Source organism: Calonectris borealis, chromosome 7 (assembly GCF_964195595.1).
Source record: "Calonectris borealis chromosome 7, bCalBor7.hap1.2, whole genome shotgun sequence".
Taxonomy (NCBI): Eukaryota; Metazoa; Chordata; class Aves; order Procellariiformes; family Procellariidae; genus Calonectris; species Calonectris borealis.
Window position 1 is genome coordinate 41,332,056 of NC_134318.1, and position 466,252 is coordinate 41,798,307.

General features: G+C 40.5%; 4 protein-coding genes across 5 annotated transcripts; 3 read left to right on the plus strand and 1 right to left on the minus strand.

Annotated features, from left to right (window-relative positions):
* The first annotated feature begins 18,727 nt into the window (after positions 1-18,727).
* DOCK1 (dedicator of cytokinesis 1) lies at positions 18,728-340,484 on the plus strand. Of its 2 annotated transcripts, none has more exons than XM_075155288.1 (52): positions 18,728-18,944; positions 46,304-46,387; positions 52,227-52,267; positions 54,279-54,334; positions 55,865-55,961; positions 59,431-59,579; positions 62,756-62,891; positions 64,052-64,209; positions 64,761-64,842; positions 65,281-65,416; positions 65,765-65,837; positions 68,455-68,534; positions 71,031-71,156; positions 72,568-72,692; positions 72,961-73,059; positions 74,222-74,294; positions 76,035-76,138; positions 76,608-76,791; positions 83,763-83,860; positions 86,902-86,991; positions 87,487-87,587; positions 89,343-89,477; positions 93,460-93,568; positions 106,950-107,020; positions 108,569-108,675; positions 120,682-120,809; positions 123,277-123,372; positions 205,702-205,803; positions 212,536-212,630; positions 254,048-254,126; positions 254,785-254,885; positions 258,143-258,201; positions 264,445-264,593; positions 274,311-274,396; positions 274,583-274,739; positions 277,748-277,788; positions 279,064-279,154; positions 283,150-283,269; positions 292,607-292,696; positions 295,275-295,379; positions 299,000-299,141; positions 299,342-299,420; positions 299,705-299,789; positions 301,386-301,472; positions 305,041-305,217; positions 306,530-306,613; positions 311,532-311,669; positions 315,327-315,472; positions 319,625-319,823; positions 325,819-325,972; positions 329,839-329,984; positions 339,148-340,484. In XM_075155288.1, the coding sequence occupies exons 1-52, from the start codon at positions 18,899-18,901 to the stop codon at positions 339,241-339,243; spliced, it is 5,592 nt and encodes a 1,863-aa protein (XP_075011389.1). In that variant the 5' UTR covers positions 18,728-18,898; the 3' UTR covers positions 339,244-340,484. The 2 variants fall into 2 exon arrangements, with proteins under 2 accessions (XP_075011389.1, XP_075011390.1); XM_075155289.1 differs by having other exon boundaries at positions 18,809-18,944; positions 68,392-68,534.
* On the minus strand, positions 132,186-164,484 carry INSYN2A (inhibitory synaptic factor 2A). The gene is made up of 3 exons (XM_075155287.1): positions 162,059-164,484; positions 142,556-142,627; positions 132,186-132,369 (listed from the first exon to the last, which is right to left on the minus strand). The coding sequence occupies exons 1-3, from the start codon at positions 163,252-163,254 to the stop codon at positions 132,186-132,188; spliced, it is 1,452 nt and encodes a 483-aa protein (XP_075011388.1). The 5' UTR covers positions 163,255-164,484.
* Positions 340,485-367,214: 26,730 nt separating the features above from the next.
* Positions 367,215-377,241, plus strand: NPS (neuropeptide S). The gene is made up of 5 exons (XM_075155399.1): positions 367,215-367,225; positions 369,157-369,267; positions 369,858-369,878; positions 374,492-374,573; positions 376,941-377,241. Exons 1-5 carry the CDS (start codon positions 367,215-367,217, stop codon positions 377,148-377,150), a joined length of 435 nt encoding a protein of 144 aa, XP_075011500.1. The 3' UTR covers positions 377,151-377,241.
* Positions 377,242-425,941: 48,700 nt separating this feature from the next.
* Positions 425,942-426,764, plus strand: FOXI2 (forkhead box I2). The gene is made up of 2 exons (XM_075155400.1): positions 425,942-426,428; positions 426,553-426,764. Exons 1-2 carry the CDS (start codon positions 425,942-425,944, stop codon positions 426,762-426,764), a joined length of 699 nt encoding a protein of 232 aa, XP_075011501.1.
* Positions 426,765-466,252: the final 39,488 nt, after the last annotated feature.

Sequence of the window (466,252 nt, forward strand, 5' to 3'; positions counted from 1 at the left end):
CACTGGAGGGACAAAAATATTATTTATCAGCTCTGTCATTGACTAGATAATACTGGTTGCATATAATATTTTTAAATCTGGATTTTCCTATAACATATTAAGCCAATGTTTTTCAATATCCTCCTCATTTATGTAGTTAAGAGGAGCTACACAGAGGAGACATGACAAGGATTTATTTATTTGTATATCATCCACATTTTTCTGATGAATTCTATGAAAATCTCAAATAAATTATTCTGGAGATTGTTAGTCAATGTTTTTGCTGTTCTAATTAGACCTATGAAATATGTAAAATATCGTGTTTTATAATGAAAAAATATTTTCCACATTAGCAAATGGTCTTATTTTACATATAGAAAGACTGTAAGTCTGAAAGGTTGTTAAGCTTCCATTTAAAAAAAAATACTATTACGGTACTTACAGGTCTTTTCCAACCTTAATGATTCTATGATTCTACGATTCTACACTCTCTGCCGTATAAAGTAGAAGCATATATTGCACGTGACTGCAATAAAATTACATGCTGAATTAAATACGTACTGCTGCAATAGTTTAATCCTCTATTTACTTTTTAATTTTAATGTGGTCCCTAGTAGATTAATCAAAATACAGATAAGCTTTCAAATAGAAAAGCCCATGAAGAGTGAAATACAGTGGCGAACCTGGGAGAGGAGGTATGTCTGGACTGTGTGATTTCCTTCAGTAAACAACTACCAGCTCACGTATTTTCCCCTCATAATTCCCCAAATTGTCCTGCATTTGGAGCCTCCTGTCTCAAGGGGACAGAGAGATCCTCCTCGCTCCTTCACGGCACATGTGGCAGAAGGCATTGCTATCTTACTTTCAGTGAAATCTCACCGGAGAACCAATTTAAATAATTTCAGTAAAGAAAACCTCTGGGAATGTGTCCACGACAGTACAGTTTTTCAGCTGATGATAAAAGTTTTTCATTTTAAAACTGCAACAGCTATGCAACATTTTGTACAGGCTTTGAAATAAGGGATGCTGGCGCTTGCCAGTAACCGTGTGCCGGACCTTGTAATTCTTTCACAGCCATAGCAAAGAAATGTTCAAGAAACTCAACTTTCATTCCCAAAAGGTTCCCTTTGTATGTGGGTAGTAGCAATCTTTCACTTCAAAATTAAACCTTCTGATATCTTTGAAGTTACAGCTAATTTTCTACAGATTCTTTACTAGGCATTTTTGGATGTACTTGCTAGTGGTGAGAGTCCTCACGGGATAAAGAGACATTATAGGAAATATTAAAAAAAAAAAAAGTATAATACTTTTAAGATTAAATAAGTTGAACAACAAAAGAATAAGTCTGTTATCTTTGGAAAGAATCAAGATGCTTTCTCAAACATCTAATCCCCTGTACTTCCTTGAAAACGATACCAAGGCCAAAACAAAATATTCTGATTATTACAGAAAAAGCAAAAAAATCCCGTATTTTGCTAGTAGGCACCTTGTGGCTCTTTGAATTTAACAAAGACCTGAAACAATTTAAATGCATTAGAGTTATGCATATTCATAAAGATATGCTGAACAGATAACACAGCAAATGATTTAATTGAAAAATCAGCCAGTGTGAATATTTTTTCCTGTGAATCATGGAAATGCGACAAGATCTGTTCATTAATATAATCTCATTTATTTGACATTATTCTTGTCACTTAATATAATCTTCATACAAAGAGCAAAAAATGGAAATTAGCAAAAAAGTAAAGAGAAAAAATAAACAGAGAAAAATAGAAAAGGAAAGAATGCCCCCGGAAAATGTAAAAGAATATAGGTTACCTTAACCACTAATACGAAAAAAGAAATATAATGAATAAAAAAAAAGCAAACAGAATGTAGAGATAAAGAAAAGAGAAAACGGGGAGGGAAAAAACCCAGAACATTCAGAAAGTGCTTAGCACTTGCAAGAGTAAGGTAAGAGCTTCGCAGCATGCCAATCTATGCTGGAGGTCAGATCCTTCACCAGCTTTTGGCCTGGAAATTTTTTACTTTTACATCATACTTTTATATCATTTTCTTTTAGACAGAAAGCGAAGGAAGATCCTCAGTGAGTATGAACCAGCACAGTCCCCTGAACTATCTGAAGCGAGAAAGAGATGCAGAAGACCTGGCCCTAGCGACGAGCAATATAGCAAAACAGATTAACTGTAATGCACCGCCTTCTTCTGATCTGTTACGGAATTCATACGACTGCGCTGTATGCTTTGTTTTGTTGATTAAAAATGATGGTTATGGAAATTTTGGTAGTGAAAGCGCCCAGCCGGTATCAGCTGGGACTAAAGAGAACTACCTTCTGCTCAGGAGTTTGTTCTATGTGGCACTATTTTTTGTACTTCATTTCCAGACTTGTTCAGTGGATAAAATGGGTGGCCACTGTATAGCCTTTCATTAGGAAAGCAGCTTTTCCGAAAATCGAATGGAAATATGATGATGTAGAAATACAAATGCTAACAAGAAAGGAATTTATGAGCAATACCAAGCCTGCACTGAAATATCTTCACCACGTAATGTCCGGTTCTGTCTTTGGATCACTTGGTGGTAGAGAAGGATAACATTTCAGATTAAGACAAGCAGCATTAACCTGCTGATACTGCTGTCAGCATCAGCGATACAGCGTCTGCTTGGAGAACCGCGTCGGCGAGCAGCGTGTGGGCAGGGCGATGGAGGGGAGCAGGGTCTTCTCCCAGGAGAAGCTAAAGAAACCAAACTCACTGTGAGCCTTCAGGAAGGGAATGTAATGTAGTAGCCATTTCAGACAACTGTCCGGGTGGATTGATCCTACCCTCGTGCCCACAGATCTGCAAGCAGCAACATGTGTGCCCGAGTGGTCCAGCACCGGGCTCCCACATCACCTCTTCTGAAGCAGCGCAGGCCACCTGCTCTTGATGCCACACCGACGCTGCTGCCAGGCATATCCATGGTTCAACAACACAGCAACAACCTGTGAACTTTATTGGATGCATTTGAAATGGGATCCAAAACAGAATATTGGTCCTATGTAACAGAGGGACCAACCCTGCTACCTGCTCTGTCTTAAAAAGAAACGTGATTTATAGCAAAAGTACTGTTATTCTGCGCCTTTAAATAAGCGGATATTGACCCTTTCCCACTTTTGTTACCCTAGCAAAAACAGGCCAATTTATTCTTGATTAGCTTTACAGATTTCTTTCCAAGAAAGCCCACTCCTCTGTACATGATGCTCCTGCTCGATTCATGTCTCTGTTGAACTGGGTCCCATGCAGCTCTGCTCCGCCGGTGCTGCGGAGCCCCAGCGTACGCGTTCACCTCTTCTGGCCTCTTTATAGCATTAAATGCCTTGCCAGGTGAGTGACACATGAAAAAGACATTTGCATGCCTATTAAGTACTTTTTCTCATCAGGTACATATTTCTTAAGTTCTCTATGCTTTTAGCTAGCTATAGGATGCTTTACAGGTCAAATTAAAGATCTTCCTTTTGTTTATTAAGTCTTATATGTGAAATTCCCCTTGAAATTGAAAAGAAAAAAGAATTTATCAAAACTGTAGGAAGAAAAATGATTTTTTGGACCTATATTCAGAACAGAAAAACATGATTCAGACATACATGTAGGTATCAAACCTGTGCACTGCCTATGCTGGTGTACACAAATTCTGTTCAAAATGGCTTTTGGTCAACATTCCCTCACTGATCTTCCTTCCCGGCCATCATTTCAGAGACCATCTCTGCTAATTAAATTAAAAAGGAATTGTCAAGAATACTGCACAAGAATGAAAAACTCCAGCACTCTCCTATATGTTGTTTATGATCCTCATAAAACATTTGTGTGTTAGGTGTAATTTAAACTGTGAGGTCCTGATAAAGTACCATCCGTACTTATGACGCTGTATAAATAACAAAAAGGAAATAATGCAATCTATCAAATGCTAAAGGCTGAAAACTCATTTAGTCCTAAATTATTTCAGTTATTATGACCACAGATATTTAAATGCGAGATAAATTCTTATAAAGTCAGTTGTTAATAGACACTATTAACTAAAATTTATATTAGTAATTGTAGATATTATTAACTGTGTGAACTGATAAAAAAGAAAAGCCTAATTGGAAAATGGAGATTAACTTCATTAGAGAGAACATAACGATATAACATATCTTGTTTGACTTCTCTGAATAGCTAGACCTCACGGCCAAGTTGTCTGGAATGAATGTGTTCTTCACAGGTCAGAATTTGAGCTTGCATCCACGTTGTACTGCTGCATAACGCCCACATAGCTTACAGCAGGATAAATGGAAAGAACCCCCCTGGAATTCAGTGGAGAGACACATACAGAAATCCCATTTTTAGTGCCGTTGGAACCAGAGAGGGAGTGATATGGATGGATGGATGAATGGATGGATGGATGGACGGATGGACAGATAGATGGATGGATGATATGCTTTCAAATTGTATGGGAAAGTAAGTCCAAAAATAACCAAAGCTGAATTAAAAAAAAAATTAAAGAAAAATGAAATAAAATCCCTGCACTACAGTCTGGCAAACAGAATCCACTGAAAGTACTAAACATACGTGAATTTTAAGATTTATTTTACAAATACTTGTTAGTAGAGTATATACAGTTTTTCATGAATGTTTATTATGATACAACGTTCTTTTAAAACGCATTTAAGCCATGTGCAACGAACAAACTATGAGAGCTTCATGACTGCTCCCTGCAAAGTCCCATTTATCACTAAGACTGAAGACAAATAATTTGGAGAGAGATATCAGAATGAACAGGCAGAGGAAAAATAAAGAATTATTTCTTTATTTTGTTATTTTCCCAAGTAGAAGGAAATAATCAGGAAATGCTTACAGTATTTGTTCTGTCAATGACAAAATTCTCATAAAAGCAAACAGTAACACACTGGATAAACTATGGAGCTTTTTATTTCACAGTACTTTCAGCCCATTTAAATAGAATCTTGTAAATGTATGTTCTATTTTTACCAGATTAAAAACTGATTTCAATAAGGACTGCTGGAAAACTGCTTTCATAGTCCCAACGTTAAGCCCTTTTACTTTCTTTATTTTATGACTATGACTCTACTATTCACATTTTATATTCTCCCTATGAGACCACCATACATGAAGTAGGATTAAAGACTGAACTTTAGGAAGTCTATCTGCTCTGTTTAAATAGAGACTTCTCCAGGCTGTACGTTAACGTAACATAACATCTCAGTGCAGTATTTAATCACCCAAAGGAAAGAGAGACCGCTTTCATAGAGATGTAAAATCTTATTTTTAGCAAATTAGGAAAGTGTCCACTTTTCAGGGTCATTACTCACAACTGTGACAATACATTGCTCAGCGCTGGTGCCTACTTGATCTAGAAATAAAAATGACGAATACTAAATCATTAGAGGTCCTCATGCTATTTGATTATCAAATACTGAGGCAGTTAACTTTTTAAAAGTACTATGAATGGCAATATTCATCTGTGTTAGCCAGCTCAGGCCTCATCTCTGCAGTTTACCAGCCCAGGTGGCCTCAATTGTGGGCAGGTGGAGCTGGTTTACACTCACAGGAATCAGGAAAAACTCCCCAAACCTAATGCTTTTCCATCAACCTGTGATTCATAGAGTGAAATATATTAATTGAATTGATTGAAATATTCTGGCCAAATGCTCTCCTTTTATATATAAGACATTCTCATCTGAAAGGCTTCTTTTTAGCAGTTTAACGCTGGTGGAAAGAATCATAGAATACCAGGCTGGAAGGGACCTCAAGGATCATCTGGCCCAACCTTTCTTGGCAAAAGCACAGGAAAGATTTTCCTACAGGAGAAAAATATCTTTTATTTCATGAAAAAATTGCCCCTGGTTTCTAAAGTTTGACCAGTTTGATCATATGTGTTGATGAACGTAATTTGCACAGTAGAGGTGGAGTCAAGTCTACTTTAAGACCTCAAATGTAGATTCCTGCACTACAGAAGGGGTGAATGACAGATCTGGAGTTTGCAGGTAGGACAAAAAAATGTAGGGAAAAAACCAAAATAGCATGTACCACTACCTATAACCTTATTAGTAAGTAAACCAGGGCCGAGGTGGCTAACAAAACTGTCAAATTTTAAAAACTGCATGCACCTCCGTCAGCTGGTGGAGCAGCTCCCTGTTGGGTGCAGTTGTTTAGGCCAACTATGCAATAGAAAAAGACTTATACTACCTATGTGACCTATTTTGCACATATTTTAAAATGAGATGAATTATCCTCCTTTCACTGATTGCTGAGGAAGACTAGACGAAAACATTACCATTTGAACTATTTTAGGTAGATGAGATATATCCTAGCCAAACTGTTCTGACAGAAATGGTGAGAACGGTCCTAGCCCTTCCTCTCAAACCAGAGCTGCTGCCATACATGCCATAAGGGATAAATTCCCCTTAAGGACCACATTTAGCACTTGTAGCAGAATACAGGGTCTAGAATCCACACCCCATCCCATACTGGTTGCCATATTTTTTTAATCCATTATAACTGATGGAGCACTTAGATAAATATTCACAGCTTTCTATACTCCTCAATAGACCACTGCGATGCTGCCTGAGCAATAAGATACAGCTCTTGCTTCATTTTCATCTATTTATATATTCCAGAGAGCTGACCTGTTTTTTTATATCCCATCTTGCTCATCAAAACTGCGCTGTATTTGCAGAGCCAAATTCACCACCTCTGCACCTGTGTAATCATTTACACTAGAGCAAAACCGTAGAAAGGGAAAACTGGAACCCCAACCCCAAATTGCAATACTTCGTACTCCCTTTGCAGGGCTGTAACTAAACACGGAAGGTGAAATTGTGAAATAGGCCTATTATTATTTTCACTTCAGCCTGTTGCTTCCTTGAAATGTAATCCAAGCTTATATTTTACTCAGGTTTGCTCTTCACTGTGAAGGCAATCATTAAGCTGACACATAGCGACTTACACTTTTTTCTCCTCTAGCCTTACAGCTCTTATAGCAAGGAAATTTTCTTCTCTGTCGTGATTCCTAGCATCCAGTCAGCAGGGATATGCTTGGTCAGAAAACTCTGTGGTCTGTAAGTTAGTGCTGCCCTGTCATGAGCAAATATGATGGTTTAATTAGTATTTGCATGGGCAAGCCATGGGGAAACAGCTTCAAAAGGTGACAACCTTGCACAGGAGTGATGTTGGGCATTGAAGTCTGTCTGCAACACTGTAAATCAGAGGAATAATTCTGCTGAATCGGTAAGGCTAAAAGGATGTAAAATAGGTATATCTGTGATCAGAGCCAAGTTCTAGGTCTCTGCTGCCCACCAACGCCTTCAGCTAGAGAAGGCAGCAATGATTGCAGGAATTAAGGAAAGAGTGTTTGTGTAACTTCTTGGTTCTTTATTTCTGCCAGGTAAACAACCCAGTGAGTAAGTTAAATTGTTTCTGCAACATATCACCAGAAACCTCCTTCCCCACGGTGTAGTGAAATCCTAATAAAGTCCTGTGTGGGACCAGGATTTCACTCTCTTGTTTATCATTACTCCTTAGTACATTCTTCAGCCAATTACTTGTACTCGTAATTGCATTTCTACGTAATCCATTTTGATTTATTTGTCAAACACAATTTTGAGACATGCCGTGTCAAATGCTTTAGTAAATTCTAGATGCTTTAATGTATTTCCTTCCCTTCTTCCACTAATTTAGAGTTTAATTTAAAAAGTAATAATTTTTACTTGGCATGATTTGTTCTTTACATACCCACGTAAGCGATACTATTTTAAAAATTAAGTACAACTGTGAACCTTACAAAACCTCAAATGTGTTCTCTGAAGAAGCATGACATTTCAGTCAACAGTATTTGTCTTGAGAGTAAAAATACTTTATATCCTAAAAGACCCCCAACGTTATTTCTATTTTTGCGCTTTGCTAGTGCACTTCTATCACACACTCATTTTTGAAGCCAAAAAGCAAAATGACATATCATTAATACAGAGTTTTTACATACTTTTAGATTTTTACTAGGTATGGCCCAAATATACACGGATCTATATAGAGTGAGATCAGACTTTTTTTTATCATAAGTGAATGCCTGTTTTATTAAGTTAAATATGACATGCTGGTTGCATAAATCTCTCCCCACCAGAAAATCTTTTAACTTTATACATATAGAATCATCCCATAGAATTTTCAATTACTGGTAAGTACAGTTTAAGTGTTAGTACCTGAAGAGTTGTCTGGCCTATAGTCTATATACGCTGTCTAGTTAAGGAGAAGGATGGGCACCATTAGGAGATGATTTATCGCATCCTGATACACCTGAGATAAATGGGATGAGTGCTTTCTGCAGTTATCTTCTTTCCCCACTGGCCACGAGGTTTCCTAGATGACTAGCTTCAACCAGGCTCCAACACTTACAAGTAGAGAAGTTCTATACAAAATTCTTATCTAGGAAGAATAAAAACTATGATACCAATAATCTGAATTGTTCTTTGAAATCTGCCAAACCTGAAGACAACATTCAGTACCATGACGCCTTTTGTTTATCTGAAAGTATCTGCTGAAAATGGAATAATCATAAAGGTGAATTGGACTCACCTTGTTACATCTGTGTAACATACTCATTTTTCCAGGACCAAACTTTAACACCTTTTTTTAATTTTGTCCTCAAATTTAAACATTAGCAAACAATTTGTCACTGAAGAAATTCTTTATGCATAGCATCTCCAACTTCTGTCAAAATAACTTACAGTAAATACTAATAGCAAACTTAAAAATCCGAAGAATGAAAAAATACATGTTATTCGTTAGAACTCCTGTATCTTCACAATGCAGAAGAACAGAATTAATATCATGTAGTAATGGAAGGTCTAGTAAATCCTTTCATACATACCAGTTCATATTTACTTATAATTATAATTCACAGGAGCGCATTCCTGCAATCAAGAGACAGGGATGCACAGCATGAAAAAACATTTAGCACAGAGCAGACTGCATGAATAATTGCCTGTCAGAGTGGCTTATTAAAGGGAAACTACAATTTTACAAGACAATTCTTGTATCTACTTGTCTAATCTAAAGACAGATAGCTATATAAATACAAAGAGTTCAAGAAAAAATATTTCTTACTCTGAAGTTGAATTAAAAGTTCAGTTTTTAAAGCATTAAAAGAACAATCAAAATGTGACACTTTTGATACACGAATAAGCAGAGACCTTTCCAAATTGGAAAGTTAATCCTTTGCATTTTAAGGTAGCGGTGGTGTTCGCAGGCAGTGAGATGAAGGGACTGGCAGTGTGGCTATGGAAACCATACTGCCTTATGGAAGCAAAGGTATCTGGTGATGTAGTCTGTGACATGTCCTTGAAAACGTAACAGCAGATGTACCCGGTGGATGAGCGCAATCCAAGAAGCCTTCTGGAGCAGGCTGCTGCTTTCCAGGCGGAATCACCAGCAGGCACTTACTGGGATGACTGGAGCCTTGCAAAACAACATTCTCCCTCGAAATGCTTTACCAGGTTTGGCAACCTTCAACAAGCACCTCGTGTGCCAGTTCACCCCCCTCGTTTCGCGCAGACCTCCCTAGCACCAACGCGTGTGCGTAGCCTTTGCGGCGGGTGGGGTAGGTGCTCCTCGCCGCTCGAGGAGGGGCCGACTCTGGACACCCGGCGCTGCTGCGGAGGCAGGAAGCTCAGGTTCCTGGAAGGACTAATGCTGCTTTATTCATCTAATTAACGGGTTTCACTTCCTCCTCTCTGACTGATGCAGAGGTTCTTAGAGAGCAGGGAGATTGTAGTTAAAGAGAATTAAATTAAAAAAAAAAAATGGTGGGGGGAAGAGTGTAAGGAAAATTCACTTAAAAAACCCAACCCAAACCAAAACAAGGTGTCACAAATGAACCTGTGGCCTTTGGTGATAATTCAGCTTCATACATCTATTTCAGCTTTTTTTAAAGTGTCTTAGCATTCTTCTTTTTATGCCTTTGAGGTGATTCAGAGGTACACACCCTGAAAGTGGAAGAAAAGAACACTTCATTATTAAAGTGCATTCAAAAATAAATGAAAACATAACATTATAGGCCTTAGGAACAGCACCTGCAGCATTGTTCAAACCAGTAACATTTTGTCAGGCTTGGTTTAATGCTTGTGATTGAGAGATCTAAAGTCTGAAATCTGTTCGCTCAAGAGCAGGTCTAGAGCTAAAGCTCACCAAAATCAACGCGAGTCCTTCCATTGATTTCAGAGAGCTTGGACCAACGCCAGGGTCGAGAGAACAAAGGCAGCAGCTTTAAAAATGCTGCACAAAAATTCCTTACCCTTTCTTCCAACAACCACTGCTGAGACTTTAAGCTATGTCGTGATCTCTGCCTGGATGCTGAGACTGTCATAGCAGTGGTGGATTTGATAATGGTCATAATCTGGATTTTCCACTGAGTCATTTTATATATAGTACCTCGTCATAAAAATCATCAGATGGAAACATCTCACAGTCATTGAAAGAAAGCTCTGCTCCTTTCCAAGTAATACACTTGATAATGTTTCACTTGAAAAAACTAATAACTTTTTTTTACAACAAACCTAGCGAACTTACAGCTAATGGTTCTCTCTGAGAACATTCAGACTCCAGGAATATATATGGCTTGGTTTAGAAAAAATTATTATCAGTTCTAAATATTATAAAACTGACATAGTTTCCAGAAAAGGCTGTAAACAAATTATTGGGACTTTCTGTTCCAGGAAATACATTAAAAACAATCAAAGTAAAAAAATTAAGTTGGCCAGCGAGAAAACTGTCTAGACAAAGCTTCCATTATATGATTTAACAATCCTCTGCAAATGCTGCTTAAAGATAAAATTGGATTCTTGTCCAGAATATTAATACTTTTATTGCAGTTTATGGCAATATATGTCTTTTATAGACACATGTACATATTCATTTACAGATAGTCAGATGAACATTCAAAATGGTCTAGATAACAGTTTATCAGTATTTCTCTATCAGGTAAGTAAATAATCATTTTTCAGGCGGCGGAGGAGGATTTCTCATTTTCAGACAAGGACTTCCGTAGTTCCATTTCAACCACTGTCTGTGCACGTTTGTGAGTAGTTACTATGGGTGACATAAACAACTTACCATTACAGACTGAGGAACAGCGCTCACAATTTTCTATTTCCAAACAACTTCACATAAATAGTTTGCAAGTTGAAGTTTTGGCATAGCTGGAGCAAGCTCAGGAATACAGAAACCAGCTTTATTGTATTTGACTCATTTCAGTGTAGTAGCCTCATGAAAATAAAAAAGCGACATTTTTCCAACATGACAGGAGACATTTTTGAGATGTTTTTCTAAGTCAGCCAGAAGGAAGGCACTGAGAATTAGATCAGCTCTTTTTTTTTTCTAGGCGTAGCAATGCACCGTTTAATGTTTGGTAGCCAACTGCAGCATAATTGCAAAATAGGTCCATGCTCAACGTGGAAAACTGAACCCGCCTCCCACTTGAGACCCATGCAAAACGTAGGCAGTATCTGTCCTCACTTTTCCAGGATCCTGGATCTTACATGATTGGAAGAAGAATGCAGCTAGTTTCAGAAAGGAATATTTAAGCCTAAGTAAATTTCAAAATTGCCCTAGTAAACCTGGTCACAAACTATTTGCTATTTATCAGCTAAAATCTACTGTTAATACCCAGAAAGGAGACTATATCAGGATAACTAAAAATTTGTGTGCTAATATAGACAAGAAAAAATCAAAGTTAAAATAGTGTGAGCTAGTAACCATGTGGGGTTTATTTGGATAGAGGAGTTTAAAAAAAGCTTCATTTTTAAACTTTCTGACTGTGCCAAAATAACAAAAAAAAACCCAACTTGGAAAGAAAGGCTAACATTTATAGAAGATCAAAAGCAAGTGGTAGAGTTCTTGGCTTGCTATATGTTCCCAGGTGAATAAATAATACTTCATTTTGGAGAGGCTGTTTTGAGCTACTTTAATCAATTGTGAGGTACAAGGTTCAATGGGAACGTTTGGTTTTTTTTCCAAATGGAACTGGACCTGTCATGCCAACACGGCTGGAAAGTCTGGAGTTACCATCCCATCATCTACTGTGAGAGTGGTTGAACTGTGGACTCTATCCAAGTCAGGGGAAGCAGCAAAAGCTGTTATTCTATGGTACATCTGAGAAAGTATTTTAAAAGGCTCTTTAGAAAACCAATCCTGCCACCTTTACAGTACGGTAGGAAAGCCTGCCAGTCCGTTTGGGGAGAAATGCATTTAGAAACCTGGTTTTGGAGGCATGCCAGCAGATAGGCAGAGGGAGAGATAATGGGTACCACTTGCCCCTGGACCATGACTATCAGTGCTGCACAATTCCCTGCGTGCTCGGCAGTAGCTGCTGTTGCAGGGTTTGCCGACTGCTTTAGATCAAGCCGTTGTCAAAAGCGATGTCAGCTTCTTATACTACATACAGTCTCCTGGGCATTCTCCATCCCTTTCTAACTTGTTCTTGTAAGGGCTCAAATGGCTATGCAATTTAGGTAAAAAGTTGATAGGATGCTTTTATTTCTTCTTTAAAAATTAACACATTTTTTACATGTGCAGGCCATTTCTGTGGATCCTGCCTGGTTCTTTGTTCCACAAAATCATTTTCATCGTTGCTTCAAATACTTCGTATTTCAGTAACTAGTTTCTCAAACCTTATAACAGGTGCTAGTACATCATGTTCTCTCATTGTCATTTCTCATTGTCATCTCATATCGTTCATCAAAAGATGAGAGGGAACATTGTCTGCACACTGAGGAAATCATAAAATCTAACCCTGCCCTGGCTAATGTGTCACTTTTGGCCTTAGGAAAATCACATAATCAAGAGGTGACAGAAGCGGTCTGATATTCTGAGTTTCTCAATTTTTGAATGCCTGTCACATTTTAAAAAGCTGGCCTTAGCTCAGCTGCCTCTCAGTTGTAAATGGAGATAGGGACACCTTTCTGTCTCGCAAGAGAGAGTTAATATTTGTTCAGTGCTTTCAAAATGTTAAGTGCTACGTAAGTGCTAAGCGTTATTAACAGGAATAATGTATGTTTTCATCTCGAGCTTGTACTCTTCTACCTGATCATTATCTTACAATAAATAAGTTTCACCAGAATGTAGCCCCAGAAAATATCTTTCTCGCTCTTCTTGGAAAATGGTGCTAATTTTTGTTATGAGACTTGAACATAATGTGTCAGATTTAAAATCGTAGATCTGTTGGAGTTTATAAAGTAAAAAAACTGGTCTCTGGGAATGATTCTTCCCTAACTCGTTACATACAGCATTTGGTTTTGCCAGTTATCATTGAGTTTGCGAAAGAGTATGTAAATGCAGTTCATAATCTCATTTCGAGTAGGAATAACAACTATATGAAAAATGTAACAGTAAACACCAAACAGAAAAAAACCCCACGTAAAAACTTACATTGTTGGTTATTCAAAGCTATTGCAGAGGATCAGGTTGCCACTAAACAATAGTAAACTACGTTAGCTTATATTTTGGAGTCATTGGTACTACCCTTTCCCTTAACTGCTTTGGGCTTGACTGTAAAATTTGTAATGATACTCCTGAGCACTTACTCATGGGTGTGAGTCCGTTGCTATTAAGTAAGGGTTAAAGTCCATCTCGCATAAGGAACTGATGAAAAATTAAATTTTGTGTGCTTTGCAGTTTACAACGTAACACTCACGTGAATGAGTGTATGTTGCTTCAGTTGGAAATAAAAAAGTAAACCTAGATTTGGTGAAATTCTGGGCTGCAGTGAAGTTGGACAAACCTGAAATTGCTAACATTATTTCCTAGGTACTTCAGCTACCTCAGTCCTGCAGGAATAAACATCCTCCCTCAGACGGGTGACAGTAGGGTAAATACATTGCTTTACTGCTGCATCACCCTGCACAGAAAGTTCCCATTAGCAAGGCAACCTTTCCTTTCAAAGTTAACTAGTTATTTGCCAATGTCCAAGATACACACTGTCAATCAAATAAACACGCTACTTAAGGTGATGCCTATGATGCTTTTGACAAAACAAGATGTACTATTCATCTAAATGGTATTTGTGCAGAGCACACAGGGATAGAGACTGACCCATCATAAAATCTCATTGCACTTTTTCTCAGAAGAATGTAAAATCTTACACTCCGGCATGACCAGAAAACAGATTTTCCCCTTTTGTAGAAATGAAGCCACTTACATTTACTGTAGCACTGTAAAACTCACGTAAATTTTTTTTTATTCTAGAGCACAAGATGAAATACCAGGGTATAAACTAAGCTGTATCTATGATAATCATATCCTTCCTAAAACACATCACTTTGGAAACCCTTGTGTATTTATAAAGAGTAACTAGGAGATGTTCACACATTTGCATTTAAACATCAAACCCACTGAAGATGTCTTGTTCATTATATCACTTTCAGTATAATACAGCAAGAACAGTCTCAAGTATTTCTGAAGGAACATAACTTATGAAACAATCACTTCCATTACATACAACCAAGCCCCATTTTTTAGGCTAAAACATGAACAGTTTAATAAAAAATATTACTTAATAAATTAGTATCTTTATCTCCTTTCTGAACTGAATATCTTTACCTCCTTTTTGAACTTAAAAATAATTAATCGGCCTTTATAATCCTAATAGTCCCATAATCTGTAAATATAAAAATTCAAGTGCAAGAAGGAAGTAAATGCTGATTAAGAGTCAGCAGAATGGAAGGGGAGGCGCTCTCTTTAACCCATCTGAAAGATACTAAACCAGCGCAATGAATGCAATATGTCACAGTAGCTGTATAAATTCAAATGTTGCCTTTGAATACTTCTGCTGGCTACTGAAGTCCTGCATCCAGCATGCTGGTTGCTACAAACGCCATCCTACTAGACGAAAAGCTTAAGACACACCCATATATAATCAAAATGCTTCTATAAAAGTAAAAGGGAGATTAAAGATTCCTGAGCATACTTCAAAAACACATGGGCAAAGCCTGGAAGAGCACAAAACTTCCCTCTAGCTATTGTCAAACTTCAGCCCAGGTTTATAAATGCCACACCTTGGCTGACTGAAGCCAATAGGAACGTCAAAGGAAATCCGGTTTTGGCTTCTTAATTCTCCCTGAAAGTTGTCCACATTCATCTGCAAGAGATCCCCAAGATAATCAATATATATATCAGGTACATGGAAGACCAAGGCTGACGTCATTTTTGTAACACAAACTCATAAACTTAATTTTATTTCCATTCTAATTAAGAGTAATACATTGTAAAAAAAATAGTATTTTTTAAGTGTCTTTCCATCAGGTATAAAAATCTCTTACTTTGTGTATACCCAAACATGGAACATAGACAGCCATTCATCATAGAAATGACCTAGAGCATAGAGGTCATTCACCTCAGACGAAAATTGTATAGTGAAAATAGATGATGAGTATCTGGAATGGAAGCAATACATTTCCAACAGAATATCTTTAAAAGAAATAGAAAAGCTAAACAGTTATTATATGATTTTATAAGTCCTCCACATCACCTCCTGGGAGGAATATTTCCAAGAGGAATTTGCATTGTGTATGTGGAATAACTACTTATATGTTTTGACTGAAAATGTTTTATTTACCTACAAGGCCTGACAATGAAAAAAATTATTACAAAAATGGTGATATTTAACTGAGATAGAAGAAACATTCCTCTCATGTAGTCATATGCAATAAGTATAAAATACAACTTGATTGCACCTGTACATTTAGAGAGTATCTCTTATTTATTGCAAATATACTTCATGCAGGGTAACAGTTCTGTTTCCATTCATCCTCTTCAAAAGATATTCCTAAACTTTCTGACAAGAATTTCAAATATCATTCATGGCCAAATACTGCATTTGGATTTCTTGGAGTTAATGTTATGAAAAGGAATGTTTCTTTGCTCCAAGAGAATTGCCTCCAATTCAATGTGATGCATTAAAAAATACAGTGAGAATACAAAAAGTTGACATAATGATGCGATAAAACTTTCAGATTTTATGGAAAGAAGCATTTTTCAGTATCCTCTTCATAAATGAAAAACATATATGCACAGTGTGAAGAAACATATATGCCTAAGTATATAAAATATGTCAGCTTGAACATTTTACAGTTTAATGAAAAATATTTTTCAGGAGGATACTTTATATTATGTTTGCCGGAGAAAAATAAAAATCTTTTATTTTCTCAATATTACAGTCCTATCCCATTACCATTTTTTCCCTAGCTGCAAAAAACCAGCACTGGGATATTTATGCATTGTGTATTAGGAGGAGTACTTTTTACTGGCTATCAAAATTTTAATGGCATTAGTTCTATTTGTAATTCAATAAAATGAAAATGAGGAAAGTAATAAAATTAATATAGACCCTCATTGGTATCAGTGGGGTTTATGTTGGTCAGGGGATTAGTCGTGCTGTTTCTGTTATAGATCACGATCAGACACAGGACAAACCTTTTTCCACTGATGTCAAAATAAATTTTGCTATTGTAATACAGAACATGGATTTAATATGTAGAAGCTGTAAGTAATTCTTTAGCTTTCATTTTATTGAATCTGGTACTTCCTGCCTTAGGAATGTACTTAATCTTAGGTATACATAATTCCCATTTAGTGCAGATATACGTGTAAACTGAGACTAAGGAGTGTCAATCTGTATGAGAATTTAATTTAACCCTTAGTTAACACCTGAAGAAAGGTTGTCAGCTGTACATTTGTCATGAAGGGAAACATACTCCTTTAGCCTCCCTCAAAATAGAACCAAATACCACCATATGAGGTTCAGATTTGAACCTCGAGGCCCAGAAAGGATAGAATCTAGCAATAGCTTACTTCATTAGCTAATTACAGCTATCTGCAGGTTTAAATTAACATCAGAGTGCTGCTTTGTATCCCCTATTCACACCCCATATCTGCAAAGCTACCATGGTGTTCACGGAAGTGATTCCTGGTTATCAGTAATCTAAATGAAAAGTCAGTCAGGTTCCCTGATTTACAGATTATTACAGCAATAGTCTTAAAAATCTCTAAACCATCTAATGCCTGAGCAGCTTCGGCAGTTTTGCAGCAGTAGTAGCATATTTAGTAGCACCACAAAAATAATGCATCAGATGCATACAATCGCAAAATACTCATCATCAGAAATAAATAAAATTGCTGCACTGCTTTTCCATTTCACTTCTCCTTTCCCTTGTGTGGAAAACCAAAGATGACTATAGCAACAGGGCAAGTACGACCATTATTTCAGTTAATTCACTTTGATTTATCTTATAAAAATAAACCTGTTAAATGAAAGAGCTCACTTGTGAGTTGTCTTTGGTAAGACTCTAATAATTTACCCATTAATGCAGGATAAAGATGACGAGCCATGAAGCTGACTTTGAAAACCTTTTGATCTTCTCACTCCCAGGCAAAATGCATAAAGGTGCACTAGTTCGCTCTATCACGATGGCCTTTGAATCCTGCAGGACAGGAGCAATGAAATTCAGATTAGTTCGAATGTGTAGGTGGTCACCTGGGAAACAAATCTCAAGGATGGGAAAAGGGAAGCTACACGGAAAGAGGAGTAGACTCCTTCAGATGTTTGAGATGAATACTTGATCTCAAAACCTGACAATAATGAATGCTGTTGCAGAAACCAGCCCCCTGCATTCCAAATGATACAAGAAAATAAGAGGAGAGAGAAGAGATTCAACCTTGACCTCAAAAAAGGACCTATTTTCATTCTTAAATTTGCAGTATGGGGCTTCTCCTTTGGTGGAGGACTAATCTTAACAAATGACAGCCAGTCGGACATTTCACCACTCTTTATTTCTCTTGTTATCCTTCTGCTTTCTGCTGACTTTTACACAGTTTATTTTCTTTTTGCTAAACGCTATTTTTTAAATTTTCTTTTAAAATCATGGTCCTGGGTCCCTCCAAGAGTAGGGATCAGGAAGCTCATTTCCCTTCCTCGTTCTTTTATAATCACATATTCCACAATATTCCACACTCTAATTAGCCAGGAGATTTTAACTTTGGACTAGGTTTTTGATTTAGGTTTAGAAATCAGAAGGTTTCTAATCTTTATGGCCAAGGAAGGATTTACTTGGAATGGTGCACTCATCAGCATGGTAATAGCCCAATGCAGAGGGCCTGCTACTCTCAAACACCAGCAGAAACCTTGTTTTAGTGCCGCATCTCTGGGAAGGAAGCAGACAGAAATCCTCGAGGGCCAGGTGGCTGGGAAGGTCAGAGCAGGAGCTAAAATACAACCAGGAAACTGGCGATTTCTGGGGAGCCAGTGTGTCCTGAAGAAGATTGGGATCCTTCTGCTGGAGCTGCCTGGCAATGTGGCACTGAGGAAAGTCATGCTGGTTTTACATAGAGCTGGCTTTGCCTAGGTAAAGAAACTTTACGGCAGAGTGAGCCCAGGTGTGCCTGGAATATAATTATACAATTAGGGAGATTACCAGGGAGGCACCGCCCCACCCCGCTTTCCTTTGTGTAGAAACCAGACGGGACCCGGCCGGGTTTTCCTGCCGGTGCGGGCGGCGGGACGAGGCGGCCGTTTGGGCCCCTTCCCTCGCGGGGCGCCCGCCGTCCCCCTCAGCACCCCGGGGACCGGCTGGGCCGCTGAGGCGGGCTGCCGAGGCGGGCTGCCCGCGCTCCTCCCGCCGCCGGCCCCCCGCCGCCGAGCGGGGCTCGGCGCCCCGCAATCCCCCGCCTCCCCCGCGGCGGGGCGGCCGGCCGGCCGGGGCGCCAGGCCGCTGGCTCCGCCCGCACCACATGACTCCGCCGTCGGTAGAAACTTTTCCCGTCCCGCGGTTGGAAAATGGCGGCGTAGGAGCGGGGCTCTCGCATCCCCGCCCGGTCCGGCCGCCCCCGCGGCCCCCAGCGCCATGACCCGCTGGGTTCCCACCAAAAGGGAGGAAAAATACGGCGTAGGTGAGGACCCTCCCGGCCCCGCTCCCGCCTGTTGCGCTGCGAGTGCCCGCGCCGTCCGCGGGGAACCCCCAGCCGCGGGCCTCCCCCGCCTCGGCTCCCCCGGAGCCGGTCTCTGGCGGCGGACCCGCTCCGCGCGGCCGCGGGCTGCGGCGGGCCGGGGCCGCGCTTCCCCGGGCAGCAGCGCCCGCCTCAGGAAACCTCCTCGGCCGCCCGCGGGGCCGGGACGGAGCCCCCGGGCCGGCCGGGCTCGCTCCGCCGGCTGCAGCCCCCGCCCGCGCCGCTCCCGCGGGGCTTCGGCCGCCGCCGCCGGCGGGGACTTGCTGAGGGAAAGTTTAGGACTTGTCTGGGAACGCCGGGCAACCTGCGCTTGAGTCATCCTCGCTAAAAAAGTTGCCTTTTCTTTTTCCCCTGTGTATTTTTTTTTCTTCCCGAGCACTACTTTGTCTGAATAGAAGAGGGCTTTGAGTTATTTTTACATTGGTTTCTTTTTTTCCCCCTCCCCGACGGCAGCTAAACAGGATACGCTTCCAGTGCTGGATCCTTGGTGGGAGCTGTGCAGGTCGCTGGGACGCGCTGCCCTGCGCCAGCTGGGAAGCCCACCCGGTGCCCTGGTGATGCCCGGTGCTCCCTCATCTCGTATCCCTCCTTAGGAGAGGGAAGTTTTAAGGCTAGAAAGGGAAAAGGCTCTTCGTTTTGCAGGGAGTGTGATTTTCATACAGATGAGGGGTTTCCCGTGCGCGCTGCTGTCCGGGGATCCATTTCGTACTCTGCTTCTTCCGTCCCTCTCAAACAGAGGGGGATTGTTCTCTGCCGGTAGTTAAAACGTCTCCGCTGTAATGAAACAGAACCGAACTCCGGTGGTTTTGGGCAGTGTTGTGCTGAGAGGGCCCATCTTGATACTGAGGATGTTTCATTTTGATCAAAAGCGTTTTTTAGGGGTTATGGAGAAGAAAACTTTATTGGCATGAGTGAGAGCGTTTGTTTTGGGGAAGGAAACAATAAATCTGACTATTCAATTTGGAAATACAAAATTCAATGTCCACCACAGTTCTTGGACTCTATTGGTTGTGAAGAGCAACTTACTTTTCATGTATACCCACAGCTAAGCCTTGTGTAAACAATGTGAGCGGGAAGGAGGGAGTTTCTGGGTCCAAGTAGAGCCCAAATGAATTTTAGGAATTAATTTTAAATTCTTTGTGTACGTCCCTGGAAAACAAGAGCATGGCTTCTAAATTACTAGCAAATCCTAGCTGGCCAGTTACACCGTGTGAGAGCTGAGAGTAGTATCCGCGCCGAGGATGGAGGACAAGTATAAGAAAGCAGAAGTGCTACAGATGGCAGTAGCTCATTCAGTTTTCCAAATACCTGCTTCGTGGTGTGGGATGGGTAGGGTATTTGTGAAAGACTGGAATGACTAAATCGTCACGTAGTATATGCTGGTGTTATAAACCAGTGACTCTCAAAAGCAAGTTCCTCTTTTGTAGGAACTTGTATTTAATACTGTGGCGGAGGAGATTGCCCTGCCCTGGGCTTCTAGGAATCGATGTCTTGGAAGTGCTTTTGAAAGGGTGAGAGAATAAGTAGTATGGAATAAACTGAGTCTTTTAAAATACACTTTAAGTATATTTGGATATCCAGCGTGGGAAATTGTATGTGTAGTAAGAGAACTAGACTTAAATGTAATTTAAGAAAAAAAAATTGTTTCACAGTTTCAAAAAGCACAAGATTACATGCTCCATTGGTGCTCAATTGGTATTTTTTGTTTGTGTCCACTGCTCTGGAGAGAAGTTTGTCATGGTTTTATAATAGGTTTGTTTTTCTATGGTAGTTTCTTTTCTTTTTCCTGCAAGTTAGCTGAGAGGGGTGATCCTCAGCAAAATTAGGGTATTTCTCTGCTGAACTGCAGGGGTGTGAGAGTTGAAAGTAGACAAAGTGTTGCAAGGAGATAAAATCTGATTTAGAGCTAATTGAATGTTGCGATTCACTGGCCCGTGCTATGCTGTTAGACGCTGTTTTGGGAGGGATAGCTTCTTTTCAGCATTGCTGGGTTTCCTCCTGAGAAAGATGAATATTCCGTTTGGTTGCACATATTTTACACATCTTTGTGTTGTTAAAAAAGGGCGCTTCTGTACACTGCCAGACTTCTGGTGTTTTATTTTTTGCTGTTTGTGAAGCTTTCAGGTTGTGGAGAATTGATGTAGCAATTGCATAGTCCCAAACAGAAATGGAGAAGGCACTGTTAAGGTGAACATGCTAATAAACGAGTATTTTTCTTTCTAGCTATTTACTATGGCCAGTCCTGGAGACTAACAGTGGAACAGAAACATCTGCCTCTTCCCAAATAATTGACCTGTTAATTGATTGGTGTTAATTGGATTGTTAATTGAACTGCCATCTTAGTAATACATGTATGTAATACACTTAGTGTCTACGCTTTACTAAAGTGGAAATAACAGGCGGGTATCTATTGTTGTGGGTTATATTACTTACATTGCAGTTGTGTGAGCTCAGAAATGCGTGTATGTATACGTGTGTGTGTGTGTACGTATATAAGATGTCTATATATAAAATATGCATGTGTATATATACTTTTTTCCTCCTCTTTACTAGTGTGTTCCTGTGCACAACTAAGTTTTCTTAACATCTCAAGTCCCAAAGATTTGCTGGCTGTGAAGCAGTAGGAATAAATTATTGTGATATATCTATACTGAAGGATATACCTATACATACTTATACTGTAGGATACAGGTGTGTTAAGAAACGCTCTTCCTGCTCAACCCACTTCACCTTGCATGGTAGGGTTTGCAGATGATGCTGGATGTCCAGCACATGTGCAAACTAAACTTACTGCCTTAAAATGAGGAGCGCTGCCGCGTAGTGCATAGGCATTATCTCAGCAGCCAGTTGTGAGTGTGACTCAGCTCCGCTTCCTGAGAGAATTCAGGGCTCGGCGTGCGGGGAGGTTGGATGAGGAATGGGTGTGGATATAATGGGTAATACAATTACTAGATTAACATACGGGGAACCATCTGAAACAGGAAGACAATCAGCTTAATTGAAGTAGCTTTTCTCCGCTCCTGATGCTGTGTATCCTTCTCCTTCGTCTCAGCGCCTAGCTCTGTATTTCATCTCTCGCCCCGAGCCGGTGGGGAGGCGTGCAGTGGTGGTGAGACGGCCATGTGGGTGTTCGTCTTCCTCAGTAGGAACATTAGGGGCTTTCAGAGAGCCCCAGGAGCTGCTTATGTCTGCTGCATACCCTCGATGTCCCGAGTGGCTGCGGAGTGTGGCTGCTCAGTCTCGCATTTCCTGCTTTTAGTGTGATGCGAAAATTGTAGTTTTGGTGTTCTTCTTTACGCCAGTGGAGAGGAGATGTAATGAGCTGTTTTGGGAAGTCTGAGAGCCTGAATAGTGCTTCTGAAATAGCTCTAGTAGCTTCCAAATCCTCTTGACTTCTACTGTTGTTTGACCCCTTTCCTTTGGACTTAAAGCTGCAGTAAGAGGTAGAACTGGAGCTACTACGGTTACCACAAATACCTGATTTAAAATGTCTTTGTCTTCAAAAGTATGTGCAGATATGGGGTAATTAGACCATCACTGTGATAGTTTAATCAGTTTTGTTGTTTTTTTTTTTTTTTAATAAATGGAGAAATAGGAAAATAGTGCTGTGTGTGTCCATGCATGGTCAGATGTAGAAGGAGATCTTCCCGGCTACAGGGCTTGTGCTCTCCAAGATCCTGTTAGTTTTCAGGATGCTGACTCTACTTTCCTCTGGTACTCCTACTGAGTCACTGGAAGACATGGATAGTCATGCCCGTGTTGTGATCAGCCAGCCATGTGGGCTCTGCCTTGCAGCCAAGGTGCTTCTGGCTTTGGACAGCTTCATAAAGTCAAAGCCTTGATGAAGAAAGGGCTGGGTATCTGTACAGGGAGCTGCATTGAGTGTTACTACTTCAGGACAGCACGTGATGCCTGGGTAGGTGCTTCCTAATGCCATGGATTAGGTCAAAGATAACACATATGTCAAGGACACTAGCATTTTAAAAATAGTCTGTACTTCTATGACTGTATACGTGCAATTGTTGCACTTTTATGGCATATCTAGGTGTGCTCAAGCTTTCCCCTAAGTAGTCAGGGTGCTGCAAGTACTTGAGATAGTATCTGTTGTTCTTGGTCCTTAGCCAGTATCATGCAGGCTGCTCAGATACACTCTATACTGTGTAGGGTGTGTGTTTACATGTGCATTAATTAGAAAAAAAACAACCAACCAAATAACATCAAGCAAACAAAAAAAACCAGCCCACAAACAAAACCAATTTTACTGTGAGCCACACCAGTTGGGAGTTCCTGTATTTTGCTTGTTACTGGTGAGTTTTTGTTGCGTGTCACGACAGAGCAAATGATAACTAGCCTGATTTTAGATGCTTTGAAACAGGATGGACTTTGACCACCTTGCAAGGTTAGGGTATTTTAGTGCCTTTCTGAGATTGGGATAGCTTTTCAAATGGTGTAGATAGAAGTATCTTCAAACCAGGTATGCAGAAGTATATATATATTTTTTATTACTAGAGGAGGGCTATAATGAATTGGTGGACTAAGTGGTGATTCAAAGGCCATTATATATAAGTTTTGCAGCTGAGTTGTGCTCTTGTAGTGGCTCTTCGAAAGGGGGGATAGGAATTTCGTAGGAGCAGTGCCGTTGAAAGCACAGGAACTGCTATGGCCAAGCACTGCTGCTTTGCTTCTGCTGCTCGAGGGAGGACTGCGGTGGTTTGGGACAGATATAAGTTTTTTGTGGAATGCCGGATTTACAGTCCGCAGCTGCAGTGAGTGGTGGTGGCATGTGGAGACCCTCTCTTGTTTACTAAGGGAGTTTGATGATCTTGCGTTTGCATATTTGTGCCTTAAAGTAGGGAGGAAAAGGTTTTTAGGAAATTGAAAAGGATGCATCTCAGCGATGCATCTTAGTGATGCTGTGTTGTGAGTGAGGCTTGGAGCCGTCTGACAGGACAGGACGATTACCTTTGTACTGTTACTGACAGCAGGACTGAGCTCTCCCACGTCCCAAATGGATGGAGTAAAAATGCCCAAGCAATATTTGCTGATGTATTTATCAGTGTATTACCGTTTTGAGAAAGCAGATACAGATTCACTCTCCTAGAGACAACATACCCTACTGTATGCCCAGATGACAGTTTTATTTTGTGATATCTTACAATACCTTTTAATTCCCTGCTTGCTGAGGGGATGCATTTCTGTGCTTACATGAAGCAGAGGTAAGGGACTGGTAGATGAAGCGTATTTCTTCCTAAATGAATGACCTTAATTTGACTGTAGGCATGTGCTTGATTATGGTTAGTCTACTAGCAGTCACTATTGCTCTCTGTCAATAAACACGTGTTGCAAGCAACAGATTGGAGAGGGATAAAGATACCGGATAAGTGAAAGCAAGAGTGTACTCCTGTTTGCTTTCGTCCAGGTCAGTGACAACTCTACAAACCAGGATTGTTCCGAGAAATGATTCCTGTAGGGATTTACCAGCAATACTTTTTGTTTTTTTTTTCTTTCTCATAGAGTACATACTGACTTCCTATAAACAGCTGGCTGCCTATGGGTGTCATACAGAGCATTTATTTAACTCTGCAGAGTAAGTTTTCAGTCAGTTTAGGGATTTTTCAGCTGTTAATTAACACTCTTGTTCTTAGAAGATAAAAGGGGAGGGGCAATTTTCACAAGGATTTACACTTTATATCGTACACAAATATGGAAGTGACAGTAGGACAAGGTCCTGATTCAAGGTTTTTGGTTTGGTATTAATTCAGGGGGAAAACCATTTCTGAATTTCCACCTGAATTTCAAGTACTACCTTGGTGGGTTTTGTAGTTTTCCTCTTTGTCTCTCATTGCCATAAATGCTTGATTTAGGTGCACTGATACGATGTTAATTTTAGACTGTTTGCCATACTTGGCATAGCTTTCTTTGTATTATAAATGCATTTTCCTTTCTGTATAGGCAAAGCTTTCAGGAAAGGGGAAAGTAAACTGGATGCAACTTTCAACCAGCGTCTCCAGGAAGCCTTTCTGTCAGCTTGCAACTATAGGCGTTGCAATTATTTTTCTTTGAAATATTTGTGTTTCTGGAGTTTCTCTGGCATTGGCTATAGAGCACATGCAGGGTACGCTTTGTCTAATCCTTTAGTAGTCCTTCAGGACTGAAATCCAATACATCCTGTTAAATACCTGTAGATGTGTCCAATGTTAGATAAATAGCTGAAAGCTGACTTACATTAATGAATCAAAGCTCAAATGAGGAACTAGTGCTAATCCAGTTTTAAAGTATTTACTCTATTAAAGATGTCAGTCTTACCTCTCCTCTTCTACGTGCTGCAAGTCTGAAACTTTCACAAAACATTCAGTGGTGGCTAATGACCGTCTCTATGAAATATGTGGGCTGCTCTTCTTTATGGGTTGCCTTTGACAGAGAGATGGACCACTGAAAAGTTAGCGTTTTTGGTTTTTTGTTGGGGTTTTTTGTGTTTGGTTTTTTTTTTTTGGTAAACTTAAAAACATTTTTAATTCTATTTTCTGGCCTGTGGTAGATCCCAAGGCTATTCTGACAATAGCCATTTTCTGAATAATGCTTTAATGAATTTCTTAATGAGTTACTGGAATACTTTCCTCCTTTAGCTTGGAGGGGAAACTGAAATCATGCCCTATCTAAACCAAAAGAAGGTTCAAAAAGAGATAATTCTTGTAATTCTAAAACTTTATCTACATTTTCAGGCTGCAGTTGTGAAAACACTTATATATTTATAGTATTATTTATCTTCCTATGTTTATGTAATTTTATGCATTAAATCTGATTTTTGATGTAAAGACTTACAACACAAGAAGCAGCAATTGCTGAATTTCAGTTTCATCAGCAAAATATGAAATATCTCTGGAAATATTTTTCTGCTCCATATAGCTTTGTAACTAAACTGAAATAATTACATTGAGAACTATTATGTGTAATCATTGCAAACGCACGTAGCATGGGGAATAAACAAGAGGAGTTAGACGTGTGCACGCCTGCAGGGCTACGATCTTATTGGTGTCATGGATATGTGATGGGATGGCTCCTATGGCTGGAGTGTTGGAAGAGAAGGATACAGGCTCTTTAGGAAGGACAGGCAGGAGAGACGGGGAGGGGGAGTTGCCCTCTATGTCAGTGACCAGCTGGAGTGCATGGAGCTCCGCCTGGGGATGGATGAGGAGCTGACCAAGAGCAGATGATGATTAAAGGGAGGGCAAGGACAGGTGACATTACGGTGGGGGTCTGCTACAGGCCACCCGACCAGGAAGACTGAGCGGATGAGGCCCTCTATAGACAGGTAGGAGCAGCCTCACGTTCACAAGTCCTGGCCCTCATGGGGGACTTCAACCACCCTGATATCTGTTGGAGGGACAACACGGCAGGGTGTAAGCAATCCGAGAAGTTCCAGGAATACGTCGATGATAACTTCCTTCTCCAAGTGGTAGAGGAGCCAACGAGGAGAGGTGCTATGCTGGACCTTGTTCTCACCAACAAGGAAGGGCTGGTGGGGAATGTGAAGCTCAAGGGCACCTTTGGCTGCAGTGACCATGAAATGGTGGAGTTCAAGATCCTTAGGGCAGCGAGGAGGGTGCACAGCAAGCTCCACTACTCTGGACTTCAGGAGAGCAGACTTTGGCCTCTTCAGGGACCTGCTTGGTAGAGTGCCATGGGACAAAGCCCTGGAGGGAAGAGGGGCCCAAGAAAGCTGGTTAATATTCAAGGATCACCTCCTCCAAGCTCAGGAGCAATGCATCCCAACAAAGAGGAAATCGGGCACAAACGCCAGGAGGCTTGCATGGATGAACAAGGAGCTCCTGGACATGCTCCAACACAGAAAGGAAGCCTACAGAGGGTGGAAGCAAGGACAGGTAGCCTGGGAGGAATATGGAGAAATTGTCTGAGCAGCTGGGCTCAGGTTAGGAAAGCTAAAGCCCTGATAGAATTAAATCTGGCCAGGGACGTCAAGGGCAACAAGAAAAGCTTCTAGAGGTACGTTGGGGATAAAAGGAAGACTAGGCAAAATGTGGGTCCTCTCTGGAACAAAACGGGAGCCCTGCTTACCTAGGACATGGAGAAGGCTGAGGTACTCAGTGACTTTTTTGCCTCGGTCTTCAGCGGCAAGTGCTAAAGCCTAACCGCCCAAGCCGCAGAAGGCAAAGGTGGGGACTGGGAGAATGAAGAGCCGCCCACAGTAGGAGATGATCAGGTTCGAGACCATCTAAGGAACCTGAAGGTGCACAAGTCCATTGGACCCATGAGATCCATCTGCGGGTCCTGAAGGAACTGGATGAAGTTGCTAAGCCACTATCCATCATATTTGAGAAGTCGTGGCAGTCCGGTGAAGTTCCCGGTGACTGGAAAAGGGGAAACATAACCCCCATTTTTAAAAAGCGAGAAAAGGAAGACCCGGGGAACTACAGGCCAGTCAGTCTCACCTCTGTGCCTGGGAGGATCACGGAACAGATCCTCCTATGCTAAGGCACATAGAGGACAGGGAGGTGATTCAAGAGAGCCAGCATGGCTTCACCAAGGGCAAGTCCTGCCTGACCAACCTAGTGGCCTTCTATGATGGAGTGACTACATCAGTGGACATGGGAAGGCCTACAGAAGTCATCTGTCTGGACCTCTGTAAGGCATTTAACATGGTCCCCCACAACATCCTTCTCTCTAAACTGGAGAGGTATGGATTTGATGGGTGGGCTGTCCCATGGGTGAGGAATTGATTGGATGGTTGCATCCAAAGGGTAGTGGTCAACAGCAAAATGTCCAGATGGAGATCAGTAACGAGTGATGTCCCTCAGGGGTCCATATTGGGACCAGTACTGTTTAATGTCTTCATCAATGACATAGACAATGGAATTGAGCGCACCCTAAGCAAGTTTGCAGATGACACCACGTTGAGTGGTGCGGTCGACACACCTGAGGGACGGGATGCCATCCAGAGGGACCTGGACAAGCTCGAGAAGTGGGCCCGTGTGAACCTCATGAGGTTCAACAAGGACAAGTGCAAGGTCCTGCACCTGGGTGGGGGCAACCCCCGGTATCAGTACAGGCCTGGGGGATGAAGGGATTGAGAGCAGCCCTGCCGAGAAGGACTTGGGGGTGCTGGTGGGTGAAAAGCTGGACATGAGCCGACAATGTGTGCTCGCAGCCCAGAAGGCCAGCTATATCCTGGGCTGCATCAAAAGCGGCGTGGCCAGCAGGTCGAGGGAGGTGGTTCTGCCCCTCTACTCCACTCTGGTGGGACCACCCTGGAGCACTGCATCCAGCTCTGGAGCCCGCAGCACAGGAAAGACATGGACCTGTTGGAGCGGGTCCAGAGGAGGCCACAAAAATGATCAGGAGGATGGAACACCTCTCCTATGAGGAAAGGCTGAGAGAGTTGGGGTTGTTCAGCCTGGAGAAGAGAAGGCTCTGGGGAGACCTTATTGCAGCCTTTCAGTACTTAAAGGGGGCTTAGAAGAAAGATGGGGACAGACTTTTTAGCAGGGCCTGTTGCGACAGGACAAGGGGAATGGTTTTAAACTAAAAGAGGGTAGATTCAGACTAGATACAAGGAAGAAATTTTTTATGATGAGGGTGGTGAAATGCTGGCGCGGGTTGCCCAGAGAGGTGGTAGATGCCCCATCCCTGGGAACATTCAAGGTCAGGTTGGACGGGGCTCTGAGCAACCTGATCTAGTTGAAGATGTCCCTGCCCACGGCAGGGGGGTTGGACTAGGTGACCTTTAAAGGTCCCTTCTAATCCAAACTATTCTATAATTCTATGTATCCGTATAGATAACAAAACAAACAGATGCATGAATAACTGAAGTAACTATTGGCCATGATACTTGAATTTTGGTTTTTTTTTGTAATTTTTTTTTGTAATATTTCTTAGCACTGCTGCTGTATTTAGAGTACTGTTTGTATTATTTTAGCACAAACCTTTTTGTAACGTGTTTTCAGAGGTTTGTGGTGATTGATTTTACCAAAGGATGTTGGAGTAGCAAAATGTCTGCTACCCAGTAGAAAATATCAGCAAGTAAGTGATACAGGATTTGCTGTGTAATTTATGAACACGGATGGAAGTAAACGTGTACATAATCTACCGATTATATGCTTGTAGGCACTTGGATTCTTAAGGCACTCTGTTCTGTACAGCTGTACTGTCGTAGCAGCTGTGTCACTTCAGTGTTTTTACTACCCAAATTAATCAATATTGAGGTTGAAAACCTGCTTGAGCAGCTCCCGAGCTGAGCTAGGTGCAGGGGTTTTGGGAGCGTGCTGTAGTAAAGCAGGAATCCCTGAGGAGTCTCATGTGTGGAGGGCATCGTTGGTGGCACCGTGGAGAATTCTCTTCCTTGTGGAGGAACCTCGCGGCTTGACATGGTGAGTTCCTAAGTGATTGCTGGCCGAGCCTCCTGGAGGCACAGCTCCTGAGCAGCTTTGAAAATGTATGTCTGATAGCGCAGGAGGGCACTTGGGATTTGTGAGAGCAGATGAACTGTGACGTGCCTGAGAGCCTCTTCAAGCATCCAAATGTCTTCTGGAAGCCCAGCCTTAGGTGTTTGTGTTTGCTCTGCCTGCCTTCTCCTCCTCTGAACAAAGCACGGAAGTACTGACATCACTCAATGTGAAGTTGAATGTAGTAAAATAACATGTGTTTAGGGAACATAGCTGAATAGCCTGTGGGTCCCAGGAGGAGGTAACCGATGCCAAACAAGGAGTTGATGACGTCGGACCGTACCCAAACCGAACGTGCAAGGACCTTCAACTGTGCTGTGTTAGCAGAGGAGGGCTTTCCTAATTGCCATACATAGAATAATGAAAAATAAAAGAATTTGGAAGAAGCAAGGTGGCAAACCCTGGTGCTGGTGGTGCCTGTGGTCCCTGCATGAGGCTAAAGGGGATCGCTGGAAGGGGGCAGTGATTACAGGGTCATGGAAAGCTCTGCTGTTACCTGTGTCTCCAGCAGCATGCCTGCCTGCCAGCTGATGCTTTAGCCTTTAATATCCTCCTAATCATGGCAGCTGGTCTGCAGGAGAAAACATTGGCAGTAGGGAATGGTTCAGTGAATGTTGTTGGGTGCTTTTATTGAGGAGTTGCTTCTGCTTCAGCGTGGTGTGTGTATAGTAGTATCTGCAGCGAAGGCTGCGTATCAGAAATGAGGTGAAATGAAAGTAACTGGTCATGTAAAAAGTATTCCTGTAGTGGATCTGAAACAGGAAATACATCAACGCTGAGCCAGATGGAAGTAGCTGATGATATTTGAATTTCCAAGTTTTGACACAGATGGTGAACAACTTAAAGGGACACTTGCTTTAAAAAAAAATCTGCTCTGCATATGACTCCGGTGAACAAATCATGACCCTGAAATGGCTGCAGATTATCAAGGCAGTGGCTTGGAATGTCCTATAAATACTGTCCTCTAAAGGAGGGGTTGCACTGCAGTTTTAATGACTAAGTAGAGGTTAAGTGTGTGACTTGAGTCAGGAAAGTTATAGATAAGGGTCTGTGGGAACCTTTAAACTTTCTGTTGACTAAATACGAGGTTATTCTCTCAAAATATGAGCATATGAATAAAAACTGACGTCATGCTGGCAAGAAGTAGAGTTTTTACTTTTAATTATTATTGTTTATTAAGTAATGGAAAGAGCTAAAAGAGGGCTCTTGTTTGACTTGCGTGAATCTCCTATTGGTCAGTGGATCTGAAGAAGGGACCAGCTGCAGGTGTGACCAAGCCTGTGCCTACTCCTTCCTTAATGCTATGGAGACTGTCATTGTATCATGGGCTGTGAGTCTCTCCGCCCTCGCTTCTGCCTTGCAATACAGCCTGGGTTTGAAAAGCTTGTCCTCTTGGTTTATTTATTTTTTCCTACTGCTTTGGGGTCGCACAGTTACCATTTCTGCTGTTTTGCATCGGACAATCTATGGCTTATTCATATCTCATATACGGAAAATAATACTTATATTCAAGCCTATAGTATGCTCTGTCTAATGTGAGGTAATGGTGATGTTGCCTGGTGTCTGGCCTCTGGACTTGGCTGTTGGATGGCCTGGTGGCTTCGGGCTCTGCGTATAGCAATGTATCGCTTTGTATCTTTTGAGCAAAATGTGATTATGTTACAAAGCTGTCTACAGTTATACATGAAAGCTTTCTCGCTTCCTGGTTATTTTCCTGTGTATGTTTTTTATTCTGTCATATGCTTCTTAATTTTTAATGATTTTGGAACTTTTTTCTTCAATTCTCATATTTTGTCCTTACATACAGCTGCCCACCAGTTTTCTGCAGGCATTGCCCATCGTCTTGTCATCCCTGCGGGAATTCCTTCCTTCCTACTCACCTGGCTAACCCTGTTTCACCCTTCACTTTGGGAAATAGTGCGTATCTTTGGAGACTTATAACTGGGACAAATGGAAAATATGTGAGCACTGCTGTCTTCCCTCTCTTCAGTAACCAACTGTAAACTCTCTTCACTCATTTGCAGTATGTGGAGGCTGAATCATTTCACCAGCAGAGGACACGTGCACTAGGTGCGGACCCTCATCCACCTCCCGCTGTTGTACTGTCTGACTCTTGCCTGTTACTTTTTCTTATCATGACTAGTAGGTGTTGGTTGTGTCTCCATCAACCCATAGTCTTCCCGATGCTTCTTTGACCAAGAATCTTGAGAGACTTTTTTTTTTTTTGCTCCCATCTGAGGTTGGTGTGTCCTGTGGTGGTGTGGTTTTGGTGGTGGTGGCTTTTTTTTTTTCCTTGCTTCTGTGGATTGATCTCTGAAGTTTCCAGTGTAAAGGGTAAGGGGTGTAACTAAAACAGTGGTTTTACTGATAGTGTTTTTAGTAAGTTGGTTTAAAAATAAGTGGTTTGTGGCTTTTTTTTTTTACTTTAGTTTTGGAGGTTTTTGGGCTTCCATTTCAAAACAGAGTTACTCTGTAGAAGATGCGTCTTTGGTATGGCAGTATCTAACTGTGCCTCCTTCCTTGACAGACTGTCAGCAATGCCTCTAGCTGCTGACAATCTGTCTTCCACTTCTACGTGACCTCGGTCAGGTCTGTTCTATACTTTTTTTTTGTCGCTTCTGATGCTGCTCACTAACGGTTGGGCATAAAGAAGACAACCTTTTTCTCATGGACTTCCCAGGTGATGGGCAGCAGTATGCCGAAGAGCAACTCAGAATTCCTGTAAGACTGGGACTTGCTCACGGACCCAGCAGCTGGCATTGACTCCTTTTTAAAATGGATTTAGTGACCTATGACAAAGCACTGGAAAGGATTGAAATGGTGGATAAAGATCCCTTTCCCAGAGTTCTCAGTGATTGAGCTCTTCTGATGAGAAAACAGTTGTTCTTGCTCACAAGCTAAGTGGCTGGAGATGAGGACAGATATTTTTGTGGCGCAGAGGTATGTCTTGGGCAGTAGTTTCCATAGTGTGTGAGTCAAACAGAACAAAACAGCAACCCCAAACTTTTGATGGAGAGCCAAATATTCTTTTGGTATTTATTATATTACACTTTGTTTATTTTTATTTGTTGGCTTTGTTCTTGAATGTGTCACCGTAACTAAGAGTCTAAAAGGATTAAAAAAAGCGTTAGACATTTATCTGGATAATAGGGACATCTGCAGTTACATTAGATTGGATCGCTTTAACACTAAGCATTACTGTCCTAAACAGCTCTGGGACTGATAAGGTGCTGATGGACGAGGGAATTTTTTTAGTGTTGGCTAATACAGAATTGCCTGCCGTAAGGTCTCGGTGTGACTCTAAAACGCTGATTATGGGAACTGGACTTTGGGCTCTGTTTAGTCCGATCTGGTCTCTCTCCTGGTGAATCACGCTACTGGGATGTCGATGCAGGTAGGACACGTACAAGTCTTAATGTGATTATAACAAAGCCTTCGTCAAACCAGTGCCGCCTTGTAATCGTGCCTGCAACATTGGTAGGGAGTTACTCATTTAGTCAGTGTATGCTGCCCGCGTGATGGGAAGAGTGTCCCATTAGCAAGGTTTTATTTGGGGAGAAAAAAACTTCTTTGAGAAGCAAGTGAGTCTTCGAGTGCCTAAAGTAGCTCACTTCAAGCTCTGTGGGGTGGAAATTCGTATTCCTAAAAAATAAAGCAGTGGACTGGATATAGCCAGATAAGCACATTTTAATAAAGACTTGAAAGAATTTCTCAGTTATGGTACTGTTTACATTTTTAGAAGTTTTGTGTGGGTTCAGCTTGTGTTTGATTCTCTAGTTGAATGTATTCGTGAAATGATTTATTAACAGATTTTTATCAATAGCTTTTGCTGCAAAAGAGGCCTCTGTTTATTTACTGAACCGTGATTTAACTGGTGCAGATTTGTGCCTTAAATGCAGAAAGTACAGTTTGGGCTTAATGCAACAGTTGCTGGTTTCTGCAATTAGAGCACACGAAAGTGAACGTGTTCTTGGCTGAACACTGGAAGCAGTTTTAATACTATTAGGGCTTGAATATCTAAAATATTGGGATAACTGCGTGAGCTCTTACAGTCCAGGTGTGACACCATCTGTAACACAGCGTGCTGATCTGGGAGCTGTTCTTACATCAATATGTAAACTCTAAGATTAGGAGTTCATGTATTATGTTTAATAATGTCTCAATGCTTCCATAACATTTACATAAGGAGTGTGGAAAATATAAAATACTTTTGCAGAGAGGAAATAGAATAATTGCATACCAGTGTTGATAAGATAGGGTAGGATAGTGATAGCTTTGAGAAATGACTGAGTAAACTTAGTGAAAAGTAAAATATTGGTGAACTTCAGTGAAGCCTTGTGTTCTACCATCGTGTTTCCCTACTTACTGCATCTGCACATTGCAGGTGTTTCTGTTGTTACCTTTGCATGCAGCAACACAGTCTTGCTCTTCGGACACTAATGGACCAAAAAACATTTTTGAAGTTTAAACTGTTTTTCTCCAGAACACTGAAGGCTCCTAATTAAGAGGACTAAGTTGGATTCCTACAGGAAAATGGCACAAATACTCTCCTCCTCGCCACCCTTTTCAGCACCCCTCTGTCTTCAGCACGCAGGCTGTGGACACAAGTCCCACTGCAGAATGGCCTGGGTGTCTCATAGGAGGTTTTCACCAAACTTAGCCAGCGCAAATGTGTGTTGATTTATATGTTAAAAATGAGCTGTTTTGCTAGACATGGGGACTTGAGTGTACAATATCATTATTATATCGGCTAGCTATCACTAGTTTGGTTTTTTTTTAATAGTTTTGTTTTGAGGTAGAGGTCCTGCAAGTGGTGAATGAGTTGAATAGTTGAGAAAGAACCACTGGTTATTAGACTAATAGAGTATTTTTACAGTGGGGAAAACAAATGTTTTAAGGTGAAAGTGGTTGTGGAGGACATATATGCTGTCCAGTTTAGCCCAAGCTTGTGCTACCATTTGGAGCTTGCCGCATATAAACATTTGAACAGATTTAGTATCTTCTGTGTTGCTTTGGAAATCATTACAGGGAAATGGTTCTCCTTAAGCTGTTGTTTCCAATGGGGCAGTGCTAGAAACGGCACTGATCTGCTTCTCGAGCCAGGAGCTGGCTCTTGCCTCCTCTGTTGGCTGGTGCTACCTTGGGCTACCAGCGCGCATGTGCTATGTGCTAATGCTTCACCTCTTCTCAGTGAGTAGTTGGAACGATGCTGGGAAGATAACATGCGAAAAAGGAAAGAATAGTTAAAATGTTTTTTTTCTTATAGCAACAGGTTAGCAAGTCACTGCTGGGTTAGTGGCACCTTAAAGGCCCTACTAGCATTAATATGCGTGACAGTCAGTGGCGTTTTTAAAATATACTCTCTTCAGGTGGTTATGCTTAGGAAGTAAGGTGTTATGGCCTTGAGCTATTCTGAATTACGAGGGTGATTTTGAGGCTTGGGGGAGTAAGGGTGGCAGTTATAAGGGTCGCCTTTGATGCATTTCAGTAGGCTGAGGGGTGCCCTAGCAATGGGAGACCAAATTGGTCAGTAGGACAGGACTCAACAGCTGCTGGCAGAAAGTTCTGATCTGGGAATTTCCCACATTTGTTTGTGGTAGATGAACTTTAATTAGACTAGAAAAGGCTTTAGAACAATCAAATTAACTCGTGATAAAGTGTTGTGACTACAAATTTAGGTTTCTGTTGTGCAAAAAGGCATGGAGTTCAGCGTCCGTAAGCAGGTGTTCCTCTACTCTGGTTTTCAACATTTCCCAGATGTTTTTGTATTTGATTTATGGAGAGAGTAAAATGTGATGCTGGGTCTTTAAAGAATAGTAATACCATATCAGTTACATTTCCTTCTCCTTATTTCTTCCAGAACGAACATAAAAATCGGTATGGGTTCAGAGCATTCCTCTTAGGTGGGTAACATGGAATTTGTACGGATACGAGCTCCCTCTAACAGTGCTGTAAGGAAACCCCATTGCTAGTGGAAGGGGTGGATGATGAGAGACCGACTCTCTGCAGCCTGGAGCGACCCGGACAGTGACTCTTTGTTAAGGCTAGCTGCTGCGCCAACTCTGTTGCTTTTCTGAAAGCGGCACGAGGCATGTGATTTCTTACTGGTTTGGAGAAAAACAATTTTTCCCTGTTTTTGCAAAATGCCGCTCTTATCTTTTAATGCATTCAGGGCTGTTTGACTCAGTTCCATGGTTAGGTTTTTACATTAATTCCAGTATAAGGTACAACTTCAGGAAAAATATCACGTATTTCCTATTTCTGCAATAGCCTAGCTGTTGTGGAAAAGAGAAAGTGTTGGTGGATCAAACTGCAGCTCTTAGCAGGTAATTCTTCTCTCTGACTATTATTTCTAAGAAAGCAGAACAAGTTCCTTGGGGATTATTTGACTCTGGATCCATGCTCTTTTCTCTGTAGTTCTTGCTGTGGAGACAGCTTGAAAGACTGAGAGACGAATAAGGTGATGGCAAGTAAAAATAAATTGAGTAAGGTTTGATGTGTAAAAAGCCTAAACCTCCTTCTCCTCTCTTCCTCACTCCATAAGCTTTCCTGAGAAAGCAACGGAGGAATTTTGATTTTGTTTTCCCTTGTAGAAATGCTGAGGAGGAAGAACAGTAGGAAATGAAAACTTCTTCCCATCACCCAGTTTTTCCCTTGCTTTAGGCTTTTTGCTCTGCATCGTCAGCTCTATATTGCAGTGAATAGTGTCTTGCAGGGGCCGTTTTTTTGCTAACTATTTCCGCAGTAGTGTGATAGCAGTTTTATTGTGTTGAACTTGATTTTTGTAGTCATTGAAATGACTATTAAAATATAGCTGTGACATTAAGCTCACTGCTATAGAAATGCTTAGTGAAAGATACCCTCTTTGCAAAATTATGTTCGGTGCAATAGAGACCTGCTGCAATGGCAAGGGAAACGCTTGAAGAAACAGGGGACTAATGCGTTGAGCATCTTCAGATGGAGCCGAGATGAGTGTGGTGTGGATTGTTTTTGTTAAAATTCTCATGCAGATTTAACTGGGCTTCATTCTTGCTGGCTTTTGCATAGCAGCAGCAGCAAGCTGAAAAAGGTATGTTCAAAAAGGTTCTGCTTCATCCTATGAAGGATGAAGGTCCTGAGGAGCTGGCTGTGTGCATCACCCATGACCAGTCTTCTACCCAACCTGTATAAGAGGTGCTGTTCCCAATTGCTTGGGAAGCTATACGCCCTACTTGAGCACCAAATTGGCAACATGTGATTGACCATTGGTGCCTGTGCAGACTTCGTCCGTAATTTGGGCTATTTTAGCCTGGAGCACTGGATTGGGAAGGACTTCAGGGTTTGCCTGTGTTGTGCACGTGACTCTAATATAGTCCCTTTCATAAGCTGGTTTTAAGATTGAGCTTGTTGCGTTTGGGGGTGTTTGGACCTGCTTCTGTGTTTGGCAGGACAGTTTTGAACTGCACTGCTCTATTTGGGACCTCCTTCTAAGGCTGTAGTCGGTGTCGGTTGAAGTTGATGCTGTTGCCCTCCTGTGCTTGGCCACGTTGTTCTGCCATTGCTGGTTTTCCCCGATTGCTCTGAGTTACTGATGGAGCTATCATAGAAAAAGCGCTGGGGTTTTGAGCAAATTGAACTCCTTGCAACTGTTGGCTGAGGGATGAGGTGGGCGGCAGTGCTGCTGCAAGGGAAGGGGAAGGGATGTGCATCCGGGGGCACATCAGCCAGGAACGCGTGTGGAGCTGCGGCGCTGCTAGCTTTGGTCACATATCATCTCTTGGGGAACCTCCATCTAATGATACGTCCTGACATTGAGTCATGACCAGTTCATACATATTTGATCCTCTGCCAGCATTGACCGTAAGCTGAACTAGTTCCTCCCGCCTCCAGCATTTAACTCTTTGCCTGCCTTCCTTCTCATGCCCAGCAGATACCTTGATGCATTTTATGCATAGTAATATTGAAGGTTTTGCAAATTTTGCAAAGACTTCAGGTAGAGGCTGTTTTGAATTCAGTTAATTAAAAGCACAGAAGTCCTTTCTTCAGATACACGATGGTAAGCACAGCACGTGCTGAAACGCTGTCTTTGCCACCTTTGAGGATGTTGCCTGTAGGCCCACCATAGTAAGAGCCAAGTTATCACTTCTCAGTGTCCCCCAGTGAAATGTAGGACATGCAAGGGAACATCAAAACTCACTCACTTTGTGATTCTGTGTTACCAGAAGACAGATGCCAAGACATCTGCCTCTAGATAATGTTTTCTGTTTGTCTAAATCAACATTTTGCTTTTTCTACAAAAGCCATTGTTAAGAGCTTGGGGTGGTATGATTACTTCTTGCATACAATGTGTTTCAGTTAATGGACTTTGTAATATTAAAAATCTATTTGAACGTTCTTGATTGTGCTTCTTGTTAGCTATGCATTATGGCACATTATTAGTGCTATTATAGTCAATACTGGTATCTTTTTTTTTCTTTTAACACTAGTTTCAGCTTTATACCCTCAGTATTTAGTGGTGATGTACTCCGAATACAGATTAAGTAGCAAGAAGGAGGAGGGAGAAAGCTGTTAAAAGAGTGAGTTGGCATCTTACTTCATTAGCTCTCTAAAAATAAAGTATCTGGCTTAAAAGGGGGGAACAGGAAAAGCAAGAACCTGAACTTGATTCTTGGAAATCTTGGATAGGTCCAGAACTCTTTAATATTTTTTTTTGTTATTAGTGCAGAAAGAACAAGTGTATATCTTGTTCTCTCCTACTTGAGCTCTGCCTGTAGGATGTGGCAACAGGGTAGTTGCACTTCTGGAAGGCAGCATGACTTAAGTTTGAGGATTGCTCTGGATTTATGCTTATTAATTCATGTTGGGTAGTGATAAGACACCAGATGTGTTGCAAAACATATTGCTCCCCTGCATTGCCATCTGTTGTAAAACCTGATGTGTCTAGTTACGTTTATAGAGGCTTGGGTTGCCCTTCGCTCTTTCTAACCTGTGCTCAACTGACATTCGGTGCTGCACCTGTGCTTAGGTTCTCCTCTAAATGCAGAATTTATTCCTGTGTACGTTTACTAGCTGCCTTTTGAACATTTTGTATCCTCACTTGGAAGAGGGAAGGCAGGCTGTCATTGCAGGGATTTCAGTTTGAGGGGTGCCGGAGTCCAGGCTCAGGATTCTCTAACCCTCGGCAGATGTGTAGTTCATGAAGGAGAGGCAGTGCTCTTGGGCTTGTGGGATAGAGTTTCCAGATGAACCATTCCTTCCCCCGCCCCCGGAATTTGCTGCTCAGGTGGAAGAGGGGGAAAGGGAATGGTCTCACCTTTGTAAGGGAAGATGAGAATAAATCCTTACCATCTACTTAAACTTGCTCGGTTTAGTCTAGTCCTGCTGGAGAGATACCTGCGCTGGAAGTTACTTTCATGGGTTTAATCAGTAGGATGTAGTGCCTTACTGGGGAGGAGAACCATGAGCTGTATTTTCTTCATTAGCTTGGTGGTACATGAGTCTAAGAGTTTCTTCAGGCTTCTCCTCTCTTTAGGAAATTAATCATGTTTGGATGACAAAATAACTGGAATATTGAGAAAGAACCATGAACCAAGCTTGGTGAGACCAGGAATGACAAAACACAAGGTGACTTCAGTAGGGCAGGAAGACCTACCCTTGGTTAATACACACATGAAATAATTGTCTTTAACAAATCTTAGGTGCAACTCCTGACTCGTACACTTCTTTTTTTTTTCTTCTTCTTTCTCCATTAGCCTCTGCTGTAAAAATTGGAAACTTGTCCAGGTAAGTAACAGAGGACTAAGGAGTCTAATACTGAAAGCAACCACTTTCCTTTAGAAAAAATAGGAGGAAAACCTTCAGGTTTCTTTTATTTTTAATGCTAGAGAATTTGCAAGTGACTTCGCTCTCACCTCTGTGGTTTCAGTCTGCTTTTATGGAAAAAGCACAATTATGATTTTGGGATTTTTTTTTAAAAGACTGTAAAATAAGGCTGATAATGTGTTAAATGTAGTTTGCTTTCTTTCAAGAGTGTGGAACGATTAATACAGCCTTTAATGTGAAGTAATTCCAGGGAATATTACACTGTAACATTTTTATGGTATCTTAAGATATTTCAGCTTTCACACAGTCAGAGAAAAGCTTTTCTGTATATATTGATGTTACCTCTGTTTGTTTTTTCCTTTTTAACCCCTCTGTCACCTCTCTAACTCTTCTAGCGTTGCACTCCTCTTTTTTCTAATGCACGCAGATTAATGAGTGCAGTTCTGTAGAGGTGTTTGTTTTGTATTCTTTAGCAGTAAATGGGTTTTTAGTGCAATTACTGTAATGCCCTATTCATTGTTCCTTTCTTTATCAACTCGTAGAGTTGGAAGAAATTGCTCTTTCTATGCCCACGCTAATCCTTTGCTTTTGGCACTTCAGTACTTTTGTGTAGATGTGCTTTGTGGCTGCGGGGGGAGGAGGAGGGGAGCAGGGAGAGCCTTTAACCCGGAGAGTCGCTCGGCTGAAAGCACAGCTGATGAGGAAAAATATATTTGGTGGTGCTGAAACCTTCTGTCCTGCAGCATGGGAATGAGAGGTGACTTCGGGATGGTTTTGTCACTTTGACTTTGTTCTTTGTGTTTTCTCTTTTGCCATCCTCGTTCTGCTCATGACATCTCGGAGCTGAAACCCAAAGTTCACTGACACATTTGCTGGATGCTCTTCAGCCTTCACGTCAGCTAACCTCGACTAACAGACATACTAAATCCATATGCCGCTGGCTTTGTTCACTGCAGATCTGAAGAGCCACAACTGTTCTTTATGCATCAGCAGCATGTTCCCTATAAAATTAGTAGGTGCCTTCCCTATCATGAAGACTTTTGGTTTACCTCAGTTTTTATAAGCAGGTTAGATATAAGACTGCACCTGAAATGTTCTGTTCGGAAGCCAATGCGAGTGTACCTATAAGGTGGTTGACAAGGAAATACGGTCTGTAAGTGTGATTTTTGCAAATGTAATAGGCCCTCACAGCTCTAGATTAAATCAGTCATAGTTAATGATGCTTAGAACTGGAAAATAAAGCTCTTCAGTTCTTTGTCCACACCTTTGAGAAAATGTTGTGGTCATTTTCTTCAGCAGGCTAACTTTGTAATTAGAAAACGTTGGTCAGATGCAGGTGTCTGAGAGGTGCATAGCTCATGCCAGAGGCATCAGGGAGCAGCTGCCCCCTTTATCTTCTGAAGGGTCTTCTGCAGGGAGAGCAGTCCCCTTCTCCTGGAAGGAAGTCACCTTTACAGGTGACTCCCTTGCTTATTTAAAGCCGATTGCCGTATACTGGGCTCTAAGAACCTGATAATTCATCTATAGTGCAGACTATGGCCTCAGCTGAGGGAAGTGGCGCGGGGCTGCAAGTGTCTGAACTAACTCCTGTATTCCTTCTGTGGACAGGCAGAGCGTTTGTAGCTCAGAAAACAGCATTTTTCCTGAGCTCCAGTGACTTTGGTATCTCTTCAGTATGGTCTCTTAAGTTGGCCCTATCAGGCCAATGAGATGTATCCCTTAAGGAGAAAATACATTGTAAATAGCATTCTTCTAAACGATAAAGGATGAGAGTATTCGGTTGCAATAGAGGAGCTTAGCTGTGCCTCTTCGGTTGTATTAGAGAGGAGAAAAAAAAATAATCTGTGCATGGATGAAGAGCATCGGGATGTTGTATTAGTGTTAACCATGAGGTTAACTTGCACTGGCTAGGTCTTCGTCATAAATCTTTTGATGCTTAAGTAACCATGCTCCTTATCTTGCTTGTGAATTGTATAGCAAAGGTTTTTCTAACTTAAGAGGCTGCGTAACTTCTTTGCCAAAACAGCGAGCCTTGATTCGCAATTCAAGCACAATGGGGAGGCCTGACATTAGCTGGTGTAAGTATTCCTAATGCTCCATTTAGCTTAGAGCCCTCTAAGCTAAAAATCTGTCACACTGACAACTGGATTTTCCAAATAAAGCAAAACTTATTTCAGTTAAAAAAAAAAAAAAAATGTGGAAGTTATACTTCAGGCTTTTAAATATTGTAAATGGTGTCTCAGAATACAGTTGATCAGACAAAATATAAGCATACCAGTTTCATGCTTTATTCTTCCAAATTTTGTCTTTTCCTTTAAAGCCTCGTTATTTGCTCCAGTCAAACATTTTTATCTGTCATAACATCTTTCTGATGTCACTCTACATAAAAAATTAGCCTGAGAGGGAGTTATCTGCTAGTTTATATAGGAGTATGCAATGTAGTTCAAGCCTTGTTTTGTAATCACAGGGGTGGAATGCACTTTATAGTTATTTTAGTTGTTTGCTTCATGATCTGTTAATGCGGCTGCAAGCCAAAAATGTGATTTTTTTTTTGTTGTTGTTTTTTGTTTGTAGGCCTATTTTTCACACATACATATATTTAAAGATAAATCTTTCCTCCATGGGCATTGCTCCTCACTCAGTTCAGGTCAGTGGGAGCTGTCGTGCACAGTAATTACCACTTATGGCTATTTGTCATCTTCTGTCAAAAGAATTGGTCATTACAGTGAGGCTCCTGTTTCGTGACTCTCCTTGTTATGATAGACACCAGTTAGCACTCTTGGATATAAATTTTAATGTCTTTTATTCATAGCTGCCTTTGATCCTTAGTGTTATTTCGTTTAAATGTTTGAGAAATGCTTAGCTGAAGGGTGAATTGAGTACAGGACTGTTTTTAATCTGTCATAATGCAAAATTTTTCCTGACTGGGATGTCTGGTACGAGGCAGCGAGATTGCTTGTCGGGGTCCTGAAGGTGGAAGACTTGAGTTGGATTCATTTTTGGATGTGTTGAGCACCCACAGGTCTTCCCAATTCTAGTGACAGCTGTGTTCAAGAGATCTAAGTGAAGACCCGAAGGATGGAGTTAGGCATTGAACTCCAACGACACAAGTTTGGAGGAGTTAGTATTGACTGCCTAACTTTGTCTTCCCTGGTACGCGCAAAAACTTAACTGAAAACATTTCTGATGAGTGTTCTGATGAGTGTCCCGCGTGCCGTGTGTTCACCATCGTTAACATCCCTCTGCTCAGAGCAGTTAAAAATGTTAATTTTTGTTAATGTGTTTTTCACAGAACCCTCTTCTGCAGAATAGCACTTATGGCTTTGAAATATTCTGCACCAGATACCTAGGAGGGAGGGTTTATCTCTCTTGAATAATGAAAAAGTTAACAAAAACATTAGAACAGGGATAGCTAGCTTGGCTTGTTTTGATGTCAATAAAACTATATTACTTTCTAAAGCTTTCATTTAAATACTGTTGATATTAGTCTCTGCGATGTGCTTGACCTTTATTCTTTTTACCCTGAAGTGTCCTATCCTCTATTTATAATCTTACATGCTATACTATGTTTTCCAAATTGCTTTTTCTTTTTTTTTTTCCATTTTTGCACTCTGATATATTTATTTGCTTCTTAACTCTAAAGCCTGTTGTCTGTCAAGCAAGAGGGTACTGCAGAGAAAAGGACCAAGGCAGCCCATCATGTATTGATTGTTGTTAGCATTGTAAACTGGAATTCAATAAATTCTGGGGAGGATAAATAGTAACTCCTGGAGGTTGAAAATGAAGTCGCAGCCACGGTTGGAGGCAGCACCGGGCACCGTGCCCTGTCCTCGTGGTGGGATTAGACCTTCTCATGTGCCCGCTTGGATGTTTCCTGCTTGCGCACTTGGGGCTAAACTGATTATCAGATTTGAGATGAAGAAAGTATTTTTTGCCAGTTACCAACTCCTGTAGACGTAATTTATGTTGTTGATCTTCTGTGTAATACAGGCTCTAGCCTGATTCTTAGGACTGCTCGGGAATAGGAGAAAATTGGGCAGGTAAGTGAGGGTGCTTCCTGGGTCCGACGTCTGATTGCTGATTGCCTTTGTAACTGTGGCTTTTGGCCTTTTGCTGTAGGTTTTAAGTTTGAGGGTTTTTTTGGAAGTGCTTTGTGAACCTGTAATGAACGCAGCACGTGTCGTTAATGTCCTGTGAACTCTTGGTCTGAACATCTGTGAAGATTTTCTGCGAGAAGGGGAGGGCTGGTCTCTCCTACATGTAACTTATCCCGTTCTTTCTGTTCCAATAATAATACCAGAGTCCTACTGGAGCACCTCTGACTGATGCTGCACACCAACCGCGTCCCTGGAAGCTAACATAGATGGAAAAGCAAGTGGTTATCTGAGGGATGGTAGAAAGTTTTGAGGTAGCTATCATATTCCAAAAATGCTTTCACTCCCCGAAGAGTTATGACAAATAGTAAGAAATTTTGATTCTCGGGTATTTTTAAAAACTACCCTTTGGCACTGTGTTCTGGAGGCTGTCACTGTAAAGAGGAAGTCTGTGCTCAGAGAAGCACAGCACTTTATGTGCTGGAAACGTGAAGATGAGAAGTACGTAGCTTCTCATGGTGAAGGAGGAAGACTACTTTTGCCATTTCCTTAGTTGTTAAGAATAGTGTTTAAAACACCTTTAAACTTGGTCATCTCATTGGAGGGAGTAACTGCAGTTACAGAGCTGTGCAGAAACTTTCACAGGTCCACCTCGAGTATAGTTCATTAACTTCAGTCTTGTGAAATACTGGAGTCGCTGCCTTCGGTCACGCGGAGCTACTTGGTATTGGAAGATTTTGTTTCTTGCAGAGCGTTTGCTCCATGAGGAACGTAAAAATCTAGCTCTAGGAGTCATAAGTCTTTTGTTTTTCAGATTATTAATACTTTTTTCCAACCAAACCTAGTTTGCAGCGTGTTTGTCAGATAAATTTCCTGTGTTCTTCTAGGAATGGCTAATCTTAGTACTCAGAGTTTCCAGATTTTCTTTTGGGAAGGGTAGGGAGGAGTGGTCTTTGAATTACTCTTCGTTGTTGTAGTTTATTATCTTCTGAAGATGGCAGTTCTCAGAAATTCTGCTTTCTTATCAGCCAGTTCTTTGAAAAACAACCCATCCCCATGGTTTCTATTTATTGGTTATGATGCCATTTCATTGGTGAGTGGGGTAATGTATCTTTCCCATTTGAATTATCTCTGGTAGTATATACCTGGCTACCGTTTTTTCAGAGCAAACCAATTTTTGTTCTCTCCAAAGTGACTCCCTGGCCAGAAGTGAAGCCTAGCTGAGCGTGGGCAGCCTGCGGGTCGGTGGCCGTGAGGCCGGCGCTGCTTCCAGTGGTTGCTTTCAGCATTATTTTTTGCAGTTGTCCTGGTGTCGGCTGGGGTAGAGTTAAATTTCTTCCTAGTGCTGTGTTTTAGATTTGTATGAGAAGAACGTTGATAACACTGATGTTTTCAGTTGTTGCTAAGTAGTCTATAGTCAAGGACTTTTTGGCTTCCCATGCTCTGCCAGATGCACAAGAAGGTGGGAGAGGGCACAGCCAGGACAGCTAACCCGACTGGCCAACGGGGTATTCCATACTGTATGACGTCATGCTCAGTATATAAATAGGAGGCGTGGTCCAGGGAGTAGTGATTGCTGTTTTGGCATTGGTCGGTGGGTGGTGAGCAATTGCATTGTGCATCACTCCTTTTGTATCATCATTATTATTATTATTACTACTATTACTATTTTCCCTTCCTTTTCTGTTCTATTGAACTGTCTTTATCTCAATCCACGAATTTTACTTTATTTTCCTTGATTCTTTCCCCCATCGCACTGCGGGGCGGAGGGGGGGCAGTGAGCGAGCGGCTGTGTGATGTTTGGCTGCCTGCCGGGTTAAAGCACAACAGCCGTTGACTTCATCGTCGGCTGAAGGTGTTCATCCAGTGCTCCTTCAAGGAAGATTAATGTGGGTGGGCATGGGTGAAGGCTGACCACTGGTCTGGGCGACAGCGAGGAACAGACTCCAAGGGTTGAGCTGGAACTCATGACCTACAATGTAGTCAGTTTTGGAATATACACAGCTGCGAGGTTTGCTATTTAGGTGCAGCTAAACAAATCTGAGAGTTTCTCTCAGTCCAGAATCCTTTCTGCCCTGCTTTAGGTCTCCAGTAGTGACACCAGCTGTGCGTAACTTGAGGGTCCTTCACATCTCTCGCATTGTGCCTCTTGCTGCTTATAGTCCTAGATGGTAGGACTCCAGATTTTTTCTGAATTCAGCACTGGAAAAGGAATTGGTTTTCACTTTGTTGCCATTCTTCACCCTGCTTGTCACTGTAGCCACTCTGAAATATTTGTGAAAACAAATGTATTTGGTAAATTTGCAGGTTGTGGTGGTGCAGGTTGTGGATGCTGTCAGGGTTTGCTAATGAGTAAAGTATGATAACTTGTTAATAATACTATAAAATGGGGGCTAGGACTAGTCTCTCCCATGAATACAGTGGGTTGATGCAGTTACCTCTGGCACTCAGGAATTCTGAAATCATGTTGTTTTTAAATATGGTATGCATGCAGTAAACTAATCCAGTGACTGAGAAATCATTCTTTAATATTAGTGGTGCTAATTTGAGTTTTCTAAAGACACTTTCTAGGTTTTCTGTGCATTGAGCTGACAGTGGAAGACAGTGCAGTTCATTACAGAACTGCATAAAATTGACACAAAGTGCTGGAAGACAGGCAAGTACAACAAAAAAATTTGAGTGTGTTGTTAGGAAGAAGCAAAGCATTATAAATGGAGTGAGGGACTACCTTTAGAAAGTGGACTTGTGGCTTTTTGAGATTTGTTACAAGGGGAAATATTAATGGATTAAAGGACTTGACCAAATTTTTGCAAATTTTTGTTACAAAATCCTTTCCAAAAGGTTGAGAATGGCAACGATGAGTAATAAAAACAATTATGTAGAGAAACAAAAATCCTGGAAGTTATGTTGTCTTGCATGTGCTAACAGCAGTGTTTCCTCTGTCCAGCTCTCTACAACTACGATGCAAGGGGACCAGATGAACTTTCCTTACAAATAGGTGACACTGTGCACATATTGGAAACATATGAAGGTAAGCTGGCAAAAGTTGCATTTAAAAACATTGTTTTTGCAATTGCATTACTTTTCTGTTTGTGACTTTATCTTCTTGTGTTGTCAGGTGATGAATTACTTTCTTGCTAAAGGACAAAACATATTCTTTCTAATGAACACAGAATTAACTAATGCTAGATATAAATAGAGACTTATGTGGTCGATACCTGCTGAATAACCATTTTCTTTTCTATGGAAGATGGATGTTTGCATAGCTTTATTTATATGGATCAATTGTAGCATCTGCCCTACGTTAGATAAATGATAGATGCTTTTTGGATACCCTCGGGTAATGCAAAAGAGCCTGCTGCTAAAAGAAGTTTAATCTGAATTTGAAAGTCACCTGGGTCCTAAATTATTTATGTCTCTCGTATAAGATGAGTACATGTGTTACAGTGCCGTGGACTGATTTCAGGCTTTTCAGATGCTTTGCTTGTTTTGATATGAAGCTGTAGAAACATTACATGTACCAAAATCTTTCCTCCTTGATCCATGTAAAAGGGAATTTGAATGCTGAGTTTGATTATCAACAGAATGTGAAGATTGTCATAACACTTTTCAGCTCTTGCTTGATCCAGTACTGAGCCAAGCAAAATACAGCTCTTTCGTTATATCCTTGACTTGAAGTTTTATGGTCTGCTGCAGTTTGGAAAGGTATAAGTAGCATATAACTAAACTGTGTTTTTTCAAAATATTGTAACACTTTTTGTCTTGTGGAAATGTGATTTTTACTTTAATATATTGATTTAATTTGTTTGTTTCTCTAGACATTGATCTTTTGTACATCGGTGTGATAAATTTCTTTTAGATATTGGCTTAATAGGATTTTTAAATTGTTATATTTACTAAAACAAACAATGCTATTTCAACAAAAGTAAGAAGCTCTGCTCATCACTGTGCAAATGAATTTTCTCATTGTTCCTAGGCTGGCATTTTCTTACAGAGTTCAGCTTGCTGCTGCAATGCCAAGTTTGACTCTAAGCAAAGTAATCTTTCTGCTATCTGACATTATATGCTTTAATAAAAATCTAATAATGCAAAAATTTTAAATGCAAATTGAATGATTTAAATATTGTGCAGCTTTGTACTTCTATATATAAATAGATTTATCTAATGAATGTGGGAGAAACTCTGAATCCTGAATAGGGTATGTGAAACCATATCAAATGATGACTGCTGCCAACTAAGTGGGACAGTGGAGATGATTCACTTTTCCCCTAGACTTGAATAATAAAGACCTTCATACTCTCATGGTTGTTAGGCTTCAAGCACATGGGATGAGTTAATGTTAAAAGAAATGCAAATAAGTTAGTGTTCTTCCAAACGTTTTATACAATGATTACTCATTACATACCTGCTGTGATGGGAAATTAGGTGCCATAATTCTTATCTCTTTTGTTCACAGAGCTGCCATTATTAGGTAATTATTTGAGCTTTTTGATCTTCAAGCTCTTCTATACAAAATTTGTGTATATTGTGCCCCAGGAGGTTTCGTACCATCTGCGCTAACGTCCAGGTGTGCGTCTGGGAACTTCCCTGCCATCGGTCCTGCCTGTGTCAGGGTTGAGTTAGGCTGCGGTGGGATGGGCCAATCTGAAGAAAAGCCCCCTAATGATATGAGCATGGGACAGAAAAGTTGTTTGAAGAGTCAGTAATACCTTTTTGCTGAGGATCTGTGATTCTGCTTCTCAAAGGTCTACCCCTTTTCCCTGTATTTAAGACTGGGAAAAAATTGGCTTGATATCTGATATTGATATCATTGATAATGATATTGATAGAATTGATACCTGCTGTATTATGCATTCTGCTCTTGGCATCCTACTGTAGAATTGTTACTGTTTTGAAATAGTTTTCTGCAATAATTCTTAAGTTAGGAGTAGTTTTGAAGACTTCTATATGTCCATGCGCTTTGAAGTGGTAGATGGGGATTGTTTGGGTTTTTTTTCCTCTCTGAATCTGCTTTGTTGTCAAGAAAAGCTTATGGTAAATCTTTGCTCAGTTGGTCTTCTCTCTGCAGACAAAAGAGGCTGAGAAGTTGGGAGGACTGGGTCTCATATGCGTAGTCGAAAAGACCCTCTTTTAAGGACAGTCAGGTTTCTATAGGATATCATGTTGCTACCATGTACTGGAAAGCATTGCTAAGATGGACTTTACTTGTGTGTTTAAATTTTTTTTTTTTACCTGTATGTAGAACTTATTTTACAATTTGATTTTATTACTGAAACATTTTAATCTTTTAAATTTTAATCAAAGAAAACTTCTTTCCCCCCTGAAATGCAGGAAGAAGTTTATACAAATAATTCAATATGCAGATCCTGTAAAGTTGGAGGCTTTTTGCAAACAGCCTATATTTTTATAGGAGTTATCAGATTGGAAATGAGTGTGCACATTTCACTGTGAAATCTCAATGTTTGAAAGCTACTTTCTGGAATAATTGATCTTGAAAGTCAAATTAATGGTTTTTCTTTCAGGTAGAATTGCAGACAATTTTATTTTTCAGTTAGAATACTTCCTCTCACTCCTTTTAATGTGAGCCTTACAGGAAAAGCCAAACAGCAAAGCCATCGGCCTTCATAAATGTTCTTCATCTTGCAAGGATTGTATTTCATAGCAGATATGCCAAAACAAATATTTGCCATGTTGTGAATTAGTACTTGCCTCATCTTTATCTTCTTAATTCTGTTTCTTTACATTATTTGGTGGAATGGGCAAACAGAACATATGATCAATAAATGTGGCTTATTAAGGTGAATAGCTATTAAATATAATAGTAAGTAAGCCTCAAAACCAAGCTCGTGTGTTTGAACAGTAGTTCATTTCTAGTGCTGCTGTGGGAGGGGAGTTTGGGTTCCCAAATAAGTATTTTCAAATAAGTTACTCCTGATACTGTGGGAATAATTAGTTGTTGGTTGCAGCTTTTTTCTTTTTTTAAATGCAGCAAATATCTTATCTGGGTAATTGTGTAGCAAATAGGTGCATCATTCAAGAGAAGCAACAGTGATTTTTTCCCTTTGAGTGGCTTTTTCAGCTTTGACAGACACACAAATATTTCATTGGTGTCTTTTCTTAGTTGGACATTTACGTGGATGCATATTTTTGGCCGTTATATCCCATAGTATTTGTTAAGGGAGAGGCTAGAAACCCTGTAACACATAGTAAGCCACTTAAAAGCCCTTAAAAGGTCATTTTAGAAAAATATTTATGGCATCAGCCTATTTTCCTCTCGCTGGCATTTGGTCTGAAACCGAATTGGCCATGAATAGAGCGAGAAGGATCTGGAGCTCTGTGCTGTGTGCTCCAGGGAAGCGTTTGACATCAGGTATTTGCCCTCTCTGCCCTCAGGCTTTGGGTTTTTCATTCTTTTTTTTTTTTTTTCATGATCTCCAAAACTGCTGAGGCTACAAAATCAAGTTAGGTGGGGTGGCAACATAGGTTGATAGGTGCATTAGAATACCTTCTTAATGTGATTAACAAGCACACGTGCTCATGCAACCCTCTACCCCTTGCTTTTTTTTAGTGTGGAGGACTATATCTCGCTCACCTAAAACAGCGGCTATACTATACTTGTTTTTCCCTTCTCCAATGTCTGACAACAAACCTTATTTATTATGCGTTGAAAAAAATCACAATTTTGTGATCGTAATTACTTTAATTCATGTTTGTGAGGGACTTGGTCACTTTTGTAGTGCCTGCGTGTGGAGAAGAACTACCCTCATGTTACAGGTGGAGAACTAAGAAACTGAATAGTCTTTGTTTTGGGTACGACTCTCTATGTTTTAGAGACGACTTCATGTATTTAAATTACATTGCCTTTATACGTGCGTGTTCATGGCAAGACTCAGTGCCTCCAGTTGAATTAGCTCTCTTTGAGTTCCCCATTGCATAGCTACAGGCTTGATACCCAGCAAGAAGAACATTTAGGTGGTGGCTGCCAGTGAAGAGCCTGGTTGGACTTGCTTGGCCACATTAGGACCTCTGGGATGAGTGGGAGTGTAACCAGTTCTCCAAGGCAGATTTTGGCTGCTTTCTTGCCTGCAATCTCTTGTAGCTTTTACTGCTGGCTGCAAAGCTCCAGAAAACAGAGGTTCAGCGGTGAGGAGCTGTCTTTGCTACGTCACTTTTTAATCCGCAGGTGCAATGTGGTGTCCTGAGACAGACAGCACAGAAGATGGGATGGGAGAAGCGAGACGGCAGAGATAGTGTGGTTGTATGTTCTTTAGTTTGTACAGTGCATTTCATCAGAGTTTGGTGCTTATCAGTTTAGACTCCAGAACTTCAAAACTAGGGGAATTTAGTTCTTGAATAGGATTGAAATCTCTGCATGTCTGTGCACAGATTTCAGCCAGTGGAGTAAGCATTTTCTAGCGGAAATGCTTTGCCCTCTTTGCACCTGAACCAGAAACTATGCATGGTCGTTTCAGCAACAGTTTTTGCTGATATTTGCTGAAAGCAATGGAAACGTGAGCTGTGAGGCCATTGCAGCCTCTGCGGGGGTTGTAGGCAGCAGATTAAAGAAGATAGCACTAACTATCCCCAAGGATAGGCTTCTGAAGCAGAGTGAAGATGATGAATCATTTTACCCTTTGCTACTGGCGAGAGGAGGAAAAATCCTGTGTGCTTGAGACTTTAATTTGTATTTCTAGTCCCAGAGTCTAGATAACTAATTTATCAGCATGTGTCGTCTTCCTTGAACTTTCTTCCTGCTCTAGTTGTTAACAGGAGTGGGAGTGTAGGTTTTTTTCCCATGCCTCCTTTGTGATCCCCCCATCCTCACCCATGTTGACCTCTGGAGAGGGCTGCATCGCTGTACAAAAACCCCGTTTGCAGGGCTAGAGGGGGTGGTATTGCACCCAAACTCAGTCTTCCAAAAGCTGCTGCCAGAGCAGGGCAGCTCTGGTCACCCGGGGGGTTCCCTGGGGTGCTGAGCAGGAAGGAGCGAGCGAGCCATGGCACAGACAAACAGAAATACTAAATAGCCCCAGTGCAAGCGTACAAGCGACTGGGGCAGTACGCACGGAAGATCTCATCTGCTTTTTCTGGCACGATATCTTCCATGAGGCAAAACAACTGTAGTTTGTAGGGTTTTGTTTTTGCTTTGGTTATCCAGTCGCACTGTAGTGGAATGGCTGGAGAAACACTAAAAGCTGTAATGGTGATTGCTTGCAGATGTGTAACGAACTGGGGGCATGGTAAACAAGACATTACCTCCCAGTTTTCCAGGCGTGGCCGCCTGCCTGGGAGTATGGTACAGGCTGAATAATCGTGCGGCATCGGGGCTGCTGTGGGGTGGGTGTTTGCTACCTTGTGCGGAATTAGGGCTGTGGGGCTCCTTGCTCTTATATTTTGATGTGTGAATCATAAATACCAAAGTATTCTTGTTTTCTGAGATGACAAATGGCTGATCTACGTTTGGAAACTTGCATTTGTGGAACTTAAATAGGTTTTAAAATCAATCTAGTCAACCAGTACATCTCTGCGAAGTTAATGCTCTTAAGTTGGTTTTGTTTATGTTGGTAAATTACTAATTGAAATGAAATGAATGACAGTTAAGCGCATCATGTAAAACGCCATCTCTGTCATGTAGGCTTCTCCATCAGTCTGTTCATCATCACTCTGATTTTTATAGCTTCCAAGAAGACTTGTTTTAGCCAGGATGTTAATCCTGTAGGGAATTTAAATTCAGGTGGGGTGTGCGTGTGCATGTTGGCAGGGGTGAAGCATGATCGGAAACCATGTTAAGGTGCTGTTGAGCTGAGAAGAAACAGCTGCTAGGTGACCTTAATGAACTTTTTAATGCTTTTTCCCTTTTTCCCTCCTAGGTTGGTACAGAGGTTATACACTACGAAAAAAATCTAAGAAGGTAAGTGTTGCCAGAGCAGAGTGCTCATTTTTCTCTTGGACAGAGATGTATTATGGCATTGGGTGTGGTGTTATAATGGAGATCTCGTGCACAATTACGTTACGGCATGGCAGCAATTCACCATGTGTCCACTGCTCTCTAATAACCGCTGGTGTGTAGTCTCAATCTGTAGTGAATGTGAATTTTTCAAGTTAACTGAAACTTATTTTAGCAAGGCCTAAAAGCTGAGTTGCAATTTAATTTTTGCAATTGTATGTGCAGGGTATATGTATGTGCAGTCACTATAGGTGGATTGATGTGCATCAGCTTGTTTTCTGCAGTAACTGGTGTACCAGAGTCTTTGCCTCAGTAAAAAGTTCAGAACTTTATGTTCTAGTTGATCTGTTTAGGGGCTGACGCTTTGCTTCACTGTCTGTTAAATAACGTATTACTCGTAAAACGCAATTGCATCTTGGAAAGTGATACGGAGATCTATGTTGTGATTTTCAGTCGTTCTCTGCGAGAGGGGGAGTAATTTTCTGCAGTGTAATTTTTCCTAGTTGTTAGGCTTTCAGTGTGCATAAGGGCTGCTGTTTATAGCAGCCTTTCTGAAATAAAAAAAAGGAAAAGCACAAATACAGCTTATAATACTGTGCTTTTTTTTTTTAGCTTTTTACTTTATAGTAGTAATTAACCAGAATTAAATGACTTCTGGTTTTACTTCTTTTTTCACTTAAAGTAAAACACTTAAAATGTAGTGTTTGCCTACAGAAGTGCATTTTGAGTTGCATCTGCATGTCTAAAAGTACAGAGCTGGGTGGTGTGGTTCGTCCCACCCATTTCCTAACCAGGCCTGTTCTATGGTTTTTCTATTCTATTTTGACATTTTCTTTTTTTGGAAATACACTAAATTTCTTATGAACCATATTTCACGAACATGCCTTGTACTAGCCTAAGAAGCAATTATGCATTCTTCTTGGCTTAAATTAATTCCATGTGTTGCTGCATTTGTCTGACTGCCGCTAAATTTAGTGCTTTTTTCTTTTACCGGGACAAAAAGACCCCCCTCGCCCCAGTTTCTGTAGCTTTCTAAGAATTTTTTTTTTGTGTTCCCAGATGATAAGAAAACTGAACTACTACCTCAAAGGGTGAGGTGGAGGAACTTATTTTCTCAGCTTGACTTGAATTATTTTTTAATATGAGCTTACGCTATTTTGAAACTATTATTGTATTTCTGGAATCTTGAGATTAATTTAGAACATTTTTTTCAGAAAAGCAGTACTGGCCTTTTGCAGTACTGTCTGTTGAAGAGGTTTTTGGCTTGTAGAGCTAACGATAGGTTGGTGGTAGAAGACGCTACGTTATATATAGTCTATGTACTGTTGGTTGCAATGCAGGATGCGTGCATTCTGCGCATACACGTGCCCGTTTATGTCACAGCGAGGCAGCCCGGTATACTGCCCGTTCTCACGCAGTGTTTATTTTAACGGGAAGCCTGGAAACACTGGAGAAGACACTTAAGAACAGAAGCAACATCTTAGAGCAGGGTAAGAAAGCTTGGTTAGACGTGAGGAGAAGCAAGCAGTGGACCTGGATCACAGGCAAAATGTCATTTTGGAGTAGATCTATGTAAAATCATCTATCTCTCACACTTTGAAAAAGAAATCTGTCTTAACTTGCGTCAGTATATAATCATTCAGGGACATGGAGAATCGTGGCAAAATGTACCTTGAACTGGGGGAGGAAACACCCCTTTGCAGGGCTACTTACGACAGGGTATCTGTGCTCTTTTCTTCAATATTGTGAAAATAGGCTTAAAAACACTGAGTCTGTGTTTGCTAAGGTTACAATAACACCTTCTTGAAAGGATATGCAATAAAAAATTTAAACGTACATTAAAAAACCAAAACACCACAAAACTACTGTGATGCTTAAGAGGATGTGTCCTGGCATATTTTTAGGTAATAGATAACAATATGTTATGTGCAATTGGTTATTTAAAACATTTTTTTCCTCTCCCTCCCTCTCAAAGGGCATATTTCCTGCCTCCTATATACATCTTAAGGAAGCAATAGTTGAAGGCAAAGGGTAAGTTTGATTTGAAAATAATGAAAATCCATTTTCTTATTTGTATCATTATAATTTCGGTGTATTATCATGTAACTTACACTTGTTTCCAGTTAATTAAGGAGCTGATGACGAAAATGTGTGTGTTGCTTTTTTAAAATATTTTATATTGGTAGCTCACCTCAAGTTCGAAGGTGCTGTCATTAGCAGTGCTTCTGGCTAGTACTGTCCTTAGCTGCGTGGTCATATAGTTGAGCTAAAGCATAACCTTCTCTGTATTAATGTAAATGTTTCAGAAGAATTAATAATTTACCATTTTTCTCTATAGCACTTATTACTTCCTTGACTAATAATTACCTAGATTAACTTCCTCCACTCCCTGCCCCCTGCTTTAGTTCTAATTTCAGTTTTCCCAACTTCTTTTATCTTCCAGCCTTTGAGTCTTATGCTTTTGCCTGGTGTATTAAGAGGCCTTTGATATTAATACCTTTCTTTTATGCAGATGACATTTAAGTAATTTCTTAATTCCCTCTTCAGTAAATGTTGTAGACTGGACTCCTCGCTGAAAGCCATTATCCAGGCATCGTTCTCTGCTTTACCAAGAAGTTCTGTCGAGTTGTTCATTTTGTGATTCCCCTGCTCCCTTGCCTGATGTGTGCAACGGTAGATAGTTTGGGCTGGTTTTTGTTATTTAATAGCTGTTAAAATTCAGATCTTCATATATCAAATCAGCATTGCTGGACACGTGTCTAAAAGTTCCTAACATTGATAAAAAAGTTTAGTTAAAAAGAACAGGGAAAAAACCCAACCAAATCCCAGGAAAAAAGTGTGAAGTGAAATTAATAAATAATTAGCCAGGTATGAAATGGAGTGAAACAAGATTAAAATATTTTATTCCTTTGTGCCCGATTTATTTTTATTCACTGTTAAATATGTAAATGATAAAACTACTAATCATGAGATTGCTGCATAATGACATCTTTCTTGCTGATTACTGCCTTTAAGTACCCTACTTCTGAAATGTTAAAAAAATCTAGCTGTTGTTTCTTACTTTCATGGCACACAATTTTAAAACAAGTCATACAGAAACTTAATGGTAATGGCTTGCATGCTTAGTTTTTCTTTGCAAGACCAATATTTTGAGAAACAATTACACATTAGTATCATGGCATTGTAGGTTGTGCATATCTGGCTTTCATCTTGGTTGCTTCTTCTAAAATTAGTGTTTCAATAATAAATGGTATGATGAGGTATGTATTGATATCGTTATCTTGTGAGTATAGAAATAAGGAGAAGAAAAAAAGAAGCATGAGCTTAGTAGAATAGTCTCAGCCCACCGAAGTACCCTTTATGTTGTGGGACGTACTCGTGTACGCTGCTTCTTCTGTATGTGATGGTACATTCTTTGTTAACTTATACATTTGCAGTATGTGATGTTATTTTCAATCCTGTCATTATTGAATTGGTTTTGGAAAGAAACAGTTCCTTCCGAGAAATGATTCTGCCCTCCTACCCAAAACTACTACCTAATACAAACTTTTTTCTCTTAAGACAACATGAAACAGTTATACCCAATGAGCTCCCCTTGATTCAGGAGGTTACCACTACGCTGCGGGAATGGTCTATAATATGGCGGCAGTTATATGTTGTAAGTATCAACTTAGGAAAATGTTTACAATACTATACAGTTTGTGAAAGGAGTGATGCTATAAAGGTATACTGAGAAGTATGAAGGAACTATTAATAAAATTCCACTTCTGTTACTGTTTCTAAAGGCTGCTTTTAAAGCTGAAAAGCTATTTAGTATCTCCTGTGTTAAGGCACAAATCTGAGTAGTGTTCCTTTTGAGTGTTTTCTCAAATACTGTGTATTTCTTGTGCAGAATCAGGTTTTTACAGAGTGTTACCTTGATATAGCAGCAAATTGTTGAGCTATTATGACTCCCTTTTCATGGGACACTATTATACAGAATACATTGGATTTTTAAGATATATATTAGATTTTTCCAAATCTGTAGACAATTGTGTTAAAGAAATGAAGAAAATGGTTTTGAGGGCAGTTCTTAAGGCTGTTGATCTGTGTAACAAAAAAATTGAATATTTGATGTTGAATTTGTGGGTGTAAACTTAAACCTTTGAAAAATCATTAGTGTAGCCTTTTACCTCTCAGTATTCTTGTACTTGAAGTTGATTGTTCCCATTTTATCTTGATCTTAAGTTACATGCCTGATTATTTTCATATGTTTAAGTTCCAAGCACATAAGAATATATTCTTAGAAATTTATAGTAATAAGCATTTGCATTGATAATCTCTCAGGTGAGATAATTGAAAAATACAATAGTTGTGAAACTACACGTATTAAAGTATTCCTAAGTAAGGTCTAAATAGTGTTCAAATGTACACTTAAAAATGCAGTTCGAATGTAAAGCAACAGTGTGCTGTAGGATGTGAGGTACGCTAGCTCAGACCTCTCATGCTTTCGTCATGTGAGGTCACTGTAACAAGATAATGGGAACATGAAAGTCCTATATTTAAAGTAGGGTTTAATGCACAGTCTCTGTTTCTTATAAATTTGTTTGAAATATTTATCATAAAAGTGCAAGTTGTGTAATGAAGACACTAACTGGAATTGAAGATGTTTGTGTTGACTGATGTGGTTTTTAATCACACCCGTGAAAATAAAGATTAAAAATACAGTATGCTGGAAGTGATGTGGTGTTGTAGTAGATGAGATGAAGGATAATATGTTAATTGAAGAGAAACAGATTACATATTAAAGAGAGAGCTTTAACATGGTGTGATACTAGAGAGGTCATGTGTTGAGGAGCAAGGAAGAAGTAGACAGGCAGAAGCAAACTAGGAGGAGCAGAATCTGCAGAAGGCACTGAGAACAGCTTTGCCCTTGGTTCCACTGATACGTGCTGCTGAGGACAGTGAGGGTTACATTTTGACCCTGATGTCTGGTTTGGGGAATTATCCCGAGTATGAAATCTGATACTCTTTAATGTCGGAGAAATACCACTTGCAGAACCACACAAGACTTGGTTGTGGTGCACATATTACAAGAAAGGAGGAATAGCAAGAGACATCGTTAGAAGTTTTCTTACCAAGACTTGTGTGTGCTTGTTGTAGCAGTAACTTTTAGGAAATTATAAAATTCTCCTAATGTGGGAATCGCTTGTTCTAACCGTTAATGCTTAACATCTCATTTGTCGTGCATTTACTGCCATGAAGACACGTGAGCAGCTAAACAATACTGCAGTCCTTTGCTAATAACTTTGAATTCAAGAGCAGGCAAGGTGTGACGCTACCAGTGGCTTCAATTTGGTGGCAGAAGGGGTTGCAGTGCCTGTTACAGCTTTAGTAGATTACTTAATGAGTTTTTTTATAGTTTGTATCTCAAGGATATCTGCTAGATTAATTGCATGTGGTCAACTGCCAAAAAGAGCATTGATGCACTGGGATTGCCTTTTCAAGGGAAATACGGTTTACTGGAGGTAGCCGGTTTCAAACTGGTCAGTCTGCAGACTAGAGAGATATTCCATGTTGTCCACATCTTGCATATCAAAAGTCATTAAATGACTACATTTATGCCTTTATTCAGTTTGTAATTTGTGTTTGAATATTGAATAGGTATTCAGTTTTGATTTGCAGATAGCAGAGGATGTGGCATGTTCATGATTGCCTGCAGCATCGAAAATCATGAACCTCTTTCCCATTTGGATTTGTCTGTATTTAGCTTCCAGCCATATGTGCCTGTTGTGTCTTTCTCTGCTACATTAAAGAGCTTTTAATAACGGGTATTTTCTCTCTGTGAAGGTTCTCACACTATAATCAAGTCAGCGTTTTGATAATCTGAACAGACTGAAGTCTTTAAGTTTCACAGTTAGGTATTTTTTTCCCTGAGTCTTTGAGTCATTATATTCTTTTCCTGCACCTTCTGCAGTTTTTCATTGTCTTTTATTTATAGTGGAGAATTTTATTTTAATTATTTAATAATTCCAGTTGTTTTCAGTCAAATAAGGCCTGGGTGTAGTCTGAATGAAAGATAGCTACATGTAGCCTGAGTAACTCATTGATGTAGGGTGTTTAGAAAGATGTATTCTTTTTAAGAGTGTATTGAACTGAGTGTATTGGCTTAGATTTTGAGGGTTATGAAGACAGTAAGAGAGACTGCTTCTGGGTAAGATCAAAGCATTCAGGGCCTCTGTGTTGTCTTTGTCTCAACGTTATCTTTCAGAATAAAAATAGAAAGGCTGTTGTTCTGCAACTTCAGTTTTGCATGGTATTGTTTTGTTTGTGCTAAAATTGTTATGTATATGCAGTGTCCATGGTTTAAACCAACATGTCAAATTCTGTTTTGTGGTTAAAGATTTGATCTTTTGTTTCTGAATGTACGTGTGTATGGGCATGCATATAGAAAATGCTCTGGAAAAGAGGTTTCTTCCATTGTAAGTCTGGAACTTCATCTTCCTGTGTCCTAGCTTAGCTGAATGCTGCCAGGGGAAGTTTGTGTATGCTGCTGGCACTATTTAATATCCATAGTTCCAGCCTTTATAAACAACTAAGGTACTTAATTTCCTACAAGGTTTAGTGCTTTCCTGGTTTTCCACTTTCCTTCAGATGTTACCTGTGGACTTGTAGGATACTGATGCGCTTGGCTTTGCACACTGAGGAATTTTAAAGTGTTATTCTGAAGATTTAACTGGGGGGGGGAAGGGTTCTCTAATGTGTTGCAGATGGAGTATCGCAGAACTGTTAAAATGCACCATTTTTAGTCTTGTTCTACTCAGTATAGAGGGTCATTGAATAAAGTTACTCTGTGAACCAAGAAAAGACTATCTTTCCCTTGAATGCCTGTTCTGAACACAGTATGACCCGGGTTTTAAGGTAATGTAAACACAAGCATTCACACTTATTTAGATACCTAAAGCAGAGTGTAAGACTCTTTGTATTGAGTGTTCTGTGCTATAGAAAGTTAGGCTCCTATTTTGGAGCTAATTGTAGACTCTTACCCTTTTGCGTTGGTATTTTATAGTTGCAATTTATCACATGTATTTAAGAGATGCTCAGTAGATTTCAAAACTAACTTATACCCATCGTTTTCCTCCAAATAGCAAGATAACAGAGAAATGTTTCGCAGCGTACGGCACATGATTTACGATCTTATAGAGTGGAGATCTCAAATACTGTCTGGGACCCTACCCCAAGATGAGCTCAAAGAACTGAAAAAGAAAGTGACTGCGAAAATTGATTATGGCAACAGGTTTGTGAACAATATTTTCCAAGTGCTTATGCTTCAAAACAAATCAGCATGTGTAATACACATCAGCTGTCAACAACTTCTTGCAAGATTCTTTTATTCCTGTATTTATGAAGATGTAATAGTTGTATATTAACAGTCCTGTTATAGAAAGACAAAGAATGAAGTTGATATAGCATCTTTAAAGTATAGTACAAATTATAGTATGTAAAGTGGAATTCGTAACTCGTTTGCTTGATGATATTATCAATTTGATACTGGTATGAAGTTGTAATTTTTAAGGTCAGTTGAAAAGTGCAAGTAGTCCTCCATTCAAAATATAACTCTACTGCTTCTGCAGCGTAAACAGTTGTTGCCTTCTCAGCACCACCAGCTGCGTGTGCCCCGAAGTCACTTAGCTGTAATGTGATGCTGAAGGATTTGGCTCAGAAGCATCATTTAGCTCATTGTTCCTCTACTTATGTAGTATCCAGCTTGTACCAGAAGATTAACAGACAGATTTAATAAAAAAAAAAGTATCGATTTAACAAAAGAGAATGGAAATTGTGAAGGAAATATTTATCAAAAAAAAAAAGACAGCAGTATAGGTTGCATATGTTGGATATGTTCGTAATTCAGACATACTAACTCTCCAAACAGTGGTCTGGATTTAAGCGAAAATTTTTTAAATGCAAGTTTTAGTTTACAAGTTGTCTATACAGTTATGACTTTCCATTTTGATTGAAAATGAGAAATCATGTCTTGCACTCAATCAGGAAATAATTTGAAGCAGTGCTTTGAATACTGAGAGACAGCGTTGTAGTACTGCGCACCTGGGGACTGAAAAAGTTTTCAGCAAGCCAGTCTTTAAATCCCTTGTGATGTAAATATCTCATCAGATTTCAGCTATTTGTGTTTTATTCCTTAAGAACTGCCAAATTTGCAGTATTTCTGTTCATGCACTTTATCAGCAAAAGCTGTGATTTAAAAAAAAAAAAAAAAATTAGAAAAATCATCAGTAACTGCACTCAGTAATTATCATTTATAGTCCAAGATACGGACTGTTGTACCTCAGTAGACAATTAACCAGATGTTGTTGATATTATTTGTTTGGCTACTGTATTTTACCATCTGGCTAAGGAGTTGGTTAAAGTTACTCTGAATAACGTCCAGATGCTCAGCTTTCAAATACAATGGAACATCTTGTGCTGTGCTTTATATTCATAATGTTCTGATGGACTAATTAAGTGATCAGAACATTCTCTGTGGAGTGCAGGAGGGAAGTGAATTTGAACTTCTGAGTAAATACTCACAACTGAAAGATACCATATGTTTCTTATGTAGTCATACATTCACTTTTGTCTAAAATAAGCACGGATGATGATTTCAATATCCAGACAGAATGAATTCATTATGCATATTATAAATGTTTTCTGATCTAATCATATCCTAACCTTTCCTGTTTTGTGAAATACTGATTTGTAAATAAGATTTTTCCTATAAATAAAGACAAAATTTCACTGTATGTTGTCAAAATAACTGAGGAAGTAAAAATGGTCTTATGAATTTGTAAGTTTAATGTTTTTTTTGAAATTGGGTCAGGTAATTTTGTTGTGAAAACATGCTTTTTGTTCAGTTGCAAAAATCTGTAACGGGGACACTTAGGAAAAAATTTCAATTTTTTTCCAAGCATCATTTGCAAGTTAAAGGATAAAACGAGATTAAATCGAAGGAGTGTTTGCTTCTATTTATTTGACAGTCGATGCAAACATTCTTGTACTGTTAGTGTGTAATAGGCTGGGTGATTAGTCTTTCTCTGAATTTTGAGTTACCTTTTCCTCTGGTCCAAGCAGGTGTCTCCTATGGAAGGACTCTGCTTTTGTTCATCCAGGGCTGACGGTTACGATAGAAGGGGCCAGTGGGTGAATCTCCTGTGGCTGCTGTCCAGGAAACAACAGGAAGGAGGAGCAAGACAGTTTTGGCTACTTTTCTGTTTGGTTGCAATGATGAAACCATTTTCTCACTAGAAAATTCATCTAGGAGCTTGGTAGTCCAGGGATCTTCAGAGTTTCGTGATGACTAGGTCCAGTTACAGAGTAGAGCTTAGGAGATGTTTCTTAATAAGCTGCTACCTACACTCTGCAACTTGTTTGGGTGATGTTCATCCACCTTTGAATCCATGCAGTGCAGTTAATTGGAGGGGTTTCTGTATTGACCCTGGTCAAGGCTTTGTTTCAAACCTCCAGATTTCCCTCTTGAAAGGGAGGCGCAAGGAGCGATCCTCTAAGTACATGAAAGACATCTTCATCTTCCACAGCGCCTGTTCCTCTTTTCACGTGATTCGGGTCATGTCCAAAGGGGACTTACTCTCAGATAAACCACGAACCTCTGTGTGGCTTATCAGACACTGCAAGTTTGATTTAAGGTCATTGATCAAACATATTTCAAAACCAAAGTTACAGCAGCCCCATCATGAGAGGTGGCTACACAGTTAGAAGAAGATAGGGACCGTATGTATTGAAGCGGAGGTGAGGAGGTCAGTCTTAGGGAGGATAGGTAGAGAAATGCAGATCAACCTAGACCTGATTTTTTTTTTATCCGTGGTTCTGCTGCCAGCACTGTACTAATGTGGCAAAATGTGAAAGGTCTTTCCTAAGACTGGATTTGATTATGGCAGAAACCTTCCTCTCTGCAGAAGGTAATCACGGACTTTAACACCCTGCTGACAGAAATCTGGCTTCTGCTTTAAATAAAGGGAAACAACTTGTGCCCTCTTGTATCTCATAGGTTTTTGGTAAAACAGGAATATGCCTGCTTTGGAGGAGAATATGGAAGGGGACGAAATGAACTGACCAATTTGCATGTGATGTGACTGTACTGGTTGGTTGTTCAAACTGAATATGAATCAGAGGAGGAGACAAAGTCTCTTGCAAATTTAATTGTTTAAGAAATTACTTCCCGAGCTGTTCTGCTATTTCATTTACATCAGTTCTTTCTGTGCTGGGGGAAAAAGTGATTTCCAGCCAGGGATGGTTATCTCCAGGGTTGGTGACATGTTAAATTGTTTTATCACGTATCAAATAATTTTTTTTCCATCATATGTCATGTGTGCATGACTTTAATGCTAACCACTTGGCAGGTGTTTTTTAAGCATTTATTTGAGCACTGTTAATTCACAAGCATAATTTTTGTTTGTTTAGAATTCTTGATTTAGATCTGGTTGTTAGAGATGAAGATGGCAATATTTTGGACCCAGAGCAGACCAGCACGATCAGCCTTTTCAGAGCACATGAAATAGCTTCCAAGCAAGTTGAAGAGAGGCTACAGGAGGAAAAAGTAAGATACACTATGCACTGTAGCTTTTCCTTTTGAAACATACGACTGTAAACTAACTAGGTGACTTATTTTTAGCATTGCTAACGAAGGATTTGTTGTGCTCCTGAAGAGTTATCAGACTTAAACATTTACGTCTTAGCCTGTTTAATTGTCTTTTCAATCCTTTAAAGGGCTTAGCAGAATTCATGGTTAAGACCTGTATCAATAAGTCGACTACATTTGTAGGTTAATATCAGAGACACAGGTTTGTATGTTAGGTTGTCATGAGAGTTTATTTTTGAGGATCAAGTAGAATAATGTCCTTATTATGTTTGTATGATTTCTGTACGCCAATCCTGAAAATTTGTTTGTTGAAATACAGGAGGCAGATTTAAAGACATTCTCAGACTTGGATAGTCAACTTCTTTGCAATTCAAATCCTTATTTTTAAAAGGAAGAACATTTCTGTTGTAAGGAGTCCTGCCCGTGTCAGCAGCAGTTAGTGGAGCATGGTATTCCCGAGGAGTTGCTCATGAGTGCGTTAGTGCAACTTAAATGAGTTACTGCGTCCTGTTGAGTTGTAGTGGGCCATGCACACCCTTGCAGCCCTTGCCAAACTAGGTGTAAAAATACACTAGTTTAAACGGGATTTAAACTATTAAATTTTTGCATCCAAAGTTGTTTCTTTGTCCCTGCCTCAGCCAGTTTCCTTTTTGTCCCATGTGCATTCCTCCTTTCTGCCTAGGTAAAGTAGTTTGTGGAAAGTTTATGGGAGCTGAAGTGTGAAGGGTGGGTAACCTGTAGAAGTGCCACTGTCTTCTCTTCTGTCTTTCTTGGCACTCTATACCTGTCAGAAAAACATCAGACAAAGCAAAGAACAAACACACTTTTTTTTTTTTTTTTGGTCAGGTATATTTGAGGCTCTGTATCTTCCTCCATTTGTGTAGCTTTCTTTTTAATAAGTAAAGACATCTCTTCCCCCCCGCCCCCCGCCATAGTGTGATGCTTCAAGACAGACCCAGAAAATGCAATCTGTTGTAAATCCTAGTATAAACGAAGATCACAGGAGTAGACACTCAACAGAAAACCCCTGTTCTTCTGTCTGAAAGGTTTTAGGAAAGCTTTATAGCGGTTGGATATTCATTAGGGTAAGTTAAATTTCTTCTGTTCTTGAATTACAGTCTCAGAAACAGAATATCGATATCAACAGACAAGCCAAGTTTGCTGCCACTCCTTCATTTGCTTTATTTGTAAACTTAAAAAATGTAGTCTGTAAAATAGGAGAAGATGCTGAAGTCCTGATGTCTCTGTATGATCCACTGGAATCAAAATTTATCAGGTTAGTGTACTCCTGAGTGTACTCCCTAATCTGTGCTTACTCAGTTATAGAAGCAGGATGAGAGGGCTTATGAAAGTCAAATTTCTGTGAAAGGCGTAGGAAAGGGTCATCTGGGAAGGAACTTCGTCGTCGTGTTCAGCACAGCATCGGGCAAGTCTCTTCACCTTGGGTAGGTTTTGGGGTTGCAGTGTGCCTATCACTCTGTGCTTGTGGGTTCCCCATGTGCAGAGCTTAAATGAGCCGTGAATACACCTGCAGGGCTGTGCGGCCTTGCTTACAGCAGCCTCGGCACTAATCTGAGAGTTTGATTTCTACACGCCCTGCTTCCTTAAAGAAGTTCTTACACTTTCTTGCCAGTTGTTCAAGTTGCTTTCTTTTTATAAATGATACACGCAAAGGGAGATGCCAGCTGTCCACTAAGTAAATATTAATTTGTTTAGGATAAGTAGATTGGGTTTAAAATAGTCTTCTGTAAATTCTGAAGTTGATTTTATATGCTTATGTAAAGAAAGCCATTTAAACAAAAAGTCCTCAAAATATTGTTCTTTCAGTGAAAACTACTTGGTGCGATGGTCAAGCTGTGGACTCCCCAAAGATATAGACAGATTGCATAACCTTCGAGCAGTATTCACCGTAAGTTTGTGGGCTTGGCTCAGCTGGCAAATTTTAAAGCACTTGTTTCATAGCTTGTGAATAATTGAGGAATGTAATGATCTGTATATAAACAGTGTGGAGTTACCTCTGCAGGTAATGATCCTGATGAAGGCTCACATGAGACATTTCTCATAAGTGGCTACTAAATATTCTCAATACCTGGCTAAAACCGAAGTTGCTCTTTGAAGTTTTAACTTACTAGAAATGATTTGGTCTCTTAAACAATTAATTTACACAGAAGTCAAGATAGGACATTTAAGTACTGTTACAAAAACTGCTTTACTCTGAGAACAGTTTGCTCTGGTGCTAGAGGCTAGTACGGTGAAGGCAAATTCTAAGCAACAAACCTTCTGCCTACTAAAATGGAACTTAAAATTCAATTATTATAAAGTAATCTGAAGAAACTACTATTTCTAGGACCTGGGCAGCAAAGACCTGAAAAGAGAGAAAATCAGTTTCGTCTGTCAGATTGTGCGAGTGGGCAGAATGGAGCTGAGGGACAACAACACGAGAAAACTAACCTCTGGGCTGCGGCGACCTTTTGGAGTAGCAGGTAACTCTGCACTGTACCTGTCTATATCGCATTATATTCTTGCATAGAAAGTTGGGTATGTGAAACTCCTTTGGGGTTGTATAAACTCAAAATTGTTCCCAGGTCCAGGTTAATCAGACTGATTGCTGTGTTGTAGAGTTTAGTGTAGCTTTCAGGACTCGCATTTAGCTAGAGATGCCAAAGGTTATTTGCAACATGATGTTATTCTATAGAAAAATTCTGAATTGCACAGTTGTTAACTCCATCCCTCTTCTGAGTCACCATTGCTTCCATCCCCCAGGGTATTCCCTCAGCACCCCTCTTCCCATGTTGATCACTTAATTCAGTACACGTTGTTTTTGTTTTCAGTAATGGATGTTACTGACATAATTAACGGAAAAGTTGACGATGAGGACAAACAGCACTTCATACCATTTCAACCGTAAGTAGGGAATAGTTTAAAGAATAAGCAGAAGTGAAAGAATTAAGATCTTAACTTTCATTAAAAAAAAAAACCACAAAACAAACAAAAAACCAAAAAAACCAAAACATTTTCAACTTTTGAGTGGAAGAAGTGTTCTGTAGGTATTCTGAAGTTAATTTATTTCAGTGTGATATTTTATCTTGAGAAGTACATACTAATATTTCTTCTTGATAATTACCCATTAGTTATAATAGCCATAGCCCCAGAAACTTTTATTTTTTAAGTCTTGAGTTTAAAGCATGCATTCCCAGTTTTGCAGTCTTGTTTTCTTTTTGTTTAAAGATGTCAGGGTGATAATGCATAAGAGACGTAATGCCTAAAATAAGTACATTGCTGGTTTAGCTCTCCCTGAGATTGATAAAGACCAGCAGTGTTACCAACATCCACTGCAGGTGACTTCTGTGAAATTAATAAACAATAGGATTTATCTTTTTCTTGGTAGCAGATATAATTTCATAGTAGGGTCCACAATAATTGGTGTACAAACAAAAGTTGAGAATTTGAAGGATGGCTTGATGTACCTCCTGCAATGTCTTCTCATAATTCAACTTTATCACGTGAGACTTTTACCAGAAACCATAGGTATTTTGGTTGGATGGTAAGGGAGAGGATGTTTCCGCTGCACATACCTGTTACAGCTGGTTCACAGAATTAAGGAGACCAGTCTGCTACAGGGACGTGGTCGTACTTTTAGTCATCTAAAACTGCAAAACTTTCCACGCTGACTCCACGCTGACCTGGAGTTTGACAGATAGTATTTTACACTAATTAAATTAGCTAATAGCAAATATGGAGTTGGTGTCCTTTAAAGAACGGACAGGGTCGAATTTAACGTAATATCAAGATCAGTTTTGACTTCAAGCCACAAAATGATATTAAGAAATGTGGGTTTAATAGCCTGAATTTTTGTGGATTTGTAGATATGCGCAGAGAAAATGCTTTTAGAAGTAAAAGCTTATTAGAAGTAAAAGCTTATTAACAAAAGAGAATGTGTAGCAAGTACTCTGTTCCATCCATAGTTCATAGGGGTGTTTTTTAATTCCATGAGGTGGGGAAAAGTAGAAGGGATAAGTCAAATAAATGTACATAAAATATGAGTGCTTAGGTTTCCCATTGTGTGAAATGTTAGACTGCCAGCTGTCCAAAAAGGCAAAACATAGTTATGTTAACTAAATTTCTTGATTCATATACTAACGGATATTCAGAGGGTTTTTAATAATATTAAAAAAAAAAATCAACCTTGAAATAATGTCATCCCAAATTAACTTTATTTTGGAAAATAGACTTAATTCAGGAAGCCCTTGTAGGGCTATTGAGAGGATAGCAAGGTCTGCAGGTGCTATAGGGAGCTGAGAAGATGTATGCCTCATGTCTGAAATGGTTTCGTTTGTATGCAGCAGTGTCGCTGGAGTGGTGTAGAGGGTGTTAATGAGAAAATTGAAGTATAATTCCATTTTTCAAGAAAAACGAATTTTTAGGGAAGAGTGTGTTCATGATATGTTTATTGTGTGGTAAACAATAGCAAGCTTATTTTTTAGTGAGTGTGGAAGTATGCAATGAAAATAGATTCACAGATTTGTGTATCAAAGTGGATGGTAATGGAACATCTAGTTTTCTGCTCCATTAACACTGATTTATTTTTTCTGTATATATAAATCAGCTTTTTGAAAAGATGTACAATGTGATTTTTTTTTTCTGCACTAAATTAAAACATTCTTCTGAAAAAGTATATTCCAAAGAGTATGAATAATATGAAAACACACAATGAATACTGGTGTCATTATTTCCAACATAGACTTAGGCTGTATATATAAGCCACACTTTTCTTCTCATTCCATGCTTTGCTTCTGTTGTACCACATGCAATTCTGTTTTCATATCTTTGTTTGTTTGTATTCATTCACTAGCCACCAACACAATGGCTGTCAAAAGCACCTGGCAAGGTTACTTAAATGACACTTAATGCTACTGTTTATTTATAGTTTCCATCTTTTCATTTATTCATCAAGTTTAACAGAACGTTTGGATTATCTGCTTTTCTTCTCCTATGCCATTTCTGTGAGATTTACGGTAGCTTTTCCTTCAGACGGTATGCACTGCTGCTTAACCTACAGAACAGCAGAAGTGACCCTGGAGGTCTTGCAGGGCCGGTCTGCTCTATATATTAAAGACAAAACTGCCTGTATAGGTTTTCACGGCTTAACAGGGGATTCTCAGGTGGGAGACACCCTTCTTATCCTCACAGAGTGTTACCGGGGCCTGTGCATGCATGTCCCTGAAGGGAGAAGTAACAACGCAAGTGTGCTGTACTTCTCTGCGGTAGATCAGCATTCTCCTGATTAATGATCTTCCTCTGTCTTTCTTGTTACCTTTCCTGTCCTTTGTCTTGCGTGGACTAATAAATACTCTTTGTCACAACTATGATATGATCTTTTGTGTTCCCTTGTTACTGTGACTTCTGGTTTTCTGTGACCCTTTGTTTCCTGGTGTTGGTCGTCATGTGCATCCTCCAGGCTAGCGTTGGATGACGCCATTCGACACAAGCAGCTGAACATATCATCCCGTTTTTCACCCAGGGTGGCAGGGGAGAATGATTTCCTTCAGACTGTTATAAACAAAGTGATTGCTGCTAAAGAAGTTAACCACAAGGGTCAGGGTATGTACTGTTCTTTATATACACCGGTGTACCTAAAATTGATCATTGCTTGATTTGCAACATATGATTATTTTAATTTTGGAATCAAGGGTGCATAATATTACCTCACTTGTTCACTGCTATTTGGTAACAGAAAATGTGTTTGCGTGGTTTGTTCCCCCTCTTCCCCATCCTTCAGGGCTTTTCTGCTATTCCCCCCTGCCCCACATCTTCCCCCCGCCCCTCGCATTAACTGTACAGGTTGCATGTCCTTTCTCTGCATTGCCATCGCTGGGACGTCTTTATATTTCTGTAGTGGAAACGATGACTCAGGGTGTTGGCTCTTGTGCCCTTGAGCTGTGGACTTTGGCCTCCTCTTGTTGAAGGAGGGGATATTCTCTTCCTTCCCTTCCTTCGCCTTATTTTTCCGCTTTGCAGCTGCGCTCGCAGCGTTTGGCTCCCTCTCAAGAAGACCAGGGCATTGCTCCCGCCTGAGCTCGGAGGTGGTAAGGACGGAGCCAGAGCTGATACCTTGTCCCGCAGGCTGCTCCTGTCACTGTTCATAACTCAGCTCTGCTGATGTGAAACTGAGTTTGCTTCCAAAGTCTGGGGTTTTGGGGTGGGGTTTTTGTGTGTGGTTTTTTTTTCCTTATTTTTTAAATACAACACTTCATGATCGTAATGTGTCTACCAGTTAAAAAGTGAATTGTGTGATGGCTCAGTTATTACTGTACTAGCTTCAATATTATTTTTGTGGGGAGTGTCTGGGTTAGTATACTATCAGGCAGGCTAATGCGGTGTTTCCACCTGACGCTATGTAAGTGTATATCTGTATCACTTGGGTATCTGAACAAAAGACCCAAGGAAAATTACATTTTTTTTTTTGCTGTTTTTTTAAATTAATCAAGAGTAAATAAAATCTAAATAAACTTTTGAAATTATCTATTAGCTAAAGAGGAAAACTTAGATCTGCTTTTCCTCCCGGTTTTCACCTGCAGCCAATGTGTATCGGAAAGGAGGAAACATTTCAGGTGCTTTGGTTTGTTTCAGATTCTTTCCCTAAGAAAGGCGCCCAAGCAAACAGAAAAGGATTAGGAGTTGTGGCTTAGCCAGTCACTGTAGGTACAGTTACTGTTTAATGAAGTAGCAGCTGTTAGAACCGTCTCTGGCAACAAGTCAGCATATAGCCTTTTATAAGAGATTTTAATAGAAAAGAAAGCTAGCTGCCAAATATATACAAAATGAATGCATAGTTAATTGTGTGTGTAACAGGATAACCCACAATTTGTTTTATAGATGAATATTTTTTGGGTATTTTTCATAGATTTTAATTTTAGGATTTTCTCTGCAAATTGCTGTTGTAATTATTTCGTGCTTAAACTTCATTGCCAGTCACTTTACCAGGTGTGTAAGACTTCTTTTCCGCTCTCCCCCCCTTTTTGGTATCTTTCTTTTCCCTATAACAAGTGCGCCTGATGCTAGTTGGCAAGCAGCGGCTTCTTAGTGGCGCCTTCTGCTACTGAAGAGAAAAATGTCAACGGTATAAAGCTGATGCTGTAGATTTCTTTGTGCTCAGTGCAGTAAAAACAGCTTATGGGGGTGGTGGTGATGAATCAATTCAGGGTACATATCTGCTGTTGGTGCTGTCTTTATTGGCATCTCGATATTGGTTGGTTGTAATACTTGAGTTTTTCATTCAAATCAATGTTGCCACTTTCTTCTTGTGGAAGATAAACATTTCATTAGAAACAACTTGTGAGAGTTCAAAGGAGAGAGAAAAGCTTGAGGCAGTTCCGCTACTGGCTTAATAACTGTATTTCCACGAGACCCTTTGTGGAAGACTTAAGTGATGAGAGGAGTCTAGTTCTCGAAGTTCTGCGAGGAGGAGGGATTCTTCTGAAGTCACTCCTGCTTTGTCAAGGGCACAGTAGACTTGCTTCCATTTTCACAGCCCAGACTTCGGTGGGTCCAGCTGATAACCAAGGGTTTCCTTTTTCCACCTTTCCACCAACAGGTGCTGCTAACCTGTTTTTCTTCTGAATGGAGACCTATTCTATTGAAATTTTTAGACTGTGAATAAAATTTTTGGCTTTAGTAAGTCTGTGTATGGGAAACTGTATGCATCTGCTTTTGAACGTCTGCCTAACTCCTCCCTACCAAGACGCCTTCTAGATGGTATTGCTGCAAAGTGCACGATACAAAGGCCCGAATCCTTATTTTGCACAGATTTCTGGTTTCTCAGGTTTTTTGTTAGCCGGTCAGCTTCCAGGTGAGGATTTTATACAATTTTCCAGAAAGTCTGATACAATCAGACATACTTATGTGTGCTGTACTCATGTTTCCGCTTGAAGCAGTGGGGTTTTTTTGTATGTTTTGAAATACTTTGTAAAGTGTATTTTTTGTAAATGAAGAGCAGTTACCTTAATGTATATTCTTACTTTTTAGAATGCGTCAAAAGGAATCTTTAGGAACTAGAAAAAAACCACCAGTTTAATAATTGTGGTTTTTACACAACAGGTTTGTGGGTGACTTTGAAACTTCTTCCAGGAGATATTCATCAGATTAGGAAGGAGTTTCCACACTTAGTGGATAGGTCAACAGCTGTCGCTCGGAAAATGGGGTTTCCCGAGATTATTATGCCTGGTAAGCCATTGTGTGAATTAATGCTACTTTGTTATATTTTAACCTTCTTTAAATATCTGTATGTATGGAAGCTTTGGGGGGAAAAAAAAAAAAAAGATGAATTTGAGGTATGGTATAATTAGAAATAATGGATCGTCGAAGGATTTTGTCTCATTTAAAATAAACGTAAAATACTTTGGTAATACCTGCCACATGTGCTGTATAAATAGACCTGACAACCCCCCCAAAATGACATGATATCATGGCGACAGTGGAAATTCTCCTCTTTCTCCAGTGAAGAAAAATGTAAATGCTTCATATTCTCTCCCTAGCAAGGGCATATGTAAAACTTGTATCCTGTGATGAATCCAAACCAGAGGAACAGGCTTGATTTAGAGATATGCAAGTCTCTTAGGGTTTGTACTAGATTTGGATAATGTATTTGAAAGAAAGCCATATTGTCGTCTTTTAATAAATACATTCAGTGGATGTTCAATTCTGGTGTTTACAAAAAAAACCTCAAAAATGTGGTGCTTCACAAAATAAAAATTGCCATAAGCAACAGACTACAGAAGAAACTCTGCACTGTTCTTTTCAGATTGATGGGCTCTAGAGGATCCATTAGATATTTTCAAAAGCATCCCAGTTTCAGCTCTCCCTGTGGTTGCTGGCTGCGCATTTGTCAGTTGTTTTATTATATATCTCGTATGGTGTAAGTGCCTCAGCACCTCTGGTTGTTACGATCGTACGTTGGCACGTAAACCATATGCCTCATGAAATTATTGGAAAACCCCTGTTTCCACAATTCATTTTCAAAATTTCAGCTGAATTGGAGTGTAGTTGAAGACCATTTTAAGACATAAAGCTAAATAGAACCCTCCCTTGCAACCCCCAGGCCAGCAAAAACATCAAACCACTTCCCGATGTAACAAGTTAAACAGATCTCTGTAGGCTGTTTAAATGTTTTTAAATTGCAAAATATCTGTGTAGGGGATAAATCAATGACTGTGTTGAAATTCATCCTTTCAAATTAATAATGAAAGATGTTGTGGAAAAAAAAAAAAAAAAAAGGGGGGGGGTAGGAACTGAAGTGTTTTTTGAGTGATATGGTACATACTCTTAATGTTGATGTGGTATTCTTTCAGTCCAGAAATAATGTGTGATTTTGTTTTTGTTAGATTCAGCTTGCTCCACTATGAGTTGATAGTTCAGACTTTAGAAGTCTTAGCACAATTTTAGATAAACAGCTGTTTTCAGTACTGCTAGTTTTGAATATTCAAGATGCCGTGGCTTTTAAATGTTTTGCCATGTGTATGTATGATTGCTGTTACTAAAATGTGTTGGTTGTTATTTCTATGCATCATTGGTTTCGCAAATCAATAGGTATACTGTGAAAATTGCTAAGAACTTTGTGCTTTGCTTTTTCTTTTAGGTGATGTTCGTAATGACATCTATGTAACATTGGTTCAGGGAGATTTTGACAAAGGCAGTAAAACAACAGCGAAGAATGTAGAAGTTACAGTATCTGTTTATGATGAAGATGGCAAAAGATTAGAGGTATTTAAATATTTAACATCTTTTTTTGATACATGCCTGCTTAAGCCTTTTCAACATCTTTCTCTATATTTGTCAACTTAAGTCCCTATTTTTATTTACAATAAAATTTTCTCCTTTGTCGTAACTAAACATATCTAACTAAACATGGCATGAGCCATTCTGTCTTATTTTGACCTACTTCACTAATTTTTTTTTTGTTGTTTATTTGAATGAAAAAGTGGAGTTTAAGATAGACATAAACTTTTTCTCTTTTGTTTGTGTTTTCAAGAGTGTTATTTTTCCTGGTGCTGGTGATGAAGCCATCTCAGAGTACAAGTCAGTAATATATTATCAAGTAAAGCAGCCTCGCTGGTTTGAGACTGTAAAGGTAACTTCCTGTGTGTGGATTAATAGGCAATTAATATAGGTTTCAGTGGAAAGCCTTGAGAAACAAAACTAGGGAAAGTCAATGCTTGTGATTGTGTTTAGCAGGATAAAAGTAATAGCTCAACTAAGGAAGGCTTTCAGAGACTGCTGGAAAATAGATTTGACTTTATTGCATAATGCATCTTATTTCATCCTTTTGGTCAAGACGACTGTTACAGGGGCACTCCAACATCTGTTTAGGAATGATTTACTCTATTTCACGAAGGTGACCTAAAGAAGCAGGATATTAAGGTTAAAACATAATTGCTATAGTGTTGAATTCATCAGTGTTTTGGGATCTGGCTGATTGTGCATTAAGCTTGCTGAATTTGCTTGGGCAATAACGTTTTAGCCAAGTTTTAGTATTACAGAGGAGGCTGATGTTAGGTTTATAAAATATATTCTGTCTAGCTGTAGTCAGTGGGAGCAGTATACGTGTACTGAGAAGGGACTTACAGCTACTCCCCACGCTGTTGTTTTAAGTCCAAAGATGCTCTTGTTGCATCTGTAGACAGAAAGTGGCTGCTAGGGAACGGCAGAAACCTAAACGTGGTGTTGGGGAGCGGTGTACAGCACAGAGCCTGAATGTGGGCGTGATTAAGAAAATACGACAGCTCTAGCAAAAATACTGGGGGAGGAGAACATTGGTTACATCTCTGCACATCGCTTATGTGTGGATCAGAGATACACTAATAGTATACGTAGTACAAGTGTTGCATAGATAACGGATATGTTAAGAATTTTTGCTTTGCTGCTGTTGATAATCAAGTTCACCTCTACCAGTCAAACTAAAGCGGGGCTCATTCCTGAGCTGGGAGGAGTGGTAGGGGAGGCTTTGAGGTTACAGCCCAACATCTGAAGTTGCGGATCTTGTCGGGTAACTTAAAAGGCTTGCTTCATTCCTTCTCTCTTTCTTGGTGCAAGAATTGGCGATTTTCTTGGGGGATCTATGACCTTTCAAGGTCTTCTATGGCAAAATGAAGCTGGTACTTATGATTAATCTTTTTGAAAGAGCCAAGCATGTTGTTGAAAGATGCCTAGATGAGATTTGGTAGTGTCTGATGATGTTTGAAGATACTGTACTGACTGATTTCTTTCTCCGTCTTCTTTCCCAATATGTGAAGGTTGCAATCCCCATTGAAGATGTGAACCGCAGTCATCTGAGGTTCACGTTCCGTCATAGGTCATCACAGGACTGTGAGTAATTCAGCCTTTTGATTATGGTTCTTGTCAGTGTCTGGTGCCAAAATCTGCTGAAACAGGCATAACATTCCTCATCTGTAATTGACTACCGTAATTGCGTTTAATGCGGGGATAAGTTTTTTGCCTGCTTATTTTACGTTAGCATCTCAGCTTCTTTTTGCCTTTCCCTTACTGTCGACATAAAGTTTTTCCTTTCCTGCCCAGTTATTTCTCCAAGTCAAATAAAAGGGCTAGTGAATAAAGCTTTCAGTTAGCGACTGAAAGAGTTGTGGTATTATAGATCTTAGAGGTAGGTGGGTAGGGAGTTGTAAAGATATTTAACAACCCCACGTGTGAAATGGGAACATGAAAGAGTTTACAGTGGGTTTAGCATCAGTAATTGAAGACTTAGCTATTAAGAAACTTGGTTTCTGCTTCTGGTTCTCGGACTGACTTATGGTTGTTTTGAAGTAATTTTGGTCTGAAAGATGTTTGAGAGCTTGTGGTTTTCCTCAGCTTTCCTGTAACTTTGCTGGCAGCTGAGATGCTTTGAGCTCTTGAGGATCAGATGGAGACCGCTAGACATCTTCCATTTGTCAACAGTTGTTTTGTAGTAAAGTTTGGGGATTTGCCTTGGTTGTGATAATGTTCGTTCCATATAGTGATTACAGGGGCTGTCTTGCTTGATAGGAAAGCCTTTCAAAAGCTGCACTTTTTTGCTGTAGAATAAATGCATAGACAAAAGCATTAATCGGGTAGTGTCCACTGGATGCATTTTAAGATATTTAATACTCTGCATGTATACTTATCTGTGTAATGTGTAGTACATTACTCCATAGCGGTTATTTAATTGAAGCTGTATATTTTGCAAATTGATCATTAATAAAAGATATACTTAGTTTAGAAAATGATACTTGCTAATGAAAACAATGTGCAGAAAATTAGTGTCATTAGTGTCAAAATTATGATTGTGCACTACAAATTACTAGAGTGAGAAATATTTTTATGATGACTCAAAAATGTAAGTTGTCCATGGTTTAAATATTAATTAGAGGCTGTGCCTTAGGGCTCCAGAGCTTTTTCACAGGCTGCTTGGGCTATCTCAAGTTGATTGCATTTTCCTTCTGGTTTTACTTCTTAACTTACTTTGTGATTTCTACTTGCCCCATTGCTTTATTTTTACTTAACTTTTGATAATAGATTTTGAACAATGAGAGCAAACTGAATGTATTTTCTGGTTCATACTAGTTGTAGAGTGGGTCAGCTTTCAGAAACTTAGGCACTTCATCTGTAGTCATGGATCCAATTTCTGTTTCGGTTCTAAAATTCCCCCTATAAATGATAGAGCCCTGATGAGATCCTCAGTGCTGGTCTTTAAATCATTATTCTAGGTACCAAGCACTGCCATTCTTCTAACTCCGAAAAACCTGAACATTATAAATGCATCAAATTTCTGTTTTGTGTTTAAAAAGTTGCCTTAATTCAGCTTTCTAAATGAACACACAGACTATAGAAATATTAAGCATCCAGTTACTGTTGCCGTGGTCAGATTCTTAAGCATTTATTTCTCATATTGTTGGTTCTCTCTTGAGTTTAGAAGACACTCCCAATTTCTTGTATCTTTCCTCCAACTGAGAATCTTTACTACGGTCATTCATTTAGAGGTTATCCATGTTTTTGAGATTAGGTGGACTGTCTGTACTAGTATCAAATACTTAATTATGCTTTTTTGTTTGCTTGTATGTTTTTTAACAGCCAAAGATAAATCTGAGAAAATATTTGCCCTAGCATTTGTGAAGCTCATGAGATATGATGGAACAACTTTGAGAGATGGAGAACATGACCTTATAGTTTACAAGGTAGAATTTTGAGATACTTTAGTCTTTCCATAGTAGCTAGCTCAGTGTGAGTACTACTGACTTTTAGTGAATTACTGTTACAGAATTGCACAGAAAAATGTTATAGACTATTCTGTTAGATCAAGCAACTAAATAGTAAGTATTGTGCAATTTGCATATTTGGCAGATTGATAAACCTGGAGTATGTTTTACTGGGCATGTTTTAATTTTTAAGGTGCTTGTTATCAAGTTTTATGTGTGTTTTCGTGACTGGGAGAAGTTACTTCTCTAGCTCTTTAAATATCACATCTTGGCTCTAATCTGTAGACAGGTTAGTGCTAAATTACTGTTGTTAAAGACCCTTTGGATAGCTCCATTTCTGGAGCAAACCTAAGAAAATCCAGTGTAAATAATAAAATTTTATTATTACCAAGGCTTTTTACTAGATATTTTAAAATTGTTTCATGTTGTATTTAAAACACTACTGTAGGCAGAAGCAAAGAAGCTGGAGGATGCCTCGACGTATTTAAGTCTGCCATCCACTAAAATAGAATTGGAGGAAAAGGGACACTCTGCAACAGGGAAGAGTATGCAGAACCTCGGAAGCTGCACCATCAGCAAAGACTCTTTCCAGATTTCTACTCTAGTTTGTTCAACAAAACTTACCCAGAATGGTAAGTTCATAGAACCGCTGGAGCTTCTGCTCCTCGCTGTTGGAGTGGGGTTGTACGTGCTGACTTTCCTGCCTTCTCCGTCCCGCTTCCTCTGTGGATGGAAGGTGGGTTGTTCGCCGTGCAGTCTTGGATTAAATTGTCTGGATGCAGCAAAAGCATCTACTGAGTGTGTGTACTATCCCGCCTTTTCACTGCCCATGGACTTTGTTTTGCTTTAGAGCAGTATAGGTCTCCAAGAAAACAGAAGAATCCAAATTAAATGGAAATGGGAATATTGTTTGCCATACAGTTGAGACTTTTATGCTGAAGTATACTGAAAACAGGCTCTGTGGCATTTTACTTCTCTGTGGGTATGAATAATAGCACTAAGGAAGAGGATGAGTTTGCTTTCAGGAGTAGGTAATATCATGGCTCTGCTCCCAAATAAGCTGTTTTATATTATTTCCAAGGTGCAATATCCATATCTTATGCTTGAAGAAAGCCCTGATGTTTTCTTGTGTTGGGCAGAAGGGATGTGAGCATGAGAATGTGTTGCATTGAGGTCACTCTTATGTTCATACGTCCTCACATGAACACAGAGTACCAGGAATGGAGTTGGCATATTTTATTCCTTTTAAAACTTGCCTTATATATATTTTTCATGTGTATTTGTCAGCTGGCTGACTGCATCCAAAGGCTGTGGAAAGTAGAGCTGATGGCAGCCACGAAGGCAAATATTTCACATTTCCAGACTGTGCCCTCTCTGTAATTTTTGTGCTTCGTTGCCATGGAGCGGTCCCTTGTTCTCTTTGCTGCACCAGGAGTAGACTCGGGAGTGTGGGTGGGTCATTGAGATGTGAGTGAGTCATTCCAGGGAAAGGGATCATTCCTTCGTGACTCATGAGAAGGGAGGGCTTAGTTCAGACAGATCTGTCAGGAGTCGAGGTTGTGGATGAGGAGGGCTTGGGACAGGGGGTGAGTGGGAATAATGATTGGATTGTCACGTTGATGAGTTCCCCTCTGTCCAGGGGGAAAGTTACTGCTCTGGTACGACTTCATAGTCAACTCATCATTTTATTGCAGTGTGTTTCAGTGGCGTCTCTGTTAGAGCACGTCCTAGGTGTTTCGCATTCAGAGCACATCAGATTCACTGCAGTCTGGCAGCCTTATAGCCTAAGAGGGTGTTTAGCAAAAAATTTAGAAATGATTTTGGAATTCCATAGCAAAGATGGGATCATAGCTCAACAGTAACACAGTGTTTTTGATGTTTTGTAGAATGCAGAAACCAGCATGTGGAATTGAGCTGCTTTTTGTTTGGGATATGATTAGTGTTTTTTTTTCCCTCAGTCTTTCCTAGAGCTTGTTAGTAGTTACAAGTATTTCATAGTGATCAATATATTGATGTTGCTTTTGCAAAACTATTATTAAAATTAAGACTGAGCATTGTTTTCTGCTTAATTTACATACAATTTGCTTTGAACTTTTGATCTTTATTTAATGTTACTGTTAATTATATGGTCTGTAAAACTTTTTTCGCAAAGTTGCCAAAGCCTTTTCTCTTTCTTCAAAGTATTTTGACATTATTAAACAAGATCACCATGTTGGCTGGGAGTGTTGATCTGCTGGAGGGTGGGAAGGCTCTGCAGAGGGACCTGGACAGGCTGGATCGATGGGCCGAGGCCAATGTACGAGGTTCAACAAGGCCAAGTGCCGGGTCCTGCACTTGAGCCACAACAACCCCAGGCAACGCTACAGGCTTGGGGAAGAGTGGCTGGAAAGCTGCCCGGAGGAAAAGGACCTGGGGGTGCTGGTCGACAGCCGGCTGAACATGAGCCGGCAGTGTGCCCAGGTGGCCAAGAAGGCCAACGGCATCCTGGCCTGTATCAGAACTGGTGTGGCCAGCAGGAGCAGGGAGGTGACCGTGCCCCTGTACTGGGCACTGGTGAGGCCGCACCTCGAATCCTGTGTTCAGTTTTGGGCCCCTCACTACAAGAAGGACATGGAGGTGCTGGAGCGTGTCCAGAGGAGGGCAACGAAGCTGGTGAAGGGCCTGCAGCACAAGTCTGATGGGGAGCGGCTGAGGGAACTGGGGGTGTTCAGCCTGGAGAAGAGGAGGCTGAGGGGAGACCTCATCGCGCTCTACAACTACCTGAAAGGAGGTTGTAGTGAGGTGGGCGTTGGTCTCTTCTGCCAAGTAACAGCGATAGGACGAGAGGAAATGGCCTCAAGTTGTGCCAAGGGAGGTTTAGACTGGACATGAGGAGAAATTTCTTTACTGAAAGAGTGGTCAGGCCTTGGAACAGGCTGCCCAGGGAAGTGGTGGAGTCACCATCCCTGGAAGTATTTAAGAGACGTGTAGATGAGGCCCTTAGGGACATGGTGTAGTGGGCATGGTGGTGTTGGGTTGATGGTTGGACTCGATGATCTTAGAGGTCTTTTCCAACCTTAATGATTCTATGATTCTATGTATCCTTAAGCAATTTAGAGACACCCCCCTCCAAAAAAAAAAAAATCATTAAATTCCTCCCTCAATTATCTTTTTTCCTCTAAGAATTGACAGCGCTGTTCAGATTATGGTTTCTGAAGCTGATTTTAACTTCTGTAAAATTGTTGGTTAATATTCTTCCTTTAACTTTCTTAAAAAATAAGTAACTAAAAATCCATAATTACCCTTATTTACAAAATGTTGAGCCAAAATATAATTTCCTCCTTTTGGTCATCTATGATAGTTCTTTCTTCCCTCTCCATTTGGAATTGGCTTTCAGACTTATTTTTAATAATTCTGAAAGTATGTTAATAAATCTTACAGCTCCTTCTGCATTGTATTTGGTGTTGTAGACTATCTTTTTGTATACAAGCTCTTTGAACACTCACTTGACTTCAGTCCTCTATGAACTGTAAGTTATTAATGTTGCTTTTCTGTTAGTAATTGATGTCCTCAGCATCTGAAAAGTCTCCAAAATAGCAGACTTGGCCACTGGTAAGACTTCGGCTATTTTCTTTGAGAGAAAGTGATAGTATGAAGTATCTACTTAGTTAACATTTGAGCAGTTGTTAGTGATTTGTGGCAGAATATATTAAAGCAACACATTTCCTGTCCTCTTCTTAGATTTTGCATTTCATTTTGAGGAAGAGTAGCAATGTAAGCCAAAGAGGAGGACCGTTTGAAAACAAGTAAAAAACCCCCAACCTCCTCAGGAATCAATGAGACGATCAGGTCTTGGAGGCATCAGAGGTTGCTGTTCATCATCACTTTGCCTCCTAGCCAGATTCTCCTCCTTTGCCACCTGAGGCAGAAGAGAACGTTCTTCCTCCCATATCCACAGCACTATGGCAGTGCATGCCTCTATTTTTATTCTGCTCGCAAGACTTTCTGTAACAAATATGTCCTTTCCGGGCTGAAGAAACACTTCGACATAAACATCAAGTGCATTTTTGTGTAATGAAATAGAGCTTCTATATTAAAGCTCCGGAATTTAAGAATTGATGTGAAACTGTATCGAACTACAGAGGTGTGTGTGTTGAAGTCGTGACTGACAGTGCCGCTGTCGCCTGATGTATTAACAGGCAGCGTGGCACTGGGCCCCCCCTTCTCTAGGGGGTGGTTGACTCTGTGATACCTCACACTTGCTTTGCAGCTCTTTACGTGTTGTGGGGCATTGAATGCATCAGCAGACACCCCAGGTTTGTGGGGTTTGGTGTTATTTTTTTATTGGTTTTCTTTGGTCTTGTTTGGTTTTTCTTAAGGTCAGAAGTGAGAAATTTGATCCCTCATGTTACGAGGTATCTCCTTGCAGTTGACAGCATCTCAGTAGATGTTTCTGGGGTGGGAAATGTTGGGCCTTCTGTTCTTAGGGTAAATGGTTAGCAAGGTCTGGTTTGAATCTGTTCCTGATGTCATGTCCAAGTCAGGGTTGTGTGTTGATTTTGTTTTCCTTTTTCTGAGTAGCCTGTTGAGCTATGGCAAAGTGAGGTCTTGTTTTCTCCTGCATAGGCAAGGCAGATTTGGTATTTGAATCTTCTTTTTCTGTCAACTAGAAGCTGGAGATACCAGGAAATACAGAAGGAGAGGGAAAATGGCATCAAAAGCAACATCCCCCTCTATCTGGAGAGTGCCTGTGGATAGTAAATCTTACCAGTGCCTCTTACAGGACTATCAAGATGGATGTCCTTTCATCATCAGGGTGATGGGAATAGAACTTGAAATTGCATTAATGGGCTTGCTGGAAAATTTTTGTGGTTACCAGTAGCCAGAGAGTTGTCTAGTGTTCCATCTATGTATTTGCTGTTGTGAAGCATCCAGGGTGTCTGGATTATTGTAAGGCTTATTGAAAGTATTTCTGTGTTTTCTGCCTAAAGGACTCAAATCTCTAGATAACAGTGACTGTTACTGATCTGGAGTCAAGACTTCAAGGAACCAAGGAGACTAGGCTTTCAGAAAACAGTTGAGAGGAATTTTACTTAGTCATTCAGCACAACTGATAATTAAAAACAAAACAAAACCAAAACAAAAAAAAAACACAACAAAAAAGCAATACACATGATATGACAAATTCAGGAGCTAGTGGCATAAAAATGAAGATGTGAATACAGAATTAAAATAAAACGAGTCATAAAAAGTGTAAAATCAAATGCTTAAAGTCAAGAGGGAAGATTATTTCAAAGAGCACACAGAAATTTAATTAGAGTGGAAATATTATTTAACTTCAATTCAGTGAAGAGTTTGGGTATCTCTATAGGGAAACCTTTGCCTAGGAACAGGTCAAGGAAAGTATATAGCCAGGAAGTTGGACCATTTGCTTCCAATTGCTAAATAAGATGTAAAAGAAAATCTTCATATGTAGTCAATATAATCATAAGTTACATTCACCCAAATAAAGATGCTGTTGGCTACTTGGCAGGCTAGATGTTTGTTCTAATTCTTTGTAATTGAAAATCCTGTTCTGTCGTCTTCCTCTGATATTTTCCAGTCACATAAATTTCACTTGACCTAGGCTGACTACAGTAATTACTATTTACTATAGTCTAAAATACTGTTTTACATTCTTATCCTGTTCTACTTCCTGTATTATTTTATACTTAGACCTATTAGAAGAGTAGGATTAACTGACCGACTGGTGCTTTGCTGGGGTTAATGCTTGCAGTAACAGGGTGAATGCACATTTTTACTGTACATAGTAACTTATTTTTCTCTTTCTGGTTGTTGGACTGCATTGACATTTTCTGTTTGCATATGTATATTCATTTAGCATTTGCTGTGTCATCACGCTGCAAGTACATGTGTTTTTTTTTTTTCTTGGGGCAATACACGATGGCATTCAAAGATAATCTGTGGGCTGGCTCTTGTTCAGATCATTTCTTTTGTCAAGCTGGTGCCTTTTTAGAAGTCAGACTGAAACCAAATTCAGTGGTGGAAAGCTGATATGAACATACTTATGAAACACTTTGGATAACTCATGGAGGCATCTTTACTTTTCTTCCAAAAGCAATTTTTCTGTTAATGTTGAGTTTCTAAGACTTTGGTTTCAGACTATAGGCTTCTTGTAGGATAGATATATTAAAAAATAAAAAATTTAAGAAGTTGAGGGCTTGGATTGTTCAAAGCTTTGATGTAGTGAAATGCTCTTTACTTCTGCTCCCAAAGAGGCTTGGTTTGAGTGCTGCTCAGAGGGGAATCTATCCCGAGGAGAACTGCAGTCCATTCCACTAGAAGTAATTTTATTTATTGCTTAGAATGAAAGATTTTTGGGAAAGTATACCAGCTGCTCTGGGTCTTTGCATGTTATTCCCAGAATATATTCTGCAGATGCATGCCTTGGTAAACATTTTGTTAGTTGCTTTGAAAGTTCACTAAAAGAAGTGATGGGATATTGGTTGGGAGAAGCCGTCTCTCCTTACTGTTTAAGAGTTACGTTGGGCAGAATTCACGTAATATTAACCATATTGGGGGGGGGAGGTAATATGCAGTAGTAATCCAGTGGCTAAACTGAAGGTAGGCAGTCTTTAGAATCTCCTATTTCTCTCTTTTTGGGGGCTTCTACTGAGGATGACTTATGGATAGTTTGTTTTGTGCTGAAAACGGGGCTTAAAAATGGAGTAGGGAGGAATTTTTTCCTGGTGCTAGTTTGGCTAAGGCAGGATGAGCTTTGGGTTTTGGGTTTGTGGGCAATTCATGTTGCACCTCAACAAATGCTAGCGTGGGTTTCACTTACTGATGCTCCAGTGTGGTTGTTAATATTTACTAGCGTGCTTATTTACAGGGGGACCCCAATTGTGAGTAGTTTTCCTTAAAGGAAACTGAAAAATGGTGTTGTGGCTCTTTATGACTAATGAAAGAGAGATCTTACCTTCTGTATTCCTTTATTTATCAGTGAATGCTGAAGTGACACAATCTTAATGGTGGGATGTAGAATTTGGGGACAAGACCATTTGCAGTTTATTTGTTTTGTGATCTTATCTGTACCCTAGCTCTCTATCACTCGAAGCAACCAAGAAATTTTGGGCATTATTAGTTATAAAGCAGACAGCTTTCCACTGAATTAGCTTAGTTTGCAACTGTTTGCCTTGCATTGTGCCTTATTTTCTTTTCAGTTTATTCAGTGAGAGAAGAGAAGCTAGAAACATTAATGCTGGAAGAGTCACGGCCCTGTAGATATGACTGTGTTGGTGGCTGACTAATTCCATTTTGGCATCTCTTTCTAAACACACAACTGTTGTGTACAACAAATTAAAACTGAGGATCAGACTTTCTTGGCCTAGATTTTAATGCTGACATTTTAAAAGCAGTCTGCTTTTTTGAAAGTCTTTCAGAGTTCTTTCATTACAGAAGTATTGTACTAGGTTTCTGCAGTGTCAGAGGCATACTGGAAATACGTTGGTGTCCAGTGAGAATGGCTGACCTATGGAAGTAACCCTGTTTGTCCTGAACATAGTTATGGGGTGTGAGTGAAAGTAAATCGCCTGCATGATATAATTGTTTTTCTTATTCCTAGTTGATCTCTTGGGACTTCTGAAATGGCGATCTAACACAAACCTGTTGCAGCAGAATTTGAAGCAGTTGATGAAAGTTGATGGTGGTGAAGTGGTTAAGGTAACAAATTAACTTCTTTAAAAATAAATTTGGTATCATAATTTTGCTGCATCCCATATTTTGAGGTAGTCATATCTTTTTGTTCCCCCCCTGCACGCACTTGCACATTATAACGAGGTATCTCTCATTGTTCAGGATGGTAGTGCCCTTCTCCCTCCCCTCAAAGAACATTTCAGATGTTGAGTACTGATAAAACACATGTAAAATGCAAATTTCTTAAAATGTAGGATTTTTTTTTTAGCAGTTCAGTGAATTTTTATATACAGGTACATGAAGGCAAAGGGCTTTTTTCCTTGCAAGATTAAAATGTCTTGGAATTCTTACATGGTGATATTAAATGTATTTTTAATATACAATCCTACTGTGTGCTGCTGATTTTTTTTTAATTATTTCTCCTGAAAATATTTAACTGAGCCAAGTTATTTACATTTGCCAAGTCCACTGAGTGATAGTAGAGACCTATATAAAGACAGATTTAGCTGTGGAAAAGAGTAGGCTGGGACTTTATTGAATGTGTTGTAATAAATCAAATCTTAAAAAGTGACAAAAGATGTAATGTACTGGGGACAGATGACCCTTAAGGGCCTGTAGTGTTGTTTTCTTATTTCAATGGGTTTTAATTTGGTTACTAGAAGCATAATGAATGCCTCATCCTGAAGTAACTTAAAACATTTGAGGCTGCTGGTATTATCCTTAGGGAGTAGGGTGAAAATAGTATCTCTCAGGATTTGTTTTTCGGGAAGGTTCTACCTACTGCAGTTTTGTTGTGGATCATTGGATAGCTAAAAACTCGACACTGATAATCGCTTCTGCCCAGCATTGTCATAGTTCTGTCATTTGTAATTTTCCCTCTTTTCCAAATGACATCAGAGTACGTACAGCAGATTACTGCCTGATCGATATTGGTGATTTGAGAAGCACGAGAATGCAGCACAAACGAGGTTTAAGTAAAAGCAATATTGGAGCGAGTTCCCCAGCTGGCACACGCTCACCCCTCCCTGCACTGTTGCAGGACTTATGTAAAATCATACTCAGTTCTCCCTATTGCATAGGGATCTGAGCGGAACTTGTTTTATGCATAGGACAGAAGAGTGAAGGTTTAATGTTGCTCTCTTCACCACTTTTATTCTTTTTTTAAAAGACCATTGTTTATCCATCTGTTACAGCAATGTTCAGAAAATCTTTGTGTAGACTGCTCTGTTGCGTGTACACAGTATCTAGTTTGTAAGTGTTCTTTTGTATTCTTTCAGCTTTTTTTGTCCTTTGTGTTTTTAAATATGACACATGGTACAGGCTATGTATATTACAAAAAGTACGCATTTGATAAAAGATACTCAAATTTTCTGTTAAACTATTTCTATTTTTTTAAAACTCCAGTAAAATACCTCTGCCTACTGGTGTTCATTTCTCGCCAAGTAGAGATCAGCCAAGATACTAATTCTGTGATTGACTGTTTCAACAGTGTGTGGAAACTGTAAATGTTATCTTCCGTAACAGAGGCTCTGACTCCATCTATGCAGAGAGTCTATAGGATATGAGAATATAAATTAATAGCCTAGAAGTACTAGCTCCCTACCTGAGAAATGTTTTCCTGCCACTTTATACAACAAAAGCATCTATTCTGTATTCTTCTTGCTGTTGCATGAAGTCCTTGTGAACAGATGTAAAACTTGAACTCCACTAATGAAAGTCAAGTATGAACTGGATTCCCCCCAGAACTGAAGTCTAAAATCAGCTGCAAGCGTTTTGGCTTTTCTGTTTTTTCATCTTCAGATATTAGTAGCACAAACTGTGGCTCCATGTTGACTTGTTTTGAGGAAGTTTGGCATTCAGCAGCATTTAGGGAGCTGCTAAATGGAGGTTAAATCCTAAGATTTAACTCTGGATTTAGTAGATAGTCCAAGTGAATCATGTTTGATCTAGGAGACTCATTGCACAGATAAAGATTTTTGAGGGAGGAAGGTGGGAGTCAGACTGTTTCTCCATCGCTTCCACAATGTATATAATATCTCTTTGTAATTCCAATCTCAGGAATCAATTGCCTTCTGTTTGTTCAGACGTTCTTCCCCAACTATACCTTGTCTCATCTACAAGACAAAAACCATTTTTACTTCATTTGAGACAGACTTGCTGGAGCAATCCATGTTGAACTCCTTCTCTCTCAACCAAAACAAATACAAACTGAGGCCATGATCCATCCTCATTCTGCCTTGGAGGAGCCCATGTCGTTTTTGTCTCATCTGGTGGAAGAAAATGCTCAGACACAGAATCCCATGCCGATAAAACTGAATGCATTGATGAGTATCTCTGGTCTATGCATGTACTACTTGTCACTGGGAAGAAATACTGTAATTATACATGCATAAAACAGCTTTATCCCTCTGCTTAACTTGGGTTCCCTGACACTAATCTGCTTTTACTTCCGTGTTGCACAGATCAGGGTGTCCAGCCAACTGGCTAGTGAAGACTTTTCCTCTGTTACAGTGACAGTCGTGTAGGTTTTGGGCTGGGGCAGAAGGTTGTGTGCTCTGTTTCCCATGCCTGCATGTATGCTCTCATTTGAAATTGTGGATCTGAGTTTATGCAGTTGTGAAAAGCAGTGTGCTGTGCACTTTTCATTGCTCAGCTCAAAACCACTGAGGATGACTTGATTTATTTGGCATGAGACCGAGTTGCTTGTCTGGTTTGTGCTCTGAAACATCAGTTTTCAGAAACTGCATGATCCTGTTGACTGTCTGTTGAAACACATTTTTGTTCATTCACTATAATAGATTAAACTTACTGTTCAGGTGTACCAAGTGTGATTTCTGACCTTTTTTTTCTATTTGAGTGATACGGATCTATAGATACAGATAATGAACTTAACTAAAAAATAATTTGCTGAAAAACATAATGTTAAATTTTCCTTTTTTCAGCTAACTTTTAAGATGTCATTACTTTGTAAAATATATAAATGAAAGCAAGTATGTGTGTAGAAACCTGTGTGACATCTGAATTTCATTTTTCCTGTAAAATGTGATGAATTGTGTATTTATTTGTAGTTTCTTCAAGATACATTGGATGCACTTTTTAACATAATGATGGAGAACTCGGAGAGTGAGACATTTGACACGTTAGTGTTTGATGCTTTGGTAAGTTTGGTATTGTGGATGTAATAAAATCTAGGTACTGCAATGATGAATAAATAAAACAAATGTGGTGTAAATGCTAGAATGCAGATTACTAATGAAACGGATCTTATTAGCTGTTAGTTATTATTTAATTTAAAATGCATGGAAGGTTTTTGTTGTATTTGAAGTTTCAATTGGATTTGATCAAAAGGAGGTTGGATTACATCATGTCATCCTCCCTGAAAAGATGGAAGCAACCCAGTCCAGTCATTTTAGTGGATTAACAGCAGAATTTAGGACAGAAACAGAAAGCTGCTGCTTGGAACAGAAAACTTTGTTATGAACAGGAAGTTTTTCACAGGAAGGGAGAATATTATTACATTTGGAGGATAATCAAAAGCCAGAATGTGTGTGTTTTTAATGTTATTAACGTGTCTTACCAGAAGGTAAAGGTGGGTGAATGTACAATATTAAAGATTTTTTGAGGATAGTGCAATAATTATGCTGTTTTTTCAGGTATTTATCATTGGACTGATTGCTGACAGAAAATTTCAACATTTTAATCCTGTCTTGGAAACCTACATTAAGAAGCATTTCAGTGCTACGTTAGCCTACACGTAAGTTTTTAAAATTACTTTTTCTAATGTAGCTTGCACAGTTTTTCCAGATAACATTATTCAGTTACTTGTTCATGTAGTTTAGTTAGGAATTTGCCCATAGAGCTTGGGAGGGTGGGAGATTCTTGAAGAAGGCTGGAGATAGTATGTCTTTTGTAAGTCTTTTTCTCTTGAAATAACAGTAATAAAACTCTTGGTCATTTGCAAGGAGGAAGTCTTGATTTTGTTATATTGAAGGAGGGGATGATTTGACTATTTCAAGAATTGTTTTGTAGGGAAAGTATTCATAAGCAATTCTCAGTCATACTTGAGAAAGAAATCATGTCTATTTAAGATGCTTCAAATAGATGTTGTTTGGTGCATTAAACTGATGTTCTACCCTGCATTATCCGCGTTACTGTCACTTTGGTGAGGAAGCAGCGAAGAACAAAAAAACCAAAGGTCCATTATATTTTCTGTCTTAAGTATTTCTTGACAGTTAGGTTCTTTGCTGCTGCTTCAGACTATTAGTGTTAGAGGAAAAATACATAATGGATATCTTTGCAGTGTTGGGAGGAAAACAAATCCAAACCGGGGAACCTGCTGTGTACTTTGCTGTTATACAGTCTCTATTATGTGACCAGAAAATGTTTGAGAAGTATTGATTTTAAAATAGTGAAGAAGAGTCACAACTTTGATATTACAATCACTTCACTGAGTCAACCACTGTTGCAGCCTTCATGTGAAGTGAATAAAGGATGAAGCATCCTCCAGCATCTGGTTTTATTAGCAAGAGCTGAAGGTGGCCCTTTCGCTGGTAGGCATGGAGAGCATCCTTCCCTTCCTTAAATGCAGGGAGGTAGAAGCAGGCTTAAGCTTGAGGATGCTGGAAGATGTGAATTCTGGCTTGACTTGTGCCCATGGGCATGAGATCCCTGCCCCCTCCCCACCTTTTATTACACAAGTTTGTTTAAGTAAAGAAAGGTTGCATTGACAATATCTAAGTGGTTGCTTGAAATTCTTAGGCAGTTTACTCCTATTCAAATAAGTGCCCATATATCAAGATACCTGTCTACTCAATGTTATTTTCTGTTAGTGGTATATAATGTTGTACTTACTTACTTTTAGTGTGAATGTTGAAACATACAGTGTAGCTGGGATGATTTAAAATGGAATTGCTTGTAGTTGCATTAAAATCCTGATTTATATTCATTGGAAGGGAGGTAGTTGAAATGGTATTATTTTTAAAATTGTGTCACTTTCAAGTTTGAGAGAGTTTAAAATGTGGAATAAGAGAATTTCCAACTGGTGTTATATACATTTTTGAGAAACAAATTTCACAAATTCTAGCCCAAAATCCATGGGGAAACTATGTAAAGGGGAGGGAGGCCTTGTTTAATGAAGAAACTCCCATTCTATGTGTTTTAATTTTAACAATGTGTTTGTAATTATTTTTATTAGTAGTAGTAGTTGCATCTTTATAATAGCCTAAATCTGAATATCCCTAAATATCCAGCAGAAAATAAGTCTTACCGAGATTTGCTGTATTGCTTGTATGTTGAATGCTTTTGCGGTCTGTGTTTTTTCTTTTTTTCTCAAGAATAGGTTGCAGCTGCTTACCAGCAAAGCCAAGAACATAATGAGTTTATTAGTTGCATAATTAATTTTGTAACTTGCTGGGCACTACTTAGGCACATAATTTTTCTTTAAACCTTTCAAAATTGAAATTCTCTGTGTGCATACTTGTAACTTGTATGTGTTTTTGTATTTAAACAGAAAACTGACTAAAGTTTTAAAAACGTACGTGGATAATGCTGAGAAGTGTGGTATCACTGATCAACTCTTTAAAGCTATGAAAGCTTTGGAGTACATCTTCAAGTTCATAGTGCGGTCCAGGATATTGTTCAATCAGTAAGTATGGCGAATGCTGAAACCTCCTGTAATTCCCATTGACAATATTGTTCAACAAATGTCACAGTTATAACACCACAAGTTAAACTTCCTTAATATTGCACTGTTTTAGAAATATCTTAAGTTAGAATTTATTTCAGGAGGCAGCTGTTCCCTAAGAGTGAGCCAGGCTTCCTTAATCTTGAACCCAGCTGCGTGGAAGGTAGTGAACAGAAGAAACCTGTGTCTAACTGGGATGTGTATTTTACGTAGCAGTGCACTGCTAAAATCATGATGTGTTGCAGCTCTCTATAGTTTAGGTCTCTGAACAAATAAAGCTTGCCGCTATTTGGGAAACTTGTGTTAATCACTGTCTGATGCTGGAACTGAAACGTTGAAGCTACGAGTAGCCGTACTGCCCTGTCCCTCATCCACGCCTGGGCTGTGCTAGTGGCTTTCCTCAGATGGCTGCGAAAGTCTGGGAAGGCTAAAGCATTGAAAATTTTGCAGCAAAGCAAAGGGACAGCTTTTCTGGATGGGAAACGTGACGTTTGTCCTTGTGTGGTGCTCGCAGGGCTCAGGGAGAGGCCATGGTTTGCAGAGGGCTTTATTCGTAGGCCAGACATGGAGAGGGAAGAGAGTCACAATGGACAGCGAGGGGGAAAAGGAGTATGAGATGCACCTTTTTTGACACACTGCCTCGTAAAAGGAAACCACAAATATTGTTGGAGTTAAACCCTCGACAGCTCGGAGCTCGCCAGGCCCCCCACCTCCCAGAGCAGAAAGAAACTGTTGGTGGTCGGCTGCAGTTTGTAGGGCCCTGCAGTCTCAATAGGTTTCAGTGAGTGAGACGGGAAAGTGGAAAGAAGGGCTACAGAAGCCTTCTCCTCAAGAGTGATAGTATTTTTGATAGGAGAATCGTTTGGGTTTCTGTAAAAGCTCTTTCTATCCCTGCCGGCATGGGATTCTGCTCCCCGCTCAGCTTCCTCACTGGCGCTGTCTGCAGTGGGCGTCCATCCATAAAGTCAAGCATAAGTAATTATTCTACGTTAATTTGGAAGTCAGTACTGTGTTTTATACACAAAATATTAAAGAAATTATAAACCAAGTTGATGATGTATTTGTCTTCATTTAGATTCAGTCCTTTTACTACTTGTTAGCGATGGTAACAACCTTATTACAAGGTATTTATGTAGAGCTGTGAAGTTACCAACTTCACCAACCTTTCTCCAAATTAAAGATTGTAATTTATTTCTGTAGGAGTCTTGCTGAGAGATTCAGAAAATACTGCGTGTTACTTATACTGTTGCAGGTCCTACAAATCACTTAAAACCAGAAAAAAATAATTCCCTCTTGCTGCAGATTAGATTTATAGACAATATGACCCTCTAGTATTGGCTGTTGGCTTTCCTTGTGCTAAGCACTAATTCACAGTTCTTTAGCGTTGGGAAGACACAGCTCTCAATGACAAGGGATTAATCAGCAAAGCTACCAAATGCTGAATGACACCATGATTTGTTCTGCTGTAAGACTTGAATCCTGCCTGAGGTGTGTGATTTGAAGTGATTATAATGCAGAAGTGTAGCAGTGTTCTGAAATATGGTTAGTGTTTTACTGAGAAATCTCAACGAGCAAACAGAATCTTTTATTAAAAAAAATTATATATATTTAACTTTAGTAATATGGTAGTGGAGTGAATATATGGAGCATTTTAGTAATGTGATTGCAGGCAAGCTTCAGTTCTGGATAAATACGTAGAAGCGTAGTTCATCTAGTTAAAGCCTGGTGGCAAGTCTATTTGTTCAGTATATCAAGGTTTATAAAGGCAAAATATTATAAGTGAACTTTCGAAATATCTTCATTTGGTCTACTCAGTAACGATCCTAGTGGTTATGTTGCATTTACAACAGACTTAAAATTTTTAAGGCAGTGCTAGAAGGGTCAGCTTGGTGTAATCCTGGTTTTCTCATAGCTGCATAGCTGTTTTTGTGCATTATCAGGTGTATTAAACATATTTTAATAACTGACAGTAGAAATACATTTCTAACTAACTTGTTTATTTTTATTACAATTCCCTTTTTGAAATGCAAAGCTTTTTGTCTGAAGCAGTTTGATTTATTGGACTGTCAAGTTTAGTTACTCCTTATATTGGTATTAGTTTCACCTCTCTAATCTGTTCAGGGGGACACTGAAATCCATTATTGAAATTGGGAGTTAACAAGTAATTTGTCCTGCATAACCCCCAGTTTTAGCCTAAAAGGGGAATAGAAGTTTGCACAGCAAAATAACACATTTAATATTTTTTCTGTAGCACTCATTTCCCCTGTGTACTGGTTAAATAGCTTTTTTTTAATATCTCTGACTCCCAAAGGTTTATGAGCACAGCATTAAAAATGATACACATTAGTTTCAGTGTAAAGCAGCAAGAACATTCTGAACTCCACGTTTATCTTAAAAAGACAAGTGCCTTTCCTTCTGTAATAGCTGGTCCATCATGATATCTTCAAACGTGAAGAAATCATACTATGACTGTACATATAAAATTCCTGGGTGTGGTGCTCTTTCTGAGCTGCAAACCATATTCCAGACCTTCTTACTAGGTTTAACCCCGGAAGAAGATGGAGGAAAATAGAGGGGAATTGAACTCTTGCTGGGAGCTGCTCTAATGGGTCTTGGTGCAAAATGTTTGAGTGAGCTCAGGGACAGAACTAGTGGAACCAAGGAGGGCTTTGGAAGCCTAGTTGCTGTTGGATGAGGCTCTTGGAGGCAGTCAGAGCCGACCGGGTAAGCATGGGGTTTTAGTCAGGGGAAGAAGTCCCATCTGGTGTTTGTAAACACCCCTGTTTAGATTTGACCTGGATGCCAAGTTCTCCTGGGCTTCTTTTAAGCACTAATCCTTTTTTTCTTTTGCGTCATGTTAAGTCTGTATAGCTAAGGTTCAAGAAGTGTATTTGCAACAGCCCTTATGTAGGTGAGTCGTACATATTGCCAAAGGGGGGAAAAAAAAAGGATTTATGTGGAGCTAGTGGTCTTCTCCCCATCTCTTTCCATTTCGTAGTGAGAATTATCTCATCCTACATCTGAACCAGAGATCATGCTGCATGTAAAATATTCAAGGGAGTTTCAGGAACATTCATTCTTGTGCTGTATTGAACCAGTGGACCAAGTTCTTCAGCTTGGCTGTATATTTTTTTGCCTCTGGTGTTGCTCAGGCGTCTCAGGGCAGTTTTTATCCCTCTGAAAGCATCAGGCAGAGAGAGAGAGAGGGGTTGCTGTGGGCAGATCAGCTCTGAAAAATCCCGCCTGAAGGCACAGGGACCTGCCTTGCGAACTTTAGCTGTGGATTAGTTGTTCTGCTGCAGCAGCTGTACTGAATGTATGGGAAACTGAGCCTTAACTAGTTTAGTGTCAGTGAGCCAGGAATTAGAGGCGAAATGCATTTTAACTTCAGCACTCCCTTCCCTTGGGGAAAAAAAAGGTTGTTTTTTTTTTTTTTTTAGCAAATAGTGGGCTGATAGGCATTTTCTTTCTTTCACAGAGCTTAAGGTCACTCACCTTAGGCCACTGGTAGATTTTAATGATTGCTGGCAAGTTGTCTGGATGCTTTCTGGCTTCCACATCAGAGAGCTGCTTGGCATTGGTCCTCCCAGACATCTGCTAGCTTTTGTGCAGGGTGGAGAGACTGTCCTACTGCTGTGTGGGCATGTGGAATTGGGTCACCGCTGAGGGATTCACTGTGACTTGATGGCGTAAACAACAATACTGGATGTGGTATTTTACATAGGAAGCTTTAAAATAAAAATCTGTTGTTCCTGCTGACCCAGCCAGGGCAGTCTGTCTTCAGGTTTTTGTGAAAGAAAACTCTTGGTTCGGTGAAGAAACTTGTAGAAGTTCTTGAACATGAAAGTAATGCAACAAGTTATCATCTGTCATTTGAACAGATTTTTTTTAATGTATTTCCATTTTAGTTAGATCGTGCTTATGAAACCTAATTATTTTTCAGACTTTATGAAAACAAAGGAGAAGCAGACTTCAGGGATTCTCTGCTGCAGCTCTTTAAGTCCATCAATGAGATGATGAGCAGCATCTCCGATCAAACTGTCATAGTGAAGGTATGTACTTTACAGGTCTTCACCTTGGCTTTACTTTTGTATCCTAAACCACAGTTAGGCAGTCAATGAAGTGTTTGTCCCCAAAAACGTATTTTACCTCAAACGTGGTTAATAGGTAGCGCTTCTAATGAGGAGTTTGTGACTATATAAAGAATGTGCTTCGAACAAGCAAGTTTACTTAAATTGCTGCAAATTCCTCGCTTTTTATTTTTAAAAGAGAACTTAGGGGTTAAGTGATGTTTAGCTTATTTAACTTGTATAACCTTAACTTTAAGGTATTTTTAAGGCGTTATCTTTAAGATGCTGATGACAACGTAGATCCTCGTATTCTTATGCACTTATTTATATCCTAGGCAGTTCAGGAACTTCAATATACTATCTTAAGCCCTCGTACATGTTTTTAATAGAAAATCAGTAGTGAGTCAGACTGCAAACTCCACCCCACACCCCTCTTCTTTTGTCCCTTTAAAATGGTAGCTACTTTTGGTGGCATTGGCTGGCTCATGGAATTGGAAGTGTGGTCTCTGACCTCAAATGAACATGGGTATTGATACTACAGAGCAGAAACCTTGAATTGTAGGACTGGTAGATTTTTGTATCCAGAGGAGCGTGAGGTCATTGTGCCAATACCGGTCTCATGTTCTGTTAGTGAATCTCTTTTGCCATGAAAAAGTAGAGAGACTGTCATAAACGCACGTTTGATAAGCTACACCTTGAAGTTCTCCTTGTGGTTCCAAATAGAATTTATAAAAGGACATAACTCTTGACCTAGCCATGCTGAATCAGTTGAAAGATGATGATCAGAAAGAGGCTAAGAATTGGGGTTGAATTTGGGACAGTTTGACAGTATGATGACTCCTGCTCAGAGGTGCAGTGGTTGTGCATTAGAGGAATTTTTTATAGCAGCTGGGAGGCAAAGACAGACAGTGGGAAAGTCCTGTGCCAGTGCAAGAGGTTCCTCTTGAAGGGAGCTGGGAAGAGTACAGCAGGAAAACACCTAAGTCAAAGACACCGGTCCTTTGTAGCTGAGCATGCAGGTCTTAGGCTAGTAATACCATGCTGAGCACACAGCAAAAATAGATAGTGGGGATAAAGCTGCTGAGTTCGAATATTTTAGGCAGAGAGACTGAGACTATATCATCTGATAACAAAACAGGGATATTACATGTTTCAAGAAGGCTGTATTTTCATTCCATTGACAAAGCGTCTATCCTGAATGGAAATTGGTAAGTTTGAGTCAGTGTCTCAGTGTGCGCTATCTGGTGTTTTACAAATAGGATGTTTTCATATTACGAGGATTGAATGTAAGATTTATTTTCCTGAGACTCGTTTGTGAGGCCTATTTCAGGAAGGCAGACGAACGTGAGCTTTTTTCTTTTTCAACAGTTTATTCCTTGGGGAAAAAAAAATTAAAATACCCCCGAAAATAGATTTGATTGTCTTCACCTGAGATGCAGGAAAAGGAGACAAACTTCCTAGCAAAGGCTAGAAAGATCCCACTACAGCAGGGTCTGTCCTAATCCGTGTGTTGTTTCACATTCGGATCTCTGCAAACTTGGGTAGAGCACATGTACTGTCTGCATTTGGCTACGTGAAGTATGCTGGTAGAGGAAGCATTGACAGATGACCCAGTGTGGGGTTGTCTGAGAAGTGGGCTTGTGGATGCCTTTCAGAAGCCTTGACAGCATTTCATTCATTATTCATTGCTTTCATCTCCTTTTGCCCTCTAATTACTTTGCTCTTAGAATACATAATTGTTAGTATTGGCATTTTGCAGCTCATGAGATTGCTTTTATTATGTTCAAATATCCACTGAAGCACTAGAGTTTTTTCAGTAACTAGAAATGTGTGGTTCTATACCAACGAATAGAATTATTGAATAGGTGGATAAATGTGGGTTGGTTTTTTTTTGAGAGAGAGCGAGGATGGCTTCTGTGAATCTTGCCTGACAAAGCTGTTGGAGTCCTGGGAGGGTGTCAATAACCACGTAAAGTGGACATGACATTACAGGCTTCATTCAGCATCTTTATCAGTGATCTGGAGTTGGTAGTTAAGTACCATGCTAGTGATGAAGGGACATCAGAAGGACCTCACAAAACCGAGTGGGCTAAAAGGTGAGCTTCAAGGTAGACAAATGTAAAGCAGTGCATCTCAGGAAGAGTAAATTAATCCCTGTATGATGGTCTACTTGAAGGTGGCAGTTGCAGTTTGGGGAATATGCCTTGGAATCATAAATGACAACTCTCTGGGGTCATCGGTTCCATGTGCAGCGGCAGGCGAAGAAGCAACAGGGTGTTGGGTGTCAGTCAGAGGGATAATGAGCATGTGGCAGGGCTGTCATTTTGTTGTTAGATACCCTTGGTGCATCTGCATCTTGGGTGCCAGGTACTATTCTGGTCTCTGTACCTCAGGAAATAGTTACAGGGATATGGAGAACCAGGATTGGGAATGGTGCACCTTCCTGGCGGGTGAGCGGTCCGTGAAACTCTTCTGCACCAAATCCCACAGTACAAGAAGTAGGGTGCATTCACTGACATCAGGAGGAGGTTATTCTATGTTCTGGTTTCATCTGGGACAGAGTTAAATTTCTTCCTAGTGCTGTGTTTTGGATTTAGTATGAGAAGAATGTTGATAACACACTGAGGTTTTTAGTTGTTCCTAAGTACCCTGCTAGTCAAGGATATTCAGCTTCCATGCTCTGCCAAGTGCAGAAGAGGATGGGAGGGAGCATAGCTGGGACAGCTGGCCCAGCTGGCCAATGGGGTATTCCATACCATGTGACGTCATGCTCAGTATAGGAATGGTAGGCGTGTCCAGGAAGTAGCGATTGCTTCTTGGTTATCGGTCAGCGGGTGGTGAGCAATTGCATTGTGCATCACTCATTTTGTATATTTCATTATTATTATTATTATTTTCCCTTCCTCTTCTGTTCTATTAAACTGTCTTTATTTCAACCAATGAGTTTTCTCACTCTTACCCTTCCAATTCTGCCCCTGTCCCACCTGGGGGGTGGGGGAGTGAGTAAGCGAGCGGCTGTGTGGTGTTTGGCTGCCTGCCAGGTTAAACCACAACAGTCTAAAACAAGTAAAAGAAAAACTTTTCATTTCTGAAGCTTGCTGTCACAGGGGTTATGGAGGCAGACAGTGTCAGCAGGCCCAGAAAGAGGTTAAGGGGGATTTACAGACCACAGATCCATAGGTGTTCTGGAAGGGTGGGTGGATGCTGGGGAGCCAGGAGGGGAATGGACCACAGAAACTGTGAATGGCATCTCCTGTGGCCACTGTTGGAGACGAGTGCTGGGCTGTACAAACCATTAGTGTGACGCAGTGGGCATTTCTTGTGCTGTTGGATACTCTCTTGAAGTTTTATAGAAAACTAATGAGGATAAGCAGGTAAGTTGCTAGATCCCTGTGTTGTGCAGCTAAGATCAGCAGATCTAGCTGTAGCAGTTTCAGGCTTTTTTTACTGTTTTTAATATATATTGGGGGAGCTAAATAAGCATATACAAAATAAGTCTGTTTGGAGAGATAAGAAGTTGAAAAGACTTAGATAGAAAATTAAGGTGCTTCACATTAAAAGAGACAGATGCTTAATTCACACATTTGAATATTTCTGTTTCTTCTTGCAAAAATTGTAATCTGTCTTGATAGTTTATCAACATGGAGCAGAACTGCCACTGGAAAGTTTTTCTGAAATGTTCGCAACTTTTCTCTTTGGGCTGGTTACACTGATTCTTCCCCTCCCGCCCCCAGTCTGTCTGTTTAGAGAGTAGCCTTCAAGCTGACACTGTGTGGGGGAGAATGAATGGCTGCAGTTTTATGTTCTTACCAGGAACTACTCTTTATCTATTCAAATATTTATGTCCTTGTGGAAGCTGATGAGCTGTTTCTGACTGTAGCTCAGGTCTTCAGTTACTTAATATTTTGCATTTAAATTGCCCCTTTTTTTTATTTAAATTTTTTAAGGCTTTGGGTACATTTAAAAAAAAAGTTTCCTCAAAACAAGACTGTATGAATTGTACAGGATTTAAGGTTGTAGAGCACAAAAAGAGACTTTGAATTTGTAACTCTCTTAGGATTATGGCTATTCAAAATTTCTTAGGGTAGAGGAGAATTTGTATATGTGGCTGCTTTGCAAACCTGACTTCAGTTTCAGCCTTCAAGGAAACAAAATTGAGAGTATTTCTGTGGGGGGCAAGTTAAAAGTGGCATTTAGCACTTTTGTTGGCTGCAAGTAGGTATAACCGTACACAGCATTGATTAAATTTTTCTCAAGACTTAAAAGGAAAAAAACCAACAAACAAAAGAGCAAAAGCCCTGTCTGTCTGCAAAATCCTCTACTGCACCGAAACCATGCTTTGTATTACTGAGGATGCTTTGACTCCCAGTCTGATGGCTGGGAAGGGCATTGACCTGCTCTTTTGCACAGGGTCCTCCCAGAAGCCTTGAGTTGGCCTGGAGTTAGGAAGAGGCGTATCTGTGTCAGCTGTCCATCCTTCACTGCTTCCATGTGGGGTTGCTCAGAGGAGGGGGCTCTGAAGGTAACCCCAGTGCTGGCTGCGGGCTGCTGCCCGCCGTGTCAGTGCAGTTAGTGGTCACTTTGTGGCCGAAGTCACCTGGTCCTTAAGGAGTATATTTGTAGTGGCTGGCTTAGTGTGTGCATGGAAAAAACTGTATTTTTTTTTTTTCTGAGTGTAAAGGTCTGTTTCCTTTTGTGAGCTTTTGGTATTGCAAAATAATAACAATTTAAAAACATTATTAAAAGGTTATTTTAAATTTGAGTTGTAGTGCTTCAGCTATGTATTTTTACAATAAATAGGTAAAAATCCATATATTCTTGGAATGCGATTTGAGCAGAGCTTTACTAGCATTTATACCTCTTAGTGGACTCAAATATGTTGCAGTCAAAACATTAAGGTGCAAGAATGAATAAAAACCACTTTCATTCTCGGCTATAAAGGCAGCAATACTCAATCCTATAGGTTTGCATTTGAGAAGGTGGTATGGCATAAATCAGTGTTTAGAGTAATGCAGAATTTGTTTTTTATAGTAAGTTAGCTAAATATTTTTGTTACGGGGGTTTTTTGTGTGTGTCAGTGTTGACAGCAGTGGAGGCAGGCATTCAGAGGCTGCCTTCTACACTTGATTTTTTCTTTTTTAAGGTGTGCAGTTGTCCAAACTGGAGAGGAAAATTCAAACAGTGATTTGAGCTGACAGATGTTTTGGTCGTCCTCTTACTAAGGGAAGTTTTTCTTTCATGATGAATAGTAGTGGGCTGCAGTAATAGTTTGAGAAGTAGAGAGATTAAACTTTGTTTTTCAAGTATCAGTTTGATTTTAAGAATTACTTGATTAAATAAGGTGTGCCGCATTTGGTACGTGCACATATTTTTAATGGTTACAAGTGTAGTGAGCTTTCCTGGTTTTATTCCCATTTTCTGCTAATTGGTGCAAGATAATTATTTTCTTAACCTTTTACTGTTTAAGTGTGAGCTCAGCTGAAGCCTAGCATGACGTTTCAAGTTTAGATAAAAATGCAAATGTTCCCTAGTAATTTATTCTTGCATCTCTTTGAAACAAGGGCAGTTGAGCCAGCTGCATTGAATTTATGAGGACTGTCTGATTTGGGCTGTGTTTGTATGAGGGAGCTGAACTCTTCTCAGCAGGGTTCTTGCAGTTTGCTCTGATGTTTGCTGTTTTGTGTGACTTTGTATTGCTGTTCAGCATGACTGAAAAAAGATAGGCTGGTAGCTGAGTTAGTTCTCTGTGCTTTAAATGGTCTTGATAAAGTAGGCGTGTATATAAAACTACCCTGAAATGTGACCACAGAGAGCCAGGATGGAAGATAACATTTCACTAATGTGAATTCTCTTGTGTGTGTGGTTTTTTTTAATAATCCTTGTCACTTTTAACACATGATACATATAACTCAGTATCCATACCGTATTTTTTCCTACTCTAATATTAAGCATTCATTACTAAAGCCACAGAAAAGTATTTAAATGAAGACAGGGAAGTACAAGGTACCTAGGAAGAAAACAAGAGAGACTGCGTTAGTCTGCAGGGCTTTTCCAACAGGTTGAATACTTTATAACCATCATTTAAAATTAGTTGAGTAATAAAATGCAACCATGGACTGAGGTTTCTGTGTCTCTTAGAACCTATGTGGGAAAGTCTGTTGTTACACGGGCAACAAATATAATAATCTCTAGAAAAGCCCAACGCCACTTTACTTGTGATAACGCTTTGTGCCGTTTTACACTGAATTTTGTGCCAGAGGCGCTGGTTCCGTCATTTGGAACGATGACTGCTGCAGACTGGGGCAATTCAAAAATATTGTTTAGGGATTCCTGGAAATTGTTTTGTCCAGCTGCTGACTTGGCTTAATTTGGCTGGGTTGATGAGTTTAATAGAATGGCATCCAGGATAATGCTTGTATAGAAGGTAAGTGCTTTGTGTTGAATGACACAAAAGACCAAAATTAACATTAAAATCATGTACAAATTGAGTCAGGTAACACAAATGTATTGCTTCATCAAACAAAAGAGTTCATAAGAATGTACTATATTTGGCAAAGAGATTTTATGCTTAATTTTGAGACTAGGTGTGCTGTTTGAAATGAATGACTTTAGAAAATGACATTTTTAAATTAGGTATTTTTGCTTTTATGTAGTACAACGAGATGAACTTAAATCCTAGACAAAACCTCTAGTATACTCTTCAGAATACATTTTGTTTAATTCTTTGCAAAGGTCATTATTCAATCTAATGACAACCTTAAGTTAGTATTGTAGTTTTCTTAAATGGCTACTGTAAAAAACTTTTGTTACTGTTTTTTGACATTCCTTGTCAGTATAAACCCAAGAATGGGATAAAAGTTAGAATTTTCTGTTGTTGCAAGACTGCTTTGCTGTTCTCTGTACTGCTTTGTTTTTATTTACCGGTGACTAGTGTTGTTATCACAGTAGTAATTTCTGTTTTGTATTAATGAAAAGATTGCCAATACTCTCAACTGTGTAATAAACAAAAGTAAATTAGTAAAACTCCTATTGTTTTTATCTATTATCCAAAATTATATCAGAAATAACTTTAAGCTACTTAGAAGGCTACCCTATCTTAGTTTAGTGTACTTTCATATGACAAAGGAGTGTTTGTCCAGACAATTTGTCTTCTATCGACTGGTAGAAAGATGCTATGGTTCAATATATTGCCGTATTTTTGGTCTCCTTTTAGTGTAGCTTTGTGTTAATACATCAGGGTGTTAGTTCAGTGGTGGTAAAAGAAAATTTTTGTGTTCAGAGTATAATTTTTCTTATTCCACAAGCTTTCAGATGTACTAACGGCTACCAGATGTGGCAAAGTAATGGAGATGCTTACAAATGGTGCTTGTGTACACATGGACTGCAGCATGACTTTATGGCTTTGAGACAGAAGAAATTTAGGATACGTCTCCAAATGGCATACGAAATATGCTGTAATTGTGCTAATCTTGTAATGCTGCTTAAATGTGTGTCGGAGCATGTGCACTTCTGTGTAGATGTGTTCTTCATGGCTTGCTATTATGTTGGATTGGCAATGTTTAAAACAATAATCTAAGCGGCTTTTCAGAAGGTGGACTAGGTGACTGGGCGTTGGTGACCGAATGCTTAAAGTAATGCTGCTTTTCACAAGTGGAGCCAGCTCCAGCAAACTCAAGGGTTTGCAGAAACAGACTCCGCTGAGAAGTATTAGTCTGTCTTTTGTCTTTTCCCAGCGTAAAACTAGGGGGGCCTTGAAGTGAGGTGGGGTTGGAGGACAGGCTGACACAGTGCCCGAGAGGAAACTCTTAAGAGTGAAGAGGGATTCAGATTGCCTGGGCCCTGGTGGGAGTCCCAAAACTTAAAGTTGAGGTGCTTACAGTTGCCTAATGACAGGAAGAAAAGGCGTGTATCTGTCTCTTTCTGGGAGGACTGGTGATACGTGCCTATCTTCACGAAGAAATGAAAAACTCAGGAACTTTTCTGTAAGGCAGCTCCTCCAGGTAATTTTAGGGGTTGGAGTTTTTGGGCTTCTTTTTGTTGTTCCAAAAAACAATGAAGCTTACTTTTATTTTACACAGTTTATATATCATAGAATAGTTTGGATTGGAAGGGATCTTTAAAGGTCATCTAGTCCAACCCCTCTGCCGTGGGCAGGGACATCTGTAAGTGTTGAAGTGCTCTAACAGGTTTTTTAGGGTTTGAGGGTTTTTTCCCCCAAAAAAATTGCAGAAAAGTTTCCTTTCAGAATAGTGTTTTCTAAATTGCTGGCTTAAGATAAATTTTTGGTCATAGAAACTCCTTGAACCTTTAGATCTGAGGAACGTTCTAGTTTTCCTCTTGATAGGTCCCATTCCTTACCCATTCTTGTCTCATTAAATCTGTCTGGAAATGATCCATCAGGCAAAAAAGAGCTGTGGCAGCGTGGGCACTGCAATGGACCCTTCACTGATGTTCAGAGAGACCACTGTTAGACATAATGCCTCCGTTGCACTTGGTCTTATTTATTTTTTACTTCTTACCACCTCAGTTGGGGGCAAAAAAACATCAAATCTTTTGATACAGGCACGATCACTGAATTTGTTTCTTCAACATGAAAAAACGCTACATTATTTAGCTGCTAGCTCTGAAGAAGTTTAGGAAAATACAGTTAGCTGTTAAGTCATTATAAGCACATCAGTGAATTTATCTTAAAGGTTGCAAAGGATGACTGTTCTAGATAGAAGGGCGCTTGTGATGATTTAAGGAATAAGTTGCAATTATTCTGTGGAATGATAAAACCTAGGAATTTTGTCCTGTGTATTGGCTGTGCAGAGGACTGTGACCATCAATTATTGCTTAATTTATTGTAAGGCAAAACTTTGACTTTTCTGGACATTATTTTCAATTAGTGAGTTTTATTTCTTGGCATACTTAATTGCCTTTTTTATAGTTTAGAAGGGTATCCTTAATGCACTACACTCATCGACTTAGCAGTTCAATAGGTTGTATTGGCAGCTGGTTCATGTAGTAAGTGTCAGTTAATGGTTCTTTTCATATGTATGTACTTTGGCTGTGATATAATACCTTTTATACCTAGATATTATATTCATAAGGGGGAAATTAGCACATATTTGTGTAAGTGCACAGCTGTGTATATGGTTGTGTGTGGTGGGGAGAGGGAGAAGTAAGGGATGAGACATAATATTGAAAGGTACTTTAGGTTAGCTTGCCGGCTGACATGAGCTTGTTGATGTCATGCCAATCCTTGACTTGTGTATGAATCATATCCCAGGGAAAAAAAACCAATTCCAATAATACTCTGACAGTCAATATAACAGTGAGCGTACAAGGAAGTTTAACTCGGCAACAGGGAAAATATATCCATTATTCATATGATGCACTGTCTTGTTTCTGCTTTCTCTCCTTTTTATTCTTCCCATTTGCTAGTTTATTGTGTGCTTTGTAGTACTTAAAATGAATGATTTTGTAACTTGATAAGGGTAGTAATAATTTGTCACTTGTTTTCCACGAAGAGAGAAGCCGCTTTGAGCAGTAAAATTTTTATTGCAGCCCAGCTTGAAACTATGTGTAATTATTGCCTAAGTATGTGAGACTGATATTTCTAGCTTTGTATGTGTATCTAATGTGATTGCATGGCAATTATTGCAAAAACCTGTTTGATTAAAAATCAGAGAATTAAGGTTTTTCATTATTGTGTTTTCTCTAATGCTGTTTTTGAATTTTCAAGTGTCTTGGGCATCACCGTGTAACTATGAAATTAAGATTTTGATTTAGTTTGCCATGTACGTCTTGCAGAGATGAGGGATTTGAACCTTTGTCCAGTGCTGATCAAGAGTGGAAAGTAATCTAATTTAATTTATTTCAATGGGGAAAAAAAAACCAAAACAGCTTATTTGTTTTTTCCTGATGTTATATGAAAAGATGAGAACAGGTTTTTCATCTGCTGAATTTAATATTCCTCACTTACGTATTCAGTATCCTGGGAGTAACCAGCATTGCAATTGTGCTACTGCTAACAAAAGGTCTACTTTCAGCTGCAGCTTCTAACAAGTAAAATCTACAGTGAGAGCTGCTCTTTTGCAAGAGTTGATCTCAAGAGAAAGTTATTTTAGTAGACCTTTGGATTCCACAGATACAGGTTTAATCATGGGGCTGCAGAGCCTACTTGTCTGAGCATACTGTCTGTCATATAATTGAGTCAGTTGAGATTTGGAAATTGGGAAATATATTTCCACAATTTTCTTTAAATTTAAAGATATTAAACTTCAATTGGTTTGTCCATAACCTAAGTTGCTGATAACTGTTGTAACTACAGGCTTTAAGTTGATGTTGTAAATAGTTTTACCTGATAGTACTTCATTTAAGCCATTAAAGTGTTAATTTTAATGGTTGTGCCAGCACAGTGTGAAATTTTAATTCAAGATTTAAAATGCAAGCTCTTTTTTTAGTATGTGTTACTAAACATTTATTGCTACATGCATTTGAATGATAAGCAAATAAAAACACAGTGATGGCTGCGGTTTATAACTGGTCATTAGAGTCCTCATCCATCAAAACACATAAGCGTGTACATAATGGGACTATTTGCATAATTACAGTTGTGAGCTTGATTTCTGAGCATGTAAGTAGTCCTTTAAGCATACGTGGAAACGTTTGATGATCAAGTTTGACAGTTTAAATGGACTATGAATAAAAACTGGAACACTCTTGAAATTAGCATCTAACCTATTGACATGTTTGGTTTTTGTGCTTTTAAAAGTGGTCAGCAAGCATTGGCAAACTTCCCATGCTGGTTACTTCAAGTTATTTGACAGGTTTCTTTCTCTCCTGAAGAGTTCTTTCTGTAGAAGCAAAGACTCTTAGTGGCTTTTGAATTCAAACCTCCCCCCCCCCCTTCCCCGCTGTTTCTGTGAATGCTTCAGCAGGTGAAAAAATCACAAGCTTTTATTTTTAATGAATAGCAAACACCAAATAGTATGAATGCTGTGGAAATATACCTTCTTTTATTTGAGCAAATATTGGTGGGAAATGTTGAGTATTAATTCTAGTTGATAGACTGAATTTGAGAACAGAATTGAACATGTGCTATAACAGTCTCACCTTATACATTTTGTTTGCTTTGTTGGCAATATTTCTGTAATAATGAATATTCAGTGAAAAAGAAATTTGTGTATTCACCTTGCAGAAGAATATAGGAGCTGATTGGAAGATGAGTGTAGTGTGCGCAAGTTTTAATAATGTAATATTTTATCTAGAAATTTGTTCAGCTGCTATAGCCTAGTGTTTTCCTCCAGGATGGGTGACGTTGCCAGGGCCATATTCAGTGCTCACTTGCAGCCACTTGTGTACATGCTGGGATAGCAAAGCTTATAAAATTCCTAAAGAATCCAATAGTGCTTTATAATCTAGAGGAAAGAATTGCCTGAATTTGTGGTTTTGGGTGTGGTTTTGGACATGGATATATGCTTTCTTAAACCATCTAACCAAAATCTGCATTTTTATTGAGAAATATGTAAATTAATAACTGCTTCATACATTATTCAAGAAAAGATGTATTTTGTATTGCTGATAACCTCTGCTAATCTTATCTAAAGATATGCAAATGATTTAATTAAAATAATCATACTGTATAATATACCTGAACTTTGCTCTAAAATAGTATGTATTAATCATTAATGGTACTTGTATTTTAGGCTGGAAAGACAAAGTATTTGATTGATAGTGGATTCTAAACTTTTTTCCCCCTTTTTTGCTTAACAACTTGGACCGAGATGTACTTTGTGACTGTAATCAAACAATTGACCTCATGCATTCAAGAACGGTGGAATTTGATTTAAAATTACTAGGGTTGTGGCAGAAGAGTGTAGTTGTTTGAAAATAGACAAGTGGTTTTGTATGTACCTACGAGGCAATTCTCCCTGAGTCTGTTTCCCTGTGGCTCTTCCTACTATTAACCTTTACTGCTAAATAGGAGTTTTCTGTCTCTTGAATTCCTCTGATCGTGGAGTTGTAGAGTATAATTACTTGTCACATCATGGGCTTCAGACTAGATAAGAATTGATTAAAAAGGATAAGTATAAGGGCTCATTTTCCTTCTAATTCAAAAGGACAGTGAGCACATGGTGCTTTTGTTGACGGAAGCTGCAAATTCTAAGCATTAAACCCACAAACAGAAATCGTTGCCCCTTTTGAGGCAAAAATACATCTGTAATCAAACTGTTTGATATTATCAATCAAATGCAAAGGTAAGGAAAATAAGTCTGACTGTTGTGGTTTATATTTGAATTACTGTGTTTTTTTCCTAGTCTGGTGCTCCGTGGACACAAGAACTTGAGGAACCTGTGTAAAAATAGTGCATGTGTATGAGCTAATAAGGTTAAGATTAAAACCAAAGACTTTTGCCTTAGGGTTTCTTAGGTAGAACTTTTTCTCATCTATTATTTGAAATAAGGCATTTAAATCCATTTGCAAATGAAGAAAAAAACCCCAACTTTATCTCATTGAAATTACTGTTTGTGTAGTATCTGTGGTGTTACTAGAAGTCCATTTACTATTGTCTAAACCAACGTGTATTCTGGCATGATTGCATTAAATTGCTGGGCAGTAATTTTTAATTGCTGGATTTTTGCTCTTGATGCCTGTAAGAGAATGTTTGCTCTAGAAATAAATAACTAACTACTAATTATTACTAAGAAATAGAAAGACAAAATTAGTTGAAATTACTACGAATAGTTAAAATATTAAACATCTGTTTGTATCTTCTGAATCCTTTCATTATGTACTGTGAAATGGAGTGACAACTGCAAGTTCAAGGGGAATTAGAAAGAACTGCAGTTTCATTAGTAGCTACCAAGAATTTACTGCAGGGAAAAATGACAATTGTGCTTTTTTTTTCCCATTTTTAAGTAATGGAGGGAAAATTAAACCCAAAGATCTACAACATGGCTAATGAGGAGAAGGTGCTTCTCCAGCTCTACAGAAGATAGGGAAAAAGTGATTAGAGGAACATAACTTAATGCCTTGTGTACCAATACACCAAAAGGTTTCTTTAACATGTTGGAAGGAGCTTGTAAGTCTCTAATTTTGGTGTAAGTTGTCAGTTTTCCCAGCTTACTAATCTTTCATGCCTCTTTCTTCTTTTAAATCTGTTAAATCTAAAAGTTTCATTTTCATTGAGTTTCAGTTTAGGTAACTTACCCCAAAGGAATATGCTAAGAGCGAGCCATGGGGTTCAGCTGAAGCAACAGAGAATAGCTAAGCCAAAGCAACTGACTCTTGCATGATTCTCTTCTTGCAGTCTTTGCATCACCTTTAGAGACATATGAATTTGTCTTGTTTATTTGTTGTTTTTGGTTTTTTTTAGGGGGCAGCGCTTAAATACTTGCCAGCTATTGTCAATGATGTGAAATTAGTATTCGATCCAAAAGAACTTAGGTGAGTAGAGTTAATTAAATGTGTAGTGTGAACTTTATCTAGATCTTTATTTTACACAGATATATAATACACACATATAAAAATATATATACAGAGGCAATGAAATATGATCATCTAAGATGTTTTATCACTTTGGTTTTATTACCTTTTTTTTCCCCTTGCAAATGTTTTTGGGGCTACACAAATAGCCTGTTATTCAAGTAACATGTATGGCATCAAGGTTTGACAAATGTCTTGGCAAACTTTGCAGTCTTGTTGAGTACAACCATGTAATGAGATAGCAAAAATTATCAATCAGGCAACTGGCATCAAAACTCTTCAGCTGTCTACTTGATGCTTCACTCTTTCAAGTATAAATTTAATGTAAATAATAACTCTGGTTTTGTTCAGTGAACCGTATTGCTGGATCGCTATTTCAGTAGCTCATAAACACAGGAATGTTGTTAGTAAATAGAAGGGGTAATAGGAAGATGTTTTAGAACAAAAAAACAATAGAGAAACCAAATCAAAACTAGTATTTCAGGAGAACTTTTAAAGAGAAAAAAATCAATTTCTCTTTCACAGTGCTATTACAAGGTGTTGTAAGTTGAAAAAAACCTTTTTTATCTAATTTGATTGCACAGACCCTTCTATATATTGTCTGTGTTCATTTCTATGTTCTGGTTTGTCAAAATGAGGAAAAGAAAGATAAAGTAGAAATAAAATAGATAAGTATAATCTTAGTCTAACATTCCAATGGCCTGCGGAAACTGGCATTTAACTTCTGCTTGCCTGTACTGTAAACTTTTTTACATGTGCACTTATGCTTCCTATGGGCCTAGGGAGTACCTCTTTGTAGAGCTTCTGGGCTAAAGCGTAATTTTGATATGTGATAGCAAAAGTACTGGGAAAATATACCAGATGAAAAATACCAGTATTTGGCCTGTTTTACCCCAAACACTACAGTTTTTCTGTTACTTAGAGTATTTACATTGAGATTGAGTAACACTTAGATGTGAAGGCTTAATAGAAAAAACAAAAAACCCCAAGATTTTAGGAAGCGATGCAAAATTACTGAAAGGTCTTTTAAAAATCTGTATTTAATGTGGGAGCTCAGCTGATGAGTGTGGTGGTACCTTATCCTAAAACGTGTGTGTTTCTGGTTGGTTTTTTTGTTTGTTTGTTTATTTGTTTTGTTGGTGAAAGCTTGTAACATGAATTACCACTTTTTTAATTTTTGGCTTATATTCTCATGTATTCTTCCATTAATGGTATGTGATGATTGAAGTAAAGAGGCAATAGCACAGGCAACTGAAATTTGAAATCTAAAACCTTAAATGAAACATGGGAAAAGAGTGTAAAACTGAGATAAAAGGGAGAGGGCAAAAGAAAAGACAAAACACTAAACAGACATATTAAAGATAATTCACATTAACTCTTTTATGTCTGGAAAAAAATGAGTTTGCTTGTCCAAAAGTATGTAGTTGTTTATCTTGTTCTGTGCTATTGGATTTTTTTACCTATTTTGGAGAGAGATTAATATATTTTTACTTGTCCCTTTGTATGTAGCAAACTCTTTACTGAATTCATCCTAAACGTTCCCGTGAGCCGGCTCACAATCCAGAAGCTATACTGCTTGATAGAAATAGTTCACAGTGACCTCTTCACGCAGCACGGTAAGCAGGACCTTTGCAACCATTAAATGGTTGCATTATTCATTGTCTCCAGATCTCTGCTAGTGCAAGGTTTGTCCTTGGTGCCGAACACAGTGGAGGTTGTAACCAATTAAGGTTGTTCCATTAGAAGAACAAGAAGATTTAAAATAAGTGAGGAAATGCTAATTGACACTTACTGCGGGTTATGGATCATCATGAAGTGAAAGCAAAAACTTGTAATTTTTAATTTAAAAGGGCACTAAGCATCCAGTCTTATTGGCATGTGTTATAACTTTAACTATGATATATTTTATCAAAAACTATTAGTTCAGCTTTTGTGCTCAGTGAAGTTCTATGGAGAAAATGGAAGTTTTTGATGTACTTTCTTTCCAAAGCGTCCTTCTCTCCCTTTAAGCAGTCCCCTAGCCGAAGTAAAACAACATATAAGCCTTTTAGAGTGTGCCGTTCATTCATGCTTTCTTATTTTCTCTTTTTACATTAGTGGGCCAGTGAAAGGTAAGTTCAAGCACTTGTCTTACAGATTTCTTCATTTGAGGTGAAACATTTTATTCTTTTTCTAGATGACTGCAAGTTAAACTAACCTAAGCTAAGTGTTTATGCGCTGTCAGAAGAAGTTAATGAGGGAGCAAATAGGCAATGGTTCAATGATAAAGGAAATCTGAAAGGATTCTTCTGTCAGATCAAAAATGCTGGGACCATGTGATGCAAAGTGCTAATAAAACAAACTTTTCTGGTTCCAGTTTAAAAAATGTTCTTGGTGGATTGGCTTTGTACTGGCAGGTCTTACAGCAGATCAGGTAATGTCTAACCACAGCTATGTAACTTTCGCTGGATCTAGTAACTTTTATTTTCTTCCGGTTAGCAAACAAGTATAAAGCCAACACAATCTATGCTGCAATCTGTTGTGCTATTTAATTCACAAAACTGTGTGCGTTTGCGCCTGGTGCAGTTCAGCGGCACTGCTAGAAGGTGGGGTATTGCATGGATCTGGTACTGACATCTGTGGAATTAAGTACGGTTGCTCTTTCTACTTCTTTCTGCTTGGAAGTTTTATTTCTGATTTTGCACAAGTAGCAATGAAGAATGATGTTCAAAGAACAAGCTTTACATTTTGATGGCACTTTTTACTTAGACTGAATTTGCAGTAAGGTTATTCTCCAAGTTTGATTTATAACAAGTACCTGTAAAATTATTTGGTCTATATGATACATGTTACATGCAAGTTTAAACCTTAAACTTTGGGTTAAAAAAAAGAAGTCTAATGAGAATTAGGACTGAAAGATAGAGAACCTGGAGAGTCTGAACCTTTCAGGAAAGAGATGGAGCTTTTCCATAAGGAAGCCTTAAGCAGAGTTACAGTCTCACCTGAGCAACAAGGCATAACACAAGTTGTAAATTTACTTCCTGCAGTTACGGATGGTGATGAAGTAAGAATAAATCTCTGAAAAACAGAGTCTACCAGCCATGTCACCACGTACTGCACCAGCAAGTCCAAATGCAGTTCAGCTTGATTTTCGCTTTTGAGATCTTCTTTTGAAATTATTCAGCCATTATGAGCCACATCAAATGTTTTTATTCTGAATTGCAGGGTTTGCAAGAATAAAAAGGAGGAATGCAGATGGAGTTGCTGGTGTTGGGGCTTGGGTAAAATGGTTCTAATATCTCTGAAACCGTTTTAATGTTTGCTGTTTCAGATACATACATCAATGTTACTCCTTTCCTTCATTCATTCTCAGCTTGCTGTCTGTGTAGTAATTTTTCCTTCTAGCTGCTTTCAGATTGCAAGGTCTTTGCGGCAGAAGTCAGTAAGGTATTATTATACTTGACTGTCTTGGATGGGAGGAAATGAGATAACTCAGATAAAACAAGAAATTATGACTATAAAAAGTACTCCTAAGGAAGGCTATAGGGGCACATCGTGTATTTACTATATTAATCGTTGACTTCCCTCATTCAACCAATTTCATTTTCAAAGGTGGAAGGAGAAATTGTGTGTGGCTGGTTTGTTTTTTAAACCTAACTCTCAAACTCAGCCGTTTGGGTTGCAGCGAATGGTATATTCCAACATTATTCTGTGTAGAGCTCCTGAGAAATTTAAATGAATCGGTCTTAATAGCAGGGTCATTAATCTGAACTCAGTCCAGTTTTGTTGACAGAACAGTACTACTTAATGGCTTTTGGATCTTATCAGGAGGCTCCTAACCAGGGGTTTTCATGTCACTGGCTGTTAAGAATGTCTTAAATCTAACGTGCTTCAGTGGAGTTGCATTGGAGATTCAAGGCACGTATGCTGCTAGCGCTGCCCAGCTTGGCGTGTGTGGCACGGTCTGACTGCACGGGACACTCGCTTCACCCCGCTGCAGCTCAGCTGTACCGGAGCGGTGCTGTGCGCGAGGGGATGGAGCCGGGCACTGAGGAGGACTCGCGGAGTTCGGTGCGGCAGTGATGTGGCTGTGCCGCTTCCCACGGGCTCTATTAGCGTACACGCCTCTGCGCCGCCATCCTTCAGTATGGTTACATGTCACCTCATATATGTATGCATTTTTTTTGTGCGTCGATAAACAAAGCATTATCTTGAAAGCTTCTCTTGCCACTAATTCTCTATAAAGCTTGTGTCTGGAGAACCAGTTGTACTGGGTACCTTTCATAAACACTAAAATTCACTTGAAAATATATTAAATCCCTAGCCACAGCCTTTAAATTCCGCCCCCCGCCTTGCTCTGTGGGTTTGAGTTCTTATTGCTAAAACATAGTTCGAGTGCCTCTTCTCCTCCTCATTGATTCAATAATTTTTAACTGATAGGCAATACTTTCATATAAGCATCCAACTAATCCTTTATCATATTGCAAAAATGAGATTTTCTTTTCTAAAAGCAATGTGCAGTACAGGATTGTGGAATTGATGGAAAGCTGTAAAATGTACCGAAAATCAAACAGCATTTCATCAGTGTATTTCTGTTGGAGAAAAATGCTCTAATTCTGTGCTTTGAGAGGTCAAGGAAGATTTATTTGTGTCTCCAGAGGAATTAAAATTCAAAATACATGAATTTGTGAAGCTTGAAGGATTTTGGGGTGAGAGGGGTGGGTGCGTGAAATAGTTTGCTAAAGCATTGTGCTTGAAGAATGATGTTGAGTGATGGATGGTTCAGTGGTCGTTATGAAATCTGAAGAGTTTGGGACCTTGGATGAGAATGTACTATGGTGGTGTGGTTTGCACGTCTTTAAAAAAGGATGTAAAATACAGTTTTAAAATTTGTTCACTTCTTTTCTGGTTATTTCATGTGCCATTTATATGTTTCTGAAATTCAAGGTAACTTTTCTTCTTTGGAGAACTTGTACTTATTTTTAGTAAGGTTTCTTCAGCCTGAGCGGGAAAACCCTGTACATTCCTTAGGTTTTGGTGCTTTTGTCCTAACAGTGGCTCATCATTAAGCCCTAGTACCAAAGGGAAAAAAAGATCAGTATGTAGCTAGTCAGTCAAAGCAATGTTACGCAGAGTGTGTGTGTGTATTTGTATATATGTATTTGATAGGAGAATAGAAGCTAGGTGACTTCAAGGAGCATATTTTTCCAAGCTTGTGGTTATTTAGAGGCCAACAAGTAGAAGTCATCTCTCTGTATAGACTAAATCTGTATCAGATCTTCACGCTTCTAGTTTCTGTCCTTGAAACAACAAATATTCAAATTTGACTAAGAAGAAAAGAATTTGTTGATTCCCTCTTAACAGAGACAGCTGTTTCTGCCCATTTTCAGAGGTTATATTCATCGAGTTCAAGGCCTGTTTTCACATCTTAGATGATCTGCTTTTTATCCCCTCCATGTTTGTATCAATAATTTATTATGGCTTTGGCAAAATAGATGTGAATTTTCTTCCGGAAAAGCATAAGGTTGCATCTTGTTTTTCTCGAGTGTGGAAAATAACCCCTAAGGTGGTGATGCTCAATTGCTCTTTTTCTGTTCACACAGGAGACCTGTGTTATACATTGGTTTAGTCTTTGTTCCCTTTCTCACGTGAGGAAACGCTTCCTGGAAGGCCATTGAAAAGATCATTTGGTCATGGCTGCTGCAGAAGTTCTCCGCAGTGCTTAGCACAACTGTTTCTAAGGGCTGAATTACAGGGGTGATCTAAGAGTGTGCCCTTCAGGAGTTTTTTCAAGAGCTAAACTGCCATGTTTTCCCATACTCTCTGTGGATGATTTATCTCCTTTTTGTGTGTATGTATAGCCCAGGTAGTGATATCAGCAGGATAAAGGATAGTTGTGAACAGGGAGATTGGCAGTCTGTGCTTTGGAGGAGTTCATTTGATGCTGTCCCACTCCCTGATTTTTGTGGAGAAGAAAATTACTGGGCTAGAAGTCCTTTGCATAGGGGCTGGATGCTTCTGTAGGGTCTTTGAATACCCCAGTGTTCATCTGGGCTAACTGGGATGCAGCTTTTTGCATGCAGTAAAGCATTTTAAATTGTCAGTGATTAACATCCTGATTCAGCAAGTTATTTGATTTTGAGACTTAAATAGAGCCTTAAATGTACTAGTTCAGACAAATAGGTATACATCTTCCTCAGTGAGGACATAAGTATATCAATACATTCTTACATATGCCATACATACATAATATTTTATGTAGCTATCTTTATTCATATTTATGTAATGTTTATGTAATCATTATATAAAAATAACTATATATGACCACATAGAAGTAAATGCATGTATAAGTAACATTTATTACCACAATAATTTACATAGATCTGTTACAGTGCACACAAAATCTTTTTTGTCTGTGTAAAGCAGCAAACTTTTGATTGAGACCAACACTGCATCTCTTCCTCCCTTCATGTCCCCCTCTCCTCCAAAAAACCCCTACCTCAAACCCCGAAACAGAGGAAGCATTTCTTTAGATTAGCACCTGAAACAATTCTGTGTGGTAAAAGTCTTCTGTAAGAGTATGTCCAAATGTAAGTATGAATTTAAAAATTAGTGTGAAACAGTTTTATAACAACCTAATGCATGTTTTCAGTTCTAAATGTGTAAGGACTTATGATTGGTAGTTAAATGAAGTGTGTTATCTATGCAAATGTCAAAATTTTGGTTTTATGTAAATAGTGATTTATCGGATTTGTTTTGTCCCATAGAGTTGTTTGTATTCTCTCTTGCTTTGTTTTACAAATGACTTCCAGCTAATTACCAAGTGAGCTGCGTAGCTGCTGTATTCTTAGACAGTTAAGAAATCTAGTGATTTCTCCATTAGGAAATTGCTAAATATTAGTAGACAGCATATAGCATTTATAAAAGTTCTTATTGTTTAATTATGACTAAAATTACAATCTTTGTCTCCATGCTGTGTAGCGGAAGTGAGGTTACTAAGCATAGGTTTTATTTTTTTGGCCACATTAACTAAATGAACCATAAAATAAAGAAATGCATTTGTCGGTGTCCCTCCAAATGAAATGTTTTTAAATTGACAAAAATTTATTGCGTGTATTTAGCTTCAGCATAGTTCCTATGTCAGTGTTTCATTTGAAGTCTTTGCTTGGATGCTCATAAGTTGATAATGCCTCCTGAGCATCCTTTTATCAAGATTAATATTTTATTCTCGCTGCACATTCCTGTGACATTAATCATTGCGGGTTGGACTTGTGCAGTAGAAAACAGATGTCGAATTATTGTTGTCTGTAATCATTGTGCATCATACTCATGAGCTATCTCCAGAGCTGGCTTTTGAGCAGGAGACTAATGTTATAGACTATAGATTTATCAAGGTTGCCCATTAATCAGGGCTGGGAGGTGTTTGTGACAGGCAGGCTGATGAAGGTTAACCTTTCCTCTTCTGCACTTCTAAGTAATCAAGATACAATTGATCAACCCAGTGTTTTTCAAAATAGTTTATAGCAAAGGATGCACTTAAAATCTTATCTGCTCACAGAGCATATAATAGTACGAGATTTGTTTAAAAATACAGAGGTATTTGTGTGTGTGTGTGTTGGTGGGTTCCATCTTTGGATTTTGTTGCCTTCTAGCTCTTGTATTTTAATAGAGGTATCTGGAAAACCTTAAAACGATGGAATTGTTTCAGTAGCTCTTTCTGCTTCAGTCCAAAGTGAAGCTGGGATCTGTTGTGTGCTTAGAAACCAATGGGACAAAGGTGTCAGTCTACTGGGAGCGACTTTGCAGCGACAGAGCTGCGGTGCTGGGGCAGCACCCGAGCCCGCTCCAGCGGCACGGGGCACCCTTGCATCAGCGAGGGCCAGCTGCGTGCTGCGCCGCCTTAACAGGACCTAGGCAGCAGGGCTAGGGAAGTGTTTCCGATACCCTGCAAGAAGGCCTTTAAAAACTGCAAGAGAAAGGAAAAGTATGTAAAAATCATCCAGTATGTAAATAGGATTTTATGACCTGTCAGATGCTGAGTATCATGAAGTACCCTTTTGATTTTAGACAGAGCTTTCGTCTTTCCCATAGGCAATATTTATTCCTTTTTGCCTGCTGCAAAGTAAGCTCTATATCAGTGTTTCTTCCTTAGCATGAAAGTTCCATTGGTAATTTGAGAGCCAAGTAATCTTCAGAAAGATTTCACAGTGTTGGTGCTTGCACAGTTCTCTAGGGTGTGGGTGTGTGGTTTTTTTCTTGGTGCTGGTTTATAGGCTTGCTTGTTTGTTAGTTTATTTTTAAGTCTGGGAAGGATCTGGATCTTTTTATCAAGTATCCAGCACACCTTGACGCTTTGTTTTATCCTCCCATGTTCTAAAACCTACAACAGCTACAAACCAAACAGCAGATGTTCACAAGTTGTTGAGGAAGGCAGAGAGCCTGTAAGGTGGTAGCTGAGGAGCGTTGTCAAGTCTACCCAAGGGAACTTAGTCTTTTGTATAGGTTGTGTAATTCTAAATGAAGTAGTATGACAAATCAATTAGTTTTTCCTTTCTCAGAAATTCAACTTGAATACCTTCCCTATTGATTAGAGCATACTCTAGACAATCTAACTCAAAGGTGACATAGCTGCAATTTTCGCCTTCTGCATGCTTGCAGATATTAAATTGATCTTTGACCGTTCTCTACTAGCAGGGCTTAACGGGGACATGAAACATTTTCAAACCTCTAATTAGAGGCCTTTGGAAGTTATTAAAGATTGATTCACCTCGCAGGCTTTACAAAGGCATGTTCATATGTCTTTGCTGGAGTGCTTAGCAACTGGGTGTCAGGGTTCTTTCTCTCCCCTGCATTTGGTGAAAGGACTGTGCTACACCACTGTTTTGTGGGTTTTTTCTTAATCTGCTCTTTTCTTTCCAAGTTACTCAAAACCTAAGGTGACGACGTACACTGAGGTTTCACAAATGTGGAGGCAGAAGGCTGTAATCATAAAGCATCTCTGGGGCAAATGGACTGAGCTGAACTAGGCCATTCATTGGGTTGAAATTTATATGGAGAATTAGCAGTTAATTTTGACGTGCAGCCATCTGGTGATTCCTGTCATGTAAGAACAGTCTGAGTACTTGAGCAAGGAAGGGAACGTTTTTTTGGGATAGGAGTGAGAGGTCAAGGGCTGGAGCAGTTCAGAGGCAGAAGTTTAAAGTGAATGTAAAATGGTGATTCTACAAAATACATGGCAAGTCAATACCAGGAAAACCTTCTTTATCTAATGGCTGGATTTTCACTCATAATTTCTTTTTTCTCTTCAGGGGGGTGCTATATTGGTTGGTTTTGGTTTTTTTTTTGGGGGGGGGGGGTGTTGTTTGTTTCTTGGGTTTTTTTTTTGTTGGGGTTTTTTGTTTTTTAGCTAAGGTTATACATTTGAAATATGTGACAGCAAACTATTACTTTAAATGCACATATATTGTTGTCTACCATATTAGGGCAGTTTGGAGACTTCATTTTTGTATAAATAGCTTCAGATCACTTAATGAGCATCCTGGTAAATAAACTCTTTCAGCGGGGTCAATTCCGTTTAGCCCTTTTTTTCACAGAGATCACCACTTCCTTTCACTTTTAATATCTGTATAGATCTGATGAAGATGTTTGTTATTAGATTTGGATCTTTTGTAATCCAATCCTCTGCTACCTAACGGAAATGAATATGAGGGGATGTGATGAAGTCATGGCTAGGTGTATTTCCCCATGTAAATACATTGCAGGGTCTAATGTCTGTTTCTTGAGGCAAAAATTTCAACAAACGCACCATGATTTTTCTCCTTTTTGAGCTATAAAGCTGGAGGTTAAATGACCAAGAAGCAATTAAATAGATAACCTCTGCATTGAAGAAACTAGCCCTTCAGAGTACTTTCTTTGAATGAGAGCCCATTTGTGTGTTCCTGGTGAACATGTACTTATGTGAGTCACTTGAGACTCACTTGAGGAGTATTTCTCTTGAACTGCTAGAAGTTGGGTGTGCTTGTACACTGTTATTTCTCATTCTCCATGTGTGAGCTTACAAGGCAGAATGAGGATGCTGCTGTTTCAGTTCCTCTCTAGCATCTTGTGAGATGGAGAGCTCTCTATTCTGCATTATAGCATGGTTTTCTTGATTATTTTTTATGTCAGTGACTTTTATTTTTCCCCATTGTGCAGTTTGCGAAAGCAGTATTCCAGCCTTTGTGCTGTGTATCTTGCCATAGGGACGAGTTCGTGGAGGTGCTCCTCTTTCTTGCTCTGTAGGAGGCCAAAGGCTGTGGTCACCGATGACCTGAGAGTCCTGAAGCGGAGAATAGTTCAAGTCATTGCAGTTGGACCTTACGGCACTGGCTGGAGGCTTCTGGCAGACTTTGGACAGAGACTGTTTCCCTGTGAAGTCCGTCTTTATCTCATCCATCCTGTTTCCTCTTCTTTTTTAGTAGCAAAAGCAAGTCCTCTTGAGCCCATACCTTATCGCTGAGACTCATCAAGGGAGAGTAATTTTCACCTTGGCACTGAGTTTTTAATGCCTATATCAATTTTTCCACTGCAAGCCAAAACACACCACCGTAAGCATGTATTGATCTCTTCATCCTTGGCAGCCCTTTGCCTCCTAGCTGTCAGTTTTTTCTGGTACCTGCAGTGCATATTTTAGCACTGGTGATACTGCCTTGTCCATCCCGTGCTTGTAACCAGTAGACTGTCAGCTGAGCCTCAATTTTCACTATGGAGGGATTTTGAAGTTGGCACCTGTGTGGCACCCATGCAATGCAATTGAGTACTCTCTTACTCTTCTATAGCACTGACACCTTGGCACCCGGGGTGCGGCATCTCCTAAATACTGACGAGAATCATCAGGAATGGTTGAGGGTGGAAGTGCACATTCTGTCTCTGGACGTCTCTTCAGCAAAAGATGAAGCTAGTAAAGGTACTTAATTCTGGTGAATCAAAGCCAGGGTCACCATCTTTTGGCGATGCAGATCTTCATCAGCCTTTGAGCTACTGGTATTTGGTGTAGCTTCTCAGCACCGATTTGCTCATTCTGTAACTCCTGCCTATCCTCACTGCCTCTGGATGCCAGTTACGTCCACTGCAAAAGGAGAGAGACCAAATGTGTATCAATATGGCCTCAAGTTGCGCCAAGAGAGGTTTAGGCTGGACATTAGGAGAAATTTCTTTCCTGAAAGCGTGGTCAGGCCTTGGAACAGGCTGCCCAGGGCAGTGGTGGAGTCACCATCCCTGGAGGTATTTAAGAGATGCGTAGATGAGGCGCTTAGGAACATGGTGTAGTGGGCGTGGTGGTGTTGGTTTGACAGTTGGACTCGATGATCTTAGAGGTCTTTTCCAACCTTAATGATTCTATGATTCTAATAAAGGGAATGTTTGGTTGCAGAAGGAGCTTCCGCTGTTGAGTAGCACTCTACTGCTACCAAGAGGAGGCTTCCTAGAGTTGAAAGCGTTACTTTGAGCTATTGATCTCTTGGCTTCTCAGGAAAGTGTTAGGTGTAATGCTTAATAAGTGCTTTCACATTGCAATATGGGGTCATCCCCTCTTAACTGAGATTAATCTTTCGTTTTCATTTTTTAGTCTTGTGCCTCATGCTGTGGTCTGTATGTTACTCGCACTCTTGATGTCGGGATGGTGATGTTTACTGGTCCAGAACTATTGAAAATCCTCTTAAATAAAGACTTAATTGAGTGCTCATGAGCATTTCTGAATGTTCCAGGGACTTCAGCTTTTGTGTGAAAATAATCTCTAAGCAATGATATAGTCATTAAGGACTGCCATGAAGCCTCCTCTTGTGAGTCATCCATATGCCATCAAGTCCAAGCAATTTGGGTAATATCACTAAAAAAAAATGTCAGTGTGTTATATCTTTTGTGTGGCTGTCAAGAGCTTCATCTGTATTTTCCCAGATACTGTATAATTAGAGATCTCACGGGCCAACAGCCAATGTAGCATTTGACAAAGTAAATTCTTCGGTCACGTTTTCAGAGATTGTCGGCCAGGTGGATTTTATTGTACAAGGGCGACTCTTTGGAGTGACCCATGTTGTGATAGTGTATGTCCATGTGTCAGGAAAATAAAAATTTCTTAACGGTAACTATTGTTTTTCAAGATACTTTGTTCACGTGCATATACACACATAACTGTGCTGCTTTCTGTCTGTCTTACACATATGACTTCTCTGAGAAAAAGCTGCTTGCCAGCTTGGTAGTCCAGCCGCTTTAGTATAGAGACGTAGTACACCTTCGGGCAAAGCAGACCTCGCATCTTCTTCCATGTGTACATGAGATAGTTGGGCAGACTGGTAGGGAAAGGGTCTTGGGAACTGGTGTCTAGTAGGGTAAAATAGTTGGAAAAGTCTCATGGTTTTCTTCTGTTCCTGTTCTACAATGTTACTTAGAGGAGGTGGAAAAATACCAAAATGTTCTTAATTCTTCCTCGTCCCTTTCTGCTCTCCTTTCCCTCACCCCCAAAATATGTTTTAGTACTATGCTGATGGTATATACATTGTGTAACTTAATTGTCATTATTCCTTCTTGAGTAAATCTGATGAACAAGAATAACCAGTTCCCCTCCTTTGGGCATGGATTTATTTGGGGGCTGGGAATGGGGGCGGCTAAAGGGTTTTAACTTCACTCTTTCCTGCTTTTGCGGATAAAGTGTGCATGTTTCTAGTCTCATGCTGTGGTTGGTTGCAGCTGATGCCACCATACAGAAGGCAGGTATCTCTGGCTGTGCCAACTCTCCTAAAGGAAAAAGAGCATGGTCCAGAGTTAGGAGTGAACCCTAGGTCCCTGCACTCCCTCTCTGCAAGACAATTTGCAGGTTATACCTTAATTAAATTCATTAGATCAGTGCCCCAGTGTTACCTGCTGGTAGGTTTAGGAGTATCAATCTTTGCCTTATTTCCCTTACATTCTTGACTTGAGCCAAAATGTTGAGCTCCATTATTTAGCTCCACATCCATTTTCTTCATCTTCCCTATCTCTCTCTGCAGGACCTGTACTTGCCTTGTACAGGCAACTACATCTGAATATCAGCATAAAGTATTTCAGCAGCATTTTTTGAGCTATAAAAGACCATGTCACGCAGCTGCATGTTAATGTGAATAACATCATACATCTCAGTAAATCATGTTTGCATGGTTAGGCTGTACTGCGTTGATAACCGGTACAGGTAAGGTAAAAGAAGTTTAATACACCTTGCCAATGTTCAACCAGTTAAGCAAGCGTGAAGCTAAGCTTGTATGTAATGCTTTGAGTCATGCTGTGTGATGGCGCTGAATAGGTCCAGTTAATCAATGTTTTTAAGCACAGGCAGTTAACATCAGTGAGACCACTCAAGGATTTTGCTGAACTGGGGCTCGTGGCGGCGCAGGTGGGAGGGTAGTGCTTGTCCAAGCATTACTAACCTAATGACTCTTTTTCACTTGCTTATAACTTTTTCAGGTTTTTATGGTTTTGGTTGAAAAGCAGGTGACTGGAAATCTGGAAGTTATCTTCTTTTTCCTAATTTTTTTTTTTTTTAATCTTATGTAAGCACTGAAGCAGATTGGCTATTTAGGCAGTGCTGTGAAGTTATTTAAAGCTGTGTATGTAACCTTATGTTTTGTGTGCAGACTGCAGGGAAATCTTGCTGCCAACAATGACAGATCAGCTGAAGTATCACTTGGAAAGACAAGAAGATTTGGAGGCTTGTTGCCAGTTGCTGAGTAACATCCTGGAAGTGCTTTACAAGAAAGATGTGGTTAGTATCGTACATTTCTGTGATGATTAGCACTTAAAAGAAATGGATCTTAGTAGAATGAATTAAGCAGGTAACTCCTGATGGCTTAGATTTTTTCTTTGCTTCCCCCCCCCCGCCCCAACCAGTCTCTTTTAAGTTGTCTTTGTAGGTGATCTTCACCAGTGATGAAGATGTGTTGTGTGACATCTCGGGATGTTTCTTACTGCTTCTGAGGCACATCCAATTCAGCACTATTACCCAATAACACTTTTCCAGACATTAGTTAGATAGTGAGTAAGTAGATATTCTTAGGAGTTCAATCTTTCTCTTACATGATGTCTGGCCTCTGCCAGATGGAAAATGTTTGTTTTGGTTTGTCTTGGTTTTTTTTCCGCATGAGCATTTTGGGAAATGCACATTTGAGTTGTGTTGATACTGGCCTGCTAGGCCAGTGTGAAGGGGTGTGCGCGCGGGTGCGTGTGTGTAGATACGCACAGGCACACACGCGTGCGTGCACGCACACACTGTTGTTGACAAGCAAACTTGTTTAGCTTTTTGAAGTGCCATTTAAAGTTGGCTAATAGAATTCTCCACCTCAGTAAGAGAGAACCTGAATTGGAAAGTGATGGTTTCTGCATGTATATTATAACTAGGGTAATTGTCTTACCCATTCAGAATGTAAACGTATGAGGCAGTTGCACATGAGAACCTGTGCAGTGCCCTGAGCTGTTATGCAGATGTGTAACTTGCATAATAGTCCCTTTTTGTCTTCTCTTGACTTCACGCAAATATGCAAATATTGGTGCTTTGCCGGAGAGCTGCAATGATTTGATGCTCTCTTGAAGTTTGGGCTGATGAGGCTGCTGCCTTGAACCTTCATTCCTATGCAGAATCATACACTAATTTATTTGGAAAGGACCTCAGGGGTCAGCTACTCACATCATATCTAGCATCTTATTTGATGATGTTTTCTGGGCTCGTTCTGATTTTGTTTCTTTTTTAAAGTAGTTTTCTGTGACTGCTTCAGAGAGTGGGTTATTTTAAAAGAGGAATTTGTGTTTGACAGCTTGGCTGCTTCTTGTCACTCTTGGTTGGCTGCATTTCTCTCCGTGGTAGCAACTCACTTGCAGCTCCACCATTTCCTGGGCTGAGCTGGAGCAGGGCGGCAAGAGTGGCAGGAGCGGAGCCGAGAGCTGCCCTGCGCCCCTGATGGTTAGCGGCCGGCGGCGAGGGGGCTGCAGAAAATAGATACCCATTTGCTAACAGAGCAGGAGGATGGAGAAGAGGACAGGGAAAGGCGGGAAACACTGCGAGCGAGGAGCGATGTAAAGTAAAATTGAAAATGGGCAGGAGCAGCAGAAGTGCCGGGAGGAGGAAAGTCTTGGAGAGAACTCACAGGAGAGAAAGTAGGGAGAGCTGGAGGGTGGAGAGGAGCAGGGTACTGAGATAGACGCATTCTTCCCTGCGGATGTTCTTGGTACCAGAATTGTAAGGTTTATCCCAAAGACAGATCTGTCAGCAGCAGGAAGAAGAGTCTATACTGGAGCAGTAGCCGTGTATATATGTACCTATGATGGCTCATTCTTCAAATATGCAAATGCATTTTTCATATATGCAAGTCTGCCTTTGATAATTAAGCATAATCCAATGATAAGATGTGGGTTATTATATGGATCCAAGGGCAAGAAAGAAGATGGTTCATAGGAATGTGTGTTTGATGGTCAAGAAGCAACACAAAGAATGCTGCTTCATTTAGACAATTATCTGGGAAAATCCTTACAAATGTTGGCTGTAGAATTGTTTCCCCTTTCCATCTCACAGACCTCTTTTGAAGTCTTCTCCGTCAGGCTACTGGAAACTATGAAGAAGCCTGTTTATAAAGTAAAAGATGGGAGCAAAGCTCATCTGTTTCTTTCTCCTTCTCATGTGTTTTTGGCTTTGGTTCCTGCAGGCATCATTCTGCATGAGGTTTCTGAACTTGTTCGTAAAAGCCAGTTGCTCTAATTCTTTCAAAAATAGTGGCACATTACTTCTAATACAGAAATATTAATTTGAAACAATTCACTGAAATTAAAGTTCCTTAACCAAAGTTTTGCTTTGCTTTTCTATTTCTTTTAATTGAGCTGTTGCAGAATAGCCCCCCAGATTTGGTAATGCCCGTGGGCTTTTGATGTTGGAAAAATGAGTTAGGAAAATAAAATTATTAGGTAACTAAACATCATAGGCTTTGCTATATTTCCAGGGACTTGCTTTTCATTTAAATAATTGTAACAGAACATGTTAATTTATCAGTAGCATGTACTAATAAAATAGACTTTGCATGGTGTTTGTTAAAATGGGAGACTAGTTTTCTGCTTCTGATCAACACCAGTGAGGGATGTTTTATTTAACTTTCACAAGACAGGCGAATTTAAAGGTAAACATAAATAGTTCAATTGTATTGGTGTCTGTTGTATCTAGTTACCACTAATTTATTCTTTTTCCTTAGGGGCCAACACAACGGCATGTCCAGATAATCATGGAAAAGCTATTGAGGACAGTAAACAGAACAGTCATTTCCATGGGACGTGATTCGGAGCTCATTGTAAGTGTCTCTTGATGTAAACTTAAATACCTCTGTCACATCTTTTTGAACCTGACTGTAATAGGATTTAAATCCCAGGTGACCCAAAGCAATCAAAACCTTCTGTAACTGTCTTTGTGTTCAGTAAGCTGTAAAACATTGGCTTGTAATTTTTCTGTGGTTTATACAGGGAGGGAAAAAATACTTAAAAAATACCGGTGACCCGGTGATTAGCCAGATTTTAGATGTCTGTGTTAACCAAAATGATGTATTATTTGTAATTGGTCAGCTGAAAAGTGTGAAAATGAGAGACTTGCATGTGTATTACCACATTAGCAATCGTTTGACTCTACAAGCATTTGCTTGCCTTTTTTGACTGCAACTGAGATAACCAAGATAACGGCAATATTCGAATGATTGAAGAAGAGGGCCCCAAATTATTACATTTTGAAAACCTAGAGGAAGGACTGATGCAGTAGCTGCAAGTTATCATGTTCCACTTCGGTGGCATAGCGCTGTGATTTAAAGCCTAGCATTTGAATTTTTCAACTGTATCATTCATATTAGTCTAAATAATGAAAAAAATAGTGAGGCCTATTGATATCTAAAGTGGGGATAGATCTTAGTGTGTTTTTGGGAGTCTTACAGCGTGTTTGCCTTTACCTTATATTCTTCCTTAGGCGTCTGCATCTGGCAACTGATACATAGGAAACTGGTCAAAGTGGACCAGATTTCTCATCTGTCTGAGTAGCTGTCCTTCTGTTCTACATTAACTTGGTTCAGTTTGGTTTGATACGCTGATTTCTTTCTTAAAAAAGGGTTTGTTTGTTAGTCAGATATATCTGAGTCCGTTAGCACTTCCTTTTTTTGATCTCCCCTTTCTTTTCTGCTTTTATTTCTCTGTGTAATTGCACACAGTGATATTTGACTTTTTATGACAAGGTGCTCTGTCCTCAGCACATCTTATTTATCTACTCCTGTTCCGTTTACTTGGCTTATGGTGGTGCTTGTGTCTGCAAACATACTGCAACTTTAGTTTTGTCTTTAGTGCATCATTCACTAACTTTTTTTTGTCTTCCACTTTTATCACTTTGATTTGCAATAATAGTTTTTGTCATAAGAAAGTGGTAATGGATCACCAGGTCCATCCTTGTTGGAGCAAGAAATGGTTATGAGTACAGATCATTCTTACAGAATACTGGGATGCTGGGATGCAGTACCAGTGAAAGGAAGACAAAAGCTTTATATGTTGTTGTTAATTTCTGTGGTAACACATAAAGTATTAATAATATGCAGAATAGATATCTTAATATCTTTCTGTACAAGGGTACACAACTTTACTTCTTCCCCAGTTGTGCAGGTGGTGTAATCTTGTAAGACATATATACAGGAAACTTCTTCAGTTACGGTTAGGATGTGAATTAATTATTGTTTTGATGAACATGATTTAGATGATATTTTAAAATGTTAATTATTCCTTTTGCATTTATCAAATTAAATTGCAAAACTTCTCCTGTATATATTTTAACTAAGTACAGTTGTATTAAAAATATCCATAGTCATCACAAATACAGGTTGAACTCACTCTATCCGCACACTCTGTAATTATGTAATGAGTATTAATAGGACCGGGTGTTTTCAAGGAGTACTTATCCTATCTTAAAATTAAGTCTGTTGCTGAAAGGGTCCTCCTGCGATCAACCAGTAACAATTCATTTTTGTGGCATCAGCAAAGCAGGAAAAGTAAAATGCAAGTGATAATTAGCAAGCATAATCTGACCTCTCTTGGATCAGAATCAGGTTGAAATTATGTATTAACTTTTCTTTTGTCAATACTAGTACAGTTTTACCTGGAACTTATATTAGAGAATTAACCATACAAGATGAGTAGAAGGAGGGAATTTTCAAAAGAAAGGATCTTACAGAGGCATAGTTCAAGTAATGATAACTTTTTTCAAAAGAAGTAAAATACAGGACATAGCAATTTGTTTCTTATATAAGGATAGCTATATTGGTGTACTAAAGCTGGCATGATTTTACCTTGAAGAAATTCTTAGCTGTGTCATCTTCATCCAAAATCTAATGTTGCATAATCCACTTTAAATATAAAAAAAGACCTTGGATCAAAAATACAGAGAAATTGGCGTTTACTCCTGTAGACATGAACTATATATACATTAAGATTTATCAGTTGTTAGCTTCATTCTGGAAGCATTCCTCTGAGGATCCTGCTTTGAATAGCTCAAACGAATGGAAGACACAGCCCTCCTCGTCCGAGACAAGACTTTTTTCTGTTAGGTAGCAATATAGAAACAGAGACTCATAATCCCCTTGCAGTGTCAATCAAGTTTGTTTAATTTCACATTCTTTACAAACTTCTGTTCTAATCACTGTGGAACTACTGTGGCATTTGGGATGCATGAACTTTGGGATCTGTAGGGGTAAACATCAAAGACAATTGCTTTGTAGAAATTGTTTCAGGTGATATTTTAATAATATTCTTTGTACACCCTTCTGAGTTTTGCCTGACTTGCACTCATGCTGGTTTTGACTGTGTGATAGGTCAGTGAGAGCTGGTGTTTCTGAGAGGCCGGAGTTTTATGTGATCAGCAGAGGATTGTAAAGAATTTAAGTGGTCAAGTGAAAATGCAGTTATCTTGGAACAGAGGTGGCGAAAGTGGAATGCTTAAATATAATGTGATTTTGCATTAGTGAAGAAAAATCTTCAATAGAAGATGAGGTTGCTAGATGTGCTAGTGTAATGGGAACATAAGACGCTGAATTTACTGTTTCAGGAGGATACGCAATTAGAGGCTATTAAAGGTTTCGCAAATAAGTCCAATGACTTTCTCTACATTGTAGCCTATGGATAGGGTTCTGTATGTCTGATACTGAAGGATTGTTACTGGGTCAGTTCCCTTTGGAAAAACGTGGACGGAAGATGGATGAGTTGTAGTACCTACCTTACCAAAACCCCGACCTTCAGTGTAAGCCAGGGGACCAGCCTGCAGTGATGGTACCAGCACAGTAATCTCTTTAAATGTATTTGCCTCACTGTGTTACAAACATTCCACCTTAATCCAGGAATAAGAAAGGATTTTGGTAACTCTACCTGATGCCTACCGTATCTCAGTCTGAATATGGGAAGTATTGGGTACAACTTTTTAAAGGTTTTTGGTCTTTGGTGTTCCTGTTGAACAGACTGGAAAGATTCTCCAATAGTCTCTTTTGACTTTGCACATCTTTTTTTTGAAGTTTTGCTTCTTTAAATGTGTGAGTTTCTAGATAAAAATCATAAGCTATTTTATCATATACCTTCAAAAGAGAATTATCTTGAAATGAGATAGACCAGTTGTAAGAAGAAAAACTTAGTCAATAAATAAAACGGAGTATAAGCGATAGATTAAAATCTGATTTGACCATAATTTTGGTAGAAGTTGTAGCAAGAAGAATTTAAGTTAACATTTGTGATACTGCATGCTCTCTTCTAGGCTTCAGAACTTGTGAAAAAAAAACCAAACCCTCAGTTTCACTGGTGTCTGTATTAACTAAGATTAAGCACAGTCTGGCCACTTATACAGGTCGTTTCAGTGAAAGCAGTGAATTTATATACTTGAAAATTAGCATTAGTTTCCAGCCTGCTGTATCAAATGAGTTTTTAACATGCATGAAAAAAATCGTGTCACCATTTTAATACTCATTATTTTTGGCTGCTTTTTCCTCTGGAAGTCTCACTGGTATTTTTACTTGATCCGTTTGCTAACTGAGTAGAGGGTTCTGTGCGTTATTGTAGTGAAGGTAAGAACGAGATGCAGTTTGTGGGTGCTGAGTTGTCTGATGCAAGATCGGGGTTCGTTGCTGCTCACAGAAGTTGGCTGCTTTGGGCTACTTTTGCACATGCCTAGGACTAGTCCTGCTTATGGCGCAGTAAAAAGTCACCTATAACAATATCACAAAATCTTTCCTACTGAAGAACATGTTGCCTGGGAAAAAAAAAAGTAAATTGAGCGTGCTTCCTTGAGTCTCTTTTTTGAAGGATAATTTTAAACCATCTCTTCCCTTGCCTAGTAACTTCTGAAGAATGTTGCGTTCCATGTGAGTCAGCATATTGGCCTCCTTCAGTAAATCAGAATTGGCTGGCCGCGATGGTAGGTCCAAAATGAATCGTGACTACTCCCTACTTCCTTGTGGTCAGCAGCTTGGTATGTTTTTCATATACAAAGCCAAGAAAAACAAGCTAGTTGCTGACCTCTTTAATTTCAGAAAGGACATCCAGATGGGGTTTTTGGATCCCTATTTGTACAATTTTTGGAAGATACTTCAGTTGGCAGATTTGTGCAACTGTAAGATCATTGTCTATGAAATAGACAATCTTGGTTCCTTTATGTGGTGGAACAAATCAAATTCCATTTTGATACAGGAAAAAATCTAGCTCATAGATGTAAGAGCGAAGAGCGTAGGAAGTGACTCTACTCCCAAGAGACTCTGTCCTTAAGAGCAGTGGCTCTGAAAAACACGTAGTGGCATATGGTGAATAAAGTCTGTGTGAACACCTGCTGTGATCGGGGGGGAAAAAATGCTGTTTTCAATTCCCCTGGGATGTGTGACTAGGAAGCAGTGGACAGGAGAGGACTTTGACTTCACTGATGAGTGGAGTGTTTCCCATGTCACATTTTTTCCCGCTTTACACTTTTAAAAAAAGGATGTGGTGAAACCGAAACAGAAATGCCGCAGAAATCATCAGAAAGTAGAGAAAGTAAGTGATTTGTGGTGCAAGATGTGAAAGCCATCTGAGGTTAATAGAAAGAAGAGTTAGAGGTGCCCCTCGGTGAGACTGAAGGAGAATCTCTGTGGGGTGAGGAAAGAGGAGGAGCTGGTGACAGCACCGGAGAGTGAGAAATGTGAAGTAGAGCAGAGAATACGGCACTGTGGGAAGTGGACATTCAATCAAAGACAGTGGTGGATTCTCCATCTCCTGGTATCTTCAAGGCAGGATGTCCTTCTGGAAGGCAGTAAAATATGAGTCTAAGTTTAAGTAAAATATGAGTTATTGAGGGTCACGGGAGAGAGTCCTGGGGCTAATGTTATTTAGGAGTTGAAGCTAGCTGTAAATTGTCTTTCTGTGCCTTAAAATCTGTGAAGTTTAGGGTAAATGGGTTCCAAAATGTTGGGGAGAAAGCTTAATTTTCTTTACTGTATTTCTGCAATGTAAAAAATTATACTTTGTTTTATTGAATTGCATGTTTTCTTATCTTTAAAAAACATTTGAAATTATGTATTGCAAACTAATTTCACAAAAACTGAAGTGGTATTTGAATGATGGTCATGATTTTGTTCTATCACTAACACTGAGCTTTTTTATGTTGTAAAATGTAGTATCGCCGGTGCAGCGAATGGGTACGGAGTATGCCCTGCCAATGCTTATCGGAACAAACTGCATTCACCTAAACAAATCGACAGCAAATTTCTAGCACTCCAGTTGTTTTAATAAGCCACAGTTATATTTTATGGATGCTGAAATAATACTAAAAATGGTTTCATGCAGTCCATTTCATTCTTCTAGAACAGACTTGGGTCAGTATAGCAGTTATATTTTAGTGGCAATCCAGTTAACAAATTCCAGTAGTAAAATATAATGCGTGCTATTATACAGATGCTAAAGAAATGGTATAATCTAACAGCGTACTTGATTTTAAAGTGTTCGTGAAAAATGAACCTATTTGATTTTCAAAAAGTGAGTAACCTCTAAACCAGTGAAATTAAAGGCATAGATGGTGGTTTTGCATCTTGAGCAAGAAAAAGCAAACACTTTGTACCGATGGTAGGATTTTTCAGTTTTAATCATTATTTTTTTCAGTTTATCCTGATTTTTAAACTATTTTTACAGTTACTTTTTTTCTATAAGAAAACAAGTGATATTCACATGAATAGTGTTTCCTAGTAGTCCTAAAACAAAGAAGGTGTAGGTGTTGCTTAATGGAAATTATACGGATTCAGAAAATAGCAAGTAATATAAAATCGCTGCAGTATTTATTGACTAAAAAGTATTTTTAAGCATGATAGAGAGGGAGAAGTGCATATAGCAAATTAGTGTATGAAAGTGCATGGTATTGTCAGTGAATTCAGCAAAACTATGTTATGTGCCACATTGAAAGTAAAGATGCATTTTCTTTGTTATAACTTCATACCTGCATTTTATAAGATCTTCTACATTAGGGTGAAAATAGCTTTGTCAGTCACATTTAACTAAAAGCTCTAAAGAATTAGGTTTTTCTCTCAGTGTCTATCTAACCTGAGCCTGAGTGATTCTAAATGTAATACAATATGATACATTTTACACACTTGCAAAAACATTTTATTACAAATTACATTGTATGGTACGGTATAACACAATATGTAATTTTAAGCAAGACTATATGTATGTTAGCTTTTCCAGTTTTAAAAAAATGTAAAAAATTAAAAATTTGCAACTTCTTAAGAAAATAGCCTGGACATGTACAGAACACGCCGTGAGAACTTCCACTTTTAGCTCTTACATGTTTCACCAGTTAATTTTCCTCTGCCATTTTAAATGATTACAGAATACTGGTCTCTGTATAAGTCAGTAACCGCACATAAAAAGAGTTCAGTTTTGTGTCAGAGTCCCTGCACACTAGAACGTTTAGAATAGGTTTATGGGAAAAGCTACTGATTCAGTGACACTAACGATTTGTAATTGATTGCCATTGAGAAATGCTTGATTTAATTTCTTTAAAAAAGACTCAAACACTAGGCATGTTAGCATGGATGAGCTCATTAATTATTAACACTATTTTAAAATAATGCTGAATACGGTTGTATTTTTCTTGTTATGTCTGTATTTGATATTTCTTTCTGTTTAGGAAAAAAATATTTTCTTGTTTGGAAATACTTGAGTTTCTAAAACACGTAGGGTGGACTGTCTTGTAAACAGTTTTATATTTTCAATTAAAAACGGTATAAAATACATGAAACATATTTTTTCTACATGAAACAATTGCACTTCCTTCCTGGTTACACAGGATCACCTTTTCTAATCCTTCAGCTTTCACAGAAGTATTTCAGGATATTCTTTGCTTATGTGCAAGAACTCGTAGCCCTCTTGAAGTTTCACTGCAAAGGTGACTTTTTTCATTAAAGCATGCTGAAATTCATTTTGAGGTGGACACAGACATCTTCTGCATTTCTGTTCCCATTTTAACTTCCTTTTCTTGCTCTTTGCTTTGGGGAGGGGAAAAAAAAGTTATTTTCCTCAAGTTTTCTTGCAGTAATGCATTTGATGCAGAGGAATAATAGTATAAATGAAAACACTTCCAATTTTTTAGTATGTGCAAACTCTTCTGCTAATGATCACATTTCTTCCACCTAAAGGCTGAAGAATTTGTATCTTACGGATGCTGCAGGTTATGCAATTTCAAACCAATTCTTAGTAAACCAATTTGTCACATGACACTGTATGACTCAAATTATCTTAAATCCTTAAAGAAAAAAAGAAGACAAGAAGATTCCCACTCCCTGGCCTCTTCTAGCATGAGAAATTTTTCCACAAACGGTCATTCTGGATGCAACTTTAATGACAATAGCAAATATGTAAAGGAAAAAGTTGCAGTTTATAATTCAGAGCAAAATTTTAAGTGTCATTTAAAAAAAAAAGGGAAAAAATTGATTAACATATCTTCCCTAAGTGTGTTGGTTAGCAAGTACAATTAATAGATTGAGATATAAATTATAATATGGTGTGAAACCCATCTGAGAAGCTTAGTAAATAGATAGCATTTAAAATTACTGCTCCTTCCAAACAGGTTTCAAAGTGTGATGCATGCTATAAATTTTCTGGTGCCTTCTGCAATAGTGTAAAGGTTTTCCAAAGACTGCGTTACAAAAAGATACTAAATTATGGCAAATGCCAACAATCCGTAGAGCTTTTGACTGTTCTGTTTGTGGGGTTGGTTTTTTTTTTCCTGTGCCAGAATGTGTCATTTAGACGTTCTGGGTACCAAAAGACTAGAAGTGAGATCTAGGACAGATGATTGTCCCCTAACCTTGACCGTGTCAGCTTGGTGTGGTTAAAGGCTTGTCCTGACTTCGGGAGGTTTCTAGCTGCTCACCGCTGGAGATGAGCAGCAAACTTGTTCGTCTGGAGATGAGGACATAGCTAAATTAGAAATGACGGTGCGTTGTCGAAATGTGATAGCTTGGTTGAAGTCTACATCGCATGAAGGCAAATATACATATAGTCACATCTTAGAGATTATTCATGGTCTTGGACCATGTGAAAAATTGTGCTTTGTCCAGGATATATGTGCTGAAAACTGCACTCCCCGATCAACATGGATTTGTAAAACTGAAGACCATTGCAAACATAAAGCTTGCTTGCTTTTTTTTTCCCCCTTGTTGTTGTTTAAAGACAATAAACCAAACCCCCAAAAGGCTTTAAAACAATAGTGATATTTAGCTGTGTACAGGATGACAGCCTACAATTTAACAGGTTAGAATGTGACGCTTTCAGATCTAAGGGGGGGAAATAGTTTTACTTTCCATCTTTGTACAAATTTTGATTCAGGTTTTACATCCCACATTGGTGAACTGCAAATAAAAGTTGGCAAGGTATTATCTCACGCCTTGCTTCTGGACATTACTTTATAGGTACAAAGGCCTTTTTGGTACATATGGTGAGAACTGAATGCTGCCAGCATGGTCAGAACTACATTGGCCGGTAACACTGATCAGTCTACCAAGATCCTGTTATAGATGATTGATAGAACTCCAAATATTTTTCAAAGAAGGCCTTGAACTCCACATGTGATGGACTTGCGTTAAAGGAACCAGAGTTTCCATCTTCCATGCTTTTTTGATTCAGTTTTGGATTTTTGCTTGGGAGTGGAGGAGTAGCTCTCCTGAGAATAAGGCAAAGGTGCAACCTGAGTTTCCTCAATAGGATGAAGTTTTCTCAAAACTGGCTGTAGTTTATCTTCTTGCTGCTTAAAATCCAATTCCACACTAAAAATGGCAAGAAAAAAGCAATTAGTTACTAATTATGATAACAAAGATTTCAATTAGCCAACATCTGACACCAATGTACAAGTGCTTAATTTATGAAATTCAAATACAAAATAAATGTTTAAATCAGATCTCCACATTTCTTGCACTAGAAGTGAAAGGGATGGGGGGAAGAGGAAGGTCAAAAAAGGACATACTGCAAAAGAGAAATAGGAATGAGATTGTGCAAACTTCTTCCTGTTTAGGAGGGCCTTGAGGATTTTGGTAGAAGTGCTGTGAACTGATTGAAAACTAGAAATACTACTTTTTCCCTCATCTCTGTGGAGAAATGCTCTTTCAGAGGGCTCCCAGGCTCAGTTCTCCCTCCTGTCCGCATGCTCTGGGAGCTTAGGGGGGCAGCCAGGCATGTGCATCCTTGTGCTTTTGAGAAAAGCTGATGAGCTGGCCACAAGCGACAAGGCTGTCATGGCAATTTCTTTACCTTAGGTGTCTCTTGCAAGTTTTACCATGAGTTAGATTAATTTCACCAAACTGCTGTCATATGTATATACTCTTATACACATGTGGAAAAAATAAATAAATTAAAAACCAATTCTCTTTTTCAGTGCAACCCTTTAGCATATGCTGGCAACATAAACTTAGTCCTATAATGAGGATAACAACATAAAATCTACTTGGCCCCTGCTGTAAATGACTGCTGAGACAAAAACATCTAATGGTGTGGATCCCTTTATTTAGCTGACCAGATCTCTAGGTAAAATAGGTAAAATGAAAGAACGTGTTTCAGTAGTGGCTCGTGTATACTTGCTTGTTCCATTGCTACTAAAATTTAATAGAAATAAGGGAAATACCCATTTAAACTGTAAGCTTGCATACAAAAAGTATACTGAAGCTCTAAAGTACACCTTCTGAATTCGAAACACTGTGTTGGCTACAAAATCCTGCCAGCAATTAAGAAACATAATAAAGATGGAAATTATAACCCTTATTTCAACAGTGTGCTACAGATCATTTCAAGTTCACCTTATAAAACAAAGGGACCACATTATAAACTTCAGCAAAAGGTTAGTTCTGTCTGATACTCGAAACCGAATCTAGGCCACTTAGAAATACCCTGAAACTTGATGGTTTCAGCTGCATTTGGTACAGCAGCTTGTGGACAAGTTCTGCACCGAGTCTTTTCATCCTGTCTTGTGCGTTACACTGCAATGTGGCACCTGGATATCAGAGGATTGAGAAGACAGGGTGAAATTAAGGGAATTTAGACACTGGGGTTAATTTATTTCTTCCCTACCTTTTGCTTGATATTTTAAACCCAACAGTTAATGATTGAGGTGAAGATTGTGTGTGAATGCATCTGTTGGGGCACTTGAGAGGTTGCCCTTTCACCTCTACTGCTGAGGTTTCTTGGGCTCTCCACTGACTACCTTTGCTACTTCAGCATTGCATGAATACAAAGTTATTGTTCCTGGACATCAGTTCACTTTTAATAAGTATTAAATATGTTTTCTGAGTTATTTCTGCCATTGCTTGTTTGGCGTAAATGACTAGAGAAGTTAGGTCTACTTTTTCAGGCCTCATGCCCCTAGTGTAGTTCATCTAAAAAGAGATTTTAAAACTTTTGTTACTACTATTCCTGTCTAGCTTAAGGAGAGCGGCACCCCACCTTGAATGCATGCAAGTATGCAGTACAAAACACCAGAAATCATTTCAGAGGAAATTCTCCAAGTAAGCTGGAATAACAGAAGTCACGGGAAATTCTGGTGGACTTCAGTGCCACAGCCTTTGCGAATTGAGTGCCTAATACCATCTAACACTGTCTGCTGATTTAGGTGGATTTTATTTTCCTCTTAGGGTGGAGGAGAGGGAATCAAAGATGCTAAGAGAAGTTTGGGATATTTTTGTGCTTTGGTTTTTCGAAGAGCTGAAGAGTCTGTCTATAAGGACTTCCAGTGAAGCCCTGGAAAGGTGTAAGGTCTTTTTTTGCATCTGGCTGTGCCTGGTTTGGTGTTTGGTTGGTTGTGCATCTGGCTGTGCCTAGTTTAACCATTAAATACATTCTGAGCAAAAGTGTCAGCATTTCAGTGATTTGGAGCGATTTGGATAAACTTTCTAATAGTGGAGGAGAGAAATACATTAGGAAAGAGTTTGAATATTCAAAATATTTTCCCCACCTCCATGTTGTTAAGCAGTAAAAAGACATTCCAGATTGAAGAAGATAATTTTTAAAATTTCAGCTATATGCTAGAACTATACCTATGAATACTGAATTTGCAGAAGACAGCTGTGTTGGGTATCCTGTTACTGCAGAAGCACACTGCAAGCCTACTGATTAATCTAATATCCATCCTTGTTAATGAAAGAACAACACCGTCTTCAACTTGGTAACATGTTCTTGATGTAGTTTAGCTAGTAAAAAGCAGTTGATTAGATAACTGTGGCATTAATTTTGTGGTAAGATTGCGATATTGGTTGATTGTGAATTCCCCACCATATAAATGCCTTCAGTAATACAGTGAGAGAATCTCAGCATGAAATAGATTCTTCTCCAAGAGCTCTCTAAATCTCATTTAAAGTGGCATGCAAATCTGTGCAGAATTTGGCATATATTATCGTTGGTTTGTTTCTCAGTATAAATTTTGAGGGGGAAAAAAAAAGACATTTCAGCTCTGGCATTGGCAGAGCTCATTTTTACTTCTTTCAAAATGTTATTCTTGAAGGGGAGCTCTCTTAAGAGCTACTTGAAATTGAGGTAAAAGATAAATTATTTTTAAAAAAACCTTGCTGAACAGAATTTTTCATAATCAATTTCTATTAAAGATAGATCTCAAGAGAAAAAACATCTTCATTCTAGTCCATATGACAAAAACCATGTTACTGTCATTTTCTACTGCATAAAACCATTTGCAGCACAGTTCAGGCTGTCTTTCATCTATTTACATCAAAATGAAATATTTTGCTTCAGAAGAGTATAAAGAGGATGGATGAAAACATTCATATTATTTCAGCATTTAGAACTGTAAATTTTGCATAATAGTTGATTGTTGTTTATCAAGATCAATTTATCTAGCTTTGTAGCTTTTTAATGTAACCATTCCTTTCAGGCAAACTATTTGTTTGCTTGCAAACTTAGGTTTTAGTGTGTACCTGTTTGCTGCAGTAATAAGACAAAATCCTTATTCCGTAATTTTTCACCTATCTTTCTAAATTAGCTATAGCTGACTTTATTTTTGGTCTTTAACTTTATATTGAACATATGAAATACTATTAAATTCAGCGAGTGTTACATATTTGTATGACTTCTTTATATTTTTGTTACAGAGCTGCAGATCTTTCCAATTCTTGCATTCGTGAACTTGATTTTGTCACCTGTCACAGCTCTGACAATTTGGTTTTGCTTAGTGCTATTTTTGTATCCTAAGTATCTATAGGTTTCCTCTCCAAATGACCTTTTCTTGAAATATTCTCTATGCCTTGTGGCTCTTTTCACTTTCAAACTTTGTCTGGTTTGGTCTCTTCTTTAAGCCTCCCCATGATAACTCCATAAACTTAATTAGTGAGGACTGTATGTTCTTCTAGCATTATGCATGATGGAGATTATAATTAATCGCTTCAGAAGCATTTTTCCTTAGATGAAATAATAGTATTTTTCAATAGACTGACGATTGTGAATAAGCCCTACAAAAACAAGACATGAATCTAAATGTTATATAATGCTAGCACCACAAACATTTGCCTGACACATCTGATTAGGACATACTAAAGGTTCACTTACCTACAATATTGCCAAATTTGGAACACTGGGTTGGAGTTTCTCCAAGTTCAATGCCTGACTTAAATTTTTCCTGTGCGTGAAACTCCAGTGCAAATAGATAGGCTGTTTCTGTGAACAACTATAAGCAGTAAAATTTTGTCTGTAATAGGTATTCTGGTAGAGGGTAACACGAGGGCAGCTGAATGCTGCCTTGAAAACTATTTTTATACACAACTGTTGATTTTTGGAATTGAAGTCAGCAGGAACCTCCATGAGGTTTTTCTGTTTGGTTTGCTTTGGGCTTAGGGTCCCCCAGCCTTTGCTTTTTGGGTTTGTGAAATGGAGTTACTGTGTTGGGAAAACAATGAGGGCTTGCATACCGTAGTAACGAGTACCCCAGTACAAACTTGGAACAAAACTATTTTCTGTGCAGAATTTGAATTGTATTCAGGAAACAAACAGAAACAAAATATATTGAACAGCTGCTCATCAGTGAAGGACTATGTGCTAGGTGCCTGAAGCCCTTAGGAGAGAGGAGTAAAGAACTGCCTAAGTTTCTAATTGAGCACTCACGGTGCACTGATCAACGCAGGGTTTGTTTGGCGTCCAGCCATTCTTGGAGGTCCTGAGAACATTTCAGAGGTGCTTTGGGGTTTGTGTGGCACACAATATGCCTGTGTGTGCACGTGCTATATAATGTGTGTGGGTGAAATCTAGTGCTTTCAAGAGGTGTTGTAACTATGTACATAGGGCCCATTGTATGACAAAGGGGGTGATGTAGAACCAAGGTGGACAACTTGGACATCTCAAGGCATGCATACAAGGTGGCTGACTTGCTCAGGCTGCTTCTTTCTGGCTAATCCCATCTTCTAAATCCTAGCACTGTGGATTAGAGATCGGTGTGGTGGATTTTCTGGTTTTGGCTTCATTTTTTGCAATGATTTTGAGAATATATGTTAATGAGTTTATTTTCTGCATGCTGGCAGTAGAGTGAACTTTTTCTAATTTTGTTGCTGTATAAGGGATTGAAAACAATTTGAGGAGTCATAACCATTTGGTTTTAAACATATGGACTGGGGGAGGGTATCTAGCAACAAGCTTAGAAATATGGATGGGGTGTCTTCTTTTCTAACACAGTCACACGTTATTAACATGAATCATTTTAAGACATTAGACGCTAATGATTGGATATGTTGGTTACTTGTAAGATTGCCGAATCAGAATAATTCAGGTTCAGGACTGGGTTGCTGAGGGCTTTATCCACTTGTCCCTTGAAACCTCCAAGGACGGAGCCTGCACAGGCTCTGGGCAGCCTGTCCCCCTGCTTTCTGCCTCAAGGGAAAACTCTCCTCCTTCTACGCAACCTGAGCCTTTGTCATTTCAGTCGACACCCCTTCTGTTTACCTTTTTATTACTTAGTTTGTAATGTTAAGGCCCAAATCCTGCAAGCATTTGTAGAGCGGCTTAACTTTTTGCATTTAAGTAGGCTAGGCGAAGCAGGAATTAAAAGAGTATCATAGTGTCTCCTTCTGGGTCACAATAATTGGATGACATGGCATTAGTGCGTGCCACATCTTGGAAGAACGGGATCCAGATAAGCACTAATCACTCGAAAATTAGCTTAATACACTTTTAAGCAATCTCTGTTAAATTTCCTATTTCAACCTGAAAATCACAAATGCCAAGGATCCAAAGCACTGTCAGCGTTAGCAAGCCACTAAGAGCCATTTTTTCCTACTAAACATCTTACAGTTTAGAGATAAGATGACAAAGAATGTAAGTTAATTAATGTGGGTAGGAAATAAAAAAGATGATGAAAATCGCTATTCTCATCATTTAGTTACCTGATTTTGCTATACTGATGATATCTTAGGAATTTATGTCTACTTGTCTTATTTTCACTTTGTATTGCCATATTTATTAATTTTAATAATTATCACTATATCTACCCTTTACAAGTGAACTACTTCCATGTGGGCTCTGTGCTAGCTAGTTAATTTGTATCACCATGATTTTAATCTGTTTCATTTGCCACTGTTGTATTGAGAGATAAATTTCATAGATTCTATTAATATATTTTCTGTTGAATAGTTGGAGTGCACCTTAGAAGAACTTCAATATCAAAGACAAAATTAAATACTGAAAAGCATACATACAGCACATATTAATTCAGAATTTCAAAGAAGTAAAAAGTAGCCAAATTCATAGTTGACAGAGCTTTGAGTAATTTTTCTTCCTCTAACAACTACAATAGTGTAGGCTTGATTTAAGTTTGTTTGTTCCCCCTATGCAGGAATTGGCTAGTGATTTGATCCAGTAAAAAGTTGACTTCCAGAAGCTAAAGCAGCCTTCTAAAAGCTATTGAGTACTTCTGACCTTTGTGACTCAAGGGAAGTCTAGCTGAATTCTTCAAGATGCTTCTTCACAGAAATAATTCACGATAAAGGCCTTAGAATAATGCACAAAATATTAAACAGAAGACTAATTTTCTATAGATTTCTGTTCAAGGATTAAAATTCACATGGGATGGTAATTTAAACAGGAGCGGAAAGGGCAGGTCCACTAAAAGATAATCGCAGAATAAAACAGGCTGTGAAGATTTAGTCCACGTGGGTTTTGGGTGTTATAGAATTGGTACAGATTCTGCATATCAATGCAATTTCTTTGTAATAGCAAGATTTTGCTAGACTTCAATATTTAAGTTGACTTTATCCAGACAATATACCCTAATAAAACTTATTTTCTATCCTTAAAATTTTCAATGGTGAATCTACATGAATTTGTAAAAGATGTAAAAGTTTGTCTTTTGTTTGTAAATTTGTCTTTTAGTTTGTAGAAGATGCTTTTGAAACTGTTTGTGACCTCGGTTTATGAGATACCGACGCTAATGGAATAGATTAATATTTGACACAGATTAACATTTGATAAAATGGTTGTTTATTTTTACTACTTAATCACATTTTTTTACTACTATTTTAAATACTGCCTGAAATTACTATAAAGACACGACGCTGAATACTTTTTACTGACTGTTTTAGACTACTGCTATGGAGTTGGGACTTTACATTCAGGCTTTAAAACCTATAGTGATGGTGTTGCCCAATAAAAGTTTCCCTGCTGTGTTTGAGCCTAGAGCTCCGTAAGACGCAGCACAACTGATCCTGTCCTTACCAGAAGCCTGGCCACCGAAGGCTGGCGAAACCTTTGGGGTGATGACTCAAGCCTTTCCCCCTCTTCCGAGTAGCAGCTAAATGGATATTTAATTGGGAGTGGAAGCGGTGAATTGGTGTGTGCTGCAGTAGGGGGATGCAGTTAGCATGGCCCATCTCGTGCGATGGAAGAAGGTGTCTGACCCCTGTGTCTGAAACTTCTGTCAAGTTCTTGAGCATATTTCTCATAGCAGAAATAAGTAGAATTTTGAGGGAAATGGGGAATCAAATTTAGATGTATTTCTTTTCCTATTGATTTCTAGAGCAGTTTAAGTTTTTGGTACCTTCTCTTTTTAATAGTATTTAATGTTTGATCAGTTTCCTATTTATTAAAAAAAAAAAGAGAAAGTAACCTGGTTTTCCTTTTTTCTTTAATACTAAGAAGTATATATTCTTAACAATATAAAGACAAAATAATAAAAATAGATTTGGAACCTTAGCAAAAAATGCAAGTTCCATATGCAAAATAATTGTATTCTCAAAAATCTATTCTTAGAATGTTTACTAACAGTATCAGCATTTTTGATACTACACTGTCTCTAGCTTTTGTGCTACATCATATTAGTATTCTAAAAAGTTATCTTGAGAGGAAAAATTTAATTATATTGATTGTTTCTGCATTCTAGCATCTCATCTGTGCTATACTTGACACTACAGGATGCAGTCGGGTAGTCAGTAGGGCAACTTAAATTGTTTCTCTAAGATGCTGTTTCACTGCAGTTTAAAAATAAAGGTTTGAAAGAGCTCTGAATATATTTTTTAATGTTACTGTGTTCAAAATTGAATCATATTTAAAAAAAAACCCAAACACATCAATTATGGAAAAGTTAAGGTTTTCTCTTGAAATTATTGATTTGTCCCATAAGGGCGTTGGTTATATTTTTCTTAGCTCTCCCCTATCTACTGCTTGGGTGAAAGAGCTCAGGACTGAGGAGGGTCCAAAATAGGAGCATGTTGCAAAAGCAGTCTGTGGAACACGCCGGAGGTCAGCCAGGATGATCTGACATTTGACATTTACTGACAGCTTGCAGGGTCCAGTGCTCTCAGAGGTTTTCAGTGCATCTTGAGTGGTTTAATCTGAGTTTTAATTTCTGTTCCTAAAAGGTGTTTTGTCTTAAAGGAAATCATGTAACTCTATGCGGCACTTGTCATGCAAACCCTTTGCAAAGGTGCGGCGCGTATCACTGGATCTAGGTTTAAGAGTAACTTTAGCATCCTTACTAATGAAATGCTGCACTTCCTTCAGAGGTTTCAGTGCTGTATTTGACTTGCGGAAGACCAGAAGCTCCTACAAGGCAATCTGTCTTAGTGGTAGTTTTATCAATGGATTTCTCTTTTATCCCTTCTGGCTACTTACTTTGTCTTAGTAATTCAGTCTTCTCATAGTTCCCTGTTTTGCACTGTCTTCTGGTTTTCGACTTCTTGCCTGCAGCATATATTCTCCTAATCTGTCAAAAAGCCGAGCTGATTTTTGCTAAAACTTCCCCTGGAAACATTGCTTTAGGCGAATGCCCAGCATCGATAGCTTCAGTCCAAATGGCTGTTCTGGTGGGAAATACTGACAAGCTAGACCTGCTACACTGCTAGTCTGTTGGTAGGGAAGCACTTCAAATCTGTGTCTCTGGACTCGTTTCATTTGCTGTGAGTGTAAGAGGTAGAAACTGGAAGGTTCCTTAACTTTAAATCTGCTGACTAGGAATCAAGATTTAAAAAAATTTCCACTGAGATTTTTTTTTTTTTAGCTAACAAAACAAAAATAGTTTCCCTGATAGGAATGCGCTATGTTGTACCTTCCCAGATTGCCCTGAGCAAGAAATAGCATGGGGGTGAGCTCAGAAAAAGGGAGGCAGGGAGGCTTTATATGCTTCTAAACATTGTTCTAAAGGAAGGATAAATTAATTAGTTCCTTCCCCTGCATGAAACGGCATTGTTCCCTCTTCTAGTTAGCTAGTAAGCAGAAAAGATGGAGTTGAAGTTTTTCATCCTTTTTTCCTTCACTTCTAGGCAGCTAGGAGAGAATGTATAAATAGCTCCAGGTCTTCTGCCTAAATCAGAGACCAAGTGGAGAATTAGGGGGCAAAGGGGGAAATCCTTTTCAGACCCTGCCAACATTTGTACCTTCATTTTAGTTTGCATCTTTACTGTAATCAACAGTAATCTTTATACATTTTCATCTGTACTATATTGCCTGATTTTCTGAAATTCTCTGATAGTGAGATGCATTTGTTCTCATCTTACCTGCAATGCATGAAAATATTCAGTTGTTTTTTTAAGACTAATGGAAGAGGACAATTAAGTTGTTGGTATGAAACACATCATCAGACTCTTCATATCATGCCCACTGCCTATCTGTTATTCCTTCACTATAATATAGTACCTCCCAAAATGGGGGTCTCAGCTGATAAACTTTAGGAAGGGAACCTCGGCTTTTAGGAGGGGAACTTCTGCTTTAGAGAAATAAGAAGCGGTATCCTTTCACCATTTGCACCTGATCTGTTTCTACTGAGTAAACTCCAAGTATTTCCTTCTGAAGGAGAGATTGTAGCAAGTATAGACAATCTTTAACACAACCTTTAAGCAGTTTGTAATTTTTTATCTGTTGGACTGTAATGAGCAAACCTTCACAGCAGGTCTGCTAAAGGAGCTGTTGAACACGTACAGCAAGTCCTCGCTTGTGTGTTGCGTGTAGACTGCAGATGTCTGGTTTAAACAAGTTAGTGGTGCTGTTCGTGTTGGGCAGGACCTATTTGTCTTAAAACTTTTTCACTAATGTGAAAGTACATAAAAGCCTGGGTAGCAGTATTTACTGATAAAACTGTCTAGATTGAATCTGGTTCTCTTTGCTATAAAGCCTCTCTGTCAAAATCACTTTCAGAGTCCAGTTGTTACTGCTATAGAAATTTGAAGTATGTTGACTTGTTGGACCGAAAATGCTAAATATCTCTAGCTATGTGAAAATGAAGCTCACACCTTGTAACAATTCACATCCAAAAGCTAGAGCACTAGTACTGACCATAGTAATCTATTTTTTTGTACTGAAAATTTTAGGCTTGGAAACAGCTGTCTGTTGGATTTAATTAGTTTAGTGATATTAAATTTATTTTCTGCTTTTAAGCTGTTTTCGTGTTATTGAAAAATCAGGGCTAACAATTGATCTCTCATTAGTGAATAAATCATTACTTTCACCCAGGAAAAAGCGGGAATATTAGTATTTTTAACCTACCTATAGATAATACATGCACTGTTCCTGCATGTGTCGCAATTAGCCGTGTCTTGACCAGTCCGATATGAAAGCCTACAAAGACAAGAACACGAGGTCATTATAATTTGTTTTAACATGTTTCTGCCTTCTATGATACTTTTCATAGAAATCAGAACTTTAGGATTTGTTTTTAACTTTAATATTGAATGATTGCAAGGAGAAAATAAAAGATTTATTTCTGTTATACTTTCGTAAATTAAAAGGGAAAACAACAAGGAAACCAAGGTATGTGAACCTCCTTTTGCATAAAGCTTCTCTGTACCAAATTGATGAACCATCACTGTAAACAGACATGTTTACAGTTTCCACAGACGTGACAGTGCTGGTTTGCTGGGATTTTTTCTGCTTTCTGGAATACATGAGGCTTTTCCTAGTTATTGGTGGATGTATAGAATGTAATACTGGAAAATGGCATCTATTTAGAAATTTTGTCCCTCAGCAATGAGGTCTGAAGATCTGTTGTAGGGATGTTCACGTCTTAAAAAGAAGAAAATGCCATTTAGATAACATTTCCTGTACTCACCTAGCCGACACCTATCCTTTGTCACACTTTGGTTTGAAGTCTGTTACAGCAGTGTCTCTTGATTTACCTATGTATTGTCTCTGACTTGGTCAATTTGAATTAAAAAGGGTTTTTTAAGGTATGCAAGTACTTTTTTGTACATAGAAATTTCATTAAAATAAATATATTCAATTAAAAAGAAAGTTTAAAATAAAAATTCCTAAGTTAATATTTATGTAGTAGTACTTACTTCCTTTTTTGGTAAAATCACAAACTTAGACTCTTTTAAAGTTATTTTCAGTTTGTGTAAAATACAGATCAGTATCTGCAAAGTTTCTTCATAGTTGTTTTTACAAGAAATGGGTAAATACCTCATCTGTGGAAGTTTAAAGATGCAGAAAATATATCTGCCCAGGATTACTTAAGGGAATGCTTCTGAAGTCAGGTTCTACCCTGAAGCCTGGGACCTTCCTTACCCAAACAGTTCAACTAATTGACCTCAAATAATTTGGTGTTAGCTTTGCTTAACAGGGGCATCATCTCTGCACCTTCCCTGCCCTCAGCTGTCCTTGCTGTGGGGACAGAACACCTTTTCCTCTGCTTCCCTGACAACGTAACAATAATGAAAGATCCAACATCTGCAAAAATGTGGCCTTAATATAATATATATTAAAAATACATAGAATATAATGTAACAAACCTATATAATATAAAGTATTAATGGGAAATGATAGACACTGTTTAATGTGCCTGTCCCTAAGATGGAAAATCAGCATTTCCTAAATGCTGCAGGCTATTTATTTATCTTAGTGAATATACTGTTTTCTTTGAAGATTATCATCTAGTCCTGTGTCACTTTTCTTTACTGTTTTAAAGGTTTGGATATTGGTTTAAAAGTTTATTACATTACTTATATATTTTATATAAACTTACACCTTTGAGAAAGAAATTTACTGGTGTGAACTTGAAGGCAGAGAGTGAACCTGAAGTTTGTTAGACTAAGCTTGTCTTCACAGGTGACATCTCTACTTCCACTCTTTGATTATCAATTGTTTGGGGTGGTGCCATGGCAAAGCGCTCTGGGCCTCTGAATACAGCTCCTTGGCACAGTGGTAGCACAGATAGGTCATAATAGGGTGAATCTACTTCTTTCATAATAAAGACTTTTTCTTCTTCTGAAAGCAAAATGCAAGGTAGAATTCTTGCTGTTCTAGTTGTTTGTTATTTGAAGAGGCTTGGAACACTATGGATTTGAAACTTCATGTCAAGTAGTACGTCAGTGGCCTCAGAAATACTTTTTATTCAGAGTTACATACTCAAATTACCTAGATTGCTAAATTTTAACACAACAGCAAAGCCAGATGTGCAAAAGAACTTCTACAAAGCAGAATGTCTATATTATGTACTATTCCTTATGGGGAACAAAACAGTACTGGTTTATATTTGATTATACTTACTTTTTATACTCTCTAAGAGGGGTGAAGTAGTTACCTGTTTTTCAATTCCCCTTTTAAAATCTTTTGGAAGTTGACATTCAAATGGTCACCACACTGTTAAACTTGGACTTATAAATTGCTCTTTCCAAGCTATTGATCAAATACTAAAAACTCTTACTAAAGATAAAACATTTAAAGTTTACAGATCATGATGAAAGCCTTTATTTACTGGGGACATAAACGGTAGTTAATAATCGCCTTCAGAGGAATACAGCGCAGTTGCCTGAGTGCCTCTTTATAGGTAAAGACATAAACACACTGCGCTGGGTGCCAGGTTGGTTTTTTTTCTCATTAGTTTCCAGTTGGGACATTTCCATTCATCTTTGTACGCCTGCAAACTACCATTCAAATGCACAGTTAATTATCTGGCTTGTAGACTAACAACCTCCTGCTCTCTGCCAGTCTCTCCTGTTTCTGCACAGCACTGCAGGGTTTATGCTGTTCACGTTTGGCCTGCCTCTCTGCTCTGCTGTTTAAGAAATAATTTAATAATAAGTGGGTTTTTTTTTTTAGTGAATTTTTTAAAGTCCAGTGTTTACGAAAGCAAATTGTAGTATCCACGTTATTTATCCTGCTAATACCTGTCCCCGTTATCCTGGATTCCTGTGAGATGAGCCATGTGACAAGGAGTGACAGTGACATCTTATTTATGAAGTTCCTTAGGAAAACGGTTGGTTGTGTTTTAGGGACATGCCTGGTGCTCTGAGGGATTCGCTCTAAAAGAGCGAGGTTTCTGGTGGCAGGTGTAAAAGCAAGGTGGCCAGGTTGTCTGTTTACAGTGAATCTTGACAAGTCTATTTTTATTTTTGCCCCCTAACTGGGGTGTTTGAGAACCATGGCTTTCACTGTGGGACTGGGAAAAGATAAGAATTTTTTGTTTGAAAGAGAAGGGAGGATGAAGAGTATTCCTCTGTGTGCTGAAAACCACGAGTGGAGAAGAAGAGGGATAAATCAGAGCCCCCCCGGACAAATCTGCAATGGTGGCATATCCCAGTGCTACCCCATTCAATCTGGCACAGAATTTAGGAACACTTCAGCAAGAAGTCATATGGGATTAAACACCCAAATAAACATATTGCAGTATTAAAAATCATACAGATACGTCTCTGAATCCTCACCTGCCCTGTGCTCACACCCGTAAAACAGAAGTATGGGTATGGTCACTATCTTAGTTACTATGATGGTTTACCAACCAGTTTCCACTAGCACCATGACTATTTTAACAAAACAGTAATATTTTAGTTTTGATAAACTCACCAAATGCTGGTAGGCTGGTTACTTATTTAGCAAAAGCCATACTATATTTGGTCTTAATGTGGATGTGCCAGTTCAGTCTTACTTCCACAACAGAAAAGGGAAAATAATAATGATAACGATAAAATATACAAAATGAGTGATGCACAATGCAATTGCTCGCCACCCGCGCTGACCGATAACCAAGTAGCGATCGGCCCTTCCTGGATCATGCCTACCCTTCATATACCGAGCATGACGTCACATGGTATGGAATACCCCACTGGCCAGCTGGGCTGGCTGTCCTGATTATGTCCCCTCCCATCTTGTGTACCTAGCTCAGTCAGTAGGCACGGGAGCTGTCCTTGGACTAGGAGGGCACTCAGCAACAGCTAAAACCTCAGTGTGTTATCAACATTCTCCTCATATTAAATCCAAAACACAGCACTAGGAAGAAATTTAACCCTATCCCAGCCAAAACCAGGACAGTATGATAACTTTAAATGCCCAATAATTCCAGGCTTTCAAATACTTTAAAAACATATTTCCTAGTTGATGGTATAAGGCAGACTTGTTAAGCTGATGAAACTGGTCCTTTGATGTAAGTATTTAAAAATTACATGATATTTGGATGATCACATGAAATGTGAAATGCTGATTTCTTAGCTTCCATGTTCAGCACTGCTTGGTTTTAGCATCATTGTCATTCACAAACAGTACTGTTTATGGTGATACTTTTTTTTCCAGTCGGATGTAATTTATGATGAACTTTTCTTAAAGCATCATTTTCTGTATTGAGTATGTTCAGCTTTTCAGAGATGATTTTCCTTTCAAACTACGGATTTAGTAATGTTGCCTTCTCTGAACCATCCTATTAGTTAGACTTCTTTGTAAGCCCCGAGAACACTACATGGCGTCACAGCGTTTGGTTTCCGTAGGGCAGTTTGATAGCCCTTCAGCCAGGGCTGTGTTGTGTGAGTGTTAGTACAGTATAAATTTAATTATATCTATATAAATTAAACTCTTCATGAAAGAATTCTGCTGTTGATACTGTAGGGCTTTGGACTTTCACTTTCTTGTTTCCACATAATTATCTACATAAACACTTGCGTGGAATTAATCTCCTTCATGCCAGCAAAGATTTTACTATTGGCATAGCGTTTCCATGTAAATCTTAGGCAATGAGGTTGATCTGCAGTGCAGACTTATTGAAAAATTGAGCTTCCTATCAGTGTTAACTGCTAGAAACAGTTTGTGAGCACAGTCTGGATACTGGATTCAGAGGAGCAGAGTTCTGGGTGATTATGTTTTCCTTGTGAGATAGAGTATTTTAGATAAGCTACTTTTTTCCCTCTCCTTAAAAAAAAATTTAAGGGTATTCCAGTGTAGAAAAGCTCAGGCCAGAAACCAGTAACTTTCTTCTTCGTTGGTAAACTACTCGGTGTTTTTCTCTAAGAGTAAATACTGTAAAATGTGAAGTTTTTCACAAAACAAAGATTCCTACAGAAAATTTGTTTTCTTTTTAGAGAAATGAAAGTTGGTTTTGGTCTGCTTTAGATCCAAAGTGGAGTATTTCACTTTGTTCTGAGTGAGATACCTGGGAGCCAGGAGTTCCCCCCAAAGCTACAACTCCCATGGGCAATGTACTTCATGTAAAAATAATCTCAGCATTAAGCCTTGCAGCTCATTTTACCAATCTTAACATCTTGATTTTTGGGAATGCCTCATCGGTTTAAGTATAAGAAGTATTACATTTTATAACTTGCTTCAGTCTCTCCCTTCTTCCATCCGCTCTTTGAGAAGGTTAAACTCGATCACCGTGCGGTGGTGCTGACCCGTCTGGTGTGTAAGCTGGGGCACCTCTGCTCTGCTGGGCTGCTGCTTCGAGGTGTGGATGTGCCTAGTCACTCTTGGGAAGAAGAAAGTCCATCAGCCGTAAAGTGAAACTGAGATCTAGTTACATTTTTGGTACTAAGGTGTGATCAAAAATTGTGGATGTTGAACTAGAGGTTGTTGATTTTGCCTTTCTGCTGTCATCTGTCTCCTGGCCTCATCCTGGCTCTACTTGTGTGGTGCAGTCCCTTGGGTGCTCCTGTGGGCTCTTCGACACAGAGTTTTGCATGTTTGTGCTGCGGCGGGGACTGCGCACTTCAGGTCTCCTGAAAGATGCAACCTTTGGAACCTGCTGGTATTAAGATGTGAGGTGCAGTCAGAGGGCAGCACTTGGTATCTTTGCCTTCTAACAGAAGTTCGTTCTTGACATCTACTTCTGACTTCCATGAATAAGACCCCACCAAATCTAGTCCCTTCCCGTACCAATCAGCAACTCCCCATTCTTTCCTCAGTGATCATGTAAGAAAGATGTTCTAGTTTATATTCTGAAAAATACTTATCTTGTGGATGCTGAAGGAAATCTTTTGGTCTAGTTAGTTTGCTTTCTGGGTAATTGGCTAGAACCTGTACTACGTTATGATTTTTTTTTCCCAAAACAATAAAGAAAATAGACTTGAGTAAGTGTGGGTTTAGTTTGTTTTTTTTTTTTTTTTTTTTTTTTTAAATCCTATCAATATAGCAAAGTAAACACGGCACTGTTCATTCCTGGTTTGATGGGGTGCATGCTGATCTGCGAGACAGGAACTGAATGCATATACTGGAATGTTTAATCAGCTTCCCTGGTATTCATATCATTACTGTGGTTCATACTACTTTAGCACGTAATGTGTTTTGATACACACTAACAAGAAGTCATTACTCCAACAGCTTCATTCTTTGGTACCTTACACCTTGTATTTTCTGTTTTCATATGGATGTACACAGATGGGCATGGTTAGTCTCCTGTATTGTGTGGTGCTGCGTAGTCAGGTTCTGGAGAAAGGATGGATATAGGTTAGTTGTGTTGCTATGCCTGCATCTAATTGGCTGTGTCACCTCGGGAAGGGTGTCTCATCTCCATACTCAGTTTTCCACATATGCTTGCTATCTACATTGCATATTATTTTCAGGAGGCTTTCATTTTATTGCATTTCTTTTAGCGTTCTTGGCACAACCTGAGCTTAACCTCAATTAACACTTCCAAGTATTAAAATATTGTAATGAAGAGCAACAATTTTGCTGACATAGACTGGCAGTAACTAATAATAGGCTGCAATTTTCAGAGCAGCCTAAGGGAATTACACCTTCTAAATCCCTGTGAAATGCAGAATTCGTGCACCTGCTTGAGGCTTTTTTTGAAAATACCAACTGGAATATCAAAATCTTCTTTGCATTTGAGTAGTTTTTTGCTTGTATAAATTAGAGACCCCACGGAGCTGAGAGAGGGAAGCTTAGGTCTGTATATGCGGATTTTTTTTCTATTGTTCAGTAGGTAGCTAGTGAAGGGGCACTAATTCAAGGATCCTGGACATCTATTAAAAACAAAGAAAAAAATCTTACAAGCGATTTGGAAGGATAGATGTATTACATCTGGATATCTTCCCTTATCTGCTGGGATGTAGGGAATACTTCATATTAACTGAGTTACTTAAGCACGATTTTACAGAAGAGTGTGTTTATGGTCTGATGGGTATGCTCTTTAGATGATATTGATGTTCATCACACTTCTGATGTACTACCACCAATGAGGATAAACAGACTTGAAGAATTTTTTTTTTGTTGATGTTTTTATTAAAATATAGTGAAACAAATTATCTTAAGAAGGCAGTGGGCCTTTGAAGTGGTTTTGAAGTGACAGTTCTGGCCACACTGAATAGCTGAGAAAGTGTAGGCCACGATTCTCCTCAAGTCTTTGTATAAATGGGTATTGTATTTCCATGCATGGCCTAGTCCTTCTGGGACTATTTATAGCATAGCTAGTTAAACATGCTAACGTTATGTCTTTACAGAATAATGGTATAAAAATAAATAGTCTGGTGGAGAACTTCCCAAAACCTTTGTTTCCTACTGTAAAATATGACAGAGCTAATATTGCTAAAATAACTGCTTCAAGAGAAACTGATCCATACTTACTATTAACATAATTCGTCTTTTGGCAGAATAAGATGACTTCACTATGTCATGTGTGGTTTAGTTGTCCTTATGACTTGAATAAGTCATGTTTTAGCTGTGTAAACTGCAGGAAAATAACTTTTATGTGTTTTGCAGGTTAAAATAAATCCTGCTTAGCCATATAGGTTTAGTCTAACCTAGGAAAGATTTGCCATTCTAGCTCGATGGAAAGTCTCATGTAAACACATTTCTATCAGCAAAATCATGTTTCTGTTGGATTAATATCTGCCTCTGGTTCCCTTAAGAATTTACATTCTGCCATCAAACCAGGAGGTATAAAACACCTCGGGTCAGCCTTCAGCTCGTATAAAGGTGTTCTGAAAAATCACTCACCCAGTAGTCCAGTAGGAAAATTGTTTTAGCCTTACTGCTGCTGTGTTTTCATTACATTCATTACCAATTAGCAGTTTTCATTTATAGATGATAGCAGTACAGCCCGATAAAAATCAAGAAGTGTTGCGCTTTGAGCAATTGTCTTAAGACTTTTGTTTGTTTGAGGTCTACAGCTGGATGCAAACATTGAGTTGTTTCATGCTTTCCAAGGTACGTTGGGTTTTGATGTTTATTTTGGTTTTGTTGTTGGTTTTTTTTTTTTCCTTTTGTTTTCCTCCTTGGCTTTCACCTAAAGATTTTTCTTTTTTCCCCTGGTGTTTGTTGGCATTTCTTATTTGGTTCCCCAGTACAAGCCTGGGAGGATCCTTGGTGTGTCTCCCAGTAAACATGGGCCGCTTACTTCTGTTTGAAAGGATCATTTCCCCTTTATGTGACAATGTAAGAGTTAGCTCCACCAGCAGCGTGGAAGTCCTTGGACTATTCAGAGCAGCTAGAGAGAGGCGTTTCAGTATGCCCTGGATAGGTTAGATTGTCTTGTGTTAGCTTAATTATATTTGCAGTAGCTTGGTTGCGTTACAGAGTAGAAGCCAGCTCTTTGTTACGGTGCTGTAGCTTTTTGCAGAGACCCAAGAAGGGCTGTGGAGCTGTCTCATACCTCTAACATCCACCCGGCTGGAAGCTGTTGCCCGACTTGCTTAGCAAAGTCACATGGACTCTTCAGGATTTGCCTTCATGGTGGTTCTTTCCCATACTGGTCTGAAACTATCAACACAGCTTTTCTGGGAACCATCAGCAGACTTAGCAGCTGCAGCAAAGCTCAGTGCCTGTGCACTGGAGCACACGTGCAGAAATCCGATGGTACAGAGCTCAAGCACAAGCCAGTTTGCTTCTGGGGTATGCTGGGAGCTGGGGAGTGCTCACCGAGAGCCGCACAGGTCTAAGCAATACCAGCTACGTGCCCCTGATCTGAATCACAGTGCCAGAGGCATTGGGTACCTGGACGCAACATTATCCTCTCCTCCTTAGCTTAGATCCCTGACAGTCAGCATCAGTGGCATGGTTTTCTTTAAGTAGTTACTATGTGAGGATTAACTAAAGCTTCCATGAGTACAGTTTTCCTCTCTCTGAGGAAAACGACAGCCCCTGCGTGGCAGGCAGCATGGGAGTGGCACGGTCAGCGGGGCCGAGGATCAGTCCGCCCTGCTCAGTGAGTGTGGCCAGGCAGCCTCTGGCTGCCATCAAAATAGTGGGGAAGACCCTAGTTGTCGTGCTGGGTACAAGTATGTTTTAACACGCACAAAACAAAAAAAACAAAAGAAACGCTGCACCGATTCGCTAACTCATTTTTAAAGGTTATTTTAACTGATGGCAGAGGATGAAAGCAGAAATCCTCTGATGCTCTGAAATAATATCAGAATCTTATTTCCACTCTTTTTTCCTATCTGTTTTGTTATTACAGGGCTAATATTACTCATTTGGTTTCTGAAAATACTTTGAAATGTACAGAAGCTCAACGGTGAGATTTTTCAGACTGTTTCCAAGACAGTAGTTTGTTGTCCTTTACTGAATCCTGACAGTTGGAAGCAGATGACTAATTTTCTTTTTGAGGTATTTGCACTGTGGGCGTATGGCATGACTCCCAAGACAGCAATTCAAGTGCTTTCACCCCGTAAATACATTTTATATTACACTCAGGTTAGTCAGGGAGTGACGGGTTTTTAAAAAAAATACATATTTTAATAGGGCTGTCTAGTGATTTAAAAACACCCACTGAGAATGGAGAGAATTAAAATGTATTTCAAGTGAAATCACAAAATCTTACAGGAATTAGGTGCATATGAGGTCTAGCGTCTCTCTCGAATATTTGTGCCTCTGTTGTCTCATCAGAAAAATCAGGAGGATAATTAAAATGTCAACTCTTTGTATTAATAATAACTCGGGGAATTTGTTTGCTCTAGCTGAGTAGCAACTATATCACTGGTGTATAGTTCTTAGGCCAAACACTTCCAGCGGGTTATCAGGGAGCGCACTCCAGCAGTTACGCTAAGATGAGGTCTTAGCGTAAAGATGAGGTCTCTTTACCCCTTGCACTCTGAATCTCTCTGCTGTGACTTGCCCCTGACCTCAGAGCGTTGTTACTCGGATGCCCTGAGACTTTTGAACCCACAGCTCATCATCAGGTCTGCTGCACCCGTCCTTTTACTGCAGCTTTGGAGCGTGTTACGTTATTCTTCCGAGTTCCCATTACTCCTCCACTCCCAAATCCACCTAATTTTAAAATAAATTTCTTCTGCATGTATTTTTTCGGACTAGCTGGGACAATGCGCTCAGTGGTGTAGTCACCAGGCGAAAATCCCTGCCTCACACCTCCCTCTTGCTCCTACCCTGAGCTGAATTGTTTCTCAACTGCAGAGTGATTATTCAACTCCCTGCACTGGCTAATAGCCCTTCGTCAGCCACAGCACAGAGATTCGTAACTGCACAGTTTTAATGCAAATGAAATCCTCTCAACGGATCAGACGGAAGGGTATTTCATAGGTATGAACTAGTAGTGTGTTTACAGGTGAATAACACCTTGGATTTTCCTTGACTTGGACTTTTAAATTAAGAAGGCTGCTAACAGGCATTGTTTCTATAAAGGGGGGAAGATAGGAGAAATAAGAAGTCTGTGGTATTTTTTCATAATTTCAAAGTGATTGAGATTTCAGTGCAAGCTCAAATACTCTGTGTGCATTACATATATAAGCTTATACCAGCTTACAATAATAACATCAGCCATACTATATGCAAACTAAAGAGTTTGTTTAAAATTCTAAATATTGTGCAGTAGCATAAAATTGAGAATATGGTGTATGATTGCTGGCCATTGATCTTACTGATTGTGTGGTGCTTTCAAGAAGGATGGGGAATTGTATGGAGAAAAAAACAGATGGAAGGACCCTGGAAGTGCTGAACTCTTTTTCTGTTGCAGCTTGAATAACTCTTTGCAGGTCTCAGTACTTTCTATTTTTTGATTTCCTTAAATAATGGTAGTTTGAGATTTCACTGCAGTACAGGAGAATCTGTAGAGCAGCAGTTCAGCATTTGCTTGAGCTTTGTACACAGATGCTCAGAAAGTCTCATCCCTGGGAATTTTTTCTGAGCTTGTGTGGATGACAATGAAGTAAACTAATCTCTTCGCATTTACCAAAGAAATGACCTAAGTCATGCCAGGTTGAACCATTCCAGAGTGTAAATTGCCTTGTTAATGTCAAAATACCTCTGCTCATCTCTACAATCCAGGCTCTCATGCTGATGAATTATTAGACCACACTCAGCTTCTGTCACGTCTTCTCAGGATATTGGAACCAAGAGGAAAAAAAACCTGTGGTATACCCAATAGAGTGCTGTCTATCCTCTTCTGGTTTGTTCACGCAGCAAGTGACGTGGTGAAAAACATCCTCCGTCCTCATCTTATTAGTAAAAGAGGGCTAAGCACAGCTGGACATGTTTGGAGAGATTTCCAATCTCCCTTTGAATGGCAGTTTTCCCTCTTGGTTGACCTGTGACACAGCCGATCCCTATGCTGCTGCTCCATGAAATGCAAAACCAAACCATCTCAATAAAAAAAGCTCAGAATTGTCCCAATTTCGCTTAAGTATTCTATTAAACTGCTGCTTTTCTAAGCGTTTGCTTATGTTATGTTATACATGAAAAAATGGTTCAATGACAGGGAAAAGTAACCTAGCGCAGACTGCAGACAGCGAATACGTGCCCGTGCCCCTGTGTTGGACTGCTCTGCATATTTTAACTTGGTTATCTATTTACTCATCTATCTTCAAAATTCCTCTGTATTTGCAAAGCTCAAAATGAAGCCATTAAGAGCTACGAAACAGTGTAGACCACCTTAGTTTTTTCAAGGTCTGAGCTGAGGACAGTTCCTGGATCTGTAATTAAACAAAGAAGCCAGCGGTGACACAGAGGTGGCATGCAGGGAGGATGGACAGACACGCGCCTAGGAGCTCCTCGCTTAAAAGGTGTTTCCCTCGAGTTTCTGAAATGGTCCAGAGATACTTGAATCCAGCTCAAACTCTTCATCATCTCGAATGCTTGTTTACCCTCAGTTCCCTGAATGTGTTGCACAGGAGCTTTCTTAAGACCGAATTGCATATTTGTGTCTTAATTCTGGAACTGGGGTAGCAGGGAGTCTCAACAGTTTAAAAACAAAACGCCCCTCTTCAGACAAGTCTTTGTCCAGTCAAAATCCATTTTTCCCCAGTCAGGATAAGAGATAAGTATATCTTTGTTTAAGCACAAGGGCTCAGAAGTAGGTGTCAATTAGAAAACTGGGGATTAATGTCTTGGTGAACGAAGAGCAGTGAGAAATTTGACACTATAAAGCTCATTTTGTCTCATTTTTACATGACTGGATAGGTGCCTGGCTCATTGCTCTGTCTCTTTGGATTCTAATACTACCGACAGTCAAAATGCAGTTATTAAAGGATTACTCTAATTGTGTAAAGTGAAAACTGGTAATTCAGTACCTAAATAACATCCTCTTTAAAAGACTGATTTAGCAGAAAAACTCTCCTTGCAGGTATGTAATTTGGACAGCTCAGTGACAGTTGGAAAAGGTTCCCTTATGATCTGCGGTAATTCATATGGATATATTTAGCAAGAACGTAGTCTGCTTACACTTTTTTTTAATCATTCATTATAAGACTCCAACTGTATTTCCAGATTTGAATTGTAGAAGTTTGCTTTTACTGGCCTTTGTGTCACTGCAGCCAATCTGATGGAAAGTCTTGAACTTTAATTTCACTTCAAAGCCTGAAGTGCTGCTGAACCCTGCTGAAATGGGGAGGTGTGGTGGTGAATGATATTTCATCTTGTTTTTAAAGTCTATTGAATAGCAACTAGTTATAAATCAAATTATTTTTCTGAATACGTCAAATACTTTTTCTTCGAATTGTGCCTGTATAGTATATGCAAATAAATAGCTGGAATATATTAGCAAAGTGAGTTATATTTTCTGAGACGCAGAACGTTCCTAGTGTAGCTTTTTGAGAAAACAGAGTAAGCATTAAGATCAAGTAACTTCGGTAAAAAGATGATGTTTCTTTTTTTGTTGTTTTATTTTTATTCCACATACTGGATGTTGCTAACAGTTCACTTTTCATTTTTGTTGATCAGCATTTGTTTGCTCAAGCCTTCCTACCACCATATTCCTAACAAAGGCTGTTTAATAGCTGTAAGCTAGCTATAACAGTGCTCTTTATCTTAAATGTTATAGTATCTAGGTACTCTGAATACCTATGACATATGTTCCAGGGATGTCTGTGAACTCTGAAAGTTTGCCCTTTTTATCCACTCTGACAATTTGATATGAAGCTTTGATTATGAGCAACAGAATAAATTTGTCCAACTCTAATGAAAAATCCTATCTAAAATATAAATCTCATCAAGTTTTGAAGGTCTATGAAATACTGTGCTACGAAATACTCATGTTACCTGCCCTTGTAAATCTAACTCCAGATTGTTTTTTAGTGATCTAATTCAGAAAAAGTGTAATATGAGGTTAAACCTTAGGTGATGATGGATCTTTTACCTTGAATGACACTGGATCTTTTAATGATCGATCTTATATAATCAGCTTTCATTTGGGGTTACTGAGAATTTTAAATAAGAGGGCTCAAGGGTGCTCATGTGGACTGACAGTAGGTATTGAAATAGTCTCCATTAGATGATACGTGGGTTTGGCATATAATGAAATGGTTCCAGTGACGAGGTGTGTTGAGCTGTGAGAGGTGTCAGTGTGTAGCGTATTGCTCTGCCACGTCTGCTTGATTTGTGCTTGGGGGAAATACAGAAGGGAGAAGGCTGGACTACTGTTTCATAGCTTGGAAAACCAGGTTACTTATGGGTGAGGGCAGGTAAATGGACTTTTATGGTATCTTAATACTTATCCTGCTTTCAGGGAAGGGTAAGCGAGCATCTGAGAGATGGCTGAGGGATGAACTGTACTTGGGAAATGAGCACAGGGCAAGGGGGGCAGCACTTGTCACAGGTCCACATGCAAAGAATTCATCTTAAAACTGCTTTAGTGACCTAACGGAAAAGCATAAATTATCAGATAATGTACTTTGCTTCAATATAGCTCAAAGTTTATAGTGTGACACATACACCTTTTGGGCAATGATGAAGCCTGACGGTTCAGCTATTAATAATTAGAATTAACTGTATACTTAAAAAAGAGAGGGAGTAGTTATATGAATGCCTGTAAGAAAAGGAAGACAAGGGTGTTCTGTTGCTGTTGGAACTAGAAGATAAAAACTGCTACTACAGTAGTCAAATACTTCACTCTAAAACTGATCTTTGTGGAAGCAGCAGAGAAAATGGTATGTATGGATTAGAATTTTAAAAAACCACCCAACCATCCACTGGCCCAAGGATCGCAAGATCCACAAAGCACTGATTTGTGCAAAAATTATTTATTTTCCTTGACTAAGGAACATGCATCCAAAGAGATTTCCTGTCTCTGCCTTAGAAAGGTGAACTGTTACTATCTCCAAGGAGTTTTGCTATATCTGTGTTTGGGAACGATCTGTAAGTGATGCACACTCTGAAATACAACGGCTGTAGTGAGGGTAAAGAGATGAGAATTAGGAGGTGGTTTCAGGTAGAGTAATAGTCAGAATGAATGCGACGGCTCCAAACGACAGGCAAAATGGATGTATGTAACGATCACAGAGTTGAAAATAAAGCTAGTCATCATAGTCCTTTTCCAAAGGACTGCTGCTACAGTGTCTTAAAATCTGGTGGCACTCAATACATGATACAATTTGTGCATCACAGATGGAATTTGTTGTATTCTTTCTGGTTTTCATATATTTATTTGTAGTGCAGCTGTTGTCTGCTGTTAAGCTTATCTATCTATTGCTTCCCTCCATTTCCAGGTTTTCTCTTAGAAACGATTTTCTTAAACTTTTCCTTTGCCATGTCTGTAATTGAAAAAGCAAAACAAAACCAAAGGGGGGGGGGGAATCCCAAACGAAACCATCTCATATTATTTCTGCAGCTAGCACGTTACTTCCAAAGGCTGTGCTTTCAGAGGCTGTATTCTTGTAAACTCTTTAAGCTTTCTTTTCTCCTTATGTGAAATAAGGAACTCCCCAGTTTTTAGGAGTATTGGCTTGTGTGTGTAGATGGATTGAGTTAGACAGCAGAGGTTGTTACTACCTTTATTTGTTCTGTCTCCTTCGTCTGAGCTGAATAGCTGGACTGGACTTGAAGTAGCTTCTGAAAAGGAGAAAAGCAAACAATCTGGGCAATAATTGCTTTGGCTATCTGACTTTCATTTGCCATCGTTCCTGAGTCAGGATGGTAAGTTTATGCTCAACTCTCGTGACCTTGAGGATGATTGCTTGCAGTATTTTTAAGACAGAAGTATTTGAGTGAGGATGCTGTCTCTGCACCGGGTGGAGCTCTCCTCTCCTCTTTGATACAAACGTCCATCCAGACACACACAGTATTGGTTTATTTTCTGCTTAAAAATGATAATAAATGACATAAATATCCCTTATTCATTGGAAAATATGAAATGACATTTAAATTCCGTCCATGAGACCATATTCTTTCAAAGCCTCTTCGAAGGAGCCTGGGACTTCTTGTTTCATGAATGTTTGTTGAGAGCTCTTCAAATTCCTGAACCACTGTTGACTAATAAATGAATATAAATTATCTCTGAAACAGGTTCATTTAACTCTTGTCTAATGTGTAGCATTTGGCCTGTCAGAGTCAAAATACTGTGACTTATTTTTGTATGGCAAATTGAGTACTTTGTTCATTAAAATTGCTGATTTGTTGTATAATAAGAAGGGCTTAGATTACTGTTACTTTTCACGGTAATGATTTAAAGGGCAGGTCATCGGTGTTCTCCCGCAGCAAAATATTTTTGATTATCTGTTCATCTCCTGTTACATATTTCATAGGTGTTAGTTAGCCAGGTTTTGCAATTAGTGACTTGCATTTTGCTTTCAATCCTGTCGGCCTTAGTGAGGCTCCATACAGAGCAGAATTTGGCTTGCTTAATTGAATGGACTGTATCTAAATACAGACACATATGTCTATAGTTGATATAGATTGCTAATAGTTTACTAGAAGATAAAGCAAACATCACTCGGAGCATAAAACTTGTTTTGTGTTGTAAAGCTGCACCTTGCATCATGTAATATTCAACATTTTTTCAACTTTGAGCTGGGAGTCTTAATTGAAACTCTAGCTCTGTTACTTTTATTCATGCATGACTTAACACAACATTGTTGAATGCTTTTTGCTGTGATGTAATTTTTTTTTTCTTGTAGAAGCTTCCACATAGCAAGGTATAATTACCATTTTGCCAAAGATTTAGTAAATAATGATGCAAATAAGAAATACGCAGTTTTAATAATTCCCTTTGGTATTGAGGGGGTCACAGGCTAGCAATAATGTTTTCTAGCCCCATCCCCAAATCTACTATGTGTTATTTAAATAGATTTAATGCATTAAAATTATGCAGTGCCTGATGGTAAGAGCTGTGTTTCCTGATGGCCCAAATTTTGCATTCTGTGAACAATAAATGGGGCCTGATCCCAGGTCAGAGGAAGAGACAGGTCACGCTGCACCCTCGAAGTCTCGGATTTGGCAGAGCAACGTGAGCCTTTGGCTCCGTCGGGTGTTAGAGCTGCTCCGTGTTTCTCTTCTTCCTCCGGTGGTTTTCCCCTTTCTTTTCAGCAGAGTTGAGTGCTATATGTTGTTGCTAATTGCAGATAATGTAGTACTGACATTTTGAAAAGTATACATAGATGATATTCACCCAAAGGACGATACTACTACCTTCAGAGATGCTGATACAATTTTGCCAGCATAGACTTATTTAGTGATGAATTGCAGTAATAGCGGTTCAAGACCTACAGCATATTAGTGAAAATGAATCCACTGAGCACTAGTCCCATGGCATTACAGCAGCGCTTAAAGAACACTGATTTTCTTGAAGGGAGAAAAATCTGATTAAGAGATTTAGCTATGGGTTTGTTTGCGTTTTCCTTTTTTCTTTTTTTTTTACCAGCAGTGTGTTATTTGTATTTGTTTCCTGATGAATGTTATTGTAAGGAATTTAATACACATAAGAAAACCAGGAGAGTACCATAAACACAGAACATTGTTTTCTGTTTTAGCAGATGGAAGATTTGTATATGCTACAATAGGCAGAGACGTAGCAGTAGTACTGCTTCTAATTTCTTGTTATAAACTGACCTAACACCTGGTTATAAAAGGAAAAAAGATCAACATGCTAAAATTGAGAAGATATGTTATAGTTAGTGTACACAGTGGTGGGTCTCTGTCGCAAAAATGTTGTAGAACTGAATGCAATAATTGGAAAGAATTATTCTAATAAAAGGATGGGGCAACCTATTGTTGAAATAGTCGTCTAATTTGAAGGAAATAGGGATAAAGACAGGCTTCATGTTAATAATGCGTTGGTGCTTTGCATGAGGTCAGTGTTCTTTCAGCTCTGGAGTGTGATCAGTGGAGAACAGAAATGTCCCAAGCATAATGCTGGACTCCTTTGTGCAATCTGCTTTAAAGTCACCCAGGTGCTAGAAAATTAGAGGGATCTGGAATTGCTAAAACAGGAGAAAATATGCAAGTATGCATCTCCCTTCTTTTCTCCTTCCCCATCTCTTCATCCTTCATGTTGAGCTGGGAGGGGGCATGTTTGGGACATGCCTAGAGCATATAGAAGAGTAGCTGAAAGCAACTCCAAGTAGAAACCCTTTTCTGCTCTCGGTTAAGTTTTAAGGCAGCACTTTTGTCTGTCATCGTGTTTAAAACAACCCCCCTATCTGAAATCTCACTTTGATTTGTAGATACTTTGCTTCCAATTTTTATAATTAACCTCGACCACTGGTGTAACTGCCACCAGTTTTACAGTTAATGTCAAAGAATCATTAAAATATTTTAATTGTCTCTTCCACATACCACAACATGTTTGAAAAGATTTCAAAATGTGTGATGTATCTTTAGGTGGTGATTTCACCATTGCTGGAGAACCTATGGGGGGAAAGTAAAGGAGTGCTAATAAATACGCTCTTTTTGGTCAAATATAATGTGGTCTTGCCAGGCTCTAATACACAAGTCTGTGTATAAGAGGCAGAGGAGATATTCTGAAGAACTGGGGTTTATGGATAGTTCCACTATTTTAGGGCTAATATAGGCTACAGCTTTGTCAGGTTGACAGCTACAGAAGGATTATTTGAAGATACGAGCAATCATTGATAGTTTGGGCAAGACCTGTTTTGTGCTGAGGGAAGGGGTACGCTCCTAACGTTGGCTACATTAAATGGGTCTGCCTATGTGAGGGCAATAAAAAAAAAATAAGTATTTGCTGCACCTGTTGCTCTACTATCTTTGGGAAAAGATAAAAACCTGATATATAAGTGTATGGGGGAAGCAGATGACTTTGTGGGTAGATGTGTGTGTTCATACACACAGAGTTCTCGATGATCAGATGATGAGTTATGATGAGGAAATATTTTTCTGTATTTTGTAATTTGACAAGCAGCATGCCACTTCTTTCCAGATCTCCTGCAGTTTCTGTAAGTTAAGAAAGTCAGAGGAATACTTCTTCTGAATAATAATTTAAAAAAATAGAAATCAGTAAGCCTGAGTTGCTTTCAGTTAGATCAAGAAGCTTCCCAGTCTGAAGATCCAGGATTTGACAAGGATTTAAAAATACTATAACCAGCTGTGAAATAAGCTAAAAATGCTAAGGCTATGTTGACAGCATTGTCCAACAGCTAAGATGATTTTTTTAATGAAAAATATTTTGAATTTTTAGGATTAACAAGATGATTTCTATATTCCTAGAGAAAGAGCTGAATTACAAATCTTAAGATGTACCTTTTTGACTCAAATGAAAACATGTGCTGCTTCAAGTAGCATGAGCTACTGCTTTCTAATTTTAAAATCCAGATTTCTTCTGACAAATTGTGATTTAATTAGAGAAGTATTTAAAAACACACAAACAGTGCACATACATTTTGAGGTGCATTCATTGAATAAAGATTAGTGAACTCAATAAGTAAGTCTGCAAAATGCTTGTTAAGGTAATGTAAGAGACGGGTTGAACTGTCTAGGTAAAGGCTAAAGGTTCTACCGTGTTACAGTAACTGTTATTTGTAATGCCTTATAGGTTGATTTAAGTAACGTAAGTTAGGGATAAACAAAATTTTGTCTCTTTATGCTTGAGTTTGTCATGTGTAGAGTAGTGTGAATGCTGTAAAGAAGACTTTGATATCCAAAGTTTTAATTTAATTTCCTTCTGAAAGAAATACCATTAAAAATTCAGAAGGTGAAAGAAAAACAGACAAGATTCATATGCCATTAATGGAATTATATTAAGAGTTGTAATAATATCCCTTAATCTTAAAAAGGTAATTCTCTTACAGAATTAAGGTTTTTCTGCTGCTTTTCATGCCTTGTGAGGTATTATGGTTAATACAAGTTGCTGATGTGAAAGCATCCTCGCTAATCCTGTTTGGAGAGCGGCTTGTTCTGTGCTTGTTAGAAAAGGTACAGGACGAGATATTATAGGTCCTTCATTAAATAACTACTTAATTACATCCTAGGACAAGCAGATCCCAAATCTGCGAATACTGCTGGCTGGTTTCCCCAGGACTCGCCTCTAAAGCAGCAAAACTTAGTCCGCGTGTGAAGCACAATGCATAATGTCTTGGCGTGCTGCAGAGGAACTGCGCGGTGCTGGATGTAAATTTACATTAGCAAATTCAAAGGCATTTAAAACAGCTTATACTCATTTAAAAAGCTTCTACTCACCCTTCTCTGTGAGCTTCTCCTTTCTCTAGCTCCTGTATAACACCCAACAACACTTTTATGGTTTCCTGACTAGAGCTGATCAAATTTTCCATCATCTGAAGCTGCGCTTTTAAGTCCACAACTTCCGTGTGAGGCACGATTTGTTGGCATTCCTCGCTCACCGCCACGGCCGTCTGGCAAGGCTGGTTCTCCTCCATAGGCGAAACGTTGATCTGAAGGGTCTGTTCGTTACATTCGGTGGCTTGGCACTGCGCCCGCGACGAGCAGGCTCGAGCATCTCCCGCCTGGGGCTGAACACCGTTCAGGTGCACGGTCCCCTTTTTGTCCTCCTCGGCTGCCGGGCACGGTGACCAGTCGGGCTCGGCCGTGAGATCTGGCAGGTCGGGCTGCGAGGCGTTTGAACCGGCCACCGGCAAATAAACGGTGGCCACCTCAGTCTTGAAGACCCTCCCGTGGAGGGGCTGGGCGGCCTCCTCGCTCCCCGGCCGCCCCGCCGCCTGTTTCCCTCGGCCGGGTGGCCGGGCGGCGGCGGGCTCCTCCGAAACGGGGTCGGCCGAGTTTGGGAGAGGAGGAGGAGGCGGCTCTTTGGGAGAGCTGTGCAAATCGCTGCTTTTCCAGGCCTCGGCCCCGTTGTCGTGAGATCCCGCGCTGGTGCGCTCGCTGATGTGGGAAATGAACTCCGCCGTCTGCAGGCTGCCGGCCTTCTTGCCCCACTGAACGGCCTCCCCTGAGCTTCTGCCGTCTTTGTCCTTAGCGTCTATTAGAAACCCGTTGTTTTGACTCTTAAAGGTGTCGACAGTCGAGGCGCTTTTGAGAATATTCCCTTTTTTCCGGTCCAGAGGAAAGGTCTGGTAACACTTTTTAAGATCGGGTGACGTCTGAACTCCTGTGCTCCTGGTGACGTTGGGTATTGACCTCCGGGCAGGCACCGTCATGTACTTGCGATAAGCCGTTTTGTAGGAAACGGGCTTGGCTTCCCTCTTGTCGGGATCCTGTGTAGTGGACAGCTCTTTGTCCCTCTGCTCGTTCTGGGCCTCGCAGATATCTTTAAATCTCACCTGGAGGGCTTTGTTTCGTTTCTTAATCTGCCGGTTGGGATCCAGTGCGTATTTCATCTCCAAAGCGAGCGAAGCTGCTGGCTCGACTTCGCTTTCCGAGGTGGTGAGTAAGCATTTGCTGGGCTCCTTACTCACCATGGTGCCTGCATGCAAAAACAGTTCAAAAAGCCTCGTGTTACAACAGAAATGCTACTTTCCCCCCCAAGTTTGCAATATTTGAGCTTATTTCCTGTGCTTTGACTGAAACGGCTGCCACTTCCAACCTTTTTGCTCGATTCTCTTAATTAAGTCCTAGTCCTTCATATTAGGCTTTGTCCTTTTGCTAGAAAATGGTACCTTTTATCTCAATTTATTAATACCTGCTCCTCAGAGAGGGTAAAGGTATGCCATTCCTGGGTTATAGGCGAAGTAGTAGGACTGGGAGCAGGCTGGTACTTCTGCCGGGTCACAAAAACCGCTGCTAGCTGGGCTAAATCTTTTTTTTGTGGCACCCAGAAGGTTTTCCAGACCCCTTTTCAGAGGACAGGCACCACGGCTGTCATGCTGGGTGTGCTGGCTCGGCACTCGGACTTCACTGCAGGGCAGTATGGGCTCTCAGGAGGCAAGTCATCTGAATTTACTTGATAGTTAATAAAAAGTAGAGGGAAAATGAACAACAAGTGTCTTTGTACAAATAAAGAAAAGTCTAGAGCGCTGACCACCCTTAATGCTCCTTTAAGGCAAATGTTTAGTAGCAAGAAATGTCAAATTGGCATTATTTTTTAGAGTATGCTTGCTTACGAAACATGTTTCTTCTGTGTAATGTACCCTGCATCTTTGCAAGAAATTAATTGGTAGAGGTGTCATTATTTGGATTTTTTTAAAAACGTACCTCATAGCTAAACCTAAAACCTGGATATAGATTAATTATTATTAGCAACTGGTTGGTACTGCTGTATGCATAAAATTTATGAACTATTGAAGTTTGTGGAAGAAGTCAGCAGTGCATCAATTAAGGTTTTGCTTCAAATGCAAAACAACCCATCCTTTACTAGAAGCAGTAATATGCCTTTATAATAGAGCTTCTTATCCCAAAGGATCCTAAAGCACTAAAAAAAAAAAAAAACCCACAAAAAACCTGTGATGATTCACAAAAATGACTTAATCTGCTATTGAAATATAAGCACCTCCTCAAGGATGAAAAGATGCCAACTGCTTAACACAGCACATAGCAAAAAATCCCAACAGCTCTATTACTGTACAGATCGTATGGGATCTGTAGTAACTGGATAGTTAAGACCTCATTTTTACACCTCATTTGAAGTTGTCAGTTTTACCCTCCTATTGCACAACTCTCTCCCTAATGCTGAGATTTACTGAATTACCAAATTCCCACGTAATCCAAGTATTTTGCATGTATCTCCTATTTAAAGACCAATGTACCCTCAGAGGGACTCAGAGTACAATGCAAAATGAGTAAAGGGACTTTCAGGTGTAGTATTTGAAATGCATTTTTAATTAAAATTCTTTTGTCTATTAAGTAAAAGATGTGAAACTCTTTAAAGAGTTAAGTGCCACAATAGGGTTTGTTTTATAAAGTCAACTCAGTGGCACAAGTGAGTGAATCCTTATGACTAGTCTATATTTAATTTAAGAAAACATAATGGAGAAATCATTTTCAATGGAAAATTGAATGTTTATGGGTTTTTAAAAGCATTAAATAGTAACATTTCCCAAAAGTTATTAAGACGCACAAATGTGCATGGCAGACAATCTGTATACTGCAAGGTTGGATTTCTGGGTTATCACATTGCTTTCAAAAAATCTCATACAAATGTGTCATTACTTTTTTTTCCCCCCATGTTTTATTTCCCCGGTCCCAGTAATTTGCAAACAAGTAACTGAAATATTCTGGAGTCTGCATATAGTTTGCTTTTTTCTATGTAACTTGTCAGGTTCAGGTAGCAGTGAGTGAGCAGCAGTCATTTTAGAAGGGGAAGCTTCTATCTGAATCTGTGTGATGTAGTAGCAAGTCTGTAGAAGAAAGCAAGAAGGGGGAAGATTCAGGTCAAAAATGTTCAAATAATGGACTAGATTGCTAAATACTAGTTTTCAAACTATGTATGTATATACAGACCCAGTATCTGATACCAGGGTGACCAAGACCCTCTTTTGGGGGAGAGAAGATTATAAAATGTAAATGCTGAAGGGAAGCCTTTAATACATGATGTACAAATATAGAGAAATTTTTGTGGGGGGAAAAAAATAAATTAACTACATATGAATGTCAGGAATTTTTTGTTCCAGTTGAAACCCTAAATAAGGAGTCAGCTGTGCTTTGTGGGGAATATTAGTATCCTGTACTGGCTGTTTTGGGCTGTCTTAATGTTTGCCGAGTGAAGTTATGCCTTTATTTGAGAGACATTCTGCATACAGAGCCCCACTGGTTCACAGCTTCCAAAGATAGTGATGGTAGGAAATCCATCCATCCATCCATCCATCCATCTATCTTGGGGTGGAATTTTGGAATGCTTTAGTGAATAATGAAGTGCTTTATAAGATACAAACCTGATCCATTAGCCTGCAATTGGACAGACATTAGCTTTAGAAACAGCTAAAATATGCTTTAAAAACTACCGTCAAAACCAAAAACTCTGCACTTTCATTAATGTAGAACTACTGGAAGCAAACCTTCCATAACGGTCTGGTAAATTAATGAGTTTACCAAAAAACTAAATACAGTAACACAACAGCCATTATATTCATCGGTTTTCAAATCTGATAATGTGAGTTCATGCACTACAAAGAAATTGTAGCACATATGAAATGTTGCATTTACAAAGATGTGAAATATTCAGTAATTATGTCTGAAAAGAGGGCACACATTTTTATCCATGGAAGAGGCTTACAAAAATTGGTTGTTAGATCCAAAAGTCACGTATTACAAACATCTCTTAGGATACCTCAGAGTTGTCAAAGTGGGTTTTCTGGCACTTGGTTACTTGACAGTAGGATCCACTAACATACAATTTATTCTGAAGTATTGGCTTGATATTTTATCAGTGTACTGCTGACCTGTCTCAAATTTAAGATTGTTTGAGATACCACTTTAATTCCATGATCTTTGGGGCTGCCGCATCACTGGGTCTCTTTGGAATGACTTAATAGATGGAATTAATGGAGTCCATAACCCAGACAAAACCAGGAGTCTGGTGATATTCGACAGAATAGAAATAGATAAATGGGGTATTGTATTCTGTGATGCAGTTAATTTTAAGCGTGTCTTTAATAGCCAATAAATTGATTCTTCAAAAATTGCTTGTCTCCCTTTCCCAATTGCACAAGCGGATTTATTTAGCTAATCTAGAGTTTGCTATTCCCACTAGTAACTTGGACTAATAATTTTATAGATATCTGTGATTAAGAATGACAATAACCAAAAGAACTAGATTTTTTCAAGCCTTCTTTGGATCTCAGTGTCTCCAAGGAGAACTATATGTGCACATTTGATAGAAGGACGGTTGAGCAAACTGTTGATTGCGAGTTAAATATTTAACGTGGAAGAGTTTATATGATACTTTTTTGTTTTGTTTCCTTTTTGTTTTGGACAAGGCGTTAACTCCAATTTTGGCTTACTTAGGCACTAGCATTTACAACGTCGTCTCCTTGGGAGGCTTTCCTTAATCATTCAACCTGTACTTCGGATCAGACCATGCTAGAGGTCTGCCCTCTTTCTGCTGAAGTTAGTGCCAACATTCACACTGATTTCCTGGGGAACGGGAGCATGGCATGGGCACAGCCTGGACCCAGACTGGGAGACTGAAAAAGGAAATCTTGTCATAATAGGTTTCCTTTCCCTGCACTATTTATCTGTAATTCTGCTGCCCATTACTCAGATCGGTAGTGTTTTCTGGAACACAAGGAAAGGCTGGCATACATAAAATGCGTGGCTGTGAAATGCAATAGGAGCTGCAGGATTTCTGGATACTTCAGGAAACTACTGAGACTGAGTTTCTCAGTTTCATGAGTACTGCAGAGTTTATGGCTTACTCTGTCAGGGGGCTAATAAAGGCTTTGAATTTTAGTTGCACATGCCAATTAAATACAGATAATAGATTTAAACTTTTTGTAGTTACTCTAAACAAACCCTGATTGCATGAGATGATTTGCTAAGCTAAATATTTAAGTAATCACAGAGCTTATTTTTCAGTTTTTAGCCTTGATTTGTTTATAAACTTCTGGTTGATTACTCTTAAGCAGTGTTCCCTTATGTTTGAATATGGAAATAAACTATTAAATAATAACAATAATAATAAAGTGATGCACAGAGAAGCCTTAAGTTAGTACAAAATCTTCAGGGTAAGTTATGGAAACCACCACCTTTGTTATTTCAGGTTCTCCATAGCATGTTTTATTCAATTAAATAAATCCTTCCCTTTCAGTTCTCCATTTATTGATGCTGTCCGGATTTCTTCCCCTCAGTTCAGCAATGCAACGGGCATTTCTAGGAAGGAGACCTATTTTATGTGATTCATGTCTCAATTATGAGGAGCGGTGGGTTCCCTGTTCAAGTCTGTGTCAGCAGGTAAAGTTTAGGTACATAAGTAAATCTTTGCAGGACCTCCACTCTTAATCCAAAACTCTGCAAAGTCACAGCACTATAAGGTGAATTATAGGGTTGAATTTCTGGACTGATTTGTTAATGAAGGAAAAGGAGATTTGTAGCTTACCTGATAATTTAAATTTTATTTCTGTCAGTTTTATGATACAGAAGTATACTCAAAGACTAAATGTGTTAATAAGCAGAGTGGAGTTAAATTTTCCAATTTCCAAATGCTGATGAAAGACATAGATTTCAGTCTCTGTATTTTCAGACCAAATGAAGGCTTTAGAGATGCAGCTGTAAACTTCTGTGCACGTATTAAGAGCACACAGGTTTTTTGTGCAGGTATGCAATAGCTTAAAGGAAAAACAACGCGAGGGATTGCAAATAATTGGGCTTTACCATGTAAGGGAAGGCTCATTAGTGATCTGCAACATCTTTACGCTTCTGAATATATCAAGGCTATACTTTCTCAGGAGAAATCCCCGCTGCCTCGTATGCCATTTTTCTATGTCTAAATATTATCATAAAATTTAATAATGCGTATTTGTTTTCCAAAAACTATTTGATGTCTATAAGACATCTTGTAAGTGTATACATAGAATATAATACACTTCTATTGTTAAAAATAGACATTTGAAAGAAACTTGGATTTACTTCATATAAACGAATACAGTGTAGAAGCCTGTTCTATGTTAATTCTAAATACACCACTGTGTAAACTGGTTGTAGCAACCTGAAGATATTTTACATGTAATTTAAATGTTTTTCTTAATTTTGAGTTACATAGACTGCTTCTAATATCATGTTATTTCTTTGACTTTCAGACATTTTGACTTCATTAATTTAGGAGTATTTTCAGTCTTTTAAAAGGAATCCAATTTTTGGATTAACTGACTGTGTGGTTATGATACAAACTTAAAAATCATATACTAGTATCCTAAATATTAGTAAGCAATGTCCAGTAAACAAAATTGTACTGATAAAAATGTTGGAAAGTATAAATGATCTTAACCAGTTATTAACTATTAGCTATTTGCAGAAACTTCTCCCGTGTATAACAAATTTATAGAGTTTTAATGCACAAGAATGAGGATAAAATGAGACTTCTGGATAAATTCAAGGGTGCAGGTATGCCCAATTTTTGTGGTGTAAAAAGTACTGATGACTATTATTAGGAACCCCCCCCAATGTATCTATTGATCTACAGAACTGACAGACCAGTCTGTCTTCCTTTTATCAGAATTGTTCATGTAGAATAATAGAGTTAGCAGTGCTGGTAAATGTCAAACTAGTATTTTTTTTTTTAAATCTGTTTTGAAACCCTTAGGCACCGAACTTGAATTTTCTCTCTCTTGAACTTCCTTATTTATTGCTCGATATTGAATTCATTCTTATTGCTGCATTTATGTATCCTGTATTTTATCAAGTAGAGGGTGAATTGCCCTAGCCTTATAATCTTCCTGTTTTGAGAAGTTTGCTCCACTTCAATGAATTACAGAGCATTACTACCATTTGCCTAAATCGGTGCTTTTCAGCCTGTGGTCTGGAGACGCTTGGAGATTTCTCACCTATGTTATTGCTGTACATAAAAAAGAAAGCTCCTGTATGCTCCCTAGCAAAATTACGGTTTGTGAAGGGGGGGGTTATATTTTCACTGAAAAAATTACGAAGTTCTACAGACGGATACAAAGTCTACTAACTTAGACTGATCCTTTATTTTTTAGTTACATTCTCCTGCAAAAACCAGCTTTGGGATGCATTATTTAGAAATAAATAATACTTAGAAATGCATTATTTAGAAATAATGCATTGCACTGTAAACTACGTACGTTTGGTAGAGTTGTGATGGTTCTTAGTATAATTTCAAAAAATGGATCTATCGATCATTTAGTTTCAGCGATGACATATGATAGATTTGTAATTGCCTTGAAAGTCTTCCTTTGGAATGAACATGATCATACGGCATTTGATTTATCTTTTTTTTTCCCTCCCACCCATTGGTAGGCTCTGTAAGAACTATCTATAAAAATAATATCCTAGCTAATGGCTGAGATAGACATTAAATGCCTTTAAATGCTCTTGTGAGCTTTAGCTTTAGAACTAAGTGGCAACAAATAAAATGTATGATTTAATAACCCTGTAGAATTTTAGATAAAACAGGAATCTATTGTAGGATAAACTATTTAAAATTTTCCGTACAAAACAAAACAATTTCCCTGATGCACAAGCTGGTACATGCTATTTTCTATAATTTTGACATGTCTACTATGCATTCTGAACACAAGTTTTAATAATACTTAGGTTTTGTGGCTTCCTATATTGTTACATGCATAAAATTAAAAGGAATCCATTCAATGTGATAAAATTCTGTACAATAAAGGTTACTTTTCCCGTAATAGTTCGTGCAAGTAATAGTAACGCTAACAGGAGATTTGCACTTGCATTAAAACAATATGGACCCTTGTGGTCTGAGTTAATAACTATTAACTTCATGTTGGAACAAATGCAATGTCAAAAGATATTTTCTGTCAATTCACAGTGCTGCTGTAATGTCAAACATTTGCTAGGATTTAGTGTACTGGAAAAAATAACATTACTATTAAAAGAATTATGCTTATTTTTCTTACTGTGCTATGCAGCTATTGCTACTATGAAAATCTGAGTAAAGGTTTATTAGCATTATTTTGCCATGTAAATCTGTGCAACTCTGTCAGCAATACAGCTGGTACTCGCAGTATAAGGATGCTGCTGAGGATGTGTTGCTAGGAGAATCACAAATAGTTCTGCTTATACTGTACTGTCTTCCAGGAGTCCAAAAGCCAGCGTACTTTCACTGGAAGGGTTTTTCATTTTTATGGGACTTTCTGTTAAATAATTTAAATAGCAAGCTGTTAAGGAACTGTCTTTAAGCTCATTTTTATCTGCGTTATTGTTGAATAGTAACTTTTAATTGTTCTTAGTAAACATCAATAGTTTTTGTGGGTGTTCAAGGAAAAAAAACCACCACCAAATGACAGGAAAAAAAGCAGTTCTATTCTTTAGCTTCGGCCAACAGGTTTGCAGTGATCTGGGTCCTAGGGACTAAGAACAAGCATCTACATCAACTGCAGCTTATTTTCTTTTTCATTGTAGCTTTCCAAATGTTGGGTAGAGTAAAGAGGAAAAATGAGATAAGCGGGTTCCAACTCCATGCTTCGGTCTTGCATCTTCAGCTTTGCTGTGCAGGTAATGGAAAGGCACCGCAGTGCTAAGTGTGGGTGCAGTGCAAGGGATGCAGATCGGTCCGTTCGCCTGGGAATGCAGATAATCTCATTGTATGGAAAATGTGTTTTGTAGTCTGTGCTAGAGCGTACTACAAATGGGAGATGGCAGTCGTGAAAGACTTTCCTGAGGTCAGTGGTTGTAAGTGGTTCTGTTGCATCAGAACATTGTCAGCTCTTTCTACTTGGATTAGGGTTACACGCAGACAAGCCTTGGCAGGGTGTGAAGTGGCGCTAAACAAGGCCGGTGGGTAATTTAGGTCTAAAACCTGACATCATTAGCAGGATATTAACTGGTGAATAATATCAGTCTAGGAGATTTGTATTTGCGCTCCAGTGCTGTCAGCAGTGATCAGGAAATAAGGACTGTGTAATTTTCCACCTTCTTGAGGAGCACATTTGTGAACAGTTTCTGGTTTCAAGCAGGTTCTGGTTCTGGCTCTGCTGTAATTGTAAATTATCAGTGTACAGTTAGACCTGAGCGTGCTGATGTTGGCGAAAGACGAGAGAAGTACACAAATCAGTTTGACTTCTGCTATAGCAAAGGCTCGCACACAAATGAGCATTAGTTACCCAAAGAGAGTGTTATTAGTAGGGCGAAAAGCTATGCTTTAATTGCTATACTGCAAGTGAATAGTAGTCCCGAATGTTGCAAAACTTCTTTCATAAAAGCTAGTTCTAAGATGCTTTTGAAATAAGTAATGTGAAGGAAGAGCCAAACTCTGACATGAGGGGAAGTTGTCTTAAATCTGAACATCGGTGCGAATGCTCCAAATCTCAACTCCCCAAATCTCAACTCCCCAAGTCTCAAGTTCTCATCAAACCTGAGGACTCTGGGAGACGGGTCGGAGTTGATGGGTAGCACTGGTGCAGACGGCTCATTCCAGGTCACCAGGGAAAATGTTTTTGGTTCAATGTGGGAAGAGCTATGTGGAGAATGAAGAGGGAAGCAATGAGGGTGTGCAAAGATGATGTGGAGATGTTGAATAAATTGCTTCCAGGTTTCGTGGACCTGGGACAATGTGGAGTAAGATCTCAAACATTCTGATGATGGTGTTTTAGGATGGGTTATTTGTGATATGGATGATTAGGAAGTGTATTAAAGTAATAATTAGAGATCGTCTTAAGAATATTCATATGCCCCTTTTGTCCGTTTGAGTTATATGCTCTGCTTGTCTGAAGCTGCAGGATCGTGGCTGCATTCTGATTATTAATCAGAATTGCCTGATAATGCTCTAGGCACCAGAACTGTCTACTAGACAGATAATTTGCATTACATTTATTGTGGCTTTGTGTGTTTTTACGCTATCACAAAGCGTGAATGCAAGAATATAACACATTATTCTCACCAACTTGCTCAGCTAGGACTACCTAAAATACACAGATTGATCTTGAATTCAGCAACTTAGGCTCAGTCTACAGAATGGATCAGTGTTATCGGTGTTACCAGGCAGTTCAAGCATAATTGCTGCTGAATTACTCTCTTCAGCATGTGGATGTTTTATCTGTCCCTTTGTCAGCTCCTTAGAGATATTGCTGTGTTTTATTTGCCAGTGGCCTTGATACACAAAAAATGTATTAAACTGATCCACAAGTTAAATTTCTTTACTTGTGAATATCTCCTCATTTGTTTCTGATTGTATTTGCAGAAGAGAATAATGAATATACTAACAAAATGGGCATGAACAACCAATTACTAATGATTTGAAGGAGAGATTGGGCTTGCTGTAGATTTTTTTTCTTACTCATATATAAATACACAAACATTAGTGATTTCACTGAATTGTCTCTTCTTCCTTCTTCTCCCAAGGAGAGCAGGAAGTAACTAACCAGATAAACTACTTTTCATGTTACTAACTTTAAAATACAGTCCCAAATTTACACACCTGCTTAAGCGGTTTTGTATTGAGCATCATAGAGCCTCTGCTGCAGTTTTTAAAAGTCATTTACACCATGGTTGGGCTGTATAACTTGCATCAGCTTTGACCTCACCAGCTTGTTCCCAGCAACAGCATCACAACTCTGGCATGAGCGTTGGCTGCTGTGATCTTCTGGGAAGCAGAAAGCAGGCTTGCTGTGGTTAAGCTGCGGTATTACCGATACCCAAACTACCCCATTTCAAGATAGTTTTGGATGTATTAGCCACGCTGTGGTCACAGTGGCGGGCTGTCATACTTGTGTTTTGCTTTGTGCGTCTCACTGAAATTTAACGAGACTTCTTAGTCCTGTGGCTTAGGTCACTGTGGAAGTGGGATGGAAGTATTTAAGTTGTATAGGTCTCGTAATTCTGGTCAAAGTGGGGTCTAAATGCAAAATGACAATTTTTTAACTAATTGGAAATTGTGCTGGACATTTTTAGCACTACAGCAAAGGTTTTACAGCTTTAAGTGCTGTGGCTATGACTTGTTTCAGAGGACTGTCTCTTGAATTACTGACTAGGTGTCTGCATCTTTCCTGGAAGTTAAAAGAAAATGAAGAGGTGAGGAAGGGCAGGTATAAAACAAGCAGGGAAGGGAGGAAACAAGAGCACAAACCAAGTAAATCCTTCTTTGTAAGCTTTTGACACTTCCCTCTTACTTAGACTATATGGAATGATGTTCCTTTGGTTTTGTTTTTAAAATAGTTTAATTTTGTAACTATGTGGGCTTTATTTACAAGCATGCTGTAGCAATCATGGATAGGCAAAGATAACGCAAACCACTTGCTTCTCTTCCCCATGGATGTCATAAACATGAGTTAAGGTTGGGATTTTGCCAGTATTATTTCAGTACAAATAATAAGGAATTTCTGCACCAGGTAAAATGGAAGTAAAAGTAAACACAGATATAGGCAAAAGTCTTCGGATGGTGTAGACTGCTAAAAAGAAGTTAATGGTCTCTCTCTGGAGATGGGCAAAAGACTTCAGCTTTGCATCTGAAGGAGCAGAATGTCCAAGTAGAAATCAATACAGGAGAAAGCATTCTTCAGCTGATGCTGAAAAAGGACCATACAGCTGACGCAGACAGCACGTATGGAAAAAAAGTTTGCAGAGGGCTTCCACAACGCCCATTTGCTGCTGAGAAGTCAGTGTGCCCCGCCATGTGCTGTTTCTGCAGATCTTGTTAAATCAGGTGCAAAAGCCACGTGCTTACGTGTTCTTTGGTCCACTGTATAACTGCATTTTTAGCCTGTTTAGTGAAACTCTGGTGTTAGATGAGGATTTTAGAAATCAAAGTGGTAGCGTTCCTGCAAGAAAAGCCAGTGCAGTGAAGGGTTTATCTAAGACTGTTGTAGTCCTCTAGTGAAATGTTCCTTTTCTTGTGTTGCTGGCCGATTACTCTGTTCTGCTCTCCTGAACATTAAGTACTGGACTATGGATGAATACTTTAGTATTCAAATATTACTATTTTACTGGTTGAAGTTTCTTGCATTGAAAATTAATACTAAGGTCTCATTTCAAATATTAGAAATTTCCATGTAATTTGGCTGCACTTAGCCATACAGTTGAATTCATAACATGTACATGAGCACATTGCAGTCAAGCATATTACTGGTTACAAATGACTATTCCAGTCTGTCTTTTTTAGTTGCTGCAGATGTATTTGGCCATAACTGAGATGTTTAACACACTTTTTTGATATGGGCCGAGTCTGAGGGGGCCAGATGATCGGCGATGCACATGGATTGGGGAATCTGACATGTGGTACAGCTCCTGCGCTTTCCCCTAAGGACAAAAATCTCCTCTTGTAATGATAGATTAAGAAGTGCAGATCTGTACCCAAGTATTGTAGGACTTCAGTCCCAGGGCTTTTAAATCCATCTCTGTTTAATTCAGACTGGGAAAATGGCCCGTTTTCTTCTACACTCCTCTGTACTGAAATCGGTGGATTTGGCTGGAAAAACTCTTACTGGAGTAAAATCAGGCCTGGTGTCTTTATGCCACTAAAGGGAAAAAAAAAACAGGCAAAGAGGAAGACACCAGAAGTTGCTGTTTGATCACTGAATTGTTATTTTTACAACCAATTATCTTTGCCTGTGAGACTTGTGCTCATAGGTATAACTGGAAAGCAGGTGAGTTTTAAGGCACAGATCACCATGACACTGTGCTGTGCAAATGTATAAAGAAGTTGAACTATTTTCGAGAGTATTAAGGGATCAGCAGAGAGGCTGTTTTCTGCCTGAATGTAGTAAAATTGTAGAAAATAGACTTCAAAGTGGGGATGTGCCACTAAAATAAGAGAATGCTCTGATCACATTCTGTGTGGTCAGAAACAATTCAAAATTGAATGTTAATACCTAGTGAGTCGTACCTCTGTCTGTTCGTAGGTTATACAGTATTTTCTAAGCAGAATAAAAGCAAGCACTGATTTTCAAAAGGCTAAATATGGAACTCCTACTGAATTCACCACTCTGAGGTATTTTTTTTTTCCCTTAAAACATGCTTATGATCTCACTTCCTTAAAGCCTATTTAATTTGCAAACCGATTAGTAAAAATATAAGGGAGTATTGTGCTATAAAATAGATTTGTTGCTTACATGTTCTTTAATACCTTGCACAAATCTTCAGCAGTTCTTTAAATAGTGGCTGTCATAAAGCAGAATATAAGACCTTTTTAATAGCTAGTTTAAACAAGCATGTGAATTTTTTATGTTCTCAAATATTCTAGATTTACTGTAATTTCCTCAAGTATGCATGAATTATGTGACTACACATCCTCAGTTCTCCCTGTCCAAGAAGACTGTGGTTGGATAAGGAACTGCCTTGAGATATCACAGCTCAATACCTTTGTGCAGGTATCCTCACATTTTAGCACAGATTTTTGGCAAGCTAATAGGTTTCCCTGTCTTTCACTACCACATCGGTCACTGCAAAGGACTGGTATTGCTAAGTTTGCTTTTAAATTCTCCAGAACAGGATAAACAAAACATCAGTGTTAATATCTCATTGTCACTTGTACAATCTGTTGTTGAGTTTGGATTTCCAAATAACGCAACGGTGTGTGTGGTGACCAATAGTGTTCGGTCCCCGGTAGTGCATGTCAGGAAGACGACGCACGCTCTGTGGTTCGGCACTTGTGCAGGTTCTTGGGCTTCTTAGCTGTATTTTCCTTCTATATGTTAATCTCCATTGAACTTAGCTACTCTTTTTTTTTTTTTTTTGCCTCCCAGTTAATTATATATGCTGTGCATCTCATGCAAAAATGCTTCTGTCAGTGAAATAGTTAACTGGGAAAAAAATGCAGCAATGATCTTATGAGCTACTTGTTTGTGAACTTAATTAGTAGAAGGGTGCATTGAATGTTAAGTGCTGTCCCTCTTGATAAGTAACTAATACTTCTTACGTGGTGCTATTGCCAGCTGTTTTTTTATGTGTCAATCTGGGGGAAAGGCATTGATTTCATTCAAGATCAGAATTATTTTGAGCATCTTGTTAAAAATATACATCGTTAATAATAATGGAGTCCTAAAGAACACATATTTTTCATCAAGGGCATCATGACATCCTTATCAAAAAAAAAAAAAAGGCTTATTTAGTATCAGCCTTCCCCAGTGAGCTCATTCTATGAAGGCAGTATGCTTTAAATACAACAGCACCTTAAACTCTGGGGCAGTAATTTTATTTTACAACTGTTCAGTATGAGTATTTGGATTAGCAAATGGATACATTATGTATTTCTATTGAAATCAATGACTGTATGCCATCACCGTATAGAAGAATATAAACCTCCAGATGATAAATTAGTAATATCTGAGTACTGAGATATTTTCATCTGAGCTGCTCTTATGCATTTATAATGCTAGAAGAAAATCCAGCTTTTAACTTAGAACTGTTATTTGTACTTGAAGAGAACAGTGTCATTGTAGTAAAGAAAGGCAGGCATGAGCAGACTGGTAGAACACCAATAGGCTTCACACCAAAAGTAAGGAAATACGTTACTCTCCATGCTTGTCATATTTTTACTATAGATATGCTTGCTTGAAATTTTACATTAAATTATTCTGAGTACATGGCTAGGACAGTTACATGTCATGTGATTTTTTTTTATTTATTTTTTTTTTTAGCTAGTGGTTTTTCTATCTAGCAGCTAGATTTTAACCTTGATACATGCAGCATTCCTGACAGCAGTGTAAATACGAACAGTAATCACAATGAAACACTTAAGCAGATGGGAATAAATTCCCAGTTTATATTAGACATGACCTGTTACTGTTTTGTCTTTTGTTGCCGCTTTCCAGCATTCAGCAGAAAAAAAATGATTCTCAGAGGTTGGAAAAACAGGTCTTTCCAAACTTCCCGATCGTAGAGCCTAATGAGTTAAATTTTCCTCCGTGATGTCTGTGCGGGATTTCAGCTGCTTAGACATACAAGGTCAAACGAAACTGCTCCATTACCTATTCTGACTCGTGGCAGAGAGGGGGGCTCAGTTCCTTTGGGACAGACCCCTCGGGAGATGGTGACATAAGCAGAGAACATATTCTCTGCTTTCAGCATGACAAGATGTCCCTATTTTGCTAGGGCTTGCCGCCCCCCCGCCTCCCCCAAACAGATCCAAGCTAACTGCAGTCCTGCAGCCCCCTCACTGCTGTAACTCTGTCTAAACATGGCATTAAGTAGAGACGTTGAGGTCACAGGAGAGGATTTTTACTAGCAAGAGGAAGGCAAGATGGAAATGCAAAGTGGGGAGCCTTGGATGTCTTGCAAGATGCAAGGTCCAGGACTGTGACTTTGGTGCTGGATCCATGCTACCTTTTGTCCCGTTTGCCTTCTGCATTTTCACGGCATCTCCAATTTAAATGTGTTTGATGATGGTGACAGGGGATGCGGGGGGGTGGAATGGTGTATTAAATCGGGAGAACTACTGCTTCTCAAGAATAACAGTTCACAGAATAGCAGCAGCTTCACCCCTGATGAGGAATTTTGGTTTTGTTTGGTTTTTAATGAAGTCCTATACTGCAAGTTACCAGAACGAACATGGCCAATGTTCTTCCATTGCCATGTTGTATGCACACTTCATTAGGACTGCGTTTGGACTTCCCAGCACTGAAGTTAATAAGCAGTGGTAGTTCCTCGTAATCAATCATGTGAAAAAACTAAAGCACTTTGTGCACCCTCCAAAAATCCTCCAGCTACACCTACCACCTAGCATTAGAAGAAAGGGTGGTATTTTTCTAGAAGAAAGTAGCGGTTTGCACGGGCACCGTGATGTTCTCTCCTTATCTGTCGTGAAAGTTATTGAACGCAATAGCCGTTCCCAGGCAGGCAGATACCCATTGCATAACGCTGGCGCTCAGCGCGATGCTTTATGCTCATCCCTACGAAGTTTTCATCGGGAAAACCAGGGAACCGGGTATTTTTAGGAGTCCTGGCCGAAGGAGGGCGGCGAGGCAGACGGCCGCGATCGCGCGGGGAGCGCCGAGGGCAGCGTTACGGCTCCGCTGGCACGGCGGGCTTACCTTACGCTTCCTTAAGCAGAAGTGGCGGTCTGTGCGCTCCCCTCGCGGTGCATCTCCCTCCCTCCGCCGGGGCGAGCTGGCCGTCAGGGGGTCCGCGCCGGTCGCGCATCTGCTGCCCGCCCGCCGAGCCGCGCTGCCCGCCACGCCGCCGGTCTCCCGCGGCCGGGCGCTCAGCTGCGGCCGCCCGAGCGCTCGCTAGAGGCAGCCGCCGCCGCCGCCGCACGCTCCCCCGCTGCCCTCATCGGCTGCGGCGCCCGGCTCGGGGGGCGGGGGCTGGGGGGGTCCTCTCGGCCGGGTCCCCGCCGCGGGGCGGCGGGCGGCGGCGGGGGGGAACTTGTTGAGCGGGACCGGCGGGCGTCCCCCAGCCGGGCTGGGGCGGCGGGGCGGGGGGGAGGAGGAGCCGGGGGCCGGGCCGGCGGCGGGGAGCCGCCTCGGCGGAGGGCGGCGGTTCGCTCGGGCGGCGGGAGGCGACCCCCGCGCGGCTGCGGGGCGCGGGTGGGGGAGCGTGCGGGGACCGGCCGCGGGAGGTGCGGGCAGGGGCTGAAACGGCGGGTTCGGCGCTCGGTGCGCTGGATGCCTGCAAGAAGAGGGGGAGAACGGGGGATTTGCAACGTTACTGCCTGACGCAAAAATCTGCAATTATGTTCCCTCTACCTGTGAATTCGGTAATAATAGATTTATTTGAAAGCATTATATGCATTGCTGATCATTGCTGAGCACCCTAGTTTTCTAGTCGTGCTACTTAAACCAGAAACACTGGAGCAGACGCAGAGTGGGTGATGCTGATACATTTGGGATTTCACCGAAGTGCTTGTTTAAAGCTACATAGCTGCATTTTATTTGGAGGAAAAGTGTTTAAGATACTGAATGAATAGAGGCTCCCATTTGCTTTTAAACCTCGAATAAAATGGGTGCAAGTTAAAAGTGAAGCAGTTTGTCAAAGCAGCGAGGATTGACAAACACGATAATGTTCTTAGAACTTAAATCCCATCTTTCCTCCTTGTCTCTCATACCACTTTATCATTTTATAGAGGGCTTTTCAGAGATGTTTTTCATTAAAAAAAGATAGACATTAAATGGGTCATGTGTATTTAATCAGACCCATCTGACAGACAGAAGATGTCATGAAAGGCACGAGAATTCATCCGAGCTGAGAAGCGGTGGATCAGTCCCCTTTCCTTTTGAGGATTTCAGTAGTATTGCAGTTTAATAAATGTTTTTCACCACAGCATGAAACTCTCTTAGCCCAGTTGCCACCAGGTGCAGGCTGTGTAGTTTGTCTGTAGTGGCACTATCTTCACTATCGGTAGCGTTGATGAGGATTATTGATCTTTGGGTTTACTGAAGGGACCCCTGATTTGAAGTGGCAGATCAGACCGGCTGGACGAGCCCTAGCATGAAATGCCTCACTGCTGCCTGGGCTGAATGTGCACCACGCCACGCCGCAGCAGGGAGAGACACCCAAGCTAAGCGCGGAACAAGTTAGTACCTCTACATAGCACGATGCAGCAGAAATACTGGCTCAAGTCCTGGACATCTTTTTAGAGTTAATTAGCTGGAGCAGACCATTGCACCAATGAACGCATGCTGCTGCGGCGGCGGCTGGAGTACCTTACTTGTGCCAGCTTTGCTATCTTTGCACAGGGCCCTGCTGATAGAACCCGACAGTGGGTAAAGAAATCCTTGCGGACCTGGCTGTCACATAGACATCAGCGTGGAAGTGTGGAGATGAATTCATAGAAATCCTCGCCTGTTAAATTGCAGTTTAGCTGTGCAGGACTGGATCAGAGGAGTGTTCAACAAATCAGACAGTCGGCAGAGGGCAGCTAAGTTGCTCTTCCCGTCTGTTACCTGTCCAGGTACTCTGCTTGCCCTCCCTCTCTACCTTACCTTTGCAAGTTTACTGCTGATCCCTAAAAGAGGGTGCCCAAGGGCGTGCTTTCTGCATCGCCTGCTGCTGTGCCATCGGGGCGTACGCTCCGCTCTGGCATAGGGGCTGCGTGTTCCCCGCAGCCGTGCCGCAAGGACTGAGCTGATGGCACAGTTTCGATCGCGGTTTATGATCTCTCTGGGTTTCTTACAAGAGAATTTTTTTCCAAAGAAATAGATGGGAAGAACTTAAGTATCAACTTGCTTGTTGATACAACAACCACCACCATGCTTTTTTTTCTTTTGCTCCTGTTCTTTTCAGCAGCTTTGACTTGCTGTATTCCTGGACCTTTGGTTTTCTCTATACCAAAATAAATTTGTTCTTGGCTGCAGCCTGTATACAGATGTGGGTAAAATTACATGGTATGGTGACCACATTGTAAATACGTGTGCTACTTCAACAGAAGCAAATAGATCAGTGGTAGTAGATGCTGTTACTTTTTTACAAGCTGAAGATGTGAGCTGAGCTGTGCAGACTACATTCCAGGACGTGCAGACCATGGTTGCTAGAAGAAAATAACTATTGCTAGATAACCTTAGTGACTTGAAAGGAAAAGCCCTCTGACAGAAGAAGTAGTTAAAACAACATTCTTATCTTCTCCATAATTATATTTAGAGGCTGTTGTACCAGGGCTGATTATTCTTGCACGGCATTATACATATGTCCCATTTATAAAGCTAGGCGACTGTACAGCATTTTCCTGTAGATTTTTAGAGAATTAGAAAGGACTTTCCAGTTGTGGACCAGATTCCTGCTTGTCCTGCACAAGCTATTCCTGCTGACGCTATCGGTGTACATAGGGATATTTTAAATCATGGTTTGTGAAAAATAACGTGTTTCCTGATTATCATGCTTCATGTTACTATAAAAGCGTATAGAAGTAAATATATTGGGAAAATGGAAATGCTTCATCATCTCATTTGCCAATTTTTCAGCCTTTAAAAAATGCCGAGCGCAACTGTTGCATAACGAAACGTAGTGTCAAAGTGGTGTTTGAAAAGGGAGAGAGAGGTCTGACTTCAACCTGGAAAGATGCAAAGAGAAAAGAGACGAGAGACAATTTGTTGTTGTTTTTTTAGATCACAAATTCATTTCTCTCTAATTAGAGTGTCCTACCTTCCCAGATTGCCTTTTTCTTCGGGTGTTTGTCAAGGAGGAGTGAGCGCAGCTCAGGGGGTTCGTTCCCATACCACATGCAGGTCTGCGGATGGAAGTCCTGCCTTGGACTTCGAGAGTGAGTGATAAAATCGTTGGGTTGTATTTGAGAGTAGGGAAATATACTTTTTAGTGGCATCTCTGTGGAGATAAGAGAACTAGTACAGTAAGGGGTCCTTCTTCCACACTGCTAATTTCATACTAAATTTGGGCATCTAAGCGTATTTATAAATATTAATCTACTTGCACAGCCTGGTATTACAGACTTCAGGTTTTGCTTTTTTTTTTTTTTTAATATTCAGCTTCTGGGAAAGCGTGAGGAAACAGGGCATAGCTTCATGACTGAGATGCTGGTGCTGTGCTGGCGTGGGAATGTCAGCCCGTGCCCCCCTGGCTGACAGCACTGGGGCATGTCCTCCTCGTGCTCATTACAGCTCATTACAGGGGTTTTGGCTAGAGGACTGCTAATGGTGAAGGCTATGCCCGGGGGAGATGCGTGTGTTGAACAGGTGTTTTGTATGATTATGCTCCGCTAGAACGTGCGGGTCCTACAGTGTAATGCTAAAATGTAATTTTCTGGAGCAGTCTATGAAGTTCTGGTCAGTCCTTGAGGAAACGAGCTCAAATCCAGCTCAGGAAAAAGCATGTGGCAGCCAGAGCTCGAGTTATCTGCCAGGTATTGCAGCTAGCGCCAGCATGGGGAAGACGATAACCAACACCGAAGCCAGCATGAAAGCTGGTATTTAAACTTACCCTAGTTATCAGTAGGGAAAAGCCAAGGAAAGCGCTGGTGCCACCGGGTGAGTGATGGGCTGGTGATAGCACCTTCCTTGAACAAACCCCAGCCGCAGGGTTAGGGTCGCTGCACCGAGCTGCTGACATGGGCTCGCTCCCAGGAGGCTGTTACCACTCGGCACCTTTCCTGCAGGGCCTGCTACTGGATTAACTAACTTTTATTAGGAGGGGTAATTTAAGTGCTGGCACTAAATACATGAGCTAGGTTACTAGGGATACATGTAATTGTTTAGGACTAGCCTAATTTGTCGCAGAACCTTACCGCCCCCTTTTTAGTTGAAAGAAGAGTGAAGTTTACTTGTTTTGAAACACAGAGGCATGGATGATGTTGTGCCTTTTCTCTCTGTAGTCATTTGGGACCAATGCTATCATTATATCTTTGCTAAAAGCAAATATTTGCTGAATCTTCATTCACATTAAATAGGTCATTATTTTCATGCCTTTATATGATGGCTGCCTGGCTCTCTACGCTAAATCTGTTATTTATTTATTTACTTGAACCTGCCATTGGAAGAAAAATGGAGGAACGTTAAATATTCTCGTCTCCTCCAGCTGAGGTGAATGCAAACTTGGCTTGAATTTCAAACAGGTCCTTGTGCAATCAAATCCTTAGAGGTGCTCCTTGCTTTGAGGAAGGATATAATCTGTTTGGCTGTGATGACAAAGAAATAAGGTCTTTCAGAGTCATGTTAGGCAGAAATTTGAGAGATTTAATTTAGTGTCTTGCTCCATGATAAGTTTTTTCCACAAGCTTGGACAATTCATTTGAGACTATGCTTATGTCTGTTCTTTATCTGTAAAGTGCGAGTAATTGCACATCTGTTAACTTGGAGGAACATTTTGAAGATAAAGTGGATTTAAGATTATGTGTATAATACCCATAATACCTGCGTGCAGCTAAAATATTAAATAGCTGATTAAGTGAACTGCTATTTATGGGTTTTCTGCTCTACGGAGGAAAATGCTGAGTAACCTCATTAGCTTTGATAGTTATTTCTGTACTTTGCTGGTATAAGTATGAGCAGGATTTAGACCTCTCTCTTAACTTCCCTTTGTACAGATTATGGGAAGAAAAATATGACAGGAGATCTTACCAGCTAAAGCTGAGATTTCGAGTTCCAGTTGAATGCTGTCTCATTAGGAATCCAAATTGCTGTGGATGTTAGTTTATCATTCATACCAAGAAAGAAGTCCTAATTTTATTGGGATAATAGGCTTTTTTCATATTTTCACCATGTTTATAGTTCAGAAAAGTTCATTTGCAGTATACAAATGTTTTTGGGAAGGGAACTAAACTGATGATTGGAAAATGCTTGTTCCTTATTCTAAGGATGAGGATTATGAACTAGTCTCCTGGGGTGTGTACGAGCTGTGGAATCACTTGCCTAATAAAGACGTTCTCAATAGATGCGGAATTCTGCGCTAGTTAAATTATCATGCAGCCTGTACAGTTAGGAAATAAATGAGGGTCTGGGAGACCATGATGTATGATACCCTAAATGGCTGCATTTTGTTCATATTTGAAAGGCAGTTTAGCTTGTCGTCATTACTGATGATTTGTGCTTTTATAGCCCTTCTTTTTGCATTTCAGAAATCCTTTGTGCCCATCTGAATAATAAATCACCACATTTGATTGGTTCAGTAAGAGCAAATGTGAAATTACATTCTTATTAAGATATCTTGAGAAACTGTAAGTGTGGGTAAAATTTTTTAAAGGAATATTGTGCCAACTTTTTTAATATTTTGTTTTGTCTTGTTTATTTTATTACCTTTTGAAATCCCAGGGATATATTTCCAACTGCTTTATAGTAAAGAGAGAAATACTGCTCTGTTCAAAAATAAAAAATAAAAAATCTGATCATACTTTTGATTGCCTTCAAACAAACTGTTTCAGATTTAAGCACCTAATGGAATCTGGGATGAGCATGAATTCCATCTTAGAATTCAAGTTACGGACAAAAGAAAGGCAAATGTAACAAATAATGGGGATACTTTAATCTGCTTCATATTTGCTCTTTGGTGGAATAAATTATTTATACAACATTGATTTCATTAGAAGGAAGATTTGGTGCAACTTTTCTGTCAAACTGGAGAACCGTTAAATGTTATAAGGTAATGTAAACTCCCAAACCCTCAGAAAGGTTTTCTCAATTGAAATATTGAAGTATTTAAAATTTGAATATAGTATAAAAATACAGGCTTTTATGTGCTTTTACCCATTGCCTTAAAGTTAGAAGACAGCGGTCCGGTGCTAATGCATAATACTTAACAGAAAAAAACAAGCCAAAATAAAATGTATGAAACAAGTGAAAAACAAAAATCATACAAAATTATGTAAGAGAGAGAAAAGTGAACTGTGCAAATAGTCAGAAGTAAATTGAACGTGCCATTACTATCAATGCTCTGAGTCTAAAACAAAATTAAGTATTTCGGCCATAACGTTCAGAAATTAACTCTTTAGTGTAGTTTCCAAAATCCATATGCAGGCACCAAAATAAAATTGCCCTCAATAGTTTTGATACATGGCAGAAGAACAATGCCAGTGAATGAAAATGGATATAAAGAGGTAGGTTACAACATCATGGGCACCCCAAACCTTTAGCCATATGCTCGCAATTAAGAGCTTCTGCTCCCTTGCTTAATGAGGGGCATGTTGAAAAGGTCTAGTGGTATGAATGTGATGGCCACCACAAATTTGAAAAAGTGCTATAAAAATTTAAAAAAGATAATTTCACAGCCCGTTTGCTGCTCCGGAAATGCAAAACTTCTGTATCGTCTTGCTCAATATGGCCTTTCTCACACAATTTCTTACTGCGGAGTGGATAATTAAAACAACAGGGTCTTATTCGGGATTTATTTAAACATATTTTTGTATTCACTGTATATTTCTTAAAGACAGTGGTTTAAATGTTCATGTCATCATGTGGTTGCAAACTAACATAGTAACACACTTCCATAGTCCAACATTTCTTAAAAAATCAAAGTAAAACAGTAACTGTTTTTTTTAATCCAAAAATGCTTGGAAACTGTTGGAAACCTCACTTTGGTAGTACAGTATCCGATAGTAGTGCATCACATTAGAAGACTTGAAAGAACTTAGGCTGAGCAAAATATTCATATTTTGTTAGTAGTGATGTCAAATATTTGTATAGAAAAATAATATGTTAAGCTTTGAGTAGTGGCAGTGCTCCAGCTAATTATTTTTTTTTTTAAAATAAAATAACCTAGGTACTTAACCATTTGCAAATAAGGGTATGCTAAATTTATGATTGACTGTGCAAAGACTTAATTCTTTTATGTATTAAAGTGTATGTGACTAAGTTTTACCTTAAGAAAGGAATATAAGAAGTTATTTTTAAAAGTCTGAAAATCTAAAAGCACAAAATATTTAAATAAGTTATGTTATGCCGCAGTCTGATGATAAATATGGGAAGCCTGATAATGACATTAAGCAAGTTCACGATTGACAGCAGAGGCTAAGTTAAGTCCTTGTTAATCCTAGGTCTGTGGCTCTTCAAAATACAGTACAATAAAAATGGCTCCTCCTTTATAAAACATGATCTCCGGGATACTATAATAAAAACCATTAAAAGTAGCACCACATTTTGATTTTCTTCAATTTTTAAACAAGTTCAGTACTTCGAATATTAATACTTAGCAGCAGTTGAGGAGCATAATTAGCACATGCTTTAAATCAGAGGAGTGTCAGTCAATGCTGTGGTAAAGCCCAGTAACTCAAATCGCTGGGGTGGGTGAAGGCAGGAGAAGCCCGGCAGCGGCGGTGAACGGGAGGTGGGTGCAGCCCTGGCCCTCAGGCAGGGTTTGGAGGCAGAGGTGGCTCATGGGCTCAACAGACTTCTGCGTTGCATTTAGTACCGCTGCCTGCTCTGAGAGGGGCTGCTCTGCTGGCCAAGGCTGCGCTGGAGGATGGAGACTGGCAGTAGATGTGCAGGTTCGTGGTCACGGCAGGTGGGCTTTGGGAGGAGATGGTGATGTGATTGAGTAACTTTTCCTGGAAGTTCTGCATGCTTATAACTCTGAAATCTCTGAAAACCCAGAAATAAGTTGGTTTTTTTTTATAATACTGTGGTGCTTCCTCGATTTGCTTCTAGGAATTCAAAGCAGTGTCTCCACATCCTTCCCTTCTCTGCGCCCTTGCCTCCCCTTCTGCCCAAGCCTTCCCCTTGATGGGGAATTTTGTTGGACGGGGAGCTGGAATGATTGCTTCTTGTCTCCAAACGTCACTCATTCATCAGACCATCTTGTTTAGAATTTGTGCAGTCCCTTGCTGAACCTGCTTCTGCTGCTGGCCTCCGCGACTTCTGTAGCCACAACTTACATCACTCGCTGCATTTAAAAAATGCCTAAATTAAAAGTACTGTCTCATATTTGCTTGAAATTCATCTCCTATTAGCTTCAGCAGCTGTCTCCTGGTTCTAATAATGCAAAATTTGTGAATAACAGCTGTGCATTTATTTCATCCACCATCTCTGTGAATTTGTAAACCTCAGTCTCATAAATCCCCCCTCAGCCTTCTTGGAAGAATCTGGGACTTTGTGGCCCCTTCTCAGGAGATAGCTTCTCCATCCCCTTGTCATAGAACCACAGAATGGTTCGGGTTGGAAGGGACATTTTGAGGATCATCTAGTCCAACGTCCCTGCTGTGGGCAGGGACATCTTTCACTAGATCAGGTTGCTCAAAGCCCCATCAAACCTGACTTTGAACACCTCCTATAATGGGGCATCTATCCCAGTGTCTCACCACCTTCATCGTAAAGGATTTCTTCCTTCTGTCTAATCTAAACCTACCCTCTTTCGGTTGAAAACCGTTACCCCTTGTCCTGTCACTACAGGCCCTGGTAAAAGTCTCTCCATCTTTCTTCTAAGCCCCCTTTAAGTACTGAAAGGCTGCAAGAAGGTCGCCCCGGAGCCTTCTCTTCTCTGTACCTTCTGCAATCTATTATATCCCCCTCGAGCTATGGAGGCCGTATTTATCTGTTGAATTCAGAATCATCTCTGTTAGATTCATTTCATTGAAGGATAGTAGTAAACATCACTGGAACTTCATTTGTGAGCTAAGTTTTTACTCAAGATAATGAATTGGGATGATGAGCTGATGAGGTTTGTTTTGATGTATAATTGTTTTATTTCACATCAATTACCAGATGACAGATAAGCTCTGTAGCAATTGATTATCTAAATAAGGGGCTTAATATCCTGTAGGAAAGCTTCTGGGGACTGCAGGTGGTCTTGAATGGACAGATAGTGGCCTGTAAGCTGACACATCATGTCACAGACATTTTTGTTGGCCGACACAAGGGACACCGGTTCTTAAGTGGAGGGGAAAAAAGGACGAGCTAGTCCCACGTGCTTGGAGAGTTTCATGGCAGAAGGGGGGACTGCCTTGCCTTTAACTGGGCGTGCGGGCTGCGGAGCCTTCGTGCAAGAGCTGCAGCATCCTCCCCATCCCCTGGAGCGTTTGGGTTTCTCTTGGGGCTTCTTTTGTATTTTCACAGATCTCTACATTTTTTGCAGGTGCTTCTGTCCTTTCCTCTAACCAAACAATTACTGAAGGATCGTGCCCCTTGCTCTTCTCACTATATTCCATAGGAGCTCATTTAGTAGAGAATTTATGATGTGATGTTTTTCATAATGATTTAATTAAACAAAGCTAAATTTGAAAATCTCTTTTTTTGGGGGGGGGTTGGGTTTTTTGGCTGTGGTTTTTTTAGGAAAACTTTTTAATTTTAGGTGTTGCTAGCAAAAATTACAAGGTGAAGATTCCTGGCTAGAAAAACCCCAGTAACTGGAAAACGCAGAATATTTGTACATGTTATTTTTTCCATTTAATAAGGAACAACAAAACAAAAAGTTTCAACAGTTCACGGGAATGCAATGAATATTTTTCTTTTATTTATGTGTATTTATCACTTGGCTTGAATTGTATACATATTAATTCCTGCCTAGCAGTTAATGACTTCGGGTAATGAGGAGCGGCTGAGGGGACTGGGGTGTTCAGCCTGGAGAAGAGGAGGCTGAGGGGAGACCTCATCGCTCTACAACTACCTGACAGGAGGTTGTAGCGAGGTGGGGGTCGGTCTCTTCTCCCAAGTAACAGCGATAGGACGAGAGGAAATGGCCTCAAGTTGTGCCAGGGGAGGTTTAGGTTGGACATGAGGAGAAATTTCTTTACTGAAAGAGTGGTCAGGCCTTGGAACAGGCTGCCCAGGGAAGTGGTGGAGTCCCCATCCCTGGAGGTATTTAAAAGACGTGTAGATGTGGTGCTTAGGGACATGGTGTAGTGGGCATGGTGGTGTTGGGTTGACGGTTGGACTCGATGATCTTAGAGGTCTTTTCCAACCTTAATGATTCTAAGATTCTAATGTTTGTACTCTCTTTATGCAGAAATTGTCCATATACCTCACAGTTACTTATAGGAATAGACTTAACCAGGTCTACTTCCTTAGCCCTGAAAGACATTTTGTCTTACTCTAAGTAGTTTTTCTAAGGTATTTTCCAAGCTTTTTTTTTTTTTTTTTCGTTCTTATATTTGCTTCCTCAACAGATAATGGGTAATTTTCAGCCTTACCAATAGAAGTTACTTAATGTTTTCAAGACTTACTTTTGCCAAATGTCAAGAGTGGGTTGAGTGTTGTAGGCTCTGCCATAACTCAGGGTTGGTTTATTTTTCTGCTGTGGTTTAAAATGTTATGCCCCAAAAGGAAGTAGTTCTGGTGGTGTTAAATGCATGGACATTATGTCAGGAAAAATACTTTCAAAATAATGATGCTATTGCATTCATGTAGGAATAAAACATTTTGAGACCTTAAGACAGGCCCTGGGATTAATTGGGATATTTGAGATCTCTCAGGTATTTTCTCTTCTGCTATTTTTCATATTTTTAGTATATGTAAGTAGTATTGTATCATATAGAAATATGTAATTAGTATTGTATCATATAGAAATATAGTGCCATATTTGTATTCTGTGATATTTTAATGATACGGTAGTTCCATTATTTTTAAATATTGGAAAAGACAGTGGGTGGTAAACGTGCTCATATCTGTATCATGAAGAAATTGGTTATGTTGATATACCAAAGTGAATAGTGTTTTTAGTGGAACATAAAAACCAATAACTTTTCTCAGAGAGATAACAAAATTACCCTAGCTTCCTATAATGATTCATGGTTAATTTGGATAAACCATGGGATTCAAATACGGGAGTGAAAATCTCGCAGTACTTCCCCCGTGCAGCCATCCTCCCACTCCCACAGCTTTAGTGTTCGTCTTTTAGTGTTTTTAGGGTTGTTCCTTGCAAAGAAATAAGTTAATCTGTTTTAACAATATTATTGATATCCAAACGCTAACATGGTTCAAGCTTTCCAGAATAATCCAGGGTTTAGTAGGACTGAAGCGGGCACGTTTGTGGTCTGAGAACGGAGGGTTTTCAATAGATAAGCCTTTTTTACATGTACACACTTGAGTGGGATAACTTTGCTGATCCTGTTTGCAATTTACTTTTTGAGAATTATTTTTAAAAAATCTGAAGAAAAAATAAGCTTGTACTTTTTTGAACTAGTGAAGGCCATGCAATGTTTTGCACAGATTGGAGCATGCAAAGGCAGGAAAACTATGATTTGTGTCTAACTCTTTCTCTGCATCCCTTGAGATTTCTATGGCAATATGAAGTGACTTTTTAGCATTCAGTGTAAAGAAAAATGTTCCAAACGAAAGCTTATTTTTGTCTTTGAATGGACTTGGGGACCAGACAGCTCTATACATGTGCATGAGTTGAATGCATCTTCAGGCTTTTAATATATTTTCATCTTGGTAGTGAAACTCTTCTACTGAGAATCTCTTACTTTTTACTTTCAACGGTGCCTTCCCTGGTCTCCATTTTGTTAGCTTTCTTAAGGAGGTAGTCCTCAAACTTTCCTCTTCAGCATTTACAAGTTCAGTGCTTTTATCCACAGATTTTTTTGTTTTTTCCCTGCTGTTTGAACATCTGAGCTGTCTCAGCCTTGGTCCAAGTGCATCAGTTCTGACTTCCAGCTTTTCTTTCACGGACTTAATGGCAAAAATATCGGCAGTATTTATAGGAGGTACGCAGAGCTGTTAATCCAGAGCTGGATCCGCTGGGATCAGGGAGTGTACAGAGCAGCAAAGAAGGGAAGAGAGGCAGACCCACAGTTTTCAGTAACGTCTCATGAGTATATATGAGAAGAAAAATGGAACTGGACTGAAACACAAGTCTAAAGGTAGAAAGCTGCAGCCCATCTTTGGCCTAGATACCGTCTCCTTTGTCCCGAGCAGAAGTGAGCTCAGATGGCGCAGGTCGCTCTGACGCTGCTGGTTTTATCGAGCTGTGACAACTTGCGGCCTGCGGTATAAAAAACTACAATTTTTTTTCTGCCCTCAGCTTTGTTGCTGTATTATAGCCATATGAAGAAGTGTTATGCACAGAAGTATGTGGATTGTCATGAAAATTTTAATTAAATGACTGAATAGTAACTAAAGATGTCAGGGGAGGCAGTGTTGCTAAATTAAGTTCATTCCATAGAGCTTTTGCTTTAGCCTGTGCACTGGTTTTAGTTTTGCTTATTCTTTCTTCGTATTTCTTATATGTTTTGGATATATATCAAAGCTGTTGCTTTGCCTCAGTTGTACTGGTTTGAATGTACTTCACCTTGGCAGAGAAGTCCTAGGCCTCCAGGACCGGGATGGGAAATCCCGGGTGAGGCCGGGCAAGGAGCTGAGCATCAGAAAACGTAGAAGAGGTTCTGCTCAGTCCCGTTGTTACCGCTCAGCTGGCAGTTCGGGAGGAAAAAAGGAAAAAGGAGTGTGCATCACGGGATATTCATCTACGCTTGCCCAGAGTGGCGTAGGACGGCTGCAGGCTGTCAGAGCTCGGCTCTGTGGAGCAAACCAGCCCTTCCCCACCGCCTCCGGGGGAGCGTGGCATCCCCTCCCCGGGCGGGCAGCCCCTGCGCCTGTTCCTCGGCTGCCGCTGCAGCGAGAGGAGCTGGTTTTTCACTTTGGAACATTTAAGTCACTGATTTTAATCTTGTTTTGGATTTAATTTTAATTGCTTTTTCAAAGAGAGATTAATTCTCATTTAGGTGTGGATATGTAATTTAAAAAAGATCTCTCGACTTCAGTTGCTTTTGTTAACACGCGCATAGGCTGTACATATGTGAAAGCAATTACATAGTTGAATATACATCTAATCCTATTCTTAAAGTGTAAGTGTTATTGTGTTAGAAAATGATAAACGACTCCTTACTTGTGAGGGGATTTACTTTTTTCCCTTATGATTCTGCCAAGACAATGTTGTAAGGAAAATGAAATTCAATTATAAATCAAAATCTATTTCAGTGGTGGAAAACCAGCACTTAAAAATGCTCTGTTATTACTTGAATATATTGAGTGTGTTGGATATCATAAGGAAAATTATCAAAACATGTTTTGCACTTTAGTCATAGTCAGTTATTCAGTACAGAAGGTATTCCCCCAAAATGCTTTAGGTGATTTTGGTAGGACAGCCTGCAAGCACAGATAAACCTGAGTTAGCTTCATCTTGATGCAGTAGAGCTTTATGAGCAAATATTCCCTCTTGGCCCTGTGCTTACTGCTGCCATGCCAGGCTAACTAGCGCTGGGGGAGCACTACACAGACTCTGGGGTGCTGCTTTTGGGTCTCCGGATACCTGGCTGTCACCAGATGGTCACTGGATGCAGATGAGCCGTGTCCTTCAGGAGCTGGGAAATCGAGTCCCATGTTTTGGCTTTTCCATGGAATGGAAAAGGGAAATGAGATGTCCTGGTTTTAAAATTTTTGGTTTGTTTGTCAATCTCCCAGTATATGTTATTCATCTGAAATAAATGGAAAAAATTGAATTCAAAAATAAAAGTCTGTGTGCGTGGAGAAGAAACTCCTGTGGTCATAACCTGGTCTAATTACTTCACAAAGATGTATGCGCAGGTGCTCGCCAGTTGCTTGCTTCAGTTCTGTGGTTCAGCTTTCTTAAAATAGGCTTTTCAAATTTTAATTATTCCAACCGATTAGTTCTTTAAGTCGTCATGCTTTTCATATGTTCTAAATACTTTTTTAAAGAAATGTATTTCAATTTAATGCTTTCTGAATTCATCCTTTTTATTCAGATGAGTTAGCGCTGCTCCCATTTACTGTTTATTCTTAGCCTGAGAATTGTCAGGAAGGGTTGAAAGCAGAAATCGCCTCCCATTGCCCTCTGTGCCCATAGCGGAGTAGCTGCTGTTGTCTTCCTGACGTCTGCTGCCTTATTTTTCCGTGCTGCCGCCTGCTCCTGAAACAAACCGTGGCTCCTTTGGCCTTAACAGCGAGGCAGAGGTGACCCTGCACATACCCGAAAACTGGGCAGGTCTGGTAGAGGATTGCGTAGCTCGGGCTTTGTGGTCCCACACACGCTCTGTTGTGCTCCTACCTGGAGTTTTATGTTTCCTTTTGTGCTGTTGAATGTTGTGATTGGCCCCAAATCAGAAAAAAAGCCGAGTTTGTCCTTAACCTAGCTGATGGTCTCCTTTTGTCCTGCTGATGTTGGGTTTCTGCTGAGTTTGGGTATGCTGATTTCTGCAGTAGGAAAAGGATAAAGACCTATTTATCAGTACCATCCTGTTGGAGCGTATTATGTTGAACTTTTTGGTCATCGTTCTAAATAGGAACAACAAAGTTTTAATTAATTTAGTTTTCCACAATAGGAATGTTCAGCTCTTTCAGCTCTTTTTGCTTAGATTGCATATTATAGATTAATTTTGTATTCTTTTCATGAAGTATCTTTGAGCTTTGAAGCTCTTCTTGATACTGTACATTGTTTAGCAATAGGTTGTCTGAAAGAATCCCCCAAAGTATTCTGAATTACTCTGAGTTTAATAAGAAATAAAATTCAAATTTAATGATGTTAAGGGGAAGAATTGTGTCATTCTTGGAGACGCAACCCACATATTACCGTTTTCAGGTTCTGCAGATGAGTCCTTCCCTGTTTCCTTTAATTAAACGCAAAGTGCTAAATAGGTCTGTGTTCCTTGATAGTGTATCCTTATGAAACATAGTTATGGCTACTTCTCTAAGTATCTGTAGATAGCCTCCCATACTGTCTGTAGGAAAATATTTAAATCTGAACTTCTTGCTTTTCATTATCTAAAAGGGAACACTCTTGAGTTTTAACTCTCCTCCTGGCAAACCTTGCACACGTTTTACAAAATATAACAAGCTGAAGAGATTATAGATGAAGTGAGATTGCCAGCGCGAGAGACAACCTACATATGTGTAAGACAAACAGAAAACTTCCCGGTAGACAATTCCCGTAGGATAATGGTAGTGATGTTCCCGTCTGTCCTGGTGGGAGAGGTGGAAGCTGGAAGCCTGGTCCCTGCAATGGTTGTAACTCGGTGGGCGGCAGAGCTCTGCTCGCAGCTCTGCGACAGTCTCGCATGGGACCCTGAGCAAATTGCATCTGCTCGCTGTGCTTCTGGTTTTGTGGCTCTGTAATAGAAGTAATGGGTTTCCTCATTCCTCCAGTGAATCGTATTCTAACTTTTGAATGAAAGTTGCAACATGTGCATTAGCAGGAGCTGTGCTTCTCCAGACCCCGTCCTTGCGTCTGTCCTGGAGGAGTGCGGGTGTGATTTGGGAGCCAAATTCCAGGGGAAGAGGCAGGTAAGGTGAGGATATCCTTCTAGGCAGAGAAGAGCAATTTCACTTCTGTGAAATCCCCTGTTTGCTACTACTAGGTATTAATCTTTTCAGCCCCTCTTATCTGTCAATATTGGTACAGAAAGTCTAACTTAAAATGTGACCTGTCTGGGAATTTTAGTTCTCTTATTTACCATAATGGCACATGGATTTGTATAAATACTACTAATTTTGCTCCTATACTATGAAATACCACAGAAAGTTGAACTTAAGTTAGAAAAGTCATAATAAAGGACCAGACTGTTATCAGCAGTGCTCTTTCGGTATTTAATCAGTTTTCCTACTCTTTGGGGAGGAGGGAATGAGAACATTGTCTAATGGGGTTTTCATTTTGATAACATGCAAATGTGAAAGGAGCCCTGTCTTTATTTTTAACATTGATGAGAGCCTTGCAGTAATTCCTGTCTGCAAGGACTATGTAACCTTCTACAGCACTGAAAGCTAAGAAGCACAGCACAACATCAGAGACTGCCTTCCCCATAAACCTCCTCCCCAGATCCACGCTGTGTTCTGTCCCGAAGACTTTGTAACAGCACAGCCCCCGTGGTGTGGTGTTACGGTTTATGTGATTACAAACCAAAGGCAGAAATTAGTTAAAAAATGCAAAAGCTTCCCCAAAGAGACCTCTTCTTGGAAGTTGCTTTTTAATCCAAGGATATCGAAACTGCGTGTTTCTATCAATTAAATTTTGATTGCAGATATTTCTGATCTTTCTTTCAAGCTCGCTGAGCCCCTCAGTAAACCAGTTGTTAAATATTTTATGTCACAACAGTCAAATGAGAAGCACCAAAAGTAGAATAATTTGTCTTAAAAATGGGTGTTGCTTTTAGAAGTGTATTCATCTGGCAGGGTCATCTGTCTTGTATGAAGAGGAGGTTCATTTAAAAGATAATACATCTTCCCTTAGCATTCCCATGATTTGTCATAGTGATACCTTACTGCAGCGTGATTTGCCTGCTACAGAGACGATATCCATAATACCTGTAGGCTATCACAATCACTGAAGTTACTTCAGCGCAGTCATTCTTAACATAGGATTCCAGTTGTCTTATTTGCATTGTATTTGCAAAACTTAAATTCTTTAGCTGGTCTGGATCAACGTGATCATAGTTTATTTATATGGCTTTCAACATAGGTCATGTTGAAATTGTGCTTCTGATTGTATTAACTAACATTGTGGTTTACAAACGTGTTCAGCCATGAGTAAAGTTTTGTGGTGTAGGATCTGTAAAAGATATTTTGTTTGCGCCTCCTTACAGTATCCTTGCAAAGGCCGCAGTCTGCCGTGCTGAAAGCGGCCGACCGCCTAGCTTTTGTGAGCATCTCCTTTCCCGCGGGGACGTTGTACGTCTTGCTGTGGGCAGTGCCGAGCCCCTTTCGTTGCCTCTGTAGCTGGTGCCGATGCAGCAGCGTGGGGGACACGTTCAAAACAAACCTCTCTGGTTGTTGAGGATGCTGCAAGGCGAGGACACGGTCCCACGCTGGTTGTGCACGTGTCTGCGTCGCGGCCGTATTATCCTCTAGATTTGTTTTTATTTTAGCTCTTTGGTGACTTCTCTTTGCTCCAGAGAAAGTTCAGCTTTATTTCCTTGTCATTTATCTAACACTGAGTGCTAGAACAGATATGTCTTTCATTTAGAGAGTGCTTCAGAGGATGATAATAATAATTATAGTTAAATTAGCTTCCTAACAATAATGTGAAGAAAGTAAGACATAATTTTGTGTTGGGAAATCTAAAATAAACAAGATGAAAGGCTTTCCCTGGGGTGAGGAAGGCAGTTAGTTTGAAGTTCGTATTAGTGTCAGGAACTTTGTTATTCCCATGTGAAGTCTGTACCAAGATGATAGCGCTGTGTGTGCGAGTGCGCACCCGTTTCTGTGGGCTGTTGGTTCACGTCGCTGTCGCTCCTCTTCGGTGCTGGGTACAGGGAGAGGTGGGGGCCTTAGTGAGGTGCCTTTGTAGGAGTAATTCCCCAAACGCTGAAACAGTTGATGAGGATTTTGGAAAAGTACAGACCAAGTGAATGTGCGTGTTTATGAATACATCTATTCACTTAGCTTAACTCCAGGCCTCAAATAAGCAGCATATAATGGCATTGGTACTTAATCGGACAGCAGAGATTTCCAGTATGTGTGTGAACTTTGGAGACAGGCTATCTCCAGTCAGCTTTCATTAGATGGAAGAAATGTCCAGTTTGCAAGAGAGATTGAAAGGGGCAAACAAAATCTTTAAATGACAGGGTGGGTTGAATGGTCAAGGAAGAGGGTCAGAGCAATGTTTTTCCACCAAAACAGAGCAAGAGCGGAGGCTGAAGCTAAGAGGATCCCACGGGAAGGAGAGGGCTCGGAGAGTCCTGTGGGAAGGGGCACCCGGAGGTGCTCACCACCGCTCCCCAAAAGCGCCGGTGCGTGCAGTAAGGAGGTAGAGCGGTGCGTGCTGTAGTGGGATTAAAAACTCTGTGGCCGTGCAGCGGGGTAGAAGGCTGCTGATCGCTGTTGACGGGAACCTCAGCTGCGTTACCGCTTAAATAACCCAGGTGTGACTTTCTACAGCTAGAGCTGTAACAGCAGAGCGGACAAAACATCATCAAATGCATTTGAGGACAGTGGGTATATCTCAAACCAAGTGGTACCCGTCCAAATTTCTGTATCTTTTTAGACGGTGTAAAAATGTCAGTGCACATCTCTCTGCTCTGCTGTGAGTTTGCATCTTCGAAGCCTTACTCAAAGGTTGCTCCTCTGCGTGGGGCTCTGTGGAAACCATTCCTCAGATAGGGACTGATGCAGGGGCACACCGGCTCCTGTTTGTTCTGCGTCTCTGTCCTTGTCCTTCCCGATGTGTCCGGATATCACACGAGTGGTATGAAAGGCTTTGAGTGCCAACCAGTGATAATTACAATAAAAGTAAGTAATTCAAAATCCCAGAATGGTTCTATTCCCATATTCAGTGCTGTATGTATGCAAAATTCTTTAAAAACATATTTTGTATGACTTTTCCTTGTTTTTTTATTTTGTTTGGTTTTTTACTGTTTGAATACTGACCATACCCATAAAGGCTGTTGTTTTCTGTATTTTACTACTTTCATTTATAATTTTATTATTAGCATTAATAGAAGTGTAAACCAAGATACCTGAAACAGATTTATTGAGGGCAGTTCTCTGGATTTTCAGTGAAATAATTTTTAGTATAGCAGGGGGAGAAAAAAGGTGGGGAAAAGCAATTGCATTTAGAAAACCAAAAATAAATGGACTGACCTTCAGAAATCTTAAGCACTGTGATTTCAATTGAAGGGCATACTGTTATTACTGAGAATGTATAGAGCTTTTTAAAGTGAAGCATTTTTGGTTAAAATGGACTTCTTTGAAAAAGAGCCTTAGAAAAATGCTAAATGGTGTTGTTAAAATGTCTCATTAATTTTTTGCTTGCCTTTATCGAAAGTTAGTGCAAAGCACTTTCAAACTAGGGAACGCTTTGTGTGTATTCTCATTGTGCATATCATCAAGTTTCTAACAAATAAGCCTGTTACAAAATGAATTTCAGTTGAGCTACCGTGACCAGATCGTGGGTTCTGGTTTTGATCTGTGCAAAGATCCTTTTTGCTGTTCCTGCCAGAGGGGTTTCCCTGTAATCAGAGGGTCGTCGTTGTTTTTTCCCCACTGTTTGGGAATATAGGATTTTCCTTCAAATGAAACAATAATCAGGATTTTGTTTATTCAGAATTAATTTAGAAGCAGTAGATCAGAGCCCGTAGCAGTGTTACAGCACGGAAAGGTGTCGAAGGACAGCTGGTTGAGTATTTTTACCTTGCTGGGGCTCACCGAGATTGGGAAGGAGTGGGAGCCTGCGGGTCCGTCCGGGCAGTGTAGCGGAGAGCTGCCTCCAAAGTGGGGGAAGGGGGCTGTAGGTTTGGTCGTCTTCTAGCAGTTGATAGTTGAAAGAAGTTTGGAAACCTTTGGACAAGGACTTGTTGCTAAGAACCAGCCTTTCCAAACAAAATACCTTCCCAAATAAAAGCGTAATGATGTGTCGTGGTTTAACCTGGCAGGCAGCCAAATACCACACAGCCGCTCACTCACTCCCCCCACCCCCAGCGGGACGGGGAGAGAATCGGAAGGGTAAGAGTGAGAAAAACTCGTGGGTTGAGATAAAGACAGTTTAATAGAACAGGGAAAAAAAAAGGGAAAATAATAATGAAAATGATAATGATAAAATATACAAAATGAGTGATGCACAATGCAATTGCTCACCACCCGCGCTGACCGATAACCAAGTAGCGATCGGTACTTCCTGGATCATGCCTACCCTTCATATACTGAGCATGACGTCACATGGTATGGAATACCCCATTAGCCAGCTGGGCTGGCTGTCTTGATTATGTTCCCTCCCATCTTGTGTACCTAGCTCAGTCAGTAGGCACGGGAGCTGTCCTTGGACTAGGAGGGCACTTAGCAACAACTGAAAACATCAGTGTGTTATCAACATTCTTCTCATACTAAATCCAAAACACAGCACTAGGAAGAAATTTAACCCTATCCCAGCCGAAACCAGGACATGATGGTACTTCAGTATGGCTTTTTTTCTCTGTAGTTCTCAAACTACTTTTTTCAGCAAAACATGAAGTAGGAAACTGAAAAACATAGCTTTGTGGCATTTATTTTGCATCCACAAAGTTGTTTTGTTAATAGCAGGAGCTTTTGTCGACTTAAAACGTATTTTGGGAAATTTTTGCTTACTGGTTTGCCAGATAGGAGTCATGCTAAGCAGTTCCTGCAGGGACTCAGTGTGGAACTGACCTCTCTCAAATTTTCTCTTTTATGTAAAATGCCTAATTTGGGTTGTTTGTAAGAGCTTATGGATGCAGCAGTTTGCACCAGAGGGGTTAGGTACTGCAGACAGGTGTGGGACTGCTCTGCTGTGGGAAGGGGTGAGCAGATGGGGCAGCGACGGAGGGCTTGGCAGATCCTGGTCTCCTCACGGTACAGGAGAGGTCCCCGAGACAGGGAAAATTGGGAGCTTGTGACTTCTGGCAGCAGAAGGATGGCTCTGCTCTGCCTTCAGGGAGGCTAACAGCAGCTCCCCAGATTGTCGAGACGCCAGAGCCAGGCTCTTCAATGCAGTTGATCTCCACCCGTGGAGGTTTCAAGACCCGAGGGGGTAAAGCTCTGAGCAGCCTGGTCCAACCCTGGAGCTGCCCTGCTTTCAGCAGGCTGGAGGAGAAGCTTCCTAAGGTTCCTGAGATAGCCTACACCATTATCCCAGTGACAAGCTTAGCACATCTAAATGCTGTTCTTCCATACCCCGCCTATGACAACGGAAGATTTCCTGAGACCTTGTGCTCTTTTCAGGAAAATCAGCTAAATTTACATTATTTTCTCTTTTGGAACCAGAGTGCTTAGCTGGTCGGCATGTAGTAATCAGCATTGAAGTCCTGTAACGGATTTCCTTTTAAAACAAGTTTTCTATTGATTGATAGAGATTGAACTGTCAGAGATCAAATCTGGATCTATAAAATACATTTTGAGGTAAAACAAGTTATGCAAGACTGAATAAACTAATATTCACCTATAAACTTCCACATCAGTCTTGTGAATTCTGAATGGACCTACATCGAATCGGGTTGACCTAAATGGGGTTTCTGCTAGGCAGAAACTAGACAAGCACTGAGCTGCTTAAATCAGACTGGGTAAAGGAGATGGCACGTCCTGTCCAAGAGCCCTCAGAGCAAAGTTTGTCAGCTGAAAATACCTTAGTGGATCTTGCTTCATTTTCAAAAAGATGTCTTCGTAATAATGTTTGTGGCAGCAGGAAAAAAACCCCAAAATTTATCACTCACATTATTACAAATGTTAACTTCTGTTTCTCAAAGGAAAAAGACCCACATGTTGTATTCCTTCCATTTACTCGTGTTCAAGAAGGCAGGATTTGACCTAAGGAAATGGAAAGTAGCATATATTCAGTAAGAAGAAAAGTGATAAATATTACCATTTTGCACTTGTTTACATTCTGCTGCTGTATCCGTGAAATAACTTTCTCTCTAAAGGAGCTGCTGAATTTACTGTCATATTGTCTACTACAGGAAAAGAAATGTTTGTTTTAATACTATGAGAAATATGTGTATGAATTTATATACACATATATATGTGTGTGTATCTTTAAGGGCTTTGTTTTGGTTTTGATTCCTGTCCTTACTCATGTGACAGCATGGGTAGATGCTCCTGGCAGAAGCTTAAGGAATCCATGTCAAACTCACTTTACGTGCTGTACGGACTGCTAGAATGCAACGATAGCTGCGACTCCCATCCGCCGCGCGCTGGCCAGCAGAGAGTCCTTGAGCGCAGTGCTCTCTCCAGCACCGAGAAAAGCCTGTGAGCAGAAATGGGGAGCTGAATTACGTTCATACAGAGCGATCCCCATTCCTGGTTTTGGCATATTTGCTGTTGGGTCTTGACCTTCATCACGTGCTTTCACTGATGCTGGCAGTGATGTGACCAGAAGGCTGCACTCATGCGTTTTAACCGGTAGCTGATAGTGAGCTGTGTGCTATTAGGTCATTATATGCCATACAATATAAAGTATTCTTCAGAACAAGAAGTGCCTGGAGATCCTCTGCCGTATCAGTGTTGGGTTATCATAGAATGGTTTGGGTTGGAAGGGACCTTTAAAGGTCACCTAGTCCAACCCCCCTGCCGTGGGCAGGGACATCTTCAACCAGATCAGGTTGCTCAGAGCCCCATCCAACCTGACCTTGAATGTTCCCAGGGATGGGGCATCTACCACCTCTCTGGGCAACCTGTGCCAGTGTCTCACCACCCTCATCGTAAAAAATTTCTTCATTGTATCTAGTCTAAATCTACCCTCTTTTAGTTTAAAACCATTCCCCTTGTCCTGTCGCAACAGACCCTGCTAAAAAGTCTGTCCCCATCTTTCTTCTAAGCCCCCTTTAAGTACTGAAAGGCTGCAATAAGGTCTCCCCAGAGCCTTCTCTTCTCCAGGCTGAACAACCCCAACTCTCTCAGCCTTTCCTCATAGGAGAGGTGTTCCGTCCCCTTGATCATTTTCGTGGCCTCCTCTGATCTGCTCCAGGGTTGTTGTAATAGCTTTTATAATATTTTCCTTAAGTGACCATTGCATTTTACATTTAGTAATGAGGTAACTCACCTTGCAGTGCAAGCTCACGTGGCAGCCCCCAGTCTTACAGCAGTTACCAAAAGGTTGAAATGGGGGGCATTTTAAAGATGGATTTTTAGCTTGTGAGTCCAGAAGTGGTGACAATTTCATTTGTGGCTTCTAGAAATGATAACAACTAGTTTTTATTTCTTGATTTGTTGCTAATATATAGAGAGTACATGTTGTAACCAAAGAGAAAACTTACTTCCTTTTTACACCCTTGCAAACTGTCTGGTAATTGTGAGGGACTTAAACCCGTTTCAACAAAGTAAATTATATGAAAATGTTCTGAAAGCCAAAGTGTAGTGAGAAGTTCATTCTAATGTTTTGGGGTTTTATTTTTTTTTAATTATTTATCCATTTATTTATTTAGCTGTGTAGTCTTCCATGGCCATGTAAGGAAAATTTTATTTAAAAATAAATGCAACTGACGCTTTTTCATCTGATCCTGATCATGGTAATAGAGAGACATTATAATGAAACATCCCTTCACTTAGTGTCGTTCTGATCTCTCTTAGATTTTCTCACTATACATAAAGAGCTTAATATTTCCAACTTAGAGATTTCCCTGCAAGAAAATGGACACGACTATTTAAAATGGGTTGGTTTACCCTGGAGGGAGAAAAGCATCGGCATGTGTTGTCTCTCCTGCAGGGAATTCCCTTCTCATTCTGAAATTTTTCAGTGTTAGTACTACTTGTGGGGATTATTTGATATTAAAATTTCCCTACCTGTATCTGTTAAAGGGCCATTTGAACATTTATTATTTTATTGTAAAGATAATTTAAGAAAATAAGTACTTTCTGAGCACTCATGTGCCTCTTCAACTTTTCCTTCAGAACTGTATTTTACAGGAGTTAGAAATAAGTTTAAATTTTGGAATTGCATGGTCATTTTTTTTTAATACAAAATGTATTTTCTGAATAGTAATGCATTGTTTCGAAAGAAGAATCGGCTTCTTTGGTGGTTTGGTTTGGTTTGGTTTTTTTTAATGGAGCTGAGTGACCAGCATAGGAGCTGGCTCTGGCTTCCCGTACGACAGGCTTGCGGATGCCTCGGATCCCATGATTTTGCTTTGGGAATACTAAATTCCCACTTGCCTCAGTGTACCTGGTTTGAAAAGAAAGAATGAATCTAGCACCTCTGCTTTTGGGCAGGAGAGAAATTAATTGTATAAAACTGCTTACAAAGTGCGTTACATGCGCTTCTCTAGTATGATGTGCAGTAATTATCTTAGTCACTGTGTGACTACTTCATTTCTGAGCTTTGCGAGAAGGAAGGGTGTGAAAGGCTTTCAGTATAAACCTTGACACTATTTCAGTGAATAAACAGCTAATAATTGCACAGGGCAATGGCAAGCTCCCTATGTTGCCCTTGCAGTACTTGCTGTATAAACGTAGGTTTGCAATTACTCCTACAGTTAAAATTGAAATTGATTTTTTAGAGAATTAGGTATTTTTTTTTCTGTGTATTGCTTGGAGTGGTATGCTGCGGAAGATGACAATGGTCTCCAAATCCAACTAAAGATTAAAAATCAACTTAAGATTAAAATTCAATAATGTTGTTAGCTATTGCTAAATAGTTAATAGACCATATTAAAAATGCCTACAGTACAAATATTGCCCATAAATAATTACAAATTTTTATTAGCATTGTAATTAAGAGCATGCTGGCTGCAAGTGATACCTCACTAAGTGCAAAGAAAATTATGAAAAGTAAGCAGATGAATGGTAGTGTACTTTTTTCTAATATTAAATAGATTTTCCTAACCAGCAGGGGCTTAAACATTATTTAGCAGGTGGGAATCTGAAGATAAATGTTGTAGCAGAGATGTCTGCGTGTGTAATGCAACGGAGGCTTAAAGGCACAATATTATCTCAAAAAGGAAAGGTTTTTTGTTACCAGGATAGTACTAAGCTGAGCATGAATCATTGTTTTATGCAGGGAAACAGGAAAAAATGTTGATTAACTTGTCAAGGACCCTGGGCCATTCCGCTCAGCACCACTTTTGAGGCTCAGCGTAAGCTGACATGACAACATTTAGCAAGTTTCTGTATTTTTCTTTAACTAAAACTGAAACGCACTACAGAATGCCATCATATTGATGTTTCATTTGTATTTGCTAAGCTTCTTTATTTTTCTGTATTTATTTTTTTCTCCAGCAACCGTTCCAGGTTTTTAACAACCTTTCGTATTTTCACACTTCCACATGGAAGCAGAGTGTTTAACCACCAACATTAAACTTGCATGTGTCCTTTCTGATTCTCACCATGCTAATTAAGAAGATATTCTTCTGTAATTCTCTCTCTCTTCAGTGACTCATAAGTTTTCCCTGGCTTATGGGGACAGTCATAGCAGCTCCCCCCGCGTTACTGCGCTGCTCCCGGGGAGGGTTGGGCTGCCTTGGCAGGAGCCGGGGATGTTGGAGGGGGAAGAGGGCTCCTGCACAAGCAGCCATCCCGGAGAGGGGTCACCAGTAGATGCAGAGGAGGTGGCAATCAAATTCATCCACATCTCCAGCTGCTCCTGTATCTAAAAATGAATATTAAAATGCGTTTGAAAGTTTAAGAGTTGCTCCACATTGATTTTTTTCGCATACTTTCCTCAGGTATGAAATTCATCTTTTGATTATTGCAGCTGTGTATATTGATGTTAATGACTGACCAAATGGGTGGATAAACACAGAAATATGACCAAAGCTATTAGCCAGTTACAGAAACTACTTTGTTAGAAAGAAACAGAGGCTGTATGTTGACTGCTGCACTGCCTGGAAAGGGCTGGATTTGCAAATGTGGGGTTGAGGTGTTTATGTGAAGGAGAATAAAGATAGATTTATGTGTTTGCAAAGCAAAGGACTTTACAGATTATTTAAATGAGCAAGTATCTGTAAAAAGATACCATGAGCAAAACAAAGTTCGTCTTCAGCTCTCCTGAGCCTTTATGAACCATCTACAGAACCTTACATGAAGCGATGGACTGAATTACATCTGCAGCCTAGTCTTAAGCAGCCAATTTAAAAAATTTATAATTCTGACTAGCAATGAAACATCACTTTGATTGACGACATCATTGGGGGAATGGACTGAATATGGGCTATTGAATATTTTCTTGTAGGCATAAGCCCTTTTACAGTGTCTGCTACATAGAGTGCTTGTTATACGGTGTTGTGATAATTAATGTTTTGAGATTTTTGAGATGATCCTGACTTACTTACATTTCATAGTAATAAACATTATCTTTGTACAGCCACAGCTTCTACTCTTGTCATAGTTTGTTACAAAATTCTTCTGATGTCATGGAACAGCAGCTCAGGTGGCCTTTCCCTGTCATAATCATGCTGTTTGTATATGCTTAAGAACTCTCGTCGGGTACCTTTGCATCGTGTAGAAAAAATAATGCTCTCGCATGGACAAAATCAGTTATGTAGGAGTTCAGATCTAAACTCCGTTACATAGGAGAAAAGCAAATTCAAGGAGTGCTTATCTGGTGGAGGTTGGGGGTTTAGACTGTAAATAAGAGTGCTCATAACACACGCAGATAACCTAGTGTCATTTTGCATTTGATCTCAATTACTTGGACTGATGTAGAAATAAATACTTTAAATTGAAAGTAATGCAGATCTTAAAGGTAACAATAAAAACTCGGTGCTGCACTTGGAGAGAAGAGAGAATTCCTGAGTGTTCTGTCAGGCTGTGCATGGCATAGAATAACCTTGAAAACGGCCCAGAAAGGGGAATTTACAATTTTATCAAACCATATATAGAATCATTTATTTTCTGAGTAATTCTGCTGATTTTTTCCCAACATTTTTTTCTTCATTAAAGACCAGAACAGTTGTGGGTGCTATTACTGTAATCAGTCTACAGGTTTTTAGTCAGAGGATGGACAAGCAGAGAAGTCATTTATGGGATCAGAACATGTAGTAGCCATAGAAGTGGGTTTGAGTTGTTACTACAATACTTTCACATGCCAGAAGGAAAAATTAAACTTTTTTTTGGCAGTTTTTACTTTTTCCATAGTTTGAGAGAGATATGTTTGGTACTGCTATTCTGTTTTTATGGAAGTTACTGGGTTTTGTTTTGTTTTGTGTTTTTAAGCATCACAGTATCTGAAAATACCACTCAGTGAAATTAAAACTTGGGGTTCAACTTGATGCTCAATATAATGATTTTTAAGAGATTTCTTCCTTGAGCAGAGTATCGACTTCCCAAATGCAAATCCTGATATTGTGTGATATTTTTAGGAGTGGTGTTTATTACCTTCCAAAGCCTTTAATGCCTGAGCAATTTTTATATGAAGAATATGTTGCAAAATCTTCAGTGAAAGACCATGAAATTGGAAATAGAAACTTTTCAAGATGTTTTTTGTGTTCTTGACAGAATTTTGCATATCCATTAATGAATTTAAATGATAGAATTATATCCACTGAATTTTGTGGTGTTCTCTAGCAATATTACATTTTGATAGCAAGTATTATGTTGCCCTATCTTAAATAATTGATTTGCTTGTACTTTTGTTTTTGATAGGGGAGTTTTGTTGCATGCATGACTGCCATTTTAAGGCAAATGGAGGACTATCACTACGCTCATTTAATCAAGACTTTTGGAAAGATGAGGTCAGATGTTGTGGTAAGTTTAACATGTTTTATCTGTTCATAAGATAGTTTAGCTTGTGTTTGGTTTTTTCCTGTTACCGTTTGTTAAATATGCTAGTGAAATGTAAACAAAGTGTGTTTGACATTACAGATTTAATATAAAAATATTAAATAAATAAAAGCACTACGACTTACACATTTTCTGAATTTGCAAAGGACAAAATTAACCTTCCTGCCGCACACAGGAATACAGCTCATCTCTGGAACTGTTCAGTATTTTAAAACGCAAGCACTGAGACAGTGGATTTAAGGCAATTAAAAGAAAGCATTAGGAAATAGTAGTGCTGAGCCATTACTAAAAATCTGTTCTGTTTAAGGAGAGAAGAAAAAAAAAGCTTTCTTGAGGAAAGGAACTTTCAGCATTAAATCTTCCAGATGTCCCAATTTCATTTGTTTGAATAGCTTGTACTTACAGATCTGCTCACTTTAAATTTTATACAAAACATTTTAACCTTAAAGATGCCCTTCATTGTTAAATAAGCAATAATAATTGAAATTTATCTTCTCAGAGTCATTTGGTAGCCTAAGTAAGCCAACAACACAACTTAATTAGAGCGTAATAGAAGAGAGTTTATAGCTAAGGAGATAACTTTCTAATGACCTGAAACTATCATTGCCATATGCAGCAAGTGCATGCTGCAAAGTAGCTACCAAACTTGTTGGCTGAGATCCATCAATTAGCAGATGACCTGAAGCCTGATCAGCTGTATTACATTACCCACCCATTACCGGGGATTCTGTTAGGTGTTTTAGGCAGCTTTCGCCTGTATTTTAATCTTCAGGTTACCTTTATTTAGGTTCCCTTTTTCCTTCCAAACCCAAGGTAACACAACCCAGGGTCTTTCTTTTGTGTAATTTCTTTATGTTGGGACTTTCCCATTTTCCTTTATGTCTTTAATTTTTTTTCTTCTTACTTCTGCTTATATTCTGCAAGATTGGAGCTCTTTGCCCCGTGCCAGTTTTCAGATAAGGTGCTAGAGCCTCTGGTGCTCAATCTATTTGTACCTGATCTGGCATTACTAAAGTGCAAAACTGATGACTCAAAAGAGTGAAGACAAAGTCCAACTGCAAAGAACTGCAGATGGGCATCACAGTATTGAAAGGGTCGCTTCCCAGTTACTCTGCTTCGGGATCTCAGAGCGCTTCCATGGGTGGTTCTCTTCAGTTGGTTTTCCACTAATAACAAAACATTCCCAAGCTAAATGCAGCTAGGGGAGTGAAAATAATATATTTAACACAGAGAAAAGACATGAGTGTTAAGGTTAATCAAGCCAAATATTTCTGTAGTTTTAAAGTGGTTCAAGCCATTTGGCTCTGGAAAAGGCAAATTGATTACAGGGTTTTACATGGAAAAAGGTAAAAGCAGTTTGCTCTTAAAACATGTAATGAAAAAATGCAGAGAGAAAAATATTGGTTAGGAAATCTGATTATTTTAATGGCAATAAAAGTGTTTATATTAAAGTCTCACTTTTTTGGTCTAAATTGTCTGAAAAGTGGTTCTGTAGGTCAGATCTTTCTTGGTGAAAACAAGGGAGTAATTATGTATTTGAAATTTGGCAAGTGGTCTATTTATAATTGCTTGTTTTAAGAGTTTGATTTATGTGCTATGCAGGGCACTGGGATATATGAAGAATCACTTCTTTCTTTTGTCTTGACTCTGTATATTCATCTCTTTCTGCATGTTCTTGAGTTGTATAGCTGGAATTGCTCTGGACTGTTAAAATCATATTTTCCGTCAGCATATGTACTGTTTGACTACTTGTTTTCTACTGTTATGCCACTTGTCTGTGGTTTGTATTAGCAGATACGCTAAGCTAAACTTGGTCAGTTGCTGTAATGCTTTTTATATCTTTAATTAAAATGCACCTTTTTAATGTTTTAATATTGTTGTTGATTAAATGATATTGTATGTTAATGGGAAATAAAATACATGGTAACCTGGTAAAACATTAAATGGGTAATATGTTAATGGTAGATAATGCTACCTTAAACTGACTTTAAAATATGAGTGATAAAAATGCAGGCATGGAGTGTGGAGGTATAATGGCAATATATATATTGTTAATCCTGTGATAAAAGGAAACTACAATGCATAAACTAATTTTTCTTTTTCTTTTAAACACAAATAAAACGGAGTCATCATTTAGGACAAAAGGATGAAGATACCACCCCAGTTTCTCTGTTTAAGAGGAAAACTTACATAACCTTTTCAGTGAGAACCAAGTGGGAAGTTACCGTTCCCATAAGTATTTCTTCATAGATGAGATTTCGTTGTTAATTTGAAACCCACATCTTGTTCAGTATTTTATGTTTCACCATCAGAAATGATGCCCTATGAAGCTCTCTCAGGAGCGTTGCCTCCTTTACCGTTTTTGGTGCTGTGGTTCAAGCTTGCCCATGTTCCTTCTTAGGGCTTTTGCTTTCTGACTTCGGTGGTGGGATGCTACTGAACTGTACTGTATGTGTATATTCCTTGGTACTGTATGGTTTGGGTAGAAGAAAAGCCCTTCTCTACTTCTTTGTTTAATTTTTCATGCTTTTTCCATTTCTTTTTAATCTGACAGTTTTTTGAGCCCATGCCCTTTGACTCACCCGTTAGAGCTTAGATCCAGATGTGTGTTCATTCAAACCCAATGTCCCAACACACAGAGGCGATACCTGCATCTCCTATCACAGGGTTTTCAGTTTAATCACAAAGGCATAAAGAAGTAGTGATTTAAATCTGAAACTAGATTAATTCAAACAGAAATGAATAGGTTTTTCTTGAAAAAAATTTACAAGAAAAAGGGAGAACTTAAGTGAAGCTGTGGTTGCCTCTTCACCATTGGAGACCCTTAAATCTTTCTTTAGCATGTGCTTTTGCTCAACCAGAAGTTATAAGCCTGGTGGTGGAACTGCTAGAGGAAACTTTATGGCCTGTGTTATGTAAGTGTCAGTTTTAGATTATTATAATGGTCTTACTTGGCCTCAAAAATCTTAGAAAAAATGAGGTGGATTGCAATAAAACCAGTCTTGTATCTCTCTGCAGAATATATTGTTTAGGTTCATTAAGGTGTTTCTGTTCAAAGACGAATTTATTACTGTCAAGCCTACTATCATCCTGAGATCATCCGAGATCAGTGAGTTTCTTCCTGGGACTAACTGATCTCTCTCCCCTTTTTACTTGGTAAAATTTATATTCAGTTGAGACATATGTGGTATTAGTTGACAAAAAATTATATGTTAATATTTTGCCATGTGGAGTATCTCAGAAGTATTCCTCCCTAAAGGCATTCAAGACAACGTCCTGGGGTCAGTGAAGTATGTAGAAAGACAAACTCAAACTCCACAGGGTGTTTTAGATTACAATTTTCTGCACTTCCATCTTCTCCCCCTTTAATATTTTGCACTCCTAGACTTTGGCTTTTAATGTGAGTATGTGCATTGTACATCCTTTCATGACAAGCTTCGACTAACCGTTGATGTGAGCGGGTGATTATCTGGCTTAAGCAGACTCTTCTTTGCGGGATGTGACGTGAGAGTGAAGGGGGATGCCCCGTGGTGGTGGGACCCCGCAGAGGCAGCCCACCCAGAGCCATCCACAGTGGCGGAGAGCGGACTTTCCAGAGACAGCCTCAGTGGTGGAGCTCAGCTGAGGTTAAGCTGTTGTCCTGAAAAGCTGAGCGTATTTGATGTCTGACTGCTATACCTCAGGACTCAGCAAAGCTGAAATTTTCATCACCTTGGCCTAAAGCTTTTTCATATTGAGTTCCTACATGTTTTAGCTACTTATTTATATTAAGCTTGAGAATTTATTGAAGAACCTCTCTGAAATCCAGGTTGTGAAAAATATAAATAGTGATACAGGTGTATCGGGGTGTGATGCTCAGCAGTCTGGGGGAGATGGAATTGTCTAAGCCTCCTCAGTCACCATCTACCCAGTTACAGGGCTGACCTTACTCTGCTTTCTTTCTGTAATTGGATGGGAATTGTGAAGGGGTCCCATGTGTTGTGAATTTTGCTTCCTTGGGATATTAAATAGGATTTGTATTTGTAGTTAGAGAGAGATCAGGAGTTGCAGCTCTTGCTTCTTTAGTACAGGCTTTTATCGTTTTTTAATGTTCAGAACAATTTGTTCTGCTTCTAGGTATACTGAAAATAAGCAGGCTCTACAGCAGCACAGCATGAACTGAGAGCTCCCCTTCCACTCCCACCCTCCCCCAAAAAAGCTGGATTTTGCTTGTAATATGAGGTTAATTCATATCTAATCATAGAATCATTTAGGTTCGAAAAGACCTTTAAGATCATTGAGTCCAACTGTAAACCATTTGCTTTTCTGTACGAAAGTTAAAATGGAAAAGAGAGCAATATTACGAATACATAAAATACAGGTAAGCATCCGAAGCTTTTTATTTGATCAATGATTAGATTAGTTGTTACAGAGCATTATTTAAAGTACCTGCATGAAAATAGGGCTGAATGTAAATATCAATAGATTAAAACGTAGAGCTGAATCAGCAAAGTAGGTGAAATCATATGCGGCACAACCTCATACAACCAAGTAACGAATGTGAGTCACCAACAAAGCGTATGAAAATTCATCCACCGTCACATGCAGCTTGATCAGCAAAGTGTGCAGAGGCTCAATAGCTGAAACCGGTGACAAATAAAGTGTAAGGTAGAGTTTGCTACAGGAAATCAGGGAAGTATACATCTTGTATTCATAAAATATTAAGGGGAAAAAAAAAAGCCCAGTGAGCTCGAATCTGCCCTCTTGGATAGGTGATGACCCTTGGATAGGTGATGACCCTTCCCATGGTGCCACTTCCACTAACATTTCAGTTATTGAGCTGTGAAGCAGCGTCAGTAAGAAAATCACCCGATACCTGCAGCTGTAAAAAAGCACACCCTCAAATGAAGTGCTGTGCAGTGCTTGGGCAGCAAAATATGCAACGTGATTATTAGAAATTATGTAACTCTTTCACCAAAATACATGAAAAATGAGCAGTAAAGTATGCAATTTGATTTCTTAAATGAAGACACATTTTACTGAGCTAGTGGAGTGTGTGTCTGGGATGAATTTCGCCTTACGCAACAGTAACATCTCATTAACCACGAGCAGTTCCAAATTTTATCTCAATCCTGTTAATGTCAAAACATCTTTACTGATGCTGTGTTGTTGGGAGTGATTTTGTTAAAATAACAGAGGAGTTATTTTACGAGTATTATACATTTTTTTGGTTAAAATTGTCTTTTGTGGCTGCTGATGCTCTGTTGGCCCTCTTTGGCCTGGGGGTCTTCTTGGGTACCAGGAGCTGGGATGCAAAGCATCCCAAAGGAGCCCTTGTGCTGTGCACACGGCAGAGCTGAGTAGCCTGAAAATGCACGTTGTTTCGTGATCTCGATGTTGTGTCCTCAGGATCCCTGCAGCTCCCTGCTTCCCACCGACTGTGAATTTCTGAGCCAGGAAAAACATCTTAACAGAACAACGAATCAAAAGAGAAAATGCGGCGAAGAGACTGGCTCTCACACATGAAGAAATACTTAAGAGAGTAGTAACTTCATATTTGTTTCTCACTGAGAAGGTTACATTAAAAACAGCCTTAGTTAAAAGTCCCGCGAATGTAACATTTTGGGGTTTTTTTTGGTACGCATTTGACATTTTAAAGATAAACGAGATAAATAGCATTACTGAGAAGCTGTAGCAAAGGAAAAATATGCTAACCTTGGAATAAAGGTTCATTTTTGTCTCTGCGTGAAGTGGATCAAGGACTTTTTGCATTAAGTTCTTTTTTCCTTCTTTATCTTTCTCTGAGCATTTGATATTGCTCAAATTGTTAGATAGCAATTATAGATTCCCAAATTGTAGAAGGTGATTTACGTTGTAAAGTACACGAGGTTTCTGTTCCAAAGAGATGTTTGTTTATATCTGTGTAGAAATAAATTGGTTTATGGTACTAAATTAACTTTGTTCTGGGTCAGGATTTCACTGGCAGAAGCAATTACTGCTACTCCCTTCAGGGAGAGAGTCTCTCCTAGTTTCAGGATGGCCAAACCATTGCTGTCGTCTACCCCAGGTCGGGGATAATGTGCACCCCCCACACCTATCTGAATCCGGTTTTGAGCTAGAGCATATGTTTTTTAATAAATAGATAATCTTGATTTCAGGCAAGAAAAAATTTCAGGAGGGGATTCACAAGGGGAGGGAAGACTCATCAACTGACTCTAGGGAGTTTTTTTAGTGTAATCGTAAGATTAAAATTAATATCTTTGGTTTTTTCTCTTCCCATGTACCAGTATGCTTTTAACAACTTTCCAACATAACGCTAGGCGTGTGTTGCAGCGTATATGCCGCAATACACGCTGCACATGAGCGGACTGTGAGACTTTGTCTGTGGTATAGGAAAGGAATTATTTTTTTCAGCAGAAACTGCCTTTGGATAACTGGCAAACCAGTGCTTGTTCCTGAGTAATACCATTGGTTGTTTACGATGTAGGATTACTGTTATCATTTCTGAAAAGTTTAAATAGAATTATTGTAGGATTTATGTACATCATATATAAATATGCCGTAGTAGAATTATGTGTGTTGTATATGAATAATGGCTTGTTTATGAAGCGGAACAGTAAGACACCTTTTGAATCTGGTCGTTCATAACTGACACTATCACTTGAATTTTTTTGATCCAGAAGAGTGATCGTTTCCAAATATTTTCTCTTCTTTTAGGATTTTCTGATGGAAACATTCATCATGTTCAAGAATCTCATTGGGAAGAATGTCTATCCCTTCGACTGGGTTATAATGAACATGATGCAGAATAAGTAAGTACAGAGGAAAAAGCACTGTGGCTTTCTGAGATGGCTGTTTCATGTTTGATCTGAAACAACAGTGTTGCTTGGAAACAGTAAAACACAATGCGGCAGCTAGGGTGGGTTTTTTTTTCCTTCTCTGATGCAAATAATTATTTAAAAATTGGCTTTGGAGATTGCAGAGCGGTATTTTCATGGCCTGTTTTTTGGGGCTCATGGAGTCCAACTACAAATTAAGGGTGGCATCATTCAGAGAACCAAAATTTTGGAACAAACTGGAGATACAGTAGGGATCTATGCATACCTTACAATAATTAAATGTATTCCTTTGGAGATGAATTATATGTTTTGCATGTTGCCTCAAAAACTAGTGGTTTTTGATATGGAGTACATAAGCTGATATGGAGTTGTGTGTTCTGAGATATTTTCGGTAGTATTAACAAGAAAGAATTGAAAGGGCATTTTAAACCCAGTTTCCATCAGCCCGGTAATGAAGTGAAGGCTGCCAATGTTTCTAATTCCCTTTTTTTTTTCCCCTCAATAATTGCAGCATTGTCATTATTTAGCATGCCTTTGTGCAGTATTTTACGTTTGTGACATTTATTAAGTGTGTCAAATGCTTTTATGTGTACTGTGATGAAAGTATAAGGAAAAAACATTATATTTACTAGTTGCCTGGAGAAATCTCTTCTGTGCTTACTGGTAGCTACCATGGCTATAAAGTTGTCAGTGTTTACTTATATAAAATCCTGAACCACAGCTCCTACTCTCGTTATAAAAATGCACCGTAACTTTAATCTTGGCTTCTGAAGTCTCCTTAACCACCTAATAAAATCCATTCTTAATAAATATGAGTTAGGAGATTCAGCCATCGTTTGAGTTATACCCATTGGTTATGGATGCACACTTCTGCGTGGCTGCACCTGCTGTTTTAAATGAAGAGCCCTTTGAGATTAGCTGATGAGGAAGATCTAAGGCCCCTTGGGTTTCTTTTTTTTTTAATTTTGAAAGTGGTTTTGCTTCAAGAACTCCAACTGTCTTGAGAGTCGTGTTGCAGGTGCTTTGGAAACCCTCACAGCGTATGTTACCTGGCATCCTTTCGAGCAGAAGACCTCTGTGCTTTGCTGAATTTTTTAAGAGTTTGAAATATGGTTGGGAAGGTCTGTGTTTGGACACTATTAATGCCAGTTAACCAGTCCCACGGCGATTAGTGGTGTGAAAAATACTGCGATGACTCTTCCCCCAGATGTAAAGAAGATGGGTATTCCTTATATTACCTTTACGATATTGCCAAATGACCACTCAGTGTTCATTTGGGTGGAGATTTGACCTCAATTTTTTTTTTAACTGTGGAATTATGGCCATAGAAATGTAAGAGCAAAAGTGTAGAAAAAGCCTTTCCCTCCCCACTATTTTTTCCTTAAAGCAGAAAGGTGTTCTTACCAGGCAGTTCCTCACTCAAAATTTGGAGTAATACCAAGTGTGACGCAGAGATCCGCAGTTAGGGTAGGGGCTTTGATTTTCTGATCCTTAAAAATAGTCTTGTCTTTTTCCCATGCTGAACATTAAGTCCTGAAGAAGCAGAAGCGGGATGTGTTGTTAAGATCTTTGGTTCGTACTGAATAACCTCAGTACCCATAGAATATTTGAGTAATATTTAAAGTTAAAAACAAAAACGTTTTTCAAGTCTTTCTGGTGTTGATGAATATCTGCAGAAGTGCTAAAGGGGGTTGTTCATCTCTAATTTACAAGTTCATTTTCATCACACCAGCTCGTTTGTAAATGCTTCTGAATTGATTTGAGTGCTTTTCATTTTTCCTGTTGAAGCTAATGTGATTTCCAAAAACAGAAACCTGCATTGTAAAATACCTTTTTGTCCATCTCGTCCATTTATTTTCACCCCTATAAATTTTTATTGAAGACGACTAGGGAACAAATTCTGTCTTTTAAAGCTACCACGTCCTCTCAATAGAAATGACTTGGAGCATGCCATTTTGTGTCATTCTTGCAAAGCACTTTGAGTATTTCTGTGCCATAAGCCAAATTAAGTGAGCTAATTTTTAACTATATCCAGAATGCTTGTGTGTTCATTTGTTTCCCTGCATGAAATATATCTGGTAGTGTGAAACAAAGGAAAAAAAAGTACCTAGCTGGAAGTTAGACCTCTAAGCTCCCGCTGTGTGCAGCGGAGAGACCTCCCAAAGCACTGGTGGTACCGCTGTTGTACGGGAGGTGGGACCAGTCCCTTGGGAGGTATCTCTGCCCCTTCATGGCAGAGACAGCCCAGGCAGCTCCGCTCCATGCAGTGCTTTGCTTCCAGATAGTTAACAATGGATTAAAATATTCTGGCTGAAATAGAATTGTAGCTGCGGGGGAAGAGGGGAAATGGAGAAATGCGTGTGAAAGACTGTGTTACAGGGAATATTTGCAAATACACGTTTAGTTAAAATTTAGTACTACTCTTCTTTCAACCGTACTTTACTAGTAGGATTCCTGTATACATAAATATATGCACGCTCATTAATAGTCACAGAAATTACTCTCGTATGGTATACTTTGCACCATGTTTTTGGTACAGTGCATCAAAACTTCAGGGTACTCTCTCTTTCCTATCCCGGCAGTATGCTGTCCCAGGCACAGGATTACTTCCCATGCTCAGCGTGCCTTTGTTTCAATAACACAGATAGTCACGCTGTGTTACCACCGATCGTGCTGAAATGAACACAAAAATCTTCATATCTAATGAGATAATTGTTACTTTTTTGTTCTTAGATGTGCCACTTAATATTCTGTTTACTGGCTGCTCTAATTTAATTAAAACCAGAGTCTATTGTTTTAGCAAAGCAATTTGTTAATTACGAGTCCAAGGTTTTGAATGTCACTGGTTTCATGGGATCCGTTGGTTTGCCACCAGTATGTTGAAGGCGGCATTGGTTTGCTGACTGCTGATCAGACGGGGCGACGTGGTCGCAGTGTAGGCTCATCAGGTGCTGTGCAACGTAAGTTGTCAGAGGGGGTAAAGAAAATACAAACTGATGCTATGGCTTTTTATTTCACTGTCAAATTTCGGTCCAAATCAGCTGCTGTTTTACTGTAAACAACAATATCCAAGCAGCAGAAGTGGAAAAAACCATTGATTGATAGGATGACAGAGATGAATAATAGACCATAGCGTGTTACGATTGAAACAGCTACTTCTAGGAGAAGATCAAGAGACTGTGTTTAAACCAAAAAGCTGAATTCCTAAAAGGCCGATACCTACCAGCACAGTACTTTTAGGGATGGTTGATTGAAAAGAATATCCAAATAGTATTTAATAATTAAGTCTTCATCCATATATTGTCTTGAAATGGCCTTTGCTTTTGGGTGAATCTAAAGAAGAGAGAAGACAGAGGGGCAGAAAGAGAGGAAATGGTCTTCAGATACGTAAAATCTTGCAGCAGAGCAGATGGGAATAGCCTTTGCATAGCCACGTTGAATTGCATGAGAAGTATCGGTCATAAACTGTAGCAAGAAACGTTCAAGTTTGAGGCTGGGGGAAATAGTCTAGCAGTGAGCGCTGCGGTGGATAGCTCGGGGCGTTGTGAAGCCTCCAGCAGCAGAGGTATTTAAAAACAGTTTGACAAGCATCTGTTAAGATGCCGGTTATAATTTAGGGAAAAGGGGAATAGACTAAATGATCTCTAGAGAGTCGTCTGAGCCCTGTCACTCTGTATCGGATGGTGGATGCTGGGCTGGGACTTGGAGGTTTGCTTCGCAGTGGCAGGTAGCAGCATGTCCATAGGGTCTGCAGCATCAGTTCCATAAAGCTGGCCCTGAGCTCTGCCAGAGACCCGCTGCCGTGCGCGGCCGCCCAGGGGTTCCGTGCAGGGAACCCCCTGCCTTTTGCTGTTCCACCAGCTGCCTGCGCCCTGTTTCAGTGGGTATCGGTCGCTCAGTCCTATTTCTCCGTGTTGGACTACGTTAGGATTATGTCTAGTTTAAATTTATGTAGCTTTTCATCTGTTGGGTTTTCTTTTTCAACGGGAATTTTTAAGCCTGGTAAAGTGGTTACTGAATGTATTCATGATCACGGGTGCCTAAAAATAGGGATGAGCTAAGACAACTTTAAAAGAAAATGCTATTTGTAGTTTTAAATGTTGCTGTTGGAAATTGCTAATAATTCCGTTTAAGATACTTGGGCACCTTTAAATTACATCTGCCGTAAGGTTTGTACGTGTACGTATTTTCAGGAAGAGTTATTCCTATTAAGGTAAAGGCATAATATCCCTGGATTAGAAGGAGGTGTTTTTATCAGCTGTGTTGACAGCTCCTGCGACAGCCGCTTTGTAGCAATCCACCAGATGCTTGATAATGAAATTTAGGCCTGATCTTCAGCCACCGTGGTATTTCTGTCACACAGGTCTCTGTGATAAACTTCGATAGCTGTATTTAATAGGTGCAAGGACTCAGGAGATTTTTCTGTGTTTCAGATAGGGATGAGGAGAGCTTCGGAGGCAGAGTATTCACTCCAGGCATCTCCTGCAGGAAAACGCACTCAAGGAGTTTTAACTGTAAAAGTAGTTTTAAAAAAAGCAGGGGTTTTGTATTGTTTACGTTTTTCCTTTCTAAATCACATTTAGAAATTATTCAGAAATGTTTTAGAAATTGTTTTTAACTTTTGTCATAAGCTGACAAGCTAAACTTAGGTTGCTCTTAAATACATAACTCAGAACATGAAAACAGTTCCTCTCTACGTTTTTGTAAATGAAAATAATTTAGTCTTTGGTCTTACTTTTGGCATTTGAGACAACCAGTTCCTTCGGTAGACCTTATGATATATTAATTTGTAGCTACTACTTTCATCTGCAGCTATTCCAGTGGAAGCTGAGTTGCCTATGAAAAATGAATTTGATGTTTTCTGTTCTATTTTTTGTGTCTAATGTCCACATTTACATAAAATACCTGGTTATTTTGCCTTTTGAAGTCAGAGAAAAAGGGATGTGCTGCTTCTCAGTGAGAATGAGGTTTCTTGTGCCTGTGTATTTTTTTCCAGAGGAGATACCTCTTGCCTGGCGGAGGGAATCTGGCGGGTGCTACCTGCTCCCCACTAGTGCTGCATTGGCTTTGCAGGTGGGTGGAGGTGTGTTTCCTCCTGAAAACCCAGTCCAGAATTTTAATGAATTTTCCTGTGTGAAAAAACAACAAAAAAACAATCTCACAAAGAGGAGGAAGAAGGATCCGGGAGATCCATCTGGTAAACATGTACCTTTTTACTGCTGCTGGAGTGGCTTGTACATGTTTATTTTTGGAGCTTCCAGGGAAATGTAGGCTGTTCTGCCTCATGGTTGTCATAGCAGTACCTGTCAGATCTATACTGCGCTTTCAGAATTAACTTCAGCTACGTATGTGACTATCCGTCAATAGTGTACAAACACTGAAGTGGTTACGAACTGAAGCAAGTTTTGTGTAACTGTGAACCTTAAAATGTATTACAGGCTTCAGTTGACTGAGAGTTATTCTTACAGGTAACCCAAAGCCAAAATTAAATTATTTTTTAGATTATTCAAATTTTGCTTAATTGCAATATTCTGCTAGGCTTTATACAGGCATATAGAGACAAAAACACTGATGTTTTCAATAAATGCCTGAAAATAGGCTCTTTGCACTTAAAATTGACCAGTCAAATCGCATCTGTCAAATTAGGTGCAAGTGCAAAAGCTCTTATTTAAAATCCGTCCCAAGCTACTGATGGATGGAGGTTTAGTTTTCATAACAAGGGAAAAAAGTTCAGAAGGATGACAAAGATTCTGGATAGAAAACTACGAAAATGCAGGAGCACAACGCAGTTTTACAGACTATCAAGTAATATCAGACATACGGGGTGGAGGGAAGACGCGCAAAAAGACTTTGAAATCATTGCTTCATTTTCCAAACCCCTGCATATGTACAATGTTCAAGCCTGCATTAATACCATGTTCAAAGAGACTATTAGTAGACGTGACTTGAAAGCTTGCACTTATAACTGGGGCACTGATCATTAAAGTATTCAGTCAATATGTGCTGTTATGAAATATGGTAACTGGTTTACGTTTCCAAATAGGATATTGTGATGAAGAAAGTGTTTGAAATGCGATTATATTTTTAGGAGGAGAAGGGATACGTTGTTTCAAGAAGAGTCTGAACAGCAGGAAAAGCTTTGATTAGAAGGAATCGATGCTACTTTTCCTGACTATTAATACATTTCCCGTAGGACTCTGTGCTTACTTATTTAGAAAGTTTAAGAGTCCAGACATGCAGTTTGAACAACAAAATAATTCTATTTGGGGATGGAATGAAATAAGACTTCAAATGGGAGCAATTTTGTTTTTCTTTGGTGCCAAACATTTCTCTGTATAGAAAAACCTCCCACTGTTTACCATGTATGGATTGAGGATAAAAATTTTCAAAGCGTGTAACTTTCTTAGGAGCCAGTTTTCGAAATTAACTCAGATGCCTAAAAGTTTGGTCTTCATCTTTAAATAAAATAGATGAATGCACATTGATAAATTATATAAAGACACAGTTTCTGTACACGGAGGGAGTTTTTTTGCTGTGCGTAAAACCTGGTTGCATAATGTACTGACCTTTTCAGTAAAGACCTTGCAGGATTTTTGGTTTAGTATTGTACCTGTCAAGTTAACTGGACCTGGGAGTGAAATGAATGTACTTGGCTATGTTTAAAATAATAGAGGGGTTTTTTTCTTACGCAAAAGGCTGAGATTCCTTGAAGGAATATGCTTCAGCTCTTTTCCCTTGATGGTTTCCATAGCGGGTGGAAAGGAAGCATTCCAGGTTATTTTATCCCAGCCATGATGAGTTAGAAATGTTGTGCCTGGCATAGGTTGTACATTGATAACGGTACTGTTGTGAGAATTGTTGAACAGTTGCGGTTTTGGCAGCCCACTGGATTTAACGGATCTGGTTTTCTCCTGTATTTCTGTGATCTGTGATCACTTATGCTAGAGAAGTTGAGTAGCAGCCTTTGCGCTGGTGAAGCTGCCAACGTTGGGGATGTATGGGTGAGATGTTGCAGCCCCGTCCCCGCCTCCCCAAAACATCTGCTGCTTCTCTGAGTACTCCTCTGTCTATTTGTATCATGATTAATCTCTTCTGGGGTCTAGAGGTGGAATAATGATTTCTGGTACTAAAATAGTTACCATTTTAATCATTATTATGTAGTATAAATTATGGGTTTCATATGTTTGAAGACGTGTGTGTGTGTTTTGGTGAAGGCATCCTGCAGCGAGGAAGGTGGGCTTGGGCTGGGTGACTGTGTCGAGCATCCGCTGTGACTCTGCTTGCTCTATCTTTTATTGTTATGCTTCCCTTGACAAACCTATTTTTCTGTCCCTAAAGCGTGGCTGGGATTTGCTCTCCTCCTGGGAATGTAGATCTCTGTACCATGCCATCCCTATAAAATCAGGTGAGGGCTGTTGCGGGTGTATTTCATCCTAAAGCACAACAGAGATGGTGTGTTTAATTTTGCTGGGGAAAGAATGATCCTTATTCAGTTCTTCAAAAATATCACTGTGGAGCATTAGACTAATATGCACACGTTCGTTGCTCAGTAGTAGTTAACGTCTTCTCAAAATATTTCTGATACATTCCGTGACACTTCAACCTTTTATTTGCCACAAGAAAATTACAGTGACTTTAAAGAAAAGAATTGCGTGTAAGGGAACATCTCTTCCTGAACTAGAAGGAAACACGTAGGGATAAAATGATCCCAACTGCTCGGTGTTCTTGAGTTCAAGTTTTATATATGAAGGGAAGAAAAAACTGAACTAAGGTGTTTTAGAGATTTTTTCTTCTTTTCTTCTGTTACAAGGCCTTGCTATTTTTGGCTCCTTGCAAAGTTGTAAGTAGCAAAGCAGTCCTGAGGTTTAGACCTGGCAATATTCCTGTTCATTAACTGGTTGTCCTCCTTTGAGTGGTGGCACATTTAATCCCTTCAAGACATTTTGAATGCTACCTGTGTCTTATGAAGCTTGAGAACTGTAGAGAGATGTGTGAATTTAGAATAATAACTTCGTCCAGCGGACTTCCCATGTTACTGCTGTGTTTTTTACCTACGGGGTATTTAATGGGGCTTCACTGGTAGGGGTAGCTACTACACCAAGAGTTTGCCCTGCTGGTCATCTTCCTTGATATATTTTACCAACTCTTAAATATTTGTTCTGCAAACAGGTAATGAGCAATTGAGAGGCACCTCACAGTCTGTCGTTTTCAGAAGCGGCTCAGAAATGTGATACTTTAAAAGAAAAATAGGGCATACCACCTCCATGCACCCGAGCAAAAGTAGCAGCTTGGCTTGATGGTTACAATAAGCAAAAGCAAGATAACATTGCAAATAGCTTTTTCTTCCTCAGTTTCTGGAATCATCGTCCACAGTATGCTGTGGATGTCTGGTTTCTTTTGGGTTTAACAAGATACTAATAAAGCCAACTCATTATTTTGGATACTTGCACTTTTTTTCCCCAACTTGCATATATACAGTGTTAAGAACTCCTGGGTTTAATATATTATTTTGAAAGAAAGCTGCGAGAGGTTATTAGATTATGTATCATGATAATTCTCTGGTAAGACTCTAGTAGAGATCTGAAGAAGCATTGCCAAATTAATTTCAAATGGAAAAGAATGATTTGGATATTATTTTCCCCCCTAGAGTCTAAACCTGGGTTGACATTAAAATACTTTGTGATGATTGTACTCATGAGCATTTTATACCAACCAATATATTAATCAGTTTGATTTTTATGATATTTTTTGGTTATCAAATGGTGCAGTTCAAGAAGAATTCGATATATTCTGCACTGAATAGTGGATAATAATATGTTGTTACGTATTTTTGTTTGTCTGGTTTGTGCTTTAATTGTTTCAGCAGTAGCAGAAACCTTTAGCAGGTTATATTTAACCAGACAAATCCTTTAGTGGAAGAGTTTCTTTAATTTAAAATTTTCTGATTCTAAGTTTTCTAATATAACTGAAAACCCCCTAACTGTAATTTTAAATTTTAAATTGTGTTTTATAATTCTAATGTTCTTTTTCTCTTTTGCTGTCTGAACTCACTCAGCTGTTCAAAGCTATTCAAAGTCTAGCTGTAAATAAGGTTGAGGGAGGTCAGATCACGAACATTTGAATTCACATTATTGTACCAGTGTGGATGTTCGGGTTGAAGCTGCATATGAATATTTACTTTCTGATTTCATGAAGCCTTTGGGACCATGCGCCTTACAGCTTTATTCCGCTTTGCCTGGCTCCTCGCATTCAATTTTGGTGCCAGATGAGTCTCTCTCCCTGCAGCACCAAATTCTGTGGGTCCGCCTGCTTTCTAGGTTCCCACAGGAAAAATTAAGTATCAGTCGTAAATGTGACAAAAACCAAGAGTGGGAAAATGATAACGGTGTCCTTTTGGTGGTGGGAGTCCAAAGACCATATAAGAGCATCCCGGTTCTCCCTCCTGCCGAGGGGCTGAGGCAGGGCGGTCCGGGGCTGGCAGAGGATCACGCTCTGACAGGAGCAGGGTTGAAGCTAGACGGCATCTAGTCCTCTCCTCCCGATTCATGACGCTGGCCGTCAGCCGAAAAGAGTGGAGCCCTTCCCCATACCCGCTGTCCTTGCGCTCCCTTCGAGCGGCAGAAGGACCACACGCCCCGACGCCGAGTCCCTCCCGAGACCTGCCTGTGCTGCGCCGTCGAGTGAGACTGATGGTCCCGTGTTTAAATGCAGCTTCGAATTATCTTACTTCTGGCAGGACGGGAAAAGGTAGTACCTTATCAGGCAGCAGAGGCATATACACAAGGACACCTACACCCACCTGCGTGTGCTGTTCCAGTTATTAATTGAAATTCTGGGGCCCTGACAGGCAGCCTGTACTCTGGGGCAACTGCCTGGGTCGGTCCGTTCTGCATATTTAAACAACGGCATGAAGTGCTGTCTGCATCACATACCCAGATATGAAATGGTGTCCTTTTTTTTGGCACAGAATGGATGGCATGAGCAGGAATGTGTCAATACTTGTTTCTTATAAAAGCAGCAGCATGAAGTAGGTAATTAAATGAAGCTGAAGGTGTTAAATCCAAAAGCGTGTTAGCAGGACTCCATTTTTACTAACAGTAAAAGCTAGTGTCATGTGATGTCTATTTTTAACATGGAAGGTGTAGCAATTTTCACTTTAAATCATTATTTTTCCATGTCTGCTTCATTTAAGTTAATACTGTTGCACATTTAAAAATATCTAGTGAGTGAAGTATGCGCTGCTTTTTCACACTTGAGTTTTATTAATCTTTTCCTCTTCCAGTACTTTAAAAACCCCAATATTTCAGTCTTTAGAAGTAACAAAAAATGTTTATTTGTATATTACAAACGGAAGTTCAGGCTGAGATGCTTCTCTTGGCTGTTACCCTGTAATGAAAATTTCTGTAGTTAGCTTTGAAACTGGATTGTAAATTCTATGGCTTTGACCATCAATCAGTGACTTTGTTATTTTCACACTTAGAGTTGGGAGTGAAAATGGCCTTTTGGCTGATCCATTGTATTTTAGAAAGCGTTTTATTTACTTTTCCAGTAAAATCAATTGCTCTGCACTGGAATTCTCCTATTTTCTTTAAATAATATTTTCTTTAAATAGTAATTTAAAAAAGTATCAGAACTACAGAAATTCATGCCCCTTTCCTTCTTCCAAACAAAGAAGGAAAATCCCAAGCCTGTTGATTTTCAGGTAAGTGGGCGGTTTTGCTTTCCCGAGGGATTCCCGTAGGAAACGGGAGTAGCTGACCCGCCACGCACAGGAGCGTGCAGACGCCGGAGCGGAGATGAGGTGCAATTGCCACCGCACGGAGGAAAGCCGCCCGCAGCAGTATCAGAAAACCCTTTGTTCTTGCTTCCTGCTGGGATAGGAATTTCCTCTGGGAGAAAGTTATAATATTGCAAAGGAAAGCAGAGTTGAGTACGTGGTCCTCTCCTTATCTATCAACAAACATCGCAGGAAATACTGCGGTGTGTTGATTCCTGTTGACTGACTTTCCATAGTCAAATCAGTATCCGTAACGTTCCCAGGTTATTCTTTCTGGCTGCCTTCTGTCAGTCACCTTTTTGTGATACAGTCATAAAAAACATTGGGAAATAGAAAAAGCTCCGTTACCAATCTCAAGAGCTATCGCTCAAGAAATGCCAGAAGAATTTTTCTTGATGGTGGTGTGAGAAGCCAGGAGGGATGAGAGACACAAAAAATCTGCAGGCTTTTGGAGGCGTTTATCCTTCACATACTGAGCCAATGAGGCTAGCTGTGTAGGTCCAGGTGTAAGACTTAGAGAATTATTAGAGGTTGTAAGACTTAGAGAATTGTTAGAGGTTGTTCATTATTTTTCCCCTTTTTTTTTTGCCTGGGGTGTGACTTTCAGGACCGACGCAACATACAGAGCTGTATCCTTTTACTCTCTGCCCTTTCAAAAATCTCGTATGATTTATTTTGCTGGGATTTGGTGAAAAATGACAACTGGATAACAGGTAGAGAAATCTTACATGGCCTTCTGGGCTGAGTTGTTTTTTCTTTTGGAAATACCAGTTCCCATTTAAGTGTGACGAGCTGAAAAATCTTTCCCTGAAGTGGAAGGAATAATGTTTTGAGCCACTTTCCTTTGGCCCAGACAAGCCCATGGACAAGGAAGGGCGAAACTGTGCTGTCAGGAAGCTTCTCGGATTGCTGTGCTGGGATGGAAGTCTTTCACTGTGTTTAGCCAAACTATACCGTATTGTTTATTGCTTGCAGGCTGTTGTGTTTCAGAAGACAGCTTGTCAGAACGGACCAGCCCTTGTGGCTCCAAGTCTTATGCCAAAATCTTAATTTCCCATTTTCTTGTCTTGTAGAGCCAAAAGAGTTGCTTTGTAGGTGAAAGGTGTCCAGAAGTGCCTGTTGGTATCCAGCCTGGGTCCACGCTGTGCTGCTGCTGGCACTGGGATAGCTCCAGCCTCCAACATATTTAACACCATTTCAGTTTTATTTCCTTCTCCTGCCAATATTAGCCCATTTTAAGGAGAACGGAGTTGTACAAGAACAAAAATCATATCAGAATATTGATGATGATTTTACTGCATCATTTCAAATGCTGGTTCTTCTACTGCAAGATTTTTCTGCCGTGCATTTGTGGATACTAAATGAACATGGTAGGAGGAGTAGCTTGATTAAACAGAGGTATTGTGTGTATTATAAAATAGTACTTTGATGTTTATGTATGATTTTTTTTAATAATTCACAAGAATAGTGACCAGCACAGTTATGAATTTAATATAATTTTGGTAAAATATGCCTAAAGCCCTGTTTGCTTTTAACTTGCCAACATGTTCCTTTTCTGGGTTTTTGTCTTTTTAAATGACTGACAATTATGTAGAGTTTTGGCTCCTGAGAGCAGTAGCTTCGATGCGCAAAAAGCCAGTGAGGCCTTTTCTAGGGTTATTAAATTTTAGGATCAGAAGTATTTCATGAACAGATTCTAGAAAACAGGTCAAGTATGAGAAAGCACAGTCAGTGTAGTAATAACTAGAGTTTAAAAAAAAAAAAGAAAATTATTCATGCTCTGACATAACAGATTGTACAATCGTGTGTGATTATAGGACAGTAAGAGTTTAAAGTATATTTAGAGAGAAAAGAGGTACCAGACCATTGGCTATCACCAGTATGAAGGTTTATATCACTGAATATGAGGACTGAAAAGTCATCTTCTTTGTCTCCTAATGGCATAGCAGGCATAGATTTAGCTAAGCCATTCTTGACAGATGTTTCTCTTTTTTCATCATAAGGATTTGTGTACAGTTAAGCAGGCACTGTTGCAGCTAGTGAAACAGATGTATTGACAGATCTTGGGATGAAAAGATTGAAATGAAAAGGTAAATTCATTACTTTTCAACTTCTACCAAAATGAGAGCATCCTTACCATACAGGTAATCATTTGTGTTAAAAAATATTAATACTGGGCCACATACTGTCAAATACTTCTGTGCAACTCCTGTTCTTTGAATGGGTGAGCTTTAAACTTCCAAGATGTTTTTCATCTGGAGTCTTAAAAACAATAATATGAAAGATATTAAAAGCAAATATTTTCCTTCTTTAAATTCATTGTATATATACATTCATCAAATGCCTGTTGAGCTGCTGTTCAGTGTATTCAAGGATACGCTTGCGTTTGCTCTGCCTGTGACAGTAGCTTTGATCTCCCAGATTTTCAGATTTTTGTTCTGCCACATATGGGAAAAGCTTCTCCCTCTGCCTGTTGCAAGCCAGCACCTAACACCTCCCTATCCCCCTCCAAAGCCTGCCGGGCGCTCTGGCTGCTGGAAGGACCGAGCTCTGGAAATGCCTCTGCCATTCCTCCTCTGACCTTTCCCACCCCCACTTGACTGTTTATCTTGCCTAAGCCCTCGCCTTCGGACTCGGGAAGAGCGTTACAGCCTTGCCTTTGTGGGAGTTGTTTGCCAATTGCCAGCAACTTCAGTAAAATACAAAAAAAATAAATAAATAAATGGTTGCTTCAGAAGGTGTGAAAACTGTAATTTTTAAGGTCAGTGTGATTATCAAGAAAATGAAAAGGATACCTGCAAGTCGCTTCAGAGAGAGAGCTGAAACCGGAGCTTCTGATCCCTGAACCCGCGATCTCCGGCTGCGTTGTGACAACTTGCTGAGGTTCATGTTAGAGCTACCGCCACTGGGTGAGAAACACCACCTCTCTGTAACACCAAGCACTCATTTGGTACAATATCATCTGCCTGATTAAATTTGTTAATTTTTCTGACAGCTTAATTTGTTTTGGCAGGCTTTATGCTGGCTCAGGTGTCATCTGTCTTTCTGCAGCTGGTGTAGAGCCAGCGTTAAAGCCTTGGGCTGGTGCAAGGGCTGTATCTCACGTGCTATGGCCGATTCCCAGCGTGGGGATCGCTCCCCTGAGCTGGACCAAGTGGTACTGATGAGTTGTGAGGTGCAGGTGATGGACAGTGTGGCTTCGGGTAGATGCTGGCAGGGAGAGCCTTGCTCCCTCTGTCTCAGCCTTGATCTTGTCTCTCTAAACCACGCGAGCAGTTTGTAAAGGTGATTCATTTCCCAGCGGCTGCTGTCCGTGGGGAAGGCTGTTGGCCATTACACGGTCATACATATGCATGTATGCCGTTCCTCATGGAGGGGCAGGGGGCCATGATACCAGCTCTACCCTTTAATAGCACACATTATGTGGTCTTCTGGAGGGAGGGGATGATCAGTATTGCTTTAAAGAGCTTCATCTGGCACGTTATTCAAACTGTTGACAGTAATTATACTGCAGTCTAGGTGCTCACGAGTGCTGTGGTTAGGCAGTGTAAGGAACATAAGTGTTAATAGGAGGAGGCAGAGTGGGATATATACTTTCCCCTTGGAGTTACTGCCGTATGTGCGGGTTACACACCATGGCATCAAACGTGGGGCACTACCACCGAGTTCCCCTGTGCTGTCAGAGCATCGGCCCTGATGCTTGCCCACGGTCGCTGCTGGTTTTCCTGGGCTCTTGTCAGATCCACACTGACGTCGCAAAATAAATTTTTGACTGGCAGCTGCTCTGTTCTCTGCTAGGAAACTTGGAATCAAGGTGCAGCAGCAGTTAGGTGGGAACACCCAGGGCAAGGAGAAGTCGTCTTCTCCTACATGAATGCTGAGATGCGTTGTAGCATGTGGCGAGTCAACTTATCCTCAAAAACACTGGGAATGTACTCCACCAAGTGGTCCTCTGTATAGCGATGAGTGCCCATCGGACTCCTCCTTCGCAAGGATGTGTTGTGTGGGGGTTGGATGGGTGAAGTGCACAGGCCACGAAACGAGGAAGGCTGTAACAGTTGTAGCCACCCTCCCTGATTTTTCTTTCTCTTTTCTGTTTTTCTCATGTTACATGTGAAAATAAATTTTGGTTCCTGTTGCAGTCAAACTGCAATAGCTTTGTGGGAGGAACAGATGATCCAATATTAACAGAAAAGTTAAAAATTTCCCTTTATGACATTACTTACTTCTTAATGCTGAAATTTTCCTTCTGAGAATTCAGGTATTCAGTAATCACTGGTTTTGTTCCTCTCTGTGTTTGGCTCTGATAAAATGTATTGCTTTCTGTGGTTTACCTTTTGCAGGCCCAGTCATGTCTGCAGTATGCAAGGCGTAACAAAAATACTTATAAAGTTGGAAAAATGAGTAAGATGTAGAAGAAGATAGTTGATAGTTTTCTGACAGTTCACTTATAAAGATATCCAAACAGAAACATTTCCAAAATGAATTTTAGTTCATGTTTTTCTCAGTGAGATTTTAAAAGGAGGTGCAATACTACGATGTATTTGTGAGGATTCACTTTCCCTCCCACATTCTTGCCTCATGTTCTTCTTGCTGGACTGTTTTGCATCTTTTCAGCCAGAAACCATGTTTAATTTTCAAAAATCAATGTAAAATTGCCAGCTGTCAAAACCAAACATGTTTTATGTAAGTTCTTCTTGAACACTGAATACTTTTTCATTTGTCAAACTATTTTTTACAACATGCTTCTTCCACAACCACTTCAGTCATATTTTGTCAAGGAAGAGTTTTCTTAAGGAAAATATTTCCCTCTTTGAGATACATCTCATAGTTATTACCTGACTAATACATTCATTTTGGGATATATCTTCCTCTTTTGGTACAGCATCAAGCACTTTTTAGGCTTACCACGTTCGCATTCAGCACTTGCCACTGTGTTGTATCCCAGAAAATACTACTTCTTAGACATAGAGTTCTCCTGGTCTACATAAACCTGTAATTTTCAGTGCTTCTGACAGCACCTAAGGTTTTGGGTTTTTTTTTGTTTTGTTTTGATCTTTAAAGAATTATTCCTCATCTTTTCCACTTTGTCCAAATGTTTCTAGCGCAGGAGTGCCAAGAAGCAAATGTACTTTTTCAGGTGAATACTGATTAAAGGCTGTAGAGAGGGATCATTGCATTTTCGCTCCTTGCCAAATTCAGTGCTGGAGTACCTTAGTGTAGCAATGAAATTATACAAATGTGTGCTGAGTTTGGCTTTGCTTCAGATTGCTTCCATACACTTCCACGTATGCAGACGTAGAAAAAGCTCATTTGTCACCCTAACTGTGTTTTGATACAGGCAGACTGCTGAGGAAGGGAGCAGGGGCTTGGTTCTCCTTGAAGAGCATGTTCTCGGCTCTAATGTAATTTCTCTTGAAGCTGAGGACTCGCTTTCTGCATCCATTTCTTTATTCCTCCTGTCTTAATATACTCTTTTCTGGTCTAGTCTAATGGCCTCCAAAAGAAAAAAATCCACCACTCTAATAAACTCTTGTTTCTTGATTGAAGAAGCTGAAAATCCCACTCTCTCATTTGAAGTGAAAGAAAACACAGTTTATGATGAATGTGAATCTACAAACAAGTATTAAATGTAAAACCCGAGGGACTTGGGACCCCAGCTAGTCAAGGGTGATGCAGGTTTCTTTAAATTCTCTGTAGTTCTAAAAGGCCCTTGCACTCTCTGCTGTGCATACTGGGTGACATGTAGCATCACCCAGTGCTTGTCAAATACTACTAAAAGCAGACAGTTGTCTTAATTAAATTAGACTGACGTTTTTACAGCTTTGTATATTTTAGTTTCTGCCAAGACAACTGACAACAAGAAATGAGGAATTTATGAAGAAATCATGAAAAATTTATGCTGGCGTATGTGATTTATTCATCCAGCATATAAAATGTATTTTAAATTTCAACATCAGAGCTGCTAATAAGAAATTGGAAAATAGACTAAAACTGTTGATCATTTTGTATGAATATGCAGACTGCACTCTAAAGATTTCCATCCTTTACCATGCTTTGTATTTGACTCACAATGAAGTCAACATAGGTTTGAGACATTCAGCACTTCCAACTTACAAAAGTTTGTTTCGTTGTTAGTCAGGATTTCAAACTAATTATTCATGTTAGAAAAAACACATGGAATAAAAGTCCTTAGGAGGAAACTAGAATATTGCCAATGACAAACTTACACCAAATCCTTCCATATTACGTCTTTTAAAAAAAAAACCTAAACCCCAACCCAACACTCAAGTGCATCTCTGAAAAAAAGCAGAATTGTTTTAGATAGGGTTTTTTTAAGCTTTGCTGAGCAGTTTCTGGATATTATCTTCACAAAGCAGAACTCGGTGTGTGGACATATGAGTCCACAGGGAAAATAATATCATTTCGCTCAGCCTCATTTCAGTTAGACTGTTGCATTAATTTCCTTTATAACTTGTGACATCTGTAGTAAGAATTGCTAATTTGTTTGTTCTGAAAGTTAGAGGGAAAAAAATTACCCCGCTGAAGCCAGTGAGCAAAAACGCTGTTGCATTCAGCATTTTTTTCTGTGGTTCCCCTGACAGCACCGACTCCTCCATTTTGTGCTTAACCTTTAAATTTGTAAACTTTCCCTGTGCAGTACCTGCAGTTTTCTATCAGCATGCTGTTCTCTCTCCTGTAGAATATCTAATCCCTTTTACTTACACGTTTCTGTTTAAGCTGTTCTCTTGTTCTGACATGCAAATCCTACCTGCACAAGCGTGATAGATGAAATACAGCAGTTGCCTTGATTTAACGTGGGGAGCGTGATAGTTGTGTTCTAGCTGATACGTAGAAAGGTTTCGTATTAAGACACGCTGGAGCGGTTCTGGGCAGAGACGTAGGTGTGGGGCCAGCAGTACGGCTGCAAGACTGCGTGATCATGAGAATTGATCTGTAGATCTATAAAAACTGTCCCTCCGGTCTGTCAACAGACTGGTGAGAGGTGTCTCACAGAAAGCATGTGGCATACGATAGCGACACACCGCAGTTCACCTGGGATAGCCGGCTTGTGAGGGGACAAGATTTAGTGGTACACCCTGTTTTTCCAAGTTTTTCTGCTAATTCAGTTGAAAATCTGAAAGGGCTGAATTGTGTTTTGTGGATAGATATGTTAGATATCCAATAATATCTTAGATATCTAACAATAAATAAATGCTGTTAGAACTCGGCGGGTGCCAACGGCAGGTTCTCGGGCAGTAGAAGAGATTCACTGGGTCAAGGAAGAGCTAAAGGTCCTCTTCTCTCCGTCTGAAGCGTGGGAGAGGTTCATGTGGCTGTAAAGATGGCAGTCGTTCATCGGGTGGCACGGTCAGAAAGGATGAATGCCATGTACTGAAAGCGTTACCACCAAATCGTTTCCAGCTGTGTTATTAAATGAAATTGCAGTGATATTGAACCAGCTTTGTTTAGGTTCTTTTGCCTGCTCCCCAGTGCTATTTACTAATAATTGAGTTCTCTCCATGCAGTGAATAACCCTGTTTGGGATGGCGAGTACTGTAAGACAGCTTACAGAGCCAGTGCTAGATTTGGGAATGCTGCAGAACCTGCTAGGAGCTTTAGGCTGAGAAGGAGCAATCCCGAAAAGCCTTTTCTAAAATAAAAAAGGGAGATTTACGTGTTTTGGCTTCCTTATGCTTAGAGGGAAGATCACCATGTAAAGGTTTTCTCTTGTGTTACTCTCTAGTGTTGTATTACTAAATTAGATACATTCATTTGAAAGTTCAGTGTGAAAGATCTTTGGGCTGAAGATGCACGCACAGCAGAAGGGGTTTTCTAGTGCTGGACACCATCATGTTGGTCTTGTAAGAGCTAAGCACAAGGATTTCATCTTTCCTTTGCAAACTCTTTTCTTCATGAAGTTTGTCCATTGGCCCACTGTAATACCCATTTAAATGTATTATTGATTTGATTCTTACATAGATCTAAATTTCCCTACACAAATTCTCCTTCACATTTCACTGGGAAAAAAAAGAAAAATTTGCCTTTTTTTTTTTTGTTGGGGTTTTTTTTTGTTGTTGTGTTTTTTTCCCCTCTTGATACTTCCCGTCATCCATCAGCCTCGTGGAGCAGCAGCTCAGCTGCCTGAAGCCCTGGGCATGCCCACAGCACGCGTGCGCATCAGTTCCGGGAGATGTGCAGAAGTGCCCTGCGGTCAGGGCGCATCGCGCTCGCTGTGCATTTGCCGAGGCCATCTGTGCGGGGCGGAACAAATACCTCCTGGATCTGCCGGGCTTGCGGGACGTGTTCTGTGCAGCATATGCTCGGTGTGCGAGGCAGAGATGCAGCAGCTCTAGCCCGATGTCTAGCTGAACTTACAAATGACTAACTAATCTGAGTGGAGTACTGTTTGGGTTTAATGTTACTTCTTTGTTAGGAAAAAAAAGGTAATGGATTGTGGTTTGATTTATTTGTTTGTTTGTTTACTCTTAGAGCGCTACGTTTTGGCTGTTGACTGCATGAGCAAGCTGCTCATGATACAGTGATCCTAAACTTTTCTCATCACTTTAACTTTTGTAACAGTTTCTTTTTCCCTTTTTTTTTAGTTGTAAAATACAAAGAAAAATAAATATCAAGAGTTGAAACTTTGTCAGCCCTTTTTTCCCCTTCATGCTAAACTTTTGTTAGCTTAATCTGTATTTGTTGGTGGTTAGATGTACTTAAATTTCAAACATAAATTTATAAGGTACTCTTATCCCACCATGTAAGTCTCCTGATCTGCAAATAATAGGATAATTAAAAATTCGTGTTTATGAAAATGACTTTTTTTTTGCTAGTTTATTTTGCAATTCAATTAACAGAAGTGGGTCTTGGGATCCAGGTGTACTATAATGTCCTTCAGCTCTCCTTGACTGCAGTAATCAATTGCTTTGACCATTGTCAACTTACAAAACAGTTCCCTTAAACGTTGCCTTCTTTCCCTGAATCATAAATGGCCTGGCTCCGGAGTGCTGTCTGCTGGGGGGAAATGCAGAGGCTGCTGGTCTGCCTCTGAGCGGAGCATTGTTAAACTGTGCGGGGAGTCACAAAAAGTGCAACTCATTCTCATCGATCCAAGGGAGAAATACTTGGCGTTTGTATTTTGGTTATTTATATCTTTTTCAAGACAGTTCATATATTAAAAAGAAAAGAAATTAAAGCCCAGGTTTTGAAAAGAGCATGGGCAATTTGTACGCAATGTGTGACTCCACGTATCATTGGAGGGGAAAAAAACGTATTTTTTCCTTGCTCTCTGATAGACATCCCAGCAAAACATGTCCGAGGGGATGGGAGGCTCTGCTGGCCGACTTGCTGCAGTAGGTCTTGGATGCTGGTTCTTTGGCACTGACCCTCGTGTGCCCCTGAATGGGATTGATCAGAAAATAAATCTGTGTTGAGTTCAGTGAGATAAAAATACTGAAAATACTGTGCTTAATCAAATTGGTTGACCTATATTAATTCTAACTTCATTTTTTTTAAAGCTGTAAACATATTTGCGCTAAATGTTTATCTTATTTTAAACTGATTTAGCAAATACATGATGTGAGTGAATAATTTCAGGTTTTAGCTATTTTCTTCTCTTTTGTCAGTAACTCAGTGTAAATACTTGTTTTGTAACTAAATTTCGGTGGCTTATATTGATGTGAAAGTAAGAGATTTAAAAAGTAACACTAAGTTCCAGTGAAAAAGCTTAAAAAAACCCCCAAGCAACCAACTAGCAAAACCTGCTCAGGTCTGCAAAGATTTATGTGTGTATGTAACTGAGCCCGTTTTCAGGGGCCTTGCTTGAGGATGGGCAAGGAAGCCAAGAGGAATGCAGGAGAACTACTAAAGGAAGCGTCTTCTGCCATGCAAATTCAGTGGGCTAAGAAGGACATAACATTTGTGAAGGTTTTGAATTTTAGCCCATATTTTGGAGTCCCTCAGTCCATTTTGGAGCCTGAATTATAGCAAATACAAGAAAATGACAGATTTAATGTCAAGATTCAGGTATTTCAAGACAGCAAGATAGAGAATTTATAATCCAGGCATAAGGGGGATGCCAGCAGTAAAGTCGTGGCTACGTCAAGAAAGCAGCCTACGGTTTAAATGCAGCGCAGTTCATTTCTGAAAGCGCTGAAGGCTCTAATAGACGCTTCAAAATGACGTGCATAAATTGTGCAGACAGGTGATGGCCTTTGGGCCCGGGTGCTGGTGTGAGGGGACGCCCCATGGCATGCATGGGAGGAGGGGTGCTGGTGTAGAGCCTGCTTTGAGGACTCGCCCAGGAGAATTAGAGATGGTTTCTTAACAGGTTTATAATCACTTCCCGTCCTTGAGCATGCAGGAGAGCAGCAGGGAATGTGGTAATGTACCAAAGCATCCCTTTCAAGGTATTATACCATCGCGCTGGGTTTTGCTGCATTGTATAGTCTCAGCAAGTGATGTATAAACACCAGTACAGTATTTGCTGATATCAGTAAGGATACAATTTTGATGATTTTAACTTACCTTAAAATTTTCCTTTCCTTTAGTCTTTGAACTGATTCCCAAGCCATGGCAGAGGGCTGTGAGTTAGCTAGGATGTAAAATCAAACCCGTTGTTTATCCAAATCTTGTGCCAGTCAAGGTTATTTGTCAGGAATACAGCCTGTTGTTTTCCATTTTCTATAAATACTAGTCTAAAATGTGCCAATGACCTTTCTTCAATAGCATTTTATTATGGTATCTAGTTTATCATAGTAAAGCATTTATTATTTTTTGTGTGATGTTAGGATTTACATATGCTTTCAATCTTCCATTCACAATCTACTTATTTAACTGAATATTTGATTTAAAGGTACTTTTGGCTGGAATACAATTTAAAGGTACTTTTGGCTTGAAGACTATTAACTCAAAATATGTTTTGAGATAATTACAACATAAATATCATTGGCAAACGGCCCAATTTAATCTTATGTGCAAGTATATACATATACTGTTGTTCTTACATTTTAATCTGAGAAATCATATTTTGGATTTGTTACCCAAACAATTGGGCATTGTGGGTAAATTAAACTTCACCAATTTGTTCAGCCCATCTTTGCTAAAGGGGTGACATTGTCAAATATGCTTTGTTTGCCATAAACTAAGATTTATACTGACTGTTTTATATAGCAACAATAATATTAATTTGAATTATTTTTGTAAGAATCTCAGAGCATCTGGGGAAGATCATCTGTGTTATGTTGACCTTACAGATGTTCAAGCTGATTCATAGAGGAATTAAGTAATTTGCCTGTGCTCATGCAGTGAACAACCAGCAGTGAAGAACAGACCTCAAATCATATATTATTTTCTGCTCCATTTCAATAACTAGTACATCTTCCATATGAATATTAACCCATAACTCTAGTTGAGATAGCACAGTTCACATCTTGGGTGCATAAGTGGAAAAATTATTCAAATTTTTATACAAAAATAAGGAGGGTCAATGTAGTATTTAGTTTTTAAGGTCAACGTAGCTGTAGACAAACATTCACCCCAAACAACCCGTAGAGGTATGTACTTTTGTGAAGTTTTACCTAGATGGTCCTTCTTGATTCCCATCTTTCTGCTGGAGGTTATCACTTCCAGAATATTGTTGAAAAACCACACCTTGTGTAACCATTCCCCTGGATTCAGGCAAAAAGAGCTGGGATGGGTTCGTACGGCTTAAATAAACTGGATTAGGTTAGCCCATTTGATTTTGACTGATGTAGATGAGAGTGCTCTCGCGAACCACTTTGCTGTACGAGCTGCACGGGCGGTAAGCTCCAGCAGCAGGGATGGTGAGAAGGTTAAGGATGGGAGGCTCCTCTGTTTGCATAGCTGAATCTGTAAGAAGACACCTTCTTTACAGCCTTGTTCAGCTTTAAACTTAGAACATAAAGCCTTTGGAGTATGGGTTATAGACCCAAGGATAATAAAAGTCAGCCTCATCAAAACTTTCTGTAAAACTGTTATTACTCATAATTGAGATAGATCTACTTTGACATACGAGAGCTGGATAATGATTGCGATGTTAGCACATATGTTTATTTCACCTTTCTCGTAGAAAAAGATGGATCAGGCAACATGTATTGCATTACCAAATTATCCTGAGAATTGGAGTGTGTTGCACGTAAAGCTTCAGTTCTAATAATATTGTGCCAAATTAGCAGGAATGAATAGATGCTGAGTAAATAATCCTGTTTTGCTGTTAGTTTATAATGGATTTGTTAATAGGAAACAACTTTTCTATCTGTTTACATCATGATAATTTGATAACCCATTTGTATTATTTAAACCGCATATTTTGTAAATGCTGAAGCAAAGTAATTTGTAACAGAAGCAGTATGTAGGAACTGCTCTCCTAAAGTGTTTTTTAAATTGCTTTGCTTGCAGCTATAGAGTTTGCCATAAAGAATGATTCCTCATTCTGAAATTTCAAAGCCGCAGGAGTGGTCATATAGCTGAGAAAGGGACAACCTGATGATTTAAGTCTATTTAATGCCCTGCTTGTTGTGGAACAGAGTGCTGTAGACCTTACTGGTCTAGCAGAACATATCACTGCAGTTTCTTAATGCCCTAGACCAGGAATCTGATTTATCACCTATTAGGTCTTACTAGATCCCATTCAGAGGGAAGAATGAACTGCGGTAGCTGGATGGCGGAAAATTAATTTGAAATAAATGTTATATAGTCAGGCTTCTTCAGTTCTTTTATCCAAGTCAATCTCTGTGGCTGGAAAGTTGGTTTTTGCAGGTTTGGTATGGTTTCTTGCAGAGAGGCATACTGTGCATGCACGCAGGAATACAAGAATGATGTAAAACTGTCTATTCAGGACAGGTGGAGCTCTGGTGTGATTACTTCACACATTTATAATCTGGATTTTTTTAAAAAAGATTTACTGTGCCATAACATGCCCTCCTTGCATGCCTCCTTTGGTGCATGCAGTGGTACAGAGGAGGAGCTGGCAGGTAGAAGGGCAGCTCTCAAGCTGCCGCGTTGTTTGGGGTATCACATCGTCTGGGGAGGGGGCTTGAGTGTAGGGTTTTATTTCTTCTGATAGCCCTTCTTCCCCAGGAGAAGCCGTGGGGAGCCACTGTAGACATTTAGCTACAGTTTCACATTTTTTCTGCGTTTAAATCTGTGGTTTTAAACCTGGAATTGACTGTATTCATTAGGAAAAGTATGGGTGGTTGCCCACTACACACCAGCTAAACACAAAACCAGAAGAGGCACTTCATAGTTTTTACAAATTATATCCTGCTGAATTTACTTCAGTTAGTAAGAATGGTGGTCTTGATCTCCATTTCCTTACTGTTTTTAGAACTATGCTTAGAAACATGGGTTAATACAGCACAGTTTGGTAGCAGCAGACCAGATTGTCTGGAGCGAGCAGCTTTAGCTGCAGAGGCTGGGAGAGGGAATGCAGGGGAGAGATGACCTTATCTTTTTCTCACCCCACTTTTCTTTCAGCTTTGCCTTTTATTGCTGTTATTTTTAGTTTAGATAAGGATTCCTTCAAATGCAATGCAAGAACTGTCCCTCAAGTCAAAAAACATAATTGCAAACCACCAGTGATGCTCAGGGCTCATGTTTGCCTTCAGAAAGGACACCCCGAATGCCACTGAGAAGACGTTATTCTTTGTTGTCCCATCCGAGGGCCAGGTATAGACTAATAAATAGTCACCTGGCTTGGAAATCTGCCAAACCAAACAGGCTGTCGGACCTTCCCTGGGAGTCCCACAGAAATAAAGGGGCTGTGGGCAGAGCCCTCGCTGCCCAGCCAGCGCCCACAAATGTCTCAGCCCAGATTTTTGACCATATTCCCCTTCCATGAGGAGTTTCACACATGTATGTCCCTGCCCTTGTACTGCCGAGTCCAATAATCATGTCTCGGTACATGGGCAGTGATGTGCCTATTGACGTGCTCTTCACATAAAAGGAGGAAATACTGAATTCAGCTGGTGAGGAGGTAGGGAAGCACAGGTTTGCTTCTCACCCTGATCGATCATACTCTTCTGGGTGGTGAGACTTCTTAAAGAATGAGAAAATGAGGTTTCTGTTACTGTCAGAGGCAGCAGCGGAGATTACCTTTGCAGTTCCAGAGAATAAATGACGTTTTATTTATTCTCTAACACCAAACGAAAGATAAAATACTAATACCTTGTCTTTTGTTTGTATATCATCGTACCAGCATTTTCCTATTCCAAGATTAACACCAATTGTGGTTGATTTTGTGATTTGCAGTTTCACCTAAGGGCAGATTGCCTTTCTTGAGTAGGAAAGTCAAAAATTGGACTTGCATGACATGCAGGGCGGGTCTTTTAAGATGGAAAGTCGTTTGCTTCTCAGTAGCATCTTCTGATATTTCAAAGAAATTCAGCACCCCGTTAGTTCCAGATCAGCCAGTCGTATTCCCTTGCTTGCTGGGGCCTCCCCCCTTACTGATCTTTGCTACGCGTTTCCCTCGCTCCGCGCAGCGCTGAAGCCCCGTGTCGGCGCGGGTGCTGTGGGACTCGCAATGTCTTGAGGTTATCGTGGGGATTGTTGGCTTATACAGCTGTCTTGCAAAGCAAAGGTCTCCATTCTGTTCAATCTTTGCTAATTCATATAAAAAAAGAGGTGTGTTTTCTCCAAATAACCATTATTTCTTCACATATGAACTTTTTTCTGATTTTGCTCAACGTCGTTATTTATTGTCTGTCTGTGCTCGTTAATCTGGCCTTACATGATGAGTTACCCTTCCTTGCATCTTCAGGGCAGGATGTCCAGTGAAATTACTGATGAGATTTTATTCCTTATTCTGGAGTCACCCGTCCCTATTGATTTGCACTGCCCTCCATCCTCATCACACCGAATACAGTAACGTGGGCAGGTATAGCAAGTCAGAAATTATATATAGTTGGCCCAGTGCTGCTCCCATTGCAGTTCACATTAATTTAGGCAAAGCAACATGCTAAAATGTTCTTGTGATTTCCAGAACTGGTTTTGTCTGGACCTGTGCCTGTAAATGTGTTTTTAAGTATTTTTGAAAGCAACAAAGTGACACCCCAACTTACTGTGCTGTACAAAGCGACTTCAAAAAAAAAAAAAAAATCTGTATTTACCATAATTGAAAACTTCTTAGCAGAAGTTAATTTATACAGCTATGATCATCCAGTAATTACGATTTGTCACAGACTAATATTTACTTTTTTGACTAATTTAAAACCCATTCATTATACTATATACAAATTAAGAACAAAGTGTTGTGTTGGTCTCTGAATGCATAATTGCAATTAAGATAGTCTCTTGCAGAAATAATACGTGTAGGGTTAATTTGGACCACGAGTTGTTTTTTCGTCTGTCTTTGTGTTTCTGTACAATTAAATTATCCTACTGTGGCACAGAGGAAGTAACACTTATTTGTATCTGGGCTGTAGCATGGTATTTTTAATGGAAGTATTTTTGATGACACTGCGTAACGAGGGCTTGTAGCACGGCTTGTTGACTAACAGCGGATTAGTTATGTTTGCTCATTCCGTGAGAGGTGAGAGGCTCTGAACAGTGTTTCTGGCCCCGGTTGTGAGCGAGCAACTTTACGAAAGCAAATTAGGTAATTTCTGATGAAAATGTCAACGCTTGAAGAATTAGAATCACAGGAGGCCCCTGCAGAAGTCTGTATTTCTCTCTTTTTAGTGGCATTTGGTTCTTAAACATTTAATGATGCCTTGGGAATAAAAATGTTATAATTTTGTCATGAATTACAAATTTGAGTGAATGTAACGTAAATGAATATATTTCCCATTATAGGAACAGCATTTGAGTGGTATCATCATCTAATGCTCTCTTATGTATTGAACTAAATCACAGTTTGCGAGGCTCATGTGCACCTTTACGTTCTATGTACGGGGTATAGGAAATGTCTAATTTTTAAGTATGCATAAAGTGAGAATTCTGCAATTGCAATATAGCAGATTAAATACTAAGGTAGATATTGATAAAAAAAAAGATAATAAAAACCCTTTCGCTATTTCCCCCAGTAAAATTTAAATTACCCAACCTAAATAGCAAGCGGGGGGAGACTATTCTTTCCAATAAAGCTAGAGAAAAAGGAAAAGACTCTTAAAATATGGGGAAAAAATCTTTATCTCAGTTGGCATTTTTAGAAAAAAAAAATTGAATTTATTTTTGCTATAATTTATAGAACACTTGTTAGGTGTCTTCTTTTAAAATACAGTTTTCTACTGAAAACCTGGAAGAACGGAGGAAAGCTAAAATAGCACACACATTCAATTTTAACATCCCCTAATTCTTCAACAGTGATTCCCAAATCTCTTTGGCCTATCGGTATGATCAAAACTGAACCCTTTTTGCAGGCTTTTGTGCTGGTGCTGTAATACTAAAACTTTTGATGGGAACCACCATAAATTATATCATAGTTTTGTATGCCACTTGAAGCCACGTTCAGTATTTTTTGGATATCAGTTTTTTCAGCGATTGCACTTTGGGTATTATTGACGTTAAAGCTGAAATCACGTAAAATTTGAACAAACTGTGCATGCCATTCTGTTTCTCATTTGTCTGCTATTATATGGAAAAAATCCAGAAAACTCTGCTTTTTACTTTATGTAAACCTTTGACAAATCCTCTGGTTGTTCACTGTTGGCCTATACAGCTTCTTGCTTTTGCCAGGCTTTCCATAATGTCTGCTGCAGATGGACTTCAAAATGCTGGCAAGTCCTCTCTGTGCGAGCATCCATGTCCTTTCTAAAGGCAGCATTTTCCCTGCCCTTCATGAATCCCTGCAGTGCCAGCATCCCTCTCTCCATCAAAAGGCTCCTGTTGTTAGTCCCTGCGTCCTGCTCAGACCCCTCCTAGCTTACTGGTGCTGGCGCTTGGGCCATGTTGTAGCAGCAGCTTCATTACTGGGAGCCAGGAACATCCAGCTGCTTCCAACAAGCCTTCATCCTCGCAGGACCTGTGTCTTGACAGTCCCGGCCCATCCTACACCCGGTAGCTATAATTGCTGCAAGTTTTGAATGTTCAAAGGCTGGATCGATGGGCCGAGGCCAATGTATGAGGTTCAACAAGGCCAAGTGCCGGGTCCTGCACTTCGGCCACAACAACCCCAGGCAACGCTACAGGCCTGGGGCAGAGTGGCTGGAAAGCTGCCCGGAGGAAAAGGACCTGGGGGTGCTGGTCGACAGCCGGCTGAACATGAGCCGGCAGTGTGCCCAGGTGGCCAAGAAGGCCAACGGCATCCTGGCCTGTGTCAGAACTGGTGTGGCCAGCAGGAGCAGGGAGGTGATCGTGCCCCTGTACTGGGCACTGGTGAGGCCGCACCTCGAATCCTGTGTTCAGGTTTGGGCCCCTCACCACAAGAAGGACATGGAGGTGCTGGAGCGTGTCCAGAGGAGGGCAACAAAGCTGGGGAAGGGCCTGGAGCACAAGTCTGATGGGGAGCGGCTGAGGGAACTGGGGTGTTCATCCTGGAGAAGAGGAGGCTGAGGGGAGACCTCATCGCGCTCTACAACTGCCTGACAGGAGGTTGTAGCGAGGTGGGGGTTGGTCTCTTCTCCCAAGTAACAGCGATAGGACGAGAGGAAATGGCCTCGAGTTGTGCCAAGGGAGGTTTAGATTGGACATTAGGAGAAATTTCTTTACTGAAAGAGTGGTCAGACCTTGGAACAGGCTGCCCAGGCAAGTGGTGGAGTCCCCATCCCTGGAGGTATTTAAAAGACGTGTAGATGAGGCGCTTAGGGACATGGTGTAGTGGGCATGGTGTGTTGGGTTGATGGTTGGACTCGATGATCTTAGAGGTCTTTTCCAACCTTAACGATTCTATGATTCTATGATTCTATGATTCAAAGACCATGTCACAGGCCCCGGTCAGTGCTGTACAACCTCACGCGTATGTTGTTGCTTAAACCTCAATGCAATGGAGGGATGAAGCAAGCTGTGTGTTGGCTTGGTGTGAACCCATAACACAGACGTCCTGGCATGGTGAGGCTTAAAAGACTTGTGTTCCTCTAGAACTTTTTCGTTGACAGGTCACTAAAGAAAGATGTTATTCAAGTTTGCATTTTTCAGCGCTATAAATAACGTCTTCTTGCTCCTTGCTATTTGGGCCTTTACATCAGGCAAAACCCCACTCGGTCGTATATATTAAGACTTAGAATCATAGAATCATAGAATCATACAGGTTGGAAAAGACCTCTAAGATCATCGTGGATGATCTTAGTCATCCAGACTTGGATGTGCTGTCTCCATACCTTCCAACTATGTTCAGCTTCTGTTCAACTTTTTCCTTCCAGTGATTGCATTGATGGTTTCCTTTAAAACTTCCATTATCAGACTCTACCTTCCAAATTCATTGTTTTATTAAAAACAGAATTTTATATGAAAATTTTGGAAAATATGATAAAAGTAACATAATGCAAGGAAAAAAAAAGTGCTTGAAGCTCTGAGTAGTTGAGGATGTTTCTGAATTAGAAACTTGTATTCCTACAGGAATGAGTAAACTTAAAAGCCATAAAGTCCTTGAAGGCTTTTATGGTTTACCATGAATAAAAAGACCCTATGGCACTCACACGCGTGCCGAGCCGCAGGGAAGGTGCGTAGCTCCTGACCTCCCAGCGCAGATGGCGGCTGCAGGCAGCAGCGGCTGCGTCGGGGTTGGGAGCCGCAGGGTGCTGGTCATCGGCCGGGAAAGCTCAGCGGGGGCTCAGTCAGCAGGAAACTCGGCTCTTTCCAGTCTGGTAACATTTCAGTGGCAAAGTAATACACTCTTTCATACATAATATTATGCTGTATAAGATTAGGACAGCTTTAGATGTTACTATATACACAACTATTGGTTAAAACAAAAATCAACGTGACCATTTTATTTGGTTGCTTTTTTCTGGGTGGGAAAATCTCCTAGTGTTGGGGCTAGTCTGGATTTTTCCCCACTTAGTTTCTATTGCCTATATGAGCCCATAAAATAATTACAGCCTACTCATAGAGAAGCTGCTGGCTTTCAGTGCCATTGGCATTATAAATTATCTGTCTAGAGATAGCCAAAATGTGTAATTCAGGCCGGAGGAGAACGTAAAAGGAGCATAAATGGTGCATAAATGTTATGCGGGCCTTTTGCCCAACTATACTTTGCCCCAGTCCAGGAAAATCAGTCCAGTGGCATTGATTTCTGTGAAGTGACTGGCTGGCTGGCTTCTCCTTGCGAGGCTCAGAAATACATTCACAGCACAGCCCTGCGTCTGAATTAACTGCGCTGGCGCTGCCGTGCGGTGCATCGCACCATCTGCACTGTGGGATTTATGATGCTCCAATTTGCTGGTGTCCAGCAATGCTGCTGGAGTCAGGAACTTTCCAAATTAGGGTAATTTTCGAACTCAAAGTGCTGCTTTTTGGACAAAGTAAATAGACCTGCCTTAGTATTGGGGACACAATTGCTGTGTCCACATTAAAGCAAACTTTGATATGGCTCTGCCTGAGCAAAGGTGAGCATTCAACACATGGCAGGACCTTTAGGTTATTACGCTGTCTTACAAACTCAGCTGTCAGAAATAAAATTTTGGTCTTATGGTGCCCTAAGAAAAGGGTTTCCAAGCTACTATTTGTATTTCAAAAGCCAAACAGTTTCCTGTAATTTTAAAAATACTTTATCCATGTAGCATATTTTAGCAGCTTAAAGAGCTTCCTCAGGATTAACAGAGAGAGTGGAATTAAAGTATTGCATAAAAGAAATTGCGGAGAACCGGCTTTCATTCTGGAGGATCCAGTTGCAAGGCTTCTGAAGCCAGAATTTGTTGTATAACTCTACAGAGATGCTCAGCCTTCCCTAGAGAACGGGTGTGCTTTCGTGATGCTTCCAAGCTTTAATCTTCTTCACCTGTGGGGAGGCTGGGGCAGCGTGTGGGTGGTATCGCTGCGTGCCGACGTCCTCCGGAGGTGGAGCGGGTCCTGCTTTTTGCGTGTTACCTGTGTTTGACAGTTAGGGAACAGAACTTAACGTATTCTGGTCTAAATGTCTGGCAAAATTGGTTAAGCTTCTTAACAAAATGAAAGACACGTTTGGCTGTCCCCATAAACAATGGTGCCTTCGGATCAGTGGCACATACATCCGCGATTATATTTCACAACTCATTTAATACGAAAATTCTTTTAGCAAAAGCTTTGTCCCATTGACACACTTGGCCATTTTTTTGCGACCCCAATTGCATTTGCCTCTGAGGCTTTGACTTTACCAGGCAGAAACTAATTACCAGCTGTAAAATTCCAGGGAGGACTGGCACGTCAGAGCGAGCGCCGGATCCTCCCTAGCCTTGAACGCATCCAACGACTGCACACTGCAGCCACCTTGCACGAGAGGACGTTGTTTCGATGCGGGAGATACCTGCTCAAAGGCAGCAAATTGATCTGTTTGCGGTGTCAGAAATGTCCCTCTGCTGCCCTGCAGTTCTGCTGGCGTGCGCTAGGCTTGTTAAAAGAGCAAACCAAAATGGGTTTGATTGTTCAGTTCCATTGCGGTTTCTTATGAGACAGTTCATTTTTATCTGCAGCATTATTTAGCCCTTCTCAGTTGGAGAAAACACATGCCTAGTAAGGATGAAATGAATGCTGAAGGCAGTCGGAGGTAATCGGTGTTTCTGGGCTTCCCCAAAATAAGGGACGTACTAGAACAGAAAAAAAAAACATTATAAATGTTATACTGTTATTATCTGCCCTGCAAGCCTGATTTTTGTGCTGTATCATCTGAGACTGTTTCCGTGTGCAATCCCTTGTATGCAGGGTACATTAACTCTTTCCGCGGGAGCCAGAAAACCTGCTAATACCCGCGGAAGGGACGGGCTCCTGATGGGCATTGTGCTGGGAGGATTTCTGTTACTGGCAGGTATTGAAGCGTTGTATTGAAGTATTTATTCCAGTCCTGTCTCCTTGCTACAAACAGTATCGGACAGGAGCCTGAAAGAGAAATTAAAAGAATAGCAAACCAGTGATCTTGCCCAAAGGTTAATAGCTGGGTTAGGCGGGCAATAGTCTGTACAGGAGACGAGCGCTGTTCTCGTCTCGCTTCACTCTCTCCCTCACATACCCCACTGCCTTCTTAAAACGTTTGGTGTCACTTTAATATCTGAGAGCCACACTTTGGGTCAAATGGAGGCTTACCTAAAGCTCCAGTAAAGTGGTTTTTTTTTTTACTTTACCAGCATTAGTGATCCCTTCACAAAGCTATCAGCCGCATAAGCATCCGTGGAACAGCAAAGCAGAGCAGCTGCTGCGGTTTATCGTTCTCATCTATTACAAGAAATCACATTTTAATCTCTTCCCAGGGAGTCACTTCTTGCGTGTGTTTGTTGGGGAGGTGGATCCCAATTTTGTGAAAGTTCAGTTCTTCTGGGCAGTGTCTCCGTGTTTGTGATTCTTGGTAGTTAGACAGGGAAAATAATAGTAAGGCATAGGACTAAAACCCAAATTCTTTTCAGCTCCCATGGAAATTTTCTGCCATCAGGCATCGCGATGAACTTTACATTTTGTGTGATGGACAAAGAGAAGAGACCTCTCCAGCAAATTGACTTGCTAAACACACCTGGTTTATGACCTCAGCAGCACTGAAGAGGTGTTAAACTAACCTTTGGACACCTTCTTTGTCTGTAGATTACTTTCTTTTTCCTCATTAGTATTCTGTGATGGATTTTGATAAAGTAATTAAATATCCACAGGAAGAACTGAGATTATTTTTCAAGCAACATTATGACATTTGTTTAACCAGCTGCAATTGTCTTAACAATTGATTGCAAGATTGATGAAAATCCCAAAGAATTTGAACTGTAGGCAATCGATCCTATTGATTTATCCATAATTACCTAAAGTAGCCTTAATCTGTATTCACATCTAGATATCCTTGGAAATGGATTAAGTTACAGAGGACAGTGCTTTCAGCAGCAAACAAGGGAGGTTCCCAGGCTGCAAACTGTGGGACACTGTCAAGTATTTGAAAACTTTTTGACAAATTCAGTCAGAACTTTCACATTTTGCAGGAAAATTTACCTGCAATGTCCTTTCCCACGCTTCCATGAGTTACATCTCTTTTTTTAATTATTTCTCTGTCCAGACTGAATGCTTCTTTAAAAAGCAGAGCAATAGGAGAAGACATCTTCTGTTTTATTGATTTTTACCACTGCAAAAACTAGCTGAATTCCCATCTCAGGTCAAGTCAAAATAAGAACCAAGATGACATCTTTCAAGAGACTCCATTCTTGCATTGTTAATGGCCTGTAGGCATCTTGTGTGGAGCGGGTATCGGGAAAGCCATCTTCTTTCTCAGTTTGGAAAGGCTCGATTCAGTATCTGTTTGCACCCGCGGCAGCTGTTGCTCCGTGGAAGCAGCAGCTGCCAGGAGAGCTGGGTGTTGAAGCCTGGGGAGGGATCCACCAGCCCTGGCCAGCAAGGTCTGATCATCTGAGGGCCCACAAAGCTGTCCTCAATGGTTGCACACTTGCTTGGAAGAGACGTTTTTTAGAAATAAACTCACCGAGGGAAGGTGGTGATATCTGTACCGTAGCAAAGACTTTTTGCATTTTATTGAGCAGCACATTATAATGAAAACTGCTTGTTTAATAGCTAACCTGATTGCAGAGATTTCTTCCAGCAGCACTACAACAAATTAAATTTGTTTTAAATTATAAGATCTATTGCAAGTTTTTGCCAACTACCATAATAAGAAACAGTCTCTCTGAATTCAGTAAGTCTTCTTCCTTTAGAATATTAACTTTCGGGTTAGAGGAGCACTAATGCTGTCCACTTGCAATAGATGTTACTTTCCCAGTATTGTAGCCTTAGTTAAAAACTCCTAAATAAAATTGTCTTCTAGCATTTCCATTAGAAAACACTATTTCCAAGCTTTTATTACTCCGTCATAAAATCTCTAGGTGGTGAAATTTAGTGCCTAAGGTTATATCCGTGGCTGGAGTTACATCTTAGATAAAATTTCAGGAGACAAAGTTTACTGGTGCTTTTGAAAAAGAATACAGAAGTCTAAAGCTTCTTCTTTCCTCCACTCTGAAAGTCATCACGAAACCACAGCCTAGACTTCACAGTAGTGGTCAAGAAAGGAGGAGAGTGAGGGCAGTCAGACCCTGCCACAGGTTGTCCAGGGGAGTCCACGTCCGTGGAGGTACTCAAAACTCAACTGGACACAGCCCTGAGCTGCTCCAGTTTGTCCAGAGACCTCCAGAGGCACCTTCCAACCTCAACATCTCTGTGCTCCTCTGACTCTACGCCAAGCCCATTAAACGGACAGCTACGCTTCAGGTTGAGCATTGCGTTGGTGCTGTCCTCGTGCTAAGGGTGCTTGTCTTGCTGGGAAGTCCCATCGATTTTAGCAGGTGTCTGAGGTGGACTGTGTATCAGCATGGATCCATCCAGCTACTGGGTGGGCAGAGAACGTCTGCAAGGACATTCGAATGGACTGCAAATCCAAATCTTCTTTAATACTGTTTATTTCTGTAAACATTTCTCATTTGATTGTCCGGTGGTGTAACACTGTTGCCTGTCTATTCCAACAGGATTGTCCCGTCAGTTTTACGTTAAGGTGCAAGCTATGTACTGCAGAGGTGGTTTGTAAAGTAATACATTGTGCCTGATATACGGTGCCTATTATTGGTAGTCAGACCGCAAGTTTGTCCTTCAGAATTTTGTAACTTGTAGTTATTTTTCATTCATCTGTCCCCATTGTTTTAGAGGACTCACAGCACAGAATATAAATTAGGAAAGAGGTGTCAGTGATTGTAGATAATATGCTAAAACCGTTTCTGAAATATTTATTAGAAAATAGGTTAATAAAGTGACATGTTGCACCTGTGCCAGTGTGGAGCAGACATTTTGAGAAGATTATGCTAATGTAAGTATTTAGTAGCAAGTCTTCCTTGGGATTACTCTGTGCTAATATCATAGTCAGCCCAGGAATTGTAATTTAAAAGAAAGCAAATGATCAAGTTTTTTGTTTCTTTTTTTTTAAGTTTTGGCTGCTCTTTAGCCTGATGAGTTAGAGAATATTATAAGGAATCTTTTAAACTTTTTCTTTTTTAAAAAAAAAAGAGAGAGAGACATAGACTGGACAGAGAAGTATCATATACAGAAGTGTAAAATGAAAAGGATTTTGGAAACCTTCATTTGGGCTGGGCAGTTGTCAGGTCTGGAGGTGAGAAGACAGTGAACAGTAATAACATCACCAGAAAAGAAAAGAGAGGGAGAATTTGGGAAGGGAGAAAATTGGGGGGAGATGCAAGGAGGGCAGATACCTTCATGCTCACTCATTTTAATGATTTTGACTTTCATTTGACTTGTACAAAAGAGGCGTACGAGGTCACTATCTAGTCTCTATGTTGCAGGGTTAAAATAATTGGAGAATCACCATACTGTATGCAATGCCAATAGAGAAGTGGTTATAGGAGTATATTAAAATACAAGTTTTAATTCATATGTAAGTAAAAAGTTGTTTAAAACTTAACTGTGCTCTGCAGCACTGAGAAGTTGAAAAAGAATTTGAAGGTATTTGAAGTGATTGCTGTTTAAAAGGCGGCTTTGCTATTCATGCTTTAGTGAGCATTTGTTCAGGTTTGGGTTTTGCATTGGGATTTCAAGGTCTAGGTCTGTTGTTTCTTACGCAGTCTGACAAGATAAGAGTAGTCTGTCTCATATATGCACAGTAAATTTGTCTCCCAGAGAAGCAAAAGCTCAGGCATGGAAAGCATGATGATGTGAAGGAAGGCTGATCAGCTGCAATAAAGCATTCATTATCCTTCCATCTAAATTAACTGAAATGACATCATAATAGTGCCTTTTATAACCTCACTCCAAATTCCCTCTCCTTTATTGAATTATCAGCTAAACCTAAATTATTTTAAGCTGTATCTGTATATTCCTGTTTAGATAATTCTTCTGTTATTAGGGAAGCCATTCGTTCGTTCTTTCATTCGTCTTTTTTGATGTTCGCTTAAGGAAAAATACTGGGTAGTACACTTGTAGCTTGTATTGTTCATATTTTCTTGTCATAAGTATTTTGCTTAAGTGCTTATAGTGTAAATCCGAATCCCTGGGTACTAGAGCTAACTAAATAATGTACGAAATGGAATATACTCTAAGAATGTTTCTACATTTGCAATCTCTCTCTCTAGATTATTTCTCTAGAAAAATCTTTTTGCAGAGGCAGTTTGATTTGTGTGTGTGCGTCACCCGGGGAGAGAGGTGTGCTGCAGCATCATGTGGCATCCAGCTTTCCTTGGCTCCTTTAGCTTTTGCAGATACTTTCCAATGATGTGAGAGGCTGAATGAAAGAAAATGGGGCATAGAATATTTTTAAACATGAGCAAACAAGCAAATCAGGGCACTTGACTAGTTATAAGAGAGAATGGAGGAAGAAAAACTGATTGTACCTGAGAAAGAGAGAGAAAAATCAGTTGTTTGGCACTGTTACACTTATAAATTGAATCCCTTTGTCCCTTCTTCATTTATTATTGCCAGTTGAAGTCTAGATTTGATATATATGAACAGCCTCCTGAATTCAGTGAGGTTGGTTGTAGGAAAAAAGAGCCTCTCTGCAAAGGTAAAATTACAGAATCGAACCATTAATTTTTGCAGTCTTTGGTGGAGCAATCTCTAAGCATGCATCCTCAAACCAATTAACCACCTATGGGCCTGTTGGAAGTGATTAGTAATCAGTAACAGTAAAAATACCCAGAACTCAGTGGTTGCAATTGAAGTTAGTTCATGGCTTGAATCAGCAGCATATTAATTGATTTATTGACTCTGGGCTGAGAGCCATAAATGGGGAGAAATTACTGAAGAAATCAGTGCTAATCTGTCCTTTTCCCAAGGCAGGACAAGGTGAATGATACCCAACCAGATCACAGATGTTTCCTTAACCTATTTTTTTTGTTGTTTTGGTGGGTTTTTTGAGAATTTCTGCTCTCAATGGCCTGTCCTTAGCATCACAGATTATTTCCTAATGTCTAACCTGTGTCATGGGTTTCTGCATCTCTTGTCCTCTTGCTTCTCTCACCTGAGCTCTCTGCTGTATTTTTGTGTCATTCTTGAAGTGTGGTGACTTCAACTGAACAATATTCCAGCCGAGCTCTTGCCAGGGCCAACTAGATAAGAACAAATCTTTCATGTCTCGCAGTGGCCCTTATCCTAATACAACCCAGACCAAGCATTTCCCAACATGATGGCACTTCGATGCTCAGCTGCTTTACTGCCCACCATCTGACTAACACACTTTTGTAGTCTTCCACTGCGTGTTTGTGCAATTCATAATTCCTTCTGGCTTGTGGAGAACTTGGTGAAGGTGTCTTACAGGAAATACATAAACAGGGATAAAATATCAAGAAATCCTGATGATGGTATAAGACCTCACTGTGATGGAAGCTGTCTAAACACAGAGTAAGAGGACAGTCCCTACCTCAAAGGACCTAACTACAACAGAAGAGACAACAGAAAGCTATTGATGCATTTGGGAGCCGTCCCCAGCACCACTTGTCCCCAGGGGCTCAGCACACGTAAACCTCATCCGTTTAGGATGTTAATTTTGTTATTTGGTAGATACTTATGCCCTTTAGCAATGGTCATTCTTCCTTCCACGTATCCTGAAGTGACTTCCTTCTGTAATCATATTCCTTCTATTCCAATCACATCATAAGAAATGTTAATTTCCTTTTTAATTGGGTAGATAAAGTCTTCTGCCTAACAAATCTTTTCCAATATGTTAGCATTAGGTTTTGTTGCTGAGTGTGACGTTCTCGGTATTGCAGCAGAGTACATTGTGATCGCTTCCAGCCTCTGAACTTCTCTCTTTTTCAAGGTTTAACTTTTGTGGCTCTTCCTGACGTGGATAATGTATTCTTCTGTTAATTGAAACTGAACTTCAAGAAAAGCACCTCTTTTTATGCCCATGCAACTAGAAACTAATCTTCATTACTAATTGCAGCCAGATAAGGTACGCCACTGCGGATTGATGTTCTCCATCTGAGCCCAGGAGATAGTTTTGATTACTTGTCTGTCGGCCCGGTAATGTCCAAGTACTCCTTGCATCCTCACGTGTGTTAGCAGCAGCCAGCTTATTCTTCACTACAGAACTGATGCATTTGGTTTAATTCTGCCTATTCTGCCAATTTTTTCAGTTTCTCTAACTTTGACAGTGAAGTAATTGAAAGTTGTCAGTACCTGCTTTGGAGGAGGACGAGGATTAAACGAACACCTGGAATGATTCATAACGTTTTTCTGCTTCCTCTTTTGAATTTTATTTGGGCATAAACCTGAACCGTTCTTACATTCGTGAAGCAAACTTCACAGGTGATAACACACCATTTCGTAGGTTATAGCCAAGAATTCATCAAGCAAAATTTTTTTCTATCCAAATGATCTCTTCAGGGTACTAATCTTTCTGTCTGATTAACCATACGACTGAGTGTTGTACCAAAATGGTGAAGCGATGCCACCTAACCATCTTACTTTTGCCATGTAGCCCTATGTCCATTGTTATTTCTTCTGATTCTTTTTCACTGAATTGCAGCTCGTTCACAGGGTGGTGTTCGAATATTCCAGGTAGAAATACTTACCTTTTTTCTCAGCTGACACCTCTCCTCGCTCTTGTGTGGGTATGAAAGGGATCACGAGGTGGTCAGGAGTACACAGAGTGGTAGTCGGTGATCTCAGCCTGATAGGAAACCACATTTATCTAATTCCAGCCTTCCCTTGTTGGGCCCCGCAACAATAAAGCTTCACACCAAGGTGGAGTACTGTGATGAAATCTCTCTACTCTTGTTGTCCCAGTATGCTATACAACTTGCTACTTCTTATTGCCAATATTTTAATATATATTCTTAAAATTAACTTCATCGGATAAAAATCATCACAGTTTTTCTGCTTTCTCTTGGCACTGGAGGTACTAGATGATACTAGAAAGCGCTGTGAGCTTAGCCATGACAGGGTCATTGTAGCGACTTCAGTTGTGCCAGGAGCTTGTAGTACTTAAATTGGTTGCTAATCAATCCACTTCATGACTATCCTTTTCCTCAGTTAAACCTGGATTATTCAGGATGGATCTTACTGTTATTGTGCTCTGCCAGTCATGTTTCACTTTGCAGTACCATCATCTGCAATAGTCAGATTTTGACTGCCCCCCATGCTGTAGCAAAGGGACTGTCAATATTTCCAGCAATCCTTTCAGTACTGGTAGAAACAGGCACAAAATCCTCATTGACTTAATTTGATTTGCAACTGAAGATATACTGTTATAATAAAAATATTGTTCTGTTGACTTTCACTGGGACGAGAACTGGGCTTTCTTCACTGACATACGTTAGGAAGTGTTTTATCCAGTAACGGAAGGATTGAGTGTATCGTCAAATAAAATGAAAATTAAGATGGGGTTTGAATAATTCAAAAATCAACACTTAAATCTCTGCATCGCTTCTTTTGATGTTCTTCTGTAGAAAGTTGGGAGGAATACCTGCCTTCCTAAAGCAGCCTGATTACAGGGGTAGCACATGGCTGTGAGAGGATGGTGTTGTTTAATTACAGCTACGGTTTAACAGATGTGCTGTGGTTTGGTCCTTTTGCAGTTGCAACGTACAGTAGATTCTGCATTATTTGTTCTTTACTGGTATTCACTAGAATTAATATGGGGGGAAATGAGAGTTACAATTTAAAGAAAAATGGTATATAAAGTAATGAGATTGTTCCAAAGCTTAATTAGATGGAGCAGATTGAATACATTACAGTGATGTCTTGAGGCAACATAATTAAATTGCAGGCATAATCCTCCCTGTATTGGAACTGATTTTATCTTCGTAAGGCAAGGAGCGTTAGATGGCCTTTCCTACTATGTTAAATTACTAATTCGTCTAGGAAGACTTACGGATCTCATAGTATTATCAGACTTTAAAACCACAAAACAAAACAGGGTATAAGTCTACATATCAAACTGTTGATAGTCTGATTACACGGGTAACTTCAGTTTCAATCTTAGTATATGCTACAGCTCAGTAATTGAATCATAGATCTAAAATACATATATCTGCAGTGTATTATTGTGTATGCTGAATTCATCTCATTTATAAAATCTCTTAATGAAGTTGTTTCCATATATATACACTGACAAAGATACTGGTGAATAATGCGCAGAAGTGCTGTTCCTGAAGTGCATCTCTGCGTATGCTGGATGCAAGGGCGTAGCTGCCTATGACACCTTAGCTATAAAGTAATATTGGAAAATGTATGTGTGTGTATACTTAGATATATGTATGTATTTACTTTTTTCCTATATTCTTTTATATATCCTTAAATCTTTTAAATTTTGTTTTGTATTTTCTTTCATAAGTTTAATTTTTATTTTCATGTTTGGGTACTTTCCTTCTCCATTGCACTACCATGGGGGTGATCTGACTTTATAGTACAGACACATCCCAATGGTGACAAAATTTTTGCCTTACTTTGTTAATTTGCTGTACATAAATAATCTCTCTTAGCATCCTGATGCCTGTGTGTTATCTGGAGGCTTCATTTCTCTGGGGTTACCAAACATGTAGCTGAATATTAATTTTTTTCAGGAGAGATGACTAGGTATCTTAAATTCAGTAAAAGGTCGTTCGAACTGCCTCTACTGGTTTGTTTTAAATAATTCTGATGTTTGTTTGTCAGCCTGTAGAATGATTAACGTTGTTATTTACATTCGATAGTGAACTCTTTTTAAAGATTGCTATTGGGGGTGGGGAAGTAGTACGTGTCATGAGTGGTCTTTATCGTTGCCGGTACTTTCAGGAGACATAAATCTCTACCACAGTCTGCTCAAAAGACAAGCTCATTTGTCTGGGCATTAGCTGGCAGTTTCATAGCATAAAGTTTTCAGGAGCAATATAATGTTTGTTTTGAAAATGGAGATGAGGGTACCAAAGAATAATATGTTTACTTTTCAGCACCATGAATATGTAGTGACCTACTTATACTATACCATTTGGTTTTATTTTTAAAGCTTGTCAAGCCAACTCCTATTGCAACTTAAGAAGCATCCTTTTTAGAAAAGCAATAAACTACACTAAATTAGCATTTTAGAAGTAGAACAGTGAACAATGTTTTGAAGATTGTCCTTCAACAGCATTTTTATGTGTTATTGTGCTGTTAGTAAAATAACGTTTGCCTCATGTTTAAAAACATGTTTTGCTTGACATGTAAGTTAAAATACAGCCAACTGCAGGTCTGGCTGGATACAACACTAAGATACTGTAACTCTAAAAATATATATACTTTTTTTCTAATAAACTGAATTTTTAATGATCTCTTGATTATCATGAGATATTTTAAAGACAAGTGATTTTATCCAAAACATGCCTTGTGTTTCTGCATATGCTAATTTACTTGATTAATTTTGAGAACATCTGCATATAATTCTGTATACTTAACAGTGGTGAGATCACACTGCTTTTCAAGTAACAGCTACGAATTTCACTTTCCACACAGACTCAGATTTTTGTCTAATTGGGATGCCAAATGTACAAAGGTACCACAGAAGAGTGTGTAATTATATAATTTTCTCTTGATCTTTCAGAGTCTTCCTGCGAGCAATTAATCAGTATGCAGATATGCTAAACAAAAAATTTCTTGATCAAGCCAACTTTGAGTTACAGGTAAGAAAAAAACACCAGTGTCTTGGGGACTAATGTTAATGTTGTAATAAATTTCTGCTCTAAACGCGTAATTTTGGTGTATGTATGTGTCGTCATGAACCCCAGGAGACCAGTTAGCCCAGTTAAGTCATTTCAGGCTCAGCAGGTATGTACCATCCATTCGTGTCTTGTGAGTCTTGTCCTAGAACAGCACCAAGTCTTACCCAGAGCATCACAGAAACTCCTCCTTCCCTGCAGGAACAGCAAAAAGGGGTGTCCTCCCCCTTCCTGCAGCAGATGCTTTAGCAGAATTATTGCCTCAAACGTGGAGCCCGAGACGCGGCGTCTGGGTGCCCTACTGATGAGAAACGCGCCAGTTTAGGTCACTTGTTCAGGATTTTTTTTTTCCTCATATTTATGTGTTCACATTTAATTTTACTTGAATCATCAAAACACAATCGATTAGGATTTGTAAATAGAGATGTTTCATGGAAACGTAAACACAACGAGGAGGTGTACTAAGAATATATCAAGAAACACTGTCTCCATGGTGTCTGTTATTTTCTCCTTTAAATATTTATGTGCATAATTTAGATACTTCTAAGTTGTTTTGTAGGTGTGCAGAAAAACATTTCAGAGAATTAATGGTATCTATTCTTGTCATTTTGGGGGCTTTCAGCTTTGGAACAACTACTTCCACCTGGCTGTTGCTTTTCTCACACAAGAGTCTTTACAACTGGAGAATTTTTCAAGTGCTAAAAGAGCAAAAATACTTAACAAGTAAGTCCTATTCGTCATCTAAATCATGGACAAGAACTTGAGTTCTATTAACATAATTTTAGTTTAATTTCTTAGCTAAATCCATTCAAATTGAGATGCAATCATCGTATAATGAAAGGTTGGTTTTAAAAACATGAATCAAGTATTGCATGTGTTTCCACCCTTGAATCAAGATCTAAATTACATGATTCATTACTGATGAAGACAGTATTTTATACTGCAGGATGTTCATAAAGTCAAGACTTTTCAGAAGTATTAACGTATTATAAAACTGAATTTTTAAATCACTTTAGCTTTGTGCTTATTCTAATCTCATTTTACGTGCGCTCTTTATTGCTTAAGCCCTAACGGCCTTTTAGAGTGGATTTTTGTAACTACAGCCAGTTTCACTGTGATATCCCTGAAGAATGGGTTTGTATAACTGCAGTCTTGTATGCTTTCCTGGTTAAAAGGGATTACATTGCCTGCCTCTGAACAGGGAGCTTGAACTACCCGATCGCTATTCAGAATCCCACAGCAAATGAAACCTGTCAAAAGAAAAAAGACTGGCAATAAGACTGGAGCATGAATATTTTGTTTAATGTATGTATTTCTCCTAAATTTCATTGGGGTTCCAGCGTAGTGGACCTTAACATTAATTAGCTAAACACTGAAAAAAGCCAGTTACATGTTTTCAAATACAGTGTGTGGATTCTTTTTCTGTGTCATAGTATTTGTAAAGAGCGCCTGCAAAAGCAGTTTATTCCCATAGTCGGTCAGGTTACCGCAGTTAATGCACAAAAATGAGGACTTTCAAAGCTGTGATTCCCTGAGCAAGTACAGCTCGGGCTCCTTGTATGTACAATATATATTATATATCTAAATAGAGAAAGATGATGCATTTTGTATTACTTCACCTTCTACATTTAATTGCTTTTGTATATTACTATGGTGAGAGAGATCGCAGTGAGAATGGGGAGCGTTTATCACTGCTGCAGTGAGATGTGATTTTAAAGGCTTTTTGCTTTAACTGTGTGGGTCGCAGGCTTTGACCAGAAAAGACAGGGCTCTGTGTCCCATCCTTTTTTTTTTTGCAGCCAAATTTTGCCCTTCAAACTCACCCACTCCATTGTGAGTTTTGAGGTGCTTCCTTTGGAAGCTGTGCTTTACCTGAGCGTTGAAACAGAATTTTTAAGCACTATATGATCTAATATACGTACCCGTGACTCGTGGGGCTTCCTTGATGAAACAGGAATATTTACAAGTTCAGTGGAAAAGTGATGTCAAGCAGAGCTCAGGTTTTTGCACTTCTGCTAGAAATATCATAAATTACATTATAGTTACATGTTTGCAAAAGGAAGTCAGGATGATTTTGTAGAGCCAGGTAAATTTTATTTCATTAGATTTAGAATTTATGGAACAAAATGGTTTTGCACAAGATGGGACCAGTGATGCAAGTTCTCTTTTGTAATTAAGAGTGCAAAGGATGCTTGCAAAAGGCAAAGCGCTCCAATCAATTAGCTAGCAGAGGGATCAAAGCCGTGGCTGCTGTCGGTCTCCCCTTGCTCTCTCAGTCCGATGTTGGTGCGCACCGATGTGAGCATTTTAGTTCAAATCAGACTCCTGGCCTGAACAAAAAACCAACAGCTGAGCTGTAATTGGCCTGGAAATTACTGTCAAATACATTTGTGGGCTGATATTTCTCTTTGTGAGGACAGGAACCTTAGAGATTTTCTTCAAGTGATTTTTACATTAAACTGAGCAGTAGTATCTTGCTGAAGAAATTCAAGTAATCAACAGACATTTCTCTCTGCTAATATAAGTAAATAGATTAAGTCGTTTGAAGTGGTTACTTAATGAAGTTTGGTAAATCGTAAATCTCTGTTTATAATGATTTTACAAGTTGCTATTTTCAGTTTTATCATGTTTTGGAGACAGAAATCAAGACCGTAAATTCTTCAAGATGCCATAAATGTATTGTCTGGAAGCACTAACTTTTCTGGCTATGTGAAACCACTACCAGTTCTGTGCGGAAGGGATATAATTAATCAGTTAATTCAATATCACACTCACCCATCTTTTTAAGTATATATTTCAAATAATATGCCAAATATTTAATAATTAAAAATTTAATTATTGTAATTTGCAGTTTTTGCAAAACATTGCATTTAAGCATTAAATAATAACAGATTCTTGATGATGCAGAAGAATCTCTTTAATCCATATTAATGACAGGGTATCTCACTATTATCCCACAGAAATCCCACAAGTTGCCAGATATTACCATTTTGCTCATCTTGTTATTTAAGTAATGATCTTTAACATACAGATATTCTGCGTAGCAAATAAATTCTTGGAGCTCATTGTGGTTCTGATCCCGTCATCAATGAAGGCAATAGGATGTTTTCCATTCACTAAGCTTTCCTGGTATTAATGTGGAGAGGGAGCAGAACATAAAATATAACCCTGATGGGAGATGCGAGGCATTGGTGCCACCAACTTCGCAGCAGAGCAGAGGCGGGTTGCGCAGGGAGGGGAAAGGACGGGCGCCCACCTCCCCTCTGCCTCCTTGACTGCCTGGGACCGACCCCTTTTTGGTCTAGCCCGGGCAGGACACAAAATCCCGTTGGAACAGAGAAACCTGCTCATTCTGATTTTGCGCATCAAGGTTCAAGATGTCACAAGGTGTTCTTTGTTGTATTTTCTAGGACAATGCTATTCTAAGAGGGTGTATAAAAATAAAATACAGCCTTAGGCCGTGAAGCTCTCTGTTATGCTTCCTCCAGCCATTACCATTGGAAAAATAGAAAATGCTCACAATTAATGTCTGTAACCACCCATGTGTCCCGAAGGACAGTTAGGTAATCTGAAAATACGGCAAAGAGAGGTTTTGCACGGGTGAATGTTTTGTGTGTGTTCTCCCTTTGGTAAGTATTGCTGCAGAAATTGAAAATTGGGGTCTTTTGAGGAAGAGCGAGTAACTCGAGGCGAGGAACAGAAGCTGGTGGCTCCGTGGCCAGGCAGCCTGGAGGTGTCAGGCAGCCTCTCTGTCTCACTCCTTGTAAAAGGGACATTCGGCAAAGCTCAGTGTTTACAGGCACATCGCTGAGCTGGTGAGGGAGGCTGGGCAATGTTATTGTATTGGTTGAATTTGGAGAACCTGCTCTGTAATTTCAAATACTTTTGAATGCTGATCAGATTTTGAAATGAGATGTTTCTGCTTGTTGGTATTAGATTTTTTTTTTTTTTTAAATGATGGTTTTATTTTCCTTTTTAAGGTACGGTGATATGAGAAGGCAGATTGGTTTTGAAATCAGGGATATGTGGTATAATCTGGGTAAGTAGCCTGAGCGCCTGTTGCTTAATGCTTTCACTCAGTGTTTGTATAAACCAAGTTAGATATGAAATGAACTTGCTTTATCTTGAAATAACGGTAGGCATCCAGAAGGTATTTAAAAAGCAGGTGATTTAAGAAATAAAGCTGCTTCTGCACACTTATTTTACCATCTGGGAAGATACATAACTGTAGTCAATGTTTACATATCTTCTGTTTTTTCACGGTATTCAACCTCATGCTAAATAAAAAGTAACAGTTATGGTGATACCTGTTGAATTTTTCTCCTTAGAAATATACGTATACACACACATATATATATACACATATAGATATATACACACACATACATGTGGATGCAGTAACTGGGACTGTAGCAAAATGAATGCGTCCAAGAGTTATCAGTAACTTAGCCTGGAAATTCTGCTTAAAGTCTGATTTTCAGTCTTGTTTGCTGCATCAGAGTGACTCGGGAAGATCAGTAAAGAACGGGAACGTGGACATCCCTAGAGTTCGTAGGTGAATTAGGCATATCTAACTATCTCAAGTCTGTGCTATTCTGTGAGTATAATTTAGCTATATGGGGATTGAATTTCATGAGAAACAGTATTTACTGTGACCTGAGTGTTCTCATCTGTCAGATATCATTTTCCTGAGCTTAACAGCAGAGACATTTCAGGTCTTCCAAGTTTTATCAAAAGTTCCTCAAATTATCAGAAATAAATGCATTTGCCACTTCACTTATATCTCTAGCTGAACTGTTGTTGCTGAAACTTGAAAAAAATCAGTGTATATAAGTGAAGAGAATGCAAGGGTTCATAAGTATTTGATATCACAGAGTTTGCATCTGCTCTGCTGGAATGATGAGAAAAGGCTTCTGAGAGCAGCTGAGTTCACTTTTTATTGGAAGCATCTTTCATGAATTAAGTGACTAGAGAACAGATTAAAGCATAGTACACGCCTGGTATGTGACTTGACAGACAGCCAGTAAAATCAGTATCATGCCTGATGCTGGGTCATCCAGCTCAGGATGCTGGCAGCCCCTTTGTTAGTAATTAGCCAAATCCTACCCTGTTCTAGGCTCACAGTCCTGTATTCATCTGTTATCTGTACTAATTTCTCTCGCATCTTTGGATTCTTAAACTTTTCCCAGAATTTACTGGACTGAAAGTAGAAAAGTTTGCATACATTGTTATACATCTGATTGTTCTTACATGAGGTTATTTTATTCAGGCTGGGGACTGTGGAGTGCGTTGTGCTTTTTACTACTGCTGCTGACACTGGCTGCTCTTGGACAAGTTATTTAGTTGCTCCAGGGTTCAGTTTTTCACCATTAGCAGGGAGATGATAATAACTTCCCCCGGAGTTTTGTGAATCGATTGGCATGAGGGGCGGTGGTTTTTTCAATATTTCTTTCTGTGCTGTCATGAAAGCCTTTTATTTTTAACAGAGTTTTTATAAACCGAGATTATTCAGGTAGATGACTCTGTGACCTACTCTAGCTCTGACGTCTGTGATTCTGTAAATGGCTGGGGTCATTAATGCCGAAATCTCACGTTGAGGGAGTCAGTAAATTGCTGCTCTTCCCAACAAAAGCTGCGAGATAAAGGTAAATCGGAGGCAGGACCCCAATCCAAGGCGGCCTTTGTACTTCTCATAATGAGCAGCTTGCTTTTTCTCATCTTCTTTGTAATACAGATAGTCCATGCTGATCATGTTCAACTTCTGGCTCTTCACCAATCTCATGTATGTCACAGCATCAATTAAGAAAGAATTCTAAGTTACCACTGCAGGGGAATTGATTGGGGGTGCTTGACACTTTTATCTTAGAAGTTGCACTACATTAGTCAAATTATTAATGTATATGTTCAGAAACAAAATCAGAAGTGAAAAGCTATAACTCTTGCATACGCTTGAGCATATAATTTTTATGACTATGCCATTGTGCATAAGATATGATGAAACCAAACAACCCTGACTTTTGATTTATGTATTAAAGGGTATGGCTAAGCCTCAAAAATTAATATTTTGTCTCAACAGGTTTTGTTCATAAATACCATGATTAACGTGTAATGCCTGCTAGGCTAAAACTCCCCAGTCCGGAACGAGACAGTCCTGTAGCTCTAGTGCACATCTAAGAGTATAATTTATTTTCTGAAATTAAATAGTAAAATACAAATTCTGAAAGTTTTTTTCTTGTCTGTGTTTCTTATGCAGTGTTGGCTGCAATATTCATACCTTCCTACAAATAGAAAAAAAAATAGCATGTATAGTGGAGAGCAAGACTAGCTAACTGTGTGCACACACTTTAAATACCTGTAATTTAGGAATAAGATTTTTGTTTTAAACATGAAACCATGTACAAGAGATCTAGCCTGGCAGATTTTCTATTTAAACCTTAGTTGTAGCTGTCTTGTTTGATACCGTGCTAGATTTGATCATGAAGGCTTTAGATTTGAGTGCTCTGATGCAGCAGCAATGAGGATGGCTTGGGGGAGCCCAGTCCCAGTGTGCCGAGCCCCCGCTGCGTTGCCTTTCTGAAAGTGCTGCAAGGCTTTTATTTTCTTGTGTGCACCAAAACCGGTGTATATTAGTCTTTGTAGGCTTTTTTCCCTCTGTATCGCAACCTGAACTTTAAAATAATGTAGTATTTTGAGTCACTGTTTTGCTGGAACTGGGGCCTTAGACCTTGGTGAGACAGGAAGTGTCAGAGGAGCATAAAGCAAGCCGTGGCCTCTGTCTTGAAAATGTAGGAACTCAAACAACATGCACTTAAAAGCGTTACGTGATGCAATTTAGCATATACAAAACACAGTTTGACACTAGGTCATGTGTACCAGTTTTCAATGGTTAGTGGTTTCAGCAGTTATATGTTAAAGAAATTGTAATGACATTAAAAATAATATCCTTGTGGTAAAGTTGGTCAAGGAAAGCCAGCTCAGAAAACATTGCTTTTGTTGTTGACATCTGAACCAGCTAGAGGGAGATGGAAAAGTAAAATTCCTGAAGATGAAGTGAAATGGTTGCTGCTGCCGTCCTCCAGCGAGCTGCCCACTGGTCCGGCCCTTCCCTCCAAGTGTTTGGCGTCAGAAAAGGTGTCTTGACAGAGACGTTAATGTTGTTGGAGGGAAAGCCAGGGTTAAAAATGGGCCTGAACTTTGAGCATTATATACGTAGAAGTCATTACAGATAACACTCTCTGAATTAGTCATGCATGTTCAGAGCTGACCCAAGTGAGAGGTGAGGTTGCTGGCAAATTATTCAGTGTTTTTTGTGGCCCAAATTTAAATTAGAAGAACCTGAGAAATGAAAATCACATGTTATCCAATAAAGAAAGCACCTTGGGTTTGGTTTGCGTAATGAGGCCTGTTCCTGTGGTGAGCAGTCTGTAGGGGCACATCTCATGGCAAGGCAGGAGCCACTGCAAGGGGAAGTTTTTGCGTGTTCAGAAGAATATTTTTTGTGCATGTTGTTCTTAAAGCAGCTGCACAATTTGCTTTTCAGAAGAGAATCCTCAATTTTCTTCCAGACTTGTCACATTTTGAGTCTCTGTGTGGGAGTTCCCATACTCCTGGGGAAAAAAAGGCGAATTCGTTGTTGGGTTGTTTATCAGAAAGTGCTGCCTGTGACAGGCAGCTGGGGTGGATACTCTGGAGTGCCAGAAGAAGATTGTTTCCTTTCGTGTTTTGCACTCATGCTTTCTTTTGTGACTCAGCATCGCACTGGATCACATCACTGTAGCAAACACGTGCGTGCATCTCATCACTTCACCAACGTGGGTCATGGCATCAGAAGGATGTCACGCAGGGCTCTCAGCCCTCTCCCGTATCGCCCGGTTGGTGGACAAACCCTTTTTCCGTGTTACTCCTCGCGCATGCTTGATGAAGAAAACCGATCGAGACGGCTTAATGTTTTAATTTGTGCTGCCCCGCCTTCCCGTGGTCGCTGCCGGCCCCTGCTCCTGCCTGCCGCGGCCCCGGCGCAGCGGCCCGCGGCAGGAGCGGCTCTGGGCAGCGGCAAGTGCTTCGCATCCAAAGCAGGCAGCCGCCCCAGCAGATCGTTCCCCGTGTTTTTCTCTGCAGCCGAGCTGCGTAAACTCTGGTGGGAGCCACCCACGGACCACCCGACGGCGTGAAGAGCTAAGTGGGTTTCAAAGAGCAGACGAGGGATTTTTTCGCAGTACAACGTACAAGTGATTTTAATACTTTCTGCTAATAACTCGCACGCTTCTGTTCCCCCCAAGTCCTTCTGAATTTCATATTCGGAGAAGCTCTCTGTCCTCTTTGATTTTGAAACTCTGTTGGTGATTACCTGCGAGGCAGCACCGCTAATAAATACAAACAGTCGGTGAACGGCAAGAAGGCTGAGTGCGTGCGGCACAGCTTCATGGGTGTGGGGCTGGCTGCTGCCGGCCGGATCCTGCGTGGCCGGGGCGAGTCCTGCAGCCACCCTTGGCTCACCTCGGTGGAGGCACTGGTGAGCACCTGGGAGGTGAGGTCTGCGGCTCTCCGTGCCTTCGTCATCGGATGAGCTCTTCAGCCACTTCCGTTTTGAGCAAGAAGTTTATATGCCCCTGGAGAAGAGAAAGGGGGATCAAAGATTTTAAAAAAGTCTTTTGTGAATTCACCGTTTTTCACGTCTGAAGTTCAGAAGATGTTGGTTACTTTTCTGAGGGAATCCCTGTGCTTGAAGCAATGGAAAAACCCACCGTGGCACACGGAGAACTTCGTGACATTGAATTTGTGCCTGACGAATAACTTTTGTCACTATCATTTGTTTTCTGAAATATTGACTCTGACATTTTTCAGGCATAATACAAGAAAACTGTCACCTGAGAGGCCGAATGTAATAATACTTGTAAGAGAGACAGAGGAAAGCTTTACACCTCTCGCTTGATATTCCTCACCAACAACCAGCATTGCAGCATCATACGAAGTAGCAACTTTAGTGGTGTATTAATTTGCCTTAATAGGATTGCTAATGCTAATAGGATTCTGAAGTTTGCCAAATCAAGTAACTTAAATTATATCTGCTAAAAAAAAGAAGCGCGTTTTGTTAGTAAAGGATTTCTTCTTGATTATGTTTGTTGAGATTCATGTTAGTTCTGGTCAAAAGTGAAACTGCTAATTAAAGACTTCCACAGTTACTGCCGTACTGGTGTAGTGCAGTGGAATATAAATGAATTAAAATCTGTTTCTGTCACATACCGCTGGTAACTGCAATGGGGAACAAGAGTCTTAAATGGAGGAAGCTGAGGGCTCATTAAATTAGCTCAGCTCTGAAGAAGTCTGGTCTGAACCACAGCAGTGGATGCATAAACAGTGTATGGGTTTGATTGTATACATCCATTAACATTGCATTTGTGAGAAACGTCACCAGGTGTGTAGTGGGGTTCAAATGAATCCCAGCCTGTTGCTGAGAGGGGAATATATTTGTATTTTCTAAACTTCTGCCATCAAGTCCTCTGCCTGGAGCTCTCCGGTGCTCTGCTACACTGCTCTACACCAGCATCTTTCCATGGAGTAGTTGAACAGTAATTTGCAGAACGTGTAATCTGCATTCTCTACACTTTAGCTAATAATATGAACAGTCACTAGATGTTTTTAACTAGTTCAATATTTACTAGGTGCCATGTCCCCGGTAAGGTTTAATTTCTGTTCCATGTGCAGAGAGCGCAGCAGAGAGGGTTGGGGGAGGTGCAGTTTTCTCTTGGGAAGATAAATGTGAAATAAAGTTTGCCAGGCAGATAACTCTCGAAGAAAGAAGACATATTGTCGGCTTGGTAAGATTTAGTTTCATGTCTCGAGGCTGTGTAAGTATGCACTTGTAATGACACTTTGATAGACTGACACGAAGAACACTTTGTATGCTGCGGAAGATACAGAAGTCTAAATAAGTTAATACAAGTGATATGCCTTTTAGCCTCCTTCTCTCCTAACCATAAGTCGTATTTAAAAAAAAAAAACTTGAAACTTAATATGAGCGTGCAAATATGGGTGCTTCGTGGAAAATGTGACAAGTTCCAGTTTGATTACTGATTTAACAACTCTTGTTAACTTGGGTTATACATATCACATACTTCCCCTCTTGTGGCGTAAATAATAATACATGTTTCAGTAGAGTCAGATCATGAAAAATAGTTTCTTATGCTGTATGAGAATTTATTGATTCGGCTGTTATAACAGTTACCTTCTGCCAAAGTCAGTGGCTGTTTGTTAACTCCGAAATGCATCTTTTCTCTTAAAGGTCAGCATAAAATCAAGTTCATCCCAGAAATGGTGGGACCTATCTTAGAAATGACGCTGATCCCTGAAACTGAACTTCGGAAAGCTACAATCCCAATCTTCTTTGATATGATGCAGTGTGAATTTCATTCTACTAGAAGTTTCCAGATGGTAAGCAACAAGTTACAGATATTTTAAGTTTGTAAGAAAGATTTAACTGTTCCTTGACAAAAACATAAGATCTTTTGTTATTTCTTATTTTTCTAAAGAATAATATAATTATGGATTTTCTATAACTCTGAGTGGCTAAAGAGTTTTCATCTGAGGTTTCTAAATTCTTGTTGAAGGAAAAATGAAGTAAATGAAACCTTTCTTTATGATACTATCCTGGTTTCGGCAGGGGTAGAGTTAGTTTTCTTCCTAGTAGCTGCTATAGTGCTGTGTTTTGGATTCAGGATGAGAATAATGTTGGTAACACAGGGATGTTTTAGTTGTTGCTGAGCAGTGCTTACACGAAGTCAAGGACTTTTCAGCTTCTCACCCCACCCCACCAGTGAGGAGGCTGGAAGAGCACAAGAAGCTGGGAGGGGACACAACCAGGACAGCTGACCCCAACTGGCCAAAGGGGTCATATTCCATACTATATGACGTCATGTTGAACAAAAAAAACTGGGGGGAGTTGGCCGGTGCGGCGCGGCTGCTGCTCGGGAACTGGCTGGGCATGAGTCAGTGGATGGTGAGCAATTGCATTGTGCATCACTTGTTTTGTATATTCTTTTATCATTATTATATTTTCCCTTCCTTTTCTGTCCTATTAAATTGTCTTTATCTCAACCCACGAGTCTTACCTTTTTTCCCATTCTCTCCCCCATCCCACTGGGGGGGGGAGTGAGCGAGCGGCTGTGGGGTGTTTAGCTGCCTGCTGGGTTAAACCACGACAGATACAGAAGCAGAGCAAAGGCAGATGTCTTAAATTTTCACTGTGACTCAGGAAAGGAGTCTGCTTCTGAGTGAAATTGGACATAAAGGAAGCCTAATAATGTGGCAAAAGAAACTATAACCTGTAAGAATTTTATATTCTTTACCATTTTAATGGATTTTGAAGAAGAAAGCAAGCTATCCAGTCAGTGTCAGTGTTTCTTCATGTTATGTAGGCACTGCAAAATCTAAAATACTAATGTAGCATTTTTATTCTGTTTTACTTTAATATGCTGAGGGAAGTCCTTGAATAAGCACACACAGTCTTATTCTGATAGCATCAACTTTTGAGAGACAAATAGAGTGAAAGACAGTTTCCTGACATCATTCATTTGACTTTCTTTCCCTTGAAACTGCCTTACGGATTGTGTATAAGACTAGTTAGGCCAGGTAGTGTTATGGTATAAGCCAGCGTAGCTCTTTTACACTGTGAAATTTCTGTCAGTTCAGGATATGTCCTTGTGAATTTTGCAGTAAAGTTTGATGTGTGTTGTTTACTTTTTTCCCTTCATATTGGCAGTTTTCTGTCTTGGATGAAAAATCTTATCTTTTTCCATACTTTTTTGTGAACTATTATTCATAACCAACTCTTAATAAATCTGTAGCCGGAGTAAATGAATATCTGTGTGGAGACACTTAAGCAAGGGAAATGGCATCAGTTTTATTTCTTTGATTTGTTTTGTGCTGGATGGTGTGTGGAAAGGTGGTGAGCTGTATTTCGGATCCATCCAATTACTGCATAATCATTCTTTCTTATATTTGACTCCGATGATACTGTAAAGATTGAAATGCTCACTGGGATGCCATTTAAACAGTTTTCTGTCAGATGCTCTCTTTTGTTGCTTGTCATTTTTTATTTGTACAATTATATGGATCATGAAAAATCCGAGGGTAACTTTATAGCTAAATTCATGGCCCTATATTTTCTTGACAGAAGGAAACCAGCTTTGTGTGGAATAGTTAGGTGATTTTAATAAATGAATGTCTTAAATATTTCACACAAATTCTTTTTGCCTTTTGAGAAGAAAAATGCCTCATGCTTAAGTCAGAGATGTCTTGGATTGTAGGTACTCAACATATATTTCTTATGTCAGTATAGCTTCTTTCTTTATGGACATAGCATTGATATGACAGGTGCAGAGGTAGTAAACCTTTTTTCTGTGCAGTTGGAGTGAACAGTTATGTCTAGCTGGGAATAATCAATCTGTCCATTTACGGTTTTGCAGATAATGTAGTTATATAGTTTGCTGAGTATCTCAGGTTGGTCTTTGGGGAATGAAGATCACAGCTTGTAAAAAGCAGAGAATTATAGAAAAGTCTGGGTTGGATGCGACCTCTGGAAGTAATCTGGTTCAAACTGGGCCTTAGATTGGCTTATCCAGGGCCATCTGAAGCTCAGTATTGACTATTTCCAGTGAGGGAGGCTTCACCACTTCTCTGGGTGACCTATTCCAATGTTTAAGCCTTTTCTTCTTATATCCAGATGGAATTTCCCTGAATCAACTTGTGCCTGTTGCTGCTTGTGTTGTCACTGTGCACCCTTGTGAATAGAGTAAGTTCATCTCCTCTATAACCACCTTTTAGGTGTTGGAAGGCTTGAGTCTGCTTTTCTCTAGGCTGAACAAACCCAATTCCTTCAACCATTCTTCAGCCCATGTTCTCCAACACTCTGCTCATCTTGGTGGCCCTCCATTTGACCATCTCCAATTTGTCAGTGTCTCTCTCGAGCTGGGAGAACCAAAGCTGGAGACAGTATTCCAAGCCATGGCCCAACAAATGGAATAATCCTGTTGATCCCCTAGCTGTACTCTTGTTGGTGCAATCAAGGGCATGTTTTGCCTCCATTGAAGGGGCACACTGCTTCTTCATGTTCAGCTTGCTGTCCATAAGGTCCTTTCCAGCAGAGCATCTTGTACTGCTGCTTGCAACTATGCCATCCCAGATTCAGGACTTCAAGTTTCTCTTCCTTAAATATTACGCAATTTCGTGTGGGCTGTCTTTCAGACTGTCAAAGTCATTAAACCACCACCCTTTGAGATCAGCAATTTAGCCACTTTTTCCACCCACCTTGTAGTCTTTCTGTCCAGTCCGTACCTTAACCAACTTGTCAACAAGTATGTTTTGAGAGTCTCTCAAAAAAATGCATCAAAACCATTAAGATCGTGACAACCACAGCTCTTCATCCACTGAGCAGATAGTTTCATCACGGAAGGCAGTCAGGTTGGTCAGATGTGATTTACCCTTGGTAAATCCGTATTGGCTTTTCCCAGTCACCTTCTTGCCCTTCGTGTACCTGAAAATAGCTTCCACGAGGGCTTGCTTCATGGTTTCCTCGGGAGCTGAAGTGGGCCTGCCTGGCCTGTAGCTTCCCAGCTCATCTTTTTTGTCTCTTTTGTCTTTACGTGACAGAAATAGATATAAAATAATTTAAGTATTACCAGTACCTAGGCAAGCTTTCATAGTTCATGTGTCGGTGTAATGTACTGCGCTATGTCGTCTATATGCAACTACCAATTATTATTGTCCAGCATTGCTTTCAAAGAGAACTTCAAAATTGAATGGTTAGCTGCTGTTAAACTAATCTGCCAGAAATCCAATTATCTAACCTTATTAGTCACATCAACAAGGGTTTAGATTGGCTCCATTTCTCCAGCAGATGTATAAACCTCATGATTTGTGGGGGAGGAATTTAAGCTTCTATGCTTTGATGGCTTGTCTTATAAACAGACAGCTTTCCCCATGGCGGTTTTAATTTCACTATGAATTGGTTTGCCTGGTAAAACCAGTAACAGACAGAATGGGTTTTTTTTGTTTTTCCAGTATATATAGCCCTGAGAAAAAACAGAAGATAAATTCCTCTGGTTTTTACAGAACTAAATTAAAAGCCAACTGAACTGAAAGCTGGAGTTGCCCATTTTTGTCCTCTCCCTCGTAAGGTGCTTTGAAGCCTATATAAGGCTTCAAAGTAGCCTGTACCTCAAAGCACGAATCTGATACTAAAGCCTGTATGAGACTGAAGCTTCCCTATAGAAGAAAATGCCTCCTTCTCTGCTCTGCTTTTTTCCCTTTGCCTGTTTTACTAGCGAACCCGCCAGATCAAAAGGAATATATCAGAGACACAGGAGCGATGAAAGAGAATTGGTTTGGTTGTTCAAGGCCTGGTCAGGTGAGCGTGAGGATCCCATGGTCACAGCAGGAGAGAAAGTTCGTCATGAAACGATCATTCAGCTGCAATGTGGAATTCGGAGCATATAAGCGATATAGGCATAGAAGCTCCAGCATGTGTTCTTACCCCGTAGAGTAAGGAGTTGTGCAAAAGTAATGGTCTGAGGAAAGAGCCCCAAAAACGCAACAACATATCTGTCCTGTTTTCTGCAAATTGGAATGACTCTTAGCATAATGGAACCATAGCCAAAACGATAGAAAAATGATATAGAAATGCCTAAGCAATGAATGCATAATGCAGAATCATATAGAAGTGCATAATAAATGAATGCATAAGGCAAAATCACATAGAAATGCATAATAAATGAATGCATAATGCATATGATTACTAAAATAAAACCATGGGTGCAGCTAAAGTACTTCTAGCTAGCGTTCTGTTATGAAGAGAATTAAGTGAGTAAGGACCAGAAGAAATAAAGAGGAAACCCTTTTAATTCTAACATTTAACAATAAATCTCAGTATCATCAAGATGGTCATACTAGCATTTTTATTTGCAGTGTAATTTCCTATTGGTTATGAATTTCAAATTGATATAATTCTCCTTAATAAGAAGTACCTAGTTTATCTGAATCTCTTTCGACTTTTAGAACTTATAATTCCTTATTAAGCCTTTTTACAAAGGCCTTTTTCTGAGCCCTGTGTTAACCTCCCTTTCCCTGTGCTATAGATTTGCAGACAGAACACAAGTTGGTGACTTGTCCAAGTTTCTGTGATGCTGCAGATTCTCCTCTGTAATCCCACTGACTGTGCAAATTCAAATAAGTCATCCCCCACAAAGGATTAATTTCAATAAGTAACATTTTTAGTTATCTACAGATTAAATGTAAATGTGTAAGTTTTTCTTGTTTTCTGGCCCTTTGGAGAATATTGGTATTTGTCCCACCTGAAGGGCAAGGGAGAAAGGTAATGCAGTAAGTCTAGAGACCTCCAAAAACACCTACTATTAAATGGCTGCCAGATCTGTTTGCCGACCAGAATGCTGTGGGAAAATAGGAAAGGGAACAGATAAAACTGTTGGGAATTACCACCAACTTTCATAGCTGCCTTTGAACAAAGTTTTACAGTACTTGTGTGCTATTTCTGATTAGGACTAATTTCTGGTGGTGTTATCTGTTACTGGAATTTTATATGGCAAATTCATTATTATCCCATATCAGAACAAATTTATAGCAGCTTGGAGGATTGAAACTTTTCCTCACCTACAGCTAGATTAAATTGTCAGTCAGTGCTACAAATATAGCCTGACCATACTTTAGGTAAACCTAAAACCAAAAGCGATTAGTTGAGCTGACACTTGAAGACGCTAGGTAGCTTACATTGATGTATTTTCTCCAGATGGGAGATTGTAACAGACAAATGAAGTAGTAGATATACTCTTTGCTTAAGTTCAAACACACATCCTGAAGAGAAGCTGAGATCTCGATCAACTGCAAGGAAAAGTTGATAATAATTTCCTGTGATCTTCCTAACATTACCCTTCAAGCTTTCGAACTGACTGATGGTGCCAGATATACATACCCCCTAAGCCTCCAGAAGGAGCCTCAGCAAGTGTCACTGGCTGTAATGTAAACATTGAAAATTTGACGCTTCTTCACTTGGGAGTAAATTCCATCACAATAATTGCAGGCCTGCTTTGCCAGATGCGGTGTCCCAGAGCCACTAGCTTGTGCGACTCCAGGGCCGTGTTCTTACTCCCATCGTGGAAGACGATAGCTCTATAAACTTCAACTTGTGTTGATGAAACCTTTTTCTGTGGAAAGATCACAGAAAGAATTTTAACTATGTTAAATAACGTTTAGCCATCTCGCTTGCATGATCTCCATCATATTTATTCTTTGAGAACTATCAAGAGTGATTGAAGAGCAAAGATACTGTTAATAGTCCTTAAAACCCCAGAAATGCCACAAGTCTAGCTCTGTTCAACCCAAGAGGGCCATTAGGTAGATGGCCAAACAAAGCCTAGATTTACAGAAATTTAAGTAAAATTGATTATCAGGAAGATACTCAAGATCCTGTATGACAAATGTAATTGCTCTTCTTCATATGAGTAATCTCTTGCTAAAAAATATATCACCTAAAGGGCTCACGCTGGCAGCAAGTGTCATTTTTCACATTGGTATAGAAAATCAATTTCTTTCTGGTCTCATTAGAGAACATGAATTTTGTGACTTCTCTGTTTCATCACTGTGTTGCCTCAGTTTTACTTGACATGTCCTTGTACTATGGGAACGTGTTTCAGCTTGTGTTTGCTTCTTAGAGGGGGTGGATTGCATTATTCTTCCTTTACTCATTTTCCTGTCATTTTTTGAAGAATGGATTCATTGTATTAAAAACTTTATTTCTCTTCACTTTTCATTCATTTCTTCACAAGGAAAGTAGTGAGAGAGTGGAACAGGGTACCCAGAGAGGCTGTGTAACCATCCATCCATGGAGATGATCAGTACTTGACTAAGCAAGTCACAGTTGACCTGATCTAGTGTTGGCAATAATCCTGCATCACCTGGGAGGTTGGAGTAAATGACCTTCGAGGTCTCTTCCAGCCAGTGTTTCTGTGATTTTGTGGGGTACATCATTTGGGGTACAGAAGAGCACCTTTGAAATGTTTTAATCTAAGGTTTGGGGTTTTCATCTTTAAAACAGTGATGCATAATAAATAACAATTGTTTTAAGATGGAGTATCTGTTGTTGGGGTACTCGGTTGATTTTAACGCCGTATGCGTGATACAATCTGTAGTTCAGGTTTCCTGACAGCTCACAGTTCGATTGACTTGTGCATGAATTTGCACTGAGCAATAGATGAGCAGGATTTTTTCTGCCATTATTCGTCATGATAGCTTGTAGTCACTGAGCTCAGAGCAGAGATTTTTTTTCTCTGCTTGTAAAAGAATTCTGGTGGGCTGCCAGGTAGTGTGTAAAAATAAGTTTCCCAACTCGAATGCAGAGGACAAAAAGTCTGGGGTTGCGTGTGCAGGGAGGAAATGATGTGAACATTACTGCAGTTAATGCTGAGAAGATCATGGAGACTTGGAAAGGGAGACAAAAACAGTGTCCTGGATCTGACTCTGGATTTTTATGTTGCTGCTGTTGAGCCTGTTAAGATACTCGGAGATTGAGTTGTCCTAACGAAGAGGAGTATTTTGGTGTTGTCACGATTTATCAAGCAAATCCGTCATACCAATGTGTATCTCTCCCTAAAAAGGATTTTTCGTAGCAAAGCAGGAACTTCTCTACAGTCCATGGCCACATTTCATACTCAGGTTCAACTTGGCCAGCATGTGTATGTTCACAGCTGCTGTGTGGGCTTCAGCAGAAAAGGACTTTCCAGGAGAGCAGGCAGGTGCCTCCAGCTGTGGAGCTGGCCAAGATGCTTCTCCTCGCCCTTACTCGCTGCAGGCTTTTCTCTTGTTCTGCCCAGGTTTACCTTGCCCCGCGCATGCAGCAGTTATTTCAGGAGAAAGGGATTGTGGCAGAGTGAAGGGCATGTCTGTCTGGTACCTGGTGGAGGCGTTGTGATAATCTCTGTTGGCCGAGATGGGACTGTGTGGGCAGAGCTTAAAATACAGCGTACGTTGGCAGAAAGACGTAGCTTTCTGGTGGTGGACGTAGCTACTACGCTTCCTCAAAGTGATATAAATTAAGGTAGTGAAAAGCACTCTGTTATCGTCAGAGTTTCATCATGACATAAGTCTGTTGGCAAGGGTGATCTCACACTCCTCGCTGAAATAAATATGCCAGCAGAGTTTCACAACGTGGACTAAAAAAATCCAGTTTCTCTTCCTAGCTAAACCAGTCTGAGCCCTGCTGCTGGCTGGAGATAACACCTCGTCTTCCTCAGCTTCCCCATGGGGCTGACCGTGTAGAAAATACCTGTCCCCTGTTGTCCCCTGTCGCTGCTGAGCGGTGGTGCTACGGCCGGGGCAGCAGCACCAGTGGGGTGGCCACATGCGGCACCACTCGTGGCTCAGCCTGCCTGGCACACCGCGGGCGAGACCACGGCCGAGCTCAGCCCCTCTGCCCTGGGATGCTCTGGGATGGTGGTCCCATTGCCCGGTGCCCGTTATCCGCCCTTGGCAGAGGCTGCTGGGATGGCAGGGCTCTCTGTGGGGATTTTTTTCCTCCTGGTACATAGATTTTGATTTTTGCCTTTTAGCATCGATATCAGCTAAATCTTTAGCACATGACCTCTACTGCAACGCTCTTGAGGTTGTCCCTGTGCCTCCTTGTGGTTGTTCCGGTGAAAGAAAAGTCTAATTTTGCTTACAGGCTTTCAGCAAAAGCCTGCCTTCTCCAGTTACCGAGAGCCCCTCTGCTCATCGGGCAGCGTTTGGTGGCTGTAACAGAGGAGCAAATACTGCTAAGGTAGATCTTTTGATCGGTGGAAGTAATTTATAAAGAACAAGAAATGCTGTTATGTTACTGGTAGGACTTAGAGGTGGGGAAGTGTAGCACTGGGAAGGAAAGCCCGTGGCTCGAAGAGAGGTGCGGGAGTGGGTCCGTAGGGCGCTGCTGAGCCCGGAGGCTGTGGGAGTGCGTCCTCACGCTGGAAGTGTATCAAGCTGCAGACAGTCCATTCTTTTTTCGTTTGTACATTATATGCCGTTAATATTAACTGCAGATGCAAAGTACATCTCTTGACATTTACAAAATGTTACTGCGCTTTGTTCTTGTACAGGTGGCCCTTTGCTTCTCCTTGGAATAGTTAGGGGCTGCTTAAGCAAGTGACAGAGAAAAAACGTGAAGACAACTGTTCTGTCAATAAACTCCCACTCTGACTAATGGGATCCCTTCCCCTGCCACAGGCTCCCTTCTCACCCGGGCTTTTCTGCTGAGGTCTCTTGACAATAGGTTGTGTCACTAATGGTGTGGATGTCTGTGCTTATTTAATGAAGAATTAGGAATTAGGTGACTAGACCGATTCGTTACATAGCAGCAGGCCTAGGGTGATCCTTCCTCCGCTAACAGTTGCATTTGTTCCTGACCTGGGCCCTAGGGAATGTAGCAGGAACAGGTAAAACCCTCTGTAACCATTAAAAATCCAGTGAATTATCCAGTTTGCATTTAAAATATATTCTAATGCCCACTTAAGTTTGCATTCTTTTATTATTGCCCAAATATAAATATTACTCTTAGGTTGTTTGAGACAACTTCCTTCCCCTCTGCAGAGTCTTATTAACAGGTTTGTTAATTGAGTTGTGCCCCACTGTGAGTCAGTATCTGTATGCTAAAAAGGGATGTGAGTGATGCTAGGGTGTGCATCTGGCTGAGTTATCCAGCCTTAGGTGTTATATACCCTCTCTCGTAGAGCTTTCAACATTTTTGTATTTTACTTTTGTTGCTATTGCCATTATTGCAGGGGACAGCCTGTCCCTGGCTTTGTGTCTTCTTTTTCCCTGCCCTCATTCTTGTCATTAATCTCCCTATTTAGTTTTTCCTAATGCAAATATTTACACTTCATTTAACAACATGACCAGTGATTTCTTCAACAAAAAAGTCCTTGTAGGGCAGCAGATCATCGTGGATAGTCTGATACCAGAGGCTGCAAACTCTTTAAAGTCAATCAAGCTTTAAAATAGTGGCTAAACATCTCACCGAGATACCCAACCAATCTGTGAACCATTAAGGCTACAGTAATAAAGTGAAATATTTGCCATCTGATTATTTACGCTTGCTTTGTTTAATTATAGTTTGAAAATGAGATCATCACGAAACTGGATCATGAAGTGGAAGGAGGCAGAGGAGATGAACAGTACAAAGTGTTATTTGACAAAATGTAAGTGTTGATCAGCGGCGAGATTTATGTCACAGTAAAGTCAGGAGAGAGAGCAATTAGACTACAATGAACTTTGTAGCCCAGAAATAATTAAAATCTGTTAATGATGCACAACATTTAAAATTGCACCTGAGTCAAGGTTTTTTCTGTGTGTGATTAACAAGGCGAATGTAATTGGTTTTTCAGTCTCTTGGAGCACTGCAGAAAACACAAATACCTTGCTAAGAGTGGAGAAACTTTCGTGAAGCTTGTTGTCCGCTTAATGGAGAGGTTGTTGGACTACAGGACCATAATGCATGATGAGAACAAGGAGAACCGCATGAGCTGTACTGTCAACGTGCTGGTAAGCAAGGAGAAGTCACCACCTCAAATGACTGCTGCATTCTTAATTTTACCCCTTTAACAAAAGATTCGTGTAAAACAGAGTACGTGTCAGGATTCTCATGAACGTTTGAAATACTTTGGGTTTTTTTTCTTTTTTTAATGAAGGTGAATCTATGAAACCATGGGTTATTACTTCTTTAATTGATTCTAAGGAAAGATTTAAGAAGTGTTTCAGGGCCTGATCTTTGAGGGCCATTCACTGACATTTACAATTGATGTATGAACAACTTTATGCAGAAAAACACTTTGATATACAGAATATTGGAGTAATATGCAGTTTACTACCAAAATTTTCATGCGTTTGCAATCCCATTTGTATTCTGCTTACTGCTCAGCTTCCGTATTCAAAACTTTTGAAGAAATTTAAGTGTTACTATTTCGTTCACTGCAGAAAAAGCTCGGGTTGTTTTCCTCACTGATGTGAAATTTCCTCTCCTTAGTTCCAGAAATCCTGGAGTATCTACTCTATACTACAAACCTTTGTCCATTTAGGCTAGAGTTGGAAGCAGCAGAAGTTGTCTCCATAGCACGCACATCATGCTCTTTGGTGGAAGCATTAGAGTATGAGATTTTACTAGCACAAAATCAGCACATAAGGAAAAATGTAAAAATAAATTTTAGAGACCCCCAAATGTAGTACTAGCTAGATTTGATTTTTCCAATAGGACTCAATATTAAACTGTTAGCCCCTAAGGATTCAGAGCTTTCATCCCTATATCATCATCACAGCTTTTATTTCGCTTAAATATGTGGAGCACAGACAGTTTATGGTTTATGTGATGTGGCCGATAGATTTCGTTCAGGCTGGTTTGGAAAGATCTGAGTAAACAACTTGTAGCTTTAGCACTTGCAAGTAATGCAAACGTCCTCAGCTCGTGCAGTGCAGCCTTTATGCCGCACTGTCCCATAAGCTGTAAATGAAACGCTGCCCATTACAGTGGGAGAGAAGATAGAGACATCAAATCGGAAATTGGGGTTTTTTTTTTAGTTTGTTTTTCCTTTCTGTGCACATCAAAAAGCATCAGAATGTTTAAAGAGGAGCAACTTGGAGAGTTGTCACCGGCTGTTGATCTAGCAAGTGCCGTTAGGCTGCCCGCAGAAAATTCGTACCGTCCTCCCGAGCAGAATTTGAGTTAGAAAAGCCTGCCAGTTCGCACCAAGCAAGATAGGAAATAAAAAATCACATACACCATACGCTCTAAAACATGACAATTTATAAAACTGGGAAAATTTCCTTAGGAAGGTGAATGTATTTCTCCGTCTCTTCATCATAATACTCTGAGTCTCCTCCTAGTAATTCTTGCCGTGCTAACTGCAGGGGGACCGATGGCACACTTAGGGGTTGGTTTTGTTTTCTCTAAGTGTCTCTAACAGCATCTCCTGATGCTGATTTTTATCATCTGAATTTTTCAAGTATTTGCAGCTGATAAATTTTGTGGGCAATTTACTGCTGTCAGGTTAAATCACCGTGAGATATCCACACACAACCCTGCTGCTGAAGTCTGCGGGAAGTGCAGGAAAGCATCACAGGGCAGAACTTTCCTTTGTTTTCAGTAGGCGTGATTTAAAACCTGAGCTTAATTTTAAAGTCCCATTTGCCCTCCAGGGTCAATACAGTCTTTTCATCATTCTCCATGCACCTGAGGGGAAATTTATGCCTTTGCAGAAATCCGACCCAGGGCTGATACTCAACACGGTTCCCACTTGAGGCCTCAAAGAGTTCTTAATTGGGACATTAATGATGTCCCAATACAGTTTGTCTGTATTGACTATAATTTAAGTCAGGGTTTTGATATGTATTTAAGCCAGCGCAGCGTAAGGGGGACGTGGGAACTCGCACCCACAGGTGGGGCAGGAGCAGGGACTGCTGTAGTAAATGTAATGTGTGTCAGTGTCGACCTGCTGCCCAAAAGCCTCTTCCCGTTAGGGTTGATTTGATGTTGCTTCTTGAGCTGCGTCAGAAGGGCAGAGCAGCTGGCAGCAATACCAGGATAAAATGGTTTTATGTTACTGGTCCCCCCAACTCAGAAGTCTCTTCTATTTTAAAAAAACAAACACAAGTAAGAAAAAACAACAGAGTTTTTTCACATGGTTCAGTTTGTCTTTTGAGTTGAACTCAAAACCAGTGAGCAGTTATGTCAACTAAAATGGTATATCCATCATTTCCAACTCCAGTACGTAGATTCTGTCTTGTATTTCAGTTCTCTTTGAAGGGAACACTTTTGTATTGGGCTTATTCATCTATTAGTACTGGGCTTGTGCATCTGTTAGCGGCTACTCAGACTGGTTTAATTTAGCATTGAAATATATTGTAATTCAGTGAAGAAGATACTTCTTTGTGTTTTGTTTTCTTAGATATATTTTAACTTTTGAAGGCAAACTTTAAATTAAATTCAGAAATGCCTTTAATATCTCACCCAGTTTATCATATCTTGCATTTACGATATTTGTGGTGTTAACTAGTTTATCTCAAGACCGAAGGCATTCAGACATTTCTGCAGAGAGTGATGATAATGTGTGGCATAGAAAACCAGATAAATAACACTAATCTAACTTCTTATTTCCAAAGAAACTATTAGAATTCAAGGGCAGATGATGTGTTGCTCAACTAAGATTTGGTGTTTTAAATCCATAGAGCAACTGTTGCTTAAAAATTACAAAATTTCAACTGAAAATGGTTAATGATGTGTGACTTGCAAATGCCAGAAGCAAATTTCTGGCAGTACTGTTCTTGCAAATTCTTGACCTTTGCAATGAGACATAAGCCCTAATACGCTACATCATGAAACATCACAGCATTAGACTTTATAAGTTAAATACCTTGTGTTTTATCACTAGAGGCAAATTTCATTTTTCAGTTTTGAGGTTGATGTTACGCAATTATGAATTTTTAATTTAGAGCATGTTCTGTATACATTTCAGACTGTGAAATCACAGACTTTCTAACAAAATTATGTTGTTTTTCAGAATTTCTACAAGGAGATTGAGAGAGAAGAAATGTACATAAGGTTTGTAAATGTGACCAGTGACAAACTCTGCTTGACTTATTGTAGTGTAATTGGAGAAAATTAAGTTCATATTAAGCAGTCACTTGGGGGCTGGAGGGAAAGAAGTAATGAAAAAGCATACCTTTACTGAACCTTAAGTACTTTCAGAAGCTATCTTCACTGAGAACAGTGCGTATTAGAACATTAGAGTCATGAGATTTTTTTTGTCCCCCTTCTCCAACTCCTGCAGTTATATTATGATGAACACTGAAATAAATACTCAGGAGTGTTGTCACATGAAAAAAAAAGTTAAGTCAAAAGAAAACTGAGCAAAGAAATAATTCTACTTCCTGGCGAGATACAAAATATGTGACTTGAGGTAAAAAGGGCGATTAAATAATATAATGTCTGATATTTATTTTAAATGTAAAGCTTTTAGGAACCTTTCAAAATCTATTTTCACACAAGGTAAAAATGGTAATACGTTGTTGTGCTTTTTGTAAACCTCAGGGTTCCTAGTCCTCTATTTGTACTTTGGCTTAAAATTGGCTAGACTGTTGTGCTAAAATGATGAAGCCTGTGCTTTTACTGCTATTTTAGGTGTCTAAATATTATTCATTAATTCATTCTCAGATGCTTGTTTCCTTTTTGGAAGAATTTTCACTTACGAACTCGCTTCCTGTTGTTTAAATGGGTTTAATTATTGCTTTATTAATTTGCAAAAAGAAAGTAAAATCTACCAAAAGGCAGGATTGGTAACTGCGGACAAACACGTAAAGTTGTGAGTCGTAGGTCTGCCCTATTAAGCATCTCTCTTGCTGTCAAACCCCCACCTAAATTCTGTCCTATTTCTGTTAACAAATTTATAATGTATCATAATGAATATCAAAGTTCTGGCTTTTTCAAAATACAGTTTTAATAGGTGTTTGGTTTGTTTGGTTTTTTTGAAATTGTAATTAAAAAAAAACAACAAACAAATGAAGAGAAGCCCCTTACAGAGGTGTGATGATATTGAAGAATACTTATATATCTGTCTCCACAGCAATATCTCTTGCACAAAATCTGCATTGGATTCATTACACATCAGAAGTCATTTATATGTATTGGAAAAAAAAACATAGTGGAAATGCAAATGGTCCTAAAGGTGTCTGCACACAGAAATACGAGCTTTAAATAATCCCACATATATTTAGTTGTTTGAAGATAGAGTTGAACTGTTGTAATCATCAAAATAAATTATTTAGTAACATTTAAGAACCAACCTTTTTTAAGAACCATTGTTTTTATTACTTGCAGGTATTTGTACAAACTGTGTGACCTGCATAAAGAATGTGATAACTATACGGAAGCTGCCTACACATTACTTCTGCATGCAAAGCTTCTGAAGGTAAACACCAAAATACATTGCAAGATTTGAAAATCATCTTAGCAGTAACCAATAGTAGTCTTATTTGTCAGCCTTGGAACATCTGCACTTTAAACTGATTAACAACTGTGTGCTGCTTCTTATGGCAGTTTTTTCTTTTGCACATGCAGGAAACCAGCCCTCTGCCGTTAGTGTATGTAAGAGCATGCTTTGCTCATCTTGATCTGAAATGAATGGAATCACAGTCAAGTCAGACCACAAGTTATAAATGGCAAAGCTGTAATTTAAATTTCTATTAAATGTCAAAATTATGTAATGCGTGGAAGCATCTAAACATATATTTCAGTAAAGCAGCTCTCCGCAGAATTGTTTTTGCAAAGGCAATACAAGGGAGTGCTGGAGACTGTCTCAGGTCCTCTTGGGTACCTGTAGATTCAGTTTTGATTCTGAAAAATTAGAGAGAGATTCAAATAGTCTTCCTTCCAAGCTCATGCCTTTAAAAGGTACGTGTAATTTTAATGCGGTGTTACAGAGTTCGTAGCACATTTAAAGAGACATAACCATATTGCCACTGTTCAAGGTATGTTTTGGTGCTACCTGCAATATATGTAAATAAAATGTTTTATCTATGCAAGCTGTATGTAAATAAAGCATTTGAGTTTTTAACACTATATAGTGTCAGTCAGAAATGTAATGAAGCTGTATTTCATAAGCATTAATCTCACTGGAAACTCTCTGGATAGATGGTGTTTTCTCTAACGTGCAGCTTATTTCCAGGATCATGTCACAAATGTGGCAGCGTGTGCCAACCTTGTTCCTGGCGTTATCACGTGGAAGGATGCTGCGCTTAACAGCGGACACTTGTGTCAGGCAATCACATGTTTAATGTAGCCTAGTCATCACTAAATTAGTAGGAAGGAGTTTTATGTTTTAATTTAAAAAACCAGTCAATAGAAAAAGTAAAAATCTAAATTTCTAAAGAATCAGTGTTTTCTAAAGCGTTTGCTTCAGTCCCATTCTTCCTCACATCTCACCACCCACAATGAAATCTTCCTCTCTCCAGGGAGACCTGGATCTCTTTCTGCTCCCCTCGAGGGCAGTAGCGCCGCAGTCATATGGGGCAGAGAGTCAGGGACAGAAGAATTGAGAATTGCATTTTCCCCTTGATCTATTTCTCGTGCCAATGGCGAGTGTATTGCAACCTTCTGTATTATTGCAACCTTCTGTATTCTTGCAAGCTTTCAGTATTATTACAGAAGCTATGCTAATGGTACCCCATTTCGTAATGGAAATTTATCTCATTCTAAGCTGTGAATTGTTCTTAGCAATCTTTGATTTAATCTAAGCAATCCCGATTTAATCTAAGCAGTCCCAAGTGAAATGCAAGTGTAAAATACCTATTTTGAGAAGTTGAAAAGTGGAAGGTGTTAAATGAAGTGCTTCTAACGGATGCACTGAGAATTACACGTACCTCAAAGCCAAGTAAACTGCATCCAGGGTATAGTAAGACTAAATATGATGCACAGCATACATGTGCAGTTTAAGTTAAGACACTTTGAAATGTATTTACTGTATTTTAAAATAAATAGAGGGTTATTACACACGAAAACATCAGTAAGATTCATCTGGAGTGCAAAAGCGCTGTAGCAATAGCTTTATTCATTATTAAAAGCAGAGGCAATTGTTGGACCCAGCCTGCTGGATGCAGTCGCTCCTTTGGTAATGAAATTTTCTGTGCTGAGACGTATGTCAGAGAGGTTAAGATGCGAGGGGATGGCTCTGACGCCTTCAGTCACACAGACTGGTGCAGTCGGTTGCCTGTGGGTAGAAGTTCGAGCGAGTAACTCGCTGAGTCTGTGGCTATAAAGATCTCTCTTATTCCCATGAGGGACGTAAAACAGAACTGCCAAATTGTGTAATACTTGCTCATCACACCTTACGTGAATGAACCTTTTAGCCAAGATAAAGCATTCATTCCCTTCCACAGGTGCTGCGTTGTCTGGAAAAATGATGCCATAAAATGTCATTCAAACTTTTACCTGTTATGGCTTGAACTTGTTAGTCAGTATGCTTTATGTGACCTTAAATCAGAGTTTAGCCAATTTTGGTTTTTCTTGCAGAATCTCTTCAGAGACCAGATGAGTATCTTAATATACTCCTTTAATTTACTGGAAATAAATTTCTTATATATAAGAAAATTATATATAATGCAAATCGATAGAAGATGGCAAATGTAAGGGTAGTATTTGTCACAGGTTTTCATCACTAAGCGGATGTTTGTTTATAAATATAATTACATATAGTTTGGGATTATTTTACTAAAAAGGTGTATCGATCTATCTAATACAATATCCTGTTACTACCAGTAGTTAGCAGTGGAGTTCAGTATTGCTTGAGAAGCAGCAATATTGTGGTGTGTGTAACTTTAAGCAATTGAGTTTTTCTGTCAAACCTTGAGGACAGGATTTTCAATGACACTCCTCGTTGGCATATATTTCATCACACTGATTTTAATGGGATCGCATTTAGGTCAAGACTGAGAGCTTTCGAGAATTTCACCTTTAAATTTGCAAGAAAGCTGTCTCTGTGGAGAGAGAACCACCATCGTTTTCTCCAGATCACTGCGAGGTGATGAAGCGCACTTAAGAAAAGAGACTTTAGTTTTATTTTTAACCCATTTAGTCAAAATTAAGGTGTTCAAAGCTAACAGAAGGTAGTGGCTCTTAGTATGCTGAAAAAAATGGCATTGCATTGCAGACTCCATGAAGTTTGTGTTGCTCAGAAACACAGCTTTGTGATACAAAGTTGTCAAAGTTGTCTGCTTTAGCCAAACACAAACATTTTGGCCCAATTAAGAAGTAACTGGGTGAAATTTAATAACATATAGGAGGTAAAACTGGATGATTTAACAGCAATTCTGTGAATAAATCTATGAGTTGCTGATCTTTGGTTGAATTTCTTCTGTTCCAAAAGTTAAACCACTTTATTTCTGTGGGCAGTCCTCCTTCTGTAGTAACTTTGATTTTCAGAGAAGAAAGTGAACAGTTCTTTAATTAATTTGGTTTTTGAAGTTGGCTTCTTAAGGCAAGAAGTCCTATTGGAGCACCTGTCTCTGTCTCCTTTTCAATCTATGAGAAGTTTCATTGGGTTTAGTGGCGGTTCGTGATTGGATTTGATGGAGATTCGTGAGTCTCTAAGCTATTAATTTCCTGCTAGCCTCATGAAAATGGATAGCTGTGGAAGGGTAGGATATAGTAGTAGTATCCTGTTGAGGGAAAAGGCTCCAGTATTGTCTCATTCCCAGGTAGATCGTAGGGAATATCAGTGGGAGGAGAGAAGGGAGGTGAAGAAGAGGTGATATGAGTTCTGGAGTCCAGAGGCTTCAGTTGCGTCTGTCCCTTAATGGACACCAGAATATGCAAGTGCAAGGGAGAAAGCTGTAGGGAATTGCTTGGTCCTCTCAGGTCTAGGGGGAAATCCATTTAATATCTCTGCCTTGCTCCTCATCTGTTAGGCATTTGCTGGAAGAGCAAGAGCTATTAATTGCAGACAGGCTGTGTACAGTTAGTTGCGCTTTTCCGAGCCTCCAAACGTTCTCTATAAATTTTAGCCATTTAATTTCTGTGCCTACAGTCCTTTCCATTTGTATTGATGTATCTTGGCTTTGGGGCTTCTCCCAACATAAATCTGCTAGTGTTCACTATGCATCCAGCAGGTTGTACCCATCAGCAGGTCAAGGTCAGTCTCATCAAACCCACTGAGGAGAGGAAGCCACCTCAAGAAACTTCCTTCCAGCTGATATATGTAATTAGCCTCCAGTTACAGCATTCAAAGAAATGGTCCTCGTGCCCAAGGAATCAAAGTACACAACTGCAAAAAAAAATTTGTGTTAGTGCATTAGCTGTGGTACCGCTTCTTTAAATAAAAGATGTGTATTTTATTTAGCCTAATTTTACTGACATATTTCATAACTTTTGATTTGCTTTCACTTTTCCCCTCTTTCTTGTATGATTTAGTGGTCAGAAGAAGCATGTGCAGCACATCTTACCCAGCGGGATGGATACCAGGCTGCTACTCAAGGACAGTTAAAAGATCAGCTATATCAAGAAATTATCCATTACTTTGACAAGGGCAAGGTAAAAAGGGAAGAAAAAAGTCCAAATATGTTTCATTGCCTTTCTTTCTAACTTATAAGTTGAATAGTAAACATAGTTTGCATCAGATGACCTTCAGGGAGCTTTAAACTCGCTGCAAGTTATTTGGAGTGCTTTATGTAAACAGTCCACCAGCTAGCACTTAAAGATAATAATACTTTAAAAAAAAAGTAAAAAAAAAATCAATGGTACATTTATAACTGCTGTGTTAAGGGTAAATATATGTGCATATGATGCCATGGAGAAAATGGAAAAGTGATGCATGTAATTTGGGGGACTGACTTTTTCTGGCAATTGCAATAGCTAATGCAATTCAGCTACCCATGTTTTTTCTCGTGTACACAAAATAATTCCCTCAGAGAATGGACGTCTGTGGTTCATATTGTAAGAAGACAGAAGTATTCTCAGATGAGAATTTTTCATTACAGTTGCATCTTTTATTGCAAGATGAATTTGCATTTGGCGTTGCATGGTGGGAAGGGGAGAGTCTGGTGTTACCTGTCCACAGAGATGGAGGGAGACAGGAAGATGTAGGGATGTATCAGTGTTTGGACATTTCATGCACAAAATGTTTAAATATAGAAGTAGATTTCTCTTTGTCAGAATATTTCAGAAACTTAAACTTGGACTTTTAAAAGCAATCTTTGTTGCATAAATGTAGTGCAAACAGAAATGTCATTTTCTGGTAGAACTAGAATATTATCCAACCACCTCATGTTTTCCAAATAAGTTTTTAGCAGAATCAGATTAGTATTTTGATAGAAACTTTGCTTGAAAGGTCAAATTTTATACCTTATCTTAATGCAATATTTAGAAGCTGTTAATAAATGATGCTAAAAAGATTGTCATGCCAGGCTATGCAAACAGGCTGCGTGCGGCTGGGGCTTGTGTAGGTGCCTTAGCGCTTATGCAGTGGATAGCATTGCTTTCCACAGCACGCTTCTGCTGCCCAAAAAGCTTTTACTAACCCTCTGACAGTGGGTAAGGAGAACCTCGTTAGAATTAGGGTCATAGCTGATTTAAAAGTATATTTTAATATTACATTCCTCTCTGGAAAGGAAAAGCCAGAAGTCGCATGTTTTTATTTTGGTTTTTTACGTCTTTATGGCTTCACAGTTAGTCTTTTATGGTGCTAGAATACAGGCGGTGGGAATTGTTCTTCTGAGCACCAGCCCAATGCATTTTAGCTATAAATTAAAAGCTGCAGCGTCTTTTACATCTGTATTGAAAACAGCCTGTCTTAAAGTTGTACCCACCCGTTTCTGCTGATAGCGCTAATGAGCTGTTTATATAAACAGCAGGCAAAATACCTGCTGCTTACTTTTCAGCCTGCGCCACATTACGCAGCACGGCATCCACGCTTGAGAGACCGTTGTTAGACTGAATAACCATTCTTAATTTTTTCACATTTTACAACTAGAAGTGAAAGAAGGCTCTGCCTGCTTTCAAACAAATAGCACTGAAAATGCTGAAAAATCCCTTTCCCTCATAGTTAGATTAAACAACTGAATTTTCACTACTCTAAAAATTTTTGGTGAACAATGATATCAAAGGGGCCACTGTGATTACTTATTCCTATTCCTTTGCATAACTCAAATCATAGGACTCCTGTGTGATTTTTTCGTGTGTGTGAGGAGATGATTCACTTTCAAAGTACTCTTTCCTAGTTACAGATATTTCTTCTCTCATTTTCTGGTCACTCCAGTTGGCAATAAATTTTGCATTGTTCAATGAAAAGGAAAAAAAAAATCAATATACACTGAAAATATGAGTGTCTTATATGAATTTTCAAATGTCAGGAAGCTCAAAGTTGAGGTTTCCACAGTAGAGTTAAGTTAATCCTCTCATTTGGGATGTTCTGACATTAGGTTAAATCAACTGCTTACATTTACCTATGCAGTTTGCAAATGTAGTCCAGCAGCTACTTTATGCCATTCCATGATCAGTAACACATCTGAAATAGTATTTGGTGTGTGTTTTTGGAAGACTGTATGAATACACTAACCAATTTGTCTTTTTTTTACCATAATTGCCCAGCTGTGTCTCTACCTGGCAATTCATTCAGGGTTGATCCCACTACTTTGCTTTCTCTTCCCTAAAGTTAAGAAGAGATGTCAAAAGAAGGTAGGGCAGCTGTAGAGCTACCTCCAGGCTTTTACAGAAGCTCAGGAGTTTTATTTTAAAGTTGTGAGACTGTGCCTCTTCCACCCCAACCTGCCTGATGGGAAGCGGTGGACTTAAGCAGGGACGTAGACATTATGTAGAAGAAATGGAGGAAAGGGATTTCCTAAAAGGTGACACTTGGTTTTAAAACATTAGCTTTTTTTTTTTTTAAAGGGTGGTGTAGTTCAGCCTCTCAAAAATCATGATCCCTTTCTCTTAGCAGAGTAATTTCCCAAGAGGAACGCACAGTGCACTTTTCAAGTGAAGACCAACCATGACACTTATTCCCTAAATATTAGCATTCATGGTGAGATGAATTTAGAGGAAGGTATAATCCTCCGTACACAGACTGGAATGGAGTGGACCTCTCACTTCTAGACCAGAAGTGCCTGAGAAATTTGTAATTTAATAATACAGAGTGTGGGCTTGCACTGAAAAGCCGGAGTGTGGGTGTCTCATTTTGGCTGAGAACAAAATACTAGCCTTCACCATGAATATCCCTGTTATCTGTAGTTTGAGGTCCATTTAAGATTCTTCATTCTGATTTCTATTTTTTAATATATTGTTCTTAGGAAGCTTGCTTTTTTACTTATATTTGACTTTTGATCCTTAAACCAATCTTCTGTAAAGCTGAAGTACACCTTTCACCTTTAGTAAATTAGTGTTTTCAGCATTTCATAACAACTTCTGCATTTTGCTATTCTTCCACTTTATGGATTTGATTCCTTATTAGTAATACTTTTCTTCTAAGCGCCTTGTTTCCAAAATGAAATGTTGTTACTTCCAAATTTCCCTAGTATATGCATAGGTTTCTCTCCTAGATTATTATTCTTCACTGCATTGCACTTTCCAGTCTCATCTCCATCTCTCTTGGCTTTTGCCCTTAAAAGCCTTATCCTCACACTTCCCAGTCTAACCTATCCTTTGAACTGTTCTGAAGCGTTTGCTCTTTCTGTGTTTTGCTGAAGCTTTGTAATTTTCAACAAAGCCCTTAATCCAGGGACTTTACTGAATATTGGTAGGTTAGAGTATCTCAGGACGAGAAGGAAAAATAGTGGCGGGATTAAAGTGACGAGGGAAGGGGGTAAAATTTTGCCCATGTGGAGCAGTTAAGGTTAGTCAATGCTAATCATAGAATCATAGAATCATACAGGTTGGAAAAGACCTCTAAGATCATAGTGTCCAACCATCAACCCAACACCACCATGCCCACTACACCATGTCCCTAAGGGCCTCATCTACACGTCTTTTAAATACCTCCAGGGATGGTGACTCCACCACTTCCTTGGGCAGCCTGTTCCAAGGCCTGACCACTCTTTCAGTAAAGAAATTTCTCCTAATGTTCAATCTAAACCTCCCTTGGTGCAACTTGAGGCCATTTCCTCTTGTCCTATCGCTTGTTACTTGGGAGAAGAGACCAACCCCCACCTCGCTACAACCTCCTTTCAGGGAGTTGTAGAGCGCGATGAGGTCTCCCCTCAGCCTCCTCTTCTCCAGGCTAAACAACCCCAGTTCCCTCAGCCGCTCCCCATCAGACTTGTGCTCCAGGCCCTTCACCAGCTTCGTTGCCCTCCTCTGGACATGCTCCAGCACCTCCATGCCCTTCTTGTGGTGAGGGGCCCAGAACTGAACACAGGATTCGAGGTGCGGCCTCACCAGTGCCCAGTACAGGGGCACGGTCACCTCCCTGCTCCTGCTGGCCACACTGAACTACTGTCACAATGAACTACTGAAGCCAAGAAATACTCGGTGTTGTTGACAAAGATAAGATATTATTTTTAAACAGACTTGTGTGGTTCTGGAGCCATAGCGGAAGCAGCAGCATTCTTATTCCTGCACGGTAAAATATACAAACAGCAACATGTTTCACGTTTGCCAGCGGATGCTGCAGTCTATAAATCAGTACATGTTTTCCACTGCTCCTTCATAAATTGAAAGCATTGGTCCCGGGGTGAAAAAAGTAAATAAATGCACACTCATTTATTTCTGCTCCTCCTTCCTTCCCCCTCTCCTCCCCCCACCCCAAAAAAAAGCTTTTACTGGAACCACAAAGCACAAAATATTTGAAACTACACAGTAAATGCCATGCTTTGGCTCAAAATGTCTTTTTTGCAGCTCATGGGATGGCATCAAATGGCTTTTTCTTCTATCTAACAAGATAGTGGTGAAATTCACCTGTCTGCCAAAAACCAGTGCGGGGCTCATGTCCAGCTCATATCTCACGTCAGATCGTAAGCTCGTCCTGAGAGCTGTGAAGGACAGGGGCAGTCTTCAGAGAGGAAAGACATGGTGTTTGACCACGTTCCAAATGAATATAGCAAGTTGTTTTAAAGGGTTTCCAACCATGGCTATATCTTGCACGTCTTGAATGCAATACTAGCAATAGAGAAATACTGTGTTTTAACATTTTATTTAAAATATTAAGCTTACATGATGGTTAATTAACACTATCTGAAATTTAAACAGCTTGGAATGTCCCGTATACATCAGAATATTGCACGATAATATTCTTATCCTAGACTATTTCATTTTTCCTGACCCTTAACTCAGCAGGAGCTAAGAAATATCCTAAGATCCTCCTTTGCTGCTATTAAAGAACCTCAAAAACTAAACTGGATGCTGCAGTTCTTTCTGGGCAACAAGGAATCCAGCTTCAAAAATAAATTAAATTGCTAGGTTTTCCCTAAAAAGATCTCCTGCATCCTCAAAGTCTTTCCCATAATAATTTGCAGCTCGTGTCTACACAACTAAATTTAGGCTATACACATTTTTCTTACACCTTCAGTATAAAAGAAGCATTTTCCTTCCACTATCGCCAACCTCTCTCTCTGGTACACTCTCCAGATAAATTGTTTCTCGCATTAATGAGTTGTACATCGTACAAATCCTGTGTAGTAGCTCCCTGTTCGGCTCATTCCTCCAGAAGACCTGCCATGTCCTGGGCAAACCTGGGAAACCTTCCAAGGCAAGAAATCTGCGAGGCAGCAGTTGGGAGTTATTGACCTTCAAGAATATAGATTCCATTTATCAGGATCCTTTGCCACAGCCATGCTGTCCTCACCTGAATAAATTTGCTCTGTAGCAAACAGAGGAATTTTTCAGAGGGTTGTGCAGGGGATTTTAAACACACAGGTCCTGCTTCTGTTACGATGTTGGAAAAATTACCAGCTTTGGTTTTGTTTTTGGGGACGTTGCAGGTGGTGTGGTCCAGCTGCACAAACGGCCGAGGGAAAAGCCGGGTGGTTAATGGACCTGTGGACCTCTGGAGTTCAGGGCACTTGACATTTTACAAACTGAGCCTTAGAATACAAGTTCTTGGTGTTCCTTCAGAGGATTGAACTGGACAGTTGGATTTCAAAATAGAGATGCTGGAGCGGAGTGGGGTTTTTAAGAGGTAGTAGCAACAAAAAGTAGGTGCTTTTCTCAAAGACGGGTCCCTTGGCTGGAGAGGGGCCAGGTTAGAGGCTGGCAAAAATTGAAAGAATCTTTTCCCATGGTGAAGCACTTGTATCATGTATTTGCAGTATGATAGAAAAAGAGTAGTTTTATATCTTACCTATACCTGAAAGTGTTCCATTAAAAATAATGTGACAAAATATGAGCAGTATAACTTGTAAACTAACCTTTAAAGAATTTTTAAAGTAATTCGAGTAATTTAAGCCAGAAACAAATGTTGTTCATATCTGATTTTTTTTCCTGTTCATCTCCACTTACAGATAGGGGAATGGATATTAGAATGGAGGAATGCTAGGATTGTGCAATTACTGCATGTATATTGGAGATGAACTAAATCTATATCATAATTAATTTGAGGATTCATTTTTCAGGCTCTGAAACATTTATAAAATTCATTATTAATATTTATATTCAGTATCATCTAAAGGGTTTGATCAGGCTGAGGGAGGCGCAACGGCAACGCAGCCTCCGCTCCGGAGTGTTTACAGTCTCGACTGACAAGAATGGCAAGGGGGGAAAAAATAATCACAAAAAAGATTTAATTCCACCAAAGTCATCGTTTGTGCTACGTACAGGCATTTACATGTACGCAGTGCCTTCGATGGTGCAGGTCTGGTTTTGATGGGCTCCTGGGCGTTGCCGCAGTAGAGATGACAGTGACAGTCGGGGATGCTGTGGTGGGACCCACGGGCTGCGAAGCCGTGGTGGCATGATGGTGCTCACCCTGAGCAATGCCAATACGGCGTTTCAGCCCCCTCCGCTCCTCTCCTCCCCTCCTCCCTCCCGCTGCTAATCCAGAATCCCCTCTTGACGGCCAGGTGTAATTAGTTTGCATTAAATAGCATACAGCCTTGGTACTGAGCCAGTGCTTTTAGTTGCCAGGCGTGCTTTGGAAACGTGTCGCGATATCTGTGCGAAGAACTGGATGAGTTTGTTTACAGTGTTGATGCAAATGCAAAATTATTCAGGCATCCATTTATTTCCAATCTTGTTCAGCTCCAAAGCTGTTTCCCTGAGATGATCTATAAATATTTTCACAACAGAAAAGAGAGTAGAAGTGCTTCGGTTTTGGAGAGGGACTAGTTAAATCCGCAGCAAAATTATGGTAACGCTATTTTCTTTGAAATGAAAGTGTGCAGAAGAAGTTATGGATGACTGAAGTTAAAAAGAAAGTGGCAGTCAAAATGAGGAAAGGTTAAGTGATTTTGAAAGGTTTCACTTGCTGACTTACCAAACAACTGAATATTAGTTTAGTTTCTATAAATTGGTAGTATATTGCTTTTCTGAGTCAAAATTTACTTAGCCTAGTATGTGAAAATGTACTCCATTTTCTGCAAATATGCCTCTGCTATTAAATTCATGTTAGTTTTTGTTTAGAAATAAAAACGTGCTTAGTATCATCATTCTAGATTAGATACATAATGCAGATAAAAACAGTCAGATCCTTCCATTTGCAAAAATTGCGTTGCAGAGTGTAGAAACTGCCTTGTGATTTCCTGCAGACGTGATCCCTCATTACAGTGATTGTAATTAGTCATTCTGATACATTTTTCATCTTCAAGGCACTTTACAAACATGAGGTAACCTCATGCTCATTCCAGTCCTCTTCCCTAGATAAATAATATTATGAACCTTGTTATAGAAATGAGAAAAATCAAGAGAAGAGGTCGAACATCACGTGGAGCCGTAAGGAGAAGCTAATGTGGGTTCCAGGCTCTACCCCTCGTGAGCATCCCTCGCCTTTCTGTCTTAAATTAGGTCACTGCTCAGTCTCTGTTTGCCCAAGCATCTGCCCATTTGTTTTCTTTAGGACTCAAAAGCTCCTTTTCCCTCGCTCAGCCATACCAGCGGCGTTTCTGGCCCGTATTTTCTCTTTACTTCACGAGCATAAATCTCTGTCCTTTCTCCCTGCGACCTCCTGTTTCTATTTTTCCTTTTGCAGCTCCTCATCTCTTCCGCCAGCAGCAGCTCCCTGCCTCTTCAGGCTGCTTCTTTCCATCCCTTCCCTCTCAATCTTTCGGTCCATCCTTTGCGGGACAGGTGCCCTCCGCTTGAAAATTGGCTCCTCGTTTCCAGGGAGGAGCAGGAACGGAGAGCAAACTGGTGGGACCCGAGCCACGTCTTGCTTTTGTGGCATTGGCATGTTCCACGTGGGGGAAGGCTTACTGAGTATTCAGCCTGGCCGGGCTCCAAATTGCCAATTCCCAGGGAAAAGAAGATATTCTAGGTCCCAGTCTGGTGTTTGTGCCACTAAATCACAGGTTGCCGTGCCCTGCCTGACTCCTCAGCCAGTGCTGGCAGCAGTCTCGGTCATACCGACAGTCGTATGAACCCTTAATGTTTTACTCTTATTTTTAAATCAGCGTCTAGAACTAGGGGTTTTCCTAAAAGTCTTTATTTTTTTCCAAGTTTTCCAGAAATATTAATAAATGGGATTCCAACTTGCAGATCAAAAGACAAATAAAATTCACCCAACACTGAATTTAGGCTTTGAGTGGTGGGATTTCATTTGTGTGTTTTAGGGGGCTTTTGATTTTCAGGGGGGTCTTGTGGGGGTAAAATACTTCTTATTTATGCACAGCGCGTTAAAGTGGATGGGACCGGGGGGTCTGTGCGGGATGGACGCAGGAATCGGTTGTGTGCCTGAAGATTTCCCCAGCAGCGCCGTTCCCCTTCTCTCTCCCCAGCATCCAGCCTCCACCACCTTTGGAAGTTGTGGTGCTTCGTCGCAAACTCTTCGTTCCCAAAGGCGGATGTCTTCGGGGAGCGACGGGGAAACGCCTGTTCAGCCCTTTTCCTCAGCCCTCCTTCGTCCGGCTGCTCTTTGCAGCTGCAGCCATCTCGCTATTTCACCGGGGCAAGGAACATGTGGCCTGGTGCTGAGAGGAGAATTAGGTGGTGTGGGCAGGGAATTTAAATTTAAGATGAAGGGTAATACGAACCAAATGGATTTATAACTCATTCCAAATCTCATTTTTTTAATAAAGTGAGGTCAGCAGTGCCAGCCAAATTTCAGCAGCAGAGGCAGATCATCAAGTTTGATCTTAGATAGCCTGGTGTGCTAATTTAAGCCTCTTTTTAGGTTTGAGTGGTTCTTTATATTTAGAGTAGGAAAAAAAAAAGAAAAATACACACTTAAAGACATTCTTGCTGCTCCTCATTAAGATTGTTGGCTTCTGAAGAGCTGAAGGATATTGTTAAATTTCTTTGGGTCAGTTGAGACGGTGCTGAATTTCATGCTTGAAGAACAAGAGAGGAAAAAGAACCAATGGAAATATAATGAATATTTGTTCAGAGCAGTATCTGCAAATTGCCTGTCCTGTCTAATATAGATTATAGATATTAGAGGGAGAGAGAGGTGATTATGAAGTATAATCAATCAATAGCATTTATCCAAAGTCCTAGGTTCTGGTTTCTTTGTGGGCAGGCCATGTTTACGCATTATTGGGTATCTAGTTGTGTAAGCAGGAATCATTTTATTTCTGAAGCAATTTGATCATTTTACTTCATTTGCATCAAATAGAGACATGTGGGTAATGCTGCCACAGCTATTTGGCACATCCCATGCAGTGTTTTCAGGTGTGTGACAGAATGCATTTTGTTGTGTTTTATTAAGATTTATTTTATTCCAATGTTGTTTAATCAAGGTATGTAATTCAGGTTTTTTTGTTGTTGTTTTGTGATTTTTTTTTTCCAACAGATGTGGGAAGAGGCCATTGCCTTGGGTAAAGAACTTGCAGAACAGTATGAAAATGAAATGTTTGATTATGAACAACTCAGTGAACTGCTGGTAGGTTTTTTTAATGACATAGACACTAACACAATTTTTTTCAGAGTTTAATTTCTAAGCTTTTAAAATTATATTGAAAATCTCTCTTATGGCATTAAAATGCAGAAATAGATGTCCGCTTTGGCTTTGTTGGACAAATGTTGATAATGTCTACCACTGAAAAAGATTGAATTTTATTTTATTTTATCTGAAAGAAAAATATTTTGGTAATGTTAAGCCGATTTATTTGGGGTATAAAAGGAAATTTGGAATTTAAATATAAATGGGAACATGAAAAAATCCCCATTCTCTCTCAAGTGTCTTTCCACGTTTCTTTTTTTAGGTATGAATAATCCCCAAGCATTCATGTCTAGAGTCAGTTATTTTTGCCCTGACGTTACCCATTCATTATGCCTGCACCGTGTTTTTTTCTCCTGCTCTTCTCCAAAGAGATAAATGGCAGCTGTCACTGTCCCTCCTAACTTCTCAACCATTTTCACAGGAGTTGGGACATGATTCCGGTTTGGTTCTGAAAAATCTTGGCTTTCAGGTTTTTGATATATTTTACCTTTGCACTCACCAGAGTAGATCGTCCTTAATTTCTTTAAGTTGTTCATCTGCTTTATCCCAGTCTATCAGAGCTGGGCATTAATATGGTGTCATTGCACCCTCTTTCTCCGCTGACACCGACACTCAGTTTGAGGATGGCTAGGAGCCATCTCCCCAGAAGCATCTCCATCCCCATCTCCCCAGAATCTCCTTTCTTGGGGAGGAAGGAATAAAGGTAAATACCGCTCCTCTCAGTTTTACAGTTTCTTCGCTCCTTTCCATGTTCTTCTTTGTTTTGTCCATGGTCTGTCCTCTAGCTCTCTAGAGCTGAATTTATATCCCTTTTTGATGGTCCTTCTTTTGTGGCATTTCAACTCTTTTAGTGACAGACTGATTAAACTGATTTGCCTAGCAAACCTGGAGCCTGGTTTCACGTTGCTTCGTGCAGGAGGTCAGGGATGCATACACAGAGCATTTCTCAGGTGCTGTGGTATGCCAGAAGAGTCTTCCTTGGCCTCCTGCCTGTGCCACTGTCAGCAGGGCTGCGTTCAATAGAGAATATTCTTCATTTCAATATAAAAGGAATCTGGTAGAGATTGTTCCTTAGCTAGAAGTGATTCCCATGTGTCAGATATGATTATTCACCAGTGGGTAGCTACTCTCCGAGTCCCTCATTTTTAATTTTCCATCTCCTTTATGCTTGCACATGGGAACATGAACAGCTTTTGTCATGGAGGCAACCACTCTTTATTTATCATTCTGTATCCATTTTTGGAGCAGAAGTCTGAATTTGCACTTTGTACATTGAAGGTGATGGCCAATAATACTGAGTTATGTATTTTTCCCCCTTTCTCTTGCACAGTAAATATGTAATTGTTTACATTAAGTGACATAATTCCAGGAGAGGCAGTGCTATAAACCAGGTATGGTGCATCTGCACTTGGAAATGGAGTTTCTGCCTCTTCTAATAGGGGAAACCCAAAACTTTCAATTCTCAGGTCAAACAACTGAGTTTACCTGCTCTTTGTGAGACAGGAGAAACAGAGAGAGATGTCACAAAAATTAGTACCAGCGTGCATTGGGCATTCATCCCTTATAAGGCAAAGATCAAAATTCACACTCCGGTATGAGTCAGGTCTCGCATACCCCATCGGCTTTTCTTATTGCTGCTGCTGGATAGCATTAGCATGCTAGCTCTTCCCCCCACCCCCCCATTATAAAATTTAAAAGTTTTTTGTTTCTTTCTGTACTCCCTATTGTCTCTTTTGTTCAAGCAATATTAAATATTAGACACTAAGACAATTCACAAATGACAAAATAGTTTTGCTACAGGTGAACTGAGAAATACATGGCAGATCTGGGTCTTTGTAGTCTTCTTGCCATTTAGTGTTGTCTGTCATATGGGAGCAGTAATAAACCTCCCCCCAAATCAGAATTCATTCTCTTACAAAAAGTAATAGACTAAAAATAAGTTAATGAACAGATCGTCTGAAGCTGCACATTTGTTATTATTTCATCATTTGAGATAAAGAAGGATTCCGCTTCAGAAACAGATGGCATCTGACATGCGTGTATTTATTCCGAAAGTTATATTTTTCTGCAATTCTCAACTGTGTGCTTTCCGTATGCAAATAAATAGTTGTAAATATGGAAAAGAAGCAGTAGAAAAATGTAACGAAATGTAACGGCCGAAAACTGAGAAGTCAGCACCATCGAGATGAGCTGGCTTTAGCAGTACGTGCTTCATCGTTCCAGTTTCGGCATTGGCAGTGTCGCAACCGGGAATTCAGGCTGCCTTGCAAATTCTTGACCTTCATCAGAATCTCCATATTGGATATGGAGTAGTGAGGCTCACCAAAATGAGCATAAAAACAATGGCTAGAGTCTAGTATTTCAAAATACTAGCATATATCTGATGGGTGAAGGAAAAGGGGTGAATAAGGAATGTACATCTTTAAGTTAGAGATATACGTAAAAGAGATCTAGATCTTAAGTATAGGGAATCTCCTTAAAGTTTAGGTCATTAAAGTTCCTCCTATTTGTTTTGCAGAGAAAGCAAGCCCAGTTCTATGAAAACATTGTGAAAGTGATAAGACCAAAACCAGACTACTTTGCTGTTGGGTACTATGGCCAGGGATTTCCAACATTCATAAGGGTAAGTGTCCACCTTTTCCCACAGACGATAGCAAGGTTTCTTGCTTTGGAAATTTCCCTCAGTTGTGGAGAAAGTACATTATTATTTGTCAGTGTTATTTACAGTCCACCTAACATCGATGGTTGGTTTTTAGGTATATAAAACAAAATGTTCCAGTTTCCCATATGGAATAGTTGAATTTTAGTAGAGAAGCTTTTTCTTCAAACATATCCAATACTTTATACTTCTTCAGGGTATCACTAAAAATGAAGATATACCACCCAATTCATAAATCAGGGTAATAACCAGCAGCATCTGAAATGGTGACATTTTTGCCTGATGGGGGGGGGTGTGTGTATATATATATATATATATATATGAGTATGGTAGAGAAGCCTTTTGTATGTGACCGAGTTTTCATGTGAGTGTCCTTTCAGCATAGTCACTAAAATGAAGTTGAATATCAGAGATGTGTGCGATACCTTTAAAAGCAATCTTTTATCATTGATTTTCATGAGTCGTTTGTCAATTTAAAACATACGTCACTTGGTTGATGCTGGTAACGTAAGTCCAGTAACATTTTAGATTTTTTCCACTGATACCAGGATTGTTATGGAGTTGAATTAGTGGCTAAAGATTTCACACATCTGAATTGCGTCTGTATCATAATTCTCTGGACTCTGGCACTTGCCAGTCGGTGACGTGGAAATAACGCGTTAGCTATTTAGCTGCTGCACTGCTTGTATCTATCTAAAGAGCTGAGGATTTTCGATTTGGAAAGAGACTCTCTCCAGCCCCCTGTGGAGGAGTTACAGTAGATTAAGGCAGTTCAAGAGACAAAAGAATAAGATTATTCTTATTATTCTCAGATTATTCTCTGAGTCCAGGAGACTCGGAGAGATTTAGTCTCAGGCCGGGGGCTGGTAGCAGGTTTCCTCCTGGAAATACGCATTTAGGAGATGAATTCCTGGTTGTAACTGAGTAATTCCATGTTAGCTCTCTCAGATTATGCCATAATAAATACCGGGAGCAAGCCCAAACCTGTGCTGAAGCCCAGCTCACTGGATAAATCCGGTGAATGCTGATTAAGCTGGACTTGTCAGGTTAATTGTGGTCGACTGCTCTTTCATGGTGTATTAAAATGAAGTAGAGAAAGGCTTGAAAAAATCCCAAGAAATAAAACTTCTACTTAATCAGGTGTTCATTTGGAAAAAGCCTCCTTTTCCACTAACTAACTAAAGCCCATGTGAAGAAACTGAAATTCTTGAATCATCCCAAGAAGCAGCAAATGCATGTGGCTTTCCATACCCCCTGGGATGCGGTACTGCAGGCGTTCTTGTACCACTTATCCCTCCTGAGTAGTGCAACAAATTATCACTTCTTCGCAGCTGAAAGGAATAAAGCTGCCCCCAGGCAGTGCCTGCCAGGCTAAGAGTGAATTTTGCAGCATCCGTTGCGTGCAGACCGTCAAACAAAAATTGGGAGATGAGCTCTCGTCTGTTAACCCACTGCTTGGTCTCCAAATTATGGCTGGTCAACTCATGCCAAAGAGACTCTGAGCGTGCAGGAAGGTGGCAGGGTCATCGGTACCCAGAGCTGCCCCGAAGCTTACGAAATGCAATTCTGCAAACTGGCAAAGCCATATGTTAGTAACAGATGCAAAGGCATGATGGTGTGCAAGCTACCGTGTGTATCAAAAGACCAACTCTAAAGAGATGTGATGCGGAAAAACTAGGAATTATTGTGGTGTTTGAAATACGTGTAGAGTAATGTACGTGCAACAGCTTTTATCAAGCATCAAACAGCAAAAAATGTCTGTGGTAAGTAAAAAAGCTTTAATAAGATTTTTTGTAAAATGTTTATTAATAATTTCTTAAGTTTTACCAGGCAAAAGATATTTAACATCCAGTGAGAAGGAGTCACTGTTAATATTGACCAACCCATTTCTCTAGAAAATGATTGAATTAATATTGTATGATATTCCTATAGGGAAGACTTGCATTATCAGGAATCTTCAAATCGATGAATGTACAGTAAAGTCACTGATAACTTTGCAAAAGGGATTGTGGCTATGGGTCATTGTGAAATTTTATCACACGTACAGCCACTCTCAACAGAGTGCACGTTATCCTCCAGAAACATCGGGAATATCCAGTGATCCAGAGCTGCTAACCAGAGAGGGGTTGCGCTGGGATCACAACAGGCACGACGAGCCGTCGTGACCGAGTGCATGGAATGGCCGTGGGGCGGTTTGTCTCAGCCTCTAACTCAACCATCTATTTGCATACGAAAAATGCAGAGAACACAACATAACTTTCCCGTTGAAGCGCTCTGTTACACTGTATAGTCCAAGGGCTACCGTGCAGAATAGTCTTAATCTGCTGTATTCATACTGAGCTGCTTTTTCACTTCACAACTGAATGATTTTTTTGTAAGTGCAGGAAAACACTTACCATACTTTACAAAAGCCTCATGGATTGGTCAGTTTGTAATAAATGAGCAATAAAAACTCTGGAAATTTGGCTATTAAGGGCCTGAAAAGCTGATTGAAAAAATCCTTAATACAAGTTTTTTCTCCTATTGTAATTTTTCCTGTGAGTTTCAGGTATATATACATGAATTACAGCTATACGTACACTTCTTAGGCATCTGCCCTTTTTTCTTTTTTTTTCCCCCAAATAGAGAGTATTCTTTCATCTACTGTGCATTTCAAAAGGCACCATTGCAGAACTAAACCCAACTGGGCAAATGTAAATTATTCCAGTTTTCTACCCCTAGTCGTAGCACCAAGTGTTCATTTTGAGACGAGTAATGAGGTTAAGCATATTTAGATGCAAGTGTTAAGTTCATATCAAAACTTACTTTAATACGTTTGATCAGTTAAAAATATGCAAGTCGTCTTTTACATTTTTCTTCAGAATTTAATGTGCTTGTTCGGTACATAAATGGACTGTATAAAATATATCTCAATTTTCTTGATTGTTAAAAGCAGAAACCAATACTTCGAAATATAATATACTTAATTTAAAAGTTATGCTGTGTGCAGACAACTGTACAATGGCAAAAATCTAACAGACTAATGTGAAGTCTGGGGTGCATCAGTCTTTCTAAAAAAGTACCTTTGGACCTTCCTCCTAAAATTGGCATCGTTTTCTGTTTATGCTTTTCTCTGCTACTCTTGCTTGCTCACCTCATTGCCTTTTAAGAAATGGTTGTGTATAAAAAGCCTAGCTCTGTTTATTTACATCCATTCCACCATTAGCTATGGCAGACGGATGAGAGGAATTACAGAGGGAGATCTTGGATTTGGTAGAGGACATAATTTGTCTTAATACATCTTCAGTGGGCACCTATTTTATAGATCCTTGATATCATGTATTTAAAGCCCGTTGAATTTAGCGTGGTTTATACATATGCCTAAAGGTAAGCGCGTGCTTGATGATCTCAGTACTGAATTGGAGGTAGGGAAATCCATTTGTGCTTTATTGAATTGGCATAAAATATTTGTAAGCTATTGATTATATCACAGTGCGAGGAATGCAAAATATCTCACTTAGCACCATTGGAGTCAACGCTTCTGAGGTCCCAGTTCATTACTGAGGATACTGGTATTAGGATTTCACCTCTCAATTTGTTTCCAGAACAAAGTCTTCATTTACCGGGGAAAGGAGTACGAACGCCGCGAAGACTTCGAAGCAAGGTTATTGACTCAGTTTCCAAACGCAGAAAAAATGAAAACGACGTCTCCACCGGGCGATGACATTAAAAACTCCTCCGGCCAGTGTATCCTTAGGTTGTGCAGCGGCTCCTGCAGCCGCACAGGTCGAGGATTTATGGCCAACACGAGCAGGAGACTGTTGCACTTCTGCCTTTGTGGGTGTAATACTTTAATTTTGTTGTTCTGTTCTTTCTTCGCGTTCCCATTGAGCTGCCTGTTCTACGTGATTGAAATTCGCTTTTCAGTTCTTAACCCCTGAATTCAGATATTCAGTGCTTTACTGTAAAGCCAAAACTGGATTTACCGTCTAAATTTCACAGGCCAGTGTCAGAACAAATCGTGAGGTGAGTTTGGGTTGGTTTTGCAATTTTATCAGTCTCCTTTATAACACTTAAACTAGTTCTTGTTGTTGTATAACAAATCTGTACACAGCCAAGGAGGGTAATAATTGTGAGGACATTTCATGGGTATTCTTAATATTAGCAGAGATTCCATCCAATCCACTGGAAAACAGTGATCCCATAAGCATTTTATATTTATGCATAAACTTTTGTTCTAGTACTACAGTTCAGCAGCACTTCCTAAACAGACAATATTTGATTCTGATTGTGCTTTTCCCTTTTTTCAGTTTCTATAGGGTGAATGAAGTCCAACGGTTTGAGTATTCACGCCCTGTTCGAAAAGGAGAGAAAAACCCGGACAATGAATTTGCGGTAAAAAAAAAAAAAAAAAAAAAAGAGTACTTTTGGGATTTGCTTGTTTCATTTTGAGAATCTGAACCATTCATTATGTTATGGTTGTTGAAAAATAAATTCTAGCTTTAAATATGATTATTTTTCATAGAAATTCGGTTAAACCAATTTATCATGTTCTATTTTATACCAATAGTAAACATGGACAAAGCTGAATTTATTTTGTTAAAAACTAACTATGTGGAGAAAGAAGTTTAAAGTGGCTATACCTGAAAATATAGCTGTCTTTTGCCAAAACTTGTCTTGCCATGAAGATTCTAGTCAGGTGTCTAAAAATCTTTTTGCAGTAATACCTTTTTTTTTTTTTTAACTAAACAATATGTTTCATCTAATGGTCAATAAAACTTCCTTTGAGCACAGCTTGTATTCTTCAAAACATGTACAACAGGTTACATCAAGTTGATTGCCTTTTTTTTTTAATAGATACCATTTTATTCACAGGGGTTCTAATGGACACAGTAGTAAAGTAATAGTAGTAATTAAAGTAATAAATTAATGCATCATTTCTTGAGCGAAGAACACAGTTTTCTGTGTAGTAGCAGGCTTCATAATCTAATCAATGTGCCAATAAATGCTGAGTATTCGGTTCCCTATGGCTAAGACTGGGTATTCATTCAGAGACTCCTTTAGCGTCTTTGGCTGTCTTGGTGGCTGTTATATCAAAAATTGCTAATTGCTAATCTACGTGGGTTTAGCTGAGGAGGCAGGAAACCCTCTTTTTCTAAAACCATAATGCTAGAGCACGCTACGGTTTACAATATGTTTTCAGTATAGATAAAAAAATTTAGGTATATCTAAATCACTTTGAAAGCTCTTCTTCTGTTAATGGAGGATGGAATAAACAATTCTGTTTTAAGAAAGCCCCAATAAATATGGTGAACTACCAACATAAACCAGTTCTAACCAAATCAGATCAAGAGATGTCTCTGACATCGGTTATGAACCAAATATACACATGTGAAGGAAGAGATGTTAAATCACATATCCTTAAATTCAAACCAGTGAGGAGATGTCACAACGAACCGTTGCAGTTTCCAGCTCAGATGAAATCACAGGATCACAAATTGAGGTCAGGATCCGCAGGTCAGGATGGGACCTCAGGTCCGACCCCTGCCCCAGGCAGGGCCAGCGCCGGGGTCAGACCTGGCTGCTCGGGGCTTTCCCCCAGCGGGTCTTGAAACCTCCGAGGAGGTCCCGCTGCTCCCCTGCCCTCCTGGGGAAGAAGCTTTCCCTATATCAAGATGTTGTGATTTTGTGGAGGATGGTCCTTGGAAGCTCTAGAAGTTATGTGGGAAAAGTGACAGTCCAGTAAAACAGGCGGATCTTTTACGTAGTGTTCCCCTGTGGTAAGAGAGTGCTTGTTCTCTACTCAGTCATGTATCAGATTTAAATCGGCGCCGCTCCACCATCTCCCCACGCTGATTCCATTTGAAATTTCCCCCTGGCTTCGTAATGTCTGTCGTAGTGCGGTTCCTTTTCCTGATAATAATGTTTTAAGGCTTTGCTTAAGATAAAAGCTATCAATCCGGTAACGTGATGTTTATGTTGTATTTGCAGAATATGTGGATTGAGAGAACCATCTATGTGACAGCGTATAAATTACCAGGGATTCTGAGGTGGTTTGAAGTCAAATCAGTTTTCATGGTAAGATCAATTTGGCTTTATTGCGATTGCATAAAAGAATGGGGCTCTTATACAGCCAGGGAGCATTTATATTTCTGCATGGCTGTGCTTCAGTTCTGTGAACAGCAATCAATGTGGTATATCGGGCATCCTAAGACAAGGGAACTTGCTTGCTGAGGGTGCTGATTATTGACTGAGGGTGACTCAAGTAATGCTTTTCCACTCCTGAGAGAGGGAGAGGCAGGCTGACTCTTCCAGGCCTTTAGGGCAAGGTCCGATCAAGTGCTTGAAGCACTTTCCGAAAGTATTTCTGGCTTTCGGCAGGTGAGCCATTACAGCCTGTGGCGTAAGCCGTGTGCCTAAAATGAAGAGGGACCCGAGGTGGTGTAGGGGAGCCCTGCTACATCAAAACGAAACTAGTCTGAATTTTGGAAAAGAGGATTTGGGTATTTTGATTGTAATTTATTCAAATTATAGCATAAATCGAATGCATTGTATGTGTCTGCATCTCTTCTCTACTTATCATTTGCGATTAAAGGTTGTTTTTGTTTCTCCTCCATAGTTAGCTAAACTATACCCTAGCAACCTCACAAAGTAACTCCAAATTACGCATTTCTCTGTTCTACCATTTAGACTGTTTAGATAAGACATAGCCATTAAATGCCTTTAAGATTAAATTATTCTTACGCAGCTGTAATTTTTAAGTAGCAATAAAAACATTGTTACTGCAGTTTTTAAATCTCTCTTGTGAGGCTTATTTTTAAAGGAAAAGAACAATTTGCATATGATTAATTAAAACCTTTTTCATTGCTCCATTGAGGTTATGTTGGACAGTTGTATTTAGATGAACAGAAGTAATGCAGAAAATTACTATGGTATCTATAGTAACAGAACATGAATGTGATGTTTGACAGTAATAGGCAGCTGAATAAAACACATTGAATTTTTAATGAATTTTGTATTTTCAATATAATCCTGATAGAGAAGATTGTATTTATCTTCATGATTGCAAAAAGTGTTGTTTATAAAGGCTGGCAAATCTGATGAAAGACTCTCTTCTTTACAAGTTAAGAGCACAGCCTGACAGGCTGCTTTATGCAGGCAATTTGTATAGGTGCACCTTTAACGCTATGCTTGTCATCGAAAAGTGCATAAATCCTGGGAGAGTGCTTTCTATAAGCTCTTTGTAAGTAAGGATTATATTAGTTGCATAGCTGAAAAATGATACCAGAATAGAACTTAATAATATGTGGGAAGACGGCAATGGATAACTTTTGACCTAGCTCTGGCGTAGTTACTACAAAATTGGTATTGACTTTCTTCAAGATTCCCGTCAGCTAAAATGCTGGAAGCACGATCACTGGGTTTACATCCCTGTAATGCTAAACTTTGATTATGGCTACAGATATTATTGATGTTTCGCTAAACACGATGAATTAAAGCAGCCTTGCACATTTCATATTTTATTGATGGAACTAGAATATCTTTAAAGACAGAGATGAGATCATATCAAATCAGTGCTGAGAGAGAACTGAGTAATTTAATAAATGCGGTGTATTATGTTACATAACCCACAGGAACATGCATAATTTCCTTAAATCTTCCTGTTTGCTTTTTAAATTTCTTCTGAGTACTTTTACCTAAACCTTTTCAATCTGTTCATTATCTGCAGGAATTTGTTGTACACTTTCATTATTCTGTATCTGATTTGTTTTGGCTGGACACAAGTACTCGTAAGGGGAAAATTTGCTGAGGCCAGCCAGTGAATTAGAAACTGGATTTTTAATTATACTTGGTTTTAAAAAGTACAAATACTAATCTCTATTTCGTTTTGATGTTTAATTTTTTAGCGTTGCAAATGTATCAGGAGTATATCATTTCTGTTTGCCATGAATAGATTGTGTAGTGTCCAGAGTTAACAAGCTACTTGCAACGAGGCTTATAATTTACAAGTATAGATATTTTTAATAAATAGCTTTCAGTAAGGTCCAAAGCACAGTTTATAGTGGTAGGATGGGAACTGCAGTCCTCCATCTGCTTTTAAAAAACTAGAGGGAGGATTATAAGAGTACTAAAAGGAAGGAGAATGAGAAAGCAAGCCGTGATTGCTAATATAGAAAAGTCAAAAAAGATGTCTGTCAGCTCAATGAGTGCTAATTTCTGCAGATATTCAAGAGCTTTAAAAGCAATGGTTCATCAAGAAATCATTCCATGGTGATTTGTATTAATACAAATAACAGAATCCTAAATTTAGCATGTGGTGTTTGCAACAGTTCTTGCGGAATCAGATGTTGAATATGGTCTTACTTTGCCTGTCCAAATTTCACTTGTAGCACGTTCAGCTCTGAGCGGCAGTCGTCGTCTGTCCGTCTGAGCCTGGTCTGCTCCGCAGCCACAGCAGAAACATCGGGCTGCTTACCTGCCTTCCAGAATAATTCACCAGGCATTTTAAAATGCTAATTAAAACATCCTTGATGTAATCAGATGGCAGGTGTAAGAGTAACAACTAAAGAGATTTGATTATAAGTGGTTCTCAGGAACATGGTAAGCAACTGATAGCCAGGTAGAAGTGCTTCTTTGTTTATGTAGCATTTATGTAAATTAGGGTGTAATCAAATACACACTTGCATTTTGCTCACAGGCCTCAATTAACCTTCCTTTTCTAGTCCTACCACATCATTTTTTAATGTCCGTAGGCTATGACCTAAGTCTTCCCATGAGGACTGTCTACACTATAGGTTGCTGCAAGTTAGTGATTTTTAGCCCATTCACTAAAGGTACATATTTTAGCAATATTTTAAATATTTTAATGCTGTTTTTTCAATATGAGCAACTGTCATTCTGAAAGACACAGTAGCTGGTCATAAATAATAGTTGGAGATGAGTCAATTAAAATAAAGCAAGTTTTACATAGTAGAAAGAAGACATGAAGACATCTGAGGAGCTCTCTTCATTGAAGTCCAGGCTATGCGAGAAAGAAAATTTCTTCCTTCAGTTATCGACATTCAGATGAAGAAAATGTGACCTCGGGGGAAAAAGCACAGCAGATAGCTTAGAAGTTGTCTCTTCAACATATTAAACTCCATTTCCTTGGAAGTACACCAAAATAATCACTGCAAAAATCTCCTCTTGATTTTTGAGCCGTTTAGGATTACATTTTCCATCGGAAAATCCACATTAAGTTATCATTTCTTTCTTACTGTTACATTAAGCTGGATCTTCTTTGCGCTGCTAAAACTCACCAACTCGTAATCTCTGATGTTCTCCATAATCCTCCAAAAACCTCACGTGATTCCTGTCAGAGCCTTTCTAAATGTTGTGCTGTTGTGCTGAGGTGTAATCTGTCCCGCAGCAGTGAAATGCATTTAACTTTCTCCGCTGATGCTGATTGTCGTGTCGGTTACCGCAGTATATAGATACCAAATACCTAAAGGCCTGAAACCACCCTTTCTGTTAATTATTGGTGAAAATATCTTTTGTATTGAAATTCCTGAAATGTTTCTAACTGTGGTGATTTGGTTGACAGCTAGTTCTGTGGCAGGTTAAAAACTCTGCTCCTTGATTAAACCTCCGTTTGTTTTTATTTTAGGTTGAAATTAGTCCACTGGAAAATGCAATAGAAACCATGCAGCTAACAAACGACAAGATCAATAATATGGTTCAGCAGCATTTAAATGATCCAAATCTACCCATTAACCCTCTCTCGATGCTACTTAACGGCATTGTGGATCCTGCAGTCATGGGAGGGTTCACAAACTATGAGAAGGTAACGTCAAAATTATCTGTCCTGCAGTGCTTCACCTCTGGAGCCTGGACTCTCCTGGAATGCTGCAGGACATGTGTGTGTGTATTTGTATTTAAACACTATGTGAGTGTCCCCTCATATGTGTGTTGTAGAACGTTGCTTAAAACTTACCTTTTTTAATGTCTCTCTGATAGTTATGGATATGTTTTTGCCTTTCTACATTTTGAAGTAGGAGTTGATATGTTTAGCAGCAGGAGTACTTATGTAGGGACGTGGTGGACAGTTGCTTGCTAGAGTTAGACACTGAGACCGATGACATTTCCAGCGTGTACTCTCATGCGCTTGGACATCAGAGCTTCAGTGACCAAAGTAACCGATTGCAATTCTCTCCTTTGCTTTCAAATGCATGAGTTTTGAAAGGATTAATCAAATGGTAGAGACTTCTGTGATACCAGTCAGTTGCAAATATGTGTAAGTAATCTTAACTGCCCGTTTACAACATCAGCTTTTAAAGTTATATGGGATATATTACTTCTGCCAAGTAACTAGTGATAGGACGAGAGGAGATGGCCTCAAGTTGCGCCAAGGGAGGTTTAGATTGGACATTAGGAGAGATTTCTTTACTGAAAGAGTGGTCAGGCCTTGGAACAGGCTGCCCAGGGAAGTGGTGGAGTCACCATCCCTGGAGGTATTTAAGAGACGTGTAGATGTGGCACTTAGGGACATGGTGTAGTGGGCATGGTGGTGTTGCGTTGACGGTTGGACTCGATGATCTTAGAGGTCTTTTCCAACCTTAATGATTCTATGATTCTATGGTAAGATATTAACATAGGGAAATGATAAACACTGTATCAATTATTTATGTTGTAAATATTAATCATATTAAGCTGGCATACACAAGCAACATGTATTTGGTAACATAAATGGAGAAGGTATATGCTGACTGACATGTCACTGTATCCATCCGTTTATGTCCTTCTGTAACTCTCACCCATTTCATCTACCAAAAATTCTTATGCCCTGGGAACTGCTAGAAAGACGTTTCAGAGATGTGCCAAGCAGAAGTCCTCTGCAGGGTTGCCCATGAGATTTGGTCTTGATCACCATATGGCTCATCTGCCCACTTTACTGCTCACGAAAGATTGTTGTCTTTATCTTAAGACATGGTGAAATTCTGTATCTCTTTCCTAGATTTTCACTTCGTATTTGTAGCTATTAGTGCTATTTTGCAGAACTTTGGGGTTGACTCATTGACCTTTGCTATAGGTAATTCTTCCATGGTAGATGTTGATTCATTTTCTGAAATAACTGCTCATTTCTCTCTCTTGACTAGGCTTTTTTTACTGAAAAATATATGCACGAGCATCCAGAAGATCATGACAAGATTGAAAAACTAAAGGATCTGATTGCTTGGCAGGTAAAAAATTTTAAGTCAGGTTGGTTGGGGCCAACGGCTTTACAAAGACAGTTTAGTGTCACTTTTGAGAAAATTCAGACATTAAACTATTCACCCTGTGTACGCTTCTTTGGCATTTAAAACTGTCTTGAAACTTTAGCTAAAGTTCATCTTTTCAAATCTGACATCATTTGTCATTTGATAAACCCACAAGGAACAAACATGATCAACCTCTTTTTTTTCTTTCCTTTTTTTTTCTTTGGTAACCATAATACAGTGAAAATATCTCATCTGTTTCAAAGGAGAAAATATTTTTAGTAATGTTGGTTAGTATTACTGGCAATTTAGTTTCGCATTTTAATTTTCTAAGGGTGATTTCAGAAATTCTTCTCGGACAGTAAGATGAAATGCTTAACCCTGAATCCCTCCTCCTGCTTGCATGGACTGGGACAGTATTTCTTCACATATTCACTTCTTTCTTCAAACAACATATCTTCCATTTATTAAACTTCCTATGTATACTTACAGTACCTTTTAGCACAGAATATTAAATGCAAGAGTTGCAAAAACTAACATGCATGCAAAACTTGTAGTAAATTCATCGTTGTGAAACCTTTGCTTCATTTATGTATAACTTAACATGGTACAAAAACATTATTGCTTCATAAAGCATGTGAAATTACTTGGTATTTTTACGATGACATATTAGAGCAGAAATCATTTAAATGTAAGATCACACAGGTAATATTTCCTGAACCGGGAGTGGAACCCAGGTTTCCAGCCCAGTGCCTGAGACAAAGCAGGAACCCCCTCTTGCATGAAGAACTGTGTTTACAGGTACCAAAGAATATTTTTCAGGGCTAACAAGAAACAATTCCAATTTTGTTTCATAATCATACACTGGACATTTTTCAGTGGTCTCAAGATAATTTTATAATAACTAAAAAAAATCAGTATGATTGGAAGTGGTTTTCCCCTAGAAGAAGAAAGTGCATCATTGTCTTTTTATATTCAATTTTGTCTTTATAATAAAGGAAGTCATTTACATTTCTGTAGGTTTCAATCTTAGAGGTAGTAGAACCAAAGATACAGAGCTCAAAAAAAAGGTCCTCTGAAAAACATAAAATTATTACTGAATAAAAACTCTTTTGGTCTGCAAAAAAATTATGTATTTATTTATTTATTTTCTCATGAGCTTTTACAGAAGATTAGATTTTAGGAGCTTTAATTTTTTAGAGGAAAATAATTTGATCCCAGAAGACTAACTTCATGGCAGCTGTCTTTGCCTCTGATAGCGATACTTCAAATGAATTGCAAACACACTTTTCCTCAGCAAAGATTCACTCTGGTGACATTTGTGTATTAAAATAATATTACTATTTGAAAATATGTATGGCAGCTAATCCCATTGTATTTTAATTATTCAGTGGTTTTAAATACATAATTTCCCATCAGTATTGTAGTTCCGAAACAATAGGAACCAGAAAAATAGGGAAAAGGGATCAAAAACTATTTTTGTATCTGAAAATTCTTTTCACTGAAAGGTCTAGCCATTTCACAGTGGAAATCAGCACCTTTGAATTACCTTAGACATTTGATATACATTTAGTGTATCCTAAGACTTAAACCTCTTCTGAAATTATTTCAGTTTTCGGAACACTGGCAGCAGCAGAAGATGGGAGCAGGGTGGGGAGCTGACTGCCAAAATCGGCTGGTGTCAGGAGAGGGAGTTGTTATGGAAACTTTCCGAAGTGAGGCAGTGGTCTGAACTCATCACGGGCTTGACAGTGATTGAAAGCAAAAATGAGTTTTCATTTTTCAATAATGCGGGGCTTGGAGTTTTGTAATCACATGGAGATTTTCTTTATGCTGTATAAATCAATCTGGATATATGAAATAGTAGCCTGACAATCATGTTATCAGCTGACTAGTTAAATTTAATTTTTTTTTCTATCCCCTTACATTACCTTTTTCTCCATTGTGCTATGGAATTCGTGCTCTTCAGGATATTATCCTTTTGTAATTCTTGTGAACTTTAAATATATGGTTTTTTCCTGTCTATTATTTTTTCAGATAAATATCACTAGTAAAGCAATGTCCATTTTTGTCCATCCTAGTGCTTTTTCAACTTCGAAAAAAATGTTTCCATGCAACTACATCATTTCAAGCTCATCTTTTATTTTAACATTAAGATAATGAAATGATTGATTGAAATTATGGTAATGAAATGAATGATTGATGACATTAGTCACTCTGTGTTTAGCTAACGTGTTTACAGCATACCAAAACTAGTATGTCACATAAAAATCTTGTGCTACTTCTACATAGCTGAAAGCATTCTAGCATACAAAACTAAGTTTTTACAAACATATTTTATGATACCATTATTATGAAAGATTTTCTTTTAAGATTTAAGATTTTCTATTAGTCTTAGTAATTCAAATGTATGTAGCTTTTTCATTGTTTTCAGCCAAACAGATAAAGATCCTTTAAAAAAAAAAGAAAAAAAATCAGGGAATAATTTTAAGTTGCAGTGGAACTATAAAATTTTAAAGCCAACAAAGATTAGAGTTATGGAATAAGTGCTATCTTGAGCTGGTTTCCTTTCTCATTCAGCTCATTTGTTTCTAGTTCACCTACTTACATTACCTTTACTTTTTCATTCACCTCTCCAAAGGTGAGGGCACCCTGTAGGGTCTTTTGAAATAGAGCCGTAAGCAAACCCCCCCATTGCTCTAAAGCCAAATGAATTGGCAATATCGGGGACGTGGCAAAATTCTGCCTCTGTCTCCGCATCCGATGAAGATTCATATAGATGTAAAATTCAGTGTCACTCGTCACCAGATTTCCCTGTGCCATTGTCTGGAAAGGAGACGTAGGAAGAATTTTGAAGTTAGGAGAAGAAGGTGAAGCAGAAATGGTAAAACAGACTGAAGGTACTTTCTTTTTGGACTTGATAAATGTTTAAAGGATTAAGTGGTCTTGGACAGGGAGATCAAATATCCTGACTCAGAAATCTCACAGAAGTTCTGTAGCAAAGCCACGGGAAGTTTATTAAATTCAGCTTCTGTTAAGGAATAACAAGCCTTTTCTTCTTCTGTGGTTTCTGGTCTTACTTCGTTCCCTTATAGTTGGTGCCTCCTCTTGCCCGTTCCTCGATCTCTTGACACCAGTCTTCAGGTGCTCACGTTCTCCCAACCCAACCCACACTCGCTCCAGCAGACCTGGCCATCAACCCTCCTATCATTTTGCTTCTCCAAGTGCCAGAAGGTCTCCACGGCTGGTTGTATACCCCTGGTGTATATCAGCAGTGAAACCCTCCTTAGCACCTTCAGTCTGGGGCACAGAAGGAAGCACCTACATTTTTTGTTTCCTGACTGGGAGATTTCCCTACAAAAAAGGTCATTTACTTCAAATTGCTCGATTTTCTAAATTGGAGATGGCTGATCCCTAGGACAGGCTCATTAGTGCATTTTCTGCTTATAAAAATTATCTCAGGGCTGAAGATTCAGACCCCACGAGTACTTCATCTTGATAATTTGATTTTTTTAAAAGAATCCATTTAAAAAGTCCGCAGGTTCTTTTAAAGAAATGAGCCAAGTGACCACTTACCCCTGCAAAATAGGAGGATCAGAGTGTGGTCTGATAATTATGAAAATTTGGAAATTCATTTACTTACTCAGAGCAGGGAAATTTTCTGATTTTAATGTTTAATTTTTGTAGAGTGCAAATCCATATGGCTATAAATAGAAGTGGCTACAGTAAAAAATTTTGTCATTATTCTTACTTCTTTTGTAGTCTTTTAGAAGAAACTGTGTCCATTTAAATAGTGCCAAATCACAGAGAATCATCTTGATAAGATTTCTTGAGTTTGTTCATCTGTAATTCATCTGTGTATTTATTATTCTCCTTACTAATAAAGCTACTCCTTCTGATTGCTGCTCAGTCTTATTAGAAAAATCTGTTTTTAATCAGTATTATGATCTAATTATGAATTATTAAGAAGAAGCCTCTCAGCTTGATTGCTGCAGAGAATATCTAAGTTAGAATGAGAGCACTGTGTGGGCTGAGACGGACCTGGAAGAGGAAGTCTTTTTCTTAAGCTAGAGGTAGAAAACTCTAATGGTATGTCTGGATAGCTGGGGGAATGAAAATGTCTCTCTTAAAACATTTTAAAAGGTCAGCTACACCTCCACACTATGAACTAATTATATAATCCTGTGTTGGCATGGATATTTTGTGACACAAGCCTTGAAGATAAATGATTATTTTCAGTTATAAAAGAGAATTAATTTTTATTTTTTCTCTTCTGTTTTGTTCCCAAAGAAAATAAAATAATTTTTCCAAGGAGAAATGTATAGTATATAAAACTATATGTTTTATTAATAAATATTCCTCTGCAATATATACGTGTCCAAGGATCTAGCTCACCTGCAGTTTTAGAAATAGCATTTATTAAAGAAAACATACAAGTATTTTTTCCTTCAAGGTTTTACTCTCATGAAACTGGGAAAGGACTGATATTAATAACCCGGTGTGAGAGTCGTCATTCATCACCATCAAAATGGCATCAGTTTGCCATTTTAAAGTACAGCGTGTACGGGGGCCTGTGAATATAACATCACAGGAATATTTGTGCTGTCTGATAAATTCAGTATGTGATTACTGGGCAGAACTATGGGTGTATTAATTTTAAAGGACTTTGGTTAACAGAGAAAAAAGGAAATCATGTATAACAGATTTTTAGAGCTTCTTATACAGTGAATGTGCTGATGATTATGATGATGATTATTGTTGTTGTTGTTATTACTATTACTCCTCCTCCTCCTCCTCCTCCATGAGATCTTTCACTCCCCTTGCAACATATGTGGGAGTCTTGCCCTAACCCTTCGCTTAGGAAGGGCTGGGCAGACTGAAGCAGCGTAACTCTGCTTTCCAGATCCCGTTCCTGGCGGAAGGCATCCGGATTCATGGGGAGAAGGTGACGGAGGCACTGCGGCCGTTCCACGAGCGGATGGAGGCTTGCTTCAGGCAGCTGAAAGACAAAGTAGAAAAACAGTATGGGGTCCGCGCTGTCGTAAGTTACCTGCTAATTTTATGTTTCCTAAATACGCGGAATTTCTTTAAATTATGGGCAACTGTGTATTTCTGTATTACAGTTCCCACTGATTAAAAAAGCAATGTTGATGCAGCATTGCCTCGTTCTCAGCGGTCATCAAATTATTAAATACTGAGCAGATGCTGTAAGAGATGTTCAGAAAGCCTTAGTACTTTCATTTTCTAGCGTGGGAACAATTTCTAAATTGCCTGAATCTGTTCCTTGAAAGTCAAGATAATTCTTCAATATTCCATTTTTAAGGAATTGGGTTAAAAAAAAAAAAAGCCACTATAGCATGATATTTCTAGAGCTGAATGTCACCTTTCCATAGATGTAATTCCTTTTGAGATGCGAGAACTGTGCTGCTCTACAGTAGGGTGCAGTCTTACGTACTCTGGCACCACCGTAAACATAAGCAGGCAATAAAAGGGTAGCTGCTACTTAATGAGATTTAGCAGTGCTGGAGTTCATGCTTTTCTCATTCCAACATGTTATTTTCAGTTGCTGCTTCATCTTTAAGGCACAGCCAAGAATTTGGTGGTATTTCCACTGCTTTTGAATGTTACCCATCGGGGAGGAAGGCCAAAAGCCAGCATACAGCTTCATAATTCAGAATATAATTGATAATTCAGTCAAAAGCCACGTGGATTGGGTGCTGCTATATGATCAGTTTTTAAAATCATTTAAAAACCCGAGGTGCAAGCGGTTAGAGTTGCTCTAGGACTGACTGTGCGGAGCTGATGTCCAAATAATATATTGAGAGCTGCTGGGGTGAGCTTTATCTCTGTCTACCGGTGGTCCTGACGTGCTATAATTTTTAGGTTTATTTGTGAAATGACAGTAGTACGTGAAACTTGCATATGCAGTATATATCTTCTCACTGCTCCATAAAACAAAGCACATCTATTTAGCAGAGAAGACCCGTATGTCCTCTACCATGTATGTGTGCCAAGATGGCCTGGCAGGCAGTCGGCTCCCTGTGATGGCGAGGTGCGGCTCCTCTCCTGCCTGGTGCCTCTGCAGCCCCCCCACCTCGGCAGGGGACACCCCACGCACCCCTGGGGCGGAGGATGGCACTGCAGGGTGCCGTGGTGGCAGTAGCCTGTCCTTGGCACGTTGGAAGTGCCAGGAAATTCTGGGGTCCCCCCCTTTGCTGCAGAGGTTTTTAGCTGCACTTGGACTCGCCAGATCTACTCGCTGTTGAGTTGCCTGGTTCGTTTTGGTTCAGGATGCGTAAGTAGGCTTCAAGTATAGCACTTACCCAATTTTTAGAGAACATTTCACCTCCAAAAGAGCAAACAGTGTGGTATTATTTGGGACAATATGCATTTTCCCCAAATTGGACTCGAGAATATCCTATACCAGAAACCATTTCCCACAAAAAGGACTGGTATTAAAACCAAATGATCTCGAAAAGCAGTGATTTATTTTTAAGACTGCAGAGATCTTTAGGATTGCACAGATCTACCTTCTGTCAACAAAAGCCGTCTAAAAACAAAGGAAATCACCAGCAGACCATTAATTACTGGGCCATGGCGCAGGAAAGCCAGCTTGCCAGCCAGCACTTTGGACTGCCGTCTCGTCTCCATCCCTGGCTTTCCCTGGCACCCTGGAAGGAGATAAGGAGCTTGCACTGTAATCCCATTAACTGGCTTCTAATAAGAAAGCCAGTTAGCAGGTCCCAGCAGGCGAAGGACGTGGCATCAAATGGCAGGTGCTTCCCTGCGAGTGCGTGGTGGCTCCTTATGAAAACGCCAAACTGCGTGGTTGCCCCAGTTGGGGTTGGGTCATCATTTTTGGAGGTGCTGCATCAATTCATGTATGTATCGAGCAGATATTACTTCATGGGCTCAGATTTTGAAGGTTATCTCTGCAGCCATGAGGCTAAGAACATCTGCAGTTGTGGTTTTCGCCTTGTACCTGAAAACTCAGTGTCTAAAGCACAATTGCACAGAGAGGAGATCACAGAGAAAATAGTGCCCTCTTCGTGCCCTCCCCATGCCCTCCCTGCCTTCCCCTGCTTAAGCCCTCCAAGGCAAGAATATCAGATAGGAGCTCCATCACAATCTAGTCCTTAAAAAATTAAGAAATAGAAGATTGAGAAATAGAAAAAAAAAGAAATTGGTAACAATTACAAGTTCTCCAATTTCACCTCTGCCCCTAAATAAGCAGCAGTCACTAAACTGATTCTAAAAAGAATGAAGCAACCAAGATACGCCTGAACAGCCTTAAACCAGCACCCTCTTCATCCAGTTCTGATTATGGTCACTAACGGGTGCATGCCACTGAGTTTATGGGTGTTATGCCAATCACCCATAAACATAAACAGAGTGTGAATTTGGTTCCAAATTATCTCTGGAAAATCCCCCAGAGATTTATCCTGAAGAGTGGATGGTGTGGGATATGGTGAGGGAGAGAGCTTCAGCTTTCTGCTCAGCGAGGTGCAGAGCATCCTGGACGAAGGAGGCAGCAAGAAAGATGCTGCAGCAGGCGGGCAGCAAAAACGTGCCAAGTGATGTTGTTCTCTGAGTGCCCAAAACTTCTGTGGAATAGTACACGCCAGTGAAGTATCCTGTTGTATTTTATGACAGGCCTTCCTTCAGAGATTAATTTTCACTTTTGTCTATAGCGATGACATTTTTTTTAATGGGAACACTGAGATCTTATGGGGAACGTGCCAGCCGTTTTGGTGTCCTTCTAAGTGGTGTTCCTTTTGTAGTCCTTCAAATCCCATCTTGCTAATATATTTAGGAAGAGAAAAGTTCAAATAGTAATTTATTCCCAAGGAGAACAGGAATAATTGACATTAATGATACTTGCATGTCAGTCACTTCAATAATATACATTTACATCATCAGGGAGATGACTGGAAAGTCATACACAGGTGGTGTTATCTTTCTAATTTCACTCTACCCACCAGTAAGAATTGTCAAGATTGATGGAGTTTTATCGCTTGTACAAGGCCAATTTACCAGTAGTTGACAGGGTGGAAAATATACCTGTTATTAAACAGCATGAGAGTCTTATTTGTTGACTGAAAGAGTTCAATTATTTTATGCATATATCAGTTATTAATGACTAACAAAGCTTGTATAAATATTCAGAACTCCGAAATTGTCTGAAACAAAAAAAAATTTCATGTATTTTCTTCTTAACCTAGATGTCACTCTGTAAATTGGCTCTCTTGACATAAGTTCCTTTTAGTGGGTTTTTCTTTTTTTTTTTTCTTTTTTTTTTTTAAAAACTCGATTTAATTTAAATATACTGACAGGGCAGTCACTTCAATTGTAGAGATGGATTTAAAAAAAAAGTTATTTGTAGAAAGCTCCTTTTTTAAAGCCCAGATGTAAAAAAGCCCAGATGTAAATACAAAAGCCCAGATGTAAATACAAATGAATTATTGGAATATGTTTAAGATTATACATGTGCCTATAAGGACCTAAATATTTTTTTCCTAGTCCTTTAACTGGATTTTCTTTAGAATTTGTTTCTTTGTTGTTAAACACAATGTATAATTAAATAGTATAAAACGCTACATGGAAGAAAAACCATCGAACCTTTCCACATTACTTTTGGTAACCAGATGTCAGCTATATCATGGTTTAAGAAGTAAGATCTTCGATTTCTTTATTGCAGCTTTCAAGTCTGGATGATAGACGAGGCAGTCGGCCACGGTCTATGGTGAGATCCTTCACGATGCCGTCGTCTTCAAGACCCCTCTCCGTTGCATCAGTGTCTTCCATCTCCTCTGACAGCACACCTTCTCGGCCTGGCTCGGATGGGTGCGTAAGAAACAGTCATTCAGGGTTTATCTCTGTAAAGCATGGTTTGGTGTGCACATCTATAGGTTTTGAGGATTGTCACCACCCCGCTCCAGATCTCGGTGCTATCACGGTGTTACTCCTTCCGACCCTGCTGACTCCTCCTGTGTGGCAACATGACGTTTGTTTGATCTCATAAGGAATTGCGGGTTTTTTGGTTGGGTCTTTTCCCAGTGTATTTTATTCCAGATTTGGTTCATCATAAACATAACATAACATAAACCCCACAAACGTTAATGTGACACAATGGTGTGAGTAACTAGTGTGGGGTGGGGGTGGTGCTTTCAAGTGACAGCCTGATATTGGCTAAAAAAAACCAGCTTATGTAGACATCTATCTCAAAATATATTCCTTGTCCTTTTTCTTAACCAAGATAAATACAATGCTCTTCTTGGTCCTCTTTAAAACAAAGTTAAACAACCCCCCCTAAGCATTCAAACAAAAACCCCCAAGCAAACAGGAGATAAATTATCCCCTTTTAAAGTATTGCAAGTGTAATAGTTCGGAAGCGATCTTTTGCGAAGTCGGCGATGAGACGTGTGTTCAGCCGGCCCTTACGCGGTTACCAGGTGGAGCTTGGGAGAAGGAAGGGATTAGCTAACTGCTCAGTCATTTCTTCTCACTTCTGCTGCCAGAGGAAAAGCTGCTTATGGCAAGATTGTACTTCAAGACTTACCAAGATATTTCACATGAGAACTGGGAATTCTGTTGATAAGCCCTGTCTCACAGTCGCGTCCCTCAAAAGAACAAAATAATCTGTTTTCTTTCTGGGGTTTCCATGCAGCCTCAGAAGTCCCTTCTCCCTCTTCCTCCCCCCAGGCATTCCCGAAATCCAGAAAGTCAGTATTTGATCAAGGCGGCAGTTTTTTAAAGCCTCCTGAGGGGCTGCTAACTTGCAGAGATGTGCTAGAAACGTGTGTGTCCCTCGTGCACCTTCAGAGGGAGTTATTACCTGACTAGAGAGTAAAAGCATCAAGTAAAATTAAATACAGCGCCTGAGGACCAACGTGATACTTACCTTGATTACAAACAGTTTATTTTACCCATTGGGAAGAACTGCAAACAGAGTGCAGTTCAGCTCTCATTACGTTACCCTATATAATGTATACACGGTGAGTCACGTTGATATAAATGTAGGACAGCAGAGACGATAATGCGTTTCAACTAATTCATCCACAAAAGTTGTCTTGCTGGAACTTGGGGATAACTGCATACAGGTTAGTGGGCAACTTTATTTTATCTCGGAAGAAAAAATACTGATTCTTTCCCTGCCTGCCTCTACCTCTTTCTCTTTTTCCCTTCAAAATCACTGTATGTATTTTTCTTTCTCATTGGATGCTATTTTCTTAAGTTTCACCTCTCCATCCCCGCTTTATTGTAGTAGGTGTCACTTAGCAGTTTTGGAGGATCTCATGAGTCTTCTCAGTATGTATATTAAAAAAAAACTCACAAAGATCACGGTGCAGCTCAGCTCCTCTCCGAGCCCAGGATAATACAGCTGTAATACATGTGAGGAAAATACAATGAACAACTTTCATCACTGAGAAGACCTGAAAAAAATGCTCATTTGCTTGATCAGTGGAACAGGAGATGAAAAATTGTCAGATGTAAATAACATAATGAAAGACCTCAAAAATTCAAATGACTGTAAAAATCACGTAGGTGGTTTGTCACTACTAACTTGGAAGAAGTTCACCAAATGTACCTACTATAGTTGATTGGGCTTATGGTCAGTTGTCCTCTCCTGCTTTCTTACGTTAATTCTGAGATTAGAGATGAAGCTAAGAAAAACAATTAAAAATGGAGCTGACAGACTGTCTTGCCCAGATCACCCAACTTATATTTTATGCCTTCTCCAGCTTCTCCCGCTTTGCAGCTTTTAAACAGTAAGAACTCAAAGCAGACATTGACATAGTACGTGTTTTACAACTCCCAACTCTATGTGTAAATAGAACTCTGACTTTAAAAAAGGACCTTGGGTTTATTCACTGCTTAAAATGGGACTTAGAAGTACAAATCTGAGCACTTAGAAGCAGTGGTTGGAAGCGGGGAAGTCCCAGTGTGCCCGGGCGATTTGTCATCCGTTGCAAGTCCTAATGTACTTCGAGTAGGAGCATGGCGTGCTAGCCCATTTTATCACCGATACATTGCATACAAATAATTAATAGTACTAATAATAGTAATGCCTGGAAGGGAAGCAATTAATCATTGTCTGAAGAATGGCAATTCCCCTTGTAAACTTGCAGTCAGCCTGCGAGGCGGCTGTCACTGCCCTCCAGCCCAGCGCAGCCCGTGTGGAATTGGCTTTGGTTATGAGGGTGATGGCTCAGGGGCCGTTGCCGCAGGTACTGGTTTGAGCATCTTTCCATCAAATGAACTAACTTAGGCTGAAAACTGAAGGGCCTTTAATGTTTCAAACAACAAAATAATAATAATAATAATGATTTTGGATATTGCTGCTGGATATTCCTGCTAATGGAGAGGATTAGGATAACTTCACTGCAAATTGTCTGAAATATGAATCCTGCAGTATTTCACAGCAAAGACTGTGGGCTGTACGTGCATGCATCACCGTGGCATAGTAAATACTTTTCCAATGTTAAAAAGTAAGCTGGTTTGTTTGGGGATTTTTAGTTTGGTTTTGGTTTTGTAGTGTGATGATTTGAGACGTTCTCTTAAAATCTGTCAGTGTAATTTTGGCTAGGGTATGATTTTAGTAGTTTGTTCAGTTTATAATATAAATTAAATTATAAAGTACTTTGTCTAGCTAAGAATATTTTAGCTCGTTAAGAGCGAAATATCTCTTTTATTTAAACTACTCATTAAAAAAAGGTGAGATAAGAGAGATTCCTTTAAATTACGGAGTGAAAATTAGCTAAAAAGAGTTCCAATATTACTTAGAATAGTGCTTTCCCTACAAAATAAAAACTCTTTAAAAAATGAAGTTTTCCTTTAAAAGTTTATTGTACCTCCAAAGATTTTTTCCTTTGTAGACAGAAAAAAAATAGTCACGGACTGTAAAAATTGCAGAGCTGATGGTAGTAGTATATCAGCCTTGCCTATATTCACACACCTGAAGCATTCCAGGTGGGAAAATACATCTGCTTTTTGGAAATTAACCTTGCCCTTCATTGTTAACGGACCGATTTGTCATTCCTGACTTTATCTGTAATATCAGAACAACTAAGCTCAGCCCCCCTGGCTCCCCCTCACCAGGACATGCTGTAGGTGAGCAGAGGTGTGGATCTGTGAGTATATGTGTGCACGCTCGTACAGATACATATCCTCATGCACGCGTGCAAAACCAAACGTACACAACAGGGTGTTATTACAGACAGGAATGGTGCTTGTGTCGGTGGTTAAACCTCTATACCTCATGCTTTTGTGCAATGTAAGGTGTTTCCTTTGCATTAAGGGGGATGTTGTTTGCTTTTCTGTGAAAAGGCACTGTAATTCTGATGAGTTACAAGGGTTTACGTTGTGCATGTTCAACAGAAAATCACTACACCTCTGCAAAACAACTTCTCAATTGTTATTCCTTCTCTGGAGAATAAATACATTCTCTTTCCCCACCAAAAAAAAAAAAGTCCAGGAGGAATTTGGGGACTTGGCTATTTTTTAAAGAAGTCCTTAAAGCCATTGGTCTGCCACATATGGACTGCCTCCAAGGTGCAGGGGAAGTAGAGGTGACATTTCTTTAATGCATTGTACAATTACCTGCACTCCTATCGTGCTGATTTCCACTGGATTCCACGTCTGCTGGCACGCCTGCCTTGGTGCCACAGCACATAGAGTGGGAGTGCTGAGTTAGAAACTCATTTTTATGTAAACCACGTACAGTGAAACTCAGGAGTTTGTGTAGCTGTAAACCAGTAAATTTACTACAGAGCAGGGAAATACGCGGTACTGGCTCTTCAGCAGTTCTGCAGTAAATTTTATTGTAAGACAATTATGATTGTTATGACCTTCTGCCCCCTCCTTTTCTCTCTAATGAGTTTTCCTGGATTAGCAAAGCATCGTTAACTCAAGTGAGACTTTGGGAAATATGTAAATGAATATTAGGTGTTTTGAAAATAGCATTTTATTGATCTAAGCAACAACAATTTTCTTTAGGTTTGTGCTGGAGCCCCTCCTGCCAAAAAAGATGCATTCTAGGTCTCAAGATAAATTGGACAAGGATGACCTAGATAAAGATAAGAAAGAAAAGAAGAAGGAGAAAAGGAACAGCAAGCATCAAGAGATATTTGATAAAGAATTTAAATCTACTGATATTTCTCTGCAGCAGTCTGAAGCAGTGATCCTTTCAGAAACGGTAACTTTATTAGCAAGTAATGCTTTATCTAATTCTGAGCAGTATTCTTTTCTTTTTAAACAAAAATGTTGATTTTTACGATTTAGTTTATTTTTAGACCAAAAATAACTCTAAGGGAATACGCTACGATGTTAATATATGAGATAATGAATCAAAAATACAGATTTTATTTTCAGTGTAAAAAAATCATGGTATCTCATATGAAAATCTTACCAAAAGCTATATATGACTGTTTGATAAAAGGAACAGATGGTATATCCTGAGTAAAATAAATGCTACCATTTTAGCAGCCTCTTGAATTTATGGTTCCCAATAGATCGTGATGGGTTTTCTCATATTTCAGCTGACTACCGCAAGACACTTTTTGGCGGAAATGTTACAAGGTCATTTCGTGCATGGCAATTAGGTATTCTTGAAAGGCTATTTTGAGCAGAAAATGGTAAGCAGTTCCACTGGTGGATGTGTGTAAGAATATTAACTACAGGGCATATCTCTTTAAGCCCTCTCTTCTTGGCATATATTTAATTCACTGAAACTGTCCTAAAGGCTTACTTGAGAACTTGAGAAGTTTCAGCTCTGAAATTGAAAGCAAGACCATTTTCAACTGGAGCAGGGAGTGCGTGAACTAACTGTAACCTCCAAATCTCTGCCTGGACACCTGTTTTGAGGCCAATAGTTTAAAACGTGCCCTCCAGAAATAAATGAAATGTCTTTTAAAGATTTGCAGAAGTACTTGTAAAGCCAACTTTTAACTCAGCAGAGACTTTCGTTGGTGGCTGTGTCATTTACATTGGACTTTCGAAACGGTTTCTCACTGACCTGTGATGACCAGATCCTTTAAGTCTTTCTGTTTGGTATTTGTATCGGAATATTACTTAGATGTTCAGCCATAGTTCCTCTGTTTTCTGGATTTGCTCCTTCTTTTCCATCCAGAGATGAGCTAATCTCTCAGTTGTGTCTTCCGACATCTTGGAAGATCAGAGTTGTTTTGTCTGCTGTGGCCTTGGGCCCAGTATTAGCTCAGCAAAAACTCAGATAAAAATCCCTTTTGTGCGTCTCAGGCTTTTCACTCTAATTCCTTTGAAGCCAGTGAGTTTTTCCATTGACTTCAGTAAATTTTGGATCAGCCCTGGTTTGTTTAAATGGAGACTCCTCCTGTCAAAGCCAGTCAGGTGAGCATCGTTAAGAGTGTTTTCAGACAGCAAATGCATTTTGCACAGATTTCCATATGTCTCGTCTTTTTGACGCAATGCATTCAACTCTGCACATCGCAGCAGTTGTATTTTGACTAAGCCTGAACACTGCAATGGGAAGGCTTGCACTCGCATCTCCCAGATCCCCAAACGGACTAGCAGAGCTTGTGGAAGAAGAGCATTAGCCACAGGAGAAGAAAATTGTATTTCAGGGCAGCTCAGTCAGTTGGACTTGCACAAATCCATGAGACCAGATGGGAGGCATCCAAGGATGCTGGAGAACTGGTTGATGTCGCTGCAAGGTCACTGTCATCTCTGAGAGGTCTTGGACATTGGAGAAGATTGCTTGTGACTGGAAAAATGCAAATGCCGGCTGGAAAGGAGGACATGATAACCCTTCAAGACATATTCCCATTTGTCATCTGAGGAACAAAAATGAGCAAAGCCCAACATGGTTTGGCTCAAGTTTTCCACTCTTCCCAGTGAAGAGCTTTTAGTGGATGACTGGCACGAGTAATTTTCCCCTGGTTATAGAGAGAGAGGGAAATTAAATGTCAGAATTAGTTACGTACAGTTACTTTGAGCTTCCTGAAATCCACAGATCAATAATATGAAAAGGAATTTACCGATGAGAGAAAAACTCTCCCTTTTCAGTATCTGCAAACTACTTGATGAGCTCCAAAATGACCAAGACAATTTTTAATGCTTGATGTTAGTGTGGTTCATTTTCTCTTGTAGGTGAAATAGAGGAAACACTTTTGAGATTAGTTTACAGGAGTGGTTGTACAATTCCCACTGCTGTCTTTAGGAATTTTGTACAGATAATGACAAGAAGTTTAAAGATAAAATTTGCCTTGTCTTGACATTTTTGCGCTCTGGAGACATATGTCCCCTATTAATGATATAAAAGGGAAATTGTTATCTTTTGTGGGTAAGAATTCAGCTTTTCCATTGTTCTACTTTTGTGGGCTGCACTGTGTGCAAGTTCCCTTTTTAAGTTTAAATTGCTCCCAAAGCACTGTTACTGCTGTGTTTTATGAAGAAAAAGGCATTTTGATTTCTCTTGCATTAGGAGCTTGGAAGCAGAAAGTTTGCTAGCTTAAAAAAAGATGATGATGAAATGGGGTGGGGGGGAATTAAGGATTGTTTTTTTCCAAAAAAGTTGGAATCCAGATTTGACTAGAAATGGAAATGAAAATAAAGATTAAAAGAGCTTTTAAAGTGAGATTTTAGTAATAAATTACTGTTGTTTACTAGATTTTGTATTATAGTTACTGGATTCCTTCTGTTGAGAATTTTAGAACTCGCTTGTACCATCACTAATTCAATTACAAGATTTTAGTTATTTGGTGCATTTTCTAATGGATTCTTAGTTCTGACTTCTAAAATATTTGGAGGTTTTACAGCAGAAGACATGCTTTTCTTTAGTACGATGACAATTTATAAGTACCTTCAAAAAAAACGAATGAAAGAATAACAGCCAGCTTGGATTTGTCAACACCAGATTGGTCAAGCCCTTCTTCCTTCTTTCTGTGGTAGAGGAGGAGGCTCTGTAGGTAGGCCAACGGCATCCTGGCCTATGTCAGCAATAGTGTGGCCAGCAGGAGCAGGGAGGTGACCGTGCCCCTGTACTGGGCACTGGTGAGGCCGCACCTCGAATCCTGTGTTCAGTTTTGGGCCCCTCACCACAAGAAGGACATGGAGGTGCTGGAGCGTGTCCAGAGGAGGGCAACGAAGCTGGTGAAGGGCCTGGAGCACAAGTCTGATGGGGAGCGGCTGAGGGAACTGGAGGTGTTCAGCCTGGAGAAGAGGAGGCTGAGGGGAGACCTCATCGCGCTCTACAACTACCTGAAAGGAGGCTGTAGCCAGGTGGGGGTTGGTCTCTTCTCCCAAGTAACAGCGATAGGACGAGAGGAAATGGCCTCAAGTTGTGCCAAGGGAGGTTTAGATTGGACATTAGGAGAAATTTCTTTACTGAAAGAGTGGTCAGGCCTTGGAACAGGCTGCCCAGGGCAGTGGTGGAGTCACCATCCCTGGAAGTATTTAAAAGACGTGTAGATGAGGCCCTTAGGGACATGGTGTAGTGGGCATGGTGGTGTTGGGTTGATGGTTGGACTCGATGATCTTAGAGGTCTTTTCCAACCTTAATGACTATGATTCTATGAATGATGCGGCAGACCCCTGATGTGCCGACTTCAGTATGACTTTCGACACATCTGACAGTATGTTCTCATGAGCAAGACTGAGCGATGAAATCTGGTCTAAGGTGATGCTGAAGGTTACATAGCAGCCTGGGAAAACAGCGCTCAATATTGTCACAGGTGAGATGGAGTAAATGAGAACCTGTGATGGATTTGGATAGTGGGATATGTCAAAATAATCTACGTGCAGAAGCACAGTGTGTGGTCAGCCTCTTAATCGCTGGCTCTGTCTCATGTCTATTTATTAGTAGGAGGGTTTGGTGTGTTATCACTACTGTTTCATCCAGGCGTCATCACAGTTTATAACCAGCCCGTGCCAGTTGTAGCTGGCAAATAACAGGCTTGTGCTTGACAGTTCTAAAGTCCAGTTTCAGATATTCACCCCACACACATGCTCACACACAATTATCTGTTGCCTGACAACATCCGTATTCTAAATTATTCTTCGCCCACCACAAATAGGTAGTTATCAGTGGTGTGCTTTCAGGAGGGAAGGATGCATCAATAATCTTATATATGAATCTGTTCTGGATCCTGTGTTATTCACTACTAATTGGTTTGTGCAACGTAATACCAACGTGATACCAAATTTACAGAGAGTGAGAGGTGCAGCAGGCATGTCAGGCAGCGGTCATTCCCATCTCTGCAGAGCTTCTGCTACTCTTTTCAAAGATAATGTTGCCTAATGGAATGAGTGTTTCCATCACTGCAATGGACTTTCTTATATAGGAGCTTCTTTTTTTCCAATCAAATGAATTGTCATGGAAGAACATGGGAAGATTATAAAACTGAAGAATTATTTCATGGAGCTTTTACATTTTCTTTAAAAAGGAGCATTCAGAGGCCGTTTTGTCTAGTTGTATGGCTTAAATACTTTTTTCCAAATTTCACTGTACTCATAATGAATTTATTGACTGATCAAAACCCAAGCCCTAATTACAGCGTTCTTGTACTACTGTGATCTTATTAGAAGATAAATTAAGCACTTTGGTACGTGAAGATGATCAGTAATGTCTTTATAGTTTTCTAGAGATTTATATCTTCTTTTAAGTATCACATAAACTTCTTTAACATAAATTCTCATTGTTAGTTCTTTGATTCCATGAGCTGATAGCAAACCTAACACCAAAGTCAGGTAGTTAACAGACCACTTGGAAGCTTGTGTAAGAAATCAGAATAACAGGCTGTACATTTTACTGATTTAGTAGCATCTAACATCAATCACTATTGATCCTGCTTTTGTTAGACCAAAAATAATTAGCAATGGGTTCATTATGGATTAGTGGTCTCCAAAGAGTTCATATTCCCTAGCAGAACTGTGATTTATATGAAGCTTTAAGAAAAGGACCAAGCTTGTCAATCACAGAATTTATCTGAGGTAAGTAGCTACAGACCAGGTTAACTTGGGAACTTGATTCTAGTTGTTGGTTTTTCTCTTGTTTCTGGCATTGCAGCTTTCCTAATCAATTAGTGCATTTCCTTAGTTGTTTTTTTATAATTATATGCCTCTGAGAAAGTGATTACTGTGCTTATCCATTCTACTAAAAATATGCTTTAAAAGATCTTGAAAGAAGAAACCTTTGGAGTCTTTAGGACTTGAATCTTAGTATCAGGCAAATTTCTGAAAGGTTACTCTGAGGTCTTGATGAACTTTCAAAAAAAGGTACATACTTTATGGTCATTCATTTCTTGTAGAAGGGTCTCAGAGACACAGCCTTTTATGCAAACCCTTTTAGGGTTTGTTTTCTGACAATAAAAGGAAGCACTCGTACCTCATTTTAGATTTCTCCTTCACAACACACTTTTTAAAAAAACATTGTGAAATGACAAAATTCTTCAAAAAGTATGAATTGCTGCTGGCATTTTCTGTTTTGTCCTAATGCAGCACCATGGCTGTTCTTCCCGTCTTAATGTCAGGTTGCTGCTCCATTTTCTGTGATCTCCTGGAAATAAAAAATTCCTTTCTTCACTGCAATTACTAGAAATACGTGGATAGATAACAAAGAGTAGAGCTCAGAATTAAACTCAGTAAAAGGAATCACCTTAACAAAAGCATTAGTTGCCCATCAGATTACAAGTATCATTTCAGGGTTTCTGATGGAAAATTGAAATGGAGTATGAAGCAGTCAGAGCAAAACAATAGGGATATTTCAGTGAATTTAATATAAGCACAAACAGGCGCCATCAAGAAAGTGTTCCTGGACAGATGATGTCTCCCATGCAAAAAATTAAATAGAGAAATTTTAAGAGGGAAGTAGAGCCGCGTGAGAAGAAAGAGAAGATTTTGAATGCTATATAATCTTGTGTAAGGATATAGACTTCCTTAGCTGTTATTAAGGAAGTGTTTGGGGAATTGGCTCGTTGCTTCAGAAAAATATGCCAGGCTATGGGAAGGTGTGTGCATTAAGTCTCCTTTGATTCCTGGGGAGAAGGGAAGAACATTTGGAGCTGTGAAATACTACATTAAATCAGAAGTATGGTATGTTATCATTGCCCTATTACTGTTTAGGAGGTAGTGGGGAAAATGTAGCAATCCCAAGGTCTGCTGCTCAGTAACAACATGTATTCCTTTACTGTCTCACTGGTTTTGTCCTTGTGCAGATCAGCCCACTAAGACCACAGAGACCAAAAAGCCAAGTCATAAACGTCATTTCAAGTGAAAGACGTTTCTCCGTCTCTCCATCACCTCCCAGCTCCCAAGTGACGCCACCCCCAATAACTCCACGGACAAAACTTTCTTTCAGCATACAGTCCAGTAAGTCTTCAATTTTAACTAAATTTTCTTTTCCTAGCAAATTTTATGCAAAATAACTTCTACTGGGGAGATGTGTTTCCTGAGCATTGCATTACACCGTGGGTTGAGTTTTTGGAGTTAGTCTTTTTGCCATCACCATGGAATTGCTTGCAGGAACAAGAACTTACTTTTTAACATCATGCCTCTTGCATTTGCCAGCAAAAATTATTTCCGCATTTTACAAAAGCAAGCAAAATTGTTGCATTGAAAAAGTTTCTTTTCCTTTTCAAGTAATCATTAACAATTACTTAGGTGTAGAGTTACTGTCGAAAATTAGTGTTGTACTTGATTCTATATTGGATTTAGGGTATTTTGGAGCATAAAGACTGAAAAAATAATCTTTTAATGTAATTGTACCTTGAAAGAACTTTTATTTGCTATGTAGTGAGTACAAGCCAGAAGGGGGGAAAAAAGTCAGTCTTTCTGATGTATTTTTTGTTTGACATTGACATCTATCACTCCATTGTTCTGTACAATACCGTCTCTTTGCTTCAGTCTTCAGGAAACCCTATTGCAAAACTGGGTGTAATACAACACCTATTTCTTTTACAGTGCTGTTTTCCAAAAACTGTTATTCAGAGTTTTCAGTTGCTAGTATGTGACAAAAAAAGAAAAAGATCTTTTTGATATGTGCACCCGAATGCTAGTACAATAGTCAAGAGGACAATGTTAGTAAAGAGGAGAACAGATGATCAGTTTTAAGAAAAAAGTCTTGTTCTATCAAGGTCACTGTTTTATTTACTTTGATACTGAAAACCTTTTCCCTTAAATAGTGAGTGTTTTGGAAAGTTCTTATTGCCAATTGCAGATATATGTCCTGTGAGCAGGAACGTGTTTATTCTACAAATCTGTAGCAACAGAATTGTCTTCTAGAAGGCATGTGGCTTTGTTTTAATGGTCTGAAATTGTTGGTTGCAAACATGTGGAAGAGGGATAAGCAAGTGCAAATCAATGCAGTGTTTCCTTTGCATAGTCAGACACCCAAAACAAGTATTTTTATAACGGTGAACTCTCTCCTTTCTTTGCAGTTTTGATAGCCAAATACTACCAGTATGCTAAAAATTGGAAATAGAGAGAAGTAGAGTACGTATACTCCTGCAAAAGATACTCTTTGAATTGGATTATTTCTTCCTGTGTACATTTTATTAAAACTAACTTGATCTGTTTTTTAAAAAAGTATCTGAAGCTATCATGTATTTCTGAGAATATTTATGTCTATATGCAAGAGATTTATGGGTGTAATGTAAAATAGGTTCAGCTTATTGCAAAAGCCATGGGACTTGTCCATAATCGTTTGAGGAATTGTACTGATAATTTTTTTTAGGAATTCCAAGGATAAAGAAGTTACTTCAGTGCACAAATTGGCTAAAAGCAGTTAATGGGTTGCTAAGCAATACTGCTTGCTTGTTAGCTGGCAGTTCAGGAGAATGGAATGTAAAATTTGATCATTAGGTTAAGATGAAAAAAAAGTCATCTAACTGATCTCTTGCCAGCTCAAAGATAATCTCAGTGGCACGTGTCCAGTAAGGAATAAATATTCAGAGCATGCTAGTCTGATGAGACACCTTGAATAATGATAGCAAACCAGAAATTATAAGTAATTATTTGTATAGTGCCTGAGTTAGTGAGGTATAGTTCAGCTGAATTGAGCAGGAGAAAATTAATAGATCTGTAGGAAATAGATCTTCTTGAAACATGACTGAAAATTACTGGTTTGTGTTCGATACCTGTTTCTGCGGTAGGGTGGATGACTCCTGGATTTCATTAAACTGTGTGAAAGATTAGCTCGTCAGGGCAAATAATTTTTTCATTATACAATATTGTTGTTCTACTAAATAGTTTGCCAGACTGAATGCAAATATGTTGTTAATGTATATTATGAACTATTAATGTGGATGGAAATACTCTGTCCACATTTACAGGGATTTATCGCTGACTTACAGAAGGATGAGGTTGTGAAGGTGCCATGTACAGGCTGTAGGAACACAGTGGAGGCTGCAGAAAATTAGAGCTGGGGAACGTAGGGAAAGGGACAGAAGCAGGGCGGGACACAGTTGCATGGACAGTTGGTGACCATCCAGGTTGTTCAGATTATTGCAGACCTTAAAGTAGAGTTGCCTCCAGACGTTGTTTCCTGTGCAGCTCTGGTGAAAACATTGCTGTCCTGCCTTTCCATGGATCTTCCAAGTGTCAACCTTAAAGAAACAAAGGATTTGTGTAACTCCTAACAAAATTTGTCTTACCATCTTCTTGGTAGCACCTATAAGTCTACATGTAATGGCTTAGATTAAGTTAGTAGATACTGTAATATCATATAAGATACAAAGATGAAGTGTTCAGGTCAGTTAAATTCAGCTACTAAAAGGCTGTAAGACTAAATTTCCAATGTTTTTCTATGAACAGGGAAGTGATGCTGCAAATGAACAGGGAAGTTCATTCGCAGTGTCAATGTTTAGTTACAAATGTTTTTCAGATATATGTTTTAATGACACGAGCTTAGCAGAAGTAGATTCTGATGGAGATATTTAAAGGAAAGCATTATAAATGTTTGGGGAATGGAGAAATCCTGTACGTATAGAAAAGGAAGGATGAAAAACAGGAGCAATGGAAAAAACGATGAGAAATTCAGGTGCTGGAGGACAAACAACGCTTTTCAGCCTGATGTAGAAGAAGCCACTGAAAGTTTGAAGTCCCAGGATGGCAAATATTCTTCTTCCTGGCGTAGTTGAAAGTTCAAGTGAAAGGATGAAGAATAAAATTACAGTTTTCAGTGACAAATCAATACAGCCACCTTACAGTTAAATTGTGTTAGTGAGAGGCCATTTTAGAGAGCAATAAAAGGACACTTTTTGTAAGATATTGATAGGAAACTTGCAATAAAATATCTGCATAAACAAGTCTTCCACTTGTTTCACAAATCACACCAGTAAAATAAAAATAACCTTTTTTCATTTCCTAAATGCAAACACTTCCCTAATTTATCAAAAATAAATTAAGTTTCTTATCTCGTAGAGCTCCCAGTGGGTTTTGCCTGTGGTAAAATGACTGAATTACCCTGAAATACACCGTGGGTGGATTTCTACACAAAAACCTATGTATCACTCAAGCCTCAATAAACTTTATTGTCCCTCAGGCTATTCGCCTTTACAGCACGTACCTGCTAGGATTTATCTGCTAAGAAAAGGGAACTTTCTACCCAGCAAACAGTAATAATAAATGTTTTGTACTTTCTCTTGCGTGATTTTATTTACTCAACAACTAATGACTGCTCATTTATTACAGTTACCTGGAGTTTGAAAGTTTCTGAGAGATGTAGTTAATTATAGGCTTTCATTTGCGCATTTTATTAACAGGAAGCTTTTATTTTACTGCGGGAAAGTAAATAAAGATTAGCTCGATTATATTTTCTTAGTGCACTTACCAAAACTTCTATTGTGTATTAATGTACAAGGTGAAAATGCAGAGCTTACAGCTGAGAAAATTATATTTGCTAAGCTATGAATATTTTGGCGTGAAATCTAAAGGAAAAAGTATTTACTATTAAAAAGAGGGGATCGTTTGAGTATTTTGAGTGTATCCTAAAAATTAGCCCAATGCGACTCCACAGTGCATACTTCTCGTCGATGCGGGGGTGGGTTCATTTGCTCTACTTTCCTTTAAAATCCTTCATTAGATGAGCTGCAGATAATTATAGAGGCAGTGAAGAGCAGACAAAGATATCACATGTGCAGCATTATCGCAGTATCAATGCCATAAGAATTGGCACGGTCTGGATCTTTGGATTTGATCCATTTATTGAAAGAGTTAACTCGTATTGATTTTTACAGATCTGGAGCTGAATGGTATGTCCAGCTCCGACATCCCCGACGTTCCTCCTCCTCTGCCTCTCAAAGGAAGCATGGCCGATTATGGGAATCTCATGGAAAGTCAAGACTTGATCAGCCCGACGACCTCCCCCCCTGCCCATCAAAGGGTGAGTCCCAGAGATGATCATTTTCTGCAATTTTCTTTGCTTTTCTCCTTTGCACGATCCACAGCGAGATGTAATCCAGAGATTTCTGCAGTTGCAAACAAGCATCTGGAGTATGAGGGAACGGCATCGCTCACAGGGACCGACCTGAAGAGAGGTTGGATTCATTCTGGTGGAGAAGACTAAGCAAAATGTTGTTAGCTGTGTTGGTAAGGGAGCTTAAACCGACAGGATATAGTCTCAGCAGCAAATTAGATTTAATAGCCTTTCAATCCTGTCTCAGGAAAGGAAATAAAACATGTACCTGACATCTTTTCTTTCTGGAGCTCGGTTCTGTCGGCATTCAATCACTGCTTGTTTCCTAGAGGCAAACACACGTGCCCCCTTTGAGGGAAGGAGCTCAGAAACACTCTTCATCAACAAAGGTTTTCAGCTTTCTGAAGAAAATACACTTTTTCAACTTTGTTTCCTGTATCGTGGAAGCTTTTAAAAATAATTTGGTCCTTTTCTTTAAAGTAGCACTTTTGAGAAGGACCATTTATTTCCTTTTTAGAGAAAAAAATATGTTTAAAGAGGTTTTCTTTTCTTTGACTCTGAAATGTGTAACTTTGGCCAAGCTGTTACTTTGTAGAAAAATTCTCAGGGGTAACGATTCTTTTTTGTTTGTAGAGGTATCTTCCAGTTCATAATTAAAATGAAATTCTGTTGAGTAATTTGCTTTTCAGTAAATGTATTGGTTAGAGAAAACATTTATAATCTCAGCAGAGAAAGAGTCAGGCAGGAATTTAGTTTTAACTCTGGAAATAGTTTTGTTTAACACAGACTATCACAGTGCACAGCAGTACACAAGTCTGGCTTTTTCCATAGTTGAAATTGTAACTGTGTTGTTGCAGGAATTTAGTATTTTCAGGCTAAATAGGGAAAAAAAAACGGATATAGAAGTAACTTCAGGAATGTGAGTAGTGTTATTCAGAACACAATGCTTTACCATTATATGCATATATTGAAAAAATCTCTATTCCCATAGTCTCTTCCATAGTTCTTCCTCGTGGCTGGATGGTTTTAGTAAATATTTTCACTAAATTTTTTTGCAAACCCTTTTCCTCTAATTCCCATCGAGGTATACTAAGCTCTTACCCATTTCCCTGACTTCTCTCTCAGGGGCCAGCTCTCGCTTGACCTGAATACAGACCTCAAAGTGGAAAATTACAGAATGTACAGGAGGGCTGCCAGGAGTTTTGTCTAAGGAATCCATCTTCATGAAGAAGCCTGAGAAATTCAAATTAGGTTTCAGATTTCTTGAGCTCCTTCCTGTATGAGCTCCAGAGTAGTAAGTTCATTTTGTATGGTAGACTGTAAGTTTTAGGTCATGGTGGTAGCTCAGGATTGTTAACATGAGTTCAATTTTTAGCTAAAAAGCATTAAACAATGAGATGGTAAAACATGTGGTGAGGAATAAAAATCCCAATAGCCGGGTTCTTTTTCCATTCCTCACGAGGGTGTTTGAAGGGGTTTCCACTCAGGGACGAACGCTAGATATTGACTGTACTACTTGCAAATGCCACCATGCCGTGATGGTTAGAGCCCAGGCCTGAAGACGACTCAGGTTCCAGCCTTGGTCTCGTTGCTGTTGAAGATGTGACCTTGCACAGCTCCTGTACCTGTCATGAGCAGGGTTTCCGCATCATTAAATGGAAGTTCCTAAAAATAGTAGCAATATGCTGCCTTGGTTTTTTCCAAAGTTTTATTCAGGTCTTAATATTTTTTCTCTTTACAGTCTTCACGGCTCAGACTCATTTTTTTTTAAAATATATTTTGTAATTGTAGAAATGGGCCTCATTGTTCAACATCAAGTGTTGAAGGAGCTCAAGATTTAAGCATACCTTAGAAATGCAATCGGATATAATCAAAATTTTCTTCAGCATTGTATTTTTATAAACTTTCCAAGACAAGGGAATATAGTTTCAAAGCCTGAAAAATGGATCTAAAGCAGATTTGTCACAAAGCCGCATCTATTAGTCTTAGAATTAATTTTAGGAAAGGGTCCTAGTCTTACAACTACTCTGCGCATTTATTTCATCAGGTTTATAGGAAGGAAGCTGTTAAAGAACATAAAGAAAATGAGTAGTACTGGGCATGAAAGATCAGATGGGTAAATTCTTATTACTGCTGAGATTAAATCCCACTCCACAGTTTTTAATGTCTTGTGTTTCATGGGTCAAATAGCTACATGCTTCATAACTTTATAATTCTCTGCCTAGTAAACTGATCATCTTTTAAATTACACGTGCTTTGTATCCGTGAAGAAAAATCAGTAAAAAATATTATAGACAAGATTATCTCAGTAGCTTTTAAACTGGAAATATCTCCTTGAATGAGAAATTATTACGTGGTTCACCCTGGTTGTCTTGCAGTCAGTTTTGAAAACCAAAAAAGGCGCTGTAGTGAATTGAAAAGCATGCAGTGATAAATGCATCAAGAAATACTTCAGACTGCAGGCAATAGTGTCATTTAGTGTCTGAGACGGTAATCTTAGCTTATTTGGAGTCCACTATTAACTTGGTCTACCTTAAGTCTTTTGTCCAAGTGATCATCTAATTATAATTTTCTGATTGTCCTCTTATTCTTTGTTAACTGTGATACCCTTACATATATTTTCTTGCACTGTATGACTTTTTCTGCTAAAAATGTTCCTAATTATATATGGGAACATAAAAAAAGAAGTCTACGACTCCTGCAAGGATTATTATTACATCAAGGGATTCCTTCAGGCACTTCTCATTTTTAAGGGTTCATCCATACCCTTGCATACAAATCAACTGCCTGCTTAGTATTCACAACGAGAAGGGAAACTCAAAGAAAATAGACAGAGGAGCACTTACATTTATAATATCGGCTATAACACCTACTAAGCATCAGATAATTGTTTGGATGAGAAGATCTCGATCGATGCGGCGTAGAACTTGGCAAGGAGGGATAGCAAAGGCTGAAGCGGTGTGTAATGTGAGGACCGGAACGGTCTCGCGTGGGTGACGGCAACGGCGCTTATTTTGAGACTCTGGGATCCTGTTGCACGAGGAGCACTCAGCCTGGTTATTTGGATATAATGGAAGTGTTTACACAGAAGGAAAAATCCCGGGGATTTTTCATGTGTTGCGATGCATATGCTGCAGTGCCGATCATTATCTCTTAGGTTAGCCACAGTGAGCAAAAAATGACCTTACAGGCTTCAGCAAATGTACTGTACTCATGTGGACAGAGAAAAAGAGTTGGGGCTAGAAACCCAGCTGAAACTACGGAGGCAGCAGGTAATTAGGGAGCACTGCTTCGGGGTTCACAGTTTTTCCTTCTCTGACGTTATTTCTCAGGAGAAATCCCCTTCCTTTCCAAAGTGCCTTACGCAGCCCCCTGGCTCCATTCCCCCCAGCTGGGGCTGGAGGGGAAGCCTCTGAGCATCGTGTGCCACCTCCCCAGGACCCCCGCTGCTGGTTTGGTGGCTCAAGGCTTGCTGCTGGCTCTCTTATGGGCGGACAGTTAGCAGCGTTATCCCGTGGAGATGTTGGGAAAAGTGAAATTGGAAAAAGTGCATTATTAATCCGTTATATTAAATTAGAAAGTTGACTTTGTGGGCTGCATTTGCTCACAAGTGGAAATAAGTGTCTCTTCTTTTGTCTGATAGTCCAGATTTTTACAAAAACAGACTCTCTGACCAAAGGCTTTCCATGATGCGTAGAAGTATATAATGTGCCCAAAAGAAAAAAAAAAAAATTGGTTTTTATTTACCATCTGATCATTATTTTTGCCTGCTGGAGATGGGAAGCATTGCAAGCCCTTCCTCCAGTGCAAAGTCTCCGCCACCTCCGGCCTCGGCTGGGCTGGGGTTTGATGGGTTAAGCTCTTGCCGAACAAAGAGTTTCTAAGAAGCTCACAGTCACTTTTTAATAAGTCTCAAAATCAATGAACTGCCACTGCTTATTACAGGATTTTGAGTGAAAAATATGTTCTTCTGCTGTCTGCCTGGAGATACAGAGCCCGTGATGTGTCCCTGAGCAGCACCCTTGATTTTGTTTCGGAAAGGGCTGTGTCGCTGCCCTCAGTGCTGCGCGGGATCAAGCTGCGGGTTTTGCTCTGGCCAATTGGTAATCCGTTCGTTTATCGCTCTCGCAGGGCCCGGGCCTTCAGTAAGAAATACAGTTTCGGTCTGGAGTCTAAACCTAATTCTGAGGGTATTGCTCATAACTCTTGAGGTCTGTTTGTGTAGGGACCAGAGCAGAAAAACAGTGCTTTTGAAAATCGAGTTAGCCAGCACGGTCTGAGATACTAATAGCCTCCACGTGCAGAAATGTGGTTCAACAGAGGGAAAATGGCATTAGCTGTGCTTTAACACACGCACCAGGAGCAAAGTCCTCCCTGCGTGAGGGGTGCAGACCTCTGCTAGGTCCAGCTTTCTCCCTCATCCGCTGCCCTCACTCCCGCGGGAGCAGCCCTCCAGGGAACGCTCCCCCGTTGGGAAAGCGGTCAGGGTCCTGCCAAACAACCCATCGGGAAAATCTGATTCAAAGCAATCCGGTGTTGCCCGTTTTGAAGGATCTTTCACGTTGCCCAAGGAGGGGATGGGAGCACACAAAGGGCACCTCTGCAGAAGGACTTTTAAAATTACTTTCTCTTATCAAAGTACACTCCAGCAAGGGCAGCTAACGGCTGCGATACACAGTCAAATGAAACTCTAATAGATGAAGTATGACAACAGAGTTCAAACAGTCATTTTACATCGGTTACCTGCGGTATTTTCCACATAATTTTGCTCCCTGGGTCAAACAGCCAATTAGCTTAAACTGTCTCTAATTTGGTTCAAATTAGTGGAGTTGGGTTGATTCTCTCTGCTGGCACATTATCGCACTTTCAGAACGGGAGTGTTATTCCTCCAAGACCTCACATTATGTGTTATTTTTCATTGCAGATATCAAATAAGCAAGTTGCTGCTTGTCAGGCGACTTGGCTCCATGCTAAAAACAATGGTGTAAGCGAGAAGGAGCAATTCACAGCTCAGTGTTTGGAAGCATTTGCAGAGTCCCGTGTAGTTGATAGCCTATATACGTCTCATTTCTACTGCTTCTGACCTAATTAGATCCGTTAATCCTTCAAACTAAAGTGTTTTTGATTGGATCTCCGTAGCTTGTCATATTTATGACCATTTAATTTCAAAGAAAAATAGTTACACAGGAAGAAATTTCTTACAGTGTCACAAGGACCATTTTTGGGAATCAAATTTTGTTTGATTTTTTGGTTGTTCTTTTAGTAGTATTTTCTGATTAAAGAAAAATCTCATATCTTATTTTGCTTCCTCACAGAGTAAAAAAAGAATGTATTTTTTTCATTTTCTTTAATTGTTCTTCATTGCATCCTGAACATGTGTAGTGTAGTGTGTTTTATATCTCTAAGAGAATGGAGACAAATGTTTTTAAACCTGATTCTTTTCTGTATCACGCAAAAACAAACAAATGGGAGCGATTTCATGTTTGAAGCAGAAGGAACAGATTGCCTCCGTGTTGCAGATGTGCCTTTTACATAAGGTTTCTGCTTCCCCTGAGGTACCCGTGAGTCAAGGATTCTGCCCAAAATAGGTTTGAATGTGAACCAGCAGTCTCTATCATTATGTCAGAAAGTAAAAGCATGCTTCAAGATTCGGGGGATTCACAGTTAACCACTGACATATAAACAAGAACTCTGCAAAGCAGTTCTTAAGTAAATGTAAAATCAAGGGAAACTCTGTTTTGTATTTCAGAGTTTCTCAGGGGAAGCAAAAATTAACTTCACAAGCCTAGTAACGATTTTCCGAGTATGATATTAAAGGGAGAGAGAAAGTGTGCTTGAATTTCTTCTTGTGCTGGAATAAAAGGGAGCGTGTATCGGCCCTGGGAGTGATGGCTAGATTTGGAGTTGCACCAGTTCCATATTGGCACGTTTTGTCGTGCTAATTTCTCAATAATGTTGCCCCGACGAGCATTACATGTCCTACTTACTATATTCATTGGTAGCTTATTATATAAATGAACATGTACTAAATTTATCCAACTTTCTAATGGAAATTGTAAATTCAATTATAATAATTATCTACCTATCTCTGTTATTTCTTTCTGCCTAATTTGCTTGCAGAATCTAAGCTCTGGTAGGTTTTGTGCTCGTTATTTATAGCATTTATATTTAACTTATTCTCATTGTATTTGCATTGTATCTGTTCTTCAGAAGCAGGTTTTCAGGGGTAATTTGATTGTTCTCTGATCAATATGAAGGGCTCATTTGTTTGAGAAATGCCTTTGATCTAATTGAATTGAGAATTATTGCCAATATACTGTTATTTAAATTGAAAATGGATTTTCACAAATGATGCTATCAGCAAAGTTAGTTTTTTCTAGTGATAAATACTATGTTAAAGATATCATCTGAGACCAAAGCACTGAGGAAATTTTTATGTTCTGTGATGTATTTTAGAGGGGCACCGGCTTTATTTAGTTATGAAATTGATGTCATCTCCGTAAGGAGTTCTTGCATGTTGCATGCTGATGTTCTGCAGACCACCGGCATTTCCCAAAGTTTGCCCAGAAGCCCCTGCCTGGATACACGACTGTAACTGAGCAGTTTTCAAAGATTTCGAAACCTGCAGATCACAATGGAATGTGTGAGGCTAACTACCGTTGACAGCCCAGCTCTTGTTCAGGTGCTTCAGTAGGGATTCAGGAGCTAGTTTAACATACCGGGTTAAGACAAGTATTTGGTCAGATAGAGGAAGTATTTAATGGTTCTGACTGTAAAAGGTAGAGACAGATCAGCAGTGGCATTTAAAAAAAAAAAAAAAAAAAAAAACCAAAAAACCCAAAAAACCGAACTTCAGTTTTGCGTTTGGTAAAATAAAATTCTTATTTTATCTGCTTTACATACTAGTCTGTTGACTGGATTTTGTGTCTCAGAGATCATTGTGCACCGCAACGAGGGAATACGTAGTGCACAGGTTTGAGCCTCGCTGGGAAGTGAATGCTCTTACTCAGCAGGGTCTTCCTGCCATGTGCGTTTCGAGCAGCAGTGCCCTTTCGAGACTCAAACCTTCCCATAACCTGGTTGTTTCTTCAGAAGAGCTCGTACAAACTTTAATCGGACCGTGAACATGAAAGTCTTCATTGCCAAATACGTTCAGTCCTGTCCTCATGGGTGAGCAGGAGCCTTCCCTGGCAGACAGGGGAGTGCAGCCTTCCGGACAGGGCACCCCCGGGCTCCGGCACCTTGCTCTCGGTCCAGAGTTTCTTCTCCAGCAGCAGATTAAACCCAACTGATTTCCGAGTTGGTAACAAAGCATTCTGTAGCCAAGGAGGAAGGCGAGAGTGCAGATGTCGCTGCGTTGGCGGTGCTGCTGGAGAGGCCGGGGAAGTGGAGAGTGGGCGGCCTTTGCCCCTCCGTACTTGGGCCTGCTGTTTTGGACAATGGAGAGACAAGCTCAGGGCACGGTTTCCTGACCATAGTTTGTGATCCCTGGTCGTTTACCATGGGGGGAGCCGGGAGGAACGAGGAAAGTTGTAAAACAGATGGGAAAGTATTTATTTCTGGGTAGGATGCAGGAAAAATATTCCAGCAAAAATCCAGCCTTCCCGGCTCTGCCAGTACGCAGTCTTACCTTTCGATTTAGTCTATGATTAGTAAAACTGGTGAAAGCTCCGGATTTATAACTTCGTGCTGTCTTAAAAGCTGACTTTGAAGAGGGCATTCAGTTACCTTGAAGATACTTTATTCCTTCTACTCTTGCACCCCTGAAAACTCCCAGTCACTAGCTCGCAGGAGTCTCCCCGGGCTCCTGCCTCGCGGCGCAGGAAAGACTGAAAAGTCCTGGCATCTCCCTGAACCGCTCTTCTTTCGGATAGCAGCTTTGGATAGCTTTTAAAAGGAACAGTCGTCTTCCTTACGCGCTTTCACGTGGTTTATCAGCTGCGTGTATACCAGTTTCTTACTGTGATGGAGAAATCATCGGTTATTTTGTCCAAGACATTAAAAAAAGTTGGAACACGAGTATCGAGGTTGCAAGTGCAGTACGTGCGATGTAGCGCTAAGGCATTTCAGATACTTGACCTGTTCTCGCAGCAGCGACGAAGGGAATTTGGCAGAGTCGGTGTGCGTCGTAGGGTTTTAAGCGTTAGTGGAGTCAGCAGTGCGGGGTGGATCAGTCACAGCCTTCCCTTGCGCCGGGGACGGGTGCGAGTGGACGAGCATCGTTGTGCTTGGAGGAAAACGAAAGGCGGTGGCTGGCTGGGCGGGGGAAGAATCGTAGGAAGAAACAAAACCAAAGCAGCGTTTATGAGGTGGGACACTGCAGTACGGCCTCAGTGCAGTGATGGGAGAACTGTAATGGCTGCATAGCCAAAATGCTGTAGGAAAACAGACAGCAAAGTGCGTGAGCAAATTGCAGTGTTCTCAACCTCTTTCTGAAACAGATTTTATCATATATATGATTGAACATTATGGAAAAGAGTCTTAATTTCCATAATGACTTTTTTAATTTGTTCAATTAGCCGATGAATCTAACCGAGGGTGCTCTTGTTCTGCTGTATGATATATGAAGTGATTTAAAATATGTATATTTGAACAGTCTGGATTTCTGTTTTGAATATTTTAATTATAACTGAATGTGTAATAGTAAATTGCAAGTTACTTATCTCTTTAAATTATTTCCTTTTTTTTTTTTAATTATTTGTGTTCTAAATGTGCAAAATAGAAAAATAATGGAAAAGCAATGAAGCTGTTGCTTCAACAACTTGGGTTTTAAGCTCTGTAGTGCATAGAGGCTGAGGGCAATCGATACAGACCAAGAAATCAATATCCTATCATGATATAAAGTGGGGAATTATAAACTTCTCCAGTGCTTTCACAAGACTTTTCCTGAAATACTGAGCTAATTAATCAGGAACCCTTGAGAGATCTTTTTCATTGTCAAAAGTAAAACTTGTATTTTAAGCTAATGGCCAAGAGCATTCAGTATTCATAGCAGCAAATTCTGCAGAGAAGCTCTTAGGAGTCAGATGGCTACAGACTTACCTGCCGTCTCTCGCAGTTATATATGAACCAGGAAATGTTTCGAAAATCCATTCATTGCTAACACGGTCTTTCAAAATTGGTTTTCCAGCACCTGCCACCTCCGCTCCCCAGCAAGACTCCCCCGCCTCCGCCTCCAAAGACAACTCGGAAGCAAACGTCTGTTGACTCTGGGATTGTCCAGTGAAGAAGGAAGCGTTTTTTCCAAAGATAAAGCTGTAACAATTCATTTCCCTAAGTATTTTATGGTATATAATGTTTACCTCATTCAGGCGTGCAGTATCTAACATTTAGTGCAATGACTCTAACTCTGTAAGAAATCCATTTCTAGCCGTGTATCGGAAACAACACTACATCACCCCTCTTTCTGGGGTTATTCCCTCCTGTAACTTGAAAGAAATCTGGATTTCTACTGGAGACCAGGAGGTGTTCATCAACTGACAGTACCCTCTTCCTAAACCTTCTCCCTGCTTCTTCTGAATAACTTCAGGCACATAGGTAGCTGCGGAGATTAAAATGAGAGTTGAATATTTTGTACCTAAAGCATTTAGGTAGCTCTGGAGTTTAAAATGAGCTGAGTATTTTGTACCTAATCTCAGTGTATATAGGAGTCGATGACGATATTCACATTGAATTCAGTGCACGTTGGAGTAGGCTTCATAGTAAGGAGAAGCTGCCGTAGGATTTCCCCAAATAACGGTTCTGCCCAGGGTTAAAAATCAGACACATCTTATTTGTGAAATGTGCCTTCTCTTTAATTGTTTTGTATTACAAATAAACTGATTGCTAATGGGCTTTCTAAAATTAGTCGTTGGTGATCAGTCATTTCCATTTTCATTCGGTCGGCCATTATTCTGGGTGTTGATCAGTGGGTAAAGCGAGGAAGCCTTTTAGCTGCTGACGGGCACGAGCACGTAGGAAAAGAAACAGAGTAGGCAGATAGGAGACTCCTGGTCATTCTGAACCTACCGGTTGAGTACAAGAATGGGAAGAGCTTTTTCTTTTCTTCTTGAATGTGTAATATTTCATGTGGATTAGGATGAACTGAATGGAATCACTTTGTCCTTGTGCCATCATTCTGTACAGAGTTTGTATATATGATGGTTTTTAGAATGTTTTAATTTTTATGGTGCCTGCTTTTCATGTAATAATGAATTAATGTACCTGCAAGGAATGCCTTACGTATTTTTAATTTCCTAATTGCTGAAAGTGTAAAAAAAAAAAACCTTTTTTTTTCCAGATATTAGGCTCTGAGAAATATTGGACAATGATGGGGTGGGGTGTTGGGAGGGAGGAAGGAAACTAACTTTATACTCTAGCGTTTTTTATTGTCATCACACTTTCGTTTTTTACTATCTACAACCTTTTTACTCTTACAGTAGATTGTTTTTAAATATACCACTGACTCAAAAAATAAAATATTATTTTAAAAACTTGTCTGAGAAAATTAATACATTTCCTTGGTCTTTTTCATCCTTATTGTAGAATTGTTGCACTCTATAGAAGGCTACATATATACTTTCTTTCTTTCTGAACAGTTTTGAGGGAGCCCCTGATAAAGCTGGAGTCTTTCACCGCACTGATGTGCTTGTTCCTGCATGTATGTAGTACTGAGGTAAAACACACGTCAGCACTAGAAACGGCCATCTTTGTACGCTGTCAATATTCATAATGATAACTTACTTATCTTTGTTATAAGTTATCTGTTGCTGAACACTTTAGAAAACAGATGAGTTTTAGGTAGAATTTTCTACCTCTAGTAGCTGATACACGATGCAAGTAGCAGGCAGAAGCATGACTTACAGAGCAGTAAAACAATAATGTTCTTACAAAGGCAGAAAGATTGCCCTTCTCTTAAAAAGTGGCTCAAATGGTCAATTACATTCTCATAATTTTGCCTTAAACCATCTTGTTGCTTTGGATCGAACAAACACACTTTTCTTTGCAATGTGAGATAACATCGGCTACCAGAGTGTCTCGGAATTTACTGTTGGATATTGGCCTACAATTCCCTATTTGTTTTGTTATTAGTATAATTTCCATTCAAGAGGAACAAGCTGGGAAGGATTCTTAGGTACAGTCGATCAGATACTCTTTCTGTAGACGATCAATAATGTATTACAACTTTAATTCTTTCATTTAATTGAAAATTGCTTTAGAGACTGCTCTTGATGGGAGATCGCGCTGCGATGCTGGTGAGTTTTCCTCTTCTGTTCCATTTACTTTCTAAAGGATAGGAAGAGGCTTTCACATGGACCTTTAACTGGATGCATGTACATTCTATTTCTGATAATGTGTTTGTTTTCACACGTCCTTAGCAAATTCCTGTGCTCATGCAAGTGTTATAATTTGGCCCTGCAAGACTTCTCGAACAAGAGCTGCACTTTCAGATCGGTCTTGCGGTACAAACTCTAAATCTTGTACGTGTGTACGTTTTACAAATATGCAAGCTGAGACTGGGAATTGAAAATCAGACTCTCAGATTCACTTTCAGACCCAAATTGTCACCGTCTTTACAATCTAACAGCTTCTAGGCTGTAACCCGTATAAAATCCAGCCAGAACGAATCATTACCCTCCTCAAAGTGTTGTAAAAACACACTTCAGCAAATCCAGAAACTAATTCGGTTACAGTCTCTAAGCAGTGAACAATCCTGCGCAGGCTGTTACTTTTCCTACGATATACTCTCTCCCTTTGTACTCCAGTGGCGTTGTATCCGAGCATCCCAATGCAATATGAATTTCCTGTGACATTGTTTGCAACAAAGCTGAGCTAATGCAGAAGAGCTCAGTACAAGGCAATACCGAAAAAGAAGGTTATTTGATTTTAACCAAAGCGGTATCACTTACACTTGCTCTGTCATGCTCAGGTCCTCACAAGGGTCAAGGCACGTGTGTCCAAGTAATGGGACCGGGCTTGTTTGCGGTCATGTAGAGGACAAGAGGTGCCTGCTGTGAAGTCCGCTTCTCGTCTCCTGCGCTATCTGGAGGTTGGTTCTTGTTGTTGGATGTGCCCTTGGTTCCCTTTGGGAGTTGGCGGTGGCTGTGATCTCGTGTCTCTTTAGTCTGTCCTACTTTGTGGGAATTCATTAGGCAGCACTCCATGTATTCCATCTCTGTTGTCTCCCCGCCTGGTGAGGATGCTGTACAGTTCCAGTTCCGCTCTTCATCTTCCCACCATCATCCCTTAATGGCCTCAATGAATCTTTTGCTTTCCCTACCTTGAGTAGCTGGGATTGGGATGACCTGCTCCAGCTGTCACTGCTTTATCCTCCTGCCAGCTCTCCTGGTGCCTCCACGCCCAAAGGTCCCCACTCAGACTTCATTCAAATCGGTATTTCTGCTACAGGGGGATGCCGAAAGAAAGCTGCTAGGAAAGGTGACCCCTCCGTGTCTTCCATAGTAGACCAGGGCTTTAGCATTCACGGGGGCCAGGGTTTCTCCATGTAAGACAAGCGCTCCTGTTCAGGGATTAACCTCCCCCCAGATGCCATCCCTTCACTCAGACTTGAGAGCAACACCACAAGGCTTTGCAGCACAAATTTTCCTGAAAGAAGAAATTCAGAGGTGTCAAGTTTCTAAATAGTATGAGAAAACAGATTTTTAATGGCCAGTAATTTTTGCTTCTTGAAAGTTAGCTTGAATTTACTTACTCAAAGTTAACTTAGAGCGCCAATATAAAAAGGAGAAGCCCTTAATACCATTTCTCTGCGTCTTAGCTTGGGAGTGAGAGGGCAATTTTTACAGGTGCACACATCAATTCCCATCAGTCCCATGCAAAACCGCAAAAGGTTTGTTGGGCAGCGGTTGTTTGTTTTTTAATCAAATTTATTTTCAGTGGGAAGCTCAATGCAAAGGTCAGTTCTTAAGCTGGTTTCCATAATTGACATTTATGATTACTGAAATGTCTCTGATGATACCACAAATTCTGAGTGTAAAAATGTTTTTAAATTCAGTTTTGTCTTAACGTAGGTATTTTTCTTTACCATGGATGTCTGTGATAAGTGACTTTACAGAGAAAAATGTTAAGAAGTTTGCAGTGCATATATATATGTTTATGATGTATGAATAAGATTTATGTGAGTGTACATACATATGTGTATACATGCGCACACATCTAAACACACATTTTTAAATGTAGAATATCTCACTTCATTGACTAGTTGAGGTGTCCACCTTCTTGCTTCACGATAGTCATCTTTCCTATCGATTCTTTTGACCTTTTTGGGGACCATTCTATGCCAGAAGCTCGATGTAGTGGTGTTGATGCCAATATCCCGTGATGGTTGTTCACAATTACCTATTTTTAGTAAAGGTTCTTTGGATAAAATAGTTATTTCTTGTGTACATATTTGACACATCAGGTGAAGTAAGCAGAAAAATTTCTTACAAAGGTTAAGCTGGTTTATGTTTCAATACGTGTAGACCAGACTTAGGCAGTACCTGGTGTAACAGGAGTCATCCTCTTCTGATCCGGCAGTTGCCATCCTGCATTGGCCTTTGGAATGTTTTTGTATGCCGTTTTGAACAAAACAGCAAGCACTGGAACAGGCCTCCCAGGGCAGTGGTGGAGTCACCGTCCCTGGAGGTATTTAAAAGACGTGCAGATGTGGTGCTTAGGGACATGGTGTAGTGGTGGACTGGGCAGTGCTGGGTTAGTGGTTGGACTTCATGATCTTAAAGGTCTTTTCCAACCTAAACAATTCTATTATTCTAAAACCTAAGTATTTTATCCCTAAGCTACCCTAAGGTAGAGTAAGGTAAGGCAGAAATTGTTTTTCCTGGACCTGTTACGTTATGTGTGCATTTGCTGTGTTTCACAGAGATGTTGCTGTTCATTGTCTGTAACTGTCAGACGTGCCTCCGGGAAACAGGTTGCCCTTTCCGTTGCCGCTGCCTTTCAGCCATTAGTGGAAACACGCGCGGTGCCTTGTCCGGCTTCTCCCCGCCTCCCCATCACGAGTCTTTTAAGTTCTTTGTGTTCTCTTGCAATAAAAATTTTTTGTTGGTTTTTTTTTTGGTTTTTTTTGTTTTTTTTTTTTTAAGTAAATGCAGGACGCCTTTCTGGTTGTTTGCTTCCTGTTAATGCGTCCTTTGAGATGCTGCGCTGATAAATTGCCTGCGCTTTGCTCAATGTATTTAAATTCGGTGCAAGACGCTCAGGGTGCACACATGGACTAGAGCTCGGGGACAGCCCCGAGCAGGAGCAGGTCTCCCAGGAGGATGGGTGGTGAAGGTGGCCAAGCTTCGTGCCTGCTCAGCACCATGCTGCCACGGGGCCGGGGGCCGGACTGGGGCTGCCTGCATCCCTCTGCACAAATAGAATAAGGCATTTTTCAATTTGCATCTACACCGTATCTTGTGATGAAGCAATAAATTGTAGCGCATGTAGAATATGCCCGTGAAAAAAAGACCAAGCGCTCGAGTGATGCTGAACTCTAAAATTCAGGGTTTTCCTTTATCCTCAGCTTTCGGCGTTAACGCGGTAATGGGAAGCATGAGGTCCAGCTGCTCTGACATTTCAATTTCCTCTCATTCTCCTTTTGTACTTTTCATGGATCCAAACTGAATTTCAGGGTTGCAATTGCCATCTTCTTGGTGATGCAGAAACGTGTGGATCGGTATAAACACTTGGATATTGTATGGGATCTAACCAGCTGTTCTCCAGTGAGGCTATTTATAGGATTTTTAATTTCCCTCGGTTTTGTCATATGTATTCTGTAGACATGAATAATCACTATAAATTAGGTTTCTCTATCAAATGGCAGACTTAATTTTTATCAATTTCCAGTGTGTGCGGTATTGTATTCTAGCACTTTAATGCGAAGTTGCTGAATTAAGTAACTCATTTCACATCTAACCAAGCTGGCTCTGGACGGGCGTGTTGAGGACATGTGCTGACCCCCTTTGGAGACTGAGTTGGGACAGTGACTCCATTCAATCTCATGATGTGTTTAGCCAAGTGGTTTCCATTCCCTAACGCCGTCTTGTTACAGCTACACGTTGATGTATGGTTTTCAGAATCCAAGTTGACCATCTCAGATTCATTGCTACCCAAATTCCCTGTCTGCCATCCCAAACTTGCAGAGATTTTATGGGTGGTGAAATGTTGCTATTTTGGGGTTGAATCCGTATTGTTTTGGCCGTTCCTTCACATTTTCACTGCACAGTTTGGCTCTGATGCTGTTGAACTTCTGTGTTTGCAGCCCAAACTGTCTTGCAGAGCTGGGGAACTAAACAGAGGAACGTTGGCCATAGCATATTAATGCTACAGATTCAGTGATGAGACCTCACTTTCTTCACCGACACCTTATGTTTAATTTGCATTGTTTGCAACCATTTACAATTTATTTTTATGAAGCTTCCTCTGAGTTGGAGCTCAAGGCAGATTTCCATAAACCACCCATATCAACACGTTCTCCTGGTGTTTAGCCTCCTTGGTAGATGCTCGCATTTCCATTTTTCAGATGTTTATTCTCCCTTAAAGTGCAAGAAGCCCAAATGGTGTTGGAATCTTGTTTGTCAAATGATTCCTAAAAAACGCCCCTGAAAAGGCTTTTGGGGCAGTATCGGCGTGGTCCCCAAAGGAGGTGTGTGCTGCCTTGCGCTTCGTCTGTCACAACAGAGGTGTCCTCGCTATGAGCAATGCCCAGTTGCGTGCCCCCATGTTCTTTGGGTGATTCACCTCACATCGCATAAAAAACCTTGGAGCCTCTAATTGTCCTCATTATCACCAAGAATAAGCAGCATCGGTCGCTCACACATTTCCAGACCAGGAGGTCTGGCTGCCTAACAGATGCTTGAAAAGATGCCGATTCTGCTGTTGGTGAAAGCTATGGCCTTCTGCCAGTTTGCATTAAAGGGGAATATATGGTGTCATCAACATTTGAGGGAGTCCTTCACAACGAGAAAGCGTAGACAAAACCAAATGCGACACTGTTTTCCTATAGATAAGGCATTTTTTGTGTGCGCTGCTGTTGTTGGCTGTTCTTCCAAGTTTTATATTTATTCTCCAGCCTTATTTTCCTATGGCTGTGCTTACATTGCCTCAGCACTGTAATCCCGATTTAAATTGAGTTCTCTTTCTCCATCATTCCTATGAGCAATGACAGATCACTGCACCGACAGTGGAGAACCCAGAAAATGAACTACAAAAAACATCTCTACTAAAAAAAAAAAAAATTTAGCAGAGTTTTAAACAGCCTGTGGAAATGAATAGGTACCTGGGCACCCTTGTAGAGCAGTTTGACACAACGTGCTGTGTTGAATCGCAGACGACTAATGTAGAAGTGTAACAGTTTGAGAGGTAAAACAACCCCCCCAGCTTCAGTCTAGGCAAAACACTTCTTAGATTAGCATAAATTATGCAGTTTAAAATGCTTATTAACATTTAATTTAACATTATGAACGTTGGTTTGGGAAGCGCGTTCTTGTAGCAAGAGAAGAGTGCAGGAAGTTCGCTTAAGCAGTAATTATTGCTTCTCTGAAAATTATATGTATTTTCCTGCATTTTGATCTCATGTGCTCAAAACCTATCAGAGAAAAAATCTAAATAAATCAGCCATAAATTCAAAAATTTCAAAAGAAAAATGCCTTCTTGCGAAAGATGAGGTAGTTATCTACTACTTACTGGTGTTACAGGAAGCCTGTCCCGAGATATTTTTTAAATCGTGTGGAGGTCTGGCTGTCAATAATGTCTCAGTCTACTGGTTGTAAACTTCCTTCCATGAGTTTATTACTGTGTACAGTTGGCAAATGTATTTGTTGTCGTTGTTCTTCTGTGCAGCACGTTATTGTTACCTCGCTCCTCAGGGGAAAATAGCAGAAAAAGCCTAGAAAGAGAAGACTTTTTCTTAAAAGAGTTCAGTTTGTGTCTTTAATTACCGACCCCATGGTCCACGTGGAGGTGAGCAGGGGTCTGTGGAAGGTTGTGCCCTGCTTTTGTGCTGGATCGTCCTTCCGTGTCGCGCGCCGTGCCTGAAACGGGCGCTCGGGAAGGCGAGCACGGGTACGCACACAGGCACCCGCGGAAAGGGGCGAGCGCTTCTGAAACTCGGGTCAGGAGCACCAGGAGCGAAATCGGTGTTCGCTCTTGTCGCAGCTGCTCCGTGGGGCACCGACACGGTGGCAGAAAAGTGGCTTTGGGAAAATTAATTTCCTTTCTCTGGTGTGAGGTTTTCTGGGGACGTGGTGTTTGTGTAAGGTCAGTAGCAGAAGAGAGCAGGCCAGCTCTCTTAAAGACCTGCAAAACGCGAAGTTCTGTTTTGTTTGATGGCAAGCGCAGTATCGCTCTCGCAGCGCTGGCACCTCTATTCTTTAAAAGCAAAAAGGAGACGCCAAGGGCTAAATCCTCTCCTAAGTTACAGCTCGGCTCTGCCAAGTCCACTGAAGTCACCCCTCCGTGGGTATCACTGCAGGCAAAACCTAGCGTCCTTCTCCCGATACTTAATCAATGTAAAGGTATCTGTTAAGCATCCTAGGATAATGAAATTGCAAGGCTAGTCCTGAGTTTATGCCCATAGCACTTGCATGCATCATTTCTGTATTGCATTATTATTTTTCTTGGTACAGATGCAATAATTCTGCTGAAGGGGGTGAGATTGCTTTTCTAAAGTGTTGGAAGAATTAAGGAGGAGAAGTCTTGCCATAAAAGCTTAGTTTATTCCTCCTGTACACAATAACACTATAGTATTATAAAATTATTTTTTTAAATACATGATCATTAAGCACATGTCCAATTTGCCTCAATAACTAATTTTCATTCAAGAGTTATTCAGACAAAATTACTGTTGGTATCAGTGGGCTATAAAAAGTGAACTGATTTTTAATTTTATTTAAAATAAAGGACTGTTGTCCAAGAAATTAATCCAATGCCCAAGTTACAAGTAAGTGTAAACAATAATAAAACTTGGGTTGGTTTTAAAAGTCAACTTTGAGTGATGACGAATCAGTTCTAGGCGATGATCAGTCTCGATTCTTGATGCTTTGTAGCCTGTTATTGATAAGGCTGTGGTTTAATGGCAAATTGCCTTTATTGGAAACCATCTTATATTAGAGAGTGCTTTACTCTACCCACGGTAGCCACGAGCACTGGGGAGCTGAAACTCCCTGGCCTCGGGGAAGGAATAACTTTGCCAAAACAAAGCAGTGGCTGACAGAATTTTCTGTTTTGTTTTGTTTTATTCAGTAAACAAAACCAAGTAGTAAATGGAAGTTGCAGTAAAAGCTCCCCAGCATCCTTCTGGTTCTTTGGCCCTCTCTGGGCTGGGGGCGAGCGGTGTGTGCCCCCCCCAGGTGGGTTTGGAAGCGGGGAGCCGGCGGGGGCGCGGGGAGGACGAGCAGCGCTGTGCGAAGGGTTTTACTTACACCCTGCGAGGCGCCCGCGGGGACCGCTGCGGGTGCGAAGGTGCTTAATGCTGGCTCTCCGGAGAGAGCCGGTAGCACGTCGTGTGTCCGTCCTTTTTCTTGGGGAATGTAGTTAAATCCTATATAAGGCACGGCAAGAAACGCCATCCTTTTTCTCAGCAGCAGAGAGCAGAGGGTGAACGACATCAGGGTACGTTACATCCTTTCCAAGGGTTACGGGGCAGTCCTGGCCCTGGGAAAACAGAGCTACAGAAACACGCCTGCCCTCCTCCTCCTCCTCCTCCTCCTCCGGCCCTGCGTGCCCGCTCCAGCAGCGGGTGGGACGTGCAGGGGGGTTCAGGCAAACGGGCATCTTCCCTCCCGGGTGCAGCTGCCCGCTGGGAGGGATCAACGCTCTGCAACGCAGTAACACGAGCCTGACATCAGCCCAAATAGGGGAAATCCAAATGCAGGTGGAATAAAATTAACATGCTTGTGGGGCCGTAGGGAAAAATGAAAGTCCTCCGAGGGAACTTTGCAGAGATGTGGATCGCAGTGTGGAGGCTGAGGTCCGTGGGACAGACCATGGCTGGGTCCACGGCCACAACTGTGCTTCCAGCAGATGCATCTCCAGGTGCATTTCATGATACGTTACCATCTCATTATAACCTTCCGCTGTGTGATTATCTTCCTTGTTTCTTCACCTCCTGAGTTGCTTGCCCCTGGTTTTCGGTTCAGGCTGGGGTGGTTTTTTCTCGGTGCTTTGTTCACCAGAGCAGCGCTGACTTCCACATCCCTGCAGCAGACGTACCTGCATTTCCTTCACGATTTTCTCTCCCCTGTGCTTGGTGCCTACGACGCTCTTCCCGGACAAGTGCCAGCTCCACGTTAGTGGGGAGAGGCCGATCCCGAGGGGGGACGTCGCCCTGGCACGTCGCGGGCAGGAGAGGGCTGCTTTTTGCTGGGACCAGAGCGGGACTGGGCTCCGGCAGCGTTATCTAACGCAGAGTTACCCAAGTTCAGCGGGGATGCTCTTCTTTCCTGCAGGCCATCGTAGTACCGTTAAAAAAACCCAAAGTCCCTGCGTGGAACTAATTTTTCTGCAGTGCTCCTTGTTTCTGGCTGACAGCAAGCATTAGCCGGTGGTACGAGCTAATTGGAAGTGACCAGTGACCGCAAAGCCCCGGGTGGGAGCGGGAGCCTGGCTTCCGCTTTCTTTAAATACTGACGTTTGCATTTAAGATGTTCTTCTTTCCCTCCTCTTTCTCCTTCCCCCTCCTTCTTGATTTCTGTTATTTAATGAGGGGGATTTTTTAAAAGAATCATAGAATCATAGAATTATTAAGGTTGGAAAAGACCTCTCAGATCATCGAGTCCAACCAAAAGGGAACAACTGGAAGGCGTGTTTCCTAAAAACGTGGGTGTGCGGTTTTGGTGCGGTTTCACCCACCCCTGTTATCCTAAGGGCGGGAGCATGGGGACGTTTGGGTTTTGGAGGGATGAGCTGTCTGTGCCTGGCTCTGCCCGTGCTGGCTGCCCTGCCATGCCGTGCTGTGCCGTGCCGTGCCGTGCCGTGCCGTGCCGTGCCATGCCGTGCGTCATCCCCCTGGGACCATCTTGCCCCGACGGAAGGTCTGGGGCCACAGCGTGGCCCCATGCTGGAGCCTTCATCAGATTTGGGAATGGAACCCCGTGGCTTGGGCATGGTCCAGAAGCCATGGAGCCCGTCCCAGTGGAGATGTGGGGCTTTAGGAAATTTTTTTCCTGGCGAAAAGTTGGTGTAGTTGGGGGGCAGAGGTTCAGGGGGAACCTCAAACCTCATGGAAGGGGGGTTTGTCATTCAGACAAGGATTTATGCAGGTGTATATGGTATCAAATGATACTCTTATTACACTGTGCTGATAATAATAAATCAATACACCCGTTGCATTTTATTTTCACTATAAGAAAAATGAAAGGGAAGAAAGCCAAGTGCTTACCTATTTTACCAGATAATTTACCTGTACTAGAGCTATAAAATGAATGTCGCGTACATTTCTCTTCTCTCTTAAAACAAAACGATGGAGCAGAGGAAGGCACCTTCAGGCAAGAGCAGAGCTAGTGGAAAAACAAAGTAGAGCACATGCTCCCGTTGCGTTTGCCGAGAAAGGATATGAGCATTTGGCAGCTCCCCGCGAGGTGCTGTGGTACCCGCACGTTGTGTAGGGGAGTGGGGAAGGATGGGCAAAGGAGGAGTGGGAAGGAAAGGCAGTTAATTAAGAGTGGGTAGCAAAAAGTAGCTGGCAAATTTATCTCTATTTCCTAACCTCTGGATTTATTTTCAGATGGGGAAGTCAAAACTGTAAGGTGCTTTAGGTTAAAATCTCATTTGTTTTGCAGGATTTCTGCCAGAGTGCTGTTTCTCTCATTTATAATGAACTGGAAAAGGTGTGAGTGCACCATCCAACGCACTTAATCACCACTGCTCATCGTGGTCTTTCAAACATTTGGCTGTATCGTTATGATGATGGGTCAGAAATTATCTATAAAATAATTAATGCATATCCACTGCACATAAAGAGGAGCTTTGGCCATTCAGTGGATTATATGTGCTATAAAATATTTTAAAGACATCCTGAACATTTTTGCCCAGTTTCTCTTCTGCTGGGTGACCCCATCTCTCTGTGTGCCCCTGCCGCAGCCTCCTGTCCCTCCTTGGGCTCAGTCGCTGGTGGTCCGGGGAGCCAAGCTCTGGGGTAGGGTAGGTGTTTCTGAGACAAGATCCAGCATTCAAGGAGAAAAAATATTTGCACCGAAAAGTACAAAATCCTAAAGGAAAAAACAATTTCATTTCTCTGGGGAACGTGATAGCTGTCTTACTGCTTAAACCTTCTCCATCTTACATCATGCTATTCTATGTTTTACGTAACTCTGGTCCTCAGACCTCACTTTAGCGTCCTGGATGCAGCAAAGTACTGACTGGATGATGTGCACGTTAAGATCTTGGCCTCCTGAAGCCAATGAGAGTTTTTCATTACTTTGTTGTTCCTAAAGCTGTATTTTAGCTCAGTTTTGGGTTTTTTTTCAATGCCTGTAGGGTCTTTTAACTCTTTAGTGCCTAGTTCACAAATGGGAAGGATTTAGAGGAAAGGAAGTCTGCATTTTGCAGCCTGAACACTGGCACGTGTAGAGCTGTAGGACGTTCAGCCCTTTGAAAACCAGGTCCTTTCCCTAGTTCATCCCGTGCACCCCCAAAACTTCCCAGGTTTGGGCATCTCCCCTTCTTCCCTTCTCAAGCTGAACCACCCAGGGAGGGAGAACATCCCCTTGACCTGAGGAGCTGAATTACTGGGGACGTAAGTGAAGATGACGCTTCCATTCTTTATAGCCTCACATCCCGCTCTTTGCTCTTGATGTGGTCTCCCGTTTCCATGGCTTTCTGTGATGTTTCCAGTCTCTTTTCAGCTGAATCAAGGCTTTTAGTCACATCAGCCCTTAAATTCTCAGTGCAGAGCTCTGCATCTGCCTCTCTGCAGCACAGAGAAGTTGGCAATGAGGTAACATACGTATAAGGTAGATTTAAAAGCGTTTTCACTTAAATGGATTTGATTTTATCATTCTAGATGACCTCCACTTCCCAATACGTCGCTCTTATCAGGCACATTGTAGCTGATAAGAGAAATGGGATTCAACCATTCTGACAAAGTTAAGGGGAAAACTCTGGATTTTTAATATTTTGGGTTTTGTTCTAAGCATTAGACCGTTTTCCTTTGCTCCTTTACTTACAGGGAATATTTGATACTCTCCTGATAAAAGTGCAATGCCAACTTAGCGTTAAAATTCAGAACCCGAAGTAGATCAATCTTACAATTTCTCTTTTGACTTTAGACTTGTCAGGCTCTATTATTCTCAGTACAGTTTGACAGTTCTGGGTTAAAAAGACATCAATTACCTTTTGAAATTACCCTCTCCGCTATAGGATTAGCTCTATTTCTGCTGACTTTGGAAGTCCATTGTGCATAGTAGATATTTTTGGGGGGAGGGATTCCTCAAAATGCTGCATACAACCATTGTATTGCACTTGACTGGCTGCCTTGGCAATGGCTGTGGCACTTGGTGGCAACTGTGTCTTAGTCCTTCTTGGCCACACTGGGCAGTCATTTTAGTTATTAGGAAAAACTGGGTTGTGTGGGTTTACTGGTGCCATTTCACTTCTTTTGCAAGGTGTACAGCCTGTAAATATGGTATTTTGACATTGCACTTATTCTATTAAACATGCAGAAATGGAATCAGTCCCAAAGACTGTCACTGCCGTATAACTATAGGCAGTTCTGTTATGTGCTGTGCAGAAAAACACTTTCCAGTTGCAGAGTTGACTTCTCTTCCCCGTTGGAATGTGACCAAGACCCTTGCAAGTATTTTTGGTTTGGTTGGTTGGTTTGTTATTTGGCTTCTTTTTTTTTTCTTTTTTTTTTCAAAAAAAGATAAAGTAAAAATAGGGGAGAGCAGGAGAGGAGCAGAACGGGATTCTCCCGGGGATGGTTCAGCACTAGACGTTTAAAATTGCCTTCTGGAGGAACCTCCCTCTAGTGCATCTCCTGTGCCTAAAATGGCTTTATTATTCCCCTATGCTTCTGGGGGGTCTAGGTGGATAACAGAGACAAAACTTCAGATTTTGTTTATAACAAGTAATTAGTTAAAGGGGTCTGGGTTTGAGCAAAAGCCAGAAGTTCTCATGTTCCCCCATTTCACTTAGTCAATGACTGTATCTGACCTGTGTCTAAGACGTTCTGCTGTTACAACCTCCCCTCTCCTTCCCAAATCTAGTCAGGCTTTTGTGCATATTTTCAGTGACAGTGGATGAATTGATACTAGAAATGTCGCAATTTAATTTATAACTAGAAAATAGAGAATATGACTGCAAAGCAAATATTGTGACCCAACAACAGAACTGTCCTAGATTCTCACATCTTGTTTTGAAATTTTATGACAGCCTTATTGCCCAAGGGTACAACATAATCACTTCGCAGTTCACTGATACGCTTTCTTTTAGCATCTGTACTAAATGCGTTTTTATTCCTACTGCATGTAAGAGCACTTTTTAATTCTTCAGATGCAAAGAAAAAACCCATCTCAAAGTGTATAATGGCTAGAATTGCTTTTGTTTTAATTTTGAATGTAAATATGCTTTGAAAATTAACAATCTTTCCACCCCCTCACCACCCGAATTCTTCATTGATTATATTGTTTTTCTGTCTTTTCGTAAGCATTAGCCCTGGATAACACCATCATAGCTTACTCTATTGTAATATTTGCCAAGGAAACTTCTGAATATCTGAACCATGAGGTCATCATTTGCCAAAGTTACTGGTGGCACCAGGAGAGGTGTGAGGGGCTGTAGGATCTTTTGGCATTGGATGGTCCTGCATGGATGTCGTGGTTTAACCCGGCAGGCAGCCAAACACCACACAGCCGCTCGCTCACTCCCCCCCACCCCCGGTGGGACGGGGAGAGAATCAGAAGCGTAAGAGTGAGAAAAACTCGTGGGTTGAGATAAAGACAGTTTAATAGAACAGAAAAGGAAGGGAAAATAATGATGATGATGAAAATAATGATGATGATGATGATGATGATGATAGCATATACAAAAGGAGTGATGCACAATGCAATTGCTCACCACCCGCTGACCGATAACCAAGTAGCGATCGGTACTTCCTGGAACACACCTACCATTCGTATACTGAGCATGACATCACATGGTATGGAATACCCCATTGGCCAGCTGAGCCAGCTGCCCCGGCTCTGCTCCCTCCCAGCCTCTTCCAGAGCATGGAAGCTGAGTGTCCTTGACTAGCAGGGTACTTAACAACAACTGAAAACATCAGTGTGTTATCAACATTCTTCTCATACTAAATCCAAAACACAGCACGAGGAAGAAATTTAACTCTATCCCAGCCAAAACCAGGACAATGGAGCATTTCGGGTGCTGCAGCATCGGGCTGATGGGGGCTGACAATGCAGGTATAGTAGACTATATCTACATATTCCTATTTACGTGTGTGTGTATATAAATGGATATATATAAATAAAATAAATGTATATTGCTCTGTTTTTCCATTAAAGTCATACGTGCAACGTCTGAAAATCAGTGTTTCAGACGACTAAAAATGTAGTCTTTATCCTGAAAGGTGCTTTCAATGGCACATTTCTGAATTGTATTAAACAGCTTGGTAAAATAGCTCAGTAGCTGAGTAAAAAGGAGATGTTCTTACTTTGACTTTTGTCTCCCCAAGAACTGCAACCAGATCTTCGAGGAGTGCTTTTTGTGCTTGCTTCCTCTGAAATCGAACTGCCTTTCACCTCGATTTCGATGAAACTTTGACCGCAGTTGAGTTCCTTTAAATCCCCGCTGCCGTGTGCGGAGCTGATGAAGACTGAAACGAACTTTGCTGACAATTAGCAACACCATTCCAGAGGAAACAAAAAGTCCCACTGCATTTGCTGCCGAGATGGTATCTGACATCTCTGAAACGCGGATGGGACGAAGCGACAGGGTGAGATAATAACCCAGGAAGACCTTTTTCTCCTTGTCCCATCCAGACCTCCACAGAGCCTCTCTGACTCTTCCTCCTCTCTTTCCTTGATGATAGATTCGACATTTGCCAATACGCTGTTGTGTGTCTCCACAGTGCCCCGGGCTCTCAGCGCCCTGGAAGCCTTGGACAGAGATTATAAATGAGCTGCGCGCCCCGAGTCGTTTCACCTGGCTATTACCGCGTGCTTCCGAAGTCTGTCATCGAAGAGAGACTTTTATGCCTCAACATTTCTATTTTCTATTGCCTTGAATAAAATAGGACCTTCACATGCCCATGACCAGCACAGCAGTTTCTCATCTTTTCTTGGTGCTTGGATTAAATGCATTAAAAAAAAAAAAAATCTGTCCATGATTTGCAATAAGTTTTGGGGAAACAAAAGTGTCCTTAAATTAATAAGCAGAAGATAAGTCATGAAATATTGTATTTGCATCAATAGGTATTTTTTTTTTACAAAAATCACATTGTTGCTTTAATTTACTAGAACTCCAATTTGGGGAGCATCACCAGTGCAGGCAGAGCACCCCTCTGGAAGCCCCTTTGCTGCAGATGAATGTCGGTGATCCTCATACGCTGAAACAGCTCATATAAAAAAGGTAGACCTCCTGTTATACTACCAGAAAAGTAATTAATATAAAGAGATGGGAGAGTAGAATGTTGGTAATCTCAACCTTCTGTGTTTCATTGTGATCTGTTGTTTCCTATTTACAGTTTTAATGGATCGGCTTGTCTTACAGCAATTAGATATCTCATAATTTATCTGAATTTCTGACTTTTGAGTTCTGGGAGAGGGGATGTAGTTGTTATTTTTCGTATTCTTTCCTTTCTGCATTTTCTTTTCAGTATCTTTTCTTTTTAGGATATGCATTGATACATGCTTTCCTAGGAAGTGTAAATCTATTTTAATTTTAACCTATATATACTATGCCTTTATTAGTTAGGAGTATTAAAGTAATTTTGAATCTTCAAATCGGCTCTTAAATCGCATACAAAAAAATGGAAAATGCTTTCTCTATGGCCTTCTCCTACAGGGCAGCAGCAAACCTGACAATGGTCTTTGTTCCTGGAACAAAAGGAGCAAATTTAAAGGGCGATCTCAAGCACTTCAGAAAAGCCATAAGCAATCAGAACGCCTTTCTTTAGCTACATGAAAATAATCCTTTTTTCAAGGGTACTTATTTATTTATTAGGAAGAATTCAGAGAGGATTGAGTAATTTATCATATGTAAATAATTAGTCTGGTGCTGAAAATAAGACCACACTGGTTTAGCTCAATGAATGTTTTAGAAACCTTCATCCTATGTAGCAAAATTTTAAAATATTTCCCCCAAAATATTTATACCTGTGCCTGCATGTTGCTATTGCAGGTTCATGCTTTGATATTAATGGCAACATCATGCAGTTATCATATCCTAAATAGTCCCATCCTGAGGTATGTACTGCATCCCAGCATTTTTGAAGCTTCCCACTTTAGAGACATTTTGCCCAGATAATAGCCTTAAGATTTACTTTAGTTCTGTGTTCTTCATTTTACACATCATTTGATCAGTTTTATACTCTGCCTGCACTGCAGCTCACTTTTTTCTGTGTCACATGGGCTGTTTGCTCCACTTACTCAAGAGATCAGGAACCTGTTGAGTAGCACTTGACTCACCTTGCAGAGACAAAATTTCACTTAGACCTTTATATAAACAAATATCATCTGTTTTTGGTAATGAAGCAGCTCTGACCAATTGTCACGTTTCAGGCTGCATCCCCAAAGTGTGTTTCTTACTCAACACCCGCTCGGGAGGAACAAGCGTGTCTTTCTGGAAAGCAAACTAAATGGTTCTATATGCACTGTCGCTACCACTGTTTTAAACCCATAGAAATTCAACGGTTTTTCATACCGTTTTTGCTCTTCCAGACTGTTAGTACATATGAACTATTTTCATTTTGGTTTTGGCATTGTTCGCATTGTTTTTAATGTCACAGCCCTGGAAGCTGATGGTCCTGACATACTTTGCCACGGAATTTTGAACGCAGTCAGAAGACACGCTCGTGCAATCTCTCATTTATACACTGGATAAATACCACCTGCGTGCTTCAACTCTACATGACTGAAATCAGAAGAGGTTTTCACATTAACCTCAGTAGGAGAAAAGTCTGTCTCAGAGTGCTCTTGCACACATACGCACTCAGATCCATTAACCGCTCATGCACACCTCGGGTCCACCTGCCCCAGTACTGCAAAAATACCACTTTTTACGTCACGTCTGAAAACCAGTGACTGTAACTGCCCTGGGAAAGGGCATTTTAACTGTTACATTTCACAACCGTCACGGATGTCACCTAAAATCCTCACTCTTTTCCACCACCTTGAAACCAATGGCACATATTAAAGTGGCTTCGGTGGTCCCGGAGTGGCCCAGGGTCTGAGCATGCAGTAAGGAGCTGTAGACATGGGCTGAGAGGAAGCAAAATAGTCCGTGTCAGGAGGCATGTGGTTTACACATTTAGAATTTACCATTTGCATCTGCACTCCTGCGGCCGGGCAGCAGCACAGTGCACAACCGCAGCTGGGAAAATCCCTCGACGGCACCGGTGGGACTGAGCGGAGCTCGCTCCAAGACCGTCTGTCCCTTCAATAACCCTTGAAGCTCCAGAGCAACAGAGATGTGCCATCTTGAGAGGAGCTGGTGCGAAGGCAGGCGATGGCCCGGGCAGAGCAACTGACTGCCGAGGGAAAGCAGGAGAATGAAAAAAAAAGAAGGAATTGGAGTTTTCCACCCCATACCCATTTCTAGTCTTTTCGGACCTGAATGCTACCCTAGGAGAAATAGGGAGCTATGAGAAAGTACTTTCCAGTTGGGAAAAAAATTACTGGAGAGTTGTAAAGCACAGATGCTTCGGCACAAAAAGGCGAGCTGTCCTGCTATCATTCAAGAGAGGGAAGGAGAGGTGGTGGGTCCATCGTGCAAGCGTCAGGAGAGGAAGCTTTGCTGGGTGCAGAAACCCATTTATAAAAACAACCACGCAATTTTGACTGACTGTGCTTCTTCCTTGTTGTGTGACATCTGGATGAAGATTTATCTCTTCAGTGAGATTTAGTTCCTTTTCTGTCTTCATTCATGATGTCCCGTGGCATTTCACTCGTTGCTACTGAGAAATGTCTCCCAGGAAGGGAGATCCTGTCACGCAGACATGAGCTGCGATGGGTTTGTGGTGACCTTTGGTGAAAGCTGGCAGGAAAAGGACCGTTATCCGCAGTTGTCTGATGTTAAAAACGTTCCTCTTCAAACTGCAAAACAATTATCATTATGATCAATGTTCATGCAGTGCTTCGTTTCTGGGGACACCTGGTTTTTGACGGGTCCTTTCTCGGGAGTGTGTGTTGACAGGAACGGCTTAAGCTATCCTCCAAAAAAATCAGGTACAGCTAGGGACACTTTGTCTTATTTATTATAATGCGAAGCGCAGCCCGGTCCTCAGCTGATCGGGGTTCCCAGGCACGCTGCGCTGAGGCGATGACGGACAACAGTACCGGGACAAGATTCGTCAGCTGGCAGCGAACCCCCGTCCCTGCTGGGTTGCAGGGTGCTGCCCTTTGCAGGCTGCCGTGACGAACCGACGCTCCCCGCGTGGCCTCGGTGGCCGCAGGCATCGCCCCAGCCCTGCCACCGCTGGCTTCATTACTCCACCACATCGTTTCCGTCGGGTTTAGGGCATTTTGTGCCTTAAGTCACTCTCGTGCGCTAATACGCTCTTGGTCGTTAACTGCAACACAAACCAGATATTAGCTTTTCCTGATAATGCCTCTGACATAAACCCACTTATTTCATCCATCATTGTTCTCCACATCTCAGAATTTAATACTGGAAGAGTTGAAATATTGCGTTGCAGTCTCTGCCTTGTTGTTCCTCCACTTCTTCCTTGTTTGTGGTGTGAATTGACCTGGGAAACGTCTACAGACAGCAATAAAGACCTTTCGACACTTCTAGATAAATTCCTGTTACTACAGCAAAGAGCTGGCAATAGTTCTCAGCTCATGGGAAGCTGTCTGGAAGTCTCATTTTCATGTCCGCAAACGGACAGAGACTTTTGTATATCCACAGGTGTTTGTACAGCCGACTTTGTTGCAAACGTGTTGTGAAAGCAGACATTTGGCAAAGTAATTAAAAGTTGTGAACGCTTTATGACTGTCATTGCAGGTAGTGTGTTGTGCTCTTTGACTATTTCATTCAGTCACTGTGTGAAATGCCTCCATTTCCAGCGCTTCCTAGAATAACTGATGTTATTGTTACTGATGTATTTTGAAATCTATCTTTATGGACGTTCTTTTTGCACCATTTTTTTTTTTTTTGCATTCTTGTGCATTCTTTTTTGTTGGAATTAGTGTATTCAGCACAGTCCCATGCTCAGGCTGTTGATAATGATAAGCTGCACAAAGAAATGTAAACCAAGCTGATGCAAATATTTAAAAGGACGTCACTACCACATGCTTTACCCAAGTTTGGGACAAAGTACCCTTTACTTCTCATCTGAGGATGTTTTTCTATGTCAATCCTTTTTCTCATTGTAATGATTTCTCTTAAATTATTTGATAGGCAGTGAAAGTCCAGATTACTGCCACCACTACTGAAATCCTAGAATTTTCCATCATCATTGAACCTGCAGCCAACTAAACATCACCTCAAAAGTCATGAGCTCCCCCCCGTACTCCTCTCCCAGAAGCTGTCTGCTGTCTGTTCCAGAAGAAAACTGGAGGAAGACTGAAAAACTGTATTTTCCAAGGTAATCACTTTAATATGTACTTTTCTAGCTGAAATCTCAGGCAGAAAACATGTCCAGCCCCATTTCTGTGGTCAGAGGCGTTGCATTAGAGACGGATAGGGATGGTCAATACCTGCTTGCTGCAGACAAATGGAGTCCTTCATGGGACCTATTCTAGGAGTAAGTTTAAATTGGTTCTCTGAGGACATCTTACTATTAAAACTGATGAGCTGAAGTCTTTGCGAGAGTCTTTTTTTCCAATTTTCTGCCACTGCAGGACAGGTTTGTATAAAATGTAGTTGTACTGGCTCAAAGAAATTTCAAGTAAACAGATACAATGTTTACAAATGTAAACAAAATCAAAACACTGCAATGATCCCAGTTATGAAAATAAATGTAGGCTCTGCTATGAGATATGTACTATTGCAAATAAATGATAGAGTGCAAGATAAATCACACAGTCTTAGAAGCAAGTACAAAGGACTCTATAATATAGAAAACCTGTTTGAAATTATAATCTCAAATAATTTAGGCACTTCATTTACAATTGCATACTGTTTTCAGGCATTTCCCAAAATTCTTGTTCTCAGCTGTTTCACACAATAATCTGCTTCATAATGTGGCTGTAACATACATAGCCCACATGTTTGCTGACACACAGTCTCTCTGGCTATTGAACTTAATTCCTGTTTGGGGCTAAACACAGGACTGTGATGTGCACAATAAATATCGATTCCTATTTTCCACTTAACAGAGAATAAAATAATTGTATAAAGTTCTAAAGTCTTAATTGCTGATGGATTTTTCCATGGGCAAAGGCAGACAAAGGGACACACAGAGTTTTCCATCAGCATCCCCCAGGGCAGCATCACCATTTTTTTTCCAAGGACGTTTCAGTCCAGGCATTTTCCTGCTCTACGTGCAGTGGATCAGGAGAGGGGAGCAACAGATGTGATGTAAAGGAAACCTGTGACTTTTTAGGGGTTTTAACCAGCATCCAGAGTTCTCTCCAGAAACTGCTGATGTCTTTGACCTGCTAACCCTGGCTGCCTGGGAATCGGCACAGATTACTTCTTCACTATTGCTTTATGTTTCACTGCCTCACTCTCCCTGACAAATGTGAAGGGAAGTTTATTTGCAGAAAGGCTGAGAAGAAAACGTGGTTATAAAAAAAACCAAACCTGTGGCTTGTTCAACAATATGTGAAAGTCTTTCACCTGGTTACTTGACATTCAGCTTATCTACTTGCTAAGCTTCATCACAAAATATTTCATAGTGAAACTAAGAACTTCTGTCCCACTTCACAGATTGGTTGGGGTTTTTTTTCACTCTTTGACATGGGATATGGTACTCCTGGGGAAACATTTTCTCCTCTGCATTGGAAAAGTGTTCTCACAGAGCTTTCTGGTGAGATCTTGTCTGTCAGTGGCATGGAGACCTTGCAGGGTATTTCAGCTTTTGCCTTCAGGAGAAAAGAAGGTAAAAGTGAATTGCTGGGCTCAGCTATGACTGTGCTGCTGGTGCAATGATTTTGCAGTATGACCAGAAGTAGTGTAGGTTCCCCTTGCAGCGGCCAGTGGTGCTAGGTGGTTTGTTTGGAGTGCCTAAATAGATGAAAAAAAAACCAACCACGGGATATAAGAGTTGGTTAGGTGGCATCATTGGCATTCCTGCATAATGATAATATCTTGAAGCTGTATCTGCTTTTAAAATGAGCCTTTAAAGCAGGTTGGATATCTGCAGGCACCGGTTGCTGGATATCGATTCCCTCCCTCCAGGTGGCTAATCCAGCTCTCCAGCCCTTGTCGATAGAGGCTCTTTGATGCCCAGCCTGAAATAGGTTTTCTCACCTACAGGAAAGAAGTCCACGTCACAAGCCACCATCTCACTAAGTGCTAATTTGACAGCCTTATTGGCAGCCCTTGCTGCGAGGCCAAGGAGTTGTCAGAGCACGGATGTCGGAATTGCCGTCCCAGCCCCTGGAAGTCGGCCCTTTGGTTCGCTGTCGGGCTCGCTGGCAGCCAGGGCTGGCAGCTGCTTCATCAGCCTCTGCTGCCTGGTGTCAGACTGGCACTACGCTTACTAAACCTACTAAAAATTAATGCTAAAACCAGAAGAAAATGTGCAAAATAGATTTTTTCTTTCCCCTTTTCCTTTTCCTTTTCCTTTTCCTTTTTTTCCTTTTTTCCCTTTCCCTTTTCCCTCTTCCCTCTTCCCTCTTCCCTCTTCCCTCTTCCCTCTTCCCTCTTCCCTCTTCCCTTTTCCCTCTTCCCTTTTCCCTTTCCCTTTCCCTTTCCCTTTCCCTTTTCCCTTTCCCTTTTCCCTTTCCCTTTTCCCTTTTCCCTTTCCCTTTTCCCTTTTCCCTTTTCCCTTTTCCCTTTTCCCTTTTCCCTTTTCCCTTTTCCCTTTTCCCTTTTCCCTTTTCCCTTTCCCTTTCCCTTTCCCTTTCCTTTCCTCTTCTTTCCTTTCCTTGTTCTCCTCTCCGCTCCGCTCCGCTCCTCTCTTCTCCTCTCCTCTCCTTCTCCCTCTCCTTCTCCCTCTCCTTCTCCCTCTCCTTCTGCCTCTCCTTCTCCCTCTCCTTCTCCCTCTCCTTCTCCCTCTCCTCTCCCTCTCCTCTCTTTTTCTAACCATGCAGAGGCTGGTTGGTGGTGGGGCACATAAATCCCGTGTTCTCCCCAGTATCAGCGGATGTAAAGTAAAATAGTATGGCATCTTTGCCTCTAATGTGACTAATTCTTTCTAAAATTTTCTCCTGAAACATTGTGTAGTGAAAACCTCAGTCAAATCAAGCCAGAGCTGAAATACTAAAACCAGTAGAAGCAGTTACGCTTAAAATATATGTTAGGAATCAATTGCATGCAGTTTGCTGGAAGTTTAATTTTGTTTGTGCAGTTTTGACTGGTTTTAGCAGCATGTTCTGTAGTTGGACAGAACAATCTCTGCACAGGCCTGATGGTGACCTAGCAAAAACCACAGGTCTGCCTTACAACACTGCTGTATTCGTCTCAGACTCCAGACGATTTTCTGACGTACAATAATTTATGCCTGTATATTTTAGCAATAAAAAAATCAGCATCAGGAATGGAAGAGTCAATGATATTTTGCTGCTATATTTAACAAAAAAGATGCAATATAAATTAGTCAGAATGTGTATAAACACAATTTAATAAATACAAGAAGAAAGATACTTACATCCTCCAGTATGTGAAGTTTATAGCCTTGTGCAATGTAATTATGTTTATATGAGTATGAGCATAATAAACTGTAGAAAGTCACACAGCAATGAATGATAACAGTGTATGTAATTCTAATGATATACAGCACCACAGCTGAAGTGCTGAATATAACCCCACGATTTGTGTAACAGAGACAAGAGTGGAAGGGTGTTTTCTTTTGTGGGTATTTTTTAAGTGAAGGACTGGAACGCTAGCCAAAGAATGGGAAAAAAAAAAAAGCCAACAAGATGCTCCCAGACTGGTACTATTGCAATCTGCTATTTAAACACCTTTTTTCCTCCATTTTCCAGGCACGTGAACTGCGCGATCCCAACGATACCTTTAACATTCCCATTGGCTCCTTTTTGAGCCTTGCACAAGAGCGAAGCCCTCCCGCGCGCTGCCGCGCAGCTCCCAGCTCCACACCTCCCTTTCTTCTGCAGCTTAAGCTGCCCACAGGGTACGAGGCGTTCCGAGTTAAGAGCAGAACAAATTCTTTGCTGACCTTAGCGGGTCGAGCAGCCTCAGAGATTGAAGACAGACCCTAGCAAAGGCCTGGTAACGCGGGTTTTAAATCCTGTAGGGATTTCAGCCTCTCGTTTTTGGCTGCAAGACTTGGCTCTTTCAGAGCAGAGGAGTTGATGCAGTTGATGCCCTGGGAGCCTCGAGCACAGGATGGAGTTTTAGCATCTATTGCAAAGCTTGAAATTTCTTGCTATTTCCTATGTGGCTTCCCAGCCTGTGACCTAAATTATGAGTAGAAGATATTAAGCCTGGATTTTAACTTAAGAGCTGACTACACCCACAGGAGAAATTAAAGCACAGTGTTGTTTTTTGATTGAAGGTATATACTGGATTCTTTGTTTAAACTGCTGCCAGAAATAAGAAATTTTGAGCAATATTCTGTTCTTCTTTATTGCTCTTTCTCCTCTAAAACCAGTCTCATACCCCCACCATATTTAGACACAGCACAGTCCTGTTTTGGCTTGTTGGTTTGTTATCTTGCAGTAAAATGTCATCTAACCTCAATTCCTTACTCCTTCCTGCTTGCTATTAAACCCATTTTCCCCCAAACTAGCATTTGCCAGCTCCTACTGGATTTTCTTCACCATAAAGTCTGTGGGGTTTTGTGTGTAATGTCATGGTTGTGGTACCAGAGAAAACCTTGGGAAAGGCGCGTGGCAGAGCTCTAACTTCTTGGTTTAGCACAAGTCCTGAATTGCTCATTGCTATGAGAAAGTGCAGAGACTGTAGCCCACCATCCACCTCTGGCTGGTTTGTGGCTACCTGATGGCTACCAGTGCTCCTTCTGTAAGTATTCACTGTATTCTTTCTTAAAATAGAAAAAAAAAAACCAATCCAGATCTGCAAGTATTGACTCTAAATAAATACTCTCAGTCCCTGAATAATCCCATCTCCTTTGATTATAGATCCTTTGTCTCATCTCAGCCAGCTCTTTCAACTGCTAATAACATACCAGCGGATTTAAACCTCGTGTCTTTTGCTGAGGAGTGAGATGCTCTAACTATAACCCACCTTTACTCTTTCAGGGAAGATTTGGTTGATGTTGGACAACGAGGCGTTTTATATTGGGTTTAGCTCTCTCAAATTTCAGCTCATACCGTGAAAGAGTTAATTGATTTCTGCGGGTTACAGTCTCAGTTTATCCCGTGTCAGGATTTTCTCCTGACACTGCTCATAGACAAGGTGATAATCTTGTATCTGAAGGCAAACATATAGAATACATTTTAGTGATCCCATGGAGCGGTTTCCCAGGCAACTGTAACATCTTCATCCACAGCAGGGTGCAGGGCTTGCCTGGCCAGCTTCTCTACAGGCTGGAGAGCCTGCAAGCAGCAGATGTGCCTTGCCATGCTTTGTGGAGGTTAAAAAAGCAAATATGGTTTGGATGAGTTTGGGGTATTTCCTCTTGAAGTTGAGGTCATTCATGGGTCTGGTACTGTCCAGAATAAAGGGTATTTGACTGCTCAGGTTGGAAAGATACATAGCCCGGTCACAACCTGCCAGCTAGGGCTGAAAGGATGGATGATAGCTTCTGTGAACAGGGTGAAACACACTGCTCAGGGTCCAGAGGTGGGCAGGTGAACCGGGAACTACCCCTTTCTAAAGAGAAATATTAGCGACACAAGAGACAAAACCCCCACATGGCTAAAATTAGGAAGAGGAGAATCAAAAGATCACTTTATGCAGAGGAAAAAAAAGTAGTAAATACATTTTGTTCTTGTACTGCAGTCATTCTTGTGGAAAATGGGACTGACCTCAGAAGGGTAGCGGAGACCATGAAGTCTGCATGAACACGGTGCGCTCTTCTTCAAAATCCACCCCCACCCCAAATGTGTCAGCAGGGCTTTGGGGGAGTTGTAGGTTAGAAAACAGCCCTGGGAAATTCAAAGTTAGGCTCTGTGTTTCCCATCTCTGACATCTGGAACAGAAATAGCCAGCTCACAGCTTGTGAACTACAGGGATTGTAAGGGAATTTGATGTGGCTTAAGAACATAGTGTGTAATTTGGCACTGAAACCTCACACGTTGACTCTGAGACGCACACCAAGAAACCACAGTAGGGTTGAACTGTGAATTGTTCCAGAGAAACGGGAAATCTTTGGGTTGCGCCTCTTGGTCACGTCTTTGATGCGCAGTTATCAGTATCCGAGCTAGCTTGGTGTGCCTGCGGGACAGACATGCCCTAAGGCCACAAGCTTCAACACTTTCAAAGAGCCCGTGTTAGGGGACTCTGCCCTTATGTCAGAAGCCTGCAATGAGTTGAGTCGGAGTATTTTTAGCTCCTGCCCTGTTGGCTTAGATGACACTGATATTATGAAATGTGGCAAGGCAGAGAACTGTAGGGTTATTTGAGTTTCAAGGGATCTCTTATATGTAATGTGGTCTTGTTGTTCCTGCTGCGGTAAAGAGACTGGGAACTGTGCGAGCTTCCCTTTCTTAATTGCTCATTCATAATTTGTTGTACTAGTCTGGAGCACCTCAGATCTCATGAAGTAATGACGAAGGGCAGGCCCACGCTGGGCGCTGGAGCCCTGTGCAGAGATCCATGCGCTAGCGGAGACGGTGCTCACTGCAGCACCAGGAGAAGCATCACCTTGGCCCCGGGCACGGTCCCTACGCCCATAAACCCCCTGAGACGGCTTGGGTCCCACCATACTCATGTGTTGTTCAGCGTTGAGGACCAGGCGAGTGATGCACGTGGTGCTTCCATGGAGCGTTAATTCAGGTGTGCTCCTTGCTGCTGCACAGTCGAGTCCTTCAGCTCCCAGTGCTTCTTGTTTTTAAAAAGAGGCCCTCAGCCCCTTTGAAAGTTATACCCTGTCTGTCTTCCCTCCTCACAGCTGGGACTCGCTCAGTCTTTATTGAAAAGTGCAATATTGAAGTCCATCATGTAATTTTTTCACTGTACTTGTGTGATGGGAATTGGGTTTAAAAGCATGAACTTTTACTGCTCAGATGAAAGAACTAGCTGTCAGCAGGCAGGCTCTTTGGAAGGAAAAAAGTGTCACAGGGTTTTTTGTGGACTACAAGTTTGCTTCTGGCAGTCAATACAGTGTCAAGCTGAATGGAGAGCTGGTCCTTTTCATGTACTGTGTCTGCCTCACTTTTCCCGTGAGAGTGGAGCAATGAAGCTCTGTAGAAAGTAGCTAGAGAATATCCACTGTCCTGTCCTCAGAGAACAGCCCCGATCCTCAGCGTTGGTGGCCTTTCCTATTCCCTGGAGAGTGAGGTTATATTAGCTTTTCTAATATTGGATTTTGTGTTTATTCATAGTAATCTGTATTCTTGATTAAGAAGTAGCAGTTGATTACCTCCAAAGCTAGCAGCTGTAGGAAGGGGTAGGGGTTGGAAAAAAGCCTGAAGCCCCTGATGCTAAATGGGGAATTCACAAGGTGGAGACAGGGAGAGAGGTGAGGTTCGTGAATTAGGTATTAACGCAAGAAATAGAAGAATACGGGAGGCAGATATAACTTCTTGAGGAGTTATATCATGCGCTAAAACATAACTAGGTATGAAGAAATGCGTGCACAGAGCAAGAAAAATGCAGTCAGCTGCAACAGGTTTTCAGTGAGAAAACCAAAACTACTTCTGTCTTTTGGCATGTGGTATTTTCGATGAAGCCTTTTATAAAAGGAGAACACGGGGGGCTCCTCAGTAGCTTATGTTGAGACAAAAGGCATGTCAGCTTGGGCACCGAATGGTGTGACAGCAACATTACTTCTCTCCCACGTGAGGACCTTTATAAGCAACGATGGTCACCAAGTAAGGATCCAGGGCTGGCATTTTGCAAGGTCGTGAAGCTCCTTGCCATCGCTCCTGGAGTACCAAAGGTACTGAGCGGTCCCTGATGCCTGAGTACGACCTCTGTGTCTCGACTGCCTGTAGAGCAAGGCAGACTCGTAATTTGATTTTATCTTCCTGCCAGCAAATTTGAAAGCACGGGCATATTCACAATGTGAAGCTTGCTCTAGGGTTCAGTGCCTATATCTTTTCTGTTTAGTAGGTCATTACGGAGAAGACCCTTCCTATCAAAAGTCTTTTGCGGAAAAGGACAGCTCCTTTAAAGAGGCTGCAATATCCTTGTTTATTTAAGTGACACGGACAAGTAGAAAGAAAATAGCAGTGAGTTAAAAGAGCATGAAGAACAGATGGAAAACGCTCTGCATTTTGGAGAAAAAGGGTGTGTCCTCTCACCTCCTACAAATGATGACTGCTGTTCCAGATGTAGCCGCTTATTTCCTAAAGGTACTTTAGGTCTCGTGTCACAAATTTAAACTGGCATCTTACCCCTCCAGAAATGCCAAGAGCCAATCTGTGGAACAGCTGAGATTTCTCCTTCGCAAATGTTGCCTGTTCGGAAGGAAATGAACCACGCCTGAGTTGTGATTTGGATATTTTCTCATAATTCCGTGTCAAGCAAGAGGTAACTTTGCTTCTCTCCTGGCTGATCAGACCAGGACTGTTTGTAGATGAAATGAGACCATTGAAAGTTGTTTTGCTCCAGCTGCCCTGTTTTCCACCCTGAAGGTCACTCCAGATTGCATAAAAACCTGCTCAGGTGTGAGCAATTCACCCCTTTCTGTCCAGTCTGTAGATGGTGAGTGTCCTGGGGAGCACTTGGCATCCTCTGTCTCCTCCTCCGACCTTGCAGTTACTACAGGTCCGCAGGTTTGGGTCCCACTTTTTGCCTCCCAACCGTAATTGTTTCATTGGGTTAGCTGTGCTACCGCGACTAACTTTTGCCCTACGTCGTTCCTTTTTTTCCAGTCCCAAATGACATAGGGCTTGTTGGTACGACATCTCAAGGACTTAGAGAGCAGGAAAAATGGTTTTGTAATGAGATTCTGAGGACGAAAACATGCAAACTTGCTTGAGCCAGAATATCTGTTGGCATTTTAGCATAATAAAAAATATCAGATATGTTTTCCTTGTCTGTCTTAGCCTTATTCACTGGAGAACCCTGAGATACAGTGCAATAACATATATAAAAAATTATGCCCTTCAAAGCCACCCAACTCTTTCTCCCTATTCCCTACTATTTATACTATTTATGTTAGCTTTCCTTGACTCCTTTAAAGTTTGATCTCTTCTTCTTAAGCCACATCAGACTTTCCTACATCCTTTTCTCCTCGCTCTCCTCAAAAAACTTTCCCTTTTCTTGTCTATCTAGGCTCTTTTCTCTTTCTTCCTTCTACTTCCACAACTATTCAGACTTTCTCAGATCATCAAGATCTTTGTTGCACCTGAACAGAAATTGGGTTTCAGCTTTGACAGGCGTCTTTTTAGCTCAGCACTGACATCTTTTCTTAGGCAGCAACTTCCTGTAGGATCTATTTGAGAAATTTCTGAATGCATGAATTATGTTGGCATGCACAAATAAGCATAGCAAAAATGTTAATTACCACCACTTTTCAGTTGCTGAGTCTCCCCTTAATGGGTTGAGCAAGTTTTTTCTGCTCTGCTTTTTTTTTTTCCCCCCCTCCAGATAAATTATCAAATGACTTTAACATTTGATGGTGGTGCATAGAGAATAATGAAAGCTTGTTTTTCATGTTATACTTCATGCAGATTGTTTTTCTGAAGGCATGCTAAGGAATCTGACAAAAATGAAAGAGCGCCTATAAATCGGAAATATTTTCTGCCATGTTTAAATATGTTTTTGCCAAAAGCATTATTCTTGTCATTTCCCTTAGAATATGGCAGGAATGTGGTAGCGTCAGCAGAAGTCGTGTGGACGCTTGTGCACTTGGCAGAGGGCCTGCAAGGTGCCATGTGCTGCGGTCTGCGGGAGATGATGATGTTCGGTATCACAGACTTGGGTTTTACATCACTGCGCAGTGCGACGCCATCGGCAGCTCTGCCCCGCGCCGGGGAGCGGGACTGGCAGACCCGGGTGAGGAAACTCATGCTGCCTCTGCCCGCATCGTCTCTGTGCACGTTGACTGTAACCAGGCAGAAGAATATATATAATTATAGATGATGATTTAGACTTTAAAATCCTGAGGATGGTGACTGTGACGCAGCCGACAATTCCTGTCTGAGGTAGGATCGAAAATGTGGCTTTAAAGCCAATTTCTACTTCTGGCGCGGGGGATCAGACAGCAGCTTTATCCCCTTTGCTGTGGCAGTGACGTGCACAGCTCCGATGATGCAGAAGTGCTTCAAAATCGGGTGGCAGCCCAGACCCCGAGGTTCACGTTATCTGTAGGGCCACACGTCTTACACCCTGTTCCTCACGTAGTCTAACGCCGCTTGCTTTCTGCACCCCTCCTAGCTGCTGAGCGTCCGCCCAGGCAAAGCAAGCCGGCCAAAATGCCATTACGGAGAGGGAGGCAGGAGTGGCAGTGCTGCTTCTTGCTTTAATGCCTTTTTTATTTTCTTTTTCTCCTCATAGATCAAACCTGTGCGTCAGAAGGTGCGTTGCTGGAGCCTTAACCATTGCTAACGCAGGCTTAGAGGGGAATGATGTCTGAGTGGAATTGCATTGAAAATTAGGTTTTAAAAAAGGGGCCGTGCGTCTTTTAGGTGAGGGCTGCCATGGCACGGCTCAGCGTAGGAGCCGTCCCCGTCTGCAAGGAGCTCGAGCAGTGTATCGCTCGCAGGACTTCGCTCTGTGGGCAGCAGCGTTAGCAAGCGAAACGGAATTCCATAGCTGCGTCTCTCCTTCTGGAGAACTTCTGAAGTTGAAAGAGGAACGCGGAGCTGTTTATCCGCAGCAGCCAACACGGGCTTCGATGGACTTGGAAAATATGCACCTGACCTTTGATGAGACTATCGCATCCTCCACAGAGAGCACTTCTCTGCAAACACCTTGGCGGCACAGGAGCAAAGTAAATAACACAGAGGACAGGCTCCAGCCACGGGCAGGAGTGCTCGGGGGGTGGTGGGAGACAGTCAGGCACTGCCCGGTCAAACATCCGAGGGCAGGAGGGGAGGCAAGAGCTGCGCTTCCCCCAGCTGCACCGTTTGGCCTTATAACCCCTGACCCTGGCAGCCAGGGACATGTTCTTTCTGGATCATAACCAAGTTTAAGGGGATTAGAAACGATCATGGCAGGGAAATGCACAGAAATAGTCAAGTGTGCATTACGGCAACTCTTCAGCTCCTCTGTGCCTCTGTAGATGAGATCTCAGTGGTGCAAGCGAAGGGTTTGGTTGCTGGTAGTGAGAACACAGCAGTAACGACCAAAGGAATAAACCTGCTTTCTGACTTCTGTTTTTCTTCTGCCTTTGTGTCTTGCTGGGATTTTCTATTATCACTGAGTCAGAAACAGATTTATAGGCTGTGAGTACAATTAATTTCCATTTTGCACCTTGCTATGATCTCAAAGCAAACCATCCTGGCTCCTTGGTTTCTTGATGTTCTTGAAAGCAAGAAAAACTTTGAGCTCAGAGCAAAATATCCAGGCAGCTGTCTCAAAAAAAAGCCATGCTGAGGTTTCACTGCGAACGTCTTAGAGGGGAACAAGGAGATTTAGCACTTTGCCTTTACCCAGCCACTAACCTGCTCTGGTTTTACAATGTTTGGGGTTATACCAATGGACCATGCAGATAGTCTTTGGTGGATGCTTTAATTTTTATTATTTTGATCCCTTAGCAAAGGCACACAATGCCAGTTTACACACTTTAGATTTACTACTGTGATGAGGGAGGGAAATACCATGTTCTTAAACTTATAGGCCTATTAACCTTATTAAGTTGCAAGGCTCGATAGGTTTATCAGCAAGCTTTGTGTTGTGTTTCATATGTTTTTCGTGGGGAACGGAACGAGAGCAGCAGCGAGGTGCGATACACTATTGGTTTAACAAAGCAAGCAGGAGGGGAGAGGTGATGTTGTTGGCTTTGCAGGGAAGTGGAAGATATTGCTGCTAATTTATTCTCATAAAATGCAAATTTTATGGATGCTGGGAATTTTTTATTATGGTTCTTAATGATTCATATGACCTGTGATACCTGCCAGTGAACCTTACCTGGGAGCAAGGCCTCAGACTGGGTGCTCTGCAGAGAGAGGAGAAGACAGAAATGTCAATTGCCACTTGTTTTGTTAAACCTGATTCATCCAAACCTGAAGTGGGAATATCTTGAATGCATCTAAATCTCCATATACACTTTATGCATGCAAATCACAGTTGCGGTCTGTTAAATTGCATCCTGAATAGCTAGAAAAAATAAACTCGAAGAAGTGAGAAGCAAATGTGAGAGCTTGCATCTTCACTCCGTTGGGATAATACCGCTCCTGTGTGCCTCTGAGGGGGACAAACGCCCGGAGCCCGGCTCTGGGCTGGTGATGTCTCGATAACTCATACTCGCCTAACTGCAATCCGCATCGGCCTCGTGAATGCAGTTTGTGGTTGCTCAGCTGGTCAAAGCCTTTGAGAAGGTGGAATCTGCTCTTGGATTTTGTGGGGGGAAAACCCAAACATGACTTGCCGGTCTCCTCTTAGAGTCAGGTGCTAAGGACCGCAGTCTGCCATAGGTGACTTTTAGGCAGAATTGGAAACAGAAAGCAGGCTAAGGAATTTTGCTAAGAAAGATCTTACCATGAGCATTTACAGGACGAGCATGAATGAAATACACGCAAATCCTCAGGTTAACCATTATTTTCTTCCTCGTGTTCAGACCAGATGCAATTGGTTTTGCAAAGCGTTTGGGAGATTTGCTGCTTTCCCTTTCCCACCCCCTGTGTGAAACATCCTTAACGAGCGTATTTGATCATCTTTTTGTCCTTCCTTAGAAAGTCACACAAAAGCTGTCTTCCTATGTTCAAAGTTTCTGTAATCTGCTGTTTTGCTCCAGGCTCCACAAATCTTCCTCCTGTCCGGGCCCACATGGCCATCTCCTTGGTGTCCCCCAAGAGCTGCTCGGTGGCCTTGCTTGGTTGTCCTCTCACCACCTGCTCATGCTGAAGGTGCCTACAGAGAAAGGCTCTGAGCACCTCTCATGTCCAAAGCTTATGAGCTAGAAATGTGGCCAAATCCACTGTTTTAAAGGGGTATGATAACGGTAAGCGTAGGAGGTACTGACCAGGCACAATGGGAGGTCACCATGGACTCAAACAACTCATGATTTAAAAAAACTAAGTCAATAATGCACCGAAGGTTACCCGGAGAGTCTAAGGTACAAGCTCCGCATTGAACCTAGAAATCTTGAACTTTAATCACAAGGCTTTTCTTATCCCTCGTCTTCCACAAATAATGTTGTGTGAAGGTTAATTTTGTATTAAAATGGAGTTAAACTAAATGCAGATACAATGAAAGCTGACGCTAAACTATGCTCAGGTAGAATCCAACCCAACGTGCTTTTCATTGCAGCAGAAACACGGGCTAATCCACTTATCGGTTGGAGTTGGAGGTCCTGTATGAGTCGGAACGGGATGTTCAATTCAAATGAAAAGATTTTCTCTCTGAATAAGAGGACACATACTGAATATGCAAATAGTCAAATGTTCTCTTGATGGTTTTTATAAATGGATTGCTTACTGTGGTGTTTAAATGAGGCTAATTTCATCTTATATTTCTATAGTCCTGTTGGTCCTGAAGAATCCTGAAGTACTTTACCAACAACTACAAACACGTAGTTTTAAAGTAATTCAAGAGTCATTGAATTATATCAAACACTGACGTGATCAGCACCGGCACGTACAGTGATGATGAAAAAATATTCAACCACAATCTGAGAACAAATTATGAATTTTTCTATAAAAATTGTTAAAGCTCTTACATGCCACTGTATTTCTTCTGGCCTTATTTGAAGGCCTTACTGCTTTCTACCTTCTGGAATTAAATGCATCTGCATCAGGAGGCTGAATGTTCCAGTTAAAGTTGCCATAATTTATACCAGCTCAGGTCTCCCCGAAGACTCACACAGAGTTCCCTTCTGGAGCCCTTGTACATTGATTTTTCAGTGTAAACGCTGAAGGAATTGCAACGTTTGAGGCTGCTGAGTCACTGGTGTGCATGTCTAACACTGGGTGACTGTCAAAAAAAGATGCTTAGCATTTTTGTTCTAAGAAAAAAAGTGGAGTTTAATGTTTTTCAGCATTCCCTTGCCCGTGTGGTCTAACATTCACAGACTTTGTGGGACTCCTACCGCTTTTACAGTACTCTGAATAAATAAACCAGAGGATCCCCTAAAATGTTGCGCAATTAAATTATATATTGCGCAATTAAATCTGTTGCTGTAACAAATTATGCTCTTAGACATTAAACATTTGCTACATTGGTGGAGATTAACAGAATTTATTAATCCTATGGAAGATTTGATGGAATAAACTTAAGATAGGCTAGGATATGTCTGCATGCAAGAGAAGGAATTAATGTCCAAAGAACTTAAGTTCTAAGAAAAATGCTTAAAAATTGGGTGCATTAAAAACTAAGCATGTAAAAAAAAGCGGGGCAGGGGAAGAAAAAGCTATATATATTGTTACATGTTGTTCTATGTATTGTAGCTGTTCTAAGTATAATAAGATGCTTTGAGGAACTTTCTACCTAAAGTGCACTTTTCCCTTGCATCCAGGCTTTACAAGGTCTTAATATGATATATTGGAAGTGGTAAAAAATTCTTGAAATGTGTTTTTGAAATCTTTAGACCTTTGACCACATTTGCTATGATGATACAGACTTAACAGTAAACCCACTTGAGAGACATTTTAATAGAACCCTTTAAACGAAATCAATTGGTAGTTTCATAATGGCAGCTGAATGTGTGTTCTTGCCATTTTCCCATTTAACAAGAAGAAAAGGCCAGACAAGGACCAATTAGTCATAATAAAATCAGCTTTGATGACATTTTCACTCCTGAACTCTGGTATAAAATGGTCATCTAAGAAAGAACTGAAAGGATATGTGAGGAAATTGGTATAACTGCATGTACATACATATACACTCCTGAGTAAAAAATGATCAGGTAAAGACACTGCAGATTACTTGGAATATGGAGAAAATATACTGTTTGTGGGTTTATGTGTATGCATGTAGTTTTACTTGATTTTGTTTTAAATTTTAACTGATCTCAGGTTTTTTTTTTGAAGTCTGTGCAGGTTAAACTTTGTTTTCATTCTTTGGATCTCAATGACATTCATGTGCTCGGGTTACCCAGTTGTCCCTTCCATGGTAAGTCATGGTCCCTACTTACTTGAAGATCAGATGCTTCGTTTCTTTTAAATAGCTATTTTGTTTAATTTTTTTTTGTTTGCTTGTTTCTTTGTTGTTGATGTTGTTTATAAAATGAAAGAAGTTTCTTGTATTAAAGCTTTTGGTTAAATATTATTACCTAATTTTCCTGGAGTATAGCTCAATTTTTGCTTTAGTTACTAATAAAATATGCAAGCCTCTAAAATAATCATGTGAGAAATCTATTGCATATTTAATACGGAGTGTGGGGAGCTTTTGCTGAAGTTGAAATATTGTATGGAAAAGAGAAAAACATCAATCATCTCCTCTCCATTTCATCTAAATTCCTTGTCTATATCAAATAGGTACAATAAGATATATGTATTAATTTCACTTATTGCTAGATAGTTAATAAACCAGTAAATTTATTTGCCACTGTTAGTGTGTAGGTAAAGGAGAAATTCTTATATAAAGTTATGGAAAATTATTGCATAGAATCAGTAATACAAATTTGATTGAACTATGAAAGAAAGTAGAACAGCCTATAAAACCGAAGTGAACAGGTTACTTAAGTAATGCCAATATCCTTTCAGTTTCTGGTCTCGACCGGGTTACCAGGACAGCTTGCTGGTCAAACTATGCAAACGCCATTTAAGGCTTTGCCAACGTGGGATGAGATATTTTCTTTCTAATGATGTTCAATTTCCCTGCTTTGGACAAAGTCTTCTTTAGACTCCCTATTTCTTTATTGCTGTAAAATCGGCTCTTGGAGCCATGGTTCAGATTTCTTTGTTTCCTCTGATGTGTTTTGCATCACTATCCTTTCATTAAGGTGATCTGTCACTAGCAGAAATGGTGGATACTCGTGCAGCTGTTTATTTCATTGATGTGAAGTTCCCGTTAGCCTTAATCTGTCCATCGCCCAGTTCCTCTCTATGTTTTCCTTCTGTAAATGCTGAATAGTCTTTCACTTCTGATCACAGATAGTTTAGACACAGCTTGATCTGAGTATCCACATTTCTTAATGGATCTCTTTATGGCAGTGATATAATAGGTAAAATGAGTAATTATTTCAATGAATATCTTGCATGTCAAAATAACAGTCCCTGTATAGGTTGTAAGATAGCAGCTAAAAATTCAAAGGGGAAATTCTCTGTGTCTGTGTTTCCTGCAGAAAGTATTTCTTCTTGTTAGGGAGAAACTTCAGTCTGGGGAAAAAACCCTAGCCAGTGGCAAAGGCAGGCTGTGCGGTTAGTGAGCTGCAGCCTCGGTGCATGCTCTTCCGTGCAGAAGGAATCATTAATCTACCTTTTATACGCACAGAACAGAAAAAAATGTTAAGTGCTAAACAGTATTAATAAAAGTAATAGCCTACTGAATTAAAACTAATCTTAATGAAGCTAATGGCAATTTTACCATCAATTCCAGTGAAGGCAGGTGTTAACCCCGTGGCTTTGCATGCAACCATTTCCCAAGCAAGAATGCAATACAGCCAGCTTTAGAAATGATGCAGAGTATTTCTTCTAGATAGATATTCAGCAAGCTGGTAAATCATGGTAAGATGAAAGATGCACAGAACAACTATAGACATGCCAGAAAATGTTTCCTTTTAAATTCAATGCTAATTTAAATGCAATTTGTTAAATGCAACTGGTCAACATCACGGAAAACAATTCATTTAAATGCAATTTAAATTTGTAAAAATTTTTTATGTCGTTTACATTTTTATACCATAAAGTGTAAGGAAAAGGAATGTGTACATAAACCTATATGGACTTTAATCCAGATTTTTTAAAATTCCCATTACTATTTTGTCATTATTAAACTTAGTCATAACTACTACCATAACTAGTCATAACTACTACCATAACTAGTCATAACTACTAGGAAGCTTCCTCTCCCAAATTTCTGCTTTACAAGTATTTTCATTTTCTCTTATCTGTCATTTAAACTACATGCCTTCACACCAGTGATAACAAGATGCTGTTTCATTGATAACTGAAAAAATCTCATTTTACAGCAACAAACATGCATGCTACTCCAGGGAAACTGTGCTACATGTCACAACTGGTCAACATCACGGAAAACAATTCATTTCATTCCGTAAACATAATTGTAACAGTATCAGTATTTTATACCAGAAACACCACACAACTTTTCTAGAAAGCTACGAAAAACTCTGATTTTGAATATGATGAATCCTTAGCAAATAACAGTTCATCCTTGTCATTCTAAGCCTAAATTGTTTTTGTGTTTCTACTTTGCTTTTTATACTGAACAAGTCCTGGCAAATACACAAATCCATAATTTTACCTTTTCTTATCTCTCTCTTTTTTCTTTTCTTTTTTTTTTTTTTAATATCTTCAGAGCAGCAACCCTTTTTATTTGAATTGCCAGCTGTATGGAAAATCTGATTACTGCCTCGTCCTGCTGAATAACTGCTTAGCCAAGGTGGGCAGGAATGAAGAACTGGCTTTTTTAAAGCCTTACCTGGAGATGCCTTTCAATAAAAGGTCGTTTCGCAACGGTGTTGGATCAGGAATTAAAAAAACTTCCTTTCGAAGAGCAAAGTCATAAACAAATGTTCAAAACCACTCTCGATTTTAGCATCTGATGTTTAACGTTGCGCTTAAAATCATTTTAATGCTTTTCTATTATAAAACCAACAGAGACAAATGTCCCCGTGTCTTCACCATATAAACAGCTGTTTGTTTCAAAGAGCACAAGCCAAGCGGAGCAGATGGAATTGCTCAGAAAGGGCTTTGTTTCCAAAGTTACAGTATCATAAAGTTTTGTATTGAAATGAACGTTTTCATTTGGTTAATTCCCCTTCTTTGTAACGCTACAGATTTAATCAGCTTGCTGTTGATTAATAGAAAAATAGTCCTGTGCTTTGAATAGATGTGTGCGTGCAGCCTGTGGGGAGGACTGACGGAACGTATTCCTGACATCCCTCCTCTCTGCCGTAGAGGCAAACCCACCGGCAGGGCAAGGCACGCCGGCACTTTCCTCTCCCAAATCACATTCACTTGAAGACGCTGCTCTGGCAATTTTAATATAGATTTAAACTACATTTCATTTCAGGTTTCCACAGATATGAAGGGCCACTGGTGAAAGACAGAATCAGGCTCTACTTGTAACTTATAGTTTCTTTTTAATATAGTTATTTAAAATTACTTTAGCAGGAAATAATCTCTTGAGATGTGTCATCTCATTTCCAGAAGAGTCCTGGGAAATCACTCTAAGGCAGGGTATCAGTGCAGCTCCCTTTGCCTCGATTAATTGACTTACGTAGGCCACACGCATCTGATGAAATGCGCCAAACGCGGTTTCTGCTCGTCTGCTACAGTTGTGGTGCAGTAATTAACAAACGCGGGTTTTTTTAATTTCCTGTTAAAAAAAAAAAAAAGTCATTTGATCTGAAAATAAGTAAATGTGGTGTGTAGGAACTCTGCTGAGTTACATATGTGTGAATTTTACCTTGTGGCTATTTCCTCCAAATGCAGTGTAACAAGCTGTGACATTGGCTTGAAAAAGTGTCCACGCAATGCATTTTGAATTCAAAGCTGAGCTAATAATAAATCAGTATATGGATGCTTTCTAATATTTCCCTATTAAATATCACAACCCAGGAGATCATCATTCAACCAAGAATAAGGCCAGCTGGCATCATTCCCTCCATGATGCCCACAGAGAAAAGTGACTGGAGCACGGAGCTGTGCTAGTGTGATACTGGGTTTCTGGACTGCAGCTGGCTAATTTCTGGCTGATTCGAGGAGATCAAACACACTCCTGTCTGCGTTTGTCCACGCTGAAATGTTTAAAGCATCGTAATTTTTTAAAGCTGCTTAAACACTTACACTCCTTTTGGGTACTGTTGGTGTCTAGGTTGCTTAGCTCTTGCAGCTGTTAGTCCAGTGACACCTAGAAACCTTTAAAAATGCATAAGGAAATGCTAGGTAATTGTTATTCTCGTGCACTCTGACCCGTGTGATGTCTGGATGGGAGGAAGCCCAGGCCAGCAGACGCGGTGGCAGGCAGGAGCTTCACTGCACTAGGGCATTCACCCTGTTTCGTTCTTGGCTTGCTGTGGTTTCAGCCATGGCAGAAGTGCTGCAAATGCAATTTTCCAACTGTCCAGAACTGCCCAAGAAGCAGCATTTTAATGCCTTTGGCCACATAAAACTGAAGGGCTAGGAATGACTCCTGGCCTGTGACTGCTGAGCGTGCGGGTAAGTGCTGCCAAGAGGTACTGACCTCAGACACGGGTCCTGAGTGCAGGGTCCCAACAGCACTTAAGGAAAAAAAGGTAACATGGATTTAATTCTGCCCTTGCGCAGGCATAACGTGTGTCTTCTGCATCTGTGCACGTCTGTGTTCAGAGAGGTGGAGGTGTTTTGTCGCAGTGCAGCTACCTGGGGCGGCTCTGCCCCGCTCCTTACAGCTCATATCACCACCCAAATTATTTTTCAGGGAAGAAAAAATCCAAAACAAGTCCAGATTTATCTTTGTCTCGGGCTTTCACATCCATTTTAGTTAACTTTTTTCTATATAATCAAATACATTTCTGCCTTGGTAACCTATGATAAACAAGGTTGTCTGTAAGCCAACGGAGCTATACGTGTAGCTTTGAAAATCAGCCTCTTCCTTTCCATTTATTGTGCGGGTATATGACCAAGTCGTTTAGTGATTCGGCAATTGCCTTTGAGCAGGGTATGGTCAGAAGGGATGGAGAGCCGGTAGCCTGCTTGCACAGACCTTCATCCCCTTTTTTTGAAAGTATAGGCTGCAAGAAAAATAGCTTCTTGGCTACTGGAAAAAGCCCATTATTTATGATTTAGTCATTTCCTGACAAGCCACTCCACCTCAAGGGATATGCATATACAAAAAAGATGGTACGAGGAGGCCACCAAGAGCCATAAGTCTTGCACTCCCCTAAATCACACCGAGCAAGCTTGGAAAACGTAGGTTATCTAGCTGACTTACAGAAGTAGTTCTGTCACCGCTGGCCTGATCTTGCCATCACCACCCACTAAAAACTCACGGCGCTTATGCTGCCTTTGACATGAAATGCTAAACTCTTTTCTGAACTTTAAAGGTGGCTTTATTTTGGAAAGAACAGAGAGTAACCTTAGTGATCTCTGTCAGAAAATAAGGATCTAAGGGTGCCATTGCTGAGCACATTAATTTTTACGCTGACAGAAACTGGAAACGTGACATTAGATGACTTTTTTCAGTGCAAAGAGGACAATAGGAACAACTGTAGGAATGCTAGCCTACAGCATAATTAATGTGCTGCAATTAATTATTTCCTTTCTGGAGAACAGGGATTCATTACTCTGTGAAAAGGTATTTTGTTGACTTTCTTTACTATTTTTCTCTGCTAACCTAAGCGAAAGAGAAAGGACGAACAAGCTTAGAGGGCGGGAAGAGTAATGCTTTGTCTAGGGATTGAGGAGCAAGTTGGGAAGCTGGGAATGCCTCGACCAGTCTCGGCCTTTGATAGTAATTCAGTCTGTGACCTTAGATAAGTCACTTCATTTCTACTCAATTTCTCTGTCTGAAAAATAAGAAGCTATCTTCGCCAAGCTATCTGGCATAAGCAGTGTCATGACTGATGGATTTGGGAAGTGTTTTGGAGGTGTTGGGGCAGCGAATGGTGGTCTCTGCGGTGCACTGGGGCTGGGAGAAAGGCATGAGCTCTGCTGCCCCATCAGCGTGACCTCCAGCGTCACCTTCAGCACCCAGCACCCTAATGCCCGTGTTCATTTTCCAACCTCCAGGCAGCCCGGTGGGTTTCACAGCCGAGCCACTTCCCAGGTTTACGAGCTGTTTGCACCTGCGTTGTCCATTACCCGTTTGCCAAACAAATGGGCGAGATGCTCGTGCACTGATGAGGCTGAGTGAGAGGCATCCTCTACACCTGCACTTCCAAAGTGCAGCTGCTATAGTTTATGCAATCTTGACCTAGCAATACTGTGTATTTTCTTCTTTTTTGATCATTCATCCTTTGGTAAAACACATTAAAATGCATTTAAAGGACATGCAGAATCCCTGAATCCATAGGGATTTTTTTACCCTACTTTACTCTAACTTGTATCTACTTTTGGAGGCTTTGGACATAAGTTTCCACTAATGAGTCCCTGTCTTTGGGCTGTGAGAGCCATCTTTGAGCATAGCAGTCACTATTTTTAGCAGCCAGCCTGTCCCGCTGCCCTGCAGCTGCAGGAGCCTCTGCTGCATCCGCAGCCCCCGCCCTGGAAGGGCACCTTGCAAAGGGCCGTGCCGGTTATTGCACGTTGCCTGCTGCTCCTCTGCTCCCTGGAAATGATCCGTGCCTTTGAAGGAGGCAGCTAAGGTTCACCACTAGGTGAAAATGAAAAGAGCAAATCCAATAAAATATGAACGAGTGAAATCTGCCTGAAGACAGGAGGAGGAATTAAAATTTTTTTCTTCTTCACAGATTATTGGCGAGAAAGGCAATTAAATAGCCTGATGTAATAGCATCTAATTTACTTGCGAGACTGAAAATTGGTTGTTGTAATAATATACCAATGCTTGGTTTTCTGATTACCAAGCATCTATTAAAGTATATATATATATCACGTTTAGATTTCCTAATTTGTTATTATTTGCCTGTAGATAGTAATTTATTGCCTTAAAATACTGAGAGGAAGAAAGGAAGAAGTGTCTTGCTGCTTTTAGCTCTGGATATAATTTTGACCTTAAGAAAGAACAAGGCAGATAGGAGGAAGTACATCAGATGTTATTATTACCATAATAAAATACAGATAAAAATCATAGTGCAGAAAGACTCTAAGACAACTATTAAGCATTTGTCATATAAAGAAAATCAAAATTTAACTTATTAGATATTTGGCACTTTAAAGATTCATCATGAAAAATTACTTCCAACAGTGAAGCGTTTATGCAATATGTCATTGATGAGCTGTCTGCTTAAACATTTAAAGAGTGTGGAAAAAGATAAAAAAATGTCAAAGAGATGCTTTTTATTAGTCTGACAGAATGTTTCACTATATTGAAATTTATTTTTAATAGTGAAACAGTATGGCATTACATTTTTTTAAGAAAAGAAGCTGAGCGATGGTTAGTGAGCATAACCAAACCACACATTTTAGAATGTAGCTTGTTGGTTGAAAAAATGGTACAGCTGTACCACGGACTCCACTCTGGTATTCGGTTTTAGAGCCAGGGGGATTTTTTCTGCCTTTGTGGTGATAGAAAGACTTTTTCTTCTAATACCCTACTGGATTTGAAGTCATTGGGTTGCTTATGCTTAAAATTAAGCATATCTTAAAAGCTTGATCAACTGAGACCTATCTTCTCAAAGTCTTCAGTATGAACCTTTCAGAGGACATAAAAGGGCTCAGTGCGATAAGAAATGAGCTATGAAGTGCTGCTCTCGAGACATCATCCACAACTCATTGAAGTCAACAGAAAGCTACTGAGTGTCTTCAATGGGCTTTGGATCAGACGTTCAGCGTATTAACGGTAAGAGTATTTTGTGTTCACTTCTCACGGTCGGTCGAATGAATCCAGTGAATCTCCATGGCAACCCTTGAGCACCTCACAGCAGCTATGTGCACTAATAGATTTTTCTTCCCAGAAAGCATCCTCATTGATTTTTGTGGTTTGTGCCTACTGTCTCTTTTAGCCCACCGTATCTCAATTTGAGGACCATAGCATCGCTGGCATTTCAAAACCACAGCCAAACGCTGGAGTCGGGAGCTCTGCGAGGAGCCCAGGCACTGCGGTTGGCTCTGTGTCTTCATTAGCAGCCACTGCATCGTAATCAGTAGCATGACACTTGGATGAACCAAAGGTCTACGAGGATGCGTGTATAAATTTATTGTTAAACACAGAGATATAAATACAGGAGTGAGCATTATTCTAGAGTGATTTCAGTCCCCCAACCTTTTTTTTTTTCTTTTTTTAAAATAAAAAGTACACTAGCAAGTAGATGATGGTTATACACGTTGCGGAGTTTTGTTTACTTTGTTTTCAAGTGAAAATCACAAAGTAAATGACCATTGGGGGAAAAATCATTGCCTCTTAGTGATATTTGCTCTTCTTTGCTGATGATTTCATTGATAATCCTCTGCAGTGCTGTTTTAGAATATTTTTACAGCAAAGAAAGACCTGGAATCATGAAATATTTTGGTAGGAGCCTGCTTGATGGAGCTCCTTTTCCATGCCAGGGTCTTCACACTCGTGCCCATCTGCAGTGTTTGATGGGTCTTTCTCAGCACGGTCTGCAACATGCAGCCACGGGGTTTCTCCGAACGGCGCATCTCTGCACGGGTTTGGAAAACCCATCGATACATCAGAGGTACCAGACATTGCTCAGTTGACTGCGGTGGGAGGTTAGACATACAACTCACATACAGACATCTCCTTTCAGGCTATAAATTTAGCTGTCTTAATTTTGAACTGAGTCCCACTGTTTCTGTTAATGATTTTCTTGAAGCCACTGAATGGCAGTTGTGGTAACATTCCCCACTATCTGGAAATGTGTCAGAGATGCCTCATGTTCTCGGTTTGAAGTCGTAAGGGCTTTTGCTACACTTCTACATATTTTGGATGAAAGAACATGGCTTCTTCGATAGGCATGCCTTTCCCCATGTTATGACAAGGGATGTGTTTGACTCTGCTCGTCTTTTTGCTTTTTAGTTTTAGCCAGGTCTGCAAATTATTCCTTGCTGCTGGCAATGTGAATCTTGTCGCTTCCTGGATGATGGGACCAGCACAGTCACGAGCATATTTTCTGCTGCTCAGTGATGCCTGGCAAAGTGCATCCTGTGAAATACCACTTCATTTCATGTTTCTCAGTTTTAAATTCATTTTCATATTCAAAAAAGGGCAAAATTATTGTTGCGCAAGACACCATGGCACGTCATAGAACCATAGAATCATTAAAGTTGGAAGAGACCTCTGAGATCATCAGGTCCAACCATCAACTCAGCACCCCCATGCCCACTAAACCATGTCCCTAAGTGCCTCATCTACACGTCTTTTAAATACCTCCAGGGATGGTGACTCCACCACTTCCCTGGGCAGCCTGTTCCAAGGCCTGACCACTCTTTCAGTAAAGAAATTTCTCCTAATGTCCAATCTAAACCTCCCTTGGCGCAACTTGAGGCCATTTCCTCTCGTCCTATCGCTGTTACTTGGGAGAAGAGACCAACCCCCACCTCACTACAACCTCCTTTCAGGTAGTTGTAGAGCGCGATGAGGTCTCCCCTCAGCCTCCTCTTCTCCAGGCTGAGCACCCCCAGTTCCCTCAGCCGCTCCTCATAAGCCAGGAAGGATGCTAAGTCATTCACTTAATTAGACAGCAATTGGTGCTGGCTGGAGTGCACCATAATGCGGAGAAGCAATGTGTAGTCAAGGGGACAAGCTATTCGACGGCTCATTATTGACTCAGTTTCATGGTTTGCCATCAGAAGTCATGCCGTGTGGGCTAGCCCTGAGTGCTGGACTCTGGCTGCTATCGTATTGTTTGCCCTTGAGACGTGCAAGTGCTATATTGCTATCTCTTTTAATAAAATAGCACAACTGGAAGAAAACAAACTTTACTTACTACACTATATTCTCTCTTATCTTTGGTTACTTTTGGTTATGTGATCTAATCATGTCCATTTACTAATGAGGTTCCTTGAGGCACTTGAGGCAATGTAGGAAAATTGACTGGAGGAGCTTACGGAGCAATTTAAGGCCAAATCCTGATTGCTGAACATAATGAAGTATGCTAACTGATGCATGGAGATCCTGTTGATTACTTTAAACAACCTTAAATGAAAGAAGACAAATGACCCATGTGGGTGGAATTGATGTAATTGGTCTATGAAAAGATACTTATAAGCCCCCAAAAATTTGTTCTTTTCCCACTTGCAAACGTGGGTTGTTATTTATTTTTTTCTTTGCCTATCTGCAAATATATACAATAATGTAACCGGCTTTCTCATGGATGCTTCTAACTGCCAGCAGCTGGGCAAGCCACTGTGTCAGAGCACAATCTCCATTTCAAATTGATGCAACTCAAGCACCAGGCCACTAAAGCACTCTAAAAAGCCCCACCAGTTTCTCTGGTTTTGTATCAAGCTGGCATTTTCCTAAATTTCTGCCACCAAACTATTGCTTTTGATGCCCGAGTGCTTTGTGATGCATTGTTGTCCTTGCACAGTGCGTTTTTCCAGCATAGGAAAAGGGTGTGCATGAGAATGAGATATACAACAGGTTCAGGTCTGCTCCGTGGCAGTTAGTTTAGATAGTTTGCTCTTTTGCATGTAAAGCATTGCGTCAATTTGCATATTTGGGTATTTGAACTTTACAAATCACTCCTTATGATCAACAAATAAGGTGTCATTTACGTGCTTGTGTTAAGGAAATGAGTTACATTTATCTTCACTACGTTCTCAGAATGAAGTCAGGTGTTTTGGCACAGTGCAAGCTCTCGCTGCCTTGCTCGTGCTGTTTGCCTGTCACCCAGTCTGTACCTTTGAGCCTGTAACACTGCTTAATTAACAATAACATAGACGCTACAGCCTCAAAATGAAAACTAGATGTTTTGGTCACTAGCCTGATGTGGATATTTTGCTAAGCCATATTCAATTATTTCACTTTTTATTTATGTAAAAGACCTCGTATTTTAGATGGATAGAGTCATACTGCATTAAAACCCCAGCATTTTTAAGGGTCTCATGGCTGAAGACAGTTTCATTTGACTCATTAATTGGAAAGTGTTTGTTTCGGTCCTTGCAGAATAGTGGGGGAATATATGATATGGTTATTCATTACCATCACACCATTTGCATTAGTTTGTTACAGCTCCTCCCCTGCAGGATAGAGAATAGGCTGGGGACAAGGTCCTGGCCTCTGCACCTGCCTCTGTGCTGCCGTAGGGCAGAATTTCACTCTCTAAGTTTGACTTCACAAATGCCTGTCCTTTTCCGTGTGAACCAGCTCGATGCCGATGTGTCTGTGACAGTATCAGAATCTGCCTTTTCAGTTGATGCCAGTAGCTTCTTACTTGTTGGCAAGATTTTTTTTAATGTGTTTCCAACAAATCCAACATGAAATTTTATTTTGTGCAAATCGTGAAAAAAATTCGTCTTCCTCATGAGGTCTCCACAAGACTCGTACCAGTTACCATTAAGATGCTGGCATTTACCAATGGCCATAGCAAAGGATGTTTCAGTAGTTTTGCATTATATTTTTTTTTCAGTGACCCCAATACAGTTGTGTATTTTTCTCAATGCCTTGTTAAATACAGTAATGGTCAGTAAGAGCAGCGGGGTGAGTACTTGTTCATGACTAACTGAACAAAACTGGGAAGAAAACGCAAACACAACTCTTCTCCAGGGGATCCTGTCTCGGAGTGTATGAAAACTCTTATTTCTGAGAGTTACTTTTAAAATTCTTGACCTTCAGGAAATGGTTCAATTTTACCGTAAATAAACCATGACTTTCACATGCCAGTGAGGGGAGAGTGAAGAGATTCTTCTCGTTCTGTTAATATTTTTATGTTGTGGAGTTGCAAGGGCACAAACCCCGGGCTGCCGAGCCCAGGCAGGAACGCGGTACACCTGACACGGAGCCTTGCAAAAAAAATCACTTAAAAAAATGAGGCCATTTCTCCTTTTCTTGTAGGAAGCTTCCCCACACTCCCTATGTCACCTTGGGCAGGTTACTTACTATTTCTGCACTTGGGTCTTACACCCAAAAATAAGAACTTGTCCTTTTTTCCTTCCTCTGTTACATTGAAGTGATTTTCTGCTGCCGGGGCTGGTGCACGCTCTCTGTTTGGCATTTGCGCAGTGTCTAGCCGGTGCAAATTAAATTAGTATGTCAGCACTACTGTAGTGCAAACGATAACTAATTGTGGGAACGATGGATAACCAGCATGTGATGGCATGAAGGAGGAGATTTGCAGAGGAGAAAGGACAGGCTAAAATTGGATCTCTGAGCAATTTCCGTATTTTGGGGGTGTTTTTTTGTCCTGCATACTTGCACAAGAAAAAAAGTTACCGGAGAGATAAAAGCCTATGACGTATGTATATTTTGCTCTTTCTTCATTTTCGTGATCACAAGCGTAGCTTTCTAAATTTGGTGGGGATGGAGATAGGAGACATGGTACTTTTTTTTCCATGAGCTTGAAGTCGCTGCAGGTTAGCATTCCGTAATTATTTTTGTCATAAAGATGAATGCCATCCTAAAAAAGTTGGAAGCTAACAGCACCTCAGCTTTGATATATGAAGATTACCACTTTGAATGTTGGAATGGCATTATAGATGGTTTATGGTTTTATGACTGTGAGACATTTCTTAGTCTCTGATTCAGAAATACATTTCCTACACATTTTAAAGCAACTTTTGGTCTTTAACATCTTTCTTTTTTTTTTTTTTTTTTTTGGCTTGTCTTTGATTTCAAAACACTTCTTGAAGTGAATTTAAGAGATCATAGGATTTTAGAGATATTAAATCACAAAACTTAGGTGCAAAGTAGTCACCTTTAGCCACCTCTAGGTTAATACCCTGTCATGTCAAGGAACGGCTGCGTTGCATTAATTCACTCCAATTCCTGCCGGGAAATCACCAAGCCTTCATAGATAGCTCTTGCAATGTGAAATAGTTAATGTCTGTTACATTTTCTAAATTGTATACCCTTCTAGCTATACAAAGATCATGCAAATGTGATATTTGAGAGAACATATTCATGGAATTGTAGTAGTTTTTAAAATGAAAATAGCATCATTTTGTTTTGAACGTGTTTCTCCCCTCACCCCTAGCCTGCCAAAGCGCTGGCGGTTCTGCACGTGGCAATAAGCGCTATTTAAATATGTTTGAAAAAAAGCAGTAAAATGGAAGACTGCCCTCTAACGTCAACAAAGCCAACCAAAGGGGGCTGAAAAAGCAGCGAAAGGCTATGGAGGATAACAAAGATTGGCCATAACTTCTCTGGCTGAACAGCGTTTTCAGTAGAAAAGCGGATGGAGGACGATTCAAAAATTTGGGGATTTCAAAAGCATCAAATGGAGTTGAGATGCCAGGAGCCAATAAAAGCCAAATGCTATTTGTTTTGAAAATCCTCCCCAGATAAGGTTTCAGTGCAACAACTGAACTGCTCTGTATTCGTCATCGTAGTGAATAAAGTTTAGAAAAGAGGTCCCAAGGTTTCCTGGTGTTGAACACATGAGGAAACCTATGAGATAACACAGGTCCTTGAGGAATGTGACAGTGCAAATATCTCAGCAACATCATAACCTCACATTTAAGGGACGGGAACTGGCACTCAGACTAACCGGGGTCCAGCAAGGACTTTGCAGAAGGTTTCTGATATTTACAGCAGCTATGTGAAGTTACGCCATCCCATTGCTGTTCAGCTCCTCTAGCTACTTGTGTTCTTACAGAAGATACTTTAGGAGGCAAAACAAAGCAGTACCACTAGCAACAAGAAAAAACTCAAAGTGTTAATTTGTGGTTGTCTGAAAAGCTCCATGGAAAGACAGACTCTAAATATAAAATATTTTATATTATGATGCCAATTGTCAAAACACACAGATTAAGTAAAGTAAACATGTATTGGATCTGTTACAGCTTTCTATTGCAACAAGAGTACTGTAAAAATATTAGATACCAAAAAAAAATCCAAAAAAGGAAAAAATCAATGTTTGCATTAATACATGCTATTGAATAAATAACAAAGATTAATGAACACAAGGCATGAGTCCTGGTGTGAGCTCCTGCTCTGTTTACGAACATATCATTTTTTCTGCCTTTTTGCCATTTGTACGCCACCATATTTTTGGAGTTTGTTTCATGTTGGCTGACAGCAGATTTCTGCGGATTTCATGTTGGGTCATTTACGGTGTGACCACCAGTTCCCAAGCTGGCTTCTCTCTCGCCCTGGGATCATGGTTACTTAACCATGGAGAAGTATTTGGGGAATAAACATGACACGTGTTTCCACAAACACTCCTGGCTGCAATGGTTAATTTTATGATCATTCAGCCAGCTTATAGGAATATGAACAGAGAAGGAACACCAAGGTGGATGCAAATTCAAGCATGATTAAAATATCAATCACTCATTCACTGAGAAATATTTATAGTATTTTCTAACCTGAGAATAACGAAACGTGCATCCTAGGGGGGTTTATGGGCAAATTTTATTCCAAACATTTGCACTCTGTGCAGAAATTGTCCACTCATCAAGTATTGAAAAAGGCCAGGAATGAAACAAAACCCCAAAGGGTTTGAAATCGGGCTGGCCAGAAATCTCCCCCAAAGAGTTTTCCATTGGAAAATGCCAGATCATAAAAAATAGTGATCTGCAAAAATCAATCCATCCTGACAAAGTCACAGGGAGGAAGATTTCCTGCCAGCTTGCCTGTCAAGCTCCCCGGTCCGCTCTCCTTCGGGTGTCAGATCGATGATGCTCGCCCGCCCGAGCACCCGGAGAGATGCTGTTCGCACCCCGCGTCCTCCCCAGCCCTGGAAGCAGCGAGGAGCTTCAGAGCCATTGAAGTCAAGTGTCACTTTGACCTTTCTGTTAAACTGAATGACAGATTTCCTCTTCTGAAGTGACATATGCATGTGTGTTTGGTTTTCCCCATTTAGCAATGTGTTTTTTTAATCTCAGGATTCCTTGCACTGGAGTTCCTGGTCTACTGTACAAGAAAGGAGAAGCAAACCCAAGCTGAAAGCTAACGACCACAACCTATAGAAAAGATCTCCCAGTTTAGCAAAGCACGGAAGTGCCTGTCTCTAAAAGATTAGCACATTTATTGAAGTTAATAAGCGTTTATTCTTTGTTTTTCAGTGATCCTCAGATAATTCAAAGCAAGCTGAGCACTCGTGGTGCTCAAAAGAGAGAGAAGTGCCCAGCCTTGGAGAGCTGCCATCTAAATTGGCCATTCCCAAACTGCAGTGCAGGTATTTACGGTGGGTCATGAGTCTTTCCTAAACCTCATTATATCCTACATGGAGGCATTAGCCCTGCAGCTACTGCACCTGCACTAATTTAGGTGCAATGGGGGGGATGTAGAGGGGGAGCATGAGCGCGGGGGCGCAACGGTTGGGATCCGCAGTTAATGGCCCTGCTGGCTCTGCACCCAAGCTGCCGAAGGTGTTTATGCATTATAATAAGCATTTCTTTTTTTACATCTTAGCTATAGCGTGATGTGATTCCCAGACATAAAGGAGGTGTTCCAACACGTATTGGCATCGGTTTTGGGTACATATGTGTAGGCTTAAGATGCCTGTTAGCAGATGGAGCTAGTGCAGATGGCATGGCTATCACATATGGGGAGGAGTGTTTGATTCCTCGGAGTAGGAGTGCGATGTTATTCTCAATCAGAGGGGTCAGAGTAGCTTTCACTTATCACTTAGTATTCTTGGTACCTGTTATTTCAGGATGGAAAAATCTGTAAATATCGCATGTCGAGGCTCATTGCTGGAAGCTTGGGAGGGACGGGCATGTGAGAGGTATTTCCAGATAAGGCAGTCTGTATTCTGTAAGTTATTTCTGATAAATGCTGATTAACTGTTATTTCTTTTTAATAAATACCATAAGGAGAGATGAAGCTCTCCTCCGCACAGCTATGGTCTGGTTTAAATTAAGATTCAGGAGAGTGATGGGAACACGCCATTGCTGACTGTGTGGGGAGAGCAAGGAAATATTGCAGTGCTCTCGTTTTCCAGAAACAATTTCTAACGCTCTCTTTCAAAACACAATGCCCAGCAGTGGGTAGAAACCAATATTAAATCTGTCGTGTTTTCATTTCGTTCTTAACATCTCTGTTCAAAATCTAAACTAACTTGCACAGAAAAGCAAGGATCCCTCTAACAAAGCAGTGTTCTGGCAGCATAAACAACAACCAAGCTCGAAAGGGAAATAAAACATATCTGTGCTCTCCTGACATTATATAACCTGTTAAAAGCAGAGTATTCTGCGGCAGTGACTGAGGGGTTTTATTTCTTCTATGGATTTTCTTAGAATTTTTATGGGGGAAACCAAGTAACAAGTAAGATTCTTCCACTTTAATAGCTGAAAGAGTGGATTTTATGGAAAATGAGTGTGATACCTTTTATCTTTTCCTAATGAAAACACTGCCACCAGCTGGTTAATAAATGGTTTTGACTAGGGTTTTACACAGAAAGAATTACACTTTTTTTTAAACCTACAGCTAAGCTGGAAGTGATATTTTAGGTCAATATGTTTTCAGAGTAGAGAGCACTGATTATCTGTACCCTCCATTACTTTTTCAAATACAGGTACATGATGATAATGTAATTAATAATGCTTTTTACCTTAAACATGTCGTTAAACAAACCTTCAGGACAAAGCTCAGCTCAGCAGATGAAGGTGGCCACTACATGAGGTACTTTTACCATTTTCCACCTTCACGAACTGGTGTGACCGTCTCGGACTCCACCGTGGTTCCGACACCTCCAGGTTTTGTAATTGATTATTTTTAAATTAATAGTAAAATTATTTGAATTGAAGCATTGAAATATATTGATATTAATTTGCCTTTTCAGATCCAGGGCTTTTTACTGATGCCCAGTGTTTTGTTGAGTCACTGCTCATAGGGGCTGGAAGAAAACCTGACAGCTCTATGTTATGGCTGCATACAGTGCAGTTACGGGTCTTGGTGCCAAGACTTTCGGATGGTGCCATAAATGTCATCAGCTCTTTACTCGTGATTTTGCTAAAACATCAGTAGTGGCTAAGACACTCTGGCAGCGTTGACATTTCAATTGCCATCTTGGTTTTTACTCCTGTGCTTGAGACAATTCATGTGCTTGAAATGCTCATTTCGGGTTCTCTGCAGACCCAAGAAAAATGCAGTTCGGCTTTTTAAAGTTGCCATAACAATCACAGGGAGAAGAAATCTTGTAAATGGAGGTTGCAGCTCGGAGGCGTAATTCTGTGCTCAGGAGGGATTCGCAATTGATCTTGTGTCCGAGAGAAAGTGGATATATTGCAGTCTCAGAAGCTGCCAGTCCAATAGTAGATGTTTCATATTGCAGTACACCATTTTCCCTACAACGGACAATATCTCCTTTGGCCCCAGACTCAGGCAGTGACTTTTTTGGGTTTTTTTGGTTTGGTTTTTCAGTTTGGTTTTTCTTTAAGCTCTTTCAGCAAGTTGAAGCCACAAGGAATTTCAGAGCCCCAAACTCTCCACTGAGCTTTGACCCGAAGAGAATATTTGATACCCGCAAAACCTGTGTCTGTGTTACGGCGATGTACAGCCTTTCTTCTGCACCAGGAGCAAGGGGTACTCCCAGGCTTTTGGCACAATACTCAGTTCAGGGCAAATCTAAATCTCAAAGGAGGGCTGACACGCAGGTCATTTGGATGTCACCATTGCCTGCAGCTGAAGAGCTTAAAGCTGCAAGGGAGTTTCTGCCTTCAGCTGTGCAATGTGTGAGTCCTGCAAGAATAACAGCAGCAGCCATCGCATCTCCTGCACCAGCATGGCTTGTCCTTTCCCCAGGCCTCCAAATTGCCAAATGGCTAGCTGCTTCCACTTAGTTCTCTTACATTTCAAGCATTTTTCACTTAATTAGCACCAAATCCCAATGATTGTTTTGATTTGTAATAGGAGGTATCAATTTTTCATTTTAAAATTAAGAAGAAAAATGGCACTTTCTATGTACGAGAGCATTTGAACTGAGCTATAAAACATATCCATGTAACCCTCTCTGATTTGCAATAGGAGCTGAAAGCTATATGGGTTGCATGGGATCTGCAGGTTACAAAATATTACTGCTGTCAATCCTCCCCCTCCCAGATGCTTTAGTCGAGAAGGGGGAACCACAGCTGGCACAGCCTCCTGCGGAGAGGTTGTGCCAGGCAGGCACGCTCCTGCCGCTCCATCTCAACAGAGGCTTCCCCGCTGCTTTCAGGGCTCTCAAAAATATAGTGGGAAAATAGCGACAGACCCATCAGACTTACAAGTGCTTGCATCACTCCTATGTTAAAGCTGATTTTTCCATGGCACAGAACAGTTTTCCTAGGTTAATTTCCCAGCTTAAAGTAAATTAACCCTTTAATTTCCTCCTATATGTGTCGCACAGCATAACCTTATCCATAATTAAGGCTGAACTAATATTCTCACCGAAGCCAGCCTGAAGTCCCCACATCTCGCATTTCAACAGCGGCTTCTGCTTCCAGCTTTAGCACAGGGAATATTTAAAGGACAGATGAATTTGCTTTGCAAACCTCCAAAGAAAGGTTTACTACTTTGCTCAGCGTAGGTGTTTGAACACGGTCTTGTTTGGGGCTTGGTGCATGGGGCGGAGCGCTCCCCTCCACCGCCGTGTGGGATGACCGGCAGGGCTGGCACCGGGGATCCGCAGAGGATTGCTGCGGGGTGCCCAGCGATAACATGGGTGCTTTGTGCTTGGTGGACTCCCCTTTCCCATACATATCAGCAGAGCAAGGGGGTAGCATGTACCTTGCACACTGTGGGGAGGCTCTTGAAGCTGTTGTGTTACCTTCACAAATGAAACAAAAATTCAATTACTGAAAATAGCAGCATCCCTTTCTTTTGTACAGCCAGCAGTGGAAGAATCTTTTATTGATTTCTTCTGAATGTCAATATCACAGTAGAAACATTGCAATAGGAACAACTTTTTTTTTTCTGAACGTGCATACAAGCATAGAAAAATTTAAAATAAAACCTCAAACTTCCTGTTTTGAAATATAACTTTCAGCAGTTTGTACTCAACACAGAAAGGTGATCCAAATCTCAAATACTCCTGTAGAAGAAGTAAAACTTTCTGTCCGTGGATGAAAGCTTCACATCTGAAGCAGAGTCAAATATCCAGAACACCTGAGGCTCAGTTATTCTACACACCTTTAAGATAATACCTTAAAATCTCTCAGAGTCAGTTTATCAGTCATTAAGATGTGGTTAATTATTACCTCACAAGGGTAGCCTTAATGAGGAGCAGATCTCTGACTGCGATGTCTAAAAACAAGTTGGCGATAAGCACGTTGGTTTATACCAGAGTTCAGGTTTGTTCTTAACGTATGAGATGTGCATGATTGTCTTGAGAGCTCATTAGGGCTAATCTAATACCACTTGTAGTCAGCAGAAAGCTGAATTAGCTAAGGACTGGTTCAGGTCTTCACACCATGTAAGTACCTTCACTAAAGTCATTGCATAGATCTTCTTAATTTAAAAGTAATTCCAAGTTTGCATTAAAAATATTTACTGCTAGTACTCATAGACTGGGATCTTTATGTTCTACTTGTACCTATTTTTTATTTTAGGTAAAATCTTCCATTAGTAAAGGTAAGAACCAAGAAAATAAACCAATTTAAAACTGAAGACTTTTAAAATGAATTAGATACATGAGCCATTATTGGGGGAAAATCAACATACTGCATTTTTTTCTGCATAGACTACAAGTTTCTGCCAAGTTTTTCCTCTTACCTTAATACTACCCAGACTTAAAATAATTCATGTCATTGGTTTTAACAACAGGTAGTGATAGAATTTTAAATGACTCCAAGTCTTCTACAAGCTTTATGGCTTCAAACCAGCAACACACAAGTCCTGCTTGGGGCTCCTTGTGATATATTATTCTCCCCAAACAAGCATGTGCTGCAACCTTCCGTGATGTGAGACCAAATTAATTGCTCTTGTTGTTCCTTGGAAACTACCATTTCTCTAATGATCCAATATCTCATTAGGCAACACTAAAATACTCTTTTTGCTAAAGAGCGGTTTGCCCAGGGAGGACCTCCTTGGCCCCTGATCTGTCGTGAGCTGACAGCAGGCATAGGATCTTAAAACATCAGAAAATTGGAACTATTTTGTCTACGCGCCTTCCACACAATAAATGTATACTATTCTTCATATCTATTAAAATGTCTAAGTAGAATATTGCTGTTCAGCAAAGCAACAAAATAAACACATTCAACTCCATTGATATAATTGGCTGCAAAAATTTTCCCCTGGGATGAAATTCAGGACATATACAACATTTTACAACATTGGCCGGGATTATGCCATGTTCTCCCAGTAGTCCCATTAATTTCAATAGACCTCCTGAAAAACAAGGTAGTGCCAGTGGAGAGAAGAGGGGAGCCAGCCCCGTGCCTTGCCGGGGATGCTGCCGGGCCAGGCAGCGGGGCTGCGTGGCGCAGGGTGACCGCAGGAGAGCTAAACCACATTAAACTCCCGTATGGAAGCTCTCATCCAGGAGGTGAAATTTCTTAGTTCACTGTACTGTCATCCTGCCTTGGAGAGGAGGATTAGAGGAGGATTAAGCTACAGTGAACCAAGGTCACTCTATTCCCGAATGACAGGCTTCACGCAGAGATTTAGTATCATTTGGAAAATACCCGTTGACCTCACATGGCCGTGTGGTTCACCCCGTCTTTCCCGAGCCTGCCTGCGTAGACATGACCTTAGTGCTGGGAATTTCAGATACACGGCTTTGGGGGGGGGATGAGCTTTAAACTTTCTGATCTCTAAGGGCGTTGGACTCGGGATGGCCACAGGACAGGTAGCATCTCCACTGGCTACCGTGGGCGTTGCTGCACCAGAGACAGACATTTCCCTGCATTATTGCAAGCAGAGGTGGGATGGAGCTGCAGGTGCAAATACAGTAACCTGCAAAGGCACATGGGTGAGGAGGAACGGTAGTTTTACTGACATCTGAAATATAAAGATTTCACCTGTTTTTTTCTATTGTTGGGGTCTATTTTTGGATCTGAGACATCAGTGAATATACACTGCCTGCAGCAAATAAGGATCCAGATCTGATTCTGAAATGAAAAGTTATTCCATAATTAAACAAAAAAATCAAGTATTTTCAATGTAAAATTCATTACAGGGAGATATTTAGACACCTGCCTCTTTCCAGCATCCCTAGAGGTCATTCTAGATCCTGATGTTTCTACTGATTGGAAGGTTTCTTATCAACAAAAGGTAATTGAGTATTTGAAGTCAATCAGCTGAAGTCTAACTCAGGATATGACATGGATAAATATAAACTGAAAATGTGCGTGTATGTGACTATTATTTTTTGGCAGTTACGTGCACTTTGCTATTGTGAGACAGCTTTATTTTGCTGGACACTGGCGGCCAGGCTGGTCTGAGTGACCTGGTAGCTCATGAGGTGTCTCAGGGTAATTACACTTTTAAATTTATGCTTCTGTGTGTCTCTGACTGTCTGGGTATATATATCTTCTAAACTACAGATTACCTAGCACATTTGAGAACTCTGTGTTATACGACAGTTTATTATGAGCTACACAGTGATACTAATTGCACTTATAATTACCACAAAGTCTGACAGAAGAAACAGAGCATTTAAGGGATGGATTGCGATTCTTCAGCAAACACAGATAACCGATGAGAAGGGCCAGATTTTGCGTTACAGCAAAGCTGATGTGTCCCAGGAGGACGTGCTGGCTGGAGCAGCCTCACGCGGGCTGGGACGGGTGCTCGGGGCTGGTGCATCATCTCCAAGCCTTTACTTTAATCATGGGTCTGCCCAGCAAGTACATGCATATACGGGGTGGAACCAAACCCTTTTGGATTGAGTGTGCTGATGCTTCAATTGATCCCAGCGGACTTTGGACCAAATCCCGGGATAGCAACACGAGTTATACTATATTGACTGTTTAATATTCATGTTTCTGTACAGTTCTCATTAACTGTCCTCGCATTAGCTCCCCGATATACAGGGTAATTGGATACTTTTCATTTTACAAAGAGAATTTGTTGACCTTCAGTCCAATTCAAAAGGTACTTTAGGGTAAGGTTTAGAAAGCTCATCCTGGAAAAAAATGAAAATTGTAGTGTGTCAGGCATTACAAATATCTTTATTTTCTTCTGTCTGTTTCTGAGGCTTGACTTCTGATTCAGCACATTAATACCTGCTGTTTTCCCAATGTTCTTGGCAGATTTCTGCTCAGAATTATTTTAGATTGCAATGTTTTATTTGCTGATAAGAAGGTAAATAAACCCATAGGCTCCTACTCCCCTTTGATAAATGAATTAATAGAACTAAAGATGAAACAGTCTCTCTTAAAAAATGTTTGCATACATTACACAGTTGTGAAGCTTTCTGAAGATTACTCATGCAAAAATGAAAGTAAAGTAATGTTCACTGAATTTTTGTGTTATATTTTAGCAGGTTACCAGCATTAGGTTATTAAGTTGACTTATTTTTCCAAGTCCTCCTTATGGATACCTGGTCAATTTTAAAAGTGGAACAAGAAAATATTCCCTACTTAGAAGAAATGATGGGCTAGAAGCACATCTGATCAGGCAGTAGAAGTGGTGTAGTGTTTAGCAGAGACTTCTGCAAACAGAGCTGTTACTTCTACAATAGATTTCTGACAGGTCCAGAACAAATATTCTGACAGCGAATCGACTTCTGAATTGTGTGAGCCAAACACTTTGAAAAATGCTTTGTGTTGACTCAGTCAAAGGTTTTCTACATTGTTAATAAACTCAGCTTTCAGTCTTCAAAAGAGCTATTTCTGTGTTCTTCAGCATATCCTTTGTGTTCTCATTGCAGGAATTTGTTAATGCAGGAATAATGAGTTAACTCTTACGCATTTAACTCTGATGAAAAGCGTTTCGTAGACTACAACGGGCTTTGGCTCAGCACCTTAAAATTATACCTTAGGAATTCAAATATTTTCACATAAGAAATTATTCAAGATCTCCCAGGCTAACAACGCCCGCTGGTTTCTGTCATGTTTCCCATGGTAACATGAGCCTTTAGAAAAGAGGGAAAAAACTACCCCAAAGGGGGAAAATAACAAGAAGGATGGAAAATAGAGGCTTATGAAACCACTTGTTTCCCAATGACTAAACAGAGAGTGTGTATTTTAATTACGTCTTTCTAATCCAGGCCACCGTTGGCAAGGGGACAGCTGCAGTCTTCCATGTGTCATCACACACGTTGTGCTTCAAAAGAGATTTCTTCTTCTCCCAGGTGGCTCCTGCCTGACATACAACAGTAATACATGAACAAATATGCGGGGTTTTGATGTTATGAGTCAGAAAAAAAATCATCCTCCAAAAGAAAAGCTGAAAGAGACTCAAGAGATGGTTCAGCCCCAGATCTTGTGTTGCCTCCAAGCAAAACCACATTCTTCTAAATACCAAGTTAGGCAACTGTCCTGCTGTGACAACAGCAAAAAGCAATGCTAGAGCCACTGGAAATGAGGAGGTCTTGTCTATCGATGCAGCTCCTGGAAGACCGATTAGGAATTCTTAAAATGCCTCATGTTGCCATTGAGTTGATCTCATTTTGCCTCTTTCTCAATGGACAAGGACAACTGGTTGCTGGCTTCTCCCCGCCCCCTGAAACAGCCTTCCTTAGTCTTCTCTTTCTTATATTAAACAAAACCAAATCTTTCAACTTTTTCAGAAAAGTCATGTGTTTTTGAAAGTCTGTTAAGTCTCCCTGCTGTCCTCCAGCCTCTACAGCTTGTTTCTGACCTTTCTTGAATTATGTCATCTCTTTTGCCGTAGTCACAATACTGGCTCGTATTCAATACATCATCCTCCTGCTCCCAGTACATCTTGAAGTATTGCTGCATGGACAGATACTCCCCACCTGAATTTCACCCTTCTGAATGTGTACCATTTTCTCCCTTTACTACAGTAATCTTGAGTTCTGGTTGTTTGGGTTTTTTCTATTTTGTGGCATTTTAATTTTTACAGACTACTCTCTATTTCTGTATCCAAGTCATAAATGAAAATACTGAATAGAGTCAGACCAAGAAGAGATTCCTGTGGATGCACATTGAATTATCTCCAAGTGTAGAAGCAATTGATGAATTAGTTTCTGAGGGTAGAAAATACCTTTTTTTCCAACAAACATCCAAATAATTGAAATTCTGCCATTACTGCTGAAGATCCTGGAGTGCTGGAGTTATTCACTATTCACTCAATGCTTTATTTATGTGTACATTGTGGTTCCACATCACCGATGCTAATCTGCTTGCTGAGTTCCTGTCGCCTTCATGAATGTTTGAAAACACATGGAAATAGTGCCGTGCTGATCTCAGCACTCGGACACATCTGTCTTTGTAGAGAACTCCGCAAATGCCACATTTCGGTTAGCAGCCCGAGTGCTGCCCAAGACAAGAGGCTAACACAGATTTTTCCAGCTGTATTATAATCAATTGGTGGTGGAAGCTCCAGGCTTTCCGACTCATGCACAAGTAGCATTTGCCATGGTAGCAATCACTTGAATTGCTCTGTCATTCCGTTCAGAAAAGGATGAGACAGAGTACCTGTATGAACTATGAATTTAGGGTGGAATCCATCTCGTTTAACTCCAGCCGTTTGAGCACTGGATGTCTGATGAAATGAATAATCTCGCTCCCTCTCTAGTCAAGAGAGGCCAACGCGCCCAAAGGCAGTTCAACCCTGTCTGAGTTAACACCTCAAGAGGATGAATCATCCTCCTGAGTCACATCTATCACCCTATCATGTAAGAAAAGCCTGGGTGACAAATATGCTCAGCGTTTGGATAGTCAGCCTGGGGCGAGATGAGCCCAACCTTCATCGCTCGCTCTTCAATCCCATGCAGCCCTTGCAGGAGAGGCTCTTAGCCCCGACATTAAATAATCCAACACATTTGCTCATGGATGGACACAACACTTTTGGTTGGTTGGTTGATTAATCCCCACAAGAGCTTATTACAAAGTTCAGCAAATGATACTGAAGGAAAAAATTTTCACTTCCAAATTTCTGTGCTGCTTCAAAACAACAAGATGTGAACTATGTCATTAGCTTTGTTTTTGTCGTCTTCTCTCTCTGATTTTTAAAGCTTTGCACATAAGGCAACTGGAATACTACCATATTTTGAGGCAGGTGACATTTCTTTATCAGATGTACTAGACAGTTGATGACTCTAGTAATGCTCTAATTATGTGTAGTGAGTTGTCTCTAAGTGCTGTATGAAAATGCTTCCTGCATCATTAGCTACCTTGTTGTTTACTAAATGTCTTTATAATACTACAGGGGCCCAAATGAAGGTTGTGGCAGTGATTGCATTCCGAATTTCTATTTTTAGGGATTTATTATTCAACCATTTATTTCCACTTCAGGCTGAAATCTGGCATACTGATTCTCAGCTGAGACTAAACTTAATTACTAAATTTAAAAGAAAAGATCAGCGTGGATGGATTATACAACTGGAATGTGTGGGGGTTTAACATTAAGGGAGGCAACATTTTCCAATACCTTTTCTTTCTGCATAGAGGAGAAGACTTTTAAAGGAAAGGTTTTAAAACCAGAGGTGCAGATAGTATTCTAGATCTGTGAATACGCCCGAGCGCAGGCAGGCACGGCTCAGGAGAGGGTTGCAAGGGGGTTTGGTTTATAGCAAACTGCTCAAGGGATGTGTCTGCAGCCCGTTTCTCGGTGGTGGAGACCAGGTACGTTGGAGGTCCCCGAGGAGCTGAGGAGGGCGGGCAGGGGCAGCCCTCCGCTCTCACCCAGAGTAAGTCACCCTCGGGTTGGTGTGCGAACCGCCATCAGGTATTACAGAGCGTGAGACTGTAACAGACAGACTGTACAGGCTTGGTACCCGGCGGGGATGATGCAATACTGACAGCGGCTGTTGGGGCACAGATAGTTCAAACAGTCCGGCTTCTCTGTCTGCCTGACACCGCGTCGTACAGCGAGAATTAATAAATTGCCACTAATGTTGATGAATGGCGTTTTCGTTACGTTTTCATCATTTCGAGGGCAATAACACAATTCTTCTTTGGGTCCTTAGAAATTATTTCATTTGTGGTACGTGTTGCTGGGTTTTGCACAGTGATAGCAATTTAAAAACATTAAAACCTTTAATTGCTCAGAATGAGGTTTACTTTTGCTGTCCTTCACAAAGGTATAAAAGAAAGAAAAGAAATCTCTAGAATAAAGTGTTATTTTCATGCTGTGCATCCTAAGTACAGATCACAAGTTAACTGTGAGCCAAAATGACTTTTTTTTAAAATGTGAATGTATTAAAAATTCTGGTTTAAAAAAAACATTTTGAAAAGTCCCTAGATGATAGATGGATATGTCAGTTAAATGTGTGTTGTGATGAAAAGAATGGTTATTGCCCTATGCTAGCTCTACAGCTGCCAGCAAATCTAAAATAAAATTACAATTTAAAAATAACACAAAGAAGTTATTGGGTTTTTATAAACATATCCAAATGTGATCGGCTGCAAAAGGATTTGTGTTGCTGGTGGAGTAATTAGAGTGGCAATTTGACACATTGTTTGGCAATGTCTAATATTAGTAATATTTTGTCAAGTGTTATAAATAATCTAGAAATAGTCTGGAAGGATCATTTAATGGCTGACTCAGCTGGTGCTTCCCAGAAAATTTTTCATCAGTACATGACTACATAGTCATTTTTAAAAAACGTGCTGTAATTTCTTGTAATTTTGCAAAGGAATTAATCCCTGTAAAGTGGAGGACTTCTACTTTTGAAGCACTGCTCTGTTGACCCGGTGGGAGTCATTTCGCATGAGGAAGAACAACAGCGTGATGTATCCCATCCAAAGGAAAATGCAGATGCGTGGGGAATGCTCTCAGAAGTCTCCCATTAGAGATAGGTGTTATAAAACGCTAATGTATGGGGAGTTATACAGCTCAGGAGCCGTCCTCCTCTCAGGTAGCAGACGTGCGGTGGTGCAGGACATTGGCCTGGGTGGGAGGGTGGTCCAGGAGGCAGGAGACCTGATGCTGCTCTTGGTTCACTTTGCTTGGCTGTGGGACTTGGGGCATGTCCTTCAGACTCATCCATTGACCTTATAAAGACTCTTGCATTTCTCATATCTTCATATGGTTACCTTCGCATGGTCACATGAAGAAGGAAGAACAAGGTAAAGGCAGAACTGCATGGAGCTGATTTCCTTCTCTCGCCTCACGTCTCGGGTCTCTGCAAAGACCCGGAGTCACTCTAGGGAGACGGTGTGCCGCAGCAGGACCTCTCCATGACGATCTTTTGAATACATTTTACCATTCAAAAATGCCGTGGCTGGTGATTTCAGGTGGGAAGAGATAGTACATACAAGATCAAAAGAGCGACTATAGTTTTATTAAGAGTTTTTAGTAAGTCAGTTAAATTTGGATTACATACCAGATTAAACAACTTTATTAAGTTATTTAATTATCCATTTAAAATTCTAGACAGAACTTTCAGTCATAGTCCTCTATGACTTAAAGCACTGCCCTACTCATCCTCCACTCCCCCCAAATTATGCAGTTTTAGTTTTCTCCAGTGACTTGAGTAATAACATGACAGTACATTTTATAACAAATCTTCCATTACCTTTTTTTGTTTCAAAATAGATTTATAAAAATGTTTTTCTTAGTGTTTTCAATTACAAGAGAAAGCTGTACATCATGTGGGTGCTTCACATAATTCAATCGATAATCTCAGCAGTCAATTAAATTTTAAATGCTTCTCCATTAAATCCTTATTTTACCACAGTAAATAATTTAACGTGTTTCCATTTAAAAGTGTCTCACATCACAAAGTTTTCAATCTTCTTTTTTAATAAAGTCACATCATCCTATTTATTGAAACTGAAATAAAAGAACTTTTATTTAAAGATTTTTTGGCTAGTGCATTTGCTGCTGGTAACTCTGCACATACGTTTCCATTTAACATCTCAGTAATAGGTAAAAATAGAAGAAGAATAAATTCAAAAAATAACCCCACAAACCTGAAATCATGAGAGAAAACTGAAATGCACTGACATTTTACCAAAACCCTGCATCAATTTCCATCCTGAGTTCCTATCCAAAATGTGTATCTACTTATTGTCACAGTCATAATGACCAGTATAATGCAAGTCACAGAATTACTCTGATATACTTGGATAACTTTCCAGAGCAATCTTCTTCAGTGTTGAATCTTTCTATGCTTGATCTTACCCAAAAATGCTCTTAATTTTCTGTTGACTTTGAACAAGGGAACCTTGCTCTAACATAAATATAATTAAAAAGTCAGCGTTCACTGGGACTTACTTTTCATACACAGACTGAAAGCTGAGATTTCCCCTCTGCGATCTGACACCTGCCAGGTGATTTTAGTGATAAACTGGGAATTGATTAGAAAAATATTTATGGAAGGGTGGGAAGAATATTTTTACCTGTCCTTTTTTTCTGGAGAGGATAAAATCAAAAGCAGCTTAAATTTTGCATTGAGTATCTAAAATGTATAGCAAGTATTAATGACATGAGAAAGGACTATAAAATACGAAAGTTTTGTATGATTGAAAAGACACTTCTGCCTATATGATATCTCGAATAACGTTCACTTAGAAAGGTTGGTCTTAAAAAAGTGGTGCCTGTCCGTGTGTGTCTATGTGTGTTTATGCCACAGGACAGGGCAATGCCAGCTCGGAGGATTGTGCCGTGTCCAGAGCAGACAGGGTAACCAATTCCTATTACCACCACCTTTGGCTGTTGCATGACCCCAGGACGAACATAAAGCTTTTCCTCTCCTTTTTCCTCATTTGTGCATCTGAACTGGGACATCTGAAACCTGGACAATGCAGCACAGCAAAAATTACAGCGCACATGGCTTATGAGCTTGGGATTGATTGCGGCGCGCAGGACAGGACCGTGCCCATTAAGATGCCTGCTAACATCGGTGGGTCTTGGCCTGCATAAAACTTACAAGTCAGGCTGGGAAAGGTCAACATCAAAAAGTTGTTTGTGCTGATTGTTAATAGACTAACAAGCTTTTACAATTATGTAAATGGGCTGGAAAATATTCTGTAGGCAAGGATGTGCTGCAAATTCATTTCATATATTTATCTCATTAATTTCATAGCATGAGTTATGTTTTCTGAGCATCATTCATGAACATAAACCGCTTATCCTTCCATCATTGTCTTCTCGTCCCCTTTTTTGTTACAGGCTTCGCTGGCCTGAGATTATCATAAACTCTTTGGAGCCAGGATATGTATTTGGACAGCATCCAGCACGGTGGGACCTTGTCTGGATGGGAGCGTTGTCACTGTGAAAACAATACTCAATAGCAATCATATGCAACATATGGAAAATTATGATAAGAATGCCGTTAAAGCCTTTTAATTAGATATAGTTATGAATATACAGTTGTCCTGCAGAAAACATTATTGAAGCCTGTGAGAAACTTGATGGGACCAGCTTAAAGGAAACGTGCTTATTTCTAATCAGTTTGTATAAATTGAAAGTTTTTAATAAGTTAGTCCTACATTAAAAGAAAATCTTTATGTTAGCATTCATAGCTGTTGTCCTTAGGCATTCTCCTATGGAATAATTGCAGATATATAGAAATTAATGTTTTCCATACTTTGAAGCACTTAATTTACATTTTGACTTAAAAACAAAACAATGGTCCTTACAGATAAAACAGAGGAATTGATTAGCAGGGATGAAAGGACGCTTTTGGCAAACGCCACGCTTCAACACCCCGCTCTGTCAGCAGAAGGGGTGTTTGAACAGGGGATTATGTCCCTGGCTGAACCAGAACAACGCTGCTGAGCAGAACCTGGGAATTTCAGGCACTTAACGATGTGCATCAAGCAGCAGTCGTCGCAGGAGCAGGCTACTCCTCTCTTAAACTTTCTATAGTTACTAAACACTTCGCAATCACAAAGACATCAGCAATATTATTGAAAAAAACATTTTTTTTTTTTTTCTCTTGAGATTTCACTGATGTTGGCCAAAGAAGCACTTCGGAGATGAACAGGTTGGCTTACTGGATCATACCCTCTTGTGTTTGCTCTACAACCAACCACCAGTACCTCTTTAAAATGAGCAGCAGAGGCCTTGGCATTGTGGTTGAAGATGCCAAGGTTAATTTTCGCTTGGTTGTATGGACAGTAGGATTTCAGTTCACCCCAGGGGTGCTTTTGGAGTGAAGGCCATGGCTGGGCTTTTTTTTCAACATATATTTTCTGCTCTGCTCACTGCTTCGGTCAGCTGTGGGGAGGAGTTTTGCACAAACAGGTAAAGGAAAGCTCATTTTATTCTGCTTTTGTACGGATAAAAATGACTTTGCATGAGAGAAAGTCATGCAAGCTGAGGAGTATAAAAAGGGCAGACTGAGGAAGCAACTTGTGACAGATGTTGCTTCTGTAAAGACAGAAAAAATTTGAGGTTGCTGAGAAAGTAGAGCTGATGAGTAAACACAGCTAATAAGTAAAGTAAATAAGTATTTGACTATATGGGAGTAAATAAGCTTTACAGGATAATCCGAGACAAGGTTTTAATAGTTTCTGTGTGCATTCTGGTATGCAAGAGGGAAACAGGAGAGAGCTGGCTTATGCTAAATGTAGCTCTTGATCCACACCACTGTGTCCTTACGGCTCCCGGGCATCCCCATCCTCCATGAAAGCTCTTGCACAGACCATGCCGTATAGCGTGGACATGGCTTCTTCAATCATTGCTCTTCGTTATTCCAGGGTCCTGGCTGAAACGTCTGCCCAGGCTCCCTCCAGACATTGCAATGGCATGGGATGGGGGAGAGATGATAACACTCCTCTCGGTTTTGCTGTCTGTCAGGGGTACACAAAACAAACTGATGAAAACCTGGTGCCAGTTGTCCTGAGCATTCCCTTCTTGGCCATGAACCTCCCTGCTTTGGTGAAGAGGTGTACTATGGGACAGGAGGAGGCTGTGCCCTTAACATGGGTTGTCAGCAGAGCAGGGCTGTAAATCTGTCCCGGTGTATTGAAAATGTGTCTGAATTGTTTATTGCTTAATTTCAGCATCCCTGAACTCTAACTCTGCATTGCACCATATCCCATGATTGACATCTGACCAAGCGGGGTGGCATCCCGTGCTGGCAATGGTTTGTCCCCCTCCACCCTCTTGCAGAGGTCACCTGAGGAGCAGGACATAAAGGCTCAAGCCCACGCCAGCAGCTCCTTCCTTAGATCTTGCTGTTTCTCTTTTGCTGGTGGTGCCAAGCTGCCTTTATTAGATCCTGAATGCCAAAACCAACTTTTGAAAGATTTCCATCTCTCTAATTAACGCTGGCATGTTCCTGTTTGCTCATGAGAAAAGCCAGCCCTTCTCTCTTGAGCATTAGAATGGAAAGTGGAATTGTTCAAAAGAGCTTCTCTGCTCCAGCCTGTTCCTCCTAGGATGACGAGGAGACCCCAAGGCCATCCCCGCTCCTATGCACTGGCACGTCACGCTGTTTGTGGTGGTGTCACCTTGCATCCCATGGGCACCAGCTGGCTTCTGCCGGGCACCGTGTCCGGGATGCTCTGCTGCGGTCCGGAGAGCAGCTGCTCTTGCAAAAATCCTCCAGTTTGGTAACCAAAGCCGCACGGTGGTTTTAGAGCCAGGGAAATGGCCTTGGTCGGGATTCCTAAATTGTCCCTTATCTGTGAGTAGGATTTTTAGTTCAGTGGTGTAAAATACTATGGACTGAAAGTGAGGGAAAGACAAATAGGCCCCAAATGAGCAAATGGAAAACGAATGACAGGGAATGGTACACAAAAGTGAGGTTGCGAGCGGAGCGGCGTGCGCTCCGCGGCGTGGTTAGCTTCGCTGTCACTTGCTTTTGCAGTCTCCTGTCACCTCTTTGCGCACAGAACAGGTATCTTCCACTGGTTTTTAAAATGTGCTGAATATAAATGCAGAAGCATCACAGGACATGTCCAAACTAAATAAAACCTCACGGAGGGTGTTAAATTAAAAACAAAGATATAAGCCCTTTAGCCGAGCTTGAAGCAGTGGAAGCTCCTGTTCTGTCTTGCAGCCCAGCAGCACGAACGGTGATGTTTCCAGTAGCCGTAGGCGGACACATGCCCGATGCTTACAGCCTCCTGCGACCACCTGAGATGTACAGAGAAATATGCATGAAATATGAAATATGAAAACTCATGGGATCCTAAAAATCACCTCGATTCTGGGCTGTGATAGTCCACGTGCTGCCCACTGAATTGTGCCGTACACCACAGAGAGATAATGGTTCACTGCTGCTTAAAGTGCATCCATTTTATATGCTTTTCTTTCCGTGACTTCCTTCTGTTTAGCATTCACACAGAGCTCATTAGATGATGAAAACGGTGGATTTAGGATTTTGGTGGTTTGTTTTTTTTTTCCTTTTCATTTTCTTTTTGCTTACACACAAAATAATTGTAATAGTCCTTAAAAGCTGTTATTCCCCATGCCAGGAAAACACTCTTTAGCCACCTGCTGTAAAGGGCATGTTTCAAATACAGCATTTTCCTTAAGAATAGTAACCCTCGCTGCTCGGTAGGTTTTGGCTGTGCAGCTGGAGTGCTGCATTCTTGCTCCCGCTAAGCCTCCATTGGTACCTGCCCTCGGACGCCCTCGGATGCCCGTGCTCCTCCTTGCAGCTGGAAATCGCTCGGCTCCGGCAGGCTCTGAGCACTGGGTTTTCCAGCGGGAACAGCCTTGGGCACAAGTCTGGGGGAGATGCTGGGTCTGCGCACCTGACCCTGTATAATGCCTGGGTGAGCACAAAGAGTATTGACACTAATTTTATTTATCCATATTGTACATCCACTGAGTATACGACACATCCACTGCTGTGGTCACTAGGAGCTGCTCCAGCTGTTTTGTATCAGCCAGATGTGGGGATGTGTGGCCACACATCTGCATTTTCTGTGTCACCCGGTCTCCAGTCCCCCGCCTAACAGGAGAAACAACTTAAAGCCATGAGGAAATTCAGCCATAGCAGCATAACTTTGGAGTGGGCAGGCTTTAACTTGCTCTGAATTCGGATCCTGGTCACCCGGGTGGTGTGAAGATCGACCTTTCCCGAGAGACTGTAAGTACAATGACCTCTGCCATGGCAGATTAGCGCTGGCTTATTATCGCAGACTTCACAGAGGACTGAGCAAGCAAACACATTCTGAAACAAGTTTACTTTGTATGCAGAGCTGCTGATTTTTAAATTTTAATATCTTAGCTATTTATTTATTCAAATGCCCTATGCACTTTATTTAAAACTCTGTCTCTGGCTTGTAAGATTTTATTTAACATTTGTTCAGACAAGCAGAATAGAATGATTAGCTCCAAACTTACAGTTTTTTCTGTTATTCGGTACACAAGGGGAAAAAAAAACAATCAAAAGACAAGAGTTAAACTTTTGGGGGAAAATAACTTCTCGGCAGAGACTTCATACCTGTCTCACTCTAATTGCAGTATTGTGATTGATAGAAATAAGTTATAAAGTCCCTAAATATTTAAATTTTTACACGACACGATCATGTTATAAGCAAAAGGAATGATTTAGTTATATTACTGTATGCTGCTACCACATGGATTCCCAGGGAAACAGGGTCTGGGACTGTAGTTTGTACCGACAAGGAGTGAGCAAAGTGCTGAGCACTCTTCCATGTCATGTCCTTGCTGCAGGTGGCCACGTTCTTGTTCCTTTAGTCTTCATAAAACAAAAGGAAATGCTGTGGAAACACACTGGCTGTCTTCCAGTGCGGGAGATTTTGCACTGAATTTACAAAGACGACTTTGGAAAGAAGATTTTGCATTTGCTTTGTCACGTCCCGCCTGGGTTGCCCCTTCCACTGAAGGGTTCTTCTCTGTTCTTCTCCCACAATGTTCAGAAAATAGTAAGTTGTTATTATTCAAATCATTGCCATTCAAATCCCTGACTTGACATTAAGAAATTACTTTTAGATATTCTGCTGAAGTAAATTTTAGATGCCTACATTACTCCTTACCTGTGAGCCCAGCAGGTCAGGTCCCAGGTCAGAGGAGCGGAGGGGGTCGGGGTGGTCTCACCAGGGCATTTGCTTCACCAACTGCATTTTGTAACACACTGTGCCCTATTAGCCTTATGGACATCCGTGGGCACACGGCGATTCTCAGCAGTTACTCATTTTTATAGGAAGGAGAATTTGTGGAAGAAGGTCAAAGAAGATTCATAAGGGACAAAATGTCTAATAACTACACAATATTAGACAAAGACAGGGGAATGATCACTGCTCATACTGTGCTGTTTGCTCTTATTACCCTGCATTAGTAGAATCCATAATTTACAACTTTAATAAACTCCCAACCTCTTTGGGCCAAGATATACATTGCTGTTGGTTTTAATAGCTACATAATAGGAAGATGCTTTATGCAACATAATTACCCTGCATAAGCAAACATCTAATCACTTCCAGGAAATTTTTTATGAGCAACCTAAAAGGGACAAAATCAGACAAACTACTCCAGTGTTGTAGATATTGCTGTCAAGTAGAGGTCACTATCTTGGAACAGATGTTGAAGAAATGGAAGGCTCTAAGTACCAAAGTTCAAATTTTATGCTCTGTAAGTTATATTAACCACAAATTTGTCTTGAAAGCCCAGAAGAATTTTAGAGAAAAAAGAGATACAGTGCGGTTCCTAAATACAACACTAAAATGGGACTTGGAAGACCCTGTGAAATATTCCCAGCTCTGTCTGTAAATTCAGAGCATGATTTAGGCACTCACAGAATTTCAGAGAGAACTAAACCTTTACCATACACTTCCATAGGATAACTTAGAGAATCCCAACATAGGTAGGACTTCATTCCTTTACTTGGATATCTAGGATAATTACTTGGAACCTAATTACAGCGGTAAATCCTATTAAGCTCTATAAAACTTTTCCTCTAGAGTTACTCCCTCTCAGGTGAATGTTTTCAATCTGTCCTTTTTATTTTATGAAGCAAAATTTTCAGCTGGTCTGAGGCTCTCCTTTTCTGTCTTCAGGTGAATGAAACTAAACTGCAACAAAAGAAAAGATACACGGACAGTTTTTGTACTCATAACCAAATTGCATGGATAACTTTCTTGGGGTAAGTATCTGACAGTCTTATTTGTACTCCCAGTCAGCAGGACTAATGCTAAGATTTTGGCTGGTGTTTCAGCTGATTTGGTACACTTGGACACTATTTTGTGAAGGCAGATTATATCCACAGTCATAAATCAGCCAATCTATACAAAATTCTGCAACTTTGTATTTTCAGCCTTCCTGGCTATTTAAAATATCTGTAACCCGGTGCTGCTACCAGCTATTTTTGCAATTCTTAACTAATGTGAACTCTTAGCATTATAAATAGTAATTAGCAAATAGTATATCACTATATATACTTTGAGCAGTGAGCAGTTTGAGCAGTGAGCCACTTAAAATCTTACTGTTTCTTTTCACTCCTACACCTTAGGTCTCTTAACTCAGCTCATAGCACCTTTCTCTGGCAAATGTTGGTGTGCTCCTTTTCAGAGCCAATATTAAAGAAGAAAATAATGGGATGCTAACACATGTCAGGGAGATTTTTGCATGTTGTCCTTGGCTCTTCCAGTCCAATCTAGTCTTCATTTCAACCATTTAAACTCCTACTGCCTTTTCTTATTTTGTTGGATAGCCTATGTCTCACCACCCTGAATATGTGAACTGTTTTTCTCGCGTATACATAACAAACTTGAATGATACATCTTCATTTTAAGGCCTTTCTGGCCTAATCCATCCATCTACCTATCATCTCTTTCACAGTACAGAGCCATCGCGCCTGCACTCATCCAGTGAATGGTGCTGGCTGAGGCTGCTGACGCTTCAAACACTTAAGCAAGCTTTCTTCTCTTCTGCAAAGTCACCTTGCTGTTCTCTATCTTTCCTCTCACTCTTTGATCTGCTGGGATGCCAATAAATAATTCCTGCTTTTCCATGCTGACCAATATAATTTCATTCTTTCCTTGGTGCCTCTGTTTTCTCTTCTATTATTCTTAGATTGTGGATTTTGAGGGGGTTAGCAGTCACTTGTGTGTATGGTTAGAGCCCTCTTCTTCAGCCAGCTGCAAGACAAATACTACTCCTGCTACTACCAATAATAATTGCCGTAGGGAACTCCCATTTTATATGGGGGGAGGATAAAGTGGGGGGATTTAGGAAATATGAAGTGTCAAATTGCAACACATAGACACCCACAATAACCACGTACGTAATTCCATTTGGGCTTCTGTAAATTCTGTAGGCACTTTTGAACACGTCTCCAACAGGCGCTAACATTTACCTATCTATGCGCTTTCAGCACATATGGTAGGAAGTATGTGGGAACTGTGCAGATAACTTAAATAGACCTAAAATACTGGGCAGACAGAAGACAGTCAAAAGCTGGAGAACCAGGTTACACCATCTGAACTGCTCTTTTTCTCTTTGTTCCTTTATGTTTCACACAGCTTATCAACTCCTGATTATTGCCTTAAGGTACAGTGGGTTAATTTATCAGTTAATCTAGGAATATCTGGCAATTTTCTCTCCTTTTGCACAGCATATACCTTTCTTAATATCCCCCTTCCTCTCCGTCAAGCTATAGCTCCGGTGTTGGATGCACCAAACACCTCCTCCCCGTGCATCGCTGCTGCAGGAGCTGCGCGGCTGGGAGAGTTACGGCACGGAGGCAGGGAGCCACAGCTCTAACAGGTCTTCTGCCTCTGGCACCGAAGGGCAGCAGCTCCTTCCCTCTTTCCCCTCTTAGGTCAGCGAGTCTGGGGCTGGTTTTGCCCCAGGCACAGCTCCTTCTCTCCCAGGTGGTGCAGCATGGAGCAGGCTGAGAGGTTAAGCAGCGATCAGCCTCGGGGCTGGGGCTCAGCACCAGTTGTGAGTTTGGTTTTCATTTCCCTGGCAGCCTCAGACCCCAGCACCAGGGGAGCAGGAGGCGAGCGGTGTTGCAGGCAGGCAGCAGTGCTGCAGCAAGCCCAGCCGGGCTGCAGGGTTGGCAGCAGGAGAAGGATGCGGCGGAGGAGCCAAAAACCCGAAGGGCAGGCAGCGAGCAGCAGTGCCAACCCAACCGCGCAGGGAGGCAAAGCTGGAGCCGTCAGGCTCGGGGCCAAAGCCAGTGGGCACCTTCGCTGGAGGCAGGGGGAAGGAGAGACAATATGATTTTATGTTAACTGTGCAAAGCCTCGGCAGGAAAAATCATTCCCTTGTTAGCAAAGGCTTGGGTTTGCATGCGCAGGGGTAATTTTGGTGCTGAGCAGTGAAGGCACTGGCTGGTTTGTGTTGGCTGACAGATCAGCCTGGATTTAAGGATAATGAAGGAGGGTCAGCAAAGATTATAAAATGATGATATTATTCAGTTTGTAAAAAGAAAAGTATATGGCAGATGCTAGTCATGTCACTTAACATTGTCACCCTGAAATGCATTTAGTAGCCGCTGAATAGATCAGCATAGAAAGGTTATGCATAATATGTATAGTTCAATTTCCATGCATTGTTTAACTTTCTAAATCTAATTCACTTTTCCACCCACTACTTAATTTAATTTCCATGCATATAATGACTGGAATCGTACCGGAGGCTAGCGGAAAGGCCAGGTAGAGGTCAGGTGAATGTCTGAAAAACAAAACAAATTACAGAGAACACTGATTGCTTTATTACAAGTTTTATCATCTTGCTTATAGAAGGAATAACTTTTGAAGTGATTGTTGATGATTTTAAATGTTTTCACATTTTTGGAGTAACAGAGCTGGGATCCTGATAGAAGACAATCATAACCTCTGTGTGTCCTTGCAGAATTTCGGTGTTTTATTGGTGACAAGCAAAGTAATTAAAACTGGGAAAAGAACTGCAGGTAAATCATTTGCACTGAGTCATATCGTGCAAATATTTTCCTTTTTGGGCTTGAGCTAGGCTGAGTTTGGGCTCTGCCAGAAATCTGGTTTGTCTGTTTTTGTTAGGGCGGTGATGGTTTGGTTTTGTGTGTGTGAGAAGGAAAGCTTAAGAGAATCCAGGATGGGTTGGTTTGTGGGGTTTTTTTAGGAGTTTTTTTTGTTCTGCAAACTTTGGGAAAAAATCAGTTAAGGCATTTTTAGTTTTTTAGACATAAAGATATACTTTTCCCAGTTCAAAAGTTAGCTGTCATATTTCTTACCCTGAAGTATTCTGACACAACTGGGAAAATGGAAGAATAGTGAATACCACCATGGACCTTTTAGCAAAAAATGTAAACTAGTTAATGGTTACTAATGTAAAAGTTTTACTTTGGTAATATTCAGTAAAACATTTGACTAACCCTTGGAGTGAGTGGATTTGCACCATGGTTTGTGTGTCCAGAATACGTGCAGTAAGAGACTGTAAATAAGTATTTGAAGATTTTGCTTTAGTTCCATAAATGAGATTTTTTTTTTTTTTTAGCTATGACTAGTGATCTTATGTATTTGCACAGGTTATAGATGAGCATAGCAGACTGCCTCTGAGTTTCTTGGTGCTTAAGACAGCATGATACTGAAGGTAACCAAAGCCAGGAAGTTTCCTCCCCTTAATTTAGTTTTCTGCAGGCACGCAGCACCACCCACATCTCTTCCCTCCCTGGTAGCCCAGGTAGGTCTTGGGGGACATCGCATCAGCCAGAGCTCAGAGGCGCCGGGGGCTGGCCAAGGACCCCGCATGCCTCCCTCCTTGGGAGCGTAAAGCAGCCCATAAGCTTTCAAACCAAATAAGCATCGTCCCGGGGTTGTTCATCGTCGGGCTGCACTGTCTCTGGGGGAATGCATCACCCGAGAGGCTCCTCTCGGTGATACACCATCCCATACATCAGCACGAGAGCATCATACGTTACCCGAGCGAGCTGTAGCTCTCACACCGCATTACACCAATCCATCACCCAGGCAAGCTGTTGCTCTAATGATATATTAGTGTAATAATCTGAGCAAGGCAGACCAATGATATATTACTCAAAAGATGGCACCATTTATGGAAGCAAGGTTCCAGGAAGATATTCAGTATAATTACAGGCTGCTGGATGACTTTTATTGGCAAGAAAGTCAGCCAATGTACCCCGCGTATAATGGGAGCCGCTTTCCTAGCTTGGGTTGGAAATGCCAGTGTTGAAATAGGCTTTCTGTCAGTATAGCGGTGAATGTTCACTCTTCCTTAGCTGCAGTGGCCGGTTTTTAATTTGCCCTGATCATTTGGTGGAAAAATCTAGGTATCAGTTCCTCTAGGGAGTGCCCTGAGTACCTGGAAGTAATTTCTTTTTAGGGCCGTGTTTCTATTTCTGCTATTTTCTGTGTCTAGTTCCTCAGTTTTCTGATTTGCATTACAATGATGAATATTACTTGTAACCCATCCTCAGAAACAGCCTTCACTTGTTTTACTTCCATGCTTTGTTGTGGCACTTTGGTACCTTCCTGGTGCAATGTCATTCGAGTCAGTAAATACGGGCAGAGAGTAATTTTCTCCTCTGAGTTTTTCATTGGTTAGAAGGCTCCTCTTTATGGGAAGAAAATGGCTTGCCAAATATTTCATATTTATAACGAGCACTATACTTTTATACAGTACAATTTGCCCTGTTAAATCCCAACTTTCTGAATCCCTACTCATCTTGACTTTTTTCAGCGGCAAATTAATCGTATCAAACAAAATTAAAGCATTCAAATAAAGAAAAAATGTAGGTTGTAGAAAATTTAGAAACAGAAATTATCAAGTGAACAATACTTCTTTTTATCTCTGACTTCTGTGAGTCAGTGAACCACATGGGCTTATAGGGGTTGGCATACTGCAGTGCGAGGAGAAAAATAGAGCTGAGGCATCACCTTTCCAGTGAAGGGCAATAAAATAATTAAATAGCCCGGGGGCAGTTTCCTTTGATTCTGGAAGTTTTTTCCAAATAAATGTATGAACTTATGTTTAACATTATAATATCTATAACAATAATTAATATCACTAGCGCTTCTATCCAAGGTCTCAAAGTGACTTTACAGGCAATTAATCCCACGAGGTTGTAAGTATTAATGCCATCCTTTATACAGATGAGATCCAAAGGAAAAAGGGCCTAGCTGGCTGAACCAAATCCGTTAAAGTAAATGGGATGTGGGATCTGTGACTTTGAACTGGGTTTTAGTGATTCGTACAAGATCATGGAGCAAAAGCTGGCCAGCAGGACACGGGTCGCCCGACCCACCGCCCCGCGGTGCTCCTCTGAGGTGCCCAGCCCTTCCTCCAGCCCACCCTTCTGTTGGTGCAGCACAACAAATTACTCATACAAAGATGGGTGGGAAGAGCATAAATTTGTCAGTGTGGGGAAGGGAAGGTGGTGCTCTGAAGGAAAAAAAAAACCTTTGGGGAGCCTGGGAGTGAGAACTTGGGCTTTGTGTAACACCAGGAACATATTGCGCCTGATGCACAAACATTTTTATCAGAGGTAACGTCCTTGACTCCTTTTCTGTGAAAAATGCTTCGGTGAACAATTCATCTTGTACTTTCGTGCCAGTTACACTGTATACAGCAAAACATGATCTAAAATAAATAAATCTGATAAAGCACAGATACAGTCTTCCTTTTCAAAGTGAAATCAGAGACTTGTTGAACCATGAATATGATTTCAAGTTAATTTTGTATCACTGGATTATTTGCAGGAATTGCATACTACAACATGCATCAAATCAACATGCTCTGCCCTCTGGGATTATTTGTTATTTACTTTATTATTTTTATTTGTATTTTTGCACTGCAGTGTATAATAAGGTGTCTACAAAAAAAAAAAAGCCGGAGAGAAAAGACTATTTTTTTGGCATTATTAGCAAATTCAGAGTTAGGATAGACTGTAATGAACAGTCAAAAGACTATCATCAGTTTGGTCATCATGGTCAAGGTGCTGAACCTAGAGCATGATTTATAATGCTAATATATGAGGAACACGTCAACAGTATGGGAAACTCCAATGTTGGCTGCAAACCTCCTCTTTTCTAGATCACTTTTCTGTAAGTATGATACACCTCTGTACCGTAAGTACTTCTAGTTTATCAGTTATATCAGTTGCTTGCTATAATTTTTCTACTTTCTGCGCATTCATTAGGCAGTTATAGCTCTTTACAATGTGCAAAACATGTGCAAAATGTTATGCCAAAATTCTCCTTTCCTTTAGCCTTTCTTCAGGGTCAAATACCTTTGCAGAGTAGCAAAGCCAGTTTTGCAAGAAAATAAATCCCACGTATACTGTATTAAATATATGGCAGCCACTAGTAGAAGGTCATGAACTTATCAATATTAGCAATGCTCTGTGTCAATGAAATGAGGTTGGATTTTCTTTCAACTGTTGATTTGTTTTTATACCAGTTGAAAAATGAAGAGTTAAAGGTGAGCGGTTGAAAGTACAAACCCCGTCAAGCAGATTTTTTGTAAGATCTCAGGTAACCAGCAAAATCCTCATGAAATTTGACCCAGTCAGTCTGGGGAAAATAGGTTAGTTTGGGCTTGAAACAAGTGCCAGAGGGAGTCAATTCAAGTGCAATTGCATGGTACTAATGAAAGCGGACTCCAAAGAACCATAAACAACTAGCAGAAAATGAAACTCTCTCCCATCTTATAGCTCAAGCTGCCCAAAAAGGAAGCCAAGAGCCTCCAGCGCTCAGCTGTTAATACCTTTTCCTCCAAATGACCAGAGAGGTGTTTCCAAATGATGGCTAACAGCCCAAGGAGTGGTGGTAAAGACTGAGCTCTGCTGGTAGTTTCTCTATATTGTCCTTCAGCAGGTTATGCAAACTTCTGGATGGATCCTGCCTGCAGATGGTGAGCAGATCGGCAGGAAAAGGATGGAGAGCCAAGGATGCTCAAGCCTTATTTAGCAGGGCTTTGGTAACCACACGGTTTTCCTCCAGGTACTCCCTGAACACCAGCTGCAGGAATGAGGTTGGTATTGTATATGTAACACCACCAAAAAGAATTTTTCCACTATTTTGCTGAAATCTGGGTGGAAATCAGAAAGGTGGACAAGCTGGCGTCCCTGGCTGAGCAGACATCCAGATCTCCGCGCTGCCCAGCTCCCGGGCTCCCGGCTGGCAACCTGCCTCCTTCTTCCACTCTTTGATAGATGGGCTTCCTGGCCGGGGAAATGAATGGGTTTTGTCCATGGTCCAGCATAGCAAGGCTCAGCCAATCTGAAAATAAATCACAGAGCATGATGCAAACACTCATAAAGACTTTCAAAAACAAAGCAGGTCCTCGAGGAGACATTCTCTGCAATGTCTTTCCATTAAACATGCGTTTTGCAGTAATGAATAGCCTACTTAATAACGAATGAAAAAAACCAGCCCTCAATAATCAATAACGGGTTCCTTTGCGATCCGTTGCAGCAGCTGTCCTGTTTACTATAATGCTCCTCGAGCACTGCCCCTTCTGCAGGGAAACCGCTGCAGGACACCCAGCGTTTGACGCTGCCCTCTTTAGTCCAGGTGAGTAGTGGAAAAGGAGATGCTCCTCGGGAAAAGGAGGAGTTAACTAGGTAATTTTTGTAGAGCACTTCTTGACAAAATGCCCATAACCATTTCACTTTACAGTGTTAAAGTAAGTTTCTATATAAGCATATATATAGACATAGATTTGTAGCTATATATAAGCATACACATACATAAGCATCACAAGCGTGATGCTCTCTTGTCCTGCATGGTGTGCAGTATTTCCCTCTGGACAAAGCCACCGAGAGAAGGGCACAGTGACACCAGCTCTTCAGGAGAGGTGGTTGGGAATTTTCTGACAAATGTGGGTTTTTTACTAAATATGGAGAGGAAATCTTTCAGCTTCTCCGTTCTTTCATTCACAAACACATAAACTGGCCTGTTGCTACAGCCACACAAACCTATCACTGAAACGAGCTTTGCGTTTAGGTGCTAACGTGTGAAAGATTTGTACTATTATTCAGGCCACATATTCATAAACAAGCAGATTCTTTACATAAATTAATGAATTTATTCCCATAAAATTCATAAAATATTATTTCTTTACATTTTTCCTCAATAAAAGGCAGACATTACACCCCTAGAATTCAACAAACCAAAGACACTTCCTATCAGTAAGTATGAACACCAGCAAATTGAAAGGGCCTCTCTCCTACCAGATCCCTGATGAACTGAAATAAAATAGGAAATAAAATAGGAAATGAAAATACAATGTACAGAACTTTAAAATATTTGTATGTCATTTTTATATAACCTTTATTTTTATACCACGTTTTCTAAATCTGGCAGGCCATGAAATATGAGAGTTGAAAAATGGAATCCTATTGTGTCTGAAAAAGTTATATTTTAGGTCATTTTAGATATTTCTGAAAGGCATTAATTATAATTTCGGGGGTTTTTTGAGGTCACAGTATTAAAGCTGGCTGGAGTTGTAGGTGGAAAGACATGAAACATCGTACCAGTAGCGTTTTAAAAGCAGTCTAAAATGGGTGGTCTGAAAAATATACTGCGCATACAGATTATATAACCACACAAGATTTTACTAAAAACAACTCTTTAGGATGAAAGAAAAAGCACTTAATGGGCAAAAGAAGACAAATAAATCAATGCATTTTCCACTTCTTTCTTTCAGATAGATTTTCCTGGCAGGCACTTCATACACTCATAGGGGAAAGCAAAAAGTGCTTGGCTGGAGCGTACGCAGAGCTGCCCACTGGAGCCTTTCTCACGTTCAAATTGCTGGTGAATGATTTTGATCATGTTTGCTCCTTAATGATGCTGCAGGGAATTTATTTTTCAGTACAACCTCTTCTGAATTTCAGGTCTTGATCTTGGATCATTTTAACGAGAGGGGGAAAAAAATATTACTAAAGTCTGAGTAATGAGACCGAAGGAAAACTTAATGAAGAAATATATGGTCTTACCATGTTGTGAGGATGTTGATGCTGTTTTGTGCTTATGCTTCTCAAGCTAGAATCTTTTACTCAGAAAGGAGCAAAACTGCACTCTATTTTATATATAGAAGGAACAATTTATATATGCAATATAGAAATTTATATGGGACAATTTATACATGTCTTTGGTAAACGTAAGAAATGTTAAAACAAAATATTACTGGTGCCTCCTCATCTCTTTTTTCATTATGTCCTGGTTTTCTTAAGGAAAGATGAATGCTTTCTCAGCTTAGAAAAGAAGGAGCTGCGTACCGAGGAATTAAACCCACTAATTTAAGAAGACAGATGTGAGTATGTCAGGTGCAGTGTTTGTTGCTACAGGCCATGTCTTCTCACTACTGGACTCACTGCATGCCTGAAAGTTAATTTTCTGTAATTGCAGCTACTTCACTGTTTTCAAAACTAATTTCTACATCTGCTGGTCTAACATAAAAATTTGCAAGTTTTATAGGTATTAAATATGAACTTAAATATGAGAAATGCCCTGCAGAGAGGTAATGACTTGCTGGAAGAGTTACACGTCCGTCTCACCTTTGGCTTCATGGCGCCTCTGGATTTTGCATCCCCGTCCATGATAAAGAGCAGAAAAGCGGTGCCGGGTGGCCCAGGAGGTGGCACAAATCCGTGTCCCGCTGGGAGGTACCAGTATCACAGAATAGCTCCGTGTTTGAACCATGCCAAGCATCCAAACCCTCTCAGCCCCAGACCTTGTGTCACAGCGATTACGGTGACGCAGGGCAGGCTGGGTCTCGCTCGGCCGGAGCCGTGGTGGCTGCCCACCGAGCCCGCCGTGTTTGCTGCTTAGTGATTTAATGGTAGGACCCGTGACACTAGAAAGGCTCGTCGGTGGGCCAGACGATCTAATTATGATGATTGCTTCATGGGGAAACTTGAACCACTTACACGCGTTAAATAACTGAGCTGTTTTGCTAAGCTTTATCATTTGCCAGCTGCTGATGCTCCAACCTTCTGTCTTTGAGAATGCTTGGGTGAGAAAGGCTGTGAGAGGCCAGGGCAGAAGCCTATTGCCTTCCTCACCTTAACTGCACATCGATTGCAGAGCACGGAGCAGTGCTGCAGAGTTACCCTGTTATCAGAAAGTGTTTTGTCCATCACTATCATCATCCTCGTGCCCCACTTGTAGGACCTGCTCATGCGCCCTCGGCTGACATCCCACATCCTCCCTTCAGTTGTTTGCCAGCGGGCTCAGCAGTTTTATTCCTATTTTAATAAAGTATGAATAGTTAAATACAAATATAACCATACGCCTGCATGTTGCTACACCAGTATCCGAAGGGGTGCTGGGGGTGCTGAGCCCCCTTTCACAGCAGAGACCTCGCTTCACAGGCCGTGGTGTCTCTTCTCCATCTGAGATACGCAAGTGCACAGGAATTTCAAATTACGTGCGGTTTTTCAATAAATGAAAGAGAAAAGCTTAGCTTTAAAAATTTTTTTTAAAATTGCAGATGTTTCTGAAAGAGAACATTCCAGACTTTAAAAGCTTTCAATTGAATAAGAATTGTTATTAAAACTTTTGTTGATAGATGGGCAGAAAGAAAATTAACTGATTGAATGAAATATTGAAAGGCAAACTCTGATAAAGGTAGAAAAAAAAATGGATGAAATCCAACCCATAAATTTTCATGAACAATCAGAAGTGCATATAAATGAAACTATTTAGCCATGTAAAGTATATAAATTCAAATAATCAGGATACGACACCCAAGGAGCTGGATTCTATGCCAAAACCTTTGGTGTATGCAAATTCTATTATTTTGAGACACAAAAGATTGAAAAATGCATATGACATTTCTCTTGTACGAAGCCATTCTTAACATGTGGTCGTGAAAAAGGATTGCCTGACCTGTCAGAAGTTAGATATTAAAATAAATTAGAATATAGTGTGTAATTTAAATATGGCAAACTCCAGTGGATTTGTCTGTCTTACTGGCTTCTTTTGAAGAGACGCATTTCAGGATTAAACCATAATTGCTGAGATTATTTGAATTCTAATTTTAGAGTTAATTTAGTTAATTGCCACAGACTAATTGGCTCAAGCTTGATTGACCTGAAAAATGTCCATTTGTTAGCTAATAATTGTCATGCCAAATGAGCAGAGTTGTGTTGAATGCAAAATAATATTTGGATTACTATTCATGGTATATGCTGTATTTCCTTCTGTTTGATAAACTCTGGATACTTTATGCTACATTACTCGTTTGTTATTTCTCACTGTGTGTTTCTATTTCACTTTCTACTGCTTCTTTTCATTTTAAAGGAGGGGGTTTATTCTAACGTGGCGTTTCTGGAGAAATCGCAGACTGATGTTTTTGGTGCTAACCACCCACATTTCAATCAGCTTTGCCAGAAAAGTATCCAATGCTTTGTTCAAGCAAATTACTGTATTTACATTTCCCAACCAGCCTCTGTACCCACCCCTCCTTCAGGTTTACTTTAACGCTTTTGAGCAGAGGAATAAACAGGGAATTTATTCCCACTTGACGCAGAGGAGCTAACCCCATTGCCATCACCAAAAGCCGGGGGGTAACAGCGGTGCTAGGAGGAGGAATCGTACTGCCCCGAATTCCTGACACCCGGGTTGGCGGAGTTTCCAGCTCTGCAGCTGGAGATGTGGGGCCTTTGCAGTGACATTTTCAGACAATGTAGGGGCTCAGTAGTGACCGGTAGTGATAAATAATCTAGGACCTAATGTATTTTGAGAGTTGCTTTCTTTTCTGCTGTTGTTTTGGAGCGTGGAGTGGTTTTCAAGATACTAATTTTAAGGCGTGTGAAAGAAACTTGGAAAACTCACGGCACTGGCACAGTCCGTCCTGCGTTTTAAAGCCGTTTGTTTGTTTTTCATTGATCCTGATTTTAGAAAGAGTGCTGCCCCTCTTCTGCTTTTTGCCCTGTTTGTTTGAAACTGTTGCTGTAACGGGCTGGTTTTGAGATGTTGATCGCTGGCTCTGCCTTCAACCGATTGCGCCTGTGACCTTTTAATCCACCTCATTGATAGAACGAGGCACTAAAATACTAACCATATAAAATGTTAAGCATGCATCATATCCACTGCAGCTAGAAGACAACCACAGCCTACTGCTGTGCCTACTGTTACAATTTAAATACAAAACCTAAGTGAACCAGATGATACCAAGGGGTAGTAGGTACACCTTAGGTAGTATCACAACAATGACCAGACTCAGGTTTCTGCTTGGACTTCTCCAAGAACAGTTCCTATGTATTGCCACATAGACATACAGGCATGCTATCACATTTTTGAAAAGAAATGGAGCATAATAGTTGAAAATCACTTTGCACGAGCCATTTTAAGAAGATACAGCAAAGCACACATGGCAAGAAATGGGAAAAGAACGAAGGCCCAAGTGATCATCAGCTTGAAAGAGAAACTCGGATGCTTCTCTAATGGAGACGATGACCAGGCTGGACTTGAACAGTTTTTCACCCACCTCACCATCCTGCACACTGATACCCAGGAGCAGACTGGGCCTGCCAATGCATATGCTGCTGTGCGCATTGCCTTTAGCAAGCCGGTTAAGCTTTGTAACTTGATGGGGATTCACTATACAACTTGCAAACGTCACTGGCAATAGAATAGAATAGAATAGAATAGAATAGAATAGAATAGAATAGAATAGAATAGAATAGAATAGAATAGAATAGAATAGCGGAGCAGAGAAAAGAGAAGAGAAGAAGAGAATATTATATTTCAGCTGGAAGGGATGTACAACAACCGTCTAGTCCAACTGCCTGACTACTTCAGGGCTGACCAGAAGTTAAAGAATGTTATTAAGGGCATTGTCCAAATGCCTCTTAAGCACTGACAAGCTTGGGGCATCGACCACCTCTCTAGGAAGCCTGTTCCAGTGTTTGACCACCCTCTCGGTGAAGAAATGCTTCCTCGTGTCCAGTCTGAACCTTCCCTGGAGCAGCTTTGAGCCATTCCCACGCCTCCTGTCGCTGGCTCCCAGGGAGAAGAGCTCAGCACCTCCCTCTCCGCATCCCCTCCTGAGGATGCTGTAGAGAGCGATGGAAGAAAGAAATACGTCTGTCTTTCACGTCTGCTTGTTAATGCACCCATTTCTCAGGCTTTAAGTCACCTAACGCAGAGGCTGGAGTGCAGCAGGCGGGCGGCGGGCGGCGGACACCCCTCCCGGCGCCAGGCGGAGCGGGCGCCATTGCCACTAGATGGCATCGCCGTCCCACGATTACCCAAACCCGCTCGGTGTGACGTAGGAGTGACGCAGCAGGCGGGTTTGGGAGAACTCAGCTGCGGCTCTCGAGTTCAAAATCCAGCTTTTGCAGAAAACGCGCGCTATTTGTCAAGAGGATCTGGGCATACGCACATCTCTCGCCGCTGCCGCGATGGGCGACGGGGAGAAGAAATTGCTGGAAACGGTCCTGCTGAGCTACCACAGCCTTTAAAACGTGTAGGAGACCTGCCAAAGCTACGGCAGAGATTGCTGCCCCTTGACCATGCCATCGTGATACGTTCCTCACCTTGTGAATTCAGGTGAAATGCTAGAGGCAGGAAGGAAAGTTGTAAAAAGCTCCACGTTCCATAATAAGAAGTATTTTTCCTGTGGGTTAGGCAATCACAAAGGAGTTAAGTTCTGTTTGGGTGTTTATCAGGGATTGCTGCTTCCTAGTAAAAGTTTCTGCGAAGCAAAAAAGAAATCAGCATTAACAAATATATTATGCGTAAGTATTTTCATGTCCCCGGGTGTCAGCTCTACTGAGAAAGGGAGAATTTAATGAGCTCTCTGTAGACATGTAAAGTTGTACATTTAGAAAATATATGAAATAAATTCTCTTGTTTATATGGTAGATGTCTAAAACTCACAAGAAAACTCAGCCAACCCACACTGAAGTTTGCCACAAGGTACTGGACTAACACAAATAATACCACTCTGCTGGAGTGATATTACGCCTGACAGATACAAACACACGTTACACCTTTCCCTGGGGTTGCAGCTGTAGTTGACACACAGCCAGGCAGCGAGGAGACAAGCAATGCCATGGGAAACAAAACAGCCTTTCTGAGGAAGAGGAGCATCCATGGGCAGCCGCGCTGGTGATACCCAGAGGTCGATGTGCTGCTGGATGTCTCTGGGTAATCAATAAGCGCAGGGAAAGGAAATAACTTTCAATTTAATGTTTGGAGTCGGGTTGTTTCCTGAATAATTTCACTGAAATGGAAAGAATATCGCCCCTCACACTTCTGAGATTTGAAGACAGATATTCTAAAAATATGCCTAAAGTAACTGGTATTCAGATGAATACCCTGTCAGTGGTATGAATCAGCTATTTCTAGTTTTGCAATGTGCATACAGGAACAGTCAGTGCAAACTTTACAATGGTTTTCAACATTTTTTTACTTTTTTTTTCCACCCAGTGAAGATGCGAATGGCTATGATTACTGACAATCGGCTTGTTTTTCTTAAGCGTTTTCCAAAAGCTCGGACAAACAGGTGTACCTTGCTGCACGGCCTGAAGGTCGGCGGACTAAACCTTTTCTATCACATTATCGTGATACAGCAAAGGGCCAGGGCAGGGGCCTCCGGCAAAGCTGTGCTGCCAGCGTGCTGCCCTGGTGACGGGTACAGCCCAGGAGCTCTGGGACGGCTCCCAGAGGGTGTTAAAGAGAACAAATCCTTGCCTTGCCATAAGCCTATATGTGTGTGTGTATATATGTGCAAAATGGGTTATACCGCTCATGCTCCAGGGCAGAAGCTATCCACTAACTGTCTTCCATTAGGAAGAAACCCAATCTCCTAAGTGTTTCTCGCATCTCTGAAGCATCTGCTCTGAGCCACTCCCAGAGAAAGCGTTAGACAGACCTGCCGCAGGAATGCCCATGCCAACACACACACACAAATACCATGTTTTAGAAAGAAATAGTTCAGATGTAAGAATGATATTGAAAATGTAAAGATCTAGTGATACAGATGTATTTTCACACCTGCATTCACAGACCCAAAATACAGATCGACGGATTAATTGGAGATTATTTTATTTGTATGAGATGCCACCTGAAGTATTTTAATTTTCTGCCACAGATCAGTATCTCGTTTATATTTACCTATATACAGCTATTGCTACTGATAAAGTCATGCCTTTTATCTGTATTTCTGAGGAATGGTCTGAAATTTCAAAAAGACAGACATACTCTACAGCAAAAGAATATACAGAAATGCAATTTAAAATCAATTCATCAAATCATTATATGTCTTCTATCAAAGATGAAAAATTTTAGATTTTTTCTTCTATTTTAACATCAATAGGAGAAAACATAACCCAAAACTCTGGCTTTACAGGAGAGTAAGAAATGCAGAAGAAAAGTTTTTACAGAATGTCATGCATATGTCAAAAAAGTGAAAATCAAGTTACGCACATGTTTTTTTTGTGGCTGCAATATTCCACCAAAGCTGTACAGGTGCATGCTTTGCCATGGACCAAAGCATAGTGCGAATTTTACTTCAAAGTCAATGCCAGTGGTACCAAATGAAGAAAATCCTTTCCTTCCCTTGCAACCCAGTGTGTGGGCACCGGACTCACTCGCTGATTCATTTGGTGTGTTACAGCTCTGCCTGGGGGCTAGCGAGGCTGTGAGCGCTGGGGGTGTGCGGATGAGCACCACGGCTTTCTGAGAGCGTGGGGAGAAGGAGTTTAGTTTGAGTTAAGGAGTTCAGTATTAGGGGTTCGTATGTGCACGTAGGACCACACGTGCCTTTAGAGGTTTTGCAAACGGGAAATTTTAATTTCCAAATGGTAATAATTTTTGTTTCGGACTTCAAGGAAACGTGGGACAGCATGTCGCTGATTTCTTGCAAATGTATGTATTTGCTGGAAATTAAAGCTTGCTGAATGAAGGGACAGCTGGGCCTGTCCGGCTGCTTTACCGTAACACTACAGATCCTAAAGAGAGGTGTCAGTCAGGGAAGGGATTGCTCAGGTCAATCAAAGTTCAGAAATTGTTTTATAAGGTACCAAATAGGGACATTTCAGCTTTCCTGCTGAAGCTCTTGCATCTCCCATGCAGTGGGATCAGGTCACCCTGTAACCGCTGTTGTAATTTACACGCAGACATCAAAAGCTCAAATCACAAAGCCCTGGAAACTCCTCATTTCTTCTCCAGTCTCCGAGGGACGTTTCCAGAGCGGGTTTAGGCACCTTTTTCTCTTCTCCTGACTTGCTGGCCATTTCCTCACTAGAGGACAAAGGCTTGTGGCTGCATGGATTTTGTGCCCTGGGTTGGGGAGGAAGCAGAAGGCGGTATCAGAGGGCGGCTCTCACCGTTGTGCTTTTCCCAAATTCTCACGGTTTGTCCAGGAAACTTTTCCTGCGGGAAACTCGCCGCGGGGGCTGTGAGCGAGTGTGCGGGTGGGCTGCGCTCGCTCCCGCACCTGCCCGTGCTTTATTGAGTGGGGGCTGTGGGCTTTGGGGAGGGAGGGAGGACGGAGGGGAGGTGTTTCCCCGCGGGGCTGGGGGCGGCCCGCGGACACGCGTGGGGCCGGGGGGCGGCCCGGGGGTGGTGGTGGGGGGGTCGTCCCGCCCCGCTCCTCCGCCGCCGGGCGCGGGGCCGCGGCGGGCGGCCGGCCGGAGCCGCGGGCGGTATTTAAGCGGACGGGCGCGGAGCGGCGCGCTGCCGCCGGGGCTGGCGCGGAGCCGCCGGAGCATGCACGCCTTCGGGCCGCCCGCCGAGCCGCCGCCTCACGCCCAGGAGCTGCTGGACGTGGCGGTGTGCCCCGGCATCTACCCGCCGGGCCGGCCCCAGCCCCCGCCCGCCGCCAACCCCTACCTCTGGCTCGGCGGCCCCGCCGCGCCGTACCTGCCCGCCGCCCCCTTCCTGCCGTCGGGCTGCGCCCCCGCGCAGCGGCCGCCGTCGGGCCCCGCGGGCGCGGAGCGGGGCTGGCCGGCGCTGCCGCCCCCGCAGCAGGAGTGCCTGCGCCCGGCCAGGCCGCCCTACTCCTACTCGGCGCTGATCGCCATGGCCATCCACAGCGCGCCGGGCCGGCGGCGGACCCTCAGCCAGATCTACCAGTACGTGGCCGAAAACTTCCCCTTTTACAAGAAGAGCAAGGCGGGCTGGCAGAACTCCATCCGCCACAACCTCTCCCTCAACGACTGCTTCAAGAAGGTGCCGCGGGACGAGGACGACCCGGGTAAGGGGACGGGGACGGGGACGGGGACCCGGGCGGGCGCAGCCCCTCTGCCCCCCCCCCCCCCGCCCGCCATGGGGCGCGGAGGCGGCGGCGGGCAACGCGCGGGGCCTTCCTCTCTCCGCAGGCAAAGGCAACTACTGGACCCTCGACCCCAACTGCGAGAAAATGTTCGATAACGGCAATTTTAGGAGGAGGAGGAAGAGACGGGCCGAGGCGGGCGGGCCCGAGGGGGCCGGAGGGAGCGGCGGGGGCCCGCGGGCCTCCTGCCCCGCCGGGCTGCGGGGCCCAGCCGGCGCCGATGCCCCCTTCTACGGCCGGGCCGGGGCCCAGGCGTGACTGGAGCTCCCCGGGCGCACCGAGATGCACTAACGCACGAGAGAGGAATATTTTTGTAACGCGTAAATGTACATTTTTGTATATAATGTGTAAATACAGAGAGGCGGGGGAGGAGGGCAGCGGGGATGGGGGTGCGCTGGGAGCCGAGCGAAGGCGTCGGGTGCCGCTTCCCCTCCTTTCTCACACCGACACCTTTACCCTCCTGCCTGCGGCTCTCCGGGGCGGCTCTCCCACCTTTGCACGGCCACGAGCAAAGCAGAGCCCCCCGCAGCCGCCCGGCCGTGCCGCCGAGGGAGGGAGGCTCCCGCCGGCCACGGCCCTCCTGGGTGGGTTAGGGGAGGTAAAGGGCGGGTTTGCAGCCTGGACTTTCCAGAGGTGCCAGGAGAGAGCCTGGGGTGCAGGGAGGGACAGAGGGACGTGCCCTCGACCCCGGGCCCCACTCCCACGGGGGACCGGGCTGGCGTGGGGGGCACCCAGCCCCATCATCCTCTGCAGCGTTTCTAAATAAAACCTCTTTATTTTTTCCAAACACACAAGATCATCTTTGTGTCAGCCCGCGGCGCTGACGATAATTTGTATGAAGAATTTCAGGTTTAATCGAGCGTCCAAAATTAAACCGGATCCCCGCTGAGGAGCTCTTTAATTGCTGGTTCTCCTGCTAACTGCCTTGCCGACGGCTCGTGGGGCGCTGGTGGCCCGCGGCGCGGGTGTCCCGATGCAGCCCGGGCTCTGCCCCGCAGCGCAGCAGCCCCCAGGTACCCACCTGGGCTTCCCGGGGCACCTGCTGCTTGAGGCTGCCTTGGTAAAAACACCTCTGATTTATCCACGGTATCCACACGTACGTGAGGTTTCTGCATTTGTTTATGAAGCTTTGGAAAAATGCGACGTGGCACCAGTGGACTGCAGCCATGGCGGTTATGTTTGGGCATTTTATTCAATACTTCAAATGAGAGGTTTTTGGCCACCCCTGCTTGCTTATTAATACCTGGTGCCTGTTCCCCGCTTTTGCTTTCTGGTCGTTCTTTGAAGGTCCTTGAGATTGAAGAAAAGAAAATTGTGAACTATATAATCTGTTGCCTTTCCTGTCTGGCTCTGTCTCCTCCAGCCCGCTCTTCCTTGCTTAGGACAAAAATACAGCTTTCTTAAATAAAAAGCTAAAAATGTTATTGTTGTTGTTTACAAGAAAACAACCCCAAACAGAAACCTGTATAATGCAAATTTCTTGTGCGTTGTAATGGAACCATAAAGCAGGTTTGACAAAAACATAAACCGTCTAAGAACCTAAAACCTGTCAGAGATGCAAGTCCCTAATGGAGGGGGAGAATCAGCTGTACGAGCAAAGTTTTTCCTGGCCCAAAATGTAATAAATAATATTACAAAGTATCCGGTGTACAAATATCCAACTTCAGTAGACCTGGAGTGAAGGAAAGAGCAAACTGAACTTGTCAGCCAATATCCTATATCACATTATGTAGTCAAATTTCTTTTTTATTAATGTCCTATTTGAAAAAAGCTTCATACAACAAAAATCACTGTTCCGAAATGGCTTTTGAAATATTTCAGACATAATCTTTTTGTTCATGTTACTATTTTCCAGGGCTATCCAGTAAAAAGACATAAAAACTCCCGTTTCCTTTTTAAAGTGAGTGGAATCCTGTTCAAGGTTTCAAGCGCTTGTTTCAGCAGGGTAGCCTTTAGCTACCACATTAAAGGGTGCAGGGAAAGTTACTTTTGCAATTAATTGCATTTTAAGCTGCTTTTTTCCAGGTGACTGAGGGTTGTGGTGTGCAGGTCATGTAGAGAGTGAAGAGGGGAGATAGCCTTGTATCGCTGCCAAAAAAAAAAAAAAAAAAGGGCTTGTTGATGAATTTCTTGGTGCAAATAGCTACGTGTTTCAATTGGCATTCAGATTTTAAAAAGCTGCCTTTGGACTGTGAAATTCATTCGCCAAGGAGTGGGCACACACTTTTAGATAGGAAGGATGGAGAAACTCGTGCCCTGGCAGAGCCGGAGGACCCTTCCCGAGACACGGTGAAGACACCGACCTCAGAGCTGGGAAAGAAATGATTTCTCTCAACTCACATTTTCTTCTGCTTCAGGATACGAAGTTGTGGATCCAACCGTAGGGGCCGCGTTTCCTATCTTCACCTTGAGACTATTTGCCCTGAGACAGTATGCCGTTGCAGGACCCTGAAAATGCAGCAAAACACGACGAGGAGAACCCCGAGTGGCTGCAGGTGCTTCAGGCTTTCCCAGCGTGGTCTTTGTTAGCAGCTCAACTGGGTCCTGCCTTGGGGAAGTCCGTGCATAGCTCTGTGAAAGGACCACACCACGCTGCCAGAACTTTTCTTCAGGGACTATTTAAGATGATAATTCAATGTGTACACGGAGACCACCATTTGTATTTCTTTGTACTTCTGTTGTACTCCAATTCTATTTTTGTGTATTGGAAAGAAAAGGAGAATTTTTTTAAAATAAATCAATCTAATTGGAGCAGAGACGTTGCAATCCCTCTAAGCAAAAACACGGCTTGAAGGAAGAACTGCATCAGGTAATGAGTCTCTGGGCTAACTGGGCAGCTGCAGACGTTAGTGAAAAAGGGTGATGGGATGCTGTGATGGGGTGGGATGCTGTGGTCTATCCTTGCTTGGGCCAGACTCCCGTGGAAGCCCAGAAATAGTCTCATCTAGTTCTTGGAGAACAAATTCTCGAGACTGCCAACCCACGGCTGCTTTGCTGAGCCGTGACACCCCCAGCCCCCAGCAGCGTGGTGGGACACACCGGGCTGCAGCCTTGCCATTACACTGCCCCGAGCTCCACGCTCATCCCCACCGGGCATGGCTGTGGGAGGGCGAGAGGGGTTGTTGCTGGAGGTTTAGGGTGAGTCATGATGTAGGGAATGAGAGACCTCTGAGCAAATGACCTGGCTACTGCTTTCCAATCGCCCCCTGTCCTCACTGCTGCCGGGAGGGACTGGCTGTGGAGCATCTTGAAGGATATTCCAGGGCTCCTTGAGCTTCACTGGCTTTCTAGAAACCGAACCGCAGTAGATTGATGGCTCCTCAGCCTTTTTTCCCAAGCCCTTGTAGGACAAGAGGAAATGGCCTCAAGTTGCACCAAGGGAGGTTTAGATTGGACATTAGGAAAAATTTCTTTACTGAAAGAGTGGTCAGGCCTTGGAACAGGCTGCCCAGGGAAGTGGTGGAGTCCCCATCCCTGGAGGTATTTAAAAGACGTGTAGATGAGGCGCTTAGGGACATGGTGTAGTGGGCATGGTGGTGTTGGGTTGACGGTTGGACACGATGATCTTAGAGGTCTTTTCCAACCTTCATGATTCTATGATTCTATAAACATTGCTGACTATGGCAGGTACCCTCTGCACGCCCCTCACTGAATTATTTCTCCTTGCAGCCACACTGTTACTGCAGCAGGGTCCGGATTTGAGTGTGGCAGAAGGTATTTCAGGGAGTGTTTGCACTTAGGCTGAGACCAATTTCCCCTAAGCTCCCTCCCTAAGCTGTGAGGTGAGGTGGGCTCCTCTGAGGGTGCCTGAGAACAAGGAGCCAACTCAGGAGCTTGGATGAGACTCCCAAGGAACCTGTCCTGATTGACAGTGTGGAAAGGCTGAGGAGCTGAGCCTTTTCACTCGGAGACTTAACACAGATGTCAAAAATCAGGTGCCCCTAGGTGTGCAATGCCACAGCAGCCTGTGACACACTCTGCTGTGACACACTCTGCTGTGACACACACCCTACTGTGACACGCAGGCTGGATGATTTGCCACTGGTTTTACATGTCTGCATGAGCTAAAGCTTCTGACACCATTTTCTTACTCTCCCCATATTCCCAAACACACAATATAATCGAAGTGATACTATGCAATAGCCAAATGACCAGACTTAGTCTGAAAAAACCGCTGCAGGAGCTCCTCTGGGTCTGTGCAAGAAGATAAACACAAATGCAGACACCGTGGGTCTGGACCTGGCGATGAGAGCCTGCTTCGGTGCAGAATGAGGAACACCGGCCCTGGGAATCGCGGAATGGGAGTGAGGGACTGCTAAATGCAAATAGAGACCGATGCGTGCCCAGGGACCCATCACTGCACGGAGAAAGGTCAAGGGGCCTCGGACGCCCACGTGCACCTCAGCTACGTGGTGTGTTCAAAGCACGTCATGGCATAGCAGTTTGTGCATGGGTGGTGAGGTGTCTAACACCAGTAAGATATGGGAAGCTCCTGCAATTATATGCCACTTCTGGTATCTCCTGATCTTGGAAACGTTAGAAATCCATCCCTTGCTGAAGTTTAGAGCAACTTGGTGCCTGCTGTGCTGTTAACCTTCAGGGATGGGCGTAGCATCAAGGAAACAGCTCAGCATCTTTTCACCATTTTCCCTACAATAACCTGGAAGTGGGGTTGAAAAGGTTTCATTAGTTGAGGGAGTACCCTAACAGAGCAAGAAATTGTGTTCATGGTTCATTTCAGCCAGGACGCACTGGAGAATTGGACTTACATTAATACGTTATGGAAAAGTTCAGGAAATAACATAGTTATGGTAGCTCCACTTTCTACGCTGTGCTTTTTACAGGGGATGCTATAGTACCGGCAACGAGTAACAACAGCCTTGGTTCATTATTCAAGCATAAACCTATGGCAATAAGGAACTAGACTGTTTCTTTATCCAGATAGAGTTCAACATGATAAAAAAGCCGTGATTTCATTCCTCTAGAGCAACCTGTTGGCCTATATAAGAAAGAGAAGGGACTGTCATATAACCATAAATCATCCTTTTGGGATCAGGCAGTGATGTACTGCTTGCAAGATTAAGCCGTGGCTGGTAGGTTAGCAGCTAATGTGCTGAAAATTTAATTCTTGGACTGTGGTTTGAGTCCAGCTTCAAGTCTGAAGCAAAGGGGGTTTGGCAGGGTTGCCTCTACTCCTCGCAGACAATAGTTGCCTTCACAAAGAACAACCATGCATCGCTTGCTTATCATCCCTGGCAGTTTTTCCTCACAAAACAGGTTGGACAAAGCTTGGGGAGTGCATAATGACCTCTGGCTCATAAGGGTGCAAGGGATTTTATTTGCGTGCAATCAGTGCCTGTGGGATGTCTGCTGAATTAACTTCGAAGAATGGAAAAGTCTGATGGCGAGTTCCCAAAAACACGTGGTCTGTCCCTGCAATTCTCACTGGCTAAGGAAGGAAAGACAGACTGAAAAGGAGAGCCAGAGTTTTTATTTCTTAAGAATATTCCCAAATTTTCATCTATGAATGATTTTACTGAGCTTAATTCCTTATATTTTAATTTTAGTTATATTTTAATCTAATTGCAAAAGCAATAATTCTGTATTTTTAGAGTCGTTATCACTTAGGAGAAGTCCATAATAAATGCAAACAGAATGTGATAAATCAAGTTTATTTCTACTTTTTTATTCCATTTTTCATCAGCTCCGACACTTGCATGCAATTCATCTTTGCTAAGCATTACAATTTTCCCGTGCTTTACTGTATTATGACATTGCTTCCCAGGATTTCTTTTGACAAAACAGAGTGGGGTCTATCAAATTTTGTACAGCTGTACTGTAGGGGTAGAATCAAGACATAATCTGAGTTTCCACATTCTAGTCACTGCCTTGGAGTCAACAGGGCAAGGGCTGAAGGGAAAGCAAGACTTATGTACTCGTTGCATAAAAATAACAGAAAATTCATCCTTTTCAATAGGTTTCCTGTTGTACAGAAATTCATGCTGCAGGAGCTGGCCCTTCTGGTAGCATCAGAGAAAAATACCTGGGCAAATCTCTAGTGGAAGCAGGTTAGATGTGAATGGCTCGTCTTGTAACCTGGAGCAATTCATCTCTATCCACTTGCCTGCTTCCTCGGGCTTGTGCTGACTCCCTCCGTGTCCTGGGAGCACCCAGGGACCAACCGCCGCTGCTGCGCGTGGAGATTCGCACGACACCAGCCCCTCTCCCCGGGCTCCCGGGTGACACCCAGCGCAGCCGTCGCATCCCAGCCCCGAGCATCTCGCTGATGAGGAGATGCTGAGATGCTCTGAGTAATATCGTGAGCTGACTCAAAGAGCGAGATGCTAGTTGTGGAGGGGACCAGTTCCAGTAAGTGCTGAATTTTATTGTAGAAGTTGGGGGGGTTAGAGGAGAAATGGTATAATGAAGTAGTGGAAAAATTGAATTATAACAAGAACGCTATCTGGTATTGGCTTTAAGATCTTATGGCCATAACAAGGACTACTCTAATCCTGTCTGCAGTAGTAGCGTTTACAATGCCCAACTCATATCTACCAAAAAGGATTAATCTGTTCTTTTTACGAGATCAAACTGACTTTTTTTCTTTCAAAATGACAACACATGACTTAGCTACAATTTTTTTTTTTTTAAGGAAAGCATTTCTTTATCATCTGTATAACCAGATAGAAGAAGGGAAGGATTTTTTATTTTAGGTGGATTACTGCTGCGCTTGCTGAAAGATTTCATACTATTATCTCTGTTAACAGCTTAATTCATTTATGACTGTCAGGTTTTGATAGAACTGATACATTTTATTTTATTTTCATTATGGGCTTAACTTGCAAGATGTTGCTGCTCATGCTGAGTCCAAAGACACTTTAGGCTTGTGAGTTTTCCATCATTTTGCTAAGATGAACTCATTAATTTTTCTTCAGACTAAGAAAAGCCAATGCAACAAAACGTTTCAGCTGCTGGACGGTTAGTCACTAGCGTGGCTGGCTGATCATTTCACAGCAGATGATCAGCACAGACTCTTTGCTGTGTTAGCCATGAGTTTTTAAAATAAACTTAGTTCTTTGCTGTTGATTTCTAGCTGTTTTTTTTTTCCTTAAATTCTTTTGTGAAAGATCAATAAATCTTACGAGGAATTTTATGAAATGTCTTATAACTCTACCCTGGAGCTTCTCATTTATATTAAGACAAATTTCCTAAAGTCTGAATATAATTAATAATTATTTAAAAGTTCTTTAAAAGTGCCCAAGTGTGTAGGTGAGCATTCTGCGAGGGGGATTTGCTCAGATGCTATCTTGTAAAACATAAAATAGGAGCAAGAAGAACTGACAGCTCAGCTTCATTCACTTTTTCCTCTGTATAGTTTCTGAAAGAAAAGCACCGTTAGACAAGCAAACAAAAATCACACGATAAAGTTGTTTGGGGAAAAAAATACTCTTTCTAGCACTTCTGGCAGTATAATAGCTGTGTTCGTATAAAAATGTATGTATCCGTGCTGAGATTCACAGACTATTGCTGAAGAGGGGGCTTACTTTCAAGGAGACCTCTTGATAATGCAGCCCAGCTTTTTTTTTTCTTAGACCCTATAGGTGTTGGCCTGCATTCAGTTCTCGTACAAAGCCATTTATCACGTCATGTTTGACTTCTGCCTGCTCTCTGCTCGAGTGGCCGGGGCTGCCCAAGGCGCCCATTAACTCCTGCCCCAAAGCCGCTCCGGCCGCCGGCACTTACCCGGCTCTGCTGGCTGGAAACCCCTTTGCTCTGATAAGCCTTGGGGCAGATCGGTTTGGCTTGTGATGAAGATAGAAACAGCCTTAAGAATGAAGAGTTTTAATACTTTAATTAAAGGTTTCGGATTCATACGAGCAATTTTAAACTACAGGCTTTTTTTTTTTTTTAAAATTACACAGCCCGGCCCTTCAGGTTCCCCTTGTAATCCTGCCGGGGCTCACAGCCTTCCCTTACATTTCTTTTTCACGCTTTGGTTTCTATAATGAGATAATTAAGCATCTCATGGTTTGTTAAGATACAATACATGAAAAAAGGTTTTAAAGCTGTTGTTTCAGGATAGGAAGGCAGTTTCTTACTACCTGTTACATACAACCTCACAGGAGAGATTTTGTCCTTTTTTAGAGGAAGAAATTGTTCAGAAAATCACACCTATTAAGAATACCATGTGCTTAATTTAATTCCCACTGAAGCGGTTAGATTTCAACATTTAAAGTCAAGGCATTGCTTTAAGTGTTTCCCTGACTGAGCTTATATCGTGAGTAGGTGCACTGGATTTGTTACAAAAACAATGAAAATACAGAAGAAAGTTTAAAAACCCCCTTCAATGCAAGCAGGTGAACAAGACACTACCCAAGGACCAGTCACCTCCATTTCTGCTGGCTTGCTAGAGTGCTCAGTGCTTTTATTGTAGGTAATGGCTGTTATTCAATGAGTGTTTCCTTTTTTCTTCAGCTATCAAGTACTAGCCATTGGCAAGACCACCGTAAAGGAGAAGAAATTGTCAGGTAATCCCCCCTTTTAAAGAAAACTCCACACATGCAGAATTAAAGTCTGCTGACAGTAAAAGGCCAGTGTGAGTGGGAGCTCTAGCAAGCTGCTTGCCCAGGTCTCCTTAAATTACACCGTGGTGAAGAAAACATGACTTCCATATGTCAAAATTTGTTAATCGAAAGGCTAGTGCAAGACAGCAGAAATTTTTTTCCATGAAGGTTAATAGCCTAAAATCTTCTGGTGTCCTCTGTTCACTCTCAGCTGTACCTCTGCTCCTGGTCCGTCAAAGTTCTCCATACCTGAACCATAAAGGACATCCCAGATGAGGACTGGTGTCAATATGACTGTGTCTATTGGAAATGCAAACAGATCTGGAGATCTCCTTTCCTTCTGGCCTACAGTCACCATCCAGCTGACCCTGGACCTCAGGTCCCTCTCACATGTCAACGTCCTCAACGTCCCCTTGGGGAACCTCCCGTGTGGCCGGGCCACCCCTTCCTCGGGGGGAAGGGCTGCCCTTCCGCCTCCCTGCTGCCTCTCACCTCCCTGCACACCAGTCAGGCAGCGTGCTTCTACTTTGTGAGGCAGTGTTGTTAATGAAGATACTAACGAGGTTGTGCCCTAGACCCATCCTGAAGTGCTATTAATATATATCTCCTGTGGTAACTGAGTTTTGCGCTGACCTACCCTCCCAAGCCACCCTGGGAACGTGCCAGTATCACCCCAAATTTAACTCTCCGAGCTCCCAGTTGCTCATTTTACACCATTTCTTGGCACTGGGTAGTTTTCTTCGGTGACGTGGTGTACCCCTCCTCTTCAGCACGCGAGTAACCACTCGAGGCAATATTGAGACTCCAAGCTCTACAGTGGCAGAATTGCCCAGCAGCCAGTGGAAAAAAGCTGAGTTTAGAGCCGAGGCAGCTACCCCCATGGCTGGAGTGGTTCTGGGGGCTGCCCCGGTTGTCCCCAAGGTTGTAGCGGGAAAAGGCAGGGGCATGGGGAAGCCTTCTGCCGAGAGAGCTGCCAGGGCCAGCTGCAGAGTGAGCCCTACAGAAAATCAAAAAAATTCAAATATCCCTGGGTGTGGTGTAAGCTGCAGCTGCTGCTACAATTTCCACCTCTCGCTCTGCGTTTGTATTTTAAAGGATGGAGTTTAACCGAGTGACAGTACTCGGAGGCAAGGATAAATCGATGGCTTGTGCCTCAGGCTTTTCCCGTCATTGCAAATTGTGCCACGGTGGGTATAAATTCACAGTAGATTTTTTTAATCTGCATAGGTACGGTCCAGCGTATTTCTTATTGCTGTAAATGAAGAAGAGTAAACAAGAAAAAGAAAAGAAAACCAACTTCATACTATGTAAAGCAACTTGCATTTTTGCTGAGAAAAATGTTACCTGGAGTCCGTATCCACATCTGTCCTCAGGCAGAGCGTTCTTGGGTTTGCTAATACAGTGGGATGAGACAGCTGCTATTTGCAAATCTACCCTCCGCAGTGTGACAAAAGACCTGTCTGGTAATCTCACGCAGGTCTGATGTCTTATTGCAGTAGTACTGCGCCGGGCTAGGTCTGAAACAGAACAGCTTCCCGCGCCGGGACGGCTTGCTCCGCGTTTAGCACGGCACGGTGGAGCGGTAATTCCAGTCCTGCTGCGTCAGCAGATTGCAGCCGCTGTCTCCGAGCACAGGACAAGCGCGTGCTTAACTTTTCTATATCTCAATACTCCTTTACGTACCAATAGAGTGTACAAATAGTCAGAAAACGGCACCTCGTGGGGATTGCGCATATTACGTTAAAATATTGCTTTGTCCTTGGCTGTGCAAAGGGTTTCCTTGAGACACCGAGTCCCAGCCATGACGTACAGAAGAAAGGTGGTCAGACTGCTGGGACGCAAAGTGCAGTTTTGACCAATAGGCTATTTTAAACAATAGGATGCATCCTTAATCTTTGCTTTAAACACACAAATCTCTTTTCATAATGTATTTAACTTTTGATAATTACACATCTTTAAAAACTACATCAGTCGTGGGTTTTATCCATCTAAATTTAAATGGAAAGGTGATTTGGTGACAAACTGATGCTAACATTTCTTTTTAGCACTCAAAAAAAAGCAATATTAAGGATAGAGAATAAAGTGCGAGTTTTATCCAGTGCTAAGGTGTCACCCATTAACATTGCAAGTCAAGTTTCTGCTTGTACGGTATAATGCTTTGTTTCATAACAATACATTAGTGACAAATTTTGATACTTCAATACACTATTCCCTTCTTCAACAACTAATTACTACAATTAGCTTCCCGCATAGTAAATTCCTTCTCCCTCCCATTTCCCAGCCGCAAGCCTGTGACAACAAGCACAGAGCTGAGAAAATTCTTTGCCGTTCAGTCCTTGAGAGGGGTCTACAGAGGAACAACCCTTAGCTTTTTAATTGGGAGGATTATTTAGACACCTTTGACTTAAAATTTATCTGGGAACTTCGAGGAGCAAAGCAAACGCTGAGCGGGGTGATGGGAAAGCCCCCCTTTGTTTGCACAGCCCCCGGCGTGCTGGGCGCCAGGGCAAAGCCTCGCTGCCGCGGGCAGGAAAGCGGGATGGCCGTTCCTCACCCCGCTAAAAACGATGAAATGCATTACCTGATATCTGAGTCTAATGGCTCTCTACAACCGTAAACGGTATCCCTGAGAGAATTTCCCCGCCCCGGCCCGTAGGAGGTTGCTGGCTGCGGGGAGGACGGTGCGGCAGCAGGGGGTCGTGCTGCCGGCCTCGGGGCAATAGCAGCCGTCGTTTGGGGGGCAGCGGAGGAGCTGCAGACCTGGACACCTTGGGCCAGACTGGCCAGGGCACTCTAGATGTGTTTGCAATTGAACTCCTCCTGCCTTTTTCCATAATGTTTTGAGTTTCAGTACTAGTTTGCAGTGCCACTCGGCAGACTTTTTCTGTTTTCTGGGGAGAATTCCTGTATCACATCTGGATTCCTGCCAGATCCTGCTTTGCCCAATCCTGCCGAGATTTTTAGGCTTATTATTTCTCTCCTACATAAAGTCGCAATAAAGTTATATTATGCTGATGTATTTGATGAAGGAAGAGGTACAAAGCCACTCAGGGCACAGCAAAGTCAGCTCCGCAGGGCTCGCCCTGGCCATGCATGGAGGGGGAGAGGGAGCGTCGTCCTGGCATTTGCCTGCAGGATTTCCTCCAAAAACGCCTGGCAGTCCTGGCTTTGTGTTCAAAAGGTCGTATTTCCCCAATTAAGGAGGCAGAATTTGTTTGATTGTTCGTTTTGTGTGTTTTGCAGTGATTTTTAGTTTTAGTAGGATCTCACCAGGACAACACAGAAATCGCTAAGTTGATATGTAATTGGGAGGGAGAGGGAGCTTTCTAAAAAGTAATGAATAAGCAAAGTTTAATTGAGATGAACAAAAATGTAAAAGCTTGAGCTGGTCCTTCAAGTGGCAAGATCAAATCTCAGCTGCTCTTCTCGTGGATGAATTTTTAATTAAGTACAATCTAACTGTGTTGCAGGTAGAAGATGAAACAAAATACTCTGATGACATTAGCAGGACAATATCCTCTCTGAATCCAGATAGAAGGCCAAATCAAATCCACTTCACCCCTCCTTCACTCCCTCTTCCCTATGAAACACTGCAAGAAATTTAAATCAATTAAACCCCTTTAGTTTAGAGTCGTCGTGCTCTTCTGGGGCAGCACCTTTAGCCCAGGGACATGCAGACAGCTAATCCTGGTCATCAACTCATTAACATCCACCTTAAAATCTGTTCCTTCCTTTCTTGCACCCAGTTTCATTATTTCAGTCCTCTTGATAGTTAGAAGCATTCTTCCATTTTCTGATGTAAACTTAGTCGTAACTATGTTGGAACACTTCTTTCTTCTGATAGGACCATATTTTCCTTTCACTTACAGAGTTCTTTTCCTGCTGCATTTCAGCTTTCATCAAAATTGCAGAGTCTTTTCTCTTAAAACAAACTTGCCATTTTTCTGTACAAGTTCATACTCACCTCCCTTGAGCTTTGGTTACCAAAATAATTGCGCTGTGCCGAATATGAAAATATTGACTTTGTAAAGTAACATTTCGCCCTTTTTGTGGTTGATATTTGGCCCTTCTCCCTCTAGATAATGTGTGACGAGCGAATCCAAATAACTCACCCCTACGCAGTGCAGTCCTGGGGGGGTCCTGGGGTGCCTCCTCCTCTCCTTCAGCGTGATGTAAGCTTTGTCTCCCTTTCAGCCTGTTCTTGAAACACCTAATTCTTGTACTCATTTCCCATCTTCTCAAGTCATTTTTCATGTTGCAACAGATTATACTCTTTGATGAAGCGTAGATAGATCTTTTGCATTTTTTTGAAGGAAATAAGTTATCTTATCAAAGAAAGATAAATTAGTCTGGTATTATATCCCAGTTTCCATTTTCCCTTATATATTTACTAGAGCACTGGTTATAGTCTTGTCCTCATTGGCCTTCCGACTCATCGTCTTTCATGTAATAACTCTTTTGCCTTTGAAATAATGCTTGCACTATCCAGATAACTTAGGAAATGAAGCAGATAAAACATGAAGCACATATTGACTACGTCTATGAAGTTAAATAGTGCCAGAGCATAGCACAGGAACTATAGTGGTCTATACTGGTGCTTTGGTAGAGCAGCCCCTGGCACATCTTTGACCCGTTGCATCAGGCCGCTCTAGTTGGCAGGATAATACTGTGACTTGGGGTGCAGACACAGCCACCTACGGCTGACCTGGGGTTTATTTTATGTACAGCTAACAATTCGGGCTCTGCATGGTGAAAGTAATTGGTGTCATAGCCCCAGTGCCAGAAACTGCAGCAAACTGAGTTAATTAGGCATTAAATCATTTCTAACATTGCTCCATTTCAAACTGGTTGCTTCTCTAGAGATGGCAGGATCTCTGAGGCTGGAAAGAGTAAACTGTACCCACTGTAATTTGCGTTAAAAGCAGTATTGTCCTCATCATCAACATATCATCTCGACAATAAGGAGAAACTGAAATTCGGGATGCTCTGCATGGATTCCCATGCCAGCCAGGGTGGACTTCTTCCGACTCCTGGGAGAGCAGAGCAGGATGGATAGGTGTTGTTGCAGATCCCACTCATCGTCAATGATCTCTGAGCAGAGCGGTCTTTTCAGAAGTCTCTGTATGTCAGATTAAACTGATGAGTGAGACAGAAGTATGTGTAACTCCCGAAGAACACAGAGCTGGGGTAGGGTGGTGTAAGGGCTTAGCGGCAACAGCACCATTGAAGAAGTGCAGGTTGTAATCATGGACTGGTGCCTGAAATGGAGCATGAACTAAGGACCTCTTGAGGGTTTTGTGGTGGTCCATCTGAGCGGGGGCAAACTGTCTTAAGACCCTAGAGAGCAGGCATGTCAAGTCTGCCCAGGCTGGGAAGGTTATTTCCATGCTAGGAATCTATCAAGGGCTTAAGGGCAGGAACAGGCTCAGCAACCCCTTGTCCTCTCAGAGGCCCGACAGGGTGCAGCTCAGGAGGTGCAGGTCTCCTTCATGCGGGGGAAGAGATTTTCATGAGTATGAGATTTTTCACTCCACACAGATTCTGTCATTTGCAGTTTCCTTTTTTCCAAGCGTATGAAAAATAATTCGCTTTTCCAAAGTTTCCCACCTATATATTTCGGAAAGGTTAAAATGATTTTGTAGGCTCAGAAATGTGTGGGAAGACTGCAGAGCCTTAACCTCGTCCCCATCCGTGCACATCAGGAGGGCCACGCTCCCCTCTTTCTGGTGCCGTGTCTGCCCAGGACACCCCACCGGGTATCTGCACTTCTCATCACTGGGGTATAACCTTACAGACAAATACGTTTTGAGTCAGAGGTTAGCTAAATGCATCACTTATCATTCGGGTTTGACACTTACAACGCTGTATTCTGGAAACAGTTAATAGCCAAGAGTACAATGATGACTTTTATAATTCAAAGTGACCCAAATCATTACGATATCTTTTACCAGTAGTCATCAATTTTCAGAGTAAGTTCCAACAGTTTTCTCCTGCTGGCTATAAAATAACCGAACAAAAGGGTTTGCTAAAGGGGTGCGATACTTCATGCTTCTGAAATTTTCTCACACTCTTGAGATCCTGAAAATAATATGCACTCTCCATATTTCTCACTGCAAATGATAGCAGAAACTCATTAATTCATCTTGTAAAGAAATAAAGGTAAAAATTATATTCACTCCTCCTGTCTTCTGCTCAGCAAGATGATGTGATGTAGGAGACTGGAATGACTCGTGAAATCCAAGATACATTTCCTTGCATTTATATTTTACTGACACAACTAAAGTTGCTTAAATGAATTTCTCTTGCTGCTATGCCCACAGCAGTGCCAAGCCACTACCATTGACAAGCCACTACCATTGAGATTTACATCTTCTGTGTCACATCTCTTAAGGCAAAGCAGTTCTTTTGGGAGACCTGAATGATTATGTCTTGCCCAGAAGATATTTCTGGTAGGTATCAGTGAAACCAAAAATCAGGAACCTAGAAGCAAAGAGTAAAATGGGTGTCCGGAAACTGGAAGGAAAAAAAAAAAAAAAAGAGAGAAGGAAAATAGAGCACTGGGAGTAGAGACGAGGCAATGAAAAAAAAAAATACCCCTAAAGCATTTGGCTGTGAAAAAAAATCAAGTCAGCAAAGGCTGATTAGTAGCTGTGGTACCAGGGTGATCCCATTAGGGATGTAACATTGATATATTTTTGTGGAAGAAAAATTATCCAGCAACAAGGATGGAATTCTTAATGGAAAAAGTATTTCATTAAATCCTCTTAATGAAAGAGATTGGAAAACAACAGAGCAAAAAAAGCTCTGAAGAAATACAAATACGTACTGAGGAGCTGACTCCTGCCCTGCAAATGGAGGGAGGCGACAGCAGAGTGGAGAGGACTGTCAGTTTAAATGAGGCAGTAATGGCTTTGGCTGGCACCTCCAGGGCTTCAGAAAGACATTCTCAAGATAATAAACTGTTAATTAACTTTCCCTTTTCCCAGAGGATCTTAGCATCCAGTTGTTTGGAGAACTACCTAGAAAATTGGGTTTAATTCTCTTTCCTGAGTTAAAACTTCACAAGTGGGAGTGCTGAGGTGATGGAGAGACCCAGGATTTGTCTCCAACAATGTGAGGATGAGTAGGTCGTTAGGGAATTTCTAGGAATAGAAACTAAGAAATCAGCTTTACCTGTTTTTTTTTTTTTTTAACTGCATGCGTTGCAATACACTGGAAAAATATTGCGCCTGTAGGAAGTGTTTTAACATGGAGTAAAGAATTATTTTGCAAGTGCTTCATACCGTGTGTCCCAGCTGCGCAATGCTGCTGTGCTGTGCTTGGGACAAACGCAGGGGTGGGAAGCGTCCCCTAAAGGCGCTTGTGCTATTCTGCAGTGACTCGAACAAAAGTCTGGTAACACAAAAGACTGGTATCCCCCTTAATGTTATCTTTTTCTTTTCCTCAGCTATAATATGGGTTTTTTTAACTCATGCTAAAGGCTTGTTTGGGGAATAAACTTTTGGGAATGCAACTTTGCGAGATGCGTGCTCAAGGCTGAGCCCTTGTGGTTACGGGGATTCACAGTTTCACATTTCGTCTTCTGTTCGAAATGGTTTAGTTTTGTTTTTTTTTTTTAAGTATGCCATAAAAAAATGACATATTTGACATGGATTTTTAAGAAACAATCCTGCTCTGTCCGTGTTTTGGATAGGGTTCATCTCAACAGCTGAATTATGCTCGTTGTTGAGGCTGAGACAAGATGCTTGGGATTACCTCTGCCCTCTAAATGTCTTGTTCCTGCAGTTCAATATATCTTCATGATGGGCAGTGTCAGAAAGGCTGCAATCTCGGACTTCCCTGGTACCTTGCTGAGGGTGACAGACTGCTAAGGGATAACTTCACGTGGCCTTCCAGAGGACAACCATGCTTTCACCTTATTTTCGGAGATCGCTTGCCGGCTCTTGCCTTTCAGGATCATTATTTTCTATCAAGGTGGCAGCTTCTCATTTTAAAACAAATATTGTCCTTGAAAGCATTCCATTGCCACTGATAAAATGATGGTTCATTGAGTTATCTCCATAAGCACATGCCAGCAATCGTTGTGGATAAATTACATACATCAAAGACTTCTAATGACCATACTTTGAGTAAAATTAGCTTCCTGCGTTTGCATCGTTAATTAAGCTCAACACCACCTTTCTACATATGCTGCTTTCCCTAATAGCCTGTGCTGTCTACGAAGTATAAATTACTGCCCGTCTGCTCAGGTTCAGTTTTGATACTGGGTACAGCAACACGATCTAGTTTGCATTTACTTGTTCTCGGAGGGATCTTAAGTTGCACATATCTTAAGTAAACACTGAAATATTAGATGAACTAAAGCTCAGTACAGCTCACTGTATCTAGGTATTGGAAAACAGGCATTACTACACAGGTGCACTGTTTCTCACAAATTATTATACATTGGGGTTTATTTGCTTGCCCAGTCTCAGCACGCATAGCTGCCTGTGTGACATTTTACACTCTTGGAGATGTCTCATCACTCTTACACCCCAATGGTCCAGTCCATTTGTCTTTATTTGGGCTCCAGGAGGGGAGCTCTCTTCAGGGAGCTCATTTTGACAATTTTGGGTTAGGTCTGGCATGCTACAGTGCAGAGGAAGGAGGAGCAAGCCCCGTGCACACAGCCGGAGCTGCAGGAAGCACCTTGTGCACGCAGGGCACCAGCTGATCCCCTGCTCCTTCCCGCAGGGATCATCTCACCCACAGAGCTCCATCACCATTCAGATGGAGGAGAGTGGTGAAGAAGTGCCCTTGGGTAAAGCAAGCCACGCCACAGCCAAGGGGTACAGTTGTGTCCACTTCCCTGCAAATAAGCAGTGGGATAAAAAAGCTGGGCTTGCAATAAATTAAAAAAAAAAATAGGAGGGAGTGGACTTTACAGATCACAAGTTAAAAATATATACCTTGAAGTAAAATTTTCTATTACAAATATCATACATCACACCTTAGTACTTCTTCCTTGCTCAGTGAATGCCTTGCCCTCTAGCCTTAAGCAATCCAAAGCACTTGAATAGTAAAACCTTTTTTTTTTTTAATAACTTCACGCTCTTAACAAAATCTTGGCCCTAAACTCTGCAGTTGTAACCTTCTAAGCAACGCGACACGGCCCTGTGTCATTGTGCTCCAGCTGTCCTCCATCACCACATCACCACCTCGGTCCTCTCCAGCAGCACCTGCGAGCAGTGACTCAGAGAGCAGACAGTTATTCTCAGCTTTGCCTTCATGGCAGCTGGAAGTTTTCTTATAAATAAACGCTTTGCTGTATACAGCAAAGCCAATTCACAAAGCTGCTTCCAAAACTGTATAAGCAGAAGGTAATAAGAGCAATTGGTTAGAAAGAAAAAAAGCAAGCAAATTAAGACGTGAGTGGAAATTGGCAGGCATCAGCAATAAGCCAAATTCTGAGCAAATTAAAGCAGAGTGGTACAAAGTATTTATAGAAACAAAAGCTGTTGCTAATCCTTTTAGAGCAGGGGCCTGCAAAAATTGTTATGCAACATCCACCCAAGCAAAGATTTATCCTTAAAGAAATTGAACTCCGGAGTCAAATATATTTAAACTCCACATCTTTTTGACACATACACAACATACCACAAGTTTAAAGAGGACCTGCCAGATCACTAGTCCAATTACAGATATATATTAAAATCCCCTCAGATCTGGACTAGTACATCTGACTTGTCTTTCTGATACATTTATTTTTTAGGTTTCCAGCAGTATCAGAATTCTGGAGTTCAAAACCCAGAAGTCCTAAAAAGAGTGTCTCTGAGGTCAAACTTGAGCTGAGAAAGTCCTCTCAAAAATCCTCTAGCAGTGAATGCATCCATCCACTGGTAGCGGGACATAAAGTTTGTGCGTCATGTTTCTTTATTCGGAAAGATCAACAGTGGCTTGGTTTTGAATTTTTTTTTTTAATTAGCTGGTAGAGCCCACAGGATTCACCTAATTATGTATAAAGGTATGCCTTAATCATAGGGCCGGCTGCCATTCATTCTCATTTGGTTTCCTTTTAACCTGTGCTCATCTAACCAAGTTATACGAGCCCGTAACCACCTGCTAGGAGAACAGCTCTAATTCCCATTTCCCCCCCCAAATCTGACTTTGTCAATCAAGCAATAAGAGGTGCTAAATAGTCAGCTTGTGCTTCCTGCTTCTCCATCAACTCCTCACTCCGAGCAAGGTCAGCCATGGCACACATTTGGTTTTCGGCTCCTAAGGTCCTTGTGAAGCAGTTTTGTAATGAAACCTGCTTATTTTAGGATGGAGGGCCTCACTGCAGGAGCCAGAACTGGAAGTCTTCGGCAAAGGAAAGATAAGTATACGTGTCTTGTTGTATTTATATTGTCCTTCTTTCCCTCTTTGAAAAGCATTTTATTAGTGAGGGATGAGCAAAACAACAGCTAAGTGAGTCAATGCGCTTTTCTGAATATTCAATGTATAATTCTTGGTACAGAATAAGCGAGGAGTTATGCTTATTTTAACCTTCCAACCAGGACCAAGAATCTAAAATACTCAGTAGTGTCAGAGGGAGGTTTGCTAGCACACTATTTTATTGTGAGTTACTTATTTCTGTCAAAGCTTGATTTTGGGAATCATGTGATTGCACAAGTTTCTCTCCAACTCATTTTTATTGCAGAAATGTTAGGGTTATCAATAAAAGCTGCTATGAGGAATAAGGAAAAAAATGCTATGAACTTCTTATTAAAACCTCTCACTGTCTATAAATTAATCTTGTAATTTATGAAGCCTTTTGGATTAGAAACCCTGTAGAGGCTGGTTTAGAAATGTATTCCTCTGACTTCCAGTCCTCTCTCTGTTTTTGCATCTAGTGTTATCTTGATCTGTACTCCTGAGGGGAAAACCCACCGATGATGCTTGACTTCTCCAGTGCCCAGCCCTTTTTATGGAGGTTTAATTTATATTATTCTTGCGAGCATAAGAATTTTATTTTCTACGAATATTTCAAAAGACTTTAAAAGATGATTGTTGTTTTAATAGCAATTGTAGAATTTTCCAGCTTTATTTCCTAAATAATTTGAAAGCAGGAATAGAAAATACTATCAACTTGAAAGAGCATCAAGAAAATGTATTATTCTTATGCAGCACTTGGATCTTCTCGAAATCTGAATGAAATGAGAGAATGTGTCTTGTTGGGGTTTTATGTGGGTAATTAGTCCTACGTTTCTGTTGGCTTTGCTTCAATAGCTGTAAGGGATGTTATGGAGAATTGAGATTTGAACCTGGTTTCTGCTTCGCAAAAGGTTTTAAGATGTGCAGTCTGGATCCAAATCTGGGCTCTGTTAAAACATGAAGATCTTTGGTTTGTTTGCAGCCCTGTGTAGTTTCCCTTGCCCATTGCAGGGGGAGGATTCGGGGCTCTTGGACTCTTCCGTAGTCACCAGCACGTGGCCCCTGCAACGCGTTCCTCACCGTGCGTGCCACCAGGGCATGCTGGCTTCTGCTTTTTGAGCTTCTGCCACACAACCTGATACTTATACATTTTAGCTGTAACCCAGAGCCCACAGCTTCAGTGCCAAAATGAGGTTTTGAGTGTCACTCAGAATACCTTATTTCTTATGGGTAACTGAAGAGGAATGGAATAGCTCTCTACATACAAAATATAATGTTTGTATATAAGACATAAAGATCACAGGGGGTTATGCCTTCACTCCAGTGTCCTCCTGAGCATCCTCGTCCTCTTTGAGATGAGAAAATGCCTGTGTAGATTTTGTCTGAAGAAAAAGCAGATGTGTGTGTGGTGCAGCCTCTCCACCTCGTGTACCTGGCCTTCTCTTGCAAGATGATAACATGCCTGAAGACAAGTGCAAAGACATCGTTGTAAGACTTGAACACGTTTTTGGCCAGACGCAGCAATAAAATGTTAAATATTTAATGTTCCTCTGATTCCCTGTGCTTTTTGTTGTATGTTTTATGGTTCTAATGTTGCTTATGAAATGCCTAGAATGCTATGGTAGCTCAGGGCCATAAAAAATTAATTTACTATGTTTTATTTATTATCATAAAACCCTTTTCCAGACCTTCTGTAACTGTCTCCAGAAGAAAGTTGAAATATATTCTTTTCCACTTGTTAGCTCAGCAGCTCACAGCTGGAGAACTGTGACGGGACGTTGTAGGAAGCTGCCTGCACATCTCCCAGCGAGATCATCCCAGGCCGTTAGCGTGTGACTTGATTTCAGGCTCTGAGTTTGCCCCACTCTACAGGGGCAGCTTAATTTGTTTTCTGGGCTTTTAATGGGTTCTAATAATACTGCAAGCTTACCTGTGAGTAATTCTGTTGGGTTGTTTTCCACTGTCCTAGGAATAAATCAGGATTGTGGTCTTTCTCTGAAAAAGTACTTCTGGGAGAAGGATCTGAGTAGTGTGCGTATGGAATAGTCAAATAATATATCATATAGCACCCAGTGGGCTGTCGGAGACTGGATATAAAATGCTGAACTCCTTCAATTTCCACCATCTGCAAGGGAAGCCAATCTATCACTCGACAGCTTGTGGGGGTGAAGTGTTGTGAAAAGATTGCTCTTCTGCTTTGAAAGGCAGTGCTAAAAGCTGATGTTGCAAGGGAGCTGGAAATTTTCTAATTCAAGATCTGTAGGTGGTTTCCACCAAAGTTCTTTCCGTTGGTCAGTCACGACTGGGCAATACTACTTTTTGCCCAAACAAAAGCATTAAATGATATTGTTTCTGTGCTTTTATTGGGTGGAGGAGCCTTTTTAGGAGGGCTGGAGTGGAAACTGCTCTTCCCTCCCTGCACAGAAAGGATGCTCCTTTAATTGCCTTCCAAAAACCTCCAACTTTGGAGATCTGCCTTCAGTCCTAGTGGTACTGCTCCAGCCATGTGTAAGGAGCAGGTTAAGTACAAAAAAACCACCCGCTTTGCCAGTGGTTCATCTCATTCCTGGATTTCTCTTTAAACTTGAGCAAGCTTTTAAAAACTGTTCAGTGAGACAGTCGATAGCACCTCATATTTCAGATATGTCACCATGAAAACAATATGTCAAGGTATATGTTGTCACAAATTGTACAGAATAAAAGAAAGCCTTAAGAGTCAGTGTGCCACCCATTGCAGAGCCTCTAGCAAGGTCCAGGTGCCCTTAAAAATATCATATAGCTGGAAAATTTCAGGCAAAATCATGGCAGCTTGTCTTACCGCATGGTTCTCTGCAATGATTTAAAGCTTGAAATCTGTCTTGCCTGATGTATATCAGTATTTGATTAAAAATGTCCTGCAGCACTATTTCATGACTGTTATTGATAGTGCAATGTAAACAGTTCTTTGTTTTTCCCTCTTGTCAAAATAAGATGCCATGCTTAAATCTACTTGTGCCAACGTAACAGAATACTGACACTTAGTCCTTATAGCTTAAAACAAAAAAGAGGCTAGTAAAGGGCCCTTCAGGTAGTCTATATCCTTTCTGAAACACCATTGAAAGGCAAATTTGGCATGAGAGATGTTATTTTAGCACTGTTATTTTTGTTTCACTCTGCAAGAATCCAACCACAGACCGCCACGTCCGTACAGCATGTCTTTAGCCAAATGGCACGCTGCGTCTTCGGCACTGGATCGCGCCCTCCCTCTCATGCCAGTGCTGCTTGTATTGAGTTATATCTCTTGTCCTTTAACTTCTGGACTCTCAAAATCAATTCTAAGCATGACTAACTAAAATTTGCTTTGTGGTGCCTTTGTGGAGAGATGCCGGAGCGTGAGAGCCAGACATCATCCTGCCTCGGGTAGCGAGGAGGAGGAGGGTAGAGCAGACCTATTTGAAGTCACCTTTTTTCACAGCGCGGCAGCCAGCACTGGTTTGCTCTGGGAGGTGGAAGGGGGATTTGTTCTGGTCTCCTCTTCTTCCAATACAATTCTTAGTACTTGAACTGATCACATTCACTGTAACTCACAGACTAAAGATTTGTCACTTACTTTTGTCTTGCCTGTTCCAGAGGAGCTTTTTTTGCTATTTTGGACAACTTTTGTCCTGTACCATCTATTGCAACCGGCTGGTTATAGCAGAAAGCCGGTGCAAGGAACTGTAACTGGTGTCTATGTTGTGCTCCTGCCATCCCCAAGCAAGCATGCATTCTTACCATTTCAAATGCTCTGAAGGTATCACTTGCTGTAAACATTTAGACATAAAATTCTTGCTTGGGTTTTTCCCACAGTTGTAGAAGCCATCAAGACACCTGCCTTCCCTCCCTATGTAACAGCTGAAACAGCTTCAAACTGTTTACTGTCAACATAACCCAAAGTAATAATGTCGTGCTGCCTTTTCACTTCTGGCCCAGGCATCAAAATGCAGAAACATAATGAATTGTAAAGGAGTTCACAGTGCTGTGCCCTCCACTGAAATGGTACTTTCCTTTTTCTGCTTCTGGGATCTTGATTTCTGGTGGAAAACAGATCACTGGCTGAGGGTAAGCACTTGAGAGGGAGAATTTGGTTTGCTTTGCTTTACTTCAGCCCAAGCGTGTTGTAAATCTGCGTGTGGGCTCCCAGGGTTTGGCTCACTCGGCTGAGCATGTACCAAACCTGTGGGTTTCCTTTACGTCCTACATAGAATCATAGAATAGTTTGGGTTGGAAGGGACCTTTAAAGGCCATCAAGTCCAACCCCCCTGCCGTGGGCAGGGACATCTTCAACCAGATCAGGTTGCTCAGAGCCCCGTCCAATCTGACCTTGAATGTTCCCAGGGATGGGGCATCTACCACCTCTCTGGGCAACCTGTGCCAGCATTTCACCACCCTCGGCGTAAAAAATTTCTTCCTTATATCTAGTCTGAATCTACCCTCTTTTAGTTTAAAAACATTCCCCCTTGTCCTGTCGCAACAGGCCCTGCTAAAGAGTTTGCCACCATCTTTCTTCTAAGCCCCCTTTAAGTACTGAAAGGCTGCAATAAGGTCTCCCTGGAGCCTTCTCTTCTCCAGGCTGAACAACCCCAATTCTCTCAGTCTTTCCTCACAGGAGAGGTGTTCCATCCCCCTGATCGTTTTCGTGGCCTCCTCTGGACCTGCTCCAACAGGTCCATGTCTTTCTTGTGCTGAGTCCACATCCACTACCCCTGGTGGGATTTACCGTGGATACCCAGGGTAAATCAGATGGCATCAGACAGCTATGTTTGGCCGACAGAACTGACCTTAATAAAGCTTAAACAGGTAGCACAGTCCTAAAATGAAAACCTGCTTTTCACGGTGCTGAGCATTGGTTTGGATTTGAAGTTGCTGAATCTCTTCAGCCTACCTGATGCCACATGAATTGCTGTGATTGCTGCTAAGACAAAAAAAATCTAGAAAGAAGTTGCTGGATTAGTTCAGTGAACACTGAAATCCCCAGGCAGCTTGTATGGGGGAGGCTACGGTGTTCCTTAGTGGTGAGGTAGTAACCACGAAAAGGACTGGAATGGTTCAGATCCTGAGGCAGGTATGAGATGATGGGGGGGGTGTGCCTGCTGAGGACCAGAGGTCTGTTCCAGTTGCCCCGCCTGGGCAAGTCTTGCCTGTCTGTGGGGTCATTTGTAGTAGAAGGGAGCAGCGTGCCCACAAGCTGCTGCTCCTGGAGACAAGGAGTGGGGAGAGAAGGTCTTGGGTAGCGACTGCCCCAGAGGTCACCTTGTGCAGCTGGGCATGGAGCTCACCAGGAGATGGAGGAAAGCCTCCTAACTCCTTTTCTGAACTGGCTCACCCATCCCTAGCACAATGGAAAACCTGTTTTCAAGCAAAACATAACCACTCTGTACCTTGTAACTTGGGGGGCATGGGAATAGCAGCAATCGGTTGAAATCCTTGAGTAGTTCCTGGAACACTTCAATACAACTATCAGTTGTGGTCTTCTTGGATTGAGATTACCTGTTGCATTTCACTGCCGTAACTATAGCTGCTGTTATGAGATGGAATAGAAAAATGGTCTGAAAAGCCTCTGAAATGTCTCTAACAAGGCACTGAAGAAGGAAAAATGGGAGGAGATCTGGAAAATAATTGGAGATCTGGCTACTCCAGAGCAAGTGTGCACTGGTTCATGCCCCGTTGCAGCCCCACCTCCACACTACATCCTTTCTTCAATAGTAGGTGTTTTGAGTGTTTTCTTCTCCCATGTCTAGGTTCACATCCTGCTGTTTTCAGAGGCCAAACTGGTTGTACACCAGTGATCCTTAGCTGCAAGGACGTGGGTACTGATCCTGACACGTGGGTACTGATCCTGACACGTGGGTACTGATCCCAGCCCACCCTAGCAAACGGGCAGCTGCCCTTGCCTTCTCTTGCTCCCACACGTGCGCTCGCGAGCGATCACTCATTGCAGTTCCTTGCCTTGTTTCTTTTCTGTCTGAGGCAGGAGTCACTTGATGCTTAAAACTATTGATAACATGGGTAAAGCCAAGGTGAAAGAGCTGGAAAGTGGTGATAAATGACTGTCATAAAAGAGCTATTTAATTTACCTCTACCCAGAGACTTCCTCTACCTTCTGGTTTTCCAGTTTCCTTAGAAACTAGGAGACTTGGGAATTTTGGTACTGATTAGAAAAGAAATTACAGTATTTCTCTGATTGTCTGCCTACTGAATGTAACGCATCGATATTGAGTTCAGGACCTTGCTTCATTCTATCAAAAAATATTACAAAGCTCAAAAATCATTTGTTTGATCTTTTAATTCAGCTGCTAAAGTGAGTTTCAGAAAAGGTGAAGATAATTTCTAGACTGGTAAAGAAGGAAATCTGTTTTAGAGGGCTGGAAAGTCATATTTAAAACAGTTCCCCCTTACAGATGGTGACATAAATGAGATTTTTTTTTTTTAATTTCCATTTTGGAAATATTTCTACGGTTACTTCTATAAAGCTTCCACTCCAGGGTAATTCTCTCCTTACTGAATTCAGATTTTTCATGTCCCCAGAACTTGTTTTATTTCATAGGTGGAAAGCTGAGAGCAAGTAGCAGTCTGCACATGTCTGTGGGCTGTGACAGCAGTGTCCTTCCCGTGTCTCACCTGGGAAAACAGCGAAAGTAGCTAATCTTGACATAAAGTGCTGCAGAGGAGAATTCGTTAAAGCCAGAGGGAATGAGAATTTGAAAAGGGTTTAAATGGCTCTGAGTTTCAAACACATTAATTGAAATTCACAATGTATTCCCGTTCTGTTATAAAAGACCTGCCACCGTGTATAAGTGCACCGACTTTATATGCGGATTTCTCAGAAGTGCTGTAATTTGTCTTGTGTTGTCAGCTATCATAATGTTCTTCATAAAAAGCCCAGTGCTAACTGGGTATGGTTCTGGGCTGGCGTTTCCAGCTCCCATACTCTCCACGAGCCATCCAGAAGCCCTGGCAGTGTGGGCCGGCAGGGATTTCACAGCCTTGGGATGCCAAAACCCGCCTTCCTTCCCCAAGACTCAAACCTGCACAACGGAGAGGGATCTATGAGAAAATACAAACATTGCACACTTAAAGTACAGCTAAAATAAGGACCAGGGACAATACAAGCTGCCTTTTAGCACTCTAAGTAAAATTACTGCCTTGGCCCAGAGCATTTCCAGGCCAGCAGCACGTAGCTGGTGTGTGAGCCCTGCCTGGAGAAGGTGGCCAAGACGCTGTTGGAGCAGTACGTGTGCCATGGTGGTGGCACAGCTTTACAGCTGCGTAACTGCAGCCTGCGTACCTCTGTCAGATTATTATAGAATCGTTAAGGTTGGAAAAGACCTCTAAGATCATCGAGTCCAACCGTCAACCCAACACACCATGCCTACTACACCATGTCCCTAAGCGCCTCATCTACACGTCTTTTAAATACTTCCAGGGTTGGTGACTCCACCACTTCCCTGGGCAGCCTGTTCCAAGGCCTGACCACTCTTTCAGTAAAGAAATTTCTCCTGATGTCCAGTCTAAACCTCCCTTGGTGCAACTTGAGGCCATTTTCTCTTGTCCTATCGCTTGTTACTTGGGAGAAGAGACCAACCCCCACCTCGCTACAACCTCCTTTCAGGGAGTTGTAGAGCGCGATGAGGTTTCCCCTCAGCCTCCTCTTCTCCAGGCTGAGCACCCCCAGTTCCCTCAGCCGCTCCCCATCAGACTTGTGCTCCAGGCCCTTCACCAGCTTTGTTGCCCTCCTCTGGACACGCTCCAGCACCTCAACGTCCTTCTTGTGGTGAAAAAGAATCATTGCAATGATGCTGAAATTATTACCAATGCACCGAGCTGCCTCCCCACGCAGGGCACAACGTCTGGCACTGGCTCCAGCAACAGAGTGCCTGACCGCAGGAGAGAGGACAAGACATACCTAAGCCGGGGATAGCTGGAGATGAACGGCACAGATACTGGAGAGTGCGGTAATCCCATGGCCCAGCTCCTTATTCGCAACAGTGATTTCATGCTACAGTGCAAATATAATGTTTTGGTAAAGAAGCTTGGGGACTTTGTCATTTGCATAGGTAAAAGTTTCTTAGACACGTGGCTTTCTTCTGTCTGCAAAGTAGACATTTCTTTTAGGTGATAATATGAAAAGAATTGAGTTTCTGTCTCGGGAACACGCAGATGCAGCATCTGCAACACCTGAATGCGTTTACCTGGCAGGAGGGACCGAGCAGCAGCAGCACACCATGTTCCTGCAGAGATATCACCTGCCACGTTCCTACAAAGACACCCCCTCGCATCTGGGTATAACCCTGTGCCGGGGCTGCAGCTGGAGTCATCCCCAAAAGCTACTATTTGGCTACGTGTTGCTCGGTTTTGTTAACACACTTTGTCATGAGATGCCCAAAATGATCTTTGCTGTATTTCTTAATTAAGACTAATCCAAAACTGCAGTTATACTTTGTTATGAAGTATATTCGCTGAGAATTGTATCCCATTTTCAGGCAAGAAGCACTTGTTGTTTTCGTTGGTGAGGGGGAGAGGAGCTGGTCTGGAGGAAATGTCTTTGTTCAGCCCCTTATGCACACCCGTTCAATTACCTGTCATTTAAGGAGAAGAGCAGCCTTTCAGGTCTGAAGTCACATAATCGTTGCAAAAAAAAGTCTGTGGGGAGAAACTAAATACCTTGGGAATAGTTGCTGCTGGCCTCCTGTATGGTTTAAAGTGCTGAGAAGTGTCTGAGAGAGGTGTCAGCACAAAGATTAAGAGGAAATTTCCTGAGGCAAAATACTTGTGGGTCTTAAAATGTTTCCTTTGCTTTCAGAACGTACACTTGTCCAAATGTTTCCCACATGGCTGAAATACTAGTTTCTCTACAGACGGTATAATTTCATACCTGGCACCAGAGGGTAAAACACATTACAGAAACGGGCAGGAGGAGGGAGGCTAACCTTGGAGTCAGGGGCTCTATAAATCCTGATGTTTTAGCTTAGAAAGTCTTCTGACTTTATGCTCCAGCGAGCACTATTTTAAGAACCTTTACTTACTTGTTTTCCCCTTTACCTTGGCTTTTTTGAAGTACCGTTATATCTATTTCAGCTTGCAATGTTATTTGTTTGTCACTACGGTAACATCAAAACAGATGTGCCAATCTCAGAAATGGAGGAGGGGTTATCAGCCTGCTACTACAATGAAAGTCTTTTTTTTTTTAATTTTTTTTTTTTTTTAACTGTCATTTGGAGATCATCCAAGGAGAGGCACAACCCCCAACCACAAAGCCAAAGAGAATAAATCTAAGAAGATGCTATGGATAAATTGTTTTCTCTTTAAGCAAAGCGTATCTGTGCTGCTGTCCTCTCCTTCGTGCTGGGGACCTGAAATCCTCCCTGTCCTTGCAGTTAATATCTGGAGGTTGCATTGGTGGAGTAATGTCTGGAAGAATATCTTTGCCTGATAATTTCTAACACCATGAGCTGTGGTAGCCGTTCACTTGAACATTTTTATTGTGGGCCTGACCTCTCTCCTGCTTCACAGAAAAAGGACTCAATTTTCCCACCCAACTTGAACATCTACACTCAAATCTTCCAAAGATAACTATTCCCAGCTTCTTGAAGTATCATACTTTGGTGTGCTCTTGTCTCTCTGGGCGCAAAAAGGCGATCGGACCAGCAGTAGGAACTGCCTGGCCTGGTTAATGGCATGCTTGTCTATGTTGGCCATGCCGGAGCCTCACCACCCCTTCCCCAGCTCTCTCTTCCCCATTTGCAGGCTTGGGTGACAGGGCAAAATCAAAGACTTTACTACCTCCCTCCACCATGGCAATAGCTGTGCTTCTTTCTAGGGCCAGTAGAAGCATCTCTGCTTGGGCTTTGCTTCTCCTGGCTGCGACCTGCCTGGCCAAATCCTGACCAAGAAGCAGCCATCTCCAGCCTTGTGTTAGCAACTTCTTCCAGGCTGGACCCTAAAACTAAAAATTGGGTTTTTTCTTCATAGTTGCCTAAAGAATTGCATCTCTTTCATTCCATTTTTCTGCAGATCTATGATTCTCTTGCAAAGCATTTCAGTTAATAACTTACTAGCGGAGAAAATAATGGTGTGAACAGCATGAAGGTTCTAAGACCTGATCCTCTCTGGCCTACCAGCATGTACAGGAGAGAAGCTACGTACCGTATTGTTGCTCTATAAAGTCTTTTATGATCTTTCCAGTTTTGTGGCACAAATGTCTTGACTTGCTGTCTTGTATCTGACCAAAAAGCAATTTGTTTTGGCCTGCAGTTGCACTCAGAAATCCTTATCCAGAAGGATTGTGTATCGTATGATAGGAAGCTTCACATTAGAGATTGGGATTGAGTAGACTTTATAGTCCTGTTTGCTTCCAGTGCAGTAACTCGGTAGTCAGGGTGGTTTAGTTCTGGGTTGCAGTTTAAGTTGTGAATCTTACAAAGAAAAGTTGCTTGACACCTGGTTTTATAACTTAATATTAAACAAGACAGTTTGCAAATGAATCAATATTGTAAACAGAAGGGCAGTGGCATTTCCCCCCCCCCCAGTCCTTTTCCTGACTATGTAATCCTTTGCCAGGCTGAATTAACACTTTTTTGGTTTAAGGGTATTAGCAGCCCAGTAATTAGTACCTCGCTGGGGTCACTAGAGGTCAGAGGAACATCCCTATCTGTTTAGAAATCTACTATTTTTAACACTATTCCTTCATGCAGCTGAGCTTGCATGCTCTCCATGTCTTCCTTTTTCACAACTATTTTTTATTTGCTCCCATTTTTCTAATATTAGCAGCAATGCCGGAATAATAGAATGGAAAGTATTAATTTTCCCTGCAATAGTTGTGACTTATTAGTTTGGTCTTAATAAACTGACCATAAACAAGACTCACCCTCTCCTAATGTGCTCAGTCTGTCTTTTCATTGAGACACTATTAACCGAACGCCAGCGAGTCCTGTTTGTGGTACATCTCACTTTACGGAGAAATAAGACGTTCATCTTCATCAGTTTCTGAACGGTACAAACCTGCGCTGCCTCTTGCTTGGTTTCTGATCCCCAGTGCTGGAGAGACGTGGGCCAGGTTGTTCTTCACTCTTAATCACTCGTGCATAATCTCAGCAGGTTTTTGCTGTAATAACTTCATACAGCAAGCACTGTATATCTCCGAGTCCTTGAAATAAATACTTTGGGAGAGCTTCAGAAATGGTTCGGTCAAAAAAACCCCACACTCATTTTGTATATAATATGCACTTACTGTTGCTGCTCCTGCTAACTACAAATATTTCTAATTGTACCTTAATCAATGCAGTTGGAGAGATTTAGCATGCAGGACTATGGTTTGCTTTCTTTCTAAAGGGTTTTTCCATTAAAAAAACCATCCAGAAGCATCCTAGTTACGATGACTCTGATGTTAAACTTCAAATGACTGAAATTCAGTAACAGCTTTTGGAATTTTTCCATTCTTTTTTTTTTTTTTAATTGAACAAATGGCAAATTTTAATTGGCTGGGTACCTAACAGTCAGCACAAATAAAGGCCATATTGCATGTGCCCAAGTAAAGATAGAACAATGTAAAATACAAAATTGCTTCAAATATTGTTATTGTGCAGCCACAGCCCACGGAGCTGCCTGCCTGCAGATGCTACCCCTCGTGGCAAGTGCATGTCAGTGTGCACATCGCTTCTGCTCCGAGCGCAGAGCAAAATCCCTGCCTGCCATAGGGAATGAAATCAGCAGAGGGCTGCCAGTGACTTCTATACGGTCCTGTATGTCCCAACCACACTTTGCTTGTAGGAATTAAATGCATCGATGTGCAGACCACTCCCGGAGATTAACAAAAAGTAAAAGTCTTGACTCGAGTTCCCCTCCTGCCTGGAGAAAACAGCAAAATAAGGACATAAAATTTCTGCATTGAGTTTTAGTTATGGACTGCAGGCACCTTGCACGGTTTACAAACAGCGTAAATCCCTCTGGATTTGAAATGAGCCATTTGTGTACCTGGATTAAGTCATTTGAATCTGCTTGTTGGGGAAAGTGCTTGTGAACTAAGCAGATCTCTTTAGCAGTACCTAAGTTTTTCAAGTTATTTTCATTAATAAAGTTTGTGTTTGTGGAGATTTGGCTCCAACTCCAAGAAAATCAAATCAGTGTGTTAACTGTACAAACGGAACAAAGGTCTAAGTCCAAGTCTGAATAAGATAATAATTCACACAAACTACGTACTTATACATGTGCATGTCCAAGTTATGGTATTTCCACTTGTGGGTTGAGAGCCTTTTTGAACTCTAAAAAGAAGCTATTGGCAGACCTGAGCTCTGCAGCCTGGACTTCGGGGTTGGTTTTCTAACGTGGTTCTGGTTTAGGACGTGGTTTGGTTTGCCTGTTTCTACCAGTGACAAGTCAAAAGCCTGTGGTAGGACACTGCATTTTAATTGATTTACAGTGGAGAAATTAAAGAAAGGCCACAGCCAAGCTCAAAACTGCAAAGCCTGAATCCTTTTAGGAAGAGATTGAATCATGTAGTTGGCTGGAGAATTGCAAATCAAAGAATACCCCTTGCAAGCTAGGAGCTCTCTCTGAGAGCAAGCAATTATAGAAGCACTGTGCTGGCCTACGACTAGCAAACACCGACTGCAGATGTCGGGTGCGCTTTCTCCTTCGTGGGAGCCACCTTCCCTGGGTGGACTGCAGAGGTGTATGCAGCATGTCAGCTCATGAAAACTAAGGCAACAACAGGGCTGCAGCTCCCTGCACAAAAATCAGCTTTGCATTACTTGCAGAGAAGCTTTGGTTTCCCATCAGACCGTGATTTCATTGTAGGCTTCTCCGTTTTGCGTTAAGACTGGAGAGGGTTGGGTAGTGTAGCAAGAAAGACCTCTGAAGAAAAATACAGCCTGCGGGTTAATGAAACTTCAAATCCTTGTGACAGCCTCTGGCAGTGCATAGTTAAAATACTTAATCCACCATTTGCAAGCAGTGCTCTGCTGGGAAGTGCTAACTGCAGTGATCGTCAAGTCTTGACCTTATGGCATTCCTCCATGCTTCTACTCCCTCTCATAATTTCCTGTGCTCTTTCAGCCCTTCCCTAGACCTCTGTGACCTTTGCTACTTCTTTATTCTTCGTTTCACACTATTGCGTTCATCGGAGGTTCCCGTAGGCACTAGAGAAGAACAGTGCTTTAAACCCTCTTGTTTCAGAGTCCTTTAGCATTTACCTGAATCACACGCCCATTGGTAAATTCCTTATTATATATTTTTAAACACACTGGAGACTGTCTTTACAAAATTTAGTCACAGCTATTCGGAAGTCTTCAACATACAAGGGCACTGACCCAGGTGATGCTGCTTCAGTATACTGCCCTAAACCGAGCCTGCTCTCTGAAGAGCTACTCCGAAGTAGACTGTGGCTCTTCGGGGTCAATGCGAGAGCCCATTCGTCCCCTTAAAAGTATGTGGATGATTTTCAGAGGCATTCAATTCCTCTGGGGGTTATAGCCAAGGTGCCCTGGATATTTAGTGAGGTTTTTCTAACAGTACTAGTGTCTTCCTGAGTGCCTTTAATATTCTGTTGTTTGATATGAACCCTTCAGGTTTTGCTCCTCATTTCAGCTGATAGCTTAGCTGATAAATTACGTGCGGTTTTTGTTTGTAGCATTTATCCATGCACTCAAGAAAAACTATTCTGAGTCAATTTTATAATAAAGCTGAAGTATATTTGATATCTCTTAACAAGACATCCAGGATGGGAAAATCAGCTGGAGTTCTCCTTATTTCTCCATGCCCATAGTTCGGAACCATAAAAGTGGAATAAAATGCAACAACGGGCTTGTAAAAGCCAACTGTTCAGTTTCTATGATTCACACCAGAAACCCGAGTGCTCTTCAGTTCACTGGAATGTAAAATAAAAGTCAGGTTGTGAGGACCTGGCTTGCAATCTGATCAAATACTGCCCAACCTCCAGGCACGAACACCTCCAGCGGGGTCCAGAAACCCTTGGCAGACACTGAACTTCCCCGTGAACCCAGCACGCTCAGGGTGGGCTTTGAACAACCCAGCAGTGAAGCCCTGAGGACAGGGATGAGTAGTAGTCCAGGACTACGGGAAGTGCCTGCAGGCACGTTGAGCTCACAGCCGGAGGGGAGATCGAAGCCCGGCAATGCTTCCACACTCTGCTTGAAATGAGGCCAAACCAGCAGGAATCGGTTCGTCCTTTCAGGAGGTGAGAAGCTGACCTTTTTGCTGAGAAGTGGCAGACCTGTATTAGGTTTAATTGCTGCTTCTTGCTGAAGGGATTCAAACTCTCTCCTCTTGCCCGCGATGGAAAGCAACCCAGCAGCACCAGGCCCAGGAGCACCCCACCGCCATGGGGGCACATGGCTGGCGTGTGGCAAAGGGGACCTCTCGTGTCATCTCCCTTTCTGGCTGGGAAGACCTCAACACGTTCTTCCTCGGAGCGCACCAGCCTCCCTTGGAGGAGGGCAGAGCACGTAGATGTGAGAGAGAGGAGGGACGCTAAACTGGATTTCCTTCAGATGGAGGACAGGTCTGGATCTCATGAAGACACAACCCCAGGTTTCTGGGGATCTTCAAAACTGAAGATGGATGAACACCGGCACTCAGCACTACCACTTCTGGCTAAAGCCTTTCCCCCTCAGTATATCTGAATATCCCTTAGTTTAGCGTGCTTAGCGCTCTCCTCCATTTTTAAGAATGGTGCCAGAATTAAGAATTTCAGAATAGGAGTCCAGGTGTTCAGATTTGCAGAGGAGCTAGATATGTGGGAAATGAAACAGAAAACATTGTGTTAGGCAGAATAAATGTTGTAAGGCTTGCAAGCCTTGAGCTTGGAATGCTGGGAAAACCAGAATTAAACCCAAACTTTTTTGTTGGAGTTGTATGCTATTTTGTTGGAGTTGTACACCGTTTACTAGTTCATAAGCCTGTTGGAAATATTTAATACTGCTTATAATATTATTCATAATATATTTGCCATATCTTAGCCTAAAACCACTTTTTTTTGAAAGTGGATCTTGTTTTATTTGATTGAGAGACTCTTTCCATCTGATCACATCTCGGTGTTAGGCACCAGTAGGTGCTGGGAGGTTTTTACTGCTCGAAGGAAAAAAGATCACTGCCCCATCCTGACACTGACAAATTGAGTCCTTTTATTTGTTAGACTTTCAACATAAGACTCGCCTGCCATTTCTATGAAGGAATGTACCAGCTTCAATATCTTCCTCTAAAAAGGATTTGGAGGAAGCCGCACCCCTGCAGGCAAATTCCCCATCACTGATCAGCAAAGCACCTGCCACTGGGGGAGGAGGAGACCCTGCCACGCTGCCCCGGACAAAAGCAGCCCTTACTGCACCATCTAAGCATGTTTAAGTACATTCAGAGATACGTCCCACATTTATTTATGCATGTCTTGGTTTGGTGTGCTAGGAAAACTATAAATGTTGAAAATGTAGGGTTTTTTCAGCCATAATTAAATCAGTTCCACTACGCTATCAGATCAGAGGGATCTTCTTTTCTTTCAACCTGGGGAAATAAAACCATCCTTGGGCTTCAAGCTGTTCCAGAGATGAGAAGGAGAGTGCTTTTAGTCTTAATGAATGCTAACAAGTAGCTACAGCTGCTTGAGATTTACAAGAGAGGAAAATCTCGCAGACTAAATCCTTCTCCAAGATGCTTTATGACTTTCAGATGAACATATTTAGTCTTGAAATTCATCTTGGACAACAGTCCACATACACAAAGTATGTTTGTCCATACGCAAGATGGCTTTGCTTTTCAGAATTACCAGATAACAGTGTATATGTGAAAGAAGAGGGTTTCTGCATCCTTGCAAGTGCATGGTTGGCATTTGCTAGCTTCCTAGAGAAAAATTTGCTCTTTAAATTATTTTGGACTCATATAATAAATCAATATAAATGATGAAATAAAACTCTGGAGTTATTCTTGCAAATCCATGCTAGGGAATACTTCTTGGAATAAGTGATGACATATTCTTCATCCCTCTTTAGAGAAAAGAGGATTATTTACAGAAAAGGTCAATGCCCTGTTCCTTGACCCTCCTTTAAAAAAACATTTTGAGGAAAACCAGAAGATGCTACCCTGTTCAGCTCCTTTCTTACACCTGAGTTTATTTACCTGCTGCACCCCTCTTTGATTAAGGACTTTGATACTCTCCTACATCTTGTAGTTTCCTATCAGCCTTACCTGTGTTAGCTGTGCTGCTTAGCAATAAGCTGACTAAAAGTGTTTTCAGCTTGGGTTTCATAAAAAATGTCTGAATACTCACCCCAGAATTAACCAGAAGCTAGAGGTCCTTTTCAGTAACCTTCTTTTTCTTTGGTTTCGGTAATGGAAATTATTTCCAGATTAGAAATAGTCACCCTCTGGCTGCAGCAAAATAATTTGAATGCATACTTGCTTGCAGGATACTTTGACATCTGTGGGCATATTTCATTCATTATCTCATATTAAACCTAGAGGTGCTATTAAAATCCAATCTACTGTGCAACAGTTTTGATCTGCAGGGAGCACTGTGATATTTGTAACAGAAGTGACTGCAAATAGCATTTAAAACTTAACCGATGTGTCCATTTAAATGTTGTTTTGAATGATATCCCTTTGTGTTGTTTTCTCTCCCGTGCAAAGTTTCATTTCCAGTGAATTGTTGGAAAAATAAAACAAGCTTATTTCAAAATCTAGGAACTGTGGTCACTTGAGCATGTCTCAACTTATAAGGCCAGGACGGAGGGAAGCAGAGTAAAGGGGGAGACGGTGGTAAGTATCTACCAAGATGGTATCAGTGAGCAAAGGCTAGCACTGTGAAATGGGGGCCCTATTTATCTTCTCATATTCGTGAAAGACAAATGAAGATGGATGAATACGGGTTGTCGGTTTTCTTCTCGTCAGCCTCTACAGCTATATTGCAGGTAACATGCCATGCCGATAAAATGGCAATTTATGGGCTGAGAAAGCTTCCTTATAAATTAGAAACTGCTACTTGAGAGGCGTGTTTTGTCAAGCTGCTCGAACTTTACAGACATCCACCGCCAGCAGCAGGTTTATTCCTGTGCGTACTTCAGTGTGGTTTCTGTTTTGTTTTCCTTTTGCTGGTCAGGGATTTGATAGTAGCATCAAAGCTAAGACGTAACCTGTGGTATTTAGCATGACCCTTTTCATTTAGCTTCTTTTGCTGTTGTTTCTCCCCGCAGACAAACTGTTAAATCTGACGAATACGTGGGTTTGTTCTTAAAAGCTTGTCTCTTACTCCCAGCTTGCTGGTAAAACATCCCCTTAAAATACTGGTGCGAAGGCTGCAGCCCAGCTGGCCCAGGCAAGCGCCGTGTCCCTTCGTGCCGCTGGTCCTGCCTGCCTGCACAGGGGATGGGAGCAACAGCATCTGAATGATAGAAATATCAGGGCTCTTTATTTTACATTGCAAACCCTAAAGTGTTGTCTAACATATACTGGGAGGTACCTGGGTGCAGCTTGGTGAGGGAAGGGTGAGAATGGGACCTGCTGCTTTCCACAGAGGTCAAAGTGTTTGGAAGATACTACACCTACACACAGAACTCCTCCAGTTCTCCAAAGAAACCGTGATCTGTAAACTGAGCACCTAAACTGCTCATCTGAAACTCAAAGTGAATTCCTATGGCCATAATGCGGTTAAATTCAGGACCACAGTCTTAAAATATGCCACCTTAGCCCTGGAAGTTTTGCTCCATGTGGCAGAACAGTGATCACACCTTTGGTTCCTCCATTTCCCAGACCTTGACCGCAGCCTTAACCACAAGCTCTTTGTCTCTGATTTAGACAGAAAAGTAGAGACATCTTCACCACATCCCTAAAGGTAGAAATCACACGTGCAAAATTGAAAGAAAACTAAGCCCTTATCTTCAATTCAGGGGCATTTGTGAGGTTCCAGATTTAGCCACCTACCGGGAAGTGGAGATTTGCTTCTTAAAAATGTGAGTCATCTCTTCTGTGCTGAGAAAGAAGATAGGCAGGTTTCAATCTTTCTCACTCAGCACTGAAATGTGTTTTATTTTACAACCATAACGGGTCATCTTGCAATAATTTCATAATTCTGTGGTGATACGTTGTCTTTCTGTTACGGCCATGTGACATCGGCCATGGCATTGCTCATGGTTCAGTACTGGCAAAAAAAGGCAGAGGCTACCTCTACAAAAGGGAGAGAAAAAATGATTGATAGATGTTGTTTATGTATTTGTTTCATCATGCTGCATTGAACACATTTTCATGATTGAGCTGTAGAAAAATGAGCAAGTTGGGAAATTGAGAAATAGAGGGCATTTTTTGTTTCTGTTTCTTCTGTACAGAGGGAAATGGATGGGGAAGACTGCCCAATAATAGTGTCTGCAAATGTCTTCTGCCCAGATATTCCTGAGCTCTGATGCAGACAAGATTTACTATGAGAGCCTGATGAGCACATCTGATCTTCATGCATATCATCTCTGTTGAGCATGGTCATGCCGTAATCCTCTAAATAAATAGGTCTTTTTGAGTAGACGCAATATATTTATAATGTAACAGTGATCTAGCTCTGATAATAAGAGTCAGTTACATATAAATATTAGTGAAGATCTTGGCCATGGTTGATTTGCAATATTTATAACTTTGCTTATAGGTTTTCCAAGGATGGCACTACTATAACTGACGTATTAATTGCTGTGCTTAAGCACTTGTGCTTTTTTATTCAGGAGCGTATCAGTATTGCAGTAACAATTTGATGCAAAGGTGCTTGATTCTCAGTACTGTTAGATTAGTTCAATGTAGGTATCCTTGGATTTGTTTTGATTTTATTTGCTTCCCCCAAAAGATGTAAAAGTGTCTGAAGAACTTGATGGTTGAAGCAAAAATTGCTCTTGGCGCTCTCTAATCCATGTTATCTTCTCTTTAAATGGAGGTGGGGAAAGGAAGTTGAGATTAGTGAGGATATTTTGATCCCCATCAGTTTCCCCTTACAGGATAAACATGAAAAGATCTCCATTATTGTCATGTTAATTTGTTCAAAACATGATCCAAAGCCCACTCAAGTCAATGAAAGTTCCTATTCTTTCCTATTTTCAATTACTTTGCATAAAGCCGGCAGAACTGTTTTTCGCAACACAGAAAGATGCAGCAGCTCACCCCCCGGCAAGGAAGTTTTCAGTCGCTATGCTGTAACATGCTTGTGTCGGAAAGAATCAAAAGTCACATTAAGGTTTGGGAAAAGGCTTGAAAAGGCAGTTTAAAATGCTGGCAAGTGATTAATTGAGCTACTGCAAAGTTAGAGGTGATACAGTGGTAGGAGGTTCCCATCTGGACAGATACCCTCAGAGATGTGCACCTACTCCACGTGCATCTCCTGTGTCATCTGTGTGCTTTGCTAGCTCTTCTATTTGTTCAGTTGCCAGAGTAACTTTTCTTTTTTTTTTTTTTGAGGGATGGGATTATGCAATCTTTGAAAAGTTCATCTGTTGCCTTGGTAACAAATTTTAAGTTGTCTTTTTATTACATTTAATGTATGTGTTGACAGAAAGAAGGAATTTTCTTCTTGATTTGCTCCAGCACGGGTTGTTGAAGTCTTTCTTGCACAGAATAATGGTGTGTATAGACCAACAATTTGCATGTATTACCCATTTGCCTTTATTTGGAATAGGATTTATTATTTATTTATTTTAAAGGAAGAATAAAAATATACACACTAATGTCTGCATAGATGCTAATTAGAGGTAATGGATGTGACAGAGCATTACTCTTTAAAGTTGTATTGTAAGACAACATTGACTCTTTGTGGATAATTTATTAGTTCCTAATGTGCCTTTCTTCAACCTCCTGCTAATTGGGTTCAACAAGCTTCCCAGTGCAATCCTTCAGCTGTCTTCGTCAGACCTCCTGGATTGTACACTGGTTCTAGACCTTTGGCCCTATATTTTACATCGCTTCCCACTTTGTGCTGCAGTCTACACAAGTGGGGTCTAAGAGTGGACATGGATTGCTGTTTCCAGTCCCAGCTTTCAGCTTGTTCGCTTGCACTGGTATAAGCTATGCTGTGTTGGGCTGGAGGTCCAGCCAGCCCAGTTGCCTGCCTGCTCCCTTAGTTATTGATCATGCAGGAGCTCTTGCCTACTCTTGGTCGTCCTTGTTGCCTTTCTCTAAACCTTTTCCAGTACTATGTCCTTTGTTTTTGAGATGTAGCATATCTAACCTGGATAGGCAAGCCATGGATTTATATGTCATTGGATTATATTCTGTCATCTCTATTCTTTTGCTATATTATTCTTTTTTCTTTGCCCTACACTTGATTAGCTTTTCTGACAGCTGTTGAGCACGGAGCTGAGAACCCTGAAGTCTCAGTCTGAGTCAATTCAGTGTACATAACTTCAAATGCAAAACGGGGATCAGTTTTCCAGTATGCATCACTTCTCATTTCAGTATATTACTATTCCGAGCAGCACACGTCGCCATGGAACGGCAGTGGTGACCTCCATCCTTTGCAAGATCCAGGCACTAACTCCTACCATAGGTTCCTGCCTTACATATGTTATCAGTGCCAGACCCTCCCTTATGCTACAGCTACGTGACTTCCTTAAAAGCCTGAGCTGGGGGACTTTGTAAAATCTTCTTGGAAATCTGGACAACCTGATCTTTGTTAGTCTGAACACAGGTATAATGAGGTGTACAGTTTACTGTGCTGCTGATCGTGTGCATTGTCTGTTGTGCATCTATGTTCACAGAAACGGAGTATTCACAGTCAAGGACATTTCATGCATCCTCTAG

Coding starts and splice junctions, on each gene's coding strand:
- DOCK1 (XM_075155289.1), top strand. CDS start 18,899: ATGACCCGCTGGGTTCCCACCAAAAGGGAGGAAAAATACGGCGTAG. Junction 277,789..279,063: donor AGAGAAGAAATGTACATAAG/GTTTGTAAATGT, acceptor TATTACTTGCAG/GTATTTGTACAAACTGTGTG. Junction 295,380..298,999: donor GATTTCCAACATTCATAAGG/GTAAGTGTCCAC, acceptor ATTTGTTTCCAG/AACAAAGTCTTCATTTACCG.
- INSYN2A (XM_075155287.1), bottom strand. CDS start 163,254: ATGGTGAGTAAGGAGCCCAGCAAATGCTTACTCACCACCTCGGAAAGC. Junction 142,628..162,058: donor GGAGAAGCTCACAGAGAAGG/GTGAGTAGAAGC, acceptor TTGTCTTTGTAG/GCTTTCATATCGGACTGGTC. Junction 132,370..142,555: donor AGTGCATGTATTATCTATAG/GTAGGTTAAAAA, acceptor TGCCATTTTTAG/TGTGGAATTGGATTTTAAGC.
- NPS (XM_075155399.1), top strand. Junction 369,879..374,491: donor TCAAACCTGTGCGTCAGAAG/GTGCGTTGCTGG, acceptor TTTTTTTTGAAG/TCTGTGCAGGTTAAACTTTG. Junction 374,574..376,940: donor ACCCAGTTGTCCCTTCCATG/GTAAGTCATGGT, acceptor TAATATCTTCAG/AGCAGCAACCCTTTTTATTT.
- FOXI2 (XM_075155400.1), top strand. CDS start 425,942: ATGCACGCCTTCGGGCCGCCCGCCGAGCCGCCGCCTCACGCCCAGGAG. Junction 426,429..426,552: donor GCGGGACGAGGACGACCCGG/GTAAGGGGACGG, acceptor CTCTCTCCGCAG/GCAAAGGCAACTACTGGACC.